At 40.3% G+C, this 559,839-nt stretch overlaps 4 protein-coding genes across 18 annotated transcripts; 2 read left to right on the top strand and 2 right to left on the bottom strand.

The window, feature by feature from the left end:
- Nucleotides 1-3,073: 3,073 nt before the first annotated feature.
- Nucleotides 3,074-52,605, bottom strand: Sbat (LSMD1 domain-containing protein Sbat). Of its 10 annotated transcripts, none has more exons than XR_011713369.1 (6): nucleotides 52,248-52,605; nucleotides 26,976-27,114; nucleotides 24,013-24,166; nucleotides 23,215-23,329; nucleotides 22,278-22,378; nucleotides 3,074-3,499 (listed from the first exon to the last, which is right to left on the bottom strand). XR_011713369.1 is itself a non-coding variant. In XM_071667183.1 (4 exons), coding segments are annotated over exons 1-4 (348 nt in total). In that variant the 5' UTR covers nucleotides 33,131-33,272; the 3' UTR covers nucleotides 3,074-3,446. The 10 variants fall into 10 exon arrangements, 2 of the variants coding, with proteins under 2 accessions (XP_071523284.1, XP_071523283.1); XR_011713370.1 differs by having other exon boundaries at nucleotides 3,074-5,097; XR_011713372.1 differs by lacking the exon at nucleotides 52,248-52,605 and adding an exon at nucleotides 51,917-52,048.
- A 7,751-nt stretch (nucleotides 52,606-60,356) lies between these two features.
- Cdc37 (cell division cycle protein 37) lies at nucleotides 60,357-106,216 on the bottom strand. 2 transcript variants are annotated; one of them, XM_071667185.1, is made up of 7 exons: nucleotides 105,897-106,216; nucleotides 90,079-90,212; nucleotides 86,633-86,789; nucleotides 80,191-80,391; nucleotides 70,833-71,023; nucleotides 63,681-63,870; nucleotides 60,357-61,075 (listed from the first exon to the last, which is right to left on the bottom strand). In XM_071667185.1, exons 1-7 carry the CDS (start codon nucleotides 105,927-105,929, stop codon nucleotides 60,896-60,898), a joined length of 1,086 nt encoding a protein of 361 aa, XP_071523286.1. In that variant the 5' UTR covers nucleotides 105,930-106,216; the 3' UTR covers nucleotides 60,357-60,895. The 2 variants fall into 2 exon arrangements, with proteins under 2 accessions (XP_071523286.1, XP_071523285.1); XM_071667184.1 differs by lacking the exon at nucleotides 105,897-106,216 and adding an exon at nucleotides 98,769-99,074.
- Nucleotides 106,217-129,922: 23,706 nt separating this feature from the next.
- On the top strand, nucleotides 129,923-442,908 carry hyd (E3 ubiquitin-protein ligase hyd). The gene is made up of 36 exons (XM_071667186.1): nucleotides 129,923-130,109; nucleotides 136,125-136,325; nucleotides 136,545-136,785; nucleotides 141,030-141,247; nucleotides 155,153-155,331; nucleotides 179,937-180,142; nucleotides 180,673-180,858; nucleotides 185,911-186,087; nucleotides 196,307-196,425; nucleotides 196,771-196,920; nucleotides 203,918-204,117; nucleotides 204,355-204,518; nucleotides 212,325-212,505; nucleotides 221,630-221,784; nucleotides 233,457-233,736; nucleotides 240,837-241,779; nucleotides 269,169-269,448; nucleotides 269,582-269,737; nucleotides 296,829-296,954; nucleotides 307,713-307,859; nucleotides 324,085-325,175; nucleotides 337,916-338,241; nucleotides 338,683-338,918; nucleotides 351,260-351,419; nucleotides 365,547-365,737; nucleotides 376,052-376,273; nucleotides 382,230-382,441; nucleotides 388,719-388,935; nucleotides 389,117-389,350; nucleotides 395,834-396,070; nucleotides 405,014-405,179; nucleotides 419,125-419,260; nucleotides 419,416-419,625; nucleotides 423,918-424,065; nucleotides 430,160-430,390; nucleotides 440,009-442,908. Exons 1-36 carry the CDS (start codon nucleotides 130,048-130,050, stop codon nucleotides 440,219-440,221), a joined length of 8,601 nt encoding a protein of 2,866 aa, XP_071523287.1. The 5' UTR covers nucleotides 129,923-130,047; the 3' UTR covers nucleotides 440,222-442,908.
- Nucleotides 442,909-458,548: 15,640 nt separating this feature from the next.
- On the top strand, nucleotides 458,549-547,402 carry LOC139751589 (methyltransferase-like protein 22). 5 transcript variants are annotated; one of them, XM_071667188.1, is made up of 9 exons: nucleotides 458,549-458,785; nucleotides 476,768-476,980; nucleotides 491,350-491,499; nucleotides 498,827-498,856; nucleotides 505,019-505,204; nucleotides 523,297-523,464; nucleotides 530,800-530,899; nucleotides 531,636-531,845; nucleotides 547,117-547,402. In XM_071667188.1, exons 1-8 carry the CDS (start codon nucleotides 458,665-458,667, stop codon nucleotides 531,835-531,837), a joined length of 1,170 nt encoding a protein of 389 aa, XP_071523289.1. In that variant the 5' UTR covers nucleotides 458,549-458,664; the 3' UTR covers nucleotides 531,838-531,845; nucleotides 547,117-547,402. The 5 variants fall into 5 exon arrangements, with proteins under 5 accessions (XP_071523289.1, XP_071523288.1, XP_071523290.1 ...); XM_071667187.1 differs by lacking the exon at nucleotides 547,117-547,402 and adding an exon at nucleotides 537,426-537,762; XM_071667189.1 differs by lacking the exons at nucleotides 498,827-498,856; nucleotides 547,117-547,402 and having other exon boundaries at nucleotides 458,556-458,785; nucleotides 531,636-535,152.
- The last annotated feature ends 12,437 nt before the right edge of the window (nucleotides 547,403-559,839 follow it).

Below are 559,839 nucleotides of genomic sequence, written 5' to 3' on the forward strand. Positions count from 1 at the left end.
TCAGGGTATCTTATCATTTATTTTCCCATAAATACATAGGAAAGACAGCGCTTTAAACAGCACATATCTCAGTTATCTATTCTTAACTTGGACAGTTACAATTTTAGCAAGCTATTCTAAAATGTAAAAAATGACATGAACAATATTACCATAAGAAAAATGTAGTTACGATTACCATCAAGGAAGAAATTTTCCAACACTAATTATCCAGTTTTTGGAACAAGATGACGTCTTACAAATCGTATCTGAAAATATACACGTAATTTGTATATTCTACGGATATACCACTTGGAAGACACTGTAACAAAGATGGAAGACATTCATAAACCATGAATTCAAAGAACGAAAAGTCCCACCCTTAAACTGTATGTCCCACTGTCCCAACGGAACTTTAAGTCACGAAAATGTCCCACTTTTGGAGAAAAGGAGTACCTTTTTCCTCCTTTTGGAGAAAATAAGTACCTTTTTCCCGCTTTTGGATAAAATGAGTAAAAATGATTCCTTTAAGAAAATGATTGTCAGGATAAATGACTAGATCGAGTATCTGCACAGACCTTTCAATGTTTTACCCCAGACGTTTCACATTCCCTGGATCAGTCCATTGACAAAACGTCGACCCTGGTATACCACATCGTTCCAATTTACTCTATTCCTTGCACGCCTCTCAAAGTCTTTTTCACTCCATCATTCCACCTCCAATTTGCTCTCCCGCTTCTCCTTGTTCCCTCTACCTCCGACACATATATTCTCTTTGTCATCTTTCCTATCTCATTCTATCCATGTGTTCATATAAAAGCGCCCTCTTCTCTCTCAACCACACTCTTTATTTCAACACATCTCTCTTACCCTTTCATTGCTTACTCGAGCAAACCACCTCACACCACATATTGTCCTCAAGCATTTCATTTCCAGCACATCCACCCTCCTCAGTTCAACATTATCTATAGGTCATACTTCGCAGTGATGTTCCTAGGGCACGGGAGGTAGGGCAGGTTCCATGGCCGCCACATGAAGGGGAGGCGCCATTCAATAGGTTTGTTTTTTGACATACGCTACCCGATTGACGTTTTTAATGGTTTGGTTCCGTGAGATAAAAAAAGAAACGCCTACTTTTCAACTATAGTAATATTTTGCTACTATCAGTTGCATTACCGCTTCTGCGTTACAATTTTCATCAAATAAGTCTTTGACTTTTAAGTCTTTAAGAGTTTATATAAATTTAAGTTTGGCCCTTTTTTGAACAGTTTATAATTTCCCCAACATACGCCCCTGAATGATTAGGGGTATTTCTTTAGCTCAAAATACTTTTTGTATCAAAATGAAAGCTAAGATATTCAAACACGTCTATACTTGAAATAATCATGGAAAATATATCATAATGCTCTCATTTACCGATACAACCTCATTAGATACAATGCAATGGAGCAGAAATATTTTAGAATAGACCATTTAACAGCTTAATTGTGTCATTAAGAGAACTAAACGTTATTTTAACACCATATTTGTATTCAGCATAAAAAAATACTTCTTATAATGAGGTTGTAAAGGAAATTCTTTTTTTCTAAGAAATTGTAGGTAATAGTTCAGGGTATTTCTTGCTCCTAAAACTTTTTGTTTCAAAATTTAAACAGGTTAATTAAATGTCATGATGATGACTAAACATCATTTTAACACCAGAATTTTATTCAGCATGAAAAATACCTCATAATTAGTTTTAAAAGAAAATCTATTTTTCTGAGAAAAATAGCAAAAGTTTTAGGTAATAGCTCAGGGTATTTTTTAGCTCAAAAACTTTTTGTATTAAAATGAACGCTACGATATTCAAACACGTCTATACTTGAAATAATCATGGAAAATATATCATAATGCTCTGAGTCACCGATACATAAACAGTAAATACAATGCAAAGGAACATAAATACTTTAAAATTGACATTATTTAACAGCTTAATATTGAGTGTCATTAAGACGACTAAACAATATTTTAACAACCTATTGGTATTCAACATGAAAAATACTTCTTATGATAAGTTTTTAAAGGAAATCTACTTTTCTGAGACAAATAGCAAAAATTGGAGGTAATAGTTCAGGTTTTTTTTTTTTAGCCCAAAAAACCTTGTTTCAAAATTGAAAGAAATGGTATTCAAACACTTCTACACTTAAAATAATCATGGAAAACATATCATAATGCCCTCAGTTACCAATATGTGCTCAGTAAATGCAATCTAAGGGAGCAAAAAATATCTTAATTAATAGCTTAATCAAATGTCATGAAGACAAAACTTCATTTTAACACCAGATTTGTATACAGCATGAAAAATACTTCTCATGATTAGTTTTTATAGGAAACCTTTTTTTCTGAGAAAAGTACCAAAATAGTTCAGGGTATTTTTAGCTCCAAAAACTTTTTGTTTTAAAATTGAAAGATAAGATATTCAAACACGTCTATACTTGAAAAAATCTTGGAAAGTATGTGTGATCGGGGCCTGAACATGCAGGAGGGTGAAAGGAGGGCAAGGAATAGAGTGAATTGGATCGATGTGGTATACCGGGGTTGACATGCTGTCAGTGGATTCAATCAATGCATGTGAAGCGTCTGGGGTAAACCATGGAAAGCTGTGTAGGTATGTATATTTGCGTGTGTGGACGTATGTATATACATGTGTATGGGGGTGGGTTGGACCATTTCTTTCGTCTGTTTCCATGCGCTACCTCGCAAACGCGGGAGACAGCGACAAAGCAAGGAAAAAAAAATATATATATATATTTCATACTATTCTCCATTTCCCACGTTAGCGAGGTAGCGTTAAGAACAGAGGACTGAGCCTTTGAGGGAATATCCTCACTTGGCTCTCTTCTCTGTTCCTTCTTTTGGAAAATTAAAAATGAGAGGGGAGGATTTCCAGTCCCCCACTGCTTCCCCTTTTAGTCACCTTCTACGACATACAAGGAATACATGGGAAGCAAATGAGTGGATGGGTTTTTCTTCATCTGTTTCCTTGTGCTACCTTGCTAATGCTAGAAACAGTCATTTAAGTATCAGTGGTAAAGTCTGAATCTAGTGTGTAAGTTGGGAAATAATACTCCAATGGACTTTGTTGATTTACTGAGGAAATAACTTGACTGTCTTTTTACAGTTAATGGTCACTGACTACCTTTGTATGACTCCACACAGCTGAGATAAAGTCCAACACCATTATGGTGAGCCCGCTACTGCTGGCCCTGCACCTAATCCAAACACTGCTGACCGATGGGTTCTAGCCTGAAGTAGTCATCCACTATACAACAGGGGTCAACAGATTATCACCTACAGTAGCTTGGTTGGCTACCATGATGTGTACCCAGAGTGTATGTTGCCAACAGATGAACGTCCATGCTGGATGATGATGGAAGGCAGTGATTGCAGCACATAGGTCAGAGAGACATGACAGGCAGCCAAAAATGATGTCAGGGCCAGCCAAAGGGCAACAGAAGTGCACAGGTGAACCCCACAAGACAAACTGACAACAGGACAAAATTACTAGTAATACAGGAGTAAATAAGAAAAGAAATTTTGTCAAAACCATGGTAATAATTGCTGTTATGGTAAATATATCAGGAGCTAAATTAATCATGAAATTGAAAGATTATTATTCCCAGGTTAAATGGAAGCTAATATAGTACATATAATTACAGAATAAAGCATATGATGCATCATCTTTTTTATCTGTAATTAACCCAAGATCTCTCTAAGATAGAATCCTGGTGTTAACCAGTACCTCTTTCTACAAAAGTTACAGTGTTACCCAAGAGCTCCTTATCCTTAAGTCCAAGGTGCGCTACTTCCACAGGCATGAAAATGTGGGCTCATTTGAATTCAGTCTCTGAATTTGATTGTACTCTTTACAATAAAGCCATACCAAAAATAATTTTGTGTTTACACTTGATGCATCACTAATAATAATTTTTTTTCTTTTTTTTTCATACTATTCGCCATTTCCCGCATTTGCGAGGTAGCGTTAAGAACAGAGGACTGGGCCTTAGAGGGAAAATCCTCACCTGGCCCCCTTCTCTGTTCCTTCTTTTGGAAAATTAAAAAAAAATGAGAGGGGAGGATTTCCAGCCACCCACTCCCTCCCCTTTTAGTCGCCTTCTACGACACGCAGGGAATACGTGGGAAGTATTCTTTCTCCCCTATCCCCAGGGATAATAATACCTTTCAAAATAACATGCCCAAAAATTATAATCTATAAAGGTACAGAAAAATCAAAGGAACTTCTGTAAATCATACAAATGAATGCCACAAATGCAAAGTATATAAAGGAGATGTAACAGTCAATATCAAGTAAATTATCATTAAATATACATTATATGGCAATTATATAAGACACAAGATTAATATAATAAAACAAAACCAAAAATAAGATACAGGAACACATGGAAACAATTACAAAATCATACTCATAACGATGTTGAGATGCAAGAGAAAGAATGATTCTTGAAGCAAGTTTATAATATTCTGATTATGCTTTATTTCATTTGTCATCCTGGATAAGGTCAGCTACATGCTTCTGGGTGAGAGACTTTACAGCTCACATGACTCCAAGAATCATAACAAAGTAATCACTAAGTCTGACATTGTTGAAAAAACAGGAATGAAAAATTCAGAATGTCAGCACAAGGGTAGAACCAAATGGTGTTAGAAGGTTCCTCAGCAATAATATGATCCACAACAGCAAACTAACCCCAACATGGTGAGTGAATCTTTCTTGTGTAAATGATGCAAAGGTCTTGTGTAGTGGGTGAATCTTTACAATAGTGAGATGAAGTATATAAACCTAAAGCAGAGGATGAAGCTGTGTCACCACCCTGGTGCATAACTGACAGGAGTTCCATGATAAGGAAGTATTTATACATGGCATGATTTAAATGTGCATACTGTGGGACAAGCTCTTTCTTTTCAACAAATGTGCATTTATCTACAAGGCTAGAATTTGATAATAACAAGTTCACAAATGTCTTGGAAAAATAATAAGTAGGCATGACAGAGTCTAAGTTGACTAATACCCTTTTGATGGAATGCGTCTTGTAAGGTTCAGTTAGTGACTGAAGGCATTTCCTTTGAAAACAAAACAAAAAGTTCTTATTAATAACAGCTACATGTAGAGAGTTCTTATGGAAAGATCTTATAAATAACAGCTACATGTAGAGAGTTCTTAAGGAAAGAGAGAAGGTATGATATAATATGTGTAACAAAAATTACTGTTAAATGAGACATTAACTAGAAGGGTACCACTCTCCATCATATACTGGCTACAGATTCCACCATTCCTTAGCTCTAGACAACAAATCCAACAGCATGCTAAATGGTAATAATGTGGGGACGACCTTGTCCTCTTTAGCCCAATGTAAACCTGACAAGAATGTAGTAAACAGATTCACAAAATACTCCATCTTTTCGAGTACCACAGCAACTATTGCCACCAAGCATTGTACCTTTTTTATGTCTCTCAAGTGGTCAGCTTGGCGATTGTAATTCCAATGACAGCTTCTGTGATTTCATTAATTTTTGGGAAAATGCTTCTTTAGCACTGTCCTGAACTGACTGCACCTCCTTGTGTGTGGCACTTTTGAACAAGCTACCTAAAATTCCATCTCCAGTATCATGTGAACCCAGCCTATGCCATTCACCCTGTCATTGATGATTTTTTTTTTTTTTTTTTTTGCTTTGTCGCTGTCTCCCGCGTTTGCGAGGTAGCGCAAGGAAACAGACGAAAGAAATGGCCCAACCCACCCCCATACACATGTATATACATACGTCCACACACGCAAATATACATACCTACACAGCTTTCCATGGTTTACCCCAGACGCTTCACATGCCTAGATTCAATCCACTGACAGCACGTCAACCCTGGTATACCACATCGCTCCAATTCACTCTATTCCTTGCCTTCCTTTCACCCTCCTGCATGTTCAGGCCCCGATCACACAAAATCTTTTTCACTCCATCTTTCCACCTCCAATTTGGTCTCCCTCTTCTCCTCGTTCCCTCCACCTCCGACACATATATCCTCTTGGTCAATCTTTCCTCACTCATTCTCTCCATGTGCCCAAACCATTTCAAAACACCTTCTTCTGCTCTCTCAACCACGCTCTTTTTATTTCCACACATCTCTCTCACCCTTACGTTACTTACTCGATCAAACCACCTCACACCATACATTGTCCTCAAACATCTCATTTCCAGCACACTATCCTCCTGCGCACAACTCTATCCATAGCCCACGCCTCGCAACCATACAACATTGTTGGAACCACTATTCCTTCAAACATACCCATTTTTGCTTTCCGAGATAATGTTCTCGACTTCCACACATTCTTCAAGGCTCCCAGAATTTTCGCCCCCTCCCCCACCCTATGATCCACTTCCGCTTCCATGGTTCCATCCGCTGCCAGATCCACTCCCAGATATCTAAAACTCTTCACTTCCTCCAGTTTTTCTCCATTCAAACTCACCTCCCAATTGACTTGACCCTCAACCCTACTGTACCTAATAACCTTGCTCTTATTCACATTTACTCTTAACTTTCTTCTTTCACACACTTTACCAAACTCAGTCACCAGCTTCTGCAGTTTCTCACATGAATCAGCCACCAGCGCTGTATCATCAGCGAACAACAACTGACTCACTTCCCAAGCTCTCTCATCCCCAACAGGCTTCATACTTGCCCCTCTTTCCAAAACTCTTGCATTCACCTCCCTAACAACCCCATCCATAGACAAATTAAACAACCATGGAGACATCACACACCCCTGCCGCAAACGATACATTCACTGAGAACCAATCACTTTCCTCTCTTCCTACACGTACACATGCCTTACATCCTCGATAAAAACTTTTCACTGCTTCTAACAACTTGCCTCCCACACCGTATATTCTTAATACCTTCCACAGAGCATCTCTATCAACTCTATCATATGCCTTCTCCAGATCCATAAATGCTACATACAAATCCATTTGCTTTTCTAAGTATTTCACACATACATTCTTCAAAGCAAACACCTGATCCACACATCCTCTACCACTTCTGAAACCACACTGCTCTTCCCCAATCTGATGCTCTGTACATGCCTTCACCCTCTCAATCGATACCTTCCCATATAATTTACCAGGAATACTCAACAAAATTATACCTCTGTAATTTGAGCACTCACTCTTATCCCCTTTGCCTTTGTACAATGGCACTATGCACGCATTCCGCCAATCCTCAGGCACCTCACCATGAGTCATACATACATAAAATAACCTTACCAACCAGTCAACAATACAGTCACCCCCTTTTTTAATAAATTCAACTGCAATACCATCCAAACCTGCTGCCTTGCTGGCTTTCATCTTCCGCAAAGCTTTTACTACCTCTTCTCTGTTTACCAAATCATTTTCCCTAACCCTCTCACTCTGCACAACACCTCGACCAAAACACCCTATATCTGCCACTCTATCATCAAACACATTAAACAAACCTTCAAAATACTCACTCCATCTCCTTCTCACATCACCACTACTTGTTATCACCTCTCCATTAGCCCCCTTCACTGAAGTTCCCATTTGCTCCCTTGTCTTACGCACTTTATTTACCTCCTTCCAGAACATCTTTTTATCCTCCATAAAATTTAATGATACTCTCTCACTCCAACTCTCATTTGCCCTCTTTTTCACCTCTTGCACCTTTCTCTTGACCTCCTGTCTCTTTCTTTTATACATCTCCCACTCATTTGCATTTTTTCCCTGCAAAAATCATCCAAATGCCTCTCTCTTCTCTTTCACTAATAATCTTACTTCTCCATCCTACCACTCACTACCCTTTCTAATCAACCCACCTCCCACACTTCTCATGCCACAAGCATCTTTTGTGCAATCCATCACTGATTCCCTAAATACATCCCATTCCTCCCCCACTCCCCTTACTTCCATTGTTCTCACCTTTTTCCATTCTGTACTCAGTCTCTCCTGGTACTTCCTCACACAAGTCTCCTTCCCAAGCTCACTTACTCTCACCACCTCTTCACCCCAACATTCACTCTTCTTTCTGAAAACCCCTACAAATCTTCACCTTAGCCTCCACAAGATAATGATCAGACATCCCTCCAGTTGCACCTCTCAGCACATTAACATCCAAAAGTCTCTCTTTCGCGCGCCTGTCAATTAACACGTAATCCAATAATGCTCTCTGCCATCCTCCATACTTACAAAAGTAATACGTATGTATATCTCGCTTTTTAAACCAGGTATTCCCAATTATCAGTCCTTTTTCAGCACATAAATCTACAAGCTCTTCACCATTTCCATTTACAACACTGAACACCCCATGTATACCAATTATTCCCTCAACTGCCACATTACTCACCTTTGCATTCAAATCAACCATCACTATAACCCGGTCTCGTGCATTGATGATGTAAGTTGTTAAAAAGTTTTAAGTATATTTGTTTTACCTTCCGCTGCTAGGCTGACTTTAAGGTAATGGCTGTGCTGTATTGGTGAGGGCATTGTCCTAAAACTGTGTCCATCTGCACAACCAGACCTTTCAACTAGGGTCTTATCATTGGATTTGAGCAAATAATGACCATAGGTAGAAGGTGAGTGCAACCATCACTTTATCCATGAACACTTGGATCTTGCCTCTTCTACTTCCATGCCTTACTGCCCACATATGGCTGTGCTCGTGTTGGTAAGGGCATTGTCCTAAAACTGTGTCCATCTGAAAAACCAGACCTTTCGACTAGGTCTCATCATTTGGATTTGAGCAAATAATGACCATTGGTAGAAATTGAGTGCAACTATCACTTTATCCATGAACACTTGGATCTTGCCTCTTCTACTTCCATGCCTTACTGCCCACATATGACTGGAAGTGGCTGTAGATGAGCTCAACAGAGATGTCATATGTATGATAAGACAACTGAGGACCCACATTCATAGAAGAATGTGGCATTTTAATTACACATGAATGACAACTCTTATGTTTATGAAGTTCTTCTATTAATCTTCAATTCACTAAGCATGAGATGTACCGAAGAAATTTCCTGTAATGTTGAGCAAACTACCAATCAAGCTTCACCATGGCTATCACTTATTTCCACACCTGAAGCCAGGTATGTGGCCCTTGATCTCAAGATCAAGGCAGTGGAAGAGAAGAAGAGAGATGGAATACAAGGAAACATAAACTTAAAGTCATCCTCATTTGGTGACAGAACCAAAGCAAGGAGATCAACTGGATCAACAGTCATGGGGAATAGTGATTTCAAATCTGTTTAGCTCAATATTTTTAAATGATGAACATGCTCCAATCACATCTTCCCTCACTGTGTGTTCTAGCATAATTTTTTAACCATGTAACTTTTCATCCAGATCAACCAGAATAAATGAACCACAAAATTTTTGACTGAACTTTGGCATTGGACCAGCCTGTTCCTGGATCTTTTCAATAGCTAGTTGTCCTACACTGACTTCACTCACCTTCAAGATTGATATTGCTCCTTTACCATGTTTAAATTTGCCTTGTGCAGGAACTCCTTTGCACTTCTTAATGTGTGTGTTCTGTTGGATTAGTCTATTCTTGATATATTCATCCAAGTTATACACAGGTTGCTGTTTTCAGTATAATAAATCATAAGGTAGTTTATTTCAGTGCCATAAAGCATGGAATGCAGTGAGTCCCTAATGGAAACAAATCACAGAATTAATTGTTATTTGACCTTATATATTTATTTTTTATCATTTATTTTGCTTTGTCGCTGTCTCCCGCGTTTGCGAGGTAGTGCAAGGAAACAGACGAAAGAAATGGCCCAACCCACCCCCATACACATGTATATACATACACGTCCCCACACGCAAATATACATACCCATACATCTCAGTGTACACATATATATACACACACAGGCATATACATATATACACGTGCACACAATTCACAGTCTGCCTTTATTCATTCCCATCGCCACCCCGCCACACATGGAAATAAACATCCCAGCCCCCCACCAATCACCAACTCGGCACCATTTATCCCCCCACACCCGAACAATCCCCCGCCATCCTTTCCATGGTTTACCCCAGACGCTTCACATGCCTAGATTCAATCCACTGACAGCACGTCAACCCTGGTATACCACATCGCTCCAATTCACTCTATTCCTTGCCTTCCTTTCACCCTCCTGCATGTTCAGGCCCCGATCACACAAAATCTTTTTCACTCCATCTTTCCACCTCCAATTTGGTCTCCCTCTTCTCCTCGTTCCCTCCACCTCCGACACATATATCCTCTTGGTCAATCTTTCCTCACTCATTCTCTCCATGTGCCCAAACCATTTCAAAACACCTTCTTCTGCTCTCTCAACCACGCTCTTTTTATTTCCACACATCTCTCTCACCCTTACGTTACTTACTCGATCAAACCACCTCACACCATACATTGTCCTCAAACATCTCATTTCCAGCACACTATCCTCCTGCGCACAACTCTATCCATAGCCCACGCCTCGCAACCATACAACATTGTTGGAACCACTATTCCTTCAAACATACCCATTTTTGCTTTCCGAGATAATGTTCTCGACTTCCACACATTCTTCAAGGCTCCCAGAATTTTCGCCCCCTCCCCCACCCTATGATCCACTTCCGCTTCCATGGTTCCATCCGCTGCCAGATCCACTCCCAGATATCTAAAACTCTTCACTTCCTCCAGTTTTTCTCCATTCAAACTCACCTCCCAATTGACTTGACCCTCAACCCTACTGTACCTAATAACCTTGCTCTTATTCACATTTACTCTTAACTTTCTTCTTTCACACACTTTACCAAACTCAGTCACCAGCTTCTGCAGTTTCTCACATGAATCAGCCACCAGCGCTGTATCATCAGCGAACAACAACTGACTCACTTCCCAAGCTCTCTCATCCCCAACAGGCTTCATACTTGCCCCTCTTTCCAAAACTCTTGCATTCACCTCCCTAACAACCCCATCCATAGACAAATTAAACAACCATGGAGACATCACACACCCCTGCCGCAAACGATACATTCACTGAGAACCAATCACTTTCCTCTCTTCCTACACGTACACATGCCTTACATCCTCGATAAAAACTTTTCACTGCTTCTAACAACTTGCCTCCCACACCGTATATTCTTAATACCTTCCACAGAGCATCTCTATCAACTCTATCATATGCCTTCTCCAGATCCATAAATGCTACATACAAATCCATTTGCTTTTCTAAGTATTTCACACATACATTCTTCAAAGCAAACACCTGATCCACACATCCTCTACCACTTCTGAAACCACACTGCTCTTCCCCAATCTGATGCTCTGTACATGCCTTCACCCTCTCAATCGATACCTTCCCATATAATTTACCAGGAATACTCAACAAAATTATACCTCTGTAATTTGAGCACTCACTCTTATCCCCTTTGCCTTTGTACAATGGCACTATGCACGCATTCCGCCAATCCTCAGGCACCTCACCATGAGTCATACATACATAAAATAACCTTACCAACCAGTCAACAATACAGTCACCCCCTTTTTTAATAAATTCAACTGCAATACCATCCAAACCTGCTGCCTTGCTGGCTTTCATCTTCCGCAAAGCTTTTACTACCTCTTCTCTGTTTACCAAATCATTTTCCCTAACCCTCTCACTCTGCACAACACCTCGACCAAAACACCCTATATCTGCCACTCTATCATCAAACACATTAAACAAACCTTCAAAATACTCACTCCATCTCCTTCTCACATCACCACTACTTGTTATCACCTCTCCATTAGCCCCCTTCACTGAAGTTCCCATTTGCTCCCTTGTCTTACGCACTTTATTTACCTCCTTCCAGAACATCTTTTTATCCTCCATAAAATTTAATGATACTCTCTCACTCCAACTCTCATTTGCCCTCTTTTTCACCTCTTGCACCTTTCTCTTGACCTCCTGTCTCTTTCTTTTATACATCTCCCACTCATTTGCATTTTTTCCCTGCAAAAATCATCCAAATGCCTCTCTCTTCTCTTTCACTAATAATCTTACTTCTCCATCCTACCACTCACTACCCTTTCTAATCAACCCACCTCCCACACTTCTCATGCCACAAGCATCTTTTGTGCAATCCATCACTGATTCCCTAAATACATCCCATTCCTCCCCCACTCCCCTTACTTCCATTGTTCTCACCTTTTTCCATTCTGTACTCAGTCTCTCCTGGTACTTCCTCACACAAGTCTCCTTCCCAAGCTCACTTACTCTCACCACCCTCTTCACCCCAACATTCACTCTTCTTTTCTGAAAACCCCTACAAATCTTCACCTTAGCCTCCACAAGATAATGATCAGACATCCCTCCAGTTGCACCTCTCAGCACATTAACATCCAAAAGTCTCTCTTTCGCGCGCCTGTCAATTAACACGTAATCCAATAATGCTCTCTGGCCATCTCTCCTACTTACATAAGTATACTTATGTATATCTCGCTTTTTAAACCAGGTATTCCCAATTATCAGTCCTTTTTCAGCACATAAATCTACAAGCTCTTCACCATTTCCATTTACAACACTGAACACCCCATGTATACCAATTATTCCCTCAACTGCCACATTACTCACCTTTGCATTCAAATCAACCATCACTATAACCCGGTCTCGTGCATTGATGATGTAAGTTGTTAAAAAGTTTTAAGTATATTTGTTTTACCTTCCGCTGCTAGGCTGACTTTAAGGTAATGGCTGTGCTGGTATTGGTGAGGGCATTGTCCTAAAACTGTGTCCATCTGCACAACCAGACCTTTCAACTAGGGTCTTATCATTTGGATTTGAGCAAATAATGACCATAGGTAGAAGGTGAGTGCAACCATCACTTTATCCATGAGCACTTGGATCTTGTCTTCTTCTACTTAAGATTCCATGCCTTACTGCCCACATATGGCTGTGCTCGTGTTGGTAAGGGCATTGTCCTAAAACTGTGTCCATCTGAAAAACCAGACCTTTCGACTAGGGTCTCATCATTTGGATTTGAGCAAATAATGACCATTGGTAGAAATTGAGTGCAACTATCACTTTATCCATGAACACTTGGATCTTGCCCTCTTCTACTTCCATGCCTTACTGCCCACATATGACTGGAAGTGGCTGTAGATGAGCTCAACAGAGATGTCATATGTATGATAAGACAACTGAGGACCCACATTCATAGAAGAATGTGGCATTTTAATTACACATGAATGACAACTCTTATGTTTATGAAGTTCTTCTATTAATCTTCAATTCACTAAGCATGAGATGTACCGAAGAAATTTCCTGTAATGTTGAGCAAACTACCAATCAAGCTTCACCATGGCTATCACTTATTTCCACACCTGAAGCCAGGTATGTGGCCCTTGATCTCAAGATCAAGGCAGTGGAAGAGAAGAAGAGAGATGGAATACAAGGAAACATAAACTTAAAGTCATCCTCATTTGGTGACAGAACCAAAGCAAGGAGATCAACTGGATCAACAGTCATGGGGAATAGTGATTTCAAATCTGTTTAGCTCAATATTTTTAAATGATGAACATGCTCCAATCACATCTTCCCCCTCACTGTGTGTTCTAGCATAATTTTTTAACCATGTAACTTTTCATCCAGATCAACCAGAATAAATGAACCACAAAATTTTTGACTGAACTTTGGCATTGGACCAGCCTGTTCCTGGATCTTTTCAATAGCTAGTTGTCCTACACTGACTTCACTCACCTTCAAGATTGATATTGCTCCTTTACCATGTTTAAATTTGCCTTGTGCAGGAACTCCTTTGCACTTCTTAATGTGTGTGTTCTGTTGGATTAGTCTATTCTTGATATATTCATCCAAGTTATACACAGGTTGCTGTTTTCAGTATAATAAATCATAAGGTAGTTTATTTCAGTGCCATAAAGCATGGAATGCAGTGAGTCCCTAATGGAAACAAATCACAGAATTAATTGTTATTTGACCTTATATATTTATTTTTTATCATTTATTTTGCTTTGTCGCTGTCTCCCGCGTTTGCGAGGTAGTGCAAGGAAACAGACGAAAGAAATGGCCCAACCCACCCCCATACACATGTATATACATACACGTCCCCACACGCAAATATACATACCCATACATCTCAGTGTACACATATATATACACACACAGGCATATACATATATACACGTGCACACAATTCACAGTCTGCCTTTATTCATTCCCATCGCCACCCCGCCACACATGGAATAACATCCCCCTCCCCCTCATGTGTGCGAGGTAGTGCTAGGAAAGGACAACAAAGGCCCCATTCGTTCACACTCAGTCTCTAGCTGTCATGCAATAATACCCGAAACCACAGCTCCCTTTCCCCATCCAGGCCCCACAAAACTTTACATGGTTTACCCTAGACGCTTCACATGCCCTGATTCAATCCATTGACAGCACGTCGACCCCAGTATACCACATCGATCCAATTCACTCTATTCCTTGCCCGCCTTTCACCCTCCTGCATGCTCAGGCCCCGATCACTCAAAATCTTTTCACTCCATCTTTCCACCTCCAATTTGGTCTCCCGCTTCTCCTCGTTCCCTCCACCTCCGACACATATATCCTCTTGGTCAATCTTTCCTCATTCATTCTCTCCATGTGCCCAAACCATTTCAAAACACCCTCTTCTGCTCTCTCAACCACGCTCTTCTTATTTCCACACATCTCTCTTACCCTTACATTACTTACTCGATCAAACCACCTCACACCACATATTGTCCTCAAACATCTCATTTCCAGCACATCCACCCTCCTGCGCACTACTCTATCCATAGCCCACGCCTCGCAACCATACAACATTGTTGGAACCACTATTCCTTCAAACATACGCATTTTTGCTTTCCGAGATAATGTTCTCGACTTCCACACATTCTTCAAGGCTCCCAGGATTTTCGCCGCCTCCCCCACCCTATGATTCACTTCCGCTTCCATGGTTCCATCCGCTGCCAGATCCACTCCCAGATATCTAAAACACTTTACTTCCTCCAGTTTTTCTCCATTCAAATTTACCTCCCAATTGACTTGACCCTCAACCCTACTGTACCTAATAACCTTGCTCTTATTCACATTTACTCTTAACTTTCTTCTTTCACACACTTTACCAAACTCAGTCACCAGCTTCTGCAGTTTCTCACATGAATCAGCCACCAGCGCTGTATCATCAGCGAACAACAACTGACTCACTTCCCAAGCTCTCTCATCCCCAACTGACTGCATACTTGCCCCTCTTTCCAAAACTCTTGCATTCACCTCCCTAACAACCCCATCCATAAACAAATTAAACAACCATGGAGACATCACACACCCCTGCCGCAAACCTACATTCACTGAGAACCAATCACTTTCCTCTCTTCCTACACGTACACATGCCTTACATCCTCGATAAACACTTTTCACTGCTTCTAACAACTTGCCTCCCACACCATATATTCTTTATACCTTCCACAGAGCATCTCTATCAACTCTATCATATGCCTTCTCCAGATCCATAAATGCTACATACAAATCCATTTGCTTTTCTAAGTATTTCTCACATACATTCTTCAAAGCAAACACCTGATCCACACATCCTCTACCACTTCTGAAACCACACTGCTATTCCCCAATCTGATGCTCTGTACATGCCTTCACCCTCTCAATCAATACCCTCCCATAGAATTTACCAGGAATACTCAACAAACTTATACCTCTGTAATTTGAGCACTCACTCTTATCCCCTTTGCCTTTATACAATGGCACTATGCACGCATTCCGCCAATCCTCAGGCACCTCACCATGAATCATACATACATTAAATAACCTTACTAACCAGTTAACAATACAGTCACCCCCTTTTTTAATAAATTCCACTGCAATACCATCCAAACCTGCTGCCTTGCTGGCTTTCATCTTCCGCAAAGCTTTTAGTACCTCTTCTCTGTTTATCGAATCATTTTCCCTAACCCTCTCACTTTGCACACCACCTTGACCAAAACACCCTATATCTGCCACTCTATCATCAAACACATTCAACAAACCTTCAAAATACTCACTCCATCTCCTTCTCACATCACCACTACTTGTTATCACCTCCCCTTTAGCCCCCTTCACTGAAGTTCCCATTTGCTCCCTTGTCTTACGCACTTTATTTACCTCCTTCCAGAACATCTTTTTATTCTCCCTAAAATTTAATGATACTCTCTCACTCCAACTCTCATTTGCCCTCTTTTTCTCCTCTTGCATCTTTCTCTTGACCTCCTGTCTCTTTCTTTTATACATCTCCCACTCATTTGCATTTTTTCCCTGCAAAAATCATCCATATGCCTCTCTCTTCTCTTTCACTAATAATCTTACTTCTTCATCCCACCACTTACTACCCTTTCTAATCAACCCACCTCCCACGCTTCTCATGCCACAAGCATCTTTTGCGCAAGCCATCACTGCTTCCCTAAATACATCCCATTCCTCCCCCACTCCCCTTACCTCCTTTGTTCTCACCTTTTTCCATTCTGAGCTATGGAAACAAATTTGTCCTGGTTGTTACTATTAGGATTTAACATTTGGTAAATTGTATCCAGTATTTTTGTATTGTCTCCGAATAAGGCCATCACTGGTGGGGTTGTTTGGTGTGGTGTTAAGCTTGTGGATACTATATAATTTGCAATTCTCTTGGTGTTAAACTTGGTGCTTTAAACAGTCAAATGTATTTCTGGTATGGTACACTTACAATCACAAATAAAGTTATCATGGAAAGCTTTTGCCACTTTTTACCTATTGTTGCTGGTTCCAAATGTTTACACTGGAGTATGCAATGATACTTTCTGGAGTTAGTGCACAAGTCTGAATCGAGCACACTGTAATGGGTTATTACTAAGCATGGCAGTATTCATAATGCAGAACTTCTTTCCGCTTACCTCAAAGTTCCTTACATAAGAAACTTTTCTGATAATATCACCTTGGCATCTGATGATCACGTGGATGACCAAAGTATTATTCTTACTTTTCATGACTCAGGTATGGAGAATAGACTTCAATGCTCACCATAGGGAATGGTTGAATTCCTCCTGCATGGATAGTGGAGAGATTGAAGCCCTCATGTTTTCCATTCTCAATGATTTAGAGCATATTAACTCAAACACTACCCATTATCCTGACCACTGAGACCACTCTCCTAATATTCTGGATCTATTTTTCACCTCTAGTCCATCCCGTTGTAACCACACAATCTTGCCCCTAATTGGTTCATCTGATCATACTCTCATAAAGTGTCTATATCAACAGCATCTGCTTCAGCAGCCCCTTCTAAGCATAATTACTGGCACTTCAACAAAGTTGACTGGAATAACTTGTGTAACTTCTTTTCTGACTTTCCTTGTGTAAATTACTGTCTCATGTGGTGATGTTCTCTCTTTGCCAAACACATAGCAGGGGTTATTCTTGCAGAATGGAATCATTTATCCCCAGTTCTTTCTAAACAACCACATCTTCCATGGTTCAACTGTTCCTGTTCTGAGGCCTTTTGGGCAAGGGATCAGGCATAATAAGCTTGGAAAAAGTCTCTCTCCTTTGATTCCCATTCAGCTTTTATCTCTGCCCAAAATCATTGTGAACACATTATCCAACAGGCAAAGCATTACTTTCTTCAAAGGAAATGCAATAACCTTTCCTATCATTCAGTGATAGGTCTTTACCTTAGGGCATCTCTAACAACTTCTGTCACTTTACCTTTCCTTCACTTTTCCATTCTGAAAGCACTATAGATAAATCAACTCTCTTTGATTCCTGTTTCTAACTCCACTTTGGATGACTAACATTCTTTCACCCCTTGATGCTCCTCTTACTAATACTATGCCCCACCCTGTAATCTCTTTTTGGTCTGTTCAAAATGCACTTCTCTTTCTGGACACAAGCAAAACTTATGGTCTTGATGGCATCCATCCCTGTGTACTGAAAGAGTGTGCTTCTGAACTTGCACTTGTGCTTGCTTGTCTCTTCTGTTTCTGTTTGAAATCAAAACTTTTCCTTCTCCTTCAAAGCATGCACCGATAAATCCCATCCTGAAGAAAGGTGACCATGCTGACCCATCTACCTATCGTCCTGTTGCTTTGACATCTACCATTTCCAAATTCTGAATCCCTCCTCAACTTCCATATCCTTAAACACCTCAAAAATCAGTTTTCTCTCTGTTCACCAGTGTAGCTTTTGTAAGGCGAGATCCACTTGTGACAGTCTTTCCTGTCTTCTTAATGTCTGGTCATCATCCCTGAAAGTTTTTGGGGAGTCTTATGTAGTTGCCCTTGACATATCCAAAGCTTTTGACAGGGTGTGGTATTGGGGTCTCATCTCAAAGCTTCCCTCTTTTGGCTTCCCTCCCTCACTTTGCTCCTTCATATCTTGCTTCTACTCAGCCCAATCTATCTCAGTGGTTGTTGATCGATCAGCCTTCTCCCCTTTCTCCATCAACAATGGTGTCCCTCAAGGTTCTGTCCTGTCTCCTACCCTTTTTCTCCTTTTTACAATGATTTCCTCTCTCCCACAAATAATCAAATGCACTCATACACTGATGACTCAACATCACATTTATCCACATCTTTCAATTCTGCTCCTTCTTCTCTCACTCAATCTGCATCTATACACTGATGACTCAACATCACATTTATCCACATCTTTCAATTCTGCTCCTTCTCTCACTCAATCTGCATCTAGTCTTGACACAGCTTCCTTGATAAACTCAGACTTGGAAAGGATATCTCAGTGGGGTAGACATAATCTGGATAAGTTTAATGCCTCCAAGACTGAATTTCTACCCAGTTGTTTAATTTGTTCATGGATGGGGTTGTTAGGGAAGTGAATGCAAAAGTTTTGGAAAGAGGGGCAAGTATGCAGTCTGTTGTGGATGAGAGGGCTTGGGAAGTGAGTCAGTTGTTGTTTGCTGATGATACAGCGCTGGTGGCTGATTCAGTAAGAATCTGCAGAAGTTGGTGACTGACTTTGGTAAAGTGTATGAGAGAAAGTGGAGAGTGAATGTGAGTAAGAGGAATGTTGTTCAGTAGGGTTGAAGGACAAGTTAATTGGAAGATAAGTTTGAATGGAGAAAAACTGGAGGAAGTGAAGTGTTTTAGATATCTGGGAGTGGATTTAGCTGTGGATGGAACCATGGAAGCTGAAGTGAGTCACAGGGTGGGGGGGCGAAGGTTTTGGGAGCATTGAAGGATGTGTGGAAGGCGAGAACATTATCTCAGAGAGCAAAAATGGGTATTTTTGAAGGAATAATGGTTCCAACGATGTTATACAGTTGCGAGGCATGGGCTATAGAGTTGTGCAGAGGAGGGTGGATGTGTTGGAAATTAAATGTTTGAGGACAATGTGTGGTGTGAGGTGGTTTGATCGAGTAAGTAACGTAAGGGTAAGAGAGATGTGTGGAAATAAAAAGAGCGTGGTTGAGAAAGCAGAAGAGGGTGTTTTGAAATGGTTTGGGCACATGGAGAGAATGAGTGAGGAAAGATTGACCAAGAGGATATATGTGTCGGAGGTGGAGGGAACGAGGAGAAGTGGGAGACCAAATTGGAGGTGGAAAGATGGAGTGAAAAAGATTTTGTGTGATCGGGGCCTGAACATGCAGGAGGGTGAAAGGAGGGCAAGGAATAGAGTGAATTGGATCGATGTGGTATACCGGGGTTGACGTGCTGTCAGTGGATTGAATCAGGGCATGTGAAGCGTCTGGGGTAAACCATGGAAAGCTGTGTAGGTATGTATATTTGCGTGTGTGGACGTATGTATATACATGTGTATGGGGGTGGGTTGGGCCATTTCTTTCGTCTGTTTCCTTGCGCTACCTCGCAAATGCGGGAGACAGCGGCAAAAAAAAAAGAAAAAAAAATTGTTGTCTTTTCCTAGCGCTACCTTGCACACATGCGGGGGGGAGGGGGTTCTTGTTTCATGTGTGGTGGGGTGGCAATGGGAATGAACAAAGGCAGACAGTATGAATTATGTACAAGTGTATATATGTATATGTCTGTGTGTTATATATATGTATACGTTGAGATGTATAAGTATGTATATTTGCGTGTGTGGACGTGTATGTATATACATGTGTATGTGAGTGGGTTGGGCCCTTCTTTCGTCTGTTTCCTTGCGTTACCTTGCTAACGCGGGAGACAGCGACAAAGCAAAATAATATAATAATAGAAAAAAATAAATAATAATGTATCCCTGGGGATTGGGGAGAAAGAATACTGCTCACGTATTCCGTGCATGTCATAGAAGGTGACTAAAAGGGGTTGGAGCAGGAAGCTGGAAATTCTCCCATCCTGTTTTATTTTGCCAAAAGAAGAAACAGAAAAGGGGGCCAAGTGAAGATTTTTTTCCTCTGAGGTTCAGCCATCTGTTCTTGATGCTATTTAGCTAATGTGGGAAATGGCGAATATGTACGAAAAAAAAATATGCTTTTTTACACAATTATCATCACTACAGTCTATCTATCCCATGAACTAAAAATTATTCACAAAATCAGAAAAATAATAGTGAAAATAGATGGGAGAAATAAAATTACTTCATAATACACGAATACCTACTAGATGTACAGTAATTACATTCTTTACATTCATATTTGACCTACATGATACAGTTGATTGTATTTTCCATACATTTCTTCAACACAGTTCTCTTCAGTAGGCTCTTACCTAATGCATGAATTAAAAGTATATGCAAAAATACTAATATGACCAAACCAATGTAAGTATTCTTGTTTATTAAAGACTTTCCTTGGACCAACATTCAATATCCACTTTATGTAATTTTAAAAATACTGAACATCTTTTGGTCCACAGCTTGTTGGTTGACAAATACTCCACACACACATCAAGAAAACCCCTTAAGAACCCTAGCCAGGTGTAAATGGTTAAGAAAATAAATCCACTGAGAATGACTGTTAAACTATCTAGCACAGATAAGCTGCATGAAGCTTTCATGGATCTGGAGAAAGCATATGACAGAATCAAATGGAATGCTGCATATGATGTGTTAAGGAGATATGGGATAGAGGGACAGCTGCGGGATGCTATAAAAGCCTTCTATAGGGGTGCAAATGCATGTGTAAGAGTGGATGGAGAGTTGAACAAAAGTTTCAGTATATATTTGGGTATGAGGCAGGGCTCTGTGGTGTCACCATGGTTTTTTAATACAAGGATAGATGGAGTGCTAAAAGAAATTAAAGTGAAAATAGGAAAAGAGAAGCAGAGATGGAGTGTGGTGGTGAGGTATGGTGGCTAGTGACAAGCCTATGTGTGGGTGATGCTGTCTTGTTTGCTGACAGTAAAGGATGTAAGTGTGTTTTACAATGTTGTGTAAGCATAGGTGATTGAAGGTAAATGCGAATAAAAGTAAAATAATGGTGTTTGAAAGGAAAAAGAGTGAAAGCATAGATTTTGCAAAGCCTTATAGTGAGAGAAGAAAGTGTACTAATCTGTGTTACAGATATGGGGGGAGAGAGACTGGAAGAGGTATTTAAGTATTTGGGTGCTACCTTGGGTAAGTTTAGTTATAACGAAAAAGATATAAGGGAGAGAGGAGAAAGTAGGACAGTGTAGAAGAGTCACTGGGTCTCTCAATAAAATAATGAAGGTTAGAGGTGTAAGTATGAAGGTGAAGAAAGGATTAAGTGACAGCATAGTCCTCCTAACCCTGACCTATGCTGCTGAAACATGGACAGGAAGTGAATCACAGAGGTCAAGAATCTAAGTTCTGGAAATGAGCTATTAGATAGGAGCTTGTGGTATGGCTAGATGGAATGAAGAAAGAAATGAGGTGGTGTATGAGAGATTTAGTATGGCAATGAATAAAGGGTGAAGGTACTGTAGAATGGTATAGTGGGTGAAATGTAATACTGAGAGGTGGTTTTGGTACATGGAAAGAATGCAAAATGGGGAGTTTACCTGGAGAGCATTTAAAAGTTAGTTTAAAGGGGTAGGTGTGAGAGGAAGATCACTTGCAATATGGGGAAAGAGAGAGGAAGAGTACTGGAGGGAGGAAAATGGTGGAAGAATGCGTGGAAAGGTGTATGTGAGGGAGGAACGTATGGACAGAGATTAGTGGAGACTCTTTTCCGGTAGCACTGCCAAGGTGGGAGCTTCCAGAGTCAACATGCGTCAGAGATAAAGAGAGACAGATAAATCCATCATAACCAATAACTCATTAGCATCAAAATTTTTTTGATAAAACACTTACCATTCTATATATCCAATTTTATCCTCTTAAAATCTTTCTTCACTACTTGTTGTTGACCTTAATGGCACTAATATGATCTACTGCATGATGGCATCACATTTCTACAATAAGAATACATTAAATATTTCAAGAAGTATATATTAGAAGCATCAATTTTTGGAGGATTGTAATTCAAAAGGGTGAAATACTGAGCAATAATCCTACTTCTATTTATTAATTGTAAGTCATACATTCATCTTCAAGAAATCTGGTGACAGTAGAGAACTTGTTTTTAATCATTATGTTGTATAATTGTATAATTTGTAAATGAAAAAAAATTATTTATCTCAACTTTACCAAGCAGAATATGAAGAACAGTAAAATCACAACTTGCACATAAAATATGTCCCTACTAAATAAATTTATACTGTTATGTTACAAATAAAAAGAAGAAATGCCTGATACTAATAATGAAAGAAACATTAGTAGAACACAGGAGTGTACACAGACAGACATTTCTTTATATATTCCATTCATGTTTTGTAATAAAGGTTTTGCAATTTCTTTAGGAAACTGATTAATGTAATGTATTACCCATTATTGATCCAGCTCTCCACTTCCTGGATGTTAAAACCATCTGTCAAGCTTCTAGACAAAAGCCATTATATTCTACTTTAATAAATTAATGAAGCAATTCTTAAAGAAACATTTCCCTCTTCAAATGCAATTTCTCTAGGGAACTGATCAATGCGATGAATTACCCATTACTGATCCAGCTCTCCACTTCCTGGATGTTAAAACCATCTGTCAAGCTTCTGGACAAAAGTCATTATATTCTACTTCAATAAATTAAAGAAGCAATTCAAGCAAGAAACATTTCCCTCTTCAAATGCAGCTTTTTTAATCATTCAAAACAGCAGTCTACTTTCTCATTTACAATACCAGATGTTACGTGTACATGTTTGTGGGAGGTTGAGGTGGTTGAGAAGCTTCATCAATACAAATTGAAATAATATGCCTTCCAGGAATCATTGCTAACCCCAAAACTCGTGGCTCTTCCTCTCGTCCATCCTCTGAAATATGTACAGGCTAGTAAATCTCGCTGTGCACCCAAATAATCTATACATGACAAAAATCAATAAGAACACCTCTAGTGTTGCCAAATGCATTTCTCCCAACCAAAAAGAGAGCAAAAATGGGATAACCCTATGATTAATGAAACACCTCACACATCTCAGGTGAAGCTTTCATCCTTAACTAAACTGCCAACTAATACTGACACCATAATCCACCCCTAGATATTCTATCAACCATCATCTATTCCTGGTATAGTGGCGATGGGAATAAATAAAGGCAGACAGTATGAATTATGTACATGTGTATATATGTATATGTCTGTGTGTGTATATATATATATATGTGTACATTGAGATGTATAGGTATGTATATTTGCGTGTGAGGACGTGTATGTATATACATGTGTATGGGGGTGGGTTGGGCCATTTCTTTCGTCTTTTTCCTTGCGCTACCTCGCAAACGCGGGAGACAGCGACAAAGCAAAATAATAATAAAAAAAATATATATATATACATATATATATATATATATATATATATATATATATATATATATATATATATATATATATATAAAAATGAATGCATGTAATAAAAAATTCTTGAAGACATGTCTCCAAGCTCCATACCTGAAAAAAATAACCAAACAAAATAAAATATAATCACAATTCAATACCTACCGTCTGGTCTAAGATGTTCTGTACAAGATCCAAGAATAATATTATTATCTCGATCAGTACACACAAAGGATCCAACAAGAGTGCGGCCATCTGTCATCTCAATCTTCATGGATGAATGAAGCCACTTTTCAAGTTTCATACGACCTGGTGAACTCTGTAAAAAAGTATTAGAAAAACTGCAAATTGTAGCATTTACCCATCCAAGTGAAAAACTACTATCTGCAAAAGAAGAAAGCAAAAATACCGGTACCAAATTTTCCAAACTTTTTCCTTTACTCACTGAAAGCATCTTTCCCATCCCTTTTAATACAATATAGTAACTAAAGTGAAGTGAATCATGCAGGGCATTCTTCATATATCATGATCTCAGCATGAATTACTGGTCTAGTAGGGTGAGGGTAATAGTTAAAATGAAGGTTGTGAAAACTGAAAAACATTCTTTTAGATTCTCATAATTGAATAACAATTTCTCTCTGAATCCTATAAGAATAAGATATTCTTTCTGACATCTTTAGAAAAAACAGGATCAAGACCTTCCAAACCTTAGAGTTTCTACTGAAGAAGAGCTAGCCACTCATTTGTGGTAACAGTAGCTTATTCATTTCAGATCTACTTTAAGCCAGTCAGTGACCATCACTGAGATGGATGTCACTCAAGTGTGATGGCTCAGCAGCTTACAATTCACAAATTGTAAGCATCAGCTCAAAAGCAGCCACAGTAGGTACAGAGAAAAGATCTTCAACAAAAGAGAGAAGCCAGGAAAAAAAAATCTCTTCTACAGTCTGTCCTATGATCACGAAAGAAGAGGGTTTTGAGAAAAACTTTAAGATAAAATTAAAAAGAGCAAAAATGAATACATTCCAGGGTGATTCAGAAGCATTCTGGAATCTATTTCTTCTAAAGGAGGAATCCCCAAAGCCACTCAGGGTAGATCCAAAATATCTAGATTAAGATAATGTCTGATCTATCCATCTACATCTTTGATGCCTGTTTTGTCCAAGAACTCCCATCAAGGGGGTGGCCATGGCAAAAGTCTCTACTTATCCTTGTCCTTGCAAGCCTCTCTCACATACACCATTCCATGCATTCTTCCACCATTCCTCTCCCTCCAGTATGCTTTTCATTCCATTTCCTTATGTCACAGGTGGTCTTCCTCTCACATCTTTAACTGTACTATTATGCATAAACCACCACAAGGTATTACATTTCATCCATTCTACCATTCCCTGCCATAACACATTCTCATGCACCCCCTCATTTCATTTTTCTTTCCATCTAGTCATACCACATGCTCCCCTCAAATAGATCATTCCTACAGCCTGGATTCTTGACCTCTGTGACTCATTCAAAAGCCATGTTTTGGCTTCATAGGTCAGGATCAGGAGGACTGTGTTGTCCCTTAAGCCTTTTTTCATCTCCATACTTACAACTCTACCCTTTATCATTCTATTAAGGGACCCAATGACTCTTCTACCCTGTCCTGCTCTCTCCCATATCTCTTGTTCCATATCACCAAACTTATCCAAGATAGCTCAAAAATACTTAAATTCTCTCACCTCTTCCGGTTATCCTCCATTATTGAGAAAATTTGTAAAATTCGTTGAAAAGGTTTTTTAGTATTGTATGTGAAAGCAAAATCAACCTAAGGGACTTAAAAAACCAAATGTATTCCAAAAGCATGAATTTGTGTAATTGTACCTATGAGGATAATGCCATGGTGCACAACTGTCCTGTACTTTATGTTTACAATTTATGAGCATTCCCAAAAGTATTTTTCCATGAAAAATGAAATATCTAAATCAGACCACTTTTCTTGCATTTCTACCTTTAAATAACCATGAAGTTAACTGGATGCAAAATCTCAAAAACAATAATCATGATAAATTTCAGATTTTAACAATAAAATGAGTAAACTTTGTTAAAAAAAAGTTTTTTAATATGATAATAAAACAGCAAAATGACTCATAAAAGCCAAACATTTACATACTAACAGTAGTAAGGATCTCAGCAAACTCACTTTGTGGTAGTGAAGTTGTTAGATTACTCAGTATTTGGTGTCTAAAATATTGCAGGACCCTTAACGAACAAAGATTTGGAAAAAATAAATGAACAAAAACAGTTTCATAATTTCATTATCATTTTAAAGATAAGGTGCCAGGGTGTGCTGATGTACAATGAAACCTCTTTTAACATGGTCTGATATAAATGATTTTTGTTTAATGGACATAAAAAATATTCATTTAATATAAACAATTTACATAGTAGTCAGGCAAGCATCATCCACGACTGGGTCAATCATTGTTTGGGTAAGCAACCTCTACCATTAAAACAATACTGATAAATGTGAGAGAGGATTAAATGAAGCAGCTACATCCTAACTTGCAAATAATCTTTCCCACACAAAGAATAAGCCACCGGAGCCAACAGAGAGTATGCCAGGAAGGTGTAGGTGTACCGCTGGATTGTGTCAGCAGAGATTAACCACAATGCCAGTTAGCTTTAACCTTGTGAAGACCATGCTTCTGAGTCAGAATACTTAACTACCCTTCACCTTTAATGCATCCCGTTACATTACCCTGAAGACATTGGTTCACTGTACAATGACTTTAGAATTTCAGACTGACTGCACAGACAGCTGTGAGAATGCATGACAGGTAAGGGAAGCTTAGCTTCAGCAGGTGGTTACAAGAGCATTTTTCTATAGTTAGGTCAAAACATCCTTCACGAAACAATGATGTTAAGTGTTAAGCTTGCAATAAGCATTCTCTGTCACATGTTTGTCTATATCAGCAATGTGAGCAGCATAGCTCTTGCAGCTTTATAAAATAACCATAAAGATGATGGACAAGTGAAGAATCTAGATCAAAAACATGTTTTTTAAAGTTAAAAAGCTGAATGTTTTAGTACTCCACTCCTAACAAAGTTGTGCATTCCAAGAAGGACATGAACATCATCTCACTGACCTTGCGCTGCGATTGTTTGTCTATGTTTGAATCTGGTTTATTCACATGGTCTGTAAGATCCACAAGGTGATCACGAAAGTCTCCACCAGTCTTCATTTTGCTGATATTCAGCAATATACTTCTTACTCTAAAAGTACACCTGCATTAATGAAAATAAAACATGAAAGTAGAGTGGTCTGCATCAAAACTGGTAAGTATATACACATTTCAATTTCAGTGAAAGTGAACATCAGGATTAAATCTGCTCAATCAAAAATGTAACTTTATTATAGTTATTCTTTATATTTTTTATTATACTTTGTCGCTGTCTCCCACGTTAGCGGGGTAGCGCAAGGAAACAGATGAAAAAGTGGCCCAACCCAGTAACATACACATGTATATACATACACGCCCATGTATGCACATACAAATAACTATACATTTCAACTTATATATACATATACATACAAAGACATACACATTTAAACACATGTACATATTCATACTTGCTGCCCTCATCCATTCCAGTTGCCACCCTGCCACACATGAAATAGCACCCCCCCTCCCCCCACACACGCACGAGGTAGCGCTAGGAAAAAACAACAAAGGCTACATTCGTTCATACTCGGTCTCTAGATGTCATGTGAAATGTACCAAAAACCACAGCTCCCTTTCTACATCTAAGCTCCACAAAACTTTCCATGGTTTACCCCAGATGCTTCATACACCCTGGTTTAATCCATTGACAGCAAATCAACCCTGGTATACCACATCATTCCAATTCATTCTATTCCTTGCACGTCTTTCACCCTCCTGCATGTTCAGGCTCTGATCGCTCAAAATCTTTTTCACTCCATACTTCCACCTCCAATTTGGTCTCCCATTTCTCGTTCCCTCCGCCTCTGACACATATATCCTCTTTGTCAATCTTTGCTCACTCATTCTCTCTATGTCACTAAACCATTTCAATGCACCCTCTTCTGCTCTCTCAAACACACTCTTTTCATTAACACACAAATCTCTCTTACCCTTTCATTATTTACTCAATCAAACCACTTCAAACCACAAACTGTCCTCAAACATCTCATTTCCAACACATCCACTCTCCCCTGCACAACCCTATCCATAGGCCAAGCCTCGCAACCATGTAACATTGTTGGAATCACTATTCCTTCAAACATACCCATTTTTGCTCTCCGAGATAACGTTCTCGCCTTCCACACATTCTTCAACACTCCCAGAACCTTCGCCTCCTTCCCCACCCTGTGACTCACTTCTACTTCCATGGTTCCATCTGCTGCTAAATCCACTCCCAGATATCTAAAACACTCCACTTCCTCTAGTTTTTCTCCATTCAAACTTACCTCCCAGTTGACTTGTCCCTCAACCCTACTGAACCTAATAACCTTGCTCTTATCCACATTTACTCTCAGCTTTCTTCTTTCACACACTTAACCACATTCAGTTGCCAGCTTTTGCAGTTTCTCACCCAAATCAGCCACCAGCACTATATCATCTGCGAACAACAACCGACTCATTTCCCAAGCCCTCTCATCCACAACAGACTGCATACTTGCTCCTCTCTCCAAAACTCTTGCAATCACCTCCCTATATAAATAATTCCTATGATACATATCTGTTCCTGCTCTTTTAACATTTTTCTAATCATACTTTAAAAAGATTTGTCAAGTGAAATTCTATAAACAATTATTTCAAAACCTATCTGTTGAATAAGGATATAAGCATCTCATAATGTGGTCTGATATAAGGAAAAATAAATTTCTGAAATGTAGAACTGACAACTATCAACAACCAATCAGCAAGCAATGGCATCTACACATAGAAAATGATCCAATGACAACTTTTTATGTAAGATTAATCATTCAGCCAAACATACCAAATATCTAAATGCAGGGATGAAAATGCAGTTCTGGTCTGGTTATGGTGTGTACTACTGCTATATGTTAGACACCTTACATAAAAATTCTATATCTTGGCCTGAATTACTTTTCAAGCATCACTAACTAGTACCTTTATGATTATGATCACTGCTCAATGAGCAGCTTTTATTTACACAGCCTCATTCTACATGACTATGTTTTCTATCTATAAAACTAACTGATGATCAAATTATTTCTGGTTTCAATCATTTGGACAACCAACAAGATATCTAGAACTCTGAAGCCAAATGATGCACTCTTATCATTTTTCTTTACTTGAAATTCATTAAATTGCAAGTTGCAAGAGGTGAAAAAGAGGGCACATGAGAATTGGGGTGAGAGTATCATTAAATTTTGGGGAGAATAAAAGATGTTTTGGAAGGAGGTAAATAAAGTACATAAGACAAGAGAACAAATGGGAACATCGGTGAAGGAGGCTAATGGGGAGGTAATAAAAAGTAGTGGTGAAGGTAGAAGATGGAGTGAGTATTTTGAAGGTTTGTTGAATGTGTTTGATGATTGAGTGGCAGATATAGGGTGTTTTGGTCGAGGTGGAGTGCAAAGTGAGAGGGTCAGGGAGAATGGTATCGTAAATAGAGAAGAGGTAGTGAAAGCTTTACGGAAGATGAAAGCTGGAAAGGCAGAAGGTTTGGATGGTGTTGCAGTGGAATCTATAAAGAAGGGGGTTACTGTGTTGTTGATTGGTTGGTAAGGATATTCAATCATTGTATGATTCATGGTGAAGTGCCTCAGGATTGGCAGAATGCATGCATAGTGCCATTGTACAAAGGTAGAGGGGATAAAGGTGAGTGTTCAAATTACAGAGGTATAAGTTTGCTGAGTATTCCTGGGAAATCATATGGGAGGGTATTGATTGAAAGGGTAAAGGCATGTACAGAGCATCAGATAGGGGAAGAGCAGTGTGGTTTCAGAAGTGGTAGAGGAAAAGTGGATCAGGTGTTTGCTTTGAAGAATGTATGTGAGAAATACTTAGAAAAACAGATGGATTTGTATGTAGCATTTATGGATCTGGAGAAGGCATATGATAGGGGTGATAGAGATGCTTTGTGGATGGTATTAAGAGTATAGGGTGTGGTAGGTAAGTTGCTAGAAGCAGTGAAAAGTTTCTACCAAGGATGTAAGGCATGTGTACGAGTAGGAAGAAAGTGACTGGTTCCCAGTGAATGTTGGTTTGCGGCATGGGTGTGTGATGTCTCCATGGTTGTTTAATTTGTTTAAGGATGGGGTGGTTAGGGAGGTAAAAGCAAGAGTTTTGGAGAGAGGGGTAAGTATGTAGTCTGTTGCGAATGAGAGGGCTTGGGAAGTGAGTCAGCTGTTGTTCGCTAATGATACAGTGCATGTGGCTGATTTGGGTGAGAAACTGCAAAAGTTGGTGACTGAGTTTAGTAAAGTGAGTGAAACAAGAAAGTTGACAGTAAATGTGAATAAGAGCAAGGTTATTAGGTTCAGTAGGGTTCAGGGACAAGTTAATTGGTAGGTAAGTTTGGAGAAAAACTGGAGGAAGTGGAGTGTTTTAGATATCTGGTAGTGGATTTAGAAGTGGATGGAACCAAGGAAGCGGAAGTGAGTCACAGGGTGGGGGAGGGAGCAAAGGTTCTGGGAGCACTGAAGAATGTGTTGGAAATGAGATGTTTGAGGACAATATGTGGTGTGAAGTGGTTTGATCGAGTAAGTTATGTAAGGGTAAGAGAGATGTGTCTTAATAAAAAGAGTGTTGACATGGTTCGGTCACATGGAGAGAATGAGTGAGGAAAGATTGACAAAGAGGATATATGTGTCAGAGGTTGATGGAACGATGACCAAACTGGAGGTGGAAGGATGGAGTGAAAAAGATTTTGTGCAATTGGGGCCTGAACATACAGGAAGGTGAAGGGCGTGCAAGGAATAGAGTGAATTGGAATGATGTGGTATACTGGAGTCAATGTGCTGTCAATGGACTGAACCAGGGAATGTGAAGTGTCTGGGGTAAACCATGGAAAGTTTCATGGGGTCTGGATGTGGAAAAGGAGTTGTGGTTTCGGTACATTACACATGACAGCTAGAGACTTAGTGTGAACAAATGTGGCTTTTATAGTCTTTTCCTAGTGCTACCTCGCGTGGTGGGGGTGCTATTTCATGTGTGGCAGGGTGGCGACGAGAATGGATGAAGGCAGCAAGTATAAGTACAAGTGTATATATGTATATGCCTGTAGTAAAAGCTTTGCGGAAGATGAAAGCCGGCAAGGCAGCAGGTTTGGATGGTATTGCAGTGGAATTTATTAAAAAAGGGGGTGACTGTATTGTTGACTGGTTGGTAAGGTTATTTAATGTATGTATGACTCATGGTGAGGTGCCTGAGGATTGGCGGAATGCGTGCATAGTGCCATTGTACAAAGGCAAAGGGGATAAGAGTGAGTGCTCAAATTACAGAGGTATAAGTTTGTTGAGTATTCCTGGTAAATTATATGGGAGGGTATTGATTGAGAGGGTGAAGGCATGTACAGAGCATCAGATTGGGGAAGAGCAGTGCGGTTTCAGAAGTGGTAGAGGATGTGTGGATCAGGTGTTTGCTTTGAAGAATGTATGTGAGAAATACTTAGAAAAGCAAATGGATTTGTATGTAGCATTTATGGATCTGGAGAAGGCATATGATAGAGTTGATAGAGATGCTCTGTGGAAGGTATTAAGAATATATGGTGTGGGAGGCAAGTTGTTAGAAGCAGTGAAAAGTTTTTATCGAGGATGTAAGGCATGTGTACGTGTAGGAAGAGAGGAAAGTGATTGGTTCTCAGTGAATGTAGGTTTGCGGCAGGGGTGTGTGATGTCTCCATGGTTGTTTAATTTGTTTATGGATGGGGTTGTTAGGGAGGTAAATGCAAGAGTCCTGGAAAGAGGGGCAAGTATGAAGTCTGTTGGGGATGAGAGAGCTTGGGAAGTGAGTCAGTTGTTGTTCGCTGATGATACAGCGCTGGTGGCTGATTCATGTGAGAAACTGCAGAAGCTGGTGACTGAGTTTGGTAAAGTGTGTGGAAGAAGAAAGTTAAGAGTAAATGTGAATAAGAGCAAGGTTATTAGGTACAGTAGGGGTGAGGGTCAAGTCAATTGGGAGGTGAGTTTGAATGGAGAAAAACTGGAGGAAGTGAAGTGTTTTAGATATCTGGGAGTGGATCTGTCAGCGGATGGAACCATGGAAGCGGAAGTGGATCATAGGGTGGGGGAGGGGGCGAAAATTTTGGGAGCCTTGAAAAATGTGTGGAAGTCGAGAACATTATCTCGGAAAGCAAAAATGGGTATGTTTGAAGGAATAGTGGTACCAACAATGTTGTATGGTTGCGAGGCGTGGGCTATGGATAGAGATGTGCGCAGGAGGATGGATGTGCTGGAAATGAGATGTTTGAGGAAAATGTGTGGTGTGAGGTGGTTTGATCGAGTAAGTAACGTAAGGGTAAGAGAGATGTGTGGAAATAAAAAGAGCGTGGTTGAGAGAGCAGAAGAGGGTGTTTTGAAATGGTTTGGGCACATGGAGAGAATGAGTGAGGAAAGATTGACCAAGAGGATATATGTGTCGGAGGTGGAGGGAACGAGGAGAAGAGGGAGACCAAATTGGAGGTGGAAAGATGGAGTGAAAAAGATTTTGTGTGATCGGGGCCTGAACATGCAGGAGGGTGAAAGGAGGGCAAGGAATAGAGTGAATTGGAGCGATGTGGTATACAGGGGTTGACGTGCTGTCAGTGGATTGAATCAAGGCATGTGAAGCGTCTGGGGTAAACCATGGAAAGCTGTGTAGGTATGTATATTTGCGTGTGTGGACGTGTGTATGTACATGTGTATGGGGGGGGGGGGTTGGGCCATTTCTTTCGTCTGTTTCCTTGCGCTACCTCGCAAACGCGGGAGACAGCGACAAAGTATAAAAAAAAAAAAAAAAAAAAAAAATGTATATGTATTCATACGTTGAAATGTATAGATATGTATATGTGTGTGTGTGGGCGTTTATGTATATAAATGTGTATGTGGGTAGGTTGGGCCATTCTTTTGTCTGTTTCCTTGTGCTACCTCGCTAATGCGGGAGATGGCGATTAAGTATAATAATAAATTAAATAAATATCTATTTTCTAACATTTTTTCACAAATTAACATCACGTTATCTTAATAAAAACTAGAGAAAATGAGGAGGTAATAGAACAATAATAAACCAGGATTTGCTTGGTTTTATATTATTTGTTACATTTCTTACATGATGCATATTATTAGCTATGCAGTGGAACATCTTTATTTTGGAATGGCTGGGACCAGACAATTGCCAAACTAACTAATTTTCCAGACAGTGAATATTTCTCAGGATTCTACAGATTTAGCAAAGGCAAAGTCTGAAAATGAAAGTTAATTTCATTAACAAAATATAATCACCTTATTAATAGCACAACATAATCATCCACTTTGAAAAGAAAATAATAAAAATATTTGAATTACCTACATTACCAAAAAAAATTCAATTGTAACAAAATATTTTGTTGATTTATCTATATTTATCCATGTGTGGCGAGGTGGCGATGGGAATGAATAAAGGCAGACAGTGTGAATTGTGTGCATGGGTATATATGTATGTGTCTGTGTGTGTATATATATGTGTACATTGAGATGTATAGGTATGTATATTTGCGCGTGTGGACGTGTGTGTATATACATGTGTATGGGGGTGGGTTGGGCCATTTCTTTCGTCTGTTTCCTTGCGCTACCTCGCAAATGCGGGAGACAGCGACAAAGCAAAATAAAAATAAATAAATAAATAATCTATATGAACTTTACATTACATATTGTTGTACCCACTTATGTATGCACATTTTTGGCAAGTTGGAAGGTATACACTCTGCTACTGAGGCACATTTTGGCTAATGTCAGGTGCTGATGTTCACCCTAGCTTCACCATATTTGTAAGATGTCTTACCAATAAGCTCCCATCACGTTTCTTATATTATCACTTGTTTTGTGGTTGTTTCATTATTCTTATTTGATGACATCCATTTCAGAGGAAAGAAAATGTTTTTTCAGTTTACTTCAACAATTCAGTATTTAAGATGTAACTCAGTGTTTGGAAGACTGTTCTAGTGAGAGAAGTAGGGCAAAAGTTTTTCTTTGGTTGCAAATCTTTTCTTTTTCTATGTCAAACACTGTTCTGCTGACTCATTTGAATACAGATATAGTAATTTCCATGGCACATAATGTGCTCTACCAGTATATTTTGGCAAATTTCTGGGTTTTATCAACTGCAAGTGGTAGAGATGCACATACTGTTCTCTAAAATACCTCAAATTCCTCTCTTAGTATTTATTTTTTCATTATCATTATACTTTGTCGCTGTCTCCCGCGTTAGCAAGGTAGCACAAGGAAACAGACGAAAGAATGGCCCAACCCACCCACATACACACGTATATACATAAACACCGGCACACACACACATATACATACCTATACATTTCAACGTATACATACATATACTGACATAAACATATATGCACATGTACATATTCATACATGTTGCCTTCACCCATTCCTGTTGCCAACCCACCACACACACCCCCTCCCCCCGTGTGCGCATGAGGTAACGCTAGGAAAATGCAACAAACGCCACATTCGTTCACAGTCTCTAACTGTCATGTGTAATGCATCGAAACCACAGCTCCCCTTCCACATCCAGGCCCCACAAACCATTCCATGGTTTACCCTAGACACTTCACATGCCCTGGTTCAATCCATTGACAGTACGTCCACCCCGGTATACCACACTATTCCAATTCATTCTATTCCTTGCATGCCTATCACCCTCCTGTATGTTCAGACCCCGATCGCTCAAAATCTTTTTCACTTCATCATTCCACCTCCAATTTGGTTTCCCACTTCTCCTCGTTCCCTCAACCTCTGACACATGTATCCTCTTTGTCAATCTTTCCTCAATCATTCTCTCCATGTGGCCAAACAATTTCAATACACCCTCTTCTGCTCTCTCAACCACACTCTTCTTATTACCACACATCTCTCTTACACTTTCATTACTTACTAGATCAAACCACCTCACACCACATATTGCCTCAAACATCTCATTTCCAACACATCCACCCTCTTCCACCCAACCCTATCTATCCCCCATGCCTCACAACCATAACATTGTTGAAACACACTATTCCTTCAAACATACCCATTTTTACTCTCCATGGTTCCATCCGCTGCCAAATCCACTCCCAGATATCTGAAACTCTTCACATCCTCCAGTTTTTCTCCATTCAAACTTACCCCCCAATTGACTTGTCCCTCAACCCTACTGTACCTAATAACTTTGCTCTTATTCACATTTACTCTCAGCTTTCTTCTTTCACACAACTTTACCAAACTCAGTCACCAGCTTCTGCAGTTTCTCACACGAATCAGCCACCAGCACTGTATCATCAGCAAACAACAACTGACTCACTTCCCAAGCTTTCTCATCCACAACTGACTGCATACTTGCCCCTCTTTCCAAAACTCTTGCATTCACCTCCCAGAGGGCACATGAGAATTGGGGTGAGAGTATCATTAAATTTTGGGGAGAATAAAAGATGTTTTGGAAGGAGGTAAATAAGTACATAAGACAAGAGAACAAATGGGAACATCGGTGAAGGAGGCTAATGGGGAGGTAATAAAAAGTAGTGGTGAAGGTAGAAGATGGAGTGAGTATTTTGAAGGTTTGTTGAATGTGTTTGATGATTGAGTGGCAGATATAGGGTGTTTTGGTCGAGGTGGAGTGCAAAGTGAGAGGGTCAGGGAGAATGGTATCGTAAATAGAGAAGAGGTAGTGAAGCTTTACGGAAGATGAAAGCTGGAAAGGCAGAAGGTTTGGATGGTGTTGCAGTGGAATCTATAAAGAAGGGGGTTACTGTGTTGTTGATTGGTTGGTAAGGATATTCAATCATTGTATGATTCATGGTGAAGTGCCTCAGGATTGGCAGAATGCATGCATAGTGCCATTGTACAAAGGTAGAGGGGATAAAGGTGAGTGTTCAAATTACAGAGGTATAAGTTTGCTGAGTATTCCTGGGGAAATCATATGGAGGGTATTGATTGAAAGGGTAAAGGCATGTACAGAGCATCAGATTGGGGAAGAGCAGTGCGGTTTCAGAAGTGGTAGAGGAAAAGTGGATCAGGTGTTTGCTTTGAAGAATGTATGTGAGAAATACTTAGAAAAAAACAGATGGATTTGTATGTAGCATTTATGGATCTGGAGAAGGCATATGATAGGGGTGATAGAGATGCTTTGTGGATGGTATTAAGAGTATAGGGTGTGGTAGGTAAGTTGCTAGAAGCAGTGAAAAGTTTTTATCGAGGATGTAAGGCATGTGTACGAGTAGGAAGAAAGTGACTGGTTCCCAGTGAATGTTGGTTTGCGGCATGGGTGTGTGATGTCTCCATGGTTGTTTAATTTGTTTAAGGATGGGGTGGTTAGGGAGGTAAAAGCAAGAGTTTTGGAGAGAGGGGTAAGTATGTAGTCTGTTGCGAATGAGAGGGCTTGGGAAGTGAGTCAGCTGTTGTTCGCTAATGATACAGTGCATGTGGCTGATTTGGGTGAGAAACTGCAAAAGTTGGTGACTGAGTTTAGTAAAGTGAGTGAAACAAGAAAGTTGACAGTAAATGTGAATAAGAGCAAGGTTATTAGGTTCAGTAGGGTTCAGGGACAAGTTAATTGGTAGGTAAGTTTGGAGAAAAACTGGAGGAAGTGAAGTGTTTTAGATATCTGGTAGTGGATTTAGAAGTGGATGGAACCAAGGAAGCGGAAGTGAGTCACAGGGTGGGGGAGGGAGCAAAGGTTCTGGGAGCACTGAAGAATGTGTTGGAAATGAGATGTTTGAGGACAATATGTGGTGTGAAGTGGTTTGATCGAGTAAGTTATGTAAGGGTAAGAGAGATGTGTCTTAATAAAAAGAGTGTTGACATGGTTCGGTCACATGGAGAGAATGAGTGAGGAAAGATTGACAAAGAGGATATATGTGTCAGAGGTTGATGGAACGATGACCAAACTGGAGGTGGAAGGATGGAGTGAAAAAGATTTTGTGCAATTGGGGCCTGAACATACAGGAAGGTGAAGGGCGTGCAAGGAATAGAGTGAATTGGAATGATGTGGTATACTGGAGTCAATGTGCTGTCAATGGACTGAACCAGGGAATGTGAAGTGTCTGGGGTAAACCATGGAAAGTTTCATGGGGTCTGGATGTGGAAAAGGAGTTGTGGTTTCGGTACATTACACATGACAGCTAGAGACTGAGTGTGAACAAATGTGGCTTTTATAGTCTTTTCCTAGTGCTACCTCGCGTGGTGGGGGTGCTATTTCATGTGTGGCAGGGTGGCGACGAGAATGGATGAAGGCAGCAAGTATAAGTACAAGTGTATATATGTATATGCCTGTGTATGTATATGTATTCATACGTTGAAATGTATAGATATGTATATGTGTGTGTGTGGGCGTTTATGTATATAAATGTGTATGTGGGTAGGTTGGGCCATTCTTTTGTCTGTTTCCTTGTGCTACCTCGCTAATGCGGGGAGATGGCGATTAAGTATAATAATAAATTAAATAAATATCTATTTTCTAACATTTTTTCACAAATTAACATCACGTTATCTTAATAAAAACTAGAGAAAATGAGGAGGTAATAGAACAATAATAAACCAGGATTTGCTTGGTTTTATATTATTTGTTACATTTCTTACATGATGCATATTATTAGCTATGCAGTGGAACATCTTTATTTTGGAATGGCTGGGACCAGACAATTGCCAAACTAACTAATTTTCCAGACAGTGAATATTTCTCAGGATTCTACAGATTTAGCAAAGGCAAAGTCTGAAAATGAAAGTTAATTTCATTAACAAAATATAATCACCTTATTAATAGCACAACATAATCATCCACTTTGAAAAGAAAATAATAAAAATATTTGAATTACCTACATTACCAAAAAAAATTCAATTGTAACAAAATATTTTGTTGATTTATCTATATTTATCCATGTGTGGCGATGGTGGCGATGGAATGAATAAAGGCAGACAGTGTGAATTGTGTGCATGGGTATATATGTATGTGTCTGTGTGTGTATATATATGTGTACATTGAGATGTATAGGTATGTATATTTGCGCGTGTGGACGTGTGTGTATATACATGTGTATGGGGGTGGGTTGGGCCATTTCTTTCGTCTGTTTCCTTGCGCTACCTCGCAAATGCGGGAGACAGCGACAAAGCAAAATAAAAATAAATAAATAAATAATCTATATGAACTTTACATTACATATTGTTGTACCCACTTATGTATGCACATTTTTGGCAAGTTGGAAGGTATACACTCTGCTACTGAGGCACATTTTGGCTAATGTCAGGTGCTGATGTTCACCCTAGCTTCACCATATTTGTAAGATGTCTTACCAATAAGCTCCCATCACGTTTCTTATATTATCACTTGTTTTGTGGTTGTTTCATTATTCTTATTTGATGACATCCATTTCAGAGGAAAGAAAATGTTTTTTCAGTTTACTTCAACAATTCAGTATTTAAGATGTAACTCAGTGTTTGGAAGACTGTTCTAGTGAGAGAAGTAGGGCAAAAGTTTTTTCTTTGGTTGCAAATCTTTTCTTTTTCTATGTCAAACACTGTTCTGCTGACTCATTTGAATACAGATATAGTAATTTCCATGGCACATAATGTGCTCTACCAGTATATTTTGGCAAATTTCTGGGTTTTATCAACTGCAAGTGGTAGAGATGCACATACTGTTCTCTAAAATACCTCAAATTCCTCTCTTAGTATTTATTTTTTCATTATCATTATACTTTGTCGCTGTCTCCCGCGTTAGCAAGGTAGCACAAGGAAACAGACGAAAGAATGGCCCAACCCACCCACATACACACGTATATACATAAACACCGGCACACACACACATATACATACCTATACATTTCAACGTATACATACATATATGACATAAACATATATGCACATGTACATATTCATACATGTTGCCTTCACCCATTCCTGTTGCCAACCCACCACACACACCCCCTCCCCCCGTGTGCGCATGAGGTAACGCTAGGAAAATGCAACAAACGCCACATTCGTTCACAGTCTCTAACTGTCATGTGTAATGCATCGAAACCACAGCTCCCCTTCCACATCCAGGCCCCACAAACCATTCCATGGTTTACCCTAGACACTTCACATGCCCTGGTTCAATCCATTGACAGTACGTCCACCCCGGTATACCACACTATTCCAATTCATTCTATTCCTTGCATGCCTATCACCCTCCTGTATGTTCAGACCCCGATCGCTCAAAATCTTTTTCACTCCATCTTTCCACCTCCAATTTGGTTTCCCACTTCTCCTCGTTCCCTCCACCTCCGACACATATATCCTCTTGGTCAATCTTTCCTCAATCATTCTCTCCATGTGGCCAAACAATTTCAATACACCCTCTTCTGCTCTCTCAACCACACTCTTCTTATTACCACACATCTCTCTTACACTTTCATTACTTACTAGATCAAACCACCTCACACCACACATTGTCCTCAAACATCTCATTTCCAACACATCCACCCTCTTCCACCCAACCCTATCTATCCCCCATGCCTCACAACCATAACATTGTTGAAAACACACTATTCCTTCAAACATACCCATTTTTACTCTCCATGGTTCCATCCGCTGCCAAATCCACTCCCAGATATCTGAAACTCTTCACATCCTCCAGTTTTTCTCCATTCAAACTCACCTCCCAATTGACTTGTCCCTCAACCCTACTGTACCTAATAACTTTGCTCTTATTCACATTTACTCTCAGCTTTCTTCTTTCACACACTTTACCAAACTCAGTCACCAGCTTCTGCAGTTTCTCACACGAATCAGCCACCAGCACTATATCATCTGCGAACAACAACCGACTCATTTCCCAAGCCCTCTCATCCACAACAGACTGCATACTTGCTCCTCTCTCCAAAACTCTTGCATTCACTCCCTAACAACCCCATCCATAAACAAATTAAACAACCATGGAGACATCACACACCCCTGCCGCAAACCAACATTCACTGAGAACCAATCACTTTCCTCTCTTCCTACACGTACACATGCCTTACATCCTCGATAAAAACTTTTCACTGCTTCTAACAGCTTGCCTCCCACACCATATATTCTTTATACCTTCCACAGAGCATCTCTATCAACTCTATCGTATATCTTCTCCAGATCCATAAATGCTACATACAAATCCATTTGCTTTTCTAAGTATTTCTCACATACATTCTTCAAAGCATACACCTGATCCACACATCCTCTACCACTTCTGAAAACCACACTGCTCTTCCCCAATCTGATGCTCTATACATGCCTTCACCCTCTCAATCAATACCCTCCCATATAATTTCCCAAAAATACTCAACAAACTTATATCTCTGTAATTTGAGCACTCACCTTTATCCCCTTTGCCTTTGTACAATGGCACTATGCATGCATTCCGCCAATCTCAGGCACCTCACCATGAGTCATTATTTTTTTTTTTATTATTATACTTTGTCGCTGTCTCCCGCGTTTGCGAGGTAGCGCAAGGAAACAGACGAAAGAAATGGCCCAACCCCCCCCCTATACACATGTATATACATACGTCCACACACGCAAATATACATACCTACACAGCTTTCCATGGTTTACCCCAGACGCTTCACATGCCTTGATTCAATCCACTGACAGCACGTCAACCCCGGTATACCACATCGCTCCAATTCACTCTATTCCTTGCCCTCCTTTCACCCTCCTGCATGTTCAGGCCCCGATCCCACAAAATCTTTTTCACTCCATCTTTCCACCTCCAATTTGGTCTCCCTCTTCTCCTCGTTCCCTCCACCTCCGACACATATATCCTCTTGGTCAATCTTTCCTCACTCATTCTCTCCATGTGCCCAAACCACTTCAAACCACCCTCTTCTGCTCTCTCCACCAGGCTCTTTTTATTTCCACACATCTCTCTTACCCTTACGTTACTCACTCGATCAAACCACCTCACACCACACACTGTCCTCAAACATCTCATTTCCAACACATCCACTCTCCCCTGCACAACCCTATCCATAGGCCAAGCCTCGCAACCATGTAACATTGTTGGAATCACTATTCCTTCAAACATACCCATTTTTGCTCTCCGAGATAACGTTCTCGCCTTCCACACATTCTTCAACACTCCCAGAACCTTCGCCTCCTTCCCCACCCTGTGACTCACTTCTACTTCCATGGTTCCATCTGCTGCTAAATCCACTCCCAGATATCTAAAACACTCCACTTCCTCTAGTTTTTCTCCATTCAAACTTACCTCCCAGTTGACTTGTCCCTCAACCCTACTGAACCTAATAACCTTGCTCTTATCCACATTTACTCTCAGCTTTCTTCTTTCACACACTTAACCACATTCAGTTGCCAGCTTTTGCAGTTTCTCACCCAAATCAGCCACCAGCACTATATCATCTGCGAACAACAACCGACTCATTTCCCAAGCCCTCTCATCCACAACAGACTGCATACTTGCTCCTCTCTCCAAAACTCTTGCAATCACCTCCCTATATAAATAATTCCTATGATACATATCTGTTCCTGCTCTTTTAACATTTTTCTAATCATACTTTAAAAAGATTTGTCAAGTGAAATTCTATAAACAATTATTTCAAAACCTATCTGTTGAATAAGGATATAAGCATCTCATAATGTGGTCTGATATAAGGAAAAATAAATTTCTGAAATGTAGAACTGACAACTATCAACAACCAATCAGCAAGCAATGGCATCTACACATAGAAAATGATCCAATGACAACTTTTTATGTAAGATTAATCATTCAGCCAAACATACCAAATATCTAAATGCAGGGATGAAAATGCAGTTCTGGTCTGGTTATGGTGTGTACTACTGCTATATGTTAGACACCTTACATAAAAATTCTATATCTTGGCCTGAATTACTTTTCAAGCATCACTAACTAGTACCTTTATGATTATGATCACTGCTCAATGAGCAGCTTTTATTTACACAGCCTCATTCTACATGACTATGTTTTCTATCTATAAAACTAACTGATGATCAAATTATTTCTGGTTTCAATCATTTGGACAACCAACAAGATATCTAGAACTCTGAAGCCAAATGATGCACTCTTATCATTTTTCTTTACTTGAAATTCATTAAATTGCAAGTTGCAAGAGGTGAAAAAGAGGGCACATGAGAATTGGGGTGAGAGTATCATTAAATTTTGGGGAGAATAAAAGATGTTTTGGAAGGAGGTAAATAAAGTACATAAGACAAGAGAACAAATGGGAACATCGGTGAAGGAGGCTAATGGGGAGGTAATAAAAAGTAGTGGTGAAGGTAGAAGATGGAGTGAGTATTTTGAAGGTTTGTTGAATGTGTTTGATGATTGAGTGGCAGATATAGGGTGTTTTGGTCGAGGTGGAGTGCAAAGTGAGAGGGTCAGGGAGAATGGTATCGTAAATAGAGAAGAGGTAGTGAAAGCTTTACGGAAGATGAAAGCTGGAAAGGCAGAAGGTTTGGATGGTGTTGCAGTGGAATCTATAAAGAAGGGGGTTACTGTGTTGTTGATTGGTTGGTAAGGATATTCAATCATTGTATGATTCATGGTGAAGTGCCTCAGGATTGGCAGAATGCATGCATAGTGCCATTGTACAAAGGTAGAGGGGATAAAGGTGAGTGTTCAAATTACAGAGGTATAAGTTTGCTGAGTATTCCTGGGAAATCATATGGGAGGGTATTGATTGAAAGGGTAAAGGCATGTACAGAGCATCAGATAGGGGAAGAGCAGTGTGGTTTCAGAAGTGGTAGAGGAAAAGTGGATCAGGTGTTTGCTTTGAAGAATGTATGTGAGAAATACTTAGAAAAACAGATGGATTTGTATGTAGCATTTATGGATCTGGAGAAGGCATATGATAGGGGTGATAGAGATGCTTTGTGGATGGTATTAAGAGTATAGGGTGTGGTAGGTAAGTTGCTAGAAGCAGTGAAAAGTTTCTACCAAGGATGTAAGGCATGTGTACGAGTAGGAAGAAAGTGACTGGTTCCCAGTGAATGTTGGTTTGCGGCATGGGTGTGTGATGTCTCCATGGTTGTTTAATTTGTTTAAGGATGGGGTGGTTAGGGAGGTAAAAGCAAGAGTTTTGGAGAGAGGGGTAAGTATGTAGTCTGTTGCGAATGAGAGGGCTTGGGAAGTGAGTCAGCTGTTGTTCGCTAATGATACAGTGCATGTGGCTGATTTGGGTGAGAAACTGCAAAAGTTGGTGACTGAGTTTAGTAAAGTGAGTGAAACAAGAAAGTTGACAGTAAATGTGAATAAGAGCAAGGTTATTAGGTTCAGTAGGGTTCAGGGACAAGTTAATTGGTAGGTAAGTTTGGAGAAAAACTGGAGGAAGTGGAGTGTTTTAGATATCTGGTAGTGGATTTAGAAGTGGATGGAACCAAGGAAGCGGAAGTGAGTCACAGGGTGGGGGAGGGAGCAAAGGTTCTGGGAGCACTGAAGAATGTGTTGGAAATGAGATGTTTGAGGACAATATGTGGTGTGAAGTGGTTTGATCGAGTAAGTTATGTAAGGGTAAGAGAGATGTGTCTTAATAAAAAGAGTGTTGACATGGTTCGGTCACATGGAGAGAATGAGTGAGGAAAGATTGACAAAGAGGATATATGTGTCAGAGGTTGATGGAACGATGACCAAACTGGAGGTGGAAGGATGGAGTGAAAAAGATTTTGTGCAATTGGGGCCTGAACATACAGGAAGGTGAAGGGCGTGCAAGGAATAGAGTGAATTGGAATGATGTGGTATACTGGAGTCAATGTGCTGTCAATGGACTGAACCAGGGAATGTGAAGTGTCTGGGGTAAACCATGGAAAGTTTCATGGGGTCTGGATGTGGAAAAGGAGTTGTGGTTTCGGTACATTACACATGACAGCTAGAGACTGAGTGTGAACAAATGTGGCTTTTATAGTCTTTTCCTAGTGCTACCTCGCGTGGTGGGGGTGCTATTTCATGTGTGGCAGGGTGGCGACGAGAATGGATGAAGGCAGCAAGTATAAGTACAAGTGTATATATGTATATGCCTGTGTATGTATATGTATTCATACGTTGAAATGTATAGATATGTATATGTGTGTGTGTGGGCGTTTATGTATATAAATGTGTATGTGGGTAGGTTGGGCCATTCTTTTGTCTGTTTCCTTGTGCTACCTCGCTAATGCGGGAGATGGCGATTAAGTATAATAATAAATTAAATAAATATCTATTTTCTAACATTTTTTCACAAATTAACATCACGTTATCTTAATAAAAACTAGAGAAAATGAGGAGGTAATAGAACAATAATAAACCAGGATTTGCTTGGTTTTATATTATTTGTTACATTTCTTACATGATGCATATTATTAGCTATGCAGTGGAACATCTTTATTTTGGAATGGCTGGGACCAGACAATTGCCAAACTAACTAATTTTCCAGACAGTGAATATTTCTCAGGATTCTACAGATTTAGCAAAGGCAAAGTCTGAAAATGAAAGTTAATTTCATTAACAAAATATAATCACCTTATTAATAGCACAACATAATCATCCACTTTGAAAAGAAAATAATAAAAATATTTGAATTACCTACATTACCAAAAAAAATTCAATTGTAACAAAATATTTTGTTGATTTATCTATATTTATCCATGTGTGGCGAGGTGGCGATGGGAATGAATAAAGGCAGACAGTGTGAATTGTGTGCATGGGTATATATGTATGTGTCTGTGTGTGTATATATATGTGTACATTGAGATGTATAGGTATGTATATTTGCGCGTGTGGACGTGTGTGTATATACATGTGTATGGGGGTGGGTTGGGCCATTTCTTTCGTCTGTTTCCTTGCGCTACCTCGCAAATGCGGGAGACAGCGACAAAGCAAAATAAAAATAAATAAATAAATAATCTATATGAACTTTACATTACATATTGTTGTACCCACTTATGTATGCACATTTTTGGCAAGTTGGAAGGTATACACTCTGCTACTGAGGCACATTTTGGCTAATGTCAGGTGCTGATGTTCACCCTAGCTTCACCATATTTGTAAGATGTCTTACCAATAAGCTCCCATCACGTTTCTTATATTATCACTTGTTTTGTGGTTGTTTCATTATTCTTATTTGATGACATCCATTTCAGAGGAAAGAAAATGTTTTTTCAGTTTACTTCAACAATTCAGTATTTAAGATGTAACTCAGTGTTTGGAAGACTGTTCTAGTGAGAGAAGTAGGGCAAAAGTTTTTCTTTGGTTGCAAATCTTTTCTTTTTCTATGTCAAACACTGTTCTGCTGACTCATTTGAATACAGATATAGTAATTTCCATGGCACATAATGTGCTCTACCAGTATATTTTGGCAAATTTCTGGGTTTTATCAACTGCAAGTGGTAGAGATGCACATACTGTTCTCTAAAATACCTCAAATTCCTCTCTTAGTATTTATTTTTTCATTATCATTATACTTTGTCGCTGTCTCCCGCGTTAGCAAGGTAGCACAAGGAAACAGACGAAAGAATGGCCCAACCCACCCACATACACACGTATATACATAAACACCGGCACACACACACATATACATACCTATACATTTCAACGTATACATACATATACTGACATAAACATATATGCACATGTACATATTCATACATGTTGCCTTCACCCATTCCTGTTGCCAACCCACCACACACACCCCCTCCCCCCGTGTGCGCATGAGGTAACGCTAGGAAAATGCAACAAACGCCACATTCGTTCACAGTCTCTAACTGTCATGTGTAATGCATCGAAACCACAGCTCCCCTTCCACATCCAGGCCCCACAAACCATTCCATGGTTTACCCTAGACACTTCACATGCCCTGGTTCAATCCATTGACAGTACGTCCACCCCGGTATACCACACTATTCCAATTCATTCTATTCCTTGCATGCCTATCACCCTCCTGTATGTTCAGACCCCGATCGCTCAAAATCTTTTTCACTTCATCATTCCACCTCCAATTTGGTTTCCCACTTCTCCTCGTTCCCTCAACCTCTGACACATGTATCCTCTTTGTCAATCTTTCCTCAATCATTCTCTCCATGTGGCCAAACAATTTCAATACACCCTCTTCTGCTCTCTCAACCACACTCTTCTTATTACCACACATCTCTCTTACACTTTCATTACTTACTAGATCAAACCACCTCACACCACATATTGCCTCAAACATCTCATTTCCAACACATCCACCCTCTTCCACCCAACCCTATCTATCCCCCATGCCTCACAACCATAACATTGTTGAAAACACACTATTCCTTCAAACATACCCATTTTTACTCTCCATGGTTCCATCCGCTGCCAAATCCACTCCCAGATATCTGAAACTCTTCACATCCTCCAGTTTTTCTCCATTCAAACTTACCCCCCAATTGACTTGTCCCTCAACCCTACTGTACCTAATAACTTTGCTCTTATTCACATTTACTCTCAGCTTTCTTCTTTCACACACTTTACCAAACTCAGTCACCAGCTTCTGCAGTTTCTCACACGAATCAGCCACCAGCACTGTATCATCAGCAAACAACAACTGACTCACTTCCCAAGCTTTCTCATCCACAACTGACTGCATACTTGCCCCTCTTTCCAAAACTCTTGCATTCACCTCCCTAACAACCCCATCCATAAACAAATTAAACAACCATGGAGACATCACACACCCCTGCCGCAAACCAACATTCACTGAGAACCAATCACTTTCCTCTCTTCCTACTCATACACATGCCTTACATCCTCGATAAAAACTTTTCACTGCTTCTAACAGCTTGCCTCCCACACCATATATTCTTTATACCTTCCACAGAGCATCTCTATCAACTCTATCGTATATCTTCTCCAGATCCATAAATGCTACATACAAATCCATTTGCTTTTCTAAGTATTTCTCACATACATTCTTCAAAGCATACACCTGATCCACACATCCTCTACCACTTCTGAAACCACACCGCTCTTCCCCAATCTGATGCTCTATACATGCCTTCACCCTCTCAATCAATACCCTCCCATATAATTTCCCAAAAATACTCAACAAACTTATATCTCTGTAATTTGAGCACTCACCTTTATCCCCTTTGCCTTTGTATAATGGCAATATGCAAGCATTCCGCCAATCCTCAGGCACCTCACCATGAGTCATTATTTTTTTTTTTATTATTATACTTTGTCGCTGTCTCCCGCGTTTGCGAGGTAGCGCAAGGAAACAGACGAAAGAAATGGCCCAACCCCCCCCCTATACACATGTATATACATACGTCCACACACGCAAATATACATACCTACACAGCTTTCCATGGTTTACCCCAGACGCTTCACATGCCTTGATTCAATCCACTGACAGCACGTCAACCCCGGTATACCACATCGCTCCAATTCACTCTATTCCTTGCCCTCCTTTCACCCTCCTGCATGTTCAGGCCCCGATCCCACAAAATCTTTTTCACTCCATCTTTCCACCTCCAATTTGGTCTCCCTCTTCTCCTCGTTCCCTCCACCTCCGACACATATATCCTCTTGGTCAATCTTTCCTCACTCATTCTCTCCATGTGCCCAAACCACTTCAAACCACCCTCTTCTGCTCTCTCCACCAGGCTCTTTTTATTTCCACACATCTCTCTTACCCTTACGTTACTCACTCGATCAAACCACCTCACACCACACATTGTCCTCAAACATCTCATTTCCAGCACATCCATCCTCCTGCGCACAACTCTATCCATAGCCCACGCCTCGCAACCATACAACATTGTTGGAACCACTATTCCTTCAAACATACCCATTTTTGCTTTCCAAGATAATGTTCTCGACTTCCACACATTCTTCAAGGCCCCCAGAATTTTCGCCCCCTCCCCCACCCTATGATCCACTTCCGCTTCCATGGTTCCATCCGCTGCCAGATCCACTCCCAGATATCTAAAACACTTCACTTCCTCCAGTTTTTCTCCATTCAAACTCACCTCCCAATTGACTTGACCCTCAACCCTACTGTACCTAATAACCTTGCTCTTATTCACATTTACTCTTAACTTTCTTCTTCCACACACTTTACCAAACTCAGTCACCAGCTTCTGCAGTTTCTCACATGAATCAGCCACCAGCGCTGTATCATCAGCGAACAAAAACTGACTCACTTCCCAAGCTCTCTCATCCCCAACAGACTTCATACTTGCCCCTCTTTCCAAAACTCTTGCATTCACCTCCCTAACAACCCCATCCATAAACAAATTAAACAACCATGGAGACATCACACACCCCTGCCGCAAACCTACATTCACTGAGAACCAATCACTTTCCTCTCTTCCTACACGTACACATGCCTTACATCCTCGATAAAAACTTTTCACTGCTTCTAACAACTTTCCTCCCACACCATATATTCTTAATACCTTCCACAGAGCATCTCTATCAACTCTATCATATGCCTTCTCCAGATCCATAAATGCTACATACAAATCCATTTGCTTTTCTAAGTATTTCTCACATACATTCTTCAAAGCAAACACCTGATCCACACATCCTCTACCACTTCTGAAACCACACTGCTCTTCCCCAATCTGATGCTCTGTACATGCCTTCACCCTCTCAATCAATACCCTCCCATATAATTTACCAGGAATACTCAACAAACTTTTTTTTTTTTTTTTTTTATACTTTGTCGCTGTCTCCCGCGTTTGCGAGGTAGCGCAAGGAAACAGACGAAAGAAATGGCCCAACCCCCCCCCATACACATGTATATACATACGTCCACACACGCAAATATACATACCTACACAGCTTTCCATGCTTTACCCCAGACGCTTCACATGCCTTGATTCAATCCACTGACAGCACGTCAACCCCGGTATACCACATCGCTCCAATTCACTCTATTCCTTGCCCTCCTTTCACCCTCCTGCATGTTCAGGCCCCGATCACACAAAATCTTTTTCACTCCATCTTTCCACCTCCAATTTGGTCTCCCTCTTCTCCTTGCTCCCTCCACCTCCGACACATATATCCTCTTGGTCGATCTTTCCTCACTCATCCTCTCCATGTGCCCAAACCACTTCAAAACACCCTCTTCTGCTCTCTCAACCACGCTCTTTTTATTTCCACACATCTCTCTTACCCTTACGTTACTCACTCGATCAAACCACCTCACACCACACATTGTCCTCAAACATCTCATTTCCAGCACATCCATCCTCCTGCGCACAACTCTATCCATAGCCCACGCCTCGCAACCATACAACATTGTTGGAACCACTATTCCTTCAAACATACCCATTTTTGCTTTCCGAGATACCTCTGTAATTTGAGCACTCACTCTTATCCCCTTTGCCTTTGTACAATGGCACTATGCATGCATTCCGCCAATCCTCAGGCACCTCACCATGAGTCATACATACATTAAATAACCTTACCAACCAGTCAACAATACAGTCACCCCCTTTTTTAATAAATTCCACTGCAATACCATCCAAACCTGCTGCCCTGCCGGCTTTCATCTTCCGCAAAGCTTTCACTACCTCTTCTCTGTTTACCAAATCATTTTCCCTAACCCTCTCACTTTGCACACCACCTCGACCATGAGTCATACATACATTAAATAACCTTACCAACCAGTCAACAACACAGTTACCCCCTTTTTTTAATAAATCCCACTGCAATACCATCCAAACCCGCTGCCTTGCCGGCTTTCATCCACTGTGTATTTTGCTACTTACTGTACTCAGTTTAGCTAAAATTTCATATGTTAAATTTTTCCACCCATCTTCTTTAGTATCTTTCATAAGATAACTGATTCATATTAACTATCAGCACTTTAATCTGAAAGAGAGTAAATTTGCCAGCAGAGAAAACCTGAAGTATCAAAAAGGTGAATAATGACAGCAGAAAGACCAGAAGAGGCCAGAGGTCATCTCTAGTAATCAGGGATCATTCCTCATTCTGAGTGTTTAGCATGCTGCCTGGATGTCAAATATTAAGTTTGGTGGCACATAACACACTGTGAGATAATCAACTAATCTCAGTCTTCATTATGTGGATTATATATGCCCATGATAACTAAAACATTTTTTTCCTCATATCTTTGGCTTAGGATTCACATAATCTTTCTCAAGTAGTATTTATCATGGATCTTCCTCAAGTAGTATTTATCAAGAAAACAAGCAATATCCTTAAATTCAATAGCTCCAGTACATACTGTTTACACAATTAATAAATCATAGTAAACTCATCTCTAACTCCTGTAATCATCTAACCCGCCTGTCACAAACAGTCTGTTTTTATAGAGATGATGTACCCCAAACTGATGACATAATGTACAACAAATGAGAATTGCCTTTGCTTATAAAACGGGAGATTATTTGCTGTAACTTCTTGTTTGAGTCTAAACAGCTCTAATTCAACAAGATAGGTCTTTTCCCAAAAAAGGTAGCATTAATGTCATTCCACTATGCATATGTACTGCCAACATAAAGGGTAACCCAAATATAAATGTGCATAAGTAGGGAGGGTTATGTATATTACCAAAAAATATGCAGCTGATTAATGTAATCTACAAAAACCTCACCTAACTTTATCATCAGATGAGACTTACCATTAACTTAATGTTCAATATTCTGTCAAAACAATGTTCAATATTGTAGCTGAAATAAAGCAATCACATCCATGACAGCATAATGCAAATACTGACAAATGTTGACAAATATGTAAGGGACTCAGTTGTAAAGTGACCCTCAACAAAACTTCTATTCATTGTCTGGTAAATTTCTAGTACAAGTTTTGGCTTCTAGGTAAAATTTTCAAAGGTTCTATTAATCTTTTATGAATATTTTCCCTACTTATACATCAACTAATTCCACATTTTTTGATAAACATAATCATCACTACTGTCACCTTATTAAATCAAAAAGATTCCTAATTGTGCTCTGTAATTGATAGTTTTGGTGAACATTATACTAACACTGCAAATGAAAATAATCCAGTACCCAAAGCTAACAATAATATGAAGCTAATGTAGACTTTTACCAAGAAAGATCTAGATGGGTGAGTAAAAGAAAAAGCTTCTTCAGCCAGATAACAATAAATGAATGGAATACTCCCCCACAATATATAACTGACACCAAAACATAAGTACACAGACCCATTAATTACTGTATACTTTATACAAGCATGGCTTCTTTACAGATAGGGATATAAATACTATACTGCAGAAAACATGGAGGTGACAACAACAATATGGGAACTATAGAAATGTTTAAGAGGAAAGACCGAAAAACAATATTTTGACATTAAAGAAGAAATGCCTTGAGAGTAAACTGCCTGAGGTATAGACATGAAAATCATACATGGATCAGAGAAAGTTAAAGCAATTGACAATCTTGAGTTCCACATGGGGACAACTCTAAGGGCAAACACACAAGATCAACAAACAGATCAACATCAAATATCATATAATATTTCTCCTGAAAAATAAATCTATGAATGGCGTAAACTGCTTGTGCAGGATGTTTAACTAAAATAAATAAATAAATAGAGAGCCAAAAACAAGCCGTTATCTGGCCCTACATGAATCAACTAAAACTTAATGTGCCAGCCATCCTGGACCAACCTCTGGTATGACGGTCAGTACTCAGTAAGCCAAGTGTAGGCTACCTTCAGCCAGCCTTGGCCCCTAAGCCTGGGTAAGGGAGGCGGCACCTGTCATTATTCTCATCAGTATCTATCTTCCTTTGTCAGTTTCGGCTGAATGGAAGAAAGTTATCATAATCCTCTGCAGCTGCCTGCCTCACCTCTTGCGCCCTGACTCCTTAAGTCTTAATGGTACCAAATTTCTTCAGCCTCACCGACCACCCTGACTACTGGTGTTTGTTTACCTTCCCTGCTGGTGAGGGTACAGGGGGCCTCCCTTGGACAAGGGATCCTCCCCAAGCAGGCCAGTGTGTGTGTCGTAAAACCTTCAGGCAATGCGAATATATATATATATATATATATATATATATATATATATATATATATATATATATATATATATATATATATATATATATATGGCCTGGTTATGGAGAAAATATGAATTAATACCTCGCTTCACGCTTTTGAGAACATGAGCACGTCTTCTCTGTATCCAAATTGCTACCATTACCTGACCTTAATTGCACTTTGTTGTTGTGATGCATGCTTACCTACCTAAAATTGTGTACGTACCTAAGATAGGAAAGGGTCTATCTGAATGTAAATTACAGATAGTCCTTCGTTGAGTGTGGTCCATAAGAATAGCAACATCATCCCGTGCCAAGCACTACTCTCATAGGATACCATTCATTATCATATATCAACCTCGCCAGACGTAACAGTAGTAGTCGCTGCTTGATCCTAGCTCGCTGGGTCACATGAGGTCATGTTGGCAGTACTGCAATACTATGTTAGATGTTCGTTTCCCTCTGGACATTTTATAATTAGTGTGGAAAATGTCAAGAAGTTGATCAATGTCTCCCCTCTTATAAGCTCGACAGTAAGGCTGAAATCCCATGAAACCCCATCAACAGCTTGTCAACAGCTCTGGATGTCATGTCTATATATGTATATATTAACCAACAACTTTGTTGGTTGAGACTCGTTTAGGTTCAAGTAAAAACGAGACCTCCCAACTTCGTAAAGATAATCTAAGCTTTGATTTCAATCTCGCACTTTACACACACTACTACCTATAAACTATGTAAATACATGGATTGTTTGCCGCCATAATGCAAGTGTTAATAAACAGAAAAAGTGCACTATGGTTTTGAATTATAGATGATATCTTCAATGATTACGGGAAGGAGAGTAACATTACAGCAAAGTTCTACCCTCATATGATATCACGGCAAAATTCTACCCTCATATATTATCACAGCAAAGTTCTACCCTCATATATTATGAAAGCAAAGTTTTACCCTCATGTAATATCACAGCAAAATTCTACCATCATATATTACCACAGCAAAGTTCTACCCTCATATATCTTAATCTTAACCCTATGAGTACGACGGTCTATATTTCCCACTCTTAGTTTCATTTCTTTGAATGCAACAGTTGGGAACTCTTTGCGCCTCTGTAAATATGTCTGTTACCCTCATTTCTTCTTAACTACAATCTTTTCGTGATTCTTGAAATAGCACCAAGACATGCTGCAAACTACCAGATCCAATAGTAATTTGGTAAACAGAAGTATAACAACAATTATTCTATTTTTCTTTTTTTACCAAGAACCAGTTAACATATGGGATATCATAACAATATGATATGATTTTTTTTATATGTACTGTATGCGTTACGGTGATAAGAAATGAAGATGAGAGACAAGATGCAGATCGAATGAAAGAAGGAACAGAATTTAAGGATGTGGATAAATCAAGTGTTGAGTCATCAGCGTATGATTACACTTGATTATTTGTGGAAGAGAGGAAATAGTTGATAGAAAGAAGAAAAAGTGTAGGGGACAGGACAGAACCTTGAGGGACACCACTGTTGATGGAGAAATGAGGGAAGGCTGATCCATCAACAAACACAGAGATAGATCGGCTAGAGAAGAAGCTTGCCATGAAACAGCAAAGTAGGGGAAGGAAAGCAAAAGAGGGAAGGTTAGAGATGAGACCCTGATGCAGCACCCCGTCAAAAGCATTGGATATGTCAAGGGCAACTACACGTGACTCCCCAAAATGTTTCAGAGATGATGACTAGACATTAGTAAGAAAGAGTATCACCAGTGGATCTCGCCTTAAGGAAGAGATACTGATGATCAGAGAGAAGGCTGCAAACTTCAAGGTGTCTGAGGATATGGGAGTTGAGAAGGGATTCAAAGACTGAAAATGGTAAATTTCAAAGCAACAGGACAATAATTAGGGGGGTCAGAACGGTCACCGTTCTTCGGGAGGGGATGCATCACCATTGGTTCTCGCCTTACAGTAGTCATACTGGTGATCAGAGAGAAGACCGAGATACAAGATATCTGAGGATAAGGGAATTAAGGAGGGAATCAAAAATTTTGGATAGTCGATGTCAAAACAGCAGGATGATAATCAGAGGGGTCGGAACGGTCAACCTCTTTAAGAATGGGATGTACTACCACCACATGCTCCGAGAAGATGGAAGAGTTTTGGTTTTTAAACAGAAATAGAACAGACGAGAGAGCACAGCCATAAGTTCAGAGACACTCTTTCTGTACACGGGGATGGATACTTGTCGGGCAGTCTTACTGGGAGGGGCACTGGATTAGGAGCATCAGGAGGTGAAGGAATGTTGGCATCATCCAAGGTGGAGTTAAGAGGAGAAACAGGAACCAAAATGAGTTGCTCTGTTGGAGAGACAGCTATAGTCCATATCCTTACCCAACTAATGAATAACACAGTCATCCCTTTAATAAATTCAACTGCAATACCATCCACTCCCGCCGCCTTCCCGGATTTCATCTTCCACCGCTTCTCTCCTCAAACCACATTCCCTGACTCTATCACTTTGCACATCACCCTGACCTGAACACCCTTCTTCCACTTTTTCATCAAACACATTCAACGATTCTTCAAAATACTCCCTCCATCACTACCTATTCAGTTCCCCCTTTGCCCCCTTCACTGATGTTGCCATTTGTTCTCGTCTTTTGCACATTATTTTCCCCCTTCCAAAACATCTTTTTCTTCTCCGTAAAGTTTAATGATACTCTCTCAACCCCAATCTCATTTTCGCTCTTTTTTAACCCTTGCACCTTTTTCTTGACTTTCTGCCACTTTCTCTTATACATCTCAGTCATTTGCACTCCTTTCTAAGTACCGTCCAAACACCTCTTTTCTTTCACTAGTAACATTACTTCTTCATCTCACCATTCACTACACTTTCTACTCTGACCACCTTCCACCTTTCTCATGCAACATGCATCTCTTGCATTTTTATTATTATTTTTTATTTCTATTTTGCTTTGTCGCTGTCTCCCGCGTTTGCGAGGTAGCGCAAGGAAACAGACGAAAGAAATGGCGCAACCCACCCTCATACACAATGTACACACACACACGCAAATATACATACCTATACATCTCAATGAACACATATATATATACACACACACAGACACATACATATATACCCATGCACACAATTCACACTGCCTGCTTTTATTCATTCCCATCGCCACCTCGCCACACATGGCATCCCCCTCCCCCCTCATGTGTGCGAGGTAGCACTAGGAAAAGACAACAAAGGCCCCATTCGTTCACATTAAGTCTCCAGCTGTCACGCAATAATGCCCGAAACCACAGCTTCCTTTCCGCATCCAGGCCCCACACAACTTTCCATGGTTTACCCCAGACGCTTCACATGCCCTGATTCAATCCACTGACAGCACGTCAACCCCGGTATACCACATCGATCCAATTCACTCTATTCCTTGCCCGCCATTCGCCCTCCTGCATGTTCAGGCCCCGAACACTCAAAATCTTTTTCACTCCATCTTTCCACCTCCAATTTGGTCTCCCACTTCTCCTCGTTCCCTCCACCTCCGACACATTTATCCTCTTGGTCAATCTTTCCTCACTCATTCTCTCCGTGTGCCCAAACCATTTCAAAACACCCTCTTCTGCTCTCTCAACCACGCTCTTTTTATTTCCACACATCTCTCTTACCCTTACATTACTTACTCGATCAAACCACCTCACACCACACATTGTCCTCAAACATCTCATTTTCTGCACATCCACCCTCCTGCACACAACTCTATCCATAGCCCACGCCTCGCAACCATACAACATTGTTGGAACCACTATTCCTTCAAACATACCCATTTTTGCTTTCCGAGATAATGTTCTCGACTTCCACACATTCTTCAAGGCTCCCAGGATTTTCGCCCCCTTCCCCACCCTATGATTCACTTCCGCTTCCATGGTTCCATCCGCTGCCAGATCCACTCCCAGATATCTAAAACACTTTACTTCCTCCAGTTTTTCTCCATTCAAACTTACCTCCCAATTGACTTGACCCTCAACCCTACTGTACCTAATAACCTTGCTCTTATTCACATTTACTCTCAGCTTTCTTCTTTCACACACTTTACCAAACTCAGTCACCACACATCTCCACACATCTTCAGCACATATGGTGAAATTTCATCAGGATCAAAAACATTGTATGTGTCAAGTCTTTATACTTTCCTGTTTCTTACTTGATAACTGTTTCTTGCGTTAGTGAGCTAGCACTAGGAACAGAAAAAGAATGGCCGCATCTACTTACATCCATTCTCGGTCACACATTATGTAGTGAAACCACAGCTCTGTATCCACAACCATGTCCCACAGACCTTTAGTCTGGACACATCATATGCCCTGCCTCAGTCCACTGACAGCATGTCAACCCCAGTACACCATAATGTTCCAATTCACTCTATCCCATGCCATGCCCAAAATCTTTTTCACTTCATCTTTCCATCTCCAATTTGGTTTCCCCATTCTCCTTGTTCCCTACACATCTGACATGAAAGTATCCTCTGTCAATCTTTCTGTACTAATTCTATCCATATTTCCATACAATATCAGCACACTCTCTTCAATCATCTCTCTCTCTCTCTCTCTCTTACCCTTTCATTACTTAAACCACCTCATGTCCACCCTCCTTCACACACCCTTATCTTTAGCCCATGCTTTGCATCCATATAATATTACTGGGACTACGATACCTTTAAACATAACCATGTTTGTCCTGCCAAATTTCATTTTATCTTTCAAATAATATTGTCTTTCAAAATATTCAGCATTCCCAGAAACTTCATTCCCTTACCCACCCTAAGACTCATTCTACTTCCATAGTTCCATTCACTGCCAGGTCCACTCCCAGGTATCTAAAACATTTCATTTCCTCCAATTTTTCTCAGTTCAAATGCACATACCAAATAAGCTGTCCCTCAACCCTGCTAAACCTAATAACCTTGCTTTTATCCACATTTACTCTCAACTTCCTCCTTTCACACACTCTTCCAAACTATGTCACCAATTTTTGCAGTGCTGTATCAACAAACAACTGACTCACTTTTCTGGCCGTCTCATCCACTAGACAATACTCATCCCTCTCTCCAAGACTCATATTTACCTCCCTCATCACCTCATCCATAAATATACTGAACCATGGTAACATCACACACCCTGCCACAAACCAACATACACTTGGAACCATTCACTCCTCTCTTCTTACTCATACATATGCCATACCTCCTTAATAAAAACTCCTCAATGCTTCTAGCAGCCTTCCTTCTACACCATAAATTCTTAGGACCTTTCACAAGGTATCTCTATCTGCCCTATCATATCCTTTCACCAGATCATTAAATGTCACAAATAAATCAATCTGTTTTCCCAAGTATTTCTCACACACCTTCTTTATAGGAAACACCTGATCCACACATCCTCTACCACTTCTGAAACCACACAGCTCCTCCCCAGTGTGACGCTCTGTACATGTCTTCCTCCTCACAATCAGTACCCTCCCATACAACTTACTAGGAATGCTCAACAGTCTTATACCTCTGTAGTTTGAACACTCAACTTTAATCCCCTTTCCTTTACACAGTGGCACTATACATGTATTCAACCAATCCTTAGACACTTCACTGTGATCCATACATACATTGAAAAATCCTTACCAACCAATCAAAAACAAGAGGCATCTCCTTTCTTAATAAATTCAGTTGCAATACCTTCCACTCCAGGTGCTTTGCTACATTTCGTCTTACGTAAGACTTACAATACCTGTACTCTCTTTACCGAATCACTCTCCATGACTCTTGCTTCACATACCACCTTGCTCCAAACATCCTACATCTACCACATACCACCTTGCTCCAAACATCCTACATCTGCCACCCACACATCTACCACATTCAACATACTTCAAAACACTCACTGCATCTCCTTGCTTCATTACTACTTGTTGTCACATCTCTCTCAATAATGTTCCTACTTGTTCTCTTGTTTTTTGCACGTCATTAACCTTCTTCCAAAATGTCTTCTTATTCTTCATAAAGTTTATTGATACTTGCTCACCCCAATTCTCGTTTGCCCTCTTTTTCAGCCTCTGCACCTTCCTCTTGATCTCCTACTGCCTTCTCTTATATATCCCCAAATCATTTGCATTCCTTCCCTTTCACTTGCAACTTTTAATTCTTCATCCCACCTTTCACAATGCTTTCTAATCTATCCACCTCCCACCTTTTGCAAGCCACATGTATGTCTTACATATGTCAGCACTGCTTCCTTAAAAACTCTACCTACTCCCCTTGCTTCATTTACTTTTACCTCTTCCCATTCTAAACTTAATCTCTCCAGGTATTTCCTTACACAGGTCTCTTTTCCAAGCTCACTTACTCTCACCACTCTCTTCTCCCTGACATGGTCCTCTCTTTTTTGAACATCTCTACAAATCTTCACCCTTGCCTCCATAATATAGTAATCAGATATCCCACCAGCTGCACCTCTCAGCACATTTACATCCAAACGTTTGTCTTTCCCATTCCTTTCAAGTAATATGTAAGCAAATAATGCCTGCTGACCATCTCCTGCTCACATACATATACTAGAGTATATAACTCTTTTTAAACCAGGTATCCCCAATCACCAGTCCTTTTTCAGAACACAACTCCACAAGTTGTTCATTTCCATTCATAACACTGAATACCCCATGTACCCCAGTTACACCATCCACTGCCACATTACTTTCCTTTGTATTTAAATCACCCACCACTATTACTCAGTGTCTTACATCAGAACTACTGACACCCTCACTCAGCTGCTCCCAAAAGACAATTTCAGTTTTACCCTCATCAATTTCGAATTTACTTCCTTTCTCTTTATCACACTCCCACAACTTCCTTAGCTCTTGTCCTATCACCAACCCCTGACTTTACTCCTAAGACATTTCCAAACCATTCTTCCCCTTCACCCTTGAGCTGTTTCATTCAGTCAGAACATTCAAGTTTTCTTCCTCAACCATGCTATCTATCTCTCTTATCTTGATTACATCCACACACATTCAGACAACACAGCCTGAGCCTTTGAGGAGAATGAGCATTCCCAGCCTGGTTCCGTCAGCTCCCTATTTTAGAAATTGATATACAAGATGGGAGATAGGTTTCTGGCCCTCCGCTTCCATCCCCTTTAGTCCCTCTCTGTGACACACAGAGAATAAGGAGGTAGAATTCTTTCTCTCCTCCCCCAGAGAGGTTGGAGGCTTCAGTCATAGACAATAGTCCACATAAAGGTCGGGCCTTAATTGAAATATAGAGGTTAATGAAAGGGAAAAAGAAAAGACAAAGGAAAGTATTTATGAATTTAGGAGGAATTGAAAACCTATCTTTTAAAATGTGCCTGGTATACAGTAAAGAGCTCCAAAGCTTAGGGGTATAAGGAAAAACAATTATCAATCGGCCCACCCTTGAGTTGCCAACACAGCAGCTTATTGCATATTGTTCTAGCTAGTGGTGGGGGCACACAAACAGGTAGCTCTTGGGAGCAAAAACCAAAGTAATACCAATAAAAGAGGGAAATTTTAACTACATTGTGGTGTAGGGCAAGCGGATCAAGTTTTGGAGTGTCTGGGAGAGTTGGTAAGTTGCACTGCTTCTGACTCTGCTCTGTCAAGTAAGGATGCAGAGCAAGAGCCACCGCAGATGTGAGAGCAGTACTTCACACAAGGATGGACCAATTCTTTATATAAATGGAGCAACTGTGTGGAAGAAATGAAATTTCAATAACTAAACAGAAATCCCAGATTCTTAGGGGCAAACTTGACTATTTCCATAATGTGGAATTCCAAGATAGAGTGGATATTACAGTAATACCAAGTTTGTTCATTGATTTAACAGGTGGAATTACAGAACCATCGAAAAGAGAGGAAAGTTGTCAGAAATTTTTGTTGAGAGATGGACAGAAACTGGATTTTGGAGGCATTAAACCTAACCTGGTTTTATCTACTCGAGATATCCTGTCCAAGTCTGGGTTTATTGAGGAAGTTGTTGAGATGAGATGCAGACTGAGTGAGAGAGGACAAACTGAATTGAAGGATGTGGAAGAATGCAATGCTGTATAACAAGATTCACTATTCTACAAGTGGGTTGGGCTTTAAATAAACAAGTTTTATAACCCTGATAGTATTTCAGGTGTAGTCCAGTAACACTGGAATTCTGTTTATTTTCCTGTTGTAAAGAGTAGACTTGTAATGCTGTTCAAACAACACCAATTCATATATATTGCTATATGTTATATACACAGATAATTTTATGCCTGGAAAAATAATGCACCCACAATTTCTACTATTATTTAATGAGTTGTGTACATAAAAATTATTTTGAAGAAAAATTAAAATATTGTGCAAGATAATCACAATAAGCAGGATCATATGTATGCACAACATAAAGCACTAAAAGATCACCAAACTGACATGGATATTTTCTGCCTCTTTAAGATAAAAATCACATAGCCACATGTGTAGCCATTCAGAGCATATTACAAGGCAAAATAGTCAACTAACAGATACAATTTTATTTCAACATAACTAAGTACACATAATGGGAAACATCTTTTGCATACTACATAAGTACTTAAATTTCATAAAGCTACATCATACATTTGTCATATCAGAAAATAACACATTATAAACGGTGAATGATTCACCTATTTTCTGGTGATTTCCATAAGTAATGCAACATATGTCTCAGCTCTTTGAATTCTAAATGTTTAGTCTTTCTTTACCTTTTCCAATGACTGGAGGCTAAAAAATATTTTGTTATTGTCATTTTATTCTAAAAAAAGAAGAAAAAAAATAAATCTTGCCTCCAGTGTTTCCTACTGATCCTTACCAGCCTCATCTTTGCCTGCCTCATTCTTGGCAGCTTTTGCATCAGGAACCCAGAGCCCTGAGTCAATGCAGCGCTTCATGTGGTAGGTTGCTTCTTCAGGATCCATCTTCTCTATTGTTGTTTGCAGCATTTGAATGTCTTGAGATTCAAAACAATTCTTCAGCTCCTGAAAACATCAAGCAAACTAGATTTTGCATGGAATAAAAAGGATGCAGATGGTTTTCCAAAGACAATTCTGCTATTTATGGGGAAATCATGAATAAAAGTACCAAGCCATGTAAACCAATCATATAATTTCCATATAGATAGTGTCACTGGAGTAAAGAAGAGTGTAAGAGTACAACATAAAGAGTACAATGCATTATAGCAGGAGTACAACATAAGGGATACAATGTATTACAGCATTTACAGAAAAAACCAATCTTAATTAAACTGATTTTTTTTTACTCAAAAAGTATGTCTTCAGGTAGGGTAAAATGAGGAATCAAACTCACAATGAAGAGGTGATTTGATCGAGTAAGTAATGAAAGGGTAAGAGATATGTGTGGTAATAAATAAAAAGAGTGTGGTTGAGAGAGCAGAGGAGGGTGTGTTGAAATAGTTTGGGCATATGGAGAGACTGAGTGAGGTAAGACTGACAAAGAGGATATATGTGTTAGAGGTGAAGGGAACAAGGAGAAGCGGGAGACCAAACTGGAGGTGGAAGGATGGAGTGAAAAAGATTTTGAGCGATTGGGGCCTGAACATACAGGAGAGAGAGAGGCGTGCAAGGAATAGAATGATGTGGTATACTGGGGTCGATGTGCTGTTAATGGACTGAACCAGGGCATGTGAAGCATCTGGGGTAAACCATGGAAAAGTCTGTGAAGTCTGGATGTGAATAGAGAGCTATAGTTTCGCTGCATTACACATGACAGCTAGAGACTGAGTGTGAATGAATGTGGCCTTTTTTGTCTGTTTCCCTGTGTAAACAATACACAAAAAAAACTCAAAAATAATGGTTAATATATTCTTGCAATTATTCTAACCCTTTTAATCAATGAAAAGGAAAAAAGTGTATTTACCTCAATGTTTCAGTGATTTATACAAGTGGCTAATGAAACAACCTTGTCACTTTAACAACCTTTCTAAAACAGTAATGTGTGGAAGAAGAAAGTTAAGAGTAAATGTGAATAAGAGCAAGGTTATTAGGTACAGTAGGGTTGAGGGTCAAGTCAATTGGGAGGTGGGTTTGAATGGAGAAAAACTGGAGGAAGTGAAGTGTTTTAGATATCTGGGAGTGGATCTGTCAGCGGATGGAACCATGGAAGCGGAAGTGGATCATAGGGTGGGGGAGGGGGCGAAAATTTTGGGAGCCTTGAAAAATGTGTGGAAGTCGAGAACATTATCTCGGAAAGCAAAAATGGGTATGTTTGAAGGAATAGTGGTTCCAACAATGTTGTATGGTTGCGAGGCGTGGGCTATGGATAGAGTTGTGCGCAGGAGGATGGATGTGCTGGAAATGAGATGTTTGAGGACAATGTGTGGTGTGAGGTGGTTTGATCGAGTAAGTAACGTAAGGGTAAGAGAGATGTGTGGAAATAAAAAGAGCGTGGTTGAGAGAGCAGAAGAGGGTGTTTTGAAATGGTTTGGGCACATGGAGAGAATGAGTGAGGAAAGATTGACCAAGAGGATATATGTGTCGGAGGTGGAGGGAACGAGGAGAAGAGGGAGACCAAATTGGAGGTGGAAAGATGGAGTGAAAAAGATTTTGTGTGATCGGGGCCTGAACATGCAGGAGGGTGTAAGGAGGGCAAGGAATAGAGTGAATTGGAGCGATGTGGTATACAGGGGTTGACGTGCTGTCAGTGGAGTGAATCAAGGCATGTGAGGCGTCTGGGGTGGACCATGGAAAGCTGTGTAGGTATGTATACACGTGTGTGGACATGTGTATGTACATGTGTATGGGGGGGGGGGGGGGGGGGTTGGGCCATTTCTTTCGTCTGTTTCCTTGCGCTACCTCGCAGACGCGGGAGACAGCGACAAAGTATAAAAAAAAAAAAAAAAAAAAAAAAAAAAAAAAAAAAAGTTTCTAAGGAGATTTTCTCTATTTGCTGAAGTTTATCGTATTGTTTCATTGAGTAAAACTTCCATCATTAGAGCTACTAGAAGTTTTACATTATCAAACATCATAAAATGATTTTCACTCAAGCTGTTTCCTGGTTTCATCACAAACTTATGTCTGTTGAACAGCTTTTACATTATCAAACATCATAAAATGATTTTCACTCAAGCTGTTTCCTGGTTTCATAACAAACTTATGTCTGTTGAACGGCTGTACTGAATTTTGAGAATCTGACTAATTTCAGTAATCAAATGTGTCTGGCTGAATGAATGAAAGTGGCTGGAGAGAGAGGTATCTGATGATTCAATTTAATGTTCACACTAATCAAATATGTAGCACTCTGAAGATACTGTTAATTGACTAAAGACACTCTTACATAATCATATTACACTTAAACTTTGGATATATTTGACCATCTTGTGTAGCCTTACGTGTTTCCTCTCCCTATGTAACTGAGAATGGAGTTAACAATAAATGTTATGTAAACAGATTTATCTAGGTCCAAAACAGTATACTTTAAGTGCATCAGGTACTTGGTCTGGTTATTGGTAAAGACACAGGAAAAATTGACGTGAGGTAATGACTGAATTTGCCTTACGAATGTCTTACCAGTCTTGTTATACATATGATGTACAGCCTCCTGTTTATGGATCAAAGTTATACTCACTTCAGGTAGTGTTTCTAATACTTCTAGGGGATCAAGGCCACCAGGACCAAGACGAGCTTTTCGTTCTTCCTCTTCTGCCTCCTTTAGCAATTCCTCCATCTTCTGCTCAGCACGCTTGGTAACACGATCTTTGAATCCGTCCAATTCATCCTGGAAAGCTTTCTTGTATTCTGGTTCAGCCTGCTGGATCCTGTTTGGAGAGATATATGAATAATCAAAACCTAACATTGTGAGACCTAGTGAATGAGGTTTAAAATGTCTAGAAAAAGACTGTTAAAGTATTTAGAATTAGTAGTAGAAGACAAGGTCGTGAGATGTAGGAATGAAAACAGAAATGCATGGTGGGTGGATTACGTTAGAAGTGCTGTGAAAGAGATAAATGCTATTGTAGATAGCTTGAAAGGAATGTATCAGTAGAAGTTCAGCAAAGGAGGAGGGAGGAATATATGACATGTATGCAGAATGCCGAGAGGCTGATACAGGAAAGCAAAGAAAGAGTAGTTGAAGATTCTGGAGGAAAGTTAAGTGAAAAATTTACAGAAAATAAGATACTGTACTGGAAGGAGTTGAGAAAGGAATGGGGTGGATGTAAGAGTAGAAATGTTAATGTAACAAGGAAGGAGTTGCTGAAACAAAAGGAGGAAGTGAAAGGAAGATGGAAAGAGTATTTTGAAGAACTGATGAATGTGAGAAAAAGTGAAGCAGCAGTTGTTACATGCATGGGTCTTGAGGATGGAAGGAAGAGGATACAGGTGCAAGGGCCTATGGCAAGAAAGGAGGTAAAAAAGGACAATAATGAGGCTGAAGGTAGGAAAGGTATCTGGAGAGGATGGGATTACATTTGAAATGCTTAAGTATGGAGGAGAAAGTGTGACAGAATGGATGCATTTGATATGTAATCTAGCAAGGAAACAGAAGGTTGTGCCTGAGGATTGGGGGAAAGCTATTAAAGTTCCTTTATTCAAAGGAAAAGGTGCTATGGATGTATGTCACAATTACTGGGAATAAAACTGTTAAGTATACCAGGAACAGTGTATGTAAGAGTGTTAGTTGATAAAATGATGGAACTGACTGAATGCAATACAAATGAGGAGCAAGGGAGTTTTAGGAAAGGTAAGATGTGTGGATCAGATTTTTGTGGTGAAAATGACTGTAGAAAAGTATTTAGCAAAAGGTAAGAAGTTGCATGCAGTTTTTACAGATCTAGAAAAGCATATGACAAGAGTAAACAGGTATGCTTTATGGGATATGCTAAGAATATACAGGGTATGGGAACTAATGTTGGATGAGTGTGAAAGCCTTGTACAGAGCAGAAGTAGATAGAGAGTTGAGTGAAAGTTTCAGTTTACATGTACGTGTGAGGCAGGGCTGTGTATGATTTTAACATATTGGATGGAAATATAAGAGAAGCGAAAGCAAAACTAGGGAAAGAGGGTGCAGAGATGTAGTGTGGCAGCAAGGTATGGTGGCTAGTGACGAACCTGTTTGTGGATAATAGTGTTATTTGCTGAGAGTGAAGAGGAGTTGCAGAAGGTTGTGTGTTTTATGATATGTGAAGCATAAGCAACTGAAGGTAAACGAGAGTAAAAGTTACAGTGATCGAAGGGCAACAGACTGAAAGTATATAATTTGCAAAACAATCTAAAGTGAAAGAAGAAAGTGTATAAAACTGTGTTTTGGATATAGGGGAAGAAAGATTGGAAAAGGTGAATCTAAGTATTTAGGAACTAGCTTGGGTAAGTTTAGTTGGATGGAAGGAAAGATAAGGGAGAGAGCAGAACAAGGTAGAAGTGTCATTGGGTTCCTTAATAAAATAATGAGGGGTAGAGATGTAAGTATAGATGTAAATAAAGGATTAAAGAACAGCATAGTCCTCTCGATACTGGCCTATAAAGCCAGAACGTGAGCATGAAACGAGTCACAGGTGTCAAGAATCCAGGCTCTGGAAATGAGCTATCTGAGATGAGCATGTGGTATGACGATATGGAATGAAGAAATGAGAAGGTATATGACGTATGTGATATGGTAGGAATGCAAAGGGACTGAATGTGATGTGGTAGAGTGGGTGAAATGCAATACTTCAAGGTGGTTCGGGCATGTGAAAAGAATAAAAGACAGGGAGTTTGCAAGGAAAATGTTCAAAAAAGTACAATCAAAGGGGTTGGTGTGAGAGGAAAACCACCTGTGACATGGGAAAATAGAGCAGAAAAGTACTGGAGGGAGAAAAATGATGCAAGAATACATAGAATGGTGTATGCATGAGAGGCATGTGAGGACAGTGATAGGGGGAGACTCTTTTGCTGTGGACACCCCCTTAACGAGAGTTCCTGGAAGGAACAGGCATCAGAGACATAGACATAGACAGTACTCCAGCAAGTGATCTAATAATATGAATTTTGTAGTACTCCATCAATGACAGAACTTTGATTAATTTGCATGGTACATGTTCATAAGAAAAAAGAATGCAAACAAAACACACTCACAATCATGGCCACAGAATAATTCAAAGAATAGGATGGAGGAGAAAAAAATACTTCCCCATATATTCCCCACGTGCCATAGAAAGCGACTACAGGGGGTGGAAAACCTTCCCCCCTCCTTGTATTTAAATTTCTAAAAGAGGAAACAGGAGTCATGTGGGGGGTGCTCATCCAACTCGAAGGCTCAGATTGGGATGCCTAAATGTGTGTGGATGTAACCAAGATGAGAAAAAAGGAGAGATAGGTATTATGTTTGAGGAAAGGAACATGGATGTTTTGGCTCTGAGTGAAATGAAGCTCAAGGGTAAAGGGGAAGAGTGGTTTGATAATGCCTTGGGAGTAAAGTCAGGGGTTAGAGAGAAGACAAGAGCAAGGAATGAGTAGCAATCCTCCTGAAGCAGGAGTTGTGGGAATATGCGATAGAGTGTAAGAAAGTAAACTAGATTGATATGGGCAAAACTGAAAGTGGAAAGAGAGAGGTGGATGATTATCTGTGCCTGTGCACCTGGGCATGAGAAGAAAGATCATAAGAGGCAAGTGTTTTGGGAGCAGCTGAGTGAGTATGTTAACAGCTTTGATGCACAAGACTACGTTATAGTGATGGGTCATTTGAATGCGAAGGTGAGTAATATGGCAGTTGAGGGTATAATTGGTGTACATGGGGTGTTCAGTGTTATAAATGTAAATAAAAAGCTTGTGGATTTGTGTGCTGAAAAAGGACTGGTGATTGGGAATACCTGGTTTAAAAAGAGATATACATAAGTATACGTATGTGAGTAGGAGAGATGGCCAGAGGGTGTTATTGGATTATGTGTCAATTGATAGGCATGTAAAAGAGACTTTTGGATGTTAATGTGCTGAGAGGGGCAGCTGGAGGGATGTCTGATCACTATCTTGTGGAGGAAAAGGCAAAGATTTGTAGAAGTTTCCAGAAAAGAAGAATGATGGGGAGAAGAGAGTGGTGAGAGTAAGAACCAGTGCGAGGAAGTACCAGGAGAGACTGAGTGCAGAAAGACAAAAGGTGACAGCCAATGACGTAAATGGAAAGGGGGAGGAATGGGATGTATTTTGGGAAACAGTGATGGCTTGCACAAAAGATGCATGTGGCATGAGAAAGGAGGGAGGTGGGCAGACTAGAACTAATCTGCGGGTAATGAATGGTGGGATGAAGAAGTAAGATTGTTAGTGAAAGAGAAGAGAGGCGTTTGGACAATTTTTACAGGGAAGCAGTACAAATGGTTGGGAGATGTATAAGAGAAAGTGGCAGGAGGTCAAGAGAAAGGTGCAAGAGGTAAAAAACAAGGCAAATGAGAGTTGGAGTGAGAGAGTATCATTAAATTTTAGAAAGAATAAAAAGAGTGTTTTGGAAGGAGGTAAACAAAGTGCATAAGACAAGAAAACAAATGGGAACATCAGTGAAGGGGTTGAATGGGGAGGTAATAACAAGTAGTGATAAAGTGAGATGGAGTGAATATTTTGAAGGTTTGTTGAATGTGTTTGATGAGAGAGTGGCAGATACAAGTGTTTTAGCTGGAGTGGTGTGTGAAGTGAGAGGGTCAGGGAGAATGGTTTGGTGAACAGAGAAGAGGTAGTAAAAGCTTTGCGGAAGATTAAAGCCGCCAAGGCAGTGGGTTTGGATGGTATTGCAGTGGAATTTATTAAAAAAAAAAAAGGGGGTGACTGTGTTGTTGATTGGTTGGTAAGGATATTCAATGTATGTATGGATCATGGTGAAGTGCATGAGGATTGGCAGAATGCATTCATAGTGCCATTGTACAAAGGGAAAGGGGATAAAGGTTAGTGTTCAAATTACAGAAGTATAAGTATGTTGAGTATTCCTGGGAAATTATATGGGAGGGTATTAACGGAGAGGGTGAAGGCATGTACAGAGCATCAGATTGGGAAGAAGCTGTGTGGTTTCAGAAGTGGTAGAGGATGTGTGGATCAGGTGTTTGCTTTGAAGAATGAATGTTAGAAATACTTAGAAAAACAGATGGATTTGTATGTAGCATTTATGGATCTGGAGAAGGCATATGACAGGGTGGATAGAGATGCTTTCTGGAAGGTTTTAAGTGTATATGGTGTGGGAGGTAAGTTGCTAGAAGCAGTGAAAAGTTTTTACCATGGATGTAAGGCATGTGTACGAGTAGGAAGAGGGGAAAGTAATTGGTTCCCAGTGAATGTTGGTTTGCGGCAGGGGTGCGTGATGTCACCAAGGTTGTTTAATTTCTTTATGGATGGGGTTGTTAGGGAGGTGAATGTAAGAGTTTTGGAGAATGCTGGGAATGAGAGGTCTTGGGAAGTGAGTCAGTTGTTGTTCGCTGATGATACAGCGCTGGTGGCTGATTCGGGTGAGAAACTGCAGAAGTTGGTGACAGAATTTGCCAAAGTGTGTGAAAGAAGAAAGTTGAGAGTAAATGTGAATAAGAGCAAGGTTAATATTAGGTTCAGTAGGGTTGAGGGACAAGTTAACTGGGAAGTAAGTTTGAATGGAGAAAAAATGGGGGAAGTGAAGTGTTTTAGATATCTGGAAGTGGATTTAGCAGCGGATGGAGCCATGGAAGTGGAAGTGAGTCACAGGGTGGGGGAGGAAGTGACGGTTCTGGGAGCGTTGAGGAATGTGTGGAGCGCGAGAACGTTATCTTGGAGAGCAAAATTGGGTATGTTTGAAGGAATAGTGGTTCCAACTATGTTATATGGTTGCGAGGCATGAGCTATAGATAGGGTTGTGTGGAGGAGGGTGGATGTGTTGGAAATGAAATGTTTGACGACAATATGTGGTGTGAGGTGATGTGATCGAGTAAGTAATGAAAGAATAAGAGAGATGTGTGGTAATAAAAAAGAGTGTGATTGAGAAAGCAGAAGAGGGCATGTTGAAATGGTTTGGACACATGGAGAGAATGTGTGAAGAAAGATTGACAAAGTGGATATATGTGTCAGAGGTGGAGGCACGAAGGAGAAGCAGGAGACCAAATTGGAGGTGGAAGGATGGGGTGAAAAAGATTTTGAGTGATCGGGGCCTGAACATACAGGAGGGTGAAAGGAGTACAAGGAATAGAGTGAATTGGAATAATGTGGTATACTGGGGTCAACGTGCTGTCAACGGATTGAACCAGGGCATGTGAAGCATCAGGGGTAAACCATGGAAAGGTCTGTGGGGCCTGGATGTGGAAAGTGAGCTGTGATTCTGGTGCATTACACATGACAGCTAGAGCCTGAGTGTGAACGAATGTGGCCTTTTTGTCTGTTCCTGGCACTGCCTTCATGGAGAGAGAGAGAGAGAGAGAGAGAGAGAGAGATAGGATATATGTGTCAGAGGTGAAGGGAATGAGAAGTGGGAGACCAAATTGGAGGTGGAAAGATGGAGTGAAAAAGATTTTGAGTGATCGGGGCCTGAACATGCAGGAGGGTGAAAGGCATGCAAGGAATAGAGTGAATTGGAACGACGTAGTGTAACGGGGTCGACGTGCTGTCAATGGATTGAACGAGGGCATGTGAAGGGTCTGGGGTAAGCCATGGAAAGTTCTGTGGGGCCTGGATGTGGAAAGGGAGCTGTGGTTTTGGTGCATTATCCATGACAGATAGTGTGATCGCATGTGGCCTTTGTTGTCTTTTCCTAGTGCTACCTCGCACACTAGGGGAGGGGGTTTTCATTTCATGAGTGGCGGGGTGGCGACAGGAATGAATAAGGGCAGACAGTATGAATTATGTACATGTGTATATATGTATATGTCGAATCACATGTTGGACAATCACATGTTTACCAAATGTCGTCCTACCTTCGTCTCTTCGATGTATATCAACTGACTGTTATATTTCTCTCCTGTGTCTCCCCTGATGATGTGATTATTACACGAAAGTGCACTTGGGAACTTATCGTGTTTCATTTTCCCCGTGGACTCACAGGAATATCTTGATCATGCGCAAAATTGTGATCCTTTCCAATCTATGTATATGCTGAGATGTATAGGTATGTATATGTGCGTGTGTGGACGTGTATGTATATACATGTGTATGTGGGTGGGTTGGGCCATTCTTTCATCTGTTTCCTTGCGCTACCTGGCTAACATGGGAGACAGCGACAAAGTATAATAAATAATAATATAATGTTTATGTAAGTGGATGTCTTTCTTTGTCTGTTTCCTGGCACTAACAAGGAGACAGCAATCAAGTATTGGTAGGGGTTTTGGCACAAAAAATAATATATATATTCAGAACAACTATGACTAAAGGAATTTTCAAACAATTGTTGAAGTATTTAGGCCTAGCAATGCAGTTTCATGTCATTAAAACACATACCACAAAACAGAATATGTGGCTTTAACACTGTACATGGGATTACTGAGACAATAGTTTTTCACTTCAAACCTATTGGCCAATTACTAAAAAAAATTACATATCTGATTTCTGTTATTTCCCTGACTTTTTAACTTAAATTTTTTTTTCACTGACCTGAAATGAAACTCTCTGATTCAAGGGCCCTGGATAAGGTATTTGTTTATCATTAAGTTCACTGGCCAATCTCTGACACAACTTTATCCATCAGATTACATATCTAGAAACAAAAAGTTTCATAAACAACCAAATGGGTGTTTGCAATAAAAAAATATTACAAGATCATGCAACTGCTCAGAAGCTTCCAGAATTTTCCATAAAACATGCATAAAATTACCTGTGGAAGAAAGCAGAGATACATGAACGTGGGTCCCTTTCCAACTGTTTGGCCAGCTCCAAGATGAACTGCATACATATGGTCTGATGAGCTACATGGGACATCAGCTCATGCTTCTCTTCCATCTCCAGGTTGATGCACCACACCACCAAGTAGTTGGCAGTGTCTTCACAAGCTAACTCTGTGTGCTCCTGTACCATGACAAAAGGCACATAATGATAACTACTAATACCCTGGAACTGAGTTGCAAGATGTTTAAAAAATAAGCATTTGGGAAAGCAAGTTCAACATTATAAATTATGTGAAAATACAAAGCATGTTTCATGTATGAGGTCTGATGAGATGCGAAAGAAATCATCTCACGTTTCTACTTACCAGCAAAGATGGGTCACATGAATTATATTGCGAAAGGTGTCATATGGCATCACAGATAAGTGAGATTACTTTCTTTACTGCTTGGTTAGGTAACACAAAAGACAAACCAGCAAAATCATTTGCACACATCCACTCTTTAGCTGCCTTGCATCTTGTACTGAAACCACAAACTGACATCTACAGCCAAGCCCCACAAACCGTTCCATGATTTATCTTGCCTGCGTCATATGGCCTGGTTCAGCCAAGTAACAGCACATAACTACCATTCAATACATATATCTACAGTATTTCAGTGAGAAAAGAGGAATAATGTTATCTTTTACATATATTCACCATTTCCTCCATTAGCAAGGTAGCATTAAGAACAGAGGACTGAGCCTTAGAGAGAAAACCCTCACTTGGCCACCTTCTCTGTTCCTTCTTTTGGAAAAGTAAAAACTGAAGGGGAGGATTTCCAGCACCCCCTCTCCCTCCCCTTTTAGTCACCTTCTACAACTCGCAGAGAGCATGGTGGTAGAATTCTTTCTCCCTTACCTCAGGGATAAGGAATAATATAAATTCCTACCTATTATTCATTATCATTATACTTGATCACCATTTCCTGAGTCATCGAGGTAGCACCAGAAAACAGACAGAGAAACACCCATATATACATGCAAGCACATACATGCACACGTACATACATATACATAACATATACATAAACAGACATATATATAAATGTTCATACTTGCTCACCTTCATCCACTCCCCGTGCCACCCCAACCCACAGGAAACAGCATTGTCACCACCTGTGTCAATGAGGAACTGGCCGGAAACAGACGAAAAAGGCCACATCCGCTGACTCTCAGACTCTTGCTGTCATATGTACTGCACCAAAATCACAGCTCCCTTTCCACATCCAGGTCCCATAGACCTTTCCATGATTTACCCTGGACGTTTCACATGTCTTGGTTTACTCTAATGACAACAAGTCAACCCCAGTATACCACATTATTCCAGTTCACTCTATTTCTTGCACGCCTTTTATCCTCCTGCATATGCAGGCCCCAATCACTCAAAATCTTTTCCACTCCATCCTTCCACCTCCAATTTGGTTTCCCACCTCTCCTTGTGCCCTCCACCTCTGACACATATATCCTCTTTCTCAATCTTTCCTCACTCATTTTCTCCATATGTCCAAACCATTTCAACACACCCTTTTCTTTTCTCTCAACCACACCTTTTATTACCACACATATCTCTTACCCTTTCATTGCTTACTCAATCAAACCACTTCACATCCTAATTGTCCTCAAACATTTCATTTCAACACATCCACCCTCCTCCCAAACATCCTATCTACAGCCCATGCCAAGCAATCACATTATATTGTTGGAACTACAGTTCCTTCAAACATGCCCATTTTTGCTATCCTAAATACCATTCTCTCTTTCCACATATTCTTCATTGCTCCCAGAATCTTCGCCCCCTCTCCACCCTATGACTCACGTCTACTTCCATGGTGCCATTTGCTGCCAAGTCCACTCCCAGATATCTAAAACACTTCACTTCCTCCAATTTTTCTCCATTCAAACTCACTTCTCAACTCACTTGTCCCTCAACCCTGCTGAACCTCATAATCTTGCTCTTATTCACATTTACTCTCAACTTCCTTTAAAAATGTTTCCAAACTCAGTCACCAACTTCTGCAGTTTCTCACTCGAAGCAGCCACTAGAGCTGTATCAGCAGGCAACAATTGACTTGCTTCTCAGGCCCTCTTATCCCCAACAGACTGCATACTTGCTCCTCTCTCCAAAACCCTTGCATTCACCTCCCTAACCACCCCATCCATAAACAAATTAAACAACCATGGAAACATCACACACCCCTGCCGCAAACCGACATACACTGGGAACCAATTACTCTCCTCTCTTCCTACTCATACACATGCCTTACACCCTTAATAAAATCTGCTTCTATATATAAATAACAACTTAAGCACTTTTGTATGAACTTTCATATCTAACGAGAGGTGCAGCCAAAATCTGCTTGCTTTAGGTTGCACTTTGGGTGAGGGGTCACCTCCGGCAGGGCTGTATTATTGTCAGTTGATGAAAGACAGAACAGTCTCATCTGGAAACCTTACTTCAAGGGGGGTCCATTTGTTCAGAGTTACTGAGTGTTGCATGGCCTTGGAACAGGAGCCCTATTCTTGAATAGGGTGGTCCTGGGGTCATCTGGGGTTATATTATAATAACATCAAATAAAATCATGAAAAGTATACATAAAAGTAATCAAAAATCCATTCTTTCACCTACAAACCTTCTAATTATTACAGGGATGCTTACTGCTCAGATTCTCTTAATTTTCTGATTTGCTATAAATTACACAAAATGGGCATGATTACTTCCAGTATTTCCTTTCACCAAATCTGTGGTATCTCAATACTTATCCAGAAAATAGTTCCTTTCATCATATCACATCTTACATTGTTTACTGCTCACTTTATTGCTCCCTTATCTCAAAAATTAATGGTGCCATCATTCTCCCAGCGATTGTCCTTTCTATGGCAACATGCACAATCTATCCTCTTAGTGATCTATCACATAAACTCAAACTCCAAACTAATCTTCTTGCTATCTATCATTTCTCTTCCTTTTAACGTTCTCTTTCGTTTACCCTTCCTTTTTTGCTCTATTCTTCAAATATGTCTACCTTTCCTGTAAGTATTTTCAATTAGGTAACATATCATTTTCACAATAATGCCTGCTTTTACTAGCATGACAATTTATCCAAGTGTAAGTTCTAAGAATCATATTTAGGTCCTCACAATGTAAAGATGATGAAATGGTATGCATAAGTGTTTTTGATCAAAATTCTGCAACGTACACTTATGAATACCAGAATGGCTTACTTAAAGCTAAAATGGTGACTTTAAAACATGCTACAAACAAATGTATTCTTCCATACTTACTCCTTGCACACATGAGACTGTTTAAAAGAGCATATATGTGAAGGGGCATTCTTTAAAGCATTAAGTGAAACTTTGGAAAAATGAGATTATCAGGAAACAAACGACAAACTTGGGAGACTTTCCCTGGTAAATGTATAAGTCTTATTGCCAGAGTACTCAGGGACTTTTAAAGACTGTAACTGGTTAACTACAGAAGCAATAGTAGGAAACCAGAATAAAAATGTCAAATGGAAAAACTTCCTTCCAGTGATTGGATAATATGCTTTTCTGTCATGTCAACCTCACCAGCACTTTTTTACATAAATACCCAAACTAGGAGGCTATGGTCCCCCAAGTTCTAAAGGCAAGCACTTAGGCTGGGCCTTTGCAATAACCTGGCCCCCAGTTTACATCCCTGAAAACTTGAAAGGATGAAGTAATGAAGTATAGAGGTTCAAATCAAAGATTTTGGAAAGTAATGTAAGTTTTAAACACCGCAAAACCATCTCTCTTAAAGGCAGAATATTAGGGTTACTTACCCCATGCTATTCACTCAATTACAATTGCAGCAGCTCACTTGTTTCAGGCCTTCCCTCACCCAGTCATCAACCACCATTCACTTCTAGCTAATAAGACTGAGGATGCTAACCCAAAGATATTTACAGGAGGTACAAGGAAAAGGTCTTTTGCAAAAAAGAGGGAAAGGCATAACAGGGCGAGAAAATAAGGAAAAATGCTTATGTAACGGTGCCTTAGAAAGAAAAGGTTTTTCAAGTTCTGAAACCATTTCTTTCCTCTGCAGTCCGTCCTGTATGCAAGAAAGTAAACCTAAATGATGGAGGGTTTCACAGAAAAAACTTCAAATAAGACCAAACCCAAATACATAATTAAAGACTTGGTGTGTACACTGAAAGGTAACCTTCACTCCCATGTACATCTCTGGTATCCATTTCTAAGGAATTTTTGCAAATCATTTGTCATGGCCCTGCCATCTTCAAAGCACATGATGGAGCATAGCATAATTCTTTGTTTCTTACACTGCCTTAATTTGGCTTTTCTACTGCACAGCTTCCTTCCTAGTAAGTCTACTGCAGTAGTCACTGAGGGGGTAACTTCCCATGACCACTGTGGTGTTCCTTGGGGTTGTGTCTTATAACATGTTCTCTTCCCTCTCTTTAACTTCTAACCCTTTTCACTCTTACACTGATGATTTCACTCTTTTCCTTCACTCCTCTACTTTCTTTCTTTCTTTCAAACTATTCGCCATTTCCCGCATTAGCGAGGTAGCGTTATTTTTCTCACAATCAACTCATCAACTCCTCAATTTGAACCTGTACAGCATCTTGAAATAAGGAAGCAGTAACCTAGTTAAAGTCAACAGTGAAAACTGGAGGAAGAGAAATGGTGGAATAATGTGTGGAATGATGTATGCAAGGGAGGCATGTAAGAACATGGGAGTTCCTTGAGGGAACAGGCATCAGAGATACAGATATATAGTTAAAAATGCTATTTCTTCCTATGTCTTTTCATAACTGGCAGTTGTTTCCTAATGCTATATTTCCTGATATTACACCTCTATCCAGCAATGACATAAAAATGTAAAGCATAACTAATTCCACAATTCCATCCTGGAAGCCTCACATAATCAACACTACAGAATTTGCTTCCTAAAAGCTGATTATGTTGTAAAGATGCCATAATCATTTTGCTTGAGATAAACTGTTTCATATCTACAAGGGTTTTATGCACCCAAGCATGGAATACTACTTGCATATCTAAGGTGGCTCTTCCTCTATCCATCTTTCACAAAAGTGGAATTAAAAGCTTTCTGTCTCATTATCTGTTAAAAAGAGGTATTAGAAGAGTGGAATCAAAAGTTTTTTGTCTCATTATCCCTTAAATAGAGGTATTGCTTTTGTGAAAAAAAAAGTTTAGGTCTTCATTGTACTAATTACTTTACAAAAGAAATATCAAAAAAGAATAGTGTGCTTTACTACACCATGATGTAGGAAGGTGTGAAGACAAAGGGATGCCTATACTGGTTCCAGTGATGTTCACTATCATGTATATGATATGAATTTTTTCCAGGCATGAATGAATTCCATTCATATACAAACTTTACCACATTACACATTTCATAATTTCTTCTTTAATGTGTAATTTCACACTATACACAAATTTTTTTTTTACATATCTTTTACATTTTATGTATCACATTAAAATCTTATAATTTCTTTTTAATGTGCAATTTCACATGTACAAATTTTTCACACATCTTTTACGTTTTACGTATAGTTCACAAGCGTCTTTCTTACATGTTAATATGTTACTTACATCGACAGAACTTTATACCCAAGCACAAATGAAAACAAATCTATTTGAACTAAAAATCCCAACATTTATTATTATAACCAAGAAACTTTTTCTTTTATTCTAAAACTAAAAGCAATTGGGAACAACACCTGCCTTCCCACCCAGATGACACAAGCGTTCTCTCTTCGCTATCTCACGGGTAACTGATGTGCATATTTTTTCAAGCAATTGTGGTATACTGTTTGTGATGTGGATAACTGGTGGAAGCATTAGTTGACACTCTTTAAAGAGAGGCAAGAAGCTTTATAGCATCATGTGACAACAAGAACAGGGATATAAGGTTACCAAAAATTAAGGGGAATAGTTTAATGGTTGATCCTCCAGTTATCACCCCTCATCACCCATCTGTATGTCTATGCTATGATGATGCTGCCTTCTAGTTCCACAGTTATGGTTCCAGCCACAGCTCCTGTGAGACGTCTGCCACTAGGGCTTGAACATATGGCTGAAGTGGGGCTACTGCCTCCCACAGTTTCTGTGTAGAGAATGGCTCCATAAGGACTAGCCAATGTGATATCTGCTCCTTTCCTCAATTGGCAAAGCAGTGGAATTCTCTGCCTTCTTTTGTATTTCCCTTCTCTTGTAACTTTTCTACTTTTAAAAGTCAGGTCTTTCCCTTCTCTTGTAACTTTTCTACTTTTAAAAGTCAGATCTACTAACTCCTAAGGAACTCTAATCCATTTGACCACTCCTTATTATACATGTACTCTTATTTTCTTTTTATCCAAGATGGCTATGACTGGGGCATTTTTTGCCCATGCCACGTTGGTTGCTATGAAAAAATAAAAGTCCACCATAACATAAAAGTTACAGAAATTACTATCATTTCAAACATGAAATGTAACGAAATATGTTGTTTTACCTCTGAATATTTTGGTGTAAATCTTCAGAATAGACTCTTCTTCATACAAAGAGAACTCTTTTAACATAGCCTCATATAACGGATTTTTAATGGATATCAACAAATATTCATATATAATTATCTATTTATCTATTCATTATACTTTGTCACTGTCTCCTGCCCAACCAGCCCACATAAATATGTTTATACATACATGCCCACATACACACATATACATGCCTATACATTTCAATGTATTTTATTATTATTATTTTGCTTTGTCGCTGTCTCCCGTGTTTGCGAGGTAGCACAAGGAAACAGACGAAAGAAATGGCCCAAAACACCCCCATACACATGTATATACATACACGTCCACACACGCAAATATACATACCCATACATCTCAATGTATACATATATATACACACACAGACATATACATATATACACATGCACACAATTTACATCGTCTGCCTTTATTCATTCCCATCGCCACCTCGCCACACATGGAATATACATCCCCCTCCCCCTCATGTGTGCGAGGTAGCTCTAGGAAAAGACACAAAGGCCCCATTCGTTCACACTCAGTCTCTAGCTGTCATGCAATAATGCCCGAAACTACAGCTCCCTTTCCACATCCAGGCCCCACACAACTTTCCATGGTTTACCCCAGACGCTTCACATGCCTTGATTCAATCCATCTACAGCACGTCGACCCGGTATACCACATCGATCCAATTTAGTCTATTCCTTGCCCGCCTTTCACCCTCCTGCATGTTCAGGCCCCGATCACTCAAAATCTTTTTCACTCCATCCTTCCACCTCCAATTTGGTCTCCCACTTCTCCTCATTCCCTCTACCTCTGACACATATATCCTCTTGGTCAATCTTTCCTCACTCATTCTCTCCATGTGACCTAACCATTTCAATACACCCTCTTCTGCTCTCTCAGCCACACTCTTTTTATTACCAGATATCTCTCTTACCCTTTCATTACTTACTCGATCAAACCACATATTGTCCTTAAACATCTCATTTCCAACACGACTCTATCTATAGCCCAGGCCTCGCAACCATATAACATTGTTGGAACCACTATTCCTTCAAACATACCCATTTTCGTTTTCCGAGATATAATAGCCATTATCCCTGGGGATAGGGGAGAAAGAATACTTCCCATGTATTCCTTGCATGTCGTAGAAGGCGACTAAAAGGGGAGGGAGCGGGTGGCTGGAAATCCTCCCCTCTCATTTTTTTTAATTTTCCAAAAGAAGGAATAGAGAAGGGGGCCAGGTGAGGATATTCCCTTAAAGGTCCAGTCCTCTGTTCTTAACGCTACCTCGCTAACGCGGGAAATGGCGAATAGTTTGAAAGAAAGAAAACAAAAAAAAACAAAAAAAATCATCTACCACCGAAGAAAAAGAACAGACACATATATTTGTCACCAAATTTGGTTACATTCCCTCAGCCAACTGTATAAAGCCCACTACAATTCATGTCATTTTAGGCTCAGTCATGGCTTTTGACCATTTCCAACATGTATCTAAAGAACACAGTTAACCTATCACATCTGAAAAATGGCCTACAAGTATGAGCAATGGTAAAGCATCAAGATGCCCATGGAAGTGATTAATGGAGACTTTGAAGTGCATGTGATATGCAGAGTTGAGGCAGGTGAGCATCAGGAACATGTGGGTCAGCCATTTGGATTAGCTTCTCCCAGGTAAACAGGTAGTAGTTGGTAGGCAGTCACCAACCAGGGGATATATTACCAGTATTACCTGTTTGGGTACTGGGAGGGTTTTGTGATGGCTTCACAGTAAGCCAGCACTTCAGTGGCTGTCAAGCTGCACTCCTCTGATCCAGGTAGCTGTCTTTTCTTTCTCCCTCACCCACATGTGGACTGCTGGCATTCTGTCCACAAACATACAATCTCTCCTTGTTGCACATGACACTTGACATCACTTAACTCACACAACTCATCCTGCAGTGAGCACTGTGTGCTAGCCCTGCCCTTCAGCAAAATAGGAGCAACAGATAAAAGTTGTGGGTAGGAACATTAGACAGAAGCATTAGGTAGAAATAGTGGGTAACAACATTTTGGTGGGAGCATTAGGAGTAAGTAGTGGGTTGGAACATTAGGTAGAAGTAGTTAGTAAGAACATTAGGAATGAACCTCTAAAAAAAAAACTATATTAGAGTTGCCCTCTGCCAGTAGCCTGTTATAGGTGAGGCACTAAAACGCTAAGAGCACCACTGGAGTTCACCAGTTATGGGGACTTGCTTTGTCCACCCTCTTGAGGTAGTTTCCAAAGGGAAAAGTCATCAGAGATATAAATACATAGATCATTAAAACAATACTGATAACAGTGAGAGAATAAAAAGAACCAGCTAGTCTACCATATCCTAACTTGAAAAAATTTTTCCACACAAGGAATAAGTTTCTGGAGATGATAAAGAGCAGGCCAGAGTAAGTGTGCCAGAGCATAGCAGCAGTGATCAACACCACTGTAAGCTTTGACAAGCTAGTGAATATTGATTAAATCTTTGTCATATGGTAACTATATTAACAATGTCTTTGTTTTAGCAACAAAACAGCAAAATAACATCTGCTGAGCCGTTACTGTTTCTGAAGGAAGCCATTTAATAGCATTTAGTAAAGCAAAAAACAACAATCAGGAATGCATCTCCAATGGCATTATGTTATAATGAATGCTTTTGACAGGTTTTGCTCAAAAAACATACATTAAGAATGCATCTCATCCACTATAAAAGATCTCTAAGAACATAAAAAAAAATACAAATGTGTCATTACATCTGCTTTACAACTTACCATGAGGAACCGTCGTGAGTCATCAAAATTTCTAAACATGCCATATTTCTTGATATGAGTTTCATTCTTTTTAACAAATTCTTTCATCCGTTTCTCCTTCTCTTCCTCACTAAGGTCATCTCCAGACCTTGATGCAGGTTTGTTAATGAGCGTTTTGCTAAAGCCATCACTGCTGATTGTATCCACATTCCATGGTTCTAACTGGAAAAAAGTTTTGTAGTTAATCATTCTGGTGACTATCACATTTACATGAACCTAGATTCATACAAGAGAGTGAGCTCTGCCTTGCACAAAAGAGAAGGCTGGGTGGACTGTTTATTTCTGACATGCTGTAAAGCATATGACATTATACCACAAGTGAGGCTGATTAAGAAACTGAATCACCATGCAGGAAAAAGGAGACTCCAATAGACAAATTTCCTTAGTGAAAGGGAACAAAGGATGCATGTCAAAGAAGCATTCTCAAATGAATCAAAGTAACCACTGGAATGCCACAGGGTTCTGTTCTGGGACCACTACTCTTACTGATCTATGAAAATGACTTGCCAGAAGGTATGGAGTCCTACTTAAGTATACTTACAGATGATGCATGACGAGAGAATGAAAGCAAAGAGGATTCATCAATTTACAAGGGAACCTCAGACTCCAAAGTTGGTCTGATACACAGTTGATGAAGTTCAACTCAAGCGAATGTAAAATAATGATGATGGGACAAAGGGAAAGAACAATTCAGTACGATTATTATCTAGTAAGAAACAAGCTTCAGGGTTCTGTACGAGGGAAAGACTTGGGAATTGACATAATCCCTAACCTGTCACAAATATTAGAATAGCTTTTCAGTATATGGATAAGGAAATATTTTGCAAGCTGTTTATATCAAACATAAGGCCAAAACTAGATTATGCTTCTCAAGTTCGGTCACTGCACCTAAAGAAGCATACAGAACTAAAAGAGGTCCTGAGGAGGGCAACAAAGGTGATACCAGAATTATGGGGATGAGTAACAGGGAAAGACTAAAGGCTTTAATTTTGCCAACCATGGAAGAGATAATAAGAGTGCAGGGTGACCCAATCACAAACTTTAATATGGAAAGGCTAAGGCTTTAAATTTGCCAACCTTGGAAGAGATAAGAGTGCAAGGTGACCTGGCCATAACCTTCAAGTTTTAAAAATAGGTCAATGAAATGGACAGAAAAAAGTGCTGACAGAGAACAGTTCTTCAAAAGATTAAGGGATAGAGTAACTTGAGGACATAACATGAAATTAAGCATGAAACTTGTCAAAAAAGATGAATAAATCTATTCATCTACATATTTGATGCCAGTTTCCTCCAGGAGCTCCTATCAAGAGGATGGCCACGTCCAAAGGGTCTCCCCTTATCCCTGTCATTACATGTCTCCCTCGGATACACTATTCCATGAATTCTTCCACCGTTCCTCTCCCTTGAGTTTCTTCTAATCTATTTCCCCACATCATGTGTGGGCTTCCTCTCACTCCAACCCCTTTAACTGTACTATGATACACTCTCCTTGCAAACTTCTCATCTTGCATTCTTTCCACATGCCCAAGTCACCAAAAAGTAATAAGTTTCACCCATTCTACCATTTCACAATTCATTCCCTTTGCATTCCCTGCCATACCAAATCTCCCATGCAGCCCCTCATTTCTTTCTTCATTAAATCTAGTCACATCATATGCTTGTCTCAAATATCTCATTTTGACAGACTGGGTTCTTGACCTCCGTGACTCATATAATGTCCAAGTTTTGGCTGCATGGGTCAGGATTAGAATGAATATGCTGTCCCTTAACCCATTCTTCGCTTCCATACTTACACCTCTGCCCTTCATTATTCTATTAAGGGACCCAATAACTCTTCTTCCTGTACTGCTCTCTTCCTTTATGTCTCCCTCCACATTATCAAACTTACCCATACAGCTCCTAAATACTTTAATTCTCTCGCCTATTCCATTCTTTCTCTACCCATGTCTAACATGATTCAGTACACTTTCTTCTTTCACTCTAGAAGTTTTGCAAAATCTCTACTTTCATTCTTTTACCTTTCAAACACCATTACTTTACTTTTACTTGCATCTATGTTTAATTGCCTATGCTTACACACATCATAAAACAAACCTACAACCTTCAGCAACTCCTCACTCTCAGCAAACACAGTATCATCCACGAACAGGTTTGCCACTAGCCACCATACCTCACCACCATACTCATCTCTGCATCCTCTTCCCAAGTTTTGCTTTCACCTCTCTTATCACCCCATTATCATACATGTTAAAAAGCAACAGAAACATCACACAGCCCTTCCTCACACCAACATGTATAATGAAACTTTCACTCAACTCTCCATCCACTCTTACAAATCCATTTGCTACTCTACAGAGGACTTTCACACCATCCAACAATTGTCCCCCTACCCTAGATATCCTAAACACATCCAGTGAAGTATTCCACTTCCTCTGCATACACTTTCTCGAGATCCATAAAAACTGCATACATCTTCTTACCTTTCACTAGATACTTTTCTACTGTCATTTTCACCATAAAAATCTGATCCACACATCCCTTAACTCTCATAAAACTCCCCTGCTCCTCAATTATTCTATAATCAGTCACTTCCATCTCTATCAATCAACACTCTTGCATGCACTTTTCCTGGTATACTTGACAGACTTGATCCCCTATAATTACCATATACATACATAGCACCTTCTCTTTGAATAAAGGAACAATAATAGCTTTTACCCAATCCTTAGGCACAACCTTGTTTCCATGCTAAATTACATATCAAATGTATCCAGTTTGTCCCACTTTCTTCTCCAGACTTCAGCATTTCAGCCATAATCCCATTCAATCCAGGTGCCCTTTCTACCTTTAGCCTCATTATTGTCCTTTTTACCTCCCTTCCTACCTTTGGTCCTTGTATCCTCTTCCTTCAATCCTTCATAACCATGCATGTAATAACTGCTGCCTTCCCTTCTCTCAAATTCATCAGTTCTTCAAAATACTCTTTCCATCTTCCTTATATTTTCTTCTTTTGATTCAACAACTCCTCTTTCTTACTTCTCACATCAACGTTACCACACTAAGAACCAACTCTTTCCTTCTTCATCCCTTCCAGTACTATTTCTTACCTTCCCTAAATATTTAACTCAACTTTCTTTGAAAATCTTCATCTACTCTATCTTTGCTTTCCTGTATCAGTTCTTAACATTCCACTTACACATTTTATATTCTTCCCTCCTACTTTACTGAGCTTCCACTGGTACACAATCCTTTTAAGCAATCTACCATATGCCTTATTCTTCTCTTCCAAAGCATTTCTAATCTCATCTGTCCATCTTGCAATTCTCTTTCTATTCCTGTATCTCACGACCATCTACCCAACTACTAATTCTACAATCTTCAAAAGTCTATCTATGTATCTGTATCTCTGATGCCCATTCCCCTTGGGAACTCTCTCAAGTAAAAGAATCTCCATAGCTTGTGAACTCCAGTGCTGCTTCTCAGCCTTTTTAGTGTCTCACCCTTAACAGGCCACTAGCAGAGGGCAACTCTAGCACAGTGTTTCCTGATGTTCCTATCAACTACTTCTCTAATGTTTCAACCCACTACTTTTATCCAATGCTCCTACCTACTACTTCTAGCTATTGCTCCAGTCTTTCTCTAAACATTTTAAACATCTTGTTCATACATGACACCATCTAAACTTTCAGTCACCCTCCTTTCATACTACGTGCATTCTTTCTGATTAATTTTTTCACTTGCCAACACTTTAATTTTCCATTCTTCCTTACACCATACTTCCACTTCTCCCTGATCCTCACCCCCACAAGAACTACAAAATGGTCATTCTCCAAAGAATCCTCTTATAAGTCTCGACCTAGCAAAGCCTTTCCCACATCCACAGCCACACAGTCAGTCAAACCCTTTTACTCTTTTCTTCAAACATTTCTCACCAATGTATACCTGTGGATCATCTTGTGCCAAAAAAAGGGATTTGCAAAGAATAAACCCCTCTCAGCACAGACATCCACAAGATAACTTCCATTCCCATTTATTCCAGGATATATCTGCTTATCTATATCTCTGATGACCATTCCCACTGGGAGCTCCCATCAAAGGGTGCCCACAGCAAAAGTCTCCACTTATCCGTCCTTACATGCTTCCATCACATACATCATTCCTCGCATTCTTCCACTATTTCTCTCCCTCCAGTATTCCTCCACCCTATTTCCCCATGTCACAGGTGGTCTTCCACTCACACCATCACCTTTAACTGTATTATCATACAATCTCCTTGTAAACTCCCAGTCTTGCATTCTTTTCACATGCCCATTGCTTGCAGCTGGATGTCAGAGTCCGCACAGTCCCATGACACTTCATTTAGCAAGTCTTTTCTATCACACCACAATTCACTCCCTTTGCATTCCCTACCATACCACATCTCTTATACACCCTTTCATTTCTTTCTTCATTCTATCTAGTCACACTACTTGCTATTCTCCAATAGCTCATTTCCACAGCCTGGATTCTTGACCTGTGACTCATTCCATGTCCATGTCACACTACTTGCTATTCTCCAATAGCTCATTTCCACAGCCTGGATTCTTGACCTGTGACTCATTCCATGTCCATGTTTTGGCTGCATAGGTCAGGGTTTAGGGGACTATACTGTCCCTTAACCCTCTCTTCACTTCCATACTTACACCTCTACCTTTAATTATTCTATTAAGGGACCCAATGACTCTTCTCCCCTGCACTGGTCTCTCCCTTATCTCTCCTTCCATATCACCACACTTACCCAAGACAACTACTTTTTCCCCCATATCAAAAGCACAATCTAGTACATTTTCTTCTTTCACTCTGAATTTACAAAATCAATATTTTTACTATGTATTCAAACACCATTACTTTACTTTCACTTGCATTTACCTTCAATTGCCTATGTTTACACACATCATAAATCACACTTACAACTTTCTGCAACTCCTCTTCACTCTTAGCAAACAACACATTATTGTCTGCAAACAGGCACTTCCCATTTACTAACTATCCTGCCAATTTCATCACATCCCACCTTCATATTCAACATCCATCACAACCATTTTGTTTTCCATTTCAAACCCATTTACACAGTCATCTAAATTTCTCCAAACACTTCATTTCTTCCTTACCTCACACTCTTCATGTTTTCAGGTGCATATACGCATACCCATACACGCTTCATAATTTTAATCTTTCTTTTCACCCACATTATTCTTGATTCATTCCATCCATGCTCTGTAACAGCCTCTCATACTCTTGGAGACAACACAATTGCACATCCTTCTTTCCATCTTCCCTGAAAAATTTCATTCACTCCCATCCATACCACTCCTCTTCCCATGCCTGCCATAATTTTCATTTATCATTTCCATTTTTTCTCCAAACACCCTGCCTAAGGATATGCATTTCCCCAAACCCAAAAATCCAAACCATAACTTTTAAATTTCTCCACAAGCTCCCTCCTATACCCTTACCAGTCATCCCATTTACGTTTTGCGCCATCACCCTCAATCGCTCATCCCTTTTACTTCCCAGCATAACGGTAAACTCCAATGCCACTTCTTAACCTTTTGTGCCTCACCCTTAACAGGATAATGGCAGAGGGCAACTCCAGTGCAGTGTCTCCCAGAGGCAACAGGGCTCAAAAATTGTCCAATAAACCAAAAAGTTCAGCACACCTCAAGTATTAATCTGAATTTAATTAGTAACTACTACTACTATTCACCTGATGGAGCTGGGAAACACTTTCCCTTATGTTCCATTCCCAAGGGTGTATCAACAAGGTCACCAAGAGAAGGCAGGATGAGACTTAGATACTCCAGAAAACTGGAATATCACCTTAAGGCATTAAAATCCAAACTTTTTCCCAATTTTGAGCCCATACTGCAGTAGCAGCACCTCCTAACCTCACTGGTAATGATACTGCCACAGTGATGACACAAATAAAAAAAAATTTCCTCAGAAAATATAAGAACATGACAAGCAGATGATGTAGCATGAATTTGAGTACGAAACAATAAATATGTAAAGAAGTACTTTCAGTGGTAAAAGAATGGTGGATAAATGGAATTAAATGACTGGAAACATGGTTAATGCAGACGACATACATAAATTTAAAAAGTTGTATTCTAAAAGATGTTCAAGATATGTGGTCCTAATAGTGTAAAACGTCTTCCAAGTACAGTACATACAGTGATTACAAATAAGTAATTACAACCATCATGGGTGTGCCCATGACTAAAAATTCATCTAGAGGTATTCAAAGTGTAGCAACCTGAGGAACTCAAAAGAGCAATAAATGTATTTCATTAATTATACTGAAACCCCCAAATCCACTTTCTCTTCTTTACAATGTATAAAATGCATAAGACATAATATATACCCTCTCTTTCTTCTCCATCTCTTTCTGTTTGTTAACCAACTGTTCACCTTTCTTCTCTAGCTCAACCAAGGCCTGCTTCAGGTTCACCATATCTGTACTCTCTGCTGTATTTGCAGTCTGAAATTTATCCTTAAGGACCTTCACCCGATTTTCATATCTGAAAAAAAAAAATATATTACATTATCAATAATCTAAATATTCCTCTGTAAATGTTTAGCACTTAAATAAAGTCTACATTGCAATACTCAATATTCTAATACTAGAACCTAATGAAATTCCACAGTATGCATTTCAGCATAAAAGTTTGAGTCTATTCTTAACATGAAACCAAATATGTTTAGTAGAATCTTGATCAAGACTGGCATTTATTCTTTCACAGCATATTGCTTCCAAAAAGTTCACTTCTTCATACATATACAGGAAATACAAATATTTTCTTCCCTTACAAAATATCTCTATACCATATCTCACTGAACAAAATACCCAAAAATATAGTGTCCTTTCCTCTATATTGGTGTGGGAGGGTGGTGAGTGGACATTGATAGGTCCTGATAGGCCCTTGCAGGTGGCACAGATCTTCATTATTTAAGTATCTGATGATTAAGGCTTTTTCTAAGTATGATTCTGTTCTACACATACTTAGTTCTCCATACCTCAAACACATTACAATCTTTATGTTCTTTCTTAACCAACATGACTTCACATCTCCCATATGTATCACTTACACATATTCTATATATCTTCATGCAAATCATATGGGTATTTACATATCATTCAAACAGAAAGAACATTATGCACATGAATAAAAAAAATTACCTTATTCTAAAAAAAAAATTGAGATTTGGACACATGTAGAGATCAAGCAACAAAAGACTGACTAAGAGGATCTACGTGTCAGAGATTGTGGGAATCTGGTGAAACGAAAGATTGTGGAGATGGAAGGCTACAGAGAAGGAGCAGTTGAAGTACGGAATTTTGGACATTTTGGACGTGGCAGGGCACATATGAGATAGTGAATTGGATCATTAGGTATACGGGGTCAAATAAGTCATTAATTTGCTGAACAAGCAATATACCCAAATCATACATGGAATATTTCATCCCCATATCACAGGAATCTGAGAGGGTCACTAACTAAGGCCAATTTATTGTGCTTCAGGAGCAGAGACTTATAGCTAAGTTAGAGAGAGAGAGAGAGTGATGGGGGCATTAAACATCCCCTGAATGAAAAAGTTTGTACTCAGATATAATTCCAGAAAGTCTGGAAGTTACAGACACAAACCCTCTTCTAGAGGGCCACTCAAAATAGGTTATATAATGTCTAACTAACCCAAACATAAATTTACAAAAGGGTAAGAACACCTCCACAGTAAATATCTGGATTGAGTTTTGCACCTTTATTTCAAGGCAACTCAACAGGCCTTGGTTGCTAAGTTTGTAGTGCATGAAAATTTCTCCCCAAAGTCAGTGACCCTCTAGCCATGTCAAACACAGCACATTCTCATAAGTTTTCTATGAAGGAACCCAAGTGGCTTTTAGCTACATTCAGACCATGCAGATGATCTTCAATTACAGTAAATCGTTTATTTAACTGACCAATTGGGGAAACAGGGTGTCCACTGATGCTGAAAGTCCATTAAATCAAAAATGTAACCTATGAGCCATTTTCTTACATCCCAATTAACTTGTCCCTCAACCCTATTGAACCTAATAACCTTGCTCTTATTCACATTTACTCTCAACTTTTTCCTTTCACACACTTTTCCAAACTCAGTCACCAACTTCTGCAGTCTCTCACTTGAATTAGCCACCAGCACTGTATCATCGGAAAACAACTGACAACCCAGGCCCTCTCATTCCCAACAGACTGCATACTTGCCCTTCTCTCTAAGACTCTTGCATTTACCTCCTTAACCACTCCATCCATAAACAAATCAAACAACCATGAAGACATCACATACCCCTGCTGTAGACCTGACATTCACTGAGAACCAATCACTCTCCTCTCTTCTTACTTGTACACATGACTTACATCCTTCATGAAAACCTTTCACTGGTTCTAGCAGCTTACCTCCCACACCATATAATTGATTGCCATTTCCTGTGTTGGTGAGGTAGCACCAGGAAACATACAGAGAAAGACTCATCCATACACACATATATATACATGCATATATACATATATACACAACCCGGCCCAAAGGAAATAGCATTGCCACCCCCTGTCTCTAGGAGGTAGTGCCAGGAAACAAAAGAAGAAAGGCCACATCCACTCACGTCCATTTTCTAGCTGTCATGTGTAATGCACCAAAATCACAGCTCCCTATCCACATCCAGGCCCTACAGACCTTAAGATGGTTTATCCCAGATGTTTCACATGCCCTGGTTCAGTCCACTGATGGCATGTCAAACCCAGTATACCACATCATTCCACTTCACTCTATTCCTTGCATGCATTTCACCCTTCTGCATGTTCAGGCCTCGACCACACAAAATATTTTTCACCCCATCCTTCCACATCCAATGTGGTCTCCTGCTTCTCCTTGTTCCCTCCACTTCTGACACATATATCCTCTTTGTCAACCTTTCCTCACTCATTCTCTTCTTATGTCCAAATCATTTCAACACACCCTCTTCCACTATCTCAACCACAATCTTTTATTACCACACATCTCTCTTACTACCCTTTCATTACTTACTTGATTAAACCCTCTCACACCAAATACTGTCCTCAAACACTTCATTTCCAACCTAACTGGTATAGGATTAATGGTGAAATGGTCCAACTACTAGAGAATGCGAAGAAATAAAAAGTAGAATAGAATGTTATGCAAAAACAGGCATCAAAAAATCTCATCAGAGCACTCTCTAAGACCTTGGAGTGATATTGTCTGATGACTTTGTCTTCAGGAAACACAAAAGAACAACAGGATCCTATTGCAAAGGTTGGCAGACTGGATGGCTAGAGAATGGATGTAAGTGGATCTGTCCTTTCTTTGTCCGTTCTTGGCACTACCTCGTTAATGCATGAAACGGCAATGAAGTATGAAATAATTGCATAGGCACTATCAGCACCAAAAGGCCAGCTGGGCTGACACTGTATCATGATGGTCCATGTTATAATAATAATAATTATAATAATAATAATAAAAAAAAAAATGGGAGTAATTTAGGTGCTTGTACTGTGGTAAAATTGTTGTATCCAGTTAAGCTATCCCCACACATATGAACAGTATTCTCTTAAACTGTCATTTTTACTCACAATAAGTGTATTTGTACTTTGTCCTATAAACTGATATATGCATGCTACATGCAATGCTTTTCTCCTAGTATCTCTGTTACTGGTACATGTGCTATCAATCAACTTATCTATCTTAAAGTAAATCAACTATCAAACTCACATCTTAAACAAGAATTTTCTCCAACTATAAAAAAGCACTACTTACTCCTCCTTTTCAGACTTTAGTTTCTCAACTTCCTTCTGTCTTTCTGCCATACGCTCCAGCCTGGCTTGGTGGCGCCATCTAAAGAGGGAGGGGGTGTCAATGTTTGGATGAGTGTCATCTTCATCATCCGAAATCTGCCAGAAAAAGAATGAAATGTCAAGGTAAGTCTCTTGCCGTTTATATTAGATGTATTATTTTTTATTAAACTTAGTCGCTGTCTCCTGCATTAATGATATGGCACAAGGAAACAGACGAAAGAATAGCCCAACCCACCCACATACACACGTATATACATTGCGTATTTCTCAGAGATTTCCCAAAGATGTAAAGAGCAAGAATAACTGTCACAATATCAACCACTTCACTGCAGCAGCTCTAATATACAAGGAACAGTCTATATGAAGGATATTCCTAAATATCTTAGAAAATATGTCTCAAGCATTTTATCGCAATTACCCCCAAAAACATTCTAAATAAGATGATATACAACTTAACCTGGTGAGATATTGTTTGCGTGAGCTATGGGGCCCTTACTAATGCTGCTCTGCTGCCTGGCACATGAGGTATTCATGATTATTTTCAGGCATATGCAGTGAGACATGTCATTCAGGTATTTTTGAAAATGTTTTTGTCACAAATAAATATGTTTACTACAGGTTTTCATCAACAAAATCTATTTTCTTGTGAGACACAACTTCAAAAATCATTATACAACATAAGGGCACACATCTCATTGAGGATTCCTTGACATCTCATATACTGACCAGTGTGTAGAAAAAATTTATGGTTTAGAGTCGAAAGAATGTGTGGCATGCCACTACAAGCATTAATGTCTATACAGTATATACTTGTTCCAGCTATAGAGAAATGTGAAAAAAGTATTGTCATACATATCCAAATCACAGTGAAAAAGAAAAATTATCAGGGCATACACGCCACAGCTGACCTGAAAGAGTCAAATTCCATAATGTATCATAATCATAACACTATCAATATAAATATTCTCTGGACTTTCTTTACCTAGAAGACATGGCTACTTCTCACATTTTTCTTATTCTTACTTGTAATTCCATGCATTATGGATACTCTACTTGATAGCTGTGATTATCTATTATACAGTCATGACATTCACCCAAAGGTAAAGCATTCATCTTGTAAATACAGTGTTTTGTGTTCAAATCCCACAAAATGATCTCATGCTCAATATATCCTCTAAGCTCTTCACAAATGAAAAGACTTCTGAAAAAAAATGCATTACATTTAATGAAGCTGTGATGTCAGTCTGGAATATAAGATGAGCAAGGTTTGAGGAAACATCGATCATCATCCATGAATTCTGTATGGCTAACATATGACCAGTTACTATTTTTTTTGTATCATTTGTACCTCAATTTATATTAAGGTTACTTATGATAGCTATAAATGCTGGAAGTCAAGTTTAACCTTATTAAACCATAAATAATCAGTAACAGACTCTTGCACACTGATGACAGCGTAAAACTTGCAAGAAAACTGACAAATGGTGCCAGTAAGTAGCCAGTTAACAGTGTTTGTCTTATAAAACAGAAATGCATCCCGTCATATAAAACAGAAATGCATCTCACCGCTGATCAAAGTGCCAGTGATTTTCCTTTACACTCTAGTTACTGAAATTGTAATATTCTTGTATCAGTGAGCTGAATGGAGTTAATCTAGAAAAAATTGCATAATAATGTCTCACAAGGGGGGTGGGGGTCCTACAGGTGTAGAATGCCCTTCCTATACTAAGTTAATACTAAACTGCAAAGCAAATGCACAGTAGCAGTACTCCTATGTGATCATGTACAAGTTTGCTCAATGAAGGTGTGTGTAATAAGGTAAAGTGAGTAAAAAGAGCACAGAGAAAAGTTACTTGCCACAAGAAAGGTTGTTAAGTCAGACCACATTTTCTTCCGATGACTTTGTTGGCATGCCTTATGATTGTAGAACTAACAAGGAAAGAACAACCTAGGATTCAAAGTATTTATATACATTCTATTTACTATCAAAATCCCTAAATCTTTGTCGCAGTTTTTACCTATTATCCCTGAGTATGTGTTTTAACATATAACACTTCCAAAGATTTTAATAATAAAAACTGTGTCTTCATACAAAGACTTGCATAACAGGTGCTCAGAGTCATCACACGAGCAATATTTTTCATAGGCTTATCTTGAGCAATCTTCCAATATCTTGACATGTATGGCTATTAAGTGTCTTGGTCACTACAGGTGCTTACGACAGAGTCGACCACTCTCTGAAAGTAATTCTGAAAGGCAAATAGTAAGTAAAATATGTGTAAATATGTGACTGAGTGTGAACAAATGTGGCCCATTTTTTGTCTGTCCCTGGCACTGCCTTGCTGTGTGTGTGTGCGTGCTATTTCTTGCATGGCAGGGTGGGGATGGGAATGGAAGTAGGCAGCAATTATGGAGATATACATTTTTTTTTTTTGCTTTGTTGCTGTCTCCCGCGTTTGCGAGGTAGCGCAAGGAAACAGACAAAAGAAATGGCCCAACCCACCCCCATACACATGTATATACATACGTCCACACACGCAAATATACATACCTACACAGCTTTCCATGCTTTACCCCAGACGCTTCACATGCCTTGATTCAATCCACTGACAGCACGTCAACCCCGGTATACCACATCGCTCCAATTCACTCTATTCCTTGCCCTCCTTTCACCCTCCTGCATGTTCAGGCCCCGATCACACAAAATCTTTTTCACTCCATCTTTCCACCTCCAATTTGGTCTCCCTCTTCTCCTCGTTCCCTCCACCTCCGACACATACATCCTCTTGGTCAATCTTTCCTCACTCATTCTCTCCATGTGCACAAACCATTTCAAAACACCCTCTTCTGCTCTCTCAACCACGCTCTTTTTATTTCCACGCATCTCTCTTACCCTTACGTTACTTACTCGATCAAACCACCTCACACCACACATTGTCCTCAAACATCTCATTTCCAGCACATCCATCCTCCTGCGCACAACTCTATCCATAGCCCACGCCTCGCAACCATACAACATTGTTGGAACCACTATTCCTTCAAACATACCCATTTTTGCTTTCCGAGATAATGTTCTCAACTTCCACACATTCTTCAAGGCTCCCAGAATTTTCGCCCCCTCCCCCACCCTATGATCCACTTCCGCTTCCATGGTTCCATCCGCTGCCAGATCCACTCCCAGATATCTAAAACACTTCACTTCCTCCAGTTTTTCTCCATTCAAACTCACCTCCCAATTGACTTGACCCTCAACCCTACTGTACCTAATAACCTTGCTCTTATTCACATTTACTCTTAACTTTCTTCTTTCACACACTTTACCAAACTCAGTCACCAGCTTCTGCAGTTTCTCACATGAATCAGCCACCAGCGCTGTATCATCAGCGAACAACAACTGACTCACTTCCCAAGCTCTCTCATCCCCAACAGACTTCATACTTGCCCCTCTTTCCAAAACTCTTGCATTTCACCTCCCTAACAACCCCATCCATAAACAAATTAAACAACCATGGAGACATCACACATCCCTGCCGCAAACCTACATTCACTGAGAACCAATCACTTTCCTCTCTTCCTACACGTACACATGCCTTACATCCTCGATAAAAACTTTTCACTGCTTCTAACAACTTGCCTCCCACACCATATATTCTTAATACCTTCCACAGCGCATCTCTATCAACTCTATCATATGCCTTCTCCAGATCCATAAATGCTACATACAAATCCATTTGCTTTTCTAAGTATTTCTCACATACATTCTTCAAAGCAAACACCTGATCCACACATCCTCTACCACTTCTGAAGCCACACTGCTCTTCCCCAATCTGATGCTCTGTACATGCCTTCACCCTCTCAATCAATACCCTCCCATATAATTTACCAGGAATACTCAACAAACTTATACCTCTGTAATTTGAGCACTCACTCTTATCCCCTTTGCCTTTGTACAATGGCACTATGCACGCATTCCGCCAATCCTCAGGCACCTCACCATGAGTCATACATACATTAAATAACCTTACCAACCAGTCAACAATACAGTCACCCCCTTTTTTAATAAATTCCACTGCAATACCATCCAAACCTGCTGCCTTGCCGGCTTTCATCTTCCGCAAAGCTTTTACTACCTCTTCTCTGTTTACCAAATCATTTTCCCTAACCCTCTCACTTTGCACACCACCTCGACCAAAACACCCTATATCTGCCACTCTATCATCAAAGACATTCAACAAACCTTCAAAATACTCACTCCATCTCCTTCTCACATCACCACTACTTGTTATCACCAGACGTGTTATATATATATATATATATATATATATATATATATATATATATATATATATATATATATATATATATATATATATTTTTTTTTTTTTTTTATACTTTGTCGCTGTCTCCCGCGTTTGCGAGGTAGCGCAAGGAAACAGACGAAAGAAATGGCCCAACCCCCCCCCCAAACACATGTACATACACATGTCCACACACGCAAATATACATACCTACACAGCTTTCCATGGTTCACCCCGGATGCTTCACATGCCCTGGTTCAATCCACTGACAGCACGTCAACCCCTGTATACCACATCACTCCAATTCGCTCTATTTCTTGCCCTCCTTTCACCCTCCTGCATGTTCAGGCCCCGATCACACAAAATCCTTTTCACTCCATCTTTCCACCTCCAATTTGGTCTCCCTCTTCTCCTCGTTCCCTCCACCTCCGACACATATATCCTCTTGGTCAATCTTTCCTCACTCATTCTCTCCATGTGCCCAAACCATTTCAAAACACCCTCTTCTGCTCTCTCAACCACGCTCTTTTTATTTCCACACATCTCTCTTACCCTTACGTTACTTACTCGATCAAACCACCTCACACCACACATTGTCCTCAAGCATCTCATTTCCAGCACATCCAACCTCCTGCGCACAACTCTATCCATAGCCCACGCCTCGCAACCATACAACATTGTTGGAACCACTATTCCTTCAAACATACCCATTTTTGCTTTCCGGGATAATGTTCTCGACTTCCACACATTTTTCAAGGCTCCCAAAATTTTCGCCCCCTCCCCCACCCTATGATCCACTTCCGCTTCCATGGTTCCATCCGCTGCCAGATCCACTCCCAGATATCTAAAACACTTCACTTCCTCCAGTTTTTCTCCATTCAAACTCACCTCCCAATTGACTTGACCCTCAACCCTACTGTACCTAATAACCTTGCTCTTATTCACATTTACTCTTAACTTTCTTCTTCCACACACTTTACCAAACTCCGTCACCAGCTTCTGCAGTTTCTCACATGAATCCGCCACCAGCGCTGTATCATCAGCGAACAACAACTGACTCACTTCCCAAGCTCTCTCATCCCCAACAGACTTCATACTTGCCCCTCTTTCCAAAACTCTTGCATTTACCTCCCTAACAACCCCATCCATAAACAAATTAAACAACCATGGAGACATCACACACCCCTGCCGCAAACCTACATTCACTGAGAACCAATCACTTTCCTCTCTTCCTACACGTACACATGCCTTACATCCTCGATAAAAACTTTTCACTGCTTCTAACAACTTGCCTCCCACACCATATATTCTTAATACCTTCCACAGAGCATCTCTATCAACTCTATCATATATATATATATATATATATATATATATATGGGAGCAAATGGGAACTTCAGTGAAGGGCGCAAATGGGGAGGTGATAACAAGTAGTGGTGATGTGAGAAGGAGATGGAGTGAGTATTTTGAAGGTTTGTTGAATGTGTTTGATGATAGAGTGGCAGATATAGGGTGTTTTGGTCGAGGTGGTGTGCAAAGTGCGAGGGTAAGGGAAAATGAGTTGGTAAACAGAGAAGAGGTAGTAAAAGCTTTGCGGAAGATGAAAGCCGGCAAGGCAGCAGGTTTGGATGGTATTGCAGTGGAATTTATTAAAAAAGGGGGTGACTGTATTGTTGACTGGTTGGTAAGGTTATTTAATGTACGTATGACTCATGGTGAGGTGCCTGAGGATTGGCGGAATGCGTGCATAGTGCCATTGTACAAAGGCAAAGGGGATAAGAGTGAGTGCTCAAATTACAGAGGTATAAGTTTGTTGAGTATTCCTGGCAAATTCTATGGGAGGGTATTGATTGAGAGGGTGAAGGCATGTACAGAGCATCAGATTGGGGAAGAGCAGTGTGGTTTCAGAAGTGGTAGAGGATGTGTGGATCAGGTGTTTGCTTTGAAGAATGTATGTGAGAAATACTTAGAAAAGCAAATGGATTTGTATGTAGCATCTATGGATCTGGAGAAGGCATATGATAGAGTTGATAGAGATGCTCTGTGGAAGGTATTAAGAATATATGGTGTGGGAGGCAAGTTGTTAGAAGCAGTGAAAAGTTTTTATCGAGGATGTAAGGCATGTGTACGTGTAGGAAGAGAGGAAAGTGATTGGTTCTCAGTGAATGTAGGTTTGCGGCAGGGGTGTGTGATATCTCCGTGGTTGTTTAATTTGTTTATGGATGGGGTTGTTAGGGAGGTGAATGCAAGAGTTTTGGAAAGAGGGGCAAGTATGAAGTCTGTTGGGGATGAGAGAGCTTGGGAAGTGAGTCAGTTGTTGTTCGCTGATGATACAGCGCTGGTGGCTGATTCATGTGAGAAACTGCAGAAGCTGGTGACTGAGTTTGGTAAAGTGTGTGAAAGAAGAAAGTTAAGAGTAAAAGTGAATAAGAGCAAGGTTATTAGGTACAGTAGGGTTGAGGGTCAATTCAATTGGGAGGTGAGTTTGAATGGAGAAAAACTGGAGGAAGTGAAGTGTTTTAGTTATCTGGGAGTGGATCTGGCAGCAGATGGAACCATGGAAGCGGAAGTGGATCATAGGGTGGGGGAGGGGGCGAAAATTCTGGGAGCCTTGAAGAATGTGTGGAAGTCGAGAACATTATCTCGGAAAGCAAAAATGGGTATGTTTGAAGGAATAGTGGTTCCAACAATGTTGTATGGTTGCGAGGCGTGGACTATGGATAGAGTTGTGCGCAGGAGGATGGATGTGCTGGAAATGAGATGTTTGAGGACAATGTGTGGTGTGAGGTGGTTTGATCGAGTAAGTAACGTAAGGGTAAGAGAGATGTGTGGAAATAAAAAGAGCGTGGTTGAGAGAGCAGAAGAGGGTGTTTTGAAATGGTTTGGTCACATGGAGAGAATGTGTGAGGAAAGATTGACCAAGAGGATATATGTGTCGGAGGTGGAGGGAACGAGGAGAAGAGGGAGACCAAATTGGAGGTGGAAAGATGGAGTGAAAAAGATTTTGTGTGATCGGGGCCTGAACATGCAGGAGGGTGAAAGGAGGGCAAAGAATAGAGTGAATTGGAGCGATGTGGTATACCGGGGTTGACTTGCTGTCAGTGGAATGAATCAAGGCATGTGTATGGGGGTGGGTTGGGCCATTTCTTTCGTCTGTTTTCTTGCGTTACCTCGCAAACACGGGAGACAGCGACAAACCAAAAAAAAAAAAAAAAAAAAAAAAAATATATATATATATATATTTTATATTTTATTTTGCTTTGTCACTGTCTCCCACGTTTGCAAGGTAGCACAAGGAAACAGACGAAAGAAATGGCCCAACCCACCCCCATACACATGTATATACATACACGTCCACACACGCAAATATACATACCCATACATCCCAATGTACACATATATATACACACACAGACACACACACCCATGCACACAACTCACACTGTCTGCCCCCACTCACTCCCATCGCCACCCCGCCACACACGGATATATATATATATATATATATATATATATATATATATATATATATATATATATATATATATATATATATATATATATTTTTCTTTTTATACTTTGTCGCTGTCTCCCGCGTTTGCGAGGTAGCGCAAGGAAACAGACGAAAGAAATGGCCCAACCCCCCCCCCATACACATGTATATACATACGTCCACACACGCAAATATACATACCTACACAGCTTTCCATGGTTTTCCCCAGACGCTTCACATGCCTTGATTCAATCCACTGACAGCAAGTCAACCCCGGTATACCACATCGCTCCAATTCACTCTATTCCTTGCCCTCCTTTCACCCTCCTGCATGTTCAGGCCCCGATCACACAAAATCTTTTTCACTCCATCTTTCCACCTCCAATTTGGTCTCCCTCTTCTCCTCGTTCCCTCCACCTCCGACACATATATCCTCTTGGTCAATCTTTCCTCACTCATTCTCTCCATGTGCCCAAACCACTTCAAAACACCCTCTTCTGCTCTCTCAACCACGCTCTTTTTATTTCCACACATCTCTCTTACCCTTACGTTACTCACTCGATCAAACCACCTCACACCACACATTGTCCTCAAACATCTCATTTCCAGCACATCCATCCTCCTGCACACAACTCTATCCATAGCCCACGCAAATATAAATATATATATATATATATATATATATATATATATATATATATATATATATATATATCGTCCAGATAAAGTCTCATCACTTATGGACTGATGATGGCTGGCCAAGCTCCTGACACCTACCTACCCAGCCGGCAGAGGCCGCCCACAGTGACGGTGGTGGTGAAGAACCTGCAAGTGGAGATGACGAAGGACCAGCTCTGATACCTGTACGAGAACTTCGGCGGAATCTGTGAGGTCGAGATCCCAGCAGGGTGGCCCTACACCAAGTTCATCTTCGGGTTCGTGAGTCTGGACGCAGCACTGGACGCTGTGTTGAAGCTGACGGGCCTGATGGTACAGGAACGGAGGATCCACGCTGAGGTGGCCCACACTCACAGGCGCAACACAAACAACAGGACATTTCTGCATGAGGGCCTAGTGACTGATGCTGAGATGAGCGATGCGAGCTGCGACCTCTCCGTGGACAACATCAACATGGCCGTCCTCCAGACGTGTTACCAGTAGTGGCAGAAACACTGCAGGAAGCACCAAGACACAGAGCTGCCATCTTTTGGCAAAGTCATAGAGATGCTGTCAAAGCTCCCAACCAACAACAAAGAGGACTCGACACTTCGTCAAGGTGGAGGAGTCTTCCCTGCTGATGCCTAAGGACCTCACCCTCCCCCTACGCACGGCACACCAGTGAACTTGACTTTTAACCTTCCAAAAGAAGGAACAAAGAAAAGGGCCAAGTGAGGATTTCCCTCAAAGGCTCAGTCCTCTGTTCTTAACGCTACCTTGCTAATGCGGGAAATGGCAAATATTATGAAAAAAAAAAATATATATATATATATATATATATATATATATATATATATATATATATATATATATATATATATACATATATATATATGGAGAAGGCATATGATAGAGTTGATAGAGATGCTCTGTGGAAGGTATTAAGAATATATGGTGTGGGAGGCAAGTTATTAGAAGCAGTGAAAAGTTTTTATCGAGGATGCAAGGCATGTGTACGTGTAGGAAGAGAGGAAAGTGATTGGTTCTCAGTGAATGTAGGTTTGCGGCAGGGGTGTGTGATGTCTCCATGGTTGTTTAATTTGTTTATGGATGGGGTTGTTAGGGAGGTAAATGCAAGAGTTTTGGAAAGAGGGGCAAGTATGAAGTCTGTTGGGGACGAGAGAGCTTGGGAAGTGAGTCAGTTGTTGTTCGCTGATGATACAGCGCTGGTGGCTGATTCATGTGAGAAACTGCAGAAGCTGGTGACTGAGTTTGGTAAAGTGTGTGAAAGAAGAAAGTTAAGAGTAAATGTGAATAAGAGCAAGGTTATTAGGTATAGTAGGGTTGAGGGTCAAGTCAACTGGGAGGTAAGTTTGAATGGAGAAAAACTGGAGGAAGTAAATGGAGGAAGTAAAGTGTTTTAGATATCTGGGAGTGGATCTGGCAGCGGATGGAGCCATGGAAGCGGAAGTGGATCATAGGGTGGGGGAGGGGGCGAAAATTCTGGGAGCCTTGAAGAATGTGTGGAAGTCAAGAATATCATATCGGAAAGCAAAAATGGGTATGTTTGAAGGAACAGTGGTTCCAACAATGTAGTATGGTTGCGAGGCGTGGGCTATGGATAGAGTTGTGCGGAGGAGGGTGGATGTGCTGGAAATGAGATGTTTGAGGACAATGTGTGGTGTGAGGTAGTTTGATCGAGTAAGTAACATCAGGGTAAGAGAGATGTGTGGAAATAAAAAGAGCGTGGTTGAGAGAGCAGAAGAGGGTGTTTTGAAATGGTTTGGGCACATGGAGAGAATGAGTGAGGAAAGATTGACCAAGAGGATATATGTGTCGGAGGTGGAGGGAACGAGGAGAAGTGGGAGACCAAATTGGAGGTGGAAAGATGGAGTGAAAAAGATTTTGTGTGATCAGGGCCTGAACATGCAGGAGGGTGAAAGGAGGGCAAGGAATAGAGTGAATTGGATCAATGTGGTATACCAGGGTTGACGTGCTGTCAGTGGATTGAATCAGGGCATGTGAAGCGTCTGGGGTAAAGCATGGAAAGCTGTGTAGGTATGTATATTTGCGTGTGTGGACGTGTATGTATATACATGTGTATGGGGGTGGGTTGGGCCATTTCTTTCGTCTGTTTCCATTGCGCTACCTCGCAAACGCAGGAGACAGCGCAAAAAAAAATATATATATATACATATATATATATATATATATATATATATATATATATATATATATATATATATATATATATATTGGAAATGAGATGTTTGAGGACAATGTGTGGTGTGAGGTGGTTTGATCGAGTAAGTAACGTAAGGGTAAGAGAGATGTGTGGAAATAATAAGAGCGTGGTTGAGAGAGCAGAAGAGGGTGTTTTGAAGTGGTTTGGGCACATGGAGAGAATGAGTGAGGAAAGATTGACCAAGAGGATATATGTGTCGGAGGTGGAGGGAACGAGGAGAAGTGGGAGACCAAATTGGAGGTGGAAAGATGGAGTGAAAAAGATTTTGTGTGATCGGGGCCTGAACATGCTGGAGGGTGAAAGGAGGGCAAGGAATAGAGTGAATTGGAGCGATGTGGTATACCGGGGTTGACGTGCTGTCAGTGGATTGAATCAAGGCATGTGAAGCGTCTGGGGTAAACCATGGAAAGTTGTGTAGGTATGTATATTTGCGTGTGTGGACGTATGTATATACATGTGTATGGGGGGGGTTGGGCCATTTCTTTCATCTGTTTCCTTGCGCTACCTCGCAAACGCGGGAGACAGCGACAAAGTATAAAAAAAAAAAGAAATATATATATATATATATATATATATATATATATATATATATATATATATATATATATATATATATATATATATATATATATATATATCTGATGCCTGTTCCTTCTGGGAACTCCCATCAAAGGGGTGAACACAAAAAGTCTCGACTTATTCCTGTCCATATATGCCTTCCTTGTGTACATCATTCCATATATTTTTCCATCACTCTTCTCCCGCTAGTATTCTTTCACTATTTCCCAATGTTACATGTGAGCTTCTCTCACCAAACTCTTTTTTTGTACTATCATACACTCCTCTCATAAACTCTCCATCTAGCATTCTTTCCACATGCCCAAACCACCTCAAAAGTATTATGTTTTGCCCACTCCACAATTCATTCCCTACCTTATCAAATCTCTCATACACCCCCACATTTCTTTCTTCATCCCGTCTTGTCATTCCACACACTTTCTACAAGCCAGGATTCTTGACCTCTGTGACTCATTTCATGTCCATCTTTGGGCTACATAGATCAGGGTCATGGGGACTATGCTGTTCCTTAATCATTTCTTCATTTCCACGCTTACAACTCCAATGACTTTTTTACCCTGTACAATTCTCTCTCTTATATCACCAAACTTATCCAAGATAACTCCTAAGTACTTAAATCCTGTCAACTCTTTCAGTCTTTCTCCCTCCATGCCTATAACACAGTTTACTATACTTTCTTCCCTCACTGTATATGGCTTTACAAATTCTACACTTTCACCCTGTTTCCTTTCAAACACAATTACTTTAATTTCTCACATTTCCCTTCAACTGCCAAATAGTTGCAGCAAAAAACATAGTCTCATCCACAAACAGGATTGTCACTACATATCTACAACCCTTTCCCTTGTTTTGGTTACATTTCTCTTACCATTCCATCCATACATATGTAAACAAGTCAAGGTAACATCATATAGCCATGCCTGACACCCACATGTATACCAAAACTTTCACTCAACTCTCTATCCACTTTTACAGATGCATTTCCTCCTCTATAGAAGCTTTCACAGCATCCAACAGTTGAACCCTACCCTATATATCCTTCACAAATCCATACGGCATTCCACTCAACTCTGTCATATGCTTTCTCCGACACATAAATGCTGCATTCAGCTTTTTACCTTTAGCTGGATACTTTTCCAGTCATTCTTGCATTCAGCTTTTTACCTTTAGCTGGATACCTTTCCAGTCATTCTTACTACAAAGATCTGATCCGTACAACCCCTACCTTGTGTCCATAGAGAGAAGTGCTTTTTGGCCAGTCTGAAAGGAGATTACAAGAAGGGCCATAAGATAAGGGCCATAAGATTAGTAAAAGGAGCATTAGGAAGTGAAGGAATGTTAGTGTCATCCAAGGCAGAGTTAAAGGAGAAATTGGAACGAAAGAGAGTTGCTTTGTCTACAGGAGAGACAGCTATAGTACTATCAAGACAGAGAAGTGAAGGAAAGGTATAGCTAAAGATCAGAGACTTATCTGTAGATGACGAGGAGAGGTTATTGCATTTTCCAGTTATGTGCCCGAGTGAATTTTTCAGTAAAATATGAAAGTGGTAATTGGTGCTTTTTTTACTACTTATTTATCAAGGCAAAACCACACAGTTACTATTTCTGGCAATAATATGATAAGACAGAAAAAGAAATGTAAAACATTAAAGAAAAGTATCTATGATCTGATGCCTTTAGGAAAGCACCGTCTTCCTCAAGTGCGAAAGACTTCTTGCTCCTTACACTCAGAACGATGAACAAATTGAAGGCACAGAAAAAAATAAGTGCCAGATTTAGAGGAATGCTAAGCAGTTTTTCACTGCTAACTCCTGGGAATTCACAAAAATCACCATGCACTAAAACGATGTCTATCTATGTATTACAATTCATAATACAAACTCAAAATGATGAATGACCTGCCAAGGGTTTGAAAAAAATCAAAGCACTAGATTTAAAAACATTCTACATTATCGATATACAATATATATTCTATCTAAGCATTATAATGCATAACACACTTAAACAACAATTAATGTCTCCATAGATTACCTAAATAATGGTGGCAACAGTGTAAACAGAAGAGATGAAATGAATCACTAACTTGGTGTCAGTAGTTGGATTGCCGCATCATTGTTTATGCATGGTTAATTCTATGCTACCCACTGAAGAGAAGAAGCACTTTACAGGAACCTGGCACCATCCTGTGCAAACTGCACAGGATGTGAAAGCTGTTATTTGTAAGTTGTGGACGTTAATCGTATTTTGCAGCAAGAAGCAATGCTAAAAGGTTAAATGCTATTACCAAACTTGAAAAGAATGTGCTAGTTTTGTCCTAATGTTAGGCGTGAAAAGATTCTTTAATATCTCCTCCTCAATTTACTTCAATGTAATTCATATATTTGCCAAAAGACATTTTGTCTCCTTTACAATCATCTTACAGTGGGGCTCCGGATACAGATTTGGTGCATCACTGACTTCTCATGAACAGATTCCTGCAGTTTATTTTCCGAAAGACAATATTCATATCAAGGCCATCTTTCATTGTGTCCCATCCTCATTACTCAGCATTCACTTAGGTGTAATTTCATCATCTATGTACCACCCTGTGTCCCATAACCATTGCTCTGCATTAACTGGGATTAATTTCATCAGTCACATACCAAATCATCTTGGAGTTTGTCTAGGTCCCCTTGCAAGATGATGCAATTCTTAAAGTTTGTTTAGGTCCCCTTGCAAGATGATGCAATTCTTACTTTATCTCTTTCATAACCTTGGCATATCTAATATATTCAGGTATGAGTCAGATCCTTCTGGAATGCTATTTTCAAACACAAGGAGCAATGGTCCCAGGTCAGAGCCCTGTAGCAAACCACTGGTGACACCAATCCATTTCAAGAAGGCACTTTTAGCATGTCCTTTGTTCCCTTCCACTAAAGAGACTATTCGTCCATCAAAGAAGTCTCCCCTCTATTTCTGCCTACAGGTCAAGCTTCCTTACTAAACTCCTATGTGATTAAGTCAAATGCTTTCTTTTGGGTATTCTAACTACAAGTAAGCCATCCAACCTTCTCTTTTGGAGCTCACTCTTGCTATTGGTATGAGGAGGCTGGGCAGTAGTTCCACCAGCCACTGTGTCATTAGCTTTAAGTATAATTTTTCTGCACATAGTGCAATGCATAATCATGGATATGTTTGCTCTATTACAACAATAACTGAAAGTAAAACTGATTTCAACTGCTGGACATAGTAAGATTTTCACAGGTTCTGTTGAACTGTGTGTGTTTCACCTACACTTGTACTATTAATGAAACATTCTCTATGATTTTCAAAGCCCTCAACTTCATCAACTTTCATTATCATAAAATAAAGGATAATCATCACAGCCACATGCCTGATCTTTATTCATTTTCCACAATAAACCAATGATCCTATAAGAAACTCTACTAGATTCCAAGGCTAAATTTAAACATCAATCATCCATTGATATGATTTCCAACAATTTTACAAAATCAAATCTCAACACAAAACTTAAAAACTGCATCTAATCTTGTCTGTATTCAAGCATATCATAAATCTTAATAATTTCCATATTTTTGGAAAATCTTTGGTATTTTCTAAAACATGAATACATTTAACTAGGCCTTCATAACTACCATCCTCGCACAATGTTTTGGATGTAATGTCCTATTGACCTAATATAGTCAAGGACTACCTGGTACTTACAATTATAGCATGAGTATCCTAAACAACAAAATCTACCAAAATCCATGAGGACTGCAGTAATGAATAAAGTACACCTGTTATACAGTAGGATGCCTAGTTGAATTAAAGAATACATAATTAAATTTGCAGTACATTGCTTAAGTATGTTTTCAAGATATCTTTTTGCCACCTTAATCCTGACGATGCAACACCATGTTTCCTGGTGCATAACGGTATGTGCTACACAACCTAACTAATCTAACCTATTAGATTCCTTTGAATAGGAATACAAAAAAGTCACCATGACCTTAACCATGCTATATACCACACTGACCTTGGAGCAGTTGCTCTGGAATCCTTTAGTGCTATTCACTATCTAGCAAGCTCACTAGATATCGAGAAAGGTTCCTGTAGGCCACACTTGGATCACAGGCTATGATAATGTAGCAATCTAACCCATTATCACCTAAATTTTACAAGCATTTCGACTTTATATCACCCTAGTGTTACACTGTTATCATGGCAGAACAACCATTCCCCTAAAAAATCACCAGACATTTATCTATTACAGCTCATGGTGAAAGTAAAACAAGTATAGGAAATGCTTATGTAGGAGACAGCCTTACACCAGCCACAATTCAGGGAAGCAGGAATTAATAACAAATCTATTTACACTCAATGGTAAATTTAGTACTAGAACTGTCCACAGAATACAGTCCAACATCCTAACCTGGTAGATTCCATTGTGTGAAAATATATAATCCAATCACACACACATGTTCCCATGAAATGAATCTATTCATAAATTAGGTGAAAACTCTTACCTCAATGTCTTTCCACTTGCTGTAGTCTACCATGTTTACAATTTGTGACGTCGGAGGCCAGGGTTATCATACGTCTTGCGCCCTCTTGACGTACTCTCTCCCTCACACCATCCTACATAGCACTATACACCTTTCCTTGTCAATAGTTTCAAAACGAGCGACGTTTAACAAAATATTTATATACGATTTTGTTCAGTTACTGGACTGACTATACTTGCTTCAGCGAAGAGACATGGCCCAAAACTAGACGATTCGTTGATGGAACCTTCTGGTTAAAGCCTCCACTTGAGTACGTTAATGCTACCGGATATACCCTCTTCATCTTTTATCTCTGGTCGATTTTTTTTTTTTTTTTTTTTACATCGAATGGTAATCGATATTCTTATTTTTCGCCATTCACGGCAAACGAAAAAAAATCTGAACATTTCGTTGCGGGCTATCTACACTTATTTATCACATGCTGCCAAAAGTGACTTAGTATTGGTTAAATCATTTTTAGGTTACGGTGGGAAACGTTCGCTAACTACTACAATATCCTTCAGTGATAAACATTAAAAAAAAAGACATTGTTCGCTAAAAAATATTTTGCTTTAAAGAAGTTAATAATACTATCGCGAAGCATACCAACAAGGATATTGATACAGTTCTCTTTCCCAAAGGTTCTTTTTAGCTTCATTTTAAGAGTGGGTCTTCCTGTGAACAGTCTGAGGATCATGCATACACAACACTATACAAAACCAAGAATAAGCTTCGTGAATATATACAGTAGGTAAGCACAATTACGGTTCAGTAAAATAACTAACCAAGACTCTTCTATTTTATCACTGATATAAATATTATTTTGGGGAAAAGTACTGTTAACAGAATTATCATGTTACACTACTCGTACACATAACCCATGAAAGTGGAGGAAGGAAGTGTCTGCCAAAGCTGTTTCTTTAGGCCTAGAGCCATGGTAATTCAGGCCGTCAAAGTCAAGTTTCATTATCAACAATCGAAAATCTTGAACACATTCCTCAGATGTTCATGATGATTCCAAGATCAATCAGCACTCACTCTTCCTATAATGTGGCCCCTGTTACTTTGCTATTGTTACACATCTTTTATGTGCCTTTGGTGTCCAGTAACTAAAGAATAATAATGATAATAAAAAATGATTCAACCCCACTTAAGCTTTATCAACGAAACCTTATCAAACAGAAGGCAAAATACATCCCAGAAGCTTACGCCACAGACTTCTGTCAATCAAGGATGTGTAAAACATTTATGACTCTCATAGATTAACTATTTAATTACTACTATTTACAATCACCAACAACATTCATAACTAAACATATGATACAACAATATATTCCCAGTGTATGAAAGCTTTCCAGTCTCCGAGGTTTCTGTTACACAGCGTAGTTTTATCCTAATATTGGAATTGGGTGTCCGTACGTCTCTGTCTCCAGCATTTCATCGCTCTCACGATTAGCAGGGGACGATACCCCAATCTTTTCCGAATGACCTGGAACTTCATCGTCATCTCTTCGGAATGACCTGGAACTTCTCAGAGTCATCGTCCATATCGTCCTTTCTTCACAAGTAGTAACATATCCAGGGTACCACTGAAGCTGGCCCACATGAACCAGATTTGGCTTAGATCTCCTATGTTGTTGTTGATTTGGTTAGTAAGGATATACAACGTATGTACGGCTCATGGTAAAGTGCCTGAGGATTGGCGGAATGCATGCATAGTGCCTTTGTACAAAGGCAAAGGGGATAAAGGTGAGTGTTCAAATTACAGAGGTATAAATTTGTTTAGTATTCCGGGAAATTATATGGGAGGGTATTGATTGAGAGGGTAAAGGCATGTACAAAGCATCAGATTGGGGAAGAGCAGTGTTGTTTTACAAGTGGTAGAGGATGTGTGGATCAGGTGTTTGCTTTGAAGTATATATGTGAGAAATACTTAAAAAAAAAAAAGATGGATTTGTATGTAGCATTTATGGATCTGGAGAAGGCATATGATAGGGTAGATAGAGATACTTTGTGGAGGGTATTAAGAGTATATGGTGTGGGAGGTAAGTTGCTAGAAGTAGTGAAAAGTTTTTACCAAGGACATAAGGCATGTGTACGAGCAGGAAGAGAAGAAAGTGATTGGTTCCCAGTGAACGTCGGTTTGCGGCAGGGGTGCGTAATGTCTCCATGGATGTTTAATTTGTTTATGGATAGGGTGGTTAGGGAGGTGAATGCAAGAGTTTTGGAGAGAGGGGCAAGTATGCAGTCTGTTGGGGATGAGAGGGCTTGGGAAGTGAGTCTGATGTTCGCTGATGATACATCGCTGGTGGCTGATTCGAGTGAGAAACTGCAGGAGTTGGTGACTGAGTTTGGTAAAGTGTGTGAAAGGAAAAAAAGCTAAGAGTAAATGTGAATAAGAGCAAGGTTATCAGCTTATATTTGGGTGTGTGTGTGTGTGTGTTATTCCTGGAGATAGGGGAGAAAGAATACTTCCCACATATTCCCTGCGTGGTGTAGAAGGCGACTAAATGAGGGTGGAGCGGGGGACTAGAAATCCCCCCCCCCCCCTCTCCTATTTAGTTTTCCAAAAGAAGGAACAGAGAAGGGGCCAAGTGACTTACTTCCCAGACCCTCTCATCCCCAACAGACTGCATACTCGCCCTTTTCCAAAATTCTTGCATTTGCCTCCCTAACCACTCCATCCATAAACATATTAAACAACCATGGGGACATCACCCACTCTTGCCGCAGACCGACCTTCACTGGGAACCAATCACTTTCCTCTTTTCCTCCTCGTATACATGCCTTACATCCTTGATAAAAACTTTCCAATGCTTCTAGCAGCTTACCTCTCACACCATGTATTCTTAAGACCTTCCACAAATCATTTCTATCAACCCTACCATATGCTTTCTGCAGATTCATATATGCCACATACAAATACATCTGCTTTTTTAAATGTTTCTCACATTCTTCAAAGCAAACACCTGATCCACACAACTTCTACCACTTCTCAACCCACACTGCTTCTCCCTAATCTGATGCTCTTTACATGCCTTCACTCTCTCAATCAATGTTTCCATACAATTTTCCAGGAATACTCGACAAACTTGTGCTTCTTTATCTTAAACACTCGCCTTTATCCCCTTTGCCTTTGTACAGTGGCGCTATACATGCATTCCGCCTATCCTCAGGCAATTCACCATGATCCATACATATAGTGAATATCCTTAACAACCAATCAACAAGAGTCACCCCATTTCTTGATTCCACTGCAATACCATCGAAACCCGCCGCCTTGCCGGATTTCATCATCCGCAAAGCTTTCACTACCTCTTTTCTTTTAGCCCAACCATTCTCCCTGACCCTCTCACTTCGCACGCTACTATCATCAAACACATTAAAAAACCTTCAAAATACTCATCCATCTCCTCACTTCATCACCACCTGTTATTATTCCCCCTTTCCCTCTTCACCGATGTTCCTGTTCTCCTGTCTTACGCACGTTATTTACATCCTTCCAAAACATCTTTTTATTCTCCCTAAAGTTTAATTATACTCTCTCGGCCCCAACTCTCATTTGCCCTCTTTTTCAACCCTTGCACTATTCTCTTGATCTCTTGCCACTTTCTTTTATATATCTCCCACTCATTTGCACTCCTTCCTTGTAAGTATCGTCCAAACGCCTCTCTTTTCTCTTTCACTAACAAATTTACCTCTTCATTCCACCAGTCGCTACCCTTTCTAATCTGCCCACCTCCCACCTTTCTTATGCCACATGCATCTTTTGCACATGCCATTACTGCTTCACTAAATACATCTTATTCGTTTCACATCCCCCTCATGTCATTTGCTCTCACCTTTTGCCATTCTACACTCAATCTCTCCTGGTACTTACTCACACAAGTCTCCTTTCCTAGTTCACTTACTCTCACCACTCTCTTCTCCGCATATTCTCTTCTTTTTTGAAAACCTCTTCAAATCTTCACCTTCGCCTCCACAAGACAGTGATCAGACATCCCACCAGCTGCCCCTCTCAGCATGTTAACAACCAAAAGTCTCTCTTTTACACACCTATCAATTAACACGTAATCTGATAATGCCCTTGGCCATCTCTCCTACTCTTATACGTATGCTTATGTACTTCTTTCTTTTTAAAACGTGTTCCCAATCACCAGTCTTTTTTTTAAGCGCACAAATCCACAAGTTCTTAACCATTTCCATTCACATTGAATACCCCATGAACACCAATTATCCCCTCAACTGCCACACACACACACACACACACACACACACACACACACACACACACACACACAAACACACAGAGGCTGGGGTTTCTGAATGGGTGTGGATGTAATCAAGATGAAAATAGAGGAGACACAGGAAGTATGTTTGAGGAAAAAACCTGGGTGCTCTGGCTCTGAGTGAAACGAAGCTCAAGGGTAAAGGGGAAGAATGGTTTGGAAATGTCTTGGGAGTAAAGTCAAGGGTTGGTGAGAAGACAAGAGCTAAGGAAGGAGTAGCGCAGGAGTTGTGGGAGTATGTGATAGAGTGAGTGTAAGAAAGTAAATTCTAGATTGATGCAGGTAAAACTGAAAGTGAATGGCGCGAGATGAGTGATTATTGGTGCTTATGCACCTGGCCATGAGAAGAAAGATCATGAGAGGCAAGTGTTTTGGGAGCAGTTGAGTGAGTGTGTCAGTAGTTTTAGTGCATGAAACCGGGTATTACTGATGGGTGATTTAAATGCGAAGGTAGTAATGTAGCAGTTGAGGATATTGTTGGTGCGCATGGGGTATTCAGTGTTGCGAAAGGAAATAGTGAAGGGCTTGTGGAGTTGTGTGCAGATTAAAGATTGGTGATTGGGAATACCTGGTTTAAAAAGAGAGATATACACAAATATACGTTTGCGAATGGGAGCAATTGTCAACGGACACTTAGTTTACGTATTAATTGATAGGCGTGTAAAAGAGATACTTTTGGATGTAAACGTGCTGTGACAGGCAGGTGGTGGGATGTCTGATCCCTGTCTTGTGGAGGCGAAGGTGAAGATTTCTAGAGGTTTTCAAAAAAGAGGAGACAATGTTGGGGAGAAGATAGTAGTAAGCCTGGAAAGGAAACCTGTGTAAAGAAATCCCAACAGAGAGAGAGAGAGAGAGAGAGAGAGAGAGAGAGAGAGAGAGAGAGAGAGAGAGAGAGAGAGAGAGAGAGAGAGTAGAATGGCAAAAGGTGAGAACAAATGAAGTGAGGGGAGTGGGTAAGGAATGAGAGGTGTTCGTGTAAGCAGTGATGGCAAGCGCAAGAGATGCATGTGGCATGAGAAAGGTGATAGGTGGGCATTTTAGAAAAGTTAGTGAGTGGTATGATGAAGTGAAGTTTCTAGTGAAAGAGAACAGAGGCGTTTGGGCGGTACTTACAAGGAAGGAGTGCAAATGATTGGATGAGAGAAAGCGGCAGGAGGTTAAGCGGAAGGTGCTGGGGTTTAAAAAGAGGGCAAATGAGAGTTGGGGTGAAAGAATATCATTAAACTTCAGGGGAAAAAAGATTTTTTTTGGAAGAAGGTAAATACTGTACGAAAGACAAGAAAACAAACGGGGACATCGGTGATCTGTTGTTTGAACATGTAAGTGATTTGTTGTTTGTACTCGTGAGATCTGATCTATTGTTTGAACACGTAAGAGCTGATGTTGTTTGTACACGTAAGAGCTGATCTGTTGTTTGAACACGTAAGAGCTGATCTCTTGTTTAAACTCGTAAGAGCTGATCTGTTGTTTGAACTTGTAAGTGATCTGTTGTTTGTACACGTAAGAGCCGATCTGTTGTTTGAACACATTGTTGAATAGGTGTTGACGGACTCCAATGTAACCCCTGCCTGTGTTACCTGAGAGGAACACTAGCCAGCCTCGTCACATCGTCCACTAGTGTGTGTTGTAGTGTGTCATAAGACCATAATCCCGAGTACCATAGATGTACGTATTTATTTTTCTAATAAAACTGCAAAGGCCGTCTGGTCTTCATTGATTACCACGGAACTCAACCTTACAAATGGTGGCAGCGACGTAAGGACCTACGTGACCACCTACGACCGTCACACCTACTACATGTACCTACGCCTGGTGTTCCCAGCATTCATACAAACCTACCTGACACAGTCCTGGCGCCCGCTCCTGTGGACGATAAGTGCTGAACCCACAGCCAGCTACGTGATCCATCGCCCATACATACCTTCCTGCATTGAAGATACGCCTTTATTGCACTGCCAATACCGGATTGCTTGGAAGGGAAATCAACACAGCGCCACAGTCGTGCAGTGCTGTCGACAATCACATCGAACTGTCTCAAGCAAGGTCAGCGATCCCGCTCACACTAACCTGGAGGTCCCCTTGACGACTGCTTCAGAGACATGTCATCATCATCATCCGTGACGCCATCCAAGACGTCATCATCGTGGGGCCCCGCCCCGCCCCGCCCCGCTCGCTCACTCAACTTACCCGCTAGCGAGGCGCTACTCTACACACATTGCCTCGCTACACCCAAGACGCCTTGGAGGACGAATCCCCCATTCAGATAAGAATTCTGTCAATATGGTTCACTCAATGTGGTACGCTCTTTTTGTGGTATTATTTCTTAGTCTATACATATTGACATAAACTTTTTTGCGCTTCTTTGACATGATTATTCACTTTTGTAATTTATCCAATTAATCTAAAGGTTCCAATTTTATTCCATACATTCCTTCTTGTATCTTCATGTAATTATATTTTTTAATGATGACACCTTTCGTATATAGTATTATACTGATATAGTGTTAAGTACACCTTTGGTAAAATGATTTATTGTGTTCATTTTATTAGCTTTCTTATGACTTCAGTTTATCACATCTTCAAATAAGAATCATATGTATTTTGGATTTGGCAAATAGTGTTAGATTTATTTGATTTTTTATCATGTGCCTTTTAACTTTTATTTTAGTACATGTCCGACAAGGTTCCATGTGATAGACGTAAAGGTTCATATGTACTTATAAATTTACCGAGAATCTCTTATAAACGGGACCGGCCTTCTAAAATAGCGACATCACACAATGTTGTTTTGACAGATTCTGGTGACACATATGACCTACAGAAACCTTATACGTTGTCTTTCCCAAAACCACCTCCCCCTCCACATCATGGGAACTCGTGATAAACGATCCCCTCAAAAAGAAAAAAAAAAACTGTAACGCTAGGAAATCACACGAGTTATTTGATGGTAAACCTATAAATTTTGATCGATGGATTAGAAATGCGAACGTTGTTGACCATAATGATGAATCAGGAGATAGAGCCCTTATATCGCCTGCTAAAAACCTCATTGATATCAACAAGCCTAACAGTAATGCAAAGTCTTTTTTTTATGACTCAGATGACATTCAAAACTGTACATCATGAGAATTCAAAACATTGTTTAGATTAGGTTGTGAGGAATCATTTTTTTTTCAGGCAGTTTAATACACGTCCTATCACGTGCTCTTAACGCAACATACGTTAGTACCTGATCATCGGAATACCTTACATGGAATTAGTTAGGCAGGCCTACGAATCCTGACCGTGGATATCAGCCATGACGAACCCTGGCACACGTGCAGACACTCATGCCATTATGACACATCACCGTCATCCTGAAAGACCTGCCTCTAGACGTAAGACGGAGGTTACTTAATGAGAATATTGACCCATCATGGCCAGTAACAAAAGTGTTGAATTACACTCAAAAGAAACGCGGTTATTCCAGGACACTGGCGATGGTGTCGGCTTCCCAAAGTGTAACGAAACATCCTCGTCGTCAACACACTAATTCGTCTCGCTGTCAAAGAAATCGAATCAGTGATGACAAACACTCGAATACAGTCACGTGCTTCCGTTGTCGTCAACCAGGACTTAAGGCTAATGTATGCCCTTACATAACGGACTCGTGTGTTCTCACGCCTTGACCAAAACAAACGCAGTCAGCCAACCATAGCAGTACTACCTCGACTGTCACAATTCTGCCGACCGAGTCATAATTTCCCCCAGGCTGACCCACCGCACGCTCCTAACAGCACCAAACATGTGTTCGTATCATAGGAACGCTAAACACACTATAGCTAAGACAAATTCATCGTCGTTCTATCAACAGTGACAGTCTCCTTCTCATAACAGGACCCAATCTCTTAAGACATTTTCGTTCTCTGACATCTTCTCACGTTAAAAGGTTCGATGTAGTGAGTTCTTTTCACCGATGGTACAACAGTGGTGGTTGATTCGAGTGAGAAACTGTAGAAGTTGGCGAATCAGTTTGGAAGAGTGTGCTTAAGGAAAAAGTAGAGTAAATGTGAATAAGAGCAACATTATTAGGTTCAGTAGGTTTGAGGGACAAGCTAATTGGGAGCGTAAGTTTGAATGGAGAAAAATTGAAGGAAGTGAAGTGTTTTAGATATCTGGGAGTGGACTTAGCAGCCAATGGAACTATGGAAACAGAAGTGTCATTGAGTTGAGAAGGGAAAGAAGGTTCTGGGAACAATGAAGAATGTGTGGAAAGAAAGAACGTTATCTCGGAGAGCAAAAATGGGCATGTTAGAAGAAAGAGGATTTCCAACAATATCATGTAGTTCCAAGGCATGGGATATGAATAGGGTTGTGCATAGGAAGGTGAATGTGTTGGGAATAAAATGTTTGAGGACAATATGTTGTGTAATGTGATTTAATCGAGTAAGTGATGAAAAGGGTTAGATATGTGTGGTTATAGAAAGGGTGTGGTTGACAGAGCAGAAGAGGGTGTGTTGAAATGGAATGGACATAAGAAGAGAATGACTGAGGAAAGGTTGACAAAGATGATATACGTGTCAGAGGTAGAGAGAACAAGGAAAAGCAGTAGAACAAATTGGAGGTGAAAGGTTGGAGTGAAAAACATTTTGAGCGACTGGGGCCTGAACATGCGGGGGGATGAAAGGAGTGCCCCAAACAGAGTGAATTGGAACGATGTGGTATACTGGGGTCGACATGATGACATGGATTTATATTTAGCATTTATGGATCTGGAGAAGGCATATGATAGAGTTGATAGAGATGCTCTGTGGAACGTATTTAGAGTATATGGTGTGGGAGGTAAGATGCTAGAAGGAATGAAAAGTTTTTATCGAGGATGTGAGGCATGTGTACGATTAGGAAGAGAGGAAAGTAAGTGGTTCCCAGTGAATGTTGGTTTGCGGCAGGGGTGCGTGATGTCTCCATGGTTGTTTAATTTGTTTATGGATGGGGTGGTTAGGGAGGTGAATGCAAGAGTTTTGGAGAGGGGCAAGTATGCAGTCTGTTGTGGATGAGAGGGCTTGGGAAGTGAGTCAGTTGTTGTTCGCTGATGATACAGTGCTGGTGGCTGATTCGGGTGAGAAGCTGCAGAAGTTGGTGACTGAGTTTGATAAAGTGAGTGAAAGACATAAGCCGAGAGTAAATGTGAATAAGAGCAAGGTAATTTGGTTCAGTAAGGTTGAGGGACAAGATAATTGGGAAGTAAGTTTGAAAGGAGAAAACCTGGAGGAAGTGAAGTGTTGTAGATGTCTGGGAGTGGACTTAGCAGCGGATGGAAGCATGGAAGCGGAAGTGAGTCACAGGGTCGGGGAGGGGGCGAAGGTTCTGGGAGCATTGAAGAATGTATGATAGGCGAGAACGTTATCTCGGAGAGCAAAATGGGTATGTTTGAAGGAATAGTGGTTCCAACAATATTATATGGTTGCGAGGCATGGGCTATAGATAGTGTTGTGCGGAGGAGGGAGGATGTGTTGGAAATGAAATATTTGAGGACAATATGAGGTGAGGTGGGGTGGTGGATGCTATTTCCTGTGTGGTGAGGTGGTAACAGAAATATATATATATATATATATATATATATATATATATATATATATATATATATATATATATATATATATATCGCTACCTCGCAAACGCGGGAGACAGCGACAAAGTATAATAAAAAAAAAAAAAAAAAATATATATATATATATATATATATATATATATATATATATATATATATATATATACTTTTTTTTATTTTCTTTATTTTCCTTTGTCGCTGTCTCCCGCGTTTGCGAGGTAGCGCAAGGAAACAGACGAAAGAAATGGCCCAACCCACCCCCATACACATGTATATACATACACGTCCACACACGCAAATATACATACCTATACATCTCAATGTACACATATATATACACACACAGACACATACATATATACCCATGCACACAATTCACACTGTCTGCCTTTATTCATGCCCATCGCCACCTCGCCACACATGGAATACCATCCCCCTGCCCCCTCATGTGTGCGAGGTAGCGCTAGGAAAAGACAACAAAGGCCCCATTCGTTCACACTCAGTCTCTAGCTGTCATGCAATAATGCCTGAAACCACAGCTCCCTTTCCACATCCAGGCCCCACAGAACTTTCCATGGTTTACCCCAGACGCTTCACATGCCCTGATTCAATCCACTGACAGCACGTCAATCCCGGTATACCACATCGATCCAATTCACTCTATTCCTTGCCCGCCTTTCACCCTCCTGCATGTTCAGGCCCCGATCACTCAAAATCTTTTTCACTCCATCTTTCCACTTCCAATTTGGTCTCCCACTTCTCCTCGTTCCCTCCACCTCCGACACATATATCCTCTTGGTCAATCTTTCCTCACTCATTCTCTCCATGTGCCCAAACCATTTCAAAACACCCTCTTCTGCTCTCTCAACCACGCTCTTTTTATTTCCACACATCTCTCTTACCCTTACATTACTTACTCGATCAAACCACCTCACACTACACATTGTCCTCAAACATCTCATTTCCAGCACATCCACCCTCTTGCGCACGACTCTATCCATAGCCCACGGCTCGCAACCACATATCATTACTGAAACCACTATTCCTTCAAACATACCCATTTTTGCTTTCCGAGATAATGTTCTCGTCTTCCACACATTTTTCAACGCTCCCAGAACATTCGCCCCATCCGTAACTCACTTCTGCTTCCATGGTTCCATCCACTGCCAAATCCACTCCCAGATATCTAAAACACTTCACTTCCTCCAGTATTTCTCCATTCAAACTTACCTCCCAATTGACTTGTCCCTCAACCCTACTGTACCTAATAACCTTGCTCTTATTCACATTTACTCTCAGCTTTCTTCTTTCACACACTTTACCAAATTCAGTCACCAGCTTCTGCAGTTTCTCACTCGAATCAGCCACCAGCGCTGTATCATCAGCGATCAACAACTGACTCACTTCCCAAGCCCTCTCATCCACAACAGACTGCATACTTGGCCCTCTTTCCAAAATTCTTGCATTCACCTCCCTAACAACCCTATCCATAAACAAATTAAACAACCATGGAGACATCACGCACCCCTGCCGCAAACCTACTTTCGCTGAGAACCAATCACTTTCCTCTCTTCCTAGACGTACACATGCCTTACATCCTCGATAAAAACGTTTCACTGCTTCTAGCAACTTGCCTCCCACACCTTTTATATTCTTAATACCTTCCACAGAGCATCTCTATCAGCTCTTGTCATATGCCTTCTCCTGATGCATAAATGCAACGTACAAATCCATTTGTTATTCTAAGTATTTCTCACATACATTTTTCAAAGCAAACACCTGATCCACACACCTTTTCCCACTTCTGAAACCACACTGCTCTTCCACAATCTGATGCTCTGTACATACCTTCACCCTTTCAATCAATACCCTTCCATATAGACTTGTACCTCTGTCATCTGAACACTCACCTTTATCCCCTTTGCCTTTGTACAATGGCACTATGCATGCATTCCGCCAATCCTCAGGCACTTCACCATGAGTCATACATACATTAAATATCCTTACCAACCAGTCAACAACACAGTCACCCCCTTTTTTAATAAATTCCACTGCAATACCATCCGAATCCGCTACCTTGCCAGCTTTCATCTTCCGCAAAGCTTTCACTGCCTCTTCTCTGTTTACCAAATCATTTCCCCTAACCCTCTCACTTTGCACACCACCACGACCAAAACACCTTATATCTGCCACTCTACCATCTAACACATTAACAAATCTTCAAAATACTCACTCCGACTCCTCACATCACCACTACTTGTTATTTCCTCCCCATTTGCCCCCTTCACCGATGTTCCCATTTGTTATCTTGTCTTACGCACTGTATTTTTCCTCCTTTTATTTTCCTATTTATTTTCCGTAAAATTTAAGGATGCTCTCTCACCCCAACGCTCACTTGCCCTTTTTTTTTTTCACCTCTTGCACCTTTCTCTTGACCTCCTGCCTCTTTCTTTTACACAGCTCCCAGTCATTTGCATTATTCCCCTGCAAAAATCGTCCAAATGCCTCTCTCTTCTCTTTCACTAATAATCTTACTTCTTTATCCCACCACTCACTACCCATTCTAATCTGGCTACCTCCCGCGCTTCTCATGTCACAAGCATCTTTTGCGCAAGCCATCACTAAATACATTCCATTCCTCCCCCACTCCCCTTACGTTCTTTGCTCTCACCTTTTTCCATTCTGCACTCAATCTCTCCTGGTACTTCCTCACACAAGTCTCCTTCCCAAGCTCAACCTTACTCTCACCACTCTCTTCACCCCAACATTCTCTCTTCTTTTCTGAATACCTCTACAAATCTTCACCTTAGCCTCCACAAGATAATGATCAGACATCCCTCCAGTTGCACCTCTCAGCACATTAACATCCAAAAGTCTCTCTTTCGCGCGCCTATCAATTAACATGTAATCCAATAACGCGCTCTGGCCATCTCTCCTACTTATACTCCCTTATACTCCCTATACTCCCCTATACTCCCCAGACATTCCCAAACCACTCTTCCCCTTTACCCTTGAGCTTCGTTTCACTCAGAGCCAAAACATCCAGGTTCCTTTCCTCAAACATACTACCTATCTCTCCTTTTTTCACATCTTGGTTACATCCACACACATTTAGGCACCCCACTCTGAGCCTTCGAGGAGGATGAGCACTCCCCGCGTGACTCCTTCTTCTGTTTCCCATTTTAGAAAGTTAATACAAGGAGGGGAGGATTTCTGGCCCCCCGCTCCCGTCCCCTCTAGTCGCTTTCTACGACACGCGAGGAATACGTGGGAAGTATTCTTTCACCCCTATCCCCAGGGATAATATACAAATGTATATACATATACACATACACACACATACACATACATACGCACATATACACACACACACATACATATATATACATATGAAAAATGTAAGAAACAACTTTATAAATATGTTCACTAATTATGGTAAAACATCATATATCTATATAAACAGGAGAGAAATAGCATATAAATAATAAATGATACAATACATTCATGATAATTGTATTATTGGTTAATAAACTTTAACTTACAAATTCCTTAATGTCATAAAACATTTTACGTAATATTTGTATCCACTTTCATAGCATCCACTACTCTAAGTCCCACACTATTGGTTTACCCTGAGCCACACACGTTAACCAACCAATCACTGACTTTGGGTCAATAACCCAAACCATCACAAATTGTAGTCTAAGTTACAGTTAGGTATTTTTCCCCGTCACTCCACTAATCTTGGTGTTCCATTATCTGTTTTTTCGGAAGAAGGAAACTTCAGAATTCATGAAATGCCCTCGAAGCTTGCTGTCCTGCGTTTCCCGTTGTGTGACGTCTGTTTTTAGCCCTCGACTCTTGTCCAAAGTCCCCTCCTCGTCACTGTAGCGAGAAGAACGTCCGAGGAACTAGGGGTAGTATCGACGGAGAAGACACGTGAAGCAGCGACGGAGGAGACACACACACACACACACACGGGTGGAGATAACGGCGTCTAACGATCTTGAGTATGTCATTCACTAGTTCGAGGTGGTCGTTCGACTTAATTGGTCATCCAAATCCTTCAGACACATATACATCCCCATGTCCAGTGGCGTAGTGAATAGATGAACTATCTATTCTTTTTCCCATTTAACTTATATACGTATACTTATGTATATCTCTCTTTTTAAACCAGGTATTCCCCGTCACCAGTTCTTTTTCAGCACATAAATCTACAAGCTCTTCACCATTTCCATTTACAACACTGAACACCCCATGTACACCAATTATTCCCTCAACTGCCACATTAATCACCTTTGAATTCAAATTACCCATCACTATTACCCGGTCTCGTGCATCAAAACTGCTAACACACTCACTCAGCTGCTCCCAAAACACTTGCCTCTCATGATTTTTCCTCTCATGCCCAGGTGCATAGGCACCAACAATCACCCATCTCTCTCCATCCACTTTCAGTTTTACCCATATCAATCTAGAGTTTACTTTCTTACACTCTATCACATGCTCCCACAACTGTTTCTGGAGTAGTGCTACTCATTCGCTTGCTCTTAACCTCTCACCAACCCCAAGACTTTACTCCCAAAACATTCCCAAACCACTCTTCCCCTTTACCCTTGAGCTTCGTTTCACTCAGAGCCAAAACATCCAGGTTCCTTTTTCTCAAACATACTACCTATCTTTCCCTTTTTCTCATCTTGGTTACATCCACACATATTTAGACACCCTAATCTGAGCCATCGAGGAGGATGAACACTCCCCGCGTGACTCCTGTTTCTTCTTCTTCATTTAAAGTTTAAATACAATATATATATATATATATATATATATATATATATATATAATATATATATATATATATATATATATATTTTTTTTTTTTTTTTTTTTTTTTTTTTTTTGCCGCTGTCTCCCGCGTTTGCGAGGTAGCGCAAGGAAACAGACGAAAGAAGTGGCCCAACCCACCCCCATACACATGTATATACATACGTCCACACACGCAAATATAGATACTTACACAGCTCTCCATGGTTTACCCCAGACGCTTCACATGCCCTGATTCAATCCACTGACAGCACGTCAACCCCGGTATACCACATCGCTCCAATTCACTCTATTCCTTGCCCTCCTTTCACCCTCCTGCATGTTCAGGCCCCGATCACACAAAATCTTTTTCACTCCATCTTTCCACCTCCAATCTGGTCTCCCTCTTCTCCTCGTTCCCTCCACCTCCGACACATATATCCTCTTGGTCAATCTTTCCTCACTCATTCTCTCCATGTGCCCAAACCATTTCAAAACACCCTCTTCTGCTCTCTCAACCACGCTCTTTTTATTTCCACACATCTCTCTTACCCTTACATTACTTACTCGATCAAACCACCTCACACTACACATTGTCCTCAAACATCTCATTTCCAGCACATCCACCCTCTTGCGCACGACTCTATCCATAGCCCACGGCTCGCAACCACATATCATTACTGAAACCACTATTCCTTCAAACATACCCATTTTTGCTTTCCGAGATAATGTTCTCGTCTTCCACACATTTTTCAACGCTCCCAGAACATTCGCCCCATCCGTAACTCACTTCTGCTTCCATGGTTCCATCCACTGCCAAATCCACTCCCAGATATCTAAAACACTTCACTTCCTCCAGTATTTCTCCATTCAAACTTACCTCCCAATTGACTTGTCCCTCAACCCTACTGTACCTAATAACCTTGCTCTTATTCACATTTACTCTCAGCTTTCTTCTTTCACACACTTTACCAAATTCAGTCACCAGCTTCTGCAGTTTCTCACTCGAATCAGCCACCAGCGCTGTATCATCAGCGATCAACAACTGACTCACTTCCCAAGCCCTCTCATCCACAACAGACTGCATACTTGGCCCTCTTTCCAAAATTCTTGCATTCACCTCCCTAACAACCCTATCCATAAACAAATTAAACAACCATGGAGACATCACGCACCCCTGCCGCAAACCTACATTCGCTGAGAACCAATCACTTTCCTCTCTTCCTACACGTACACATGCCTTACATCCTCGATAAAAACGTTTCACTGCTTCTAGCAACTTGCCTCCCACACCTTTTATATTCTTAATACCTTCCACAGAGCATCTCTATCAGCTCTTGTCATATGCCTTCTCCTGATGCATAAATGCAACGTACAAATCCATTTGTTATTCTAAGTATTTCTCACATACATTTTTCAAAGCAAACACCTGATCCACACACCTTTTCCCACTTCTGAAACCACACTGCTCTTCCACAATCTGATGCTCTGTACATACCTTCACCCTTTCAATCAATACCCTTCCATATAGACTTGTACCTCTGTCATCTGAACACTCACCTTTATCCCCTTTGCCTTTGTACAATGGCACTATGCATGCATTCCGCCAATCCTCAGGCACTTCACCATGAGTCATACATACATTAAATATCCTTACCAACCAGTCAACAACACAGTCACCCCCTTTTTTAATAAATTCCACTGCAATACCATCCGAATCCGCTACCTTGCCAGCTTTCATCTTCCGCAAAGCTTTCACTGCCTCTTCTCTGTTTACCAAATCATTTCCCCTAACCCTCTCACTTTGCACACCACCACGACCAAAACACCTTATATCTGCCACTCTACCATCTAACACATTAACAAATCTTCAAAATACTCACTCCGACTCCTCACATCACCACTACTTGTTATTTCCTCCCCATTTGCCCCCTTCACCGATGTTCCCATTTGTTATCTTGTCTTACGCACTGTATTTTCCTCCTTTTTATTTTCCTATTTATTTTCCGTAAAATTTAAGGATGCTCTCTCACCCCAACGCTCACTTGCCCTTTTTTTTTTTCACCTCTTGCACCTTTCTCTTGACCTCCTGCCTCTTTCTTTTACACAGCTCCCAGACATTTGCATTATTCCCCTGCAAAAATCGTCCAAATGCCTCTCTCTTCTCTTTCACTAATAATCTTACTTCTTTATCCCACCACTCACTACCCATTCTAATCTGGCTACCTCCCGCGCTTCTCATGTCACAAGCATCTTTTGCGCAAGCCATCACTAAATACATTCCATTCCTCCCCCACTCCCCTTACGTTCTTTGCTCTCACCTTTTTCCATTCTGCACTCAATCTCTCCTGGTACTTCCTCACACAAGTCTCCTTCCCAAGCTCAACCTTACTCTCACCACTCTCTTCACCCCAACATTCTCTCTTCTTTTCTGAATACCTCTACAAATCTTCACCTTAGCCTCCACAAGATAATGATCAGACATCCCTCCAGTTGCACCTCTCAGCACATTAACATCCAAAAGTCTCTCTTTCGCGCGCCTATCAATTAACATGTAATCCAATAACGCGCTCTGGCCATCTCTCCTACTTATACTCCCTTATACTCCCTATACTCCCCTATACTCCCCAGACATTCCCAAACCACTCTTCCCCTTTACCCTTGAGCTTCGTTTCACTCAGAGCCAAAACATCCAGGTTCCTTTCCTCAAACATACTACCTATCTCTCCTTTTTTCACATCTTGGTTACATCCACACACATTTAGGCACCCCACTCTGAGCCTTCGAGGAGGATGAGCACTCCCCGCGTGACTCCTTCTTCTGTTTCCCATTTTAGAAAGTTAATACAAGGAGGGGAGGATTTCTGGCCCCCCGCTCCCGTCCCCTCTAGTCGCTTTCTACGACACGCGAGGAATACGTGGGAAGTATTCTTTCACCCCTATCCCCAGGGATAATATACAAATGTATATACATATACACATACACACACATACACATACATACGCACATATACACACACACACATACATATATATACATATGAAAAATGTAAGAAACAACTTTTATAAATATGTTCACTAATTATGGTAAAACATCATATATCTATATAAACAGGAGAGAAATAGCATATAAATAATAAATGATACAATACATTCATGATGATTGTATTATTGGTTAATAAACTTAAACTTACAAATTCCTTAAAGTCATAAAACATTTTACGTAATATTTGTATCCACTTTCATAGCATCCACTACTCTAAGTCCCACACTATTGGTTACCCTGAGCCACACACGTTAACCAACCAATCACTGACTTTGGGTCAATAACCCAAACCATCACAAATTGTAGTCTAAGTTACAGTTAGGTATTTTTCCCCGTCACTCCACTAATCTTGGTGTTCCATTATCTGTTTTTTCGGAGGAAGGAAACTTCAGAATTCATGAAATGCCCTCGAAGCTTGCTGTCCTGCGTTTCCCGTTGTGTGACGTCTGTTTTAGCCCTCGACTCTTGTCCAAAGTCCCCTCCTCGTCACTGTAGCGAGAAGAACGTCCGAGGAACTAGGGGTAGTATCGACGGAGAAGACACGTGAAGCAGCGACGGAGGAGACACACACACACACACACACGGGTGGAGATAACGGCGTCTAACGATCTTGAGTATGTCATTCACTAGTTCGAGGTGGTCGTTCGACTTAATTGGTCATCCAAATCCTTCAGACACATATACATCCCCCATGTCCAGTGGCGTAGTGAATAGATGAACTATCTATTCTTTTTCCCATTTAACTTATATACGTATACTTATGTATATCTCTCTTTTTAAACCAGGTATTCCCCGTCACCAGTTCTTTTTCAGCACATAAATCTACAAGCTCTTCACCATTTCCATTTACAACACTGAACACCCCATGTACACCAATTATTCCCTCAACTGCCACATTAATCACCTTTGAATTCAAATTACCCATCACTATTACCCGGTCTCGTGCATCAAAACTGCTAACACACTCACTCAGCTGCTCCCAAAACACTTGCCTCTCATGATTTTTCCTCTCATGCCCAGGTGCATAGGCACCAACAATCACCCATCTCTCTCCATCCACTTTCAGTTTTACCCATATCAATCTAGAGTTTACTTTCTTACACTCTATCACATGCTCCCACAACTGTTTCTGGAGTAGTGCTACTCATTCGCTTGCTCTTAACCTCTCACCAACCCCAAGACTTTACTCCCAAAACATTCCCAAACCACTCTTCCCCTTTACCCTTGAGCTTCGTTTCACTCAGAGCCAAAACATCCAGGTTCCTTTTTCTCAAACATACTACCTATCTTTCCCTTTTTCTCATCTTGGTTACATCCACACATATTTAGACACCCTAATCTGAGCCATCGAGGAGGATGAACACTCCCCGCGTGACTCCTGTTTCTTCTTCTTCATTTAAAGTTTAAATACAATATATATATATATATATATATATATATATATATATATATATATATATATATATATATATATATATATATTTTTTTTTTTTTTTTTTTTTTTTTTTTTTGCCGCTGTCTCCCGCGTTTGCGAGGTAGCGCAAGGAAACAGACGAAAGAAGTGGCCCAACCCACCCCCATACACATGTATATACATACGTCCACACACGCAAATATAGATACTTACACAGCTCTCCATGGTTTACCCCAGACGCTTCACATGCCTTGATTCAATCCACTGACAGCACGTCAACCCCGGTATACCACATCGCTCCAATTCACTCTATTCCTTGCCCTCCTTTCACCCTCCTGCATGTTCAGGCCCCGATCACACAAAATCTTTTTCACTCCATCTTTCCACCTCCAATCTGGTCTCCCTCTTCTCCTCGTTCCCTCCACCTCCGACACATATATCCTCTTGGTCAATCTTTCCTCACTCATTCTCTCCATGTGACCAAACCATTTCAAAACACCCTCTTCTGCTCTCTCAACCACGCTCTTTTTATTTCCACACATCTCTCTTACCCTTACGTTACTTACTCGATCAAACCACCTCACACCACACATTGTCCTCAAACATCTCATTTCCAGCACATCCATCCTCCTGCGCACAACTCTATCCATAGCCCACGCCTCGCAACCATACAACATTGTTGGAACCACTATTCCTTCAAACATACCCATTTTTGCTTTCCGAGATAATGTTCTCGACTTCCACACATTCTTCAAGGCTCCCAGAATTTTCGCCCCCTCCCCCACCCTATGATCCACTTCCGCTTCCATGGTTCCATCCGCTGCCAGTCCACTCCCAGATATCTAAAACACTTCACTTCCTCCAGTTTTTCTCCATTCAAACTCACCTCCCAAATGAATTGACCCTCAACCCTACTGTACCTAATAACCTTGCTCTTATTCACATTTACTCTTAACTTTCTTTCACACACTTTACCAAACTCAGTCACTAGCTTCTGCAGTTTCTCACATGAATCAGCCACCAGCGCTGTATCATCAGCGAACAACTGACTCACTTCCCAAGCTCTCTCATCCCCAACAGACTTCATACTTGCCCCTCTTTCCAAAACTCTTGCATTCACCTCCCTAACAACCCCATCCATAAACAAATTAAACAACCATGGAGACATCACACACCCCTGCCGCAAACCTACATTCACTGAGAACCAATCACTTTCCTCTCTTCCTACACGTACACATGCCTTACATCCTCGATAAAAACTTTTCACTGCTTCTAACAACTTGCCTCCCACACCATATATTCTTAATACCTTCCACAGAGCATCTCTATCAACTCTATCATATGCCTTCTCCAGATCCATAAATGCTACATACAAATCCATTTGCTTTTCTAAGTATTTCTCACATACATTCTTCAAAGCAAACACCTGATCCACACATCCTCTACCACTTCTGAAACCACACTGCTCTTCCCCAATCTGATGCTCTGTACATATATATATATATATATATATATATATATATATATATATATATATATATATATATATATATATATATATATATATATATATATATATATATATATATATATATATATATTCCTATGAGTCCACGGGGAAAATGAAACACAGTAAGTTCCCAAGTGCACTTTCGAGTGATAATCACATCATCAGGGGAGACACAAGAGAGAAACATAAGTCAGTTGATATACATCGAAAAGAAGCTAGGACGCCATTTGATAAACATACGATTGTCCAAGACAGACAAGGAGCGTTCATAAACTTATCATTTTACAAATTTTATCAACAATAAAGTTATCTAATTTGTATAAACCATCATTAATATTAAGATTATAATTCTTTTTGTATCTAATAATAGAGGACTCAATAGAGGATTCGGTTAATAACTGAGATGGCATTACTCCAGTCAATACAATGATCATAGTTTTTAACGTGATTAAACAAGGCATTTGATTCTTGTCCCGTTCTTATACTATATTTATGTTGCTTAAGGCAACAGAAAGATCCTTACCAGTCTGCCCAATATGAAATTTATCACAATTTCCACATGGCACTTTATAGATGCATCCAGGAGAATTTTCTGGTGAATTCCTGATTAAGATATTCCTTACAGTATTTTTGTTGCTGAAGGCAACATTTACACTAAAGGATTTAAGCAACATGGGAAGTAAAGTAAAATTATTATTAAAAGGGAGAACTAAAAGATTCTTGGTGTCATTGGGAGGTTTGGGCTCAACTGTATAAAATTATTTCTTTGCTAACTTAAGGGATTTATCAATGAAAGATCTAGGGTACTTTAACTTAGATCCAATAGAATATATCTTCTCAAACACATCAATAAATTCTGGACTGCAAATACGTAATGCCCTAAGGAACATAGATTGAAATGATAATTTAACTCTGTCATGTTGAGATGAGTAATATTGGATATATGAGCATACTTTGGTAGGTTTCTGTATATGCTAAACTTAAACTTGTTTCCTTGCCTATGGATCATGCAATCTAGAATGGTAACGTACCGTTATTTTCATTTTCTACAGTAAATTTGATGGAAGGTACTAAATTGTTAAGTAAGGGGAGAAATATTTGTAAATTTTCATTTGTTTACCAAACACAAAGAACATCATCTACATGCCTAAACCAAATTGCATTAGAAAGTAAGATATCCTTTAGTAATTTTGTTTAAAAAAAGATTCCATATAAAGATTACTTAATACAGGTGAAGGAGGGTTACTCATCATCCATATCTTGATCACGCGTAAAATTGTGATCCTTTCCAATGTAGGTTTGCGGCAGGGGTGTGTGATGTCTCCATGGTTGTTTAATTTGTTTATGGATGGGGTTGTTAGGGAGGTAAATGCAAGAGTTTTGGAAAGAGGGGCAAGTATGAAGTCTGTTGGGGATGAGAGAGCTTGGGAAGTGAGTCAGTTGTTGTTCGCTGATGATACAGCGCTGGTGGCTGATTCATGTGAGAAACTGCAGAAGCTGGTGACTGAGTTTGGTAAAGTGTGTGGAAGAAGAAAGTTAAGAGTAAATGTGAATAAGAGCAAGGTTATTAGGTACAGTAGGGTTGAGGGTCAAGTCAATTGGGAGGTAAGTTTGAATGGAGAAAAACTGGAGGAAGTAAAGTGTTTTAGATATCTGGGAGTGGATCTGGCAGCGGATGGAACCATGGAAGCGGAAGTGAATCATAGGGTGGGGGAGGGGGCGAAAATCCTGGGAGCCTTGAAGAATGTGTGGAAGTCGAGAACATTATCTCGGAAAGCAAAAATGGGTATGTTTGAAGGAATAGTGATTCCAACAATGTTGTATGGTTGCGTGGGCTATGGATAGAGTTGTGCGCAGGAGGGTGGATGTGCTGGAAATGAGATGTTTGAGGACAATGTGTGGTGTGAGGTGGTTTGATCGAGTAAGTAATTTAAGGGTAAGAGAGATGTGTGGAAATAAAAAGAGCATGGTTGAGAGAGCAGAAGAGGGTGTTTTGAAATGGTTTGGGCACATTGAGAGAATGAGTGAGGAAAGATTGACCAAGAGGATATATGTGTCGGAGGTGGAGGGAACGAGGAGAAGTGGGAGACCAAATTGGAGATGGAAAGATGGAGTGAAAAAGATTTTGTGTGATCGGGGCCTGAACATGCAGGAGGGTGAAAGGCGGGCAAGGAATAGAGTGAATTGGATCGATGTGGTACCGGGGTTGACGTGCTGTCAGTGGATTGAATTAGGGCATGTGAAGCGTCTGGGGTAAACCATGGAAAGTTGTGTGGGGCCTGGATGTGGAAAGGGAGCTGTGGTTTCGGGCATTATTGCATGACAGCTAGAGACTGAGTGTGAACGAATGGGTCCTTTGTTGTCTTTTCCTAGTGCTACCTCGCACATATGAGGGGGGAGGGGGATGGTATTCCATGTGTGGCGAGGTGGCGATGGGAATGAATAAAGGCAGACCGTGTGAATTGTGTGCATGGGTGTATATGTATGTGTCTGTGTGTGTGTATATATATGTGTACATTGAGATGTATAGGTATGTATATTTGCGTGTGTGGACGTGTATGTATATAAATTGCGTATGGGGTGGGTTGGGCCATTTCTTTCGTCTGTTTCCTTGCGCTACCTCGCAAACGAGGGAGACAGCGACAAAGCAAAAAAAAACAAAAAAAGAAATATATATATATATATATATATATATATATATATATATATATATATATATATATATATATATATATATATATATATATATATATATATGGTAGTACTAGAATGCTTTAAGAAATTAATGGTTTTGGTTACTCATTTAATTTAGTAAGTTTTTTTTATAAGATAGTTTTAATGTAATGAAGATGAATATACTTATGCAATCATGTGACACTTCCTTAAAGTATCCTTAGATAATTGAGCTCTCATAATTCATGTATGGTATTATATTTCTCATAGATAACTGTTATTGTGCATTATGCCATACACTTGCAAGAAGTTATAGCTATAGTATACTTGATATTTGATACGCATTATTGTTCCAAAAGTTATGTATAAATCTTTGTATATCATAAACATTAAATTACGAAGTAGAAGAATTACAAGTTTACGACGACAATTGACTTTCGTCCTCCTAAGTATTCTATTAAGTACATAAAAAAGTTCTTCATAAACTGGTTTAAGTAATTACTAACGTAGTGACATCTATAACTATTTACTGATGCTTATTGTTTCCTCGATTTGATGGTTGTGTTATTTATGCAAATGTTGTTAAAGTTCAAAAGATATAAGTTTGTTCGACTTTACTAAATAAAAAGTGCAGGTGTGAGGCTGGGGCTCATGGTGAAGACTTGTCCTGAAAAAGCATTGGGGGGTTCCTGGGTAGGCACAACATGGCGACTGGTAGTTAACACATCTACTGCCACTCACACTCATGGTTTGATTGTGTTTTCTGTTCCTTTTTAATCTTTTCTGGAGTATTTCATGCGGACAAGATGACATCGCTACACTGTGTCATTCACCCTTTGCCAGGCACGGAAGACCAGCTCAATGAAAGGTAAGACAGTGAAAAACACGGGACCACTTATTCAGACATCAATTTTTCTGACACCAACTAGACAACATGGTTTTCATCGCCATCTTCGCTTATCTTTTTTCCATCAGATACAACTAGGATTTCACCTCTGGAAATGTTCTTGAGACCCAAAGCCTCTCAGAGGCTTGGGCCCTTGCTCAGAAGTAGCTATAAGTAATATTAAAAGAGGATTGCGGGAAGGAAAGTACGATTCAGTCAACAGGCAGGACACACGAACCAATTGACGTGAATTATTGGAGGAGAAATATCACATCTTTGTATTGCTGGCATAAACTGTAGTCATGCCCAGAATGTTGTCCCTTACGTGTTGTCAGATCACTTTTGCTAGTGCCCTAATATTGGTGTTTTGTGGGCACAACAACTCATGGTACCTTTGAGGAAGGTACGGCAGTTGAAAGTATTATTCAGAAGGCACTGTACACACTAATCAAGAAAAACCATTATTTAGTAGATGTAATTCTGCCAGAATGTAGTGTGTTTGTGTCTGATTTCAACTAAATGTTTGCGTTCACCCAATAAGGGGAGGAAGGATGATTATCATGTTAGTTTTTTTCCAAGGAAGAGTACTGTTGGATTGCTAGGTTAACTGGTGAAATAGTAGTTACTTCAGCTGAACGGCGCAGATAATTTTAGATGCTGAGTGATTTCATTTTGCTGTGGTAGTATACAAAGAATAGAACAAAAGAGATACAGTGATTTAGAGCATTGTACAATATGAGGGTAATTGAGATGTTAGTGGGGTTATGGATATCAGGGGAAGTGGGTTTAATTGATGTAAGAAATGAAACACTTTTTACACATTCTTTGGAAACCTTTCTCGGCAGCTTGTTTACCTTGATTTTCATGAGGTTTGAAAATTTATATGATATTTGCAAACTGTCGTCAGTTATTGTTTACGTCAGTTTAGACATTAACTTTGTATTTTGCATACTTCACTACAACATGGGATATTTACACAGCAGGTATATCTGTGATTGGAGTATAAGGTACTGTATTGTAATAATTCCCAGCTGTTCTTAAACATTAGTGTTGTAGTTGAAATATACCATCGTTTGTCGCATAACATCACAAGTTCAAGTAATGTAAGCAATGCCCCACAGGTTGCAAATGGCAACTATAACATGAACATCCTTTTCAAATGATATTGGAATACATCTATCAGCTGGTAGTGGAGGTTTGGTAAAGATTCCTTTGATTTGTTGACAAGTGTTTTACTTCTTATACAATAACTGACACTTAGATTTTTTTGTCTTTGTAATCCTTATCACTGTCGCCTGATTTGATACTGATGTTGAGGTCTAATATGACCCAAATCTTACTGTCGCTCTTTTTCTATTCTTAAAATGGTACACTTGTGAAACAAAATTACTTGATATTCCAAAACTGCTTGTGCCACATGGCTGAAGTGCAATACTGCTTTACCTTTGTTTCACTGATAAGTTAAATGTGTATTGAATCAAGGTAATCCTATGGAAACTTTTTAATTGAGTAATTTTTCAAGGGTTTGGCAATTTGGTTTGGTGATTATTTGGTAGGATTATACTTTCAAGCACCACAGAAATCACTTGGATTTGGAACAAATGGATACAGTTGGACTGCTTACACTTAGTTGAAGTGATTTAGACTGGTACTACATGATTTGGAACATTATTTTTTATCCAACAGTAGAATTAGATAACAGTAGGGAGGGCTATGAAGCTCATGGAAAACGTTGGCATGATTAACATTAAAGTAGGTGAAACTTATGTAGAAATCAGTAGAACCTTTGGATACCTAAGCAGGCCACTTATTAGCCTTCAGGTGTACACATAGCCGATACCACCTTTTCACCACAGTATTCTGAGAAGGCCACTTGGAGAATGCCAATACACCCAGGCCTGGACTCTTGTACCATGGTCTTTATAAAGAAATGCAAGGCACCTCTAGTGCGAGCACTAAATATCTGTGGAGGAAAAGCCTAGATTCTGGCATCATTCCCAAGAGTCTGAAACTGATCCAAATTGCCCCTCTCCACAAACATGTAAGGAAAACAGACCTAAAAAACTATTGCCTATGGTGTTAACATGGTACATCATTAAAATCTTTGAGAGAGTGCTAAGAGGCAAGTTGACTGAAGTTATGGAAGTAAACAAGCTTGATAATCTAGACAATATGGTTTTAGGGCTGGAAGATTTTGCTTCTCTCAGTTGACACATGGTTGCAGTGTGAGATGTTGCCTTTCTCAGTTGATTTACCATTATGATAGGATTGTTGAAGCTTAGAAAGAGAAAGGAAATGCTGATGTATTATGATAGGATTGTTGAAGCTCAGAAAAAGAAAGAAAAGACTGATGTAGTTTACAGAGACAGCTGAAACATTTGACAAATGTGACCATGGTGTCATAGCACGTTATTTGAAAAATTGGAACACCTTGAATGATTGGGAGATTTGTTGTACAACTTTGTAACTGATAGGTCACAGCTCATATTTGTAAACCTTGCCATATCCAGTACCTCCATGTTAAAAAGCTCAGTCCCCCAAGGAACTGTACTTGCCTCCTTCCTGTTCCTCATTTTAATATTTGACATTGACTCAAAGTGAGCCTCAGTTTCATATTATCTTTTGCAGATAATACAAGAATAAGTATGAAAATCACATCTATATATGATGACTAAAGTTTACGAAGAGACTTAAACAAAGTCTTAAATGGGCAGCTGAAAATAGCATGTTTTTCAGTGGACATAAATTTCAACTTACGTTTGGGGAAAATGAAGAAATAGAAAATAGTGAAGAAAACTGGATGAACATAAACACTATCATAAACCAGATTGATAATGTGAAAGACCCTGTAGTAAGAGTGTCTAATGACCTAATCTGTGAACACAACAAAACAGTGGTTGCCTCATCCTGAGGACCTACAAGACAAGGGAAGAAAAAATGACAAAGTGATATTATTTAGGTCACTAATTCTTTCAAAAACTGAATATTGTTGCATTTTAACATTGCCTAACAAGGCAGGCAAAATTTTGGATTTAGAATGTGTCCAGAGATCTTTCATAGCTCGTAATAAGGTGGTAAAGTAACCAATTGCTGGGAATGACTGAAATCATGGAGGCTATACTCCCTGGAATGCAAACAAGTGATAATAATGCTAGAAGGTATGTTTCAAAACTTGCATTTGGAAATAACATCCTACTGGCATGACAGGCACTGAAGACTGTAAAATAATACTTCTGAAATCCACAAGTACCATATGCAGAAAGAGAGAGCACCTTAAATAGCTGGTGCTCAAGACTAGCAGCAAACACCATCAGAAACGGCATTTGATCCATGGTAGAGAAGTTCAAGCATACATTAAAGTACCTATAAAGTGTATCAGACCAGAAATGCTGTGGGTGTAAGTGGGCTTTAGAGCTGCAGCTTCCAACAGCTTGGTTAATCAACATCCCAGTCCAGGAGCTTTATCTAAACTTTGGGTGTTATAATCTAGATCCTTGAAGCATCTGATTTCACTGTTTCTCTGGCTGCTGAAAAATATATAAAAACAAACACATGGTGGCTGTTAGCACTACTCCTCATTCTCTTTGCAGGTGCTAGAGATGGTAATTAAAGATAACATGATTTCTTTGTGTTTCGCCTACTTAGGTTTTGGTTTGTTCATGGGAGAGACGCTCTCTTTGGTTAGTGTTGATTCTTACTAACCCTATACCTCTTCCTGTAACCTTTTTGAAGTGTCCTAAAAGTGCCTATACCCCTTCCTGTGATTTTTTTGAACTGTTCTAAAAGTGCTTCTCTTTCTGGGTACAAGCAAGGCTTTTGATCCTGGTGGCACCCATTCCCATATGCTGAAAGTGTGTGCATCTGAACTTGCACCTCTGTTCCATTTCTGTATTAAACCAGAACTTTTCTTTCTTGGAAAGCATGCATTGATACATCCTATCCCAAAGAAGGGTGATCTTTCTAATCCCACTAACTATCATCTTGTTGGTTTCACATCTCTCATTTCTAGAGTCTTTGAATCGCTTCTCAACTCCCCTATCATCAGAATGGAAAAGTGGAAAAAGGTAGAGTTCACAAAAGCATACAAATGGATATGATAGTTTTTTATTCTAGTTTGCATAAAAGGTTCTTTACATTGTTCTTTGATAGAAATAGTGATGTTTAGAAGATTAGAAAGAGAAAGTGAATACATGAAAATAGGAATGAGAGGAAAGGAGTTTCTGTAGTTGGAAAAGGAAGCCATACATTATATAGGTAGCATATAGTGTAACTGAGCCAATTACAGTATACTTGATACCCTGATTAGCACTCAGGATACATTTTCAGAAAATGGAACACAAAGTGAAACATCTCTCTGTGTTGGATGTTTGAAAATGCATCTCTTGTTATATTTTTACCAATGAGACATGCAGTATTGTATATGAGGGTTACAGGCATAGAGAAACACAGATTATTACAGTAACATATATCTATTTATTAATGAATAACAACTAAAGATTGTACAATATTGTATCATGAATGGCTCTTGTTTGATGACTAATGACATTTGTAGTAGAATGAGTGAGATTTCGGTGAGACATGGTGGGTAGGATGAAGGGGTAAGGCAGAAGGCACTTGATATCATACATCTTCAACTGAAGCAAATATATCTCTGCATCACTTAATTATGGTGATAAGAGGGCTGGGATGATGATGGTGATGGTGGGAAGTGGTGAGGAGGTAATGCTTCATCAGCTCCATTGGTAACACTGGCAGCAATACTTTATGATGTTGTTGAACAGCTAATGTGTACCCACAAAATTGAGTGTATGTTTAAATGAGTAACATTGTATCCCTTCAACATTTTGAAGTGTGGAGTGAGAGAGTAGAAAGCTAGAGGTGATTAGAGAGGTGAAGTGGAAGGTTTTGGTCTCTAGGTGTTTTGCCAAGCACTCTTCAATAGCTGATGTTCAACCCACCACCACCCCTGCCGCTTGTTGTCCATCCTTCCATTTTTTAACAAACTGCCCTTTGACCCATTCACCTTCAAGATCTTCGTGGCTATAAGTTTCGTCATGCCTCCATTCTTAAAAATTGTTCTAACCTTTGATGTAGCCAATTTGAAAGCAACATTGACATGATGCTCACCAGCTTTCAATTACCTCGACACCTCTAATTTTACAGCCAAGGAGTTGAGGCACTTTAAATGCACTACCAGCACTAGAACATGGAGGCAATCTTCCAGAAATGATGAGTAAAAAAGTCACTGTAGGATTGAAAAATTAGCCCATCAGAGAGAATGTGTGCACAGTGTAAGCATAGCAAGATTTGTACAGTACTATCAGAGGAAAGCTGTTGGTGCTGATTGGATATGAGCATGTGTGTGTTCACTGCTTTGATTGGCAAAAAGAACTGCTTTTAGCATGTTATGAGCATTCAAACTCATGACTTTTGACTTCTTTTATTGATTTTCATTTTTTTCTAGTAAAACTAGGGCTTTAAGTTGCAAGTGAGAGCACTTTAATGGAACAGTGCTCTATGGTGAAGCATTAACCAGGTATTAGTGTACACTCATTGTGTGTAAGTCAAAGTAGTAACAGTGCTCTTCTGAATGAATAGATTGTTGCTTATTAAGTACTTAAGTAGGCAAAAATATACTCTTTTTATTTGGAGTAGAAAGAGAAAACTGTTTCTTATGTTTTTAGTAAGATTGTTCAAATTTTTTCCTTCCCAGTATAGTGTTGGAAAAATATTGAATTTTTGTATTTAAGACATTAGAAATTGTATGATACCTTGGTATAAGAAAAGGCAAGTTAGTAAGTCTTGCATATAATTTGTAAGAAACTGAATTGTGTTTTGGTAACTTCTGTTAGTTTGCATTACTTTAGTTTGAACTTCACAAGTATCTTATTGGTTTGTAGACCTCTTTAGATGTATTTATGTACATTATTTGATATAGACCTGCTTTTGATGTATTTATCCATATTATTTGATATTCAAAATTTTTTCTTCCTGAAGGCTGAAAGAACTGGGTCTTCGTTTGAACTGGTCTGGAGGTGTTGGTGTGAATGCAGTGGCAGGGTTAAGGGAAAATATTCGACAGGTGGCTATAGGGCCATCACATATAGCAGTACTCACTGAGGATGGCCGTGTGGCACGTCTGGTCTTTTCCATTAACACAGATGCTTTAGACCTAAACAAAGCAGATAATAAACAGGGGTAAGCAAATGTTCATGAACTGATTTCCATATAATAATATTTGTCTGTGACATGCTTGTAAAATTATGGATTATGTTGTTTGAGAGAAATTTCATAGTTAATACTGAACTTTAAATACTTATTGAATTTTTCATCATTGTCTATATTGTCTCTGTATAGAGTTTTACTCTCAGTTTATATCCTTACAAGTAATGAATCTATCTTTATTACACTTAGCAGAAGTTGCAACAAGAGCAGCAATCAGAGCAGTACCAAGTTGACGGCACGCATGTCCACAGGGGGCCGTCGAATCGTCCGTACTACATCTGGATCTGGTGGGGTGCGTGGACGGGGTGCAGGAGTAATTATGGGTTCATCTCGTCCCATGTTGCCAGCACAGTATGTCCCAGAGGAGCTGATATCACAAGCCCAGGTGGTACTTCAGGGCAGGAGTCGCAATCTTATCATTAGGGAGTTGCAGGTGAGAAATTTTATAAATTTTCCTATTTTAGGAGAAGCTTGATCAAAGGTAGTAAATGTGATTGTTTGTGAGGTCATTTATGTAAGGTTAGAAAATTGGACATACATAACATGGCTGCTGCCAGTTGGACTGTACCTAATAACCTTGCTCTTATTCACATTTACTCTCAGCTTTCTTCTTTCACACACTTTACCAAACTCAGTCACCAGCTTCTGTAGTTTCTCACACGAATCAGCCACCAGCGCTGTATCATCAGCGAACCACAACTGACTCACTTCCCAAGCCATCTTATCCACAACAGACTGCATACTTGCCCCAATCTCCAAAACTCTTGCATTCACCTCCCTAACAACCCTATCCATAATCAAATTTAACAACCATGGAGACATCACACACCCTGGCCGCAAAGCAACATTCACTGGGAACCAATCACATTCCTCTCTTCCCACTTGTACACATGCCTTACATCCTTGATAAAAACTTTTCACTGCTTCTAGCAACTTGCCTCCTACACCATATATTCTTGATACCTTCCACAGAGCATCTCTATCAGCTCTATCATATGCCTTCTCCAGATCCATAAATGCTACATCCAAATCCATTTGTGTTTCTTAGGTATCTCTCACATAAATTCTTCAAAACAAACACCTGATCCACACATCCTCTACCACTTCTGAAACCACACTGCTCTTCCCCAATCTGATGCTCTGTACATGCCTTGACCCTCTTGATCAATACCCTCCTTTATAATTTCCCAGGAATACTCAACGAACTTATACCTTTGTAATTTGAACACTCACCTTTATCCACTTTGCCTTTGTACAATGGCACTATGCATGGATTCCACCAATCCTCAGGCACTTCACCATGAGCTGTACATACATTGAATATCCTCTCCAACTGGTCAACAACACAGTCACCCCCTTTTTTAATAAATTCCGCTGCAGTACTATCCAAACCTGCTGCCTCGCCGGCTTTCATCTTCTGCAAAGCTTTCACTACCTCTTCTCTGTTTACCAAACTATTCTCCCTGACCCTCTCACTTCGCACACCACCTCGACCAAAACACCCTATATCTGCCACTCTCATCTAACACATTCAACAAACCTTCAAAATACTCACTCCATCTCCTTCTCACATCACCACTACTTGTTATTACCTCCCCATTATCCCCCTTCACTGATGTTCTCATTTGTTCTCTTGTCTTATCCACTTTATTTACCTCCTTTCAGAACATCTTTTTATTCTCCCTAAAATTTAATGATACTCTTTCACCCCAACTCTCATTTGCCCTCATTTTCACCTCTTGCACCTTTCTCTTGACATCTTGCCTCTTTCATTTATACATCTCCCAGCCATTTGCACTATTTCCCTGCAAAAGTCATCCAAGTGGCTCTCTCTTCTCTTTCACTAACAATCTTCTTCATCCTACCACTCACTACCCTTACTCATCTGCCCACCTCCCACGCTTCTCATGCCACAAGCATCTTTTGCGGAAGCCATCACTGCTTCCCTAAATACATCCCATTCCTCCCCCACTCCCCTTACGTCCTTTGCTCCCACCTTTTTTCATTTTGCACTCAGTCTCCTGGTACTTCCTCACACAAGTCTCCTTCCCAAGCTCACTTACTCTCACCACTTTCTTCACCCCAACATTCTCTCTTCTCTTCTGAAAACCTCTACATATCATCACCTTTGCCTCCACAAGATAATGATCAGACATCCCTCCAGTTGCACCTCTCAGCGCATTAATATCCAAACATGCCTTCATACTACCTATATATATTGTCCCTGGGGATTGAGGAGAAAGAATGCTTCTCATGTATTCCTTGTGTGTCATAAAAGGCAACTGAAAGGGTAGGGAGCTGGGGACTGGAAATCCTCCCCTCCAGTTTTTACTTTTCCAAAAGAGGGAACAGAGAAGGGAGCCAAGGGAGGATTTTCCCACTAAGGCTCAGTCCTATGTTCTTAATGCTACCTTGCTAACTCAGGAAATGGCAAATATGTATGAAAAGGAAAGTTAATAAAACAGAGTCACCATGGATCAGTTCCTTGATCATTGTTTGGAGTATTTGAACTCATCATCTTTATATTTGATAAAGAGCCTTAAGGAGGTTGGTCTTAACCTTTTAACTCCTCTCATTAGATTTCTAACTGAGTGTATCAGTTTTTCAGCTTGTTTTATAAATTTGTTTAACCTCACAGTTTCAGAGCTATACATATGACAAGGAAAAAAATCACTCTGCCCACTACTTTCACTCTTAATGTGTAGAAGTTTTGTAGATGCTTCAGCACACCACACTAAATAGTGTTGGAGTAATCCCTTGAGTGGCAAGTGAGTTGCCACAGTGTTTATCATTTATGTATACTTAAGAATTATTTACTGATTATTGATATGTTTTATGTAGCATGTTTTTTCTTGTTAGAATCACAGTGATTCACTGAAGATTTTTCACAATATCCATATTATAAGTGTGTAAAATTATCAGCCATACGAGTCAGATGCTGTGTTGACCAGCTCAGGCAGGTGTTGGCAATGCTGCCTCCACATGAAGAAATTTCTCCTACCTCATTTTACTTTACATTCTGTGCACTCCATGCAATCCAAAGATAGATCGTCTTTATCCGGTACATGAGGATGACCATCTACCTGGTCCCCAAAATATAGCTTTAAGTTGCTTTATTTCCTTCATAGAATACTCATAAAGAATTTATTAACACCAGCAAGGCTGGAGGATAACTAACTGTAGGGGGGCTTTGAAAATAGAGGGGCAAGACTCACTGTGTAAGTTCACATGTAGAGGAGTAGATGGGTTCATATAGATATCCATCTTGAGGAGTTTTGGTTATGTAAGGAAACCAGTTGCTTCCTTACCTGAGCCAAAATGGGAGCTTTCAGAGGTTTTGGATCTTTTAATGTGTGTTAGCTTTATGGTAGTATGGCTACAAAACATTTCTTATGCCATAGGGCTTTGGTATCAGGGAGTAGAATTAGAGCAATTTTTGAAACATGAAAATCCCATAAAATTTGAAGGTCGTCCTTTTTGGGTGAGATTAACACAAACATAGTGGTTTTGACAGAAAATGAGACTTACATTTTGAAATAAACTTATTTGGATACATTCTTGGAAAAATATCTGCCGAGGAACTTTTTATTGGTTCAGCAGAAAATTACTCAGAGCATTTGTTTGTTCAAGGTTCCTAAGACTTGTGCCTTAATCAGCTAAGAACAGTACTAGTTTGATGAGGAAGTTAATTCTCCTTTGCAACCAGGGTTGTGTACCAGTCTATTAGAGCCCATAATGGAATGATAGTGGCTGTCTTCATAAAGCTGTCACTGGTTAAGATTATCAGGTGTCTCTGGCATTAAACAAATACTTTTATTACATGGTACTTCTGATTAGATTTGTTGATCATCCTTGTTTGGCTTAGAGCATACCACGGTCAGAGGAGGATATCTCAGGACAGTGGTTAGTCATCATTAAGAGTATTTCCCTTCTTGAGTTTTCTTTAGGTTTTTCTTAAGTCTCTCCTCGATAATTTGTGTATGCTTTCACCTGCTCACTGGACTCTGCCCGTAAGTGATAAGTGTAGATTTTGTGAAGGTTGAAGATCTTTTTTCTACTGTTACTGTGAGCATCTGTTTACTTTTTTCCCTTCCCTTTCTTTCCTTCATCTTTTTGAGAATTTGTCTCTTGATTTTTGAGAGTAACAGGTTTGAGGCCCAATCACTGGCAGTCAGTGATTGAATGTGGTTGACAGGTTGCAAGGTTCTTTCTTACCTCTGTGCTGTGATGTAATAGCCTTGACAGATTGCTATATGGACACTGAGGTTTGTGAATGAGCACCTTCTGTCTCCTTGCATTTGATGATAATTGACAATGGTGAGTCCATATTATACATTTTTTGAATGTTAAAACTATTTTGACCTCTCACTGATGAAATTCTTTCTCAGGCGCTCATAAGGCTTTGTCTGCAGAAGAAAAATTAAGCTTGATCCCATAGAATTTATTTTTCTCAACAAAAAATGTCAAAAATATACTTTATATGGAGATTAGATGGTCACTGTTTTTAGATAGGGACCAAAATGACTTGATTCAGTACTCTGTTTGATATTGCATGGCAACTGCATAGAAAGAAGGTCCTGCTGTATTTTGGTTTATGGAAATTCATTTGTAAAATTTTAAGTGAAGCATTGATTAATTCATTTTTTATGTTAAGTGGGTAATTATATCTTTCCCCAGAGAACCAACCTAGATGTGAACCTAGCAGTGAACAACTTACTGTCACGTGATGATGAAGATGTGGAGGAGCCAGAGGAGAGTGGTGATTCTTATGTGCCAGAGGACCTTATATCTCTCTTGGATGCTGGGATATCTGTTGCTGCTGACCACCCTTCTGTTATAATTGATGCAGATGCCATGTTTTCGGATGATATGTTTGGATACTCCTCTGTTCGCAGGTAAAGAAATGGAGAAATTACTCAAGGTGCTTGAATACTTTAGAAATCCTGGTATTTAGAATCCTTAGGTTTTTATTTGTGTGTATCATTTGCTGTCATATAAGATGATCAGTGAGTTTTGAGATCAGTATTACTTTTCATGTACTCAGCGATTACTTCTTTGTGCTTGACGGGGAGAGAGTTTTGTAATAGAAGAACCTACCATGTTTTAAACTTTTTTCAAGTTATCTTTTAGAAATTTTTACATTTTACAATTATAGCACCCCATGTTAGTATAGAAGGATTTATTTCTATTATTGTAATATGATTTTAGCGTAGTAATCCAGCTGTATTATGTCTTTGACATATTACTCTGGTTAACGACATTGAACTTTTTTTGTATCAAGGATGCAGTGTAACTTTTCTTTACCTATTTCCGATGCAGGTTATGAATTTTAAGTCTGTTTCAGTACAACATGCCTCATTTTCTTTTTTAGGGATACTTACTTTTACAGTTCATTTGCAGCTACATAATGCATGGGCGAAGGTAAAATGATAAAATTTGCACCTGTTCAAACTTTTTCTTGCTGAAATTCAGTATTCCTAGATAGAAGGTTTACAAAGAAGATACTGTACTGAAGGACAAGTTAAAAACATTAAGCTTTTAATCTTCTATGGCACTCTTCACAAGCTAGGAGTGCTGAGCTTTGGACCTCCTATAGTCCTCTGACTCATGTTCATCCCTGTATAACATCCAGGAGTAATCTGCAAGCATTCCTTCATTCCAGAAACCCTGGTATCAGTGTTCTGTTGCACTGATGTCATAATGGAAGTACTCTCCTTGTTTGTCAGACAGTGCACCACATTCTCCGCAGAAACATCCAGATGTGAATGGAGGAAATGCACCTTGTGCAACATCCTACATTCTGTTGCAGCATAGGGTTTTAGAAGTCTTTTCATGTTGCCTTCAAAATCTGGAGGTCTTATTGTTTCTCAAAAATTTTCACATAGCCAACTGAAAGAGTTGATGGCCTCCAGCTCCAAGTCATCAAGATGTGGGCTGAAATTGTGGTCTTTCAGGAGTTCCTTTATCTGTGGACTGATAAAGATGTCTTCTTTCATCTTTGGAAGTTTTTCCGCCACATACTCTAATGTAAATTTTTCACCACATCCTCGAATCCTTTCAAGTTCCTCTTGGCTAGTGTTTCCACAGATTGCTTCATGAGACCAAGCTTTGTGTTGAGTTGGGGAAGAACATTTTATGGATCAACCAGAGGCTTATCCTGGACACTTGAAATTCCTGGCTCATGTGATCTTCATTGAGGCCAGTCCAAGTCCATATAATGCCAGGAAGTTGCTTGACTATCCCAGAGGCATAAAAATCAGCAGTATTACGTGAATCCTAACTGCATTCCCTTCAGCATGCTGATCACTTTCAAGTCCCCACATATTTTCCAGTTGTACTTCTTGTATTTCATGGCATCTAGGAGTACCTGCATGTTCTCATAGCACTCGTGCATTGAATGCCGCACAGGAATGGAGGGTTTCCTGTTCCCATTGTGGAGCACTGTTTTCAGACTTCTCCTAGATGAGTTGATGATGAAGTGCCATTTAGAGGGATCATGCTCTTGGGATAAGTAGTGGAATAATGCTTCAATGTTGTTGCAAAAACAGAGCGCCCCATTCTTGGAAAAATGAGAAGTAAGAGTCTGACTCCTTTTCTTTAGATAAGTTATGTGAGCATCCTTCTTGAACAGACATTTTTCTTTTAGACAAAATGCTAAAAGTTCAGCTTTGTCTTTTGGCATTGCCAAGTCTTGGACCAAATAATTTAACTTGCCTTGAGAAAATTTCTTTGGTTTATCATGTACAAACTCTGCTTTCATCCCTGTTTTTTCCAGTCCAACAGCAGCTTCCTCACCATACTCTTCTTCATCATCGCAACTTCTGATGCTGTCCTCCAGTGGTAATGGCATGGGAAGGTTGTCACTGTTGTATGGAACTGGTTATATCGCAGGGTCCAGGCTCGGGTAGACAGTCTTGTTCATAGCAGAAAAGTAGACATGATACAATAAGATGGATTACATTTTCAAAATCATTGTCCAAAACTTCATCAAGTACATTATAAGTTATGTGTGATGAAAATTAATTGTTGAACTGTTATCAGAGAACTGCATAATGATTACTTCATTAGATCCTTTTTGGAAACTTTGAGGTTGTTTTCATCTCACTTCTTTTCCTTCCCAGCATGAACAATTCCATGGCTTCAAGCCTTTCTCTGTAGCCTATACTTTGTGTTGCTAGCTTGTGGATTTTATTTAGCTGATCAGTGTGTATCCTCAAGTGGAATGAGCAGTTTGATGCTTCTCTCTAAGTTTGGATTTGATATATACTGTAAGCATTTTTCAGTTCTCTTTGTGTGCTCAAATGGAATTCTGATGTTACTAGTAAGTAATTTATATGTTCTTGATAATCTTGTTTTATGAGTCATTCTGGTGATATGCTTGGTGCTGTTTCAGTCCCTTTGGCCCTCTCATTTGTTGATAAGGGTCCCACTTAAAGAGGAGGCCCTCTGTAACAATTACCTGAGTTCATGTGTATGTTTGTTTGTCACACTCATGTTCAGTGAGGGGATTGGATAATAATTCATGCCAGTGTTACTCACCACCACATGGTGTTTTATGACACACCCCACCTTTAAGGTCATCACAGCTAGGGTCATGGTACGTTTGGTTTTGTTTGGACCAGTGGAGGGTTTGGGATGTCACTCTGTACAATTATTACCCCTCATTAGATGAAGTGTCATGACCCTTCTCATCTCAAGGTTTTTCTGGGGTCGTAGTGTTCACAGTAGAGATCATGGCAATGTATCTTTTATGTTTGCTGCATAACTTTGGAACCAGCTGAGGATTGGAATGCTATTTTGTATGAGTAATACCAACCATCAGATATGTCATGATTCATCCCCTGGGGACATACCTCAAGGTCATGGCTAAGATCATAGTGTTCATGGCAGGATTTATGGTTTTTCATTTCCTCTCTATAACCTTGGGACGAGAATAGGGATTTGGTTGTTACTTTGTACAAATGATACCAACCATCAGACATGGAATGGCCCATCTCTAGGACCATTCTTTCTTGTGCTCATAGTGTTTGCATCAGGGGTCATGGTAATTTTAGTATTTTTAGCTTGTGGTCCATAACAATGGAACCAGTGGAGGGATTAGGATGATACTATCTGTAATTATCACTCTCCATCAAAGGATGTGTTGTGACACCTCCCCCATCCCCCCAGGGGCCATGCACTCAAGTTTAGTGTCATGGCATGAATTATTTTCTGTTATTTCTCCTTAGCCTTGGAATCAATGAAGGGATTGGGATGATATTTTGTACAGGCTTTAGCAGACACCATATGAAGTGCCATGACTCACCTTGTAGGTCCATAACATAAAGTTTTCAATGGTTAAGGTTATAGCAGGGCTCATGTTTTTCACATCTGCTTATCAAAAAGTTTGAACAATTGGGGGAACTTAATATCCTCTGCTAAACAATTTGTTACATAGGATAATGGTGGATTTCATTCATAACGGAGTAGATTGGGATTTTGGGTTTTTATGGTTATAGAGAGTCATAGAGACAAGTTTTTGGAGTGTATACAGGAAAATTTCCTCTACCATCACATCTGGGTCTTATCTTCACACATACTAGTATGGGTATTGAAAGCATTATGATACACCAGTTAGAAGAAGCAGTCATGTAATGCTTAAGTTTGACTCTGGTAAAGGAGGAAATTAAAAGAGCAGAGGTGCAACATGATCTAAAGAGATGTAATGGTAGAAACTTCACACACAACTGTAATTTCTATGGTAATGTAGACTTGGAAATGGAATTCATTTGCCAGGAACCAGAGCTTTGTAGTTATAGGTTCTATAAAATTTACAGTTGAATAGATACATGGGTATCTCGAACCTCAAATACAGAGGGAACAGTAAGAAAGAGGAAGGAATGTTTTGATAAAGGATATCACAATGCAAAGGAGTGCATTGGCACAGATATCCATGGCACTCCAGTCAGACAGTATTTGCAAGGTATAAGAGAGCATGGAATGAGTAAAGCAGGATTAGAAATGAGGAACAAAGAAACTTTGAAAAGAATATTGTAGACAAGGCAAGTGAAAATCAAAAAAAATTCTTAAATTCATCAAGAGTCAGTTAAAAGATGTCACTGGACAGAGGTAAAATGCCAAGGGAATGGAAGAGGGCAAATGTCATTATATATAAGAAAGGAGAATGGGAACAGACATTGAACTAGAGCCCTGTCTTGCAAATGAGAATGGTTTGTAAGGTTCCAGAAAAGATTATGAGAAAGCAAGTGGATGACTTTCTATGGTAGAGAAATTTCCTGTGTGGGACACAGCTTGGTTTTAGGGAAAGGAAGTCATGTACAACAAACCACATAGACTTGTACAAACATGCAAGGTTACACAGCTGTCTCTGCACTGCTAATTGATTGATGTAGCAGCAGGGTATTTTGTTTTCACTCGTAGTTTTCTTGTGAAAGTTAAGTACAGGTTGAGCATCCCTAATCTGAAAATCCGAAATCTGAAATGTTCTAAAATTAGAAACTTTTTGAGCAGCGACGTACCGTTACATGTGGAAAATTCCACACCTGACCTCACTTGCTCATGCTGGTCTCTGACACTCTGTTGGTGCCAGTTTGTTATAAACCATTGTCACTGCCAGACCTTCGTGCATTACTTGCTGTGTTTTTTGCTTATTCTCTGCTGTTTGTGAATATATGTAAGAAAATGATTGCTCATCAGTAGCATATAAGTTCAGTCAGGAATGAAGGTAATGCCAAAAAACCATAGATTTTCCACATGGGCGGCTGACGTGACACCTTAGCTTTCTGATGTTTCAGTGTTACACAAACTTTGTTTTGTTCACAGAATTATTGGAAATGTTGTACATGTTACCTTCAGGCTATGTGTATAAGTTGTATATGAAACAAATGGATTTTGTGTTTAGACTTGGGTCCCATTCCCAAGATATCTCATTATCTGTTATCCATCATGACAAATGTGGAGAACAGGATCATATGGAAACAAATGGGTTATAGCTGAGACATACCTCAATGTTTCAACTGTTCAGCGGTCCTCCTCAGGAGATATTGATTCCAGCATTTAGTGGGACTCTGTTCACCTGCAAGTGGTGGTCACCTGGCCTTTGCGTGGGTCTCTCTGATTGGATCGCTTGTTCTGCTGCCTCCATCCGTTCACAATGATCTCTGCTGCCTGATGTGACCAGGAAATGAACCCAGACCATGAGTTAACGTTGCTCTTAATCCCTTCTTTTAGGTAGGCTCTCACACCATCACCAAATGGTTTGTCACTTGCCTGTAGTTGCTTTGGTGTCGACTGTTTAGTGATAATGTGAGAGCTTACCTAGAGGAAGGATTAAGAACAACGTTAACACAAGGTCTGGGTTCATCTGCTGGTCACATCAGGCAGTGGAGATCACTGTGAATGGGTGGAGGCAGCAGGACAAGCAATCCAATCAGATAGCGACACGCCAAGGTGTCTGACTGGGTGACCATCACTTGTGGGGAACACAGTCCCACCAAATGCTGGAATCAGAATCTACTGAGGAAGGCCACTGAACTGTTGAAACATTGATATATGTCTCAGCTCTAGCCTGTTTGTTTCCATACCATCCTAATTTCCATATATCATTATGTATATGCAAATATTCCAAAATCTGAAACACTTTTGTTCCCAGGCATTTCGGATAAGGGTTAGTCAACTTGTAACAGCTTTATATTGATAACTTTTGGTGTGATATAGAAATATTCATGTGGAAAGGAATGTCCAAGATGCTCACAACTCTCAATGTATTTGAACACAGTGTGGTGCTTGGGAGAGCATCTTCCAGATGAAATCTCCAGAGCACTAAACTCTCATGTATTCATAAACTTTGAAAAGATATGAATTTCATATGGTTTTTTATTTGTTCAAGAAATGGCCAGATTTTCTTCTGCTTGGCACCTTGTATAAGTTTTTTATTGTCAATAAAGTGACTAACTCACACAAGTTAAAGAGAGTGGACATAAGGCATTAGCTTTCCCATAGTCTTCATCTCATTCACATCAGTCTCTGTCCAGTAGTTATTCATTCTGTTTCACTTATCACTGGCATGATAATCATCACTCAGAGAAAAAGATACATCTCATCCTTGGTTGTTAGTCCCATTAGCCAGTCTACAGTGAGATGAAAATGTAGGATTTTTTTTTTTTTGAGAAACATGATATCCTTTTGTTTCCGTCACAATCTTTTCTATTGTATCTCTGTCATTAACTTTGAAAAAAATTACATCCCATTGGACCCATTGGACAAGCATTTGCTGTTCCTGAATTTCAGGAATCAAACACGGTCTTTTGCCATAAATGGCATATTTTGCTTCCCCTATATACAACCACCCACTCCATCTCCACACTGTGTTTAGTTTTGTGATGGTGTATGTGGATCATATGCACACTCGCTGTCACTCCCCCGAGTCACTATACCTTTTATTGCCAGAAAGTAGACATTTATCTTTTCTTGTTAATACACTTGGTTGACGTTAATCATGTCCAGCAAGAATATCAACATAATTAGTGGGGTCAGGGAATGATGTGGTGGCAGCCTGCTGTTGTTGCACTGCCTTCTCTGTCATGATCAAGCACACTGACTCATACAGCTTGAAAAAAATGCCTTTAACTTTTGGCATTGTTATGAATGATGCCAGATAGGCCTTCTGTCACTGATATTTGCCTTCCAAGCTCCTGCTTGGGAGTTTTGAATGCAGAAACCAAATAATTACCAGTCATAGTCGATGGGTTAAGAAGCTGGATCATTGAGCAGGAATAAGGGGGAAACTCCTTTGGATAGAAGGTTAACTCAGTGTGAGAGACTAAAGGAACCATGTCAAAGGAGCCCTTTCCAAATGTGTTGATGTGGCCAACAGTGTCGCAGAGTTTGGTTTTGGGGCTGTTATTCTTCCCTGACTTCCCTGTAGAATTAGAATCCTATTTGAATAAGTTTGCAGATGATGCAATGGTCATGAGGGAAGGTAAAAATAAGGTGAATTGCATCTGTCTACAAGGGGATCAAAACAGACCCCAAAGTTGTTCAGAGAGGTGGTTGATGAAATTCAACCTAAGCAAATGTAAAGTAATGAGGATGGGATAAAGTCAAACATAGCCTTTTTTATTATTATTATACTTAACTGCCATCTCCCGCGTCAGGAAGGTAGCGCAAGGAGACAGACGAGGAATGGCCCAGCCCACCCACGTATGCATGTATATATTATTTTGCTTTGTCGCTGTCTCCCGCGTTAGTGAGGTAGCACAAGGAAACAGACGAAAGAATGGCCCAACCCACCCACATATGCATGTATATACATATACGTCCACACACACAAATATACATACCTCTACATCTCAACGTATACATATATATACACACACACAGACATATACATATATACACATATACATAATTCATACTGTCTGCCTTTATTCATTCCTATTGCCACCCCACCACACATGAAATAACAACCCCCTTCCCCCCTCATGTGCGTGAGGTAGCTCCAGGAAAAGACAACAAAGGCCACATTTATTCACACTCAGTCTCTAGCTGTCACGTAATAATGCACCGAAACCACAGTTCCCCCTCCACATCCATGCCCCACAAAACTTTCCATGGTTTGCCCCAGACGCTTCACATGCCCTGGCTCAATCCATTGACAGCACGTCGACCCTGGCATACCACATCGTTCCAATTCACTCTATTCCTTGCATGCCCCTCACCCTCATGCATGTTCAGGCCCCAGTCACTCAAAATCCTTTTCATTCCATCTTTCCACCTCCAATTTGGTCTCCCACTTCTCCTCGTCCCCTCCATCTCTGACACATATATCCTCTTGGTCAATCTTTCCTCACTCATTCTCTCTATGTGACCAAACCATTTCAAAACACCCTCTTCTGCTCTCTCAACCGCACTCTTTTTATTACCACACATCTACCCCTCATTACTTGCTCGATCAAACCACCTCACACCACATATTGTCCTCATACATCTCATTTCCAACACATCCACCCTCCTCCGCACAACTCTATCCATAGCCCATGCCTCACAAACATATGACATTGTTGGAATCTCTATTCCTTCAAACATACCCCTTTTTGCTCTCTGAGATAATGTTCTCGACTTCCTCACATTCTTCAGTGCTCCCAGAACTTTCGCCCCCTCCCCCACCCTATGATTCATTTCCGTTTCCATGGTTCCATCCACTGCCAAATCCACTCCCAGATATCTAAAACACTTTCTCCAGTTTTTCTCCACTCAGACTTACCTCCCAATTGACTTGTCCCTCAACCCTACTGTACCTAATAACCTTGCTCTTATTCACATTTACTCTCTGCTTTCTTCTTTCACACACTTTACCAAACTCAGTCACCAGCTTTTATAGTTTCTCACCTGAATCAGCCACCAGCGTTGTATCATCAGCGAACAACAACTGACTCACTTCCGAACCTCTCTCATCCACAACAGACTGCATACTTACCTCTCTTTCCAAAACTCTTGCATTCACCTCCCTAACAACCCCATCCATAAACAAATTAAACAACAATGGAGACATCACACACCCCTGCCGCAAACCTACATTCACTGAGAACCAATCACTTTCCTCTCTTCCTACACGTACACATGCCTTACATCCTTGATAAAAACTTTTCACTGCTTCTAACAACTTGCCTCCCACACCATATATTCTTAATACCTTGCACAGAGCATCTCTATCAACTCTATCATATGCCTTCTCCAGATCCATAAATGCCTCATACAAATCCATTTGCTTTTCTAAGTATTTTTCACATACAATTTTCAAGTTATTAAAAAAAGGGGGTGACTGTATTATTGACTGGTTGGTAAGGTTATTTAATGTATGTATTACTCATGGTGAGGTGCCTGAGGATTGGCGGAATGCGTGCATAGTGCCATTGTACAAAGGCAAAGGGGATAAGAGTGAGTGCTCAAATTTCAGAGGTATAAGTTTGTTGAGTATTCCTGGTAACTTATATGGGAGGGTATTGATTGAGAGGGTGAAGGCATGTACAGAGCATCAGATTGGGGAAGAGCAGTGTGGTTTCAGAAGTGATAGAGGATGTGTGGATCAGGTGTTGGCTTTGAAGAATGTATGTGAGAAATACTTAGAAAAGCAAATGGATTTGTATGTAGCATTTATGGATCTGGAGAAGGCATATGATAGAGTTGATAGAGATGCTCTGTGGAAGGTATTAAGAATATATGGTGTGGGAGGCAAGTTGTTAGAAGCAGTGAAAAGTTTTTATCGAGGATGTAAGGCATGTGTACGTGTAGGAAGAGAGGAAAGTGATTGGTTCTCAGTGAATGTAGGTTTGCGGCAGGGGTGTGTGATGTCTCCATGGTTGTTTAATTTGTTTATGGATGGGGTTGTTAGGGAGGTGAGTGCAAGAGTTTTGGAAAGAGGGGCAAGTATGAAGTCTGTTGTGGATGAGAGAGCTTGGGAAGTGAGTCAGTTGTTGTTCGCTGATGATACAGCACTGGTGGCTGATTCATGTGAGAGACTGCAGAAGCTGGTGACTGAGTTTGGTAAAGTGTGTGAAAGAAGAAAGTTAAGAGTAAATGTGAATAAGAGCAAGGTTATTAGGTACAGTAGGGTTGAGGGTCAAGTCAATTGGGAGGTAAGTTTGAATGGAGAAAAACTGGAGGAAGTAAAGTGTTTTAGATATCTGGGAGTGGATCTGGCAGCGGATGGAACCATGGAAGCGGAAGTGGATCATAGGGTGGGGGAGGGGGCGAAAATCCTGGGAGCCTTGAAGAATGTGTGGAAGTCGAGAACATTATCTCGGAAAGCAAAAATGGGTATGTTTGAAGGAATAGTGATTCCAACAATTTTGTATGGTTGCGAGGCGTGGGCTATGGATAGTGTTGTGCGCAGGAGGGTGGATGTGCTGGAAATGAGATGTTTGAGTACAATGTGTGGTGTGAGGTGGTTTGATCGAGTAAGTAACGTAAGGGTAAGAGAGATGTGTGGAAATAAAAAGAGCGTGGTTGAGAGAGCAGAAGAGGGTGTTTTGAAATGGTTTGGGCACATGGAGAGAATGAGTGAGGAAAGATCGACCAAGAGGATATATGTGTCGGAGGTGGAGGGAACGAGGAGAAGTGGGAGACCAAATTGGAGGTGGAAAGATGGAGTGAAAAAGATTTTGTGTGATCGGGGCCTGAACATGCAGGAGGGTGAAAGGAGGGCAAGGAATAGAGTGAATTGGATCGATGTGGTATACCGGGGTTGACTTGCTGTCAGTGGATTGAATCAGGGCATGTGAAGCGTCTGGGGTAAAGCATGGAAAGCTGTGTAGGTATGTATATTTGCGTGTGTGGACATGTATGTATATACATGTGTATGGGGGTGGGTTCGGCCATTTCTTTTGTCTGTTTCCTTGCGCTACCTCGCAAACGCGGGAGACAAAAAAAAAAAGAAAAAAAATCAAAGCAAACACCTGATCCACACATCCTCTACCACATCTGAAACCACACTGCTCTTCCCCAATCTGATGCTCTGTACATGCCTTGACCCTCTCAATCAATACCCTCCTGTGTAATTTCCCAGGAATACTTAACAAACTTATACTTCTGTAATTAGAGCACTCTTATCCCCTTTGCCTTTGTGTAATGGCACTATGCAAGCATTCCGCCAGCTCAGGCACCTCACCATGAATTACACATACAATGAATAACCTTACCACCCAGTCAGCATTAGTCGCCCCCTTTTTTGATAAATTCCACTGTAATACCATCCAAACCCGCTGCCTTGCTGGCTTTCATCTTCTGCAAAGCTTTTATTACCTCTTCTCTGTTTACCAAATCATTCTCCCTAACCCTTTCACTTTGCACACCACCTTGACCAAAACACCCTATATCTGCCACTGTATCATGAAACACATTCAACAAACCTTTAAAATACTCACTCCATCTCCTTCTTCTCACATCACCACTACTTGTTATTACCTCTCCATTAGCCCCCTTCGCTGATGTTCCCATTTGTTCCTTTGTCTTACGCACTTTATTTACCTCCTTGCAAAACATCTTTTTATTGTCCTTAAGATTTAATGATACTCTCTCACCCCAACTTTCATTTGCCCTCATTTTTGCCTCTTGCACCTTTCTCTTGACCTCCTGCCTCTTTCTTTTATACATCTTGCAGTCATTTGCATTATTTCCCTGCAAAAATTGTCCAAATGCCTCTCTCTTCTCTTTCGCTAATAATCTTACTTTTTCATCCCACCACTCACTACCCTTTCTAATCTGCCCACCTCCCACGCTTCTCATGCCACAAGCATCTTTTGCACAAGCCATCACTGCTTCCCTAAATACATCCCATTCCTCCCCCACTCCCCTTACATCCTTTGTTTTCACCTTTTTCCATTCTTTACTCAAAGCTTGCTCACTCTCACTACTCTCTTCACCCCAACATTCTCTCTCCTTTCCTGAAAACCTCTACAAATCTTCACCTTTGCCTCCACAAGATAATTATCAGACATCCCTCCAGTTGCACCTCTCAGCACATTAACATCCAAAAGTCTCTCTCTCACGTGCCTATCAATTAACACATAATCCAATAACACTCTCTGGCCATCTCTCCTACTTACATACGTATAGTTATTTATCTCTCTCTTTTTAAACCAGGTATTCCCTATCACCAGTCCTTTTTCAGCACATAAATCTACAAGCTCTTCGCCGTGACCATTTACAACACTGAACACCCCATGTACACCAATTATTCCCTCAACTGCAACAATATTCACCTTTGCATTCAAATCACCCATCACTATAACCCGGTCTCGTGCATCAAAACTACTAACACACACTCAGCTGCTCCCAAAACACTTGCCTCTCATGATCTTTCTTCTCGTGCCCAGGTGCATATGCACCATCCACATATATATACCTACACATTTCAATGTATATATACATATACATATACAGACATATCCATATATATACACATGTACATATTCATGCTTGCTGCCTTCATCCATTCCCGTCACCACCCCACCAAATATGAAAGACCCCCCCCGTAGGTTGCATTAGGAAAAGACAAAAAAGACCATGTGTATATATGTATATGCATATAGCATTAATGGGATGGCCTTGATAAGGGCCTCAGCTGCCCTTGCTGTCTCTGCTAACATGAAAAAAAAATGCCTACATGAATTTTTTTATGCTTTGACCTAGAAATTCCGTAGTGAGGTTTCTGTCTGGTGGAGTCTCTTCTTCATCAATGGTGGTTTCAACCTCAGCACATTGTGTCAACTCTTTCACTTCGTTAGTTAGGTTCTCCTCGTGAGACTGAAGTAGCTGTTCCATATCATTGGCATCCCATTTTAGCTTTGGTCTTGAAATGAGATCAAATGGCAAAGTGCTTATCTAGTGGTGAGCAAAATTTGTACTGAATTAAGGTGGGTACAGCATGGCTGTGAACATTTTTATGCTGTCCTTTCATTGGCTTCTGAACAAAGATAGGTGGGTGCTGATTGGCTAAGTAGAAGTGAGTGTTGTTTCATCTTGAATTCTTATGTTAGTTAACTTTTAGGTGCAAAGGCACAAAAGATGAAATTGCTTCTTTAGATTATTGTGAATCATTGCAAAACTATGTGCATGCATGAAGGAGAAAACAATGTATGTTTGTAAAATATAGGAAAAATGCACTAATGTGATATGTTGCAGGCTGTCTTGTTCTCATGTCTAGCATCGTGGACTGAGGTCAGGAACTAATGAAATGTTCCGTTATATACCAGACTCATTTTGATGGGTCCTTGGCTTACTAGACTAAATTTGCTATGGAACACACTTTTATGGAAATGTCTGATAGGCCCCCGTCTTAGTATGTTGTGGTCAGTCTGTTGTGGTCTGCAGGTTTCCATGAGAAGATGCATTCTGATGTTTTGAAGTCTGTTAAAAGAGATGTGTGCTGTTGAATAAAATCTCTGGTTTGGCACTTATTCTCTAATCACTTGATCCATTCTCATGTGAAAACCTTGTTAGTTTTTTATAGCTTCCATTGAGAATCTCATTCCACTGCATCTATAATCAAAATATGTGCCCTATTTCACTTAAATATGTTGCCAGAAATGAAATTTAAGTTGCACATTATGCTTGTTTTCTCTTCTGTAGTGTTCTAGTTGTTTTATGAATTTTTAGTTTTTAGTTCATAGTCCTAGAAGTGATTTAAACCTCCAAGACAAAATAGATGTGTGGCTAAGGGAAATGCTGGGTAAACCAAAAATTGACATCCAGGGAAGAAATGTAGCTGCAGAAGGCAGCATTTTTGTGAATCAACCAAGATATGTTGTGTTTGGTCTGCACTAGTCCTACCAGAGGTAGACTCATCATGTAGGTAGCACTTATATGCAGGTGCACACACACACACACAAGTGATTAATTGTACAAGATTTCTGTATTATATATCAAGAAGGTCAGTGAATATAAGTACTTGAGCTTAGCAAGGAAGGTGGAAAGACTCTTCAATGTGGTATTAGCTAACAAGAATAAGTATGCATGGCATAAGTTAAAAGCTTCAAAAGTAATGAGGCTAGACGAATGGTTGAGAACTGTTCTAGTTGAACCTAAGGTAAGATAGATACTTCTGTGTAATGTGAATACCGGTAGACTTGACATTATAGTATTGTGAAGTAAGCAAGATTGGGTTGAGTGCTATATACAAGCCCTACCTCAGGCAAAAGTTCCTCATACTGTCTTTGCTTGCGGATAGATACTCTTGGCCCTTAGTTGCTTTTTAGTTGGTTGTCATTATCATTGGTTTGTTTTGTTTCCTGATATTTCAGTCGATCTGGTGGAAGCCGAGGGCGAGCAGGTGAGCGAGACCGTGAGGGCTCTGCTGGATCCACTGGCTCAGACCACCGTGCAGACCGAGAACTAAGATGGCGTGACCGTCACTACTCGGGACCCCGTAAGTGGCTCTCAAGCGCGCTGCTGTCGGTTAGAGTCACGCAACCCCATACAGGTTTGTTTATATTAGGCTGAGTCAGCTAATTGAGGTTTGTTCATATTGGGATGAGTCAGCAATATTGTATTTTTGTTGTTGATGGAAAATTGATTCGTCAGTATTTTGTTTATGCTGGCTGCAAGAACTTTCCTGACAAATCAGGGCACAAGTCAAGGCTAGAATTTTGGTGTAAGGGACTAGCTGGAAGGTAAGATGTATGTTAACGTAGAGGGAGGTTTTGAATTAGAATGGAAAGAAATTTTTTTGTCATCCTGATGGTATATTCTCAGTTAGGAGGGTGTTGCTATAACTGTTCCTGTGTGAGAAAAAAAAGAGGAAGCTTATGTGATTAGACATCTTTGCCGTTCACCATGAATTGCTTATCATGTTATTCCTCTTTTATCAATTTTATTTATTCTGTACTGTATTCTTTTTATATCTTTTTCTCCTTTTATTATTTATGTACAACAGGGTTTTAAGTTTTACATAATATTTTTTACCATTTTTGAAAATTCAGGTAAGTTGCAATAAACAATCATAGTTGAGCCTTAAAACTACTTAAGTGTGAAAGGGAGGTAAAGTCTTTATTTTTAATGTATGCATACTTTCCTGTAGTTGGTGCAGACATGCATTAGGAACCAGGTGAAAATGTCCCAAATTTGAGACTTATTTTTGCACTCTGACAAACGATATTGAAAATTCATGCTTGCAATTGGCCCTTTTAAGGGTGTTAGACTTCAATCCATAGAATGGTAAGCTAGAGTACCTCGGTTGAGTATTTGATATATCATGATGATAGCATTTCTTTGACTGGATGAACTGAATGGCAGTCATGTTGCTCCTGATGTACAAGAAAGCTACTAATGGTTGAACCTCTTCAGTCTGGCTTTCCATAGTTCAGACAGGTAGGGAATATGTTTACCTGGCTTAGCATCTGAACACCTAAATATGTCTGCAGAAGATGCAAGGGTTATAAGGGCATTGAAAAGCAAAGAGGAGTGCATCAGCTTATAAAGGGACTCAGACAAACTCCAGAGTTAATCTGAAACATGACCGATGAAATTTAACTCAAGGAAATATAATGAGGATGGGACAAAGAGACATGGCCTCAATATGATTTTTGTCCAGCAAAGAATAAGCTTTGAGATTCTTTGTGAGAAGGATTTGGTTGTTAGATTCATCCTCTACCTGTCACCAGAGTCCCATTGTGGGAAAATCGTAGGGAAACTATTGGTGACAAATATAAGAATAGCCTTGTATTATATGAATAAGGAAATGTTTAGCAAGCTACTTATAACCTACATTAGGCCAAAACTAGAATATGTTTCTCAGGTTTGGTCACTACACTTAAAGAAGCAAAAAGAACTTAAAGAGAAGGTCCAGAGGAGGGTAGTAAAGTTGGTACCAGAGTTAAGAGTGCTAAGATACAGAGAAAGGTTTGAGGCTTTGATTTACCCACTTTGTAAGAGAGAAGAGTAAGGGGTAACCTGATCACAACCTTAAGATTTACAAGGTCAGTGATGTGGACAGTGGAAAATTCTGGAGAGATGTAGGGATAGGGCAACTAGAGGATGTATCCTGAAATTTAGTAAGGAACTTGTTAATATGGATGTAAAGAAATACTTTTATAGTATATGAGTGGTGAATGAATGGAACAGAATGACTGAGGACTCAGTTAATGCAGACAGTATACATAGACTTAAGAAGTTGCATGATAGTAGAATATATAAGAGATGGGGTCCCATGAGTGTAGTTGGAAGGCACCCACTGACCAGGGAGTTATATTACTGATACTACCTCCAGGGTATTGGGAGGGTTAGTGACAGTGGTGGGCACCGATAGATAAAAAGTTAACTTCAATAACGATAATCTGATAACCCCAATTTTTAAGTCTGATATCAACAATCCGATAATTCTAATACATATTCATTTTATTTATTTTCTATTATACTTTGTCACTGTCTCATGCGTTAGTGAGTTAGTGCAAGGAAACAGTTGAAAGAATGGCCCAATCCACCCACATACACATGTATATACATACACGTCCACACACGCACATATACATACTTATAGATTTCAACATATACATACATACAAAGACATATACATATATACACATGTCCATAATTCATACTTGCTGCCTTTATTCATTCCTGTCACCACCCCGCCACACATGAAATGACAATCCCCTCACCCCCCCGCCGCTTGCACGTGAGGTAGTGCTAGGAAAAGACAACAAAGGCCTCATTCGTTTACGCTCAGTCTCTAGCTGTCATGTATAATGCACCGAAAACACAGCTCCCTTTCCACATCCAGGCCCCACAAAACTTTCCATGGTTTACCCCAAATGCTTCACATGCCCTGGTTCAATCCATTGACAGCATGTCGACCCAGTATACCACATCGTTCCAATTCACTCTATTCCTTGCATGCCTTTCACCCTCCTGCATGTTCAGGCCTCGATCACTCAGAATCTTTTTCACTCCATCTTTCCACCTCCAATTTGGTCTCCCACTTCTCGTTCCCTCCACGTCTGACTCATATATCCTCTTTGTCAATCTTTCCTCACTCATTCTCTCCATGTGACCAAACCATTTCAAGACACCCTCTTCTGCTCTCTCTAGCACACTCTTTTTATTTCCACACATCTCTCTTACCCTTTCATTACTTACTCGATCAAAACTTAATCAAACCACCTCACACCACGTATTGTCCTTAAACATTTTGTTTCCAACACATCCACCCTCCTCTGCACAACTCTATTTATAGCCCACACCTCGCACCATATTACATTGTTGGAACCACTATTCCCATTTTTGCTTTCCGAGATAATGTTCTCACCTTCCACACATTTTTCAATGTTCCCAGAACCTTCGACCCCTCCCCCACCCTGTGGCTTACTTCCGCTGCCATGGTTCCATCCTCTGCCAAATCCACTGCCAGATATCTAAAACACTTCACTTCCTCCAGTTTTTCTCCATTCAAACTTACCTCCCAATTGACTTGTCCCTCAACCCGACTGTACCTAATAACCTTGCTCTTATTTACATTTACTTTTAGCTTTCTTCTTTCACAAACTTTACCAAACTCAGTCACCAGCTTCTGCAGTTTCTCACACGAATCAGCCACCAGTGCTGTATCATCAGCGAACAGTAACTGACCCACTTCCCAAGCCCTCTCATCCACAACAGACTACATACTTGCCCCTCTCTCCAAAACCCTTACATTCACCTCCCTAACAACCCCATCCATAAACAAATTAAACAACCATGGAGACATCACGCATCCCTGCCGCAAACTGACACTCACCGAGAACCAATCACTTTCCTCTCTTCCTACTCGTACACTTGCCTCACATCCTCAATAATAACTTTTTGCTGCTTCCAGCAACTTGCATCCCTCATCATATGTTCTTAATACCTTCCACAGAGCATATCTATCAACTCTATCATATTCCTTCTCCAGATCCATAAATGCTACATACAAATCCATTAGTTTTTTAAGTATTTCTCACATACATTTTTCAAAGCAAACACCTGATCCACACATCCTCTACACTTCTGAAACCAAGCTGCTCTTCCCCAATCTGACATTCTGTACATGCCTTCACCCTCTCAATCAATACCCTCCCATATAATTTCCCAGGAATACTAAAAAAACTTATACCTCTGTAATTTGAGCACTCACCTATATCCCCTTTGCCTTTGTACAATGGCACTATGCATGCATTCTGCCAATCCTCAGGCACCTCACCATTAGCCATACATACATTAGATATCCTTACCAACCAGTCAACACCCCTTTTTTTTGATAAATTCCACTGCAATACCATCCAAACCCGCCGCCTTGCCGGCTTTCATCTTCTGCAAAGCTTTCACTACCTCTTCTCTGTTTACCAAATTATTCTCCCTAACCCTCTCACTTTGTACACAACCTTGACCAAAACACCCTATATCTGCCACTCTGTCATCTAAAACATTCAACAAACCTTCGAAATACTCACTCCATCTCCTTCCCACATCAACACTACTTGTTATTACCTCCCCGTTAGCCCCCTTCACCGATGTTCCCATTTGTTCTCTTGTCTTATGCACTTTATTTACCTCCTTCCAAAACATCTTTTTATTCTCCTTAGAATTTAATGATACTCTCTTACCCCAACTCTCATTTGCCCTCTTTTTCACCTCTTGCACCTTTTTCTTGATCTTGTGCCTCTTTCTTTTATACATCTCCCAGTCATTTGCACTATTTCCCTGCAAAAATCATCCAAATGTCTCTCTCTTCTCTTTCACTAATGATCTTACTTCTTCATCCCACCACTTCATCCTTTCTAATCTGCCCACCTCCCATGCTTCTCATGTCACAAGCATCTTTTGCAGAAGCCATCACTGCTTCCCTAAATTCTAGTTATCAGAAATTAACGATAATCCAATAAAGAATTTTCAATTTTCTAGTGAAAATTTGAAGAATGGAAAAATGCTTCCAAACCCATAAAAATGCTTATTTATGCTAAATCCAAGGATAGGTAAGCATTTTCTCAAGTTTTGCAAATTAATTAAGGCTGATGACATGATCTCTAACAAATTTCCTGGTCAATGGCATTTGTGGCACTCAAAATAGAGCACTTTGTTGTGTACATGAGTCTACATGAGAAAGACAGGCAATAGGAGGCCAGGTTGGCCCATGAATTGGTTTTCAGAAAAAATTAACTACAAAAAATGTAATTCCACTTAGTATTTTTTTTTAACCTATCACTGATTCCCTTCTGCTGCACATTACCCTTCTATTACTAGGTCCCCATTACTGCTGTTTTTTTGCATTTATATACTTTGCCTGTTATTGTGATTTATCTGCAACCCGCTGTGTTCATTTTTGTTACTATGGCATTCAAACATCCATCATCATCTCCTACCCCAAAACCAGCAATTAAACGGAAGAGAACTTTTCTGACTTTAGAAACAAAGTTAGAAAAAATTATGATGCACTGATGCTGTTGAGGAAGTGTCAGCCCTTGGGTGTGCTTACAACCTGGATGAATCTACAGTCTGTTATGTAAAGAATAATGCAGAGAAAATATGAAGTGCTTTGGTCCACTCTCCTCCTCTGTCTGCCAAGATGGTCATAAGGGTTAGAAATTGACATATGGAGAAGATGGAGAAAATACTTGTTATACATAGAGCATGATACAAAGAAGAAAGGTAGCCATAGTGAAGATTCAATAGCATTAATTTAAAGAAGACAATTTAGCAGAGCCAGAGCCATTTCAAGCAAGTAAAGGATGGCTAGATAAGTTTATTCGGTCATTAGCTACATAATGTGAAGGTAACATGAGAATCTGTCTTTGCTGATGATGAAGCTGCTGCCAAGTTTCCTGATGACCTTAAAACTGTCATTGAGGAAATGGGCAACCATCATAAGGAAGTGTCTAATGCAGATGAGCCATATTTGTTTTGGAAGCTGATGGCGTGAAGGACTTAATCAGTAAGGAAGAAAAAGTTGCACCAGAGTTTAAAGCTGTCAAAGATTGGGTAACTCTCATTGTGTAGCATCACAGGAGATGGATGCAAGATGATGCCTCATTTAGTGTATCACTCCCTGTACCCACTGTGCCTTTAAAGGCTTTAGCAAGAATGTGTTGCCAGTTCACTGGAAAAAAAAAAAGGCTTGGGTCCCTGGATAAGTCTTTTAAGAACTAGTTCACTAAACATTTTGCTGTGGAAGCTGAGTAGTATTGCCACAAGTCTAACCTTGTCTTCAAAGATTTACTTAAAAGACCTGTATAATATCATCCCAAACATTTGCGTGTTTTTCTTGCCTCCGTACACATCTTTGATCCTCACTCCAGAGAAGGAGTCATATCAGCTTTCATGGCCTTCTAATTATGCAGGATTATAAACCAGTCTCTTGATGTTACATAGAACTTTGAGAACCCTGGAAGTAAGCTCACTGTTTGTGAGTGGTAGAAGATATTAACATCAAAGGTGCTATTGACAACATTCATGCATTGTGGGACAAGTGAAAACCTTGACATTGAATGTTTTTATGGACATCTTTGTGAAAAGATTGTGTCTACAAATTTAAGGTTTTCCGTAAGTTCTGTACAACAGTGCACAACATTGTGGAGATTGGATGGCAGGTGGATAGAGAAGGCTACTCTGATATGCAAAAATAAAATGTAACAATTAAGATTGATTCCCATGATGAAGAGCTTAATGTGGATGATCTCATGAAACTGTAACAGGAAGATTAAGATGAGCAGTGCAAAGTTCTTCAATTGAAGAAATTGAAAATGAAAAAAATTTCCATCACTGTTTTCTCAGTTTTATGCTCTTGCATAAGTTACAAGTTGATGACCCAAGTTTCCAGAGAAGCCTTCCTTTTAAGTGTGGTTTCAGCTGCATCCTTTTGCCTAACAAGGAACTCTATGCAGAGAAAAGAAAATTGCTGGGCAGACTTGTATGATACAGTATCTCAGACCACAGACTGCCTTTGCTGTTCCACGTTTCTCTGAATCAAGACCATCATCATCAACCACTGTTCCTGCTGCCTCAGGAAAAGCAGGTCAAGTTCAGTTTACATTGACTAAACATTCTCCATTAGATTTTTTTTTATACTTTGTCACTGTCTCCCACGTTAGCGAGGTAGTGCAAGGAAACAAACAAAAGAATGGCCCAACCCCCCACATACACATGTATATACATACATGTCCACACTTAGCACATATACATACCTTTACATCTCAACGTAATCATATATATACACACACAGACATATACATATATACACATGTACATAATTCATACTGTCTGCCCTTATTCATTCCCATTGCCACCCTGCCACACATGAAATGACAACCCCCTCCCCCTGCATGCGTGCGAGGTAGTGCTAGGAAAAGACAACAGAGGCCACATTCGTTCACACTGTCTCTAGCTGTCATGTATAATGCACTCAAACCACAGCTCCCTTTCCACATCCAGGCTCACAAAACTTTCCATGGTTTACCCCAGACGCTTCACATACCCTAGTTCAATCCATTGACAGCACGTCAACCCCGGTATATCACATCGTTCCAATTCACTCTATTTCTTGCACGCCTTTCACCCTCCTGCATGTTCAGGCCCCAATCACTCAAAATCATTTTCACTCCATCTTTCCACCTCCATTTTGGTGTCCCACTTCTCCTCGTTCCCTCCACCTCTGACACATATATCCTCTTTGTCAATCTCTCCTCACTCATCCTCTCCATGTGACCAAACCATTTCAAAACACCCTCTTCTGCTCTCTCAACCACACTCTTTTTATTACCACACATCTCTCTTACCCTTTCATTACTTACTCGATCAAACCATCTGAAACCACATATTGTCCTCAAACATCTCATTTCCAGCACATCCACCCTCCTCCGCACAACTTTATCCATAGCCCACGCCTCGCAACAATATAACATTGTTGGAACCACTGTTCCTTCAAACATATCCATTTTTGCTTTCCAAGATAACGTTCTCGACTTCCACACATTTTTCAACGCTCCCAGAACTTTCGCCCCCTCCCCCACCCTATGATTCACTTCTGCTTCCATGGTTCCATCCACTGCCAAATCCACTCCCAGATATCTAAAACACTTCATTTCCTCCAGTTTTTCTCCATTCAAACTTACCTCCCAATTGACTTGTCCCTCAACCCTACTGTACCTAATAACCTTGCTCTTATTCACATTTACTCTCTGCTTTCTTCTTTCACGCACTTCACTAAACTCAGTCACCAGTTTCTGCAGTTTCTCACCTGAATCAGCCACGTATGCTGTATCATCAGCGAACAACAACTGACTCACTTCCCAAGCTCTCTCATCCACAACAGACTGCATACTTGCCCCTCTTTCCAAAACTCTTGCATTCACCTCCCTAACAACCCCATCCATAAACAAATTAAACAACCATGGAGACCATCATGCACCCCTGCCACAAACCAACATTCACTGAGAATCAATCACTTTCCTCTCTTCCTACATGTACACATGCATTACATCCTCGATAAAAACTTTTCACTACTTCTAACAACTTACCTCCCACACCATATATTCTTAGTACCTTCCACAGAGCAACTTTATCGTATGCCTTCTCCAGATCCATAAATGCTACATACAAATCCATTTGCTTTTCTAAGTATTTCTCACAAATATTCTTCAAAGCAAACACCTGATCCGCACATCCTCTACCACTTCTGAAACCACACTGCTCTTCCCCAATCTGATGCTCTGTACATGCCATCACCCTTTCAATCAATACCTTGCCATATAATTTCCCAGGAATACTCAACAAACTTATGCCTTTGTAATTTGAGAACTCACTCTTATCCCCTTTGTACAATGGCACTGTGTAAGCATTCCGCTAGTCCTCAGGCACCTCACCATGAATCATACTTGCATTAAATAACCTTACCAACCATTCAACAATACAATCACCCCATTTTTTAAAAATTCCACTGCAATACGATACAAACCCGCTGCTTTGCCGGCTTTCATCTTCCGCAAAGCTTTTACTACCTCTTCTCTGTTTACTAAATCATTCTCCCTAACCCTCTCACTTTTCACACCACCTCGACCAAAACACCCAATATCTGCCACTCTATCATCAAACACATTTAACAAACCTTCAAAATACTCACTCCATCTCCTTCTCACATCATCGTTACTTGTTATCACCTCCCCATTAGCCCCCTTCACTGATGTTCCCATTTGTTCCCTTGTCTTAAGCACTTTATTTACCTCCTTCCAAAACATCTTTTTACTCTCCCTAGTATTTAATGATACTCTCTCACCCAACTCTCATTTGCCCTCTTTTTCTGGCTATCTCCTACTTACATACGTGTACTTATTTATATCTCTCTTGACCTCCTGCCCCTTTCTTTTATACATCTCCCAGTCATTTGCATTATTTCCCTGCAAAAATTGTCCAAATGCCTCTCTCTTCTCTTTCACTAACAATCTTACTTCTTCATCCCACCACTCACTACCCTTTCTAATCTGCCCACCTCCCATGCTTCTCATGCCACAAGCATCTTTTGCACAAGCCATCACTGCTTCCCTAAATACATCCCATTCCTCCCCCACTCCTCTTACGTCCTTTGTTCTCATCTTTTTCCATTCTGTACTCAATCTCTCCTGGTACTTCCTCACACAAGTCTCCTTCCCAAGCTCACTTACTCTCACCACTCGCTTCACCCCAACATTCTCTCTTCTTTTCTGAAAACCTCTACAAATCTTCACCTTTGCCTCCGCAAGATTATGATCAGACATCCCTCCAGTTGCACCTCTCAGCTCATTAACATCCAAAAGTCTCTCTTTTGCGCGCCTATCAATTAACACTTAATCCAATAACGCTTTCTGGCTATCTCTCCTACTTACATACATATACTTATTTTGTATCTCTCTTTTTAAACCAGTTATTCCCAATCACCAGTCCTTTTTTAGCAAATAAATCTACAAGCTCTTCACCATTTCCATTTACAACACTGAACACCCCATGTACACCAATTATTCCCTGAACTGCCACATTACTCACCTTTGCATTCAAATCACCCATCACTATAACCCGGTCTCGTGCATCAAAACTACTAACACACTCACTCAGCTGTTCCCAAAACACTTGCCTCTCATGATCTTTCTTCTCATGCCCAGGTGCATATGCACAATAATCAATCATCTCTCTCCATCCACTTTCAGTTTTACCCATATCAATCTGGAGTTTACTTTCTTACACACTATCACATACTCCCACCACTCCTGTTTCAGGAGTAGTGCTACTCCTTCCCTTGCTCTTGTCCTCTCACTAACCCCTGACTTTCCTCCCAAGACATTCCCAAACCACTCTTCCCCTTTTCCCTTGAGCTTTGTTTCACTCAGAGCCGAAACATCCAGGTTCCTTTCCTCAAACATACTACTTATCTCTCCTTTTTTCTCATCTTGGTTACATCCACACACATTTAGACACCCCAATCTGAGCCTTCGAGGAGGATGAGCATTCCTTGCGTGACTCCTTCTTCTGTTTCCCCATTTAGAAAGTTGAAATACAAGGAGGGGAGGGTTTCTAGCCCCCCGCTCCCGTTCCCTTAAGTTGCCGTCTACGACATGTAAGGAGTGCGTGGGAGGTATTCTTTCTCCCCTATCCCCTGCCTAAGCTTCCTGATTCATACCTGAACAACCCTGCACCAACCTCTTAGTATGTAATCTTCCACTGCTGCACCATCTCGTCCCCATGTGCCTAATTGCCTGCTTATGTTGGTGAATGCTGACTTATTTTTAGCAGAAGGGATGACCCAAAATTGATAAGTGACATGTTAATCTTTATTTTAACTCGTAATGTACTGATATGATGAAAATCTGGTTATATTACATTTGGGACATTATATCTTACAATGTTGCACACATCCCATTTTCCTCTGTATTCATATTGGTTTGCTACATGCGATTTTTCCTTATGTGAGATTTTCACAGAACATAACCTCCACATAAAGTGGGGGATGGATATGTGCTTGAAATGTTACTGGCTTCAATAAGTCATCAGGGACCAGACAACCTTTCTGTTTCTTTCTTTTAAACTATTCGCCATTTCCCGCATTAGCGAGGTAGCGTTAAGAACAGAGGACTGGGCCTTTTTTGGAATATCCTCACCTGGCCCCCTCTGTTCCTTCTTTTGGAAAATAAGAAAAAAAAACGAGAGGGGAGGATTTCCAGCCCCCGCTCCCTCCCCTTTTAGTCGCCTTCTACGACACGCAGGGAATACGTGGGAAGTATTCTTAATCCCCTATCCCCAGGGATTTCTAAAAACTCATATTCATCCATTAAAAGCTTTATTGCTATCCTTGAATTCTTCTGTGGATTATTTCCCTCCTATGTTTAGATATATCTCTCATCACCTCATGATGTTCTTTAGTAGATATGTCTCTTTCACCATCATATTCCACTTAGTTCTTTAAGATACTCCCTCCATATCATACAACCTTCACCCTTTGTTATTGGCATTCTCTTGGACTTGTGTAATAATATTTCACTCCCTTCACATTCCTTTCTTCTTTTTTGGTTACTTCCTTTCTGAAAAATTGTTTTTCTATTCCTATATGCCATATTTTTAACTCTTATGTTTAGAATTTTATTATATACATTTTTTGCCCTTTAGCTCTTTCCATTCTTCAGCAGATTCACCTTCTCTTTCCAAACACATTTTGTTCTTTATCTTTCTTGAATCTTCACCTTGCCATCCTGACCCATTCTCTCCACAATCTTTGAATGCCATATGACACTCCTCCACAGCATCCTCTTTAAAGTGTAGTCTCAATTTGCCTCTGCATCCCACAGCGTCACTGTGTCACCGTGTAGTGATGCTCTCAGCTTTTCAACTTACTTTGAAAGTGACTTTTACCCTTTCATTCTTAAACTTTCCCTCTCTTAACTTTCTCATTTTCATTCCTAAAGCTAATCTTATGCCATCTACAGTAAAAGGTCAATCATCATAGTAACTACCATTTTGTCTGACAGACCTCCTTCCAGTCCTCTGTTAGATTGCATGTCATGCTCAGTACCAGTCATATTCATTTTTTATGAGCTCTCTACCTTCTCATGTCTTTCCCAATAACTATGACCTTGTGCATTTGTAAAGACAGGATTTTCTCTTCCTCCGAAATATGTAAATACTTTCCCTTGTTTCTTCTTTTTCCCTTTCATAATCCTGTATATTTCAATTAAGGCCTGGCCTTGATGTGAACTTTTGTCTGTGACTTGAGCAAGAAGAAAAAAAATCAAGTACGTGTACTCTGTCTTCTTTGTGTCTATACCATGTGTATTTATGAAAATTTTTATGTTTAGAATATGTACTTACAGCTCTAACACTCTTGGCTGCTGAACTACATTTTTCCCCATTGGTGTTTTCACCTGGGAACCCATACCCAGGTCTCACCCTCTCTTTAACACACACACACACACACACACACACACACACACACACACACACTTTCTCTCTCTCTCTCTCTCTCTCTCTCTCTCTCTCTCTCTCTCTCTCTCTCTCTCTCTCTCTCTCTCTCTCTCTCTCTGTGCATAGTTTTTCCCTGTTTATTAATTTCTTTTATTTTACTTTGTTGCTGTCTCCATTTGTGCGGTAACACAAGGAAACATGTAAAAGAATGGCCCAACCCCCACATACACATGTATATACATAAACACCCTCACACGCACATATACATACCTCTACATTTCAACATATACATCCACAGACATATACATGTACATATTCATACATGCTGCTGTCATCCATTCCCGCCACCACCCTGCCACGCATGAAATGGCACCCCCTCCCCCTGTGTGTTCGCATGAGGTAGCGCTAGGAAAAGATAACAAAGGCCACATTCATTCACACTCAGTCTCTAGCTGTCATGTGTAATGCACCAAAACCACAGCTCTCTTTCCACATCTAGGCCCCACAAAACTTTCCATGGTTTACCCCAGATGCTTCACGTGCCCTGGTTCAATCCATTGGCAGCATGTTGACCGCGGTACACCACATTGTTCCAATTCACTCTGTTCCTTGCATGCCTTCCACCCTCTTGTATGTTTAGGCCCTGATCACTCAAAATCTTTTTCACTCCATCCTTCCACCTCCAGTTTGGTTTCCCACTTCTCGTTCCCTCCACATCTGACACATATATCCTCTTTGCCAATCTTTCCTCACTCATTCTCTCTTTGTGACCAAACCATTTCAATACACCCTCTTCTGCTCTCTCAACCATACTCTTTTTATTACCAGACATCTCTCTTACCCTTTCATTACTTACTCGATCAAACCGCCTCACACATTGTCCTCAAACATCTCATTTCCAACACATCCACCCTCCTCTGCACAACTCTATCTATAGCTAGCCCATGCCTCACAACCATATAACATTGTTGGAACCACTCTTCCTTCTAACATACCCATTTTTGCTTTCTGAGATAATGTTCTCGCCTTTCACAGATTCTTCAATGCTTCCAGAACCTTTGCCCCCTCCCCACCCTGTGACTCACTTCCACTTCCATGGATCCATCCGCTAAAACACTTCACTTCCTCCAGTTTTTCTCCATTCAAACTTACCTCTCAATTAACTTGTCCCTCAACCCTACTGAACCTAATAACCTTACTCTTCACATTTACTTTCAGCTTTCTTCATTCACACACTTTACCACACTCAGTCACCAACTTCTGCAATTTCTCACAAGAATCAGCCACCAGTGCTGTGTCATCAGCGAACAAGAACTGACTCACTTTCCAAGCCCTCTCATCAACAACAGACTGCATACTTTCCCCCTTCTCCAACACTCTTGCATTCCCCTCCCTGACAACCCCATCCATAAACAAATTAAACAACCATGGAGACATCACGCACCCCTGCAGCAAATCGACATTCACTGGGAACCAATCACTTTCCTCTCTTCCTACTCATACACATGCCTTACATCCTCGATAAAAACTTTTCACTGCTTCTAGCACTTACCTCCCACACCATATACTTTTAATACCTTCCACAGAGCATCTTTATCAACTCTTATCATATGCTTTCTCCAGATCCATAAATGCTACATACAAATCCATTTGTTTTTCTAAGTATTTCTCACGTACATTCTTCAAAGCAAACACCTGATCCACACATCCTCTACCACTTCTGAAACCACACTGCTCTTTCCCAATCTGATGCTCTGTAAATTCCCTGACCTTCTCAATCAATACCCTCCCATATAATTTCCCAGGAATACTCAAGAAGCTTATACCTCTCTAATTTGAACACACTCTTATCCCCTTTGCCTTTGTACAGTGGCACTATGCATGCATTCCTCCAATCCTCAGGTACTTCACCTGAACCATACATACATTGAATGACCTCACCAACCATTCAACAACACAGTCACCCCTTTTTTAATAAATTCCACTGCAATACCATCCAAACCTGCCACCTTGCTGGCCTTCATCTTCTGCAAAGCTTTCACTGCCTCTTCTCTTTGATGCATTGTCCACTTCCGCATTAAGTGGAGTAGCAAAGAGCGTCATTTTATGCAAGCGGAAATCAGGAAAATGAGATGAAAACTTTTATCTTATTTCTTGGACAATATTCACAAAATTACCTGGATCGTGTGCTTCACTTTTTTGAAAGGTGGGAAAATGTGCAGTTTCCTTTTTGAAGCTGATATTCCCACGTATTCCCACAAAGGTGGGAAAATGTGCACAGTTTCCATTTTGAAGACTGTATTCTCACAATTTCAGTTTTCTTTCTAAGGCCACAGTATGACCATACATCTCATGTATCAGCTGATTTTTTCCTTGCAGTTGTAAATTAAGTAAATTAGTTATTCAAATGAGATGTAATGTCCTCAAGAAATGCCATGGTTGCAAGCCAGTCAGGATCATGAAAATGTGAAGCATTTTCATCTTTGCTCTCAAAGAAATATTGCCACCTCTTCATGCAATGCAAATAGTCTTTCCAGAATTAACCCTAGGCTAAGCCAGCGTACATTGTAGAAATAAGCCAGGTCCCCTTAACTGCCTCTGTATCCAACAAAATCTGCTGAAACTGGCAATGATGCAGTCCACGAGATAGGATTAGATTCACAGCCTTAACAGCAATGTCCATAACACCCTTTTATGCCAAAGACTTGGAACATAATGCCTCTTGATGGATAATGCAATGGACTTTAACTAGTTTTTGTGTGATTCCAAGGTTTTCCATTTGTCCTTGCAGCAATGCAATGATGCATTTTTCCCCCACCATTGCTAGTGCCTTATCATTTGTGATTCCAATTAACTTCAACATACCGTTTTATATCTGACATCATTTTTAACAAAGCTTCAAAAATGCCTGCTTTTGTAACTGTGTTCATAGGAATTAATTAATAGGGGTGTGTGATGTCTCCATGGTTGTTTAATTTGTTTATGGATGGGGTTGTTAGGGAGGTGAATGCAAGAGTTTTGGAAAGAGGGGCAAGTATGAAGTCTGTTGGGGATGAGAGAGCTTGGGAAGTGAGTCAGTTGTTGTTCGCTGATGATAGAGCGCTGGGGGCTGATTCATGTGAGAAACTGCAGAAGCTGGTGACTGAGTTTGGTAAAGTGTGTGAAAGAAGAAAGTTAAGAGTAAATGTGAATAAGAGCAAGGTAATTAGGTACAGTAGGGTTGAGGGTCAAGTCAATTGGGAGGTAAGTTTGAATGGAGAAAAACTGGAGGAAGTAAAGTGTTTTAGATATCTGGGAGTGGATCTGGCAGTGGATGGAACCATGGAAGCGGAAGTGGATCATAGGGTGGGGGAGGGGGTGAAAATCCTGGGAGCCTTGAAGAATGTGTGGAAGTCGAGAACATTATCTTGGAAAGCAAAAATGGGTATGTTTGAAGGAATAGTGGTTCCAACAATGTTGTATGGTTGCGAGGCGTGGGCTATGGATAGAGTTGTGCGCAGGAGGGTGGATGTGCTGGAAATGAGATGTTTGAGGACAATGTGTGGTGTGAGGTGGTTTGATCGAGTGAGTAACGTAAGGGTAAGAGAGATGTGTGGAAATAAAAAGAGCGTGGTAGAGAGAGCAGAAGGGGGTGTTTTGAAATGGTTTGGGCACATGGAGAGAATGAGTGAGGAAAGATTGACCGAGAGGATATATGTGTCGGAGGTGGAGGTAACGAGGAGAAGTGGGAGACCAAATTGGAGGTGGAAAGATGGAGTGAAAAAGATTTTGTGTGATCGGGGCCTGAACATGCAGGAGGGTGAAAGGAGGGCAAGGAATAGAGTAAATTCGATCGATGTGGTATACCGGGGTTGACGTGCTGTCAGTGGATTAAATCAGGGCATGTGAAGCGTCTGGGGTAAACCATGGAAAGTTGTGTAGAGCCTGGATGTGGAAAGGGAGCTGTGGTTTCGGGCATTATTGCATGACAGGTAGAGACTGAGTGTGAACGAATGGGGCCTTTGTTGTCTTTTCCTAGTACTACCTCGCACACATGAGGGGGGAGGGGGATGGTATTCCATGTGTGGCGAGGTGGCGATGGGAATGAATAAGGGCAGACAGTGTGAATTGTGTGCATGGGTATATATGTATGTGTCTGTGTGTGTATATATATGTGTACATTGAGATGTATAGGTATGTATATTTGTGTGTGTGGATGTGTATGTACATACATTGTGTATGAGGGTGGGTTGGGCCATTTATTTCGTCTGTTTCCATGCGCTACCTCGCAAACGCGGGAGACAGCGACAAAGCAAAATTATAAAAAAAAAAAGTAAAGAAGTTGTATCCCTGGGGATAGGGGAGAAAGAATACTTCCCACGCATTCCTCACGTGTCGTAGAAGGTGACTAAAGGGGACGGGAGCAGGGGGCTGGAAACCCTACCCTCCTTGTATTTTAACTTTCTAAAAGGGGAAACAGAAGGAGTCACGCGGGGAGTGCTCATCCTCCTTGAAGGCTCAGATTGGGGTGTCTAAATGTGTGTGGATGTAACCAAGATGAGAAAAAAGGAGAGATAGGTAGTATGTTTGAGGAAAGGAACCTGGATGTTTTGGCTCTGAGTGAAACGAAGCTCAAGGGTAAAGGGGAAGAGTGGTTTGGGAATGTCTTGGGAGTAAAGTCAGGGGTTAGTGAGAGGACAAAAGCAAAGGAAGGAGCAGCACTACTCCTGAAACAGGAGTTGTGGGAGTATGTGATAGAGTGTAAGAAAGTAAACTCTAGATTGATATGGGTAAAGCTGAAAGTGGATGGAGAGAGATGGGTGATTATTGGTGCATATGCACCTGGCCATGAGAAGAAAGATCATGAGAGGCAAGTATTTTGGGAACAGCTGAGTGAGTGGGTTAGTAGATTTGATTCACGAGACTGGGTTATAGTGATGGGTGATTTGAATGCATAGATAAGTAATGTAGCAGTTGAGGGAATAATTGGTGTACATGGGGTGTTTAGTGTTGTAAATGGAAATGGTGAAGAGCTTGTAGATTTATGTTTTGAAAAAGGACTGGTGATTGGGAATACCTGGTTTAAAAAGAGAGGTATACATAAGTATATGTATGTAAATAGGAGAGATGGCCAGATAGCATTATTGGATTATGTGTTAATTGATAGGCGCGCAAAAGAGAGACTTTTGGATGTTAATGTACTGAGAGGTGCAACTGGAGGGATGTCTGATCATAATCTTGTGGAGGCGAAGGTGAAGATTTGTAGAGGTTTTCAGAAAAGAAGAGAGAATGTTGGGGCAAAGAGAGTGGTGAGAGTAAGTGAGCTTGGGAAGGAGACTTGTGTGAGGAAGTACTAGGAGAGACTGAGTACAGAATGGATTAAGTTGAGAACTAAGGATGTAAGGGGAGTGGGGGAGGAATGGGATGTATTTAGGTAAGCAGTGATGGCTTGCGCAAAAGATGCTTGTGGCATGAGAAGTGTGGGAGGTGGGCAGATTAGAAAGGGTAGTGAGTAGTGGGATGAAGAAGTAAGATTATTAGTGAAAGAGAAGAGAGAGGCATTTGGACGATTTTTGCTGGGAAATAATGCAAAGGAGTGGGAGATGTATAAAAGAAAGAGGCAGAAGGTCATTATCTTGTGGAGGTGAAGGTGAAGATTTGTAGAGGTTTTCAGAAAAGAAGAGAGAATGTTAGGGCAAAGAGAGTGGTGAGAGTAAGTGAGCTTGGGAAGGAGACTTGTGTGGGGAAGTACCAGGAGAGACTGAGTACAGAATGGAAAAAGGTGAGAACTAAGGACGTAAGGGGAGTGGGGGAGGAATGGGATGTATTTCGGGAAGCTGTGATGGCTTGCGCAAAAGATGCTTGTGGGAGGTGGGCAGATTACTCAGGGTAGTGAGTGGTGGGATGAAGAAGTAAGCTTATTAGTGAAAGAGAATATTGAGACATTTGGATTATTTTTCAGGGAAATAGTGCAAATGAGTGGGAGATGCATAAAAGAAAGAGGCAGGAGGTCAAGAGAAAGGTGCAAGAGGTGAAGGGGGCTAATGGGGAGGTGATAACAAGTAGTGGTGATGTGAGAAGGAGGTGGAGTGAGTATTTTGAAGGTTTGTTGAATGTGTTTGTTGATAGAGTGGCAGATATAGGGTGTTTTGGTCGAGGTGGTGTGCAAAGTGAGAGGGTTAGGAAAATGATTTGGTAAACAGAGAAGAGGTAGTAAAAGCTTTGCGGAAGATGAAAGCCGGCAAGGCAGTGGGTTTGGATGGTATTGCAGTAGAATTTATTAAAAAAGGGGGTGACTGTATTGTTAAGTGGCTGGTGAGGTTATTTAATGTATGTACCTCTCATGTTGAGGTGCCTGAGGATTGGCGGAATGCTTGCATAGTGCCGTGGTACAAAGGCAAAGGGGATAAAAGTGAGTGCCCAAATTACAGAGGTATAAGTTTGTTGAATATTCCTGGTAAATTATATGGGAGGGTATTGATTGAGAGGGTGAAGGCGTGTACAGGGCATCAGATTGGAAAGAGCAGTGTGGTTTCAGAAGTGGTAGAGGATGTGTGGATCAGGTGTTTGCTTTGAAGAATGTACGTGAGAAATACTTAGAAAAACAAATGGATTTGTATGTAGCATTTATGGATCTGGAGAAGGCATATGATAGAGTTGATAGAGATGCTCTGTGGAAGGTACTAAGAATATATGGTGTGGGAGGCAAGTTGTCAGAAGCAGTGAAAAGTTTTATCGAGGATGTAAGGCATGTGTACATGTAGGAAGAGAGGAAAGTGATTGGTTCTCAGTGTTTGGGTGTTTGGGCAAGTATGCAGTTTGTTGTGGATGAAAGAGCTTGGTTTTATCGAGGACATAAGGCATGTGTACATGTAGGAAGAAAGGAAAGTGATTGGTTTCTCAGTGTTTGGGCAAGTATGCAGTCTGTTGTGGATGAAAGAGCTTGGGAAGTGAGTCACTTGTTGTTCGCTGACGATACAGCGCTGATGACTGATTCATGTGAGAAACCGCAGAAACTGGTAACTGAGTTTAGTAAAGTGTGTGAAGGAAGAAAGCTGAGAGTAAATATGAGTAAGAGCAAGGTTATTAGGTACAGTAGGGTTGAGGGACAAGTCATTTGGGAGATAAGTTTGAATGGAGAAAAACTGGAGAAAGTGAAGTGTTTTAGTTATCTGGGAGTGGATTTGGCAGCGGATGGAACCATGGAAGCGGAAGTAGATCATAGGGTGGGGGAGGGGGTGAAAATCCTGGGAGCCTTGAAGAATGTGTGGAAGTCGAGAACATTATCTTGGAAAGCAAAAATGGGTATGTTTGAAGGAATAGTGGTTCCAACAATGTTGTATGGTTGCGAGGCGTGGGCTATGGATAGAGTTGTGCGCAGGAGGGTGGATGTGCTGGAAATGAGATGTTTGAGGACAATGTGTGGTGTGAGGTGGTTTGATCGAGTGAGTAACGTAAGGGTAAGAGAGATGTGTGGAAATAAAAAGAGCGTGGTAGAGAGAGCAGAAGGGGGTGTTTTGAAATGGTTTGGGCACATGGAGAGAATGAGTGAGGAAAGATTGACCGAGAGGATATATGTGTCGGAGGTGGAGGTAACGAGGAGAAGTGGGAGACCAAATTGGAGGTGGAAAGATGGAGTGAAAAAGATTTTGTGTGATCGGGGCCTGAACATGCAGGAGGGTGAAAGGAGGGCAAGGAATAGAGTAAATTCGATCGATGTGGTATACCGGGGTTGACGTGCTGTCAGTGGATTAAATCAGGGCATGTGAAGCGTCTGGGGTAAACCATGGAAAGTTGTGTAGAGCCTGGATGTGGAAAGGGAGCTGTGGTTTCGGGCATTATTGCATGACAGGTAGAGACTGAGTGTGAACGAATGGGGCCTTTGTTGTCTTTTCCTAGTACTACCTCGCACACATGAGGGGGGAGGGGGATGGTATTCCATGTGTGGCGAGGTGGCGATGGGAATGAATAAGGGCAGACAGTGTGAATTGTGTGCATGGGTATATATGTATGTGTCTGTGTGTGTATATATATGTGTACATTGAGATGTATAGGTATGTATATTTGTGTGTGTGGATGTGTATGTACATACATTGTGTATGAGGGTGGGTTGGGCCATTTATTTCGTCTGTTTCCATGCGCTACCTCGCAAACGCGGGAGACAGCGACAAAGCAAAATTATAAAAAAAAAAAGTAAAGAAGTTGTATCCCTGGGGATAGGGGAGAAAGAATACTTCCCACGCATTCCTCACGTGTCGTAGAAGGTGACTAAAGGGGACGGGAGCAGGGGGCTGGAAACCCTACCCTCCTTGTATTTTAACTTTCTAAAAGGGGAAACAGAAGGAGTCACGCGGGGAGTGCTCATCCTCCTTGAAGGCTCAGATTGGGGTGTCTAAATGTGTGTGGATGTAACCAAGATGAGAAAAAAGGAGAGATAGGTAGTATGTTTGAGGAAAGGAACCTGGATGTTTTGGCTCTGAGTGAAACGAAGCTCAAGGGTAAAGGGGAAGAGTGGTTTGGGAATGTCTTGGGAGTAAAGTCAGGGGTTAGTGAGAGGACAAAAGCAAAGGAAGGAGCAGCACTACTCCTGAAACAGGAGTTGTGGGAGTATGTGATAGAGTGTAAGAAAGTAAACTCTAGATTGATATGGGTAAAGCTGAAAGTGGATGGAGAGAGATGGGTGATTATTGGTGCATATGCACCTGGCCATGAGAAGAAAGATCATGAGAGGCAAGTATTTTGGGAACAGCTGAGTGAGTGGGTTAGTAGATTTGATTCACGAGACTGGGTTATAGTGATGGGTGATTTGAATGCATAGATAAGTAATGTAGCAGTTGAGGGAATAATTGGTGTACATGGGGTGTTTAGTGTTGTAAATGGAAATGGTGAAGAGCTTGTAGATTTATGTTTTGAAAAAGGACTGGTGATTGGGAATACCTGGTTTAAAAAGAGAGGTATACATAAGTATATGTATGTAAATAGGAGAGATGGCCAGATAGCATTATTGGATTATGTGTTAATTGATAGGCGCGCAAAAGAGAGACTTTTGGATGTTAATGTACTGAGAGGTGCAACTGGAGGGATGTCTGATCATAATCTTGTGGAGGCGAAGGTGAAGATTTGTAGAGGTTTTCAGAAAAGAAGAGAGAATGTTGGGGCAAAGAGAGTGGTGAGAGTAAGTGAGCTTGGGAAGGAGACTTGTGTGAGGAAGTACTAGGAGAGACTGAGTACAGAATGGATTAAGTTGAGAACTAAGGATGTAAGGGGAGTGGGGGAGGAATGGGATGTATTTAGGTAAGCAGTGATGGCTTGCGCAAAAGATGCTTGTGGCATGAGAAGTGTGGGAGGTGGGCAGATTAGAAAGGGTAGTGAGTAGTGGGATGAAGAAGTAAGATTATTAGTGAAAGAGAAGAGAGAGGCATTTGGACGATTTTTGCTGGGAAATAATGCAAAGGAGTGGGAGATGTATAAAAGAAAGAGGCAGAAGGTCATTATCTTGTGGAGGTGAAGGTGAAGATTTGTAGAGGTTTTCAGAAAAGAAGAGAGAATGTTAGGGCAAAGAGAGTGGTGAGAGTAAGTGAGCTTGGGAAGGAGACTTGTGTGGGGAAGTACCAGGAGAGACTGAGTACAGAATGGAAAAAGGTGAGAACTAAGGACGTAAGGGGAGTGGGGGAGGAATGGGATGTATTTCGGGAAGCTGTGATGGCTTGCGCAAAAGATGCTTGTGGGAGGTGGGCAGATTACTCAGGGTAGTGAGTGGTGGGATGAAGAAGTAAGCTTATTAGTGAAAGAGAATATTGAGACATTTGGATTATTTTTCAGGGAAATAGTGCAAATGAGTGGGAGATGCATAAAAGAAAGAGGCAGGAGGTCAAGAGAAAGGTGCAAGAGGTGAAGGGGGCTAATGGGGAGGTGATAACAAGTAGTGGTGATGTGAGAAGGAGGTGGAGTGAGTATTTTGAAGGTTTGTTGAATGTGTTTGTTGATAGAGTGGCAGATATAGGGTGTTTTGGTCGAGGTGGTGTGCAAAGTGAGAGGGTTAGGAAAATGATTTGGTAAACAGAGAAGAGGTAGTAAAAGCTTTGCGGAAGATGAAAGCCGGCAAGGCAGTGGGTTTGGATGGTATTGCAGTAGAATTTATTAAAAAAGGGGGTGACTGTATTGTTAAGTGGCTGGTGAGGTTATTTAATGTATGTACCTCTCATGTTGAGGTGCCTGAGGATTGGCGGAATGCTTGCATAGTGCCGTGGTACAAAGGCAAAGGGGATAAAAGTGAGTGCCCAAATTACAGAGGTATAAGTTTGTTGAATATTCCTGGTAAATTATATGGGAGGGTATTGATTGAGAGGGTGAAGGCGTGTACAGGGCATCAGATTGGGAAAGAGCAGTGTGGTTTCAGAAGTGGTAGAGGATGTGTGGATCAGGTGTTTGCTTTGAAGAATGTACGTGAGAAATACTTAGAAAAACAAATGGATTTGTATGTAGCATTTATGGATCTGGAGAAGGCATATGATAGAGTTGATAGAGATGCTCTGTGGAAGGTACTAAGAATATATGGTGTGGGAGGCAAGTTGTCAGAAGCAGTGAAAAGTTTTTATCGAGGATGTAAGGCATGTGTACATGTAGGAAGAGAGGAAAGTGATTGGTTCTCAGTGTTTGGGTGTTTGGGCAAGTATGCAGTTTGTTGTGGATGAAAGAGCTTGGTTTTATCGAGGACATAAGGCATGTGTACATGTAGGAAGAAAGGAAAGTGATTGGTTTCTCAGTGTTTGGGCAAGTATGCAGTCTGTTGTGGATGAAAGAGCTTGGGAAGTGAGTCACTTGTTGTTCGCTGACGATACAGCGCTGATGACTGATTCATGTGAGAAACCGCAGAAACTGGTAACTGAGTTTAGTAAAGTGTGTGAAGGAAGAAAGCTGAGAGTAAATATGAGTAAGAGCAAGGTTATTAGGTACAGTAGGGTTGAGGGACAAGTCATTTGGGAGATAAGTTTGAATGGAGAAAAACTGGAGAAAGTGAAGTGTTTTAGTTATCTGGGAGTGGATTTGGCAGCGGATGGAACCATGGAAGCGGAAGTAAATCATAGGGTGGGGGAGGGGGCGAAAGTTCTGGGAGCGTTGAAGAATGTGAGGAAGTCGAGAACATTATCTTGGAAAGCATAAATGGGTATGTTTGAAGGAATAGTGGTTCCAGCTATGTTATATGGTTGCAAGGCATGGGCTATGGATAGAGTTGTGTGCAGGAGGGTGGATGTGCTGGAAATGAGATGTTTGAGGACAATATGTGGTGTGAGGTGGTTTGATCGAGTAAGTAATAATAGGGTAAGAGAGATGTGTGGTAATAAAAAGAGTGTGGTTTAGAGAGCAGGAGAGGGTGTTTTGAAATGGTTTGGTCACATGGTGAGAATGAGTGAGGAAAGATTGACCAAGAGGATATATGTGTCAGAGGTGGAGGAAACAAGGAGAAGTGGGAGACCTAATTGGAGGTGGAAAGATGGAGTGAAAAAGATTTTGAGTGATCGGGGCCTGAACATGCAGGAGGGTGAAAGGCGTGCAAGGAATAGAGTGAATTGGAACGATGTGGTATACCGGGGTCGACGTGCTGTCATTGGATTGAACCAGGGTGTGTGAAGCGTCTGGGGTAAACCATGGAAAGTTTTGTGGGGCCTGGATGTGGAAAGGGAGCCGTGGTATCGGTGCATTATTACATGACAGCTAGAGACTGAGTGTGAACGAATATGGCCTTTGTTGTCTTTTTCTAGCGCTACCTCGCGCACATTTGTGGGGAGGGGGTTGATATTTCATGTGTGGCGGGATGGCGACGGGAATGAATAAAGGCAGATAGTATGAATTATGTACATGTGTATATATGTATATGTCTGTGTGTGTATATATATGTGTAAGTTGAGATATATAGGTATGTATATTTGCGTGTGTGGACTTGTATGTATATACATGTGTGTGTGGGTGGGTTGGGCCATTTCTTTCATCTGTTTTCTTGCACTACCTTGCTAACGCGGGAGACAGCGACAAAGCAAAATAAATGAATAACAGTAAAGAAGTTGTATGGTTGTAGGGAATGTTAAAGAGATGGGGCCACATGATTATGAAACTCCCATCCCATGCATTACATATAGGTTATTGCAGGTAGGGAATGCTTGTAAAGTCAAATGGAATAGCAGGTACTATATTTATATTCCATAGATGTAAGAGTTATTGTGTGATTATATTTCTACAAATTGTCTTTGTTCTTCATTTTGATTTTCAAGCGTTTTCTTTGATATTTCATTAAAGGCCACCAAATTTGCCTTGTTGCTTCTTGGGATGAAGGTATGTAAAGTCAATTTCGAATGGGTGATATATTTTGTCATAGAAACAAGCAATCTTTTGTGTTTTTATGGGATGTAACTATTCAGGGTATAAATCTTTTTGAATTGATAAAAGGTTATTATCATATCAGTGATTGCACTTTAAAAGTATAGAAATGTAGGAAATAATGAATGCAAGCAGTGTATGGTGTTGATATCAGAAGGAGGAAGATAATGAAAAACACTTCACCGGAAAGTTAATAAGACAGATAAAAGGACCATGATTATTGTTTAGTTATGTAGTAACAAAGACAAATTATGGGTGACCTTTCATTTAACAAATAGATTGTATGTTACATAAATATTGCAGAATCTGGAAAGAAGAAAGATTCCCTACTACCAGATGCTATTGATGTAGCAGACAGCTTGCAGTACTGGCCAGAGAAACAAGGGAACCAACCACCTCCACGTTTCACACACATTGCTGCTCTTCATTCAGAGCTTGTGGCTGTGTCTACCACTGGACAGCTGTATCAGTGGCGCTGGGCAGACAAGGACCCGTACACACACCCAGAGGTACGGGATACCATGCTGGATTGGACCACATTTGATGTGGATGCTGACTTTGCCTGTGCTTTGTTGAATTGTTTCCACACTGACATTTTGTAGCACATTTGTATTGGGTCATGCCTATGCTAAATATTCTTGAATTTTGATCATGATATTTATTGTTTCCAAAATAGCTGTAAGCTCTCCATAAAGAGAGATGCATATAGAATTAGTTGCAAACTGCTTTTCTATGTTTTTTTTTTTTTTATTCTGTTCACATGTAACTAAAGGGTGCCTCTTAATCCAGGCTCATGTACAGAGTTCACCTCTTTACCTTTATTTTAACAAATGTTCACATTGCTTAACATGGATTTGTATATATATACTTATGAGTGCTGATGTATAAACCTAGGGCATGCAATTTAATCATCTGTTGAACCAAAGTTAAAGAAGCAATCTTGTTTATGAATCCCAATTGGTGAGACACCCTGTATATTCTTACACTGCATTTCCTAATTGAAGTTACTAATGATGAAGTTATATTTTCCTTTCCTTAGTTACCGAATGTGCATCACCCCAAGGCTGTATCTCTCGGACTAGTGGGTGAGAGGATAGTGGCCATTAGCGCTGCAGGTGTTAGATGTAGTGTTGCCACAGAGTCTGGTCGTGTAGCCACTTGGCTTGATGAGACTTTAGCTGATGTGGCTACTAAATTGGAACAGCCTGCACAATCCTTCCCTGAGGTATGTATAAGTCAACTTTTATGGTTATTTAAGATGAGTTTTGGGATTATGGTTGCAGGAATGGATTAGTAAGGGGAACAGTGCCACATTTAAGTTATTCAGGAAATTTTCTGAATTGGACACCCTTTTGTTTAGACATTTTGCTCTTTACAATACTTACAGAAAGTTTTGAGTAAACCATGTTTATGTAAGAATAAATTCGAATGAAGCACATTAGTTTTCAGATGTGATTTGTTGTCTCTGATGTTCAGAGATTATTCATAATCTACTATGGCTGAGTTGTATACATATCTATTTTATTTTCTGTTCTCTGCTGCTGGGTTGTAAACATTATAAACCCTTGAATTGCTTGCTGTTGTTTTTAGGCAAAATTAACAACCATTAATGTCTTAGAAGAAATTTGAGTGAAAAGCCGAGGGAGAATATGAAATTGCACTGGAATAAGGTGAAAAAGGAAGGGGGTTGATGTAAGAGTAGAACTGTAAATGTGGGTAGTAAGGAAAGGTGTTGCTGCATCAGAAGGAGGAAGTGAAAGGAAGATGGAAAGAGTATTTTGAAGAATTGATGTATGTCAGAGTAGGTGAGGCAACAGTTGTCACATGCATGGGTGTGGAGGATGGAAGGAATTGGATGTGAATGCAGGGTCCTACAGCAAGAAGGCGATGATGATAAGGTTGAAGGTAGGAAAGGCACTGGGAGTGGATGAGATTGTGGCTGAAATGTTGAAGTATGGAGGAGAAAGTGTGATAGAGTGGATGCATTTGATTTATAATTTAGCATGGAAATAGAAAGTTGTGCTTGAGGATTGGGTGAAAGCTATTGTTATTCCTTTATTCAAAGAAAAAGGTTTTAAGGATGTATTTAGCAATTTTAGGGGAATAAATCAGCTAGGTAAACTAAGAATAGTATATACAAGAGTGTTGATTGATAGAGTAAGGGAAGTGACTGAATGCAGAATACGTGAGGAGCAAGTGGGTCTTAGGAAAGGTTGGGGATATATGGATCAGATTTTTGCAGTGTGGCTGGAAGAGTACCTAGAGCAAGCTAAGAATCTGTTGCAGCTTTTATAGATCTGGAGAAAGTGTACAACAAAGTCAGATGGAATGCTTTATGGGATATGTTAAGGACATATGAGATAGGGGACAACTGTTGGATGGTGTGAAAGCCTTCAAAAGATACATAAATTCATGTGTAAGAGTAGATGGAGAGTTGAGCAAAGGTTTTGGTATACATATTTGGCATTAAACAGGGCTGTGTGTTGTCCCCATTGTTTTTTTATGGATAGAATGTTATATGGATATGTTTATATGGATAGAATGTTAAGAGAGAGGAAAGTAAAACTAGGGGAAGGAGGTGCAGAGATGGAGTGTGATGGTGAGTTATGTTAGCTAGTGATAAGCCTGGATACTTTGTGCATACCTGTTGTAGTCTTTAGGGGTCTCCACCTCCACAGCCTAGGCTGGGCCCAGGTTGCTGAATTTGGTTGTTGATTAACGAAGCTGTTGGAAGTTACATCCCTCAGGCCTTCATAACCCCTCACAGAATGGCTGGTCTGGTACACTTTGAAGGCACTTGTCTTGTACTCACATAAACTTCTTTATTGCGCATCTCATCTCTCATCCTGTTTCTAATGGTAGCTGGCAAGGTGTCGAAGAGTCTTGGGCAACAGATGTGTTCTCTCTTTCTTTCTTTTTGTGGATATCGCACCTTTGGATTTCAAAGATAGCATTTTACAGTCTTCCATTCCTGTCGTAACATTAGGATGTTATTTCGAATGTAAGTTGGCGATGGGAATGAATAAAGGCAGGCAGTATGAATTATGTACATGTGTATATATGTATATGTCAGTGTGTGTATATATATGTATACGTTGAGATGTGTAGGTATGTATATTTGCGTGTGTGGACGTGTATGTATATACATGTGTATGTGGGTGGGTTGGGCCATTCTTTTGTTTGTTTCCTTGCGCTACCTCGCTAACGTGGGAGACAGCGACAAAGCAAAATAAATGAATAAATAAATAAGTTGGGAGCTATATCTTCTAGGATTTTTCAGGTATAGATAATGATATACATATTGCATCTGATGATAGAGTGGCAGATATAGGATGTTTTGGTCGAGGTGGTGTGCAAAGTGAGAGGGTTAGGGAAAATGATTTGGTAAACAGAGAAGAGGTAGTGAAAGCTTTGCGGAAGATGAAAGCCGGCAAGGCAGCAGGTTTGGATGGTATTGCAGTGGAATTTATTAAAAAAGGGGGTGACTGTATTGTTGACTGGTTGGTAAGGTTATTTAATGTATGTATGACTCATGGTGAGGTGCCTGAGGATTGGCGGAATGCGTGCATAGTGCTATTGTACAAAGGCAAAGGGGATAAGAGTGAGTGCTCAAATTACAGAGGTGTAAGTTTGTTGAGTATTCCTGGTAAAGTATATGGGAGGGTATTGATTGAGAGGGTGAAGGCATGTACAGAGCATCAGATTGGGGAAGAGCAGTGTGGTTTCAGAAGTGGTAGAGGATGTGTGGATCAGGTGTTTGCTTTGAAGAATGTATGTGAGAAATACTTAGAAAAGCAAATGGATTTGTATGTAGCATTTATGGATCTGGAGAAGGCATATGATAGAGTTGATAGAGATGCTCTGTGGAAGGTATTAAGAATATATGGTGTGGGAGGAAAGTTGTTAGAAGCAGTGAAAAGTTTTTATCGAGGATGTAAGGCATGTGTACGTGTAGGAAGAGAGGAAAGTGATTGGTTCTCAGTGAATGTAGGTTTGCGGCAGGGGTGTGTGATGTCTCCATGGTTGTTTAATTTGTTTATGGATGGGGTTGTTAGGGAGGTAAATGCAAGAGTTTTGGAAAGAGGGGCAAGTATGAAGTCTGTTGGGGATGAGAGAGCTTGGGAAGTGAGTCAGTTGTTGTTCGCTGATGATACAGCGCTGGTGGCTGATTCATGTGAGAAACTGCATAAGCTGGTGACTGAGTTTGGTAAAGTGTGTGGAAGAAGAAAGTTAAGAGTAAATGTGAATAAGAGCAAGGTTATTAGGTACAGTAGGGTTGAGGGTCAAGTCAATTGGGAGGTGAGTTCGAATGGAGAAAAACTGGAGGAAGTGAAGTGTTTTAGATATCTGGGAGTGGATCTGGCAGCGGATGGAACCATGGAAGCGGAAGTGGATCATAGGGTGGGGGAGGGGGCGAAAATTCTGGGAGCCTTGAAGAATGTGTGGAAGTCGAGAACATTATCTCGGAAAGCAAAAATGGGTATGTTTGAAGGAATAGTGGTTCCAACAATGTTGTATGGTTGTGAGGCGTGGGCTATGGATAGAGTAGTGCGCAGGAGGATGGATGTGCTGGAAATGAGATGTTTGCGGACAATGTGTGGTGTGAGGTGGTTTGATCGAGTGAGTAACGTAAGGGTAAGAGAGATGTGTGGAAATAAAAAGAGCGTGGTTGAGAGAGCAGAAGAGGGTGTTTTGAAGTGGTTTGGGCACATGGAGAGAATGAGTGAGGAAAGATTGACCAAGAGGATATATGTGTCGGAGGTGGAGGGAACGAGGAGAAGAGGGAGACCAAATTGGAGGTGGAAAGATGGAGTGAAAAAGATTTTGTGCGATCGGGGCCTGAACATGCAGGAGGGTGAAAGGAGGGCAAGGAATAGAGTGAATTGGAGCGATGTGGTATACCGGGGTTGACGTGCTGTCAGTGGATTGAATCAAGGCATGTGAAGCGTCTGGGGTAAACCATGGAAAGCTGTGTAGGTATGTATATTTGCGTGTGTGGACGTATGTATATACATGTGTATGGGGGTGGGTTGGGCCATTTCTTTCGTCTGTTTCCTTGCGCTACCTCGCAAACGCGGGAGACAGCGACAAAGTATAATAAAAAAAAAAATAATTGCATCTGCACTCCAGGGAGGTTAGTCTGAGATTTCAGCCATTCTCAGTGATTTGGATACTTTACCTCATTAAAATGGGCTATAAATGATCTCAACATTTTCTAATTCCACAGTGTTTCCTTCCTTGTAGGTTGATGTTAGAATGTAACAGCATTCAGTTCACAAAAGAAGTAACACTCTGAAGAATATCAAAATTTATGTTTCTTCTCTTGCTTTGAAGATCTGCAGGATCCAGCCTGCCGTCCTTCTGCATGAGGCAATTGTTATTTTGTTGTGTTCACTGAAGGTTAGGTTGTTAGACATTGCAGAGAGTGAAGAGGAGTTGCAGAAGGTTGTAAGTGTGTTTTGTGATGTGTGTTAGCATAGACAGTTGAAGTTAAATGCAAATAAAAGTAAAGTAATGTTATCTGAGGGGAATCAAAGTGAAGGTATTGATTTTGCAAAGCCCCTTAGAGTGAGAGAAGAAAGTGTATTAATCTGTGTTATAGATGTTGGAAGGAGAAAGACTGGAAGAGGTGACAGAATTTAAGTGTTAAGAAGCTGTCATGGGTTTGTGGTATGATGATATCAAATGAAGGAAGAAATGAGGGGATGTATGAGAGATTTGGCTCAGCAGGGAATGCAAAAGGAATGTTTGTGGAGCGGTAGAGAGGGTGAAGTGTATTACTTTTTGGTGATTTGGGAATATGGCAAGAATGCAAGACATGGACTATACAAGAAGAATGTATAGTATGATTAAAGGGGTTGGTGTGAAAGGAAGACCACCTATGACATGGGAAATAGGGTGGAGAGCACTGGAGGTGGAGAAAAGTGGAAGAATGTATAGAATGGTGCATGTGAGAGAAGCATGTAAGGACGTGCAGAAGTGGAAACTTTTGCCATCGCATCCCCCCTTCATGGGAATGGGCATCAGAGATAGGTGGATAATGCTTTTAGTGTCTTCTCACATATTCTTGATATTGGTACAGCCTAGATGTTTTCCATTATTGCCATTGTCCTGTCATAAATAGGTTCATACTAATATGCTTTTGGCCATTTTTGGCCTTTATTTTCTTTCCTTGTAGAATCATGTTTTTCATTTGTTACTGATTTTTTATGTGTTATATTGTAAAATTGCTTATGATAAGAACTTTGATTCGTTTTTATTTCATTTGTCCCTTCAGTTACAGAATGAACGTATAGTGTCCCTTCACACATGTCAGCTGTACACCTGTGCGTGGTGTGAATCTGGTTCTCTATTCTGGTGGGGTGTCTTGCCCTTTAATCAACGGAAAAAATTATGGGAAAAATTTCGCAGCAAGAGTCGTAAGCAGCGTTCAGAGATCACAGAGGGAGTACAGGTAGGTATCTTTTCTCATGTGACAATTGCGTTCCTAATTTTGTTAAGATAAAGGCTCATTCTGATAGAAATGCTTTACTGTCAGATTATCTGTTCAGAAAGGTTAAAAAAGATTATGTTAAATCCATAACAGATACTTCAGTAAAGAGTGAATGTTGAGGCTAAATCATTGATTTCTGTAAATTTGTTTTTGTAGGAGAGTAGCAACCCTGCCTTAGGGAATTATGCATCCCTGCTGTTTTAGTAGCCGTAGAGCTAGGATGGGGATCTTCAGTAAATGAAGTAATTTCCATAAAGTGCCAGTGGACTTCAGCAAGAGTAGCATGCTTGAAACCAAATTCGATAAAAGATGGAGGTTTGGAAGTTGAAAGGCATGTAAGCTGATTGAAAGTTGGCTGTTAGAGGATGATTGTTTTTAGTACTTCTGAATATGGAGATGGAGAGATTTAGGTCAGTTTATGTAGACAGAGTGGAGGGATAGCATCACTTTTGAATGGAATAGAATGAGTAATTTAAGATCATTAAAGTGGTACAGATGGCTATGTGAAGTAAGGTACAAAAATTTGGTCAAAAGATTATTAATTTGAAAAGAGGATAGTATGCCATGTCATTAACAAACAGCAACTGACTCACCTTCCTCGCCCTTCCACATCCTCCAAATTGCAAACCTGCCCTTCTATCCAAGACCCTTGCATTCACCTCCCTCACCATCCATCCATTAATAGGTGTCAGGCATGGTGACCCACACCTCTGCTACAGAGCCACCTTGATTTGGAAACACTCACCCTTGTTTCCTCCTACTTTCACACACCCTTACAGTGTCAAAAAAAAAAGTCTGCCCACATATATTTTCAATGGTGATACACAGCTAAGGTTTATTGTAGGTACAAACATATGACACTCAGAGTGAAATCAACTTGTATGTGATTGCTGAGACTTTTGTTTCTAACTGTGAGCACCAGTATCTTCCCATTAGTGTTAAGGCTCTTCTTGAGGGATTTTTGTTTTCATTTTCTTCACTGTCCCTGGCAGCCACTTCATTTTGGGAATTTAGCTTCTGGGTGCTGTATGTCTTCCACCTGTGATTCAAAATAGGTTGGTCTTACCTTTCCAAGGAGGAGAAAGCCTGAACTCTCTTCTGGAGGCAAGAAAATGTGGGTACATGTGAGATTTGTAGTTGCGCTGAGTACTCAGATCGCATGATTAGGTGGCTTTATTCTACAACACCTCATCAATGCCTCATCTTAATAAGGATATCAAAACCCCATGAACCCAAATTATGGACCTAGAATAGAATACTTCAGATGGTAATCAAGGCCAAAGGGGAGTTGACAAAGTACTAAGATTTAAGTGTGTCATTGCCTTTGAAACTGTCTGGGAAGGCAGATGAGATGTCTTTTGCAGACACTGTGCTTAGGAACCACTCCCCCTTGTCTTTTACTACATGCACACACCACACACACTTTACTCTTGATAGAAATTCCTCATTGCTTGTAGTAGCTTTCTTCCTACAACATGTATTCATAACATCTGCAATGCATCAACTGTACCATAAGCATTCTTCATTGTCATAAATGCCATGTACAATATCTTTTGTTTCTCTTAAGTATTTCCTGTACAAATTCTTCAAAGTAAAGTACAAATAGGTAAATGTATCATTAAAACTAGATTAACTGCAGATTGAATACTGTAGAAAAGATATTTCTAGAACTTGAAATTGGTTTAAGAGAAGGATCCATGGAAACAGTGCTCCAGGACTTCAGTACTGGTGATTTTCCATCCCTGACGTAAACTCTACCTCATCATCACCTATGAAGCCAGCTTAAAACTCCAACAACAAGAACATAACTTGTAACCTCCATGAAATAAAGAAACCAGCTCAAACAAAGTCTCTCATCAACAATGGAAATCTCAGAACAAATCTGAGCTCTAAACAACACCACCATTGACCTAATCACCCAAAGGCAAACTGTAGACTGGCACACATTCCATAACACAATAACTACAGGACCCAAAGCAAGCAATGCTTTAACTTTTTAAAGATCAACGCCCAATGCTCCAACCTGGCTCACTGTCTTGAAGCACTTCTGACCCATTCTAATGGTATCACTTTTCCCACCTTATACAGGAAAGTCTTGGAGAAACCTGCACAAGATTCATTCAGAAATAGTTGTTTTTCCATCCACCAGTTGCCCAGATATAAGAATTGCAATTTAAACCTTAAAGGACTCTTCTGCAACAGGCCCTGACAATATATCAAACTTTCTCATAAAACACTTATGTGTAGTTTCAGTTCATTAGGGAACTCTAGTGTAATTTACAGTATTTCTCCAAGGGGCAGTTCTTTTTCTGAACCTCATCAATCTCTTCCCATAGGACTTCTCATTACCTTTAGCTAATCTTAATGTTGTGGCCCTCTCATGTTCAGATTACCTCACAATCACATGACAACTCCATAGTACCACAGTTGCAACAGCATATATGCAGCACTACATAACACAGCTGGAACAATGGCTTACCCAGAACAGAATGTGTGCATCATCAAACAAGTCTTCAATCACTCTTTTAAACCCAGACAGACGTAAATCCAACCTACACCCTCCAGTTATCCAGAATGGACAAGCACTCACACAGCAAAGCAACCATTTTAGGAAACACACACAATGCATTCATGACATATACTCCCCATATCACAAATATCAACAAAGCAACACACAAACTAAAGGCTTGCAGAACGCTATTGTGTATCAAATTTGGACAAGGTGAATCCCTTACCATCCTTTATAAACTGCACATCTACTCCACAATAAATTATTTCTCACCTAGCTGGTTGTCCACTCTTTTAGAAGCAAATAAAATAAAGCTGCAAACAACACAAAATAGAGCACTCTGAATAACCACTGGCTGCGTAGCAACCATAAACACTCAGCACTTATGCAGTGAAATAAAGATCCTCCCAACACCTTCCCTCCTCAGCATGCCCAGCACTCAGTTCTTTCCAACACTACAGGAACTGTCCAATCTAGACCACTCTCATAACTGACCAGTATTCCTCAAGTTGAAGTAATATCTTACACTTTCCTCACACTTCAGCTACCTGTGCTCACAGTTCCCCCCCTAATCCCACCAAACATAATTGACAAATCACATGCATATATAATGACTTGACAACTTTTAAACAAACATCCTTCCAACTCAGTCTCAAATGTGGCTCCACTGGACATACACCCATATGAAACCACACTCCTCAGATGAATATAAGTCACACTTTCCCATATATATTCTCTAGACATCACTCATCCCTGAAGTACTACAATTACCAGTGTAGTACATTCCAGGACCCTTCATACCCATGATGCAATTACCACAATGAGGATACTGAACACTTACAGCTCAGTTGCCCTGTGAATAGTATGAAAGAGAAACATACACAGACATATATACACATGTACATAATTCATACTTGCTGCCTTTATTCATTTCTGTCGCTACCCTGCCACACATGAAATGACAACCCCCTCTCCCCCACATGTGTGTAAGGTAGTGCTAGGAAAAGACAGCAAATGCCAGACTCAGTCTCTAGCTGTCATATATAATGCACTGAAACTATCTGGATGTTTTGGCTCTGAGTGAAACGAAGCTCAAGGGTAAAGGGGAAGAGTGATTTGGGAATGTCTTGGGAGTAAAGTCAGGGGTTAGTGAGAGGACAAGAGTAAGGGGAGGAGTAGCACTACTCCAAAAACAGGAGTGGTGGGAGTATGTGATAAGAGTGTAAGAGAGTAAACTCTAGATTGATAGGGGTAAAACTGAAAGTGGGTGGAGAGAGATGGGTGATTATTGGTGCATATGCACCTGGGCATGAGAAGGAAGAACATGAGAGGCAAGTGTTTTGGGAGCAGCTGAGTGAGTGTGTTAGTAGTTTTGATGCACGAGACCAGGTTATAGTGATGGGTAATTTGAATGCAAAGGTTAGTAATGTGGCAGTTGAGGGAATAATTGATGTACACGGGGTGCTCAGTGTTGTAAATGGAAATGGTGAAGAGCTTGTAGATTTATGTGCTGAAAAAGGACTGGTGATTGGGAATACCTGGTTTAAAAAGAGAGATATACATAAGTATACTTATGTAAGTAGGAGAGATGGCCAGAGAGCATTATTGGATTACGTGTTAATTGATAGGCACACGAAAGAGAGACTTTTGGATGTTAATGTGCTGAGAGGTGCAACTGGAGGGATGTCTGATCATTATCTTGTGGAGGCGTTGAAGAATGTGTGGAAGGCGAGAACATTATCTTGGAAAGCAAAAATGGATATGTTTGAAGGAATAGTGGTTCCGACAATGTTATATGGCTATAAGGCGTGGGCTATAGATGGGGTTGTGTGGAGGAGGGTGGATGTGTTGCAAATCAGATGTTTGAGGACAATATGTGGTGTGAGGTGGTTTGATCGAGTAAGTAATGAAAGGGTAAGAGAGATGTGTGGCAATAAAAAGAGTGTGGTTGAGAGAGCAGAAGAGGGTGTATTGAAATGGTTTGGTCACATGGAGAGAATGAGTGAGGACAGATTGACCAAAAGGATATATGTGTCAGAGGTGGAGGGAAAGAGGAGAAGTGGGAGACCAAATTGGAGGAGGGAGGATGGAGTGAAAATGATTTTGAGCAATCAGGGCCTGAACTTGTAGGAGGGTGAAAGGTGTGCAAGGAATAGAGCGAATTGGAACGATGTGGTATACCGGGGTCATCGTGCTGTCAGTGGATTGAACCAGAGCATATGAAGCGTCTGGGGTAAACCATGGAAAGTTTTGTTGGGCTTGGATGTGGAAAGGGAGCTGTGGTTTCTCTGCATTATACACGACAGCTAAGAGACTGAATGTGAACGAATGGGGCCTTTGTTGTCTTTTCCTCGCGCTACCTCGCAAGTGTGCGGGGGGAGTGGTGTGTCATTTCATGTGTGTGTTGTAGCGATGGAAATGAATAAAGGCAGCAGGTATGAATTATGTACATGTGTATATATGTATATGTCTGTGTATGTACATAAATGTTGAAATGTATAGGTATGTATATATGCGTGTGTGGATGTGTATGTTATATTTATTTATTTATTTATTTATTTATTTATTTTGCTTTTTCACTGTCTCCCGCATTAGCGAGGTAGCGCAAGGAAACAGACGAAAGAATGGGCCCAACCCACCCACATACACATGTATATACATACACGTGCACACGCAAATATGCACACCTATACATCGTAATGTATACATATATATACGCACACAGACATGTACATATATACACATTTACATAATTCATACTGGCTGCCTTTATTCATTCCCATCGCCACCCCGCCACACATGAAATAAAAACCCCCTCCCCCCTCATGTTTGCGAGGTAGTGCTAGGAAAAGACAACAAAGGCCACTTTCGTTCACACTCAGTCTCTAGCTGTCATGTAATAATGCACAGAAACCACAGCTCCATTTCCACATCCAGGCCCCACAGAACTTTCCATGGTTTACCCCAGACGCTTCACACACCCTGGTTCAATCCATTGACAGCACGTCGACCCTGGTATACCACATCTTTCCAATTCACTCTATTCCTTGCACGCTTTTCACCTTCCTGCATGTTCAGGCCCCGATCACTCAAAATCTTTTTCACTCCATCTTTCCACCTCCAATTTGGTCTCCCACTTCTCCTCGTTCCCTCCACCTCTGACACATATATCCTCTTTGTCAATCTTTCCTCACTCATCCTCTCCATGTGACCAAACCATTTCAAAACACCCTCTTCTGCTCTCTAAACCACACTCTTTTTATTACCACACATCTCTCTTACCCTATTATTACTTACTCGATCAAACCACCTCACACCACATATTGTCCTCAAACATCTCATTTCCAGCACATCCACCCTCCTCTGCACAACTCTATCTATAGCCCCACCTCACAACCATATAACATTGTTGGAACCACTATTCCTTCAAACATACCCATTTTTGCTTTCCGAGATGATGTTCTCGACTTCCCCACATTCTTCAATGCTCCCAGAACTTTCGCCCCCTCCCCCACCCTATGATTCACTTGTGCTTCCATGGTTCCATTCACTGCCAAATCCACTCCCAGGTATCTAAAACACTTCACTTCCTCCAGTTTTTCTCCATTCAAACTTACCTCCCAAATGACATGTCCCTCAACCCTACTGTACCTAATAACCTTGCTGTTAGTCACATTTACTCTCAGCTTCCTTTATTTCTTTATTAGACTTTGTCACTGTCTCCTGCATTAGCAAGGTAGTGCAAGGAAACAGACGAAAGAATGGCCTAACCCACCCACATACACGTGTATACACACACGCCCACACATGCACATATTCATACCTATACATTTCAATGTATAAATACATATAGATGCACAGACAAATACATATGTACACATGTGCATATTTATACTTGCATCCTTTATTCATTCCCATCGCCACCCCACCACACATGAAATGGAACCCCCTCCCCCCGCACACGGGAGAGATAGCCTTAGGAAAAGACAACAAAGTTCACACTTAGTGTCTTGCTGTCATGTGTAATACACCAAAACCACAGCTCCCTTTCCACATCCAGGCCTTACAGAATTTTCCATGGTTTACCCCAGGCACTTCACATGCCCTAATTCAATCCATTGGTAGCACGTTGACCCCGGTATACCACATCGTTCCAATTTACTCTGTTCCTTGGATGCCTTTCACCCTCCTCCATGTTCAGGCCCTGATTGCTCAAAATCTGTTTCACTCCATTCTCCCACCTCCAATTTGGTCTCCCACTTCTCGTTCCCTCCACTTCTGACACGTGTCCTCTTCGTCAGTCTTTCCTCACTCATTCTCTCCATGTGACCAAACCATTTCAGTACACCCTCTTCTGCTCTTTCAACCACACTTTTTATTACCACACATCTCTTTTACCCTTTCATTACTTACTTGATCAAACCACCTCACACCACATATTGTCCTCAAACATCTCATTCGCAATACATCCACCCTCCTCCGCACAACCCTATCTATAGCCCATGCCTCGCAACCATATAACATTGTTGGAACCACTATTCCTTCAAACATACCCATTTTTGCTTTCTGAGATAATGTTCTCGCCATTCTTTGACTGTTTCCTGGCACTTCCTCACTGACACAGGAAACTGATTAAGTATGATGATAATGATAGTAATAATAAGATATGTATATTTTACCCCAGTTTATTTGAGAACTTGTGATCTATGTTTGAAATTTGGCTTTATTATTGCGGAAGACACTGTCAGGTCTGCACCAAAAGTTAAGGCGCGAAAGGGCAGTCAGCTTAACTTATTGTGGAAATTTGAACTGTCAGTAGAGTTTGTTATTTGTGTGGACTCTTTTGCTGTGCCTTTTGCAGAAATTATTTTATGTTTCCTTTAGATACCCTGAAATTGACAGTGCTGATCGTTTCACAGTGATGATGATGATATGTCATACTCATCAGATTGTGTCAGATAACCTTGAGGCTTGTGTTTGCCTTGTTTGGCTCTGTCAGTGGTGAATTTTTTCTTCCATATTTGTCTGAATTGCTTAGCTCTTGTCCCATCCTGTTGTGCCTGGGAGTGTTACAACAAAGGAGAACATTGCCAGAGTAATAACTTTATATAGAGCAGAGCATAATTTTAGATATATCACTGATCAAACAGATGTCTGCCTTCTAAGTGTCCAGAAGTTGGTGAGAATGTGTGTAATGAATTAGGGGAGTCTTCTTTACCATGTCCTCCTCCCGAGTCTGGAAAGCCAGGATTAATGTGTCCTAGGAACTGTAAAGTGATTGCAACATGACAAGGACTACCTATCTTTGACGGCATGTTATATCAAGGAGAACACCAGTTTGTTCAAATATGTCTTTCTAAGGACTGTTCAAAAGTTTCTTTATGATGATTTGGGACTTTGTAGTTTTCATGGTTGATGTAGTCCTTTACTGATTGCCACCTGAAAGGATTTTTTTTTTTTTTTTTTTTTATACTTTGTCGCTGTCTCCCGCGTTTGCGAGGTAGCGCAAGGAAACAGACGAAAGAAATGGCCCCCCCCCATACACATGTATATACATACGTCCACACACGCAAATATACATACCTACACAGCTTTCCATGGTTTACCCCAGACGCTTCACATGCCCTGCTTCAATCCACTGACAGCACGTCAACCACGGTATACCACATCGCTCCAATTCACTCTATTCCTTGCCCTCCTTTCACCCTCCTGCATGTTCAGGCCCCGATCACACAAAATCTTTTTCACTCCATCTTTCCACCTCCAATTTGGTCTCCCTCTTCTCCTTGTTCCCTCCACCTCCGACACATATATCCTCTTGGTCAATCTTTCCTCACTCATCCTCTCCATGTGCCCAAACCACTTCAAAACACCCTCTTCTGCTCTCAACCACGCTCTTTTTATTTCCACACATCTCTCTTACCCTTACGTTACTCACTCGATCAAACCACCTCACACCACACATTGTCCTCAAACATCTCATTTCCAGCACATCCATCCTCCTGCGCACCACTCTATCCATAGCCCACGCCTCGTAACCATACAACATTGTTGGAACCACTATTCCTTCAAACATACCCATTTTTGCTTTCCGAGATAATGTTCTCGACTTCCACACATTCTTCAAGGCTCCCAGGATTTTCGCCCCCTCCCCCACCCTATGATCCACTTCCGCTTCCATGGTTCCATCCGCTGCCAGATCCACTCCCAGATATCTAAAACACTTCACTTCCTCCAGTTTTTCTCCATTCAAACTCACCTCCCAATTGACTTGACCCTCAACCCTACTGTACCTAATAACCTTGCTCTTATTCACATTTACTCTTAACTTTCTTCTTCCACACACTTTTCCAAACTCAGTCACCAGCTTCTGCAGTTTCTCACATGAATCAGCCACCAGCGCTGTATCATCAGCGAACAACAACTGACTCACTTCCCAAGCTCTCTCATCCCCAACAGGATAAGTGAGTGAAATTTTGCAAGAAATATAGTGTTAAGACCAAATTGCAAAATGAGGAGTTGACATTTATTGTGAGTGGAAGCACTGAAGGGAGGGTGTACAGGCGATTTCACTAGGACTTGTACCTGCCACAGTACTCAGAAAAGACATAAAATACCCTCCATCTCTTATGGTTTATGGCTGCTTCAACTACTGTAGAGTTGCTGCTGTGGTAATCTTATCCGAGAATATTAAATTGAACTGAACCAGGTTATGTACATGAATTTACTAATTGACCATATACCTGATTCAGGACAGAGGCAAAAATATCCATGTAGGATGGGGCTCTCTGCCACACTTCTGGGTCTGGGTCTGAATGATAGTGAGGTGAATTACTTAAAGGACTGGCTATGAAACATCCCTAACCTTAACTCAATTGAAAATCTGTTAATTTTTAAGCAATATGTACATGATATGGACACATCTTCTGTACCAAAACTTGAGGTAGCATTTGAGCATCTATTTGGTAGTTCTTCCCAGAACTACTCAAAATTCTTGCTGACAGCATTCACAGTAGGCTACAGGACTGCATCAAGATATTGGTTATGTTTTTTTTTTTTTCTTTTTTTTAGGCCACTTAACATACACTCAAACATACATTCTCTCCTTGTCATACATAACACTTGACAACACCCAGTTCACATAGTTTATTCTTTGTAACTATATTTTCCTGCAGGGAGCACGATGTGCCAACCCTGCCTTATAGCAAAGTGGTTGGAGCAGTAGATAGTAGTGGGCAGTGACATTTTGGGAGGAGCTTTAGGCATAAACATTAAGTAGTAGGAAGGAACATTAGGCAGGAGCATTAGGTTGAAGTAATCTGTAGGAACATTAGGTAGGAGCCTCTGCAAACACTGCACTAGAGGTGCCCTTTGCCAGTGGCTAGTTAAGGGTGAGGCACTAAAGGCTTAGAAGTGGCACTGGAGTTCACTTTTCATGGAGACTATTGCTGCACCTGCACCCCTCCTCTCTCTCTCTCTCTCTCTCTCTCTCTCTCTCTCTCTCTCTCTCTCTCTTTTCGAACCAGGTGTGTCAAATAGATATAGATAACTATAAAATTCTTTTTTTCGGCTTGCAATGAATCTTTTGGTGCATTAAGTGATTTTGAGTGAGATACTTAAAAGCTGTTTGTGTCGATTTAGAAACTTGATATTACTTTCATTAAAATACAGGTTGGTATGAGGTCATCCCCAATGTATCATCCGGGAGCCTTGGCATTTTCAACGTCTGGGGGTGTGCCAAAGATTGGGCAGCTACTGAATGCTGCTTGGAATCTCAGTGATACTTGCAGGTTTGTAATCATTGTATCACATTGTAAGAGGACAGTGATAGGGATACTAATATAACATTTATATGGAGAACATTGAAGTGACATAGTGAGAAATGTCAAGCAAGGATAATTGGGATAGTTAGTGTTGTTGGTGATTGATAATGGTAGTATTTAGGATTGATTTGTTATTGAAATTTTGTTTCATGAATTGGAAATAAGTGTCTTAGATATGAATAGATGAGATGACTGGGAGAATATTTAGAACTGATTACCTGCATGGATAGCAGTCTCACTTTCTAGCATATCTACTTAAACTTATATTGTATTTTTTCTAATATATTTATCAAGATGATGGTGGTATTTCAGATTCAAGATCTTACCCCCAGGAGGGGTGGTTAGTGGGGGCAGCAGTGGAAGTTCAAGCAGCAATAATAGTGGAAACAGTACATGTACCTCCAACAATAGTACAGCATCAGGTTTCCAAACTAATTGTGGTAGCTCTACTACTGGACAGAGGTGAGGGAATTTGTAGAACCTTACTGAATAATTTCAACATTTTTTCTTGGGTCATTAGAAGTAAAGTTTGAGATAAGTTGTGTGTAAATAATTCACCATATGTCATCTATTTGTGTGTCTGATAGCAAAAAAAATCTGATTAATTGATTTGGAAATCAATGATTTTGAAAATCTTCATGGCCAAAATCACTGGACCACTCCATGTAGTGGAGAATATATATTTTTCTTTATTTCCCCAGTTGCAAGCAGTGGGGCAAATGAGTTTGCCATTTTGCATGTACCTTTGTTTTTCATGAACATAAATACAGTACACAGTATTTCATGACAGGGCATTTGAATGTATAACAAAATTTTACCACAGATACTCATTAGGTTTTTGAGTTTGAAGGGTTAAAGGTCATGTGTACTTTAATGTTACCAAATGCTTGCATACACTTGATCTCATGAATGCTGTTAAACACAGACCAAACACATGCTACAGACATTGCATACAGAATTCTGTACCCTATCATCCTGATAGTTATGTGCAGCTCTGGTCAACTCTCTGGACATGTCATCTGCTTACTGGTTCCCATGCCTTACACTCTTCTCCCTCTGTGGTGCAGGATTTGATATTCACTTTCCCCTCTTCTTTTGATAATATTTTTGCTGTTATGTTTGCCAACTTAAAGAATTCATCTTTCCGATTTGTTGTCTCCTCTGTCTTGGATGTAAGCTGATTTTGCATTTTTTTTTTTAACTTTCTTCTCTAAATTGTATATGAAGATGTCAGCAGTTGAGGAGACGAGAATAAGGGGTAGATCAAATTGGAGATGGAAGGATAAAGTGGATGCAATTTTGAATGCTCAGAGCCTGAACATGCAGGAGGGTGAAAGGCATGCATGGGATAGAGTGAATTGGAGCAGTGTGGTGAACAAGGCTCCACATTCTGTCAGTAGACTGAATTGGACCATATTAAAGTGCTGGAAGGAAACCATAGAAAGGTCTGTTGGACCTTGTTGTGGATAGGGGGCTGTGGTTTGGGTGCATTACATGATTGCTGGGTAATGGATGCATGTGATGAGGCATTTTTCTTTGTCTTTTCATATTGCTACCATGTTTACACAGAAAACGGTAAACAAGTATGAAAAAAAAATATATATTTGTACAAAATTACTTCAGAGGACAGAGAACCTATTGAAGAGAATTGATAAGAAATATAACAGAACATCGCAGTACATGCCCTCCAAACTGCCTATTTTGTTGAAATGAGCTAGTAGAACAGTGTTTGGTTTATAATAGAATTTATGTTGCCAGTCAAAGAAAAAGCTTAGTTTGGCCTTGGTGCTTTCATCATAATAGTCTCAGATAAAGTGAACAGTGTTTCAAGCAGTGTAGAGATAGGGCAGTCAGAGGGTGTAACTTGAAATTAAGCAAGAGACTTGAATGAAACTGTAAAGAAAAGACGTACTTATATAGTAAAAGCGTAGTCGATGATTGAAATTGAATGACCGAGGACATGATTAATTCATACAACATACATAAATCTAAGTTGTATGATGTGGCAAATGTTCAAGAGTTGGGGCTCCATGAGTGTCAAACTCCCCATCTGTACAGTACAGATGAGTAATTATTGAAATCATCTGAAATATTGAAATGAATTGCATTGGAAAACTTGTTCTCACTTGTGATGCAAGAATACCATAAAGAATAAAACTACCAAATAACAAGTAATGCTCTCAGACCTAAACTTACTTAGAATAAAAAACTTGTGGTGGGAGTGTTGCAGCCATACTGATGAGGTTTCCTACCACTACACACTCACCTCTAGTTTTTTATTTTTGTATCACTGAGGTGGGAATGATTCATTTGTTTTTTGTTTTTCAATTATTGTTATAAGATGCTTCAATTTTATAAGAGGGTGATTTTTTCATTTAACTATTTTATGCCTTTATGGGCAGATTAGAAAGGGTAGTGAGTGGTGGGATTAAGAAGTAAGCTTATTAGTGAAAGAGAAGAGAGAGGCATTTGGACGATTTTTGCAGGGAAATAATGCAGATGACTGGAGATGTATAAAAGAAAGAGGCAGGAGGTCAAGAGAAAGATGCAAGAGGCAAAAAAGAGGGCAAATGAGAGTTGGGGTGAGAGTATCATTAAATTTTAGGGAGAATAGAGAGATGTTTTGGAAGGAGGTAAATAAAGTGCATAAGACAAGGGAACAAATGGGAACATCAGTGAAAGGGGCTAATGGGGAGGTGATAACAAGTAGTGGTGATGTGAGAAGGAGATGGAGTGAGTATTTTGAGTGAGTGAGTTTGTTGAATGAGTTTGATGATAGAGTGGCAGGTATAGGGTGTTTTGGTCGAGGTGGTGTGCAAAGTGAGAGGGTTAGGGAGAATGATTTGGTAAACAGAGAAGAGGTAGTAAAAGCTTTGTGGAAGATGAAAGCCGGCAAGGCAGCGGGTTTGGATGGTATTGCAGTAGAATTTATTAAAAAAGAGGGTGACTGTATTGTTGACTGGTTGGTAAGGTTATGTAATGTATGTATGACTCATGTTGAGGTGCCTGAGGACTGGCGGAATGCTTGCATAGTGCCATTGTACAAAGGCAAATGGAGCAAGAGTGAGTGCTCAAATTACAGAGGTATAAGTTTGTTGAGTATTCCTAGTAAATTATATGGGAGGGTATTGATTGAGAGGGTGAAGGCATATGATAGAGATGCTCTGTGGAAGGTATTAAGAATATATTGTGTGGGAGGTAAGTTGTTAGAAGCAGTGAAAAGTTTTTATCGAGGATGTAAGGCATGTGTACATGTAGGAAGAGAGGAAAGTGATTGGTTCTCAGTGGATGTTGGTATGCGGGAGGGGTATGTTATGTCTTCATGGTTGTTTAATTTGTTTATGGATGGGGTTGTTAGGGAAGTGAATGCAAGAGTTTTGGAAAGAGGGGCAAGTATGAAGTCTGTTGTGGATGAGAGAGCTTGGGAAGTGAGTCAGTTGTTGTTCGCTGATGATACAGCGCTGGTGGCTGATTCATGTGAGAAACTGCAGAAGCTGGTGACTGAGTTTGGTAAATTGTGTGAAAGAAGAAAGCTGAGAGTAAATGTGAATAAGAGCAAGGTAATTAGGTACAGTAGGGTTGAGGGACAAGTCATTTGGGAGGTAAGTTTGAATGGAGAAAAACTGGAGGAAGTGAAGTGTTTTAGATATCTGGGAGTGGATTTGGCAGCAGATGGAACCATGGAAGCAGAAGTGAATCATAGGGTGGGGGAGGGGGCGAAAGTTCTGGGAGCGTTGAAAAATGTGTGGAAGTTGAAAACGTTATCTTGGAAAGCAAAAATGGGTATGTTTGAAGGAATAGTGGTTCCAACAATATTATATGGTTGCGAGGCGTGGGTTATAGATAGAGTTGTGCGGAGGAGGGTGGATGTGCTGGAAATGAGATGTTTGAGGACAATATGTGGTGTGAGGTGGTTTGATCGAGTAAGTAATGTAAGGGTAAGAGAGATGTGTGGAAATAAAAAGAGCATGGTTGAGAGAGCAGAAGAGGGTGTTTTGAAATGGTTTGGGCACATGGAGAGAATGAGTGAGGAAAGATTGACCAAGAGGATATGTGTGTCGGAGGTGGAGGGAACGAGGAGAAGTGGGAGACCAAATTGGAAGTGGAAAGATGGAGTGAAAAAGATTTTGAGTGATCGGGGCCTGAACATGCAGGAGGGTGAAAGGCGGGCAAGGAATAGAGTGAATTGGATCGATGTAGTATACCGGGGTCGACGTGCTGTCAATGGATTGAATCAGGGCATGTAAAGCGTCTGGGGTAAACCATGGAAAGCTGTGTGGGGCCTGGTTGTGGAAAGGGAGCTGTGGTTTCGGGCATTATTACATGACAGCTAGAGACTGAGTGTGAACGAAAGTGGCCTTTGTTGTCTTTTCCTCACGCTACCTCGCACACATGAGGGGGGAGGGGGATGTTATTCCATGTGTGGCGAGTTGGCGATGGGAATAAATAAAGGCAGACAGTATGAATTATGTACATGTGTATATATGTATATGTCTGTGTGTGTATATATATGTGAACATTGAGATATATAGGTATGTATATTTGAGTGTGTGGACGTGTATATATATACATGTGTATGTGGGTGGGTTGGGCCATTCTTTCGTCTTTTTCCTTGCACTACCTTGCTAACACAGGAGACAGTGACATAGCAAAATAAATAAATAAAATACCCAATTACAAGTAACGTATTCTTTTCCAAAAAATAGGCAAAAGTAAGGGAGCAGCTTAGACTATATAAATCAAAATGTCAAGAAAATTCTTTAAAAATGTGGCCTCTACCACTACCAACATTTCACCACAGTCACTTCCACCACCACAATTTCACAAACACTTCTGTTCCACCACTCACCATAACATTCGCCCCCTCATTCACTCAATATGGTTCCATTTGCCACCATATCCACTACCACATATCTGAAACACTTCGCTTCCTCCAATTTTTCTCCATTCAAACTCACATCTCATTTAACCTGTCCCTCTACTATACAAAACCGAATAACCTTGCATTATTCTTATCTACTCTCAACTTTCTCCTTCACACTCTTTACATGCAATCATTGGCTAACGTAGTTTCTAACTCAAATCTGTATACAATAACTAACCCACTTCCAAGCCCCTCTCATCCCATACATAATGCATATGAGCCACTTTCTCCAAAACAACCCCATTCATAAACAAACAGCAATGGTGACATCACATACCCTTGCCACAGACCAACCTTCACTTGGAACCATTCACCCTCCTCTCCATTCAAACCTACCTCCCAATTGACTTGTCCCTCAACCCTGTTGTACCTAATAACCTTGCTCCTATTCACATTTACTCTCAGCTTTCTTCTTTCACACACTTTACCAAACTCAGTCACCAGCTTGTGTAGTTTCTCACACAAATCAGCCATCAGCGCTGTATCATCAGCGAACAACAACTGACTCACTTCCCAAGCTCTCTCATCCACAACAGACTGCATACTTGCCCCTCTTTCCAAAACTCTTGCATTTACCTCCCTAACAACCCTATTCATAAACAAATTAAACAACCATGGGGACATCACACACCCCTGCCGCAAACCTACATTCACTGAGAACCGATCACTTTCCTCTCTTCCTAAACGTACACACGCCTTACATCCTCGACAAAAACTTTTCACTGCTTCTAACAACTTTCCTCCCACACCATATATTCTTGATACCTTCCACAGAGCATCTCTATCAACTCTATCATATGCCTTCTCCAGATCCATAAATGCTACATACAAATCCATTTGCTTTTCTAAGTATTTCTCACATACATTCTTCAAAGCAAACACCTGATCCACACATCCTCTACCACTTCTGAAACCACACTGCTCTTCCCCAATCTGATGCTCTGTACATGCCTTCACCCTCTCAATCAATACCCTCCCATATAATTTCCCAGGAATACTCAACAAACTTATACCTCTGTAATTTGAGCACTCACTTTTATCCCCTTTGCCTTTGTACAGTGGCACTATGCAAGCATTCTGCCAATTCTCAGGCACCTCACCATGAGTCATACATACATTAAATATCCTTACCAACCAGTCAATAATGCAGTCACCCACTTTTTTTAACGAATTCCACTGCAGTACCATCCAAACCCGCTGCCTTGCCGGCTTTCATCTTCCGCAAAGCTTTTAGTACCTCTTCTCTGTTTACCAAATCATTTTCCCTAACCCTCTCACTTTGCACTCCACCTCGACCAAAACACCCTATATCTGCCACTCTAACATCAAAGACATTCAACAAACCTTCAAAATACTCACTCCGTCTCCTTCTCACATCACCACTACTTGTTATCACCTCCCCATTAGCTCCCTTCACTGAAGTTCCCATTTGTTCCCTTGTCTTACGCACTTTATTTACCTCCTTCCAAAACATCACTTTATTCTCCCTAAAATTTAATGATACTCTTTCACCCCAACTCTCATTTGCCCTCTTTTTCACCTCTTGCACCTTTCTCTTGACCTCCTGCCTCTCTCTTTTATACATCTCCCAGTCATTTGCATTATTTCCCTGCAAAAATCATCCAAATGCCTCTCTCTTCTCTTTCACTAATACTCTTACTTCTTCATCCCACCACTCACAACTCTTTCTAATCTGCCCACCTCCCACGCTTCTCATGCCACAAGCATCTTTTGCGCAAGCCATCACTGCTTACCTAAATACGTCCCATTCCTCCCCCACTCCCCTTACGTCCTTTGTTCTAACCTTTTTCCATTCTATACTCAGTCTCTCCTGGTACTTCCTCACACAAGTCTCCTTCCCAAGCTCACTTACTCTCACCACTCTCTTCACCCCAACATTCTCTCTTCTTTCCTGAAAACCTCTACAAATCTTCACCTTCACCTCCATAAGATAATGATCAGACATCCATACAGTTGCACCTCTCAGCACATCAACATCCAAAAGTCTCTCTTTTGCGTGCCTATCAATTAACACGTAATCCAGTAACGCTCTCTGGCCATCTCTCCTACTTACATACGTATACTTATGTATATCTCTCTCTTTAAACCAGGTATTCCCAATCACCAGTCCTTTTTCAGCACATAAATCTACAAGCTCTTCACCATTTCCATTTACAACACTGAACACCCCATGCACACCAATTATTCCCTGATCTGCCACATTACTCATCTTTGCATTCAAACCACCCATCACTATAATCCGGTCTCGTGCATCAAAACAACTAACACACTCACTCGTCTGCTCCCAAAACATTTGCCTCATGATTTTTCTTCTCATGCCCTGGTGCATATGCACCAATAATCACCCATCTCTCTCCATCCACTTTCAGTTTTACCCATATCAATCTAGAGTTTACTTTCTTACACTTGGGTATATACAGTAAAAGAGAGAATTAAGGCCAACTGCCACAATTGTCAAAGGGAGAATTCATTCACTTCATTTGTTAGTTGATAATGGATTATTGAATGTTGCAGTGGTGGTGGAAACAACAGTGGTAACAGCAATAGCAATTGCACTAATGCCAGTGGTGGAGGTGGAGAGAAGAAAACTATGGCTTCAGAAGTTCTAGGGTCAGCAGCAAAACTCCTCAAGTGTGGGGACAGCAAGGAGTCCTCTGATAAATTGGACATGCCTCCTCCTCCATCCCCTGCATCCAGTACTTGCTCTGACACAGGTCAGCCAGATGAATCATGTTTTGCATTTGTTTTTGTCAATTATATCCTTGGTTTGATAAATAGTTTATTGCTATATGCTTCACATATGTTCCAGGTGATATATTTTCTTTTTATTGAGGACACTAGATAATGCATTATGGCAGGTAGTGAATCATGATGAAATTTACTTAATTTCTTTGAAAATTTCTAGTTCCTCAAGGTATGATAGAAATATGTAAAAAAGTTTTCTGCAACAGGATCTATTACCTCTCCTGCTTCATACAAACGAGGAAAGAGACCAGTTGCTCGTGATGAAATGGAAAGATTTGATGAGGAGGAGTGGCCATTGCGTGATGTGATATTTGTGGAGGACACTAGACCAGTACCAATTGGGGAGGTTCTTGCTGTTGATGGGAATCAGGTAATTTTTATTCATATTTACTCAAGTCCATCCCCTAAAGGGGTAAATGGTTGAACTGTACTTTCTTTTGTCTAACCCAATATCCTTGCATATATAAGAATACTTTAAGTAGAATGTCAAGAAGCTGATAGAGGAAAGCAAAGAAAGAGTAGTTGATTGTGGAAGAAAGTTGAGTATATGGTTTTGGGATAAGAAACTAAACTGAAAGGAGGTGAAAAAGGAGAGAGGTGGATGTAAGAGTGAAATCTTGATGTGAGAAGTAAGGAAGAGGAGTTTCTTAATCAAGAGGAGGAAGTGAAAGGAAGATGGAGAGAGTATTTTAATGAGGTGATGAATGTGGGAGAAGGGGAGGCAGCAGTTGTTATGTGCATGGGCATGGGGAATGGAAGGAAGAGGATACAAGTGCAAGAGCCTGTAGCAAAAAGGGAGGTAAGAGGGGCATTAATAAAGCTGAAGGTAGGAAAGATACCTGGAGTGGATGAGATTATGGCTGAAATGCTGAGGTATGGAGAAGGTGTGGTAGAGTGGATGCATCTGATATGTAATTTGGCTGTGAAACAGAAGGTTGTGCTTTAGGATTGGGTGAAAGCTATTATTGTTCCTTAATTCAGAGGAAAAGGTGTTAAGGATGTATGTAGCGATTATAAGGGAATAAGTCTTTCGTTTACCAAGAAAGGTGTATGCAATAATGTTCATTGAAAATGTAATTAAGTGACTGAATGCAGAATAACTGAAGAGCAAGGGAGTTTTAGGAAAGTTAGATGTGTGGTTCAGATTTTTATATTAAAGATGTCTGTGAAAAAGTATTTAGTGAAAGGTAAGAAGTTGTATGCAGCTTTTATGGATCTGGGGCAAGCATATGACAGAGTTGAGTGGAATGCTTTATGGGATGTGTTAAAGATATATTGGGAGGGGGAAGACAACTATAAAGGAGCAAATGCATGTGCAAGAGTGGTCGAGAGTGGAGTGAAAGTTGTGGTATACATGTGGGCGTGAGTCAGGGCTGTGTGATGTCACCATGGCCTTTTAATACAGATGTTCCCCTACTTATGGTGGTTCAATTTAGGATTTTTCGACTTTACGATGGTGTGATAGTGATATGCCTTTAGTAGAAACTGTACTTCAAATTTTGATTATTTCCTGGGCTAGTGATATGCAGTATGATACTCTCTCGTGATGCTGCACAGTGGCAATGAGCCACAGCTTCCAGTCAGCCATGTTATCACGAGTGTAAACAACCATTACTTGACAGTGTACTGTGTTGCCAGCATCTTTTGGATTTTGTGTTTTGTGTTATGCATCTCATCATGTTTACAAAATGTCCATCTGTGTCTCCTGCCTCTGGTGAGAAGAGGAAGGTAATTCCTCTTGAGATGAAATCAAAGCTAATTGCCCATCATGAAGGTGGCATGCCAATAATGGCCATCTCATGTGAGTTAGGACTTTCCCAGTTGACGATGTTGACCATCTTAAAGAATTAGAGGCGAATTGGTGATGCTGTGAAATCTTCAGCATTGGTTTAATCCACTGTCATCACGAAGAAAAGAGCTGGGCCGATTGATGATATGGAAATAGTACTTGTCATATGATGGAAGACCAGATACAGAAGTGCATACTGCTTAACCTATTGACAATCCAGGCTAAGGCAAAAAGTCTTTTCGATACACACAAACGGTGTGCCAGTGATCCTACATATATGCAAATGTTTACAGTAAGGCGTCATGATATTTATAGTGTAGAGGTTAGTAATGAGGTAGTAAGCACCAATACTGGAGATACCAAAGCTTTCAGGAAAGAGCTGCATAGGATAATTATGGATAAAAAAATGTAAGTGTTCTTAGAGTGTTTATGGTATAATGTTCAGTGGGTTAGATTTACAACATGAATGGTATTTATGACACGATATTTTCAACTTACGATGGGTTTATCGGAACGTAACCCCATCGTAAGTCAGGGAGCATTTGTATGTGAATGGATGGAATGATAGAGATGAAAGCAAAACTAAGAAAAAGGGGTGCAGAGATGGAATGTGGTGATGAGATGTGGTGGTTAGTAGCAATTCTGTCTGCCGATGATACTGTGTCATTTGTGGAAAGTTGTGTATTCTGTGATGTTTCTAAGCATAGGCAATTGAAGGTAAATACAAGTAAAAGTAAAATAATGGTGTTTGAAAGGAAATTGAGTTGAAAGTATAGATTTTATAAAATCATACAGAGTGAAAGATGTACTAAATTGTTCTTTGGATATGGAGGGAGTAAGACTGGAAGAAGTGAGAGAATTTGATTATATATTTAGGGTAAGTTGGGTGATATGGAAGGAGAGAGAAGGGAAAGAGCAGTGCAGGGTAGAAAAATGAAGGGTGTAGGTGCAATTTTGGAAGTGAAGAGAGGATTAAGGGACAGTATAGGCCTCTTCACCCTGATCTATGCACCCAAAACATGGACATCGAATGAGTCACAGAGGTCAAGAATCCAGGCTTTGGAAATGAACTGTTTGAGAAGAGCATGTGGTGTGACTAGATGGAATGAAGAACGAAATGAAGGGGTGTATGAAAGATGTGGTATGGCAGGGAGTGCAAAAGGAATGAATCATGGATTGTGCATGTGGAAAGAATGCAAGACTGGGAGTTTACTAAGAGAGTGTATGACAGTACAATTAAAGGGGTTGTTGTGAGGGGAAGCCACCCGGAAGCATACTAGAGGGAGAGAAATGGTGGAAGAGTGCGAGGAATGATGTATACAAGAGAGGCATGTAAGGATTGGGATAAGTGGGGACTTGATGGGAGTTCCTGTGGGGAACATGTGTCAGAGCTATAGAGAGATGGATAGATAGGCTGCCTACTTACCTTTTCATTGTTGGAGAAGGTGACTTAGAGGGCAGGATTGGGAGCATGAAATCCTCCCTTCCATTATTACTTTCCAAAAGAATGAACAAAGGAAAGAGCCAGATGAAGATTTTTTTTTTTTACTCCAAGGCTCAGTCATCTGTTCAGGATGGTACCTTGCTTGCTTGGGAAATAGCAAATATGTACGAAAGAATATGTAGCATATGATATATGTGGTATAGTCGAAAGGGTGGCACTTTGATGTTTAAGAAATTGACAGAGTGGCCATAAAGGAAGAGTATTAATAGTCAAGCCTCTGAATGGTTAGATGTAACAGTTGGAACAATTGGTATGCCATAGGGACTGGCTCTCTTTCTCATATATATTAATGATATTGATAATGGACTGCAGTGTAAAATATCTAAATTCACAGCTGATTATAAGATGGGAAAAAATCTACAACAGAAACTGAACGTCTAGCTTCTTACTGACATATACACACTAGACTAACAGGTGGCAAATGAATTTTATTCCTGAAAAATATAAAGTTTTACATATGCATTCTGTTGAGCTTCAAAAGGTAAATGCGGAAAAGGACTTTTATGTAATGATATCTTGTGACCTACAGCTAAGTAAGCAGTGCACAGAAGCATTAGAAAAGGTAAACAAAATTCTTGGATTTAATAAGAAGGGCTTTCCAGTTTAAGTCTCAGGAAATTATCCTCACTCTTTACAGCTCACTAATGTGTCCCCATCATGAATATTGTCTTCAGTTTTGCTTGTCCTACTTGAGGAAAGACATATATAGAATGGAGAGAGAACAGAGACAAGATGCCAAGATGAATCCTGGCCTGAAAAACATCCTATGAGAGCCCACTAAATTTGAATTTAGATTACAAAAGAAAAGGTCGAGGTGATTTTTTTATAAGTATTCAGAATCCATTAAGGCTTTGATAGTGTTAGTGTAATAAGGATGGATTCGTTTAATTTCACTCAGAGTAATGGATATAAGCTCATGAGAACATATTTTTACCTTGAATGAAGTATGGCACTTTTGTTCAACAGGATCATTTACATATGGAGTGATTTATTAGTTAGAGTAGTTAAAAACAGTACCAGGAATATGTTTTAGCATAGACTTGACAGATATTTTGCTTCAAGTCCATGACTGATATTATTTGCACATCCTTAGCTATAAGTTTACTTATCTTCCTTTTTTAATAATCCATATGTCTTTCTACTCTCACCACATTGATCCTTAAGTTTCTATTCTCTAACACTATCAAAAACAGCCTTTTTAGGACCCAGTGACCTGTTGCTGTTTAAATTTAGTTGTATACTTACTTGCCTCCTGCCCCAGGAGTCCCTTTTATCATTATGAGGGTCCTACAGGTCCCAGGAAGCTCCCCTGCCACAGATGCATCTTCACCTAGAACCACTCAACCTCTACCTTCTTGCACATACAATCTTGCTCTTTTGGTAAAAATGTCCCAATCCTAATAGCTTTTCCCCCATATCTTATATTAAGATACCTTCCACCGAGGATATCTGTCTGCCTTGTCATACCCATTAATGCCATAAATTTTCAGAGTAAATACCTGATTGACACATCCTCTACCACTTCTGAAATCACACATTTGCTTCCCAATCTGATGCTCTGTGTATGCCATCACTTTCTCACTCACACTTTTCTATACAACTTACAAGGTACACTCGAACATATACCTATGTAGTTTGAACATTTACCTTTGTCCACCTAGCCTTTTTTACATTGGCATTCTTTCAATCATCAGGCACCTCCTAACTAACGTATCAGCAGTGCAGTCATCCCCTTTCTTAAGAAATTCAGTTGCAGTTCCATCCACTCCAGCTGTTTATGCAAGTTTTTACCTCTTCTTCTCATATCATTACACCATTTGCCTTGACTCTCTCACCTCTCATACCTCCATGTCCAAAACTTCCTACATCTGCCGCTCATCAGACATTCAACAGTCCTTCAGAATACTTACTCCATTTTCTCTTCACCTTAATTCTGCTTGTTACCAAATCCCCATCTGCTCACTTCATTGATGGTCCCATTTGTCTTCTTTTTTTTCCTCTTACTTTTAACCTCCTTCCAAAACAATTTCTTATCCTCCCCTGAAGTTTGTTGGTACTTATTCAATTGAACTCTTGTTTGCTCCCTTTTATAAGCCCCTGCACCTTCCTTTTGAACTCTTCTCTTGTACATTTACCAATTCCTTGCACCTCTTCCCTGCAAGTAATGTTCATAAACCTTGCCTTTTTCTTTCACAAATAACTCCCTTGCTCTACCATTCACTACCCTTTATCACATCCCCATCTTCTGCGCAGAAATACCACACATTGGCCTATGTAAGCATTCTTTCCAAAATACCGCCCATTCCTCTACCACTACCCAGGTTTCATTTGCTCTCACCTTTTGCCATTTTACACTTAATCTCTCCTGTTATCTTTCCACACAAGCCATTTTTTCAAGCTAACTCTTTTTCATTACCCTTTAACCCATATCATATACTCTTTTCCTAAAGCCTCAACAAACTTCCTCTCTTGCCTCCACCAAGCAGTGATCAAACATCCCACCAGCTGCCCTTTTCAGTGTATAGAGGCTTCATGTCTTATATAAGGGTTATGTTCCCATTATTGGTGCATAAGTTGAAATTTCTGACTGTACAAAACCATATCATTTCATCCAAGACCCCATCATGTGGTATAGTTGAACTTCCCCTCCCAGGTTACTAGCACTGGCACCTGTTTTCTGTTGTATCATATGATGCCCATCACACTTACAACCGAGTGCCTTCCAAAGAACACTCTGAACACCATACTGCAACACCATCACACTTAAAACACCACTGCTCTATGCACTAGAAAGAAATTACTAACTACAAAAAAGAAACATGAGAAAGAAATGATACTATATATAAAAGCCATGTGAAAGAAACTATTAACCTGTAACAAAAATTCATTTATGTTAATCTTAGTGACACTCAGACTCATATTTGATGTTAATATGAGCAAAAGTATCATATCATCATTTCCAAGTAATGCCTTGATAATTTAGAACATTTCATTAGTAGAAGTCTGATAATTAGGTAGAAACATTACGTAGAAGTAGTAACTGGGAACATTAGGAAGGAACATTAGGTAGAAATAATGAGTGGGAGAAGGTAGGAACCTCTGCAAACACTGCGCTAGAGTTGCCCTCTGCCAGTGACCTGTTAAAGGCGAGGCACTAAAGGCTGAGAAGCAGTACTGGAGTTCACTAGTTATGGATACTCTCTTGCCATGGCCACTCCTTTGAGGAAGTTCCAGTTGGGACTGGTTATCAAAGATATAGACAGATGGATAGATATAAGACTGGAAAATACAGACAGATATCAAGTCTTCTGATAATAACACCCTTTTCAATAATGAAGTGCTTCAAATATTATGATATGGGGAAGTGAAGAGACGAGAAATTGTAATGAAAACTTGGCAGAAATGAACATATCATATCAAGGAAGAGTGGTGTAAAATCCATTGGAGTAAATAGTGTCTAATAACCATGCTTTTATCAAACACAACAGAGCATATGTTGCTCCTTCAAAAAAACCTGACAGGCTGTATCTTTTGGACCTTGAATATAAAAGTAAAAGCGCTGATGATGCTCTTCAAGACATCAATATTTTCTTGAATAAAGTATTATGTTTGCTAACATTACAATTCAGGACGGGCAAAATAGCAGAGGGAGAAAGTGATATGTAAAGATCATTGCCACACTCAGGAATCAGAGCTGTTGTGAAACATAAGTCATGATTTACTTGAGGAATATTTTTAAAAGCTTAGTTTCCATTTTGCACTATAATAAAGCTTCTGTTGACTTGGAAGTTTCTGTAGAGTATAACCAGTAAAATCAGAAGGTGCTCTAAGTATGGTCAGAAAATGAGTTGAATATCCAGCACTTCAGTAGTTGTTAGATTGCACTCCTGTGACCCAGGTAACTCTTTCTGCTTCACCCACACATAGACTGATGGCATTCTTTGTCCGTAACAATACTTAACCCACAAATGATATTCTTTGTAACTAAATTTTCCTTTGATGAGCACTGTTATCCCTGCCTATTGACAGAATGGTAGGAGCAGTAGATAGGAGTATTAGATGGGAACATAAGGCATGAGCATTAGGTAGATACAAAAGATAAAAGTAGTGAGTAGAACATTAGGAATGAGGATTATGTAATTGTTGTAGGGTTGAACATTCAGCAGGAACATTAGGTAGCCTCAGAAAACACTGCACTAGAGTAGCATAATTACTGTTAGTTGCCTGTTAAGGGTGGAACACTAAAGGCTAAAAAGTGAAATTGGTATTCATGATTTATGGTTACTCTTTTGCCATGGCTACCCCCTTGCGGGAGTTCCTGAGGGGAATCGGCATCAGAGATATATAGATAGATATCTAGTTGCTCAAATTTTTGTAATATTTTGCTTGAAACTAATAGAAACACGTAGGTCTGTACAGTAGAGACATTTAAAAGGGTCCACACAAGTTTTGACAGTTTACATAACCATCTAGGCTGACTAAGTATGGGAACAAAATGGCTGCTTGGTCTAAGACAAAGCTGTAGGGGTAGAAAACTTCTGGAAATATTATAAGGCATATTGTTAGTTTCAATCCAAGCAAGTTGGGTGTTTGTTCTCACATGCAGGAAATTCTAATAATTTTTACTTAATGGTCCGGTAAAGTTCCCTAGTTATGCACTTATTTGTTATATAGGACATCACATTTGTATGGTCATAGAAATTAGAGTAACTTTTATAACAATTGAAAAGATATTCTGTTAGATTGTGTTTAATAGCTATGCATCAGCCCTTTAACATTGGATGATTGTAATGCTTTATACTGTCAGTAGAATTAAAAAGATTAGTGTAAGAGTACAGATTAGAATTAAGATTTCTTTTAAAATCTTTTTGAATTTTTCATAGGTGGTGGTTGTACCCCAGACGAAGGAGGGTAAAGGTAACCTGCGTGTGATTCACCGTGATCAGCTCCAAGTGATCCGTGCTGGGGGGAATCCTCGAGTTCCAGACTGTTATCAAAAGACACCTAAACGGATTCCAGTGACAGAGCCAGGCCAGATCCTCACTGTAGCTGTGGATGGGAGAGGTACAATAATGCTAAGTTCCAAAATTTTTCTTTGAGGAAATGATTTGAAAATAGCTTAACATGACTCGCAGTATGCTGCACTTTCTCTTAACTGAACCATAATACCTGAAACACCTTGCAAAGGTTTAGCTAGTTCATAAAATGTAGAGGAGGGAAGAAGAGAGACTGGATAAACAGGAGAGCATGGTAAGTTTGAAGTTGATGTAGGGGGAGACCCTTACAGTGCAGCTTCAGGAAAACTATGTTATCACTGTTTGCCCCAAATATTCTTGTAAGATTTAAAGATATGCAAGCAAAAGAATGGAAAATGAAAAGTTGAATCCTTTATGGGAGGCAGTAGTTGGTAGGCAGGCATCAACCAGGGAGGTGCATTACGGATGCTGCCCACCAGGGTATCCAGAAGGTTAGTGATGGTTCCTTAGTGAGCCAGCACTTCAGTGGTTGTCAAATTGCACTCCTCTGATCCAGGTAGCTGTCTCCTCTTTCTACCTAACTGACATGTGGACTGTTGACATTTTTTCCATGAGCAAACAATGTCTCCCAGTCACACACAACACTTGACAACACCTAACTCACACAACTCATTCACTGTAATTAGATTTTCCTGTGGTGAGCATTTTGTGCTAGCCCTGTCTTTTGACAGGATGGTTAGAGCAGTAGATAGAAGTAGGAGCTAGGAACATTATATTAGAGCATTATATAGAGGCATAGTTATAGGTAGTACGTAAGAACATCAGGTGGGAGCATTAGTTAGAAGTAGTAGGTTTGAACATTATGCAGGAACATTAGGTAGACATATTGGGTTGATGTATTCAGTAGGAACATTACTTTGGAGCCCCTAGAAACATAGCAGTAGAGTTGCCCTCTGTGCTTGACCTGTTGAGGGTGAGGCACTAAAGGCTAAGAAACTGCATTGGAGGTCACCAGGTATGGGCGTTCCTTTGCCGTTGCCACCCTCTTCAGGGAGTTTCTAAAGGGAACAGGCATCAGAGATATAGATAGATTAAATACCTTTGTTTAGCCATGGTGGAGTGTTGAAAGTTTACAAAGACTACGCTTGGCATAAGATTTGAAAATTGGTGGGAAAGAAAAATCTTAGATATATTTTGTTCTTATAAGATTAAATATTTGCATGCAACTGTGTGGAAAATTAAAGAAAATATTGCTTATCCATCTTTGTTTCACTGTGGTGGAGTGTAGAAGTGGGTACCTTGCCTTGTGATTTATGTCACAGTTGATCGTTAATTATCATATGGTGAATGATGCAGTATTATGACTTGAACTCATCACTGCCTACTTCTCACAGTACATATTCAAATAATGTTGATAAATTTTATAAAAGTATTTATAGGTGTGAAAAGTCATATCTCAGTTTTTACATAGTTAGGTATTCTTTCCTGAAATGTGTGAAAAGAAGTATCCTGTGGGTTTTGAAATGATTAATATGCCTTGCATTTTTTCAGTAAGGATGGTGGTAAGAATGAATGTAGGACATATTTCCTAATGATTATTGTTGCCACATTTTATTTATTTCCATTGAAGTATGAAATCAGCATAACATTTATCATGGCAAATTATGGGTAATCCAGTAGCAATCAAACACCTTGCCACCTTCCATTTTGTACAAGGCTTTCACTACTTCCCCTCTCTTCACAGAACTGCTCTCCGTGACTATGTTAGCCCACATACCAATTTTTTTTTCTTAAAGAAGACAGTAGGACTAACCCGGTAGTCCCATTTTGATGAGACAGGGAGTAAGACCAGCAATCGTGACATGGAGGGTGTAAGATTGTTCCAGCCACCACTTTAACGCTCTACAGTCAGGATGGTAGTACCAACCTGGGCAGATGTTGTCAATAACCTACTACCTAATGGGTTGCTCCAAGTGTGGGGCAGGGTACTGTGGTACTGGGAGGGCCAATACACTACTACCTGAGCCCTCCCTGTCACTGATGGCAGAGTCACACAATAAAGTGTAGTCAGAAGAGGATACCTTAAAGTTGCTGAGGTCCTGGGAGGGGCCATTACTCTCCTACCTGAACCCTCCCTCTTGCTGGCAAACACCCTACATCTGCCACTGTATCATTAAACATATTCAGCAGTCCTTCAGAGTATTCTCTCCATCTCCTCTTCTCTTCATCACAACCTGTTATCATTTCCTCTCTTGTTCTCTACACCGATGTTCCTGTTTGTTTTCTCATTATTTACCTCCTTCCAAAACACCTTATTCTCCCAAAAGTTTTAAGATGCTCACTCACCCCATCTCTCATATGCTTTCTTTTTCAACCCTTGCACATTCCTCTTGACCTGCCATTTTCTCACATGTATCCCCAATCTTTTGCTCTTCCCTCTAAGTATCACCCAAATGCCTCTCTTTTGTCTTTCACTTGCAACTTTACCTCTTCATCCCTCTGCACACTACCTTTTTTTAATCTGCTCACCTCCCATCTTTCACATACCACATGCATCTGTTGCACATGCCAGCACTTCTTCCCTAAATAACTTCCATTCCTCACCTCCTCCCCTTGCTTCATTTCCTCTCACTTTTTACCATTCTACATTTGATCATTCTCGGTACTCCTTCACACAAGTCTCCATTCCAAGTTCACTTACTCTCCCCACACCGACATTGTTTCCTCTTTTTTGAAATCTTCACCCTCACCTCCACAAGGTACTAATCATACATCTTACCTGTTGCCCCTCTCAACAGATTTACATCCAAAAGGTTCCCTTTTACTTGTCTATAAGGTAATTTATATTCCAGTAATACCCACTGACCATCTTTTTGTATTCTCATATATATACTTGTGTATATTTCTCTATTGAAACCAGATATTCCCAGTCACCAGTCCTTTTTTAGCACACAAATCCACAAGCTGTTCATGCCCGCTGACCATCTTTTTGTATTTTCATATATATACTTGTGTATATTTCTCTATTGAAACCAGATATTCCCAGTCACCAGTCCTTTTTTAGCACACAAATCCACAAGCTGTTCATCTTTTCCATTCATAAAACTGATTACCCTTTTCCTCCCAAATATACATTCATTTGCAACATTATTCACCTTTGCATGCTAATCACCCATCACGAATACCCGGTCTCTTGCATCAATACTGGTGACACGCTCACTCAACTGCTTGTAAAACTCTTGCCTCTCTTGATCTTTCTTCTCGTGACCAGGTGCATAAGTACCAATGATCACCCATCTCTCGCTATCCACTCTCAGTTTTACCCACATCAATTTAGAATTTGTATCCTTACACTCTTTCACATGCACCCACAATTCCTGCTTCAGGAGTAGTACTATTACTTTCTTATCTCTGGTCCTCTCACCAACTCCAGGTTTTACTTCAAAGATATTTCCAAACCATTCTTTGCCTTTTTCCTTGAGTTTTGTTTCACCCAAAGAGCCAGAACATCCAGGTTTCTTTTCTCATACTTATTACCCATCTCTCCTCACTTATCTTCGTTACAATCACACACATTCAGACACCCCAATCTAAGCCTTCGAGGAGGATGAGCACTCCCCGCTTGGTTCCATCTTCTGTTCTGTCTTTATATATATTGAAATAAAAGGAGAGCGTTTCCAGCTACCACCCTTTTAATCACCTTCTACGACTTGAAGAGAATATAGAGGTAGAATTCTTTCTCCCCTCCACTGGGTAAAATTTTTTTGTTATGCTTGATCGCTGCTTTCCCACCAGAAACAGATGAAGAAAGGCCTTATCACTTGACATCCTTTCTCTAGCTGACATTTGTAATGCACTGAAACCACAGCTCCCTAGCGACATTCAGGCCCCCACAGACCTTTATATGGTTTATAGCGGATGCTTGGCATCCTCTGGTTTAGTCCATTGACAGCATGTCGAGCCCATTATACCACATTTTTGCGATTTGCTCTTTCCTGTGCATATCTTTCATCCTCCTGCATGTTCAGCACCTGATTGCTCAAAATCTTTTCCACTCCATCCTTCCATTTCCAGTTTGGTCTCCCCATTCTCCTTGTTCCCTTCACCTCTTACGCTTATATCCTCTTTGTCAACTTTTCCTATCTCATTCTCACCATGTTTGCAAACCATTTCAACTCATCTTATGCCCTTTCATCCACACTCTGTTTATTACCACACATCTGTCTTACCCTTTCATTACTTACTTGATCATACCACCTCACACCACATATTGTTCTCAAACATTATATTTCCAACACATCCATTTTTCCCCACAGAGCCTTATCAATAGCTTATGCCTTGCATCCATGTAATATTGTTGGGACTACTGTTCTTTCAAGCATACCCGTTTTTGCCATCCCAGATAAAATTCTCTCTTTCCAAGCATTCTTGAGTGCTCCCAGAACCTTCACCCCCTCCCCTGCCCTATGACACTTCCACGGTTCCATTCATAGCCATGTCCACTCCCAGGTATCCAAAACACTTCGCTTCCTCTATTATATATCCATTCAAACTCACACCCCAAATAACCTGTCGCTCAACCCTGCTGAACTTAATAGAAAGTTATTATTATTATTGTTTATTTTTTATTGATTATACTTTGTCGCTGTCTCCCGCCTTAGCGAGATAGCACAAGGAAACAGATGAAAGAATGGCCCAACCCTTCCACATACACATGTATATACATACATGTCCCCACACGCACATATACATACCGATACATCTCAACGTATAACATATATATACATACACAGACATATACATATATACACATGTACATATTTCATACCGTCTGCCTTTATTCATTCCCATCGCCACCCTGCCACACATGAAATGACAACTCCCTCACCCCTCATGTGTGTGAGGGAACGCTAGGGAAAGACAACAAAGGCCACGTTCGTTCACATTCAGTTTCTAGCTGTCATGTGTAATGCACCGAAACCAAAGCTCCCTTTCCACATCCAGTCCACACAAAGCTTTCCATGGTTTACTCCAGACGCTTCACATGCCCTGGTTCAATCCATCGACAGCACGTCGACCCCGGTATACCACATCGTTCCAATTCACTCTATCCCTTGCACGCCTTTCACCCTCCTGCATGTTCAGGCCCCGATCACTCAAAATCTTCTTCACTCCATCTTTCCACCTTCAATTTGGTCTCCCACTTTTCCTCGCTCCCTCCACCTCTGACACATATATCCTCTTGTCAATCTTTCCTCACTCATTCTCACCAGGTGACCAAACCATTTCAAAACACCCTCTTCTGCTCTCTCAACCACACTCTTTCTATTACCACACGTCTCTCTTACCCTTTCATTACTTACTCGATCAAACCACCTCACACCACATATTGTCCTCAAACATCTCATTTCCAGCACATCCACCCTCCTCTGCACAACTTTATTTATAGCCCATGCCTCACAACCATATAACATTGGTAGAACCACTATTCCTTCAAAGATACTCATTTTTTCTTTCCAAGATAACGTTCTCGCCTTCCACACATTTTTCAACGCTTCCAGAACTTTCGCCCCCTCCCCCACCCTATTACTCACTTCTGCTTCCATGGTTCCACCTGCTGCCAAATTCACTCCCAGATATCTAAAACACTTAACTTCCTCCAGTTTCTCCACATTTAAACTTACCTCCCACCTGACTTGTCCCTCAACCCAATTGTACCTAATAACCTTGCTCTTATTCACATTTACTCTCAGCTTTCTTCTTTCACACACTTTACCAAACTAAGTCACCAGCTTGTGCAGTTTCTCTCCTGAATTAGCTACCAGCGCTGTATCATCAGCGAACAACAACTGACTCACTTCCGAAGCTCTCTCATCCACAACAGACTGCATACTTGCCCCTCTTTCCAAAACTCTTGCATTCACCTCCCTAACAACCCCATCCATTAACAAATTAAACAATCATGGAGACATCACGCACCCCTGCCACAAACCAACATTCACTGAGAACCAATCACTTTCCTCTCTTCCTACACGTACACATGCCTTACATCCTCGATATAAACCTTTTCACTGCTTGTAACAACTTGCCTCCCACACCATATATTCTTAAGTCCTTCCAAAGAGCATCTCTATCAACTCTATTGTATTCCTTCTCCAGATCCATAAATGCTACATACAAATCCATTTGCTTTTCTAAGTATTTCTCACATTCTTCAAAGCAAACACCTGATCCACACATCCTCTACCACTTCTGAAACCACACTGCTCTTCCCCAATCTGATGCTCAGTACGTGCCTTCACCCTTTCAATCAATTCCCTCCCATATAATTTCCCAGGAATACTCAACAAACTTTTTTTTTTTTTTTTATACTTTGTCGCTGTCTCCCGCGTTTGCGAGGTAGCGCAAGGAAACAGACAAAAGAAATGGCCCAACCCCCCCATACACATGTACATACACACGTCCACACACGCAAATATACATACCTACACAGCTTTCCATGGTTTACCCCAGACGCTTCTTATGCCTTGATTCAATCCACTGACAGCACGTCAACCCCTGTATACCACATCGCTCCAATTCACTCTATTCCTTGCCCTCCTTTCACCCTCCTGCATGTTCAGGCCCCGATCACACAAAATCTTTTTCACTCCATCTTTCCACCTCCAATTTGGTCTTCCTCTTCTCCTCGTTCCCTCCACCTCCGACACATATATCCTCTTGGTCAATCTTTCCTCACTCATTCTCTCCATGTGCCCAAACCATTTCAAAACACCCTCTTCTGCTCTCTCAACCACTCTCTTTTTATTTCCACACATCTCTCTTACCCTTACGTTACTTACTCGATCAAACCACCTCACACCACACATTGTCCTCAAACATCTCATTTCCAGTACATCCATCCTCCTGCGCACAACTCTATCCATAGCCCACGCCTCGCAACCATACAACATTGTTGGAACCACTATTCCTTCAAACATACCCATTTTTGCTTTCCGAGATAATGTTCTCGACTTCCACACATTCTTCAAGGCTCCCAAAATTTTCGCCCCCTCCCCCACCCTATGATCCACTTCCGCTTCCATGGTTCCATCCGCTGCCAGATCCACTCCCAGATATCTAAAACACTTCACTTCCTCCAGTTTTTCTCCATTCAAACTCACCTCCCAATTGACTTGACCCTCAACCCTACTGTACCTAATAACCTTGCTCTTATTCACATTTACTCAACAAACTTATACCTTTGTAATTTGAGCACTCACTCTTATCCCCATTGCCTTTGTACAATGGCACTATGCAAGCATTCTGCCAATTCTCAGGCATCTCACCATGAGTCATACATACATTAAATAACCTTACCAACCAGTCAACAATACAGTAACCCCCTTTTTTAATAAGTTTCACTGCAATACCATCCAAACCCGCTGCCTTGCAGGCTTTCATCTTCCGCAAAGCTTTCACTACCTCTGTTTACCAAATCATACTCCCTATCCCTCTCACTTTGCACACCACCTCAACCAAAGCACCCCATATCTTCCACTCTATCATCAAACACATTCAACAAACCTTCAAAATACTCACTCCATCTCCTCACATCACCACTACTTGTTATCACCTCCCCATTAGCCCCCTTCACTGATGTTCCCATATGTTCCTTTGTCTTATGCACTTTTTTTACCTCCTTCCAAAACACCTTTTTCTTCTCCCTAAAATTTAATGATACTCTCTCACCCCAACTCTTATTTGCACTCTTTTTCACCTCTTGCACCTTTCTCTTGACCTCCTGCCTCTCTCTTTTATACATCTCCCAGTCATTTGCATTATATGCCTGCAAAAATTGTCCAAATGCCTCTCTCTTCTCTTTCACTAATACTCTTACTTCTTCATCCCACCACTCACTACCCTATCTAATCTGCCCACTTCCCATGCTTCTCATGCCACAAGCATCATTTGCGCAAGCCATCACTGCTTCCCAAAATTACATCTCATTCCTCCCCCACTCCCCCTACGTCCCTTGTTCTCACCTTTCTCCATTCTATACTGAGTCTCTCCTGGTACTTCGTCACACAAGTCTCCTTCCCAAGCTTACTTACTCTCACCACTCTCTTCACCCAAACATTCTCTCTTCTTTTCTGAAAACCTCTACAAATCTTTACCTTAGCCTCCACAAGATAATGATCAGACATCCCTCCAGTTGCACCTCTCAGCACATTAACATCCAAAAGTCTCTCTTTCGTGCACCTATCAGTTAACACATAATCCAATAACGCTCTCTGGCCATCTCTCCTACTTACATGTGTATACTTATGTATATTTCTCTTTTTGAACCAGGTATTCCCAATCACCAGTCCTTTTTCAGCACATAAATCTACAAACTCTTCACCATTTCCATTTTCAACACTGAACACCCCATGTAAACCAATTATTCCCTCAACTGCCACATTACTCACCTTTGCATTCAAATCACCCATCAATATAATCCGGTCTCGTGCATCAAAACTACTAACACACTCACTCAGTTGCTCCCAAAACACTTATCTCCCATGATCTTTCTTCTCATGCCCAGGTGCCTATGCACCAAGAATCTCCCATCTCTCTCCATCCACTTTCAGTTTTACCCATATCAATCTAGAGTTTACTTTCTTACACTCTATCACATACTCCCAGAACTCCTGTTTCAGGAGTAGTGCTACTCCTGCCCTTGCTCTTGTCCTCTCACTAACCTCTGACTTTACTCCCAAGACATTCCCAAACCACTCTTCCCCTTTACCTTTGAGCTTTGTTTCGCTCAGAGCCAAAACATCCAGGTTCCTTTCCTCAAACATACTACATATCTCTCCTTTTTTCTCATCTTGGTTACATCCACACACATTGTGACACCCCAATCTGAGCCTTCGAGGAGGATGAGCACTCCTCATGTGACTCCTTCTTCTGTTTCCCCTTTTAGAAAGTTAAAATACAAGGAGGGGAGGTTTTCTAGCCCCCCCCCCGCTCCCATCCCCTTTAGTCGCCTTTTACAACTTGTGAGGAATGCATGAGAAGTATTCTTTCTCCCATTATTATTATTATTATTATTATTATTATTATTATTGTTATTATTGTTATTATTATATGACAACCTCAAAACTGGTAACATAGTAGTAAATTAGAATTTGCTAATGATAACCACTAAGATTCAGGGCATTTTTCATAGTAGATTTTTTTTTACGTAGGGATCCACGCCATTGTCAAGAATGGTACTCGTCTCACATACGTCATCTACAATCTTAGTTCTGGTAGAGCTGAGCAGGAGTGTGTCTTCCCAACAGACAGTGTAGCATTTATGGGTTCTGAGCCTTCTGCTGTCTCGCTAACCATCACAGGGGAGGTGAGTATACCTTGTAACAATTGTAAGTTCCATTATACATCAGTAATACAGATGTTAAGAAAATCTCTTAATGCTCGCAAACACAGTTCATTGTGAAGTCAGACTCACTTCCAAATTTATTTAATGGATTTAGCAGTGAACATGGCTTTTAAAAGATACAGAGAAAGAGCATCCAAAAGTTATAGCAAAAAATGAAGGAAAGAAGCACTTTTGTGTGATCAGAGTTGTTTGAGTGGAATAAGCTAAGCTTTGAAAAACTGTCATTTTAGACAATATACATGAGTAAAAGAATTGAAGAGGAATAGTTTAGTGAAGAAATATCAGAATTTAGGACCCCCATAGGTTTACAAGTCCCCCTGCCTCCCTCACCCGATGCTTTACAGTTAGGCATATACTGTACAGTCCCATAGAAGTGTGAATCAGAAATGAGTTATTATTGATTACTTTCATGACTTTAACCCTTTAATCCCAGGCCTTTCTTTACCATTAAGATTTAACTGACTTTCTGGAATACATCTTTAATTATGTTTACAACTTTGCTGGAAATGAAAATTTTAACATCCATATAAACTTCTTGTAAAACAGGAGCAGTGGCTGTCAGTGGATTGAACCAGGGCATGTGATGCATCTGGGGTAAACGATGGAAAGGTCTGTGGGGCCTGGATGTGGAAAGGGAGCTGTGGTTTTGTTGCATTACACATGACAGCTAGAGACTGAGTGTGAACGAATGTGGCTTTTTTTGTCTTTTCCTTGCGCTCCCTCGCTGTATGGAGGGGAATGCTGTTTCATGTGTGGCGGGGTGGTGACGGGAATGGAAAAAGGCAGCATGTATGAGTATGTACATGTATATATATGTACATGTCTGTGTATGTATATATATGTATATGTTGAAATGTATATGCATGTTTATGTGCGTGTATGGGCGTTTCTGTATAAATATATATATATATATATATGGTGTGGGAGGAAAGTTGTTAGAAGCAGTGAAAAGTTTTTATCGAGGATGTAAGGCATGTGTATGTGTAGGAAGAGAGGAAAGTGATTGGTTCTCAGTGAATGTAGGTTTGCGGCAGGGGTGTGTGATGTCTCCATGGTTGTTTAATTTGTTTATGGATGGGGTTGTTAGGGAGGTAAATGCAAGAGTTTTGGAAAGAGGGGCAAGTATGAAGTCTGTTGGGGATGAGAGAGCTTGGGAAGTGAGTCAGTTGTTGTTCGCTGATGATACAGCGCTGGTGGCTGATTCATGTGAGAAACTGCAGAAGCTGGTGACTGAGTTTGGAAAAGTGTGTGGAAGAAGAAAGTTAAGAGTAAATGTGAATAAGAGCAAGGTTATTAGGTACAGTAGGGTTGAGGGTCAAGTCAATTGGGAGGTGAGTTTGAATGGAGAAAAACTGGAGGAAGTGAAGTGTTTTAGATATCTGGGAGTGGATCTGGCAGCGGATGGAACCATGGAAGCGGAGGTGGATCATAGGGTGGGGGAGGGGGTGAAAATCCTGGGGGCCTTGAAGAATGTGTGGAAGTCGAGAACATTATCTCAGAAAGCAAAAATGGGTATGTTTGAAGGAATAGTGGTTCCAACAATGTTGTATGGTTGCGAGGCGTGGGCTATGGATAGAGTTGTGCGCAGGAGGATGGATGTGCTGGAAATGAGATGTTTGAGGACAATGTGTGGTGTGAGGTGGTTTGATCGAGTGAGCAACGTGAGGGTAAGAGAGATGTGTGGAAATAAAAAGAGCGTGGTTGAGAGAGCAGAAGAGGGTGTTTTGAAGTGGTTTGGGCACATGGAGAGGATGAGTGAGGAAAGATTGACCAAGAGGATATATGTGTCGGAGGTGGAGGGAACAAGGAGAAGAGGGAGACCAAATTGGAAGGTGGAAAGATGGAGTGAAAAGGATTTTGTGTGATCGGGGCCTGAACATGCAGGAGGGTGAAAGGAGGGCAAGGAATAGAGTGAATTGGAGCGATGTGGTATACCGGGGTTGACGTGCTGTCAGTGGATTGAATCAAGGCATGTGAAGCGTCTGGGGTAAACCATGGAAAGCTGTGTAGGTATGTATATTTGCGTGTGTGGGCGTATGTATATACATGTGTATGGGGGGGGGTTGGGCCATTTCTTTTGTCTGTTTCCTTGCGCTACCTCGCAAACGCGGGAGACAGCGACAAAGTATAATAATAATAATAATATATATTTTTTCTTTCTTTCATGCTATTCGCCATTTCCCGCGTTAGCGAGGTAGCGTTAAGAACAGAGGACTGGGCCTTTGAGGGAATATCCTCATCTGGCCCCCTTCTCTGTTCCTTCTTTTGGAAAATTAAAAAAAACGAGAGGGGAGGATTTCCAGCCCCCCGCTCCCTTCCCTTTTAGTCGCCTTCTACGACACGCAGGGAATACGTGGGAAGTATTCTTTCTCCCCTATCCCCAGGGATAATATGTATATATATATATATATATATATATATATATATATATATGTATGTGGGTGGTTGGGCCATTATTCGTCTGTTTCGTTGCACTACCTCGCTGATGCGAGAAACAATGATTAAGTATACTAGAGGTGAAAAAGAGGGCAAATGAGAGTTGGGGTGAGAGAGGATCATTAAATTTTAGGGAGAAGAAAAAGATGTTTTGGAAGGAGGTAAATAAAGTGCGTAAGACAAGGGAACAAATGGGAACATCAGTGAAGGGGGCTAATGGGGAAGTGATAACAAGTAGTGGTGATGTGAGAAGGAGATGGAGTATTTTGAAGGTTTGTTGGATATGTTTGATGATAGAGTGGCAGATATAGGGTGTTTTGGTTGAAGTGGTGTGCAAAATGAGAGGGTTTGGGAGAATGATTTGGTAAACAGAGAAGAGGTAGTAAAAGCTTTGCGGAAGACGAAAGCTGGCAAGGCAGCGAGTTTGGATGGTATTGCAGTGGAATTTATTAAAAAAGGGGGTGACTATGTTGTTGACTGGTCAGTAAGGGTATTTAATGTATGTATGACTCATGTTGAGGTGCCTGAGGATTGGCGGAATGCTTGCATAGTGCCATTGTACAAAGGCAAAGGGGATAAAGGTGAGTGCTCAGATTACTGAGGTGTAAGTTTGTTGAGTATTCCTGGGAAATTATATGGAAGGGTATTGATTGAGAGGGTCAGGGAATGTACAGAGCATCAGATTGGGGAAGAGCAGTGTGGTTTCAGAAGTGGTAGAGAATGTGTGGATCAGGTGTTTGCTTTGAAGAATGTATGTGAGAAATACCTTGAAAAGCAAATGGATTTCTGTGTAGCATTTATGGGTCTGGAAAGGCATATGATAGAGTTAATAGAGATGCTCTGTGGAAGGTATTAAGAATATATGGTGTGGGAGGAAAGTTGTTAGAAGCAGTGAAAAGTTTTTATCGAGGATGTACGAGTAGGAAGAGAGGAAAGTGATTGGTTTTTAGTGAATGTTGGTTTGTGGCAGGGGTGCGTGATGTCTCCATGGTTGTTTAAAATTTGTTTATGGATGGTGTTGTTAGGGAGGTGAATGCAAGAGCTTTGGGGAGAGGGGCAAGTATTCAGTCTGTTGTGGATGAGACAGCTTGGGAAGTGAGTCAATTGTTGTTCGCTTATGATATAGCACTGGTGGCTGATTTGGGTGAGAAACTGCAGAAGCTGGTGACTGAGTTTGCTGAAGTGTGTGAAAGGAGAAAGCTGAGAATAAATGTGAATAAGAACAAGGTTATTAGGTACAGTAGGGTTGACGGGCAAGTCAATTGGGAGGTAAGTTTGAATGGAGAAAAACTGGAGGACAGAAGTGTTTTAGATATCTGGGAGTGGATTTGGCGCCAAAGCAGATGGAACCATGGAAGCGGAAGTGAATCATAGGGTGGGTGAGGGGCGAAAGTTTTGGGAGCGTTGAAAAATGTGTGGAAGGCGAGAACATTATCTTGGAAAGCAAAAATGAGTAGGTTTAAAGGAATATTGGTTCTGACAGTGTTATATGGTTGTGAGGCATGGGCTATAGCTAGAACTGTGCAGAGGAGGGTGGATGTGCTGGAAATGAGATGTATGAGGACAGTATGTGGTGTGAGGTGGTTTGATTGAGTAAGTAATGAAAGGGTAAGAGATATGTGTTGTAATAAAAAGAGTGTGGTTGAGAGAGTAGAAGAGGGTGTTTTGAAATGGTTTGGTCACATGGTGAGAATGAGTGAGGAAAGATTGACCAAGATGATATATGTGTCAGTGGTGGAGGGAATGAAGAGAAGCGGGAGACCAAATTGGAGGTGGAAAGATGAAGTGAAAAAAATTTGAGTGATCGAGGCCTGAACATGTAGGAGGGTGAAAGGCATGCAAGGAATAGAGTGAATTGGAACGATTTGCATTCACAACACTGAACACCCCGTTTACACCAATTATACCCTCAACTGCCACATTACTCACCTTCGCATTTAAATCACCCAACACTATAACCCGGTCTCGTGCATCAGAGCTCCTAATACACTCACTCAACTTTTCCCAGAACACTTGCCTCTCATGATCTTTCTTTTCATGGCCAAGTGCATAGGCTCTAATATTCACCCATCTCTCTCCATCCACTTTCGCTTTTACCCACATCAATCTAGAATTTAGTGTCTTACACTCTATCACATACTCCCACAGCTCTTGCTTCAGGAGTATTGCTACTCCTTCCTTATCTCTTGTCTTTTCACCTACCCCTGACTTTACTCCCAAGACTTTCCCAAACCACTATTCCCCTTTACCCTTGAGCTTTGTTTCACTCAGAGCCAGAACATCCAGGTTTCTTTCATCAAACATACTACCCATCTCTCCTTTTTTCTCACACACTTTCTGACACCCCAACCAGAGCCTTCGAGGAGGGTGAGTACTTTCTGCTTGACTCCCTCTGATTCCCTTTTTAGAAATTTGAATATTAGGATGGGGGGGAGGTTCCAGCTCCTGCCCCCTTTAGTTGCCTTCTGTGACATGCATGGAATATGTGGGAAGTATTCTTTCTCTGCTATCCCCTGGGGGAAACAAGGAGTCAAGTGGATTGTTTGTAAAGAAAATCATTGATAAAAAAGCAGAAGGTTAGAGATATGATAGAACTCTTAAGGAATTCCACTGATGATAGGGAAGGAGGAGAGGATAAGTCACTGCATTTACAGAAATAGGCAGGCAGCATTACTGTTGATATGGTAAGAAGAATGTCATCAGTCAGCCAGCAGTTACCAAAAAAGACTGACCATAGAGAAAGATGGAGGTAAGAGAGAAGAGAGATAGAAAAGCAGATAGAGGGGAGCGTAAAGATCAGACTTTTTAGGCTACTCCATAACAGAAGCATTTTTAGATATCAGGCCTATAGTATGACTTCCAAGTCTGTTAGAGATGATCAGACTCCATTTCTTCCTAATTTATTCTCGTAAGATGTGCATGATGGACCTCATATTCAGTAGTTAGATATGATTTATTGAAGCTGGATAACTGTAAGATGATAACTGGAAGGATTAAAATGGTTATGTCTTCTTGGGATTATACCAGTGCATGCTTTCAAGATGAAGGAAAAGTTGTTTTTAGGCAAAAGAGAAATAGTGAAGCAATCAGTTTGAAATTCATAGATACATTCCTTCAGAATGCAAAAAGGGATGCTGTACAGTCCACGTGTCTCACTTGTGTCCAGAGAGACGGGTACATATAAGATTAAATTTCAAAAGAATTTAAAGTAGTGTGATGTATATAGTGCATTAATTAGTGGATTGTTGGTCAGTCAGTCAGTGAAATTAGATGGAAAGACTGTGAGAGAGTGTGGTTCTGTCAGCAGATAGAACTACTATAATTATTACCACACTTTTTTGTTTGATCGCAAATAGAAAGAAAAAACCTATGAGTTACATGTCAAGATAGATGAGCCAGAGTGTTCTGTTTGTAATATTTTTGAAGTTAATAACTACCAGAGTAGGCTAGGTAATTTCTAGACTCTGTACTACTCAGTTGATTATTATTTAATGTTCTTATATAAAGGCATAGAACATAATGTGATGAATTTGTTACCTAATAAATTTATCTATAACTTGAAAAATGTTTAAATCATTTCAGTATATGAATTATGTACAAATACAGAGGAAAACCCTCCTTACAAGTTAGCAGAGGGGGAACAGTAGGACATACATTTTTGTTTTGCATCTTGCTGAGAACATGCCCTTAACTTGTTCCATGTGAACTGGTGCACTCCCATTTCTCTCTATGGTGCCACAAGGAAATGAAGACAAAATCCAAAATTTTTGCAAACTAGCCTTTAGAAAATGTCAGTTATACCTTAACAGCTATGAAGTAGTAAAATTGATAAAAACAAAATGTGATACCACCTATATGCTGTGAAAAGTCAAAATCTCATCCTAGGTGAGGGTGGAAGGATGATGATAATGTGCTTATGCTTATATTCTGCCTGGTGACAAACTAAAAGGTTTAAAGGCTTGTTGTGGTCCATGATATTTTGTGCACTACCAGAAATACAAAACATGCTTAAACAGCTATGAAGTAGTGCGAAAACAAAGTTTTTTTTTTTTTTTTTTTTTTTTTTTTTTTTTTTTTTTTTTGTCTGTCTCCCGCATTTGCGAGGTAGCGCAAGGAAACAGACGAAAGAAATGGCCCAACCCACCCCCATACACATGTATATACATACGTCCACACACGCAAATATACATACCTACACAGCTTTCCATGGTTTACCCCAGACGCTTCACATGCCCTGATTCAATCCACTGACAGCACATCAACCCCGGTATACCACATCGCTCCAATTCACTCTATTCCTTGCCCTCCTTTCACCCTCCTGCATGTTCAGGCCCCGATCACACAAAATCTTTTTCACTCCATCTTTCCACCTCCAATTTGGTCTCCCTCTTCTCCCCGTTCCCTCCACCTCCGACACATATATCCTCTTGGTCAATCTTTCCTCACTCATTCTCTCCATGTGCCCAAACCATTTCAAAACACCCTCTTCTGCTCTCTCAACCACGCTCTTTTTATTTCCACACATCTCTCTTACCCTTACATTACTTACTCGATCAAACCACCTCACATTGTCCTCAAACATCTCATTTCCAGCACATCCATCCTCCTGCGCACCACTCTATCCATAGCCCACGCCTCGCAACCATACAACATTGTTGGAACCGCTATTCCTTCAAACATACCCATTTTTGCTTTCCGAGATAATGTTCTCGACTTCCACACATTCTTCAAGGCTCCCAGAATTTTCGCCCCCTCCCCCATCCTATGATCCACTTCCGCTTCCATGGTTCCATCCGCTGTCAGATCCACTCCCAGATATCTAAAACACTTTACTTCCTCCAGTTTTTCTCCATTCAAACTCACCTCCCAATTGACTTGACCCTCAACCCTACTGTACCTAATAACCTTGCTCTTATTCACATTTACTCTTAACTTTCTTCTTTCACACACTTTACCAAACTCAGTCACCAGCTTCTGCAGTTTCTCACATGAATCAGCCACCAGCGCTGTATCATCAGCGAACAACAACTGACTCACTTCCCAAGCTCTCTCATCCCCAACAGACTTCATACTTGCCCCTCTTTCCAAAACTCTTGCATTCACCTCCCTAACAACCCCATCCATAAACAAATTAAACAACCATGGAGACATCACACACCCCTTCCGCAAACCTACATTCACTGAGAACCAATCACTTTCCTCTCTTCCTACACGTACACATGCCTTACATCCTCGATAAAAACTTTTCACTGCTTCTAACAACTTTCCTCCCACACCATATATTCTTAATACCTTCCACAGAGCATCTCTATCAACTCTATCATATGCCTTCTCCAGATCCATAAATGCTACATACAAATCCATTTGCTTTTCTAAGTATTTCTCACATACATTCTTCAAAGCAAACACCTGATCCACACATCCTCTACCACTTCTGAAACCACACTGCTCTTCCCCAATCTGATGCTCTGTACATGCCTTCACCCTCTCAATCAATACCCTCCCATATAATTTCCCAGGAATACTCAACAAACTTATACCTCTGTAATTTGAGCACTCACTCTTATCCCCTTTGCCTTTGTACAATGGCACTATGCACGCATTCCGCCAATCCTCAGGCACCTCACCATGAGTCATACATACATTAAATAACCTTACCAACCAGTCAACAATACAGTCACCCCCTTTTTTAATAAATTCCACTGCAATACCATCCAAACCTGCTGCCTTGCCGGCTTTCATCTTCCGCAAAGCTTTTACTACCTCTTCTCTGTTTACCAAATCATTTTCCCTAACCCTCTCACTTTGCACACCACCTCGACCAAAACACCCTATATCTGCCACTCTATCATCAAACACATTCAACAAACCTTCAAAATACTCACTCCATCTCCTTCTCACATCACCACTACTTGTTATCACCTCCCCATTTGCGCCCTTCACTGAAGTTCCCATTTGCTCCCTTGTCTTACGCACTTTATTTACCTCCTTCCAGAACATCTTTTTATTCTCCCTAAAATTTAATGATACTCTCTCACCCCAACTCTCATTTGCCCTTTTTTTTCACCTCTTGCACCTTTCTCTTGACCTCCTGTCTTGTTTTTCTTTTATACATCTCCCACTCAATTGCATTTTTTCCCTGCAAAAATCGTCCAAATGCCTCTCTCTTCTCTTTCACTAATATTCTTACTTCTTCATCCCACCACTCACTACCCTTTCTAATCAACCCACCTCCCACTCTTCTCATGCCACAAGCATCTTTTGCGCAATCCATCACTGATTCCCTAAATACATCCCATTCCTCCCCCACTCCCCTTACTTCCATTGTTCTCACCTTTTTCCATTCTGTACTCAGTCTCTCCTGGTACTTCCTCACACAAGTCTCCTTCCCAAGCTCACTTACTCTCACCACCCTCTTCACCCCAACATTCACTCTTCTTTTCTGAAAACCCATACAAATATTCACCTTAGCCTCCACAAGATAATGATCAGACATCCCTCCACTTGCACCTCTCAGCACATTAACATCCAAAAGTCTCTCTTTCGCGCGCCTGTCAATTAACACGTAATCCAATAACGCTCTCTGGCCATCTCTCCTACTTACATAAGTATACTTATGTATATCTAGCTTTTTAAACCAGGTATTCCCAATCATCAGTCCTTTTTCAGCACATAAATCTACAAGCTCTTCACCATTTCCATTTACAACACTGAACACCCCATGTATACCAATTATTCCCTCAACTGCCACATTACTCACCTTTGCATTCAAATCACCCATCACTATAACCCGGTCTCGTGCATCAAAACCACTAACACACTCATTCAGCTGTTCCCAAAACACTTGCCTCTCATGATCTTTCTTCTCATGCCCAGGTGCATATGCACCAATAATCACCCATCTCTCTCCATCAACTTTCAGTTTTACCCATATTAATCGAGAGGTATACATGTTAATTTGTGTGGGTATTGAATTAGAATCTTAGAAAAGTATCATATGATAGTAGGTTAGCACATATGCCTTTGGAAATTGGATTTATTTGTCCTTTGCCAACCTTTAGGGTTGGGTGTAAGACCACCCTTTTCCTGATTGATTCTCACTGAAATGGAAAGAGTATTGTTGAGTGGTTGTGATGATGGGGTGGCAGATGTAGTGTGTTTGGGTCAAGGAGGTATGCAAGGTGAGAGAGTCATGGAAAGTAGTTTGGTGAAAAGAAATGAGGTGGTGAAAGCCTTGCATAAGATGAAAAGTGGCAAGGCTGCTGGAATAGATAGTAATGCAGTTGAATTTCCAAAGGAAGATGACTTTTTTTTTTTTTTTTTTTTTTTTTTTTTTTTTTTTTTGGTTAGTTATGATTTTCAGTATATATATGGATCATGGTGGTGTCTGACAATGGGTGGAATGCATGTAAAGTGCCATTGTATAAACTCAAAGGGGCCAGAGGTAAGTGTACCAGGTAAATTATATGGGAGAGAGGTAGTTGAAGGGGTGAAGTCCTGTACAGAGCATCAGACTGGAGAGGAACAGTGTGGTTTCAGTAGTGGTAGAGAATGTGCAAGTTATATGTTTGCTTTAAAGAATGTGTGGGAAAAATACAGGAGGAGGATTTGTGTGTTGGTTTTATGGGTCTAGAGAAAGCGTATGATAGGGTTGAAAAGAGATACCTTGTTGAAGGTCTTATGAAGGTATGTATGGAGTGGGAGGAAAGTCTCTAGAAGCAGTGAGGAGGTTTTATCAAGAGTATAAGTTATGTTTGTGATTAGGTAGAGAGGTGGGAGAGTGTTCTGCAAAAGGGTACGTTATGTCACCATAGTTGTTTAATTTGTTTGTGGTTGGGTGATTAGGAATGTAACTGAGGAAGTCTTGGAGAGAGGGGTGGGTATGAAGTCTGTAGGGAATGAGGTGTCTTGGGAGCAAGTTAGTTGATGTTTGCTGATGACACAGCACTGGTAGCAGATTTGAGTGAGAAACTGCTGAAGTTGGTGTCTGAGTTTGGGAGTGTGTATGAAAGGAGGAAGTTAAGAGTAAATGTGAATAAAATCAAGATTGTTAGATTTAGCAGGGCAGTGGGACAGGTTAATTAGGGTGAGAGGTTGAATGGAGAAAATTTGGAGGATGTAGAGAGTTTTAGATACCTGGGAGTAGACATGGCAGCAAATGCGATTCATAGTGTCTTGCATGGATGTGAGGCATGGGCTGCAGATAAGAATGTGCAGAGAAGAGTCAATGTGTTGGAAATGAAATGTTGGAGGACAGTATGAGGTGTGGGGTGGTTTTATACAGAGGTGTCGTAAAAAGAAGTGTGGTTTAGATAACTGAAGGTGTGCTGAAATGGTTTGGACAGATGGAAAAACAAGTTAGGAGAGGTTGATAAAGAGGGTATGTGGAGGGGAAAAGGGTACAGTGGTTGACTAAACTGAAGATGGAAGGATGTAATGAAAGATATTTTAAGTGGTCGATGCCTGAACATGCAGGAGGGTGAAAAGTGTGCATGAGATGGAGTGAATTGGAGCTTTTTGGAATGCAGGGGTCAGCATGCTGTTAATGGGCTAAAGCAGGGCATGTGAAGGAGCTGGGGAAAATGTGCATGGGTTTGTGGGGCCTGATTGTTGATAGGGTGATGTGGTTTTGGTGCATTACTCATGACAGCTAGACAATGGATATAAGTGAATAAGGCTTTTTCTTTGTCTGTTTTAGGCACCTCTCCACTAACACAGGAAACATTGAACAACCATGAAAAAATTTTTATGCCTGTAATCATCTGATATTCCCCATGTAAAAGTGGAGTGGATGTATTGATCACAGAAAAGACCAAAAAGAAAGTAAAAAGATAGAGTGAAAGATACTTCATAGGCTAGATATTCAGAGGCATGAGCGGCATGTGTGCTCTAAAATAAACAATATGGTATATGATAGAGTGATGTGGAATGAAATATGTCACATGAAGCAGTTAAGAGAAAACCTTATAATGATCTGTGGGCTGGGTGTTGGATAGCGGGCTCTGATTTTGGCACATTATGCACAATAGCTAGAGAGTAGGTGTGAGCACCTGAGACTTCTTTTGATATGCACCTTGTGCTACCTTGGTAAGTTGGAAATGGCAAACAGTTATGAAAAATAATAAATGCATATGATTGTATTAGTGTTAACTCCAAAGACTCCTCATGTAGTCATTAATCTGCTTTTTCAATCACAGAGCGAGAATGTTGGTGTGTTACGTGATGGAAACAGTACCATTTACCCCTTGAGTAAGGATTGTGTGGACTCAATAAAGGATCCTCACTGGCCTGACTTGCCACCAGTGTCTTGCCTGGGAGTGGCCACACATTTTCTTCATGGAGCAGGTGCGCACCAGAAGAACCATGTAGCCTTGCTTGTCTTGGCTCTTAAGACCCAAACTCTGATGCCCAAGATTCTCCGCTGTGATCCCGAAGGTGTCAGGCAGGTCTTGACTCTCATTGAAAATGATACACCAGGTAGGCCATGTCATTTTACAAGCAGACTGATAATGAATGTATAAGATTTCAATCTGCTTTTTTTGGAGTACCTGTTTGAGAGAGAGAGAGAACAACCATGAAGAGAGTTCATTTGTAAGATAGATGAGTGATTAAAATGTCAAGGTGAGTAATGTTGCAGTAGAGGGTATGATTGGTGTACATGGAGTATTCAGTGTTGTGAATGAAAATGGTGAAGGATTTTGTGCTGAAAAATGACTAGTGATTGGGAGTACTTGGGGATAGGGGGGAAAGAATACTTCCCTCGTATTCCCCACATGTCGTAGAAGGTGACTAAAGGGGGCGGGAGCAGGGGGCTGGAAACCCCCTTCTTTGTATTTAGATTTCTAAAAGGAGGAACAGAAAAAAGAGTCAGGGATTGCTCATCCTCCTCGAAGGCTTAGATTGGGGTGTCTAAATGTGTGTGGATTTAACCAAGATGAGAAAAAAGGAGAGATAGGTAGTTTGTTTAATGAAAGGAACCTGGATGTTTTGGCTCTGAGTGAAGCGAAGCTCAGGGGTAAAGGGGAAGAGTGGTTTGGGAATATCTTGTGAGTAAAGTCATGGGTAAGTGAGAGGACAAGAGCAAAGGAAGGAGTAGCATTACTCCTGAAGCAGGAGTTGTGGGAATATGTGATAGAGTGTAAGAAAGTAAACTCTAGATTGATATGGGAAAACTGAAAGTGGATGGAGAGAGATGGGTGATGATTGGTGCCCATGCACCTGGTCATGAGAAGAAAGATCATTAGAGGCAAATGTTTTGGAAGCAGCTGAGTGAGTGTGTTAACAGCTCTGATGCAGGAAACCGGGTTATAGTGATGGGTGATTTGAATGCAAAGGTGAGGAATGTGGCAGATGAGGATATAATTGGTGTACATGGGGTGTTTAGTGTTGTAAATGAAAATGGTGAAGAGCTTGTGGATTTGTGTGCTGAAAAAGGACTGGTGATTGGGAATACCTGGTTTGAAAAGAGAGATATGCATAAGTATATGTATGTGAGTAGGAGAGATGGCCGGAGGGTGTTATTGGATTATGTGTTAATCGATAGGCATGTGAAAGAGAGACTTTTGGATGTTAATGTGCTGAGAGGGGATGTCTGATCACTATCTTGTGGAGGTGAAGGTGAAGATTCGTAGAGGTTTTCAGAAAAGAAGAGATAATGTTTGGGAGAAGAAAGTGGTGAGAGTAAGTGAGCTTGGAAAGGATACTTGTGTGAGGAAGTACCAGGAGAGATTGAGTGTAGAATGGCAAAAGGTGAGTGAGTGCAAGTGACATAAGGGGAGTAGGGGAGAAATGGGATGTACTTAGGGAAGCAGTGATGGCTTGTGCAGAAGATGCTTGTGGCATGAGAAAGGTGGGAGGTGGGCATATTAGAAAAGGTATTGAGTGGTTGGATGAAGAAGTAAGATTGTTAGTGAAAGAGAAGAAAGAGGCATTTAGACAATTTTTGCAGGGAAGTAGTGCAAATGACTGGGAGATGTATAAAAGAAAGAGGCAGGAGGTCATGAGAAAGGTGCAAGAGTTGAAAAAGAGGGCAAATGAGAGTTGGGGTGAGAGAGTATCAATAAATTTTAAGGCGGATAAAAAGATGTTTTGGAGAGAGGTAAATAAAGTGCGTAAGACAAGAGAACAAATGGGAACATCGGTGAAGGGGGCAAATGGGGCGGTAATAACAAGGAGTGAGAAGGAGATGGAGTGAATATTTTGAAGGTTTGTTGAATGTGTTTGATGATAGAGTGGCAGATATATGGTGTTATGGTTGAGGTGATGTGCGAAGTGAGAGGGTCAGGGAGAATGATTTGGTAAACAGAGAAGAGGTGGTGAAAGCTTTGCGGAAGATGAAAGCTGGCAAGGCGGTGGGTTTGGATGGTATTGCAGTGGAATTTGATAAAAGAGGGGGTGACTGTGTTGTTGATTGGTTGGCAAGGATATTCAATGTATGTGTGGATCATGGTGAAGTGCCTGAGGATTGGCAAAATCCATGCATAGTGCCACTGTACATAGGCAAAGGGGATAAAGGTGAGTGTTCAAATTCCAGAGGCATAAGTTTGTTGAGTATTCCTGGGAAATTATATAGGAGGGTATTGATTGAGAGGGTGAAGGCACGTACAGAGCATCAGATTGGGGAAGAGCAGTGTGGTTTCAGAAGTGTTAGAGGATGTGTGGATCAGGTGTTTGCTTTGAAGAATGTTTGTGAGAAATACTCAGAAAAACAGATGGATTTGTATATAGCATATAATAGAGTTGATAGAGATGCTTTGTGGAAGGCTTTAAGGGTATATGGTGTGCGAGGTAAGTTGCTAGAAGCAGTGAAAAGTTTTTACTAAGGGTGTAAGGCATGTGTAGGAGTAGGAAGAGAGGAAATTGATTGGTTCCCAGTGAATGTCAGTTTACAGCAGGAGTGTGTGATGTCTCCGTGATTGTTTAATTTGTTTATGGATGGAGTTGTTAGGGAGGTGAATGTAAGAGTTTTGGAGAGAGGAGCAAGTATGCAGTCTGTTGTGGATGAGAGGGCATGGGAAGTGAGTCAGTTGTTGTTCACTGATGATAAAGCTCTGGTGGCTGATTCATTTGTGAAACTGCAGGGGTTGGTAACTGAGTTTGGTAAAGTGTGTGAAAGAAGAAGGTTTGAGAGTAAATGTGAATAAGAGCAAGGTTATTAGGTTCAGTAGAGTTTAGGGATAAATGTGAATTAGAGCAAGGTTATTAGGTTCAATAGATTTTAGGGACAAGTTAGTTATGATGCAAGTTTGAATGGAGAAAAACTGGAGGAAGTGAGGTGTTTTAGATATCAGGGAGTAGACTTAGCAGTGGATGGAACCATGGAAGTGGAAGTGAGTCACAGGATGGGAGAGAAGGCAAAGGTTCTTGTAGCATTGAAGAATGTGTGGAAGGCAAGAACATTATCTCGGAGAGCAAAAATAGGTATGTTTGAAGGAATAGTGGTTCCAACAATGTTATATGGTTGTGAGGCATGGGCTATAGATAGGGTTGTGCGGAGGAGGGTGGATGTGTTGGAAATGAAATGTTTGAGGACAATATGTGGTGTGAGGTGGTTTGATTAAGTAATGAAAGGGTAAGAGAGATATGTGGTAATAAAAAGAGTGTGGTTGAGAGAGCAGAAGAGGGTGTTTTGAAATGGTTTGGACACATTGAGAGAATGAGTGAGGAAAGATTGACAAAGAGGATTATGTGTTAGAGGTGTAGGGAAGAAGGAGAAGTGGGAGACCAAATTGAAGGTGGAAGGATGGAGTGAAAAAGATTGTGAGCGATCGGGGCCTGAACATACAGGAGGTTGAAAGGCATACAAGGAATAGAGTGAATTGGAATGATGTGGTATAGTGGGATCGATGTGCTGTCAGTGGATTGAACCAGGGCATGTGAAGCGTCTGGGGTAAACCATGGACAGGTCTGTGGGGCCTGGATGTGGAAAGGGAGCAGTGGTTTTTGTGCATTACACATGACAGCTAGAGACTGAGTGTGAACGAACATGGCCTTTTTTTTTTTGTCTTTTCCTGGCGCTACCTCGCTGGAGGGGGTTATGCAATTTCATGTGTGGTGGGGTGGCAATGGGAATGGATGAAGGCAACATGTATGAATATGTGTTTGTGTATATATGTATATATCTGTGTATGTATATGTTGAAATGTATTTTTTTTTTTTTTTTTTTTTTTTTTTTGCCGCTGTCTCCCGCGTTTGCGAGGTAGCGCAAGGAAACAGACGAAAGAAATGGCCCAACCCACCCCCATACACATGTATATACATACGTCCACACACGCAAATATACATACCTACACAGCTTTCCATGGTTTACCCCAGACGCTTCACATGCCCTGATTCAATCCACTGACAGCACGTCAACCCCGGTATACCACATCGATCCAATTCACTCTATTCCTTGCCCTCCTTTCACCCTCCTGCATGTTCAGGCCCCGATCACACAAAATCTTTTTCACTCCATCTTTCCACCTCCAATTTGGTCTCCCTCTTCTCCTCGTTCCCTCCACCTCCAACACATATATCCTCTTGGTCAATCTTTCCTCACTCATTCTCTCCATGTGCCCAAACCATTTCAAAACACCCTCTTCTGCTCTCTCAACCACGCTCTTTTTATTTCCACACATCTCTCTTACCCTTACGTTACTTACTCGATCAAACCGCCTCACACTACACATTGTCCTCAGACATCTCATTTCCAGCACATCCATCCTCCTGCGCACAACCCTAGCCATAGCCCACGCCTCGCAACCATACAACATTGTTGGAACCACTATTCCTTCAAACATACCCATTTTTGCTTTCCGAGATAATGTTCTCGACTTCCACACATTCTTCAAGGTTCTCAGGATTTTCGCCCCCTCCCCCACCCTATGATCCACTTCCGCTTCCATGGTTCCATCCGCTGCCAGATCCACTCCCAGATATCTAAAACACTTTACTTCCTCCAGTGTTTCTCCATTCAAACTTACCTCCCAATTGACTTGACCCTCAACCCTACTGTACCTAATTACCTTGCTCTTATTCACATTTACTCTTAACTTTCTTCTTTCACACACTTTACCAAACTCAGTCACCAGCTTCTGCAGTTTCTCACATGAATCAGCCACCAGCGCTGTATCATCAGCGAACAACAACTGACTCACTTCCCAAGCTCTCTCATCCCCAACAGACTTTATACTTGCCCCTCTTTCCAAAACTCTTGCATTCACCTCCCTAACAACCCCATCCATAAACAAATTAAACAACCATGGAGACATCACACACCCCGCCGCAAACCTACATTCACTGAGAACCAATCACTTTCCTCTCTTCCTACACGTACACATGCCTTACATCCTCGATAAAAACTTTTCACTGCTTCTAACAACTTGCCTCCCACACCATATATTCTTAATACCTTCCACAGAGCATCTCTATCAACTCTATCATATGCCTTCTCCAGATCCATAAATGCTACATACAAATCCATTTGCTTTTCTAAGTATTTCTCACATACATTCTTCAAAGCAAACACCTGATCCACACATCCTCTACCACTTCTGAAACCACACTGCTCTTCCCCAATCTGATGCTCTGTACATGCCTTCACCCTCTCAATCAATACCCTCCCATATAATTTCCCAGGAATACTCAACAAACTTATACCTCTGTAATTTGAGCACTCACTCTTATCCCCTTTGCCTTTGTACAAAGGCACTATGCACACATTCCGCCAATCCTCAGGCACCTCACCATGAGTCATACATACATTGAATAACCTTACCAACCAGTCAATAATACAGTCACCCCCTTTTTTGATGATGTATATGTATGTATATTTGCGTGTGTGGGCATTTATATATTTACATGGGTGGGTGGGTTGGGCCATTCCTCGTCTGTTTCCTTGCGCTACCATGCTAACACAGGAGATGGCGATTGATTATAATAAATAAGAATATATAGATACATCAGTATGCATATGTGAGTAGGAGGGATGGTCAAAGGGCATTATTGTATTATGTGTTAATTAATAGGTGTGTAAAAGAGAGACTTTTGGATTATTAGATTACATGTTAATTGATAGGCACATAAAAAAAGACACTTTTGGATGTTAATGTGCTAAGAGGGGCAGCTGGAGGGATGTCATACCACTATCTTGTCGAGGTGGTGTGCAAAGTGAGAGGGTCAGGGACAATGGTTTGGTTAAGAAAGAAGAGTTAGTGAAAGCTTTGCAGAAGATAAAATCCAGCAAGGTGGCAGGTTTGGATGGTATTGCAGTAGAATTTATGAAGAAAGTAGGTGAATGTGTTGTTGATTGGCTGGTAAGGATATTCATTGTATGTATGGATCAGGGTGAAGTGCCTGAGGATTGGCAGAATGCATACATAGTTCCATTGTACAAAGGCAAAAGGGATAAAGGTGAGTGTTCAAACTACAGAGGCATAAATTTTTTGAGTATTCCTGGGAAAGTATATGGGAGGGTACTGATTGAAAGGGTGAAGGTATGTACAGTGTGTCAGATTATGAAGTTGCAGTGTGGTTTCAGAAGTGGTAGAGGATGTGTGGATCAGGTGTTTGCTTTGAAGTATGTGTGAGAAATACTTAGAAAAATGTGGATCTTTATTTAGCATTTATGGATCTGGAGAAGGCATATGGCAGGGTTGATAGAGATGCTTTGTGGAAGGTGTTGAGAGTATATGGTGTGGGAGGAAAGCTGCTAGAAGCAGTGAAAAGTTTTTATCAAGGATGTAAGGCATGTGCGCAAGTAGGAAGAGAGGAGAGTGATTGGTTCCCAGTCAAGGTTGGTCTGTGGCAGGGGTGTGTGGTGTCCCCATGTTTTTTTAATTTGTTTATGGATGGGGTTTCACCGGTTAGGGAGGTAAGTGCTAGAGTTTTGGAGAGAGGGGTGAGTAAGCAGTCTGTTGGAGATGAGAGGTCCTGGGAAGTGAGTCATTTGTTCTTTGCTGATGATACATCTCTGTTGGCTGGTTCAAGTGAGAAACTGCAGAGGTTGGTGACTGTGTTTGGAAAAGTGTGTGAAAGGAGAAAGTTGAGAGTAAATGTGAATAAGTGCAAGGTTATTAGGTTAAGTAGGGTTGAGAGACAAGTTAATTGGGATGTAAGTTTAAATGGAGAAAAATTGGAGGAATTGAAGTGTTTTAGATATCTGGGAGGTTAGCAGCGAATGGAACGATGGAGTGGAATTGAGTCACAGGGTGGGGGAGGGGGCGAAGTTTCTGGAGTGATGGAGAATGTGTGGAAGGAGAGAACGTTATCTAGGAAAGCAAGAATGGGTATGTTTGAAGGAGTAGTGGTTCCAATAATGATATATGATTGCGAGGCAAGGCATGCTATCCCAACCACACTTCTTTTCTATTCCTACATATCTCTCTTATCCTTTCATTACTTACTCGATCAAACCACATCACCACATATTGTCCTCATACATTTTATTTCCAACACATACACCCTCGTATAAAAACCTATAAAGTGACTCCTATGTGAAGATTTGGCTTTTTCTTCTTTTTTGATAGTGTAATTCGAAAAAAAGATTTATAGCTTTCTCTATATTCTTTTTGATAATCATGGACATTCTCTTTCAGATGGTGTTTCCAGTCTAACGACCGAGGCAATAGTGGAAGAAAAGTGTGATGGGAATCGTAATATCCTTCATGCTTGTATTTCCACTTGCTGCCCTGTAACAAGTAAAGAAACTGAAGGGGAATCAGTGCTAGAAAAAGACCCAATCTTAGGCAGCTTTGCATGGCCACCAAGTTCTTCAGACACTCTAAGTGATTCAGCAAATGCTGCAGGCCCAGATGATGACCTTATGACACCATCTTCCTCAAAGACCACACCAGGACCCAGTATGCCAACTCTTGGAACTTCTGACCCAACAGAACGCAAATCTTACTCATTAACCATATTACGAACTATTTGTGACAGTCCTGCACTAACAACACACTTAAAAAACTTGTTAATTGCTCGTGATTCAAATGGCTTTACACCATTTATGCTGGCTGTTTCTGGTCGAGCTTATCAGGCAGCGCTTATCCTTTTTGATGTGATACACCGGGTAGCTCATGAGAGTGCTATGGATACAGAAAGTGAGCGCCGGGCTGTTACCCAAATGATATTTCCACGTGGGAGCAATCCAGATGACTCTCCTCTTCATGTTCTTTGTTATAATGACACATGCTCTTTTACTTGGACGGGAGCTGAACACATCAACCAAGATATATTTGAGTGTAGAACTTGTGGACTCATTGGGTCGCTGTGCTGCTGTACGGAGTGTGCTCGAGTTTGTCACAAGGGTCATGACTGTAAGCTCAAGAAGACCTCCCCAACAGCTTACTGTGACTGCTGGGAGAAATGCAAATGTAAAGCTCTCAAATCTGGCCACCAAACAGCACGCTTTGATCTTCTTTCTCGTCTCATAACAGAGACTGATCTTGTTAATATTGCTAATGGAAGGGGAGAAAATCTTCTTTTGTTCCTTGTTCAAACAGTTGGACGTCAAGTAACAGAACAGAAACAGTGGTCTAGGTAAGCCTTCTGTGAATTTTTTTGATTAATGTTAACATTTACCATTAACTTTTAAGGCATTTTTCTTTAGTGATTAGGCCATGAAAAACAGATCGTGTGCACCTGCATTTTGTAGAACATAGTTTCATGGAGAATTAATGTCAAAAAATTTATAGTATGTTATTTGCCATTCTTAATCTAAGGACTTCTTACCGTAGACTAGGCTGTCATAGAATCTCCAGCCACATGCATCACATTTTATGGAATTAGGTATGTGTGAAGAATGTGAGTGTGTTTGATTGAATTGGATGATGTGTTACATGAGCACAGAGTGAAACATAGACTTAATTGTGCAAGACAGCAATGTGGCTTTAGTAGTGGATTAAGAGGAATGATGCAGTGCTTTGGGGTTAGGGTGTTTTACTAATTAAAAATTACTGTTGTGGAAAAATGGTTGTTGAGTGTAAATGTTACAGTTTTTCATTCATATTATTATTATTATACATAATTGCTGTTTCCGACATCAGTGAGGTAGCACAGGGAAACAGACGAAGAATGGCTTGTTCACTCATATACACACATGTATATATTTATATTTTGCTTTGTCACTGTCTCCTGCGTTAGCGAGGTAGCGCAAGGAAACAGACGAAAGAATGGCCCATCCCACCCACATACACATGTATATACGTACACGTCCACACACGCAAATATACATACCTATACTTCTTAATGTATACTTATATATACACACAACTGGAGGGATGTCTGATCATTATCTTGTGGAGGCTAAGGTGAAGATTAGTATGGGTTTTCAGAAAAGAGGAGTGAATGTTGGGGTGAAGAAGGTGGTGAGAGTAAGTGAGCTTGGGAAGGAGACCTGTGTGGGGAAGTACCAGGAGAGACTGTGTACAGAATGGAAAAAGGTGAGAACAATGGAAGTAAGGGGAGTGGGGGAGGAATGGGATGTATTTAGGGAATCAGTGATGGATTGCGCAAAAGATGCTTGTGGCATGAGAAGAGTGGGAGGTGGGCTGTTTAGAAAGGGTAGTGAGTGGTGGGATGAAGAAGTAAGAGTATTAGTGAAAGAGAAGAGAGAGGCATTTGGACGATTTTTGCAGGGAAAAAATGCAATTGAGTGGGAGAAGTATAAAAGAAAGAGACAGGAGGTCAAGAGAAAGGTGCAAGAGGTGAAAAAAAGGGCAAATGAGAGTTGGGGTGAGAGACTATCAGTAAATTTTAGGGAGAATAAAAAGATGTTCTGGAAGGAGGTAAATAGGGTGCGTAAGACAAGGGAGCAAATGGGAACTTCAGTGAAGGGCGTAAATGGGGAGGTGATAACAAGTAGTGGTGATGTGAGAAGGAGATGGAATGAGTATTTTGAAGGTTTGTTGAATGTGTCTGATGACAGAGTGGCAGATATAGGGTGTTTTGGTCGAGGTGGTGTGCAAAGTGAGAGGGTTAGGGAAAATGATTTGGTAAACAGAGAAGAGGTAGTAAAAGCTTTGCGGAAGATGAAAGCCGGCAAGGCAGCAGGATTGGATGGTATTGCAGTGGAATTTATTAAAAAAGGGGGTGACTGTATTGTTGACTGGTTGATAAGGTTATTTAATGTATGTATGACTCATGGTGAGGTGCCTGAGGATTGGCGGAATGCGTGCATAGTGCCATTGTACAAAGGCAAAGGGGATAAGAGTGAGTGCTCAAATTACAGAGGTATAAGTTTGTTGAGTATTCCTGGTAAATTATATGGGAGGGTATTGATTGAGAGGGTGAAGGCATGTACAGAGCATCAGATTGGGGAAGAGCAGTGCGGTTTCAGAAGTGGTAGAGGATGTGTGGATCAGGTGTTTGCTTTGAAGAATGTATGTGAGAAATACTTAGAAAAATGTGGATCTTTATTTAGCATTTATGGATCTGGAGAAGGCATATGGCAGGGTTGATAGAGATGCTTTGTGGAAGGTGTTGAGAGTATATGGTGTGGGAGGAAAGCTGCTAGAAGCAGTGAAAAGTTTTTATCAAGGATGTAAGGCATGTGCGCAAGTAGGAAGAGAGGAGAGTGATTGGTTCCCAGTCAAGGTTGGTCTGTGGCAGGGGTGTGTGGTGTCCCCATGTTTTTTTAATTTGTTTATGGATGGGGTTTCACCGGTTAGGGAGGTAAGTGCTAGAGTTTTGGAGAGAGGGGTGAGTAAGCAGTCTGTTGGAGATGAGAGGTCCTGGGAAGTGAGTCATTTGTTCTTTGCTGATGATACATCTCTGTTGGCTGGTTCAAGTGAGAAACTGCAGAGGTTGGTGACTGTGTTTGGAAAAGTGTGTGAAAGGAGAAAGTTGAGAGTAAATGTGAATAAGTGCAAGGTTATTAGGTTAAGTAGGGTTGAGAGACAAGTTAATTGGGATGTAAGTTTAAATGGAGAAAAATTGGAGGAATTGAAGTGTTTTAGATATCTGGGAGGTTAGCAGCGAATGGAACGATGGAGTGGAATTGAGTCACAGGGTGGGGGAGGGGGCGAAGTTTCTGGAGTGATGGAGAATGTGTGGAAGGAGAGAACGTTATCTAGGAAAGCAAGAATGGGTATGTTTGAAGGAGTAGTGGTTCCAATAATGATATATGATTGCGAGGCAAGGCATGCTATCCCAACCACACTTCTTTTCTATTCCTACATATCTCTCTTATCCTTTCATTACTTACTCGATCAAACCACATCACCACATATTGTCCTCATACATTTTATTTCCAACACATACACCCTCGTATAAAAACCTATAAAGTGACTCCTATGTGAAGATTTGGCTTTTTCTTCTTTTTTGATAGTGTAATTCGAAAAAAAGATTTATAGCTTTCTCTATATTCTTTTTGATAATCATGGACATTCTCTTTCAGATGGTGTTTCCAGTCTAACGACCGAGGCAATAGTGGAAGAAAAGTGTGATGGGAATCGTAATATCCTTCATGCTTGTATTTCCACTTGCTGCCCTGTAACAAGTAAAGAAACTGAAGGGGAATCAGTGCTAGAAAAAGACCCAATCTTAGGCAGCTTTGCATGGCCACCAAGTTCTTCAGACACTCTAAGTGATTCAGCAAATGCTGCAGGCCCAGATGATGACCTTATGACACCATCTTCCTCAAAGACCACACCAGGACCCAGTATGCCAACTCTTGGAACTTCTGACCCAACAGAACGCAAATCTTACTCATTAACCATATTACGAACTATTTGTGACAGTCCTGCACTAACAACACACTTAAAAAACTTGTTAATTGCTCGTGATTCAAATGGCTTTACACCATTTATGCTGGCTGTTTCTGGTCGAGCTTATCAGGCAGCGCTTATCCTTTTTGATGTGATACACCGGGTAGCTCATGAGAGTGCTATGGATACAGAAAGTGAGCGCCGGGCTGTTACCCAAATGATATTTCCACGTGGGAGCAATCCAGATGACTCTCCTCTTCATGTTCTTTGTTATAATGACACATGCTCTTTTACTTGGACGGGAGCTGAACACATCAACCAAGATATATTTGAGTGTAGAACTTGTGGACTCATTGGGTCGCTGTGCTGCTGTACGGAGTGTGCTCGAGTTTGTCACAAGGGTCATGACTGTAAGCTCAAGAAGACCTCCCCAACAGCTTACTGTGACTGCTGGGAGAAATGCAAATGTAAAGCTCTCAAATCTGGCCACCAAACAGCACGCTTTGATCTTCTTTCTCGTCTCATAACAGAGACTGATCTTGTTAATATTGCTAATGGAAGGGGAGAAAATCTTCTTTTGTTCCTTGTTCAAACAGTTGGACGTCAAGTAACAGAACAGAAACAGTGGTCTAGGTAAGCCTTCTGTGAATTTTTTTGATTAATGTTAACATTTACCATTAACTTTTAAGGCATTTTTCTTTAGTGATTAGGCCATGAAAAACAGATCGTGTGCACCTGCATTTTGTAGAACATAGTTTCATGGAGAATTAATGTCAAAAAATTTATAGTATGTTATTTGCCATTCTTAATCTAAGGACTTCTTACCGTAGACTAGGCTGTCATAGAATCTCCAGCCACATGCATCACATTTTATGGAATTAGGTATGTGTGAAGAATGTGAGTGTGTTTGATTGAATTGGATGATGTGTTACATGAGCACAGAGTGAAACATAGACTTAATTGTGCAAGACAGCAATGTGGCTTTAGTAGTGGATTAAGAGGAATGATGCAGTGCTTTGGGGTTAGGGTGTTTTACTAATTAAAAATTACTGTTGTGGAAAAATGGTTGTTGAGTGTAAATGTTACAGTTTTTCATTCATATTATTATTATTATACATAATTGCTGTTTCCGACATCAGTGAGGTAGCACAGGGAAACAGACGAAGAATGGCTTGTTCACTCATATACACACATGTATATATTTATATTTTGCTTTGTCACTGTCTCCTGCGTTAGCGAGGTAGCGCAAGGAAACAGACGAAAGAATGGCCCATCCCACCCACATACACATGTATATACGTACACGTCCACACACGCAAATATACATACCTATACTTCTTAATGTATACTTATATATACACACAACTGGAGGGATGTCTGATCATTATCTTGTGGAGGCTAAGGTGAAGATTAGTATGGGTTTTCAGAAAAGAGGAGTGAATGTTGGGGTGAAGAAGGTGGTGAGAGTAAGTGAGCTTGGGAAGGAGACCTGTGTGGGGAAGTACCAGGAGAGACTGTGTACAGAATGGAAAAAGGTGAGAACAATGGAAGTAAGGGGAGTGGGGGAGGAATGGGATGTATTTAGGGAATCAGTGATGGATTGCGCAAAAGATGCTTGTGGCATGAGAAGAGTGGGAGGTGGGCTGTTTAGAAAGGGTAGTGAGTGGTGGGATGAAGAAGTAAGAGTATTAGTGAAAGAGAAGAGAGAGGCATTTGGACGATTTTTGCAGGGAAAAAATGCAATTGAGTGGGAGAAGTATAAAAGAAAGAGACAGGAGGTCAAGAGAAAGGTGCAAGAGGTGAAAAAAAGGGCAAATGAGAGTTGGGGTGAGAGACTATCAGTAAATTTTAGGGAGAATAAAAAGATGTTCTGGAAGGAGGTAAATAGGGTGCGTAAGACAAGGGAGCAAATGGGAACTTCAGTGAAGGGCGTAAATGGGGAGGTGATAACAAGTAGTGGTGATGTGAGAAGGAGATGGAATGAGTATTTTGAAGGTTTGTTGAATGTGTCTGATGACAGAGTGGCAGATATAGGGTGTTTTGGTCGAGGTGGTGTGCAAAGTGAGAGGGTTAGGGAAAATGATTTGGTAAACAGAGAAGAGGTAGTAAAAGCTTTGCGGAAGATGAAAGCCGGCAAGGCAGCAGGATTGGATGGTATTGCAGTGGAATTTATTAAAAAAGGGGGTGACTGTATTGTTGACTGGTTGATAAGGTTATTTAATGTATGTATGACTCATGGTGAGGTGCCTGAGGATTGGCGGAATGCGTGCATAGTGCCATTGTACAAAGGCAAAGGGGATAAGAGTGAGTGCTCAAATTACAGAGGTATAAGTTTGTTGAGTATTCCTGGTAAATTATATGGGAGGGTATTGATTGAGAGGGTGAAGGCATGTACAGAGCATCAGATTGGGGAAGAGCAGTGCGGTTTCAGAAGTGGTAGAGGATGTGTGGATCAGGTGTTTGCTTTGAAGAATGTATGTGAGAAATACTTAGAAAAGCAAATGGATTTGTATGTAGCATTTATGGATCTGGAGAAGGCATATGATAGAGTTGATAGAGATGCTCTGTGGAAGGTATTAAGAATATATGGTGTGGGAGGCAAGTTGTTAGAAGCAGTGAAAAGTTTTTATCGAGGATGTAAGGCATGTGTACGTGTAGGAAGAGAGGAAAGTGATTGGTTCTCAGTGAATGTAGGTTTGCGGCAGGGGTGTGTGATGTCTCCATGGTTGTTTAATTTGTTTATGGATGGGGTTGTTAGGGAGGTAAATGCAAGAGTCCTGGAAAGAGGGGCAAGTATGAAGTCTGTTGGGGATGAGAGAGCTTGGGAAGTGAGTCAGTTGTTGTTCGCTGATGATACAGCGCTGGTGGCTGATTCATGTGAGAAACTGCAGAAGCTGGTGACTGAGTTTGGTAAAGTGTGTGGAAGAAGAAAGTTAAGAGTAAATGTGAATAAGAGCAAGGTTATTAGGTACAGTAGGGTTGAGGGTCAAGTCAATTGGGAGGTGAGTTTGAATGGAGAAAAACTGGAGGAAGTGAAGTGTTTTAGATATCTGGGAGTGGATCTGTCAGCGGATGGAACCATGGAAGCGGAAGTGGATCATAGGGTGGGGGAGGGGGCGAAAATTTTGGGAGCCTTGAAAAATGTGTGGAAGTCGAGAACATTATCTCGGAAAGCAAAAATGGGTATGTTTGAAGGAATAGTGGTTCCAACAATGCTGTATGGTTGCGAGGCGTGGGCTATGGATAGAGTTGTGCGCAGGAGGATGGATGTGCTGGAAATGAGATGTTTGAGGACAATGTGTGGTGTGAGGTGGTTTGATCGAGTAAGTAACGTAAGGGTAAGAGAGATGTGTGGAAATAAAAAGAGCGTGGTTGAGAGAGCAGAAGAGGGTGTTTTGAAATGGTTTGGGCACATGGAGAGAATGAGTGAGGAAAGATTGACCAAGAGGATATACGTGTCGGAGGTGGAGGGAACGAGGAGAAGAGGGAGACCAAATTGGAGGTGGAAAGATGGAGTGAAAAAGATTTTGTGTGATCGGGGCCTGAACATGCAGGAGGGTGAAAGGAGGGCAAGGAATAGAGTGAATTGGAGCGATGTGGTATACAGGGGTTGACGTGCTGTCAGTGGATTGAATCAAGGCATGTGAAGCATCTGGGGTAAACTATGGAAAGCTGTGTAGGTATGTATATTTGCGTGTGTGGACGTGTGTATGTACATGTGTATGGGGGGGGGGGGTTGGGCCATTTCTTTCGTCTGTTTCCTTGCGCTACCTCGCAAATGCGGGAGACAGCGACAAAGTATAAAAAAAAAAAAAAAAAAAAAAAAATATACACACACAGACATATACATATATACACATGTGCATAATGCATACTGTCTGCCTTTATTCGTTCCCATTGCCACCCATGAAATAACAACACCCTCCCCCCCCTCCTGTGCACGAGGTAGTGCTAGGAAAATACAACAAAGGCCACATTCGTTCACACTCAGTCTCTAGCTGTCATGTAATAATGCACCCAAACCACAGCTCCCTTTCCACATCCAGGCCCCACACAACTTTCCATGGTTTACCCCAGATGCTTCACATGCCCTGGTTCAATCCACTGACAGCACGTCAACCCCGGTATACCACATCATTCCAATTCACCCTATTCGTTGCACACCTTTCACCCTCCTGCATGTTCAGGCCCCAATCACTCAAAATCTTTTTCACTCCATCTTTCCACCTCCAATTTGGTCTCCCACTTCTCCTCGTTCCCTCCACCTCTGACACATATATCCTCTTTGTCAATCTTTCCTCACTCATTCTCTCCATGTGACCAAACCATTTCAAAACACCCTCTTCTGCTCTTTCAACCACACTCTTTTTATAACCACACATCTCTCTTACCCTATTATTACTTACTCGATCAAACCACCTCACATCACAAATTTTCCTCAAACATCTCATTTCCAGCACATCCACCCTCTTCCGCACAACTCTATCCATAGCCCATGCCTCGCAGTCATATAACATTGTTGGAACCACTATTTCTTCAAACATACCCATTTTTGCTTTCCGAGATAATGTTCTTGACTTCCACACATTCTTTAATGCTGCCAGAACTCTCGCACCTCCCCCACCCTATGATTTACTTCCGCTTCCATGGTTCCATCCGCTGCCAAATCCACTCCCAGATATCTAAAACACTCCACTTCCTCCAGTTTTTCTCCAGTCAAACTTACCTCCCATTTGACTTGTCCCTCAACCCTACTGTACCTACTAACTTTGCTCTTATTCACATTTACTCTCAGCTTTCTTCTTTCACACACTTTACCAAACTCAGTCACCAGCTTCTGCAGTTTCTCACCTGAATCAGCCACCAGCGCTGTATCACCAGCAAACAACAACTGACTCCCTTCCCAAGCTCTCTCATCCACAACTTGCATTCACCTCCCTAACAACCCCATCCATAAACAAATTAAACAACCATGGAGACATCACACACCCCTGCCGCAAACCCACATTCACTGAGAACCAATCACTTTCCTCTCTTTCTGCATGTACGCATGCTTTACATCCTCTATAAAAACTTTCCTCTGTAATTAGCTCTCTCTCTCTCTCTCTCTCTCTCTCTCTCTCTCTCTCTCTCTCTCTCTCTCTCTCTCTCGGACAAAAGTCCACGTAAAGGCTTGGCCTTAATTGAGATATAGAAAGAATAAAGGAAGGAAAAAAGAAAAGACAAGGGAAAGTATTTATGAATTTTGGAGGAAGTGAAAAGCTTGTGTTTTAAAACGAGCTAAGTCCTAGCTATTGTAAAAGACATGAGAAGGTAGAGAGTCCAAAGCTTCGACGTAGAGGGAAAGAAGCAGTTATAAAAAAGGGCTCACCCGTGAGTTTCTGATGGCCACACAGTAATCATGTGATGTTGGAGCTTGCTGAATATTGTGTGGTCTACCTAGTGGTGGGGGCATACAAGCAGCTAGCTTTCGTGAGCAAAGATCAAAGTAATGCCGATAGAAGAAGGAAAGTGAACCAACATTGCAGCATAGGGCAAGAGTGACAAGTCTAGAAGTCAGCCGGGACAGTTTATAAGTCGGACTGCTTTCAACTTAACTCTGTCAAGCAAGGATGCTGAGCTAGAACCACCATAGATTTGAGAGGAGTATTCCATACAAGGAGGAATCTTTTCCTTGTATGTAACTGTTCAGAAGAAAAGAAATTTTGACATCTTCAGATGAAAAGAATTTTTAACATTTGACAGGACACCCATGTCTTTAGAGGCAGACTGAACTATTCCTATATGGGGTTTCCAAGAAAGAGTGGAAATTACAGTAATACTAAGTATATTCATTGAGTCAAGAGATGGAATTGCAGAATTTTCAAAGGTGTCAAAGGTGACATGAGAGTTGTAAGGAGTTCTCAGTAGTGAGATGGGTAGAAACTGGGTTTTGGAGGCATTAAACTTAACTAGATTATGTCCACTTCACTGAAAGCTGTGTCAAGATGAGATGCAGATTGAATGGGAGAAGGAGGAGCAGAACTGAAGGATGTGGATGAATGCAGTGTAGAGTTGTCAGTGTATGAATGCATTGGATTGTTTGTTGTGGAGGAAATTGTTGAAAAAGAGAGAAAAAATGAGACACACTGCTGTTGATGGAGAAAAGGGGGGAAGGCTGATCCACCTCCAGCCACATCTATAGATTGGCTGGAGAGGAAGCTAGATATGAAGGAGCAAAATCAGAGAGGGAAGCCAAATGAGAGCTTAAAGATATAGACCCCGATGCCACACCCTGTCAAAAGCTTGAGTATGTCTAGGGAACAACACAGAACTCCCCAAAATCTTTCAGGGATGATGACCAGACTTTAGTAAAATTGGAAATAATGTCACCAGTGGATCTTGCCTTACGGAGGGGTATAAGATTACTAAGAGGAACTTCAGGGAGTGAAGGAATGTTAGAGTCATCCAAGGTGGACTTACAGGAGAAATGGAAATCAAAGAGAGTTGCTTTATCTACAGCAGAGACAGCTGTAGTATCATCAGAATGGAAAAGTGAAGTGACAGAAATTATTAGTCTTTAGCTAAAAACCAGAAAGACCTATCACTGGATGACAAGGAGAGATTATCGCACTATCTTTGAATATAGAACCGCTTTGCCTCACAGTTAATGGTGCTTGCATTGATTATGGGCAATGATAAAAGATGAATGAGAGCCAGAGGAAGGAGAGTTTTTCCAAGCCTGACATGCCTGATCCCTTGCCTGAATGGCTTCAGAACAGGAACAGATGAACCAAGGATGGAAGTAATGTACATAAAAACCCTCAAAACATTATCAAAGCAGTGAACATGATATACAACATACAAAAAAGGAGACACTGAAGTGGGCAAGGGAAGGTTTTGATTTGTATTCTTTCAAAATACGTTGGTAATTAGTAGTTAATGCATTAGGTAAGAACTACTGACTGGGAATATATTGAAAAAATACTTTTCTATATCTCTGATGCCTGTTTCCATCTGGAAATATCCCAAGAGGGTGGCTACAGCAATGGAGTCTCCATAATTAGAGAACTCCAGTGCTGCTTTTTAGCCTTTGGTGCCTCACCCTTAACAGGCCATTGGCAGAGGGCAATTCTAGTGCAGCGTTTGCAGGGGCAACTAGCTAATGTTCCTACTGACTACTTCCACCTAATACTCCTGCCAAATGTTCCTACCTATTACTTCTACCTAATGTTTCTGCCTAAATGTTCGTAGCTACTGCTTGTCTGTTGCTCCTACCATTTTGCCAAAATGGAGGGCTAGCATAGTGCTCACCACAGGAAAATCAAGACTTAAGAAGATTGAGCTATGTGTGTGAAGTGTTGTCATATGTTATGAATGACAAGAAGAGATTGTATGCTTTTGGACAGAATGCCGGTAGTCCACATGTGGTTGAGGTAGAAATAAAAGACAACTACCTGGGTCAGAGGAGTGCATCTTAACAACCACAAAAGTACTGACTCACTACACAGCCATTATTTAACTTCCCTATGCCCAGGCTGGGAGTACTGGTAATATACCTGTCTGGTGATTGACTGCCTACCAGCAGCAACCTACCTGTAGAATATAAAAGAAATACACTACTGTATCATTCACAGAAAAAAGTGATAAAGGGTTTTTAACTGAAATATGATCACCCACCTTGCCTCTCCTGCCTGAATTGCAAACATCTACTGTACCACCCACATTTCTGGTATTTTCATAATTTTGTACTTTATTTCATACTTGATCACTGTTTCCTGCATTAGCAAGATAACACCAGGAACAGACAAAGAAAGGTCACATCCACTTACATCCATTCTCTAGCTGCCATGTGTTATGCACCAACACCACAGCTCCCTCTTCAAAATCAAGCTCCACACACATATCCATGTTTTACCCAAAATGCATCACATTCCCTGGTTCAGTCCATTGACAGCATATCGATCCCAGTATACCACATTGTTTCTTTTCATTGTATCCAGTGCATGCCTTTCACCCTCCTAATCGCTCAAAATTATTCTTACTCCTTCTAACTAAAATTTAGTCTTCCTGTTCCCTCTACCTCTGATACGTATATTTTCTTTGTCAACCTTACCTCACTCATTCTCTCCATATGTCTAAATCATTTCAGCACACTCTTTCTGCTCTCTCAACCACACTTTTTATTACCTTGCATCACTCTTACCCTTTGGTTACTTAATCAAATCTCCACTCACTATATATTGTCCTCATACATTTAATTTCCAACACTTCCACCCTCCTTGGCACAGCTTCATCTTAGCCCATGCCTCATATCCATATAATATTTAGGGACTACTGTTCCTTCAAACATACCCATTTTTGCCCTCCCAGATAATGTTCTCTCTTTCCACACTTCTTCATCTCCCCAAGAACTTTTGTCCCTTCCCCCACCCTATGACTTTGGTTTCCATGGTTCCATTTGCTGTCATGCCCACTCCCGTTAATCTAAAACGCTTTGCTTCCTCCAATTTTTCTCCATTGAAACACACCAGAACTTACCTGTCCTTCAACCGTGTTAAACCTAATAACCTTGCTTTTATTCACATTTACTCTCAACTTTCTCCTTTCACACACCTGCAAACTCAGTCACCAACTTCTACAGTTTTTAACTAAAATCCACCACTAGTGCTGTTTCATCAGCAAACAACTGATTCTCTTCCTAGGCCCACTCACTTCCAACAGATTGCATATCTGTCCCTCTCTCCAATACTTGCATTTACCTCCCTTCACCACCTTATCATTAAACAAAGTGAACAACCATAGTGACATCACACACCCCAGTCAAAGACCAGCCACTACTTGTAACCATTCAGTCTCCTCTTTTCTTAGTTATTCACAAGCCTTACACCCTTGATAAGAACTTCTTTGCTTTGAGTAGCTTTCCTCTCCCACCTTCCACAGAGCATTCCTATCAACCCAATCATATGCTTTCTCCAGATCCATAAATGCTACATACAAATCCATATGTTTTACTAGGTATTTCTCACACATTCTTTAAAGAACAACAGCAGGTCCACATTTCCTCTACCACTTCTGAAACCACACTGTTCCTTCCCAGTCAGATACTCTGTACATGTACATGCCTTCATCCTTTCAGTCAATACCCTCCCATACACCCTGCCATGTATACTGAGTAAATTTATACCTCTTTAGTTTGAACAATCACCTTATCCCCCTTGCCTTTATACATTGGCACTATATATGCATTCTGCCTATCCTCAGGCACCTCACCATGATCCATGTATACATTGAAAATTCTTACCAACCCGTCAATGACATAGTTACCCTCTGTAATAAATTCAGCTGCAAAAATGATATCCATTCTGGCTGCCTTGCCACATTTCACCTTATTTAAGGCTTCCACCACTTTTTTTTTTTTTTTTTCTTCACCAAACCACTTCCCACTACTCTCACATTTTGCATACCATCTCATCCCAAACATCCTATACCTGCCGCTTTGTTACCAAACACATTTAATAGTCCCTCAAAATACTTGCTCCATGTCCTCCCCACTTCATGACTGCCTGTTATCTTTTCCCCTATGTTCCCATTTGTTCTCTTGTCTTTCACACATTATTCAACTACTTCAAAAATTCCCCATGACCTGCTGATTTCTCTCATACATCCCCCAATCATTTGCACTTCTTCCTTTTAAGTATTGCCCAAATGCCTCTTTTTTCTTTCACCAGCAACTGTACTTCTTCATCCCACCACTCACTGCTCTTTCTAATCTGTCCACCTCCCCCCCTTATGCATGCCACATGCATCTCTTGCATGTGCTTCCCTAAATACCACCCAGTCCTCACCCACTCCCTTTGCCTCATTTATTTTTTCCTTTTCTTAGTATATAACTGTTTTTAGTTTATGAATTAGTCATAATAATTAGTTCTAAAGAGAAATGTGTTAAAAAATGTATGTTTTGAACTTTGCGCTCCCCTCCCAGAACTGAAAATGTTCTAAAATGTAGTTCTAAACTGTATAACTGTGTACTGCCCATATTTCTTTTGCAGTTTATTTCTTAATATTGCACTCTGTACCTTTCAATAAAGCTACTGAGGAGGTAGAGAACAAAAGTATAGAGACTATAGAAGCAGGTGAACATCATGTCATCCAAATTGTGCACCAACTCTGAAAGCCTCATAAATAATGTCTTCTTGTACCTTGGCCAAAAGGTCTTAGACTTTTCTAAGAGACAATTAGTGTTCTAAACCTTGTATGAGGAGACAATGTTATGACCACAAACATAAAATATTTGCTGTGGCTACATATTACATTTTGTTAAGCCTAAACATTTCTTTGGAATATGCTTGCCTTACCATCAAGCACATTACACAGTTGGCTCAGTAGAGTTAGTATGAATGTTGCTGGAATACCTGCACACTACAGATGTTGAAGAATAAATCAAGACATTTGAAACCAAATGTCTTTATAGGTAGTAGTTGGTAGACAGCCGATGACCAGGGAGGTATTGGGTGGGGGTTAGTGACAGCTGCACTCCTTGAAATTTTCTTTCTGCCTAACTTGCACATGGATTACTGGCATTCTGTTTTACTAACAGACAGTCTCTCCTTGTCACACATAACACTTGACAACACTTAACTCACACAGTTCATTCATTCGAATTCTAGATTTTCCTGTGGGGAGTGCTATGTGCTAGCCCTGCCTTTAGGCAATATGGTCAGAGCAATAGATAGAAGTAGTAGGTAGGAGTATTAGGTAGAAACTGGTAGAAGTAGTAGGTATGATCATAAGGCATGAGCTTTAGGTAGTAGTAGTCAGAATGAACATTAGGTAGGAGCTTCTGCAAACACTCCAATTGACTTGCCCTCTGCTTGTGGCCTGTTAGAGGGTGAGGCACTAAAGGCTAAGAAGCGGCACTAGAGTTCACTAGTTATGGAGACCCAATTGCTGTGGCCACCCTGATGAGGAAGTTACAGTTGTAACAGGTGTCAGAGATATAGATAGTTAGATATTGTACTCTTTGTAATCAATTTTTGATTTATAGTTAAGTCTACAATCAAGTGAATAATAGCAGTGCCATGTAAAATTTTTGTATGGAAATTTGGCCAGTACTTGAAGGTGGGTGATTATGAGGGAGGTCATGTTGACAAGCGGTCTGTGTGGCATATTACACGTCTTTGTTGGGGTGAAGTGGTACTGTAGCCAGTTATTCCCATCTCAGTTGTGGGGTAGGAGAGATTAAATGGTAGGGAGGATGTAATAAGGAAGATGAGCATGGATTATAAGATAAAAAAAAGAAGCAAAGTTTTTATTTTTCAGCAAATTGTATTGAATTTTATTTATTTTTTGCAATTCGCTGTTGATTTTGTAATAAATGCTTTTCAGTTACGTTATTATTTTTCATTATTTATTTTCTGAGAATGACATATATAGATAGAAGTGGGATGCATGTTAAGTTAGGTTAAACAAACGAAGAAGACTGGTAAGGAATTGCTCGCCTGGGTGGGTGGTAAGCCAATGCACATTCCCCTATGATCCTCCTCAAATGATGCTGTCCACATGTAACATAATGTATCTCAAAAGTATGACATTCAATTTTGTGAGCTAGGTAGTTTTGTATGAATGATAATACAAAATCTCAGGTACAGTCAAACAAAACAGCCAAGAATATTTACTTTGTGGGAAGCATACATCTAGCATTTGAGCATAGCTGCTTAGCATAATGTACTGGATGATTATGTGACATTTATTCTTGTAGTTACACAGTTTGGCATGAGACATACTTCTCCTGTATTTGTCTTCTGCATTCCATTAACATAATCCTCTAGATTTTAAGGAGAAAAACACTTTCCATTGATCTTAAAATTTTTTAATTTTAGAATAGGAAGAACAGGTAATTGTGGATGTTAATGGGTTAAATGGAAGAGCATGCTCCATCTCCACATGTGTGAATAGCTAAATGAATAGTGGTTTATTGGATTTAGGCAGACTTTCAGCTGAAAATGCTTAGATGAGGTATTACAGATATTACATAACTGAGAGGACATGAGAGTTATGAGTTAAATAATCATAAAAGAGCTTATGATCAAGGTGGTCCTGATATTTCCATACTTTGGATAAGCACATGATTAAGGTACACCTACATAGGCAGGGTGGCAGATATAATGGGATTTTTACTGAGTTGAACGTAATGTAATGAATAGTCACAGTAATACAGTTGTTGACATACCACATAGTCTAACGAGCAGAAAACTGAGCTGTTCACTTACATAGATATGCATTTGTTCATAGATTGTTTATTAACTTCCCTGTGGTAGCTATGGGGCTCTTCTTATATCTGCCTGTGTAAGCTTTGATTGGAACAAGTTTATTGTGGTGGAGGGGTTGGGGGTATCTGTGACAGAGCTGTCACCCATTTATTGCCAAACTGCTGTGTGAGCTTCCTGTGTTGGTTGGAGAGGGTGAACAGTTTTATCTAAGTGATGAGGGAATCTTGATAGGTGGTGTAAGAAGGGCTCAGGATAATTCTACATGCCTTGTCCACTCCTCCTGGATGGTCCATATTTTGCTGTTAGTGAGGAATCAGTGAGCTTAGGTAGCATAAGATGGCATGAACATTCTTGAGCTCAGTTGGTTGGATGCCTAGTATTTCAGTTAGCAGAGGAAGATTTGCTGATAGTACTTACAAGACTGTGTTGCAGTTTAAACCATTGTCTCTAACGACACCAAGAGATTTGAGGCCTCTAACTCCCCAGAGGATGTCAGGGCCTAATGTGATGTCAGGGGGTATGATATTGTATGCTCCCAGGTTGATGGTGACATTGTTGGCTGTAGTTCACTCCTGAAGGTTGTTGATGTGCTGAAGGGCACTGAAGTCACTTGAGTTGTTTGTTGATAGTGATGACAAAGGTGGAGTCACCTGTGTATTTCCATTGGAGGTTTGTGTCCCTCAGGGTGTCCTTGATAATGATGAGGAAGCAGAGTGGTCCTATCTTGGTGTCCTTTGGTACACCACATATCAGCAGAATGGCCCCATCTTGGTGCCCTGTGCTACAAAGCATATTAGGGATGTTGAGGTCGAAGTGGCTCACCTAAGGTGGACAGTTTGATGTCACCCAGTCTGGAAGTTTGCTAGCCATGAGTTGAAACACCCCTGTGCTTCTACATTGACATCTTTCTTTATGATAATGGTAGGGTTTACCAAGTTGAATGCCTCAATGAAATCTATGAAGGTAAGGTCTTGCACTCCTCCAAGTTATGGTAAATGAAGTCTAGGATGCTGATAAGGCAGTGAGTGGTGGAGTAAGACTTCTTGTTTCCAGACTGCTAAAGGTCTATTGCATCAGCAGAGTCAGCATAGGCCTAATCAAACTCAAAACTCTCACAAATTAGACTGGAGAGTGGAGTGATTGCAACAGTTTGTAACCTAGTAAGAGGCTCCTGGTTGGTGGATTTTGGTAGTGAAGTGACACATGACGTCTTCTAAACAGTGGGGCATTTAGATTGCACGAGTGAAGCATTGATTATGTGGTTAGCTGTGTAGCTAATTCATGGAAGGATTCCTTGTATAGTTTCACTGGAAGATCAGTGATTGTGGATGAGCATTTGGTTTTAAGGCACTGAAGTCACTTAGCTTCTTGATATTCCTTTACTGTGGTGGTGGTGTGTGTGTGTGTGTGTGTGTGTTAGTTATACTGGGAGGGAGCTGTTGTTGAGATATGGTAATTATTGGCAGATTTTGGCACAATGGTCATTAATTTGATTTGTGGCCACCTGATTTCCAGAAAGCATTTGTCAATGTCTCCCACATTAACTTGTTGCATAAAGTCCGGGCATTGGGGATTACTGGTTGCATTAGAAATTGGATAGAATCCTGGTTATGTGATAGGAGGCAGAGTCATAATGAATAGTGAATCATTACTGTGGTCACCCATTACTAGTATGGTCCCCTAGTGATCTGTACTTGGGCTTATACTTTTCATCATTTATGTTTACAATATTAATGTAGGGCTGAATAACTTAGCATCCAAATTTGCATATGAAACAAAGATTGGCATTGCCACATAACTGAAGAAGATAGGCTAAGATTGCAGGATGATGTAGATAAAATTGATGAATGGTCAAGAAAATGACAAATACCTTTTAGGATGAGAGAGCTTGGGAAGTGAGTCAGTTGTTGTTCGCTGATGATACAGCGCTGGTGGCTGATTCATGTGAGAAACTGCAGAAGCTGGTGACTGAGTTTGGTAAAGTGTGTGAAAGAAGAAAGTTAAGAGTAAATGTGAATAAGAGCAAGGTTATTAGGTACAGTAGGGTTGAGGGTCAAGTCAAGTAGGAGGTGAGTTTGAATGGAGAAAAACTGGAGAAAGTGAAGTGTTTTAGATATCTGGGAGTGGATCTGGCAGCGGATGGAACCATGGAAGCGGAAGTGGATCATAGGGTGGGGGAGGGGGCGAAAATTCTGGGAGCCTTGAAGAATGTGTGGAAGTCGAGAACATTATCTCGGAAAGCAAAAATGGGTATGTTTGAAGGAATAGTGGTTCCAACAATGTTGTATGGTTGCGAGGCGTGGGCTATGGATAGAGTTGTGCGCAGGGGGATGGATGTGCTGGAAATGAGATGTTTGAGGACAATGTGTGGTGTGAGGTGGTTTGATCGAGTAAGTAACGTAAGGGTAAGAGAGATGTGTGGAAATAAAAAGAGCGTGGTTGAGAGAGCAGAAGAGGGTGTTTTGAAATGGTTTGGGCACATGGAGAGAATGAGTGAGGAAAGATTAACCAAGAGGATATATGTATCGGAGGTGGAGGGAACGAGGAGAAGAGGGAGACCAAATTGGAGGTGGAAAGATGGAGTGAAAAAGATTTTGTGTGATCGGGGCCTGAACATGCAGGAGGGTGAAAGGAGGGCAAGGAATAGAGTGAATTGGAGCGATGTGGTATACCGGGGTTGACGTGCTGTCAGTGGATTGAATCGGGGCATGTGAAGCGTCTGGGGTAAACCATGGAAAGCTGTGTAGGTATGTATATTTGCATGTGTGGACATATGTATATACATGTGTATGGGGGTGGGTTGGGCCATTTCTTTCGTCTGTTTCCTTGCGCTACCTCGCAAACGCGGGAGACAGCGACAAAGCAAAAAAAAGAAAAAAAAGAAAAAAACCTTTTAGTATCAGTAAATGTGAGCCGTTACAAATAGGAAACAAAAAATTTTAATTATGGTTTGTCGGGCCACAAGTTAAAGGGCAAACTTATTGTGAGGGATCTAGGGGTCACTGTCTCAGACAGCTTCAAGTTCTCCCAGCATTGTAATGAAGCTGCTTAGAAAGCAGATAGGATGTTAGGATTTTTTAACAGAAACTTTTCATATAAACGCAAGGATGTGATACTCAGAAACTTTTCATATAAACGCAAGGATGTGATACTGCTAAGTCTAGTTAGTCCCAACCTCGAATATCCAGAGCAGTTTTAAGCCCCTAACTTGAGTAAGGATATTTAAAAGATGGAAGCCGTGCAATGAGGAGCAACTTAATTGATTTCTGATATGCGTTACTGACCACATGAGGAGGGATTGCAAGAATTAAACATGTTCTTCCGAAGCAAGAGGCATCTCGGAGGCAATTGAACAAAATGTTTTGAAATATTTTGATTCAACGTTGATATTGAAAATTTCTTGATAGTGCCAACACTACCAACAAGAAGGAATGGAGTAAAACTTTCAGGTCACTGAGTTAATCTGGACTGTGCGATGTATTTCTTTACCAGCGATATTATTGATGCATGGAATAAGCTCCCAGAATATGTTGTTCAATGTGACACCCTTAATATCTTTAAGATTAAACTTGATCATCACTTGTCACTCTCTGGTATTGAATAATTCATTTAATCAGTCATCATAACGTAGTAGTATATTATGCTACCTACTTAACCACCAATCTCTCCATGGCCATGCTGCTGTAACTTACCAAAATTGATTACCTGTGTCACCAGCTTTGAAAGAGTAAATAGGCTTCAAAATCAGGAATGATATAGACATGGTAAGTCAAGAGGCTAGAGCTCAAGTTTATCCTGACCATATTCTTTATAACAAAAAGTGAAGGAATGCATGTTGTTGGTGATAGGATGCATGACATAATCATGTTCTACCTCATGACTCTCCTTTTTGAAATTTTCTTCAGGCACATTAATTGTCCTGGGAATTTCTTTCTACATGTTTTCCATCTGGCGTGTTGGTGGAGGGTGGGGAGAGAGCATTTGCTCAGCTATTCTTTTTTCCTATTCATTTTAAGGAGACCATTTTTAAGTAGTGTTAAGGCCAAACTACCTCATTTGGACCTTGGGTCTGTTTGGTCTGCCATCAGTTGTAATGGAAGCAAAAGTGATTCACAGGGTGGGGGAGGGGATGAAGGTTCTGGGAGTGATGAAGAATGTGTGGAAGGAGAGAACGGTATCTCAGAGAAAAAAAATGGGTATGTTGAAAGGAATAGCAGTGCCAACAGTGTTATATGGTTGCTAGGCATGGGCTATAGATAGGGTTGTATGGATGAGGGTGGATGTGTTGGATGTGAAATGTTTGGGGACAATATGTGGTTTGATCGAGTAAGTAATGAAAGGGTAAGAGAGATGTGTGAAAATAAAGAGAGTGTGGTTGAGAGAGCAGAAGAGGGTGACTCACTTCCACTCCCATGGTTCCATCTGCTGCTAAGTCTACTCCCAGATATCGAAAACATTTCCTCCAATTTTTCTCCATTCATGCTTACATCCCAGTTAACTTTTTCCTCTACCCTACTGAACCTAAATAACCTTGCTGTTATTCACATTTACTCTCAGCTCTCTCCTTTGACACGCTTTTGCAAACTCAGTCACCAACTTCTGTAGTTTCTCACATGAATCAGCACTACAGCTGTATCATCGGTGAACATCATTGGACTCAATTCCAAGACCCTCTCATCCACAACAGACTGCATACTACCCCTCTCTCCAAAACTCTTCCATTTACCTCCATGACCAACCCATCCATAAACAAATTAAACAACCATGGGGACATCACACACCCCTGCCACAAACTGACATTCACTGGGAACCAATCACTCTCCCCTTTCCTACTCGTACACATGCCTTACATCCTTGGTAAAAAGTTTTCACTGCTTCTAACAACTTACCTCCCACACCATATACCCTTAAGACCTTCCACAAAGCATCTCTGTCAACCCTATCATATGCCTACTCCAGATCCATAAATGCTACATACAAGTCCATTTGTTTTTCTAAGTATTTCTCACATACATTCTTCAAACACCTGATCCGCACATCCTCTACCACTTCTGAAACCACATTGCTCTTCCCCAGTCTGATGCTCTGTACATGCCTTCACCCTCTCAATCAATACCTTCCGATACAATTTTCTGGGAATACTCAACAAACTTATGCCCCTGTAGTTTGAACACTCATCTTTATTCCTTTAACCTTTGTACAGTGGCACTATGCATGCATTCCTCCGATCCTGAGGCACTTCACCATGGTCCATACATACATTGAAAATCCTTATTGACCAGTCAACAACACAGTCACCACCTTTTTTAATAAATTCCACTGCAATACCATCTGAACCTGCTGCCTTGCTGGATTTCATCTTCTGCAAAGCTTTCACCACCTCTTCTCTCTTTACCAAACTATTCTTCATGACCCTCTCACTTGGCACAACACCCCAACCAAAACACCCTATATCTGCCACTCTTATCATCAAACACATTCAACAAACCTTCAAAATGCTCTCTCCAACTCCTTTTCACTTCATCGCTACCTGTTATTACCTCTCCACTTGCTCTTTTCACTGATGTTTCCTTTTGTTCCCTTGTCTTATGCACATAATTTACCTTCTTCCAAAACATCTTTTTATTCTCCCTAAAATTTGATAATACTCTCTCTCCCCAATTCTCATTTGCCCTCTTTTTCGACCCTTGGGATGTAAGTTTGAATGGAGGAAAATTAGAGGGAGTGAGGTGTTTTAGATATCTGGGAGAGAATTTAGCAGTGGATGGAACCATGGAAGTAGAAGTGAGTCAGAGGGAGGGGGAGGAGAGGGTTCTGGGAGCGATGAAGAATGTTTGGAAGTAGAGAACATTATCTCAGAGTGCATAAATGGGTATGTTTGAAGGAATAGTTGTTCCAACAGTATTATATGGCTGTGAAGCATGGGCTATAGATATGGTTTATGGAGGAGGGTGGATGTGTTGGAAATGAAATGCTTGAGGACAATATGTGATGTGAGGTGGTTTGATTGTGTAAGTAATGAAAGGGTAAGAGAGATATGTGGAAATAAGAGCATGGTTGAGAGAGCAGAAGAGGGTGTGTTGAAATGGTTTGGGCATATGGAGAGAATGAGTGAGAAAAAATTGACTAAGAGGATATATGTTTCAGAGGTGGAGGGAACAAGGAGAAGCAGGAGACCAAATTGGAGGTGGAAGGATGGAGTGAAAAAGATTTTGAGCGATCAGGGCCTGAACATACAGGAGGGTGAGAGGTGTGCAAGGAATGGAGTGAATTGCAATAATGTAGTATACCAGGGTCGATGTGCTGTCATTGGACTGACCCAGGGCATGTGAAGCGGCTGGGGTAACCCATGGAAAGGTCTGTGGGGCCTGGATGTGGAAAGGGAGCTGTGGTTTTGGTGCATTACACATGACAGCTGGAGACTGAATGTGAATGAATGAGACCATTTTTGTCTGTTTTCCTGGTGCTACCTCGCTGAAGCAAGGGTAGTGATGCTGTTTCCTGTGGGATGGGGTAGCAACAGGAATGGATAAAGGCAACCAAGTATGAATATGTACATGTGTATATATTCCTATAAGTCCACGGGGAAAATGAAACACGTTAAGTTCCCAAATGCACTTTCATGTAATAATCACATCATCAGGGGAGACACAAGAGAGAAATATAACAGTCAGCTGATATACAACAAAAGAGATGTAGCTAGGACGCCATTTGGTAAACATGCAATTGTCCAAGTTATCTAATTTGTATAGACCATCACTAATGTTAAGATTATAATTCTTTGTGTATTTAATGATAGAAGATTCAATGATATTTCTCGTGGTAATAGAGTTAGAGTTGATAACTGAGATGGCATTACTCCAGTCAGTACAATGATCATAGTTTTTAACGTGATTAAACAAGACATTTGATTCTTGTCCCATTCTTATACTATACTTATGTTGCTTAAGTCTTAACAGAAAGATCCTTACCAGTCTGCCCAACATAAAACTTATCACAATTGCTACATGGCACTTTAATGCACCCAGGAGAATTTTTTGGTGAATTCCTGATTAAGATATTCTTTATAGTATTATTGTTGCTGAAGGCAACATTTACATTAAAGGATTTAAGCAACATGGGGATAGGGGAGAAAGAATACTTCCCACGTATTCCCTGCGTGTCGTAGAAGGCGACTAAAAGGGAAGGGAGCGGGTGGAAATCCTCCCCTCTCATTTTTTTTTTTTTGATTTTCCAAATGTAAGAACAGAGAAGGGGGCCAGGTGAGGATATTTCCTCAAAGGCCCAGTCCTCTGTTCTTAACGCTACCTTGCTAATGCGGGAAATGGCGAATAGTATGAAAGGAAAAAAGGAAAGAAAAGTAAAATTATTATTAAAAGGGAGAACTAAAAGATTCTTGGTGTCAGTGGGAGGTTTGGGCTCTATAAAATGATTTCTTTGCTAACTTAAGGGATTTATCAATGAAAGATGTAGGATACTTTAACTTAGGTCCAATAGAATATATCTTCTCAAACTCATCATCAATGAACTCTGGACTGCAAATACGTAATGCCCTAAGGAACATAGATTGAAACGATGATAATTTAACTGTCATGTTGAGATGAGTCATAATGGATATATGAACATACATTGGTAGGTTTTCTGTATATGCTAAACTCAACTTGTTTCCTTGCCTATGGATTTTGCAATCTAAAAATGGTAACATACCATTATTTTCATTTTCTACAGTAAATTTGATGGAAGGTACTAAATTGTTAAGTAAGGGGAGAAATATTTGTAGATTATCATTTGTTGGCCAAACACAAAGAAAGGTATGTATAATTCATACCTGCTGCCCTCATTCATTCCTGTTGCCATGCCGCCACACATGATATGACAACCCCCGCACGCGCACGAGGTAACGCTAGGAAAAGACCACATAGACCACATTCATTCACACTCAGTCTCTAGCTCTCATGTATAATGCGCTGAACCACAGCTCCCTTTCCACATCCAGGGCCAACAAAAGTTTCCATGGTTTACCCCAGATGCTTCACATGCCCTGGTTCAATCCATTGACAGCACGTCGACCCTGGTATACTATGTTGTTCCAATACACTCTGTTCCTTGCACACCTTTCACCCTCCTGCAAGTTCAGGCCCCGATTGCTCAAAATCTTTTTCACTCCATCTTTCCAACTCCAATTTGATCTCCCACTTCTCCTCGTTCCCTCCATCTCGGACACATATATCCTCTTGGTCAATCTTTCCTCACTCATTCTCTCCATGTGACCAAACCATTTCAAAACACCCTCTTCTGCTCTCTCAACCACGCTCTTTTTATTACCACACATCTCTCTTACCCTTTCATTACTTAATCAAACCATCTCACACCACATACTGTTCCTCAAACATCTCATTTCCAGCACATCTACCCTCCTCTGCACAACTCTATCCATAGCCCACGCCTCGCAACCATATAACATTGTTGGAACCACTATTCCTTCAAACATACCCATTTTTGCTTTCCGGGATAATGTTCTCACCTTCCACACATTTTTCAACCCTCCCAGAATTTTCGCCACCTCCCCCACCCTGTGACTCACTGCCGCTACCAAGGTTCCATCTGCAGCCATATTCATACTTGCTGCCTTCATCTGTTCCCATCACCACCCCACCAAACAGGAAACAGCATCCCCCTTTCCAGCAAGGTAGCACCAGGAAAATAACCATATAATATTGTTGGATCTACTATTAAAACATACTCATTTTTCCTCTACGAGATAACAGTCCCTCCTTATACACATTCTTCATCACTCCCAAAACCTCCGTCCCTTCCCCCACCCTACAATTCACTTCTGCATCCATGGTTCCATTTACTGCCAAGTCCACTCCTAGATATCTAACACACTTTACTTCCTCTAATCTTTCTCCTTTCAAACTTGCATCCCAACTAGCTTGTCCCTCAACTCTGCTGAACCTAATAACCTTGCTCTTATTCACACCAGTTGGATCTTGAAACAGATATGAGTAAGACATATGTCAGTATGGCATGTAGAATTTGTATACCTGTTCAGCATTCTTTTATCCTACCCAATTTCTATCATGATTATCTAGTTTTTTATCAAAAACTTCATAATATAATTCTATAATTTCTTTTTACCTCTTATTTTAGATTCTTTAGTTCATGGATTGATTCACCCAAACTTTCAATGAACTTTTTGACAGCTCTTTCATCAGCAGTTGCTGCTTCACCTGTGACTCAAATATTGTGTAAGCTATATCTTTTAAATCTACTGAACCAACCATGACTTGCTGTGAAGTTCTCGATGTAATCCTCTCCTGCTTGCTCCTTCAGAGTCTCAAAAAGACTTGTAGCCTTTGCCTGAATTGTTAGTAAGCTTAGTGGTACACATTTTTGAATTTAATCTTCAATCCAAAGCATCAACAACTTTCCCATTTTGTGGATGGACCCTTGTCGCTGCTTTATTATCGTAGACTTCGTGTGTGCCAATCCTTTCGCTGCTTTACATATTTTTTCTTTGTCCTATAAAATTGTGAAGGCTGTCTAATGGGACGACTATAGATCACATGCAATAACATTAACTTTTTCTTCCTTCATATTGGGCGATTACCTACATTCTCAAATCCAAATTTAGCAACTTCCCTAGCTTTTTGCCATATCTATCAACAAGTGATGGGTTTTTCCTCTTGCTCGTCATCTTCTTTGGGGTTTAATACAAAAATGGTTTAATCCAACATGAAAATTTGTTAGATTCACCTGAATAATATGCATTTACTGAATGGTAACTAGAGCAATAACTGAGAGAAATGCAGTTATATACACAATGCTAGGATCATATGATATTCACTATTGTATGTACACAGCCATTACCATTGGCGGATGTATGACCGAGCGTATCTTATATTACAGGCATTTTCTTAATTCACATTTTTTGGTCATATATAAAGATGGTCATAAGTCAGCGAGAATCTGTAAATATTTATTTACCTATTTATCAAATTCAACCTCCATCTCCCGCGTTAGCACAAGTAAACAGACAAGGAATGGCTCAACCCACCAACATACACATCAGGGATCCCACTCTTTTACTGACATAAAATTCAAGGCTTTTTCCAGGATATTTCCAGGATCTGTAAATGTTTTCCAGGATATTTTCTACAGGGTTTTCAGCCCACTTGATCTTAAATGGACTTCAATGAACAAACCATCTGGATAACACTGATCATTGGTTTGTGTTTGTTCTATTGAACACATTTATAGCTTAGTTACCATGTTAGTTCTAATGATTTAGGATTGGACTTGTATTGACAGGACTCTCAAGAACTTTCTGTATGAGGCTGGCTTTCAATGCTTTATGCGCCATAAGATGACCAATTTGCATGATACAGAAATTTTCTGACAGCACTGTGACTAAGGCCATTTACCTGAAATATTGGAAATCTGTAGCATTCAAAGGATTTCCATAAAGATCACCATTATACTAAGTTTGGTAAAAATTCATTTTCATCAACCATACTCAATTCTTGATGTTAATAAGTGCATGATGCTACTTCTTGGATAATCACAAACTTATGACTCAGAACTTCAACTAGTTTTCAATGGTTAGTGTCTTCCTATTGTACATGTATATTCTATATTCTTTATAAATTATTACTTGGACCGTGTACACATACATGTAAGCACTACTTCCTTATATACCTCTGACTCCTCACCAACTCCCTTAGTTTCATTCCCCATACCTTTTGCCATTCCTCACTCTCAGTGTCTTTAGTATCTCCTCACCCGAGCTTTTTCATGCTCACTCACATTCAACACCCTCTTCCTATCCATATGATTTTGTCTTTTTGTAAATCCACTTAATACATTCACCCTTGCCTCCACCAATTCATGATCAAACATTTTACACAAGCTGCACCCTTCAGCACATGCACATCCAAGACTCTTTTGGAATCTTGTAGGTTAGTTTATATATAATCCAATAAGGCATGCTTACCATCAGTCCCACTCACCATCTTTTTGATCAAGGTATTTCCAGTCTCCATTCCTATTTTAGCAGGCATTTACAAATGGCATTCAAGAATGGGAAAGATTGTCTTTCACCCATCCCTTATACTGTGATCATAGATGTTAGTTTTCTATAGTATGAAATAAAGATCAGTGCTTTTTATGACCCTTGCACTCATATTTTGATATGTGTATTATGTTACTGACTTCTCATTGAGGTATAATTCAAAAGTTTCCTCACTTATGGCATGGTGTGTAATGTGGTTGGTGGTTAATTGGGTTCTTAAAATTGAGATTTTTACACTACTTTCAACAATGGATATAGATTTATGAGTGTGGAAAATATCCCAGACATCAGAAAAATAGCTTTGATTAAGAGTACATTTAAACCTTTCGAATTTTCACCCCATGAATATTGCTTCAAACCAGTCTATCATATGTTAAACAGAGTCTTTCAGAATGCATGTGCAAATGGGAATGAAGCCTCCTTGACCTTTTGGACCTTATTCTTGTCATATTACACTTCCAAGCCAAAGTAGATTCTGGCTCAGATTAGATGTCATTTTTCATGGTACATGGATATGGCACTCATTTCATGACATAAGAACACACAGATCTTTTCACAACTTGTGACCTCTGGGGAGTACTTAAATTATGATTTGTAATTAATACTGATTATTATTAATTTTCAGGACATTATGATAATCTTTTGATTAAAGAACTGTTGGTCCAATCCATATTTTTTCATTAATTTGGTCCTTACCTAGGTTAAATTAGTTTGGATTTGAAAGGTTTGATATGAAGTGGTGGATGAAATTGTGAGAAGGCATTGAAAAGGTGCATGGATGAGTGATTTGAAGGGCTTTGTATACCTGAGTCATATCATGGAATTGGGAATCTAATTAATGATGATAGCTGGAGTAGATAGGAAGATGAAATACCATTTTTTTTTTCTTTGATGCAGATGTCGTTCTTCATCCTCAACCCGCAAAAACACTTTGTCAGATGTAGTTAACGTGGAAGTCCCTGACCATGACCTGGAACCTCCTAAATTCAGCCGGCGTGCTCTAGAACGCCTTCTGAATGATTGGGCAGCATTAAGAGCCATGATCATGACTGGCCACAAGGAGGAAACTCCCCCAACTGCTGCATCTACAGATGAAATCAATTTTATGCAGTACCAAGGACACACCACCCATTTAGACAAATTCACATACTGCCTACTGGTGAAGCTAGCAACACAGGTAAATCGGGAGTTTGAATGTATGATAATGACAGTGATTTTTTTTTTTCTTCTTTGCAAATATAGCAGCCACCATTTTACATTTCAAGTTAATGAGACATTAACGGACTCATTTTTTATTCTTATTAATGTAGGTTGAGCACCGTAATCTTAAATTGAAGCAGTTGATAAATAGTGATGATGATGAACGCAAGATGATTGCTGATACCATGGTGACTGCTCTCATCAACACACTCATTAGAGAACTTCACAATGATTCTGTGCCTGGACGCAAGCAAGAAGCAGAGAAGGTAAGAATATATTTAAAGATACAGGCGGGCATTGTTTGGCTGTCATGTGTGGTGTGCCATAATCACATTCCCCTTTCACAGCTGAGCTCCACAGACCTTTCATTAGTTTTCTTAAGCTAGTTCACTTGTCCTAGTTGAATCCATTGACAGCACTTCACCCCCTGTATACCACATCATTCCAGTTCACTGTATATCATCTACGCCTTCCATCCTACTGCATATGCAGGAGGGTGAAAGGCTTAGAAAAGCACCCTGAATCACTTTGGTATTTTATCTCAACAACTTCATTTTCCCACTTTGATGCCAAAAAACACCACAGGTCCGTACCTGTGTGTATTTTAGTCTTAGAAAAGCACCCTAAATCAATCTGATATTTTATCTAAGCATTTTTGTGGCGTGGGAGGCAAGTTGTTAGAAGCACTGAAAAGTTTTTATCGAGGATGTAAGGCATGTGTACGTGTAGGAAGAGAGGAAAGTGATTGGTTCTCAGTGAATGTAGGTTTGCGGCGGGGTGTGTGATGTCTCCATGGTTGTTTAATTTGTTTATGGATGGGGTTGTTAGGGAGGTGAATGCAAGAGTTTTGAAAAGAGGGGCAAGTATAAAGTCTGTTGTGGATGAGAGAGCTTGGGAAGTGAGTCAGTTGTTGTTTGCTTATGATACAGCGCTGGTGGCTGATTCATGTGAAAAACTGCAGAAGCTGGTGACTGAGTTTGGTAAAGTGTGTGAAAGAAGAAAGTTAAGAGTAAATGTGAATAAGAGCAAGGTTATTAGGTACAGTGGGGTTGAGGGTCAAGTCAATTGGGAGGTAAGTTTGAATGGAGAAAAACTGGAGGAAGTAAAGTGTTTTAGATATCTGGGAGTGGATCTGGCAGCGGATGGAACCATGGAAGCGGATGTGGATCATAGGGTGGGGTAGGGGGCGAAAATCCTGGGAGCCTTGAAGAATGTGTGGAAGTCGAGAACATTATCTCGGAAAGCAAAAATGGGTATGTTTGAAGGAATAGTCGTTCCAACAATGTTGTATGGTTGCGAGGCATGGGCTATGGATAGAGTTGTGCGCAGGAGGGTGGATGTGCTGGAAATGAGATGTTTGAGGACAATGTGTGGTGTGAGGTGGTTTGATCGAGTAAGTAACGTAAGGGTAAGAGAGATGTGTGGAAATAAAAAGAGCATGGTTGAGAGAGCAGAAGAGGGTGTTTTGAAATGGTTTGGGCACTTGGAGAGAATGAGTGAGGAAAGATTGACCAAGAGGATATATGTGTCGGAGGTGGAGGGAACGAGGAGAAGTGGGAGACCAAATTGGAGGTGGAAAGATGGAGTGAAAAAGATTTTGTGTGATCGGGGCCTGAACATGCAGGAGGGTGAAAGGAGGGCAAGGAATAGAGTGAATTGGATCGATGTGGTATAACGGGGTTGACGTGCTGTCAGTGGATTGAATCAGGGCATGTGAAGCATCTGCGGTAAACCATGGAAAGCTGTGTAGGTATGTATATTTGTGTGTGTGGACGTGTATGTATATACATATGTATGGGGGTGGGTTGGGCCATTTCTTTCGTCAGTTTCCTTGCGCTACCTCGCAAACGCAGGAGACAGCGACAAAGCAAAAAAAAAAAAATGTTTTACCGCCTGAATGCCAAAAAAGCATCAAAGGTCCATAGGCTTAGAAAAGCACCCTGAATCACTTTTGTATTTTATCTCAACAACATTATACTGCTTTGATGCCAAAAAACACCACAGGTCCGTACCTGTGTCAATTTTAGTCTTAGAAAAGCACCCTAAATCAATCTGATATTTTATCTAAGCATTTTTGTTTTACCGCCTGAATGCCAAAAAGCACCAAAGGTCCGTACCTGTCTCAATTTTAGTCTTAGAAAAGCACCCTGAATCACTTTTGTATTTTATCTCAACAACTTCATTTTACAGCTTTGATGCCAAAAAACACCACAGGTCCGTACCTGTGTCGATTTTAGTGTCAGAAACCCACCCTGAATCTCTCTGGTATTTTATCTGAACTACTTCATTTCACTGCCTGGATGGGAAAAAACACCAAAGGTCCTTACCTGTGTCAATTTTAGTCTTAGAAAAGCACCCTGAATCACTTTTGTATTTTATCTCAATAACTTCATTTTACCACTTTGATGCCAAAAAGCACCACAGGTCCGTACCTGTGTGTATTTTTTTCTTAGAAAAGCACCCTAAATCAAACTGATATTTTATGTCAACAACTTCATTTGACCGCCAGGATGCCAAAAAACACCACAGGTCCGTACCTGTGTCGGTTTTGGTGTGAGAAAAGGACCCTTAATAACTCTAGTGTGATATCTGAAATCCTTCATTTCACTGCCTGGGTGGCAAAAAACACCACAGGTCCGTACCTGTGTCGATTTTAGTCTCAGAAAAGCGCCCATAATCATTTTGGTAATTTATCTCAACTACTTTATTTGACTGCCTGGATGCCAAAAAAAAGAACATGTCCGTACCTGTGCCGATTTTAGTCTTAGAAAAGCACCCTAAATCAGTCTGATATTTTATCTAAGCATTTTTGTTTTACCGCCTGAATGCCAAAAAGCATCAAAGGTCCGTAGCTGTCAATTTTAGGCTTGGAAAAGCACCCTGAATCACTTTTGTATTTTATCTCAACAACTTCATTTTACTGCTTTGATGCCAAAAAACACCACAGGTCCGTACCTGTGTCGATTTTAGTGTCAGAAACCCACCCTGAATCTCTCTTGGATTTTATCTAAACTACTTCATTTCACTGCCTCGATGGGAAAAAACACCAAAGGTCCGTACCTATGTCAATTTTAGTCTTAGAAAAGCACCCTGAATCACTTCGGTATTTTATCTAAACAACTTCATTTTACCACTTTGATGCCAAAAAACACCACAGGTCCGTACCTGTGTGTATTTTAGTCTTAGAAAAGCACCTTAAATCAATCTGATATTTTATGTCAACAACTTCATTTGACCGCCAGGATGCCAAAAAACACCACAGGTCCGTACCTGTGTCGGTTTTATTGTGAGAAAAGGACCCTTAATAACTCTAGTGTAATATCTGAAATCCTTCATTTCACTACCTGGGAGGCAAAAAACACCACAGGTCCGTCGTATCTGTGTCAATTTTAGTCTAAGAAAAGCGCCCAGAATCATTTTGGTATTTTAACTCAACTACTTTATGTGACTGCCTGGATGCCATAAAACAGCACAGGTCCATACCTGTGTGTATTTTATTCTTAGAAAAGCACCCTAGATCAATCTGATATTTTATGTCAACAAATTCATTTGACCGCCAGGATGCCAAAAAACACCAGAGGTCTGTACCTGTGTCGATTTTAGTCTTACAAAAGCACCCTAAATCAATCTGATATTTTATCTAAGCATTTTTGTTTTACCACCTGAATGACAAAAAACACCAAAGTTCCGTAGCTGTGTCAATTTTAGGCTTAGAAAAGCACCCTGAATCACTTTTGTATTTTATCTCAACAAATTCACTTTACCGCTTTGATGCCAAAAACACCACAGGTCCGTACCTGTGTCGATTTTAGTGTCAGAAACCCACCCTGAATCTCTCTGGTATTTTATCTGAACTACTTCATTTCACTGCCTGGATGGGAAAAAACACCGAAGGTCTGTACCTGTGTCAATTTTAGTCTTAGAAAAGCATCCTGAATCACTTTTGTATTTTATCTCAACAACTTCATTTTACCACTTTGATGCCAAAAAACACCACAGGTCCGTACCTGTGTTATTTTAGTCTTAGAAAAGCACCATAAATGAATCTGATATTTTATGTCAACAACTTCATTTGACCGCCAGGATGCCAAAAAACACCACAGGTCCGTACCTGTGTCGGTTTTAGTGTGAGAAAAGGACCCTTAATAACTCTAGTGTAATATCTGAAATCCTTCATTTCACTGCCTGTGTGGCAAAAAACACCACAGGTCCTTACCTGTGTCAATTTTAGACTTAGAAAAGCACCCTGAATCATTTTTGTATTTTATCTCAACAACTTCATTTTACCGCTTTGATGCCAAAAAACACCACAGGTCCGTACCTGTGTCGATTTTAGTGTCAGAAACCCACCCTGAATCTCTCTGGTATTTTATCTGAACAACTTCATTTCACTGCCTGGATGGGAAAAAACACCAAAGGTTTGTTTTACCACCTGAATGGCAAAAAACACCAAAGTTCCGTACCTGTGTCAATTTTAGGCTTAGAAAAGCACCCTGAATCACTTTTGTATTTTATCTCAACAAATTCACTTTACCGCTTTGATGCCAAAAACACCACAGGTCCGTACCTGTGTCGATTTTAGTGTCAGAAACCCACCCTGAATCTCTCTGGTATTTTATCTGAACTACTTCGTTTCACTGCCTGGATGGGAAAAAACACCGAAGGTCTGTACCTGTGTCAATTTTAGTCTTAGAAAAGCACCCTGAATCACTATTGTATTTTATCTCAACAACTTCATTTTACCACTTTGATGCCAAAAAACACCACAGGTCCGTACCTGTGTGTATTTTAGTCTTAGAAAAGGACCCTAAATCAATCTGATATTTTATGTCAACAACTTCATTTGACCGCCAGGATGCCAAAAAACACCACAGGTCCGTACCTGTGTGTATTTTAGTCTTAGAAAAGGACCCTAAATCAATCTGATATTTTATGTCAACAACTTCATTTGACCGCCAGGATGCCAAAAAACACCACAGGTCCTTACCTGAGTCGGATTTAGTGTGGGAAAACGACCCTTAATAACTCTAGTGTAATATCTGAAACCCTTCATTTCACTGCCTGGGTGGCAAAAAACACCACAGGTCCGTACCCATGTCGATTTTGGTCTAAGAAAAGTGCCTAGAATCATTTTGGTATTTTATCTCAACTACTTTATTTGACTGCCTGGATGCCATAAAACAGCACAGGTCCGTACCTGTGTCGATTTTAGTCTTAGAAAAGCACCCTAAATCAATCTAATTTTTTATCGAAGCATTTTTGTTTTACCGCCTGAATGCCAAAAAGCATCAAAGGTCCGTACCTGTGTCTGTTTTAGGCTTAGAAAAGCACCCTGAATCACTTTTGTATTTTATCTCAACAACTTCTTTTTACCGCTTTGATGCCAAAAAACACCACAGGTCCGTACCTGTGTCGATTTTAGTCTTAGAAAAGCACCCTAAATCAATCTTATATTTTATCTAAGCATTTTTGTTTTACCACCTGAATGGCAAAAAACACCAAAGGTCCGTACCTGTGTCAATTTTAGACTTAGAAAAGCACCCTGAATCACTTTTGTATTTTATCTCAACAACTTCATTTTACCGCTTTAATGCCAAAAAACACCACAGGTCCGTACCTTTGTTGATTTTAGTGTCAGAGACCCACCCTGAATTTCTCTGTTATTTTATCTGAACTACTTCATTTCACTGCCTGGATGGGAAAAAACACCAAAGGTCCTTACCTGTGTCAATTTTAGGCTTAGAAAAGCACCCTGAATCACTTTTGTATTTTATCTCAACAACTTCATTTTACCACTTTGATGCCAAAAAACACCACAGGTCCGTACCTGTGTTATTTTAGTCTTAGAAAAGCACCCTAAATGAATCTGATATTTTATGTCAACAACTTCATTTGACTGCCAGGATGCCAAAAAACACCACAGGTCCGTACCTGTGTCGATTTTAGTCTTAGAAAAGCACCCTAAATCAATCTTATATTTTATTTAAGCATTTTTGTTTTACCACCTGAATGGCAAAAAACACCAAAGGTCCGTACCTGTGTCAATTTTAGACTTAGAAAAGCACCCTGAATCACTTTTGTATTTTATCTCAACAACTTCATTTTACCGCTTTAATGCCAAAAAACACCACAGGTCCGTACCTTTGTTGATTTTAGTGTCAGAAACCCACCCTGAATCTCTCTGTTATTTTATCTGAACTACTTCATTTCACTGCCTGGATGGGAAAAAACACCAAAGGTCCTTACCTGTGTCAATTTTAGGCTTAGAAAAGCACCCTGAATCACTTTTGTATTTTATCTCAACAACTTCATTTTACCACTTTGATGCCAAAAAACACCACAGGTCCGTACCTGTGTTATTTTAGTCTTAGAAAAGCACCCTAAATGAATCTGATATTTTATGTCAACAACTTCATTTGACCGCCAGGATGCCAAAAACACCACAGGTCCGTACCTGTGTCGGTTTTAGTGTGAAAAAAGGAACCTTAATAACTAGTGTAATATCTGAAATCCTTCATTTCACTGCCTGTAGCAAAAAACACCACAGGTCCGTACCTGTCGATTTTAGTCTCAGAAAAGCGCCCTGAATTATTTTGGTATTTTATCTCAAGTACTTTATTTGACTGCCTGGATGCCATAAAACAGGACAGGTCCGTACCTGTGTCGATTTTAGTCTTAGAAAAGCACCCTAAAGCAATCTGATATTTTATCTAAGCAGTTTTGTTTTACCGCCTGAATACCAAAAAGCATCAAAGGTCCGTACCTGTGTCAATTTTAAGCTTACAAAAGCACCCTGAATCACTTTTGTATTTTATCTCAACAACTTCATTTTACTGCTTTGATGCCAAAAAACACCACAGGTCTATACCTGTATCGATTTTAGTCTTAGAAAAGCACCCTAAATCAATCTGATATTTTATCTAAGCATTTTTGTTTTACCACCTGAATGATAAAAAACACCAAAGTTCCGTAGCTGTGTCAAATTTAGGCTTAGAAAAGCACCCTGAATCACTTTTGTGTTTTCTCTCAACAACTTCATTTTACTGCTTTGATGCCGAAAAACACCACAGGTCCGTACCTGTGTCGATTGTAGTTTTGGAAACCCACCCTGAATCTCTCTGGTATTTTATTTGAACTACTTTATTTCACTGCCTGGTTGGGAAAAAACACCAAAGGTCTGTACCTGTGTCAATTTTAGTCTTAGAAAAGCACCCTGAATCATTTTGGTATTTTATCTCAACAACTTTATTTTACCACTTTGATGCCAAAAAACATCACAGGTCCGTACCTGTGTGTATTTTAGTCATAGAAAAGCACCCTAAATCAATCTTATATTTATGTCAACAAATTCATTTGACCGCCAGGATGCGAAAAAACACCACAGGTCCGTACCTGTGTCGATTTTAGTGTCAGAAACCCACCCTGAATCTCTCTGGTATTTTATCTGAACTACTTGATTTCACTGCCTGGATGGGAAAAAACACCAAAGGTCCGTACCTGTGTCAATTTTAGTCTTAGAAAAGCACTATGAATCAATTTGGTATTTTATCTCAACAACTTCATTTTACCACTTTGATGCCAAAATACCTGTGTGTATTTTAGTCTTAGAAAAGGACCCTAAATCAATCTGATGTTTTATGTCAACAACTTCATTTGACCACCAGGATGCCAAAAAACACCACCTGTGTCGGTTTTAGTGTGGGAAAAGGACCCTTAATAACTCTAGTGTAATATCTAAAACCATTCATTTCATTGCCTGGGTGGCAAAAACACCACAGGTCCGTACCTGTGTCGATTTTGGTCTAAGAAAATCGCCCATGATCATTTTGGTATTTTATCTCAACTACTTTATTTGACTTCCTGGATGCCATAAAACACCACAGGTCCGTACCTGTGTCGATTTTAGTCTTAGAAAAACACCCTAAATCAATCTGATATTTTATCTAAGCATTTTTGTTTTACCGCCTGAATGCCAAAAATCACCAAAGGTCCGCACCTGTGTCAATTTTAGGCTTAGAAAAGCACCCTGAATCACTTTTGTATTTTATCTCAACAACTTCATTTTACTGCTTTGATGCCAAAAAACACCACAGGTCCGTACCTGTGTCGATTTTAATTTTAGAAAAGCACCCTAAATCAATCTGATATTTTATCCAAGCATTTAAATCACCAAAGGTCCGTACCTGTGTCAATTTTTTGGCTTAGAAAAGCACCGTGAATCACTTTTGTATTTTATCTCAACAACTTCATTTTACCGCTTTAATGGCAAGAAACACCACAGGTTTGTACCTGTGTCGATTTTAGTGTCAGAAACTCTCCCTGAATCTTTCTGGTATTTTATCTGAACTACTTGATTTCACTGCCTGGATGGGAAAAAACACCAGAGGTCTGTACCTGTGTCAATTTTAGTCTTAGAAAAACACCTTGAATCACTTTGGTATTTTATCTCAACAACATCATTTTACCACTTTGATGCAAAAAACACCACAGGTCAGTACCTGTGTGTATTTTAGTCATAGAAAAGCACCCTAAATCAATCTGATATTTTATGTCAACAACTTCATTTGACCGCCAGGATGCCAAAAAACACCACAGGTCTGTACCTGTGTCGGTTTTAGTGTGAGAAAACAACCCTTAATAACTCTAGTGTAATATCTGAAATCCTTCATTTCACTGCCTGGGTGGCAAAAAACACCATAGGTCCGTACCTGTGTCGATTTTTGTCTGAGAAAAGCGCCCAGAATCTTTTTGGTATTTTATCTCAACTAATTTATTTGACTGCCTGAATGCCATAAAACAGCACAGGGCCGTACCTGTGTCGATTTTAGTCTTAGAAAAGAACCCTAAATGAATCTGATATTTTATCTAAGCATTTTTGTTTTACCGCCTTAAAGCCAAAAAGCACTAAAGGTCCGTAGCTGTGTCAATTTTAGGCTATAAAAGCACCCTGAATCACTTTTGTATTTTATCTCAACAACTTCATTTTACTGCTTTGATACCAAAAAACACCACAGGTCGATTTAGTTTTAGAAAAGCACCCTAAATCAATCTGATATTTTATATAAGCATTTTTGTTTTACCACCCAAATGGCAAAAAACACCAAAGGTCCATACCTGTGTCAATTGTAGGCTTAGAAAAGCACCGTGAATCACTTTTGTATTTTATCTCAACAACTTCATTTTATTGCTTTGATGCCAAAAAACACCGCAGGTCCGTACCTGTGTTGATTTTAGTTTTAGAAAAGCACCCTAAATAAATCTGATATTTTATCTAAGCATTTTTGTTTTACCACCTGAATGGCAAAAAACACCAAAGGTCCGTACCTGTTTCAATTTTAGGCTTAGAAAAGCACCCTGAATCACTTTTGTATTTTATCTCAACAACTTCATTTTACCGCTTTGATGCCAAGAAACACCACAGGTCCGTACCTGTGTCGATTTTAGTGTCATTAACCCACCCTGAATCTCTCTGGTATTATAACTGAACTACTTCATTTCACTGCCTGGATGGGAAAAAACACCAAAGATCCATACCTATGTCAATTTTAGTCTTAGAAAAGCACCCTGAATCACTTTGGTATTTTATCTCAACAACTTCATCTTACCACTTTGATGCCAAAAAACGCCACTAGTCCATACCTGTGTGTATTTTAGTATTAAAAAAGCACCCTAAATCAATCTGATATTTTATGTCAACAACTTCCTTTGACCGCCAGGATGCCAAAAAACACCACAGGTCCATACCTCTGTCGTTTTTTGTGTGAGAAAAGGACCCTTAATAACTCTAGTGTAATATCTGAAATCCTTCATTTCATTGCCTGGGTGGGAAAAAACACCACAGGTCCATACCTCTGTCGAATTTAGTCTAAGAAAAGCGCCCAGAATCATTTTGGTATTTTATCTCAACTACTTTATTTGACTGCCTGGATGCCATAAAACACCACAGGTCCGTACCTGTGTCGATTTTGGTCTTAGAAAAGCACCGTAAATCAATCTGATATTTTTCTAAGCTCTTTGTTTTACCGTCTGAATGCCCAACCTGAATCTCTCTGGTATTTTATCTGAATTACTTCATTTCACTGCTTGGATGGGAAAAAACACCAAAGGTCCATACCTATGTCAATTTTAGTCTTAGAAAAGCACCCTGAATCACTTTGGTATTTCATCTCAACAACTTCATTTTACCGCTTTGATGCCAAAAAACACCGCAGGTCCGTACCTGTGTCGATTCTAGTGTCAGAAACCCACCCTGAATCTCTCTGTATTTTATCTGAATTACTTCATTCCACTGCCTGGATGGGAAAAAACACCAAAGGTCCTTACCTGTGTCAGTTTTAGTCTTAGAAAAGCACCCTGAATCACTTTGGTATTTAATCTCAACAACTTCATTTTACTGCTTTGACGCCAAAAAACACCACAGGTCCGTACCTATGTCGATTTTAGTCTTAGAAAAGCACCCTATATCAATCTGATATTTTATCTAAATATTTTTGTTTTACGCCTGAATGCCAAAAGACATCAAAGGTCCGTACCTGTGTCGGTTTTAGTGTGGAGAAAAGGACCCCTTAATAACTCTAGTGTAATATCTGAAATCCTTCATTTCACTGCCTGGGTGGCAAAAAACACCACAGGTCCGTACCTGTTTCTGTTTTAGTCTAAGGAAAGCGCCTAGAATCGTTTTGGTATTTTATATCAACTACTTTATTTGACTGCCTGGATGCCATAAAACAGGACAGGTCCATACCTGTGTCGATTTTAGTCTTAGAAAAGCACCCTAAATCAATCTGATATTTTATCTAAGCATTTTTGTTTTACTGTGTGAATGCCAGAAAGCAACAAAGGTCCGTACCTGTGTCAATTTTAGGCTTAGAAAAGCACCCTGAATCACTTTTGTATTTTATCTCAACAACTTCATTTTACTGCTTTGATGCCAAAAAACACCACAGGTCCGTACCTGTGTCGATTTTAGTCTTAGAAAAGCACCCTAAATCAATCTGATATTTTATCTAAACATTTTTGTTTTACCACCTGAATGGCAAAAACACCAAAGGTCCGTACCTGTGTCAATTATAGACTTAGAAAAGCACCCTGAATCACTTTGGTATTTCATCTCAACAACTTCATTTTACCGCTTTGATGCCAAAAAACACCGCAGGTCCGTACCTGTGTCGATTCTAGTGTCAGAAACCCACCCTGAATCTCTCTGGTATTTTATCTGAATTACTTCATTCCACTGCCTGGATGGGAAAAAACACCAAAGGTCCTTACCTGTGTCAGTTTTAGTCTTAGAAAAGCACCCTGAATCACTTTGGTATTTAATCTCAACAACTTCATTTTACTGCTTTGACGCCAAAAAACACCACAGGTCCGTACCTATGTCGATTTTAGTCTTAGAAAAGCACCCTATATCAATCTGATATTTTATCTAAATATTTTTGTTTTACCGCCTGAATGCCAAAAAGCATCAAAGGTCCGTACCTGTGTCAATTTTATACTTAGAAAAGCACCCTGAATCACTTTTGTATTTTATCTCAACAACTTCATTTTACCGCTTCGATGCCAAAAAACACCACAGGTCAGTACCTGTGTCGACTTTAGTCTTAGAAAACCACCCTAAATCAATCTGATATTTTATCTAAGCATTTTTGTTTTACTACCTGAATGCCAAAAGACACCAAAGGTCCGTACCTGTGTCAATTTTAGGCTTAGAAAAGCTCCCTTAATCACTTTCGTATTTTATCTCAACAACTTCATTTTACCGCTTTGATGCCAAAAAGCACCACAGATGCGTACCTGTGTTGATTTTAGTTTAAGAAAAACGTCCAGAATCGTTTTGGTATTTTATCACAACTACTTTGTTTGACTGCCTGAATGCCATAAAACACCAAAGGTCCGTACCTGTGTCGATTTGAGTCTTAGAAAAGCACCCTAAATCAATCTGATATTTTATCTAAGCATTTTTGTTTTACCGCCTGAATGCCAAAAAGCATCAAAGGTCCGTACCTGTGTCAATTTTATACTTAGAAAAGCACTGTGAATCACTTTTGTATTTTATCTCAACAACTTCATTTTACTGCTTTGATGCCAAAAAACACCACAGGTCAGTACCTGTGTCGATTTTAGTCTTAGAAAACCACCCTAAATCAATCTGATATTTTATCTAAGCATTTTTGTTTTACCACCTGAATGCCAAAAAACACCAAAATGTCCGTATCTGTGTCAATTTTAGGCTTAGAAAATCACCCAGAATCACTTTTGTATTTTATCTCAACAATTTCATTTTACCGCTTTGATGCCAGAAAACTTCACAGGTCCGTACCTGTGTCGATTTTAGTGTCAGAAATCCACCCTGAATCTCTCTGGTATTTTATCTGAACTACTTCATTTCACTGCCTGTATGAGAAAAAACACTAAAGGTCCTTACCTGTGTCAATTTTAGTCTTAGAAAAGCACCCTGAATCATTTTGGTATTTAATCTCAACAACTTCATTTTACTGCTTTGATGCCAAAAAACACCACAGGTCAGTACCTGTGTCGATTTTAGTTTTAGAATAGCACCCTAAATCAATCTGATATTTTATCTAAGCATTTTTGTTTTAACACCTGAATGCCAAGAAACACCAAAATGTCCGTACCTGTGTCAATTTTAGGCTTAGAAAAGCACCCTGAATCACTTTTGTATTTTATCTCAACAACTTCATTTTACTACTGTGATACCAAAAAACACCACAGGTCCGTACCTGTGTCGATTTCAGTGTCAGAAAGCCACCCTTAATCTCTCTGGTATTTTATCTGAACTACTTCATTTCAGTTCCTGGATGGGAAAAAACACCAAAGGTCCGTACCTGTGTCAATTTTAGTCTTAGAAAAGCACCCTGAATAATTTTGGTATTTTATCTCAACAACTTCATTTTACTACTTTGATGCCAAAAAACACCACCTGTGTGTATTTTAGTCTTAGAAAAGCATCCTAAATCAATCTGTTATTTTATGTCAATAACTTCATTTGACCGCCATGATGCCAAAAAACACCACAGGTCCGTACCTGTGTTGATTTTAGTCTTAGAAAAGCACCCTAAATCAATCTGATATTTTACCTAAGCATTTTTGTTTTACCACCTGAATGCCAAAAACACCAAAATGTCCGTACCTGTGTCAATTTTAGGCTTAGAAAAGCACCCTGAATCACTTTTGTATTTTATCTCAACAACTTCATTTTACTACTTTGATGCCAAAAAACACCACAGGTCCGTACCTGTGTGTATTTTAGTCTTAGAAAAGCACCCTAAATCAATCTGATATTTTATGTTAACAACTTCATTTGACCGCCAGGATGCCAAAAAACACCACAGGTCCGTACCTGTGTCGATTTTAGTGTGAGAAAAGGACAATTAATAACTCTAATGTGATATCTGAAATCCTTCATTTCACTGCCTCTGTGGCAAAAAACACCACAGGTCCATACCTGTGTCGATTTTAGTCTAAGAAAAGCGCCCAGAATCATTTTGGTATTTTATCTCAACTACTTTATTTGACTGCCTGGATACCATGAAACACCACAGGTCCGTACCTGTGTCGATTTTAGTCTTAGAAAAGTACCCTAAATCAATCTGGTATTTTATCTAAGCATTTTTGTTTTACCGCCTGAATGCCAAAAAGCACCAAAGGTCCGTACCTGTATCAATTTTAGGCTTAGAAAAGCACCCTGAATCACTTTTGTATTTTATCTCAACAACTTCATTTTACTGCTTTGATGCCAAAAAACACCACAGGTCCATGCCTATGTCGATTTTAGATTAAGAAAAGCACCCTAAATCAATCTGATATTTTATCTAAGCATTTTTGTTTTAACACCTGAATGGCAAAAAACATCAAAGGTCTGTAGCTGTGTCAATTTTAGTCTTAGAAAAGCACCCTGAATCACTTTTGTATTTTATCTCAACAACTTCATTTTACCGCTTTGATGGCAAGAAACACCACAGGTTTGTACCTGTGTCGATTTTATTGTCAGAAACCCACCCTGAATCTCTCTGGTATTTTCTCTGAAGTACTTCGTTTCACGTCCTGGATGGGAAAAAACACCAAAGGTCCATACCTATGTCAATTTTAGTCTTAGAAAAGCACCCTGAATCACTTTGGTATTTTATCTCAACAACTTCATTTTACCACTTTGATTCGAAAAAACACCACAGGTCCATACCTGTGTGTACTTTAGTCTTAGAAAAGCACCCTAAATCAATTTGATGTTTTATGTCAACAACTTCATTTGACCGCCAGGATGCCAAAAAACAGCACAGGTCCATACCTGTGTTGGTTTTAGTGTGAGAAAAGGACCCTTAATAACTCTAGTGTAATATCTGAAATCCTTCATTTCACTGCCTGGGTGGCAAAAAACACCACAGGTCCGTACCTGTGTCGATTTTAGTCTAAGAAAAGTGCCCAGAATCATTTTGGTATTTATCTTAACTACTTTATTTGACTGCCTGGATGCCATAAAACAAAACAGATCCGTACCTGTGTCGATTTTAGTCTTAGAAAAGCACCCTAAATCAATCTGATATTTTATCTAAGCATTTTTGTTTTACCGCCTGAATGCCAAAAAGCACAAAAGCTCCGTACCTGTGTCAATGTTAGGCTTGGAAAAGCTCCCTGAATCACTTTTGTATTTTATCTCAGTAACTTCATTTTACTGCTTTGATGCCAAAAAACACCACAGGTCCGTACCTGCGTCGATTTTAGTGTCAGAAACCCACCCTGAATCTCTCTGGTATTTTATCTGAACTACTTCATTTCACTGCCTGGATGGGAAAAAACACCAAAGGTCCTTACCTGTCTCAATTTTAGTCTTAGAAAAGCACCCTGAATCACTTTGGTATTTTATCTCAGCAACTTCATTTTACCACTTTGATGCCAAAAAACACCACAGGTCCGTACCTATGTGTATTTTAGTCTTAGAAAAGCACCCTAAATCAATCTGATATTTTATTTCAACAACTTCATTTGACCGCCAGGATGCCAAAAAACACCACAGGTCCATACCTGTGTCAGTTTTAGTGTGAGAAAAGGACCCTTAATAACTCTAGTGTAATATCTGAAATCCTTCATTTCACTGCCTGTGTGGCAAAAAACACCAGAGGTCCTTACCTGTGTCGATTTTAGTCTAAGAAAAGCGCCCAGAATCATTTTGGTATTTTATCTCAAGTATTTTATTTGACTGCCTGGATGCCATAAAAGAGGAGAGGTCCGTATCTGTGTCGATTTTAGTCTTAGAAAAGCAGCCTAAATCAATCTGATATTTTATCTAAGCATTTTTGTTTTACTGCCTGAATGCCAAAAAGCACCAAAGGTCCATACCTGTGTCAATTTTAGGCTTAGAAAAGCACCCTGAATCACTTTTGTATTTTATCTCAATAACTTCATTTTACTGCTTTGATGCCAAAAAACACCACAGGTCCGTACCTGTGTCGATTTTAGTTTTAGAAAAGCACCCTAAATGAATCTGATATTTTATCTAAGTGTTTTTGTTTTACCACCTGAATGGCAAAAAACACCAAAGGTCCGTACCTGTGTCAATTTTAGGCTTAGAAAAGCACCCTGAATCACTTTTGTATTTTATCTCAACAACTTCATTTTACCGCTTTGATGCCAAAAAACACCACAGGTCTGTACCTGTGTCGATTTTAGTGTCATTAACCCACCCTCGATCTCTCTGGTATTATAAGTGAACTACTTCATTTCACTGCCTGGATGGGAAAAAACACCAAAGGTGTGACAATTTTAGTCTTAGAAAAGCACCCTGAATCACTTTGGTATTTTATCTCAACAACTTCATTTTACCACTTTGATGCCAAAAAATGCCACTGGTCCGTACCATTGTGTATTTTAGTCTTAGAAAAGCACCCTAAATCAATCTGAAATTGTATGTCAACAACTTCCTTTGACCGCCAGGATGCCAAAAAAACACCACCTGTGTCGTTTTTTGTGTGAGAAAAGTACCCTTAATAACTCAAGTGTAATATCTGAAATGCTTCATTTCATGGCCTGGGTGAGAAAAAACACCACAGGTCCGTACCTCTGTCGATTTTAGTCTAAGAAAAGCGCCTAGAATCATTTTGGTATTTTATCTCAACTACTTTATTTGACTGCCTGGATGCCATAAAACACCATAGGTCCGTACCTGTGTCGATTTTGGTCTTAGAAAAGCACCATAAATCAATCTGATATTTTTCTAAGCTTCTTTGTTTTACCGTCTGAATGCCAAAAAACACCAAAGATCCGTACCTGTGTCAATTTTAGGCTTAGAAAAGCACCCTGAATCACTTTTGTATTTTACCTCAACAACTTCATTTTACAGCTTTGATGCCAAAAAACACCACAGGTCCGTACCTGTGTCGATTTTAGTGTCAGAAATCCACCCTGAATCTCTCTGGTATTTTATCTGAACTACTTCATTTCACTGCCTGGATGGGAAAAAAAACTAAAGGTCTGTACCTGTGTCAATTTTAGGCTTAGAAAAATACCCTGAATTATTTTGGTATTTTATCTCAACAACTTCATTTTACCACTTTGATGCCAAAAAACACCACAGGTCCGTACCTGTGTGTATTTTAGTCTTAGAAAAGCACCCTAAATCAATCTGATATTTTATGTCAACAACTTCATTTGACCGCCAGGATGCCAAAAAACACCACAGGTCCTTACCTGTGTCCGTTTTAGTGTGAGAAAAGTCCGTACCTGGGTCAATTTTAGTGTCAGAAACCCACCCTGAATCTCTCTGGTATTTTATCTGAACTACTTCATTTCACTGCCTGGATGGGAAAAAACACCAAAGGTCTGTACATATGTCAATTTTAGTCTTAGAAAAGCACCCTGAATCATTTTGGTATTTTATCTCAACAACTTCATTTTACCACTTTGATTCGAAAAAACACCACAGGTCCGTACCTGTGTGTACTTTAGTCTTAGAAAAGCACCCTAAATCAATCTGATGTTTTATGTCAAGAACTTCATTTGACCGCCAGGATGCCAAAAAACACCACAGGTTCTTACCTGTGTTGTTTTTAGTGTGAGAAAAGGACCCTTAATAACTCTAGTGTAATATCTGAAATCCTTCATTTCACTGCCTGTGTGGCAAAAAACACCACAGGTCCGTACCTGTGTTGATTTTAGTGTCAGAAAAGTGCCCTGAATCATTTTGGTATTTTATTTCAACTACTTTATTTGACTGCCTGGATGCCATAAAACAGGACAGGTCCATACCTGTGTCGATTTTAGTCTTAGAAAAGCACCCTAAATCAATCTGATATTTTATCTAAGCATTTTTGTTTTACCGCCTGAATGCCAAAAAGCATCAAAGGTCTGTACCTGTGTTAATTTTAGGCTTAGAAAAGCACTCTGAATCAGTTTTGTGTTTTATCTCAACAACTTCATTTTACCGCTTTGATGCCAAAAAACACCACAGGTCCGTACCTGTGTCAATTTTAGTCTTAGAAAAGCACCCTAAATCAATCTGATATTTTATCTAAGCATTCTTGTTTACCGCCTGAATGCCAAAAAACATCAAACGTCCGTAGCTGTGTCAATTTTAGGCTTGGAAAAGCACCCTGAATCACTTTTGTATTTTATCTCAACAACTTCATTTTACAGCTTTGATGCCAAAAAACACCACAGGTCAGTACCTGTGTCGATTTTAGTGTCAGAAACCCACCCTGAATCTCTCTGGTATTTTATCTGAACTACTTCATTTCACTGCCTGGATGGGAAAAAACAACAAAGGCCCGTACCTATGTCAATTTTAGTCTTAGAAAAGCACCCTGAATCACTTTATGTATTTTATCTCAACAACTTTATTTTACCACTTTGATGCTAAAAAACACCACAGGTCCGTACCTGTGTGTATTTTAGTCTTAGAAAAGCACCCTAAATCAATCTGATATTTTATGTCAACAACTTCATTTGACCGCCAGGATCCAAAAAAACACCACAGGTCCGTACCTGTGTCGTTTTTAGTGTGAGAAAAGGACCCTTAATAAGTCTAGTGTAATATCTGAAATCCTTCATTTCACTGCCTGGGTGGCAAAAAACACCACAGGTCCGTACCTGTGTTGATTTTAGTCAAAGAAAAGCGCCCAGAATCATTTTGGTGTTCTATCTCAACTACTTTATTTGACTGCCTGGATGCCATAAAACACCACAGGTCCGTACCTGTGTCGATTTTAGTCTTAGAAAAGCACCGTAAATCAATCTGATATTTTTTTAAGCTTTTTTGTTTTACTGCCTGAATGCCAAAAAACACCAAAGATCTGTACCTGTGTCAATTTTAGGCTTAGAAAAGCAACCTGAATCACTTTTGTATTTTATCTCACCAACTTCATTTTACCGCTTTGATGCCAAAAAACACCACAGGTCCGTACCTGTATCGATTTTAGTGTTAGAAACCCACCCTGAATCTCTCTGGTATTTTATCTGAACTACTTCATTTCACTGGTGACTGAGTTTGGTAAAGTTTGTGGAAGAAGAAAGTTAAGAGTAAATGTGAATAAGAGCAAGGTTATTAGGTACAGTAGGGTTGAGGGTCAAGTCAATTGGGAGGTGAGTTTGAATGGAGAAAAACTGGAGGAAGTGAAGTGTTTTAGATATCTGGGAGTGGATCTGGCAGCGGATGGAACCATGGAAGCGGAAGTGGATCATAGGGTGGGGGAGGGGGCGAAAATTCTGGGGGCCTTGAAGAATGTGTGGAAGTCGAGAACATTATCTCGGAAAGCAAAAATGGGTATGTTTGAAGGAATAGTGATTCCAACAATGTTGTATGGTTGCGAGGCGTGGGCTATGGATAGAGTTGTGCGCAGGAGGATGGATGTGCTGGAAATGAGATGTTTGAGGGCAATGTGTGGTGTGAGGTGGTTTGATCGAGTGAGTAACGTAAGGGTAAGAGAGATGTGTGGAAATAAAAAGAGCATGGTTGAGAGAGCAGAAGAGGGTGTTTTGAAGTGGTTTGGGCACATGGAGAGAATGAGTGAGGAAAGATTGACCAAGAGGATATATGTGTCGGAGGTGGAGGGAACGAGGAGAAGAGGGAGACCAAATTGGAGGTGGAAAGATGGAGTGAAAAAGATTTTGTGTGATCGGGGCCTGAACATGCAGGAGGGTGAAAGGGAGGGCAAGGAATAGAGTGAATTGGAGCGATGTGGTATACCGGGGTTGACGTGCTGTCAGTGGATTGAATCAAGGCATGTGAAGCGTCTGGGGTAAACCATGGAAAGCTGTGTAGGTATGTATATTTGCGTGTGTGGACGTATGTATATACATGTGTATGGGGGGGGGTTGGGCCATTTCTTTCGTCTGTTTCCTTGCGCTACCTCGTAAACGCGGGAGACAGCGACAAAGTATAAAAAAAAAAAAAACTTCATTTCACGTCCTGGATGGGAAAAAACACTAAAGGTCCGTACCTGTGTCAATTTTAGTCTTAGAAAAGCACCCTGAATCATTTTGGTATTTTATCTCAACAACTTTATTTTGCCACTTTGATGTCAAAATACACCACAGGTCCGTAACTGTGTGTAATTTAGTCTTAGAAAAGCACCCTAAATCAATCTGATATTTTATGTCAACAACTTCATTTGACCGCCAGGATGCCAAAAAACACTACAGGTTCGTACCTGTGTCGGTTTTAGTGTGAGAAAAGGACCCTTAATAACTCTAGTGTAATATCTGAAATCCTTCATTTCACTGCCTGGGTGGCAAAAAACACCACAGGTCCGTACCTCTGTCGATTTTAGTCTTAGGAAAGCGCCCAGAATCATTTTGGTATTTTATTTCAACTACTTTATTTGACTGCCTGGATGCCATAAAACAGGACAGGTCCGTACCTATGTCGATTTTAGTCTTAGAAAAGCACCCTAAATCAATCTGATATTTTATCTAAGCATTTTTGTTTTACTGCGTGAATGCCAAAAAGCACCAAAGGTCCGTGCCTGTGTCAATTTTAGGCTTAGAAAAGCACCCTGAATCACTTTTGTATTTTATCTCAACAACTTCATTTTACTGCGTTGATGCCAAAAAACACCACAGGTCCGTACCTGTGTCGATTTTAGTATTAGAAAAGCACCCTAAATCAATCTGATATTTTATCTAAGCATTTTTGTTTTACCGCCTGAATGCCAAAAAGCATCAAAGGTCCGTACCTGTGTCAATTTTAGGCTTAGAAAAGCACTCTGAATCAGTTTTGTATTTTATCTCAACAACTTCATTTTACCGCTTTGATGCCAAAAAACACCACAGGTCCGTACCTGTGTCAATTTTAGTCTTAGAAAAGCACCCTAAATCAATCTGATATTTTATCTAAGCATTCTTGTTTACCGCCTGAATGCCAAAAAACATCAAACGTCCGTACCTGTGTCAATTTTAGGCTTGGAAAAGCACCCTGAATCACTTTTGTATTTTATCTCAACAACTTCATTTTACAGCTTTGATGCCAAAAAACACCACAGGTCAGTGCCTGTTTCGATTTTAGTGTCAGAAACCCACCCTGAATCTCTCTGGTATTTTATCTGAACTACTTCATTTCACTGCCTGGATGGGAAAAAACAACAAAGGGCTGTACCTGTGTCAATTTTAGTCTTAGAAAAGCACCATGAATCACTTTGGTATTTTATCTCAACAACTTCATTTTACCACTTTGATGCTAAAAAACACCACAGGTCCGTACCTGTGTGTATTTTAGTCTTAGAAAAGCACCCTAAATCAATCTGATAATTTATGTCAACAACTTCATTTGACCGCCAGGATCCAAAAAAACACCACAGGTCTGTACCTGTGTCGTTTTTAGCGTGAGAAAAGGACCCTTAATAACTCTAGTGTAATATCTGAAATCCTTCATTTCACTGCCTGGGTGGCAAAAAACTCCACAGGTCCGTACCTGTGTTGATTTTAGTCAAAGAAAAGTGCCCAGAATCATTTTGGTGTTCTATCTCAACTACTTTACTTGACTGCCTTGATGCCATAAAACATGACAGGTCCGTACCTGTGTCGATTTTAGTCTTAGAAAAGCACCCTAAATCAATCTATTTTATCTAAGTATTTTTGTTTTACTGCCTGAATGCCAAAAAGCATCAAGGGTCTGTAGCTGTGTCAATTTTAGGCTTAGAAAGCACCCTGAAACACTTTTGTATTTTATCTCAACAACATCATTTTACCGCTTTGATGCCAAAAAACACCACAGGTCCATACCTGTGTCGATTTTGGTGTCAGAAACCCACCCTGAATCTCTCTGGTATTTTATCTGAACTACTTCATTTCACTGCTTGGATGGGAAAAAACACCAAAGATCCATACCTGTGTCAATTTTAGTCTTAAAAAATGCACCCCGAATCACTTTGGTATTTTATCTCAACTTCATTTTACCACTTTGATGCCAAAAAACACTAGAGGTCCGTACCTGTGTCGGTTTTAGTTTGAGAAAAGGACCCTTAATAACTCTAGTGTAATATCTGAAATCCCTCAATTCACTGCCTGTGTGGCAAAAAACACCACAGTTCCATACCTGTGTTGATTTTAGTCAAAGAAAAGCACCCAGAATCATTTTGGTATTTTATCTCAACTACTTTATTTGGCTGCCTGGATGCCATAAAACACCACAGGTCCGTACCTGTGTCGATTTTAGTCTTAGAAAAGCACCCTAAATCAAATCTGATATTTTATCTAAGCATTTTTGTTTTACCGCCTGAATGCCAAAAAACACCAAAGGTCCATACCTGTGTCAATTTTAGTCTTAGAAATGCACCCCGAATCACTTTGGTATTTTATCTCAACAACTTCATTTTACCACTTTGATGCCAAAAAACACCACAGGTCCGTACCTGTGTCGGTTTTAGTGTGAGAAAAGGACCCTTAATAACTCTAGTGTAATATCTGAAATCCTTCATTTCACTGCCTGGGTGGCAAAAAACTCCACAGGTCCGTACCTGTGTTGATTTTAGTCAAAGAAAAGTGCCCAGAATCATTTTGGTATTTTATCTCAACTACTTTATTTGACTGCCTGGATGCCATAAAACACCACAGGTCCGTACCTGTGTCGATTTTAGTCTTAGAAAAGCACCCTAAATCAAATCTGATATTTTATCTAAGCATTTTTGTTTAACGCCTGAATGCCAAAAAGCACCAAAGCTCCGTACGTGTGTCAATTTTAGACTTAGAAAAGCACCCTGAATCACTTTTGTATTTTATCTCAACAATTCATTTTACAGCTTTGATGCCAAAAAACACCACAGGTCCGTACCTGTGTTGATTTTAGTCTTAGAAAAGCACCCTAAATCAATCTGATATTTATCTAAGCATTTTTGTTTTACCACTTGAATGGCAAAAAACTCTAAAGGTCCGTACCTGTGTCAGTTTTAGGCTTAGAAAAGCACCCTGAATCACTTTGGTATTTTATCTCAACAACTTCATTTTACCACTTTGATGCCAAAAAACACCACAGGTCCGTACCTGTGTCGGTTTTAGTGTGAGAAAAGGACCCTTGATAACTCTAGTGTAATATCTGAAATCCTTCATTTCACTGCCTGGGTGGCAAAAAACACCACAGGTCCGTACCTGTGTTGATTTTAGTCAAAGAAAAGTGCCCAGAATCATTTTGGTATTTTATCTCAACAACTTCATTTTACTGCTTTGATGCCAAAAAACACCACAGGTCCGTACCTGTGTCGATTTTAGTCTTAGAAAAGCACCCTAAATCAATCTTATATTTCATCTAAGCATATTTGTTTTACCATCTGAATGGCAAAAAACACCAAAGGTCCATAGGTCCGTATCTGTGTCAATTTTAGGCTTAGAAAAGCACCCTGAGTCACATTTGTATTTTATCTCAACAACTTCATTTTACCGCTTTGATGCCAAAAAACACCACAGGTCCGTACCTGTGTCGATTTTAGTGTCATAAACCCACCCTGAATCTCTCTGGTATTTTATCTGAACTACTTCATTTCACTGCCTGGATGGGAAAAAAACACCAAAGGTCCGTACTTGTGTCAATTTTTTGTCTTAGAAAAGCATCCTGAATCACTTTGGTATTTTATCTCAACAACTTCATTTTACCACTTTGATGCCAAAAACCACTACAGGCCCGTACCTATGTGTATTGTAGTCTTAGAAAAGCACCCTAAATGAATCTGATATTTTATGTCAACAACTTCATTTGACTGCCAGGATGCCAAAAAACAGCACAGGTCCGTACCTGTGTTGGTTTTAGTGTGAGAAAAGGACCCTTAATAACTCTAGTGTAATATCTGAAATCCCTCAATTCACTGCCTGTGTGGCAAAAAACACCACAGTTCCGTACCTGTGTCGATTTTAGTCTAAGAAAAGCGCCCTGAACCATTTTGGTATTTTATCTCAATTACTTTATTTCACTACCTAGATGCCATAAAACAGGACAGGTCCGTACCTGTGTCGATTTTAGTCCTAGAAAAGCACTCTAAATCAATATGATATTTTATGTAAGCATTTTTGTTTTACCACCTGAATGCCAAAAAGCATCAAAGGTCCATAGCTGTGTCAATTTTAGGCTTAGAAAAGCACCCTGAATCAGTTTTGTATTTTATCTCAACAACTTCATTTTACCGCTTTGATGCCAAAAAACACCACAGGTCCGTACCTGTATCGATTTTAGTCTTAGAAAAGCACCCTAAATCAATCTGATATTTTATCTAAGCATTTTTGTTTTACCGCCTGAATGCGAAAAAGCACCAAAGGTCCGTACCTGTGTCAATTTTGTGCGTTAGGGGCCTGAACATGCCGGAGGGTGAAAGGCGTGCAAGGAATAGAGTGAATTGGAACGATGTGGTATACCAGGGTCGACATGCTGTCAATAGATTGAACTAGGGCATGTGAAGCATCTGGGGTCAACCATGGAAAGTTTTGTTGGGCCTGGATGTGGAAATGGAGCTGTGGTTTCGTTGCATTATATTTGACAACTATATACTCAGTGTAAACGTATGTGGCTTATGTGGTCTTTTCCTAGCATTGGCTTGCGTGTTTGCCGGGGGGAGGGGGTTGTCATATTATGTGTGGCGGCATGGCGACAGGAATGAATAAGGGCAGCAAGTATGAATTATGTGCATGTGTATTTATGTATATGTCTGTGTATGTATATATATGTATATGTTGAAATGTATAGGTATGTATATGTGTGTGTGTGTGGACTTGTATGTATATACATGTGTATGTGGGTGGGATAGGCCATTCTTTCGTCTGTTTCCTTGCGCTTCCTCACTACCGCGGGAGACAGCGACAAAATATAAAAGATATATGTAGTATATATGTATATGTCTGTGTATATATATGTATGTATACTTTGAAATGTATATGGATGTTTATGTGCATGTATGGGTGTTTATGTATGTATTTATGTATATGAGTGGTTGGGTCATTCTTCGTGTGTTTCCTTGCGCTGCCTCGTTGACGCGGGAAACAGCAATTAAGTATGCAGTCTGTTGTGGATGAGAGGGCTTGGGAAGTGAGTCAGGTGTTGTTCGCTGATGATACAGCACTAGTGGCTGATTCGGGTGAGACACTGCAGAAGCTGGTGACTGAGTTTGGTAGTGTGTGAAAGAAGAAAGCTGAGAGTTAATGTGAATAAGAGCAAGGTTATTAGGTACAGTAGGGTTGAGGGACAAGTCAATTGGGAGGTAAGTTTGAATGGAGAAAAACTGGAGGAAGTGAAGTGTTTTAGATATCTAGGAGTGGATTTGGCAGCGGATGGAACCATGGAAGCGGAAGTAAATCATAGGGTGGGGGAGGGGGCAAAAGTTCTGGGAGCGTTGAAAAATGTGTGGAAGTCGAGAATGTTATCTTGGAAAGCAAAGATGGGTATGTTTGAAGGAATAGTGGTTCCAACAATGTTATATGGTTGCAAGGCATGGGCTATGGATAGAGTTGTGCGGAGGAGGGTGGATGTGCTGGAAATGAGATGTTTGAAGACAATGTGTGGTGTGAGGTGGTTTGATCGAGTAAGTAATGAAAGGGTAAGAGAGATGTGCGGTAATAAAAAGAGTGTGGTTGAGAAAGCAGAAGAGGATGTTTTGAAATGGTTTGGTCACATGGAGAGAATGAGTGAGGAAAGATTGACAAAGAGGATATATGTGTCAGAGGTGGAGGGAATGAGGAGAAGTGGGAGACCAAATTGGAGGTGGAAAGATGAAGTGAAAAAGATGATGAGTGATCAGGGCCTGAACATGCAGGAGGGTGAAAGGCGTGCAAGGAATAGAGTGAATTGGAACAATGTGGTATACTAGGGTCAACGTGCTGTCAATGGAGTGAACCAGGGCATGTGAAGCGTCTGGGGTAAACCATGGAAAGTTCTGTGAGGCCTGGATATTACAGGTATTACCTGTGGTAAATTATGAAAGTTAATACATTTGTTTAAAATGAACAGAACATTGATTTTATCGTGTAATCTAAGCTTATCTTCCTCAGTATATCTTCCCTATTATCTAGTCTCTTCTAAACTACTTCTTAGATTGAAATGAATGGCTGCACCGCTACTTTATGCCAACACAGATGCACAATACACTGTACAGAACACATGGTACCTCCATCTCACTCATTACCACCCACCTCACAAAGATCCTGCATGAAAGTATTGGCATAATTTATATACAAAGACAATATGTAGCATTGATATTATTCAATAGCTCTTTACTAATTCATACAGTGAAATTGAATAACATGAAGTACAATGATGAGAAATATTACTGAACAGAAATCTTGATCATACAGCAGTGTATGGTTTAGGATGTTTCCTTTTCAGAAGGGTTACTGGTCTGTAGTCTCATTGTTAAAAATGTATATCTTACACAGTGAATGACACTTTTTTTCTTTCAAAGTTCTCTTCAGTATGTTCTTACCTAATTTGTGCACTACTGGTTATCTACTTATCAAAAAAAAAAAAAAAAAGGACACCACTTATTATAACTTCTGTCTCTCACTTGGTGAATGATAAGGTTAATTATATTTTTATTCACAGTTCCCTGTAATAGATTTATGACTGATTCATTTACTGATAATGAATTACATAGATTATGATATAAAGAACTTTAGTGTACTAGAAACATGTGTGGTACAACATTATACAGTTTAGAATGTTTTCAGTTCAAAACATACTTCTTACTGTGAATGTAAATGTAAAATTTTATTTCTCTTTGGTAGGTTCATGCCTAATTCTTGGACTCAAATGATTTGTGAAGAAAAATAATGGAAGTATTGGTGTTACATTAAAGCATTTGCAATTTAGGTGGATGAGGCATGTGATTGTATTTCAGTTAGAAATACTAATAATTTTTTTAGGGGAATAATACAGTAGATTGTATTTTATTTCTACAGATATTTCTTCTCTATTGTTCTCTCCAATATGTTCTTACCTAACATATGAACTATAGCACCCACATATTCAGAGAGAATGTATGAAAAACCTTATCAACCTATCCTTGAGTGCCAAAGAAATATGAATGTGACAAATAGGCAGATTCCTATCTGTCAATTTTTGTATGTGTTATACATTATTTTCTATACTTGGATAATGTTTTGTGTATTGTATGATACATTATTTACATATGTTTTGAGTATTTATTTATTTTTCCTTCAGGGTTCCTAACCCCATAGTTATATGGAAATGGATGTCACGATATAGTACAAATCTTTATTGCATGAACGGTTTTAGTATCTATCTCATGCTATATTGTGACCCTACTTTACAATTGCAAAGTAAGAATAATGGATTAGCAGATGAAAGAGAACATTTCCAAAGACTAATTAAACATCTTAAATCGTTCAGCCTGAAGGTATACCATACAGCAACAAGGGAGAGTAATATGATTAATCTTATTTTTACAAATGACACTGTTTTCAGATATAGAGATAAAGAAGACTGGTCTGTCAGATTACAGTATCAAATAAATTACTATGAAGTAAAATGTGGAAATGAATGAATGTGAATATGATACAGCAACAGAGAACAACAGTGGATTAAGTGACACTAATTTTCACTATAAACATGTAAACACCTCTTGTACCTGTTGGATGGGTGTTCTTGGACTCTGCCTGCAACTGGTGACATCACAAATACTAGTTCACATTTGATAAGGCTGTATCATGGTCCATGGATGTAAAGAACTTTATTTGTGCAGCATGTTTGAGGATCTTCTTAACCAAAAGAACAAGCCTTACGTTCTTCCTGCATGGAGCACAACTTGAAGCTGCAGGATACTGTGGCATGATAGGGGCCCTAGAGTTGCATATCTAACTAACAAGTTAATCAGTAGGAAGATGCAAGGGGTTTCAAGAGGAGTATTTTTTTTTTTTCAGGTTGCACGTAGGTTCATAGCATCAGTAGTGCGGATATTTGTTATCTTGGCCATAGAGATGATTCCCAATGTCAGCAAGAAGAAACCAGGTAGTTCATACACTCAGCCACTGGCCAAATGCATAAAGGTATGGATTATTTAAGTTATCATCATGGTGATTTTGGTGTGGTTAACAAATTTATTTGCCTAAAGTTGCCTCTGGTTTGAGACTGTAATGAGGATTATCCGTAGACAAGGATACTTATACTTGCAGCCTGTGTATATCAAGCTGTAAGAAACCAGCACTGATAAGTTGAATTGTCACTGGAGTACCTTCTTGGAATAAGTTTAGCTGAACTGACAGAAAAAGTTTGGCATATTAAAGTCTTCAGAGAATGTTTCAAAAATTTTGCCCTCTCATGGTTTAGTTTACCTATGACCTTTTCATCTCATGATTTATATGGTTATATGTTTTTATTAAGTGTTTGTATGCAGACCCACCTTGGAACCACTCGACTTCTCTTCCTACACAAATACACATCTTACTCGATAAAAGCTCCTTACTACTTCTTAAAGATTTCTGCCCACACCATATATTCATATCACCTTTTGCAGAGCCTCTCAATCCACCCCATCAGTATGGTTTCTCCATGATTTATACACACCACATATTCTTCCATTTCTCCAAGATATTTCTCGCATACACTCATCTAAGCAAACACCTGATCCACACATCCTCTGCCACTCCTGAAATAATATTGATCTTCCCCAGGCTTATGTTCTGTACATGCCACCACCCTCTTAATCACCACTATTCCACATATTCACATTAGAGTTACCAGACTCTACCTGCTCAGTGTTACCTCATCATGGATAGAATATTACCTTTTGCAATCTGCATTATTGGGTGTACTATGTTGTTGTAGAACTTGTCACGACTGAGTCTTTGTTTCCCTACTATTGGAAGTAGCACAGCCATGGGCTCCAGGAGCAGTTAAACAGGTACTGGGTATCACCAGACTTTTGTAGAAATTGGTTCTGGGTTATTTATAGATGATATTCATTAAACCTTTGTATTAGTAGGTTTCTGCATCTTGTGGTGAAAGCTCTCAGAATCATACATGGTGCATACATAGTGCTGTCTTCAGGGTTTGTCACCCCTACAGTGCAGATTGGGTCCAGGATGTTGGATTTGGCTGTTGGTCAAGCAAGCCAATGGAAGCTGTATCCCTCATGCTTACACAGCTCCAGCTTTATTTGATAGTGTTATCTTCTTAGTATGCTCTCTGAAATGTGGTTCTCAGTTGTGATAACACCTAAATCTTTACATATATTCCACGTCGTATTATTTTCTCTGTTGAGCTTTTCGTGTTACCACTAATGTATTCTTCCATGTTCCATAACAACATTTGCTCAAATTATTGTTTCTTTTGTCTCATGTACTTGTACACCATTTTGTATGGTAATGAAGTAGATCTAGGAACAGATGAACAAAAGACATCATTTGCTCACATTTATTCTCTAGCAGTTGTATGTAATGCACTGACACCACACATTCCTGTCAACAATCACGCTCCACAGACTGCATGGTGCAGTTTACATCAGGTGGTATTTGCTTAGTAGTGATGAGTCTAGGGGTGCAGATGGTAATTGGTTTGATGATAAACTATATTTGATAGTGATGAGAGGAACCAAGTGCTTCTAAAAGCTATATGAATTAGTTGGTGACAGTTTGGGTATGTCAATACTAAGCTATTTAGCGATAATGAATCTTTTAGGAATACACTACCTCCCAAGAGTTTAATTTTTTTTCTCCAGAGGAAAGTTAAGGCCTCTTTTGTGTGTTTCTCTCTTGTTTTCTTATTCTGTTTTGATGTTTTTTCCATATCATTAGGAAAAATTATTTTTGCCTTTATTTGAAAAATATCACTTATCAAAAAGCCTTGGGAATTTCAAGTGCCCGAGATACCTAGGAGTGAATGGAACCATGAATGTTGAAATGATTTATTGGGTGGATGGATGTGCTAAGTTATAGGGTGGGAGGAGGTGCTAAGGTCCTGGATGCATTAGAGAATGTATGGAAGGAGAAGTCATTTTCAGCTAGGCAAAGATGGGTATGTTTAAAGATAAAGTAATCATGACAGTGTAGTATGGGTGTTAGTCTTTGGACTTTATATATGCAAAAAAGCTAATTAGAGATGGTGGATGTGTTGGAAATGAAATGGTAGAGGACAATATGTGGTGCAAAAACAAAAAGATGGCTTTTTCATGTAAGGAATGACAGTCAGATAGACATGTGGTGGTAAAAGTTCGGAAATATGGAGAGGATGAGTGAAGATAGATTTATATGATTTGTATGTTAGAATTGGAGGGAGAAATGGGAAGGGGGAGGCCAAATAGGTGATGGAAAGATGGAATGGACAGTGCTTTGGGAGTATCAAGGCATGAGCATTCAGGAGGCTGAGAGTGTTTATTCATTTCTTTCTCCTCCACATATGATGGTGATACAGCCTTTCTTATTTTGGAATATTGTTTATATTGATAAACTGTACAAACTGATATTCCATTTCAGTAAAAACAGAAATAAGATATATATGTATAATGCTATCTAAGAATCATCTCTAATGCATCATGAATGAACTCCTATGATATTGTTTTCTGTTATGGTATTCACTATATTTATTGTTAATGAAAGTAATTTATTGCATGAAAATTACATTTGTCACCCAGTTCCATGAGTGAAGCAGAAAACAAAAGTTTTGTAGGTGTTGATAGTAAGCAAGGCCACTCATTCCTCTTTTATTCCTTTTTTTCTTATGGTGGTGGACTTTTTTCTTTGAGAATAAAAGTCCAGTATATAAAGGGGTAGTATAAGGGTCTTTCGCTGTAATAGATAATATTGATGAGGGTTATGCTGGTCAGAGGAAAATGTGGGTTAAAAGTAAGGGAAGCATTATTGAGAATCAACAGAGCTTATGAAATACTTATGCAGCTAACAGCTGGGAAGGCTATGCTGATCTGGGGAAATGTGGGGTACCGTAAAAGTAGGGGAAATACCACTAGCAATTGACATGACATATGAAAACCTAACCTTAGCGTAGGTAGTTGTTGGTAAGCAGCCAATGACCAGGTAGTATAAGGAGGGTTAGTGACAGCTGCGCAGTGAGCTAGCACTTCAATGATTATCAAGTTGCACTCCTTTGACCTAGGTAGCTTTCTTTTCTCTCCGCCTAACCCACACTTGAACTACTGGTATTCTCTCCACAAACATACAGTCTCGTCTTGTCATACATAATACTCGACAACACTTACCTCACAGAACTCATTCTTCATAACTCATAGAGTTTTCTGCAGTGAGCACTATGTGCTAACCCTGCCTTTTGGCAAAATGGTAGGAGCAATAGATAGTTGTAGTAGGTAGGAGCACTTAGGCAGGAACATAATGTAGAATCATTGGACAGAAGTAGTAAGTAGGAACATAGGAAGGAGCATTAGTTAGAAGTGTGGACGTGTATGTATATACATGTGTATGTGGGTGGGTTGGGCCATTCTTTCGTCTGTTTCCTTGCCCTATCTCGCTAACACGGGAGTCAGCGACAAAGCAAAATAGATAGATGATTATATACATTGAAAATGCTGACTAACCACCTAACAACACAGTCACCTCCTTTCTTTAATAAATCAACTGCAGTACCATTCATTCCAGCTATCTTGCCACATTTCATATTTCACAAGGCATTCACCACCGCTTCTCTTTTCATCAAACCAGTTGCTATGACTTTCTCTTTACATACCTTCCCTACCCAAACACCCTACATCTGCCATCTTATCATCAAAGTCTTTCAACAATCCTTCAAAATGCTCTCTCCATCTCCACTTCACTTCAACGCTGCTGCATGTTATCACTTCCTACTTGTTCTTTTGTTTTTCTTGAACTAGTAACCTCTTCTCAAAACATCTTTTTCTCCCTGAGGTTTGCTGGTACTCGCTCCTTCTTACATGTCCCCTGTTTTTCAGCTTCTGCACTCTCCTCCTGACCTCCTGCTGCTCTCTCTTGTACATCTTTCAATCACTTGCACTCCTTTTTGTAAGTACTGCCCTATATCATTCCTTTCTCTTTCACTAGCAGCTTTAGTTTGTCATCCCACCACTCACTACCCTGTCTCACTTGCCCATCTCTCACCTTTTGCTTGCTAAACACCTCACTTGCACACGCTATCATTACTTCCCTAAATACCTTCCATTTGTCACTCACTTAGCTTCATTTACTCTCACCATTTGCCAATCTACCCTTAATCTTTTGCAGTGATTCTTCACATGTCTTATTTCCTTATTTTCACCATCCACTTCTCGTATCATTTCCTCTTTTCTACAAGCCTCTACAAATCTTCACCCTTGCTGCCACCAGGCAGTGAATATACATCCCATCAGGCTGTGATCATACATCCTACCAGCAGTCCCTTGCAGTACATTCACCTCTCTTTTGCGTGCCTATCAATTATTATGTAATCCAATAATGCCCACTGATCATTGTTCTTAATCACGCAGGTATACATATTTATGTCCCTCTTTTTAAACCTGGTATTCCCATTCACAAGTCTTTTTTTGCACACAACCTCACAAGCTGTTCACCATTTCCATTCACCTCGTTGAATATCTTATCCTCCCCAATTGTACCCTCATTAGCCACATTACTCACTTTTGCACTTAAATCACCCATCATTAATACTCATTTTCTTGCATCAAAACTGGCTGATTGCATAACCACTATGATTCACCCATGTCTCATCATCTAAATTCATTTTTACCCACATCAGTATGGAGCTCACTTCCATAAACAGTTCTTCAAAAGTTGTAGGGATAGGACAACCAGAGGACATAGCATGATATTAAGCAAGAAACTTGTGAAAAAAGGTTTAACAAAGTGATTTTATGGTATGAGTGGTGGATGAACAGAATAAAGTGACCAAGGATGTGGTTAATACAGACAGCATACATGAATTTAAGGTGTTATTTGATAATGAAGAGTGTTCAGTAGATGGGGACCCACTAGCATAGAACTTCATCTCTGTACAGTACAAATAGTTAGTCACAAATTACTGGGTTTCCCAAGCCTTTGGAATTGAGACTAAAAGAAAGACACTTCCCTGAAAAATATGAGGATGAAGCACACAAGCCAGATTGTGCAGTGTGCTCATTTATGCCAGCATAATGTACAAGGAAATGGAAAGGTCATCGTCAACAATACCATCGCTGTGTGTGGTCCCACGTTTTGAATATCATAGACAGTACATAGAATATGCCACTATACCCAGATGTTAAATGTGAAACAAAGCTAACTCAAATCATATCTGATAGAATAATATTGTATGTGTATACTTATGTACTATTGCTTTTCAGTAGTACCTACTATGTAGGTATAAGTTGGTAGGCAGCCACCAACCAGGGAGGTATGTTACTGGTTCTACCCACCTGGGTAATGGGAGGGATAGTGATGGCTGTGTAGTGAGCCAGCACTTCATTGGTTGTCAACTTGCACTCTTTTGATCTAGGTAGCTATCTTTACTTTCTGTCTTAACTACAAGTGAACTATTAGCATTCTGTCCACAAATATACTATCTCTCCTTATTGCATATAAATCTTGACAACTCCCAAATCACGCAACTCATTCTTTGTAACTTGATTTTCCTGCAGTGAGTGCTATGCATTATCTCTACTTTTTGTCAAAATGGTAGGAGCAGTAGATAGAAGCAGCAGGTAAGAATGTTAGACAGAAGCATTAGGTAGAAGTAGTTGGTAGGAACACGAGTCATGTACATTAGGTAGACACATTAGGTAGAAGTAGTTGGTAGAAATATTAGGTAGGAGCCTCTGAAAACACTATTCTAGAAATGCCTTCTGCCAGTGGCCTCTTAAGGGTGAGGCAGTAAAGGCTAAAAAGTGGCAGTGGAGTTCAACAGTTATGAAGACTGTTTTGCTATGGCCACCCCTTTGAGGGAGTTCCCAAAGGGAATTGGCTTCAGAGGTATAGATATATAGACAATATTGGGCACCAATAACATAACTAAAAAGTTAACTTTGATAACAATACTCTGATAACCCCAATTTTTAAGTCCAATATCAGTAATCCAATAATTTTGATACCTAGATATCAGAAGTTAATGATAATCTGCTAACGATAACTTTTAATAAAGATTTGATAAAACGGAATAAATTTCAAAACCCATAGAAAATGCTTATTTATGCTAAATCCAAGAATAAGTAAGCATTTTCTAATAGTTTTTCAACTTTTTTGCTTATTGATTTTTTGAAACCCTTGTAACCAAATGATGCCATGAACTTGATTTTAATTTACCAGATGATTATTATGGAAGGAACTGAAAGGTAAGTTTTTGAAATTTACGTGCATTTATTGAATAAACTATTAAGTATACCATATGGTACAATATTTATATGCAAACTCAGAATTAGCAATTATTAAGGCTGGTGACATGTCCTCAACCAATTTTCTTGGTAGGGGTGGCATTTTTGGCACTCAAAATAGAGTACCTTGTTGTTGTCCTCGCCCTGACAATTGAGCTTGAAGGAGTGCTCCAGTTGGGGCTAGGGGTTTTGGAAAGGTTCCTGGTCCTGTTTGGTGGTGACCTGGCCATCAGATGGCTGAAAAGTCTTTGCCACAGACAAAGTCAAGCTGAGAGTCAGAAGTGTCTGAGACAGAGGTGATCTCAGTGTTGAGAACTTCGTCGTGGTGTTCCATGGCACGGACCATGGTCCATTGTAGTTAGAGACTTGAACGCTGTCAAGGTGATGATGATACTAAACAGTGTTCCTGGCTACCATTGATGTGGCTGAATCCACAGTTTGGATGGGGTTATTAGGTCTCTCCTTTTAAGGACAATCAGTCGCTTTTTAGATCTGGTTGTCCTGTCAATTTTGAGAAGAAAAAAAAAAGAACTGCCTATATCTGTCCTTTTAAAATATTTTATTTAGCTTTATACATAATAATTACAAAGTTCATGAATCTTAAAAGAATTCTTTCCCTGCCAGATAATTGGCAGGTGTCATCCAACAAGATCCATGGACACATCCACTTCAGCTTGTAACTTGTCCAGTATGGGAACAGTATAGGAGAGGGAAGGGAGGGGGACTGGAGGAGTTAGAAGTGGGTTTCAGGAGGGAGTCTTTAATTGCGTGTTTGATGGCTGAGCTATTACTAACATAGAATGTAAGGTGAAGTTTAATTTGTTTTTAACATTTGTTTATATTATTTTACAAGCCATATAATTTTCATCACTTTCTTTCTTTCAAACTATTCGCCATTTCCCGCATTAGCGAGGTAGCGTTAAGAACAGAGGACTGGGCCTTTGAGGGAATACCCTCACCTGGCCCAATTCTCTGTTCCTTCTTTTGGAAGAAAAAAAAAAAAAAAAAAAAATTAATGAAAGTTAATCAATTGCATGATTATATTGGACATACAAAACTTATAAATGATATGTCTGAGCCACATATTTTATTTATGTAACAAGTGACTTTGTCATATATACATGTAAATGAAAACAAATAGATTGAACAACAAAGGACATCAGTTATATAACCAACTTTCCCATTACAAGAAATAGAATTATTTGGAAATGATTTAGGGAAAGAAAAACTTAACTAGTATGTCTTAGCGTCCCAGAGAAATGTGAGTCCTAGTATGTCTTAGAGAGTCCCCGAGAAATATGTGGGAGCTACAGATAGGCAGATACCCCATACATTATTTTTTGTCTTTTTTTTCTTTTTCCTGTACTTGATCGCTGTTTCCTATGTTAGCGAGGTGACCCCCAGGAACAAATGAAGAAGGGCTTCAGTGTTCACAACCAGGTCCCAAAGACCTTTCCTTGGTTACCCCAGCTGCTTCAGATGCCATGTTGAGTCCATTGACAGCAAGTGGACACTTGTATACCATATCATTCCAGTTCACTCTGTTCAGTGCACCCCTTTCACACTTATGCATGTTCAGGCCTTGTCATTCAAGATCTTTTTCACCCCACCCTTCCATCTCTCTTTTTGTTTCCTGGTTTTCTGTGTTTGCTTCACTTCTGACTTGTATATCCACTTTGTCAACATTTCTTCATTCATTCTCTTCATATGTCCAGGTCATTTCAGCACTTTCTCTTCAGCTTTCTTAACCACACTTTTTATTGTGACACATCTCTCTTACCCTTTCATTACTTTATCAAACTGCCTCGTAGCACTCAGTGTCTTCAAACAACTCATTTTCAACAAATCTATTCTCCTCCATACAACCTTTATAGCTTATGCCTTGCATCTGCATGATATTGCTGGGACTGCTATTCCTTCAAACATATTTAACCCTCTCAGGTAACGATCTCTATATTCCACATATTCTCAGTGCTCTAAAACATTTCACTTCATTTCTTCTCCATTCAAACTCACACCCCAAATAACCTGTCCCTAAACTTTGTTAAACCTAATAACATTTCTTCTATTCATATTCACTCTCAGCATCGTACTTTTGCACACACTTCTGAACTCAGTCACCAACTTCTACAGTTTCTCACTTAAATCTGCCACCATTAATGTATCATCAGCAAACAACAAATGACTCAATTCCCAGAGGCTCTCATCCCTTACAAACTTCATACTCTCCCCTCTTGCCAAGACTTGCAAAGACTTCCCTGACCACCCTGTCCATAGACATGTTAATCGTATGACCTCACACACCCATGCCGCAAACCAATCTTCCCTTGGAACCATTCACTTTTCTATTTTCCTACTATTACACAGTCCTTACTTCCTTGATGAAAACTTCCTACTGCTTCTAACAGCTCTCCTCCCACACTGTATATTTGCATGTTCTTATGACCTTCCACAGGGCATCTCTGTCAACCCTGTCATTTGCTTTCTTCAGCTCCATAAGTGCCTCTGCAAATCCATCCGTTTCTCTAAGTATTTCTCACACACTTTCTTTAAAGCAAACAGCTGATCCACACATCCTCTCCCACTTCTGAAACAACACTACTCCTCCCCAGTCTGATGCTTTGTACAGGCCTTCACCTTCTTTTATACAACTTACCAGGTACACTTCACAAACCTATGCATCTGTAGTTTGAACACTTACCTTTTTCCCTCTTGGTTTTTTACAGTGGTACTGCACATACATTCTGCCAGCACTCAGGCACCTCATGATCTGTACATACATAGAAAATCCTAATGAACCAGTGAACAAGACAGTCACTCCCTTTCTCAATATATTCAGCTGAAATACCACCCACTCCAGCTGCTATGCCATCTTTCATCTTGGTTAAGGCTTTCACCTCCTCTTCCCTTTTCACCAAACCACTGTCCATGACTTTCTCACTTCACAAATCACTCTGACCCTAACACCCTATATCTGCCATCTTATCATCAAATATGTTCAACAATCCTTCAAAACACTCACTCTATCTCCACCTCATTTCATCGCTCACTACCTGTTATCCTTATCCTGTTGCTCCCTTCACCAATGTTTCTATTTGTTTTCATGTTTTTTGCCTCTTTATTACCTACTTCCAAAACATCTTATTTTGCCTAAAGTTTACTGATATTAACCCTCTTGCATGTTATTTCCACTGCTCAAATAATGTTTTGAGTACTATTTGGAACATTGCCTCTATCACTTGCATAACATTTTGAGTAATATTTATATTTTTTACCTGCTGACCCTAATCCTACTCATATGAAAATGGATGTCACATTATAGTTCAGTTTGATAAAGCATGGAAGTTTCTTGGTTCCTTTCTCGTGCTATATTCCAACCCATCTGTAGTATCATTTTATTTAAAATAAAGTTGGAAACCAAAAGTAATAGGGATTTAAAGAAATCCTGGATGGTGAAGCATGAATGTTAGAAACAGATGGGTTATTGTTTGTTAGTTCATTTATGAGCAACTTCTTGGTTGGCCTTTTGGCATCTCGGACCTGTAATTAGGGTGATCATTTATGTGTTATAACACAGTTTATTTGATAACAGTTATTCAGTCAAGTCTTAAAAAAGCACAAAGCTAAAGTTGATTTAGTTTACATCTAGCAAGTACAAGAAAGAGATTTGTTATGATAAATGCTTCTTTGCTGTTTTTGCACTGTTTTGGATATCATGCATTTTTGTATACCATGTGTTTCCTCTTGGAGAACATAATTTTGTTTGTGACAGTTGCTGGATCATGATCTTGCAAGTGATAAGTTTACTCTTTAGTATAAGAGAGAATAGATGAATCTGATAAGAATTTTTTGCAGTGCCTTAGGTAAACTATATTGTTCAGAGCATCTTAAGATGCTATGTTGATGTAAGTGTTGCACATCGTAGCAGTATCAAGGGTTGGCAGAGTCATTTAGGTTTTTTTTTATCAAAGGTGATTGCTAATTGTGCACAAGTTTATGTTGATGAATGTTACTGAACTCTGCCTGTCTTTATTACACTGCTTATGAAAAAGTCACCTTTTGCTAGGCTGTATCACTATCAGCTGAATAGAGTCTTGCCTTGGAAATTCTCTTTCCAGAGGATTTTAGCATTTCCTTGCTCCTGATTGTAGTAAGCCTCGAGGCTTGAGGAGCCCCATAAAAAGGGTCCTGGAGTTTTTTCGGATAATGCTCTATGTTGATGTAAGATGTCAAAAATATTTATGATTTTTTGTTAAATGCTTAGTATATTGATTTGTTCAAGTTCTTGATTGAACCTAGAAGGCAGGTAAGTCCATATTTTGAAGTGTGATATTCTGTCAGATTTAAATGCCAGTTTAAGTATGGGTAGAAATTTCTCAATTGCAGTAATGCATTTTTACCTTTATAATAGATACACAAGACTAGACTATAGTGAAAGCCATGTTTTCAGTTTTTCATATCTTCAAATGGTCTTCCTTTGCAGGTTTTTGAGTCTGTGATCCCTGTTGCTGTGACTGAGCTGTGTGATGCTGCTGATGCTCTTATGCTGCCTGTGCGCTTGAACTATGTCAAACCCACTGCCCCATTCCCTTTAACCTCAACTCATGTGGATGCTAATCATGGTTGTAAGGTATGTGTTAAATTGCAGAACTGTGAGACCATGTAAGTTGTAAGTTGATTACTTAGATAAGATAAGATTTCTTTATTGTCAAATTTTATACATGATGCAAAATGAAATTCTTTATGGCTAGGAGCTCAATTCAGGGTTAAAAAGTGTAAGAATTATGAAATAAAGATTATGAAATATCACATAAAGATATCTCATGAAATATCACAAAGAATCATCTATTGCGCTATGAATCTATATCACAGAGGAGTTACAGTGTCTATAGATGGTTAAACAGTAGAATGCTTTTTGGCACAAATGATTTCTTGAATCTATTGGTGTGCTGTTTAGGTAGAGACAGTATTCTCCCTTACCATAGAAATTCATAGTACTGGTGTAAAGGATGGGTTGCACCTTGCATAATCTTCTCCACCTGCTTCATTGCACATTCCTGATACAGCATATCTAATGTTTTAGTGTTTGCACCCAGTTTCCTAGCTTTCTTAACAATTTTCTCAAGTTCATTTTTATCTTTACAGTGTAGTTTGCCATACCAGGCAATAATTGAAAAACATAAAATTTATTCTATAGTCCACCTAAAAAAAAGAATACTTGTGTTCTTGTCTATACATAGAGTATTTAAGATTCTACAAAGTGCAATCCTTCATTACATTTCTTATATACCATATCAGTATTTGCACCACCTTTTAACTGGTCAACTATGATAAAGCTTGGATACTTGTACTGACTCACTCTTTCTACATTTACATCTTCAATTGTAATTAAGTCTGTTACATGTGGTTTTTTTGTCCTAAAATCTATGCAGTCTGTTGTAGATGAGAGGGCTTGGGAAGTGAGTTAGTTGTTGTTCGCTGATGATACAGCACTGGTGGCTGATTCGGGTGAGAAACTGCAGAAGCTGGTGACTGACTTTGGTAAGGTGTGTGAAAGAAGAAAGCTGAGAGTAAATGTGAATAAGAGCAAGGTTATTAAGTACAGTAGGGTTTAGGGACAAGTCAATTGGGAGGTAGGTCTGAATGGAGAAAAACTGGAAGAAGTAAATTGTTTTAGATATCTGGGAGTGGATTTGGTAGCGGATGGAACCATGGAAGCGGACGTGAGTCACAAGATGGGGGAGAGGGCGAAAGTTCTGGGAGTGTTGAAAAACATGTGGAAGTCGAGAACATTATCTCAGAGAGCAAAAATGGGTATGTTCCAATAATGTTATGTGGTTACAAGGCGTGGGCTATAGATAGGATTGGATGGAGGAGAGGGGATGTGTTGGAAATGAGATGTTTGAGGACAATATGTGGTGTGAGGTGGTTAGATTGAGTAAGTAACGAAAGGGTAAGAGAGATGTGTAGTAATAAAAAGAGTGTGGTTGAGAGACCAGAAGAGGTTGTTTTGAAATGGTTTGGTCACATGGAGAAAATGAGTGAGGAAAGATTGACAAAGAGGATATATGTGTCCGAGGTGGAGGGAACGAGGAGAAGTGGGAGGCCAAATTGGAGGTGGAAAGATGGAATGAAAAAGATTTTGAGCGATTGGGGCCTGAACATGCAGGAGGGTGAAAGGGTTGCAAGGAATAGAGTGAATTGGAACAGTGTGGTATACCGGGGTCGACATGCTGTCAGTGCATTGAACCAGGGCATGTGAAGTATGTTGGGTAAACCATGGAAAGTTTTGGGGGCCTGGATGTGGAAAGGGAGCTGTGGTTTCAGTGCATTATACATAACAGCTAGAGACTGATTGTGAACGAATGTGACCTTTGTTGGCTTTTCCTAGTGCTACCTCGCGTGTGTGCAGGGGGTGGGGGTTGTCATTTCATGAGTGGCAGGGTGGTGACGGGAACGAATATGGGCAGCAAGTATGTGTATGTATGGCTCATGGTGAAGTTCCTGAGAAATGTCGGAATGCATGCATAGTGCCATTGTACAAAGGCAAAGGCGATAAAGGTGAGTGTTCAAATTTCAGAGGTATAGGTTTGTTGAGTATTTCTGGGAAATTATATGGGAGGGTAGTGATTGAGAGTGTGAAGGCATGTACAGAGCATCAGATTGGGGAAGAGCATTGTGGTTTCAGAAGTGGTAGAGGATGTGTAGATCAGGTGTTTGCTTTGAAAAATGTATGTGAGAAATACTTAGAAAAACAAATGGATTTGTATGTAGCATTTATGGATCTGGAGAAGGCATATGATAGAGTTAATAGAGATGCTCTATGGAAGGTATTAAGAGTATATGGTGTGGGAGGCAAGTTGTTAGAAGCAGTGAAAATTTTTTATCAAGGATGTAAGGCATGTGTACGACTAGGAAGAGAAAAAAGTGATTGGTTCCCAGTGAATGTCGGTTTGTAGCAGGGGTGCATGATGTCTCCCTGGTTAATTTGTCTATGGATGGGGTTGTTAGGGAGGTGAATGCAAGAGCTTTAGAGAAAGGGGCAAGTATGCAGTCTTTTGTGGATGAGAGGGCTTTGTAAGTGAGTCATTTGTTGATCACTGATGATAGAGTGCTGGTGGCTGATTTGAGTGAGAAACTGCTGAGGCTGATGACAGAGTTTGGTAAAGTGTGTGAAAGAAGAAAGTTGAGAGTGAATCTGAATTAAAGCAAGGGTATTAGGTACAGTAGAGTTGAGGGACAAGTCATTTGGGAGGTAAGTGTGAATGAAGAAAAACTGGAGGAAGTGAAGTGTTTTAGATATCTGGGAGTGGATTTGGCAACGGATGGAACCATGGAAGCGGAAGTGATTCACAGGGTGGGGGAGGGGCGAAAGTTCTGGGATAGTTGAAGAATGTGTGGAAGGCGAGAACGATATCTCAGAAAGCAAAAATGGGCATGTTTGAAGGAGTAGTGGTTCCAACAATGTTATATGGTTGGGAGGCATGGGCGATAGATAGGGTTGTGCAGAGGAGAGTGGATGTGTTGGAAATGAGATGTTTTTGGACAATATGTGGTGTGAAGTGGTTTGATTGAGTTAGTAATGAAAGGGTAAGAGATGTTTGGTAATAAAAAGAGTGTGGTTGAGAGAGCAGAATAGGGCATATTGAAATGGTTTGGTCACATTGAGAGAATGAGTGAGGAAAGATTGACAAAGAGGATATATGTGTCAGAGGTGGTGAGAATGAGGAGAAGTGGGAGACCAAATTGGAGGTGGAAAGATGGAGTGAAAAAGATTTTGAGTGATCGGGGCCTGAACATGCAGGAGGGTGAAAGGCGTGCAAGGAATAGAGTGAATTGGAATAATGTGGTATAACGGGGTGGACGTGCTGTCAGTGGATTGAACCAGGGCATGTGAAGCATCTGGGGTAAACCATGGAAAGTTTAGTGGGGCCGGGATGTGGAAAGGGAGCTGTGGTTGCAGTGCATTATACATGACAGCTAGAGACTGATTGTGAAAGAATGTGGCCCTTTTGTTGTCTTTTCCTAGCGCTTCTTTGCTCGTGTGGTGGTGGTGGTGGTGGTGGGTGGGTGGGAGTGTCATCTCATGTGTGGCGGGGTGGTGGGTAGGTGGGGGTGTCATCTCATGTGTGGGAGGGTGGCGACAGGAATGAATAAAGGTAGCACGTATGAATTATGTACATGTGTAGATATGTATATGTCTGTGTATGTATATATATGTATATGTTGAGCTGCATAGGTATGTATATGTGTGTGTGTGGACATGTATGTATATACATGTGTATGTGGGTGGGTTGGGCCATTCTTTTATCTGTTTCCTTGCACTAAATTGGGAGACCGATAAGAAAAGGAAAATTTTTTTTTTGTCCTAGAATCTATTATCATCTTTTTAGTGTTCTTTACATTCAAGTTCAGATAATTTGTTTTACACCGCTCAATAAAGTAGCTAACCTGTGCAGTATAATCCATTACAATTGTCATTTACAATTTTTTGTATGATTTCTGTATCATCAGCATCTTTTGAAATAGTGCAGTTGCTAAAAACACTTATGCAGTCATCAGTATGCAAACTGAACAAAGTGGGAGACATAATGTATCCCCGGGGTGCACCTGTATTGGTAAAAATTGTGTTGGAATTAAAGTTATGTATCTTGGTATACTGTGGCCTCTGTGTTAAAATGCTGAAGATCCATTTCAGTCAGTTACAGTTTGCATCCATTTCTAATAATTTTATTTATTTTTTTATTATACTTTGTCGCTGTCTCCTGCATTAGCAAGGTAGCGCAAGGAAACAGATGAAAGAATAGCCCAGCCCACCCACATACACATGTACATACATACACATCCATACATGCACATATACATACCTATATATTTCAATATATACATACATATACATACACAGACATATACATATATACACATGTACATAATTCATTCTTGCTGCCTTTATTCATATACCACATCGTTCCAATTCACTCTATTCCTTGCATGCCTTTCACCTTCCTGCATGTTCAGGCCCTGATTGCTCAAAATCATTTTCATTCCATCCTTCCATCTCTAATTTGGTCTCCCACTTCTCATTCCCTCCACCTCTGACACACATATCCTCTTTGTCAATCTTTCCTCACTCATTCTCTCGATGTGACCAAACCATTTCAAAACACCCTCTTCTGCTCCCTCAACCACACTCTTTTATTACCACACATCTCTCTTACCCTTTCATTACTTACTGGATCAAACCACTTTACACCACATATTGGCCTCAAACATCTCATTTCCAACACATCCACCCTACTCCGCACAACTCTATCTTATCTATAGCCCATGCCTCACAACCATATAATATTGTTGGAACCACTATTCCCTCAAACATACCCATTTTTGCTTTCTGAGATAATGTTCTCACCTTCCACACATTTTTCAGTGATCCCAGAACCTTCGCCTCCTCCCCCACCGTGTGACTTACTTCCGCTTTCATGGTTCCATCCACTGCCAAATCCACTCCAAGATATCTAAAATCACTTTACTTCCTCCAGTTTTTCTACATTCAAACGTACCTCCCAATTGACTTGTCCCTCAACCCTACTGTACCTAATAACCTTGCTCTTATTCACATTTACTCTCAGCTTTCTTCTTTCACACACTTTACTAAACTCAGTCACCAGCTTCTGCAGTTTCTCACCCGAATCAGCCACCAGCGCCATATCTTCAGCGAACAACAACTGACTCACTTACCAAGCCCTCTCATCCACAACAGACTGCATACTTTCCCATCTCTCCAAAACTCTTGCATTCACCTCCCAAACAACCCCATCCATAAGCAAATTAAACAACCATGGAGACATCATGCACCCCTGCCACAAACTGACATTCACTGAGAACCAATCACTTTCCTCTCTTCCTACTCGTACACATGCCTTACATCCTTGATAAAAACTTTTCACTGCTTCTAGCTACTTGCCTCCCACACTATATATTCTTAATACCTTCCACAGAGCATCTCTATCAACTTTATCTTCTCCAGATCCATAAATGCTACATACAAATCCATTTGTTTTTCTAAGTATTTCTCACATACATTCTTCAAAGCAAACACCTGATCCACACATCCTCTACCACTGATGAAACCACACTGCTGATATTCTGTACATGCCTTCACCTTCTCAGTCAATACCCTCCCATAAAATTTCCCAGGAATACTCGACAAACTTATGCCTCTGTAATTTGAGCACTCACCTTTATCCCCTTTGCCTTTGTACAATGGCAGTATGCATGCATTCTGCCAATCCTCAGGCACCTCACCATGAGCCATACTTACATTAAATATACTTACCAACAATTCAACTACACAGTCACCCCCTTTTATAGTAAATTCCACTGTAATACTATCCAAACCCACCGGCTTTCGTCTTTCACAAAGCTTTCACTTCCTCTTCTCTGTTTACCGAATCATTCTTCCTAAACCTCTCACTTTGCACACCATCTCGACCAAAACACCCAATATCTGCCACCCTTATCATCTAGAACATTCAAAAAACCAAAATACTCACTATATCTCCTTCTCACATCACCACTACTTGTTATTACCTCCCCATTAGCCCCCTTCTCCGATGTTTCCATTTGTTCTCTTGTCTTACACACTTTATTTACCTTCTTCCAAAACATCTGTTTCCTGTGTCAGCGTGGTAGCACCAGGAGACAGACAAAGTATGGCCCATCCACTCATATACATGTGTAATACAAACATCCATACACACATTTTTTTTGATACATATTTGCCATTTCCCACATTTGCAAGGTAGCATTAAGAACAGAGGACTGAACGTTAGAGGGAATATCCTCACTTGGCCCCATTTTCTTTCCTCTTTTTGGAAAAGTAAATATTTTTTTTTTTTATTATACTTTGTCGCTGTCTCCCGCGTTTGCGAGGTAGCGCAAGGAAACAGACGAAAGAAATGGCCCAACCCCCCCCATACACATGTATATACATACGTCCACACACGCAAATATACATACCTACACAGCTTTCCATAGCTTACCCCAGACACTTCACATGCCTTGATTCAATCCACTGACAGCACGTCAACCCCGGTATACCACATCGCTCCAATTCACTCTATTCCTTGCCCTCCTTTCACCCTCCTGCATGTTCAGGCCCCGATCACACAAAATCTTTTTCACTCCATCTTTCCACCTCCAATTTGGTCTCCCTCTTCTCCTTGTTCCCTCCACCTCCGACACATATATCCTCTTGGTCAATCTTTCCTCACTCATCCTCTCCATGTGCCCAAACCACTTCAAAACACCCTCTTCTGCTCTCTCAACCACGCTCTTTTTATTTCCACACATCTCTCTTACCCTTACGTTACTCACTCGATCAAACCACCTCACACCACACATTGTCCTCAAACATCTCATTTCCAGCACATCCACCCTCCTGCGCACAACTCTATCCATAGCCCACGCCTCGCAACCATACAACATTGTTGGAACCACTATTCCTTCAAACATACCCATTTTTGCTTTCCGAGATAATGTTCTCGACTTCCACACATTCTTCAAGGCCCCCAGAATTTTCGCCCCCTCCCCCACCCTATGATCCACTTCCGCTTCCATGGTTCCATCCGCTGCCAGATCCACTCCCAGATATCTAAAACACTTCACTTCCTCCAGTTTTTCTCCATTCAAACTCACCTCCCAATTGACTTGACCCTCAACCCTACTGTACCTAATAACCTTGCTCTTATTCACATTTACTCTTAACTTTCTTCTTCCACACACTTTACCAAACTCAGTCACCAGCTTCTGCAGTTTCTCACATGAATCAGCCACCAGCGCTGTATCATCAGCGAACAACAACTGACTCACTTCCCAAGCTCTCTCATCCCCAACAGACTTCATACTTGCCCCTCTTTCCAAAACTCTTGCATTCACCTCCCTAACAACCCCATCCATAAACAAATTAAACAACCATGGAGACATCACACACCCCTGCCGCAAACCTACATTCACTGAGAACCAATCACTTTCCTCTCTTCCTACACGTACACATGCCTTACATCCTCGATAAAAACTTTTCACTGCTTCTAACAACTTTCCTCCCACACCATATATTCTTAATACCTTCCACAGAGCATCTCTATCAACTCTATCATATGCCTTCTCCAGATCCATAAATGCTACATACAAATCCATTTGCTTTTCTAAGTATTTCTCACATACATTCTTCAAAGCAAACACCTGATCCACACATCCTCTACCACTTCTGAAACCACACTGCTCTTCCCCAATCTGATGCTCTGTACATGCCTTCACCCTCTCAATCAATACCCTCCCATATAATTTACCAGGAATACTCAACAAACTTATACCTCTGTAATTTGAGCACTCACTCTTATCCCCTTTGCCTTTGTACAATGGCACTATGCACGCATTCCGCCAATCCCCAGGCACCTCACCATGAGTCATACATACATTAAATACGTAATGTACATATACATATCAACATATACACACATACATACACAGACATATACATAGATATATACACATGTACATACTTTTTTTGCCTTCATCCATTTCTGGAGCTACCCCACCCCACATTGCTACCCTCTGCTTCGGCGAGGTAGCACCAGGAAAACAGACAATAAAGGCCACATTCGTTCACCCTCAGTCTCTAGATGTCATGTGTAATGCACCAAAACTACAGCTCTCTGTCAACATCCAGGCCCCCATAGACCTTTCCAAGGTTTACCCCAGATGTTTCATATGCCCTGGTTCAGTCCATTGACAGCATGTTGACCCTGGTATACTACATCATTCCAGTTTACCATTCCTTGCATGCCTCTTACCCTCAGGTGTGTTCAGGCCCCGATCTCTCAAGATGTTTTCACTTTATCCTTCCATCTCCAATTTGGTCTCCTGCATCTCTTTGTTCCCTCCACCTCTGACACATATATCCTCTTTGTCAATCTTTCCATGCTCATTCTCTCCATATGTCCAAACCATTTCAACTCACCCTCTTCTGCACTCTCAGACACACTCTTTTTTTACCACACATCTCTCATACCCTTTCATTACTTACTTGGTCAGACCACCTCACACCACACATTGTCCTCAAACATTTCATTTCCAACACATCCACCTTCCGCACAACCTTATCTATAGCCCATGCCTAGCAATTATATGATGTTGTTAGAACTACTATTCTTGCAAACATACCCATTTTCACATTCCGAGATAACGTTCTCTCTTTCCACACATTCTTCATCGTTCCCAGAACCTTCATCCCCTCCCTCAGCCTATGACTCACTTCCACTTCCATGATTCCATTTGCTGCTAAGTACACTCCCAGATATCTAAAACACCTTACTTCCTCCAACTTTTCTCCATTCAAATTCACTCTATAACTAACTTGTCCTGTTGAACCTAATAACCTTGCTCTTATTCACATTCATTCTTAACTTTCTCCTTTCAGAGACTTTTCTAAACTCATTCACCAACTTCTGCAGTTTCTCACTCAAATCAGTCACCAGTGCTGTATCATTGGCGAACAACAGCTGACTCACTTCTCAGGCCCTCTCTTGCTTAATAGACTGCAGACTTACCCCTTTCTCCAAGACCCTTGCATTTACCTCCCTAACCACCTCATCCATAAACAAATTAAACAACCATGGTGTAAACACACACCCCTGCTGCAGACTGCCCTTCTGGGAACCAGTCACTCTCGTCTCTTCCTACTCATACACATAATAAAAACCTTCTCACTTCTTGTAGCAGCTTATCTTCCTCACCGTATACTCGTAAGACCTTCCGCAAAGCATCTCTGTCCACCCTTTCATATTCCTTCTCCATATCCATAAATGCCACATGCAAATTCATCTGTCTCTAAGGATTTCTCACCCATTCTTCAAAGTAAATATCTTATCCACACATCCTCTACCACTTCTGAAACCAAACTGCTCCTCTCCAATCTGATACTCTGTACATGCCTTCACCCATTCAATCATTACCCTCCTATACAATTTTCCAGGAATACTCAACAAACTTATTCCTCTATAGTGTGAACACTCACCTTTATCCTCTTTGCCTTTGTACAATGGCGTTATACATGCTTTCTGCCAATCCTCAGGCACCTCACCGTGATCCATATATACATTGAAATATCCTTACCAACCAATCAACAACGCAGTCACCCCCTTTCTTAATCATTTCAACTGCAATACCATCCAAACCTGCTGCCTTGTTGGATTTTATCTTTCACAAGTCTTTAAAACCTCTTCTCTCTTCACCAAACATTTCTCCCTGACTCTCACTTCACACACCACCCTGACAAAAACACCCCTACATCTGCCACCTTTCTATCAAACACATTCAACAAACCTTCAAAATACTCACTCCACCTCATATACACTTCATCACTACCTGTTATCACATCACCCCTTGCCCCCTTCACTGATGTTCCCAATAGTTCTTTTGTCTTATGCTCTTTATTTACTTCCTTCCAAAACATCTTTTTACTCTCCTTAAAGTTTAACAATACTTCTCACCCTAACTCTCATTTCCCTCTTTTTCAATACATGCACCTTCCTCTTGACCTCCTGCCACTTTCTCGTATGCATGCTTCTTCATCCCACCGCTCACTATCCTTTCTAATCTGGCCACCACCTTTTTCTTGCCATCCCTAAATTCATCCCATTCCTCACTCACTCCCCTCATGTCATTTGCTCACACCTTTTCCCATTCTACACGCAATCTCTCCTGGTACTTCGTCATACAAGTCTCCTTTCCAAGTTCGCTCAATCTCACCACTCTCTTCTCCCGACATTCTTTCTTTTTTGAAAACCTCAACAATTCATCTTCACCTCCACAAGATAGTGATCAGACATCCCACCAGCTGCCCCTCTCAGCACATTAACATCCAAAAGTATCTTGTTTAGATGCTTATAAATTGACATGTAATTTGATAATGCCCTTTGACCATATATCCTTCTCACATACGTGTACTTGTGTATATCTCTCTTCATAAACCAGGTATTCCCAGTCACCATTCTTTTTTCAGCTAAGAAATCCACAAGCTCTTCACCATTTTCATTCACATCACTGAATACTCCATGTGCACCAATTATACCCTCAGCTGCCGTATTACTTACCTTCGCATTTAAATCACCCATCGGTAATACCTGATCTTGTGCACCAAAAGTGCTGACACACTCATTCAGCTGGTCCCAAAACACTTGCCTCACAAGATCTTTATGCTCATGACCAGTGCATAAGTACCAATAATCACTCATCTCTCTCAATCCTCTTTTAATCTAGAATTTTTCTTCCGTACACTCTTATCGTACAACTCCTGCTTCAGGAGTATTGCTAATCCTTCCTTAGCTCTTTTCCACCCACCAACCCCTGACTTTACACTCAAGACTTTCCCAAATCATTCTTGCCATTTGCCCTTGAGTTTCATTTCACTCAAAGCCAGAGCATCCAAGTTTCTTTCCTCAGATATACTACTTTTCTCTCCTTTTCTCTCATCTTGGCTACGTCCACACACATTCAAACACCCCAGTCTGAGCCTTCAAGAAGGATGAGCACTCCCTGCTTGACTCCTTCTTCTGTTTCCCCATTTAGAAACTGAAATACAAGAAGGGGAGGGTTTCCAGACCCCACTTCTGCTCCCTTTTTTTGCCTTCTATGACATGTGGGGAATACATGGGAAATATTCTGTCTCCCATATCCCCGATGTAGCATTTGTGGATCTGGAGAAGGCATATGATAGGGTTGATCATGATGCTTAGTGGAAGGTTTTAAGAGTATATGGCATGGGAGGTAAGCTGCTAGAAGCAGAGAAGTTTTGTCAAGGGTGTAAAGCATGTGTACGAGTAGGAAGAGAGGAGAGTGATTGGTTCCCAGTGAAGGTCACTCTGTGTGTGTTTCCTCCATGGTTGTTTAATTTATTTAAGGATAGGGTGGTTAGGGAGGTAAATGCAAGAGTTTTGAAGAGAGGGGTGAGTATGCAGTCTGTTGGGGATAACAAGGCCTGGGAAGTGAATTAGTTGTTGTTCGCCAATGATACAGCACTGGTGGCTGATTTAAGTGAGAAACTGTAGAAGTTGGCGACTGAATTTGAAAAAGTGTGAGAAAGGAGAAAGTTGAGAGCAAGGTTATTAGGTTCAGTTGGATTGAGGGACAAGTTAATTGGGATGTAAGTTTGAATGGAGAGAAATTGGAGGAAGCGAAGTGTTTTGGATATCTGGGAGTGGACTTAGGAGTGAATGGAATCATGGAATTGGAAGTGAGTCACAAGGTGGGGAAGGGGACAAAGGCTCTGAGAGAGATGAATGCGTGGAAAGAGAGAACATTATCTTGGAGAGTCAAAATGGGTATGTTTGAAAGAATACTAGTTTGAACAATATTATATGGTTGTGAGGCATGAGCTATAGATATTGTTGTACGGAGGAGGGTCTATGTGTTGGAAATGAAGTGTTTGAGGTGGTTTGATCAAGTGAATAATGAAAGGGAAAGAGGGGTGTATGGTAATAACAAGAGTGTGGTTGAGAGAGCAGAAGGTGTGTTGAAATGGTTTGGACATATGGAGGGAATGAGTGATTAAAGGTTGACATAGAGGATATATGTATCAGAGATGGAGGAAACAAGAAGCAGGAGACCAAATTGGAGTTGGAAGTTTGGAGTGAAAAAGATTTTGAGCAATCAGGGCCTGAACATGCAGGAGGGTGAAAGGCATGCATGAAATAGAGTGAGTTGAAACAGTGTATTATACTAAGGTTTACGAACTAGGGCATGCGAAACGTCTGAGATAAACCATGGAAAGGTCTGTGGAGCCTGGATGTGGATAGGGAACTGTGGTTTCAGTGCATTACACATTACTGCTATAGAATGAGTGTGAGTGGATGTGGCCTTTTTTTTCATGTTTCCTGGCACTTCCTTGCTGATGCAGGGGGGTGGCAATGCTGTTCCCTGTGGGGCAGGTTGTCACTGGGAATGGATGGAGGCCATCAAGTATGAATGTGTACATTTGTATATATGTATATGTTTGTGTATGTGTATGTACATGTATATATATATATTGATATGTATATGTATGTGCATGTATGTATGTATGTATGTGTGTATATGAGTGGATGGGTGTTCCTTCATCTGTTTGCTGGCACAAACTCGATAACACAGAAAACAGTGACCAACCATGATAGATATATTCATACATACATATGCATATGTATATGCACAAAGAATTGAATATGACAGCTTATTTAGAGTTATCAATCTTAGAATTTAATACAACGCTTATTTAGAGTTATTAATTTCCTTGCACATAGAATTGAACTCGACAGCTTATTTAGAGTTATTAATCTTTTTTCTTATATTCTCTAATTTTCTCCATATCATTCTACCATTAGGTGGGTGCTCAGACACCAGTTTTGCTAAATTATCCCTTGGATTTCAATCAAGCTTTCGCCTTCACAGAGGCATCATCAGGAATTGATTAAAAGAAGAAAAAAAAATTTATATAAGAACTGCGCTCAGATGAAACAGTATATGGCACACAAAAAATAAGGGAAAACATTATAAGCGATACAAATTGACAATATTATGATGGGTAGAATGAGTTACAACTTAGATACAAAATATGGAAACAGAAATATAGAAAAATTTACTGTTAAGGAAACACAGAACATAATTAAATGAGGTAGGAATATTGACAGCCCATTACTAAATACACTAAGGTGGGCAAGGCGAGACTGTTATTGTCCTTGTGTGGGGCTGAGGTCAGGTTGGGCTCATCTGATTTTCTTTAACCTTCATAACCCAGGATGCGTTCCTCTTGTCCTGAAATAGCGGACTCAGTAGCTTTTGGCGTTTCAGTGACATATTCCACCTGTCCTAAAATGGCATTAGGTCTAGGTCCTATTGGCGGGCCATCAAAGAGCTGTTTGGCAGTGGTCATGTTTATCTGGATGTTGATGACAGGTGCTTTGTGTCTAATGTGAATGGCTTCTGATATCTGTAGTCTCCTCTAATCACTGCAGTTAGTAATGAGTTAGGTGTTATTCGCTATAATCTCCCTCTTTAGTCTCATTCCATGTTTTTGTTCATGATGATGTAAGATTCCACCTTTTTGTAAGTGGAGTGAGAGGCGGCAGCTCAGGATGCACGTTATATGTCCAATGTAGTTTATGTGGTGGGGCTGACAGTCCTAAGTATTGCATTGGTACTTGTAGACCACATCAGTACAATTCAAACTTCCAGAACAATCTACCATATTGTTGTTCATTATGAGCAAACATGTTTTTGAATTGTTGTAGTATATTATCAGACTGATATCCTTGTCTTTATCAGTCGCCTTGCAGTTTCTGACTACAATATCTACCCCCTTGTCCTTAAATGTGTTTTTATAGTAAACTTTAATGCTATCACTTTGAGGTTAGGATAGATTAGGTTGCATTTACCCCCCCCCCCCTCACCACCCCATCCATAAACAAATTAAAGTCAAGGTGACATTACACACCCATGCTGCAGACCATCTTTCACTGGGAACCATTTACTCTCCTCTCTTCTTACTTGTATAGATGCCTTACACTCTTGTTAAAAACTGTGCTTCTGGCAGCTTACTTCCCACACCATATATTCTTAAGACCCACTACAGAGCACCTCTATAAACTCTTATCATATGCCTTATCCAGGCCCAGAAATACCTCATACATATCCACCTGTTTTTCTAATTATTTCTCATGCACATTCTTCAAACCAACCACCTGATCTACACATCCTTTAACACTTCTGAAACCACACAGCTCCTCCAGAATGTTATACTCTGTACATGCCTTAACCCTCCCAATCCATACCCTCCCATACAGTATACCAGATATACTCAACAAACTTATAGAAGCCTCTGTAGTTTGAACACTCTGCTTTATCCCCTTTGCCTTTATATATTAGCACTATAATGCATTCCACCAATCCTCAGGCACTTCAACATGATCCATACATACATTGAATATCCTGAACAACCATTCAACAACATAGTCACCCCCTTTCTTCATAAATTCAGGTGCAGTACCTTCCACTCACACTACCTTCCCAGATTTAATCTGCCACAAGGCTTTCACTACCTTTTCTCTCTTCACCAAATCACTCTTCATGAATCTCTCGCTTTGTATACTACCCCAACCAAAACACCCTACATCTGCCACTTTATCATCAAACACATTTAACAGTCCTTCAAAATACTCACTCCATCCCATCCTTACTCCATCACTACCTGTTATCACTTCTCCTTTTGCCTCCGTCACCAATGTTCCCATTTGTTTTCTTGTCTTTTGCACATTATTTACCTGCATCCAAAACATCTTTTTAGTTTTCCTGAAGTTTAATGATACTCTCACTGCAGCTCTCATTTGCCCTCTTTTTCAACCCCTGCACCTTCCTCTTGACCTCCTGCTGCTTTCTATCATTTGCACCCCTTCTTTGTAAGTATTGCCCAAATGTCTTTCATTAGCAACTTTACATCTTCACCCCACCACTCACTACCCTTTCTAATCTGCCCACAGCCCACCTTTTACATGCCACATGCATCTATTGCACGGGCAGTCACTGCTTTCCTAAATGCCTCCCATTCCTCACCCACTCCCTTCACCTCATTTGCTCTCACCTTTTACCATTCTACACTCAGTCTCCTGGTATTTGTTGACACAAATCTCCTTTACTAGCTGACTCATTCTCACCACTCTATTCTTCCTAACATTGTGTCCTCTTTTTCGTAAACTTCAACAAATCTTCACCCTTCCCTTCATATGATATTGATCAGACACCCCACCAGCTGTCCCTCTCAGCACATTTACATCCAAAAGCCTCTCTTTTACACACCTGTCACTTAATATGTAATCTGATACTATACTTGTGTACATCTCTTTTTAAACTGGGTATTTCCAGTCACCTGTCTTTTTCAGCACACAACTCTACAAACTCTTCACCATTTCCATTCATTACACTGAATACCCCATGCACACCAAATATACCCTCAACTGCCACGTTATTTACCTTCACATTTAAATCACCCATCACTAGTACCTGGTCTCATGCACCAAAACTGCTGACACACTCATTCAGCTGCTCCCAAAACACTTGCCTCTTGTGATCTTTTTCACATGGCCAGGTGCATAAGCACCAATAATCACCCATCTCTCACCATCCGCTTTCAGTTTTACCCACATTCCTTCTAGAATGTACCTCCTTACACTCTGTCACACTATCCCACAACTCCTGCTTGAGAAGTAGTGGTACTCCTTCCGAAGCTCTTGTCCATTCACCATCCCCTGACTTTACTCTCATGACATTTCCAAACCATTCCTCTCCTTTACCCTTGAGCTTTGTTTCATTCAGAGCCAGAACGTCTAAGTTTCTTTTCTCAAGCATAGTACCTGTCTCTCCCTTCTCATCTTGGTCACATCCACACACATTCAGACACCCTAGTCTGAGTCTTTGAGGAGGAGCACTCCTTGCTTGACTCTTACTTCTTTTCCTCTCTTAGAATTTGAAATAAGAGAAGAGGAGTGTTTCCAGCTCATCACTCCTACCCACTTTATACCTTTTTATCTATATACTTTTCAGACAGTTTTTTTGGATATTGATATTGTAGCAGTGCGAGGGTTAAAACTTAGGCAACATATAAATCTCACACGAATGGAAATACCTATGCTTGTTTAGCTCCTTTTATTACTGCTCCTGACTTTCTTAGTCACCTTAAGTGATATGCAGGAGCTGAAAAGGTGGCATTCATCCTCCCTTATCCTAATAATAAAAGTCATTTATTAATGTTTGTTTTCTGTCTTTGACAGGAAATGTTTGAAGTGGAGCCTCTCCAACGACAGCAGCAGAGGATTGGTGGAGGTATCATAGATCAGAGCACTGCATCTGGTACTGGCAATGGAGTTGATAGTGGAGGTGGAGGAGGAGGGGAAGAGGTGGAGGAGGCTGGAGAAGAGGAGGTAGCACCCAATATGTCCCGCCCGGGTCCTGCTCAAGGGTCTAGGGCACGAAGGTCAAGGCCAGACCACATCCTCCCTCCCCAAGTGGATGATCATGATAATGAAGGAGGTAGTGAACGTGATGATGTCAATGAGCGTTCAGAGCAAGAGGGGGATGGAGGTGCTGAAGTAGAGGGTGGAGAGTCTGATATGGAACTAGACCTTCTGGCTGAGTCAGATAGTGACAGTGATGACAACCAGTCAGCCGTAGACAACACTTCGGCTCAGAGATCCGTGCAGACTGGTGCAACTGCTGGCAGTGATGGTGAGGATGACTCTGGGGAATCTTCACCAGGAGAAGATGAGGATGATGAGAGTGAAGCAGCAGAAACTGATGAATTTGACTCTGGAGAACTGTTTTCAGATGAGCAGTTGGAGAGAAGGGGCAACACTTCATCTACTGCACGTAATATTGCTCCTCACAATCTGCAGTGGGCAGTGAGGAACCCAAGGGACAGCAGCTCACGCTCAGGGGGAACCACAGGTGGACCTGCTGCTACTGGCTCCTCAAGCACAACTTCAAGTGGCTTGATATACATTGATCCAACTTCTTTAAGACATGGCCCTACATCCAGCTCTACTGTGACCCCATCATCTCATGAACCAGTCAGCCTGGCCACCACAAATAACACACTAGCTCGGGCATTTACTATCTTAGTGAGACAGATGAGTTCTCTTCTCAGTCTAGCATGTGATATAGTAAGAGATGGGGGCCTGACATCCAGGACGCAGGGAAGTGGCGGGGGTGGTCTCCCTGGTAGTGGTGGCAGCAACAACAGCACAACTCAAATGTGCCTTACTCCCACCATCATTGCTGCACTTTTGAAGCAGGTAGACTCGCGCCTACAGCCTACCTGGGACTGGCTGCTGAGTCTCATGGATTCTACTGAATCACAGCTGAGGTTGGCAACATTTATAGATAGACTGTCAAATATTTTTGTGTATTGGAGTTCAGTTTGTTTTTTCTTGTGGTATATATATATATATATATCGCCTTCCTCTTGACATCATACCCTCACTTCATTTGCTCTCACCTGTTGCCATTGTACACTCAGTCTCTCTTGGTATTTCTTCACACAAGTCCCCTTTCCAAACTCACTTATTCTCACCACTTTCTTCTCTCTGACATTGTATCCTCTTTTTTGAAAACCTCTTTAAATGTTCTCCCTCACCTCCATAAGATAGTGATCAGACATCCCGCCAGCTGCCCCTCCCAGCACATTTACATCCAAAAGTTTCTCTTTGACACGCTTATCAGTTGATACGTAATCTAGTAATGCCCATTGACCATATCTCCTACTCACATATGTATACCCATATGTATTCCCAATCACCAATCTTTGTTAGCACACAACTCCACCAGCTCTTCACCATTTCCATTCATAACACTGAATACCCTTTGTGCACCAATTATACCCTCAACTGCCACATTACTTACCTTCACTTTTTAATCACTCATCACTAACAACCGGTCTCATGCACCAAATTTGGTGACACACTCTCTCAACTGCTCCTAAAACACTTGCCTCCCATGATCTTTGTTTTCATGACCAGGTGCATAAGTACCAATAATCACCCAACTCTTGCCATTCACTTTCAGTTTTACCCACATCAATATAGAATTTACTTTCTTACACTCTGTCTTACTCAACCACAACTCCTGGTTCAAGAGTAGTGCTACTCCTTCCTTAGCTCTTGTCCTCTCAACAAGCCTTAACTTTATTACCGAGACATTTCCAAGCCATTCTTCCCCTTTACCCTTGAGCTTTGTTTCACTCAGAATCAGAACTTCCAGTTTTTTCCTCAAACATACTACCTATCTCTCCTCTCTCCTCATTTTGGTTACATCAACACACATTCAGACACCCCAGTCTGAGCCCTTGAGGAGGATGAGCACTTTGAAACTCAAAAAGGGGAGGGTTTCCAACCCCCTGCTCCTGCCCACTTTACTCACCTTCTATGACACGTGTGAAATATGGAGGTAGGCTTCTTTCTCCTCTACCTCAGGGATAATATGTGTATGTATATATACATAGGGTGGGGGAGGGGGCGAAGGTTCTGAGAGCGTTGAAGAATGTGTGGAAGGCGAGAACGTTATCTTGGAGAGCATAAATGGGGATGTTTTAAGGAATAGTGGTCCCAACAGGGAGGAGGGTGGATGTGTTGGAAATGAAATGTTTGAGGACAATACGTGATGTGAGGTGGTTTGATCGAGTAAGTAATGAAAGGGTAAGAGAGAGGTGTGGTAGTAAAAAAGAGTGTGGTTGAGAGAGCAGAATAGGGTGTATTGAAATGGTTTAGTCACATGGAGAGAATGCGTGAGGAAAGATTGACAAAGAGGATACATGTATCAGAGGGGTAGGGAACAAGAAGTGAGAGACCAAATTGGAGGTGGAAGGATGGAGTGAAAAAGATTTTAAGCAACTGGGGCCTGAACATACAGGAGGGTGAAAGGCTTGCAAGGAATAGAGTGAATTGGAACAATGTGGTATACCATGAAAGGCTTGCAAGGAATAGAGTGAATTGGAACAATGTGGTATACCAGGATCAATGTGCTGTCAATGGATTGAACTAGGGTATGTGAAGCGTCTGGGGTAAAGCCTGGAAAATTTTGTAGGGCCTGGTTGTGGAAAGGGAGCTGTGGTTATGGTGCATTACACATGACAGCTAGGGACTTGAGTGTGAACGAATGTGGCCTTTTTTGTCTTTTCCTAGTGCTACATCGTGTGTACATGGGGGGAGGGGGTGCTGTTTCATGTGTGGCAGGGTGGCAATGGAAATGGATGAAGGCAGCAAGTATGATTATGTACATGTGTATATATGTATATGTTCTTTTGTATGTATATGTTGAAATGTATAGGTATGTATATGTGAGTGTGTGGGCATTTATGTATATGCATGTGTATGTGCGTGGGTTGGGCCATTCTTTTGTCTGTTTCCTTGTGCTACCTTGTTAACACGGGAGACAGCGACTAGGTATAATGTAATATATGCAGGGAATACGTGGGAAGTAGAAGGCCGCTAAAAGGGGAGACAGTAGGGGACTGGAAGTCCTCCCCTCCTGTTTTTGATTTTCCAAGGGGGGGGGGGGGGGACGGAGAAGGGGGCCAAGTGAGGATGTTCCCTCTGAGGCTTAGTCCTCTGTTCTTGATTTTGCCTCGCTAGTGCGGGAAGTGGCGAATGTGTATGAAAGGAAAGAAAAAAAAAAGAATATATATATATATATATATATATATATATATATATATATATATATGGTAAAGTGTGTGGAAGAAGAAAGTTAAGAGTAAATGTCAATAAGAGCAAGGTTATTAGGTACAGTAGGGTTGAGGGTCAAGTCAATTGGGAGGTGAGTTTGAATGGTGAGAGGCTGGAGGAAGTGAAGTGTTTTAGATATCTGGGAGTGGATCTGTCAGCGGATGGAACCATGGAAGCGGAAGTGGATCATAGGGTGGGGGAGGGGGCGAAAATTTTGGGAGCCTTGAAAAATGTGTGGAAGTCGAGAACATTATCCCGGAAAGCAAAAATGGGTATGTTTGAAGGAATAGTAGTTCCAACAATGTTGTATGGTTGCGAGGCGTGGGCTATGGATAGAGTTGTGCGCAGGAGGATGGATGTGCTGGAAATGAGATGTTTGAGGACAATGTGTGGTGTGAGGTGGTTTGATCGAGTAAGCAACGTAAGGGTAAGAGAGATGTGTGGAAATAAAAAGAGCGTGGTTGAGAGAGCAGAAGAGGGTGTTTTGAAATGGTTTGGGCACATGGAGAGAATGAGTGAGGAAAGATTGACCAAGAGGATATATGTGTCGGAGGTGGAGGGAACGAGGAGAAGAGGGAGACCAAATTGGAGGTGGAAAGATGGAGTGAAAAGGATTTTGTGTGATCGGGGCCTGAACATGCAGGAGGGTGAAAGGAGGGCAAGGAATAGAGTGAATTGGAGCGATGTGGTATACAGGGGTTGACGTGCTGTCAGTGGATTGAATCAAGGCATGTGAAGCGTCTGGGGTAAACCATGGAAGGCTGTGTAGGTATGTATATTTGCGTGTGTGGACGTGTGTATGTACATGTGTATGGGGGGGGTTGGGCCATTTCTTTCGTCTGTTTCCTTGCGCTACCTCGCAAACGCGGGAGACAGCGACAAACTATAAAAAAAAAAAAAAAAAAAAAAAAATATATATATATATATATATATATATATATTTTTATTATTATTATTATACTTTGTTGCTGTCTCCCGCGTTTGCGAGGTAGCGCAAGGAAACAGACGAAAGAAATGGCCCAACCCCCCCCCATACACATGTATATACATACGTCCACACGCAAATATACATACCTACACAGCTTTCCATGGTTTACCCCAGACGCTTCACATGCCTTGATTCAATCCACTGACAGCACGTCAACCCCGGTATACCACATCGCTCCAATTCACTCTATTCCTTGCCCTCCTTTCACCCTCCTGCATGTTCAGGCCCCGATCACACAAAATCTTTTTCACTCCATCTTTCCACCTCCAATTTGGTCTCCCTCTTCTCCTCGTTCCCTCCACCTCCGACACATATATCCTCTTGGTCAATCTTTCCTCACTCATTCTCTCCATGTGCCCAAACCACTTCAAAACACCCTCTTCTGCTCTCTCAACCACGCTCTTTTTATTTCCACACATCTCTCTTACCCTTACGTTACTCACTCGATCAAACCACCTCACACCACACATTGTCCTCAAACATCTCATTTCCAGCACATCCATCCTCCTGCGCACAACTCTATCCATAGCCCACGCCTCGCAACCATACAACATTGTTGGAACCACTATTCCTTCAAACATACCCATTTTTGCTTTCCGAGATAATGTTCTCGACTTCCACACATTCTTCAAGGCCCCCAGAATTTTCGCCCCCTCCCCCACCCTATGATCCACTTCCGCTTCCATGGCTCCATCCGCTGCCAGATCCACTCCCAGATATCTAAAACACTTCACTTCCTCCAGTTTTTCTCCATTCAAACTCACCTCCCAATTGACTTGACCCTCAACCCTACTGTACCTAATAACCTTGCTCTTATTCACATTTACTCTTAACTTTCTTCTTCCACACACTTTATTTTTTTATTTTTTTTTTTTTTTTGCTTTGTCGCTGTCTCCCGCGTTTGCGAGGTAGCGCAAGGAAACAGACGAAAGAAATGGCCCAACCCACCGCCATACACATGCCTTGATTCAATCCACTGACAGCACGTCAACCCCGGTATACCACATCGCTCCAATTCACTCTATTCCTTGCCCTCCTTTCACCCTCCTGCATGTTCAGGCCCCGATCACACAAAATCTTTTTCACTCCATCTTTCCACCTCCAATTTGGTCTCCCTCTTCTCCTCGTTCCCTCCACCTCTGACACATATATCCTCTTGGCCAATCTTTCCTCACTCATTCTCTCCATGTGACCAAACCATTTCAAAACACCCTCTTCTGCTCTCTCAACCACGCTCTTTTTATTTCCACACATCTCTCTTACCCTTACGTTACTTACTCGATCAAACCACCTCACACCACACATTGTCCTCAAACATCTCATTTCCAGCACATCCATCCTCCTGCGCACAACTCTATCCATAGTCCACGCCTCGCAATCATACAACATTGTTGGAACCACTATTCCTTCAAACATACCCATTTTTGCTTTCCAAGATAATGTTCTCGACTTCCACACATTCTTCAAGGCTCCCAGGATTTTCGCCCCCTCCCCCACCCTATGATCCACTTCCGCTTCCATGGTTCCATCCGCTGCCAGATCCACTCCCAGATATCTAAAACACTTCACTTCCTCCAGTTTTTCTCCATTCAAACTCACCTCCCAATTGACTTGACCCTCAACCCTACTGTACCTAATAACCTTGCTCTTATTCACATTTACTCTTAACTTTCTTCTTTCACACACTTTACCAAACTCAGTCACCAGCTTCTGCAGTTTCTCACATGAATCAGCCACCAGCGCTGTATCATCAGTGAACAACAACTGACACACTTCCCAAGCTCTCTCATCCCCAACAGACTTCATACTTGCCCCTCTTTCCAAAACTCTTGCATTCACCTCCCTAACAACCCCATCCATAAACAAATTAAACAACCATGGAGACATCACACACTCCTGCCGCAAACCTACATTCACTGAGAACCAATCACTCTCCTCTCTTCCTACACGTACACATGCCTTACGTCCTCGATAAAAACTTTTCACTGCTTCTAACAACTTGCCTCCCACACCATATATTCTTAATACCTTCCACAGAGCATCCCTATCAACTCTATCATATGCCTTCTCCAGATCCGTAAATGCTACATACAAATCCATTTGCTTTTCTAAGTATTTCTCACATACATTCTTCAAAGCAAACACCTGATCCACACATCCTCTACCACTTCTGAAGCCACACTGCTCTTCCCCAATCTGATGCTCTGTACATGCCTTCACCCTCTCAATCAATACCCTCCCATATAATTTACCAGGAATACTCAACAAACTTATACCTCTGTAATTTGAGCACTCACTCTTATCCCCTTTGCCTATGTACAATGGCACTATGCACGCATTCCTCCAATCCTCAGGCACCTCACCATGAATCATACATACATTAAATAACCTTACCAACCAGTCAACAGTACAGTCACCCCCTTTTTTAATAGATTCCACTGCAATACCATCCAAACCTGCTGCCTTGCTGGCTTTCATATTCCGCAAAGCTTTAACTACCTCTTTAACTACCTTCTCTGTTTACCAAATCATTTTCCCTAACCTTCTCACTTTGCACACCACCTCGACCAAAACACCCTATATCTGCCACTCTTATCATCAAACACATTCAACAAACCTTCAAAATACTCACTCCATCTCCTTCTCACATCACCACTACTTGTTATCACCTCCCCATTAGTGCCCTTCACTGAAGATAGAACTGTGTTGAAAAAAATATACAGGAAGATAAACTATACCATATCAAAAGGGGTTAGTGTCCAGAGTCCAAAAACACATGAAATAATTCACAGAACTTTATGTAACCAAAGGAAGAAAATGTTCTTTATTCTATCAAATGATATGCTAGATATCACTTTAACAAGAAAGATCATCTTTACAGTATATACAGAAAATAAGAAACAACAACTGTATCTACCCCATACTGACTCATCACATGACCCAGACTCTGCTGACTTTGGCAGCTTGGGGTGTGACAGATCTCTGAAAGATGTCAAAATCAGCTGAAATGTACTAGATCGACACAGTGTATGCCATCCAGGTGGCCAGAGTTTTGTTCAGAGGAGCAGTTAGAACAACGTCTGAATTAAAAAAGAAAAGATTTATAACCAAAGAAAAAATCTGTACTTTCCCATCAGATTTTCTTTTTATTATAGGTTCCAGTTATGGACAAAAGTCCTCATCAAGGCTGGGCATTAATTAAGATTTAGAGATTATGAAAGGAAGAAAGAAGAGAGAATGGAAGTATTTACATATTTGGGGGAAGTACAAAATCTGTCTTTTGATATGTGTTAGCTCACAGTTTATTGGGAAAGACTTGAGATGGGGAGAGTTCCAAAGCTGTAAGGTAAGGATGGTTCTAGTAAGGTAAGGATGCAGAGTTAGAACCTCTCCAGGTGTTAGAGCAGTACACCATAAAAAGAGTAACTTTTCAGGACCATAATCCTTGCTTATGTCCATAGAGAGAAGCACTCTTCAGACAGTTTGGAAAGAGATTACAAGGAGGGGCATAGGATTAATAAGAGAGCCGTGGGGTGAAGGAATGTCAGAGTCATCTAAGTTGGAGTTCTAGGAGAAACAGGAACCAAAGAGAATTACTCTGCTTATGGGAGAGATAGCTATAGTACTGCCAGAAAAGAAAAATGAAGGAAAGGTAGAGCAACAGAATTTGTTAGCGTTGCCCTTAGCTGAAGACCAGAAAGGACTTTCTGTAGGTGATGAGGGGAGGTTATCTTACTTCCTATGAATAAAGGAATGCTGAATGAGAGATGGAGAAAGGAAAGATTTTCCATGCCCATTATGCCTGATCCCTTTCCTGAATAGCCTTAGAACAGGAATGGTTGAACAGTGGATTGGAATAAGAGTTTATCTTGGAGGAAGAGGGCATACATGCTTCCATGCTTGCAAAAATATCTTCTGCTATGCATTTTGTGGACACAGAAGCATCACTATATAAGAGACAGTAATTTACTAAAGGAAAGTCAGAAAAGAATTTTCATAAGTCATTACTATCAGCTTTGTTGAGGTGCTAACATGTACACTTAGAAGGGGCTGCTAGAGGGGAAGGTGCTATTAAGATGAACCAAATGGGTGTGAGATTGTGTACTTTTAGCAGGATAGATTAGAGGTAAAAAATGGATCCAAGATATTATTAGAGTGATCACAGCATTCAGAAGTATGGTTAGGTTTGGAGATGATTTGCTGTAAACTGTTGAGAATGGAGAATGTAAGTGATTCAATCCCCCCACCATCCATATGGGTGAAATTCAACCATTTCCCATGATTTCCCATGGTAAACATTTGAAATCCCCTGATTAGTGGATCTCGGCTTGCCTGTGAGAGGATGCCACAGCTCGTGGCAGGAGTTGAGACTGTCAAAGATAGAATTTGGAAGAAAGATTTAAAATTCATAGGAGAGCAATAGGCAAAACAGAGAAAAAATGTGATATTTGGGAAACAGGCCTTGAGCCACACAACATCAGAGTTTGGGGACTCAAGGTCTACTCCCAGATATCTAAAATACTTCTTCCATTTTTCCTCCATTCAAACTTACCTACCAACTTATTAGTAACTCAACCTGTCGAATCTAATAACCTTGCTTTTATTCACATTTGCTCTCAGCTTTCTCCTTTCACACACCCTTTCAAACTCAGCCAACAACAACTGCAATCTATTACTGGAATCAGCCACCATTGCTGTATCATCGGCGAATAACAACTGACTCACTTCCCAGGCACTCTCATCCCCAACACACTGCATACTTGCCTGTCTCTCCAAAACTCTTACATTACGCTCTTCTTACCACCCATCCATAAACAAATTAAGCATCCATGGTGACATCACATATCTCTACCACAGACCGATCTTCATTGGTGATCAATCACTCTCCTTTCCATTCATATGCATGCCTTGCACCCTAAGTAAAAACTTTTCCCTGCTTCTAGCAGCTTATCTCTCACACCGTATACTCATAAGACCTTCCATATAGCATCTCTATCAACCCTATCATATGCCCTCTTCAGATCCATAAATGCCTCATACAGATCCATCTGTTTTTCTAAGTATTTCTCACACATTCTTCAGAGCAAACACTTGTTTTGTGTTTTTGCATCATATCATGTTTACAAAATGCCCATCTGTGTCCTTTGTCTCTGGTGAGAAGAAGAGGAAGGCAATTACTCTTAAGATGAAATTAAAGATAATCTTCCAGCATGAAGGCAGCAAGCCAGTAATGGCCATAGCACCTGAGTCAAGACTTTAACAATCGATGATCTCAACCATCTTAAAGGATAAGAAGTGAATCAGTGATGCAGTAAATCTTGAGCAGTGGTTAAATCCACTGTCATCATGAGGGAAAGAGCTGGGCCGATTGATGATTTGGAAAAATTATTTGTCTCGTAGATGGAAAACCAGATACAGAAGCACATACTGCTTACCCTACTGATGTCTTTTCTATATGCTAAAACTGCATGCCGATGACCCTGCATATTCACAAATGTTTACAGCAAGTTACGGATGGTTCCAACACTTCAAAAGGTGTCACAAATTTTCATAATGTAAAGGTTAACTGTGAGGCAGCAAGTGCTGATACTGAAGGTGCTTTTAAGGAAGAGCTGGATATGATGATTGTAGACGAGAAATGTGAGTGTTCTGAGAAAGTTTACAGTAGGCTAGGCTAAGCTACGATGTTCGGTAGGTAAGATTTACAGTATTAAATGTATTTTCGACTTACGACATTTTCAAATTACAATGGGTTTATCAGAACATAACCCCATCATAAGTTGGGGAGCATCAGTATAACCTAATCTCACAAGTATCACAGATCTGCACACAATGGTTGTAACTAAGATTTTACCCATTGGTGAAAATGTGTTGTGCTCCACCCATGACCCATGCTTATTCCACCTGCCAGCCCATACTGAAGTTTTAATGCACTTTCTGCTGCACTGACGCTCCTTGACCAACATTATCACATAAGATTTCTAGCTTTGTTTCTAAGGTCAGAGAGGTTCTCTTCATTTAACTGCTAGTTCCAGGCGTAGGAGATGTTGCTGGATGTTAGGATGCTATATGTACAAACATAATGGGTTGTAGGAAAATCATGTCAGCAAGTATACCCAAATTGCACAAGTAGCACAGATCTGCACACAACAGTGGCAACTGTGAGACAGCCCGGCTGGTGAGAATGTGGCATGCTTCTCTTAGGACCCATGTTCACTTCACCTGCCACCCCTCAAAAAAGTGTTGGCCCACTTTACTGCAGGCACATTTTAAAATGTTTTACATGTTTGTAAATAAATTTTTACATAGAGGGATTACTATTATACATAAGCAGATTAGCACTAATAATTGCCTGGATCTTTTTCTGCTGATTGGTAATGTAAGTAGTCATCATGCTGTTGGTGAAGTTCTTCATAAGTACCACCTTGGATTTGTCCTTAATTAGCCTCTTAAACAACTCCGTTTTCGTTTTGAAACTTAGGCGGTCCTCTTGCACTTTGGGCAAGACATAGATGGCTTCAAGGAGTTGTCAGGCAATTGTCAGCGACACTTGAAAGGGGCTGTTGGCCACAGTAATAATCTTGGTTGCACAAAATAAACAAATGTGCAAGAATAGCACACAACACTGCAACAGAAATCACATGAAACACAAATGCAAGGCAATAGCAAATAGAGAAATTTTGAGCTAGATGATATTAGAATATATCAATAGATTTTTTTTTTGTATTACGCTAGACACAAACTTCACCCTTAGAGCAGAAATACAATTTTCAGTTATAGTTAGAGATCTGATAGTGCAAAGGAGAAGCAGCCTTGTGGAGCCGGGTTTCAGAGAGAATTTGAACATTCTTTTTTGACCCTCTTGCTGTTATACAATGGTACCATAAAGGCATTTTGCGAGCTATTAGTCACCTCACCATTAAGCATACATATGCTGAAAATCCAAACTAAGTAGTCAACAAGACAACCACTTCCATCCTCAAGAAAATTCTACTGCAATTCAGTTCACTTTGTGAATTTGCTACATTTCATCTTATGCAAGGCTTTTGCCAACTCTTCTCTTTTCACGAAACCACTTTCCAGGACTCTCTCACTTCACATATCTCCATGCCCAAAGCATCCCACATTGTCATTGAACTCAGTCAACAGTCCTCTAAGATAGTGCCTTCATCTCTTCTTTTCATTTTTACTTTTTACCACTTCCTCATTTGTCCCCTTTCACCAGTGTTCCCATTTGTTCTCTAGTTTTTCTCACACTTTCGTCCTCCTGAAATATATTCATATTCTCTCTGAGTTTTGCTGGTATTTGCATCCCTCACACATATAGATTTATGTAAATAAAGATTGGGAACATAGGGATGTTCCCAGATTCTGCCTGCTTGAGGTTATACCATGGGTGAAAAGTCATTTATGGTTAGGTTGTACCTTTGTTTCTTGATGAAACAGAGTTCATTCTCTTCAGAGAACTTTCTCTTGCATATGAGTCCATCCTGTCCTTGTTACTGAGTTTAACACAGCCTAGGATTGCAAGAGCCTGTAGAAGGGGGTCTTGGGTAATGTAGGGATCCTTTCAGGGAGGGGCCTTGTTATAGTCATAAATAATTTACATGAGATTAAGTATGTGATAGTTAGGCATTGATCAATAGGACACTACCATCTGGGTGTTAGTAGTGATAGCAGTATGGTAGTGGTTCTCACATTTTCTTCTCAGTCTAAGGTTGTTCTTTCTCCTTTCTGCCTCATAGACACATATGTTGCTGGAGCTTGATCCACATATGCAAACTTTTTCTCTCACATGACAACACTTAATTCACATATTACTTTATCCAAGGATAGTGGAGAAGAAACTTAGCCTCATGTCTCATGTGATTCATCTGAGGTAGCTAAAGTGCAGGATCATGGTGTTGGAAACCCTCCTCACTTGTTAACTTTCCAAAATATTGAAACAGATGGAGGAGTCGGTCATGGTTTTGTCCCAGAAGACTCAAGTTAAAACTTTGGTTGTGATTAAATCATAGTTAAATGGAAAGGATAAATGATGTTATAGAATGTTAAGGTCTGAACCTTCAGGAAGGTGCTGGTATGCATGCATTAGATAGAATGAAATTGATTAGTGGATGTCTGGGGCAATGTGCTGTTAGTAGGCTGAATCACTGCATATGAAATGGTGAAAATAGACTGTGGGGTGGTTTGTGGAGTTTAGCTCTAGATGGTGGGTTCTTGTTTTGATACATTGTACATGACAGCAAGAGAGTGTATATTTGCAAGTGAGGCCACCATTTTTTATTCTCTTGATGTTTCCTCATAAAGGCAGGAAAGTTGTAGAAGAAAAAGAAGTGTGTAGAACAGACCCTTTATTAATGTCTGACCATTTAGGATGGGCATATATTGTGAATGAATTCTTTAGGGGTGTAATATAGATGTTTGGTTGCTGATGCCATGAGAATATCATCTGATTATATGCAATTTGAGTATTTTGTGTATTTGTACAGATGGAAATATGAATGTCAATTCCACTTTAAGTAAATTCCTCTTACATAATGTAAGTATTTGGGAGCTGCATTGGGTAAGCTTGGTGTTATGAAAGAAAATACAAGGGAGAGAACAGTACAGGGTAGAAGAATCACTGGGTCCCTTGATAGAATAATGGAGGGTAAATGTGTAAGTATGGATGTGAAGAAAGGATTAAGGGACAGCATATTCCTCCCGATCCAGACCTATGCATCTGAAATAGGGACATGGAATGCTTCACAAAGGTCAAGAAGCCAGGCTGTGGAGATGAGCTATTTAAGAGGAGCATGTGGTATAGGTAGATGGAATGAAGGAGGAAATGGAGGGGGGTATGAGAGTTTGGCATGACAGGAATGAATTATGGAGTGGGAGAGTGGGTGAAAACATGATACTTTGTGGTTTAGGCATGTTGAAAGAATGCGGGAAGGGACGTTTACAAGGGAAGTGTATGATAGTGCAATTACAGCATTGGTTTGAGAGAAATACCACCAGTGACATTGGGAAATAGAGCGGAAGAGTACTGGAGGGAGAGGAATGATGGAAGAATGCATGGAATGGTGTATGTTAGGGAGGTACGAATGGACAGGGATAAGTGGAGATTTTTACCGTGGCCACCCAGTTGATGGAAGTTCCTGAGGGAATGGGCATCAGAGATATAGATCGATAAATAGATTTATGAATTGATTTATGTGCAATTGAAGAATTAAAATGCTTAGTTTGCAAGCCTTTGTTCGTTTTAGCTTTATAGATGTAGGTTAAGAGTATTCATGAGTGAACTGAGTAGCTTTATGCCTTTGATCCACTTCCATGGAAAAGGTTATAGAGTTTGAGATCAAAATTTTGTTGAATTTGAGGATTTTGTGTTTATTGATGTTTTCTTTGCAGATTTGGGCGTGAGTTAAATCAGCTCATTGAAGGAAGCAGTGGCGGAAGCTCTAATACTGCAACAGCATCCCCAGGAATTCCTCCTTCGCGTCTCCGGGATCGTAGTGCAGGCCGCACAGGATTACCATTTATTCGAGATCCTCTCACAGGTCCTCTGTTTAGGTATCAGAGTGCTAGACGTGGGACCCGTGCAACAGCTACCACAACTGACCCACAGAATGCCAGAAGAGATACTCTCTCCTATGTTGTCTCTCTTCTCAGAGCCCACAAGAATGAGCACTGTGATACATTGCCTGACATTGATGTTGGTTCACTCAAACATATTGGTAAGATACTCACCCTTGTCTTACATATTTTCATAACTAGCTTGGATATTAACATGAATTTAATTGAACTGGGCATGCCACATGCTGGATGTCCATCAGAGTTATTTTGAAAAGTATTTTAAAATTTCTGTCATAATTTTGTTCTGGTATTGTAGATTATCAATAAGAATGAGTAGGACTAACCCATTTCTTAATCTCTGTGTAGCTAGGTACAATACGTTATGGTGTATGATTTGGTCTTCAAGATTTGAAAATTGTCTGCGCTGTGTAGTATGACATTTGAAAGTTCTCAATTGTTTGTTATCTTTATTTTGTGGAACCTCATGTGTATTATTTACAGAAAATGTATTTTGATATTTCATGTAACTTTTACTGATTAGTAGATAAAATTTTCAGAATGATTGTTAATTGCAGGTTTAATTTCTATTGTTTTCCACACAGCGTATGTTTTTGACGCACTCATCAGTTATCTGCGATGCTGTGAGAGTGACAGTAATGCTCACATAGACTCTGGGGGAGCTGAATGTACAGGATTTTCTTGGGAGCGTGATGAGAATGAGAATGAAGATGACATGGATGACCTGCCATCTATTACACCATCAGCAGGGGACAGTGAATCTGCAGATGAAGATTCTAACCTGTCAAATTCACGAGGAAGAAAACACACATTTTTCCAGGTACTTCATAGGGTCTGATAGGCAGTGAGCATTCTTCTTCATTTACTCATAAAATGCTTTGCAATGATATGTTTGAAAATCAGTTTATAAGTAAACATACCTCTTGGGTGGTTTACAATGTGAATGGTTCATGTGTTGGTTCATTTATTCATTTTTTTATTTATTCTTTTATGAGATTAAATAGCCTGTGAAAAGTCTTTGCATCATCAAGAATGTTTTTTTTTTTTGCTGATATACTTGTTAAAAGAAATGGTCTGGCTCAAAATTTCATGGAACAGGCCCAAGGACCTGACTGCCACCCTTGGCATGTTGCATTGGGCCATATGTGTTTTAGGTTAAGCATACAGACTGCTTAAGCATTTACTTTGATAGTAAATATGAATGAAAGCAAGGTTATTAGGTTTAGCAGAGTTGAGGGACTGGTTCTTGTAGTGTGAATATGACTGGATAAATTTTCAGGAAGTGAAGTGTTTTAGATATTTAGGAGCATCAAAGAGTGTGTGTGGATAGAGAGGTCATTCTCTGGGAGGGCAAAAATGGGTATATTTTAAGTTGTAGTAGTCTGAACAATGTTGTATGGATGCGAGGCATAGGCTGTAGATGAGGCTGTTCACAAGAGGTTTGATATGTTGGAAATGAAATGTTTGAGGCTGATTAAGTAAGAAATGGGTGAGAGAGTAGTGTAGTAATGAAAGTGTGTGGTTGAGAGAGCTGAGGAGGGTGTGCTGAAAAGGTTTGGACATATGGAGAGGATGGATGAGAAGGGGACAAGGAGAAGGGGAAGACCTAATTGGAGATGGAAGGATGTAGTGAAAGAGATTTTGAATGACCATGGTCTGACCTGCAGGAGGGGGAAGGGTGTGCACAGGATAGTGTTAATAGACATGCTGCCAGTGAAATGATCAAAGCATGTGAAGTGGCCAGGGGAAACCATAGGAAAGTCTGTGGGGCCTGGTTTTGGTTTGGGGGCTATGGTTTTAATTAAATAAAGAGCACCTTTTTAAATTCAAAAGCAGCCATTTGGCTGAAAATATTTAGTTGAGGTATTACATAGTGAAGGGGAGGTCGTACAAGTGACTAGTTGATTTATCACAAAAGAGTGTAAGATGAAGTTAGGGCTGGATACTTCTATGCTTTGGATAAGCAAACGAATGAAGTTTATCCGTAGAGTACTGGAAGTTATACAGTGCAAATTTTATGGTTTATACAATATCCATATAGTAATGATTCATTGAACATTGTATGATATGTGTTAGTTGAATTCTTGTAGCATTGTGTAGACGTAGATTATATATTTAATGCTGAAAAGTGATTTGAATTTACATACTGGTTGAATTGTAGTATTGTGTTAACATATATCATGGATTCACTGGTGAACATCAAGTGATGTAAAGTTGCATATTTGTTGAATTGCTATGATGCTGTGTTGATATGCATTTAATGATAGACATTAAATGATGAATATTTTCATGTTGGTTGCATTTTGGTAATATTGTGGTTGACATAGATATAACTGGGAAAACTAATAAGCTATTTTTTTGCTTAGCTGTGCACTTGTTCATGGATTGTTTATGAGATTCACTGTAGTAGATATGAGACAATTCTTGAATTTGTTCAAGTGCTGTGGTGACAGATATCTGTCAGGTAATCGCCCCTTCAACTCTTGAGGAAATGTATGGAGTGGCTGTGGTCAGCTGGGTCACAACTCCAATAGTCAGGGTCTTTGGGCCATTGTTTACAATGAGGCAACTGCATCTCTAACATAGGCCTCACTTGTCGCTGGTAAGAGGCGTTGCCCAACTCCATGAGGACAGTCCTTTTAAATTTAGACAAACACCTGAGGACTCTGAGGCCTTTTAATTTTTTTGACAATTTTGGAGCTTCACTTCCTCTGGGAACACAGTGCTGGAATTGCCCTCTGCCAGTGATATGTTAAGGGTGAGGCACAAAAGGCTAAGAAGCGGCACTGGAGTCTACCAGTTATGCCAAGGATTAAAAGAGACGAGTGATTGAGGGTGATGGTGCTGGATATGAATGGGATGACTGGTGAAAGTACAAAGGACGGAGCTGGTGGAGAGGTTAAAGAGGTGTGTTATGAATGGGAATAAGTGAAAATTATCAGGGAAGAGGGAAAGTAGGATGTGTAGTTCTGCTATCATCAAGAGTGTGGGAAGGTGTTATAGAGCATGGATGGAATGGATCAAGAAATGTGTGGGTGAAAGGAAAGAATGGGATTGTGAAGTATGCATGGGTATATGTATATGCACCTGTGAAAATGAAGACTGTATGAGGCAGGGATGAAATGAAGCTTTTTTGGAGATTTTTTGGAGAAATGACTGTATAAACAGTTATGAGGATGAGAGAAATATGGACATATTTGGTGATGTGAAAGAGGGATGTAATGAAATAGGTGAAGGGGGCTAATGGGGAGGTGAGAACAAGTAGTGGTGATGTGAGGAGATGGAGTGAGTATTTTGAAGGTTTGTTGAATGTGTTTGATGATAGAGTGGCAGATATAGTGTGTTTTGGTCGAGGTGGTTTGCAAAGTGAGAGGGTAAGGGAGAATGATTTAGTAAACAGAGAAGAGGTAGTAAAAGCTTTGCAGAAGATGAAAGCCGGCAAGGCAGCGGGTTTGGATGGTATTGCAGTGGAATTTATTAGAAAAGGTGATGACTGTATTGTTGACTGGTTGGTAAGGTTATTTAATGTATGTATGTATGTATGTATGTATGTATGTATGTATGTATGTATGTATGAAGTCTGTTGGGGATGAGAGAGCTTGGGAAGTGAGTCAGTTGTTGTTCGCTGATGATACAGCGCTGGTGGCTGATTCATGTGAGAAACTGCAGAAGCTGGTGACTGAGTTTGGTAAAGTGTGTGGAAGAAGAAAGTTGAGAGTAAATGTGAATAAGAGCAAGGTTATTAGGTACAGTAGGGGTGAGGGTCAAGTCAATTGGGAGGTGAGTTTGAATGGAGAAAAACTGGAGGAAGTGAAGTGTTTTAGATATCTGGGAGTGGATCTGTCAGCGGATGGAACCATGGAAGCGGAAGTGGATCATAGGATGGGGGAGGGGGCGAAAATTTTGGGAGCCTTGAAAAATGTGTGGAAGTCGAGAACATTATCTCGGAAAGCAAAAATGGGTATGTTTGAGGGAATAGTGGTTCCAACAATGTTGTATGGTTGCGAGGCGTGGGCTATGGATAGAGATGTGCGCAGGAGGATGGATGTGCTGGAAATGAGATGTTTGAGGACAATGTGTGGTGTGAGGTGGTTTGATCGAGTAAGTAACGTGAGGGTAAGAGAGATGTGTGGAAATAAAAAGAGCGTGGTTGAGAGAGCAGAAGAGGGTGTTTTGAAATGGTTTGGGCACATGGAGAGAATGAGTGAGGAGAGATTGACCAAGAGGATATATGTGTCGGAGGTGGAGGGAACGAGGAGAAGAGGGAGACCAAATTGGAGGTGGAAAGATGGAGTGAAAAAGATTTTGTGTGATCGGGGCCTGAACATGCAGGAGGGTGAAAGGAGGGCAAGAAATAGAGTGAATTGGAGTCATGTGGTATACAGGGGTTGACGTGCTGTCAGTGGATTGAAGCAAGGCATGTGAAGCGTCTGGGGTAAACCATGGAAAGCTGTGTAGGTATGTATATTTGCGTGTGTGGACGTGTGTATGTACATGTGTATGGGGGGGGGGGTTGGGCCATTTCTTTCGTCTGTTTCCTTGCGCTACCTCGCAAACGCGGGAGACAGCGACAAAGTATAAAAAAAAAAAAAAAAAAAAAATGACTCATGGTGAGGTGCCTGAGGACTGGCAGAATGTTTGCATCGTGCCATTGTACAAAGGCAAAGGGGATAAGAGTGAGTGCTCAAATTACAGAGGTTTAATTCTGTTGAGTATTCCTGAGAAATTATATGGGAGGGTATTGATTGAGAGGGTGAAGGCATGTACAGAGCATCAGATTGGAGAAGAGCAGTGTGGTTTCAGAAGTGGTAGAGGATGTGTGGATCAGGTGTTTGCTTTGAAGAATGTATGTGAGAAATACTTAGAAAAGCAAATGGATTTGTATGTAGCATTTATGGATCTGGAGAAGGCATATGATAGAGTAGATAGAGATGCTCTGTGGAAGGTATTAAGAATAAATGGTGTGGGAGGTAAGTTGTTAGAAGCAGTGAAAAGTTTTTATTGAGGATGTAAGGCATGTGTACGTGTAGGAAGAGAGGAAAGTGATTGGTTCTCAGTGATTGTTGGTTTGCGGCAGGGGTGCGTGATGTCTGCATGATTGTTTAATTTGTTTATGGATAGGGTTGTTAGGGAGGTGAATGCAAGAGTCTTGGAAAGAGGGGCAAGTATGCAGTCTGTTGTGGATTAGAGAGCTTGGGAAGTGAGTCAGTTGTTGTTCGTTTATGATACAGCGCTGGTGGCTGATTCTTGTGAGAAACTGCAGAAGCTAGTGACTGAGTTTGGTAAAGTGTGTGAAAGAAGAAAGTTGAGAGTAAATGTGAATAAGAGCAAGATTATTAGGTACAGTAGGGTTGAGGGACAAGTCAATTGGGAGGTAAGTTTGAATGGAGAAAAAGTGGAGGTAGTGAAGTGTCTGGGAGTGGATTTGGCAGCGGATGGAACCATGGAAGCGGAAGTGAATCATAGGGTGGTGGAGGGGGTGAAAGTTCTGGGAGCTTTGAAAAATGTTTGGAAGTCGAGAATATAATCTTAGAAAACAAAAATGGTTGTGTTTGAAGGAATGGTGGTTCCAGCAATGTTATATGGTTGCAAGGCATGGGCTATAGATAGAGTTGTGCGGAGGAGGGTGGATGTGTTGGAAATGAGATGTTTGAGGACAATATGTGGTGTGAGGTGGTTTGATTGGGTAAGTAATAATAGGGTAAGAGAGATGTGTGGTAATAAAAAGAGTGTGGTTGAGAGAGCGGAAGAGGGTGTTTTGAAATAGTTTGGTCACATGGAGAGAATGAGTGAGGAAAGATTGACCAAGAGGATATATGTGTCAGAGGTGGAGGGAAAGAGAAGTGGGAGACCAAATTGGAGGTGGAAAGATGGAGTGAAAAAAATTTTGAGTGATCGGGGCCTGAACATGCAGGAAGGTGAAAGGCATGCAAGGAATAGAGTGAATTGGAATGATGTGGTATACCGGGATCAACATGCTGTCAGTGGGTTGAACCAGGGCATGTGAAGTGTCTGGGGTAAACCATGGAAAGTTTTGTTGGGCCTGGATGTGGAAAGGGAGCTGTGGTTTCGGTGCATTATACATGACAGCTAGAGACTGAGCGTGAACGAATGTGGCCTTTGTTGTCTCTAGCGCTACCTCGTGCACATGCGAGGGGTAGGGGGTTTTCATTTCATGTGTGGCAGGGTGGCGACGGGAATGAATAAGGGCAAACAGTATGAATTATGTACATGTGTATAGATGTGTATGCCTGTGTTTGTATATATATGTATATGCTGAGATGTATAGATATGTATATGTGCTGTGTGGACGTGTATGTATATACATGTGTATGTGGGTGAGTTGGGCCATTCTTTTGTCTTTTTCCTTGCGCTACCTTGCTAACGCGGGAGACAGCGACAAAGTATAGTGAATAGATGAATATAATTTTTAAATGGGGAGTGCTCGAAGTAAATGAGAATGGAAGTTATTGCATGGATATTTGTGCTGAGAAGGGTTTATTCCTTGCAAACACCTTTTTTTCAGCAGATGATTCAGAGATATACATGGATAAGGAATGATGGAAGAGAAGAGCAAAAGGCTTTGGCTGTGTGGCAGTGGATGATAGATTGAGAAAGGCTATGCAATATGCTAGAGTTGTGAAAGGATTTTTAGGAGACTCTGACCATTTTGCAGTTCTTGTGGGGATGAGGATCAGGGAAAAGTGGAGGTATTCTGTGAGGGAGAAGGGAGAGGCAAAAGTGCAGGCAAGCAAGATGAATAAAAGAAATTGCTGAGAGGGGTATGAAAGGAAGGTAACTGAAAGCTTAGATGGAAGTTTAGTGAATGTAGGGATGCAGTCTTGTGTGAATGAGATGTTTAAAGTGTTTAGAGAAATACTGTTAAAGGTTATAGAATTAGTAGTTGGATGCAAGGTTGTGAGACATAGGAATAAAAAAGGCAATGCATGGTGGACAGAAAAGATTAGAAATCCTGTGGAAGAGAAGAAAAAGACATATGATCGATTGCTTGACAGAAATGTACCAGTAGAATTTCAACAGAGGCAGATGGAAGAATATAAAGTATGTAAGTGAAATGTCAAGAAGCTGATAGAGGAAATCAAAGAAAGAGTAGATGAAGACTTAGTAAGAAAGTTAAGTGTAAAGTTTTGGGATGATAAGAAAATATGCTGGAAGAAGGTGAAAAAGGAAAGAGGTGGATGTAAGACTGGAAATGTTAATTTGAGAAGTAAAGAAGGGGAATTGCTGAATCAAAAGGAGGAAGTGAAAGGAAGATGGAAAGAGTATTTTGAAGAACTGATGAATGTGTGAAAAGGGAGGCAGGAGTTGTTACATGCATGGGTATGTAGGATGAAAGGAAGAGGATACAAATGCAAGGGCCTGTAGTAAAAAGGGAGGTAAGGGCAATAATGAGGCTGAAGGAAAGAAAGGGACCTAGGAAGGATGGGATTATGGCAGAAATCTGAAGTATGGAAGAGGAAGTTTGATAGAGTGGATGCAGCTGATTTGTAATTTATTGTAGAAACATGGTTGTGCCTGAGGATTGGGTGAGAGCTATTATTGTGCCGTTATTCAGATAAAAGGTCTTAAGGATGTATGTAGCAATTATAGAGAATGCATGTGTTAAGTACGCCAGGAAAAGTTTATGCAAGAATATTAATTGACAGAGTGATGGAAGTGACTGAGTGCAGAATGAGTGAAGAGCAAGGGTCAGGAAAGGCAGATGTGTGGATCAGATTTTTTAGGTAGAGATGACCATGAAAAAGTATTTAGCATAAGGTAAGAAGTTGTATGTAGCTTTTATGGCTCTGGAGAAAGTGTATGACAGAGTTGAGTGGAATGCTTTACAGGATGTGGTAAGGATATATGGCGTAAGAACGCAAATTTTGAATGGTGTAAAAGTTTTCTATAGAGGAGTAAATACATGTGTAAGTATGGATGGAGAGCTAAGCCAGAGTTTTGGGATACATGTAGGTGTGAGCCTGGGCTGTATGATGTCACCGTGAATCAGTTGATGTTCGCTGATGATACAGCACTGATGGCTGATTTGGGTGAGAAACTGCGGAAGTTGGGGACTGAGTTTGGTAAAGTGTGTGAAAGAAGAAAATTGAAAGTAAATGTGAATAAGAGCAAGGTTATTAGGTTCGGTAGGGTTGAGGGACAAGTTGATCGGGAAGTAAGTTTGAATGGAGAAAAACTGGAGGAAGTGAAATGTTTTAGATATCTGGGAGTGGACTTAGCAGTGGATGGAACCATGGAAGTGGAAGTGAGTCACAGGGTAGGGGAGGGGGCGAAGGTTTTAGGAGAGTTGAAAAATGTGTGGAAGGCAAGATTGTTATCTCAGAGAGCAAAAATGGGTATGTTTGAAGGAATAGTGGTTCCAACAATGTTATATGGTTGCAAGACTTGGGCTATAGATGGGGTTGTGCATAGGAGTGGGGATTTGTTGGAAATGAAGTGTTTGAGGACAATATGTGGTGTGAGGTGGTTTAATCAAGTAAGTAATGAAAGGGTGAGGGATGTATGGTAATAAAAAGAGTGTGGTTGAGAGAGCAGAAGAGGGCGTCTTGAAATGGTTTGGACACATGGAGAGAATGAGTGAGGAAAGATTGACCAAGAGGATATATGTGTCAGAGGTGGAGGGAAGAATGAGACGCAAGAGACCAAATTGGAAGTGGAAGGATGTAATGAAAAAGATTTTGAGTGATCAGGGTCTGAACATACAGGAGGGTGAAAGGTGTGCATGGAATAGAGTGAATTGGAACGATATGGTATACCCAGGTCGACGTGCTGTCAGTGGATTGAACCAAGGCATGTGAAGCTTTTGGGGTAAACCATGGAAAGTTTTGTGGGGCCTGGATGTGGAAAGGGAGCTGTGGTTTTGGTGCATTACACATGACAGCTAGAGACTGAGTATGAACGAATGTGGCGTTTTATGTCTTTTCCTGCTGCTACCTCGCTGGGTGTGTGTGTGTGGGTGTGTGTGTTTACTATTTCATGTGTGGTGGGGTGGCGACAGGAGTATATTAAGGCAGCAAGTATGAATATGGATGTGTATGTATGTATATGTCTGTGTATGTATATGTATATATACATTTAAATGTGATTGGTTCTCAGTGAATGTAGGTTTGCGGCAGGGGTGTGTGATGTCTCCATGGTTGTTTAATTTGTTTATGGATGGGGTTGTTAGGGAGGTGAATGCAAGAGTTTTAGAAAGAGGGGCAAAAGAGGGGCAAGTATGAAGTCTGTTGTGGATGAGAGAGCTTGGGAAGTGAGTCAGTTATTGTTCGCTGATGATACAGCGCTGGTGGCTGATTCATGTGAGAAACTGCAGAAGCTGGTGACTGAGTTTGGTAAAGTGTGTGAAAGAAGAAAGTTAAGAGTAAATGTGAATAAGAGTAAGGTTATTAGGTACAGTAGGGTTGAGGGTCAAGTCAACTGGGAGGTAAGTTTGAATGGAGAAAAACTGGAGGAAATAAAGTGTTTTAGATATCTGGGAGTGGATCTGGCAGCGGATGGAACCATGGAAGCGGAAGTGGATCATAGGGTGGGGGAGGGGGCGAAAATCCTGGGAGCCTTGAAGAATGTGTGGAAGTCGAGAACATTATCTTGGAAAGCAAAAATGGGTATGTTTGAAGGAATAGTGGTTCCAACAATGTTGTATGGTTGCGAGGCGTGGGCTATGGATAGAGTTGCGCACAGGAGGGTGGATGTGCTGGAAATGAGATGTTTGAGGACAATGTGTGGTGTGAGGTGGTTTGATCGAGTAAGTAACGTAAGGGTAAGAGAGATGTGTGGAAATAAAAAGAGCGTGGTTGAGAGAGCAGAAGAGGGTGTTTTGAAATGGTTTGGGCACATGGAGAGAATTAGTGAGGAAAGATTGACCAAGAGGATATATGTGTCGGAGGTAGAGGGAACGAGGAGAAGTGGGAGACCAAATTGGAGGTAGAAAGATGGAGTTAACAAGATTTTGTGTGATCGGGGCCTGAACATGCAGGAGGGTAAAAGGAGGGCAAGGAATAGAGTGAATTGGATCGATGTGGTATACCAGGGTTGACGTGCTGTCAGTGGATTGAATCAGGGCATGTGAAGCGTCTGGGGTAAACCATGGAAAGCTGTGTAGGTATGTATATTTGTGTGTGTGGACGTGTATGTATATACATGTGTATGGGGGTGGGTTGGGCCATTTCTTTCGTCTGTTTCCTTGCGCAACCTCGCAAACGCAGGAGACAGCAGAAAAAAAAAAAAAAAAAGCATTTAAATGTATATGTATGTATATGTGTGTGTATGGGCATTTATGTATATATTAAATGTATATGTATGTATATGTGTGTGTATGGGCATTTATGTATATATGTGTGTATGTGGGGGTTGGGCCATTCCTCATCTGTTTCCTTGTGCTACCTCGCTGTTGCAGGAAACAGTGATTAAATATAATAAATAAATATAGATAATATGTGTTGTCAGATGCTTTGACCAAGTAGATAATAAAAGGGTAAGAGAGAGGTATTAAAAAGAATTTGGTTGAGAGAGTTGAAGACGGTGTGCTGAAATGGTTTAAACATTTGGAGAAAATGAGTGAGGAGAGGTTAACAAAGAGGATATTAGTCAGAAGTGGAAGGAACAAGTTGAAGGGGTAGACCAAATTAGAGAATGAAGGATGGAGTGAAAAATATTCTGAGTGGTTGGGGCTGGAATGTGCAGAATGGTGACAGACATGCAGAGGATAAAGTGATTTGGAACAGTGTGGCATACAGGGGCAATGTGCTGTTATTGGATGGAAGGAGGGCATGTGAAGCATCTGAGGTAAACCATAGAAAGGTCTGTGGGGCCTGGTTGCGGACAGGAACTGTTTAGTCAGTTTGTTGCACATGACAGCTAGAGAATGGATGTTAGCAGGTACAGACTTTTGTCATCTATTATTATGACATCTCTCTCTTACCCTTTCATTGCATACTGCATTGTGTCTTCCTACACTTGTCGCACAACCATCCCCACCACATAGCTTCATCTATAGCCCATGCCTTGTATGCATACTATATTGTTGAGACTACTATACCTTTGGACATAATCATTTTGCCTTCCAATGTCTTTTTCCCCACATTTTTCAGTGCTTCTAGAACCTTCAGCTCCTCTCCCACTCTATGACTCACTTCTTCCATGGTTCCATTTGCTGCCATGCCCGCTCCCAGGTATCCAAAGCACCTCACTTTTTCCAAGTTTTTTCCATTCAGACTCACATATCAACTCACCTCCTCCTTTTCCCTGCAAAACCTTATAACCTTGGTTTTATTCACATTAGCGCACATCTTTCTCTTTCACACACACTTATTCAGTTGCCAGTTTTTGTAGTTTTTCACTCCAATCTGTCACCAATGCTGTATCATCAGCAAATGAGAACTGACTTACATCTCAAGGCTTCTCATCCTCTACAGACTGCATACTTGTCTCTCCCTCCAAGCTTCTTGCATTTACCTCCCTCATTACCCCATCCATGAACAAGTTTAACAACCGTGGTGTCATCATACACCCCTACTGCAGAGCAACTTTCATTTGGAACCATTCACTCTCCTCTCTTTTTACTCATACACATGCCTGACACCCTTGATAAAATTTTGTCTGGTTCTAGCAGCTTTCCTCTCACATCATATATTCTTAAAATTCTACCAACCCTATCATATGCTTTCTCCAGATCCATAAATGTCACGTACAGATTGATCTGTTTGTCTTAAGTATTTCTCACACTCCTCCACCATTTCTGAAAACACATTCCCCCCAGATCTGATGCTCTGTACATGCCTTCTCCTTGTCACTACCCTCCCATACAACTTATCAGGTACACTCAACAAACTTGTACCTTTATCCCCTCTCCTTTACACATTGTCTTTATACATGCATTCTGCTAACACTCAGGCACCTTGCCATGATGGATACATACATTGAAAATTCCAACCAATCAACAGCACAATCATCCCCTTTCTGCAATGCCATCCACTCCAGCCACCTTGCCACATTTCATCTTATGTAAGGCTTTCATCACCTCATCTCTCTTCACCAAACTACACTCCATTACTCTCTCACTTCTCATAATACCCCGACCCAAACATTTTACATCTGTTAGCCGATCATCAAACACACTCAGTAGTCCTTCAAAATACTCTTTCTCTCACTTCATCACTAACTGTTACACCTTTCCATTTGCCCCTTCACCAGTGTTTGCATTTGTTCTTTTTTTCTCATGCACTGTTAACCTACTTCCAAAACACTATATTTTCCTTTATGTCTTTCTGCCTCACTGATATATGGACTACTGGCATTCTGTCTACATGTGTACAATCTCTTCTTGTCATGCATAACATTTAGTAACACCTAACTCATGAGGGGGTGTAGGGTATAGTGTTTGGTACAATAGTTGGGCAAAGGGCACCCAGCAATGTGGGAATGCATGCTGGGCAGTTGGAGGCAGGACTCAGACTGAGAAAAAGGAGGTGCCACCCTTCTCCAGTGAAGGAATACCTCTTTATAATAGTGAAGGGTTACCTGCTTTCACTGCAACCCGTGCAGTTAGTATGCATTAAAATAAACTAATTGTCTGATTGTATTCTACTGAGCAAAATTTTTCAAGTGATTCATATGTAATTACTAATAATGGGTTGGGAGGAGTATAGAACATATGGTATTTTGTCAAACAAAGTGTGAAGGGAGAGGTAAGGAACATCATTCTGTTGCTTTCCTGTTAGGGGATTATGTAGGAGTATTAAATCATTAATTATGTTAATTTTGTGAATAAAGAGAAATTAAGCATTCTCTGTATTTATAATTTCTCAAATAATTGAAGGGGGGAAAACAGAATGATAATATTGTGTAGAGTTTTTATCTGGATGATGATGTTTGGGGTTTTTATCCATATGGCAAAAAATTGAAGGGTGCCAGTGTTTGAGGTTTTCTGGGTAACCAGTCACAGAAAGATGGGTGTTCACCACATCAGTATTTCTCCTCCCAATATTTGGCTTATTTGCTGTAACTGATCTTAGAAAGAAATCATCATAGGTGTGTTCTTAAGTATTGATGTTTTCCAAGTAGCAGTTTGGTTATTTTACTGAAGTGCTAGCTGATGTAGATTGTGAAAGGTTTTACAATGCTATGCTTTTTGTTTTTCAGAGATCGCAGTCAACCTTGTGCTTGGGATCATTAGGTGCGGATGTGTTCAGCAGTCCCTTGCAGGAGGCATTACCCTTAGCTGACAAACCTCACCTCCTTCAGCCGAATGCACGCAGAGAAGAACTGTTTGGAATTCCCCGTACGCACACTCATAATGCTGGTGAGTAAGGACAGAATTTTGAGTTAATTGAGTAATAACTTTATGAAAGTGGGTTGACTGATGTATCTTTGGATTTTAATCCTGATCTGTTGTATCTGTATATTTGTATCCAAGTGAGCCTAAACCTGCTCTTTTGTATTTATTTATCTGTATGCAGGTAATTATTTGTATCTGAACTCTACCGTGATTTCTTATTTAGGTAGTTATGCAACCCCTTGACCATTTGTATGGGGCCCCTGCAGCATTAAGGCAGAACTTTGTATAGGAGCAGGATATAGTGTACTCATTGTGGGTGGAAATATCCTATATGAGGCTGTAATTGTATCCATCCAATGATATTAATACTCCTCTGTAAATGAGAACTTCTTGCTCTGTGTTACCACTTAACCATTTCACAGTATATTCGTTCCTCTGTGGTGGTTAGGATTTTTAGTGTATACATGGCTCTTGGTAAGATGTCTGAGGATTGTTGGAATACTGCATAGTGCCTTTGTATGAAGTCATGGGTGACAGAAGTGAATGTCCGATTACGTAGGTATACGTTTGTTGATTTTACCTGGTAACTTATATAGGAGAGTGGTGACTTAAAGGGTGATGGCATACACTGAGCATGAGACTTGGGAAGAACATTGTGGCTTAAGGAGTGGTAGAGGATGTGTGGATCACGTAATTGCTTTAAAGAAAGTGTACCTACCTACAAGTGCCAAGGATGAGATTCTTATGTAGCATCAGGGCTTGCTCATTGCTTCACAACTTGATTTTTATCTTGAAGAATGATATTTTATTGACACCTCTCCTCGCCCCATCTCTTGTTTTGCATGCTTTATAATGCTTTTTTTTTTCACCAACTATTCCTCTGTAATTGCCTGTTTGTGCTGTTTTACACTCATGGGGCCCCATCTCTTGAACATTCTCTGCTTTCACATATTCTCTTACATTTATTTAAGCTGTCTGCATTAACCATGTCCTCAGTCATTCCATTCTGTTTGTCCATCTCTGGTATTCTATAAAGGTATTTCTTTATGTCCTTATTAACAAGATTTTTACTTAATTTTGTCTCCTCAGGTTGCTCTCTCCTTGCATCTCTCGAAGAACTGTCCACTATCCACATCATTGCTCTCTTTTGAAAAGCTGAAAGGTCATGATCTGGTCACCTGTCACTTTTGTCTTCCATTGTGGATAAATTTGAAACCTCCAGCCTTTCCCTGTAATTTCTATCTATCTGTCTATATATCTATCAGTCTAAATCTCTGATGCCTGTTCCAATTGGAACTCCCTCAAAGGTACTTAGCTCTTAATTCTAGTTTCATCTTTGTTGCCCTTCTTTGGGAGCTCTTTGTGCTTCTTTTGGTGTTGTGTCCAAACCTGAGACGTATTTTTATTTTGGCCTTGTGTAGGATATGAATAGCTTTCTACATATTTCTTTTTTCATATACGTGATAAGATGTTTGATAAGACGAAAGCAGAACTAGGGAAAGTGGGTGCAGAGATGGAATGTGGTGGTGATATATAGTGCCTAGTGACAAGCCAGTTTGCTGAGATATTGTGTTGTTTGCTGGGTGTGAAGAGTTGCAGGAGGTTCTGCATGTTTTATGATGTGTTTAAGATAAATGTAAGTAAAAGAAAAGCAATGGTATTTAAAAGAAACAGTGAAAGTATAGATTTTTTAAGGTCCTATAGAGTGAGAAAAAAGTGTACTCTCTGTCTGTTTATATCTCCGACGCCCATTCCCTCTGGGAATTCCCTCAAGGGTGTGTTCATAGCAAAAGATTCTATGTAACTGTTGAACTCTAGTGCCACTTCTTAGCCTTTGGTGCCTCACCCTTAACATGTCACTGGTAGAGGGCAACTAGCACAATATATCCAGAAGCTCTGACCTAATGTTCCAATTGATTACTTCTTCCTAATGTGTCTGTGTAATGTTCCAACCTCTTAATACTACCCAATACTCTTGTCCAATATTCCTACTTACTATTTCTATCTAATGTTCCTGCCTGCTACTTCTGTCTATTGCTCCTGCCATTTTGCCAAAAGGCTTGTCTAGCACATAGTGCTTACCACAGGGAAATTTGGACTTACAAAGAGTTAATTGTGTGAGTTAAGTCATGTTAGGTGTTATTTTTGACAAGGAGAGGTTGTACATTTATGGCAGAATGTCATCAGTCCATGAGTGGGTGAAGCATAAAAAGACAGTTACCTGGGTCAGAGGAATGCAAGTTAACAACCTCTGAAGTGCTGGCTCACTTTATATCTGTCTCTAACCCTCCTGATACCTTGGTGGGTAATGTACTAAACTGAGTTATAGATATGGTAGGAGAAAGACTGGAAGAAGTTACTGACTTCAAGCGTTTGGGAGCTATCTTGGATAAGCTTACTGATATGGAAGAAGAGATAAGGGAGAAAAGAGTACGAGGTAGAAGAGTCATTGGGTCCCTTAATAGAGTAATGAAGGAATTTGGGGTAACTATGGAATTGAGGAAAGGATTAGGTAGCAGCGTAGACCTTTAGTCCTTTATATAGTAATGTTTCATAAGCATCAAAAGTAATATAGAGGTCTGAATATATGACCTCTGATGTTCATATATCACAGGTACTGTGAACATCACGAAAATAATTCCAGGTGATTGTTAAGACTGAAACATGGACTTGGAATATTTCACAGAGATTAAGAATTCAGGGTGTGGAAAAGAGATATTTGAGAGTAACATGTGCTGTGACTAGATAGAATGAAGAAAGAAATAAGGGGTGTATGAGATTTAGTGTGGCAGGGAATACAATTTGAGTGAATTGTGGAGTGATAGAGGTTAAAATGTAATACTTAGAGGTAGTTTAGGTATAAGTAAAGAATGCATGATGGGGAGTTTACAAGGAGACCGTGTGATGATATGATTAAAGGTGTGGAATTAGAAGACCACCTGTGAGAAATGGTGTAAGAATAAATGGAATGGTATATGCAAGGGACTCGTGTAAGGATAGGGATAAGTGGAGACTCTTTTGCTGTGGCCACCCTTATGGTGGGAGTTCCTGTAAGGGAATGGATGTCCAAGATATGAATAGATTTATAGATGGTTAGATAGATGCATTTGAAAGCTGTTCTGATATTTGCCAGCAAACAGTTTGTCTACATAACTATTTTCCCAATATGGGACTCTGGCAACAGGTTAGGGATGATGTCAACTCCCATCTTATCAACACAGAATCCTGAAGCTTTTTTCCTGCGAGATGATATTATATTGAGGTCATCTTTCACTTTGTCCCATCTTCATTATATTTGCTCAGGCTTACCCTCAACCTCTTTTATAGTCAAAGTTTGGAGTCTCTTTATGTCCCCATGTAATGCAATCTTCTCACTTTTCACTTCCCTCATGCCCTTTGTCACTTGCAAAAATATATTTAGGTATGATTCCATTCCAAAAGGCAAGTCATTAATGTAGATCAAGAAGGGTAATTGTCCCAGAATCGAACCTTGTGGCACTCACCTCAACCCATTTGGAAAAATCCCTAACATGTGATGTTTGTTCCTTTCCACTGGGATAATGTATCCATTGTAGAAGTTCTATCTATCTGTCTATCTATATCTCTGATACCTGTTCCAGTTGGAAGTCTCTCAAAGGGGTTACCACAGCAACAGAGTTTCCATAACTAAAGAACTCCAATGCTGCTTTTTAGCCTTTAGTACCTCACTTAACAGGCCACTGGCAGAGGACAAGTCTCGTGCAGTGTTTGCAGAGGCTCCTACTTAATGTTCCTAATTACTATTACAATCTAATGCTCCTACATACTACTTCTACCTAATGTTTCTACGTAATAATCCTGCCTAAACGTTCCTACCTACAACTGTTATGTATTGCTCCTACCACTTTACCAAAAATGCAGGGCTCACTGAAGGAAAATCTAGAGTTACGAAGGAGGAGCTGCTTGAGTTAGGGTTGTCGAGTTGTATGTTTGTGGACAGAATGCCAGTAGTCCACATTTTAGTGAGGCAGAAAGAAAAGACAGCCACCTGGGTCAGAGGAGTGCAAATTGACAACCACTGAAGTGCTGGCTCACTAAGCAGATGTCACAAACCCTGAGGATACCCAGGCGGGTAATATTGGTAATATTCCTCCTTGGTTGCCTACCAACTACATCCTACAATTGTAGAAGTTTCCCCCCTTATTCCTGCTTGGTGATCCAGCTTCTTAACCAGCCTCCTGTGTGGTACAGTGTCAAATGCTTTCTGGCATTTCAGATGCAGACAGTCCACAATTGGGCTCACTCTCATGGAGAACTCAAAGTTAGTTGCACACACAGTCCCTCTCTTAAAAACCTGCTGTCTCTCACCAAAGAAATTATTCCTCCATAGGAAGTTATTCACATGTTTTCTAATAATCTTTTCCAGAACCTAACACACCACACCAAGACCTGTCTAGTTCAGTGCCTGTTTCTAGTTTCCTTATTATATATAGGTTTGACATTTACCTCTTTCCATACCCATGGCACTTTGCCACTTCTTAGTGACATCTTGAATTGTAATTCATGTGGTTCATGTAGTGTATCTGCACACATCTTTGGCACATATTTTAAAATTTCATCAGGACCATGAGCCCTTTTTAGTATTGTGTTAACCTTTTTGTAGATATCTCGGTTATTTCCAAAACCTCCTTTTTTATTTAATTGCACTATGGGGCTATTGTATCTTAGACTTTGGTAACATTTTGAACTTGTTATTCTGTTCCTTACATATCTTAAGTCATCCTCTACAATTTTTCACTCTAAATTCCTTATCCTTATTAGCTATTCTTTAAGTGACATTTGACTCCTGAAAAGTTTTGGATTTTCTCCTGCCTTTTCCACAGTATTATTTTCAGAGTTTCTCTTTTTCTTTTTTCTTTTCCTGCTGATTTGTTTCATGTTCTATTATACTTTGTAAATGCTGGCAGGCTGGAGTGCCCTATATATTTCCACCACTGCACATCCTGAAGCTCCTTTACTTTATGACATCTTGTATTAAACCATGCCTTCATCTTTCATACCTTCCCCACTGTATTTGAAGTTTGAAGGAACATGCACTGGTTCTGTATGCTTTTTCTTTTTCCTTCCATTCATTAACTTTCAATTGTTTCATCTCAAACAGTGCATATTATTCTTTCAGTTGTTTTACTTAAATTTTTCTTATTTTTATTACATAATCGCTGTTACCCGTGTGAGTGATGTAGCGCCAGGAAACAGACGAAGAATGGCCTATCCATTCATATACACGTATATATACATAAACAACCGTACACGCACATATACATACGTATACATATCAACATATACATACCCATATGCAGACGTTACACACATACACATGTACTTATTCATGCTTGCTTGCCTTTATCTATTCCTGTCGCTACCCTGCCTCACAGGAAAACATCATCACTATCCCATGCTTCAGTGAGGCTTCACATGCCCTTGTTCAGTACGTTGACAGCACGTCGACCCCGGTATACCACATCGTTCCAATTCCCTCTGTTCCTTGCACACCTCTTACCTTCCTGTACGTTCAGGCCCTGATTGCTCAAAATCTTTTACTTAATGTCCACTTAATACTTCTGTTTGTGTCACCCCAGGTCTGTGTTCTTCGCCCTCACTCTTCACGCACTAATGTTCTGCTGCTGACATTGCTCCTTCTGATCTTTCCTGCCCTCTACTATCATCAGTTTTTGTTTTAGTCCTTTTCTCTACCAGAGCAGCTGTCAATATTGATTCTCTAGGTACTGTAAGTGCTTTAGATATCCTTTCCTCTGCCTGAAAGGCTGCTGGTAATGCTCCTGTAATTCTTTGCCCAATGTTGTCAATAGATTTAGTTTATGTTTCAGTCCTTTCCTCTGATTGCAAAGCCTCTTGGACATCCAGAGAAGACACATTAGACTTTGTCTGCTTTATAATGGTTTCAACATCCTCTGGTTTTGTATCTCCTGTATCCCCTCTTTAGACTCATGAACCCCTTCACGATAAGTGAAGTGCCTCCTAGGTTCTCTTTTCACTCTAGCTCTAGTTGTGTTACCCTCTGGTCTTGTTCTTTATCAAGTTCCCGTAACTTCCCCAAATATTTGCAGTGGTGTTTTTGTCTCTGTCTTTTCCTTTGCAGATCTGGTTTTGACTGACTTATTTTGGTATATTCCTGTCTCAGGCAGTGTTAGAGGTCTTTAGATTATCACCTAAAGTAGTACTACTAACTGTAACAAAGTGTATTAGTAATGTATTGTAGCAACATAATGAGAATTTAGATTTTTAACTTAAGTGTTGCCTTTTGGTTAAAGATAAATAAATACCTTACTTCTTTTTGGCATTCTCCATTATTATACACTGTGTTGTCTGCTCGCTCTCTTACAGATTAGGTCTCCTTGAAATTTGAAAATATAGGGAAGAAGATATTGATTCACTGAAGTTGGCTACACTCCCTCATTTGATTTGAACCAGGGGTGTTTCTGCTCCCAGACCCCATTTAAACTTACAAAATGAGTTTTGTGTTGTGGCTGGTAGTTTTACAGACATTTAGTATTACTGATATGTTTCATGAATGATATTGAAGCAGGGGGTAGGATGCTGTTTCCTGTGGGGCAGGGTTGTGACAGGAATGGATGAAGGCATGCAGGTATGGATATGTACATGTAAAGGGGAAACAGAAGAAGGAGTCATGCGGGGAGTGCTCATCCTCCTTTTAGGCTCAGATTAAGGTGTCTAAATGTGTGTGGATGTAACCACGATGAGAAAAAAGGAGAGATAGATAGTATGTTTGAGGAAAGGAACCTGGAAGTTTTGGCTCTGAGAGAAACAAAGCTCAAGGGTAAAGGGGAAGAGTGGTTTTGGGAATGTCATGGGAGTAAAGACAGGGGTTGGTGAGAGGACAAGAGCAAAGGAAGGAGTAGCACTACTCCTGAAGCAGGAGTTGTGGGAGTATGTGATGAATTGTAAGAAAGTACACTCTAGATTGATATGGGTAAAACTGAAAGTGGTTGGAGAGAGATGGGTGATTATTAGTGCCTATGCACCTGGTCATGAGAAGAAAGATCATGAGAGGCAAGTTTTGGGAATAGCTGAGTGAGTGTGTTAGCAGCTTTGATGCACAAAACCGGGTTATAGTGATGGATGATTTGAATGCAAAAGTGAGTAATGTGGCAGTTGAGGGTATAATTGGTGTGCATGGGGAGTTCAGTATTGTAAATGGAAATGGTGAAGAGCTTGTAGATTTGTGCTGAAAAAGGACTAGTAATTGGGAATACCTAGTTTAAAAAGAGAGGTATACATAAGTATAAGTATGTAAGTAGGAGAGATGGCCAGAGATCATTATTGGATTATTTGTTAATTGATAGGCACGTGAAAGAGAGACTTTTGGATGTTAATGTGGTGAGAGGGCCAACTGAAGGGATGTCTGATCATTATCTTGTGGAGGCGAAGTTGAAGATATGTAGAGGTTTTCAGAAAAGAAGAGAATGTTGGGGTGAAGAGTGGTGAGAGTAAGTGAGCTTGGAAAGGAGACTTGTGTTAGGAAGTACCAGGAGAGGTTGAGTGCAGATTGGAAAAATATGAGAGCAAATGACGTAAGGGGAGTAGGTGAGGAATGGGATGTATTTAGGGAAGCAGTGATGGCTTGTGCAGAAGATGCATGTGGCATGAGAAAGGTGGGAGGTGGGCAGATTAGAAAGGGTAGTGAGTGGTGGGATGAAGAAGTAAGATTGTTAGTGAAAGAGAAGAGAGAGGCATTTGGACGATTTTTGCAGGGAAATAATGCAAATGACTGGTAGATTTATAAAAGAAAGAGGCAAGAAGTCAAGAGAAAGGTGCAAGAGGTGAAAAAGAGGGCAAATGAGAGTTGGGGTGAGAGAGTATTGTTAAATTTTAGGGAGAATAAAAAGATGTTTTGGAAGGAGGTAAATAAAGTGCGTAAGATAAGAGAACAAATGGGAACACCGATGAAGGGGGCAAATGGTAAGGTAATAACAAGTAGGGGTGAAGTGAGAGGGAGATGGAGTGAGTATTTTGAAGGTTTGTTGAATGTGTTTGATGATAGTGGCAGATATAGGGTATTATGGTCAAGGTGGTGTGCGAAGTGAGAGGGTCAGGGAGAATGATATGGTGGACAGAGAATAGGTAGTGAAAGCTTTGTGGAAGATGAAAACCGGCAAGGCTGTGGGTTTGGATGGTATTGCTGTGAAATTTATTAAAAAAGGGGTGACTGTTGTTGTTGACTGGTTGGTGAGGATATTCAGTGTATGTATGGTTCATGGTGAAGAGCCTGAGGATTGGCAGAATGCATGCATAGTGCCATTGTACAAAGGCAAAGGGGATAAAGGTGAGTGCTCAAATTACAGAGGTATAAGTTTGTTGAGTATTCCTAGGAAATTATATGTGAGGGTATTGATTGAGAGGGTGAAGGCATGTACAGAGCATCAGATTGGGGAAGAGCAGTGTGGTTTCATTAGTGGTAGAGGATGTGTGGATCAGGTGTTTGCTCTGAAGAATGTATGTGAGAAATACTTAGAAACTCAGATGGATTCGTATGTAGCATTTATGGATGTCAGTGAATGTCAGTTTGCGGTAGGGGTGTGTGATGTCTCCATGGTTATTTAATTTGTTTATGGATAGGGTTTTTAGAGAGGTGAATGGAAGAGTTTTGGAGAGAGGGGCAAGTATGCTGTCTGTTGTGGATGAAAAGGCTTGGTAAATGAGTCAGTTGTTGTTTGCTGATGATACAGCACCGGTGGCTGATTTGGGTGAGAAGCTGCAAACATTGGTGACTGAGTTTGGTAAAGTGTGTGAAAGAAGAAAGCTGAGAGTGAATGTGAATAAGAGTAAGTTATTAGTTCAATAGGGTTGAAGGACAAGTAAATTGAGAGGTAAGTTTGAATGGAGAAAAACTGGAGGAAGTGAAGTGTTTTAGATATCTGGCAGTGGATTTGGCAGCGGATGGAACAATGGAATTGGAAGTGAGTCACCGGGTGGGGGAGAGGGTGAAGGTTCTGGGAGCATTGAAGAATGTGTGGCTGGCATGAACATTATCTCAGAGAGCCAAAATGGGTATGTTTGAAGGAATGGTGGTTCCAACAATGTTATATGGTTGTGAGACATGGGCTATAGATAGGGTTGTGAGGAGGAGGTTGGATGTGTTGGAAGGGAGATGTTTGAGGACAGTATGTGGTGTGATGTGGTTTGATCAAGTAAGTAATGAAAGGGTAAGAAAGAAGTGTGGTAATAAGAAGAGTGTGGTTGAGAGAGCAGAAGAGGGTGTATTGAAATGGTTTGGTCACATGGAGAGAATAAGTATGGAAAGGTTGACAGAGAGGGTATATGTGTCAGAGATGGAGGGAACGAGGAGAAGTGGGAGACCAAATTAGAGGTGGAAGGATGGAGTGAAAAAGATTTTGAGTGATCGGGGCCTGAACATACAGGAGGGTGAAAGGCGTGCAAGGAATAGAGTGAATTAGAATGATGTGGTATACTGGGGTCGATGTGCTGTCAGTGGATTGAAGCAGGGCATATGAAGCGTCTAGGGGAAACCATGGAAAGTTTTGTGGGGCCTGGAGGTGGAAAGGGAGCTGTGGTTTTGATGCATTACACATGACAGCTAGAGACAGAGCGTGAATGAATGTGGCCTTTGTTGTCTTTTCTTAGCGCTACCTCATGCGCACGCGGGGGGAGGGGGGAAGGGTGCCATTTCATGTGTGGTGGGATGGCGGCAGGAATGGATGAAGGCAGCATGTATGATTATGTGCATGTCTATATATGTATATGTCTGTGTATGTTATTTATTTATTTATATTTTATTTTGCTTTGTCGCTGTCTCCCGTGTTTGCGAGGTAGCGCAAGGAAACAGACGAAAGAAATGGCCCAACCCACCCCCATACACATGTATATACATACACGTCCACACACACAAATATACATACCTATACATCTCAATGTACACATATATATACACACTCAGACATATACATATATACACATGTACATAATTCATACTGTCTGCCTTTATTTATTCCCATCGCCACCTTGCAACACATGGAATAACATCCCCCTCCCCCGTCATGTGTGCGAGGTAGCGCTAGGAAAAGTTGATTCAATCCATTGACAGCACGTCGACCTCAGTATACCACATCGATCCAATTCACTCTATTCCTTGCCCGCCTTTCACCCTCCTGCATGTTCAGGCCCCGATCACTCAAAATCTTTTTCACTCCATCTTTCCACCTCCAATTTGGTCTCCCACTTCTCCTCGTTCCCTCCACCTCCGACACATATATCCTCTTGGTCAATCTTTCCTCACTCATTCTCTCCATGTGCCCAAACCATTTCAAAACACCCTCTTCTGCTCTCTCTTTTTATTTCCACACATCTCTCTTACCCTTACATTACTTACTCGATCAAACCACCTTACACCACATATTGTCCTCAAACATCTCATTTCCAGCACATCCACCCTCCTACGCACAACTCTATCCATAGCCCATGCCTCGCAGCCATACAACATTGTTGGAACCACTATTCCTTCAAACATACATACTGTGTATGTATATGTATGTATACATTGAAATGTATAGGTATGTATATGTGTGTGTGTGGGCATTTATGTATATACATGTGTATGTGGGTGAGTTTGTTCCATTCTTTCGTCTGTTTTCTTGCAGTTCTTCGCTAACGTGGGAGACAGGGACAAAGTATGATGAAATAATAAATGAAATGTATGTATATTGTATATGTCTGTGTATGTGTATGTATTTGTATGTATATGTTGATATGTATATGTATGTATATGTGCATATGTGGGTGTTTATGTATGTGTATATGAGTGGATGGGCCATTCTTCATCTGTTTCCTGGCACTACCTTGCTGACGCGGGAAACAGCGATTATGTATAATAAAAGTTTTAAAGAATTGATAGAATGAAGGAAAGATTTGATTTATAAGGTAAAACAATAATAATCAGAAATATGTGTTTCAGAGTAGGTAAATGATAAACCATGCACAGTGGCAATTCACTTCACATACTGGCCTCATTCTTACACTTTGTGCCAAATCAGTAGGCATCTTGATAACTCATGGTTGGGATTTATCCTTATTTTTTTATATTTATTTTGCTTTGTTGCTGTCTCCCGCGTTTGCGAGGTAGCGCAAGGAAACAGACGAAAGAAATGGCCCAACCCACCCCCATACACAATGTATATACATACACGTCCACACACGCAAATATACATACCTTTACATCTCAATGTACACATATATATACACACACAGACACATACATATATACCCTTGCACACAATTCACACTGTCTGCCTTTATTCATTCCCATCGCCACCTCGCCACACATGGAATACCATCCCCCTCCCCCCTCATGTGTGCGAGGTAGCACTAGGAAAAGACAACGAAGGCCCCATTCGTTCACACTCAGTCTCTAGCTGTCATGCAATAATGCCCGAAACCACAGCTCCCTTTCCACATCCAGGCCCCACAGAACTTTCCATGGTTTACCCCAGACGCTTCACATGCCCTGATTCAATCCACTGACAGCACGTCAACCCCGGTATACCACATCGATCCAATTCACTCTATTCCTTGCCCTCCTTTCACCCTCCTGCATGTTCAGGCCCTGATCACACAAAATCTTTTTCACTCCATCTTTCCACCTCCAATTTGGTCTCCCACTTCTCCTCGTTCCCTCCACCTCCGACACATATATCCTCTCGGTCAATCTTTCCTAACTCATTCTCTCCATGTGCCCAAACCATTTCAAAACACACTCTTCTGCTCTCTCAACCACACTCTTTTTATTTCCACACATCTCTCTTACCCTTACATTATTTACTTGATCAAACCACCTCACACCACACATTGTCCTCAAACATCTCATTTCCAGCACATTCACCCTCCTGCGCACAACTCTATCCATAGCCCACGCCTCGCAACCATACAACATTGTTGGAACCACTATTCCTTCAAACATACCCATTTTTGCTTTCCGAGATAATGTTCTCGACTTCCACACATTCTTCAAGACTCCCAGGATTTTCGCCCCCTCCCCCACCCTATGATTCACTTCCGCTTCCATGGTTCCATCCGCTGCCAGATCCACTCTCAGATATCTAAAACACTTTACTTCCTCCAGTTTTTCTCCATTCAAACCCTCAATCCTACTGTACCTAATAACCTTGCTCTTATTCACATTTACTCTTAACTTTCTTCTTACACACACTTTACCAAACTCAGTCACCAGCTTCTGCAGTTTCTCACATGAATCAGCCACCAGTGCTGTATCATCAGCGAACAACTGACTCACTTCCCAAGCTCTCTCATCCACAACAGACTTCATACTTGCCCCTCTTTCCAAAACTCTTGCATTCACCTCCCTAACAACCCCATCCATAAACAAATTAAACAACCATGGAGACATCACACACCCCTGCCACAAACCTACATTCACTGAGAACCAATCACTTTCCTCTCTTCCTACACGTACACATGCCTTACATCCTCGATAAAAACTTTTCACTGCTTCTAACAACTTGCCTCCCACACCATATATTCTTAATACCTTCCACAGAGCATCTCTATCAACTTTATCATATGCCTTCTCCAGATCCATAAATGCTACATACAAATCCATTTGCTTTTCTAAGTATTTCTCACATACATTCTTCAAAGCAAACACCTGATCCACACATCCTCTACCACTTCTGAAACCACACTGCTCTTCCCCAATCTGATGCTCTGTACATGCCTTCACCCTCTCAATCAATACCCTCCCATATAATTTACCAGGAATACTCAACAAACTTATACCTCTGTAATTTGAGCACTCACTCTTATCCCGTTTGTCTTTGTACAATGGCACTATGCACGCATTCCACCAATCCTCAGGCACCTCACCATGAGTCATTTTTCTTTTTTTTTTGCTTTGTCACTGTCTCCCGCGTTTGCGAGGTAGCGCAAGGAAGCAGACGAAAGAAATGGCCCAACCCACCCCATACACATTTATATACATACACATCCACACACACAAATATACATACCTACACAGCTTTCCATGGTTTACCCCAGACGCTTCACATGCCCTGATTCAATCCACTGACAGCACATCAACCCCGGTATACCACATCGATCCAATTCACTCTATTCCTTGCCCTCCTTTCACCCTCCTGCATGTTCAGGCCCTGATCACACAAAATCTTTTTCACTCCATCTTTCCACCTCCAATTTGGTCTCCCACTTCTCCTCGTTCCCGCCACCTCCGACACATATATCCTCTTGGTCAATCTTTCCTCACTCATTCTCTCCATGTGCCCAGACCATTTCAAAACACCCTCTTCTGCTCTCTCAACCACACTCTTTTTATTTCCACACATCTCTCTTACCCTTACGTTACTTACTCGATCAAACCACCTCACACCACACATTGTTCTCAAACATCTCATTTCCAGCACATCCACCCTCCTGCGCACAACTCTATCCATAGCCCACGCCTCGCAACCATACAACATTGTATGAGTCATACATACATTAAATAACCTTACCAACCAGTCAACAATACACTCACCCCCTTTTTTAATAAATTCCACTGCAATACCATCCAAACCTGCAGCCTTGCTGGCTTTCATCTTCCACAAAGCTTTTACTACCTCTTCTCTGTTTACCAAATCATTTTCCCTAACCCTCTCACTTTGCACACCACCTCGACCAAAACACCCTATATTTATCCTTATATCAATGGATATTTGATTTTTTTAATTGCCATCTGTCCGTTCATTATTTTTCTCTTTTGAATATCAGATTGTTGGCCAGCCTAAGCTTGGTTGATTGGATGAAGAGCTGAGTAATTTCAGTGAAAAGAAAGTGTGAAAAAAGCAAAAATGAGAGAATGAGTGTGAAAAAAAAGAAATAAAGAGGATGATAGGTGTATGGTGTGGGCAAGGGAAAGTTTGTTTGGCTCAGTACCTTAATGAGATGGAAAGCATGACTAGCAATTTTGGCATGAAAGGTGTAAGATGATACTGGGCATCATATCAACATTCTCATGATAAGATGGCAGAATTTCCTTGGCAGTTGCTGATGACAGTGTACTACCTTGGGTATTGTTGCATACATATGTTCTTGACTTTTCTTCAGGTCATGGTACAAAAACACCACTAGACACTCCTCTTTGTCGGCTTGGTGTACTAGAAAACCTGCACATGGTTGGTCCATACCCACCCACTCCTCAGCAATCCTATGCACACATGTTGGGATCAACTCGCACACTGGACCACCAGCCCACAGATTTATCTGTATATACTGCAGGACAGATGAGAGATTTAAAGGTACTTTTTTGTGATATACTATGCAGTTGAATATATTTTTCATGTGTTAATCTTTATTTTTGTTTCCATTGGCATCATCTAGAATGAATATTCTCTCAATTTTTATTGTCTGCAATGTGTTATGATGGTGAAGTAATTAGAAATTTCATGATAAAAGGATCAAGCAATCATTATTTTCTCATGTATTGCAAGAGGAGACATCTGGTTAGTAATGGACAGATAGACACAGTAGGTAAGTGTATAGATATCCATTGAATTGAGGTTTTAGCTCAACATTCTAACATGATAGTCAGTTTTATAGCATTCCAACTTATAAACTCTCCCCAGTCTGACCTCAAAACTTGGGCCAGCATTACTCTGGTTTCTTTTACAAAGTCCTGGTGGCATGTTTACTCCACCTTGAGCTGGATAACGTTATACTTTGTGAGCCACTGCATGACTTGATAAGTGTGTTGATTATTGAGAGCCCAAGTGTGGCCTGTCAGTAGCTCTCTTTCTTACCTGTGGACAAAGTTCTATGATAATTTGTATTTATCCTTGTATGAGTAACTATGAGATTCTGACAAGAGACATAACTAGATCATAGTGACCACTGTTCATTTTATTCCCTTGCTGTGCATTTGCTTTCTGCTGCAACTCTTGGTGTGATTATCAGATTTTGATGGCGAGAGCACTTGATCAGTGGGATTAACCTCAAATGAGGTGAATCCATGAGGATTCACACCCATTGACCATTTTTAAACATATAAAACCATCAAATGCCTTTTTTTTATATGTTGAAAACCCCAGTTGTGGACAGAAGTCTACATCAAGGCTGGGCCTTAATTGAAATATAGGGAGAATTATGAAACAAAATGAGAAAAGACAAGGAAAGTATTTACAAATCTTGGAGGAAATGAAAAGCTTGTCTTTTGAAGTGTGCCAGGTCATAGTAATTAGGAAAGGCATGAGTAGATAGAGAGTTCCAAAGCTTTGACATGTAAGGAAAGAAGCAGGTGTTAAAACAGCCCACCCTTGAGTTGCTGATGAGCACACAGCACATGTGACACAACAGCTTGCTGAGTATTGCCTGGTCTAGCTAGTGGTGGGGGCGCACAAGCAGCCAGTTCTCAGGAGCAAAAACCAAAGTAATACCTATAGAAGAGGGAAAGTAAACTGACGTTGGGACATAGGGCATGGGGGTCAAGTTTGAAAGTTAGCCTGGGACTGTTTTAAGTCAGATTGCTTTTGACTCAACTCTGTCAAGTAAGCATACGGAGCTAGAACCAACTTATCAACTCTCCCCAAATGTGAGAAGTACTCCATTCAAGGATGAATCAATCCCTTGTATAAATGGAGCAACTGTTCAGAAGAGAAGCTTCGACATCTAAATAGGAGGGAGACTCAACTATTCCTGTGATGTTGGGTATCCAAGAAAGAGTGGATGCTTCAATAATACCAAGTATGTTCATTGAGTCAAGAGTTGGAATTACAGAACCATTAGAGGAGAGACGAGAGTTGTGAGGAGTTTTCAGTAGAGAGATGGGTAGAAATTGGGTCTTGGAGGCATTAAACTTAACAAGGTATTATGTACTCCACTGAGATATCCCATCCAAGTCTGAGTTTATTGAGGAAGCTGTGTCAAGTCGAGATGGAGATCGATTGAGAGAAGAGGGAGCAAAACTGAAGGATGTGGATGAGTGCTGTGTGGCAGTTTGTGAGTGCATTGTCTTACTTGTGAAGGAGATGAAATTGTTGAGAAAGGGAGAAAAATTGTAGAGGACAGGACAGAACCTTGAGGGACACTGCTGTTGATGGAGACAAGTAAGGAGGTGATCCATCAACAACCACAGAGATAGATCAGCCAGAGAGAAAGCTAGATAGGAAGGAGCAAAATGAAGGGGAGAAGCCAAAGAGGGGAGCTTATTAAGAGATGAGACCCCAGTGCCACCCCCTTGTCAAAGCCTTAGATATGCTGAGGGAAACTACACATGACTCTCCAAAATCTTTCAAGGATGATGACCAAACATTAGTAAGATAGGAAAGAATATCACCAATGAATCTTGCCTTATGGAAGCCATACTGGCAAGCAGAGAGAAGACTGTGATTTTCGAGGTGTTTAAGTATGTGGGAGTTGAAGAGGGATTCAAAGACTTTGGAAATGGTAGATGTCAAAGCAATAGGACGATAGTTAGAGGGGTCAGAGTGGTCACCCTACTTAGGGATGGGATATGTCAATGCATGCTTCCAGGGAGAAGGAAAAGTTTGGTTTTTAAACAGAAAGGTAACAGAAGAGCAAGCACAGGTGCAAGTTCAGAGACACACTCCTTTGTTACACGGGGATGGATGCCATCAGGATCATAAGCCTTGCTCATGTCCAGAGAAAGAAGTGCTTTTTGGACAGTCCAAAAAGAGATTACAGGAAGAGCCATAGGATTAGTAAGAGTAGCATCAGGGGGGTGAATGAATGAAAGAGATTATGGGAAGAAGCATAGGATTAGTAAGAGGAGCATTAGGGGGTAAAGGAATGTTAGAGTCATCCATGGTGGAGTTGGAGGAGAAATGGGAACAAAAGAGAGTTGCAGTGTCTATGGGAGAGTCAGCTATAGTACCACCAGAACAGGAAAGTGAAGGAAAGGAAGAGTGACAGAAGTTGTTGAGAGATGCCCTAAGCTAAAGACCAGAAAGACCTCTCAGTGGATGATGAGAAGAGGTTATCGCACTTCCTTTGAATAAAGGAAAGCTTCACCTTTGAGATAACGTGCTTGCAGCAGTTATAGGCAGTGATAAAAGCTGAATGGGAGCCAGACAAAGGAGAGTTTTTCCAAGCCTTATATGCCTGATCCCTTGCTTAAATGGTCTCAGAATGGGAATGGTTGAACCATGGATTGAATTGTTCATAAGACTTGTTGACTTAATTTGTTGGCAATGAATTTCATGTAGGCCTGCCAGGGTTTAAATAATAGACAGGGCAGACAGTTCATGGCCAACCCACTCATTAATTTTCCTGGAAGGTGTTGGTTGACAAGTGGGTGCTTGGCATAGCCTTGGGTGTAAATACTTGGAGGCAAAGCCTGGTAGTATCCCTGTATATATACGTTAAATTGTAATAGAAACATGAAAGAACTTCCCAGAAACTGGCCCTAACAACATATCATACTTCTACCATAAATTTTTAGGACCAAATGTAGTCCAAGTATTCACACACATCAAACATCTATGTTTGCACAGTAAAATCCCAACTAAGTAAAAGCCAAAACCTCATAAGCCACCAAACGACCCCTCCTCATATCACCCTGCTTCTTTACCATCATTTGTATCAAAATTTTGTGAAAAAACTTACCCACAATAGAGTCTCATAAAGAAGTCCCACTTTCACCTATAGAGCATGAATTTAGAGCCAGTCACTCCACTACTACACACAGTGCATCCTGAATAGTTTCAACCTCCCACAACCCCTGTCCTGCACTATACCACTGGGACTAGATATCAGCAGAGCCTTTGATACAGTTCCCTGACACATTTTTATGTAGACTGGACACTACCGTAGATATCAGCAAAAGCCTTTGATACAGTTCCCTGACACATTTTTATGTAGATTGGACACTACCCTTAAAAAAAAGAAATGATAAAAAGTTGTTATTCAGTTACATGCTGGTCCTAAAACCACAATAATTCACAAAGGCTTCTCCCACAGAACACCCATAATCTAACACAAGATGCTCAAGGGATTAGTTCTTTCTATAACCTACCTTAGAGTTTGCCTACATTATTTTCTATCATATGCTTTTTGTTGCATGGGTAGTGTCATGATATTTATGATGTATTTATGAAGTCATCCACAAATGAAAGGACTTCTGCAATGTGGTCTGTAGGTGTTAGGAGGTCATGTCAGAAGAGATTGAAGAGGGTTAGAGAAAGAACTGCTACTTGGATAACTCCAGTGTAGATTTTAAAGGACACACATGCACCTTACCTTACCTTCATGCCCTAGGAGTCCCTTCTATGAGGCTCCTGCATTGCTAAGGAAACTACAAGCCATAAGGTGTAGAGATAAGCGTATGTCTCTGTTGGGTGAGCCCATGGCAATTGAGTCATGGAGAGAGGGGCAAGTATGCTGTCTGTAGGGGGTTAGAGGGCCTAGGAAAAGAGTTTGTTGTTGTGTGCTGATGATACAGCATTGGTGGTATGTCCAAGTGAGAAACTGCAAGAGTTGGTGACTGGATTATTAGTTTATTGAGTTCAGCAGGATAGAGGGACAGGTTAGTTGGGGTATTAATTTGAATTGAAAAAATTTGGAGGAAGTGAAATTTTTAGATACCTGGGAGCTAACATTGCTGCAAATGGAACCATGGAATTGGAAATGAGTTAAAGGTTGGGTGAGGAGGCGAAGGTTCTGGTAGCATTGAAGAGGATATGGAAAGACAGACAGTTATCTGGGTTGACAAAAATGGGTATGTTTTAAAGGTATTGTAGTCCCAGCAGTGCTGTATGGATGCAAAGCATGGGCTGTAGTTGAGGATATCCAGAGGAGGATGGATGTCTTGAAAATGAAATAATTGAGGACAATATGTGGTATGAGGTGGTTTTATCAAGTAAGCAATAAAAGGATAAGAGAGCTGTGGAAATAAAAATAGTGTTGTCAAGAAAGATTGAAGAGGGTTTGCTGAAATGGTTGGGGTATTTAGTTAGAATGAGTGGGAAGAGTTGACAAGTAAGATATATGTGTCAGAAGTGTATGGTTCAAGGAGGAGGGGGAGAACAAATTGGAAATGGAAGGTTAGAGTAAAAATGTTTTGAGTGATTGGGGCTTGAACATGCTGGAGGGTGAAAGGCATTCATGGAATAGGGTGAATTAGAATGATTTGGTGTATCAGGAGCATTGCGACATCAGTGGATTGAACCAGGGCATGTAAAGTGTCTGGGGAAAACCACAGGAAAGTCTGGGGCTTGGTTATGGATAGGGAGCACTGGTTTGGTACATTGCTCATGACAGCTGTATTTTTGTATTGGATGCTGTTTACCATAGTTGTTTGGGTATACGGTAAAATTCTGTGTTGGTCGAGAAGCACTGCATGGTCCATATCTTTGCCTCATAGTTTAGGAAGGCCTGAGATTAAGTTTTCTGACTTAACTCTGGCTAAACCTGTGAAGGGGAAGAGTTATATGATATTTCTGAACTTCATGAATTGGAGTTCCATTTGGGTTAAGACAATGTAAGGAACATAGCTAGTATTCTGAATGTATGTTCAAGTCATGCTTTTGCTAATTTCGTAAGGTAAGGGTTTTTTAAGCTGTTGAATGAAGAGTACATACATTCTAATGATATATTGGACAGCAGTACAGTAAATATTTCAGCATTATTGCATGCAATAATTTTGGCACTAATGGCATAGGCATATCTTGTATGACTGCTTGCAATGAATATGAAGAACACAGCACTTCAGTGAGTACAGGCTTGTTGGTTCAAAATGTGGGAGTGCAAGGGTTAGACTACAGTACAAGATTTAGATCCATTGTCATTATTAAGAACAATACCCATGAGTGTTCTTTAGCAATAGATTTTGTGTTCATGATCATTGCTGCAGTCTATTCAGCTATGCACACCCATCCCTCACACTTTATAGAGGGATTATGATTTGCAAATACCTTGCACAAAGAGAAATCACATATAGCAAACCAATAAACACATAGGTAGTAGGTAGGTAGTAGTTGGCAGGCAGCTGACAGCCAGGGAGGCTGTGTATCGGGAGAGTTAGTATCAGTTGCTTAGTGAGCCAGCACTTCATTGGTTGTCAAGTTGTGCTCTTCTGACCCAGGTACTGTCTTTTCTTGCTACTTCACCCACAAATGGAATACTGGCATTCTGTCTACAAATGCACAATCTCTTCTTGTCATTCATAACATAACAATACTTAACTCACACAACTCATTCTTTGTATTTCTAGATTTCCTTGCAGTAAGCTCTGTGCACTAGCCTTGCCTTTTGGCAGATTGGTAGGAGCAATAGACAGAAGTAGTAGGAAGGAACATTTAGGCATGAGTTTTAGATAGAAACATAGGTTGAAGTAATATGTAGGAACTTAAGGCACGAGCATTAGGTAGTAGTAGTCAGTAGGAACATTAGGTAGGTGCCTCTGCAAACACTGCCCATTAAGGATGAGGCTCCAAAGGCTAAGAAGTGGCACCGGGCTTCATAAGTAATGAAGGCTCTGTTGCCCTGGCCACCCCTTTAGGGAGTTCTGAATGGGAACAGGCATCAGAAATAAAGTTAGATAGATAGATAAATAGACAGAGATAATGAATGCAAGTGTATGTGGCCTTTCTTCATATGTTCATGGCACTTTCTTGCAAAAGTGGGAAAGGTAATCGAGTATGAAAAAATTTCCATGTTCAGCTTTTCCCACATGAGCAAGGTAGCACTAGAAATGGACAAAAATGGCCACATTCGCTTGCATACGCTCTCTATCTGTAATGTATATTGCATTGAAACTAGAGCTTCTTTTTCATGACCTGGCCTCACTGACCTTTCCATGGTTTCTCCTGACTTCGTGTACCTGGCCCTGTCCATTGATAGCACGTTGTCCCTTTTATACCACATCGCTCCAATTCACTCTATCCCTTGCACACTTCGCACCTTCTGACATGTTCAAGCCTCATACATTTAAGGATTCTTTCACTCCATTCCAACCCTTGACACAAAGTGGCCAATGTGGGAGCTTCACTCTAAACGATATTTTACTTGTTGTTATTCAGGATATTAGTGATGAGGCAAAATTGATAAAGTCAGGAAGCTACACATATTAACTGGGTTTGAACTTCAACAATGAAAATGAATGTATATGTTGAAAAACATCAATTTGAAAGGATTTGGTGTCACATTTGCAGAGCATCTGAATTAACGAAGTCTATAGTGATATAGTTTGTCCTCTTGCTTACAATTAGAAAAGTGATATGAAAGTGTCATAATGAATAGTGTTTATGGATCTAGCATTAGTTGGTGTTTATTTTGAAAGAGCTGGAGAATTAAGTATATGACCCTTAATAGTATAAATTGAACCAGTGCCACATTGAATTTATTCATCAGTTGAAAATGCTCAATTGAAAGCTTCTCCCAAACAAATTTCAAATAGCAGTTTACAAACCGTAATGAAGTGCTACAAGTAACCATCAGTAGCATACACTTAGAGAAATTATTGAACCACTTTCTGAATCAACAAATGACAAGGAAATAAGCAGGCTAATTAAGTTTGTTCACTTTCCCTCTTCTATAGGCATTACTTTGGTTTTTTGCTGGCTGCTTGTGTACCTCCACCACTAGCTAGACTATGCAATGCTCAGCAAGTTGCTGCATTACATGATTATTGTGTGGCCATCGACAACTCAAGGGTGGGCTGTTTTGACAGCTACTGCTTTCCTTACGAGTTAAAGCTTTGGAACTCTTTACTTTCTCATGTCTGTACCAATACCTGGGACCTGGCACATTTCAAAAGACAAGTCTTTCATGTCCTCAAAAATTTGTAAATACTTTCCCTTGTCTTTTCTTTTTTCACTTCATAATTCTCTCCTTATTTGAATTAAGGTCTGGCCTTGATGTGGACTTTTGTCCATGACTGGAGCCTTTAACAAAGAAGTGCTACAATCCAGATATTAAAGAGACAATCAAGAACTCAGTATACTAAATAATAGAAAAAAATAGTTCATCCGATCACACACTGATGAATAAATCTATTCAAATGGTACCTTTCCCTCTAGCAGCCCTTCTAAGCATAGATACCTCAACAAAGCTGATGGGAATAAGTTATGTAACTTCTTTCCTGACTTTCCTTGGGTGAATTACTGTCATTTATTTGATGATGCTTTTGTCTTCACCAAACACATAGCAGAGGTTATTCTTGCAGGAATGGAACCATATATCTCCTCTTTCTCCAAGATGACCTCTTCATCCAATCCATGGTTAAACCATTCCTGTTCTGAGGCCATTCAGTCAAGGGATCAGGCATATTGGGCTTGGAAAAATTCTCCTTCCTTAGGCTCCCATTCACCTTTTATCACTGCCTGTAATCGCAGCATGCACATTATCCATGAGGCAAAGTGTTCCTTTATTTAAATGAAAGTGCAATAACCTCTCTCCATCATCCACTGATAGGTCTTCCTGGTCTTTAGCTAAAGGCACCTCTCACAGTTAATATCGCTCTGCATTCCCTTCACTTTTCTGTTCTGGCATTACTGTAGGTGGCTCTCCCATTAACAAAGCAACTCTCTTTTGTTCCCATTTCTCCACGAACTCCACCTTGGATGATGCTAACATTCATTCACCCCCCTGATGCTCCTCTTACTAATCCGATGCCCCTTCCCATAATCTCTTTTTGGACAGTCCGGAAAGTGCTTCTCTCTCTGGACACAAGCAAGGCTTATGGTCCTGATGGCATCTATCCCCATATACTGAATGAGTGTGCCTCTGAACTTGCACCTGGTCTTTAGCTAAAGGCACCTCTGACAGCTAATGTCACTCTGCCTTCCCTTCACTTTTCTGTTCTGGCATTACTATAGGTGGCTCTCCCATTAACAAAGCAACTCTCTTTTGTTCCCATTTCTCCACGAACTCCACCTTGGATGATGCTAACATTCATTCACCCCCTGATGCTCCTCTTACTAATCCGATGCCCCTTCCCATAATCTCTTTTTGGACTGTCCGAAAAGTGCTTCTCTCTCTGGACACAAGCAAGGCTTATGGTCCTGATGGCATCTATCCCCATATACTGAATGAGTGTGCCTCTGAACTTGCACCTGTGCTTGCTTCTCTGTTCCCTTTCTGTTTAAGAACAAAACTTTTTCTTCTCCTTGGAAGCCTGCATTGATATATCCCATCCTTGAGAAGGATGACCGTTCTGACCCCTCTAACCATTGTCCCATTGTTTTGACACCTACCATTTCCAAAGTCTTTGAATCCCTCCTCTACTCCCATATCCTTATACACCTCAAAAATCACAGTCTTCTCATGGTGTGCCATTGTAGTGTCATCTCTGAGCTCCCATCCTTGAGAAGGATGACCGTTCTGACCCCTCTAGCCATTGTCCCATTGTTTTGACACCTACCATTTCCAAAGTCTTTGAATCCCTCCTCTACTCCCATATCCTTATACACCTCAAAAATCACAGTCTTCTCATGGTGTGCCATTGTGGTGTCATCTCTGAGCTCCCCTCTTTTGGCTTCCCACCCTCTTTTTTCTCTTTCATATGTAGCTTTCTCTTGGGTCGATCTATCTCTGTGGTTGTTGATGGATCAGCCTTTTCTCCATCAACAGCATATACACTGACGACTCAACACTGCATTCATCGACATCCTTCAATTCTGCTCCCTCTTCTCTCACACAATCTGCATTGTGTCTTGACACAGGCTCTTCAGTAAATTCAGACTTGGATGGGATATGTCAGTGGGGTAGACAAAATCTTGTCAAGTTTAATGCCTCCAGGACCCAAGTTCTACTCAACTCTCTGTCAAAAACTCCTCAAAACTCTTGTCTCTCTTTTGATGGTTCTGTAATTTCACTACCTGACTTAATGAACATACTTGGTATTACTGTAACATCCACTCTTTCTTGGAAACCCCACATTACAGGTGTAGTTAGAGACGTATATTGGCCTAAAGTTGAAGATGTGATTGCTACTAACATATTTGCTAGCAGACAATCTGTCTAATATTCTACTAAGGTGGGACTTTGGTGACATGTTAGGGACATGTCAAGTCTCTCTCACCCACAGATTCTTGTGGCTTATTTCCTACTGTAAACACAAACTCTACCCTTGGTGTGGAAATGATGATAAAGATAGTAGTTGGAGATTTGATAGTGTTGAGGGGAAGCAGCTTTTGGCAATTTGGTTTCGGGGAGAAGATCAGGGGAAGAAGTAAACAGATAGTGTTCTGAAGAAGGGAAGTTAGATTTTAGACTGTGAAAGTTGCAAAAATGAATAGAGAAAAGGCCAGATTTAAGATTGGTGCCAGAAGAGCAAAGGCTGTCTCAGATGCACATAAAACTCTGCCCCTGGGACAGCAATGATGTCTTATTCTTCAAAACCAGCAGTTCTTTCCTTATGCTGCCCATCTTAGAACTATCTACTTTCTCATATCTTCTAACGTGTAATATGCCCCTTTTTAGAAAACAGGTTTTCCTTCTGAAAAAGTCGTTAAGATTATCCTTTTTTCCATACTTTTATATATATCCTTAACATTTTGTATGTTTTGTTTATATAAGGCCTGACTGTGTTGAAGACTTTTGGTCATGATTTCATTGAGCATAATTAGGTTTCATGCAGCACATTCTTTTGTGAATAGGATGAGGATATGAGTGAGGACAGTGGAGAAACATCACAGGAAAGAGCTCCTATTATAGTTTCTCCAAGAAGAAGTGGAAGCAGCTTAGGTGAGGGAATTAGTGATCACAGCAACAGTGCTGCTACCTCCTACTCTGCAGAGTCCACTCCAGCAAGATCAAGTGTCAAGAGTGTTATTGTTAGAGTTGGATCATCAGCTGTCCCTAGTGCATTCAAGTCTGAGGTGGGTATAAAGCAGTAATTAAACCTGTAAATGGGTGTATAAGGTCAGTAAATATATTAGAATAAATCTGTCTGTATAGTAATATTTAGAGGCCATCTTTATCCATACTCATTAGTATCATCAAGGTTTTGTTCAATTTTTAGCATTTTGACAACTTTGTCTACAGCATTACCCTGTTCAGTCATTCAAATCTAAAAGTCTCAGTATAGGTTTTGATAAGTTACCATAAAAGTCTTTCTTTTTGATTTGTAGCACTTTAAAATCACCATACAGGAAAACCTATGTTATTGGTAATTTGAGACGATGAAATGTTCAAACCATGAAAAGGTTGGGTAAAGATATTTCAAATCATACTGCACCACAGCAATTAGCACTCTCACCACCAAGTATTTTGTAGCGCTGGTGATTGTTTACCATTTCCCTTGCACTTCCTGGCACTTTTTTGGCGGGTGGAGTAAGTGTGGGTCCTGAGTAGAGTGCTCCATGTTACCACCAATAGTTCAGGCTCTTAGTTACCACCATTGTGTGCAGATCTTTGCTTCTTTCTATATAGATATGCCTGCTTATGTAATTTCTTGCTACCTACTATGTTTGTGTTTGTAAACATAGCATCCAAGCATCCAGAAACATGTACCCAATAACCAGCAGTTAAACTCAAGAGAACCTCTCTAACCTTAAAAGTGAAGCTAGAAATCTTATGATCTGCTGATGCTGGTGAGGGAGCATCAGTGCTTGGGCATGCTTACAACTTAGTTGATTCTACAGTTCTGCAACATGAAGAATGTAGATAAAATTTGAAATGCTGTAGTCCATTCTACTCCATCATCTGCCAAGGATTGGAAATCCAGTTGTGAAGAAAATGTTCTCATTATACATATAGCAAAAATTGAAGAATCAAAGTAGCCTTAGTAACCTTCTTCTAAGGTTTAAAGCTCTAATGATTTATGACCATTTATGTGGCTGAGCCAAAGCCAAAGCCATTTCAAGGAAGGAAAGGGTAGCTAGATAATTTTATTCGACGTGAAGGTAGAGGAGGATCCACTGGTGGAGACCTCAGAGGTGCTGCAAACAGCCCATTTTTCTATGTATATTTTTTGGTTCACTATTTGGGACATAACCCTGCAAAGCAAGGGATAGGTAATTATCGAATTATTTGACATGTTTAAAAACAACTCAAATAACAAATTTTTTGTTTATCTTAAATAGCTGATTCCCCAAGCATTTTGGGTAACAGGGATTTTACTGTATGTGGAGTAAAGCAAAGAGGAAGTGATAAGACTTGTATTGAATTTAATTCCCATGTACTTGCTAAGACATAACCTTATTGATTCACTAAGATCTTCTCCCATTCGCTGTTTTTAATCCTCTGTTTGTGTCAGTAAGCTTTTGATCCACAATGTTACTTTTGGCCTTTTTACTTTCTAGTATGCCAGTATGTTCTTTATCGTCCTCCCTAGTGGTGCTGCCATCTCATGTAGATAATTTGCCCTACACCCAGATGGATGTGTCATCAGAAAGCCTCAGTTTATCACGGTTAACCATGGAGTGAGGAGGTGTGGCTTGAAAGAGAAGGGAATTTAGGAAATGTTAGTAGAGTGTTGCTTAGATGATGATAAAGACATTTTTGTTACCATAGAAAAGGGTATTGATAATATTTCACTTGTATACCAGCCCCTTTCATCAAGCAAAAGTAATGATTTTAGTGGGTGATGATGAAAAAGTGTTTTGACCACATGGACTAACTGCAACTTTATATTCCAATTTGGTTTCTGGTGCTGTGGAAATAAGGAGGAACAATTAGAATAAAAGCACCACTTGTGAAAAAGAAATAATGCAGAAAATGAAAATATGAAAATTTTAGGTGAAGACTGTTTCACACTTGAAAGAAACTGATGAGAGACATTCTGGGCTAATCTTGAGGTGCCTCTAATCCTCAGTGGTAAGGTTGCTCAATTGTAACACATTGTCCATTGTTATCTCCATCTCCAAACTCATTCTTATTGAGAAGGTAAAATTATGAGGGAAGTAGGTGTGAAACAAATACAGTGCTACACCATCCTACAAACAGTCACATGTTACAACCTGTTGTGCATTATATCAGTGTGTGAATTTTTGCTTTGTTTTACTAATCTGCTGTGTTCTCTTTGCACACATACACTTAATTTTATATTGGTTTAAGATAATGATACAGTATTTTCTTTTGTGCCCTTTCTTGTGCAAAGATGATTTATGTAGAAATTTTAAGAGGAAACAAAATATTGCCTGGTCAATTTCCACCAGTCTGAGATAAGCACCTAGTTAGTTAACATGGAAACAAACTTGGTGCCCCAGTTTTCATGCAGTTAAAATGCTTTTTAAGGTACAAAGGTTGTCTTGTAATAGATCATGGCAAATGAGAGTGTTAGCAGTTTTTGTATGTGCTAAGAGATCCAGGAAACACTTTAGGATTACTGAGAAACTGAAAATTATTGAGCATCATGAGCATGGGAAGGTGAACTTGCACACTTCATGCAAGCCCCACATGTGATCAAGAGGTGATTCAGGTGACCATGGATCTGTTCCCTCTGCTTCAGAGTAGTCTTTCCTACTCCCTAAACACTTCAACCACTTAGGAAGCATCAGAATAGTCGTTTAAAGTTTAGGGAAAAAGTCCCTGCACAATTCATTTTATTCTTGTTTTAAGGAAGTGATGATACAAGAGGAAAGAATTTGCAGCTCCATGTCCTGCTGCTCATAATCATCTTATTTAGCATGTATGAAGTAGGAGGATAGCCTTCTTTCTCACCTTTTCCCTGGATGATAGGAATTAACAGAAGTGAATAAAAAGGCTGTGCTATTTCCAGTAGCAGGGAAATGTACACCAATTTGGAGTGAGTTCTTGAGTGAGTTTGTTTTCCCAATGATACAGCCTCACTAAAGGTGACTTTTGATTTGCAGTGTGTGCTTGAGCAGGCGTAGTCTGGTAGCATGTCTACCACTCATTCAGAGGCAAACATATCAAAGCTGCAAACCACTCGGAATAGAGCTCTCAGAACAATCACCGGCTGCCTGGCTACTACAGCAACTCTACACCTACACAATTAAAAAAAAAATCACTGGCTGACTGGCAACTACAAACGCTCCACACCTTCCAAAAAAAAGGAAAATCCCACTTCAACATGCTCGGCACTCAATTCAATTTAGCTGCCTAAGAACCTCCTACCCATGGGAAAAAGAAGCTTACCCTTGCCTCATTTTTCAGCAACTACTACTCACAGATCCTCCCACGCCCAAAAGATATAGCACTAACAAAATGCATACTAACTACATTAATCTGTTAAACACACCAAATAACTGCCCTCCTAACTTATAATAAATTCCAACCCACCAGACATCACCCTTCACATGCTATACTTCCAGACAAATGCAAGTCACATTTTTCTGTTAGTGGTCTGGACATCACCAATCCTTGCAGCACTAATTGCAACCTGTCCTTAAGACAGGGAAAGGCTACCATACTGAGTTATTCCTTTTACTCTTTATTCACAGTTGAAGTAACATCGTGAATTCTGCAATTAAATGAAAATGTTTCAAGGATCTGATGAAGAAGAGTTAAAGGTTAGAGAAATAAAGAGCTTTGAAGTACTTAAATACCTGAACCAGTTAAATCGTAACAGATCCGACTGTCCAGATAACTTAGCTTGAAGATTTTTAAAAGAGGCAAGGATACAGCTGATATACCCCATAACAAAAATATTCAACAAATTTCTAATTGGATGGTCAGGTGCCAACTGACTGGAAACTAGCAAATGTTACTCCTGTATATAAAAAAGGAGACGAAAAGTGTGCCTTGAACTACCGCCCAATTCTCCTTATGTTAGTGTTAGGTAAAACAGTGGAAAAAAATGATATGAGCTAAAATTGTCACGTTCCTAGATCACAGAATCATATCGGAAAACCAACGTGGTTTCTGCAGTAGAAGATCCTGCCTGGAATTTTTAATGTTACTTTTCAGAATTGGGACAGAAAAGTACTGTTTGATGTAGTATATTTAGATTTCCAAAAGGCTTTCAATAAAGAACCTCACAGGAGACTTTTATATAAACTCAAAGCCCATGGAATGAAGATCTGTATATGGATCAGAGACTGGCTTACTAGAAGAAATCTTTGTGTAGTATTAAATGGTGAAGCCTTATATTAGATAGATGTGATGAGTGGTGTGCCACAGGGGTCGGTCCTAGGTCCAACTCTTTTCATACATTGATGACCTAACTCAATTTCATATCTAAGCTCTCCAAATTTGCTAATGATACTGAACTAGGAGGTAGAACTGTAAACAGGTGGGACTGCAAAATGATTCAAAGAGATCTTAACTTACTAACAGAGTGGTCAGACAGATGGCAAATAAAGTTTAATGTAGACAAGTGTAAAGTTATGCACTTTGGATACAAGAATATATGTTACAATTACACACTATTCGGAAAGTCTTTAACTAAAGTAAATGAAGAAAAGGACCTTGGGGTTGTCATTAGCACCAATCTGAAATACACTAAACTTTGTCAAGCAGCAGGTAAAAAGGGCAACCAAATGTTAGGTTTCATAGCCAGGTGCATAGATTACAAGACACCAGAAACAATTCACATACTTTGAATATGCTGTCCAGTTTTGGTCCCCAAACTATAATAAGTCAAGGAAAATTAGACCCAGTACAAAGACATGCAACAAAATTGATTCTATCCCTTAAAAATCTGGCATATGAAGAGAGGCTAAAATGATTGGATCTCTTCTCCCTTAAAAAGTGTAGACTTTGTGGTGACATAATCCAAGTGTTCAAAATGCTGAAGAAGTTTGGTAAAGTAAATCTCAAACATCTTTTCAAAATACAAGGACAAGTACAATAAAACTCAAAGCTAATGATGTAGTATGAACATTAGAAAAAGCTTCTTTTCTTATAGGTGTGTTAAGCACTGTAATAAGTTGCCATCAGACATAGTGAATGCTAAGACTGAATACCATCAAAAATTGTTTAGACAAGTATTTCATAAATTCAGGTATACTATGGGAAAAATGCTAGAAATATATTGTATAAATGACAGCGGTAACATGCTGATGGGATTACATTTTCTTGTCAAGTTAAACTTTTTTTTTCCAGACAGCCCAGTCATGGGACAATCAGGCCTTCTGTTTTCTGTCTTTCTCATGTAAACTTGTATAAATACTTAGTACTCAGTTGCCATGTAATCTCCTCCACATAGACATGCACAGACACATCATAACATTGTTACTATCCTTTATAACCTATGGTTGTGCTTGGTGGGTATGGTTGGCTTCTTGAACATAGTATAAGCCTCATAAGATTAGATAGATCTCCTGGAGTAGAAAGTAAGCAAGCATTATTCAGCTGGTGTTACCAGACTATCCCTGTGTGAGGTTAGACAATGAATGAAAAGTCACCTGTGCTGGGGTTGTATCTTCACTCCAAAGGAGTCTGTTATTTCCTTGCTTCTGAAAGTAATTCAGCCTTGGAGCTGCTAGAGCTCCTGGAAAAGGTGTCATGGAGTAACTCCAAGACCCTTTCTAGAGGTGAATCCTAGGGCAGTTACAGATGAATTAATGAATAGATGATGTTCACCTTATTTATTTGGGACCCACATCTGTTTGAGCTGGCAGAACGACAGGGATGCTCAGTTCCCTAAGGATAATTTTTATTGCTGGTGCTCATCTTAAAGGCAAATGCAGCTGTAGTTCATTGTACAACTTGGAATTTTTTCCTTGTTTTGTAGGGGAAAAAATCAGATTGTAAGGGGAAATTAATTTTTATCTTTCCCACCCTTAGTATACTGTATTGTACTTCAGTTATTTTTTTCTTTTTTTAAAGGTGTGTTAAATGCCCTTCATAGATTTCATGTCATTGTGTAATTGCATATTATGATATACATTCCTATCAGTATATTGATCATCTCTTTAATTTTTCTAGGTTACTACATCATCATCTTTGTCATCTAGCCTAGCAGCCTCAACATCTACAACACCATGCACTCCATCTGGCACCTTAGGTGGACGGGGTGGCGCAGATCTTCTTGTTGTTCCTTTGGATGGCCGAGGTAGTCGGGGCTCTGAGGTGGGCCTCCATGCTCCCCATGATGTTTCAGCAAATGTTACCATTGACACCACCCATGACCAGATGAAGTGAGTTTCATTTTTCCTGTTTTCCACATTAAACTGATTACAAAGTTACACAGAATTTGGTGCTTGAGATGTTAGGCTTTTTTTTTTTTCGATGATTTTGTTCACTGATTCTAAGTATGCCATCTGTTTTTCTCTGTCAGCTCTGGTTATCAAGATATGATATACTCCTAATTGCTATGCATACAACCAATCAGGCACAAAGATTGATGACTACAAGTCACGTTTGTTGCCTTTTTGATAAAATAATGGCTTCATACACAAGTAGAATTTGTTTACGTATGATTGAATTACATGTATAGAATCTGATAATGAAACAAGCATAGAAAGTTGTATATCATTGTTACAATGTTCATTTACTCAGACATCTCTTGTTTCAAAGACTTCTCGTGGTGAGCTGCCCCAGGACAGTCACGTATCCCAGTGTCCCCTGTATCTTTCTTCCATGGTTCTTAAATCTTGGTACAATTGTTCACCCAGTTCCTCACTTAGGTCACTAAAGTTGTCAGGGAAACGATCCAAGTGGCTGTAGAGGTAATGCATTTTGATGCTCATTTTACGGCCAGGTTGACAGAAAGAAGAGAGCATGTTCTCCACTAGTTCAGTGTAATTATCTGCTTTATTGTTCCCAGAAAGATTCCTTGTGACCAGAGTGAATGAAGACCATGCATCTGCCTCAGCATTGTCCATTGAATCTTGGAAATGTGGGTCTTTCATGAGTTCCCTGATTTGTGGCCTGTCGAAAATACCTGCCTTCACCTTCTTCATGCTCAGCGCTGGAAATTTTCAGTAGTCAAAGCAGTCTCCTTCTCTGTTCAAAGCCTTCACAAACTGTTTCATTAAACCTAGTTTGATGTGCAGTGGTGGTTTAATGATCATATCTCTGTCAACCATGGGCTCTGTGGTTACATTCTTTTCTCCAACCACCATGTTTTCTCTCAGAGGCCATTGTTTTCTGCATATGTAGTCAAAGCTGTCCCCTTCTTTGTTCAAAACCTTCACAAACTGTTTCATTAAACCTAGTTTGATGTGCGGTGGTGGTAAAATCATCTTATCTCTTTCAACCATGGGCTCTGCAGTTACATTCTTTTCTCCAACCACCATGCTTTCTCTCAGAGGCTATTGTTTTCTGCATATGTAACCAAAGCAGTCCCCTTCTTTGTTCAAAGCTTTCACAAGCTGTTTCATTAAACCTAGTATGATGTGCAGTGGTGGTAAATTGACCTTATCTCTCAACCAAAGGTTCTGTGATTACATTCTTTTCTTCAACCTCCATGTTTTCTCTCAGACGCCATTGTTTTCTCACCTAGTGCTCACTGTTATCTCTACTGTCCCAGAGACAGATAAAGCAGGGATACTTGGTGTATCCACTCTTCTGACCCATGAGAAAAGTCACCATCTTATGATCCACACAGATTAGCCATTGGTGATCTTGTTATGATATCTTTTGTAAGACCAGGGTGATTGTTCCCTACTGCTCAGTCATCTTAGTTGAGTGACCAATTGGGATTGATCCATATTTCTTGCCATTGTGTAGAAGCACAAATTTTAAGCTCTGCTTAGAACTATTTATGCACATGAGAGGTCATTTTTTTTATAAGTGCATTATCTCAAAAACTATAGCTGTTAGAAGGAAATGAAGGTCTATTCTTACTCAGTGGTGTGATTATACCTAGAATCATGTCTAAAACTGGAGGCACCAAAAATATTTTTTGAATTTGTTCCCCTTTGATTCATGAAAAGATTAACAAAGTTTCATTTCTAGTAACCAACTTTCTTTCTTTCATACTTCTTCACCATTTCTAGTTTCACCTCTGGGAAGAGACAAAGGTCTCATTCACTTTCATCAATTCTCTAGTTATCATATGTAATGCACTGAAACCATAGCCCCATATCCACGCCCAGACCCTGCAGACCTTTCCTTTGTTCCCCCAGCTGCTTTATATGCTATAGTCCATTAACAGCTTGTCAACCTTCATATACCAGATCACCTCTGTAATTTGAGCACTCTCTTATCCCCTTTGCCTTTGTACGGTGGCACTATGCATGCATTCTGCCAGTCCTCAGGCACCTCACCATGAGTCATACATACATTGAATAACCTTACCAACCAGTCAACAATACAGTCACCCCCTTTTTTAATAAACTCCACTGCAATACCATCCAAACCCGCTGCCTTGCCGGCTTTCATCTTCCGCAAAGCTTTTACTACATCTCCTCTGTTTACCAAATTATTCTCCCTAACCCTCTCAGTTTGCACACCACCTCAATCAAGACACCCTATATCTGCCACTTTATCATCAAACACATTCATTAAACCTTCAAAATACTCACTCCATCTCCTTCTCACATCACCACTACTTGTTATTACCTCCCCATTAGCTCCCTTCATTGAAGTTCCCTTTTGTTCCCTTGTCTTAAACACATTATTTACCACCTTCCAAAACATCTTTTTATTCTCCCTAAAATTTAATGATACTCTCTCACCCCAACACTCATTTGCCCTCTTTTTCGCCTCATGCACCTTTCTCTTGCCCTCTTGCCTCTTTCTTTTATGTATCTCCCAGTCATTTGCATTATATGCCTGCAAAAATCGTCCAAATGCCTCTCTCTTCTCTTTCGCTAATAATCTTGCTTCTTCATCCCACCACTCGCTACCCTTTCTAATCTGCCCACCTCCCACACTTCTCATGTCACAAGAATCTTTTGCGCAAGCCATCATTGCTTCCCTAAATACGTCCCATTCCTCCCCCACTCCCCTTACAGCGCTGGTGGCTGATTCGGGTGAGAAACTGCAGGAGCTGGTGACTGAGTTTGGTTAAGTGTGTGAAATAAGAAAGCTGAGAGTAAATGTGAATAAGAGTAAGGTTATTAGGTACAGTAGGGTTGAGGGACAAGGCAATTGGGAGGCAAGTTTGAATGGAGAAAAACTGAGGAAGTGTTTTAGATACCTGGGAGTGGATTTGGCAGTGGATGGAACTATGGAAGCAGAAGTGAATCATAGGGTAGCGTGGGGGCGAAAGTTCTGGGAGCGTTGAAAAATGTGTGGAAGTCAAGAACGTTGTTTTAAAAAGCAAAAATGGGTATGTTTGAAGGAATAGTGGTTCCAACAATGTTATATGGTTGCGAGGCGTGAGCTATTGATAGAGTTGTGCGGAGGAGGGTAGATGTGCTGGAAATGAGATGTTTGAGGACAATATGTGATGTGAGGTGGTTTGATCGAGTAAGTAATTTAAGGGTAAGAGAGATGTGTGGTAATAAAAAGAGTATGGTTGAGAGAGCAGAGGAGGGTGTTTTGAAGTGGTTTGGTCACATGGATAGAATGAGTGAGGAAAGATTGACCAAGAGGATATATGTGTCAGAGGTGGAGTGAACGAGGAGAAGCTGGAGACCAAATTGGAGGTGGAAAGTTGGAGTGAAAAAGATTTTGGGTGATCGGGGCCTGAACATGCAGGAGGGTGAAAGGCATGCAAGGAATAGATTGAATTGGAACGATGTGGTATACCGGGTTCGACGTGCTGTCAATGGATTGAACCAGGGCATGTGAAGCGTCTGGAGTAAACCATGGAAAGTTTTGTGGTGCCTGGATGTGGAAAGGGAGCTGTGGTTTCGGTGCATTATACATGACAGCTAGAGACTGAGTGTGAACGAAAGTGGCCTTTGTTGTCTTTTCTTAGCGCTACCTCGCACACGTGCGGGGATAGGGGTTTTCATTTCATGTGTGGCGGGGTGGCGAAGGGAATGAATAAAGGGCAGACAGTATGAATTACGTACATGTGTATGTATGTATATGTCTGTGTGTGTATATATATGTATATGTTGAGATGTATAGGTATGTATATGTGTGGGTGTGGACGTGTATGTATATACATGTGTATGTGGGTGGGTTGGGCCATTCTTTCGTCTGTTTCCTTGCGCTGCCTCACTAATGCGGGAGACAGCGACAAAGTTTAATGAATGAATAAGTAAAATAAACTTTTTAGTCAACCTCTCCTTACACATTATCTCCATATGTCCAGACTATTTCAGCACACCCTTTTCAGCTCTCTCAACCATAATCTTGTTACCACACCTGTCTTTAATGCTGTCATTACTTATTCAGTCAACCCTCCTCTCACCACATAAATTTAGTGTCCTCAAACATTTCATTTCGAACACATTCACTCTCTTCTGTACATTCTTGTCCACAGCCCATGCCTCACATCCATACAGCACTGTTAGGACTACTATATCTAACTGTATATGTACATCTCTGATACCAGTTCCTTTCTGGAACTCTCTCAAGGGGTTGGCCAAGGCAATAGGGTTTCCATAACTGGTGAACTCCAGTGCTGCTTCTTAGCCTTTAGTACATCACCCTAGACTTTCCCTTCCATTTGGAATCACACCTTGGTGCAGCCCATCCCTAAGAGAGGAGTAAAATAGGTGAGCAAGGATTGAGCCTAGCTCAGAAACACACTCGAGGAGGTATGCCATCAAAGTCAGATATCTTGTCCACCTAGAGCTGGGATAGTACCTGGAACACTGCATATTGAAAATCTAGGAAATGGCATAGCTTCAGTAGTAGGAGATTGGGGTAAAGGATTGGAATCTGAATCATCCATTTTTGAGTTAGAGGAAAACGGAATGCCCAAAAGAGTGGATTTATCAGTTGGAGAGTTAGCAGTAGATTGACTTGGTTAGAAAAGAGGAGGAAAGGTTGAACTTCAGCTGTTGGAGATGCTTCTGGTTAAGAACCAAAGTGATTTGTCAGTAGACAAAGTGAAGTTTGCCCATTTTCTTTTATGAAGGTGTACTTGGCTTTTTAGAGAAAACGTTTGCAATGACTCCAAGAATAAAAGAAGAGGAGTAGGTTTGGAGGATGGGAAGAGTTTCATGGTCCAGTTTGTATCATCCCTGATGTGTTGGGCATTAGAACAGGAGGAATCAAACCAGAGTTGAGGAGAAAAAGGCTTAGATGAAGATGGGATATAGGACTCCATCTCTGCCAAGATAACCTTTGTTATTTTTTCACTACAATACAAGGCTTCCTGACCAAAGAAGCGGTACCCATCCCAGGGAAAGTAAATAAAGAAGCTGCATAGAGATACTTTTGAGTCCTCCCACATTTCCAGATTTGGCATTTTAAGGGTGTGGTAGAGGATGGGCATTCCCATTTAGCATTGATAGAAATGAGATTGTGGTCAGAGAACCCCTAAGGGGGCAGAAATGGTGTGTGAGTAGTATAAGCTGTCTGAGAGAAAAAAGAGGTCAGGTGTAACAGAAATGAGGTCGAGATGGTCAGGAAGTCAAGTAAGCTTTTAATGAATTGCTCCAAATCATTAAGGAGAAAAAGAAAAGGCCTTAGTTCTGCCAGGATTGCTTTGGTCAGAGCCTTGGTTTACATTGAAATCTGCTGCATAGAGGCCTCAGCATGTGGATGTGAAGAAAGCAGAGCTTTGCACAAAGTTCTGCAGCAAAATGTCAAAGAGTTGTACATTTTTGGAGGAATGTTATAAAAAAAAAAGGGAGGGGGCAAACAAAACACAAAAGCAACATAATAGAAGATAGGGAAATTTTGAACTGGATGGCTTAAAAGCTCAGAGGCCCAAGATCAGTTGTGTTCCTGTACTACGGTAGGTATGAACTGTACCCATGGAGTGGAAACTGATAGAGGTTGTAGTAGGAGATCTGATGATGTGAGGAGAAGCAGCTTTGTACAGTTTTATTTCACAGAGAAGGAAAAGATCTGGTGGTTTTCAATAGAGGAAAGGTTAGAAGTAAGATTGTGAATGTTGTTGTAATGGATTGAAAAAGAGCCAGGTCTGGGTTCTATCTCGTCCATGTTGCTGTTGTTAGAGATTCATCATCAGTTTAAGAAGAACAAGGTGTAGGTCTAGGCTTTGTTATTCCACTCACTTTAATTGTTTTTTCTTATTTATTGTTTTTTGATATGAGAGCCATTGTTAAGAGTGTTCTTGGGTTCTGTGTGCTTCCATGCACAAAGTAGAGGTAACAGTTAACCTGAATAGGAAAGCAGATTTATTTCTGGGTCAGGGCTGGATACTTTGCTTCTGACTTGAAGTTTTAACTAGGTAGTGGTTTAAAGCAGGAGCAGTAATTTTGTCTTGAATATTCAAGTAAATCACATGTAAACATTGTCCAAATGGTATTATAGGCATTTTTAAGTCAAGCATATATCTTGACAGTTCTTCTTTCTCAAAGAACCAAAGCTGATAATTCATGTTTTTTTTTCTGGTATTTCGTTAGATGTTAATTGAGACCATTTTCCAACCAACAGACCAGCTTTATTAAGAAGTGGAGTATCTCAGGATTTGCTGTTAGGGCGATGGAGACTGACCTTGGAGTTGTTTGGAAGGGTGTTTATCGATGATGTTGGAGCAGAGCCAGGCTCCATTATAGCACAACTCGGAGGATTTCCTGTCAAGGAAGCCAAGTTTAGAAGAGAAATGGAAAAGCTTCGGAACTGTCAACAACGTGACCTGAATCTCACTAAGGTAAAGCCTTTCTGTCATTTTCACTTCTATGATACATATTATATTCAGTCATCTGTTGTATTAGATTCATCTTTTTCCTTAGCTTTATTGAAAGTTTAACGGAAAATTTAATTCTTTGACCATTCTCTTTTTGAGTAGATGTTTGCTGTCTCTATGTGTCATATTTCTTCAATTATTACAGATTGACCGTGAGAGAGGGCAACTAATTACTCAAACGTTTAAGGAGCTCAATACCCAGTACAACAATTACCATAGGCGGGGTACGCAGTCATCTCCTCCTCTAGCCGTCAATCGCGTGAAAGTAACTTTCCGGGATGAACCTGGGGAAGGCTCAGGGGTGGCCAGATCCTTCTATACTGCTATTGCAGAAGCTCTTTTGTCAGGGGAGAAACTTCCGAGCCTAGAACCATGTCAGGTGAGCTTAAAGGCATTATGGTATATCATATTATGTATATGTATTATGCATTTGAGTTAGCAGTTTTATTCTTTTCTTGCATATTTTATGAATTAAGCTGTGTTTTAGGTAAGGGTTTGAACTATATACCTCATTGCTACTTAGTGACCAAAAATCAGTGGTTTTCACTGTGTTTTAATCTAACCACATTTTAAGGTTCCTACCAGTCTTTTGCATTTAGGTCTCATTGTACATTCCAGCTGTATCATTGTTGTTTATTTGTATATACATTTTGTGTATTTTTCCTTTCTTGTTTGCCTTTTCCGATATTAGTGAGGTAGTGATAGATGAGAGATTTAGAAAGATAGAATGTGTGGAAGGCAAGAAGGTTATCTCAGAGAGCAAAAATGGGTATGTTTGAAGGAATAGTGGTTCCAACAATGTCATATGGTTGTGTGGCATGGGCTATAGATAGGATTTTGCAGAGCAAGGTGGGTGTGTTGGAAGTGAAATTTTTGAGGACAGTATGTGGTGTGAGGTGTTTTGATCAAGTAAGTAATGAAAGGGTAAGAGAGATGTGTGGTAATGAAAAGGGTTTGGTTAAGAGAGCAGAAGAGGGTGTATTTAAATGGTTTGGTCACATGGAGAGAATGAGAGAGGAAAGATTGACAAAGAGGATATATGTGTCAGAGGTGGAGGGAACGAGGAGAAGTGGGAGACCAAATTGGAGATGGAAGGATGGAGTGAAAAAGATTTTGAGCGATCGGGGCCTGAACATACAGGAGAGTGAAAGATGTGCAAGGAATAGGGTAAATTGGAATGATGTGGTATACTGGGGTGGATGTGCTGTCACTGGATTGAACCAGGGCATGTGAAGCGTCTGGGTTAACCATGAAAAGTTTTGTGGGGCCTGGATGTGGAAAGGGAGCTATGGTTTTGGTGCATTACACATGACAGTTAGAGACTGAGTGTGAACGAATGTGGCCTTTGTTGTCTTTTCATAGTGCTACCTCGCATGCACATGGGGGGGGGTGCCATTTCATGTGTGGCGGGGTAGAGACAGGAATGGATGAAGGCAGCAAGTATGAATATGTACATGTGTATATATGTATATGTCTGTGTGTGTATATGTATGTATACATTGAAATGTTTAGGTATGTATATGTGCATTTGTGGGCGTTTATGTATATACATGTGTATGTGGGTGGGCTGGGACATTTTTTCATGTTTCCTTGTGCTACCTCACTAACGTGGGAGACAGCTACTAAGTATAATAAAAAAGATAAGATATTCATCAAGGTTCTCCCATTTTGATGGTCAAATTGATTATTTTTGCAACTTAGTTTTTGTGCAAATTTCCTGTTTTCAAGTTCTTGATTCTTTGACCAAATATAACTAAAGTGAGTCCAGTCTGACCTAAGATAACTTTTTTTTATCTTTCACAGTTGCTTCTTTTGGCATAGCAAGGTATCTTTAGGAAAACACAAACAGTAGCCTCATTTGTACACTTTCAGTCTTCAGCTGTCATGTATAATGCACCGAACACAGCTTACCATCCACAGACTATTTTATGTTTTACCAAGGTTTTTCTTGTTCTCATTCAGCCCAATGATAGCTTGTTATACCCTATAAATTGTACATCATTCTTGTTCATTCTGTTGCATGATGCAGTCTCTCACCCTCCTGAATGTTTAAGACTTGATACCCTAAATGTTCTTCCATCTCCTTTGTCTTCCCAAACACCTTCCATTTCTGATAAGTAAAGATTCTCAGTCACTCTCTCTTCCCTGATCCTCTCCATATTTCCAAACCATTTCAGAATGATATGGTCTGCTATCTCAGACATAATGCATTTATTACCACTCCTCTCTTTATTGAAGCTTATTTTGCATGGGAAAACAAACACTACAAAACTTTACTTTCACTGTCAGATAAGAACTGATCTTGAACACAGCAAATTTCCTTCTATGGAGTTATTGAAGCCCTGCAGGTAAAGATATATTTATCCAAATGAAACTATAAGAAACCCAAATTGGAAAAAAAATATGATTAAACAAAGACTGCTGGACACAAAAATGACGGATTTTTTTTTTCAAAACTCACAGTATTGGCAATCTGTCATCCTGACGCTGACATCCATTCCCTTCGAGAACTTCCTCAAAGGGGTGGCACTTCTTAGCTTTAGTGCATTGCTCTTAATAGGACACTGGCAGAGGGCAACTCTTGTGCAGTGTTTCCAGAGGCACCTACTAAGAATTCATACAGACTGCTTCTACCTAATGCTCCAATTTACTATTATTATTATTATACTTAGTTGCTGTCTCCCGCTTTAGAGAGATAGTGCAAGGAAACAGACAGAAGAATGGCCAAACCCACCCACATACAGATGTGTATACATAAACGCCCACACACGCACACATACCTATACATTTCAACGTATACATACCTAAGCATACACAGACATATACATATATACACTTGTACATATTCATACTTGCTGCCATTATCCATTCCTGTCGCCACCCCATTGCACATGAAATATCACCCCCCTCCCCCCACATGCATGCAAGGTAGCACTAGGAAAAGACAACAAAGGCCGTGTTCGTTCACAGTCAGTCTCTACCTGTTAAGTGTAATGCACCGAAACCACAGCTCCCTTTCCACAACCAGGCTCCACAAAACTTTCCTTGGTTTACCCCAGACGCTTGACATGCCCTGGTCCAATCCATTGACAGCACATCAACCCCGGTATACCACATCATTCCAATTCACTCTATTCCTTGCACGCCTTTCACCCTCCTGTATGTTCAAGCCCCTATAACTCAAAATCGTTTTCACTCCATCCTTCCACCTCCAATTTGATCTCCCACTTCTCCTCATTCCCTCTACCTCTGACACATATCCTCTTTGTCAATCTTTCCTCACTCAATCTCTCTATGTGACCTGACCAGACCATTTCAACACACCCTCTTCTGCTCTCTCAACCACACTCCTTTTATTTCCACTCATCTCTCTTACCATTTTCATTACTTACTCGATCAAACCACCTCATACCACACATTGCCCTCAAACATTTAATTTCCAACACATCCACCATTCTCCGCACAACCTTATCTATAGCCCATGCCTCGCAACCATATAACATTGTTGGAACCACTATTCCTTCAAACATACCCATTTTTGCTCTCCAAGATAACATTCTTGCCTTCCACACATTCTTCACCACTCCCAGAACCTTGACCCCCTCCCCCACTCTGTGACTCACTTCCGCTTCCATGGTTCCATCTGCTGCTAAATCCACTCCCAGATATCTAAAACACTTCACTTCCTCCAATTTTTCTCCAATCAAACTTACCTCCCAATTAACTTATCCCTCAACCCTACTGAACCTAATAACCTTGCTCTTATTCACATTTACTCTCATCTTTCTTCTTTTACACCTTTTACCAAAACTCAGTCACCAACTTCTGCAGTTTCTCACCCGAATCAGCCACCAGCGCTGTATCATCAGCAAACAACAACTCACTCACTTCCGAAGCTCTCTCATCCTCAACAGACTGCATATTTGCCCCTCTCTCCAAAACTCTTGCATTCACCTCCCTAACCACCCTATCCATAAACAAATTAAACAACCATGGAGACATCACCCCCCCAGCCGCAAACCAACATTCACTGGGAACCAGTCACTTTCCTCTCTTCCTACTCTTATACATGCCTTACATCCTCGGTAAAACTTTTTACTGCTTCTAGCAACTTACCTCCCACACCATATACTCTTGATACCGACCACAGAGCATCTCTATCAACTCTATCATTTGCCTTCTCCAGATCCGTAAATGCTGCATACAGATCCATCTTTTCTTCTAAGTATTTCTCACATACATTCATCAAAGCAAACACCTGATCCACACATCCTCTACCTCTTCTGAAACCACACTGCTTTTCCCCAATCTGATGTTCAGTACATGCCTTTATCCTCTCAGTCAGTACCATCCCATATAATTTCCCAGGAATACTCCACAAACTTATACCTCTGTAAATTGAACACAAACCTTTATCCCCTTGCCTTTGTACAGTGGCACTATGCATGCATTCTGCCAATCCTCAGGCACTTTACCGTGAACCATACACACATTGAATATCCTTACTAACCAGTCAACAACGCAGTCACCCCCTTTTTTAATTCCACTGCATTACCATCCAAACTCACTGCCTTGCTGGCTTTCACCTTCCACAATGCTTTCACCACCTCTTCTCTGTTTACCAAACCATTCTCCGTGACCCTCTCACTTCGCACATCACCTCAACCAAAACACCCTATATCTGCCACTCTGTCATCGAATGCATCCAACAAACCTTCAAAATGTTCACTCCATCTCCTCACTTCACCATTACTTGTTATTACCTCCCCATTAGTCCCCATCAATGATGTTCCCATTTGTTCTCTTGTCTTATGGACTTTATTTACCTCTTTCCAAAACATCTTTTTATTCTCCCTGAATTTTAATGATGCTCTCTCACCCCAAGTCATATTTGCCCTCTTTTTCACCTCATGCACCTTTTTCTTGACCTCCTTCCTCTTTGTTTTATACATCTCCCAGTCATTTGCACTACTTTCCTGCAGAAATTGTCCAAATGTCTCTCTCTTCCCTTTCACTAACAATCTTACTTCTTCATCCCACCTTTCACTACGCTTTCTAATCTGCCCATCTCCCACCTTTCTCATGCCTCAAGCATCTTTTGCTCAAGCCATCACTGCTTTTCTGAATACATCCCATTTCTCCCCCTTTCCCCTTACGTCATTTGTTCTCACCTTTTGCCATTCTGCACTCAATCTCTCCTGGTACTTCCTCACACAAGTCTCCTTTCCAAGCTCACTTACTCTTACAACTCTCTTCACCCCAACATTCTCTCTTCTTTTCTGAAAACCTCTATGAATCTTCACCTTCACCTCCACAAGATAAGGATCAGACATCTCTCCAGTTGCCCCTCTTAGCACATTAACATCCAACAAGTCTCTCGTTCTCGCATCTATCAATTAAAACGTTATCCAGTAACGCTCTCTGGCCATCTTTCCTACTTACATACATATACTTATGGATATCTCTCTGTTTAAACCAGGTTCCAACTTACTACTTTTGCCTAATGCTCCTGCCAAATGTGTCTACCTACTACTTTTGCCTGATGCTTCTTCCTAATGCTCCTGCCTAATGTACCAACATACTACTACTATTGTCTATTGCTCCTACCATTTTGCCAGAGGGCAGGGCAGTGCACAGCACTCTCTGGAGGTAAATCTAGAGTACAAAGAATGAGTTGTGCGACTTAATTTTTGTCAAGTGTTATGTGTAGCAAGGAGAGAATATATGTGTGTGAACAGAAAATCAGCAGTCTGCATGTGAATGAGGCAAAAAGACAGCTACATCGGTCAAAGGAGTCCAACTTGACAATAACAGATGTACTGGCTTTCTACACAACCATCACTAATCCTCCTGATACCCAGGCAGGTAGTACCAGTGATATACCTCTCTGGTCTGTGGCTTCCTACTAACTACTACCCATAATCAAAAGTAATGAGAAAAAAAGAATGACAAAATGTGTAACACACATATCATACCTTGTAGGTTAGAACATCTGCATCTTATTATTTTTTGATTAAGTAATTATTATCCAAATTATTTTATTTATTTATTTATTATACTTTGTCGCTGTCTCCTGCGTTAGCGAGGTAGCGCAAGGAAACAGACAAAAGAATGGCCCACCCTACCCACATACACATGTATATACATACACGTCCACACATGCACATATACATACCTATACATTTCAACGTATACATATATATACAGCAACAAAGCAAAATAAATAAATAAATAAAATAACATATTCATACTTTACCCCTGGGGATAGGGGAGAAAGAATACTTCCCACGTATTCCCTGCGTGTCGTAGAAGGCGACTAAAAGGGGAGGGAGCGGGGGGCTGGAAATCCTCCCCTCTTGTTTTTTTTTTTTTTTTAATTTTCCAAAAGAAGGAACAGAGAAGGGGGCCAGGTGAGGATATTCCCTCAGAGGCCCAGTCCTCTGTTCTTAACGCTACCTTGCTAACGCAGGGAATGGCGAATAGTTTGAAAAAAAAAAAAATATATATATATATATACATACACAGACATATACATATATGTACATGTACATAATTTATACTTGCTGCCTTTATTCATTCCTGTCGCCACCTCGCCACACATGAAATGACAACCCCCCTCCCCCAGCATGTGTGCGAGGTAGTGCTAGGAAAAGACAACTAAGGCCACATTCGTTCACACAGTCTCTAGCTGGTAATCTATTCCATATCTGCCTGTGTAAGAAATTTCATTATATTTGACTAATGTTAGAGAAGAAATCTTTGCAGTTTGACAATTTAATGCTTTGCTCATTTACAATCATGTAATATCCATAATGATTCATAATTTTCATAACTCTTTTATAAAGGTAACATTTTTTATCAGGTTGGATTATCCGTGGTACGATATAGCTTATATGGTCAATATAAGGGACGTGACAGAGACCGTCGTCAGGGAGCTTCATCCTCTCGTTCATTACAAAGAAGAGAAGCTCGAAAAACCCTCTCAGTGGATGCTCGGCCATTTTACATGACAGGAGAGGGGACCAGCAATGAACACCTGCCCTCTAACATGTTGCAAATTGGTGAAGCCCTCTTTCCTAAAGTGCAGAACCTCAGACCAGTGAGTACTTTGGCTTTCATTTTTTACAACATTTTAATGGTTTTATTAAAGATTCTTACATCACCCATAATATATTTTAAGTCTGATGTGGACATACTGTATGTAGGAATGATACTAGATTTAATTTCCTCTACTATACACTACTTGTCACTGATAATTTCATTTTGAAAACTAGATAATAGTATGACTCAGTGTTAGATAAGGTCTTTGAAGTGGGTTTTTAAAAATTCCTCTCGAATATTTGAGATTTTTCCACACTGTTTATAATGGTGTAGAATGCTGCATGGAATTGTAGGGTCCTTATCTCTCCTGAAATTGATTCTTGTTCGGTACTAAGGTACTAATAGTCCTCTTCTTCCTTTGGCAAAGTGTGGTACACTTGATGCAGAATGTAAATAGGAAAGGAGATTATTATTATCAGTAGAAAGTCAGCCAGTTTATGTAACACTGTTTATGTCTCAGGATTCACCTTGTTATTTTGTATTTTTAAGCTTCTTTATAACAGTACTTTTTATTTTTTTTTTTTTATTATACTTTGTCGCTGTCTCCCGCGTTTGCGAGGTAGCGCAAGGAAACAGACGAAAGAAATGGCCCAACCCCCCCCCCCCCATACACATGTATATACATACGTCCACACACGCAAATATACATACCTACACAGCTTTCCATGGTTTACCCCAGACGCTTCACATGCCCCGATTCAATCCACTGACAGCACGTCAACCCCGGTATACCACATCGCTCCAATTCACTCTATTCCTTGCCCTCCTTTCACCCTCCTGCATGTTCAGGCCCCGATCACACAAAATCTTTTTCACTCCATCTTTCCACCTCCAATTTGGTCTCCCTCTTCTCCTTGTTCCCTCCACCTCCGACACATATATCCTCTTGGTCAATCTTTCCTCACTCATCCTCTCCATGTGCCCAAACCACTTCAAAACACCCTCTTCTGCTCTCTCAACCACGCTCTTTTTATTTCCACACCTCTCTCTTACCCTTACGTTACTCACTCGATCAAACCACCTCACACCACACATTGTCCTCAAACATCTCATTTCCAGCACATCCATCCTCCTGCGCACAACTCTATCCATAGCCCACGCCTCGCAACCATACAACATTGTTGGAACCACTATTCCTTCAAACATACCCATTTTTGCTTTCCGAGATAATGTTCTCGACTTCCACACATTCTTCATGGCCCCCAGGATTTTCGCCCCCTCCCCCACCCTATGATCCACTTCCGCTTCCATGGTTCCATCCGCTGCCAGATCCACTCCCAGATATCTAAAACACTTCACTTCCTCCAGTTTTTCTCCATTCAAACTCACCTCCCAATTGACTTGACCCTCAACCCTACTGTACCTAATAACCTTGCTCTTATTCACATTTACTCTTAACTTTCTTCTTCCACACACTTTTCTAAACTCAGTCACCAGCTTCTGCAGTTTCTCACATGAATCAGCCACCAGCGCTGTATCATCAGCGAACAACAACTGACTCACTTCCCAAGCTCTCTCATCCCCAACAGACTTCATACTTGCCCCTCTTTCCAAAACTCTTGCATTTACCTCCCTAACAACCCCATCCATAAACAAATTAAACAACCATGGAGACATCACACACCCCTGCCGCAAACCTACATTCACTGAGAACCAATCACTTTCCTCTCTTCCTACACGCACACATGCCTTACATCCTCGATAAAAACTTTTCACTGCTTCTAACAACTTTCCTCCCACACCATATATTCTTAATACCTTCCACAGAGCATCTCTATCAACTCTATCATATGCCTTCTCCAGATCCATAAATGCTACATACAAATCCATTTGCTTTTCTAAGTATTTCTCACATACATTCTTCAAAGCAAACACCTGATCCACACATCCTCTACCACTTCTGAAACCACACTGCTCTTCCCCAATCTGATGCTCTGTACATGCCTTCACCCTCTCAATAAATACCCTCCCATGATAATTTATGATATAGAGGGCTGCATCACTATAATGAATTTTCTCATGCTTAAACAGAACACTGTGAGCATTAGAGACAGCTTTTCGTTTTAGGGGGAGGTAAAATACTTAAATACCCCACCAAAATAAGGAATATCCAACCAGGTTATCACCTCACTTTGACCACTATAATCTATATGAGGTTAGCTAATGGTCTTTCCTAAGGACCCATTAACCACACAACAGCAACCACATTAGGCCTCTGAAATCATAAGGACAGTGGTGAATTGATTCCTCTGAGCCATCAGTCACAATCACTTACTTGTTCACACTTCCTTAATGCTGATCTAGTGTCAGTGTCCTTTGCTTTTTTTAGCTATTTATATTTTGACCTTCACTCCTGTTCATTAGAGATGTTGGATCTGCATAATTTTCTTTCTTGCAACATAATACTAATTGCAGGCATCATATCTTTTTTTTCTAAAGGGGTCTATGCTGCATGGTTGAGTCTTTGTACTGCTAGACTAGTTTGGTGATCAAGAGTATGGGTATGCAGCATTTTATTTCATTTGATTGAGATTATAAAGAACAGCAGTCCAAAATACACATTTTTGGGTTGTAATATCTTCAGCATGATATTTTTTCCTTCCCTAGTAGCACCTCCCACCTTGGTAAGGCAGCATCAGGAACAAAGAAGCAGTGTCCTTGTTTGCATTCATGCATTATCTCACTTTCATGTGTATGGTATCGAAACCAGAGTGTAGCAACCACAGACTTGTTCATGGTCTCTTTTCCTCATCTTATATGTCCCAGTTCAGCTTATTGAGAGCACTTCGCCCCCGAATACCACATCAGTCCAATGAATTCCATCCCATGCCCTCCTAAATTTTGAGGCCCTGATACACCAAAGTTTTCATCTCGCCATCCATTGATATATACAAAAATGATAGTTTGGACATATTGAACCAAAGTACATGGCTACTAAGTTTCAAGTCACTCTACCCTAAAATAAAGGCATGGTGCAAAACCTTGACTTACTGGAAGAAAAGGGAGGAAATAATATTGCAAAAGAACATATTGCACTCCATAGGGAGGGAGATGTAAGTATGGGGTTTATATTATTTGAAAAATATTACCCTAAATTGGCTAGCAGATCATAACTGATAAAGATGTTAATTGACATTATTACCAATTTCAGTTGCTCCAAGGTTTAACAGTGATACTGATAAGTCAAATTGCAGTCAGTATGATAGATATATCAACCAACATGGTGTAGTGGTTAGAGTTACTGACTGGTTGCATGGATTCGAGCCCACATAAATATGCATCCTGGCCACAACAGTTAGTCCACAGGTAACTCAGCCATTCTTCCTCCCATCGAGTTTGATTTATAAGCTGAGTACCTTTTTTGGGTTTACATTGGTTTTCATGAGAAAGACAGGCAACAGGAGGCATGATTTTCCCACAATTGGGTAGTTTGGTTAAAAAGAAAAAAAAAAGATTTTAAAAAGAAAATGTAATTCCACTCAGCAGTTTTTTGAGCTATCACTGATTCCCACTGCAGCACAATAACCTTCTAGTGTCCCTGTTACTGCTGTTGCTTATACAATTTATTTCTGGCATTTTTCTCAGAGTATACCTGAATTTATAGAATATTTGTCTAAATGACTTTTGAAGGTATTTATATTCTTATCATTCACTACTTCTGATGGTAGCTTATTCCAGTGCTCAGCACACCTATAGAAAAAGAAGCTTTTTCCCATGTCTGTACTACATCTTTTAGCTTTGAATTTTATTGCATTTGTCCTGGTAATCCCATATTCTTGTATTTCAAAAAGATGGTCATGATTTACTTTACCGAACTTGTTCAGAATTTTGAACACTTTGATTGAGTTGTCATGGTCTATGTATTTTTAAGGGAGAAGAGGTCTACTCATTTTAGCCTTTCTTTGTATGCCAAATTTCTAAGGGATGGAATCAATTTTGTCGCATGTATTTGTATGTGCTCTAATTTTTTCCTCTTTTTTTTTTTTTTTTTATAGTTTAGGACCCAAAATTGGACTGCATATTCAAGGTGTGGTCTTATTAGAGAATTATAAAGTGTGAGAATTGTTTCTAGTGTCTTGTAATCTATGTTCCTGGCGATGACACCTAACATTTGGTTGCCCTTTTTACTTGCTGTTTGACAATGTTTAGTGTATTTCAAATTGTGGCTAATGACAGCTCCAAGGTCCTTTTCTTTTCTTATTTAAGAGAGATCCGAATAGTTTGTAGTCATAATGTATATTCTTGTCTCCAAAGTGCATAACTTTACACTTGTTTACATTAAACTTTATTTGCCATCTATCTGCCACTCTGCTAGAAAGTTAAGATCTCTTGATTTTGCATTCCCGCCCATTTACTGCTCTACCTCCTAGTTTAGTACTATTAGTAATCTTAGGGATCTTAGATATGAGTTATAGGTCATTAATGTATATTATGAAAAGAACTGTGCCTAGGACCAATCCCTGTGACACACCACTCATTACGTCCCTCCAGTCTGAGGCTTAGCCTTTTAATACTACACACTGCTTTCTTTTGGTCGGACAGTCTCTGATCCATGTAGAGAGATCTTCACTGATTCCGTGTGCTTTTGAATTTATGTAAAAGTCTCTTGTGAGGTATTTTACTGAAAGCCTTTAGGAAATCTAAATATACTACGTCAGACTAATTTTTTTGGTCCTGGTTCTGATGAATAACATTAAAAGATTCCAACAAATTCATTAGGCACTATTTTCTGTTGTGGAAACAAGTGTTGATTGTCAGATATAATTTTGTGTTCTAGAAACGTGACAGTTATGAGCAAGTGTGAATATTACATACATTTATTATTTATTATTATTTTTCCTGGGGATAGGGGAGAAAGAATACTTCCCACATATTTCCTGCTTGTCATATAAGGCCATAGGGGGCTGGAAAATCCTCCCCTCCAGTTTTTACTTTTCCAAAAGAAGGAACAGAGAAGGAGGCCAAGTGAGGATTTTCCCTCTTAGGCTCAGTCATCTGTTCTTAACGCTACCTCACTAACTTAGGAAATGGTGAATATGTATGAAAAAAAATTATTTTTACCATCGTTTTACTTAACAGTGATGTAAGGCAAATTAGGTGGTAGTTCAAGGAACACTTTTTGTCTCCAATTTTACATATAGGAGTAACATTTGCTATATTCCAGTCAGTTGGCACCTGACCTTCCAATAAAGATTTATTGAATATTTTTATGGGGTATATCAGCTGTCTTCTGACCTTTGAAAATCTTGGAGCTAAGTTATCTGGGCCATTGGATTTCTTAGGATTTAATTGGTCAAGGTAATTAAGTACTTCAGAGCTCTTTATTTCTCTAACCTCCCCTCCGTTTTTACTTTTCCAAAAGAAGGAAAGAGAAGGAGGCCAAGTGAGGATTTTTCCCTCTTATGCTCAGTCCTCTGTTCTTAGCGCTACCTCACTAACGCAGGAAATGGCAAATATATATGAAAAACTTTATTTATTCCATCGTTTTGCTTAACACTGATGTAAGGCAAATTAGGTGGTAGTTCAAGGCACACTTTTTGTCTCCTTTTTTATATGTAGGAGTAACATTTGCTATTTGCAGTCAGTTGGCACCTGACCGTCCAATAAAGATTAGTTGAGTATTTTTGTTATGGGGCATATATATTAGCTGTCTTCTGACCTTTGAAAATCTTGGAGCTAAGTTATCTGGGCCATTGGATTTTTAAGGATTTATTTGGTCAAGGTATTTAAGTACTTCAGAGCTCTTTATTTCTTAAACCTTCAACTCTTCTTCGTCAGATCCTTAAAACATTTTCATTGATTGTGGTGTTCAAGATTTTTCTTCAATTGTGAATACAGAGTTGAAAAAATGATTTAGTATGTTAGTTAGTGTGCCAAGTTCTTTTCATAATGGTCCAATTCCTTCCCTTACTGTCTTCTCTTGTCTTATATATTTGAAGAATTCCTCAGGATTATTCTTAACTTTCAAGGAAATTCTTTTTTCTTCCACATATTTACTCTCTTATGACCTTCTTACACTCTCTTTAGATATTGATTGATACTTGGTGATTTTCATTAGTTTCCATTGATTTTGATTTCTTAAATATTCTACCCTTTTGGCAAATTAGTCCTATTATCCTGTTCATCCATGATGGTTTTGAAATATTGCAAGTACTCTTCATAGTTTGTGGATTTTTTTATTTTTCTTCTCAGTTAATGTTTTTAGAATTATTCCGCATTTTTGTTCATAATTACCCCAGGATTTTTCTAAAGGCTCCTGTCAAAGAGTGCATTACATCCAGTAGCAGGGAAATGTAGATTCCTTTGGAATGAGAATAATGGATTAGTTAATTCCATATTTATTCATCAGAATGACTGGAGCACTGCTAAGGTTGTTGCATACAGTATTTCAGTTCTTTATATATAGTTGAATAGTTTCTTATCAGGCATAGTATTGATGTCAGTATGGATCAAAATGTTGGTTCATAGAAATGCGATAACCCGATGAGTCAAAAAATTTTAATTGTTTCAAAGAACATAGGGTAACCAGATTTTGTAACTTGAGAGAGGTGAGGTCACCAAGGGTGACCTTTACCTTAATGCCTTTACTTGCTTCTTCACACATATGCTTGCCCCTGTGGTCTGTTTATCATAGTCTGGTTCTTTTTATCTGTACTAAATCGTGACGACATGATATACAAAAGTGCTTGACACTTTGTATTTTCCATTTCTCAGTGAGTCTCTCTCTCTCTCTCTCTCTCTCTCTCTCTCTCTCTCTCTCTCTCTCTCTCTCTCTCTCTCTCTCTCTCTCTCTCTCTCTCTCTCTCTCTCTCTCTCTCTCTCTCTCTCTCTCTCTCTCTCTCTCTCTCTCTCTCTCTCTCTCTCTCTCTCTCTCTCTCTCTCTCTCTCTCTCTCTCTCTCTCTCTCTCTCTCTCTCTCTCTCTCTCTCTCTCTCTCTCTCTCTCTCTCTCTCTCTCTCTCTCTCTCTCTCTCTCTCTCTCTCTCTCTCTCTCTCTCTCTCTCTCTCTCTCTCTCTCTCTCTCTCTCTCTCTCTCTCTCTCTCTCTCTCTCTCTCTCTCTCTCTCTCTCTCTCTCTCTCTCTCTCTCTCTCTCTCTCTCTCTCTCTCTCTCTCTCTCTCTCTCTCTCTCTCTCTCTCTCTCTCTCTCTCTCTCTCTCTCTCTCTCTCTCTCTCTCTCTCTCTCTCTCTCTCTCTCTCTCTCTCTCTCTCTCTCTCTCTCTCTCTCTCTCTCTCTCTCTCTCTCTCTCTCTCTCTCTCTCTCTCTCTCTCTCTCTCTCTCTCTCTCTCTCTCTCTCTCTCTCTCTCTCTCTCTCTCTCTCTCTCTCTCTCTCTCTCTCTCTCTCTCTCTCTCTCTCTCTCTCTCTCTCTCTCTCTCTCTCTCTCTCTCTCTCTCTCTCTCTCTCTCTCTCTCTCTCTCTCTCTCTCTCTCTCTCTCTCTCTCTCTCTCTCTCTCTCTCTCTCTCTCTCTCTCTCTCAACTGCAGAAGTTGGTTACTATGAAAAAGCAAGTTATTAGGTTCAGCACAGCAGGATTGACGGATAACTTAGTTGGGATGTAAGTTTCAATGGAGAAAAATTGGAGTAAGTGAAGTGATTTAGATATCTGAGAGTGGCCTTAGCAATGAATGGCACCATGGGAGCAGAAGTGTGTCATAAGGAGGGGGAGGAGGCAAAGGTTCTAAAAGCAATGAAGAATGTGTGGAAAGAGAGAATGTTCTCAGAGAGCAAAAATGGGTATGTTTAAAGGAATAGTAGTTCCAGCAATATTATATGGTTGTGAGGCATAGGTTATAGATAGGTTGTATGGAGGAGGGTGGATGTGTTGGCAATGAAATGTTCGAGGACGCTATGTTGTTTGAGGTGGTTTGATTGAGTAAGTAATGAAAGGGCGAGAGAGATGTGTGGTAATAAAGAGAGTGTGATGGAGAGAGCAGAAGATGATGTGTTGAAATGGTTTGGTCACATGGAGAGAATGAGTGAGGAAAGATTGACTAAGAGGATATATGTGTCAGAGGTGGAGGAACAAGGAGAAGTGGGAGACCAAATTGGAAGTGGAAGGATGGAGTGAATAAGATTTTGAGTGTTTGGGGCTTGAATATACAGGAGAGTGAGAGGCATGCAAGGAATAGAGTGAATTGGAACGATGTGGTATACTGGGGTCGACGTGCTGTCAGTGGAGTGAACCAGGGCATCTGAAGCATCAGGGGTAAACCATGGAAGGGTCTGTGGGGCCTGGATGTGGATAGGGAGCTGTGAGTGTGTATATGATCGATCATGTATGAAAAAGAAAATTTCACTAAATATGACTGCCAATTCAGCATTGATCAGCTTTATGTGGATGTTGTTAACTTGTCAAAAGATTCTCTTATACTGTTTAGTTAGATTACCAATAGGCTGGCCAAAGTTCATATTAAGAGTAGAACCAAACTGTAGTACATACCAGGAATGTAATTCTTTTTAGGTATACAATAGCACATTTCATGACTGATTTCACATTCTCAAGTGTACAGACAGTATTGCATAGTCTATGTTTATGTATAAAAGTCTGAGAAAAAAGAAGAAAGATAATTAACAAGTAAGAGATAAATATGAAAGATGGCTTTTCCCTTGTCTGACCAATGAAAGCTCTTTGCCTGATGTCAGTACTTGTGTTGCTTTGGCTAAGACAGGTCAGAGAAGGGAGTAGCTGCCCACTACATTCATCCCTTGTTGGTCAATATTTTTCTCTTTATTGCTCATTTGTTCTTGACGCTATCACACTTAGGCAGGAAACTCAGTAAGGCTTGAAAAAATCCCTTTTGTACTCATTACTGTTAAGTCATGTAACAGGAAATGCAAAGTAACATATTACTACCTGAGGATTGTAGTTGTTAAATGAATGATTAATTATTGCAGTTATTTTAGTTCATAATTCTTTTCATAATTGTTTATCTTCTTCAACAGTCCTTAGCAAGCAAAATTACTGGGATGTTGCTGGAGCTGACTCATGCTCAGTTACTGTTGCTCTCAGCAAGTGAGGATGCTCTTCGCCAAAAGGTGGATGAGGCAGTTGATCTAATTCTTGCCCAGGGAAGAGACCACACTCCTGAATATTCTCCTTCACATCAAGGTATCTTGATAAACATTAGAAAGAATGTCTTAATGTTAGCTGTCAATCACATGGGCTTTTAGGAGTATATTAGAACAGAATATAGTTTGAAGACAAATTTGTTGATAGAGAAGATATACAGGACTATAGGAAATGGTTGGTTCATAGTTGTTAAGGATAGAATAGTAAAGACATTTGATGCTGTATGAACATTGGAGTCTTGACAGAAATGTTATTTCTGTGTTTAGCATGAACTATACAAACACATAACATTATGACAAGTACTAATATGTAGCTTGGTCATCACAACAGTACATTGAAGCCAGATTACCAGAGCTAATTGGCTTAACTTTTCTGTTGATAACTGTTGAGAATCTCATTTGAGGAGATAAAGTGATGGGAATAGTATCAGCTGTTAAGCTGCCCATAAAATTATTACTATATCTCTGATGCCCATTCCCTCTGGGACCTCCCATCAAGGGGGTGGCCACGGCAAAAGAGTCTCCACTTTCCCTGTCCTTACATGTCTCCCTCACATACACCATTCCATGCATTCTTCCACCATTTCTCTCCTTCCAGTATTCTGCCACTCTGTTTCCTCATGTCACAGGTGGTCATCCTCTCACATCAACTCCTTTAATTGTACTATTAAACACTCTCCTTGTAAAATTCCAGTCTTGCATTCTTTCCACATGCCTAAATCACTTCAAAGTATTACCTTTCACCCACTTTACCACCTCACAATTAATTCCCTTTGCATTTCCAACTCTACCACATCTCTCATACACCTCCTCATTTCTTTCTTCATTCCATTTAGTCATACCATATGTTCCTCTCATATAGCTCATTTCCATAGCCTGGATTCTTGACTTCTGAGACTCATTCCATGTCCATGTTTAAGCTGGATAGGTCAGGGTAAGGAGGACTATGCTGTTCCTTAAACCTTTCTTCCTTTTCATACTTGCACCTTTACCCATCCTTATTCTATTAATGGACTCAGTGACTCTTCTTCCTTTTCATACTTACACCTTTACCCATCCTTATTATATTAAGGGACCCAGTGGCTCTTCTACCCAGTCTTGTTGTCTACCTTATCTCTCCTTCCTTATCACCAAACTTACCAAGACAGCTCCTAACTACTTGAATTCTCTCATGTCTTCCAATCTTTCTCCTTCCACATCCAAAACACAGTTTAGTACACTTTTTTTCTTTCACTCTATATGGTTTTGTAAAATCTATACTTTCTCTTTGTTTCCTTTCATATGTCATTGCTGTACTTTTATTTGCCTTTACCTTCAATTGCCTATACTTACACATATAAAACACACTCACAGCCTTCTTCAACTCATCATTCTTGGCAAACAACACAGTACCATCCTCAAACAGGCTTTCCACTAGCCAGCATACCTCCCTGCCACACTCCATCTATCTCTAACTCCTTTCCCTAGGTTTGCTTTCATCTCTCTCATCACTCCATTGATATATACATTAAAAAGCCATAGTGACATCACACAGCCCTACCTCGCACCCACATGTATACAGAAACTTCTTCCACTCTTACACATTCACTTTTTCCTCTATAAAAGGCTTTTACACCATCAAACAGTGTTCGTTTAATTTTTTCCAGCTGAGATGGCATGGGCAGCTACAGCCCATCCACTCACATACACATATATACAAAATGCACAAACATGTACATGTACACATGTACATACACAGACATATACATATATACTTTTTTTTTTTTTTTTGCCGCTGTCTCCCGCGTTTGCGAGGTAGCGCAAGGAAACAGACGAAAGAAATGGCCCAACCCACCCCCATACACATGTACATACATACGTCCACACACGCAAATATACATACCTACACAGCTTTCCATGGTTTACCCCAGACGCTTCACATGCCTTGATTCAATCCACTGACAGCATGTCAACCCCGGTATACCACATCGCACCAATTCACTCTATTCCTTGCCCTCCTTTCACCCTCCTGCATGTTCAGGCCCCGATCACACAAAATCTTTTTCACTCCATCTTTCCACCTCCAATTTGGTCTCCCTCTTCTCCTTGTTCCCTCCACCTCCGACACATATATCCTCTTGGTCAATCTTTCCTCACTCATTCTCTCCATGTGCCCAAACCATTTCAAAACACCCTCTTCTGCTCTCTCAACCACGCTCTTTTTATTTCCACACATCTCTCTTACCCTTACGTTACTTACTCAATCAAACCACCTCACACCACACATTGTCCTCAAACATCTCATTTCCAGCACATCCATCCTCCTGCGCGCAACTCTATCAATAGCTCACGCTTCGCAACCATATAACATTGTTGGAACCACTATTCCTTCAAACATACCCATTTTTGCTTTCCGAGATAATGTTCTCGACTTCCACACATTCTTCAAGGCTCCCAGAATTTTCGCCCCCTCCCCCACCCTATGATCCACTTCCGCTTCCATGGTTCCATCCGCTGCCAGATCCACTCCCAGATATCTAAAACACTTCACTTCCTCCAGTTTTTCTCCATTCAAACTCACCTCCCAATTGACTTGACCCTCAACCCTACTGTACCTAATAACCTTGCTCTTATTCACATTTACTCTTAACTTTCTTCTTTCACACACTTTACCAAACTCAGTCACCAGCTTCTGCAGTTTCTCACATGAATCAGCCACCAGCGCTGTATCATCAGCGAACAACAACTGACTCACTTCCCAAGCTCTCTCATCCCCAACAGACTTCATACTTGCCCCTCTTTCCAAAACTCTTGCATTCACAACCCCATCCATAAACAAATTAAACAACCATGGAGACATCACACACCCTTTCCGCAAACCTACATTCACTGAGAACCAATCACTTTCCTCTCTTCCTACACATACACATGCCTTACATCCTCGATAAAAACTTTTCACTGCTTCTAACAACTTGCCTCCCACACCATATATTCTTAATACCTTCCACAGAGCATCTCTATCAACTCTATCATATGCCTTCTCCAGATCCATAAATGCTACATACAAATCCATTTGCTTTTCTAAGTATTTCTCACATACATTCTTCAAAGCAAACACCTGATCCACACATCCTCTACCACTTCTGAAACCACACTGCTCTTCCCCAATCTGATGCTCTGTACATGCCTTCACCCTCTCAATCAATACCCTCCCATATAATTTACCAGGAATACTCAACAAACTTATACCTCTGTAATTTGAGCACTCACTCTTATCCCCTTTGCCTTTGTACAATGGCACTATGCACGCATTCCGCCAATCCTCAGGCACCTCACCATGAGTCATACATACATTAAATAACCTTACCAACCAGTCAACAATACAGTCACCCCCTTTTTTAATAAATTCCACTGCAATACCATCCAAACCTGCTGCCTTGCCGGCTTTCATCTTCCGCAAAGCGTTATTGGATTACGTGTTAATTGACAGGCGCGCGAAAGAGAGACTTTTGGATGTTAATGTGCTGAGAGGTGCAACTGGAGGGATGTCTGATCATTATCTTGTGGAGGCTAAGGTGAAGATTTGTATGGGTTTTCAGAAAAGAAGAGTGAATGTTGGGGTGAAGAGGGTGGTGAGAGTAAGTGAGCTTGGGAAGGAGCCTTGTGTGAGGAAGTACCAGGCGAGACTGAGTACAGAATGGAAAAAAGGTGAGAACAATGGAAGTAAGGGGAGTGGGGGAGGAATGGGATGTATTTAGGGAATCAGTGATGGATTGCGCAAAAGATGCTTGTGGCATGAGAAGAGTGGGAGGTGGGTTGATTAGAAAGGGTAGTGAGTGGTGGGATGAAGAAGTAAGAGTATTAGTGAAAGAGAAGAGAGAGGCATTTGGACGATTTTTGCAGGGGGAAAAAAAAAAAATGCAATTGAGTGGGAGATGTATAAAAGAGAGAGAGGAGGTCAAGAGAAAGGTGCAAGAGGTGAAAAAAAGGGCAAATGAGAGTTGGGGTGAGAGAGTATCATTAAATTTTAGGGAGAATAAAAAGATGTTCTGGAAGGAGGTAAATAAAGTGCGTAAGACAAGGGAGCAAATGGGAACTTCAGTGAAGGGCGCAAATGGGGAGGTGATAACAAGTAGTGGTGATGTGAGAAGGAGATGGAGTGAGTATTTTGAAGGTTTGTTGAATGTGTTTGATGATAGAGTGGCAGATATAGGGTGTTTTGGTCGAGGTGGTGTGCAAAGTGAGAGGGTTAGGGAAAATGATTTGGTAAACAGAGAAGAGGTAGTAATACATATATACACCTGCACATATTCATACTTGCTTGCCTTCATCCATTCTTGGCACCACCCTGCCCCACAGGAAATAGCTTCACCATCCCCTACATCAGTAAAGTAGCACCAGGTAAACAGACAAAAAAAAGCGACATTCGTTCACACTCAGTCTCTAACTGTCATGCATAATGCACCAAAGCCACAACTCCTTATCCACATCCAGGCCCTATGGACCTTTCCATGGTTTACCCCAGATATTTCACATTCCCTGGTTCAGGCCGTTGACAGCACGTCAATCCTGATATACTACATCGTTCCAGTTCACTCTGTTCCTTGCACATCTTTCTCCCTCTTGCATGTTCAGGCCCTGATCGCTCAAAATTTTTATCACTCCATACTTCCACCTCCAATTTGGTCTCTTGCTTCTCCTTGTTCCCACCACCTCAGACATACTAATAACTACAGAGTCATAAGTTTGTTAGGTATTCCTGGAAAACTGTATGGGAGGGTATTGATTGAGAGGGTGAAGGTATGCACAGAGCTTCAGACTTAGGAGGAGCAGTGTGGTTTCAGAAGCGGTAGAGGATGTGTTGATCACGTGTTTGCTTTGAAGAATGTATGTGAGAAATACTCAGAAAAACAGATGGATTTGTAAGTGGCATTTAGGAATCTGGAGAAGGCATATGATAGGGTTGATAGAGATGTTTTGTTGAAGGTCTTAAGAGTAAGCTGCTAGAAGGAACAAGAAGTTTTTATTAAGGGTGAAAGGAGAAAGTTGAGAATGAATGTGAATGAGAGCAAGGTTATTAGGTTCAGCAGGGTTGAGGGACAAGTTTGTTGGGATGTGAGTTTGAATGGAGAAAAATTGGAAGTGAAATCTTTTAGATATTTGTGAGTGGACTTAGCAGCAAATGGAACCATGGAAGTGGAAGTGAGTCATAGGGTGGTGAAAGGGATGAAGGTTTTGGGAGTGAAGAAGAATGTATGGAAAGAGAGAATGTTATTTCAGAGAGCAAAAATGGGTATGTTTGAAGGAATAGCAGCTCCAACAATATTATATGGTGGCAAGGCATGGGCTGTGGATAGGATTGTATGGAGTAAGGTGGATGTGTTGGAAATGAAATGTTTGAAGGCAATATGGGGTGTGAGGTGGTTTGATCTAATAAGTAATGAAAGGGTAAGAGAGATGTGTGGTAATAAAAAGAGCGTGGTTGAGAAAGCAGAAGAGGGTTTCTTGAAATGGTTTGGACATACCCATTTTTGCTCTCTGAGATAACGTTCTCTCTTTCGTAACATTCATCATTGCTCCCAGAACCTTCACCCCCTTCCCCACACTATGATTCACTTCCACTTCCATGGTTCCATTTCCTGCTAAGTCCATTCCCAGATATATATAAACTCACATCCCAACTAGCTTGTCCCTCAACCCTGCAGAACCTGATAACCTTGCTCTTATTCATATTTATCCTCAACTTTCTCCTTTCACACACTTTTCCAAACTCTGTCACCATCTTCTGTAGTTTCTCACTCAAATCAGCCACCAGCGCTGTATCATTGGCAAACAATAATTGACTCGGATTTCCCAGGCCCTCTCATCCCCAACAGACTGCATACTCACCCTTCTCTCCAAAACTCTTGCATTTACCTCCCAAACTACACCATCCATATACAAATTAAACAACCATGGAGACACCACACAACCCTGCCACAGACCGACAGTCACAAGGTACCAGTCACTCTCCTCTCTTCGTACTTGTACATATGCCTTACACTCTTGATAAAAACGTCTCACTGCTTCTAGAAGCTTACCTCCCACACCATGTACTCTTGAGACCTTCCACAAAGCATCTCTGTCAGCCCTATTATATGCCTTCTCCAGATGAATAAATGCCACAAACAAATCTATCCATTTTTCTAAGTATTTCTCTCACATTCTTCAAAGCAAACATGTGATTGACACAACCTCTACCACTTCTGAAGCCACACCTCTGCTCCCGAATCAGATCCTCTGTACATGCCTTCACCCTCTCAATCAGTACCTTCCCATACAATTTTCCAGGAATACTCAACAAACTTATGTCTCTATAGTTTGAACACTCACCTTTATCCCCTTTGCCTTTGTACTTTGTACTTCATGATCCATACATACATTGAATATCCGTACCAACCAGTCACCAACACAGTTACCCCCCTTTCTTTATAAATTCAACTGTAGTACCATCCAAACCTGCCGCCTTGCCAGATTTCATCTTGTGCAAAACTTTCACAACCTCTTCTCTTCAGATCACTCTAGCATAAGCCAGGTACCCTTTTTATTGACCAACGCCTAGGGGTAGATGAACAGCTGGGTTGACTGTTAATCAACTGCCGCAACCAGGATTTGAACCTATGCGCTCGACCCTGGGTGGCTCATGAATGTGTCACAGTCAGGAATGCTAACTGCGTCTCTAAGGGAGTTGTTTCCCTACCCCATATGGCCTTAACACATCCTAAAAAAAAAATTCCTCTTGATTCTGTCATACACTTTTGTCATACACTTTCTCCAGGTCCATAAAAGTTACATACAGCTTCTTACCTTTTGCTCAGTACTTTTCCACTGTCATCTTTAGCATAAAAATCTGATCAGCACTTCCCCTACTTCTCCTAAAACCCCCATGCTCCATACTTATTCTGCATTCAGTCACTTCCATCACTCTGTCAGTCATCATTTGTGCATACACTTTTCATGGTGTACTTAACAGACTTATTCTCCTACAAATACTACATACATCCTTAGCACCTTTTCCTTTGAATTAAGATATAATATTAGCTTTCACCCATTTCCCAGGAACATCCTTGATTCCATGCTAAATTTCAAATGAGATGCATCCACTCTATTACACTCTCTTCCATACTCCAGCATTGCAGCCATAATCCCATCCACTCCAGGTGCCTCTCCTACCTTCAGTGTAACTATTGCCCTTCTTACCTCCCTTTTTACTGTTATATCCTATTCCTTCCATCCTCCATACCTATGCATGTAACATCTGCTGCCTCACTTTCTCCCACATTTATCAGTTCTTTGAAATACTCGTTCCAGCTTCCTTTTACTTTCTTCTTTGGATTCAGCAGCTCCCCTTCCTTACTTGTTAGATTAACATTAACCACTCTTACATCCACATCTTCCCTTTTTCATCTACTTCCAGAAAAACTTATTTTCCTTCAACTCTCTTCCAAAATTCTCGTTTACTCTTTTTGTGCTTTCCTCTAACTGCTTTTTAACATTCTGCTTACACATTTTATATTCTTCCCTCCTCCTTTGCTGAAGTTCCACTGGTACACTCCTCGTGAGCAATTTACCATATGCTCTTGCACAGCATTTCTAATTTCTTCCATCCACCATGCATTGCCTGTTTTATTCCTGTATCTCATGACCTTGCATTCAGCTGCTAATTCTACAGCCTTTGATAGTATTTCTCTAAACATTTCAAACACCTCATTCACACATAACTGCATCCCTACATTCACTGCACTTCCATCTAAATTTTCGGTCACCCTCCTTTCATATTCCTCCTTACATTTTCTTTGATTCATCTCTCTTGCCAGCACTTTTATGTCTCCATTCTTCCTTGCACCATAATTCCATTTCTCTCTGATCTTCATCCCCACAAGAACCACAAAATGGTCAGAATTTTCAAAAGATCCTCTCACAATTCTAGCATCTAGCATGGCCATTTTCAGTCTTTCATCCACTGCCACATAGTTAATCAAAGCCCTTTGCTCTCCTCTTCCATCATTTATCATCCATGTATACCTGTGGATCATCTTATGTTAAAAAAGGTGTTTGCAAGGAATAAACTCCTCTCAGCACAGACATCCAAAGATAACTTCAATTCTCATCTATTCCAGGCACTCCCCATTTACCAACTATCTAACCAATTTCATCACATTCCATATCAACCATTACAACCATGTTTCTCAGATTCTCAGAACTGTTTATACAGTTTATACAGTAATACCAATGCCTAACCCATTGAGACATCATGAACAAGTATGAGTTTATTGTGGAAGTTGTGTCAAGACTAGATGTAGATCGCATGAGAGAAGGAGGAGCAGAATTGCAGGATGTAGATGAATGTAGTGTTTGAGTCATCAGCATATGAGTACATTTGGTATTTGTGGAAGAGAGGAAATTGTAGATAAAGAGGAGAAAAAGTGCACAGGATAGGACAGAATCCTTGTTGATAAAGGAAAAGGGGAAGGCTGATCCATTAACAATCACGGAGAAAGATCACCTAGTGAGCAAGCTGATGAGGGAGCAAAGTGAGGAAGGAAAGCCAAAAGAAGAGAGATTAGAGATGCTGAAACCTGTCAAAAGCTTTGAATTTGTCAAGGCAGCTAAATAAGATTCCCCAAAATCTTTCAGGGATGATGACCAGACATTAGTTGAACTGGTGGTCAGAGAGAAGACTGAGATTCAAGATGTTTAAAGATATGGGAATTGAGAAGAAATTCATAGACTTTAGAAATGGTAAATGTCAAAGCAATGGGATCATAGGGATGGGATTTATCAGTGTACACTTCCAAGAACAGGAGCTCGTTTTTTAAAAAAGAAACAGAACTTACAAGCAAGCACAGTTGCAAGTTCAGAGGGACACTTTCATTACATGGGGATGGATGCCATCAGGACCATAAACCTTGCTTGTGATCCAAAAGAGGAGACTGCTTTTTGGACTGTCCAAAAGGAGATTATGGAGAGAGGCATAGGATTTGTAAGAGGAGCATCAGAAGATAAAGAAATGTTATAGTCATCCAGTGTAGTTAGAGGAGAAACAGGAAACAGAGAGTTGCTTTGTCTGTGGGAGAGACATCTACAGTACTGTCAGGATGGGAAAGTGATGGAAAGATAGAGCAACAGAAGTTGTAAGCAGTGCCCTTTGCTAGAGACCAGAAAGGCCTATTGATGAATGATGAGGAGATGTTATCTCACTTTCTTTGAAAGGAATGCTTTTCCTCATGGATAATGTACTTGTAATGATTACGGGCAGTGAGAAATACTAAAATAGGAGTCGGAGGAAGGAGAGGTTATCAAGCCTGATATACCTGATCCTTTGCCTGAATTGATGCAGAACAGGAATACTTGAACCATGGGTTGGAATAAGAGGCCTTCTTGGAGGAGTAGGGGACATGTGCTTTCATTCCCACACCAGTAACCCCTCCAGTGCATTTGACATTTTCCCAGTCAGTTTTGTTCAGGTGCCAATATTTATGTTAAAAAGGGGCTTCTGGATGGGGAGGTGTCGTTAGAATAGGTACATTTAATAGAGTATGATCAGATGAATCAACAGGGGGCGAGATCATGTAATTACAATGGGAACCAGTCATAACCCTAACATTATAAGGTGTCAAATATAACGACCTAGTTACAAGACTAACATTAAAAATGAATCCAGAATATTAGGAGAGTGGTCAAAGCAGTCAGGAATATGGGTAGGCTGTGTGATAATTTGTTCTAGATTATTAAAAAAGGAGAATGCAAGGGTTTCGATTCCATCACTATCTGTAAGGGAGGAATTCAACTTCTACCTACCTTTGGTGAATGTTGAAATTCCATGAGTAGAGGATCTTGGCTTGCTGGTGAGAAGATGGAAGTCTCATGTCAGAAATTTAGATAGTTGAAGAAAGGTTTAAGATTTGTAGCATAAGGAGAGCAGTAAGCAAAACAGAAGAGAAATATGGTATTTAGGAGATAGACTTTAAGCTACATAACATCAAAGTTTGGGAACTCAAGGTCCTTGAGGCATGTGACAGGTGCATTGATATTAACATAAGCACAGACACCACCTTTGAACTGGAAGTAGAAGGGTGTGCCTGAGGATTGGTTGAAAGCTATTGTAGTTCCTTTATTCAAAGGAAAAGGTGCTAAGGATGTAGCAGTTATAGGGAACAACTCTGTTAAGTATACCAGGAAAAGTGTATGCAAGATTGTCGATTAATAGAGTGATGGAAGTGACTGAATGCAGAATAAATGAAGAGCAAGGGAATTTTTGGAAACTTAGAGGATGTGTGGGTAGAAAAGTATCTTGCAGAACATAAGAAGTTGTATGCAGCTTTTATGGATTGGGAGAAGGCTTATGACAAAGATGAGTGGAGTCATATTTCCAAGGAAATGGAAAGGGCAAACATCATACCTGTAAATGAAGAGACCAGGAACGGGCACACTTGAGACTATCAGTGGAGAAATTGCCTGTGTGAGAGACAGTAAGGTTTTAGATGATGAAATATTTTTCAAGCTGTTATCATACATAAGACCAAAACTAGATTATTCTCATGAGAGGTTTGGTCACCACACCGGAAAAAGCACATAGCTGGTAGAGAAGGTCCGGAGGGCAACAAAGATGGTGCAAGAATTAAGAAAGCTAAGTTACAGAGAAAGATTAGAGGCCTTTAGATTTGCTGACCTTGGGAGCAAGAAGAGTAAACGGTGACCTGATCAAAGTCTTTCAATTTTCAAAACAGATGAATGGCTTGGACTGTGAATAGTCCTTTAAAAGATGTAGGGAAAGGGCCACCAGAGGGCATAGCATGAAATTGATTAAAAAACTTGCTAAAGAGGAAGTAGAGAAATACTATATAGTATAAGAATAGTGGATGAATGGAAAGGAATGACTGAGGACATTTAATGCAAACAGCATACATAGATTAAACTGATTGTATGATTGTAGAGAACGTTCAAGTGATGGGGCCCCACATGTGTAAAACTCCCTCCCTCTACAGCACACCCACATACGTCATGAGGGAGATAAAGAATGATAATGATTTATTCAGCCTACAGGGAACATGGACAGACCCAAAAGTTGCTCTGATGAATGAATGGGTGATTAGATTCATTTCAAGGAAGTGCAAGATGATGAGGATGGGACAGAGTGACAACAGGCCTCATTTGTGATTATTATTTTATTATTATACTTTGTCGCTGTCTCCCGCATTAGCGAGGTAGTGCAAGGAAACAGACGAAAGAATGGCCCAAACCATCCACGTACACATGTATATACATACACGTCCACACATGTATCTATACATTTCATCGTATACATATTTATACATACACAGACATATACATATATACACGTACATAATTCATACATATATACACGTACATAATTCATACTTGCTGCCTTTATTCATTTCCATCACCACCCCGCCACACATGAAATGACAGCCCCATCCCCCCTCATGTGCGTGAGGTAGCGCTAGGAAAAGACAACAAAGGCCACATTCGTTCACACTCAGTCTCTAGCTGTCATGTATAATGCACCAAAACTACAGCTCCCTTTCCACATACAGGCCCCACAAAACTTTCCATGGTTTACCCCAGACACTTCACATGCCCTGGTTAAATCCATTGACAGCACATCGACCCGGTATACCACATCATTCCAATTCACTCTATTACTTGCACGCCTTTCACCCTCCTGCATTTTCAGACTCTGATTTCTCAAAATCTTTTTCACTCCATCTTTCCACCTCCAATTTGGTCTCCCATTCCTCCTCGTTCCCTCCACCTGTGACACATATATCCTCTTTGTCAATCTTTCCTCACTCATTCTCTCCATGTGACCAAACCATTTCAAAACACCCTTATCTGCTCTCTCAACCACACTCTTTTTATTACCACACATCTTTCTTACCCTTTCATTATTTACTCAATCAAACCACATCACACCACATATTGTCCTCAAACATCTCATTTCCAACACATCCACCCACCTCTGCTCAACTCTATCTATAGCCCACGCCTTGCAACCATATAACATTGTGGAACAACTATTCCTTCAAACTCACCCATTTTTGCTTTCCAAGAGAATGTTCTCGCCTTCCACACACTTTTCAACGCTCCCAGAACTTTCGCCCCCTCCCCCACCCTATGACTCACTTCCGTTTCCATGGTTCCATCCGCTGCCAAATCCACTCCCAGATATCTAAAACACTTCACTTCCTTCAGTTTTTCTCCATTCAAACTTACCTCCCAATTTACTTGTCCCTCAACCCTACTGTACCTAATAACCTTGCTCTTATTCACATTTACTCTCAGCTTTCTTCTTTCGCACACTTTACCATGCTCAGTCACCAGCTTCTGCAGTTTCTTACACGAATTTGCCATCAGCGCCGTATCATCAGCAAACAACAACTGACTCACTTCCCAAGCCCACTTATCCACATCTGATTGTATACTTGCCCCCTCTCCAAAACTCTTGCATTCACCTCCCTAACAACCCCATCCATAAACTAATTAATCAGCCATGGAGACATCATGCACCCCTGCCGCAAACCGACATTCACTGAGAACCAATAACTTTCCTCTCTTCCTACTCGTACATATGCCTTACATCCTCGATAAAAACTTTTCACTGCTTCTAGCAACTTGCCTCCCACACCATTTATTCTTAATATCTTCCACAGAGCATCTCTATCAACTCTATCATAAGCCTTTTCCAGATCCATAAATGCTACATACAAATCCATTTGCTTTTCTAAGTATTTCTCACATACATTCTTCAAAGCAAACACCTGAACCTCACATCCTCAACCACTTCTGAAACCACACTGCTCTTCCCCAATCTGATGCTCTGTACATGCTTTCACCCTCTCAATCAATACCCTCCCATATATTTTCCCAGGAATACTCAACAAACTTATACCTCTATAATTTGAGCACTCATCTTTACCCCCTTTGTCTTTGTAAAATGGCACTATGCATGCATTCTGCTAATCCTCAGGCACCTCACCATGAATCATACATACATTGAATATCCTTACCAACCAGTCAACAATACATTCACCCCCTTTTTTGATAAATTCCACTGCAATACCATCCAAACCCACTGCCTTGCCGGTTTTCATCTTCCACAAAGCTTTTACTACCTCTTCTCTGTGTACCAAGTCATTCTCCCTAACCCTCTGACTTCGCACACCACCTCGAACAAAGCCTCCTATATCTGCCATTTTATTATCTAACTCATTCAACAAACCTTCAAAATTCTCACTCCATCTCCTTTGTACATCACCACTACTTGTTATTACCTCCCCATTAGCCCCCTTTATATGTAATGAGTTCAGAAAATTTGAAGTTTTGTTTTTTAATTTGCAATATTGCATTCACTTGGCATTTAATGGGTTTAGAGGCTTTGAGGTATTATGGCCTTAACATTTAAGAGAATGAGTGATATGCATGCTATTGAGTGAATTGGATTGCTTTGGAATTTGGGAGGGGACATGATGATAGTGGGCTGAACAATGGCAGAAATCACAGCGTATTGTGTAGGGCTTGTCTCTGGATATGGGCCCCAGTTTAGGTACATTATATATGATAGAGATTGGATGCAGGTGAATGAAGTTATGTTTGCCTATTCCTGGTATTACACACGAAGTTGGAAAATGGTTGACATGCATAGAGAAAAACTATTATCTTTCATGTGGTAATACTTATTAAAGGTGGTTGCAGACATGTTGCTTACAGTTCAGGCTATATATACCTTTTAGAAGAAATAATTTTGTGGAAATATGGTCCCTAATCTTATAGGGTGGTTAGTGAAGAAATATGTAAAGGAGCTGAAAGGCTTTCAAAGAAATATGTAAAGGAGCTGCGAGGCTGCTTATACTTGAACTGCCTCATTACATGGAGAATGAGCTAAATAGGCAGTTACATAAATTCATCTAAGATTTATTTGCTCTTTGGTTTATCTTTGTTAACAGATACAGATGAAGGTGGAGAGGAACCTGAGGATGCAAGTGCTCCATTGTTTTACCAGCCAGGCAAGAGAGGCTTCTATTCTCCTCGGCAGAGTCGACCTACTCCTGAGAGACTTAATGCATTCCGTAATGTCGGCAGGTCAGTGGCAGATATTTTTTAGCATATAACATGGAGTATCATTACCATTTGTCATTTTCATTGTAGTTTTGACACTTCTGTTAAATTTTTGTTTCCTCTACAGTATTTCATATATTATTGTACTAGTTACTAAAAGTTGTTTTAACTTTCACCAGACTTTTGGGGCTGTGTTTACTACAAAACGAGTTGTGTCCTATTTACCTAAACCGCCACGTTCTAAAATATATTCTGGGGCGTCCTGTCCGCTTCCACGACTTAGCCTTCTTTGATCCAGTGATGTACGAGAGTTTGCGGAAACTGGTGCTAGATGCAGAGAACAAGGACACTGGCTCTGATGTGTTCAAGGCCTTGGACCTTACATTCAGGTAATCTCATATGCACTCTCTTGTTAAGTTTGAAGCTTCATTTCTAATGCATATCCAGGGGTTTTCTCTGCAGTATGATGAAATGATATCAGACTTGGCTTTTTATATTTAGGCTTTAGTACTATCAGCTAGCACTAAAGTGCTAAATCAGTTTGCCTTTGTCATCACAGTTAGTATGAAAGAAACCCTTGGGTTGTCCATTCCACCATTGTTGATTTATAATCTTTGGTAATACTCACATAGCTGTCCATGTAATTGTCTGCTCTGTATCCTTATCCTTCTACTGTCCTATAAAGATATATATTTTCCTCTTCTTTTTTTCAATTTTAGTTCCTGTTTCCATCACACTCGCTTGAGCAGTTCTTTTTTTCTTATTTTTAATTTTGCAACAGGGTGGCAGTTGCATAATGGTTAAGATAGCTAAGCCAACTTGCAGACCTTTTCGCAGTGTTTTGATTATTGATATTGGGGAGTTGTGTAGTTGCCCTTAACATATCTAAGGCTTTTGACAGGATGTGGCATAAGGGTCTCATCTCTAAGCTCCCCTCTTTTGGCTTTCCTCCCTCACTATGCTCCTTGATGTCTAGCTTCCTCTCTGGCCAATCTATCTCTGTGATTGATCAGCCTCCCAACTTTTCTCCATCAACAGCAGTGTCCTTCAAGGTTCTATCCTGTCCCCTGCACTTTTTCTCCTTTTTTTAATGATTTTCTCTCCTCCACAAATAATCCAATGCTCTCATATGCTGATGACTCAACACTGCATTCATCCACATCCTTCATTTCTGTTCCCTCTTCTTTCACGTGATATCCATCTCATTTGGCACAGCTTCCTCAGTATACTCAGATTAGGACAGGATATCTCAGTGGGGTACTCCAAATCTTGTTTAGTTTAATGCATACAAGACCCAATTTTTACCCCTCTCCATTGAAAACTCCTCACAGCTCTTGTCTCTCCTTTAATGGTTATGTAATTCCTTTTCTTGACACAATGAACAGGCTCGGTATTACTGTAACATCCACTCTTTCTTGGAAATCCCACATCATAGGAATAGCTAAGTCTGTCTCGAAGAAGCTGGATGTCCTGTCTAGATATCAAAACTTCTCTTCTGAACAGTTGCTTTGTTTATACAAGGGATTGATTTGTCCTTGTATGGAGTATTGTTCTCATATTTGGGGTGGTTCTAGCTCTGTATCCCTACTTGACAGAGTTGAGTCAAAAGTGGTCTGACTTATAAATTGTCCCAGGTTGACTTCCAGACTTGACCCCCTTGCCCTACACCTCAATGTTGGTTCACTTTCCCTCTTCTTTAGGTATAACTTTGATTTTTGCCCCTGAGAGCTGGCTGCTTGTATGCCCCCACCACTAGCTAGACCACGCAGTATTCAGCAAGCTGCTGTGTCACGTGATTATTTTGTGGCCATTGGCAACTCAAGGGTGGGCCATTTTGATACCTGCTTTCCCTAAATGTTGAAGCTTTGGAACTCTCTACCTTCTCATGTCTTTCCCAATAACTGTGGCAGTTTCAAAGGACAGGTCTCTCACTTTCTCAAAAATTAGTAAATGCTTTCCCTTGTCTTTCTTTTTCCATTTCATAATTCTCTCTGTATTTCTATTATGGCCTGGCCTTGATGTGGACTTTTGTCCATGATTGGAGCCTTCAACATAGAAAAATATTATTGTACTTGATTTCTTTAATCTGTGTCAGCGAGGTAGTGCCAGGAAACAGACGAAGAAAGACCCATCCGCTCATATACATACATGCATATACACGTACATATACAAAATATACATATCAACATGTACACATATACATACACATAGACAGGCATAAACATATATACACATGTACGTATTCATACTTGCTTGCCTTCATCCATTCCCGGCACCACCCTGCCTCACAGGAAAAGCATCACCACCCCGTGTAAACAAGTTACCGCCAGGAAAACAGACAAATAAAAGGCCACTTTTGTTTACACTCAGTCTCTAGCTGTCATGTGCAATGCACTGAAACCACAGCTCCCTATCCACATACAGACCCCACAGACCTTTCCATAGGTTATCCCATACATTTCACATGCCTTGGTTCAGTACGTTAACAGCATGTCGGCCCTGGTGTACCACATTGTTCCAGTTCACTCTGTTCCATGCACTACTCTGACCCTTCTGCACATTGAGGCCCTGATCGCTCAAAATCTTTTTCGCTCCTTCCATCCACCTCCGGCTTGGTCTCCCACTACACCTCTTGACAAATATATCCTCTATTCAACCTTTCCTCTCTCATTCATTGTGTGTGTCCAGAGCATTTCAACACACCCTCTTCTCACTCGCAACTACACTCTTTTTTGTTACTACACGTGTCTCTTACCCTTTCATTACTTAGTCAAACCACCTCACACCAAATATTGTCCTCAAATATTTCATTTCTAACACTTCCACCCTCCTCTGTACAATCTTCTTTATATTACATGCCACGCAACCTTATAATATTGTCTAGAGATATGATTGTACATATTTTTCCTATTATTGACTCCATTCCCATTTTATGGTTTGGATCATGTGCATAGATGCATACACCTTTTTGAGAATTAAATTTGAAGAACTTGGGTCCCCCAACCATGCAGGCTGGCTAACCTTAGGGTTGCCCAGTTCCTTATGGACAGACAGATTATAACCTGCTACCTTGAGAGATAAGTTATAGTGATAATATATGGGGTTATATCTGCATTAGCTTAAGTTATAGTGATAATATTTTTTTTTTTTTTCATACTATTCGCCATTTCCCGCGATAGCGAGGTAGCGTTCAGAACAGAGGACTGGGCCTTTGAGGGAATACCCTCACCTGGCCCCCTTCTCTGTTCCTTCTTTTGGGAAAAAAAAATAATATATGGGGTTATATCTGCATTAGCTTACCTTGCCCTGAATGCTTAAAGTGGTATATTTTTTAATTACATAGATACAAATGGATTTGTATGTAGCATTTATGGATCTGGAGAAGGCATATGATAGAGTTGATAGAGATGCTCTGTGGAAGGTATGAAGAATATATGGTGTGGGAGGCAAGTTGTTAGAAGCAGTGAAAAGTTTTTATCGAGGATGTAAGGCATGTGTACGTGTAGGAAGAGAGGAAAGTGATTGGTTCTCAGTGAATGTAGGTTTGCGGCAGGGGTGTGTGATGTCTCCATGGTTGTTTAATTTGTTTATGGATGGGGTTGTTAGGGAGGTGAATGCAAGAGTTTTGGAAAGAGGGGCAAGTATGCAGTCTGTTGTGGATGAGAGAGCTTGGGAAGTGAGTCAGTTGTTGTTCGCTGATGATACAGCGCTGGTGGCTGATTCATGTAAGAAACTGCAGAAGCTGGTGACTGAGTTTGGTAAAGTGTGTGAAAGAAGAAAGTTAAGAGTAAATGTGAATAAGAGCAAGGTAATTAGGTACAGTAGGGTTGAGGGTCAAGTCAATTGGGAGGTAAGTTTGAATGGAGAAAAACTGGAGGAAGTAAAGTGTTTTAGATATCTGGGAGTGGATCTGGCAGCGGATGGACAATGGAAGCGGAAGTGGATCATAGGGTGGGGGAGGGGACGAAAATCCTGGGAGCCTTGAAGAATGTGTGAAGTTGAGAACATTATCTCGGAAAGCAAAAATGGGTATGTTTGAAGGAATAATGGTTCCAACAATGTTGTATGGTTGCGAGGCGTGGGCTATGGATAGAGTTGTGCACAGGAGGATGGATGTGCTGGAAATGAGATGTTTGAGGACAATGTGTGGTGTGAGGTGGTTTGATCGAGTAAGTAACGTTAGGGTAAGAGAGATGTGTGGAAATAAAAAGAGCGTGGTTGAGAGAGCAGAAGAGGGTGTTTTGAAATGGTTTGGGCACATGGAGAGAATGAGTGAGGAAAGATTGACCAAGAGGATATATGTGTCGGAGGTTGAGGGAACGAGGAGAAGTGGGAGACCAAATTGGAGGTGGAAAGATGGAATGAAAAAGATTTTGTGTGATCGGGGCCTGAACATGTAGGAGGGTGAAAGGAGGGCAAGGAATAGAGTGAATTGGATCGATGTGGTATACCGGGGTTGACGTGCTGTCAGTGGATTGAATCAGGGCATGTGAAGCGTCTGGGGTAAACCATGGAAAGCTGTGTAGGTATGTATATTTGCGTGTGTGGACGTATGTATATACATGTGTATGGGGGTGGGTTGGGCCATTTCTTTCGTCTGTTTCCTTGCGCTACCTTGCAAATGCAGGAGACAGCGGAAAAAAAAAAAAGATATGTTCTAGTTTTTTCTTATATTTGACAGTATTGATGTGATCCCAGAGGAAGGTGGCACAAATGTAGAGTTAATAAGTGGAGGACGGAATGTGGAAGTAACAACAAGTAATGTATACGACTATGTACGCAAGTATGCAGAGTATCGCATGGTGAAGTCACAAGAAAAAGCTTTGCAGGTAAGTGGTGGAAGCCACATTAATGATGCACCTAAATGCATATATGAAGGGTACAAACTTTTTCTAATTTGATGAAACCTCTAATTCTTATTATTGGGTCTGTGGGGTGGTAAGGGGAGTAATAATGAGGGTCTTGGAACATGAGGAAAGTCTGAAGTATGCTGGGGATGGGTGACATGTAAGGTGAATTACTTGCTGTTCATGAATAACAAGGCTAGACTCCAAAAGCTGATGACACGAATTTGGCAAAGAGTATTGAAAGAGAAAGATGAAAGTAAATGTGAACTGAAGTAAGGTTATGAGATGCAGCAGTGGAATAAAGACTAGATGGCTTAAGTGTGAGTTTAAATGTAGAGGACAAGGAGGAAGTGGATGAAACCCTGAAGGCTGATGTTATTCTCAGCTTGGAAGATTTTAAGTTTTAGGATGCATTAAGGAGTTTGTGTCATTGTTTGTGAGGGTAAAGATAAATATTTTTGAAGGTATAGCTTTCTTGAGAGTTTTGTGGGATGTAAGTTTTGGCCAGTGAATGCAAAGGAAAGGAATGTATATACACTGGAATTGAAATTCCCAAGAACAGTATGTGGCATGAAGGGGGATATTCATGTAAGGAGAGACTGCCTTATAGATAAACGTGTGATGCTGAGAATTTTCCTATCGAAAGGACCGACGTTTGTTGTGCTGAATTGGTCTGAACTTACTGAAAGGATGAATGGAGAGAAGGATGCTGACAAAGAGGATCTGTATGTCACAAATGGAAACAGCAAGGGAGGAGAGGGAGACTGAGAAGATGGAAGGAGCAAGTGAAGGAGAATTTGTGGATATTAGGATATGAACATTTGGGAGGGCAAGAGGCATGCATTTGATTGAAAGAATTAGGATGATTTGGTATATGGCAGGGATGACATGCCATTAATGGACTGAACCATGGTACATGAAGCATTGTAGGTAAAGCTTAGATTAGTATGTGGGGCTTTGTGCTGGGTAGTAGACTGGTTCTGTTATTGTTATACTTGACAGCTAGAGACTAATCGGTTTATGGATGCTGTGGTGATGGAGGTAAATGTAAGGGTCCTGGAAAGAGGGGCAGGTCTAATTGGGTTAGGGATACCCTGGGATGTGAGTCATATTTTGTTTGCAGATGATATGGCTCTAGTGGCAGACTGGAATGGGAAACTGCCAGAGCTGGTGTCTGATTTTGTAAGTGTATTTGAAAGGAGTAAGTTAAGAACAATGGTCAGTAAAAGTAAGGATATGAACTTTAGCAGAGAAGTGATTTTAGTGTGAACTTGATTAGAAAGAAGCTGGAGGAAGTAGAATGTTTTGGATACCTAAGAGAGGACATGGCAGCTGATGGAACTAGATGAGCTGAAGTGAACCATAGGTAGGATAAGGGGCAATGGTCATGGGTGCCTTGAAGAGTGTGTGAAAATAAGGTCACTGGATGTTAGGTCAGTGAGAAATATGTTTAATGGCATGATAGTCTCAATGGTACTGTTTGGGTGTGATTCCTGGACCTTGAAAAAGAATGTCATATATATATGAATACTTCACACGCATTCCTCGCATGTTGTAGAAGGCGACTAAAGGGGATGGGAGCGGGGGGCTGGAAACCCACCCCTCCTTGTATTTTAACTTTCTAAATGGGGAAACAGAAGAAGGAGTCACGAGGGGAGTGGTCATCCTCCTTGAAGGCTCAGATTGGGGTGTCTAAATGTGAGTGGATGTAACCAAGATGAGAAAAAAGGAGAGATAGGTAGATGTTTGAGGAAAGAAACCTGGATGTTTTGGCTCTGAATGAAACGAAGCTCAAGGGTAAAAGGGAAGAGTGGTATGGGAATGTCTTGGGAGTAAAGTCAGGGGTTAGTGAGAGAACAAGAGCAAGGGAAGGAGTAGCACTACTCCTGAAACAGGAGTGGTGGGAGTATGTGATAGAGTGTAAGAAAGTAAACTCTAGATTGATATGGATAAAACTGAAAGTGGGGGGAGAGAGATGGGTGATTATTGGTGCATATACACCTGGGCATGAGAAGAAAGATCATGAGAGGCAAGTGTTCTGGGAGCAGCTGATTGAGTGTGTTAGTAGTTTTGATGCATGAGACCGGGTTATAGTGATGGATGATTTGAATGCAAAGGTGTAATGTGGCAGTCGAGGGAATAATTGGTGTACATGGGGTGTTCAGTGTTGTAAACGGAAATGGTGAAGAGCTTGTAGATTTATGTGCTGAAAAAGGACTGGTGATTGGGATACCTGGTTTAAAAAGAGAGATATACATAAGTATACGTATGTAAGTAGGAGAGATGGCCAGAGAGCATTATTGGATTACATGTTAATTGATAGGCACGCAAAAGAGAGACTTTTGGATGTTAATGTGCTGAGAGGTGCAACTGGAGGATGTCTGATCATTATCTTGTGGAGGCAAAGGTGAAGATTTGTAGAGGTTTTCAGAAAAGAAGAGAGAATGTAGGGGTGAAGAGAGTGGTGAGAGTAAGTGAGCTTTGGAAGGAGACTTGTGTGAGGAAGTACCGGGTGAAAATGAGTACAGAATGGAAAAAGGTTAGAACAAATGACGTAAGAGGAGTGGGGGAGGAATGGGATGTATTTAGGGAATCAGTGATGGCTTGTTTAAAAGATGCTTGTGGCATGAGAAGCATGGGGGTGGGCAGATTAGAAAGGGTAGTGAGTGGTGGGATGAAGAAGTAAGTTTATTAGTGAAAGAGAAGAGAGAGGCATTTGGACGATTTTTGCAGGAAAATAATGCAAATGAGTGGGAGATGTATAAAAGAAAGAGGCAGGAGGTCAAGAGAAAGGTGCAAGAGGTGAAAAAGAGGGCAAATAAGAGTTGGGGTGAGAGAGTATCATTAAATTTTAGGGAGAATAAAAAGATGTTTTGGAAGGAGGTAAATAAAGTGCATAAGACAAGGGAACAAATGGGAACTTCAGTGAAGGGGGCTCATGGGGAGGTGATAACAAGTAGTGGTGATGTGAGAAGGAGATTGAGTGAGTATTTTGAAGGTTCGTTGAATGTGTGTGATGATAGAGTGGCAGATATAGGGTGTTTTGGTTGAGGTGGTGTGCAAAGTGAGAGAGTTAGGGAGAATAATTTGGTAAAAACAAAAGAGGTAGTAAAAGCTTTGCGGAAGATGAAAGCCGGCAAGGCAGTGGGTTTGGACGGGATTGCAGTGGAGTTTATTAAAAAAGGTGGTGACCCTATTGTTGATTGGTTGGTAAGGTTATTTAATGTGTGTATGACTCATGGTGAGGTGCCTGAGGATTGGCAGAATGCGTCCATAGTGCCATTGTATAAAGGTAAAGGGGATAAGAGTGAGTGCTCAAATTACAGAGGTATAAGTTTGTTGAGTATTCCTGGTAAATTATATGGGAGGGTATTGATTGAGAGGGTGAAGGCATGTACAGAGCATCAGATTGGGGAAGAGCAATGTGGCTTCAGAAGTGGTAGAGGATGTGTGGATCAGGTGTTTGCTTTGAAGAATGTATGTGAGAAATACTTAGAAAAGCAAATGGATTTGTATGTAGCATTTATGGATCTGGAGAAGGCATATGATAGAGTTGATAGATATGCTTTGTGGAAGGTATTAAGAATATATGGTGTGGGAGGCAAGTTGTTAGAAGCAGTGAAAAGTTTTTATCGAGGATGTAAGGCATGTGCACGTGTAGGCAGGGAGGAAAGTGATTGGTTCTCAGTGAATGTAGGTTTGCGGCAGGGTTGTGTGATGTCTCCATGGTTGTTTAATTTGTTTATGGATGGGGTTGTTAGTGAGGTGAATGCAAGAGTTTTGGAAAGAGGGGCAAGTATGCAGTCTGTTGTGGATGAGAGAGCTTGGGAAGTGAGTCAGTTGTTGTTTGCTGATGATACAGCGCTGGTGGCTGATTCGTGTGAGAAATTGCAGAAGCTGGTGACTCAGTTTGGTAAAGCGTGTGAAAGAAGAAAGCTGAGAGTAAATGTGAATAAGAGCAAGGTTATTAGGTACAGAAGGGGTGAGGGACAAGTCAGTTGGGAGGTAAGTTTGAATGGAGAAAAACTGGAGGAAGTGAAGTGTTTAGATATCTGGGAGTGGATTTGACCCTTAACCCTACTGTACCTAATAACCTTGCTCTTATTCACATTTACTCTTAACTTTCTTCTTTCACTCACTTTACCAAACTCAGTCACCAGCCTCTGCACCAGCCTTATGCCTCTGTAATTTGAGCACTCACTCTTATCCCCTTTACCTTTATACAATGGCACTATGGACGCATTCTGCCAATCCTCAGGCACCTCACCGTGAATCATACATACATTAAATAACCTTACCAACCAGTCAACAATACAGTCACCCCTTTTTTAATAAATTCCACTGCAATGCCATCCAAACCTGTTGCCTTGCTGGCTTTCATCTTTCGCAAAGCTTTTACTACCTCTTCTCTGTTTACCAAATCATTTTCCCTAACCCTCTCACTTTGCATACCACCTCGACCAAAAGACCCTATATCTGCCACTCTATCATCAAACACATTCAACAAACCTTCAAAATACTCACTCCATCTCCTTCTCACATCACCACTACTTGTTATCACCTCCCCATTAGCCCCCTTCACTGAAGTTCCCATTTGCTACCTTGTATTACGCACTTTAAAAAAGATTTTCTGCAAGGAGGTAAATAAAGTGCGTAAAATAAAATATATATATATTTTTTTTTTTTTCATACTATTCGCTATTTCCCGCGATAGCGAGGTAGCGTTAAGAACAGAGGACTGGGCCTTTGAGGGAATATCCTCACCTGGACCTCTTCTCTGTTCCTTCTTTTGGGAAAAAAAAAGAAAAAAAAATATATATATATATTTATATTTTATTTATTTTGCTTTGTTGCTGTCTCCTGCGCCTGCGAGGTAGCGCAAGGAAACAGAAGAAAGAAATGGCCCAACCCACCCCCACACACATGCACACACACACACACACACGTCCACACACGCAAACATACACACCCACACATCTCAACGTACACACATATATACACACACAGACACACACATATACACACATGCACACAATTCACACTGTCTTCCCCTACTCACCCCCATCGCCACCCCGCCACACACGGAATAACATCCCCCTCCCCCCTCATGTGCGCGAGGCAGCGCCAGGAAAAGACAACAAAGGCCCTATTCGTTCACACTCAGTCTCTAGTTTTGCTTTGTCGCTGTCTCCCGCGTTAGCGAGGTAGCGCAAGGCAACAGACGAAAGAATGGCTCAGCCCACCCACATACACATGTATATGCATACACGTCCACCCACGCAAATATACATACCTATACATCTCAACCTATACATATATATACACACACAGACATATACATATATACACATGTACATAATTCAAACTGTCTGCCCTTATTAATTCCCATTGCCACCCCACCACACATGAAATAACAACCCCCTCCCCACTCATGTGTGCGAGGTAGCGCTAGGAAAAGACAATAAAGGTCACATTCGTTCACACTTAGTCTCTAGCTGTCATGTAATAATGCACCGAAACCACAGCTCCCTTTCCACTTCCAGTTTCTTTTTATTGTGAACTTTTCTTTATGATTAACTTTAGGATGTTCTTGTGCATATATCTTTTCTGAATTATGTTGTTTATTTACATGTGTGTTTACTAACTTTACATGCGGATGGCAGCACTTTGGATAATTATTTTTGTTATCATGGAGGATTTGAAGTTAACTAAGAAAATATTCAGTTGCATATGAGCAGTATTTGCAACAAAATTGTTAAAAAAGAAGCATTCACTTGGGTTAATTTTCTCTCATATAGCAGCTTCCATATTGCCATTACCAGGTGGTCATTGCTGGCAGGTATATCCACTCTCTGTATTTTACAAAAGTATGTGTTGTTTAAAAGGTAGTGTTCGTATAGAAGAAATTAGTAATTTTAAAGTTGGGCTTTAGGAGAGTGTTTCATGGTATGTATGATGCTGTGTTTTTGTATGTGTTGTTTCAGTAGCTTAATATCATAATAACACCCTTGAATGCTACATATCACTGATAAGGTGCCATATAAGTATCATTGATGTCAATTCTTATATTTTACAGAATATACGTGATGGGGTATTTGATGTGATTCCTGGAGGTTCCTTGGACTCTCTCACTGCTGAAGACTTGCGATTGTTGTTAAATGGTGTTGGAGACATAAATGTTGCCACTCTTATTTCATATACGTCTTTCAATGATGAAAGTGCAGAGTCTAATGACCGACTCAACAAGTTCAAACGTTGGCTCTGGTCCATTGTGGAGAAGATGACGAATCAGGAAAAGCAGGACCTGGTATGTGAAAATCAAATTACAATAATAACCTGAATGTGAACGATAAATAGAATGAAGTAACTTTGGTATTTGTTTCAGGAAATTCTTGTTAAGATACATGGAGGAGGAATTTTAACAGTATTGTGAGAATGTGTATTATGCAGGATACTTTTTTGAGAATTATCATGAATATGAGAGGCATGCATAGGTTACAATGAATTGGGATGTCATGGTATATATAGGGCAACTTGCTGTTTTGGGGTGAACCTGGGAATTTGAAGTGATGAGAAAAAACCATAGATTGTGTTGTGAGGTTTGACTATAGGTGAGGGAATCTGGTTTTGGTGCATTAGACATTGGAGTTGGAGATTTGATGTGAGCCAGTGTCTTTGTTCATATGTTCTTGATACTGCCTTGGTACAGCAGGAAATGTTCAACAAGTGGGAAAAGAATCACTGTTATGCACAAACTTTTTAAGGCTTTGGTCATCTAGTTAGAAGAGTTACTATAGTCCAGATTAGTTATAAGGTAGAAATTTTTTTTTTTTCCCCCATTGAAAATTGGGATGATGATATACAAATATATTAGACTAGAATTAAGGACAAAACTTGAGTAAACAACAACAAAGTCTTGGTCACAAATCACAGAGCATTAAACAATTAAAAGTTGAGTTGCAGAGTAAATGCATTTGAAGACTTAATAGAATGATCATAAAATCACATATGAGGGAAAGAAGGGTGTGCAATTGTGCTATAACTAAGAGTAATGGATGAAGAATGGTGTGGGTGAAAGATTGGAATTGTGAAGTGTGCATGGGTATGTATATATGGGCCTGTGAATATATGAAAACTATGCAAGGTAAAGATGAATGAAGCATTATTTTAGAAATTTAAGAAGGGGTTGTCATGGGTGATATGAATGTGAAGGTGGGATGTTATGAAATTGGTGAGATGGTAAATGGGGAGTGCCTGGAGTAAATGAGAGTGGAAGTTATATTGTGGGTTTTTGTACTAAGTGGGGTTTACTCCTTGCAGACATCTTTTTTTCAGCAGAAGATTATTAATAGATATACATGCATAAGAAATGCTGCAAGAGAAAAACAAAAAGCTTTGATTTACTCTGTGGTAGATGAAAGGTTGAGAAAGGTATTCTCTGGTTGTGAGAGGACTTTTTGGAGATTCTGACCGTTTTGCAGTTATAGTGTAAGGAAGAATGGAGAGGTAAAAGTGTTGACAGGCATGAAAATGAAGTAGGAAGAATTTAAGGGATATGAAAGAAAGGTGATAGAAAGTTAAGATGAAAGTGCTGTAGGGAAGCAGTCATGTATGAATTAGGTGTTTAAGGTGAAAGTGCTATAGGTAAGCAGTCATGTGTGAATGAGGTGTTTAAAATGTTTAGAGGAAGATTTTCTAAGGTTGTAGAATTAGTTGTTAAATACAAGGTTTTTTTTTTTGTCTCCCGCGTTTGCGAGGTAGCGCAAGGAAACAGACGAAAGAAATGGCCCAACCCACCCCCATACACATGTATATACATATGTCCACACACGCAAATATACATACCTACACAGCTTTCCATGGTTTACCCCAGACGCTTCACATGCCCCGATTCAATCCACTGACAGCACGTCAACCCCGGTATACCACATCGCTCCAATTCACTCTATTCCTTGCCCTCCTTTCACCCTCCTGCATGTTCAGGCCCCGATCACACAAAATCGTTTTCACTCCATCTTTCCACCTCCAATTTCGTCTCCCTCTTCTCCTCGTTCCCTCCACCTCCGACACAATCTTTCCTCACTGATTCTCTCCATGTGCCCAAACCATTTCAAAACACCCTCTTCTGCTCTCTCAACCACGCTCTTTTTATTTCCACACATCTCTCTTACCCTTACGTTACTTACTCGATCAAACCACCTCACACCACACATTGTCCTCAAACATCTCATTTCCAGCACATCCATCCTCCTGCGCACAACTCTATCCATAGCCCACGCCTCGCAACCATACAACATTGTTGGAACCACTATTCCTTCAAACATACCCATTTTTGCTTTCCGAGATAATGTTCTCGACTTCCACACATTCTTCAAGGCTCCCAGAATTTTCGCCCCCTCCCCCACCCTATGATCCACTTCCGCTTCCATCCGCTGCCAGATCCACTCCCAGATATCTAAAACACTTCACTTCCTCCAGTTTTTCTCCATTCAAACTCACCTCCCAATTGACTTGACCCTCAACCCTACTGTACCTAATAACCTTGCTCTTATTAACATTTACTCTTAACTTTCTTCTTTCACACACTTTACCAAACTCAGTCACCAGCTTCTGCAGTTTCTCACATGAATCAGCCACCAGCGCTGTATCATCAGTGAACAACAACTGACTCACTTCCCAAGCTCTCTCATCCCCAACAGACTTCATACTTGCCCCTCTTTCCAAAACTCTTGCATTCACCTCCCTAACAACCCCATCCATAAACAAATTAAACAACCATGGAGACATCACACACCCCTGCCGCAAACCTACATTCACTGAGAACCAATCACTTTCCTCTCTTCCTACACGTACACATGCCTTACATCCTCGATAAAAACTTTTCACTGCTTCTAACAACTTGCCTCCCACACCATATATTCTTAATACCTTCCACAGAGCATCTCTATCAACTCTATCATATGCCTTCTCCAGATCCATAAATGCTACATACAAATCCATTTGCTTTTCTAAGTATTTCTCACATACATTCTTCAAAGCAAACACCTGATCCACACATCCTCTACCAAGGTATATAAGAATAAAAGTGGAAATTCACGGTAGTTGAATGAGATTATGCTGTGGAAGAGAAGAAAAGGCATATGGTAGATTGCTTGAAAGGAATGTATCAGTGGAAGTTCAGCAAAGAAGGAGGGAAGAATAAAACATGTGTAAGTGGATTGCTAAGAAGTTGTTAGAAGAAAGAAAATAAAGAATAGATCAAGATTTTGGAAGAAAGTTAAGTGATAAGTTTAGGAAAAATCAAAAATTGTACTGGAAGGATGTGAATACAGGAAGAGGTGGATGTAAGAGTAGAAATGCAAATGTAAAAAGTAAGGAAGGGTAGTTGCTGAATCAAAAGGAGTAAGTGAAAGGAAGGGGGAGAGAGTATTTTGAAGAACTGATCAGTGTGGGAGAAGGTGTGGAGTATTTGTTACATGTATAGGTATGGAGGATGGAAGGAAAATAGTAGAAGTGCAGGGGGCTAAAGAAGGGACATAGAAATGGCAATAATGAGTTGAAAGTAAGAAAGGCAACCGATATGAATAGGATTATGGCTAGAATGTTGAAATATGGAGGAGAAAGATAATGAGTTGAAAGTAAGAAAGGCAACCGATATGAATAGGATTATGGCTAGAATGTTGAAATATGGAGGAGAAAGTGTGATAGTAGATGAATTTGATATGTAATTTAGAATTGAAGCAGACATTTGTGCCTGAGGATTGGGGAAGCTAATTATTGTTCCTTTATTCAAAGGAAAAGTTACTGATTTTTTTTTTTTTTTTTTTTTTTTTTTTTTTTTTTTTTTTTTTTGCCGCTGTCTCCCGCGTTTGTGAGGTAGCGCAAGGAAACAGACGAAAGAAATGGCCCAACCCACCCCCATACACATGTATATACATACGTCCACACACGCAAATATACATACCTACACAGCTTTCCATGGTTTATCCCAGACGCTTCACATGCCCTGATTCAACCCACTGACAGCACGTCAACCCCGGTATACCACATCGATCCAATTCACTCTATTCCTTGCCCTCCTTTCACCCTCCTGCATGTTCAGGCCCTGATCACACAAAATCTTTTTCACTCCATCTTTCCACCTCCAATTTGGTCTCCCACTTCTCCTCGTTTCCTCCACCTCCGACGCATATATGCTCTTGGTCAATCTTTCCTCACTCATTCTCTCCATGTGCCCAAACCATTTCAAAACACCCTCTTCTGCTCTCTTACCCTTACGTTACTTACTCAATCAAACCACCTCACACCACACATTGTCCTCAAACATCTCATTTCCAGCACATCCATCCTCCTGCGCACAACTCTATCCATAGCCCACGCCTCGCAACCATACAACATTGTTGGAACCACTGTTCCTTCAAACATACCCATTTTTGCTTTCTGATATAATGTTCTCGACTTCCACACATTCTTCAAGGCTCCCAGAATTTTCGCCCCCTCCCCCACCCTATGATCCACTTCCGCTTCCATGGTTCCATCCGCTGCCAGATCCACTCCCAGATATCTAAAACACTTCACTTCCTCCAGTTTTTCTCCATTCAAACTCACCTCCCAATTGACTTGACCCTCAACCCTACTGTACCTAATAACCTTGCTCTTATTCACATTTACTCTTAACTTTCTTCTTTCACACACTTTACCAAACTCAGTCACCAGCTTCTGCAGTTTCTCACATGAATCAGCCACCAGCGTTGTATCATCAGCGAACAACAACTGACTCACTTCCCAAGCTCTCTCATCCCCAACAGACTTCATACTTGCCCCTCTTTCCAAAACTCTTGCATTCACCTCCCTAACAACCCCATCCATAAACAAATTAAACAGCCATGGAGACATCACACACCCCTGCCGCAAACCTACATTCACTGAGAACCAATCACTTTCCTCTCTTCCTGCACGTACACATGCCTTACATCCTCGATAAAAACTTTTCACTGCTTCTAACAACTTGCCTCCCACACCATATATTCTTAATACCTTCCACAGAGCATCTCTATCAACTCTATCATATGCCTTCTCCAGATCCATAAATGCTACATACAAATCCATTTGCTTTTCTAAGTATTTCTCACATACATTCTTCAAAGCAAACACCTGATCCACACATCCTCTACCAAGGTATATAAGAATAAAAGTGGAAATTCACGGTAGTTGAATGAGATTATGCTGTGGAAGAGAAGAAAAGGCATATGGTAGATTGCTTGAAAGGAATGTATCAGTGAAGTTCAGCAAAGAAGGAGGGAAGAATAAAACATGTGTAAGTGGATTGCTAAGAAGTTGTTAGAAGAAAGAAAATAAAGAATAGATCAAGATTTTGGAAGAAAGTTAAGTGATAAGTTTAGGAAAAATCAAAAATTGTACTGGAAGGATGTGAATACAGGAAGAGGTGGATGTAAGAGTAGAAATGCAAATGTAAAAAGTAAGGAAGGGTAGTTGCTGAATCAAAAGGAGTAAGTGAAAGGAAGGGGGAGAGAGTATTTTGAAGAACTGATCAGTGTGGGAGAAGGTGTGGAGTATTTGTTACATGTATAGGTATGGAGGATGGAAGGAAAATAGTAGAAGTGCAGGGGGCTAAAGAAGGGACATAGAAATGGCAATAATGAGTTGAAAGTAAGAAAGGCAACCGATATGAATAGGATTATGGCTAGAATGTTGAAATATGGAGGAGAAAGTGTGATAGTAGATGAATTTGATATGTAATTTAGAATTGAAGCAGACATTTGTGCCTGAGGATTGGGGAAGCTAGTTATTGTTCCTTTATTCAAAGGAAAAGTTACTGATGTGTTTTTTTTTTTGTTTTGTTTTTTTTGCCGCTGTCTCCCGCGTTTGTGAGGTAGCGCAAGGAAACAGACGAAAGAAATGGCCCAACCCACCCCCATACACATGTATATACATACGTCCACACACGCAAATATACATACCTACACAGCTTTCCATGGTTTATCCCAGACGCTTCACATGCCCTGATTCAACCCACTGACAGCACGTCAACCCCGGTATACCACATCGATCCAATTCACTCTATTCCTTGCCCTCCTTTCACCCTCCTGCATGTTCAGGCCCCGATCACACAAAATCTTTTTCACTCCATCTTTCCACCTCCAATTTGGTCTCCCTCTTCTCCTCGTTCCCTCCACCTCCGACACATATATCCTCTTGGTCAATCTTTCCTCACTCATTCTCTCCATGTGCCCAAACCATTTCAAAACACCCTCTTCTGCTCTCTTACCCTTACGTTACTTACTCAATCAAACCACCTCACACCACACATTGTCCTCAAACATCTCATTTCCAGCACATCCATCCTCCTGCGCACAACTCTATCCATAGCCCACGCCTCGCAACCATACAACATTGTTGGAACCACTGTTCCTTCAAACATACCCATTTTTGCTTTCTGATATAATCTTCTCGACTTCCACACATTCTTCAAGGCTCCCAGAATTTTCGCCCCCTCCCCCACCCTATGATCCACTTCCGCTTCCATGGTTCCATCCGCTGCCAGATCCACTCCCAGATATCTAAAACACTTTACTTCCTCCAGTTTTTCTCCTTTCAAACTTACCTCCCAATTGACTTGACCCTCAACCCTACTGTACCTAATAACCTTGCTCTTATTCACATTTACTCTTAACTTTCTTCTTTCACACACTTTACCAAACTCAGTCACCAGCTTCTGCAGTTTCTCACATGAATCAGCCACCAGCGCTGTATCATCAGCGAACAACAACTGACTCACTTCCCAAGCTCTCTCATCCCCAACAGACTTCATACTTGCCCCTCTTTCCAAAACTCTTGCATTCACCTCCCTAACAACCCCATCCATAAACAAATTAAACATGATGATGTATGTCACAATAAAATACAACAGAAAAAGTGTATGCAAAAACAGTCATTGATAGAATGATGGAAGTAACTGAATGCAGAATATGCAAGGAGCAAGAGAGGTTTAGGAAAGGTAGGGTATGTAAGGATCACATTTTTGTGATGAGAATGACAATAGAAAAGTATTTATCGAAAAGTAAGACTCTATATGCAGCTTTATCTTTCTGAAGCAAGCACCATGAATCAAGTGGAATGCTTTATGGGATATGGTAAGGATATATAGTGTAGGGGGACAACTGTTGGATAGAGTGAAGGAGTGATTGAAGAGTTGAGCAAAAGTTTCAGGTTACATGTGAGTCTGTTGTAGGGCTGTGTGATGTCACTCTGGCTTCTTAACATATATATGGATGAAGTGACAAGAGCAATGAAAGCGGAACTAGGGAAACATAGTGCAGAGGTGGAGCGTGGTGATGAGGTATGGTTGCAAGTGACAAGCCTGTTTGCAGGTGATTCTCTGTTGTTTGCTGAGAGTGAAGAGTTGTAGAAAGTTGTAATTGTTTTATGACACAATTAAGCATAGGCAATTGAAGGTGAATGCAAGAAAAAAGTGTTTAAAAGGAAACTTATAGTGAAAGTATAGATTTTGTGTAAAAGGAAACAAAGGGAAAGTATAGATTTTGTAAAGCCTGAAGAGTGAGAGAAGAAAGTGTACTAAACTTTGGTACAGATATGGGATGGTTAGTGAGGCAAATGCAAGACTTTTGGAGAGAGGGGCAAGTATGCAGTCCATTAGAGATGAGAGGGCCTGGAAAGTGGGTCAGTTGTTGTTGTTTGCCAATGATACAGCTCTGGTGGCTGATTTAAGTGTGAAACTGCAGAAGTTGGTGACTGAGTTTGGAAATGTATGTTAACGGAGAAAGTTGAGAGTAAATGCAAATAAGAGCAAGGTTATTAGAGCCAGTAGGGATGAGGGACAAGTTAACTGGGATATATGTTTCGATGGAGAAAAAAAGAGGAAGTGAAGTGTTTTAGATATCTGGGAGTGGACTTGGCAGCAAATATATCCATGGAAGTGGAAGTGAGTCACAGGGTAGGGGAGGGGGCAGAAGTTCTAGGAGCGATGAAGAATGTATGGAAGGAGAGAACGTTATCTCGAGCAAAAATGGGTATGTTTAAAGGAACAGTAGTTCCAACACTGTAATATGGTTGCGAGGCATGGGCTGTACATAGGGTGGTACGGAGAAGGGTGGATGTGTTGGAAATGAAATGTTAGAGAAATACTTAGAAAAGCAAATGGATTTGTATGTAGCATTTATGGATCTGGAGAAGGCATATGATAGAGTTGATAGAGATGCTATGTGGAAGGTAATAAGAATATATGGTGTGGGAGGCAAGTTGTTAGAAGCAGTGAAAAGTTTTTATTGAGGATGTAAGGCATGTGTACATATAGGAAAAGAGGAAAGTGATTGGTTCTCAGTGAATGTAGGTTTGCAGCAGGGGTGTGTGATGTCTCCATGGTTGTTTAATTTGTTTATGGATGGGGTTGTTAGGGAGGTGAATGCAAGAGTTTTGGAAAGAGGGGCAAGTGTGCAGTCTGTTGTGGATGAGAGAGCTTGGGAAGTGAGTCAGTTCTTGTTCGCTGATGATACAGCGCTGGTGGCTGATTCGTATGAGAAACTGCTGAAGCTGGTGACTGAGTTTGGTAAAGTGTGTGAAAGAAGAAAGCTGAGAGTAAATGTGAATAAGAGCAAGGTTATTAGGTACAGTAGGGTTGAGGGACAAGTCAGTTGGGAGGTAAGTTTGAATGGAGAAAAACTGGAGGAAGTAAAGTGTTTTAGATATCTGGGAGTGGATCTGGCAGCGGATGGAACCATGGAAGCGGAAGTGAATCATAGGGTGGGGGAGGGGGCGAAAATTCTTGGAGCCTTGAAGAATGTGTGGAAGTCAAGAACATTATCTCGGAAAGCAAAAATGGGTATGTTTGAAGGAATAGTGGTTCCAACAATGTTGTATGGTTGCAAGGCGTGGCCTCTGGATAGAGTTGTGCGCAGGAGGGTTTATGTGCTGGAAATGAGATGTTTGAGGACAATATGTAGTGTGAGGTGGTTTGATTGAGTAAGTAATGTAAGGGTAAGAGAGATGTGTGGAAATAAAAAGAGTGTGATTGAGAGAGCAGAAGAGGGTGTTTTGAAATGGTTTGGTCACGTGGAGAGAATGAGTGAGGAAAGATTGACCAAGAGGATATATGTGTCGGAGGTGGAGGGAACGAGGAGAAGTGGGAGACCAAATTGGAGGTGGAAAGATGGAGTGAAAAAGATTTTGTGTGATCGGGGCCTGAACATGCAGGAGGGTGAAAGGCGGGCAAGGAATAGAGTGAATTGGATCGATGTGGTATACTGGGGTTGACGTGCTGTCAGTGGATTGAATCAGGGCATGTGAAGCGTCTGGGGTAAACCATGGAAAGTTGTGTGGGGCCTGGATGTGGAAAGGGAGCTGTGGTTTCGGGCATTATTGCGTGACAGCTGGAGACTGAGTGTGAACGAATGGGGCCTTTGTTGTCTTTTTTTAGTGCTACCTCGCACACATGAGGGGGGATGGGGATGGTATTCCATGTGTGGCGAGGTGGCGATGGGAATGAATAGGGGCAGACAGTGTGAATTGTGTGCATGGGTATATATGTATGTGTCTGTGTGTGTATATATATGTGTACATTGAGATGTATAGGTATATATATTTGCGTGTGTGTGTGTACATTGTGTATGGGGGTGGGTTGTGCCATTTCTTTTGTCTGTTTCCTTGAGCTACCTCGCAAACGCGGGAGACAGCGACAAAGCAAAATAAAAAATAATAAATACTTAATTGATATGAATAGGAAATGTAGAGGAAATCATTGGTGAGGTGGAGGGTCAAAACAGATTTGTATGAATGGTAGCTGTACTGCTGACTACAATGAGTAGCAGTTAATGGTTTTATACTTATTTCTTGATGGATGATGCAGGTGGAAAAAATGTGAATTGACATATTAGATTTTTTTTGACAGGTTTATTTCTGGACTGGTTCACCAGCTCTTCCTGCATCTGAAGAAGGATTCCAGCCTATGCCATCAGTCACCATCCGGCCTGCAGATGACTCCCATTTGCCAACAGCAAACACCTGCATTAGCCGTCTGTATATTCCTCTCTACTCAACTCGTGCCATTCTACGCTCCAAGCTCCTCCTAGCGATTAAGACTAAAAACTTTGGCTTTGTTTGAGAGCGAACTATGAAAACTTTATAAATGAGGATAAGTAAGATTACTTGTAATGAACAGTCAATGAATGTTAAGTAAGGCACAAGATAAGTGCCTCATTACTTTGACCATTAAATTTAAGTCACTCTCTGGGAGGAAGAAGACAGTTTTGTGAATGAAATTTAGGAGAAATTTTCCAGCCTGTTGGAAAGGAAAATGATGCATTAAACTGAAGAGATGGATATTGGTTGACATCTCTTAGGGATGTTTGGACTCAGGGTTATCGAAAACAGAAGTTGTGAGTCTGATTTACATAAGTCTCATGAGGGGTGAATTAAACTAAATTCTCTTGTATATAGTAAGGGCGTGATATTAGAGGTGTTACTTATAAACAAGAGACTGAATGTATGAAGTTTGTGATCATAGGATGTGATACTGAATATGAAAAACTGTGTCTATATTTTGATATACAGATGAAAGTTCAAAGTCATTTATCAAATCACAAGAATCTTATAAGGTATCATTTTTCATTAATGCTTTTGAAATGGGCAAAATGTGCTCTGGTGAAGAATGGAGGTAGAGACTTTGCATTGAAAAGCATTATGTAAAAATTCATGACATTCTAGTTGTTCATTCTCATGTCCTCAGTGTATAATTCAAGAAACTGGATGCCCTGACCTTCAGTTTGTAGCAAAATCACAGTCAAGGCTTTGAAATAAAGGAGACTCGATCAGCTCCACTAGATAGTAATCAAATAGCTCTCACTTTTTTACAGTAATGCTGTTAATACTTTGTCCTTAACTCACTTTGCATTGAACACTCCTGCATCTAGATGAAATATTTGTGAAATTGATGCTGCAAAAATGCATATCATAGACTGATGCTGTGATTTGGTGATATATAGGTAAGTGGAGCAGCCTTTTTGAACAGTCTAGGATTGGCAAATATAAGTTTACTCAGCCCTCTTAAATGAGAATTAGATATGACAGCACCCCTTTTTGGTATCCCTTAAAGAGGTAGAATTGCGCTCTGCATCAGTATGAATTATTATAATAAGGCATTCCTTGTAATTGTAGAAAACAATAATGCAAATTTTTTTATGATCAAAACAAAAACCGAGTATTTGATCGTATAACAAGGGTACCCAGCTGTGTGTGGTTGGAGTGATAAGTTGATTGGACTCTTTGGGTTGAAGCAGTGACTGTCTGTGTTATTGGTTGCTGTAAATATTTATTATATTTTGGTGTTTAAACTATGCCTCATAATAAAAAGATGGAAAGAGGAAAAGGAATAGTGAAATTTAATTCCCCTTTGTGTAAATATTTTTTCTGCAGGGAAGGGCTAAAACAATTGTGGAAATGTACAGTATTTGAGATAGAAAAATGGAATAACACCTGGATTTTTTTTTAAAGTTGAGAAAATGACTTCAAACCAACATATATGCACTATGTTTATCATGGTATATGTCATGTATGGATGATTTTTGCAGATTAATCTGTTACTGTGTGTTTGTGCAAAATTACTAAATAGTATATTGTGTTTACCTCTATTACAAAAGTGTATGCCTTGATTATTTCTAATTACAGGCCTTTTAAAATTTGATATATGTATATGTAAACCATTATTTCTCATGATGTCATTGATGATGTGTTTTTGAATATATGTATTTTTGCCACCACAATATACCAACAACTTTTGTTATTTGATAACTTACGGCATTTGTATTTGTGTTAATATATGTCATTCCATCAACCCATTGATTCTTAGAAAATTGTGTGAAGTTGAGGATATATCTTTCTTTTTTAATCTTTTGACCTACCCACACTGTTATGTGTGATGAGAATTATAACTTTAAACATGGTTATGCATGTTATTTTTGTCCAGCTTGCCCCAGTTAGTTTTTTTTTTCTTTTTTGTCAAAATATTTTGAAGTATTATCATTTTGAGCATACTTTTACCTAGATGTTGGGAAGTGTGTAAGGTGAATATGAGGTTAACCAGGGCACAGTGCTGTTTTAAAACCCACTAATTGGACAAAGATTTTTTTTTTTGTTGAATTCTTGCCTTCTTAGCAAGAGTATTTGATAAAGACTGATGCAAAACTAGCTTTAGATAATGTTCTGTTTAATGTGGGTTGCAAACACTTTTGTAATGTCTGTTGTTAAGACCCACTTTAGATATCGCTGCCCACATCCTAAATTTAAGAATGCAGTATCATTATGCAAGTCTGACACAGACCATACGAAAATGATATGCTTGAGTCAGAATTAAGGTATTGTTATGAAAAAGGCATTTTTATAGTCTGAAAAATGGAATTCATGCATGAGAAATTTGGATTTGATAACAAGGAATGTTAGTTGGTTCTCAATACCCTGTTAGTTAATTCAAAATTAAGCAAAATAATTTTCTGTTAGCCTCCGATAATAGTGTCTACTTTTGGATTTTGATTTGTACTTTGATAACTGACCTTACTTGAACATTTATTCAAATCTGATGAATAGAATATTGTGAGGAAATGTGAGAAAACATTTAGTGTGAATCAGAGACTAGGGACTATGTAAAGTCAGGTTGATTGTGAAAAGTAAATGGTAACTAGTGTTTTGTAATGGAGTAGAGTTAAGCTGCAACATTCTGGGAAGGAAGTGTTGAGAGTCGTGATGTCTACAGATATCAAGATATGTAATAATATGAAATAAAAAAAAATCATGCACGAAGCGTAGCTCACCTGCTTTTCCTCAATATTAAAAGAATAGGACATAGATATGTATGGGAACCCTAGGTAGAAGAAACAATAATAAAAAGATATATAGTTTGTTTGCATCACCAGTTATGAGTGATAGAGATTCTTGAACACAAGGATGTCCATCGATAGGTGATAGGGGAAAAAGAGTATATCCCATGCATTACTTGTGTCATAGAAGGCAACTAAGAGGGTTGGAAGCAGGGGGCTGAAAGCCCTCCCCTTGTATTTCACTTTCTAAAAGTTATACCAGGAGGAGACAAGTAAGGAGTGCTCTTCCTCCTTGTAAGTTCAGTCTTGGGTGCCTGAATGTGTTGGGATGTAACCAAGATGAGAAGAAAGGAGAGATAGGTAGTAGTAGGTTATAGTTGACAGGCAGTCTCTGACCAGTGAGGTATATTACCATTACAATCCACCTGGATATTGGGAAGGTTCTCTGACAGTTGCATAGTGAGCCAGCATTTCAGTGGATGTTAAATTGCACTCCTCTGACCTAGATAGCTTTCCTTTCTTTCGACATCATCCACATATGGACTGCTGGCATTCTGTCCACAAACACACAATCTCTCCTAGTCACACATAACACTTGATAACACTTAATTCACACAGCTCATTCTTCATAACTAGATTTTCCTGTAATGAGCACTGTGCTGGTCCACCTTTTTGGAAAAATGATAAGAGCAGTAGATAGAAGTAGTAGGTAGGGACAGTAGATCGAAGCATTAGATAGAAACATAAGGTTGAAGTAGTAGGTAGGAACATTAGGTGGAAGTGTTAAGTTAGAACATTAGGCAGGAGTAGGTGTAGGAACAGTAGGTAGGAGCTGCTGAAAAACACTGTGCTAGAGTTGCTCTTATGCTAGTGGACAATTAATTAAGGGTAAGGCACCAAAGGCTAAGAAGCAGCACTAGAATTCACCAGTTATGGAGACACTTTCTGTGGCCACCTCATTTAGGGAGTTCCTGAAGGGATAGATAGTAAGTTTAAGGAATCTGGCTGTTCTAGATTTGAGTGAAAGAAAGCTCAAGGATGAGGGAGAAGAATGGTTTAGTAAAGTTGGGATAGTATGAGGGCAAGAGCCAAAGAAGGGATACCACTTCTACTAAAGCAGTTGTGGGAATATGTGAAAGAGTTTAAATAAGTAAGCTCCAGAATAATTTAGGTAGAAATGTAGCAGTTAGTGTTCCTAACTGAGATGCATTCACGGGCTGGCCAGGGTTGAGTGCATAGGTTCAGAACCTGGTTGTGGCAGTCGGTCCACAGTCAACCCAGCAGTTCATCCACTCCTAAGGGTTGGTCAATATATATACATAAATGCCCACACACACATATACATATCAACATATACACATGTACATACACAGACATATGTACATAAATAAAAAGAGTGTGGTTGAGAGAGCAGAAGAGGGTGTTTTGAAATGGTTTGTTCACATGGAGAGAATGAGTGAGGAAAGATTGACCAAGAGGATATATGTGTCAGAGTTGGAGGGAATGAGAAGTGGGAGACCAAATTGGAGGTGGAAAGATGGAGTGAAAAAGATTTTGAGTGATCGGGGCCTGAACATGCAAGAGGGTGAAAGGCGTGCAAGGAATAGAGTGAACTGGAATGATGTGGTATACCAGGGTCGACGTGCTGTCAATGGATTGAACCAGGGCATGTAAAGCGTCTGGGGTACACCATGGAAAGTTCTGTCGGGCCTGGATGTGGAAAGGGAGCTGTGGTTTCTGTGCATTATTACATGACGGCTAGAGACTGAGTGTGAACGAATGTGGCCTTTTTTGTCTTTTCCTAGCGCTACCTCTTACACATGAGCAGGGAGGGCTTTTTTATTTCATGTGTGGCAGGGTGGCGATGGGAATGAACAAAGGCAGCCAGTATGAATTATGTACATGTGTATATATGTATGTGTGTATATATATGTATACGTTGAGATGTATAGGTATGTATATTTGCGTGTGTGGACGTGTATGTATATATATGTGTGTGTGGGTGGGTTGGGCCATTCTTTTGTCTGTTTCCTTGCGCTACCTCGCTAACACGGGAGACAGCGACAAAGCAAAACATATTCATGCTTGCCTTCATCCATTCCTGGCACAGGAAACAGCATCACTACCCCCCACTTCAGTGAGGTAGCGCCAGGGAAGTAGACAAAAAGGCCACATTCATTCACACTTGGTCTCTAACTGTCATGTGTAATGAACTGAAACCACAGCTCCCTATCTACATCCAGGCCCCACAAACCTCTCCATGGTTTACCCCAGATGCTTCACATTCCCTGGTTCAGTCCATTGATAGGAGGTCAACCCCAGTATACCACATGGTTCCAATTCACTCTATTCCTTGCACGTCTCTCACCCTCCTGTATGCAGTATTTATGGATCTGGAGGAGGCATATGATAGGGTTGATAGAGATGCTTTCTGGAAGGTTTTAAGAGTATATGGTGTGGGAAAGTTGCTAGAAGCAGTGAAAAGTTTTTACCAAGGATGTAAGGCATGTGTACGAGTAGGAAGAGACGAAAGTGATTGGTTCCCAGTGAATGTCAGTTTGCAGCAGGGGTGTATGGTTGTTTAATTTGATTATAGATGGGGTGGTTAGGGAAGTGAATGCAAGAGTTTTGGAGCGAAGGGCAGGTATCCAGTCTGTTGTGGACGAGAGGGCTTGGGAAGGGAGTCAATTGTTGTTCACTGATGATACAGCACTGGTGGCTGATTCGGGTGAGAAACTGCAGAGGTTGTGACAGTTTGGTAAGCTGCATAAAAGGAGAAAGTTGAGAGTAAATGTGAATAAGAGCAAGGTGATTAGGTTCAGTAGGGTTGAGGGGCAAGTTCATTGGGAGGTAAGTATGAATGGAGAAAAACTGGAGGAAGTGAAGTGTTTTAGATATCTGGGCATGGACCTAGCAGCGGATGGAACAATGGAAGTAGAAGTGAGTCGGGAGGGGGCAAGGGTTCTGGGAGCGTTGAAGAATGTGTTTAAGGCAAGAGCGTTATTTAGGAGAACAAAAAATGGGTATGTTTGAAGGAGTAGTCGTTCCAACAGTTATATGGTTGCGAGGCATGGGCTATAGAGAGGGTTGTGTGAAGGGGGGGGGGTGGATGTGTTGCAAATGAAATGTTTGAGGACAATGTGTGGTGTGAGGTGGTTTGATCAAGTAAGTAATGAAAGGGTAAGAGGGATGTGTGGTAATAAAAAGAGTGTGGTTGAGAGAGCAGAAGAGGGTGTGTTGGACACGGAGAGAATGAGTGCGGAAAAATTGACAAAGAAGATTTATGTGTCAGAGGTGGAGGGAAGGAGAAGTGGGAGACCAAGTTGGAGGTGGATAGATGGAATGAAAATGATTTTGAGGGATTGGAGCCTGAACATACAGGAGGGTGAAAGGCATGCAAGGAATAGAGTGAACTGGAACGATGTGGTATACTGGAGTTGACATGCTGTCACTGGATTGAACCAAGGCAAGTGAAGTGTCTGGGGTAAACCATAAAAAGGTCTGTGGGGTCTGGATATGGAAAGGGAGCTGTGGTTTTGGTGCATTACACATGACAGTTAGAGACTGAGTGTGAACGAATGTAGCCTTTTTGTCTTTTCCTGGTGCTACCTCACTGGGGAGGGTGTGTGTGTGCTGTTTCCTGTGTGGTGGGATGGTGATGGGAATAGATGAAGGCAGCAAGTATGAATATGTACATGTGTATATATGTATATGGGTGTGTATGGGCATTTCTGTATATGGACGTGTATATGAGTGGTTGGGCCATTCTTTGTCTGTTTCCTTGCGCTGTCTCACTGACACGGGAAACAGCAATGAAGTATGATAGAAATAATATAAGAGTAACTTTGAGCAATCTGGATCTTCTAGATCTAAGGGAAACAAAGCTCAGGGGCAAGAATGGTTTGGTAATGTCTTAAAGTCGGGATAAAGTGAGGGCAAGAGCTAGGGAAGGGGTACCACTTCTGCTGAAGCATTTGGTGTGAAAGAGTGTTAGGAAGTGAGCTCCAGACTAATGTGGGTAGAAGTGAAAGAGGATTCTGAAAGAAGGGTGATTATTAGTGCTTATGCACATGGTCTCAAGAATTATGATGAAGGAAGATGAGAGTTTTGGAAGCAGCTGAGCAAGTGTCGGCATCAATTTTTGATACAGATTGGGTATTGGTGATGGATGATGTGGATGCTAAAGTGAGTAATGTGGCAGTTAAAGGTGTAATTGGAGGGCATTGGGTATTTAGTAAGGTGGATGGAGATGGTAAACTTCTGTTGGAGATGTGAAAAAGGACTGGTGATTGGGAATAGCTGATTTAAAAAGGGGCATAAATAAGTATATGTGGATGATTAAGGAAGATAGTCAGCTGGCAATTAGATTATGTACAAACTGATAGGTGTGCAGAAGAGACTGTTGGATGCAAATATTCTAAGAAATGTAGCTGGTGGGATATCTGCTCAATACCTGTTGGAGGCAGGTGTATGTAAAAGAGAATATAATGTGGGTGAGAAAAAGGTGGTGAAGTAATTGAAATTGGAATAGGGATTTATGTGAAGGATGAGATGAAGCAGCTATGAGACTGAGTGAAGAATGGGAGGTATTTAGTGAAGCTTTGCTGACATGTTTTAGAGAAGTCTTTGAAATGTGGGAGGTGGACTGTCCAGGAAGGTTAGTGAGTGGTGGGATGATAAAAGTATAGTTGCTAGTTAATAAGATGTGTAAGGGTGATATCACACTCACAGGGAGGGAGTGAGTGATTTAGAAATGTGCAAGAGAAAATGGCAAAAGATGAAGAGAAAGGTGTAGAGGCTAAGAAAGAGGGCAAGTGAGAGTTGGGTGAGAAAGTATTGGCAAATTATACGGAAAATAATAAACATTTTTGGAAAAGATTTCTTGAAAGTGTGTGATGACAGATGTAGGGTGTTTGGATTGGGAAGGTATGCAAAATGAGTCATGAAAAGTGGTTTGGTAGAGTGAGAAGAGAAGTTGAAAGCCATGTGCATGATGAAATGTGGCAGGGTACCTAGGGTGGAAGAATAACTTTTGTAAGAAAGAGGGGATTGTTAGGTTAGGAGTTTCAGTTTAAGTATGAATCATTTTAAGGTACCAGAGGATAATTGGAATGCATGTTTAGTGCCTTTATATGAAGGCAGGGGTGGAGAGAAAGCAAAGTTGAGTGTTCAAATTACAGAAGTATAAGTTTGTTGAATGTACCTGGTAAGTTTTATGTAAGTCTTAGTGGCGATTGAGTGAGTGGTGTAATGCACAAAGCATCAGCTTAGGGAGGAACTGTGTGGTTTCATGGCTGGCAGATTGTGTGAATCGGTTGCATGCTCTGAGGAATGTGCGCAAGAAATGATTCGAGAAACAGGATTTGTATGTGGAGTTTAGGGATCTGGAGAAAGCATAAGATAGAGCTGATAGAGATATTTTGTGGAAGGTGCTATGAACATATGGTGTGGAAGGAAAGCTGTTAGGAGCTGTGAAGAGTTTTTATCGAATAAGTAAGGCATGTGTGCAAGTATGTAGAGAGGAGGGATAGTGGTTCTAGGTAAAGGTAGATATGTGGCAAGGGTTTGTAGTGTTATCATGGCTGTTGAATATATTTATGAATGAGGTGGTGAGGAAGGTAAATGCAAGGGTCTTTGAGAGGGGCAAGGATGCAGGCTTTATGGGGATGGATATGAATGAGAAACTGCAGAGTTTGGTATTGAGTTTGGAAGTGTGTGAAAGAAAGTTGACAGTAAATGTGAATAAAACCAAGGTCATTAGGTTTAGCAGTGCAAAGAGCTAGATCATGTGGGAGATTGAATTTAAATGAAGAAAATTTTGATTAAGTAAATTGTTTCAGATGTCTTTGAATAGGCATGGCAGCAAATGGAACCATGGAAGCAGAGGTGAGTTATAGGGTAGGTGAGGAGGTGAAGGCTCTGTGACTTTGAGAAATATGAAAGGAGAGGTCACTAACTAGGAGGGTGAAAATGGGTATGTTTGAAAGAATAGAAGTCCCATTGATATATGGATGCAAGGCATGGGCTGTAGATGAAAATGCATGGAAGGGTAGTTCAGCCTCAAGAGTCGGTTATGGGAAGGTGAAACAAGTAGCAGTTTGTACTTCAGCTTTACAGTGTGTATTTTCAAGGCAGCAGGTTTGGATGGTATTGCAGTGGAATTTATTAAAAAAGGGGGTGACTGTATTGTTGACTGGTTGGTAAGGTTATTTAATGTATGTATGACTCATGGTGAGGTGCCTGAGGATTGGCGGAATGCGTGCATAGTGCCATTGTACATAGGCAAAGGGGATAAGAGTGAGTGCTCAAATTACAGAGGTATAAGTTTGTTGAGTATTCCTGGTAAATTATATGGGAGGGTATTGATTGAGAGGGTGAAGGCATGTACAGAGCATCAGATTGGGGAAGAGCAGTGTGGTTTCAGAAGTGGTAGAGGATGTGTGGATCAGGTGTTTGCTTTGAAGAATGTATGTGAGAAATACTTAGAAAAGCAAATGGATTTGTATGTAGCATTTATGGATCTGGAGAAGGCATATGATAGAGTTGATAGAGATGCTCTGTGGAAGGTATTAAGAATATATGGTGTGGGAGGAAAGTTGTTAGAAGCAGTGAAAAGTTTTTATCGAGGATGTAAGGCATGTGTACGTGTAGGAAGAGAGGAAAATGATTGGTTCTCAGTGAATGTAGGTTTGCGGCAGGGGTGTGTGATGTCTCCATGGTTGTTTAATTTGTTTATGGATGGGGTTGTTAGGGAGGTAAATGCAAGAGTTTTGGAAAGAGGGGCAAGTATGAAGTCTGTTGGGGATGAGAGAGCTTGGGAAGTGAGTCAGTTGTTGTTCGCTGATGATACAGCGCTGGTGGCTGATTCATGTGAGAAACTGCAGAAGCTGGTGACTGAGTTTGGAAAAGTGTGTGGAAGAAGAAAGTTAAGAGTAAATGTGAATAAGAGCAAGGTTATTAGGTACAGTAGGGTTGAGGGTCAAGTCAATTGGGAGGTGAGTTTGAATGGAGAAAAACTGGAGGAAGTGAATTGTTTTAGATATCTGGGAGTGGATCTGGCAGCGGATGGAACCATGGAAGCGGAAGTGGATCATAGGGTGGGGGAGGGGGCGAAAATCCTGGGGGCCTTGAAGAATGTGTGGAAGTCGAGAACATTATCTTGGAAAGCAAAAATGGGTATGTTTGAAGGAATAGTGGTTCCAACAATGTTGTATGGTTGCGAGGCGTGGGCTATGGATAGAGTTGTGCGCAGGAGGATGGATGTGCTGGAAATGAGATGTTTGAGGACAATGTGTGGTGTGAGGTGGTTTGATCGAGTGAGTAACGTAAGGGAAAGAGAGATGTGTGGAAATAAAAAGAGCGTGGTTGAGAGAGCAGAAGAGGGTGTTTTGAAGTGGTTTGGGCACATGGAGAGGATGAGTGAGGAAAGATTGACCAAGAGGATATATGTGTCGGAGGTGGAGGGAACAAGGAGAAGAGGGAGACCAAATTGGAGGTGGAAAGATGGAGTGAAAAAGATTTTGTGTGATCGGGGCCTGAACATGCAGGAGGGTGAAAGGAGGGCAAGGAATAGAGTGAATTGGAGCGATGTGGTATACCGGGGTTGACGTGCTGTCAGTGGATTGAATCAAGGCATGTGAAGCGTCTGGGGTAAACCATGGAAAGCTGTGTAGGTATGTATATTTGCGTGTGTATGGGGGGGGTTGGGCCATTTCTTTCGTATGTTTCCTTGCGCTACCTTGCAAACGCGGGAGACAGCGACAAAGTATAATAAAAGAAAAATATATATATTTCAACTATCCAATGAAACCACAAGAATAAGAAATGGAGTTGGTGATGATAAAAGGGGGGAATAGTTTTGTCAGACATAATGATAATTACTTGGTTATATTTGTATGTGGGAAAAAAATTGAATTTAGTGAAGCAGTACTATTATGTGCAAGTATAGTGTGTAACTTGCAGAGGATGGGATGCATGTATGAGAAAGGATAGTGAGTAGTTGGATAAGGGAGTTGAATTGATGGAGAGAGAAAAGAGGTAAATGGATGGTACCTGCAGGGAAGTAGTGTACATGATTGGGAGGTGTACTAAGGGAAGTGGCAGTTCAAAAGAATGGTATATCAACAGAAAAAGAGGGCACATGGGAGATGGATTGACAACGTATCGATGAATTTCAGGGAAAACAAGAAAATGTTATGAAAGGAGATGAGGACAGCAGATAGGGAAGTTTTAACAAGCAGCAAAGAGGTGAAAGGAAGATTTAGAGATTATTTTACACTGGTAAATGCGTTTGGTGTTTGGGTAGTGGATGTGGTGTGTTTAGGATGAAGTGGCATGCGTGAGTGAGAGAGTCTGGCTGAATGACTTGGTGAAAGAAAAGAGAAGGGAAAGCTTTACTTATGATGAAGTGGAGTAAAACTGCAGCAGTTGAGTTTCTCAGGAAAGGGGGTGACTTGGTAATGACTGGTCGAGGCTATTAGGTGTTTGTTTGGTTTAAGGTGAGGTGCCCAATTATTGGCAGAATGCATATATAGTGCCCTTACATAAAGACAAAGAGGACAAAAAAGGATACTCAAATTACATTACTCATTATGTCATGAGTATACCTGGTAAGGCCTATGGGAGGATGTTGGCATGCACAGAATATCTGATTAGGGAGAAACTGTGAGACTTAAGGAGGGGAAAAGGATGAATGGGCCAGGTATTTGCTTTGAAGACCTTATATGAAAATTACTTGAATATGAATTTTTTTTCACTTTTTAAGTGCATCTAACAAACATCTGGTCTGCTAATTCTCTGCAATCAGATTTTCTATACATGGCACCACCTTGTCAGTCACCAGTCTCCCATACAACATATCATGTATATTCAAGACATAAATCTGTAATTCGAGCATTCACTTTTGTTCCCTTCAGGAACCAACTTTTGGGTCATACAAACAGTGAATAGCCTGACTACTCAATCAACAACACTTGTAAGTGCCATTTATCGATCTGAGGAAGGCATTGGTAGGGTTAATAGAGAAGCCTTGTGGAAGGGGCTAGAAATACATAGTGTAAATGAAAAGTTATTAAATGCAACAAGTTTTTATCAATACTAAAGCCCATGTGCAAATGTGAATGGTGGAGGAAAAGTGGTTCTTGATGAAAGTGGGTCACTATCGAAGATGTTGTCACCATGGTTGTTTAATCTTTACAGACGAGTTATGGGGGGGGGGGGGGGTAAGGGATTAAAGTGAGCAGCAGGCCTATGGCGTCCTGGAGCTGAATTAGTTGCTGTTTGCCAATAACATGTCTTTAGTGGCGGACTCGAGAGAGAAAATTCAAGTAGACGAACAAAAGTAAGGTAATGAGATGTAGCAGGGAGATGATAGTGTGGTTTGACAGTAAGTCTACATTTAGAGGACCATGAAGTGGAGTACTTTAGATACCATGAAGTAGACTTGGCAGCAAATGGAACCATGGAAACTAAAGGGAGTCACCGAGTGGGAGTGGAAAGCGAAGAGGGATTGATTTAGAGTATATATTTATCAGTAGAGGGGGCAAGGGGGAAGGGAGAAATCAAGGAGGGAGAAGAATAGAGCAAAAGAAGGTTCAAGTTATTAAAGCTTAAACGTTTAGGAGGGGAGAGTCATGCAGGTGGTAGAATGAACTGGAATGTTGTGGCATATGGGGCTTGGGACATACTGTCAGTGGTCTGAACCAGAGCGTATGAAGTCGTCAGGGGATCCATGGAATAGTCACTGGGTACTGAATCTAGATGGGAGGCTCTGGTTTAGTTGCTGCACTGTACACGTCAGTCAGAGGGTGGATGTGAACAGGTAAGGCCGTTACTGGTTTTTTCCCTAAGTTCCTGTGAAGGAAAATTATCACTAATGTAAATACAAAAATAAAAGTATTCCAGTGTGGCAGCATTGTCTAACTTTATTTTTGTCATCTTCGTCTTTCCCATGCCCAAGCAGGGGTTCCAAACTGCTGAGCTGGGACGCTGGTCAACAAGGCTGATGGAACTTGAACTTGGAAGCCGTGATCCGACAACCTGGTCGACCAACATCCGAACCCAACAGCCTGACTCAGCCCGGGTTATAGTCTTTGGGGTTGTAGGAATTCAAGATCTTAGTCCACGCCGGGTAAACAACATCCCTCAGGGTCAGGTCAAATGTTACGTCATCATATCCAAGGGTCGCAACGTCGTACTTATAGGTTAAGAATAACCAAACTAGTGCGCCACAATCATGATGTTTACACACGAGACCCCCTTACTTACTCATTCCCTTAGTTACATCAAGTTCTACAGTTATACTGTGTGCTGGTAACAATATACATGTGACAAATAAGGTTTCCGACGCCAGGTATGTACAGGAACCACTTGGTCTTCTCTCTGGTGCTAGGGAAGTGATCCTTGTTGTGCTAGCATTTGTGACCACATCTACCATAGTCACTCTGTTCACCATAATTGATAATTGAATGTGTTATTTAATTGTTTCTTTTATCCAATTTGTGACCTTGTCAGTTTCACAGCCTTCCGAAAACAATGACAAAGTTTCATGAAACGGAAATTTTGGTGACTTCAACGGCATATCAATATCGTTTGTGGAACAAAACTTCCTTTTTTAATATCATCAGCTGTTTTGTCAAGTACTGTAATTTATCTTCATTCAAAACTGGTTGGCGGACTCGTAATACACTTCTGTACAAAATATGCCTTCAGTTTTTTGTTTAGTTATACTGATTGAATTTAACACTCAAATAATTCAACCGCGTTAAGTTCTCTTAAGATGTAATGTATTATTACATCCCACTTTTGCCTATAACAAGATTTTGCCAACATGTTATGGTCGCGTAACGATCATCGCTTGTTTCACTTGCTTAACGACACAGTCTGAGCAGCCACTTACCTCATAACAGGCGATCAGGAATCGACATAAGCCATTTAGCGTTTTCTTTAAACGTTTCTGTAGATGTCACACATATCTCTGATAATCTGTTCCACTTGTTCGCAAGTTTCTTATATATCCTCGTGTGGTACATTTTTGAAATATACACGGGTGTTACTCCTGACTTGTTTGATTCTATATCTTACAATCTGACAGGCTTCTATAATGCTCTTGATCCTCTCCATGAGTGAATTATTTTGTACGCCTTCCCCGTCTTCAATATACATATTTAGCCCTTTCTCTCGTGATAATTCATTAAGTATTTCATAACATTAATTAAAAACATTTCCTTTGGGTGTTTCTGATTTCTCTCAATGTTTATTTTCATATGCTTGTTAAATGAACAAATAACGCAGCAGTATTCAACTTTGCTTTTCATATATAGGTTGAACATTTTCATGATTGTCTCTGCTATTAAACCACTCATCATTTGGCTAGACATTAATATAATCTCCAAAATCTAAATTTTGATCCATGACGGTCTTTCCATACTAGAGTATGTCTTTTTCTGTTGGACTTTTCTATACAGCCATCGATAAATTGGCAACTGTCCCATGACATATTTGTTCAAATTTCTCATAACTCAATTGATACCTTTAAGTTTTCTTCTCGTTTATAAATCATATTGAATTCTTTATGGCATTTCTATACATAACAGTTTCTTTCGCTTTACTTACAGTCAGGTGCTTTGCAAATGACACGGGAATCATTTTTTATCTGTATCAGCTGTCATTAATACCAATAGTATGGAGGCTGGCTTCTCAAGTTACTCCTAATAAAACATGTCTCGTATCAGGCATGGTTCCAGTTGCTAACCTTTTGAATATTCTGTCAATTGAAAACTCGTTAATCAATTTCCATATTTTACTCTTAATATTTTACTTTGTCGCTTTCTACATTTATCAAATGGTTTAGCATTAGATATCATTATAGTGAACTAATAGTTGTGTCTGTGCTTTTGGGTGCATGCATGCTGGCCTTCATTCTTGTAGTTGTTTTTATTATGTGCCCTAGGCTGCGATTTTCATCCCTCTTTCATGCACTTACATGCAATGTTAGGGCTCAAGCCCATATTGCTTGGGTTTTATCCTAGTTCCACCTTTGTGAATTAGTGTAATATCTGCCATTTCATGTCTATCTGTTACATTAGATTGGTCGAAGCTTTGTCTCGGTAACATCATCAAAGGTTATGCTACAATCGCTTGTGTCATCTTAAGAAGCTGGGACAGGATAGCTTCGGCCAGATTCATTTGAGGGCATGTGTTTAGGGGGCATGAGTATTCAGTATCATGAATGGAAATGGTGAACAACTTGTTAGAGTTGTATGCTGAAAAAAGGATTTGTGATTTAGAAAACCGGGTTTAAAACGAGGGATACACACAAGTATGTAGGAGAGATGGTCAGCTGGCATTATTGGACTACACGTTAATTGCTAGGCGTGAAAAAGGGAGACTTTTGAATGCAGTTGTGCTGAGAGGGGAAACTGGTGGGATGTCTGATCACTGTCTTGGAGGCGAGGTTGAAGACTTGTAGAGGTTTCCGGAAAAAGAAGAAACAATGTCGGTGAAAAGAGAATGGTGAAAGTAAGTGAGCGTGGAAAGGAGACTTGTGTGTAAACAAAAGAAAGGAGAGATTGAGTGCAGAGTGGCAAAAGGCGAGAGTAAATAGAACAAGGGGAGTATATGAGGAGTGGGAGGTATTTAAGGAAGCAGTGCTGGCATGTGCGAGAGATGCGGTGGCATGCGGAAGGTGAAAGGTGGGCAGATTAGGAAGGGTAGTGAGTTGTGGGACGAAGTAAAATTGCAAGTAAAAAAGAGAGGCGTTTCGGTGGTGCTTACAAGGAAGGAGTGCAAATAATTGGGAGATGTCCAAGAGAAAGCGGCAGGAGGTCAAGAGGAAAGTGCAGGGGTTGAAAAAGAGGTCTACTGAGGGTTGGAGTGAGTGAGTACCAGTAAAGTTTAGGGAGAATGCAATGTTTGGAAGGAGGTTAATAACGGTTAAAAACAAGAGAGCAAATAAAAGCATCGGTGAAGGGGACAAAAGGGGAAGTGATAACAGGTAGTGATGAAGCGAAGAGGAGATGGAGTGAATATTTTGAAGGATTGTTGAATGTGTTTGATGATAGAGTGGCAGATGTAAGGCGTATTGGTCAGGGTGATGGGCGAAGTGAAAGAGTCATGGAGAGTGGTTTGGTGAAGAGAGACGGGGTGGTGAAATATGACTAAGTGGCTGGAGTCGATGGTATTGCAGTCGAATTTGATAAGAATGGGGGTGACTGTGTTGTTGACTGTTTGGTAAGGATATTCAGTGTACGTATGGATGGATCATGGTGAGATGCCCCAGGATTGGCAGGGTGCATGTATAGTGCCAATGTGTAAGTGTAGGTGGGATAAAGGTGAGTGTTCAAACTATAGAGGTATAGGATTGTTTAGTGTACCTGGTAAGTTGTATGGGAGGGTATTTGAGAGAGGGTGAAGGCATGGTCAGAGCATCCGAGTGGGGGAGAAACAATGTCGTTTCAGAAGTGGTAGAGGATGCAAGGATCATGTTTCCTTTAAATAATGTTTAAAAAAAACTTAGAGAAACAGATGGATTTGCATATGGGATTTATGGATCCGGAGAGCATAACATAGGGTTGATAGAAATGCCTTGTGGAAAGTCTTGAGAATATACGGATTGGAAGGAAAGTTGTTAGAAGCAATAAGAAGTTTATATCAATGATGTAAGACACGTGCACGAGTAGGAAGAGATGAGAGTGAGTGGTTCTAAGTAAAGGTTGGTCTGCGGTAAGGTTATTCAATTTGTGTATGGATGGGATGGTGAGGGAGGTGAATGCAAGTCTTGGAGAGAGGGGTGAGTATGCAGTTCCTGCGTTGTTTGTTGATGATACAGCACTGGTGGTAGATTCGAGTGAGAAACTGTAGAAGTTGGTTTTTGAGTTTCGAGTGTATGAAAGTAGAAAGCTGAGAGTAAATGCGAATAAAAGCAAGATTAATAGATTCAGCAGGGTTAAGGGACAGAAAAACTGGAGAAAGTGAAGTTTTGAATATCTTTAGTGGACTTGGCAACAAATGAAGCCATGGAAGGGGAAGTAAGTCATAGGGTGCGTAAGGGAGCCAAGGCTCTATGAGCGCTGAAGAATGTGTGACAAGAGAGAACGTTATCTGGGAGATCGAAATGGGCATGTTTGAAGGTATAGAAGTCCCAAAAATATTAATCAGATGCAAGTCTATAGATAAGGCTGCGCGGAAGAGGGTGGATGTATTGGAAATGAAGGGTTTGAGGACACTGTGTTGTGTGAGGTGGTTTGATCGAGTTAGTAATGTAAAGGTAAGAGAGATGTGTGGTAATAAAAAGAGTGTGGTTGAGAAAGCAGAAGAGAGTGTTTTGAAATGGTTTGGACATACGGAGAGAATGGGTGAGGAAAGGTTGACAAAGAGGATATATGTGTCAGAAGTGGAGGAAACAAGGAAAACGGGGAGACAATATCGGAGATGGAAAGATAGAGTGGAAGAGAATTTGAGCAATCGGGGCCTGAACATGCAGGAGGTTGAGAGGTGTGCTCGGGACAGTGAAATGGAGCGCTATTTTATCCTAGGGTCGACGTGCTGTTAGTGGACTGAACCAGAGCATGTGAAGCGGCCGGGGTAAACCATGGAAAGGTTTGTGGGGCCTGGTTGTGATCAAGGAGCTGTGGTTTCGGTGCATTTCTCATGAAGGCTTAAAAATGGATGTGAGCTGATGTGGTCTTTCTTTTCTGTTCCTGGCGATACATCACTAACCCGGGAAACGACGACCATGAAAAAAAAAAATCAGTGTGTAATGTATTAGTCAGGTCTGGTGTAGCCACAAAAAAAAGGCATGTTAACCGAAAACAAACAGAAAAATGCTTATAATTTATACGGTATGAAGTTTGTCTTGACGGAGGAGTGTGTATGCATGTGTGTAAAGATTCACAGGATTTTATGACAGACCGTTCTTGAGATGCCATTTCTGGCACAGGGTACTCCCTGTGTAAATGTAGTGTATTGGGCTCTTTGGTGTTTGTTTGTAGTTTAATATGTGATGAAATGCTTTATCCCAAATTGATTAGATTCATGCATAAGTAATATCTTCTCCATGATCCACCTTTTCACTCAAAATGATATTGTTCTTGATACTCCTAAAGCCATGGGATTCTTATTTTTCTGAACTGCCCAAAACTCGACTGGTACTTGTTGATCTTTAGCAATATTAAAACAGTGACAAAGAAATTAAGACTCAGTGTATTACTAGTTCCTCATTTAGCATTAAGTTCGCTGATGTTAGATAGAAGACACAGTGTTGCTTGTATGTGGCGTTGGGAATACTGATGAGGTAAACAATCCAAAGATTATACACATGTATAGTCTTTGATATATAACTAATTCAAAACATTCTTTATCAGAATAATTTAGGGCTGAATAATCCAAGGCATTCATGGTAAATATTGAGAAATGCTGGAGAGGTTTTCTGAAACTTATCTACAAGCACCAGTGGATTGATAAAAAAATCGAAAATATGGCAAAATTCATAACCAAATCATCATGACCACAATAAAGATAGGCATATACATCACCCACTAATAGGTAAAAAAAAAGTAGCTAAGAAATAAGGAGTTTAATAATCAGAAAAAAATTGATTATATTAATGGTTGGTGGAGCGAGCGCTGTTTGGCACGACGCATCAGCTGTCACTTGCTGGGGACGTTAGGGCAAGAGAGGCACTTGTGACTAGCTATTTTGGTGGCCGGCGAGACTGACCAAGAGTACACTAGTGGTTATGGCCTCAGTGGTAGACAGTGAGGAGGAGGTTGTAGACGACATGGCTGGCACGTATGACACAGTGACATCAGAAGTGCACCATTTTTCTAAGGAGGAGGTGTTGGATGCTGAACAAGGAGGCAAGCTGGGTGTTGCTTCTTATTATTATACGTTATGCTGCTGCCCCACCACTTGACACTCTCTGGTAAAGCAGGCAAGCCTTCACCTGTCACTGAACTGAAGATGGGTGGTGCCTTAAACTGTCAGATCCAGTTTCTAATGTCACACAACAGTCAGATGTGTTCTTTGCTCTGGAGTATAATGTTTTAACAACTGGATTGCCACTTGTGTTGTATTTCATTAGTATTAACGGTTTTGGACCGAGGATCTCTCTTGCATTACAATAAACTCGTGTGGATCTTGCCTGGTCTACCTGAGTAGTGTGCTGAGCAGCTCTGTAGCATTAGTTTATCTCATATCTATGCCCATCATGAGGGGACTGTGTTTATGGCAGTCTTCCAGAGGTGGTTATGTTGATTACTTTCATGCACTATCATGCTGAATGAATTAACTTTTTGTATGGAAATTATTTATGTATGCTTGTGTTTTAGTAAGTAAAACCTGGAACCCTGATTTCACTTGGTTCAGCAGGAGTCACAGAAGAGCTTCAAACCATCTCAGTCTTGAAGTACAGGGAAGGTTTTGGGTTAAAACAGTTAAACCTGTGGACCATAACTAATCCTATAAATGGGGCTCTGTTCGTGAAACCACTTCACTCTAGCGTACTTTGACAAAAAAATATAATGATGTAACTTTCCTGAATCATGGATTAGAAAAATTGACTCTAGTGATGAAGTGGCACAAGTTAACAACATTGACTCAGTGCCATTTGGCCCACCAAACAATATTTTTGCTGGCAAAATAACCACTGTGTATTTTATTTATATCAATAAGTTTCGTAACAGAAAGAAATGTATTGGATGAGTAGTGTGCTTAAAGTCAGTGGTGCAGGTTTTTATATACTTTTGCTTATTTTGGTTATTATTTTTACATTAATTTTGTAAAAGTTAATGTATCATCAACTATTTCTAATGGAGAACATATATTGACATTTGTTCTCTTACTTCTAACTGTGAGGATGGTTCCTTAATATGTCATTATTTTTCTTGTGCTGCTTGGCCATTCTTAAGGAATGTAAGATTTTAGGCTTATAAGCAGAGGTCACTTGCAGGAATCTCAGTATTTTGGATAATGTTTTTTCAACCATTCTGAATTGAATGATTTTGATGTAACCATTGTATGAAGGATCCATGTCTGGAGTTCTTGTACCCCAGCTATCATCAAATTTTAGATTTCCTATATATATAATAAAGATTTCACAATTTACAGTTGTTGACTTCTTTTATGACTGGAACACATGACCTGAAAAACTCATAAGTGTGTGCTAAACAGCTAGAATTGATATGAAACATTTGTATAAAGGAGCATCTGCAACAGCATAAGCTGAGCTGGCTGGGAGTAAGGGAAAAAGTTCATGTTATATTTGCTAAAGAGTTTTTGTGCAGGTAGTAGTTAGGAGGCAGCTAATGACCAGGGAGGTATATTTCCAGTACTACCCACCTGGGTATTAGGAGAGTTAGTGGCAGCTGCATTTTGAGCCAGTACTTTAGTGGTTGTCAAGTGGCACTCCTCTGATCCAGGTGGCTGCCTTTTCTTTCAGCCTCACCCACATGTGGACTACTGGCATTTTGTCCACAAACGTACAATCTCTCTTTTTCACACATAGCACTTGACACTGCTTAACTCGCACAGCTCATTCTTTGTATCTAGATATTCTTGCAGTAAGCACAACACGTCAGCCCTACCATTTGGCAAAATGATTGGAATATTAGATAGAAGTAGTATTGTAGGAACATTTAGGCAGGAGCATAAGGTAGAAGTAGTAGATGGGAACATTTGGTGGAAGCATTTGGTAGAAGTAATTGGAACATCAGGTGAGAGCCTCTGCAGACACTGCGTTAGAGTTGTCCTCTGCCAGTAGCCTGTTAAGGGTGAGGCACTAAAGGCTAAGAAGCAGCACTATAGTTCGCTAGTCATGTCTGCTTTGAAGAATTTGTGTGAGAAATATTTAGAAAAACAGATTGATTTATATGTAGCTTTTATGGATTTGGAGAAGGCATATATGGGAGGGTTAATAGAGATGCTTTGTGGAAGGTCTTCAGAGTATATGGTGTGGAAGGTAAACTGCTAGAAGCCATGAAAAGTTTTTACCAAGGATGTAAGGTATGTGTACAAGTAGGAAGAGGGGAGAGTGATTGGTTCCCAGGTAATGTCTGTCTGCAGCAGGAGTGTGTGATGTCCCCGTGGTTGTTTAATTTGTTTATAGATGGGGTGGTTAGGGAGGTAAATTCAAGAGTTTTGAAGAGAGGGGCGAGTATGCAGTCTGTTAGGGAAGAGAGGGCCCGGTTGTTCGCTGATGATACAGCTGTGGTAGCTGGTTCGAGCGAGAAACTGCAGAGGTTGGTGACTGAGTTTGGAAAAGTGTGTGAAAGGAGAGAGTTGAGAGTAAATGTGAATAAGAGCATGGTTGTTAGGTTCAGTAGGGATAAGGGACAAGATGATTGGATTGTAAGTTTGATGTAGAAAAATTGGAAGAAGTGAAGTGTTTTAGATATCTGGGAGTGGAATTAGCAGTGAATGGAGCCACTGAAGTGAAGTGAATCATTGGGTTGAGGAAGGGTACAAAGTTCTGGGAGTGATGAAGAATGTGTGGAAGGAGAGAACGTTGTCTTAGAGAGCAAATATGGGTATGCTTGAAGGAGTAGTAGTTCCAGCAATGCTATATGGTTGTGAGGCATGGGCTATAGATAAGGTTGTACAAAGGAGGGTGGATGTGTTGGAAATGAAATGTTTGAGGACAATATGTGATTTGAGGTGGTTTGATCAAGTAAGTAATGAAAGGGTAAGAGAGAGGTGTGGAAATAAAGAGTGTAGTTGAGATAGCAGAAGAGGGTATGTTGAAATGGTTTGGACATATGGAGAGAATGAGTGGGGAAAGATTGACAAAGAGGATATATATGTTAGAGGTGGAGGGAACAAGGAGAAGTGGGGCCCAAATTGGAAGTTGATAGATGGAGTTGGAAAGATTTTAAGCGTTCGGAGCCTGAGCATACAGTAGGGTTAGAGGCTTGCAAGGAATAGAGCGAATTGGAACGATGTGGTGTCATGTGACTGACCAGGCTTGTGAAACGTCTGGGGTAAACCATGGAAAAGTCTGTTGGGCCTGGATGTGATAGGAAGCTGTGGTTTTGGGGCATTACACATGACAGCTAAAGACTGAGTGTGAATGAATGTGGCCTTTTTTGTCTGTTTTCCCGGTGCTACCTCACTTAAATGGGGGTAGCTATGCTGTTTCCTGTGGGTCAGAGTAGCACCAGGAATGGATGAAGGCAAGCAAGTATGAATATATTTTTTTTTTTTTTGCTTTGTCGCTGTCTCCCGCGTTTGCGAGGTAGCGCAAGGAAACAGACTAAAGAAATGGCCCAACCCACCCCCATACACATGTATATACATACGTCCACACACGCAAATATACATACCTACACAGCTTTCCATGGTTTACCCCAGACGCTTCACATGCCCTGATTCAATCCACTGACAGCACGTCAACCCCTGTATACCACATCGATCCAATTCACTCTATTCCTTGCCCTCCTTTCACCCTCCTGCATGTTCAGGCCCCAATCACACAAAATCTTTTTCACTCCATCTTTCCACCTCCAATTTGGTCTCCCACTTCTCCTCGTTCCCTCCACCTCCGACACATATATCCTCTTGGTCAATCTTTCCTCACTCATTCTCTCCATGTGCCCAAACCATTTCAAAACACCCTCTTCTGCTCTCTCAACCACGCTCTTTTTATTTCCACACATCTCTCTTACTCTTACGTTACTTACTCGATCAAACCACCTCACACCACACATTGTCCTCAAACATCTCATTTCCAGCACATCCATCCTCCTGCGCACAACTCTATCCATAGCCCACGCCTCGCAACCATACAACATTGTTGGAATCACTATTCCTTCAAACATACCCATTTTTGCTTTCCAAGATAATGTTCTCAACTTCCACACATTCTTCAAGGCTCCCAGAATTTTCGTCCCCTCCCCCACCCTATGATCCACTTCCGCTTCCATGGTTCCATCCGCTGCCAGATCCACTCCCAGATATCTAAAACACTTTACTTCCTCCAGTTTTTCTCCATTCAAACACCTCCCAATTGACTTGACCCTCAACCCTACTGTACCTAATAACCTTGCTCTTATTCACATTTACTCTTAACTTTCTTCTTTCACACACTTTACCAAACTCAGTCACCAGCTTCTGCAGTTTCTCACATGAATCAGCCACCAGTGCTGTATCATCAGCGAACAACAACTGACTCACTTCCCAAGCTCTCTCATCCCCAACAGACTTCATACTTGCCCCTCTTTCCAAAACTCTTGCATTCACCTCCCTAACAACCCCATCCATAAACAAATTAAACAACCATGGAGACATCACACACCCCTGCCGCAAACCTACATTCACTGAGAACCAATCACTTTCCTCTCTTCCTACACGTACACATGCCTTTTTTTTTTTATTTTTATTTTTAACTTTCTAAAATGGGAAACAGAAGTATATATATATATATATATATATATAGCGCAAGGAAACAGACGAAAGAAATGGCCCAACCCACCCCCATACACATGTATATACATACGTCCACACACGCAAATATACATACCAACACAGCTTTCCATGGTTTACCCCAGACGCTTCACATGCCTTGATTCAATCCACTGACAGCACATCAACCCCGTTATACCACATCGCTCCAATTCACTCTATTCCTTGCCCTCCTTTCACCCTCCTGCATGTTCAGGCCCCGATCACACAAAATCTTTTTCACTCCATCTTTCCACCTCCAATTTGGTCTCCCTCTTCTCCTCGTTCCCTCCACCTCCGACACATATATCCTCTTGGTCAATCTTTCCTCACTCATTCTCTCCATGTGACCAAACCATTTCAAAACACCCTCTTCTGCTCTCTCAACCACGCTCTTTTTATTTCCACACATCTCTCTTACCCTTACGTTACTTACTCGTTCAAACCACCTCACACCACACATTGTCCTCAAACATCTCATTTCCAGCACATCCATCCTCCTGCGCACAACTCTATCCATAGTCCACGCCTCGCAACCATACAACATTGTTGGAACCACTATTCCTTCAAACATACCCATTTTTGCTTTCCGAGATATATATATATATATATATATATATATATATATATATATATATATATATATATATATATATTTGTTTAGTAATCCTGGGAAATTATATGGGAGGGTATTGATTGAGAGGGTGAAGGCATGTACAGAGCATCAGATTGGGGAAGAGCAGTGTGGTTTCAGAAATGGTAGAGGATGTGTGGATCAGGTGTTTGCTTTGAAGATTGTATGTGAGAAATACTTAGAAAAGTAAATGGATTTGTATGTAGCATTAATGGATCTGGAGAAGGCATATGATAGAGTTGATAGAGATGCTCTGAGGAAGGTATTAAGAATATATGGTGTGGGAGGCAAGTTGTTAGAAGCAGTGAAAAGTTTTATCGAGGATGTAAGGCATGTTTATGTGTAGGAAGAGAGGAAAGTGATTGGTTCTCAGTGAATGTTGGTTTGCGGCAGGGGTGTGTGATGTCTCCATGGTTGTTTAATTTGTTTATAGATGGGGTTTTTAGGGAGGTGAATGCAAGAGTTTTGGAAAGAGGGGCAAGTATGCAGTCTGTTGTTGATGAAAGAGCTTGGGAAGTGAGTCAGTTGTTGTTCGCTGATGGCACAGCGCTGGTGGCTGATTCATGTGAGAAACTGCAGAAGCTGGTGACTGAGTTTGGTGAAGTGTGTCAGAGAAGAAAGCTGAGAGTAAATGTGAATAAGAGCAAGGTGGAGAAAAACTGGAGGAAGTGAAGTGCTTTAGATATCTGGGAGTGGATTTGGCAGCGGATGGAACCATGGAAGCAGAAGTGAATCATAGGTTGAGGGAGGGGGCGAAAGTTCTGCGAGCGTTGAAGAATGTGTGGAAGTTGAGAACATTATCTCTGAAAGCAAAAATGGGTATGTTTGAAGGAATATTGGTTCCAACAATGTTATATGGTTGTGCGGAGGAGGGTGGATGTGCTGGAAATGAGATGTTTGAGGACAATATGTGGTATGAGGTGGTTTGATCGAGTAAGTAATAATAGGGTAAGGAGATGTGTGGTAATAAAAAAGTGTGGTTGAGAGAGCAGAAGAGTGTGTCTTTAAATTGGTCACATGGAGAGAATGAGTGAGGAAAGATTGACCAAGAGTAGTGCAAGGAAACAGACGAAAGAATGGCCTATCCCACCCACATACACATGTATATACATATACTTCCACACACGCACATATACATTCCTATACATCTCAACGTATACATATATATACACACACACAGACATATAGATATATACACATGTACATAACTTATACTGTCTGCCCTTATTTATTCCTGTCGCCACCCCGCCCCACATGAAATGACAACCCCCTTCCCCCACATGTGTGCGAGGTAGCGCTAGGAAAAGACAACAAAGGCCACATTCGTTCACACTCAGGCTCTAGCTGTCACGTATAATGCACCGAAACCACAGCTCCTTTTCCACATTCAGGCCCCACTAAATTTTCCATGGTTTACCCCAGATGCTTCACATGCCCTGGTTCAGTCCGTTGACAGCACGTCAACCCCAGTATACCACATCGTTTCAATTCACTCTATTCCTTGCACGCCTTTCACCCTCCTGCATGTTCAGGCCCCGATCACTCAAGATCTTTTTCACTCCATCTTTCCACCTCCAACTTGGTCTCCCACTTCTCCTCGTTCCCTCCACCTCTGACATATATCCACCACATATTGTCCTCAAACATTTCATTTCCAACATATTCACCCTCCTCTGCACAACCCTATCTATAGCCCATGCCTCGCAACGATATAACATTATTGGAACCATTGTACCTTCAAACATACCGATTTTTGCTCTGAGATAATGTTCTCGCCTTCCACACTTTCTTCAACTCTCCCAGAACCTTCACCCCCTCCCCCACCCTGTGACTCACTTCTGCTTCCATGGTTCCATCCACTGCTAAGTCCACTCCCAGATATCTAAAACACTTCACTTCCTCCAGTTTTCCTCCATTCAAACTTACCTCCCAATTAACTTGTCCCTCAACCCTACTGAATCTAATAGCCTTGCTCTTATTCACATTTACTCTTAACTTTCTTCTTTCACACACTTCACCAGACTCAGTCACCAACTTCTGCACTTTCTTCTGAATCAGCCACCAGTGCTGTATCATAAATATAAATAAATGAATATAAATGAATGAATATATGGAAAGGTATTTGGGGCCTGGATGTGGATAGGGAGCTGTGGTTTTGGTGCATTACACATGACAGTTAGAGACTGAGTGTGAGTAAATGTTGCCTTTTTGTCTGTATTCCTGGCACTACCTCGCTGAAGCAAGGGATAGCGATGCTGTTTTCTTATGGGGCGGGTTAGTGACAGGAATGGATGAAGGCAAGCAAGGATGAATATATCTGTATGTATGTAATGTCTGCATATGTGTATGTGTATGTATGTTTAAGTTGATATGTATATGTGTGTATGTGGCATTTATGTATATATATACATGTGTATCCCTATGAGTTCACGGGGAAAATGAAACACGATAAGTTACCAAGTGCACTTTTGCATTTACCAAATGGCGTCCTAGCTATGTCTCTTCGTTGTATATCAACTGACAGTTATATTTCTCTCGTGTCTCCCCTGATGATGTGATTATTACACGAAAATGTACTTGGGAACTTATCGTGTTTCATTTTCCCCGTGGACTTGTAGGAATATCTTGATCATGTGCAAATTTGTGATCCTTTCCAACACATATGTGTATGTGAGTGGATGGGCCATTCTTTGTTTCCTGGTGCTTCCTTGTTGACATGGGAAACACTGGTTATGTATGATAAAATTATTTATTTATTATACTTTATTGCTGTCTCCCGTGTTGGCAAGGTAGCGCTAGGAAACAGACGAAAGAATGGCCCAACCCACACATATACACATGCATATACATGCACGTCCACACACACACACATATACATACCTATACATTTCAACGTATACATATATATACATACACAGAAGACATATACATATATACAAATGTACATAATTCATACTTGCTGCCTTTATTCATTCCCGTCGCCACCCCGCTACACATGAAATGACAACCCCCTCCCCCTGCATGAGCATGAGGTAGCGCTAGGAAAAGACAACAAAGGCCACATTTGTTCACACTCATTCTCTAGCTGCATACAGAATTAGGGTATATTAGGGTATATTTTACACAAGAAAGAAAGTTTTTATGTGATATGAAATGACTGCAGGGAAGTGATTTCATTTGTTTTTATTAACTGAACTTTTGAGATGAAAGACATTTGAATTACCTTCTTTTTACTGAAAATACATGCCGTTAGAATGCCATGTGTGGAAGGCGAGTAATTGCTTACATGCTTCTCCTGGTTGCCTGAAATAGTATTGAGGCAAACACTTATTTGTGTACCCTTAGTTTAGACTTGCACTTAAAAGCTGTGTTCAGTGCATGAATATTAAGTAAAGTCTCCTTGAAGTCATATGCCACTTGTTTAATGAGAGTGCACTTGGTCAGAGAATATTCCTTGACACTGAAAAGTTGTTTAAGATTTTTCATTTGGTGGATGAAGCTTGAAGTTGACAGCCTTAATGACCCTGACAGTTGAAAGGCCTAAACCCCAAAAACCAGCCTACCATACTAAATGTATAATTTTAGTTTTGTTTCATTGGTAGCATGAAAGGGGTGAAAGTTATTGTGAACAGACTGATGAATATTTTAAAGGAGGCCAATCTGTTAATCTTAGACTTCACTTAAAGGAGGTTAGATATTCAACTCTTTGTAAATAGTTTTTAGATGGTGTATATATTTTCATGCTAAAAATTGCTGAATAACCAGTAGGTTCTAGTTGTTATTAATTCTACAAAATGAAATCAATATATTACTTGAAAACTATTTTAATAGCATTTGTTTGCTCTGTAGTAGCTTTTATTACTTGAAAACTATTTTGATATTTTGTTTGCTCTGTAATAGCTGTTTTAATACATTATATCACTTTGCTGTCCTGGAAAAACTTTGATAATATGTTTGATTTTTCAAAGTGAAAGTTGTTTCCTTTGCTTAATTTTGCTAACTTTCAGCACTAATTCCACTGTCTTTTAGTGTGCAAATTTGCTAATGTATCTTTGTGCTCTTATATTCTTTGTAATTTGTATTGTTTCATTAATCTAATTCACATCCTATGAAAAAGTCATTCACAATGGCAAGTATAGCTTTTTTCCTAAATATATCATATTACATGGTTACTTCAGCTTCCTTATACACATCTGGTCATACTATATTGTATTTGTTTGAGTCAGATTCCACCAACACTTCAGATGGATGCACTTTAGTCAGCGACACTATGCATCTTTAATATTGTGTGAATCGTAAAGTCAGAGTTTAATTGTAGATTCATAGCTTTTAATGTTTGTTAAATATAAACAGCAGGTCTTTAATCTTCAGCTGTGATCACTCAAAAAGTTGGCTTACAGATCTTGGTTAGTGTGTCAGTGGTTCAAGTTCAGGCTTAATATTTTTAGGAGGTCCATTTCTATAGGTATTTTCATTAAGGACTTGTCTGATTTGAACATCTGTATAGCAATTTCAGGCATGTTTCAAGGTAGCATAAGGAGTAGAATTGCTTGTATAATGGTCAGACTATTTCTAGGAAGTCAGGGGAGGGGGAGAAGTGGCAAGTTGGAATCATGCCATGGCTAGAGTGTTGCCAATAGTGTACTATATACATATATTAGATTGTTTTGCCATACTCTAGTTTTAGCAAACAAGTTATAAGATTATGAAGTTTAAGATTAATCTGTATATAAGTGTGACTATATCTTTTGGAAGAAAGAATATGATAATCATGATATAGAAATATTCCTTAATTTTTGTAGGAATATTGTTGAATATTAATGAAGATTTTTGTGTGAATTATATGATTTTTGTGAAATTTTGCTTGTGTTATTTGGATAGAACAGTGATATTTAACATATCTGTTTTCAGATATTGAACAGAGTACTAATTTCATGGATCTGTTTTATTATGTAATTCAGAGACACAAGTTTACAAATGGCATTCACAGCTTGTAGTTTAGAATGTTTCTTAAGCAGCAAATCTGCAGTTGTAAATGAGCTTTTGTGGGAAAAGTTACGAGAGGGTGAAACGTTGAGCTAAAGTCTTCTACCCAAAGGACTCTTTGCAGTTGGATAGAATGGACTTGAGGGTGAGGATTTGTTGAAGTTTTTTAAGAGTAGAAAACAATGTCAGAGAGAAGAGAGTGGTGAGAGTAAGTGAGCCTGGAAGAGACTTGTGTGAAGAAATACCAGGAGAGATTGAGTGTAGAATGGCAAAAGGTGGGAATAAATGAAGCAAGGGGAGTGGGTGAGGAATGGGAGGTGTTTAGGGAAGCAATGATGACATATGCAAGAGATGCCTGTGCATGCAAAGGGTGAGAGGTGGACAGATTACAAAGGGTGGTGAGTGGTGGGATGAAGAAGTACAGCTTCTAGTTAAAGAGAAAAGAGGTGTTTAGGCACCACTTACAGGGAAGGAGTGCAAATGAATAGATGTACAAGAGAAAGTGGCAGGTGGTCAAGAGAAAGGTTTAGTGGTCGAAAAAGAGGGCGAATGAGAATTGGAGTGAGAGAGTATAATTAATTTTAGGAAGAAGGTAAATATTGGAAGGAGGTAAATAATGTGCAAAATACAAGAGAACAAATGGGAACATCGATGAAGGGGGCAAAAGGGGAGGTGGTAACCAATAGTGATGGAGTGAGTGGTCGGGGTTGTATGCAAAGTGAGAGTCTTGGAGAGTGGTTTGGTGAAGAAAGAAAAACCTTGCATAGATGAAATGTGGCAAGGTAGCTTGAGTGGATGATATTGCTGTTGAACTTATTAAGAAAGGGCATGACTGCATTGTTCATTGGTTAGTATGGATATTCATTGTACGTATGGATCATTATGAGGTGCCTGAGGATTGGCAAAATGTATGTATAGTACCATTGGATAAAGGTGAGTGTTCAAACTACAGAGGTATAAGTTTGTTTAGTATCCTTGGTAAGTTGTATGGGAAGGTATTGATTGAGAGGGTGAGAGCATGTATAGTGCATCAGATTGGGGAGGGGCAGTGTAGTTTCAGAAGTGTTAGATGATGTTTGGATCTGGTGTTAGCTTTAAAGAATATGTGTGAGAAATACTTAGAAAAATAGATGGATTTGTATGTGGTATTTATGGATCTGGAGAAGGCATATGGTAGGATTGGTAGAGATGTTTTGTGGAAGGTCTTAAGAATATATGGTGTGGGAGGTAAGCTGTCAGAAGCAATGAAGTTTTTATCAAGGATGTAAAGCATGTGTACAAGTAGGAAGGGAGGAGAGTGATTTTTCCCATTGTAGGTTGGTCTGTGGCATGGGTGTTTGATATCACCATGGTTATTTGATTTGTTTATGGACTGGTGATGAGGGAGGTGAATACAAGAGTCTTGGAGAAATGGACAGTTATGCAGCCTCTGAGGGTTAAGAGGGCCTAGGAAGTGAGCCAGTTGTTGTTTGCTTATGATACAGCACTGGTAAGCTGATTTAAGTGAGAAACTGCAGAAGTTGGTGACTGATTTTGGAAGAGTGTGAAAGAAGAAAGTTGAGAGTGAATGTGAATAAAAGTAGGGTTAATAGGTTCAGCAGGGATGATGGATACACTAGTTAGGATGTAAGTTTGATTGAAGAAGAATTGGAGGAAGTGAAGTGTTGTAGATATCTGGGAATGGACATGGCAGTGAATGGAATCATCGAAGTGGAAGCAGGTTGTAGGGTGGGAAAGATGATGAAAGTTCTGGGAGCAATGTAGAATATATGGAAAGAATGTTATCTGGGAGGACAAAAATAGATATGTTTGAAGGAATAGTAATCCCTATTATATGGATGTGAGGCATGGGCTATAGATAGGATTGTGCGGTGGAGGGTGGATGTGTTGGAAATGAAATGTTTTAGGACAATATGTGATGTGAGGTGGTTGATCGAGTAAGTAATGTAAGGGTAAGAGAGATGTGTGGAAATAGAAAGTGTATGGTTGAGAGAGCAGAAGAGGGAGTGTTGAAATGGTTTGGATATATGGAGGGAATAAGTAAGGAAAGATTGACAAAGAGGATATTTGTGTCAGAGGTGGAGGGAACAAGGAGAACCAACTGACCAAATTGGACATGGAGGCTTGGAGAGAAAAAGATTTTAAGTGATCAGAGCCTGAATGTGCGGTAGGGTTAGAGGCATGTAAGCAGTAGAGTGAATGTGTTGTCAGTGGAATGAACCAGGGCATGTGAAGCATCTGGGGTAGCCATGGAAAGGGCTGTAGGGCCTGGATGTGGATAGGGAGCTATGGTTCTGGTGCATTACACATGACAGCTTGAGTTTGAATGTGAGTGGATGTGGCCTTTCTTCATCTTTTTCATGGTGCTACCTTGATGACATGGGGAAGGCAATCAGGTGTGGGGGAGATGAAAAGAATGTATATGTATCATTTTTTCTTTTCTTTCATACATTTCTGCTGTTTCCTGTGGGGTGGGGTAGCATCAGGAATAGATGATGGCGAACAAGTATGAATTTGTACATGTGTATGTATGTATGTATATGTTCATCTTCCGCAAAGCTTTTACTTCCTCTTCTCTGTTTACCAAATCATTTTCCCTAACCTTCTCACTTTGCACATGACCAAAACACCCTATATCTGCCAATCTATCATCAGACACATTCAACAAACCTTCAAAATACTCACTCCATCTCCTTCTCACATCACCACTACTTGTTATCACCTCTCCATTAGCCCCCTTCACTGAAGTTCCCATCTGTTCCCTCATCTTACGCACTTTATTTACCTCCTTCCAAAACATCTTTTTATTCTCCCTAAAATTTAATGATACTCTCTCACCTCAACTCTCATTTGCCCTCTTTTTCACCTCTTGCACCTTTCTCTTGACCTCCTGCCTCTTTCTTTTATACATCTCCCAGTCATTTGCAGTATTTCCCTGCAAAAATTGTCCAAATGCCTCTCTCTTCTGTTTCACTAATACTCTTACGTCTTCATTCCATCACTCGCTACCCTTTCTAATCTGCCCACCTCCCATGCATCTCATGCCACAAGCATCTTTTGCGCGAGCCATCACTGCTTCCCTAAATACATCCCATTCCTCCCCCACTCCCCTTACGTCCTTTGTTCTCACCTTTTTCCATTCTGTACTCAGTCTCTCCTGGTACTTCCTCACACAAGTTTCCTTCCCAAGCGCACTTACTCTCATCACTCTTTTTACCCCAACATTCTCTCTTCTTTTCTGAAAACCTCAACAAATCTTCACCTTCGCCTCCACAAGATAATGATCAGACATCCCTCCAGTTGCACCTCTCAGCACAGTGACATCCAAAAGTCTCTCTTTCACGCATCTGTCAATTAACACGTAATCCAATAATGCTCTCTGGCCATCTCTCCTTCTTACATACGTATACTCATGTATATCTCTCTTTTTAAACCAGATATTCCCAATCACCAGTCCTTTTTCAGCGCATAAATCTACAAGCTCTTCACCATCTCCATTTACAACACTGAACACCCCTTTGTACACCAATTATGCCCTCAACTGCCACATTACTCACCTTTGCATTCAAATCACCCATCACTATAACTCAGTCTCGTGCATCAAAACTACTAACACACTCACTCAGCTGCTCCCAAAACACTTGCCTCTCATGATCTTTCTTCTCATGCCCAGGTGCATATGCACCAATAATCACCCATCTCTCTCCATCCACTTTCAGTTTTACCCATATCAATCTAGAGTTTACTTTCTTACACTCTATCACATACTCCCACCATTCCTGTTTCAGTAGTGCTATTCCTTCCCTTGCTCTTGTCCTCTCACTAACCCCTGACTTTCCTCCCAAGACATTCCCAAACCACTCTTCCCCTTTACCCTTGAGTTTCGTTTCACTCAGAGCCAAAACACCCAGGATCCTTTCCTCATACATACTACCTATCTCCTTTTTTCTCATCTTGGTTACGTCCACACTCATTTAGACACCCCAATCTATATTTATATTTATTATACTTTGTCGCTGTCTCCCGTGTTAGCAAGGTAGTGCAAGGAAACAGACGAAAGAATGGCCCAACCCACCCACATACACATGTATATACATACACTTCCACACACGCACATATACATACCTATACATCTCAACGTATACATCTATATACACACACAGACGTATACATATATACACATGTACATAATTCATACTGTCTGCCCTTATCCATTCCCATCGCCACCGTGCCACACACGAAATGACAACCCCCTCCCCTCAAATGTGCGCGAGGTAGCGCTAGGAAAAGACAACAAAGGCCACATTCATTCACAGTCAGTCTCTAGCTGTCATGTATAATGCACTGAAACCACAGCTCCCTTTCCACATCCAGGCCCCACAGAACTTTCCATGGTTTACCCCAGACGCTTCACATGCCCTGGTTCAATCCATTGACAGCACGTCGACCCCAGTATACCACATCATTCCAGTTCACTCTATTCTTTGCACGCCTTTCACCCTCTTGCATGTTCAGGCTCTGATCACTCAAAATATTTTTCACTTCATCTTTCCACCTCCTATTTGGTCTACCACTTCTCCTCGTTCCCTCCACCTCTGACACATATATCCTCTTGATCAATCTTTCCTCACTCATTCTCTCCATGTGACCAAACCACTTGGTGGCTGCCTGCCAACAAGTAAGAACCATAGACCTTGACATTTCTTAAGCATTTGACAGGGTATAGCCTAAGTTTTTGCTCTCTAAATTCCCTTTCTTCAGTTTCATTGCTTCTCTTTCTTCTCTAATGATAGTTCCTTTCTGACTGTTCCATTGCTGTAGTAATCATCGATGGAGTGACTTCCCCTTTTGTCCTATCAGTAATGGTGTTTCTTAGGGTTCTGTACTTTTGCCTAGTCTCTTTCTTCTCTCAGTTAATGTCTTTTTTACTTCTTACTCTATTCACTTTTATGCTAATGACTCCACTTTACATAGCTTATCGTGTTTTTCCTCCTTTCTTCCCAATAATTCTTGTTCTCATCCTCATACTGGTCATAATTCCTCTCTGACTTAGCTCCTTTGCAGCATTTTGGATTGTAGAAGCAGTAACCTTGTAAGATTTAATGATGCTACAATGCAATTTATCCCCTTATGTCTTTTGAGAGTCATATGTTTCCCTCTGTTCAGTTTCAAAACACCACAATTAATTTCTGTAATAACATAAACTTGGGCGTAATCATATCCTCCACTCTCTTCTGGAAACCCTACATAATCACCATTATAAAGTCTGCTTCCCCAAAACTGGGAATGTTATATAGATGCTGTAATTATTTTTCTTGTGAGCAGTTATTTTATGTTTACAGGGATTTTACTTGCTCAAGTATGGAATACTGGTCACACATCTGGGGAGGCTCATCCTTTGTTCTCCACTTCTCCATTGACTAGAGTGGAATCAAAAGACTTCTGTCTCATTCATTCTTCTGGCGTCTCTTCAGTCAACTTTTTCTATATGCTGTAGTGTTGCTGCTGTCATTCTCTTTTGTAGATTTTATTTTGGCCATTGTTTGTGTGAGTTGTTTGCGTGTGTGCCCACTACTAGAGTTTGGATTTGTGACATGTTTTTGGTTGCTGTTTCCCACAGTTTCTGTGTGGAGTCCAGCAACTCAAGGACTGGCTGTTATGATACATCCTTCTTCCCCAGAACCACTAAACAGTGGAATTCTCCTCCTTTTGTCTTTCCCTTTTCATCTAACCTTTCTTCATTTAAGAATTATGTTTACAAACATGTGTGGAGCCCTAATTTTTTCTTTCTTTTCATTTAACTCTTTTCTTTCACCTGAAATGGCTTTTATAGGGGCATGTTTTTCCCATGTCATGTTGCTCAATATATAAAAAGATGGGGATGGGGGAGAAAGAAAATGGTAAGGGATCAGGTTGAAGGTGCAGGGACTGAATGAAGATGGCAAATTAGAGTTGGGTTGAGCAAGTATCATCAAACTTCAGGAAGAGTAAGAACATTTTTAGAAAGAAGTTAATGATAAGGGGAAACAAATGAACCAATGGGAATATTGGTGAATGGGACAAATGAGTGAGTGGTAAAGGCAGAGATGAGGTAAAGAGGAGATGGAAAGAGTGCATCAAAGGATTTTTGAATTCATTTCATATCATTGTGGATGTTGGATGCTTAGGTCAGGGAGGTATGTGAAGTGATAGTGATGCCAAGTGGTTCATTGAAAAGAGAATAGGGAATGACACATTTACACCTGTGGAGTCCCCATCTTTTGAACACTACCATGATACAATCTCTTAAATTTATATATGCTGTTTGCATTAAACATTTCCTCAGTCAGTCTGTTCTATGCATCCACCACCCTTATATTATAAAAGTATATCTTTACATTCTTATTTACAAGTTTTTTACTCAATTTTATGTATTGTCCTCTGGCTTCTCTATTGTTACATCTCTCAAAGAGCTGTCCATTGCCCACTTTTTTGACCTATTTTTAAACTTGAAGGTTGTTATGTGGTCACTCCCTGTAGTTTAGCTCTCTTTGTTCTGGTACCATCGTTGTTTTGAACACTTTCTACTATTATACAGCCTTTTTGATTTATGCATGCTGTCAGCATTATCTATATCCTTAGTCAGTCCTTTCCATTCATCCATCATCCTTATATTATAGAAATATTTCTTTACATCATTATTTTCTTATATGATTTTATCATATGTCCTTTGGCTGCTCTGTCATTACATCTCTCAAAGAACTTCTGTTGTCCCCTCTGTTGATCTCTTTTAAATCTTAGAGGTTGTGATCAGGTCACCCTTCAGTCTTTTTTTTCCAAAGTGGGTTAATTTAAAGCCTCTAGCCTTTCCCTGTGGCTTAGCTATCTTTTTTCTGGTACCATTATTGTTGCCCTCCCCTGGACCTTCTCTGTGAGCTCTTTTGCTTTAGGTGCAGTGACCAAATCTGAGAAGCGTATTCTAGTTTTGGCCTTATGTAGGTTATGAATAGCTTGCCAAATATTTACTTATCCTTATACTTGAAAGCTATTCTGATACTTGTCAGCAGACAGTTTGTCTTCTTAGTTATTCTCCTAGTATGAAAAGCTGGTAACAGTTTAGTGATGATGTCTGCTTCCAATTCCTACTCACATCCAGAATCCTGAAGCTTATTTTCTGCAAGTTAATTGTCACTGGTTAACAGAGATTTAGTTCCATGGAAAAAATATGTTTCTTACCTATTTTTGCATGCTGAATCCAAATGTGTATTCAGAATTTCCCTAACACCTTTCTTTTAACAGTTGTTTATGATAAAGTTACTTGTTCTCCATGACCTAATTTTAAATGTATCTGTCAAGAATATGATCAGTATTTGCAGTAATTTGGTAATTTTATGTACATAGGTAACATACATCTGTAGATATGTTAATAAGTATGCCAGGACAGTTATATTTCCATGTATCTTTTTCATACAGGAAATCATACAACATTTATACCCTTGTAATGCTTGCCTTCCAGACATAGGTAATATTTTGATGATGATTATAGTAAGTATTGATGATGAAGATGGTTATCAGTCATTAGTATTATGTAAACTTTAACAGGATTGATCAAGTTTTAATGAAGAATGTGTGCCATTTATAAAGGAATTTTGTGATATTGCAGAAGCCTCTTGAATGATGATGGGTTATTTAAGTAAAGAATTTTTCATTGTTTGGTGATGATTTTTCTTTGGATTTTTCGTATTACATATTTTGTGCATCAGTGTCAGAAGTAGAAATAAATACAGTAGGTGGTGATAAATTTCAGATAAGAACACATTTGGCGAAGGTGAGGTATCGGTCTTGTGCAGGACACCGGACACAGAGTCGTCAGCTGGCCATGGCTGTGTAGCTCAACAAGATGGAAAAGCAAGAGGGGAGGAGGAGAAGGAGGAGGAGGAGGAGGAGGAGGAGGAGGAGGAGTTTGAGTGTTTGCTGGGAGCTAATGGCCAAGTGGTTCTTTGGAGCTCAAGAAGGGAAAGTAGGCATTATTCTTTGATGTTGGGTACTGCTTCATGCAGCTAATGTTGACTCACAGTTCTGTAGCTTGTCCAGCTAGGCATGACCACTAGCTAGACCTGTCTCTTAGATATTTCAAGCTTGTATAAGATAGTGCATTTTCACCTGTAATGCAGATGTGTGGTGTTTAAATGCAGTACAGTACTTTGTGTGCAAAAACTGATGAAACATGCACTGAAGCTTTTCAGATGCATTGTGAAAAGCCTTTGTTATTCACAACATTTGTGTTTTTTACACTTGTTATATATGTTTTGTTAGAGGATGTTTCAATACAGGCAGGCTGGTGGTGATGCTGGGGAATGCAGTCAGTGTGCTGTATACCAATTGTAGCTTCTGTTCTATATGTTGAAATCTTCCACCATTTTATCTAAGGCATACATGTGGCAAAAATATTCTTGATTAGAACATTAATGTTTAGGCAGTAGTGTATACAGTCTTTTTGATGCTGCTCTTTTTCTCACGCCTTTTCTACAGGATGTGACTAAATTTGCTCAACTGATACTTCAGTTGCCTTTATGTTGTAACTTGTGAACTGTTTGTGTAATGCTGAGCAATAAAAGGTATAATTAATCAAAATACAGTTAGGAAATTTGGTTGATTTATTAGTTGCTATATTAGGTATTCAACCTTCTTTCTGTGATTCTCAAAACTTAGAAAATTAGTTTTATTCATTTAGTGGTTGTGATGATTATTAGTTTTAGGATTTGATTTTTTTTTTTATTGTTTACTTGTAGAAATTAAGTTACTTTGATATGACCTCAGTGCATTGCTCAGAGAGAGAGAGAGAGAGAGAGAGAGAGAGAGAGAGAGAGAGAGAGAGAGAGAGAGAGAGAGAGAGAGAGTACTTACCTACCCTCGAGTGTCTACAATGATGAATAATTTCATCATGATTACTTGTTTGATATTATCGAATTGTACTGTACAGGGAGGGAATTATACATTTGTAGAGCCATATCTCTTGAGTATTCTCTATTATTATACACTTTCATAAATTCATGTATTCCTTTCATCCAACCCTTTCATACTGTGAAAATACATCTTTACATCTTTTTTAACATGTCTCTTGCTTAATTGCTTGGTATGTCCTCTGAAGGCTTTATCCCTTAATCTCTTGAAGAACTGTGTACAAAGACATTAGTTTGTTTTAAAACCTTAAAGGTTGTGCTTAGGTCACCCCTCATTATTCTCTCTTACAAGATGGGCAAATTTAGAGCCTGTAGCCTTTTCCTGTAATTCAAATCTCATAATTTTGGTACCATCTTTATTGCCCTTCTATAGACTTTCATTAGCTCTTTGGGCTTCTTTAGATGTTGTGACCAATCTTGAAAAACATGTTCTAGTTTTGGCCTTTAGTAGGATATGAATAGCTTGCTAAATGTTTCCTTGTCCATATACTTGAAAGCTGAAGGGGTTCTCCTCAGAATGATGGCTCAGAGTGACATTTCATGATTGCAACGTTTGAGAATTAGGGTAGAAAGTCATAGAATGACACTAAATTTTTACAGAAACACCATATTGATAGAATTCAAATTTTTACAAATATTCTTTTCAGTTAATTATGAAACATTTAGATATATTGCAAGGTTTTTCAGTTATAGTGCCTTTGGTAATATCAAAGCAAAATAACATTGGATTCTTTGGAAGGTTTCACAAACCATTCACTCTGCACCTCCATCCCACTCCAACACCACCTACCTCAATCCCTAATCACCAGCATCCTCAGTAAGAATCGCTGAATATTGTCTGATTTACCTGTCAAGTGGCAACAGTTGCTGAATCAGAGAGTGATTTACATCATGAAAGAGTGTGGTCTATTGATGGTAAGCTAAGACGTTTCAGGGATAGTCCATACAGTACCTTAGAATTAGATGGGAAATTTCTGGTCTGGAACGTATTCCTCCCTTATGACATGGGTTTCATTTACTCGTAAAATGACATTCTGCTTTAACATCAGATCATTAGGAATGTAACCCTGTCATTTAGTAAGGACCCTCTGTATTCTAATATTTGCCAGCAGATAGTTTGTTTCTTTTTAACTATTTCTTAAATGTGGGACTTTGGCGACAGGTTAGTATTGATGTCGACTCCCAAGTCTCTCACCCATGGAATCCTGATGCCTATTTCCAGCTGAATTATGATATTGAGAGCTTCTTTCTCTCTGTCCATTCTCATTATTTTACATATACTTGTATTGAATTTCATCAACCATATATCAGACTACTTGGAGTGTGTTTAGGTTTCTTTGTAAGTAGATGCAGCCCTTCTTGCTTTTCACTCCCACATGACTTTTGCATTATCAACAGGCAAAACACTTATATATGAATTAGAGTAATGATTCTAGAACAGGATCCTGTAGCACTGTTGTTCACCTCACCCCGTTTGGAGAGGGCTCTAATGTGTTCTCTGTTCCTTTTCACTGAGATGATCTTTCCATTGAAGGAGTATCACTCTTACTTCTGGTGGTTCACCTCCTTTATCAACCTCCCATGCTGTACAGTGTCACATTGTTTCTGGCAGTCCAGTTACAAACAATCCACCTAGCTTTCCCTTTTGTCAAATACATAGCTCACTTTCTCGTGGAACTCCATGAGGTTTGCCACAGATGATCTCCTTTTTCCAAAACCATGCTGTCTCTAAGTAATTTTTCCTTTGTAGATAGTCATCCACTTGCTTTCTAATTATCTTTACCAGAGTCTTACACACCATACTTGTTAGTGAGACTGATCTGTAGTTCCTGTCTCCTATCATATAGATACAAATGATGTTCACTCTTTCCTATGTCTTTGGCACTTTGCCTTTCTCCAGAGATGCTGTGAACAGTATTTCAAGAGGTTTATGTAGTGTACCTGGACAGACCTTCAACTTGGTGAAATTTCATCAAGACTGAATCTTGTGGTCAAGGCCTAATAGCATTCTGTTTGTATCATTTCTAGATATCTCACTGATTTCTAAAACCTTCCCATTACATGTCACTGTTGGACTATAGTGTCTTCCTTTTTAAAAACACTTTTGAACTCTGTTATTCACTTCCTTAGGTATCCTTACATCATCCTATATCATTCTTTCCTCAGAATCCTTTAACCTGATTAGATGCTTTTAATTGACAACTGACCACTAATGAATTTATGGAAAAGATGTTAATTTTCTTTTGACTGACAATTGATTGCAAATGAGTTTTTCAAAAAGTGAATTTTCTTTTGCCTTGTCTACAATATTCTTTTCAAGGTTCTTTGTTCCTTCATCTTTATTCTGCTCTACTCATTCCTTCTCTCTTATACTTTGCAGTTGCTGGCTGGTTGGTGCCAGATATCTATTTCTTTGCCACTGACCATCTTGAAGCAACTATGCTTTTTGACATCCATTATTAGATTGTTCTTTTCTCTTTCTTACTGTTCCCTCTGCACTTGAGTCTAGAGGTAACCTTTTACCTACTTCTTCATTATAAATTTTACAAAATCTCTCACCACACAACCCTAGTTCATGGCCGATGAATTCCATTTTGAAATCTATATTATCATAGAAATTGCTGAAGTTTGTTTCATCCACTTCTCATATGATGATTTTTGTTCTTAATAATGGCAAGTTCTTTAAATGAGTTTTGAAGCAATGCTATTTCTTCTATCTTTCTTTATAAGTCACTACAATGACTTGTCACCACTAGGTTGGGCTAATGCATAGTGCTCACTGTACATCTTGCTTAGTTAACAATACATGTAATAATAATGAGAGAGAGAGAGAGAGAGAGAGAGAGAGAGAGAGAGAGAGAGAGAGAGAGAGAGCGAGAGAGAGAGAGAGAGAGAGAGAGCCTAGTTATCGTCAACACTTTCAATTTCGTTTTGTCAAAAGGCAGGGCTAATGCAGAGCACTCACTTTTTGTATTGCTTGATGACTTGTACTGTTTAGATCTGCCACAGTGATCAAAACATAGTTTTCAATCTCAAGTTGGTACGGGACTGACCTCAGCCAGGTTTTCTGTGTTTTTGTATTTGTTTTGTGCTTGTTTCTTATTTCTCCCCAGGTAGTGCATTGAATGGTCTTTCCATCTTTTTTTTTTGCAGGACCCTTGTATTTTTATTTTTATTTAATTTTCTATTTTCTAGGTACTTTCTATGGTATTCTTGGAGAGTACCTACCTACCTACTTATGAGTACCTAGGGTAAGATTTAGCCATAACAGTAGGGCTAGTATAAAGCACTCACAATATTTCTTGCTTGATAAATGAGATAATTTTGTCAGCTTGTACTTGCATTACTTAATTTTTTATTCTTGTTTTTGTAATTGTTCCATGCATGTTTCTTTTTTCTCCTGGCAGCACATTGAATGATTATTCTAGCTTCTTGGTTAGACCATCATATAATTTGGCTTATATTATATTTGGCATGTTAAACGATGTTTTTGAAGACTTATTAATTAACATTTATCCTCCTTGATGAAAGGCTTTCAGGAATAATGCATTTTCTTTTATATTTTCATTTGTTGCCTTACAACAAAGATTATCATTTATATTTCTTGTCTTTCTAGGCTGTATAGTTGTAGTTCTTCCAGTCTTTCTTGGTATTCATATGTTCCATCCCCTTGATTTTGTGAAGTACCTGTGACTTCACTCAAATATATTTTTTCTGTTTGGTTATTATACATCTATCTATCCGTTTATACCTCTGTTGCCTGTTCCCTTCTGGAACTCTTTCAGGGGTATGGCCATAGCTACAGAGTCTCCATAACTAGTTAACTTTAGTGCTGCTTCATAGCCTTTAGTGCCTTGCCCTTAACAGGCTACAGGCAGAGGGCAGGTCTTGTGCAGTGTTTGCAGAGGCTTCTACCTGATGTTTCTACTAAATACTTCTACCTAATGTTCCTGCCCATTACTTCTACCTAATATTTCTACCAAATTACTCCAACCTAAATATTCTAGCCCACTACTTCTATCTATTTCTCCCACCATTTTGCCAAAAGACAGGGCTAGCACATAGTGCTAACCACAGGAAAATCTAAAACTATGAAGAATGGGATGTGTGAGTTAAGTGATGCCAAGTGTTTTGTGTGACAAGGAGAGATTGTATATTTGTGGACAAAATGCCAGTAGCCCATGTGTGGGTGAGGCAGGAAGAAAAGACAGATATCTGGGTCAGAGGAGTGCAAATTATCAGTCCTTGTAGTGCTGGCTCAATGCATATCCATCACTAACTCTTCTGATAACTATGTGGATGGTACTGGTAATATACCTCCCTGGCCATTGGCTGCCTACAACATATTATACGACATAGCAGTATTCAGTTTTGTTCTTATATATATATATATATATATATATATATATATATATATATATATATATATATATATATATATATATATATATGCGCAAAAGATGCTTGTGGCATGAGAAGAGTGGGAGGTGGGTTGATTAGAAAGGGTAGTGAGTGGTGGGATGAAGAAGTAAGAGTATTAGTGAAAGAGAAGAGAGAGGCATTTGGACGATTTTTGCAGGGAAAAAATGAAATTGAGTGGGAGATGTATAAAAGAAAGAGACAGGAGGTCAAGAGAAAGGTACAAGAGGTGAAAAAAAGGGCAAATGAGAGTTGGGGTGAGAGAGTATCATTAAATTTTAGGGAGAATAAAAAGATGTTCTGGAAGGAGGTAAATAAAGTGCGTAAGACAAGGGAGCAAATGGGAACTTCAGTGAAGGGCGCAAATGGGGAGGTGATAACAAGTAGTGGTGATGTGAGAAGGAGATGGAGTGAGTATTTTGAAGGTTTGTTGAATGTGTTTGATGATAGAGTGGCAGATATAGGGTGTTTTGGTCGAGGTGGTGTGCAAAGTGAGAGGGTTAGGGAAAATGATTTGGTAAACAGAGAAGAGGTAGTAAAAGCTTTGCGGAAGATGAAAGCCGGCAAGGCAGCAGGTTTGGATGGTATTGCAGTGGAATTTATTAAAAAAGGGGGTGACTGTATTGTTGACTGGTTGGTAAGGTTATTTAATGTATGTATGACTCATGGTGAGGTGCCTGAGGATTGGCGGAATGCGTGCATAGTGCCATTGTACAAAGGCAAAGGGGATAAGAGTGAGTGCTCAAATTACAGAGGTATAAGTTTGTTGAGTATTCCTGGTAAATTATATGGGAGGGTATTGATTGAGACGGTGAAGGCATGTACAGAGCATCAGATTGGGGAGCAGTGTGGTTTCAGAAGTGGTAGAGGATGTGTGGATCAGGTGTTTGCTTTGAAGAATGTATGTGAGAAATACTTAGAAAAGCAAATGGATTTGTATGTAGCATTTATGGATCTGGAGAAGGCATATGATAGAGTTGATAGAGATGCTCTGTGGAAGGTATTAAGAATATATGGTGTGGGAGGCAAGTTGTTAGAAGCAGTGAAAAGTTTTTATCGAGGATGTAAGGCATGTGTACGTGTAGGAAGAGAGGAAAGTGATTGGTTCTCAGTGAATGTAGGTTTGCGGCAGGGGTGTGTGATGTCTCCATGGTTGTTTAATTTGTTTATGGATGGGGTTGTTAGGGAGGTGAATGCAAGAGTTTTGGAAAGAGGGGCAAGTATGAAGTCTGTTGGGGATGAGAGAGCTTAGGAAGTGAGTCAGTTGTTGTTCGCTGATGATACAGCGCTGGTGGCTGATTCATGTGAGAAACTGCAGAAGCTGGTGACAGTTTGGTAAAGTGTGTGAAAGAAGAAAGTTAAGAGTAAATGTGAATAAGAGCAAGGTTATTAGGTACAGTAGGGTTGAGGGTCAAGTCAATTGGGAGGTGAGTTTGAATGGAGAAAAACTGGAGGAAGTGAAGTGTTTTAGATATCTGGGAGTGGATCTGGCAGCGGATGGAACCATGGAAGCGGAAGTGGATCATAGGGTGGGGGAGGGGGCGAAAATTCTGGGAGCCTTGAAGAATGTGTGGAAGTCGAGAACATTATCTTGGAAAGCAAAAATGGGTATGTTTGAAGGAATAGTGGTTCCAACAATGTTGTATGGTTGTGAGGCGTGGGCTATGGATAGAGTTGTGCGCAGGAGGATGGATGTGCTGGAAATGAGATGTTTGAGGACAATATGTGGTGTGAGGTGGTTTGATCGAGTAAGTAACGTAAGGGTAAGAGAGATGTGTGGAAATAAAAAGAGCGTGGTTGAGAGAGCAGAAGAGGGTGTTTTGAAATGGTTCGGGCACATGGAGAGAATGAGTGAGAAAGATTGACCAAGAGAATATATGTGTCGGAGGTGGAGGGAACGAGGAGAAGAGGGAGACCAAATTGGAGGTGGAAAGATGGAGTGAAAAAGATTTTGTGTGATCGGGGCCTGAACATGCAGGAGGGTGAAAGGAGGGCAAGGAATAGAGTGATTTGGAGCGATGTGGTATACCGGGGTTGACGTGCTGTCAGTGGATTGAATCAAGGCATGTGAAGCGTCTGGGGTAAACCATGGAAAGCTGTGTAGGTATGTATATTTGCGTGTGTGGACGTATGTATAAACATGTGTATGGGGTGGGTTGGGCCATTTCTTTCGTCTGTTTCCTTGTGCTACCTCGCAAACGCGGGAGACAGCGACAAAGCAAAAAAAAAAAAAGAAAAATATATATATATATATATATATATATATATATATATATATATATATATATATATATTTATTATTTTATTTTGCTTTGTCGCTGTCTCCCGCATTTGCGAGGTAGCGCAAGGAAACAGACGAAAGAAATGGCCCAACCCACCCCCATACACATGTATATACATACATGTCCACACACGCAAATATACATACCTATACATCTCAATGTACACATATATATACACACACAGACACATACATATGTACCCATGCACACAATTCACACTGTCTGCCTTTATTCATTCCCATCGCCACCTTGCCACACATGGAATACCATCCCCCTCCCCCCTCATGTGTGCGAGGTAGCGCTAGGAAAAGACAACAAAGGCACCATTCGTTCACACTCAGTCTCTAGCAGTCATGCAATAATGCCCGAAACCACAGCTCCCTTTCCACATCCAGGCCCCACATAACTTTCCATGGTTTACCCCAGACGCTTCACATGCCCTGATTCAATCCACTGACAGCACGTCAACCCCGGTATACCACATCGATCCAATTCACTCTATTCCTTGCCCGCCTTTCACCCTCCTGCATGTTCAGGCCCCGATCACTCAAAATCTTTTTCACTCCATCTTTCCACCTCCAATTTGGTCTCCCACTTCTCCTCATTCCCCTCACCTCCGACACATATATCCTCTTGGTCAATCTTTCCTCACTCATTCTCTCCATGTGCCCAAACCATTTCAAAACACCCTCTTCTGCTCTCTCAACCACGCTCTTTTTAATTCCACACATCTCTCTTACCCTTACATTACTTACTCGATCAAACCACCTCACACCACACATTGTCCTTAAACATCTCATTTCCAGCACATCCACCCTCCTGCGCACAACTCTATCCATAGTCCACGCCTCGCAACCATACAACATTGTTGGAACCACTATTCCTTCAAACATACCCATTTTTGCTTTCCGAGATAATGTTCTCGACTTCCACACATTCTTCAATACTCCCAGGATTTTCGCGCCCTCCCCCACCCTATGATTCACTTCTGCTTCCATGGTTCCATCCACTGTCAGATCCACTCCCAGATATCTAAAACACTTTACTTCCTCCAGTTTTTCTCCATTCAAACTTACCTCCCAATTAACTTGACCCTCAACCCTACTGTACCTAATAACCTTGCTCTTATTCACATTTACTCTTAACTTTCTTCTTTCACACACTTTACCAAACTCAGTCACCAGCTTCTGCAGTTTCTCACATGAAATCAGCCACCAGCGCTGTATCATCAGCGAACAACAACTGACTCACTTCCCAAGCGCTCTCATCCCCAACAGACTTCATACTTGCCCCTCTTTCCAAAACTCTTGCTTTCACCTCCCTAACAACCCCATCCATAAACAAATTAAACAACCATGGAGACATCACACACCCCTGCCGCATACCTACATTCACTGAGAACCAATCACTTTCCTCTCTTCCTACACGTACACATGCCTTACATCCTCGATAAAAACTTTTCACTGCTTCTAACAACTTGCCTCCCACACCATATATTCTTAATACCTTCCACAGAGCATCTCTATCAACTCTATCATATGCCTTCTCTAGATCCATAAATGCTACATACAAATCCATTTGCTTTTCTAAGTATTTCTCACATACATTCTTCAAAGCAAACACCTGATCCACACATCCTCTACCACTTCTGAAACCACACTGCTCTTCCCCAATCTGATGCTCTGTACATGCCTTCACCCTCTCAATCAATACCCTCCCGTATAATTTCCCAGGAATACTCAACAAACTTATACCTCTGTAATTTGAGCACTCACTCTTATCCCCTTTGCCTTTGTACAATGGCACTATGCATGCATTCCGCCAATCCTCAGGCACCTCACCATGAATCATACATACATTAAATAACCTTACTAACCAGTCAACAATACAGTCACCCTCATTTTTAATAAATTCCACTGGAATACCATCCAAACCTGCTGCCTTGCCGGCTTTCATCTTCCGCAAAGCTTTTACTACCTCTTCTCTGTTTACCAAATCATTTTCCTTAACCCTCTCACTTTGCACACCACCTCGACCAAAACACACTATATCTGCCACTCTATCATCAAACACATTCAGCAAACCTTCAAAATACTCACTCCATCTCCTTCTCACATCATATATATATATCTATATATATATATATCTCCTTCTCACATCATATATATATATATATATCTTTTTTCTTTCAAACTATTCGCCATTTCCCGCGATAGCGAGGTAGCGTTAAGAACAGAGGACTGGGCCTTTGAGGGAATATCCTCACCTGGCCCCCTTCTCTGTTCCTTCTTTTGGAAAATTGAAAAAAATGAAAGGGGAGGATTTCCAGCCACCCGCTCCCTCCCCTTTTAGTCGCCTTCTACGACACGCAGGGAATACGTGGGAAGTATTCTTTCTCCCCTATCCCCAGGGATATATATATATATACATATATATATATATGGGGAGAGAGCGGGTGGCTGGAAATCCTCCCCTTTCGTTTTTTTCAATTTTCCAAAAGAAGGAACAGAGAAGGGGGCCAGGTGAGGATATTCCCTCAAAGGCCCAGTCCTCTGTTCTAAATGCTACCTCGCTATCGCGGGAAATGGCGAATAGTACGAAAGAAAGAAAAGAAAGATATATATATATTAATCAGTCTCATCTTTAGGTTTTTATCTCTTGTGGTAAAAGTTTTCAGAATCATACTAATCATCACGTGATATCTTCTCATTGTTCTCTCTGAAATCTTATGATGACACCCAAATCTTTTACATTTGTTTAACTTTCAATCACTTTCTCTGATGGGCCTTTATGTAGTACCATTAATGTATTAATCCTTGTTCCACACCTTCTATACTCAAATAATATTATGATTTTTATTATTATTATTATTATTATTATTATTATTATTATTATTATTATTATTATTATTATTGTTTTATCCCTGGGGATAGGGGAGAAAGAATACTTCCCATGCATTCCTCACGTGTCGTAGAAGGCGACTAAAGGGGATGGGAGCGGGGGGTTAGAAACCCTCCCCTCCTTGTATTTTAACTTTCTAAAAGGGGAAACAGAAGAAGGAGTCATGTGGGGAGTGCTCATCCTCCTCGAAGGCTCAGATTGGGGTGTCTAAATGTGTGTGGATGTAACCAAGATGAGAAAAAAGGAGAGATAGGTAGTATGTTTGAGGAAAGGAACCTGGATGTCTTGGCTCTGTTGGCTCTAAGTGAAATGAAGCTCAAGGGTAAAGGGGAAGAGTGGTTTGGGAATGTCGTGGGAGTAAAGACAGGGGTTAGTGAGAGGACGAGAGCAAAGGAAGGAGTAGCTTTACTCCTGAAACAGGAGTGGTGGGAGTATGTGATAGAGTGTAAGAAAGTAAACTCTAGATTGATAAGGGTAAAACTGAAAGTGGATGGAGAGAGATGGGTGATTATTGGTGCATATGCACCTAGGCATGAGAAGAAAGATCATGAGAGGCAAGTGTTTTGGGAGCAGCTGAGTGAGTGTGTTAGTAGTTTTGATGCACGAGACCAGACTATGGTGATGGGTGATTGCGAGGCATGGGCTGTAGATAGAGTTGTGTGGAGGAGGGTGGATGTGCTGGAAATGAGATGTTTGAGGACAATATGTGGTGTGAGGTGGTTTAATCGAATAAGTAATGAAAGGGTAAGAGAGATGCGTGGTAATAAAAAGAGTGTGGTTGAGAGAGCAGAAGAGGGTGTTTTCAAATGGTTTGGTCACATGGAGAGAATGAGTGGGGAAAGATTGACCAAGAGGATATATGTGTCAGAGGTGGAGGGAACGAGGAGGAGTGGGAGACCAAATTGGAGGTGGAAAGATGGAGTGAAAAAGATTTTGAGTGATCGGGGCCTGAACATGCAGGAGAGTGAAAGACGTGCAAGGAATAGAGTGAATTGGAACGATGTGGTATACTGGGGTTGACGTGCTGTCAGTGGATTGAACCAGGGCATGTGAAGCGTCTGGGGTAAACCATGCAAAGTCTGTGGGGCCTGGATGTGGAAAGGGAGCTGTGGTTTCGGTGCATTATTACATGACAGCTAGAGACTGAGTGTGAACGAATGGGGCCTTTGGTGTTTTTCCTAGCGTTACCTCGCACACATGAGGGGGGAGGGGGTTGTTATTCCATGTGTGGCGAGGTGGCGATGGGAACAAATAATGGCAGAGAGTATGAATTATGTACATGTGTATATATGTATATGTCTGTGTGTGTATATATATGTGTACGTTGAGATGTATAGGTATGTATATTGTGCGCGTGTGGACATGTATGCATATACATGTGTATGTGGGCGGGTTGGGCCATTCTTTCGTCTGTTTCCTTGCGCTACCTCGCTAACGCGGGAGACAGCGATAAGGCAAAATAAAATAAATAATATGTATATATTTATTTATTTATTTATTATACTTTGTTGCTGTCTCCTGCATTAGTGACAAAGCAAAATAAGATAAAAAATAACATAATTTATACTTGCTGCCTTTATTCATTCCTGTCGCCACCCCGCCACATATGAAATGACAACCCCTCCCCCCCACATGCGCGCGAGGTAGCGCTAGGGAAAGACAACAGAGGCCCCATTCGTTCACTCTCAGTCTCTAGCTGTCATGTATAATGCACTAAAACCACAGCTCCTTTTCCACATCCAGGCCCCACAAAACTTTCCATGGTTTAGCCCAGACACTTCACATGCCCTAGTTTAATCCATTGACAGCATGTTGACCCTGGTATACCACATGTATGTAGCAATTATAGGGGAATTATGGGGGAATAGGTCTCTTAAGTGTACCAGGAAAAGAGTATGCAAGAGTGTTGATCGATGGTATGATAAGTGAGGAGCAAGTGGGTTTTAGGAAAGATAGAGGGTGTGTGAATTAGTTTTTGTGGTTAGAATGACTGTGCGAAAATATTTAGCAAAAGTGTATGACAGTTGAATGGAATGCTTTACTGGATGTATTAAGGATATATTGGGTAGGGGAATGACTGTTGGATGGTGTGAAAGCCTTCTGTGGAGGAGTAAATGCATATGGAAGAGTGGGTAGAGAGTTTAGTGAAAGTTTCAGTATACATGTGGGTGTGAGGCAGGGCTGTATGATTGCTTTTTAGTATACATATGGGTAGAGTGGTAAGAGAGATGAAAGCAAAACTAGGGAAAGGGGGTGCAGTGATGGAATGTGGTGGTGAGGTATGGTGGGTGGTGACAAGCCTTGCTTATGGATGATACTGCATTTTTTGCTGAGAGTGAGGAGTTGCTGAAGGTTGTAAATGTGTTTTATGATGTGTGTGTAAGCATAGGCTATTGAAAGTAAATGTGAATAAAACTTAGATGATAGTGTTTAAGAGTGAGAGTATATATTTTGCAAAGCTCTGTAGAGTGAGAGGAAAATGTGTACTGAACTCTCTTATAGATATAGGGGAGAAAGACTGGAAGAGGTGACAGAATTTAAGTATTTAGGAGTTGTCTTGGGTAAGTCTGCTGATATGTAATGAGTGATAAGGGAGAGAGCAGTACATGGTAGAAGAGTTATTGGGATGCTGAAGAAAACATTGAAGGGCGGAGGTGTAAGAATGGCAATAAAAAAGGGTTAAGGGACAGCATAGTCCTCCCAGCCCTGACCTATGCAGCCAGAACATGGACATGAAATGAGTCTCAGAGGCTGTGTAGAAGAGCTATTTGAGAGAGCATTTGCTATGACTAGATGGAATGAAAAAAATGAGAGGTGTATGAGAGATTTGGTATGGCAAGGAATGCGAAGAGAATGAATTGTAAATGAATGAAACATAATACCTTGAGTTGGTTTAGACAAGTGGAAAGAATGCAAGATGGGGATTTTATAGGGAGAGTTTATGATAGTACGATTAAAGGGGTTGGTGTGAGTGGAAGACCATTAGTGACATGACGAAATAGAGCAAGAGAGTACTGGAGGGAGAGAAGTAGTGGAAGAATACATGGAATGGTGTATGCAAGAGAGGCACATAAGGACTGGAATAAGTGGCAAGTCTTTTGCTATGGTCACTCCCTTAATGGGAGTTCTCAGGAGGAATGGATGTTATTGATACATATAGATAAGTAGGAATGGATGTCATTAATGCATATAGATAGTGTAAGTTGGAAATTTTTTTCCAAGATTTGGGATGGTTAGAATAGTGGACAAGGTAGGTCTTCAGGTTGTGTGTGTGTGTGTGTGTGTGTGTGTGTGTGTGTGTGTGTGGGGGGGGGGGGGGGGGGGGTGAAATTATTGAAGGTTATGTTGAAAGGATGGTATTGGATAGTCCTGTATGGGTGAGAGGAAGGGAAGATGAAGACCTAGGATGAAGTAGAAGAAAAGACTAAAGGGATATGTTAGAGAAATATTAACTTGAAAAGTTTGATTTATGCAAAGATAGACATACATGGAGGAGTTTCTTCATAAGACACCCTACTGAATATTGGGAGATTTTGCACTGTATTTACAATATGAGCATGCTGCATATGGACAGGTATTGTAGGGCTACTCACTTATTTATTTTCAACTGTGATCCTTGATTCAGCACTCTCCTGCTTCAAAGGAGCCTTTTGTACATTGGAAAATTATGTAGCATGCTTTCTTTTATAGCTGTAGGCATCTTTGTAACCTAAAGTGAAGTGTTATGTAATGTGATGGTGATGTTATAGAAATGATTACGATTTTTTTTAATAATTTTTCTTGAAAGTGTTAAGTCATTTCATGAAATACTTTTGTCTCCACAGCTGTGTTGTCAAGGTTTGACTTTGTGTACCCTTCATACATGGAGATGGACAACAACTGCCCTGTCCTAACACCTTTGATAGACCCTGATGGAGACCTTCAGGTCACCAGAAAGAAGGACCTCCACAAGAAGGAAGGCGTGGTGCTAATTGGTTAGTTGCAATGCATAAAAAAATGCAAGTGGATTAGAGAATTGATGTTGTGATAGCCTGGAATGGAAGCACTGGCATGTACATAGAACTGGCTTAAGAACCTGCATTGTTTGCATTTTATGCACTTAAGCATTTGTCATTAACTTGAAAATTTCTGTAGTCAGACTGCATTAGAATTAAGCTATCCCTACCGACAGTAGCATCATGTGACAATTTGAGGCAAATTGCAACAGGTGCATAGGGTTCTAGGTTAGTTGCTCAGTGCAAGAGGTGATTGATCAGCTTGGCCAGACATACATTATTAGATGCTGACAGTTAGATATATGTACAGGGTACCTGCCTACCTATAAGTACCTCTGACAAGATTTAGCTGTAATGGCAGGGCTAGTGTGAAGTGCTCACTGCTCGTCTTCCTTGATTAAGACTATTCTTCTCTGCTGCTACCTGCATTACATGATTATCTGGTCTTAGTTCATTTGGTACTGATTTTTACCACATGTCTTCTTTTAAATGATCCCCCTTGTTGTTTTATGCATGTTTCTTATTTATCCTAGCAGTATAGTCATTCTAGCATCGTGGATGGGATGCTATATATTTTTGTATGGGAGAGAGAATTACCCTCCTGTGAGGCAATGACATTTTGCTATAAGGCTAGTCCAGCACATTTTGAACACTGTACAGTTTATTGTTTGATACTCCATTATTCTTTGCCACAACACACATTTTATAGTGTTATGGCCCTGCTGCAAAGGCCATTATTCTATATTTTTCCTACTTTCGTCTCTTTCTTTCTCCTTGGTACCTCATGGACAAACATATCTTGAGTTCCCCATATGCAAACACATTGTTACAAACCTGGCAGACCAAGCCCCTTAACTCGTATCACTGAGGCTCTTCATAAGTGAACACTCCATTAACCCTGATACCTTAGAAATTCTATATCCATGTATAAAAACCATGTAAATATGGTAGCACCTTCCTAATGTCTTCGCTATGCAAACCTTAGGTTGTGTTCTCAAGTTTCCAGTTTTTTTTTTTCTACATTGGAGGCTTTGGTCATGGTCATAAGTCCACATCAAGGCCAGGTCTTAATTGAAATATAGAGAGGTTAATGGGACAGAAAAAGAAGGGAAAGTATTTACAAATTTTGGAGGAAGTGAAAAACCTGTCTTTTAAGATGTGCCAGATCATAGTTATTGGAAAAAACATGAGAGAAAAGAGAATTCCAAAGCTTTGAGGTATATGGTAAGAAACAGTTATTAGAATGGCCCAAACTTGACTTGCCAGTGTGGTGATCACGTGATGCAGCAGCCTGTTGAGTATTGTATGGTTTAGCTTTTTAGGGGGAGGGGGCTGTCAGGAGCAAAAGCCAAATTGATACCTGTAGAAGAGGGAAAGTGAACCAATATTGAGGTATAGGGAAAGCAGGTCAAGTTTTGAAGTTAGCCTGGGAAAGTTGATAAGTTGGGCTGCTTTTGATTTACTTGTGTCTGATAAGTATGCAGAGCTAGAACCACTCCAGATGTGAGAACAGTACTCCATACAAAAACAGACCACACTGTAGATACAGGGCTTCTCAACCCATGAGGAATTTCTCCCTGAGAGGGGGGGGTGGGTGATTGGAACCACAGGTAGGCATACTCACACTGTTGGAATATTGATCTTTCTACAAACTACAATTCTACAGATTGTACATAATATATAGGACATCACACTTTATTGTATGTCACAGATTAAATTAAAGATAAAGATGAATATTTCAGTTGTTAATGTGAAGGTATTCCTATTTATAGTTATCTTTGACTTTTTGTTTTTTATTTTCATATTATTTGGAATGCACCTTTTGAGTTGGACAGTTTTGGAAAGGGAGGAATGACATTGGCATATGGTGAAAAGGGTGCATGGGGTAAAAAAGGTTGAGTCACCGGAATGTAGAAGAGAAGAAATTTTGCATCTTGACAGGACTCTCAGTTTCGTAGAGGTAGACTCATTTTTTTTTTTTTTGTAATGTGGGGTTTCTAGATAGTGTCCATTTACAGTAATACCAAGTATTTTCATTTGGGTTAAGAGGTGGACTTATAGAACCATTTAAGGAGAAAGGAAAGTTCTAAGGAATTTTCAATAAAGAGTTGGGCACAAACTTGGTCCTGAAGGCATAAACTTGACCAGATTTCATCTACCCACTGAGATATCCTGTCCAGGTCTGAGTTTAATGAGAAAGTTGTGCTGAGACAAGAAAGAGATTGAGTGAGAGAAGAAGCAGAATTGAATTGTTACGTCATCAGTTTATTAGTGCATTTGGTTTTATATGGAAGTAAAGAAATCATCGATAAAAAGGAGGAAAAGTGTAAGAGACAGGACAGAACCTTGAGAGCACCTGCTGTTGATGTAAGGAGGGGGAGAGGCTGATCCATCAACAACCATGGAGATAGATTGGCCAGAGAGGAAGCTAGATATGAGGGAGCAAAATTAAGGGAGGGAAGCCAAGAGAGGGGAGTTTAGACATGAGTCCCTGATTTGGCACCCTGTTAGAAATTTTGGATATATCAAGGGCAAATGCATACAAATCCACAAAATCTTTCAGGGATCAGGGTTGATGACCAGACATTAGTAAGATAACAGTCAAGTACAGTAGCAAGTTCAGAGGCACAGTCTTTCAGTACACAGGGATTGATGCCATCAGAACCAAAAGCCTTGCTTGTGTCTAGATAGGGAAGCACTTTTTGGACAGTTTGAAAAGAAAGTACAGGAAGGGCATGTGATTAGTAAGAGGAGCATCACAGGGTGAAGGAATGCTAGATTCATCCAAGGTAGAGTTAGAGAAGAAACTGGAACCGAAGACAGTTGCTTTGTCTGTGGGAAAGATAGCTATAGTACCAACAGAATGGACAAGTGAAGGAAAGGTAGAGCGACAGAAGTTGTTAGTGATGCCTTTTGATAAAGCCCAGAAAGACCTATCAGTGGATGATGAGGAGAGGTTATCACACTTCCTTTGATTAAAGGGATGCTCTTACTCATGGATGACTTACCTGCATTTCTTATGGGCAGTGATAAATGCTGAATGGGAGTCAGAAGAAAGAGAGTTTTCCAGGACCATTATGTCTGATCCTTTGCCTGAATAGCCTCAGAACAGGAACGGTTGAACCATGGATTGGAAGAATAGTTCATCTTCAAGGAAGAGGGGACAAATGGTTCCATTCCAGCAACAATAACCTTTGCTATGTGTTTTTTTTCAAAGACAGAAGCATTACTTCATAAAAGGCAGTGATTTACCCAATGAAAGTAAGAAAAGAATTTTCATAAGTTATTCGTGTCAGCTTTGTTGAGGTGCCAATATTTTTACATTTACAAGGGGTTATTGGAGGGAAGGTGTTGCTAAGATAGACACATTTATGAGTGTAAGGTCAGAGGAACAGATTGGAGGCAAGGTTGTGTATTTACAGCACAAAAGGATTAGAGGTGAAAAACAGGTCCAGAATATTGGGAGAGGGGTCACAAAGGTCAGGAATATGGGTGAGATGAGATAATTTGCTCTAGATCATTGAGAGTGGAGAATGTGGGGACTTCAATCATACTACTGTCTGTACTGGAATTCAACCATTCCCTATGGTGAATGTCGAAATTCCCTTGGTATAGGATCTTGGATTATGGGCAAGAGGATGCCACAGTCTCATGGCACAAGATTAGAGAGCTGAAGAAAGATAAAAGATTTGTAGAATTTGGAGAGCATTTGGTGAAACAAAGGAAACATGGGGTAGTTGGGAGATGGAGATTGAGCCAGCTGGCATCAAAGTTTGGAAACTCAAGGTCCTTGAGGTGTGCAGCAGCTGTGTTGATGTTAGAACAAGCATAGACCCCACCTTTGACTTGCTATCCTGGGCATACCCATTAAGTATCTTTCAGACACCAATACACTCTGGAATGGCAGGTCACTCATCCATCTCTTGAATTGTTTGTGCCTATGTATTTTGAGAGCCATTTCTTGTGTGATATCCCCTTCAGCAACATTTCCTATTGCCAAAGTTCCTTTTCTTATTGCCCACACCAGCTGTTTGAATTGTATGTCTTGTGAATGTCAAAATATATTTATTTTTATTATGTAAATTTACATCAGTCTCTAACCTCAAAACACTGGGTGCATTACATTTGATCAGTCATGATTAATGCAAAGATATAAGATCTTCAGATTTCCTGTTTCCTGTTATAGAATTCAAGTAATATGTGTAAAAGTTAAGATGTGCAAATAAGTAAGTTTACAAGTTAACACTTCTATAGCCATGGAACAGGGCTTTATTTAACTTGCATTTATCCCCATGGAGGTGATGGAGGGATGGTGGATTAAGAATGGAGGTAATGCAGAGGTATGAACCTCTTGACATGCATTTGGTAATGACACATCACTGATTATGAACTAAATACTTGTGGAATGAAAATATATAAACCAGAATGCGAGCTAACATAAGTTAAGTGGTTGTGGTATAGCACTGAAGTTTTGGGTAAATTCCTTAGCGAAAGGAGTAATGGGAAGATGGAGGTCGAGAGGAGGGGGAGGGCTGAGTCTTGTGATGCAAATTCATTGAATCACACTTAAGATAAGATGTCTTTATTGTCAAATTGTAGATATGATGCAAAAGGAAATTCTTTTTGGCAAGAAGCTCAATTCAAGGTTAGAAAGTATAAGAATTATGAAATAGAAATGATTAAATATCACATAAAAGTACCACATGAAATATCACATGTTTTGGAAGGAGGTAAATAATGTGCAAAAGACAAGGGAACTAATGGGAACATCAATGAATGGGGCAAGGGGAAAAGCATTGACAGTCAGTGATGGAGTGAGTATTTTGAAGGGTTGTTGAATATGTTTGATGATAGAGTTGCAGATGTAGGGTGTTTTGGTCTGGGTGGTGTGATAAGTGAAATCACACTGCTCCTCCCCCAATCTGATGCTCTCGACATGCCTTCACCCTATCAATTAGTACCATCTCATACAACTTACCAGGTATACTCAACAAACTTATATCTTTGTAGTTTGAAAACTCACCTTCATCACCTTTGCTTTTATACAGTGGCACTGTACATGCATTATGTCAATCCTCAGGCACTTTACCATGATCCATACATACACTTAATATCCTTGCCAACCAATGAACAACCCAGTCATCCCCTTTCTTTATAAATTCAACTGCAGTTCCATCCCCTTTTACCAATGTCCCCATTCGTTCTCTTGTTTATTGCATTGTATTAATCTCCTTCCAAAACTTCTTTTTATTCTCCATAAAGTTTAATGATACTCTCTCTCACCTTCTTTTTCAACTCCTGCACCTTCCTCTTGACATCCTGTTGCTTTCTCTTATACATCTCCCAACCATTTGCACTTTTTTCTTTCAAGTACCACCCAAATGCCTCTCCTTTCTCTTTCACTAGCAACTTTACTTCTTCATCCCACCACTCATTATGATTTTTGATCTTCCCATCTCCCACCTTTTGCATGCCACATGCACCTCTTGCACATGCCACCACTGCTTCCCTAAATACCTCCCATTCCTCATCTACTCCTCTCTTCATTTGCTCCCCTTTTTGTCATTATACAATTAATTCCTCCTGGTATTTCTTCTCACAAGTCTCCTTTCCAAGCTCACTTACCCCCTTTACTCTCTTCTCCCCAACATTGTTTCCTCTTTTTCGAAAACCTTTACAAATCTTCACCCTCGCCTCCACATGATAGTGTTCACACATCCCACCAGCTGCCCTTATCTGCATATATACATCCAAAAGTCTCTCTTTTATGCACTAATCAATATGTAATGTAATTATGCCCTTTGACCATCTTTCCTACTCACATACGTATACTTGTGTGTGTCCCTACTTTTTGAACACACATCTCCACAAGCTCTGCACCATTTCCATTCATGATGCTGAATACCCCCTGTCCCCCAGTTATACCCTCAGCTGCCATGTCACCTTCACATTCAAATCATCTATCATTAATACCCGGCCTCTTGCATCAGGTTGCTGAAATGCTCTTTTAGCTGCTCCTAAAACTCTTGCTTCTCATGACCTTTCCTCTCATGGCCAAGTATGGGCATAAGCACTTATGATAACCCATCTCTTGCAATACACTTTCATTTTTACTCACATCAGTCTAGAATTCACTTCCTCACACTTGCAATCTCACAACTTCTCCTTCAGGAGTAGTGCTACTCCTTCCTTATCTCTTATCTTTTCATCAATCCTGACTTTACTCCTAATACGTTTCAAAACCATTCTTCCTCTTTATCCTTGATCTTTGTTTCACTCATAAGCCAGAACATCCTGGTTTCTTTCCTGAAACATGCTTCCTGTCTTTCCTCTCTTCTCATCTTGGTTACATTCACACACATTTAGACACCCCAGCCTGAGTTGGTGAAAGTGTATAGAAAAATACCAGGCAAGACTGAGTGTAGAATCAAATAGTGAGTGTAAATGAAGTAAAGGGAGTGGGCAAGGAATGGGAGGTATTTTGGAAATCACTGCTGAATTGTGAGAGATGCATGTGGCATGTGAAATGTGGGATTTGGGTAGATTAGAAAGGGTAGTGAGTGGGGAATGGAGAAGTAAAGTTACTAATGCAAGAGAAAAGACAGACATTTGGGTGCTACAGGGAAGGAGTGCAAATGATGGCTGAATATTTAAGAGAAAGCAGCAGGAGATCTAGAGGAAGGTGCAGGGGTTGCAAAATCAGAGTTGGGATGAGTACCAGTAAACTTTAAGGAGAATAAGATGTTTTGGAAGGAGGTTTATAATGTAAGTATTTGGAAGGACTATTGAATGTGTTTGATGATGGGGTGGCAGATGTAGAAAATTTGGGACAGGTTGGTATGCAAAATGAGAGAGTCATGGAGAGTGGTTTGGTGAAGAGAGAAGAGGTGGTGAAAACTTTATGTAGGATGAAATGTGGCAAGGCAGCTGGAATAGATGAAATTATTGATAGACATTATGACAGGCATCATTCTTTGATTATTTTATTGCTGTGTTTGTGAGTCTTTTTAAAGTTCTTTATATAAACTGCTTATTAAGTATGAGCTTTACATGTTTACATTTCTTTATATAAACTGCTTGTTAGATATGAGCTCTGTGTTTATCAGGAGTAACATTAGTTATTGCTTTGATGGTTGTTTTCATGTGTTTTTAATTTGTTTTTTGTGCTTAACTTGAACATGAATGTGACTATTTGTATTTTTTCTTCTTGTTGGCCATGCTTGTTTGTTGTGTCTGCATCATCAACATTTTGTGCCTGTGGGTAATCACTGTATCCATATGATCAAATGCCTTCTGTGGATACTAGAACAGTATCTTTTCTTTTCTAAAGGAAGAGGTAAGCTACTTTATTCTCAAATGAAGTCTCACTAAGAATCTGTAAATGTGCTGTTGAATATAATGATCAAATATGATTTATAGTATTATGATATAACACTCAAGACTGTTGAGTTATTGAGTAATTGTTGCATGTCTTCTGTGTAAAAGTTGCATCTTGGGCATGAGCAGTCTTATGATATGTTGAAACATTACTTATATTGTTAGCAAGAAGTTTGATGTCCAGAGCACAATCTAAAAGGGTAATTCTTGCATGTCTGGAGAGTGTAGTTTCAGACTGTTGTATGTTTGGTGAGATGGTGTTTAAGACTGGGTTGATAGGGCAGTTTTTTAGTGCTTGCTAGGTCATTTCAGTGTGAATATGTTATGTCAATGTTGTATCTGTTGTTAGAAGGGTTGGGGGGGGGGATCTTTGAGTATAGGTTAAGGAAAAGTAAGGCAGACAGATTTTTTTATTTCAACTGTGGGGTTGTTGGCTTGTTATGGAGGGGTTTGGATGGGAAGGGCTTTGTGCTGCTGCAAAGAACTGATTGCCAAGTGCTATAAGTTGAGATTTTACTGGAATTATTTGCCTTTTAATGTGCAGGTGTTGAATGTTTGTGAATGCTATGCAGCTGGTGATTACCTTTCTTACTTCAGATCAAACCTATGCAAATATTTGATTGATATCTGTTGTCAGTAATAAATCCAATTTACCACTACTCATGTCTTTTTTTCCAGAATTGAGCCACAGAGCTAACATTTTTAAATTGGTAGGGAACTTTTCCCAGTCCATGCTTTCCTATAAGATTTTCAGGGTGGTATGTTCTTCTCATACTGCTTGGTTTTCCTTTTTGTGCTGGTTGTTTAACTTGAAGTTAAAGATGAAAAAGACCTTAGTGATTAATTGATTGTCAGTAATGACCTTGCATATGATAAACATTACCTAGGTGCAGTGTTGGGCACTGATAACCTAAAAGTTAACTTCGATAACAATAGTCTGATAACCCCAATTTTTAAGTCTGATATAGATAATCTGATAAATATAATACCTAGTTACCAGAACTTTACGATAATCCAAGAACGATAACTTTTTTGATGAGAATTTTAGAAAAAAGCTTCAAAACCCATAGAAACTGCTTGTTTATGCTAAATCCAAGAATAAGGAAGCATTTTCTACGTTTTGCAACTTTTTTGCTTAATCATTTTTTAATCTTTATTAAAGAAATGTCCTGTTTTGAAACCCTTGTAACCAAACCAATGCATGACTTAATTTATCATATAGTTACTATGGCTGGAACTGAAAGGTAAGTTTGAAAGAGAGATGCCCAGAGAGCATTTTTAGATTAAGTGTTAATTGATAGGCACGTGAAAGAGAGACTTTAGGATGTTAATGTGCTGAGAGGGGCAAATAGAGGGATATCTGATCATTATCTTGTGGAGGTGAAGGTGAGGATATGTAGAGGTTTTCAGAAAAGAAGAGAGAATGTTGGGGTGAAGAGAGTGGTGAGAGTAAGTGAGCTTGGAAAGATTTGTGTGAGGAAGTACCAGGAGAGATTGAGTGCAGAATGTAAAAATGTGAGAGCAAATGACGTAAGGGGAGTGGGGGATGAATGGGATGTATTTCGGGAAGCAGTGATGGCAGGAGTGGTGGGAGTATGTGACAGAGTGTAAGAAAGTAAACTCTGGATTGATATGGGTAAAACTGAAAGTGGATGGAGAGAGATGGGTGATTATTGGTGCATTTGCACCTGGGCATGAGAAGAAAGATCATGAGAGGCAAGTGTTTTGGGAGCAGCTGAGTGAGTGTGTTAGTAGTTTTGATGCACAAGACCGGGTTATAGTGATGGGTGATTTGAATGCAAAGGTGAGTAGTGTGGCAGTTGAGGGAATAATTGGTGTACATGGGGTGTTCAGTGTTGAAAATGGAAATGGTGAAGAGCTTGTAGATTTATGTGCTAAAAAAGGACTGGTGAATGGGAATACCTGGTTTAAAAAGAGAGATATACATAAGTATACATATGTAAGTAGGAGAGATGCCCAGAGAGCATTATTGGATTACGTGTTAATTGATAGGCACGCGAAAGAGAGACTTTTGGATGTTAATGTGCTGAGAGGTGCAACTGGAGGGATGTCTGATCATTATCTTGTGGAGGCAAAGGTGAAGATTTGTAGAGGTTTTCAGTAAAGAAGAGAGAATGTTGAGGTGAAGAGAGTGGTGAGAGTAAGTGAGCTTGGGAAGGAGACTTGTGTGAGGAAGTACTAGGAGAGAATGGAAAAAGGTGAGAACAAAGGACGTAAGGGGAGTGAGGGAGGAATGAGATGTATTTAGGGAAGCAGTGATGGCTTGCGCAAGGGATGCTTGTGGCATGAGAAGCGTGGGAGGTGGGCAGATTAGAAAGGGTAGTTAGTGGTGGGATAAAGAAGTAAGATTATTAGTGAAAGAGAAGAGAGAGGCTTTTGGACGATTTTTGCAGGGAAATAATGCAATTGAATGGGAGATGTATAAAAGAAAGAGGCAGGAAGTCAAGAAAAAGGTGCAAGAAGTGAAAAAGAGGGGAAATGAGAGTTGGGGCGAGAGAGTATCATTAGATTTGAGGAAGAATAAAAAGATGTTTTGGAAGATGTTTTGGAAGGAGGTAAATAAAGTGCGTAAGACAAGAGAACAAATGGGCACATCAGTGAAGGGGGCAAATGGGGAGGTAATAACAAGTAGTGGTGAAATGAGAAGGAGATGGAGTGAGTATTTTGAAGTTTTGTTGAATGTGTTTGATGATAGAATGAGAGATATAGGGTGTTTTGTTCGAGATGGTGTGTGAAGTGAGAGGGTCATGGAGAATGGTTTGGTAAACAGAGAAGAGGTAGTGAAAGCTTTGCACATGAAAGCTGGCAAGGCGGCAGGTTTGGATGGTCTTGCAGTGGAATTTATTAAAAAAGGGAGTGACTGTTGTTGACTGGTTGGTGAGAATATTCAATGTCTGTATGGTTCATGGTGAAGTGTCTGAGGATTGGCGAAATGCATGCATAATGCCATTGTACAAAGGCAAAGGGGATAAAGATGAGTGTTCAAATTACAGAGGTATAAGTTTGTTAAGTATTCCTGGGAAATTATATGGGAGGGTATTGATTGAGAGGGTGAAGGCATGTACAGAGCGTCAGATTGGGGTAGAGCAGTGTGGTTTCTGAAGTGGTAGAGGATGTGTGGATCAGGTGTTTGCTTTGAAGGATTCTTGTGAGAAATACTTTGGAAAACAAGTGAATTTGTATGTAGCATTTATGGATCTGGAGAAGGCATATGATAGAGTTGATAGAGATGCTTTGAGGAAGGTTTTAAGAGTACATGTTATGGGTGGTAAGTTGCTAGGAGCAGTGAAAAGTTTTTATCGAGAATGTAAGGCATGTGTACAAGTAGGGAGAGAGGAAAGTGATTGGTTCCCAGTGAATGTCAGTTTGCAGGAGTGGTGCTTGATGTGTCCTTGGTTGTTTAATTTGTTTATGGATGGGGTTGTTAGGGAGGGGAATGCAAGAGTTTTGGAGAGAGAGGTAAGTATGCAGTCTATTGTGGATGAGAGGGCTTGGGAAGTGAGTCAATTGTTGTTCGCTGATGGTACAATGCTGGTGGCTGATTCCGGTGAGAAACTGCAGAAGCTGGTGACTGCATTTGGTAAAGTGTGTGAATGAAGAAAGCTGAGAGTAAATGTGAATAAGAGTAAGGTTATTAGGTTCAGTAGGGTTGAGGGACAAGTCAATTAGGAGGTAAGTTTAAATGGAGAAAAACTGGAGGAAGTGAAGTGTTTTAGATATCTGGGTGTGGATTTGGCAGGAGATGGAACCATGGAAGCGGAAGTGAGTCACAGGGTGGGGGAGGGGGTGAAGGTTCTGGGAGCGTTGAAGAATGTATGGAAGGCGAGAACGTTACCTCGGAGAGCAAAAATGGGTATGTTTGAAGGAATAGTGGTTCCAACAATGTTATATGGTTGCGAGGCATGGGCTATTGATAGGGTTGTGTGGAGGAGGGTGCTTGTGCTGGAAATGAGATGTTTGAGGACAGTATGTGGTGTAAGGTGGTTTGATCGAGTAATTAATGAAAGGGTAAGAGAGATGTGCGGTAATAAAAAGAATGTGGTTGAGAGAGCAGATGAGGGTGTATTGAAATGGTTTGGTCACATGGAGAGAATGAGTGAGGAAAGATTGACAGGGGTGGAGGGAACGAGGAGAAGTGGGAGACCAAATTGGAGGTGGATTGATGGAGTGAAAAAGATTTTGAGTGATCGGGGCCTGAACATGCAGGAGGGTGAGAGGCGGGCAAGGAATAGAGTGAATTGGATCGATGTGGTATACCGGGGTCGACGTGCTGTCAATGGATTGAATCAGGGCATGTGAAGCGTCTGGGGTAAACCATGGAAAGTTGTGTGGGGCCTGGATGTGGAAAGGGAGCTGTGGTTTCGGGCATTATTGCATGACAGCTAGAGACTGAGTGTGAACGAATGGTGCCTTTGTTGTCTTTTCCTAGCGCTGCCTCGCACACATGAGGGGGGAGGGGGATGTTATTCCATGTGTGGTGAGGTGGCGATGGGAATGAATAAAGGCAGACAGTGTGAATTGTGTGCATGTGTATATATGTATGCGTCTGTGTGTGTATATATATATGCGTACATTGAGATGTATGGGTATGTATATTTGAGTGTGTGGACGTGTATGTGTATACATGTGTATGGGGATGGGTTTGGCCATTTCTTTCGTCTGTTTCCTTGCACTACGTTGCAAACGCGGGAGACCGGCAAAAAAAAAAATAATATATATATATATACATGGGAGAAAGAATACTTCCCACGTATTCCCTGTGTGTCGTAGAAGGCGACTAAAAGGGGAGGGAGCGGGGGGCTGGAAATCCTCCCCTCTCGTTTTTTTTGATTTTCCAAAAGAAGGAACAGAGAACGAGGCCAGGTGAGGATATTCCCTCAGAGGCCTAGTCCTCTGTTCTTAACGCTTCCTTGCTAACGCGGGAAATGGCGAATAGTTTGAAAGATATATATATGGATCATGGCGAAATGCCTGAGGATTGGCAGAATGCATGTATAGTGCCATCGTACAAAGGCAAAGGGAAAATACATCTTAATGAAACCAACTTGACAATAGTATTCATTAGATAAAAATAGATTGCATTACTGGGAGATTTTTTTTCAACCCTGTTTACTAGCAAAAAATGTTAATAAAATGTCAAGAAACCTACGTACAGTACAGGTATACCTTATTACCATTCTGATATGTTTGTGTTGAAATAAGTGATGTGTACAGTCTGTTAGTATACAGTGCAAAATATTTGGTAAACTCCAAACATGAGTGAGAGATCACAGTCTTATGCAGGGTTACATGATGCAGAAGAGATTTATGTTCAGGACAAACTGCTTAAAATACACAATGGAAATTCTCTTAACTTTAAATATTTTGCCGTTATATAGGAGTAGAAGAATGTTGCATCATGAGTTTACTTTCTGGTAACATGTAGTCCTTTTTATTTATCACTGTATGCTACCACTAAGTTATTGCAACAACATTATATGTACATCTGATAACCTACATAGCAGTCATGTAAACATTGTGGTAATTCTTTTTGACCGTAAGCTATGTTTTGATGGAAGGAGGTGAGGGGCAGTTGCATAATGAGTTACTGAGCAGGGATGGTGACTCATTAATTTGCTAGGAGAGGTACCTAATTGCCAGTTTGGTTTTATTGTGCCTATGGACTGCCCCACTAAAATGGTAAAGTGAGTGTGATATATTTTTTGCAGGGTCATCATGGATGCATAACATCAGATTACCAACTGTGCACTTATGAGGGTGGTTTGAGGGGTACTCAGAAGAGTAAAAAAATTTCTTACATCTCCCTTTTGATGAAAGAGACCTGAATAGTTTTTCTAATAGCATGATAAGTGAGCTGGATACATAAATAGAAGCAGGAAAATGTAAATTTTCATAGAAGCCATTCTCTAAAGATCATCAGATGATGTTTTATGGGTTAAGGGAAGTCCACAGGTAAAGTGGAAGGACAGAGAGAGGACATGGATGTGTGACAGGAAAAATGGTTCATAACTTATTGTTGATTCACCCATAATCATGTGAGTGATTATTGGAAAAGAATTGTTTGTTTTTTAAAGGTTAATTTTACATGCTCTATTAACAGAACACCAAAGTGCGACAACCTTGGACTTGGTGGGAGAGCAGGTGTGGCGAGGAGCACTCTTTCTGGCAGACTTTATCCTTCATCATCCTGAAATCTTCCGAGATGCACATATCCTAGAGGTGGCCTCTGGAGTTGGCCTCACTTCTACTGTAGCAGCAATGTTGGCCAAGCAAGTCATTATCACAGGTAAGTATGTTTTAAATGGAGAAAAGTTCAGTACTTTTTTTATCTCCAGACAGAGTCCTATAAGAATGAGAGAAAGCATTTTCCCACAGCAGTTAAAGCACCTGTTTACTCCTTCCAGAATGGGTGCTTGCACTAGAGTTTCGTTCTCTTGATCACCATGGTATCTATGAGGTCAGCTAATACTTATTCATTTGGACTCAGCAACTATACAGCAATCTGCCTAAGCAGATGACATTGTGTATATATGCTTTACCTTATATTTTTTTAGACAATATGGGGAGGAACTTCTATTCTTTTTGGACACTCTCTCCTGAACTTCCCCTACTGTCATATAACTTATTGCCCTCTGCAGTGCAGTCAGCATTCACAGTTTCATCTCTTACTTTTCTTCCATTCTTACACTAGTCTGATGCTGTAAAGTAATTTTTAACATTCTAATAATTTTCTTGCTTATATTCTATCTTTGACCTCTGATTGTTCTGTATTTTCATCTTGCAAAGAGCTGTTCAAAATCAACAGTGCCAAACTTGTTTCGGAACTTGAAAGTTATGATCAAGTCTCCCTTTACTCCTCTTTTTTCATAGTGGGCAAATTTATGACCTCTAACCTCTCCCTGTAACTCAGTTCTCTTATTTCAAGCACCAACTTTGATGCCCTTTTCTGGACCTTTATGTGTCAGTACTTGAAAAGCATATCATAATTTACATTCATGTTGTATATAGTTTGTTGAATTTCTTGTCATTGTTTTTAGATATGGTTTTGATTTTTGCTGGTTGAAAGTATGTCTCCTTAGTAGTTCTTCTGAGGTGGTGTTCTGGGAAAAGGTTTTGATTTCCCACAGTTGAATGATGCAAATTTGTCCTTTGATTATACATTTACTGTTGTTATCGTGGGGTATTGGAATGACCTGAATTTAAACCTGCACATGATCTGTATAACAGTGTCAAGGCATTTTTTTAAGAAACAATCTCATTTATAGTCAGATATGAGACAAGCAGTTCACTCACTATATATAACTTTGCATTATATTGCAATTTGTATTCAAATTGTTAAAATGTTTTCTTCATTGCTACTTAACCAGCATGCTGAATTTTCATGCCAAGTCCAATTTTTTCGTATTGGTTGAAAATTATATGTAATTGTTGTCTTTATCTTCCTCAGTGGATATCACTATAGCTTGTTGAATTGCAGTGTGATTCTCTGCTTTTAGAGCAATTTAAGTTAGAGCTTCTAAACTTTTACATCTGTTAATGATTGTGTCTTTCAGAAATTTGAGGCGTATGTCCAAAGGCTTGTGTTTCAAGTAATAGTGGAGGATAGCCCATTCAGACAAGAATGGGAAGAGTAAGAAAGGAGAAGAATGGGAAGAATAAGAAAAAAAAAAAAAGTACATATTGATATTATATAATTCTCCAAAGAATCATTAAGATCCAGAATGTAATACAATAATAACAATAATGGAACAGTCAGAATGGTTCATGAAGCAGTAAAACATTTTTATCTCATAGATGGTAGAATACTGATGGTGACGGAGTTATGGAGATGATGAGATACAAATTTTTAGTGTGTTTAGGAAAATTTTCTGAGCTAACTTGTAAGTGAGCATACTAGAATGAGAAGTACTGATACACTATTGCTAGATCTTATCTTTAAACATACTTGCATAGACATTGAGAGTGTTATATATGTTATGGAAAATGGGTATCTCAAGCCTTAGATATAGAGGGAATGGTTGGAAAGAAGAGAGAATGATTTGATGAATGATGTTAGAAAGCCAACATTTGCAAGAGATAAGAGGGCAAGGAATGAGTATACCAGTAGCAAAAGGGGGAACAAAGAAATGTAGATAAAAATATTGTAGACAATAAAAATTCTTAAATTCAATAAAGATTAAGGTTTAGTTGTCAGTTAAAGAACAGTTAATCAGGCTAAGGGATTCAGAGTGAAGAATTTTAGAAGTTGTTATATGGATATTTGAGAAACTGAGTAATACGTCCAAAAGTGCTTTGATAGCAGAAGACACTATAGCCTTAACACTAATGAGATGGTATGGGGAGGAGGTTGTAGAAAATACTGAGATACCTAGAAAAGACATGAACACATTACTGAATGGTCTTGACCCATAAAGAAAGGTTCATGGTTCTGATGAAATTTCATCATATGTGCTAAAGAGGTAAGCTAAGGATATATGCAGATACACTCAAATAGATAGCCTTCTGCAAAGGAGAAATTACTTATGTAAGAGCACAGTGTTAGGGAATGAAGGTCATGTGTAACATACCTCTTAGATTTATAAGAAAGAATTAGCTCTCTTGTAGACAGAAGGAATGGTAGGGTGGATTGTTTGTATCCGGACTGCAGGAAAGCACTTGACACCTCTGCATTGGAGGCTGATTAAGAAACTGGATCACTAGACAGGAGTAAGAGGGGGAAGTCCTTTGGTGGAGAGGAGAATATCTCAGTAGAAGGGAACAAAGATTGCATGTCAGAAGTGCCTTCTCCAGACAGATTGAGGTGACCAGTGGAGTGTCACAAGGATCTGTCTTGAGACCTTGCTCTTCTTCCATGTGAATGACTTATCTGAGGGTATGGATTCCTACCTGAATGTGTTTACAGATGCAAAGGTCATGAGGGTAATGAAAAGCAAGGAGGATTGCATCATCTTTCAAGGAGGCCTAAACAGACTCCACAGTTGGTCTGATATGTAGGTGATAGAATTTGACCCAAGGACATTTAAATTGTGAGGATGAGACAAAGTGAAAGAAAGCCTAGTATGATTATTATATAACTGGAAATAATCTTCAGGATTCTGTTTGTGAAAAGAACCAGGGAGTCGATGTCATCCCTCACCTGTCGCCAGAGTTTTGCAGTAAGAGAATAATTGAGGAGACTAATTGTTATTTTATAATATTGAAATAGCTTTCAAGTGCATAGATAAGGAAATAATTAGCAAGCTGTTCAGATTCTTCATAAGGCCAAAACTTGAATATGCTTCTCAAGTTTGGTCACCACATCTAAGCAAGCACAAAGAGCTAACAGAGAAAGTCCAAAGGTTGGCAACAAAGATAGCACCAGAATTAAGAGATGAGTTATTGAGAAAGGCATGAGGCCTTAAATTTGACTAATTTTGAAGAGTGAAGGGTGATCTGGTCACTACCTTTAAGTTTCCAGAACATACTGAAGATGACAGTGAACAGTTCTTTGACGGGGTAGAGTAACTAGAGGACATAACATGAATTTAAGGAAAAATCTTGTAAGAAAGATATACAGAAGTACTTTTATAGTATAAGAGAGGTGATTGAATAGAATAAGATGACTGAATAGATTGGTAATGCAAATAGTTTGCATACATTTAAAAAGTTGTATGATAGTAGAGAATATTTAAGAGATGGAGCCACATGAGTGTATAACTCCTTCCCTGTGCAGTACAAATAGGTAATTATACACACACACACACACACACACACACACACACACACACACACACACTCACACACATACATACACAGTGGAGAAATTATCTAAGCAAAATACCGCATGGTTTTAGGGATAGGAGGTCATGTGTAACAAACCTCTTAGGTTTCTTAGAGAGAATGAGCTCTCTCTCTTTGATGAAAGGGATGACTTGGTTGATTGTTTGTATCTGTTCAACCAGAAAGCATTTTACACTATCCTGCATGGGATGCTGATTAAGAAGCTGGATCATCTGGTAGAATGGGGAAACTTCTGATGATAGAAGATTATCACAATGGGAGGGAGCAAAGGTTACACGCCAGAGGAGCCTTCTCCAAGTGTTTACGTGACTAATGGAGTGTCGCTGGATACTGTTGTAGGGCCATTGCTCCTCTTGATTTATGTAAATGACTTGCATGAAGGTAGATTTATCCACAAAAAATACTCCCATTCTCCCCATATTTTCAAAGGTGATGCAGGGGTAAGGTTTATTGTTAGAACATACATATGACACTCTTAATGAAATCATCACACATCTGGTCATAGAGACTACTGTTTCTAACTTTGTGAACACCAGCAACCTGCCTCATTGTGCGTCTGGCTATCTTAAGGGAAGGATGTTTTTTCTTTACTCTTCTTGGCTGCCACTTCATTTTGGGAATTTTGATTCTGAGACAGCCTGAATTCTTGCCTGGAAGCAAGAAAATTTGGATACACAGGAGATTTCTTGGTGTACTGGGTGCTCAGAATGCATGATCAGGTGGCTGCTTCCTGCAACACCTCATCAGTACCTTGCCTCGTTCAGAAAATCAAGACCCTTTGGACCCACATCATGGACCCAGAATACTTCAGGAACCTTGCCAGTTCCATACCTAGACTTCTGCAGATGGTAATCAAGGCCAAAGGAGAGATGACAAAGTACTCAAAGGTAAGTATGACATTGCCTTTGAAAATGTATGTGAAGGCAAACGAGGTTTTTTGCAGTCACTTTATGTACTTCTACCTGCTGTTGAAAATGTATGGGAAGGTAGACAAGGTTATTTTGTGGTCACTTTATGTACTTCTACCTGAATGTGTTTACAGGCACTGCAAAGATCATGATGGAAGGGAAATATGTGGAGGATTGCTTCACCTTACAAGGGGACCTTGATGTATACACCAGAGTTGGTCTGATAAATATTAGATGAAGTTTAATGAGAATGGGTCACAGTGAAAGATGGCCTCGATATGATTATCATCTAGCAGGAAATAAAAGCTGCTTGTGACAAAGACCTGAAAGTCATTATTGTCTTTAACTTATTACCAGAGACCAGCTATTGGAAAATAGTTAAGGAGACCAACTTTCTTCAAGCATATATGAGAATAGCATTTCCGTTTATGAATAAGAATTATTGAGCAAGGTTTTCACATCATGCACAAGGCAAAAACTAAAATATGTATCTCAGGTATCCTCACCAAAGCACAAAGAACTAGTGGAGAAGGTTGAGAGGAGAGCGATGAAGGTGCTACAAAGTTGATAGAGCTGAGTTACATGGAAAGCCTAGAGGATTTGAATTTGTCCATCTTGGAATTGAGAAGAGCAAGTGGTGACCCAATCACAATCTTTGAATTTTTAAAACATTGATGTCTTAGACAGTGAACAGTTCGTCTAGAGGTGCAGGGATATAGCAGGCAAAGGACATAACATGAATTTGAGTAAGAACTGTTTTAAAAATGATGTGAGGAAGTACTTGTATGGCATAAGAGTAGTGAATGGATTGAGTAGAATGACCAAAGACATGGCTAATGCTAACAGCAGACAGAATTGTAAAAAATTGTGATAGAGAATGTTCAAGATATTGGGCCCCACAAGTGTAAAACTCCCTCCCCGTACAGTACAAATATCTTTCTTTTTCTTTCAAACTGTTCGCCATTTCCCGCATTAGCGAGGTAGCGTTAAGAACAGAGGACTGGGCCTTTGAGGGAATACCCTCACCTGGCCCAATTCTCTGTTCCTTCTTTTGGAAAAAAAAAAAAAAAAAAAAAAAAAAAAAAACGAGAGGGGAGGATTTCCAGCCCCCCGCTCCCTCCCCTTTTAGTCGCCTTTTACGACACGCAGGGAATACGTGGGAAGTATTCTTTGTCCCCTATCCCCAGGGAAGTACAAATATATTATTGCAATATTACTTTACACAAACAAACACACAGTTCTTTGAGAGCTGTAGGGATAAAGCAACCAGAGGACATAACATGAAATTAAGTAAGAAACTTGCTAGAAAGTATTTTATTTATTACTGTACTTAACTGCTGTCTCCTGCGTTAGTGAGGTAGCGCAAGGAAACAGACGAGGAATGGCCCAACCCTCCCACATACATATGTATATACATAACGCCCACACACGCACATACACACACATATACATATACATACACAGACATATACATATATACACATATACATATCCATACTTGCTGCCTTCATCCATTCCTGTCGCCACCCCACCACAAACGAAATAGCATTCCTCCTCCCCTTCTCCATTGAGGCAGCATCAGGAACAGACAAAATAAGGCCACATTCATTTGCACTCAGTCTCTAGCTGTCATGTGTAATGCACTTAAACCACAGCTCCCTTTCCACATCCAGGCCCCAGATGCTTCACATGCCCTGGTTTAATCCATTGACAGCACGTCAACCCTGGTATACCACATCATTCCAATTCCCTCTATTCCTTGCACACCTTTCACTCTCCTGTATGTTCAGGCCCCAATCGTTCAAATCTTTTTCACTCCTTCCTTCCACTTCCAATTCGGTCTTCTGCTTTTCCTTCTTCCCTCTACCTCTGACACATATATCCTCTTTGTCAATCTTTCCTCACCGCTAGAAAGTATGTAAAGAAATATTTTTATAGTATAAGATGAATGGAACAGAATAACTAAGTACGTGGTTAATGCAAACATCATACATAAATTTAAGAGGTTGTAAGTTGATAGAGAATGTTTCAGAGATGATTCCCCGAAAGTGAAAAACTCTCTGTTCAGTACAAATAGGAAATAACATGTACTGAAAGAGTGTGCCTCTGAACTTGCACCTGTGCTTGCCTGTCTGTTGCGTTTATTTTTAGAAACCAAAACTTTATCTTATTCTTGGCAATACATCCCATCCCTAAGGAGGGTGACTGTTCTGATCCCTCTAACTATCATCCTATTGCTTTAACATCTACCATTTCCAAAGTCTTTTGAGTCCCTCCTCAACTCCCATATCCTTAGACACCTTGAATCTCACAGTCTTCTCTCAGATCACCATTATGGCTTCCACCAGTGGTATTCTTTCTTATCGTACTAATGTCTGGTCATCATCCTTGAAAGATTTTGGGGAGTCTTAAGTATTTGCCCATGACACATCAAAAGATTTTGACTGGGTTTGGCATCAGTATCTCATCTCTAAGCTCCTCTCTTTTGGCTTTCTTTCCTTGCTCTACTCTTTCATGTCTAGCTTCCTCTCTGGCCAATCTACCTCTGCAGTTGTTGATGGATCAGCCTCCCTCCTTTTTCCATCGACAGTGGTGTCCCTCAAGGTTCTGTCGTGTCCCCTACACTTTTTCTCCTTTTTAATCAATTACTTCCTTTCTCCACAAATAAGCCAAATGCACTCATGTGCTGACGACTCAGCACTTCATTCATCCATGTCCTTCAATGCTGCTCCTTCTCTTGCTTGATCTACATCTTGTTTTGACACAGCTTTTTCAATAAAATCAGACTTGTACAGAATATCTCAGAGGTAGATGAAATCTAGTTAAGTTTGATGCCTCCAAGACCCAGTTTCTACCCATTTCTTTCAAATCTTGTCTTTCCTTTGATTATTCTGTAATTCCTCCCCTTGACTCTGTGAACATACGTGGTTTTACAGTACCATCCATTCTTTTTTGCAAACTACATGTTACAGGAATAGCTAAGTCTGCCCTCAAGAAATTAGGAGTCATGCTTAGATATCGATATTTATTTTCTTTGAACAGTTGCTCCATTTAAACAAGGACTGATTCGTCCTTGTATGGGGTACTGCTCTCACATCTGAAATAATTCTAGCTCTGCATCCTTACTTCACAGTTAAGTTGAAAGCAGTTCGACTTATAAACTCTCCTAGTCTAACTTCAAAACTTGACCCTCTTGCTCTATGCCGCAATATTGGTTCACTTTCCCTCTTCTGTTGATATTACTTTGGTTATTGTTCCCAGGAATTGTTTGCTTGTATGCCCCCTCCACTAACTTGACATGCAATACTTGGTGAGCTGCTGCAGCACATGATTACTGTGTGGTCAATGGCAGCTGATGGGAAGGCTGTTTAGATAATTGTTTCTTTCCCTACACCTCTAAGCTTTGGAACTCTCTACACACACGTTTTTCCCTATAACTATGACCCAGAACACTATAATAGACAGGTCTTTCTTTTCCTCCAAAATTTGTAAATACCTTCCCCTGTCTCTTCTTTTTCCTTCTCACAGTCCTCTCTGTATTTCAGTTAAGGCCTGGCTTTGATTTGGACTTTTGTCTATGACTGGAACTTCCAACATTAAAAAAAGATATGTAGACAGGGCAGTAGAAAATCCAAACTTTTCCATAAATTCACGAGGAGTCAATTATAATCAAGTAAGGCTTAGGGATCCATAGGGAAGAATTGTTGAGGATGAAGTAAGGATATGTGAGGAACTGAATTATAAGTTCATTAGTGTTTTAACAATGGAAGACACTTTAGCCTTAACACCAGTGACATGAATGATGAGGAAGTTTTGGAAAACATTGAAATATCTAGAAAAGACATTTACAGAATACTAAAAGGTCTTTACCCATACAAGGTTTATGGTCCTGATGAAAGTTCATCATGTGTGCTGAATATGCATGCAAAAATGATCAGTGTACTTAAAACACTATTCTAGATGTTACTGGAGAAAGGCAGAGGGAGTGCAAAAATTACAAAGAACAAAAACAAAAACTTGCCTCTCTTAGCCAGTTTGATTTAGGATGGTTGCATGTGGATGTCAGTAGGTTACATCTCAAAGCTGGTGTGGTAAGGAGGTCAGAAGTAATGTTGTTGACATTTAGTGGCAGTTTTGAGTTTGTGTGTTGTGTTTAAACTGCCCTGAACTAACTATTAGCTATTTGGGGACAGTTTTATTGTTGCTTTGTTTGTGGTTTTGAACTTTTATTCAAAGACTGCTTCAGCTATATGGTTGACAATCATGCAGATCTGAAATCTCTTCAGTTTGCTGCGTATTAGTACAGAAAATTAAAATAGGGGATCAATAAGTAGTGATGAAGTGAGAAGGAGATGGAGTGAATATTTTGAAGGTTTGTTGAATGTGTTTGGTGATAGAGTGGCAGATATAGGGTGTTTTGGTCGGGGTGGTGAGTGAAGTGAGAGGGTCAGGGAGAATGGTTTGGTAAACAGAGAAGAGGTAGTAAAAGCTTTGCAGAAGATGAAAGCCAGCAAGGCAGCAGGTTTGGATGGTATTGCAGTGGAATTTATTAAAAAATGGGGTGACTGTGTTGTTGATTGGTTCATAAGGATATTCAGTGTTTGTATTTATCATGGTTAAGTGCCTGAGGATTGGTGGAATGCATGCATAGTGCCATTGTACAAAGACAGATGAGATAAAGGTGTGTTTAAATTACAGAGGCAAAATTTTGTTTAGTATTCCTGGGAAATTACAGGGGAGGGTTTTGACTGAGAGGGTAAAGGCATATACAGAGCATCAGACTGGGGAAGAGCAATGTGGTTTCAGAAGTGGTAGAGGATGTGTAGATCAGGTGTTTGCTTTGAAGAATGTATGCGAGAAATACTAGAAAAACAGATGGATTTGTATGTAGCATTTATGGATCTGGAGAAGGCATATGATAGGGTTGATAGAGATGCTTTGTGGAAGGTTTTAAGAGTATATGGTGTGGGAGGTAAGTTGTCAGAAGCAGTGAAAAGTCTTTACCAAGGATGTAAGGCATGTGTATAAGTAGGAAGAGAGGAAAACGATTGGTTCCTAGTAAATGCCGGTTTGTGACAGGGGTGCATGATGTCTCCATTGTTGTTTAATTTGTTTATGGATGGTGTGTTTAGGGAGGTGAATGCAAGAGTTTTGGAGAGAGGGACAAGTATGCAGTCTGTTGTGGATGAGAGAGCTTGGGAAGTGAGTCAGTTGTTGTTTGCTGATGATACAGCACTGGTGGCAGATTCAGGTGAGAAACTGCTGAAGTTGGTGACTGAGTTTGGTAAAGTGTGTGAAAGAAGAAAGGTGAGAGTAAATGTGAATAAGAGCAAGGTTATTAGGTTCAGTAGGGTTGAGGGACAAGTTAATAGGGAGGTAAGTGGAGGAAAACTGGACTTAGCAGTGGATGGAACCATGGAAGCGGAAGTGAGTCACAGGTTGGGGGAGGGGACGAAGGTTCTGGGAGCGTTGAAGAATGTGTCGTAGGAAAGAACGTTAGCTCGGAGAGCAAAAATGGGAATGTTTGAAGGATTACTGGTTCCAACAACGTTATATGGTTGTGAGGTATGGGCTGTAGATAGGGTTGTGCGGTGGAGGGTGGATATGTTGGAAATGAAATGTTTGAGGACAGTATGTGATGTGAGGTGGTTTGATCAAGTAAGTAATGAAAGGGTAAGAGAGATGTGTGGTAATAAAAAGAGTGTGGTTGAGAGAGCAGAAGAGGATGTGTTGAAATGGTTTGGTCACATGGAGAGAATGAGTGAGGAAAGATTGACAAACATGATATATGTGTCAGAGGTTGAGGGAAGAAGAAGCGGGAGACCAAATTGGGGGTGGAAGGATGGAGTGAAAAAGATTTTGAGTGATCGAGGTCTGAACATACAAAAGGGTGAAAGGCTTGCAAGGAATAGAGTGAATTGGAACGACGTGGTATACCAGAGTCGACATGCTGTCAGTATTTTGAACCAAGGCATGTGAAGCGTCTGGGGTAAACCATGGAAAGGTCTGTGGGATGTGGAGGTGGAAAGGGAGTGGTTTGGGTGCATTACACATGACAGCTTGAGACTGAGTGTGAACAAATGTGGCCTTTTTTGTCTTTTCCTAGTGCTACCTCGCTGGAGGGGGGGGATGCTATTTCATGTGTGGCGGGGTGGTGAAAGGAATGGATGAAGGCAGCATGTATGAATATGTACATGTGTATATATGTATATGTCTGTGTATGTATACGTTGAAATGTACATGTAAGTGTATGTGCATATATGGGCGTTTATGTATGTACATGTGTATGTGGGTAGGTTGGGCCATTCCTCGTCTGTTTCCTTGTGCTACCTTGCTGATGCAGGAGACGGCAATCAAATATGATGATAAATGAATAATATCTTTTCCTTCAGAGTTGAAAAATAGCTGATACACTCACATTCTTTGCATTACAAATCTCATGGACTTCTCTGGCAGACAACAAGATGGATGCGAAGGTATTCAAATGGCAACAGGTCACTGGGTCCTTTCAAGGCTGTTAATGATAATGTAAAATGTCTGGAAATTACAGATTAGTGTAGTAAAAGTAAAAAAGCATTTATAGAATTCAAAGCAAAAAAACCTGCATATTATTCACATAAGAGGTACAGATGATGTTAATCATGGTCTCGAAGCGAGATATTTTTCAAGTCGCTTCTTAAATGTATGTATGATACTGCTTTCAGCTACTCTAATTGGTAAATTATTCCATATGTTAACAATCTTGTTATGGAAAAAATACCTCATCTAATTTGAGGTAAAATTTTGCTCACATGTTTGTATTTATTCCTTCAAGTAAAAAGAGGTGGGCTGTTTAGAAAGGGTAGTGAGTGGTGGGATGAAGAAGTAAGAGTATTAGTGAAAGAGAAGAGAGAGGCATTTGGACGATTTTTGCAGGGAAAAAATGCAATTGAGTGGGAGAAGTATAAAAGAAAGAGACAGGAGGTCAAGAGAAAGGTGCAAGAGGTGAAAAAAAGGGCAAATGAGAGTTGGGGTGAGAGACTATCAGTAAATTTTAGGGAGAATAAAAAGATGTTCTGGAAGGAGGTAAATAGGGTGCGTAAGACAAGGGAGCAAATGGGAACTTCAGTGAAGGGCGTAAATGGGGAGGTGATAACAAGTAGTGGTGATGTGAGAAGGAGATGGAATGAGTATTTTGAAGGTTTGTTGAATGTGTCTGATGACAGAGTGGCAGATATAGGGTGTTTTGGTCGAGGTGGTGTGCAAAGTGAGAGGGTTAGGGAAAATGATTTGGTAAACAGAGAAGAGGTAGTAAAAGCTTTGCGGAAGATGAAAGCCGGCAAGGCAGCAGGTTTGGATGGTATTGCAGTGGAATTTATTAAAAAAGGGGGTGACTGTATTGTTGACTGGTTGGTAAGGTTATTTAATGTATGTATGACTCATGGTGAGGTGCCTGGGGATTGGCGGAATGCGTGCATAGTGCCATTGTACAAAGGCAAAGGGGATAAGAGTGAGTGCTCAAATTACAGAGGTATAAGTTTGTTGAGTATTCCTGGTAAATTATATGGGAGGGTATTGATTGAGAGGGTGAAGGCATGTACAGAGCATCAGATTGGGGAAGAGCAGTGCGGTTTCAGAAGTGGTAGAGGATGTGTGGATCAGGTGTTTGCTTTGAAGAATGTATGTGAGAAATACTTAGAAAAGCAAATGGATTTGTATGTAGCATTTATGGATCTGGAGAAAGCATATGATAGAGTTGATAGAGATGCTCTGTGGAAGGTATTAAGAATATATGGTGTGGGAGGCAAGTTGTTAGAAGCAGTGAAAAGTTTTTATCGAGGATGTAAGGCATGTGTACGTGTAGGAAGAGAGGAAAGTGATTGGTTCTCAGTGAATGTAGGTTTGCGGCAGGGGTGTGTGATGTCTCCATGGTTGTTTAATTTGTTTATGGATGGGGTTGTTAGGGAGGTAAATGCAAGAGTCCTGGAAAGAGGGGCAAGTATGAAGTCTGTTGGGGATGAGAGAGCTTGGGAAGTGAGTCAGTTGTTGTTCGCTGATGATACAGCGCTGGTGGCTGATTCATGTGAGAAACTGCAGAAGCTGGTGACTGAGTTTGGTAAAGTGTGTGGAAGAAGAAAGTTAAGAGTAAATGTGAATAAGAGCAAGGTTATTAGGTACAGTAGGGTTGAGGGTCAAGTCAATTGGGAGGTGAGTTTGAATGGAGAAAAACTGGAGGAAGTGAAGTGTTTTAGATATCTGGGAGTGGATCTGTCAGCGGATGGAACCATGGAAGCGGAAGTGGATCATAGGGTGGGGGAGGGGGCGAAAATTTTGGGAGCCTTGAAAAATGTGTGGAAGTCGAGAACATTATCTCGGAAAGCAAAAATGGGTATGTTTGAAGGAATAGTGGTTCCAACAATGTTGTATGGTTGTGAGGCGTGGGCTATGGATAGAGTTGTGCGCAGGAGGATGGATGTGCTGGAAATGAGATGTTTGAGGACAATGTGTGGTGTGAGGTGGTTTGATCGAGTAAGTAACGTAAGGGTAAGAGAGATGTGTGGAAATAAAAAGAGCGTGGTTGAGAGAGCAGAAGAGGGTGTTTTGAAATGGTTTGGGCACATGGAGAGAATGAGTGAGGAAAGATTGACCAAGAGGATATATGTGTCGGAGGTGGAGGGAACGAGGAGAAGAGGGAGACCAAATTGGAGGTGGAAAGATGGAGTGAAAAAGATTTTGTGTGATCGGGGCCTGAACATGCAGGAGGGTGTAAGGAGGGCAAGGAATAGAGTGAATTGGAGCGATGTGGTATACAGGGGTTGACGTGCTGTCAGTGGAGTGAATCAAGGCATGTGAAGCATCTGGGGTAAACCATGGAAAGCTGTGTAGGTATGTATATTTGCGTGTGTGGACGTGTGTATGTACATGTGTATGGGGGGGGGGGTTGGGCCATTTCTTTCGTCTGTTTCCTTGCGCTACCTCGCAAACGCGGGAGACAGCGACAAAGTATTAAAAAAAAAAAAAAAAAAAAAAAAAAAAGAGATGAATTATGCTTAAGTACCTTGTTAGATCAGGATAATCAAAGCATTTGAAAATTTAGAATACCCATATTAGATCAGTTTCTAACCTTGCATTTTTCTATGCAAGATAGATTCAAATGCTTTAGTCAGCTCTCAGAGGATTTGCTTCTCGGTTAGACAATTGTTGTGGTCCATTAACTCTGTAATGTTTTCATTTTGTCTGTTTTCTTGTTAGATGACTAAAACTAAGCACAATATTCAGGATGGGTATGCACCAGTGAATTATAAAGAGTAAGGATGATTTCCTTAGACTCAAATTTGAAAGGCTAACCTATGAATCCAAAAATCTTGTTTTCTCATTTTACTGCTTTTATGTCCTGCTTACTTGGCTTTAGATCACCAGAAGTTATTATGTCAAAATCTCTTTCCTCATTTACCTTTTGTAGTTCAACAAATTTTTACTACCAATATGTAAAATTTTGAATGTATTGATAATGAAAATCATTTGCCCCTCATGAGCCCAGTCCCAACAGTTTGTATATGCCAATTTGAAGCTTCAGACTTTCAGGTTCAATTTAAGATTTATTTCCCACCATAGTATCATCTGTAAATTTTGATATCTTAAAATGCACTCGATTATCATTACCAATGATATATGTATGAGAAGGAGAATTGATTTTAAGACTGATCCATGTGGTATACCACTTTTTATGTATAACCATTATGAGGCTTGACCATTGATTGCAACTTTGTATCACATAACTAAACCTTTGCTGGTAAACTTTGATGAGGAACTTTATCAAATACTTTTTGAAAATCTGGATAGGTGACATCAACTGCTTTACTTTTATATTTTTTTTTATACGTATTCACCATTTCCTGCATTAGCGAGGTAGCGTTAAGAACAGAGGACTTAGAGGGAATATTCTCACTTTTTTTGGAAAATAAAAAATGAGAGGGGAGGATTTCCAGCCCCATGCTCCCTCCCCTTTTAGTCACCTTCTACAAAATCCAGGGAATACTTGGAAAGTATTCTTTCTCCCCTATCCTCAGGGACAACTTTTATTATCTGTATTGAATATATCGTGTGACAAATCAAGCATATTTGTCAGACAAGCAGTTTCATCAAAAACCATGCTGAGAATTGTTTACTAAGTGGTGGCTCTTCTGAAATTTGCACTTTTGTCTCAATTGATGGTTTCCATAAACTTTTAAGCTTCAGATGTTAAGCTAATGGGATGGAAATATCCAAACAACTTCATTTCCTCTGGAACTTTCCCTATAGCAAGTGACTGATTGAAAAGAGTAGTCCAAGGGTTCTTTCATTGTTTTTGGGTAAAACTTATTAGGACCTGCCATTTTGTTTACTTTTATCGTGTTTACTGTTGATTGTGTGGCTTCAGCTTTTATGTCAATGTGTTGCAGAATTTTCTTCTCTCTTATCAGTGGAATGTATACAGGACATGAATTGTCATCAATCTTTAATACAGGTGCAAAATGATAATTTTTTGGCATGGCTTCATTGTGTAAAACCAAATCACCATTTTTCATGATTAATGGACCATTTGACTGGGTAAATGGCTTTCTTCCTTCTTAAGTGACTATAAAACTCCCTCTATATGATTTCCTTCATCATTTTGGTTATTATTTGAGTGTCTTATGAGATCTTCCTTAGTTAACAGGTACTTCTTTATTTCATCATTCTCCCTCTATATGATTTCCTTCATCATTTTGGTTATTATTTGAGTGTCTTATGAGATCTTTCTTAGTTAACAGGTACTTCTTTATTTCATCATTCTACCACCTTGGCTTCATTTTGTTAAAAGACTGTCAACAATATAATTGCAAGTATGTTTCCTCACTGTTTTGAAAGTTTTACTGAATCTTTTCCGAACTACATTCACATAGTTTTCATTAGACATATCACCCCAGATATGCCTATCAAAAGAAGTGTGAAGATCATTCAAATTTGAGAATTTAGAATCTGGTATATTTTTGTGACTGTCATATTGACCACCATTATATGCAGTGTTAAAAGTAACCTCAAAAGTAATTTGTTGGTGATCACATGTAGCATTATTAAGGAGGTCCTCATTTGTAGTCTGAACTGAATTCGATATATTTTCATCACGAGTAGGTTTCTTAACTAACTGGATTTGGGAGGTATCAAACAAATTTAGGTAGAGTCTGCATCCGGAGCTGCTGGAAAAGGATTATCTGCAATTTGAAATTTTCATGTTAGATTTCCTTACTATGATAAAATTGTGTTCATTATAAATTTCAGCTAACTAATCATAAAATCCTCATCTGCCTTTGGTGTAACTGTAGGGGCTTTTAAACTAGTCCAACTATTACTTTTAATGAATCTCATCTTTAATTCCTTAAAAATGAAGTTCACATTATCAGTGGCTAAGACATTTTCATTACAGGATTTAGATGAGATGTAACAAATAGCAAGACAACACTACCTACTTTATTTCCCTTATCATTATTAAACACAATGTACCCTGAAATTGTGTATTTGGTAAGCATACCTCTATATTTGGTATCTAACCGAGATTCAGAAATAATGATTATATAATTTCTTTCTAATGTTGTTGTCTTTAAAATTTTGTTAACATACTCTTAGTATTAATGTGAATTTTTTTTATGAGACTGAGGCTTGTTTAAAAAAGTTCTTGTGGAAGGGGTTGGGTTTGCTACACAGGCTGCATTTTTATACTAAAATCCACATCTAGACTTACTTAGGAGCCTCCCAGAATGTATAGCTCCTAGTTCTTTCACGTGTTGTCTGCCCATCATAAACATATCAGAATGCATGTAGAAATGCTGCCACTGGTCTACAAATTCAAGTTTCTCCTGTGAACAAAGGATCTTTAGTCTATAATTGAGGCTATCCTCTTTATTAAAGAAGGCACTCCTGAAATCGTAATGTTATTAGTTCTGTTTCATAAGATTGAGAGATGGTGATATTTTGCTACCACACAAACCTCCTCTACAGCGTCATAACATCATCTACCCTGGCTCATGGCACTTGGTCAAAATGGTTATAATGTGAAGGGTTTCTGGTACAGAATTCCTCTAAATGTCTTTGGATTATAGAGTCACCAATGAGCCCAACCTCATGTTCATTGTTCTCAACATCATTCAGGGCCTATATAATTTTTTTTCTCATTATTGGCATTAAATGTTTAAAAGCACCTTGTTGCAGAACTGTGTGTTTCTGGACTGCCTTAAAGTTTAAACAGTGTACCACATCTGATATTGGGTATGAAGTTGGATCTACAGGCAGAAATAAGGGATACTTTTTTAGTGGATATAAGATTACATCTGTGGAAGGGAGCAAAGGACACAGGGTTCAAGGAGCATTTTTGAAATGGGCTGGAGTCACCAGTGATGGGCCCATTTGGTGTATGTAAATGACATGCCTGATGGATTGGCTTTTAGCTGAATATTTTTTTTATGATGCCAAGGTCATGATGAACCGCATCATCATACAGGGGGACATAGAAGAACTCCACAGTGGTCTGATAAAAGGTTTATAGAATTCAAAGTAAGTGCAAAGTCATTTGGACAGGATGCATTGCAAGGTCTTTGTGTGAGTATTATCCAATGGGCAGAAATCTCATGATGTACCTATCTTCTTGCCAGATTCATTATCATGAAGATTTTTATGGGGACAAACTGTCTTCTGGCAAATATCAGAATTGTTCATGTACAAGTATAAGGAAATTTTTGGTAAACTATTCACAACATACATTTGACCAAAACTGAAATATGCTTTTTAGATCTGGCCATTGCACTTAAAGAAGCACAAATATTTAATTTAGAAAACCTATGGAAAGGCATCTAAGAAATTTCTAGAAGTAAAAGATGAGCTGGTATGAAAGGCTTATGGTTACAGATTTGGTTACCATGGAGGAGAAAAGAGTTTGGGGTGATCTGATCAGTCTTTAGTTCCTAAATCATCTGGATGGCACTAACAGGGAACTGATCTTTGTAAGAAGCAACAGCAGAAGAACCAGAGGTCATGTAAGAAGCTAGGCAAGAGGTTTGTTTGAAAGGATGGAAAGAAGTACCACTTTAGTGGAAGGAATAAAGTAAGTGACGGAACTGCAATGCCAGTTGTATTCAGATGAATAAAGAGCTTCTTGATGCTAAAGAAAGTTCAGGAAATGGAGTCACTTGAAAGTAGCTCTCTTCTGTTCTTGTATTGGTAGGTAATTACCCTTGTAAACTTCTTAGGTAAAACAAAATTGATCATTGTACTGGAGGGAGAGTTGTTTGTATTCGTGAATTTTCCTTAGATCTCGTTGATTATAAAATGGTACTGAAATATTTTAAGAAAATGAAATTGCAGATAATTAGATTATAGAATGTATCTTAAAAGCTTATCCCTGGGGATAGGGGAGAAAGAATACTTCCTATGTATTCCCTGCATGTCATAAAAGGCAGCTAAAAGGGGAAGGAGCAGGGGGCTGGAAATCCTCCCCTCCAGTTTTTTGCTTTTCCAAAAGAAGGAACAGAGAAGGGGCCAAATGAGGATTTTTCCTATTAGGCTCAGTCCTCTGTTCTTAACACTACTTTGCTAATGCAGGAAATGGTGAATATTTATGAAAAAAATCTTAAAAGCTATTCTATAGCTATTTTGATTTTTATTTGTTGACCATGGTTTTAATATTTCCTCCTTCCAGATGTTGATCGTGGTGAGATATTGGAGCTTGTTAATAGCAACATCAAAAGAAATTTGGATTTGTTAAAGGCAAATGTAGAAGTGAAGGAAATAGACTTTTACAACCATGTTACCATTGATGATATCACAGATTTAATTAAAAACGTCTCAGTGCTCATCGCAGCTGATGGTAAGAGTTTTCTTTAAGTGTTTTACTCCATATTTATGTTTATTATTTGTTTGTTTTCCTGGGGCCACCTTGCTGAAGCAGAGGGTAGTGATTCTGTTTCCTGTGGGGTGGGGTACCACCAGGATAGGCTGAAAGCAAGCAAGTATATGTACATGTGTATATATGTATATGTCTGTGTATGTGTATGTATATGTGTATGTTTGTGTATGGGCGTATATATTTATTTATTTATTTATTTATTTTGCTTTGTCGCTGTCTCATGTGTTAGTGAGGTAGCGCAAGGAAACAGATGAAAGAATGGCCCAACCCACCCACATACACATGTATATACACACATGTCCACACATGCAAATATACATACCTATAAATCTCAACGTACACATACATATACACACACAGACATATACATATATACACATGTACATAATTCATACTGTCTGCCTTTATTCATTCCCATCGCCACCCCGCCACACATGAAATAACAACCCCCTCCCCCCTCATGTGTGCGAGGTAGCATTAGTAAAAGACAAGAAAGGCCACATTCGTTCACACTCAGTCTCTAGCTGTCATGTGATAATTCACCGAAACCACAGCTTCTTTCCACATCCAGGCCCCACAAAAGTTTCCATGGTTTACCCCAGATGCTTCACATACCCTGGTTCAGTCCATTGACAGCACATCCACCCTGGTATACCACGTTGTTCCGATTCACTCTATTCCTTGCACACCTTTCACCCTTCTGTATGTTCAGGCCCCGATCGCTCAAAATCTTTTTCAATCCATCTTTCCACCTCCAATTTGGCCTCCCACATCTCGTTCCCTCCACCTCTGACACATATATCCTCTTTGTCAATCTTTCCTCACTCATTCTCTCCATGTGACCAAAACCATTTCAATACACCCTCTTCAGCTCTCTCAACCACACTTTTTATTTCCACTCATCTCTCTTACCCTTTCATTACTTACTCTATCAAACCACATCACACCATATATTGTCCTCAAACATTTCATTTTCAACACATCCACCCTCCTCCACACAACCCTGTCTATAGCCCATGCCTCGCAACGATATAACTTTGTTGGAAACCACTATTCCTTCAAACATACCCATTTTTGCTCCCCGAGATAACCTTCTCGCCTTCCACACATTCTTCAATGGTCCCAGAACTCTCACCCACTCCCCCACTCTATGACTCACTTCTGCTTCCATGGTTCCATCCTCTGCTAAATCCACTCCCAATTATCTAAAACACTTCTTCCTCCAGTTTTTCTCCATTCAAACTTACCTCCCTATTAACTTGTCCCTCAACCCTACTGAACCTAATAACCTTCCTCTCATTCACATTTACTCTCAATCTTTCTTCTTTCACACACTTTAATAAACTCAGTCACCAGCCTCTGCAGTTCCTCACCCGAATCAGCCACCAGCACTGAATCATCAGCGAACAAGAACTGACTCACTTGCCAAGCCCTCTCATCCAGAACAGACTGCATACTTGCCTCTCTCTCCAAAACTCTTGCATTCACCTCCCTAACAACCCTATTCATAAACAAATTAAACACCCTTGGAGACATCACGCACCCTTGCTGCAAACCGACATTCACTGGGAACCAGTCACTTTCCTCTCTTCTTACTTTTACACATGCCTTACATCCTTGATAAAAACTTTTCACTGCTTGTAGCAACTTACCTTCCACACCATATACCCTTAATACCTTCCACAGAGCATCTCTATCAACTCTATCATATGCCTTCCCCAGATACAATAATGCTAAGACAAATCCATCTGTTTTTCTAAGTATTTCTCACATACATTCTTCAAAGCAAACACCTGATCCACACATCCTCTACCACTTCTGAATCCACACTGCTCTTCCCCAATATATATATGGTTGCAAGGCATGGGCTATGGATAGGGTTGTGTAGAGGAGGGTGGATGTGTTGGAAATGAAATGTTTGAGGACAATATGTGGTGTTAGGTGGTTTGATTGAGTAAGTAATGAAGCTATTTTGTGTGTGGCACGGTGGCAACGGGATTGGATGAAGGCAGCAAGTATGGACATGTACATGTGTATATATGCATATGTCTGTGTATGTATATGTATGTTTACATTGAAATGTATATGTGCGTATATGTGTGTGTGTGGGCATTTATGTATATACATGTGTATGTGGGTCAGTTGGGCCATTCCTTGTCTGTTTCGTTGCGCTACCTTGCTAACCCAGAAGACGGCGGTTGAGTGTGATAGAAAAAATGAAATATGTGTGTGTGTGTGTGTGTGTGTGTGTATGAGTCGATGGTCCATTCTTTGTCTGTTTTCTGGCGCTACCTCGCTGATGCGGGAGATGATGATCAAATATATGAAATAATAGGGGATAGGGGAGAAAGAATACTTCCCACGCATTCCTCACGTGTTGTAGAAGGCAACTAAAGGGGACGGGAGCTGGGGGCTGGAAACCCTCCCCTCCTTGTATTTTAACTTTCTAAAAGGGGAAACGGAAGAAGGAGTCACGTGGGGAGTGCTCATCCTCCTCGAAGGCTCAGATGGGGTGTCTAAATGTGTGTGGATGTAACTAAGATGAGAAAAAAGGAGAGATAGGCAGTATGTTTGAGGAAAGGAACCTGGATGTTTTGGCTCTGAGTGAAAGGAAGCTCAAGGGTAAAGGGGAAGAGTGGTTTGGGAATGTCTTGGGAGTAAAGTCAGGGAATAGTGAGAGGACAAGAGCTAGGGAAGGAATAGCACTACTCCTGAATCAGGAGTGGTGGGAGTATGTGATAGAGTGTAAGAAAGTACTCTAGATTGATATGAGTGAAACTGAAAGTGGATGGAGAGATGGGTGGTTATTGGTGCTTATGCACCTGGGCATGAGAAGAAAGATCATGAGAGGCAAGTGTTTTGGGAGCAGCTGAGTGAGTGTGTTAGTAGTTTTGATGCACGAGACTGGGTTATAGTGATGGTTGATCTGAATGCAAAGGTGAGTAATGTGGCAGTTGAGGGAATAAATGGTGCACATGGGGTGTTCAGTGTTGTAAATGGAAATGGTGAAGAGCTTGTAGATTTATGTGCTGAAAAACGACTGGTGATTGGGAATACCTGGTTTAAAAAGAGAGATATACATAAGTATATGTACGTAAGTAGGAGAGATGGCCAGAGAGCGTTATTGGATTACGTGTTAATTGATAGGCGCGCGAAAGAGAGACTTTTGGATGTTAATGTGCTGAGAGGTGCAACTGGAGGGATGTCTGATCACTATCTTGTGGAGGCGAAGGTGAAGATTTGTAGAGGTTTTCAGAAAAGAAGAGAGAATGTTAGGGTGAAGAGAGTGGTGAGAGTAAGTGAGTTTGGGAAGGTGACTTGTGAGAGGAAGTACCAGGAGAGACTTAGTACGGAATGGAAAAAGGTGAGAACAAAGGACGTAAGGGGAGTGGGGGAAGAATGGGATGTATTTAGGGAAGCAGTGATGGCTTGTGCAAAAGATGCTTGAGGCATGAGAAGCATGGGAGGTGGGCAGATTGGAGAGGATAGTGAGTGGTGGGATGAAGAAGTAAGATTATTAGTGAAAGAGAAGAGAGAGGCATTTGAACGATTTGTGCAGGGAAATAATGCAAATGAGTGGGAGATGTATAAAAGAAAGAGGCAGGAAGTCAAGAGAAAGGTGCAAGAGGTTAAAAAGAGGGCAAATAAGAGTTGGGGTGAGAGAGTATCATTAAATTTTAGGGAGAATAAAAAGATGTTTTGTAAGGAGGTAAATAAAGTGCATAAGACAAGGGGACACATGGGAACTTCAGTGAAGGGGGCTAATGGAGAGGTGATAACAAGTAGTGGTGATTTGAGAAGGAGCTGGAGTGAGTATTTTGAGGGTCTGTTAAATGTGTTTGATGATAGAGTGGCAGATATAGGGTGTTTTGGTCGAGGTAGTGTGCAGAGTGAGAGGGTTAGGGAGAATGATTTGGTAAACAGAGAAGAGGTAGTAAAATCTTTGCGGAAGATGAAAGCCGGCAAGGCAGCAGGTTTGGATGGTATTGCAGTGGAATTTATTAAAAAGGGAGTGACTGTATTGTTGACTGGTTGGTAAGGTTATTTGATGTATGTATGACTCATGGTGAGGTGCCTGAGGATTGGGAATACCAATGACAAAGGGGATAAAAGTGAGTGCTCAAATTACAGAGGTATAAGTTTGTTGAGTATTCCTGGGAAATTATATGGGAGGGTATTGATTGAGAGGGTGAAGGCATGTACAGAGCATCAGATGGGGGAAGAGCAGTGTGGTTTCAGAAGTGGTAGAGGATGTGTGGATCAGGTGTTTGCTTTGAAGAATGTATGTGAGAAATACTTAGAAAAGCAAATGGATTTGTATGTAGCATATATGGATCTGGAGAAGGCATATGATAAGAGTTGATAGAGATGCTCTGTGGAAGGTACAAAGAATATATGGTGTGGGAGGCAAGTTGTTAGAAGCAGTGAAAAGTTTTTATCGAGGATGTAAGGCATGTGTACGTGTAGGAAGAGAGGAAAGTGATTGGTTCTCAGTGAATGTTGGTTTGCGGCAGGGGTGTGTGATGTCTCCATGGTTGTTTAATTTGTTTATGGATAGGGTTGTTAGGGAGGTGAATGCAAGAGTTTTGGAAAGAGGGGCAAGTATGCAGTCTGTTGTGGATGAGAGAGCCTGGGAAGTGAGTCAGTTGCTGTTTGCTGATGATACAGCGCTGGTGGCTGATTCATGTGAGAAACTGCAGAAGCTGGTGACTGAGTTTGGTAAAGTGTGTGAAAGAAGGAAGCTGAGAGTAAATGTGAATAAGAGCAAGGTTATTAGGTACAGTAGGTTTGAGGGACAAGTCAATTGGGAGGTATGTTTGAATGGAGAAAAAGTGGAGGAAGTGAAGTGTTTTAGATATCTGGGAGTGGATTTGGCAGTGGATGGAACCATGGAAGCAGAAGTGAGTCATAGAGTTGGGAAGAGGGTGAAAGTTCTGGGAGCCTTGAAGAATGTTTGGAACATTATCTCGGAAAGCAAAAATGGTTATATTTGAAGGAATAGTGATTCCAACAGTGTTATATGGTAGCGAGGCATGGGCTATAGATAGAGTTGTGCAGAGGAGGGTGGATGTGCTGGAAATGAGATGTTTGAGGACAATATGTGGTGTGAGGTGGTTTGATCGAGTATGTAATAATAGGGTAAGAGAGATGTGTGGTAATAAAAAGAGTGTGGTTGAGAGTAGAAGAGGTTGTTTTGATATGGTTTGGTCACGTGGAGAGAATGAGTAGGGAAAGATTGACCAAGAGGATATATGTGTCAGAGGTGGAGGGAACGAGGAGAAGTGGGAGACCCAGTTGGGGGTGGAAAGATGGAGTGAAAAATATTTTGAGTGATTGGTTCCTGAACATGCAGGAGGATGAAAGGCGTGGAAGGAATAGAGTGAATTGGAACGATATGGTATACCGGGGTCGACGTGCTCTCAGTGGATTGAACCAGGGCATGTGAAGCGTCTGGGGTAAACCATGGAAAGTTCTGTGATTCCTGGATGTGGAAAGGGAGCTGTGGTTTCGGTGCATTATTACATGACAGCTAGAGACTGAGTGTGAACGAATGTGGCCTATGTTGTCTTTTCGTAATGCTACCTCGCACACATGCGAGGGGAGGGGGTTGTTATTTCATATGTGGCGGGGTGGCGATGGGAATGAATAAAGGCAGACAGTGTGAATTATGTACATTTGTATATATGTATATGTCTGTGTGTGTATATATATGTATACGTTGAGATGTATAGGTATGTATATGTGCGTGTGTGGACATGTATGTATATACATGTATATGTGCGTGTGTGGACATGTATGTATATACATGTGTATGTGGGTGGGTTGGGCCATTCTTTCGTCTGTTTCCTTGCGCTACCTCGCTAACGCGGGAGACAGTGATAAAGCAAAATAAAAAAAAAAATAATTTGTGCGTCGAGATGTTCACCTTTTGTGGCAAAGACAAGGCTGAGGAGTTGGAGATTGAAATAATACATGTATTTCAAATTTGTACATAGCAAAGGCTTAAATGATGTATGCCTTAGATGTAGGGATATTTGAATATTGGGTTGGTACAACAGGAAGTCTACCTCAGTGACTTTGGCATATCTGTCTTTTTGCTAGCCATCTTACATGAGGTTGGAAACAACATTTATTCAAATGAATTGCAAAAATTGATGTGGGTTCAGATGTTAGTGGCATTCTTGAAAAGTCTTGACAAGACATGTGATTGAAATCTATCTATTTATCTATCTATCTATCTATCTATCTATCTATCTATCTATCTATCTATCTATCTATATCTTTGATGCCTATTCCCTTTAGAAACTTCCTGAAGGAGATGACCATGGCAAAAGTCTCCATTACTGGTGAACTCCAGTGCTACTTCTTATCCTTGAGTGTCTCTCCCTGAACAGACCTCTGATAAAGCAATAACTCTAGCACAGTATTCCCAAAAGTTCCCATATAATGTTCCTACTGACTACCTGTGCCTAATGAGTATACCTAATATTCCTACCCAATGTCCCAACCTACTACTTGTACCTAATGCCTCCTCCTAATGTTTCTGTCTTCTACTTAGTGTTCCTACATAATTCTCCTGTCTGAAGTTCTTATCTACTACATCTGTTTATCACTCCAACCATTTAGCCACAAGGCAGAGCAAGCACATAGCACTCACAGCAGGAAAATCGTGTTAGGAAGAATGGGTTGTAGAGTTAAATGTTATCCAGTGTTATGTATGACAAGGAGATTGTATGTTTGTGAACAGATTGCCAGCAGTCCACATACATGTGAGGCAGAAAGAAAAGACAGCTTCATGGGTTAGAGGAGTGCAACTTGCCAACCACTGAAGTGCTGCCTCACTACGAAGCCATCTCTAACCTTCCTGTTACCCAGGTGGTTAGTATTGGTAATATACATCCCTGGTTGATGGCTATTTACCATCTACTACTCACACTGAAATCTGAGAAGAATGAATGATGATTGTAAGAGGGTGGAAGTTATCTGTAGTTTTAGGTAAAGTAATTGAGGTATGTTAGATATGTGTGAAATAAAGATAATGGGTAGAGGCATAGGAAACTGGAGTGGAGGGAGGAGTGCAAAGTCAGACTTTTTACACTTTATAGGCTGCTCCACACAACCCTATCTATAGTCCATGCCTTACAGCCATATAACATTGTTGGAACTACTATAAATATATAAATGAATAATTTGATAATGGGGTTTCAATAAAGTAACACATTGTTGTTTTGGCCTGAGCAGGAAGGGAAGGTTTGCTGAAAGATGCTCACATTTCTTTTTCCAATCTTTCTTCAGTGGTGTACCACAATCAGCTGACTGATGCCTTCTTCAGAACAGTTCTCCGCTTGATGGGTGATCCACCTGACAAGACCATGTATGTGGCACTGGAGAAAAGGTGGGTGAAGTAGATAAGATTGATTAGATAGATTTAGTGTTGTTGAAGACTCCCAGAAGAGAAAAATGAAAGTATCCTCCTGCATGGGTTTTCTTATTACCAGGTTAGAATGGAGGGACTGACTTTTAAATATGCACATTTGATGGAGGTTTGTGTAGTACTGTTTCTTAGTCCTTGTTGTAGGTAATTCATCTTCATGGGAACAGTTTTGATATTCACAGACAGTCTAAATAGCATCTTGCATGAATATTTTAGGAATGGGTTGAGAAAAGGTCTGACAAAAATTGGATATTTTTATTTATGTATTAACCTTCTCATGAAGAGTTTCCATTCCCTCTAAAGTAAAGACATCAGGGTTTTGCAACTTTTTCATTTTTTAGTCATAGGTTTTATTTAAAATTTTCATCATATTGTTATTATTGAATTTATTATGAAAAATTCAGTGAGGTCTCCACTTATGTTTGTGCATGGATCTTTGTGCAGGGCAGCATTAGCTCAGCCAAATAATCTAGTTACAGGTCCTAGATACTCATAGGTACTTTCTCTTTTTCTCCTCTTTCCAAGAAGTAGCAACATGCCTGCCCTTCAGTATTTTTATCATATCCTTTGTATCTCCATCTCAGTTAAATGTGTTTTTATTATATAAGCCTATTTCTCTAGTTACTACAGGGTGAGGCACATGAATATGTTCTTAAATGTTGTATTAAAAAAGTAAATTTTCTCTCTCTTGGGGCAGATTTGTCTTCACTTTGGAGAATTTGGACACAGTGGCTCCATGTTATGATCACTTCATCCAGGGCCTTGAATGGTTGCGCCACCAAAACATGTCACAAATTGACTGGACAATAGAGCAAATACCCACCAACTTTGAACAGTACTTTACCTATGAGCGCACTAAGCACTTAGTATTATGGAAGATTCAGGCCAAGCTGAAATAACATATGAGGTAATGGTAGTGTAAAGTTACTTCCTCATTTAGTATTGAATATATTTGCCATCAAGCATTTATTCAAGTGTCTGCATAAATTTTGTGATAAAATAGTGTAAAGTAGAATTGAGTGATCATGCTAGTGATAGATTAAAGTAAGAATTTTATTGTGAGGATTAATATTATGATATACATTGTTTCTTAAATGATTTAGATTAGTTTTCTTTGAAGTAGTAAGGTTAGTGAAAGAAGGAAGGACCACCTGTATTTGATCAGATATCAGATACTCATTTCCTTCATTATAATTCAGAATTAAGATATAAAAGTCTTAAAATGAATACTAAGTATCCTTCAAACTCAAGACTTTTTATTTGAAACTGGTTTGTTAATGAATTATTTTACTTTAGTGAAATAAATAAGTTAGAAGATTGCTTTGATAATGAATTAATAAAACATTTTTGAATGATATAGGTGAAAATTAAAGTTAGGTAAATTTTGAATAGTAGTTAGTTGTGGGTAGGCAGCCAACAGCCGGGGAGATATATTACCAGTACTGCTCACCTAGGTATCAGGCAGGTTAGTGACAGCTGCTAAGTGAGCCAGCACTTCAGTGGTTGTCAAGTAGCACTTCTCTGACTCAGATAGCTGTCTTTTCATTCGGTTCTCACCCTCACATGAATAACTGGCATTCTGTCCACAAACATACAGTCTCTCTGTGTTACACATTACACTTGATAACACTTAATTCAGTCAGCTCATTCTTCGTAACTTTTGATTTTCTTGCAGTGAATGCTAAACACTAGCTATGCCTTTTGGCATAATGATAGGAGCAGTAGATAGAAGGAGTAAGTAGGAACATTTTGGGACTAGCATTAGGTAGAAACAGTTGGAAGTTGTAGCAGATAGGAACATTAGGTAGTAGAGAGTAGGAACTTTAGGTAGAAGCCCCTGCAAACACTGCGCTGGAATTGTCCTCTGCTAGTGGCCTTTTAAGGGTGAGGCAGTAAAGGCTGAGAAGCAGCACTGGAGTTCACTGTAGATATAGACTAAGAAATGTAGAATTTCTGGGTATTATTAACAGGAAACCCTTGGCAACACAGTGTAATATAGGGGAAAGAGTTGTCAGATTTGTTAAGGAGTTAAACTACCAGAGAACCCAATTGAAAAAACTCCTTTGCCAAAGAAAACATGAAGGCAACTGTCATTTGTATGTGTGATTACCTGTATGTATAATACCTGGAGGAAGTTCATCACTCATAAGATGCCATATCATGATGCTGTGTGTGTGACTAATATTTGTGTGTGCTACTGGGAGAGAGTTAACATTCATGTTGCCACTTCACTAACCCTTGTGTATACATAATGTCTTAATCTTATATGTAGCTTTTAATTCTTGCCTCAGAAGTTCCTTTTATCTTTATGAGGCCCCTACAGAACTCAGGAAACTGGCCATGTCTACCGGTTGGGACCACAGTTCATAAAATTTTGTAATATTTTATTTTGAAGATGTTGAGTGTTTGTGGTTACTAGACAGCAAGTAACTGTTTTTTTCTGAGTTCACTATTTTGTGTGGCTTGGAGCTTTGTTATATTTGATTTTGAGAGAGTGGAAGACCAGGCAGGTGAGGCATAGTTTAAAAATGTGAGATTCCTTGTTTTGTACAAATCTGGTGTCCATTAGTGTTCTGAGGGGCTTTAGTTTGTTTGGGGAGTGAATGTCGTGTGTGTTATATGTGATGCCTTTAATGATTGGTGTTTTGTTCAGTGGGAGAGACCTTTCCATTCAAGGTGACTGGAAGGTGTGAACTGGATATGTGTGTGTCTAGGGTTAAAAGAGAGCTTGAAGACTTCTGTGGAGATGCAGACATTCTTTTCCTGGATAGCCATTATTCCAGTTGTGTAATGTAGTGCTGCATGTTTGATGTTGTTACTGTATGTTAGGTTGTTGTGTTGTGATTGAGAGGTCATTTGCATATGAAAGGACTTTCATGTTAAAGTTTGCTTGAAGTGATGGAGTTCATGTCGGAAGAGATTGAAGAGAGAGAAAGAACTGCTCCTTGGAAAACTCTGTTGTAGAGATTAAGTGTTTTAGAGTTAGAGCCATTGCCTGATAGTACCTTAATCCTATTAGTTGAGAAACCTTCTCGTGACAAGAATGTAATATATTACATTAAGTTCTAACTAGAAATGAGGATCTTATGAATAATGTTGAAGTTGGAAAAACCTTTGGCACAAGCAATCGCTTACAATTATGTAATAATATTGGTCAATATGACCATCGCAAAAAAATATCCAAATTCAAACATGCAAATTTTGATGGTCTTCACAGACAAGCCTGGGATGAAATAGTTGTTGAAAACAATATGAACATAACTTGAAAAAGCCTCAGTAAAAGCTTCAAAGCAGGTGAGGGAATGTATGTACCAATTTGTAGTATATGGTCTATTTATGAATTAAAGCCAAAGTGTTGGAGCAGTGAAAAGTGCCTGTCATCTAAGAAAGTATCTCATAAGAAACTAAAAGAGACCAATAAACAAAGTGATAGAGTAAGTTATTTATATTTTTGTAAAGAAAGTAAGAGAGTTATAGGGCAAACATTGATATGAGACATATATTGCTGAAAATAGCAAAAGAAACCCTGAGGAGTTTTACAGTTATGTTAGAGCAAGAGTCATTAACCAGTCAGTTGGTCCAGTGATTACGAAAAATGGTGACTTGCATCTGTATTTACAAAGACACAATCCATGCCCCAAGTCCAGTTTCACTTATAAGAGAGGAGAATGTTCTTCAGTGACATAAAAGCTGAAGACATACTACCAGCAATGAATGGAATGAAAATTAATGAAATTGCAGGCTGTGGTGAGTTTTATCTGAGCATAGTGAAAGAGGCAAAAAACGAGATGGATAAGCCCTTGACTGCCATTTTCAATAAGTCACTTGCTATGGGAAAAAGCTCCAGATGAATGGTAGTTTGCCAGTGTAACACTGATATTCTAAAAAGAAATTAGGCAGAAGTGTAGTTAGATGTAGTCAGCAGTAATATTAGGTGGGAACCTCAGCAAACAAAGCACTGGAGTTGCCCTCTACCAGTGGCATATTAAAGGCGAGGCACAGAAGGCTAACAAGAGGCACTAGAGTTCACTAGTTATGGGGACTTTGTAGCCATGGCCATCCTCTTGAGGGAGTTCCTGGGTAGAATAGACATCAAAGATATAGCTGAGAGCAGCAGCTAGAGTGATGTCTGATCACTGTCTTGTGGAGGCGAAGGTGAAGATTTGTAGAGGTTATCAGAAAAGAAGAGAGAATGTTGGGGAGAAGAGAGTAGTGAGAGTAAGTGAGCTTGGAAAGGAGACTTGTGTGAGGAATTACCAGGAGAGATTGAGGGTAGAATGGCAAAAGGTGAGAGCAAATTAGGTGAGGGGAGTGGGTGAGGAATGGGATGTATTCAGGGAAGCAGTGATGGCATGTCCAAAAGATGCATGTTGCATGAAAAGGTGGGAGGTGGGGAGATTAGAAAGGGGTGGTGAGTGGTGGGATGAAGTAAAGTTGTTAATAAAAGAGAAAAAAGAGGCCTTTGGATGATACTTACAAGGAAGGAGTGCAAGTGACTGGGAGATGTATAAAAGAAAGTGGCAGGAGGTCAAGAGGAAGGTGCAAGGGTTGAAAAAGAGGGCAAATGAGAGTTGGGGTGATAGTGTATCATTAAACTTTAGGTATAATAGAAAGATGTTTTGGAAGGAGGTAAATAATGTTTGTAAGACAAGAGAACGAATGGGAACATCAGTGAAGGGGTCAAGGGGGAAAGTAATAACAGGTAGTGATGAAGTAAAAAGGAGATGGAGTATTTTGAAGGTTTGTTGAATGTGTTTGATGATAAAGTGGCAGTTGTAGGGTGTTTTGGTCTGGGTGGTGTGCGAAGTGAGAGGGTCAGGGAGAATGGTTTGGTAAAGAAAGAAGAGGTAATGAAAGCTTTGTGGAAAATGAAAGCCGGTAAGGCGGCAGGTTTGGATAGTGTTGCAGTAAAATTGATTAAAAAAGGGGGTGACTTTGCTGTTGATTTATTGGTAAGGATATTCAGTGTATGTATGGATTATGGTGAAGTGCCTGAGGATTGGCATAATGCATGCATAGTGCCATTGTACAAAGGCAAAGGGGATAAAGGTGAGTATTTAAACTACAGAGGCTTAAGTTTTTTGAGGATTCCTGGGAAATTGTATGGGAGGGTATTGATTGAGAGGGTGAAGGCATGTACAGAGCATCAGACTGGGGAGGAACAGTGTGGTTTCAGAAGTGGTAGAGGATGTGTGGATCAGGTGTTTGCTTTGAAGAATGTGTAAGAAATACTTAGAAAAACAGATGGATTTGTATGTAGCATTTATGTATCTGGAGAGGGCATATGATAGGGTTGATAGAGATGGAGGGTCTTAAGAGTATATGGTGTGGGAGGTAAGTTGTTAGAAGGAGTGAAAAGTTTTTACCAACGATGTAAGGCATGTGTACAAGTAGGAAGAGAGGAGAGTGATTGGTTCCCAGTGAAGGTCGGTCTGCGACAAGGGTGTGTGATGTCCCCATGGTTATTTAATTTGTTTATGGATAGGGTGGTTAGGTAGGTAAATGGAAGCATTTTGAAAAGAGGGGCAAGTATGCAGTGTGTTGGGGATGAGAGGATCTGGGAAGTGAGTCAGTTGTTCTTTGCCGATGATACAGCTCTGGTGGCTGATTCGAGTGAGAAACTGCAGAAGTTGGTGACTGAGTTTGGAAAATTGTGTGAAAGGAGAAAGTTGAGAGTAAATGTGAATAAGAGCAAGGTTATGAGGTTCAGTTGAGTTGAGGGACAAGTTAAATAGGATATAAGTTTGAATGGAGAAAAATTGGAGGAGGTGAAGTGTTTTAGATGTCTGGGAGTGGACTCAGCAGCAAATGGAATCATAGAAGTGGAAATGAGTCATAGGGTGGGGAAGGGGACGAAGGTTCTGGGAGCAATGAAGAATATGTGAAAGGATAGAACGTTATCTCGGAGAGCAAAAATGGGTATGTTTAAAGGAATAGTAGTTCCAACACTATTATATGGTTGCGAGGAATGGGCTATAGATAGGGTTGTACGGAGGAGGGTGGATGTGTTGGAAATGAAATATTTGAGGACAATATGTGGTGTGAGGTGGTTTGATTGAGTAAGTAATGAAAGGGTAAGAGAGCTGTGTGGAAATAGAAAGAGTATGGTTGAGAGAGCAGAAGGGTGGGTGTTGAAATGGTTTGGACTGATGGAGAGGATGAGTGTGGAAAGGTTGACAAAGAGGATATATTTGTCAGAGGTGGAGGGAAGAAGAAGCAGACCAAATTGGAGGTGGAAGGATAGAGTGAAAAAGATTTTTAGCAATTAGGGCCTGAACATACAGGAGATGAGAGGCAGTCAAGGAATAGAGTGAATTGGAATTATTTGGTATACTGTGGTCAGCGTGCTGTGAGTGGACTGAACTAGGGCATGTGAAACGTCTGAGGTAAACTATGGAAAGGTCTGTGGAGCCTGGATGATGATAAGGAGCTGTTGTTTTGGTGCATTAAACGAACGTGGCCTTTTTTGTCTTTTTTCCTGACGCAGGGGATGGTGATGCTGTTTTCTATGGAGCAGGGTGACTCCGGGAATGGATGATGGCAAGCGAGTATTATTGTGTTTGTACATGTGTACAAATTTGTACAAACATATATATATTTTTTTTTTCATACTATTCGCCATTTCCCGCGATAGCGAGGTAGCGTTAAGAACAGAGGACTGGGCCTTTGAGGGAATATCCTCACCTGGCCCCCTTCTCTGTTCCATCTTTTGGAAAATTAAAAAAAAAACAAGAGGGGAAGATTTCCAGCCCCCACTCCCTTCCCTTTTAGTCGCCTTCTACGACACGCAGGGAATACGTGGGAAGTATTCTTTCTCCCCTATCCCCAGGGACAAACATATATATATATATATATATATATATATATATATATATATATATATATATATATATATATATATATATATATATATTTTTTTTTTTTTTTTTTTTTTTTTGCTTTGTCGCTGTCTCCCGCGTTTGCGAGGTAGCGCAAGGAAACAGACGAAAGAAATGGCCCAACCCACCCCCATACACATGTATATACGTACGTCCACACACGCAAATATACATACCTACACAGCTTTCCATGGTTTACCCCAGACGCTTCACATGCCTTGATTCAATCCACTGACAGCACGTCAACCCCAGTATACCACATCGCTCCAATTCACTCTATTCCTTGCCCTCCTTTCACCCTCCTGCATGTTCAGGCCCCTGATCACACAAAATCTTTTTCACTCCATCTTTCCACCTCAATTTGGTCTCCCTCTTCTCCTCGTTCCCTCCACCTCCGACACATATATTCTCTTGGTCAATCTTTCCTCACTCATTCTCTCCATGTGCCCGAACCATTTCAAAACACCCTCTTCTGCTCTCTCAACCACGCTCTTTTTATTTCCACACATCTCTCTTACCCTTACGTTACTTACTTGATCAAACCACCTCACACCACACATTGTCCTCAAACATCTCATTTCCAGCACATCCATCCTCCTGCGCACAACTCTATCCATAGCCCACGCCTCGCAACCATACAACATTGTTGGAACCACTATTCCTTCAAACATACCCATTTTTGCTTTCCGAGATAATGTTCTCGACTTCCACACATTCTTCAAGGCTCCCAGAATTTTCGCCCCCTCCCCCACCCTATGATCCACTTCCGCTTCCATGGTTCCATCCGCTGCCAGATCCACTCCCAGATATCTAAAACACTTCACTTCCTCCAGTTTTTCTCCATTCAAACTCACCTCCCAACTGACTTGACCCTCAACCCTACTGTACCTAATAACCTTGCTCTTATTCACATTTACTCTTAACTTTCTTCTTTCACACACTTTACCAAACTCAGTCACCAGCTTCTGCAGTTTCTCACATGAATCAGCCACCAGCGCTGTATCATCAGCGAACAACAACTGACTCACTTCCCAAGCTCTCTCATCCCCAACAGACTTCATACTTGCCCCTCTTTCCAAAACTCTTGCATTCACCTCCCTAACAACCCCATCCATAAACAAATTAAACAACCATGGAGACATCACACACCCCTGCCGCAAACCTACATTCACTGAGAACCAATCACTTTCCTCTCTTCCTACACGTACACATGCCTTACATCCTCGATAAAAACTTTTCACTGCTTCTAACAACTTGCCTCCCACACCATATATTCTTAATACCTTCCACAGAGCATCTCTATCAACTCTATCATATGCCTTCTCCAGATCCATAAATGCTACATACAAATCCATTTGCTTTTCTAAGTATTTCTCACATACATTCTTCAAAGCAAACACCTGATATATATATATATATATATATATATATATATATATATATATATATATATATATATATATATTTTGTTGTTGGAACCACTACATTGTTGGAACCACTATTCCTTCAAACATACCCATTTTTGTATTTTTGTATGGTTGCGAGGCGTGGGCTATGGATAGAGTTGTGCGCAGGAGGATGGATGTGCTGGAAATGAGATGTTTGAGGACAATGTGTGGTGTGAGGTGGTTTGATCGAGTGAGTAACCTAAGGGTAAGAGAGATGTGTGGAAATAAAAAGAGCGTGGTTGAGAGAGCAGAAGAGGGTGTTTTGAAGTGGTTTGGGCACATGGAGAGAATGAGTGAGGAAAGATTGACCAAGAGGATATATGTGTCGGAGGTGGAGGGAACGAGGAGAAGAGGGAGACCAAATTGGAGGTGGAAAGATGGAGTGAAAAAGATTTTGTGTGATCGGGGCCTGAACATGCAGGAGGGTGAAAGGAGGGCAAGGAATAGAGTGAATTGGAGCGATGTGGTATACCGGGGTTGACGTGCTGTCAGTGGATTGAATCAAGGCATGTGAAGCGTCTGGGGTAAACCATGGAAAGCTGTGTAGGTATGTATATTTGCGTGTGTGGACGTATGTATATACATGTGTATGGGGGGGGGGTTGGGCCATTTCTTTCGTCTGTTTCCTTGCGCTACCTCGCAAACGCGGGAGACAGCGACAAAGTATAAAAAAAAAAAAAAAAAATATATATATATATATATATATATATATATATATATATATATATATATATATATATATATATATATATATATATATATATGCATCCCTGGGGATAGGGGATTAAGAGTACTTCCCATGTATTCCATGCGTGTCGTAGAAGGCGACTAAAAGGGGAGGGAGCGGGGGGCTGGAAATCCTCCCCTCTCATTTTTTTTTTTTTTTTTAATTTTCCAAAAGAAGGAACAGAGGGGGCCAGGTGAGGATATTCCCTCTAAGGCCCAGTCCTCTGTTCTTAACGCTACCTCGCTAACGCGGGAAATGGCGAATAGTTTAAAAGAAAGAATATATATATATATATATATATATATATATATATATATATATATATATATATATATATATATATATATATATATAATCTTTTTCTTTCTTTCATACTAAGGGGAGGGAGCGGGGGCTGGAAATCCTCCCCTCTCGTTTTTTTTTTTTTTTTTTTCCCAAAAGAAGGAACAGAGAATTGGGCCAGGTGAGGGTATTCCCTCAAGGCCCAGTCCTCTGTTCTTAACGCTACCTCGCTAATGCGGGAAATGGCGAATAGTTTGAAAGAAAAGAAAAAGAATATATATATATATATATATATATATATATATATATATATATATATATATATATATATATATATATATATATATATTTATATATACGCTACCTCGCTGAGGCGGGAAATGGCGAATAGTATGAAAGAAAGATATATATATATATATATATATATATATATATATATATATATATATATATATATATATATATATATTTTTATTTTTTTTTTTTTTTATACTTTGTCGCTGTCTCCCGCGTTTGCGAGGTAGCGCAAGGAAACAGACGAAAGAAATGGCCCAACCCACCCCCATACACATGTATATACACACGTCCACACACGCAAATATACATACCTACACAGCTTTCCATGGTTTACCCTGGACGCTTCACATGCCTTGATTCAATCCACTGACAGCACGTCAACCCCTGTATACCACATCGCTCCAATTCACTCTATTCCTTGCCCTCCTTTCACCCTCCTGCATGTTCAGGCCCCGATCACACAAAATCCTTTTCACTCCATCTTTCCACCTCCAATTTGGTCTCCCTCTTCTCCTCGTTCCCTCCACCTCCGACACATATATCCTCTTGGTCAATCTTTCCTCACTCATTCTCTCCATGTGCCCAAACCATTTCAAAACACCCTCTTCTGCTCTCTCAACCACGCTCTTTTTATTTCCACACATCTCTCTTACCCTTACGTTACTTACTCGATCAAACCACCTCACACCACACATTGTCCTCAAACATCTCATTTCCAGCACATCCATCCTCCTGCGCACAACTCTATCCGTAGCCCACGCCTCGCAACCATACAACATTGTTGGAACCACTATTCCTTCAAACATACTCATTTTTGCTTTCCGAGATAATGTTCTCGACTTCCACACATTCTTCAAGGCTCCCAGAATTTTTGCCCCCTCCCCCACCCTATGATCCACTTCCGCTTCCATGGTTCCATCCGCTGCCAGATCCACTCCCAGATATCTAAAACACTTCACTTCCTCCAGTTTTTCTCCATTCAAACTCACCTCCCAATTGACTTGACCCTCAACCCTACTGTACCTAATAACCTTGCTCTTATTCACATTTACTCTTAACTTTCTTCTTTCACACACTTTACCAAACTCAGTCACCAGCTTCTGCAGTTTCTCACATGAATCAGCCACCAGCACTGTATCATCAGCGAACAACAACTGACTCACTTCCCAAGCTCTCTCATCCCCAACAGACTTCATACTTGCCCCTCTTTCCAAAACTCTTGCATTCACCTCCCTAACAACCCCATCCATAAACAAATTAAACAACCATGGAGACATCACACACCCCTGCTGCAAACCTACATTCACTGAGAACCAATCACTTTCCTCTCTTCCTACACGTACACATGCCTTACATCCTCGATAAAAACTTTTCACTGCTTCTAACAACTTGCCTCCCACACCATATATTCTTAACACCTTCCACAGAGCATCTCTATCAACTCTATCATATGCCTTCTCCAGATCCATAAATGCTACATACAAATCCATTTGCTTTTCTAAGTATTTCTCACATACATTCTTCAAAGCAAACACCTGATCCACACATCCTCTACCACTTCTGAAACCACACTGCTCTTCCCCAATCTGATGCTCTGTACATGCTTTCACCCTCTCAATCAATACCCTCCCATATAATTTACCAGGAATACTCAACAAACTTATACCTCTGTAATTTGAGCACTCACTCTTATCCCCTTCGCCTGTGTACAATGGCACTATGCACGCATTCCGCCAATCCTCAGGCCCTTCCACTCATATATATATACACACACACACATTATATATATATATATATATATATATATATATATATATATATATATATATATATATATATATATATATATTTATTTATTTATTCATTATACTTTGTCGCTGTCTCCCGCGTTTGCGAGGTAGCGCAAGGAAACAGACGAAAGAAATGGCCCAACCCCCCCCCCCATACACATGTATATACATACGTCCACACACGCAAATATACATACCTACACAGCTTTCCATGGTTTACCCCAGACGCTTCACATGCCTTGCTTCAATCCACTGACAGCACGTCAACCCCGGTATACCACATCGCTCCAATTCACTCTATTCCTTGCCCTCCTTTCACCCTTCTGCATGTTCAGGCCCCGATCACACAAAATCTTTTTCACTCCATCTTTCCACCTCCAATTTGGTCTCCCTCTTCTCCTTGTTCCCTCCACCTCCGACACATATATCCTCTTGGTCAATCTTTCCTCACTCATCCTCTCCATGTGCCCAAACCACTTCAAAACACCCTCTTCTGCTCTCTCAACCACGCTCTTTTTATTTCCACACATCTCTCTTACCCTTAGGTTACTCACTCGATCAAACCACCTCACACCACACATTGTCCTCAAACATCTCATTTCCAGCACATACATCCTCCTGCGCACAACTCTATCCATAGCCCACGCCTCGCAACCATACAACATTGTTGGAACCACTATTCCTTCAAACATACCCATTTTTGCTTTCCGAGATAATGTTCTCGACTTCCACACATTCTTCAAGGCCCCCAGGATTTTCGCCCCCTCCCCCACCCTATGATCCACTTCCGCTTCCATGGTTCCATCCGCTGCCAGATCCACTCCCAGATATCTAAAACACTTCACTTCCTCCAGTTTTTCTCCATTCAAACTCACCTCCCAATTGACTTGACCCTCAACCCTACTGTACCTAATAACCTTGCTCTTATTCACATTTACTCTTAACTTTCTTCTTCCACACACTTTTCCAAACTCAGTCACCAGCTTCTGCAGTTTCTCACATGAATCAGCCACCAGCGCTGTATCATCAGCGAACAACAACTGACTCACTTCCCAAGCTCTCTCATCCCCCAACAGACTTCATACTTGCCCCTCTTTCCAAAACTCTTGCATTTACCTCCCTAACAACCCCATCCATAAACAAATTAAACAACCATGGAGACATCACACACCCCTGCCGCAAACCTACATTCACTGAGAATCAATCACTTTCCTCTCTTCCTACACGTACACATGCCTTACATCCTCGATAAAAACTTTTCACTGCTTCTATCAACTTTCCTCCCACACCATATATTCTTAATACCTTCCACAGAGCATCTCTATCAACTCTATCATATGCCTTCTCCAGATCCATAAATGCTACATACAAATCCATTTGCTTTTCTAAGTATTTCTCACATACATTCTTCAAAGCAAACACCTGATCCACACATCCTCTACCACTTCTGAAACCACACTGCTCTTCCCCAATCTGATGCTCTGTACATGCCTTCACCCTCTCAATCAATACCCTCCCATATAATTTACCAGGAATACTCAACAAACTTATACCTCTGTAATTTGGGCACTCACTCTTATCCCCTTTGCCTTTGTACAATGGCACTATGCACGCATTCCGCCAATCCTCAGGCACCTCACCATGAGTCATACATACATTAAATAACCTTACCAACCAGTCAACAATACAGTCACCCCCTTTTTTAATAAATTCCACTGCAATACCATCCAAACCTGCTGCCTTGCCGGCTTTCATCTTCCGCAAAGCTTTCACTACCTCTTCTCTTTTTACCAAATCATTTTCCCTAACCCTCTCACTTTGCACACCACCTCGACCAAAGCACCCTATATCTGCCACTCTATCATCAAACACATTCAACAAACCTTCAAAATACTCACTCCATCTCCTTCTCACATCACCACTACTTGTTATCACCTCCCCATTTGCACCCTTCACTGAAGTTCCCATTTGCTCCCTTGTCTTACGCACTTTATTTACCTCCTTCCAGAACATCTTTTTATTCTCCCTAAAATTTAATGATACTCTCTCACCCCAACTCTCATTTGCCCTTTTTTTCACCTCTTGCACCTTTCTCTTGACCTCCTGTCTCTTTCTTTTATACATCTCCCACTCAATTGCATTTTTTCCCTGCAAAAATCGTCCAAATGCCTCTCTCTTCTCTTTCACTAATACTCTTACTTCTTCATCCCACCACTCACTACCCTTTCTAATCAACCCACCTCCCACTCTTCTCATGCCACAAGCATCTTTTGCGCAATCCATCACTGATTCCCTAAATACATCCCATTCCTCCCCCACTCCCCTTACTTCCATTGTTCTCACCTTTTTCCATTCTGTACTCAGTCTCTCCTGGTACTTCCTCACACAGGTCTCCTTCTCAAGCTCACTTACTCTCACCACCCTCTTCACCCCAACATTCACTCTTCTTTTCTGAAAACCCATACAAATCTTCACCTTAGCCTCCACAAGATAATGATCAGACATCCCTCCAGTTGCACCTCTCAGCACATTAACATCCAAAAGTCTCTCTTTCGCACGCCTGTCAATTAACACGTAATCCAATAACGCTCTCTGGCCATCTCTCCTACTTACATAAGTATACTTATGTATATCTCGCTTTTTAAACCAGGTATATATATATATATATATATATATATATATATATATATATATATATATATATATATATATATATATCTTTTTTTTTCTTTCAAACTATTCGCCATTTCCCGCATTAGCGAGGTAGCATTAAGAACAGAGGACTGGGGCTTGGAGGGAATATCCTCACCTGGCCCCCTTCTCTGTTCCTTGTTTTGGAAAATTAAAAAAAAAAAAAAAAAAAAAAAAAACGAGAGGGGAAGATTTCCAGCCCCCCGCTCCCTCCCCTTTTAGTCGCCTTCTGCGACACGCAGGGAATACGTGGGAAGTATTCTTTCTCCCCTATCCCCAGGGATAATATATATATATATATATATATATATATATATATATATATATATATATATATATATATATATATACCTCGCTGAGGCGGGAAATGGCGAATAGTATGAAAGAAAGAAATATATATATATATATATATATATATATATATATATATATATATATATATATATATATATATATATATATATATATATTATATGGGAGGGTATTGATTGAGAGGGTGAAGGCATGTACAGAGCATCAGATTGGGGAAGAGCAGTGTGGTTTCAGAAGTGGTAGAGGATGTGTGGATCAGGTGTTTGCTTTGAAGAATGTATGTGAGAAATACTTAGAAAAGCAAAGGATTTGTATGTAGCATTTATGGATCCGGAGAAGGCATATGATAGAGTTGATAGAGATGCTCTGTGGAAGGTATTAAGAATATATGGTGTGGGAGGAAAGTTGTTAGAAGCAGTGGAAAGTTTTTATCGAGGATGTAAGGCATGTGTACGTGTAAGAAGAGAGGAAAGTGATTGGTTCTCAGTGAATGTAGGTTTGCGGCAGGGGTGTGTGATGTCTCCATGGTTGTTTAATTTGTTTATGGATGGGGTTGTTAGGGAGGTAAATGCAAGAGTTTTGGAAAGAGGGGCAAGTATGAAGTCTGTTGGGGATGAGAGAGCTTGGGAAGTGAGTCAGTTGTTGTTCGCTGATGATACAGCGCTGGTGGCTGATTCATGTGAGAAACTGCAGAAGCTGGTGACTGAGTTTGGAAAAGTGTGTGGAAGAAGAAAGTTAAGAGTAAATGTGAATAAGAGCAAGGTTATTAGGTACAGTAGGGTTGAGGGTCAAGTCAATTGGGAGGTGAGTTTGAATGGAGAAAAACTGGAGGAAGTGAAGTGTTTTAGATATCTGGGAGTGGATCTGGCAGCGGATGGAACCATGGAAGCGGAAGTGGATCATAGGGTGGGGGAGGGGGCGAAAATCCTGGGGGCCTTGAAGAATGTGTGGAAGTCGAGAACATTATCTCGGAAAGCAAAAATGGGTATGTTTGAAGGAATAGTGGTTCCAACAATGTTGTATGGTTGCGAGGCGTGGGCTATGGATAGAGTTGTGCGCAGGAGGATGGATGTGCTGGAAATGAGATGTTTGAGGACAATGTGTGGTGTGAGGTGGTTTGATCGAGTGAGTAACGTAAGGGTAAGAGAGATGTGTGGAAATAAAAAGAGCGTGGTTGAGAGAGCAGAAGAGGGTGTTTTGAAGTGGTTTGGGCACATGGAGAGGATGAGTGAGGAAAGATTGACCAAGAGGATATATGTGTCGGAGGTGGAGGGAACAAGGAGAAGAGGGAGACCAAATTGGAGGTGGAAAGATGGAGTGAAAAAGATTTTGTGTGATCGGGGCCTGAACATGCAGGAGGGTGAAAGGAGGGCAAGGAATAGAGTGAATTGGAGCGATGTGGTATACCGGGGTTGACGTGCTGTCAGTGGATTGAAGCAAGGCATGTGAAGCGTCTGGGGTGAACCATGGAGGGCTGTGTGGGTATGTATATTTGCGTGTGAGGACGTATGTATATGCATGTGTATGGGGGGGGGGGTTGGGCCATTTCTTTCGTCTGTTTCCTTGCGCTACCTCGCAAACGCGGGAGACAGCGACAAAGTATAATAAAAAAAAAAGAAAAAATATATATATATATATATATATATATATATATATATATATATATATATATATATATATATATATATATATATATATAATGTGTGTGTGTATATATATATGAGTGGAAGGGCCATTCTTCATCTGTTTCCAGGTGCTACTCTGCTGATGTGGGAAATGGCAGTCAAATATAGCAAATGAATTATGAAGGAAATATGCATGTAGATTAAATTTTAAGCAGTGACTCAAGGGAAGATGATTTGTTTAACATGAAAGTTTCAGTATTAGAGACAGACCACTCATTACAGAAGATATTGTACATTGATGTAAAGTATGATATTTTTCTTTTTTCTTTGTATGAACTTTTTGTCTTAGATGTTTGTATATTGGGGATGGATATACTGTATACATGTTTATACCAAATATATTGTGTAATGTTCTTGGTTTGTTCTTTGTGGTCTTGATGTTATATGTTGATATATTGGGTAAAGATTTCCTACATACATATTTATGCCATGTTTACTTGAAAATGAAGATATCAGTGATGAAATGAACTTATTTTTTCAAAAGCATGGCTTTAGATTTTTCTTTTTTTCTCATAGTGCACTTCCTGTGCTGCTATGCATTCCAGTATGAAAAGCTCAAAGGATATTTTTTCTGATTAGAATCGGAGAAAACAGGAACTACAAAGCTTTAAACCAGTTGAGAAATAGATTGCTCTTATTTCATACACTGCATACTCAGATCTTCCAGGTGGCCCCCAGATGAACCAGAGCTTTATTCTTATTTAGTCCACCATACAGGTAATGTGGATAACTGGCAAGAAGATTCTTAGTACTGTTAAGTTTTGAAAAAAATGGGTTTTAAGTGTCAAGGGCCTGGTCATTCATTCAACAAAAAGCTTGAATTTAAGAATCGTTATTACCTTAACATACCTTCCTAATATAGAATCCTCTTGTAACGGGATTACGACAGCTCTGTGGAAGTGAACCATGTCTTTCAGGTGGGACCACAGGTCATGACGTTTGGTGGTGTTATGTATCTGTCTTTGTGGATTAAGGGTGTCATATGAGGAGTAAGTGTTCATTGTCAGATGTGGAAACTGCATCTTGGGTGTAATGCATCCTGTGATATGTTAAATCATTATTTGTAATGTTGAAAAGCTGAACAGTATCAAGAATAGAGATGAGGAAGTGTAACTCATATATGTCTTGGAGGCATACTTTTAGGTAGGTTTATGTATGGCAGAGTGGATCTTAAGATTGGATTGGGGTTTGTGGTTGCAGATTCATGATAGATTGTGTCAGTTTTGTACATGTTGTGGGAAGGGGATCTGTGAGCATAGCCAGCTGAAGTGTGAGGCAAAGATGATTTTATAGGTCAGTGTGAGAGATCGAAGTTATTTATGAAGTGGTTTGGGTGATAGGGGTGGGTCTAGTGCAGTTGAAAAACTGGGTGATGAGCATGTTGAAGTGGAATTGCTTTGGAAGTATTTTTGTTTTGTTGTGCAGGTGTTGAAAGTTTGTGGTTGTGAGGCAACTAGTGATTGCTCTTAGTGCTTTGTTTTGTGCTTTTTATAGTTTTGCTACATTTGAAGTTGAAAGGATGGGTGACTAAGCAGATGACATATAGTTCATGTAAGATATTTGGTAACCTGAGGTCTCAGGGCTTAAGATGCATTTATATTTCAAAATGTATGTGATTATTAGTAGAATTTTCTTAGTTTCTGGTAATATTAGAAGATTAGATTTCTGGTGTATATTTTAATATTTTATTTTTTTCATACATGCTTGCCATTTCTGGCATGAGCGAGGTAGCATCAAGGACATAATACGAGATCATTCCACAATACATACTCTGCAACTTTTTGGTACTTCTTTTTTCTATCTTTTAAACTATTCGCCATTTCCCGCATTAGCGAGGTAGCGTTAAGAACAGAGGACTCGGCCTTTTTTGGAATATCCTCACCTGGCCCCCCTCTGTTCCTTCTTTTGGAAAATTAAAAAAAAAAAGAGAGGGGAGGATTTCCAGACCCCCGCTCCCTCCCCTTTTAGTCGCCTTCTACGACATGCAGGGAATACGTGGGAAGTATTCTTTCTCCCCTATCCCCAGGGATACTATAACCTATATATCGTACTATTGATATATTTATTTTTTTTTTTGTACTCATTTATCTGTCTTTCTTTTACTGTGAAACTTCAAAATATTGGAATTTTATATATAAGGCTCAGAATGACAAAGATTTATTTTAGAACTGAGGTAGATTGTCAGGTATGTATTACATCTGTACAGATATTTATACAAAGGCCTAATACAGACACTACCCATTAATGTACAACATTTGTGTACTTTGTTGCCAACCAAGCTCATATGAAGTACAACAATGTAAAGATAACAGCACTGGACGAAGAAAAATAAGCTTCAGCCTTTCTCATGAAAACTATTACAGATTATCTGCCTCTCTAACTTGCTTTATCCACAAGAAATACTGAGGAAATGGTGGAAAAGTTGTGAAAAACAAAGCAGAAAAGTTATAATGACAGTAGATATCTGTGGTGTCACTTAGGCTCTTGACCAGCAAATGCTGCATGTTAATTTTTTCCCCAAATTTGAATTTGAATACAAAAACCTATAAAGAGATTAGGATAGAAGAATTAGGAAAAGCTTTTAAAGTGTCATCAGTTGCTGAAGATTAAAAGAGATGGGTGAAGGATGAAATAAGCTAAACTCATACAAAAAATCAAATTAGTGCTCTTGTTAATTTTGAAAGGAACCTGGATGCCATAAGGGCAAAATTAGGGATTAGTGTGTCCATACCATCTAGGTGATCCCTCACCAGCTCTTTCAACCACACTCTTATCATCACACCTCTATTTTACCCTTTTATTACTTACTGAGTCAAACTATATCAAACCATATATTGTCTTGAAATATTTAATTTCCAACACATCCACCCTCTGAACATCATCAGTAGCCCTCACTGCACCGCACTGCACTGTACCCTCAAACATTCTCATTTTTGCCCTCCCAGATAAGGATCTCTCTTACCACATATTCCTCAATGCTCCCAGAACTTTTACCCCTCTCACCCACTGGCTATGATTGCTAACCTGGCAAATTTTAAATGTTTGCATGCTCAGTTGGTAATCTGAAGGATATATATACATATGTATATACATACACATCACCCCAACATTCTCTCTTCTTTTCTGAAAACCTCTACATATCTTCACCTTCGCCTCCACAAGATAATGATCAGACATCCCTCCAGTTGCACCTCTCAGCACATTAACATCCAAAGGAAGGAGACTTGTGTGAGGAAGTACCAGGAGAGACTGAGTACAGAATGGAAAAAGGTGAGAACAAAGGACGTAAGGGGAGTGAGGGAGGAATAGGATGTATTTAGGGAAGTAATGATGGCTTGCGCAAAGATGCTTGTGGCATGAGAAGCGTGGGAGGTGGGCAGATTAGAAAGGGTAGTGAGTGGTGTGATGAAGAAGTAAGATTATTATTGAAAGAAAAGAGAGAGGCATTTGGACAACTTTTGCAGGGAAATAATAGAAATGAGTGGGAGATGTATAAAAGAAAGAGGCAGGAGGTCAAGAGAAAGGTGCAAGAGGTGAAAAAGAGGGCAAATGAGAGTTGGGGTGAGAGAGTATCATTAAATTTTAGGGAGAATAAAAAGATGTTTTGGAAGGAGGTAAATAAAGTGCATAAGACAAGGGAACAAATGGGATCTTCAGTGAAGGGGGCTAATGGGGAGGTGATAACAAGTAGTGGTGATGTGAGAAGGAGATGGAGTGAGTATTTTTAAGGTCTGTTGAATGTGTTTGATGATAGAGTGGCAGATATAGGGTGTTTTGGTCGAGGTGGTGTGCAAAGTGAGAGGGTTAGGGAGAATGATTTGGTAAACAGAGAAGAGGTAGTAAAAGCTTTGCGGAGGATGAAAGCCGGCAAGGCAGCAGGTTTGGATGGTATTGCAGTGGAATTTATTAAAAAAGGGGTGACTGTGTTGTTGATTGGTTGGTAAGATTATTTGATGTATGTATGACTCATGGTGAGGTGCCTGAGGATTGGCGGAATGCCAGTGACAAAGGGGATAAAAGTGAGTGCTCAAATTACAGAGGTATAAGTTTGTTGAGTATTCCTGGGAAATTATATGGGAGGGTATTGATTGAGAGGGTGAAGGCATGTACAGAGCATCAGACTGGGGAAGAGCAGTGTGGTTTCAGAAGTGGTAGAGGGAGGGTGTGTGGATCAGGTGTTTGCTTTGAAGAATGTATGTGAAAATACTTAGAAAAACAAATGGACATGTATGTAGCATTTATGGATCTGGAGAAGGCATATGATAAGAATTGATAGAGATGCTCTGTGGAAGGTATAAAGAATATATGATGTGGGAGGCAAGTTGTTAGAAGCAGTGAAAAGTTTTTATCGAGGATGTAAGGCATGTGTATGTGTAGGAAGAGAGGAAAGTGATTGGTTCTCAGTGAATGTTGGTTTGCGACAGGGGTGTGTGATGTCTCCATGGTTGTTTAATTTGTTTATGGATGGGGTTGTTAGGGAGGTGAATGCAAGAGTTTTGGAAAGAGGGGCAAGTATGCAGTCTGTTGTGGATAAGAGAGCTTGGGAAGTGAGTCAGTTGTTGTTTGCTGATGATGCAGCGCTGGTGGCTGATTCATGTGAGAAACTGCAGAAGCTGGTGCCTGAGTTTGATAAAATGTGTGAAAGAAGAAAGCTGAGAGTAAATGTGAATAAGAGCAAGGTTATTAGGTACAGTAGGGTTAAGGGACAAGTCAATTGGGAGGTAAGTTTGATTGGAGAAAAACTTGAGGAAGTGAAGTGTTTTAGATATCTGGGAGTGGATTTAGCAGCGGATGGAACCATGGAAGCAGAAGTGAGTCACAGGGTAGGGGAGAGGGCGAAAGTTCTGGGAGCATTGAAGAATGTGTGGAAGGTGAGAACATTATCTTGGAAAGCAAAAATGGGTATGTTTGAAGGAATAGTGGTTCCAACAATGTTATATGGTTGTGAGGCATGGGCTTTAGATAGAGCTGTGCGGAGGAGGGTAGATGGGTTGGAAAAGAGATGTTTGAGGACAATATGTGGTGTGAGGTGGTTTGATAGAGGAAGTAATGAAAGGGTAAGAGAGATGTGTGGTAATAAAGAGAGTGTCGTTGAGAAAGCTGAAGAGGGTGTTTTGAAATGGTTTGGTCACATGGAGAGAATGAGTGAGGAAAGATTGACCAAGAGGATATATGTGACTGAGGTGGAGGGAACGAGGAGAATTGGGAGACCTAATTGGAGGTGGAAAGATGGAGTGAAAAAGATTTTGAGTGATCGGGGCCAGAACATGCAGGAGGGTGAAAGGCCTGCAAGGAATAGAGTGAATTGGAACGATGTGGTATACCGGGGTCGACGTGCTGTCAATGGATTGAACCAGGGCATGTGAAGCGTCTGGGGTATACCATGGAAAGTTCTGTGGTTCCTGGATGTGGAAAGGGAGCTGTGGTTTCGGTGCATGTAAATACTTGTATTAAATCACCCCTTAGCTTCCTCATTTCTAAGCTAAGTAGATTCATATTGTGTAATCTTATTTTCGTACTGTACTGTACTTTACTTGCTCCATTCTGTTTCTTTTCTTTTTTTTATGGTAGGATGACGAAAACTGAACACAATATTCAAGATGGGGACAAATCAATAAATTGTAAAGAGTAAGGATGATTTCCCTAGACTTGATTTGTATGAAAGCCCTACCTATGAATCCAAGAATTTTCTCCACCGTCACTGTTTCTCTGCAATGCTCACCTGATTTTAGGTCACCTGAAATTATTACGCCCAAGTTTTTTTTTTTCCCTCATTTACGTTTTGGACTTCAACAGAATTTATATTGTAGCTTGCCTTTTCGTTTTTGTTACCGATATGTAAAACTTTGGGCTTATCGATATCAAATTCATTTGCCACATGACCCAAGTCTATCAGCTTATTTTTGTCAGTTTGAAGCTGTAGGCGCTCAAGTTTATTTGTAGATTTATATCCCAGATTTGTATCATTAGCGTATTTTAATATCATGCAATGCAGCCCGTTAGCAGTATCATTAATATGTATCAGAGAGAACCAGTTCTAGGACTGATCCTTGTGGCACTCCATTTGTTATATCTAACCATATAAGTTTGACCATTAATAATAATTTTCTTTATGGCGTCAACCAATTTCGTATCTCCTGAGGTGCAACCAATTAATGCCATGTGACTTAATTTTGCCAAGCAACCTTTGATGCGGAACCTTATAGAATGCTTTTTGAAAAATCTAGATAGCTGACAACTGCTCCATTTTCCTCATACATGTTGATTATATCTTAATAGAAATCAAACATAAGTAAAATGAACGATTTCATCGAAAACCATGTTAAGAATCATTTATCAAGTGGTGGTCCTCTAAATGGTTTGAAATCTATCAAGAATTATTTTTTTTTTAAACATTTGTACGTCTTACAAAGACTTGAGATTTTGGAGGAGAGAGACCACTATTACCATGCTCGGTACATTTTAAAAGAAAAGGTCGTTTACATTTCTGAATTTCTTGTAGGTGTCAACAAAGCAGCTGCTTGCTGTAGGAAACGTGCTATGATAGACTGCAGTAAACATGAATATTGTTACAGTTTCCGTAAGTTTTCCAACTACAGACGTTAAGCTATTTGGACGATAATTTCCGGGCAGTGACTCATTACCTTTTTTGAATATCGGTGTTACATTGGCAAACTTCAATTCATCCGCAACTTTTCCCTTAGCACGTGTGACATGTTGAACATGATATTCAAATTTGGGCTTAACTGTCTCATTTTTCGCTTTCTTCATTCTCCTCGGGTAAAACGTATCACATACTACCGGTTTGTTTTCATTTCATTTATTGTAGGTAGTATGTCTTTAGCTTTTATGTCAACATGTTAAAGAAGCTTCTCCTCTCATATCCATGAAACTGGATTTAGGACATGGAATGTGTCCTTGATCGTTAATAAAGATGCAAAAGTCATTTAAGGATTTTACCAGGGATTCTGTGTCGAACCAAGTCACCGTTTTCTCTAATTTCTGGACCAATTGACCAGGTAATGACTCTTGCTTCTAACATAACTGTAAAGCTCCTTAAGGTTTCTTTTGCTTGTATATATGTAGTATGTATGGTATGCAGCAGTAGATTTTGATGCTTGACATTCAAGACTGGAAAGACCGCGAAGACTTAATGATGGTAAAAAAAACTCGTAAATTTTTATGAGGTCACTCTGATGCATATTTGTCAAGAAAATATGGAAGTGACTAGAGTATCATTAACGAAGGAAGGCGAGATTATATTTGCATGATAAACAATCAGGGAGTCCAGGGGAATGCGAGGTAGTCAGAGAGCTGGCCAGTGACCATTTTCCTTTGTAAGTTCATCCACCATTATGAAAGAGACAGGCGACATACAGAAGGAGACTGAAAGTAAACAAGGATGGCACGTAACTCTACTCGAAATACATGGAAGTGGTAGAGAAACTATAGACCAATCTGTGAGGATAGCTTTTAAGATGATTTAGCTGGTGAGAGAGAAAGAAATTTAAGTAAGGCATCAGAGACAGAGAAATGAAGAGAGATATTGGCCCAGGAAAAAGTGCTGAGAACAAAATGCCAAAAGGAATGACACAGTTGTTGAGGGCAGGATAGTAAGGATGGGTTAATGTGGACTTCCGTGGTGTAACTTACCATTCATCAACCCCTAGGGGTCGGTCAGTGAAATAGGTACCTGGCTTAAACTAACTAACTATATAAGATTTTTGAATAAGATTTTTTTTTTCATTGGTAATAGTTACACTTGACAGCTAGAAAATGGGTGTAAGTGAATGAGGGCTTTTCTTTGTCTATTTCTAGCATTTCCTTGCTAACATGGGAATTGGCAAACAAGTATGAAAAACTCTTGGAGAACACAAGTGAACTACAGTGCCTGTTACTAGACATAAGAATTGGTTAGAACAAAATCCTTCCCTGCACAATAACTTGCTTGTAGATTTGATGAGAGAGAATTATTTGTACATAATTTTTGGATTATGTACTATTTGATAGGCATAGAGTGACTTTTAGATGTGAATGTGATGAAGGGGGTCGCTGATAGGATGTTTAATTACTTTTTGTTTGATGAAAGTGTAAATGTCTATACTGACTGTAGAAAGGGAAAATGACATGGGTGGGAATGGGATAATGAAATGTGTGAGCTTGGAAAAATGCTTGTGTGCAGAGGTACTAAGAGAGAATGGTTTTCATGGGCCTCCATGGCATAGTGGTTAGCATTGATGACTGTGATGCATTCACAGGGTTGAGTCTCCTTAGGTTAGGTTTGCCTGTTCGCAGTTAGCTCTGCTCTTCATTATCACTGGATGATAAAATGAGGTAGCAATGCTGTTTCCTGTGGGGCAGGATGGCACCAGGAATAGATGAAGGCAAGCAAGTATGTGTGTGTATATGTCTGTGTATGTATATATATATATATATATATATATATATATATATATATATATATATATTTTTTTTTTTTTTTTTTTTCATACTATTTGCCATTTCCCGCGATAGCGAGGTAGCGTTAAGAACAGAGGACTGGGCCTTTGAGGGAATATCCTCACCTGGCCCCCTTCTCTGTTCCTTCTTTTGGAAAATTAAAAAAAAACGAGAGGGGAGGATTTCCAGCCGTGGGAATACTTCCCACGTATTCCCTGCGTGTCGTAGAAGGCGACTAAAAGGGGAGGGAGCGGGGGGCTGGAAATCCTCCCCTCTCATTTTTTTTTAATTTTCCAAAAGAAGGAACAGAGAATTGGGCCAGGTGGGGGTAGTCCCTCAAAGGCCCAGTCATCTGTTCTTAACGCTACCTCGCTAATGCGGGAAATGGCGAATAGTTTGAAAGAAAGAAAGAATATATATATATATGGTATGTACAAAATGAAGAGTTTAGGGACTTTGTGACAGTTTTCTTTAACTAAATTCTTCAGTTCTAGTTGACAATAAATAGCTTGTGCAAGGAGGTGATAATCTGCAGAAAATCTGGCAAATTCCTGAACTTCTTTGCACAAAATATCAGACAATGTTCGTCTGAGAAAGAATACTTTCCACGTGTTCCCTGCGTGTTGTAGAGGGCGACTAAAAGGGAAGGGAGTGGGGGGCTGGAAATCCTCCCCTCTCTTTTTTTTTTTTTTTTTTTCCAAAAGAAAGAACAGAGAAGGGGGCCAGGTGAGGATATTCCCTCAAAGGCCCAGTCCTCTGTTCTTAACGCTACCTCGCTAATGCGGGAAATGGCGAATAGTATGGAAAGCTGTGTAGGTATGTATATTTGCGTGTGTGGACGTATGTATATACATGTGTATGGGGGTGGGTTGGGCCATTTCTTTCGTCTGTTTCCTTGCGCTACCTCGCAAACGCGGGAGACAGCGGGGGGCTGGAAATCCTCCCTTCTCGTTTTTTTTTAATTTTCCAAAAGAAGGGACAGAGAAGGGGGGAATTTGAGGATATTCCCTCAAAGGTCCAGTCCTTTGTTCTTAACGCAACCTCGCTAATGCGGGAAATGGCGAATAGTATGAAAGAAATATATATATATATATAGAGCAAGGTTATTAGGTACAGTAGGGGTGAGGGTCAAGTCAATTGGGAGGTGAGTTTGAATGGAGAAAAACTGGAGGAAGTGAAGTGTTTTAGATATCTGGGAGTGGATCTGTCAGCGGATGGAACCATGGAAGCGGAAGTGGATCATAGGGTGGGGGAGGGGGCGAAAATTTTGGGAGCCTTGAAAAATGTGTGGAAGTCGAGAACATTATCTCGGAAAGCAAAAATGGGTATGTTTGAGGGAATAGTGGTTCCAACAATGTTGTATGGTTGCGAGGCGTGGGCTATGGATAGAGATGTGCGCAGGAGGATGGATGTGCTGGAAATGAGATGTTTGAGGACAATGTGTGGTGTGAGGTGGTTTGATCGAGTAAGTAACGTAAGGGTAAGAGAGATGTGTGGAAATAAAAAGAGCGTGGTTGAGAGAGCAGAAGAGGGTGTTTTGAAATGGTTTGGGCACATGGAGAGAATGAGTGAGGAGAGATTGACCAAGAGGATATATGTATATATATATATATATATATATATATATATATATATATATATATATATATATATACACACACATAAGGGGAAAAGGAAAGAAACTGGCAAGACTTTGTACGGCGCACCGGAGATATTACAACCCTAAAGGAAAGATATTAATAAAATTTGAGGGAGAAGTAATTTTGTTAGTCATAACGAGGTACAAGAAGGTAATAAACTGGTAAACAAATGGGCTGGAGCTGCGAATATTGCCTCCCTGACTCACGCTGTAACAGAAGCTCTAGATGAGTGGCAGAATGTGAGAAGAGGATTTGTTATCTTTATACACTTGTGCAGGCACGTGTGTGTTTAGTACACAAGATGACTTGCTGAATAATATGAAATGTAGAATATCCTCAGCTGCAGCAGGTGAGGTGAAGGTGGTGAAATATGAAATTTTGAAATGCTTAGTTGCTGTGGTAACTTGATCTGTATTAGATTCATACAACGTGAGCTTTTCACTGACTTTGAGCTGAGAGCCGCACTGAAGCCGAGAGTCAACGAGTCCAGGAAAGGATGGAATAACCTATGAAATCATCAGCGCCTTTGCACTCCTTAGAGGGAATCCAATTCTCCATCTGTATAACGCCATTTGGAGGGCAGGTCGTCTCCCTAGGCCTAGTATGCCATCATCATCCCCAAGCCTGGGAAGCCAGGCGAGAGGAATCCGATATCTCTTAATATCCTGTCTTTGCAAAGTCTTCGAGAGGGTCGACCTCAAGAGGCTCCAACTTCTAATGTATCATCGACTCAGCAAGTTTCTCTACGGCTCCTGCCTGGGAGGAGTACCCGCAACTGCATTCATCGAGTCAAGAGCAATGTCCAGACAAAGTACACGGCCTTCATCGATCTCAAGAAGGGGTTGACAGGGCGAACCCGATCGCCCTCCTTACAGAACTCGGCAACAGCATGTGGGAAGATGCTCTCGATCATCATAGATTTCATGACTGACAGGTATTCATTTGTGTACCTGGAAGAGGTGTATCCTGATTGGGAGAAGATGAAGCTTGGCACCCCTCAGGGTAGAGTCCTGTTGCCCACCCTTTTCCACGTCCTCATGGATGTGATATCGCGCATCAAGATGGACGGCACCATCAAGACAATGTACGCAGGTGATATTGTCCTACAGTCGAGACATGATGAAATCTACAGACATTTTATATCCAGACTGCTTTTCCCAGACGTAACGGCTGGTAATTGGTTAGTTGATCGAATCAAAGTGCATGTATACCCATAGTTTATACAGTTTCCTTTTGGGCGAAGGATTAAAGCTTGTTATGATTACACGCGTTGTTCTGTGATGTGTATAATGACAATTGAATTAAGTAAACCTTACTGTAAATAGATGAAATATTGACCAATGTTGATCAAGAGAACGACTAAAACAAATCCATCGTGTTTACTGTTGCTCTCTAGGATTGTTGATACTAGTTTGAACTGTATTCCTGTAAATTAAAGCTCATGATTATCTTTCTGTATATGCTGTTGAATGTTAGACAGTTGTGATATTTGACAACAGAGGTGCCATCCGGCCAAACAGATAATGTAGTATATGATACTGTAAGTTGATGTGAAGCAAAAGCGATACCTGATTTCTGTGTATCTATATAGTTGTTCGCTTTGGTGTAGGGGACGCCACTGTGGTAAGCTGTCGTTTGCTTTGTTTACATGTCTGAATCTTCGCTAAGGCTCCATGAGGAGGGAGAGGCTGCCAAAAAGACAAATCCAGATACAGATATCTAAATATTCATCGATTTCCCAATGATGGTTAATTTACATGATATAACAGAGGTGTCCGACCAAAATCAAGCATATTCATACAGTGTAATGCATATTTAGCCAAGCCATTCTGTTGTTTAGACAGTGGACATTTCCAGTGAATAATTTTCAGTTTACAGTATTCACTCCAAATTGAATTTTCAAATGATGCATTTTCGAAGGATTGGCCATGTCCTGCCGTTTTCTGTTCATGAATTTGTTTGATTATATACGGAATGGAGAGAATGAGTGAGGAAAGATTGACCAAGAGAATATATGTGTCGGAGGTGGAGGGAACGAGGAGAAGAGGGAGACCAAATTGGAGGTGGAAAGATGGAGTGAAAAAGATTTTGTGTGATCGGGGCCTGAGCATGCAGGAGGGTGAAAGGAGGGCAAGGAATAGAGTGAATTAGAGCGATGTGGTATACCGGGGTTGACGTGCTGTCAGTGGATTGAATCAAGGCATGTGAAGCGTCTGGGGTAAACCATGGAAAGCTGTGTAGGTATGTATATTTGCGTGTGTGGACGTATGTATATACATGTGTATGGGGGTGGGTTGGGCCATTTCTTTCGTCTGTTTCCTTGCGGAAATAATTATGTAGCTGTAGAGCCAGTAATTACCAGGACCCAAAGTCAATGACTGCTAAAACAAATGAATTTTCAACTCGTAATCAAGATGTATATAGGTGCTGTTTGTGTATACAGCACAACGCTGCTTGTAAAGTTTTACAAGTGTCAAGTGAAAGTTTTTAATGTCGTCTATTAAATATTAGGAGAAAATAGCTAAAGCCATCTTTGGCAACAGAGAAAGTAATAAGATTTATCCCACTTTCATTCCTGTCTATCTCTCTATATAAAAAGACCTCTTCGTATGAGGTACACAGGTGATGAAAATTCTAACCGCGGTGAGATGGTCGAGTGAGGAAGATGAAATATATGCGTATGATGTTTTTAATTTATAATTCAAATTAGAT

This window comes from Panulirus ornatus, chromosome 11 (assembly GCF_036320965.1).
Source record: "Panulirus ornatus isolate Po-2019 chromosome 11, ASM3632096v1, whole genome shotgun sequence".
NCBI classification, from domain to species: Eukaryota; Metazoa; Arthropoda; class Malacostraca; order Decapoda; family Palinuridae; genus Panulirus; species Panulirus ornatus.

Coding starts and splice junctions, on each gene's coding strand:
- hyd (XM_071667186.1), top strand. CDS start 130,048: ATGACATCGCTACACTGTGTCATTCACCCTTTGCCAGGCACGGAAGAC. Junction 221,785..233,456: donor CGCTAACCATCACAGGGGAG/GTGAGTATACCT, acceptor TTTCAATCACAG/AGCGAGAATGTTGGTGTGTT. Junction 430,391..440,008: donor ATCAGGAAAAGCAGGACCTG/GTATGTGAAAAT, acceptor TTTTTTTGACAG/GTTTATTTCTGGACTGGTTC.
- Cdc37 (XM_071667184.1), bottom strand. CDS start 98,972: ATGCAGAAATGTCCTGTTGTTTGTGTTGCGCCTGTGAGTGTGGGCCAC. Junction 90,213..98,768: donor CCGCCGAAGTTCTCGTACAG/GTATCAGAGCTG, acceptor TTTTTCTGGCAG/ATTTCGGATGATGAAGATGA. Junction 63,871..70,832: donor ATCTCTGCTTTCTTCCACAG/GTAATTTTATGC, acceptor CTCTCCAAACAG/GATCCAGCAGGCTGAACCAG.
- Sbat (XM_071667182.1), bottom strand. CDS start 27,071: ATGAAGACTGGTGGAGACTTTCGTGATCACCTTGTGGATCTTACAGAC. Junction 24,167..26,975: donor ACAAACAATCGCAGCGCAAG/GTCAGTGAGATG, acceptor ACTTTTTTACAG/AGTTCACCAGGTCGTATGAA. Junction 23,330..24,012: donor AGAACATCTTAGACCAGACG/GTAGGTATTGAA, acceptor TACATATTTCAG/AGGATGGACGAGAGGAAGAG.
- LOC139751589 (XM_071667188.1), top strand. CDS start 458,665: ATGGCCTCAGTGGTAGACAGTGAGGAGGAGGTTGTAGACGACATGGCT. Junction 498,857..505,018: donor TTTCTTTTCTAAAGGAAGAG/GTAAGCTACTTT, acceptor CTCTATTAACAG/AACACCAAAGTGCGACAACC. Junction 530,900..531,635: donor TATGTGGCACTGGAGAAAAG/GTGGGTGAAGTA, acceptor CTCTTGGGGCAG/ATTTGTCTTCACTTTGGAGA.